Source organism: Pseudopipra pipra, chromosome 3 (assembly GCF_036250125.1).
Source record: "Pseudopipra pipra isolate bDixPip1 chromosome 3, bDixPip1.hap1, whole genome shotgun sequence".
NCBI lineage: Eukaryota > Metazoa > Chordata > Aves > Passeriformes > Pipridae > Pseudopipra > Pseudopipra pipra.
Window position 1 is genome coordinate 55,317,712 of NC_087551.1, and position 547,029 is coordinate 55,864,740.

At 40.0% G+C, this 547,029-nt stretch overlaps 3 protein-coding genes and 1 long non-coding RNA gene across 22 annotated transcripts; 2 read left to right on the plus strand and 2 right to left on the minus strand.

Moving 5' to 3' along the window:
• Nucleotides 1-27,734: 27,734 nt before the first annotated feature.
• Nucleotides 27,735-149,640, minus strand: AIG1 (androgen induced 1). 7 transcript variants are annotated; one of them, XM_064649288.1, is made up of 6 exons: nucleotides 149,272-149,597; nucleotides 112,617-112,772; nucleotides 105,895-105,996; nucleotides 41,113-41,228; nucleotides 31,428-31,591; nucleotides 27,735-28,379 (listed from the first exon to the last, which is right to left on the minus strand). In XM_064649288.1, exons 1-6 carry the CDS (start codon nucleotides 149,410-149,412, stop codon nucleotides 28,342-28,344), a joined length of 717 nt encoding a protein of 238 aa, XP_064505358.1. In that variant the 5' UTR covers nucleotides 149,413-149,597; the 3' UTR covers nucleotides 27,735-28,341. The 7 variants fall into 7 exon arrangements, 5 of the variants coding, with proteins under 5 accessions (XP_064505358.1, XP_064505362.1, XP_064505360.1 ...); XM_064649292.1 differs by lacking the exon at nucleotides 149,272-149,597 and adding an exon at nucleotides 113,044-113,067; XM_064649290.1 differs by lacking the exon at nucleotides 105,895-105,996 and having other exon boundaries at nucleotides 149,272-149,604.
• A 26,985-nt stretch (nucleotides 149,641-176,625) lies between these two features.
• Nucleotides 176,626-317,254, plus strand: HIVEP2 (HIVEP zinc finger 2). Of its 8 annotated transcripts, XM_064649301.1 has the most exons (11): nucleotides 176,626-177,207; nucleotides 211,665-211,770; nucleotides 240,340-240,401; nucleotides 263,615-263,712; nucleotides 290,576-290,620; nucleotides 291,884-297,509; nucleotides 298,261-298,415; nucleotides 303,468-303,643; nucleotides 306,215-306,316; nucleotides 306,843-307,753; nucleotides 314,695-317,254. In XM_064649301.1, the coding sequence occupies exons 6-11, from the start codon at nucleotides 292,095-292,097 to the stop codon at nucleotides 315,511-315,513; spliced, it is 7,578 nt and encodes a 2,525-aa protein (XP_064505371.1). In that variant the 5' UTR covers nucleotides 176,626-177,207; nucleotides 211,665-211,770; nucleotides 240,340-240,401; nucleotides 263,615-263,712; nucleotides 290,576-290,620; nucleotides 291,884-292,094; the 3' UTR covers nucleotides 315,514-317,254. The 8 variants fall into 8 exon arrangements, with proteins under 8 accessions (XP_064505371.1, XP_064505370.1, XP_064505374.1 ...); XM_064649300.1 differs by lacking the exon at nucleotides 240,340-240,401; XM_064649303.1 differs by lacking the exons at nucleotides 176,626-177,207; nucleotides 240,340-240,401 and adding an exon at nucleotides 177,566-177,692.
• A 63,181-nt stretch (nucleotides 317,255-380,435) lies between these two features.
• On the plus strand, nucleotides 380,436-389,480 carry LOC135411568 (uncharacterized). Its single transcript, XR_010429210.1, has 3 exons — nucleotides 380,436-380,892; nucleotides 382,293-382,377; nucleotides 386,429-389,480. It is a non-coding gene; the product is annotated as an uncharacterized LOC135411568 (long non-coding RNA).
• Nucleotides 389,481-405,896: 16,416 nt separating this feature from the next.
• On the minus strand, nucleotides 405,897-511,860 carry ADGRG6 (adhesion G protein-coupled receptor G6). 6 transcript variants are annotated; one of them, XM_064649298.1, is made up of 26 exons: nucleotides 511,409-511,541; nucleotides 505,610-505,710; nucleotides 470,701-471,042; nucleotides 464,890-465,510; nucleotides 459,816-459,884; nucleotides 456,704-456,787; nucleotides 450,886-450,971; nucleotides 449,482-449,534; nucleotides 449,348-449,401; nucleotides 440,147-440,289; nucleotides 439,347-439,461; nucleotides 436,057-436,118; nucleotides 434,385-434,592; nucleotides 433,867-434,032; nucleotides 430,604-430,744; nucleotides 427,080-427,196; nucleotides 425,933-425,978; nucleotides 424,341-424,447; nucleotides 421,558-421,685; nucleotides 419,975-420,243; nucleotides 418,314-418,428; nucleotides 416,970-417,253; nucleotides 412,948-413,049; nucleotides 410,619-410,771; nucleotides 408,458-408,504; nucleotides 405,897-406,341 (listed from the first exon to the last, which is right to left on the minus strand). In XM_064649298.1, coding segments are annotated over exons 1-25 (3,582 nt in total). In that variant the 5' UTR covers nucleotides 511,411-511,541; the 3' UTR covers nucleotides 405,897-406,341; nucleotides 408,458-408,490. The 6 variants fall into 6 exon arrangements, with proteins under 6 accessions (XP_064505368.1, XP_064505367.1, XP_064505365.1 ...); XM_064649297.1 differs by lacking the exon at nucleotides 408,458-408,504 and having other exon boundaries at nucleotides 406,019-406,341; nucleotides 511,409-511,860; XM_064649295.1 differs by lacking the exons at nucleotides 408,458-408,504; nucleotides 511,409-511,541 and adding an exon at nucleotides 511,228-511,314 and having other exon boundaries at nucleotides 406,019-406,341.
• Nucleotides 511,861-547,029: the final 35,169 nt, after the last annotated feature.

Below are 547,029 nucleotides of genomic sequence, written 5' to 3' on the forward strand. Positions count from 1 at the left end.
GGGGCAGAGACTTGGGCTCATCTCTGATTTCTGCATGAACAGTGATGCACTGTCCTCAGCTACAGTCGCACACATCGGCCTCAGTTGCTGTGGTGCTTGTCTTGCTGGAAAAGGCAGGGACAGCTTCTGAAATTAAGATATATCTCAGAATGTAGTGCTCTAGGAGGGGCAACTGTTTAGGCACTGATTTTTGTGGTGTCAGGTTTTCACGTTTACCTGTGGAGGAAGGTTTGCTGTGGCACTTCTCTAACCTTCAGAGCTTTCTCTACATGCAAGAGGCAGTGCAATAAAAATTAATGCTTCCTGTGACTTTGATTCCTACTTTCTCCTTTCAAGCCTTAGAGGTAGCCATCACACTCATATTAATTTGTGAGGATATAAACAATGGCCATTATCTGTATGACCACACTGCGCAAGAGAAACAAGGTTTGTAGGGAGAGGCAATATCTCATTAAGCCAAATGACAACTGGGAAAAAACAGGCAAGCTTTTCAGCAACCAGCTGTAGGGATGCCGAGTTCAAAAGCTTACCAGCTTTTTCCACACACTTAATGAAAGTAAAAGGAAGATTAGTAACTATGTACCATCTCCTTGCAAAACCTGCTTTTCTTGGAGGAAAAAAAAGGACAGATTTGTCTATCAGCTGGTTTGAGCAGGAAAAGAGGTTTGTTAGGAGACTGGACTCATGGTAAACTCTGCTTCTAACTCTCCAGCAGAACCCTCCACTGCCTCTGTACAGATGTGTCAGCACGTACGCCAGCACTTTGTGAGAACCCAATGCAATTTTCCCTTCTCGAAAGCTTCCCAGCAAGGTGCCGAATGCAGCAGCTCATTTACTGACCCCCTCGCCCTAGAGCAGGGATACTCTGCTGAGGAGAAGCAGGTTCCTATCGGGGGGTGCTGTGGGACAGCAAGAGTGGTTCACGGTACCTGTGGTTTAGGAATCCCAGGATGAACTGCCCTGAATGCTGTGGTACAAGCAAATGAAGTCACTTTATCCTGTGAACAAAGTTACCTGGCTGCCCTTCTGTGCTACGGCCTCACTCGTATATTACTAAATCTGTCCCTGGAGACAGCAAATACTTCTTCCTTAAAGAAATTAATTTTCTTGCCCTCTGCAACTTTTTTGCAGTCATGCTGTGCAGCACTTGTACCAGCAGCAGCCTGAATGAATAATTCAAAATGATACATCTTTAGTGCACTTTTAAATATCTAACTGTGTTAATTCCATCAGGGTGCTCCATCAGGATGCTCGAGCTGCCAGGGACAAGGCTGAAAGCTCTCAGCCATGATTACTCTCAGCCACAAAACCTTGATTACTTACAACACAGGATATTTCAGAAGCATTTCCACCACAGGGAAAATCTGACAACTTCAGTGTGGGCAACTGCTGCTCAGGGAGATCCAACCTATGGATTTACCTATAGATGTACAGGGTCCTTGCAGTGCTGCTGTGCCACAGAGGACAACTAGGGAATGGTATTACAGTGGGTTGGGGCTGGCAAAGTGGAATGGCTCAGACTCTTGTCCCTCTTTACCTTACACTCTGCCATGGATGCTTCCTCAGCACTCACTCACTTTAACATATTGTACTGAAAGTTTATTCTGTTCATTCCTGTGAGCCTTTGATCTTCCTTTATACTCTGTGGCAGAGTTACAGAGTGCTCTGATTTGGAACCACCTGCCTATTCATTTCAGATTTCAGACCACCCTGAGGCAGTGCTACTCAACAGCCAGCAGCACTTGCCTGTGTGCCGAGCATATTTTCATTTTGCACCCTCTTTTCTCTCCTGCTGCCCTCAAGAGCAGCAGCAGCTGCACAGTGTAGCTGAGAAGCAGCAGCGGTGAGAAGCCTCTGCCCTCCTGCTGCTGCTTCAGCTAGAATAATGCCAGCTACCAAGAAGGAATAACCAACAAGGAGCCTAATGAAACAGCAATCTGGCATCAAGATGTGTATATAGTTGCCATTTGTTAAATTGACAGATGACATTTGGAACATGCAGCCCCTATTCATTTTTTGAAGCTAAATACTGTCTTGAAATATAGTCTTTGCCATTAGTGTTAAAGCTGATTTGCAGCCCAGACAGGTCCAGCTGTGCTTTTACACATTTCTGGGCATGAGGTCAGATTCCTAGCAGCTATAAGACTTTTTTTGCGATGAACTGGACAATTAATGAACAATAAGGAATTACCTGCCCTCCCGATTACCTTGAACCCTACCTTTATTTTTCCCCTGCTACTTTTTAATGTAGAATCCCTTATACTCAGGAAAAAACATAGGTTTTGACAAACAGTTTTTAATCAACTGAAATTTCATCATCTGCTACTTAGTCCCACTCGTTTACATTTTTATGTATCTACAATAACAAGGTGCCAAAGGAAAGTTCCAAACACCTTCAGCAATAGTTCAAAATTTATTCATAAGCAACAAAACCTCATCTTTCTTGGAGACAAATACCTCAGACATTATATTTTAGGAACAGTTAAAAGTGTGAAGGGACCCAGCTCATCCAATTCAAAAGCATAGAAATCATGGTGAAGATGCAATATTCCTTTACACCTTCAAATTGCTGTCAACACTTTCATGATAACTTCCATTTCCAACTCCAGAAATACTCAGAAGAATAAGGTGCCCAAACTTTATCAAAGGATTTTAGACAAGTACTTGGCTGTTACCTCATATGCTGCTTCATCAGTTTTATTGATAAAGGCCCAGAGAAGTCATCTGACTTGTTTATTTAATGTTTTCAAAATCATTCCATTTTAACACTAGGAGGTCATTCCACTACTATGACATCTACTTATTTTTGCACATAAAAGAGCAAAAATTAAGCCTTCCAATATGCAGAAAAATTGGTAATGAAATGGCTACTAATGACTGAAGGGACTGAAGCATCTTCCATGGGTGTATGCCAGGCACAAAAGCGTAGAATATAGCATAGCTTCATCTCATGTTCCTTCAATGACTGAACCAAAGTTGGAAAATGGTAAAGTCTCTTGACAAATGCTTTCTCCAGCAGCTAAGGTAAGAGAAGGGAAGAGCATGGCCAGCAACCCTCTCACTGTGATTTGCCATGAGGCACAGGTTTGCCAGGAGTCACAGCCCCACAGGAGCCACAAGAGGAGCAAGAGCCTGCAGAATGTTTGAGTCACAGGAACATTTTCTTTCTTTAAGTTAAAAAAAAAAATCTTAAATGATTTACATATGAATTGCTTCTAATGAGGACACACAAGCTCAGTTTTCCAGCAGACTTTTAACAAGGCCAAAATTAAGGATACAATTACATGGCAGAATACTAGACTGAGATCTTCATGGTTTTTATGTCAACAGTGAAGTCAGCCACTGCTGGTGGGTGGGAAGCAGCTCTCTTTGGGGATGTTGAGCTGGTTGATTTTCTGATTACTTCAGAGAATTTTAAAAATAGAAAATTATAATAACAGGCCTACAAGACTCTGTAGCAGCTTTCTGATTAATGTGAACCTCAAGTTACATGCTAAGTTCTTGTCCATAAGGTATGCTGTTCAGACATTTTCTAGATGCTATTTAACGTGTGTCTTCTGAGTCACATTAGTCAAAAGAATGGGTCTGTAATTTAATTATTGAAAATGGTGCATCAGTGACTTATTTCCCAGGAAAGAGAGTTAAAAAACCCCAACACTGCAATTAATGCTGAAATGGAACCCTTTTGCTTTGGCCTTTCAAAAAATTTTCCATATGGCAGGAGCCAAGTGAGACTGAAAGAGCTTAGAAAATTCTATTAGAAAGTCATCTTCACCCAGAGCTTTCCCAGAGACCAGAGGTTTTATGACTCCTTTTTATTTCTTCCTCTGCTTTGGGACTACCTAACTGTTCCCTAATTTCCTGCAGAATTATAGGTATTTCAATTTTACTTCAGAGACCTTCAGTCTGCTCAGCATTGCAAATGACTCAGATTAGTTAAGGATTTTAGAACTCAAAAGAGATGTCCTTCAGATCCACAGTGGTTGTAGCTTGTATGACAGATGACCATCACAGGAATAACCTAACACACTGTGCTTGCTTTCCTTCATGAACGGTACAGCCAGCAGTTCACAGACCTTTCCTCATGGCTCTTATTTTCTTTTTTCCCACTATTTTCTAAGCAAAAGATTCTCCATTTTTGATTCCCATAGAAATGTAAGTAATTATCTGAGTCCCATTGAGCAAGAGACCCTCACTCTATGACTTCTTCAGAGCCATGCAGTTTGAAAATTTAGAACAGAAACTTTTAGAACCTGAGCAGATTAATCAACAAAATCAGCAGCATAGAGGATTCTCAGTGGGGTTCAGACACTCTCCCAAACTGAAGCAAGAAGCCTGGAAAGGTTTTTAAGTGCTGTTATGTCCAAAAGTACCATGAGGTGAAAGTTCCGTGATCCACCTCTCCAGCCTTCTATTTACAGCACCATCTTCCAACTTCACTGAGTATCTTCTGGGTACTTTGGGCCATCCACACTCTTCAAGGGAAGAGCAGGCCTTGCTGCACCTACTAGTGGGCTGAAATATATTCTGACTGTGCCTGACTCATCCAGGCAGTCTTGAACACACACTATGGTGACAAGCATGCCTGAACTTCCTTTCAGAGATCTCCAGAACACTGCCTGAAGCTGTGCAGTGTAGGTGCCATAAGCTGTGCGTATGGCACATAAAGTCTGAACATGAATGAAGTCAAGACCCCTCTGATAGACAGCTGAGTTGAACTGTGTGTGAGGAGTGTGCTGCTTAGCAGTTTGGCTGAACTGGGCTACCATTGCCTTAACTCTTTTCAATTAGTGCCCTCCGGGAATTTCATAAAACCCAAGTGATATTTCTTTTTGGCCTGTAGAGTGTGCTTATTTTCTGCCTGACAAAATAAAAGGATCAGAAATAGAAGGAATAAGAAAAAAATAAAAGACAGAATGGAAAAATTCAAATAAACACAAAAGCTATGACAAGTCCGAGTGCCACAAATGTAAAATGCTAATATGCAACATCACTGAAGCTTTGATCTGTGGAATGTGTAGGACACACATGGGAGCCTGTTTTACTTACAAGGAAAGAAAACAGTCCTGCTTCCAATACATTTATTTTCTAACTTCCTTTCGCTAAAAACATGTTTGTTTTTAAATTAATTACTTCGGGAAAAGGAAAGAGAAATGTGTGCAGTGGACTTGGAGGAAAAATAAATACTAATTAAAAAAAAAAATTAACCAGGCACCCACAGAGCATGTTGGAGACTGGGTTTCTGCTCTTCAGCTATTTCTGGAGGCTGAAGGAGAACAAATGGACTGAACTAGTTCTTCCCTTCATAGCTGTTGCACCAGAAGATCTGCACCCTTTGTCCTTCAAGTTACAGAGCAAGACACAAGGAGATGCAAATATAATGAGCCACACAATCTACACACACCAGGTTTTTTTACTTGATCTTTAAAACCTGCTCTATTTGGGAGACTCGAAGTTTGGCATGCCAAAGCTTGGGATTGGACTAGATGCAATCTTTCTGCTGTGGAGAGCTAGCTGTTAATACCTATTTCAAGTAGACTCTTCTCTCCACCACTTCTAGCCACTGCCTAGAAAATGGTGAACTGATGTTTGTGCTGGTAAGTCGCTTCACTAGTCCAGGAGGACTCATAATAGGAAAACCCACCAGCTATAAAAATCACTTCTCTCTGCCCACCCTCCCCTTCTCTCTCCCCCTAGAAGTCCTGCTGGCTCAATGTATTTATATCCCACTGGGGTCAGATGTATTTATTTGGTTGCACTCCCCAGCTCCCTCCAGTGAGTGCACAGCATTCAAGCTGGGCTTTGGTGGTCACACTGCACTTGTTCTGCCCTGCATACATAAGCTCAGAGCCTAAAAGGTTCTGACCACCACGCATGTGGTTAGTTTTAAGAGCAATTCAGACTTGTGCCTGACTGATAGAACAGTCGTACCTTTTGTTTCCAGGGTAGGTATTTTCAGTGTGTCCTACCTGGCCACAGTTTTCAGATCAGGCTGTTCCTGTCTTGCAGTGTAATAAGCAAAGGCAGATGATCCAGTTTGCAATGTCTTTGCCTGAAGAGATATAAATCACATTGTTGGTATTATTTCTTCACATGTTGTGTCATTTGCTGAACAATTAAGTGTGTGCTACTGAAGGATTAATAAGTGAGCCAAGGCTACAGAACATAATGCAACTTGGCAGCAAGAGATGACAATGCAATTCTTTAATACTGTAATATTATTTCATGTAAAACCAGGTGATGTAAAATCAATTCCATGCTAAATTGTGTTTTCCCCTTCAGTCCTCTTAAAACAAACAACAAAAAAAAGAAGTGGTAAGGATACCAACAGCCCATAAATAGTCTCTATATAATGTGTTACAGACTGATGTTAAGTGGCACTCTCACAAACCCATATTTATATTAAAAAACCTCATATGTGTACACGATATAGACTATGAATTATAATAGGTGAAAGTACAAAAAAAGTAATGAAGGTATATCTACTTTACTATTCATTACATTTCATCTTTGTGAGAAAATGCTAATCTTATTCCAAGCTATATACCTTACAAAGTTAACACAAACAAACTATATGCTTTAGCCATACCAAAATCTAAATACCTACATCCAAAACATGCACAATTACGCATAAGTGTATTGTAAACTATACATAAATGAGTAAAACCCACTAGCTTTAGGCCTTTTCTCAGTGGAATTCTATTTATCATACTTTGGCAGGTAAATTGATAGATTCATCCTCACAAAATTGCACTTCTTTCAATAAAGGTGAGCCTCTGGGGTGTGATTTTGGACGGTGTGTCTAGGATAGCTCAACATTAAGATCACTGGAACCCAGAGTGGGTACAAAACCAGTCAGACAGTTCAAAGGTTTTCACTTTTGGCTATCTTTTCAATAACTGCTTGAGGGGCAAAAGGTGCTGGCCCCTTCCAGCTCCTGGGGTGGAGTCACGAAGAGCCCGTCTCTGCAGCGACTGCTGGCTCTGGCAGCCATTGCTTGAGAGAACCAAATAAACATCTGGGTAAAATCTTTGTCAGTGACATGGAGAATGGCATCAAATGCACCCTCAGCAAGTTTGCCAATGACACCAAGCTGAGCAGTGCAGTCAACATGCTGGAGGGAAGGGATGCCATCCAGAGGGACCTGGACAGGCTTGAGAGGTAGGTCTGTGCCAACCTCATGAAGACCAAGTGCAAGGTACTGCCCTTGGGTCAGAGTAATCCCAAGCACAGGTACAGGCTGAACCTGTAATGGATTGAGAGCAGCCCTGAGGAGAAGGACTTGGGGGTGTTGCTGGATGAGAAGCTCAACATGATCCGGCAATGTGCACTCTCATCCCAGAAAGTCAATCGTGTCCTGGGCTGCATCAAAAGGAGCGTGGCCAGCAGGTTGAGGGACGTGATTCCCCACCTCTGCTCTACTCTTGTGAGACCCCACCTGGCGTCCCCAACATAAGAAGGACATAGACCTGTTGGAGTGACTCCAGAAGTGTGATGAAGAGGAGGGTCATCAGAGAGCTGGGCATCTCTGCCGTGAAAACAGAGTGAGAGATTTTGGGTTGTTCAGCCTGGAGAAGAGAGAGAAGGCTCTGGGGAGACCTTATAGCAGCCTTCCAGTACTAAAGAGAGCTTATAAGACTGCTGGAGAGGGATTTTTTATAAGGGCATGTAGTGATTGGACAATGAGGACTGGCTTAGGGTAGGTCTAGACCAAATACTAGGAAGAAATTCTTTACTTCGAGGGTGGTGAGGTACTGGAACAGGTTGTCCAGAGAAGTTGTGGGAACCCCATCCCTGGAAGTGTTCAAGGCCAGGCTGGATGGAGCTCTGAGCAATCTGGTGTAGTGGAAGGTGTCCCTGCCTATGGCAAGGGAGTTGGAACTAGATGATCTTTAAAGGTCCTTTGCAACCCAAACCATTCTATGGTTCTGTGAAATGACCCTCCCCTCCTGGCAAAGTATATTTCTCTCATTCTCTGTGGAAAGCGCTTGGCTGTTGCTAGCACAACAATTACGCTGCAGGAAAATCTTGTTCCAAATAATTTAGTCTTTATTTGCTCAGAAGAAAATATAAAAAAAGCTAAAAGGTGAAGGCTAATGAGATACTGACATGGGAATTATTTTACAGTAATAAAATACTTTCCATGTTTCTAAGGGCACAACATTATACACAGGTCCACAGAGAATCTTCCAGAGCAAGATTTCCTAAGGACCTTGCACCTGTTCACATAATTTCATAGTGGGAAAGATGCTGCTCCATCAGCCTGTCCCATCACACTAAGAGGGCAGGGTATAAGTTAATTGAAAAGACTAGGCACAGCATGGGCACAGGGGAAAGCAAGAAAGCGGAGAAAACAACTGCCCTTCCTTTCCACGTTAAGTGTATCTGCAAAATGGTTTTTGAAACTAAAGTTGAAACTACTCCATATTCCATCTCTATGGTCTCACTATTTATCTATTTATCTAGTTCACATATATGCATTTGGTTGCTTTTTTAATTAGTATCTTCTTATATAAAAAAGCTAAATTAGGCTATGCCTTACTGTATAACTGGAAAAACACAGTGGGGAATAAGAGTGTACCAGGAGCATGGATCAGGTTCCTGGTAATATGGAGGGTTTTGCTATTCATTGTGATAACAACTAGGAAAAGAATGATGCAATACAGAGCTCAAGGCTTCAAGTTTTGCCTCTGCCACAGACCCTCTTGGACAGGGTGAGAGCTACTCAGTGTCTTCATTTGCTCCTCTAAATTACAACATGCTCAGTAATAGTAAAATCAACTGAGGGGTTTGAGGCTAAACTCCCGTAAACCAATTCTGAATCTCGTTTGATTCCTTCCATCATGTCTCTCATTAAGTGTAAAGTGCCTCCAGCAAAAGACAGCTGATTAAACGGATTCCTCAGTGACATAATGAATTTACAAAAGCCCTCCAATGTTACTGGGAATGTTTGGGAAAAAATATCTTCAGCCACCAAGGGCAAAGTCTACTAAGAGGGAGAATCACTTCATTTCCTCTGCCTCAGAGCCTGACAAACATTCCCCATCCACCCCACAGCCTGAGAGGACATCCTTGTTGAGCACTGGAAGGGAAAGGAGAAGGGGCAGAGACACTGCTATCCATCCATCCATCCATCCATCCATCCATCCATCCATCCATCCATCCATCCATCCATCCATCCCACCAGCACAGCAGTCCACAGTCCCCACACTGAGGCGTGTGGTCACAGCCTCCTTGTTTTCCTTGGCACTCATTGCCCAGTCCAGCTCAGCTGATTTCCCCACAGCAAAGCTCTCCAAGGCAAGTTCTGCTCACAGGCAGGTATTGCCTCTCGGCACAGGAAAGAAGTATGAAGCTTTTTCCAGCATTCAGATCCTGTTTTTGATGTGACTCAGCTCTGCAGAGTCCATAAGGATGACACGGGTTGTGCTTTATTAGCAGTTAGGTTAATGTTTGGAAATAACAAGACTGATGGTTTTATCTGTTTAATCATTTGGTGCTGCCAAGAGCGACCATAAGCACAGCCCAGTGGTGCATGAAGAGAGTACAGCCTGACATTAGTTTCCCACCACTAAAATCCAAACATTAGCATACAAGTTGTGTAGCAGGCTGGCAGGGGCAGACAGCCAGATCACTGCTATTGGAGTGAGTCAATGATTTTAATTTTTCTTCATGGAGATTTTCAACCTCCCTGCAATGGAAGGAAATAGGGATGGATGAGGTGGGCTACTTTCAAAGTTAGGCTGTTCATTTGTGTTTGTCCAGCTTTCCTATGCCCTCAGCTGAACTAGGCTACAGAGCTAAGGACAGAAAGACTCCTCTAGTTTTTCCCCAATATTATTTCACTTGTGTGTGGGTCCTCCCTCTCTTTTTTGTTAAATCTCCTCTTTTCAGGTACACTCCCTAGCAAACAGTAACTGCAATGCAGATTCACCATATATAACCAGGCAATTCTGAACTACCATATGCAGCCAGCAGCAGCTGTAGCAATTTATCACTAAAAAGCAATCGGATGGCTGGATCATGCAGTCAGCTGGCACACAGACAACACTGGATGTGGCAGATGCCATCAGTGTAAAAAGCAGAATAAGAGCCAACAGGAGTCAACAGATACAGGGATGTTGTCTTAGCAGACAACAGCTACCTCAGTTAGTGTTTATCACCATTTATCACTAAGTGCAGCTGTTAGAGCCACTGATCCTTCAAAACTTATGTAGAGCAGAGTTTGGAGGATTTTGGCTTACTCAGAACACCTTTCCTTCTGTACACAAAATCAAGGAGGAGGAAAGCCACTGAATCAATCACAGGCATGTGGCTGTATCCATAATGGTTCAGCTGGCCCAACAATTCCAACGAGTGAGTGCTGCACTGCAAAGCTTATAACCGGACACACAAAATGTGTTTTGTAAAAGCTTCTTAGCATCCACACAGGTGGGCTGTCACGAAGGGGACTGGCTAGGCACACACAAAAGAGGCAGGGCTTCTGCAGGGCTGGCAGATCTCAAACAGAAGGACTTGAGACTCTTAAAGCTTCCACAATTGCCCTGCATCTAATTTCTTTCTTCTATTTGTATTCTCTTGCTATCTACTCTTTTCCAGTCAAAAGCTGCAGTAGCAGCCCATGTTCTTGATCACCTCATATGTCGGAAGATGCTGTCAGGAGCTGCCCATGGCTTTAGCATGTCAGATCAACACTTTAAATCCTTTTTTCTCTGCCAGAACTATGCTGTTTGCTAGAACAAAAATAAGCAGAGTGTGAGCTCTGCCTACTCTCACTGCCTTTCCTCAAATACTTACCAGAAAAATAGCTGAAGCACAACACCCACACACTGCACAAGATCCAGACTCAAGCAATCCTAAAACAGGCTTTTTCCCACCCCAAGTCTATGCTAGAACTAGTCAAAATTTAACACTTGCAAGATCATAACATCTTCAGAGCAGAGGAGGTAGGGGCGGGAAATCCAAATAAATCTGAACACACCCAAAACATGCTGCCAGTTCCATAACTAACAGAATTCCACAGTGCTAAGCTAAACTAAAAATAGAATAAAAAACTGTCTTATCACGTCTTTAACCCTAACCTCAAGGCCACCTCTACTCCACAACTACATATTTTCCCTCCAGGTTCACATTTTCAGTCTTGCCATCTTCTCTTGCCATGAGAAACTTTTGCCAGCTGGATCCAGCTCCCAAAGCAATATCTGTAATGAGGACAAGCACCTGGGGACCTACCTGTCTGTCTCAGGAGAAGACTTTGGTTTGTCTTTCCAATCCCCCGCACTGCAGAGTCCTTTGAGGCTGTGATAAGGGAATGCCAGACCACCTGGCAGCAAAAGCAGATGAAGAGTTGACATGTGGGTGGTAGCCAGGTTGGAGGAAAGAATTAGAATCACAGAATTCTTTATGTTAGAAAAGATCTCTGAGATCATCAAGTTAACACAGCACTGCCAAGTCCACCACTAAACCATGTTCCCAAGTGCCACATCCACAGGTCTTTTAAATACCCCCAGGGATGGAGACTCAACCACTTCCCTGGGCAGCCTGTCCCAATGTTTGACTACCATTTTAGTGAAGAATTTTTTCTTAATATCCAACCTAAACCTCTCCAGGTGCAACCTGAGGCTATGTCCTCTTGTCGTGTCCCTTGTTACCTGAAAGAAGAGAACAATCCTCACCTTGCTACAACCTCCTTTCAGGTAGTTGTAGAGAGTGACAAGGTCTCCCCTGAGCCGCCTTCTCTTCAGGTTAAACACCCCCAGCTCCCTCTGCCACTCCTCATAGGACTTGTGCTCCAGACCATTCATTGCCCTTCTGTGGACATGCTCCAGCACCTCAATGTCTTTCTTGTAGTGAGGGGCCCAAAATCGAACACAGGATTCAAGGTGCAGCCTCACCAGTGTTGAGTACAGAGGGACAGTCACTTTCCTGATCCTGCTGGCCACTATTGCTGATATAGGCCAGGATGCCTTTGGCCTTCTTGGCCACCTGGGCACACTGCTGGCTCATGTACAGTCACTGTCGACCAGCACCTCCAGGTCCTTTTCCACTGAGCAGCTTTCTAGCCATTCTTTCTCAACCCCTGTAGCACTGCATGGGGTTGTTGTGACCCAAGGGCAGGATCCAGCACTTGTTCTTGTTGAACCTCATACAATTGGCCTCAGCCCATCGATCCAGCCTGTCCAGATCCCTTTGTAGAGCCTTCTTGCCCTTCAGTAGATCAACACTCCTGCCCAGTTTGGTGTCTCAATCCTCTCATCCAGATTATTGATTAAACTGGCGACAGTACTGATCCCTGGGGAACACCACTCATGACCAGCTGCCAGCTGGATGTAACTCCATTCACCACCACGTTCTGGGCCCAGTCATCCAGCCAGTTTTTTTACCCAGTGAACAGGGTACCTGTCCAAGCCATGAGCAGCCAGTTTCTCCAGGAGAATGCTGTAGGAAATGGTGTCAAAATCTTTACCAAAGTCCAGGTGGACTACTTACACACATTTTCCCTCATCCACTAAGTAAGCCACTTTGTCATAGATGGAGATCAGGTTGGCCAAGCAGGACCTGCATTTCATTAACCTGCCCTTGGCTTGGCCTGATTTCCCAATTGTCCTGTATGTGCCATGTGATGGCACTCGAGATAATCTGCTCCATAACCTTCTCTAGTCCAAGGTCAGGCTTAACAGCCTCTAGTTCCCCGCCTCCTCCTTTCTTCCCTTCTAGTAGATGAGAGTCACTTTTGGTAACCTTCAGTCAACTGGGACATCCCCAGTGAGCCAGGACTGCTTGTAAAAGACGGACAGTGGCTAGGTGGGCACTTTTACCACCTCCCTCAGCACCCTTGGTGGGTCCCATTCAGCCCCATATACTTGTGTGTGTCTAAGTCGTGTTGCAGGTCGCTGAGCACTTTGGATTATGGGGGCTTCATTCTGCTCTCCATCCCTGTCTTCCAGCTCAGGGTACTGGGTATCTCTAGAACAACTGGTCTTACTATTAAAGCTTAGGCAAAAGAGATATTAAGTACTTCAGTCCTTTCTTCATCCTTTGTCACTATGTTTCCCCCACAACCAATAAAGAGTGGGGATTTTCCTTAGCCCTCCTGTTGCTGATGATGTATTTATAGAAACATTTTTTATTGTCTTTTATGGCAGTACCCAGAGTAAGTCCTATTTGGGTCTTAGTTCTTCTAATTTTCTCCCTGCATAATCTCACATCATCCTTGTAATCCTCTGTTCCTTCTTCCAAAGGTCATAAACTCTCTTTTTATCCCTGAATTCAAGCCAAAGCACTCTGTTCAGCCAAGCTGGTCTTCTTCCCCCCCGGTTCATTTTTCGGTACATTGGGACAGCCTACTCTTCTGCCTTTAGGATTTCCTTCTTGAAGAATGCCCAGCCTTCATGGACTCCTTTGCCCTTCAGGACTGACTCCCAAGGGATTCTGTCAACCAGTCTCCTAGAAGGGACAAAGTCTGCCTTCCAAAAGTCCAGTGCTTTCTTGACCTTTCCCCTGATTCTTACCCATAAACATTCAATGTTACCATCATTAAACTTCAGACAATCAAAACACTCCATAAGATATACTGGTACCCCACTGCCTCTCCTTCCTTGCCTATTCCTTCTGACCAGTGCCCTCAGACATGAGAACCAGCTTTGATCCCAAGCCTGAGAAGAGGGCATAGGGTGCTGGTGCCCATTTGGCAAGACTGCCTTTTTGTTCTATAGTTTTACTTATTTATTACACCTTTCCCCTCCCTTTTTTTCTCTCTTTTGCTTGTTGTATTTCAGTTACATATAGTTAAGAAAGGAAGGTTTCGCTTTCTCATGAAGTAACTGTTCAGTCAAAGCCCAACTTTAAAAATACATTTTCTAAATATGCACTATTCGCTGTTGTTCTCAGTAATTTGATTGGCAGAAATAAGAACTGCAAAAGCGGATCTTGTCAGTCATTCTTAAGCCTTCCTTAATATGGAAACAATCATCTGCCATTTCAACCACCTTTTGCAAGGGACACAGTGTGCTTAACAAGATGTACACACCTGCAGTCTCAACCTCTATTCATTTTCTAGTAAAAAATAATTTTTGGGGTAGCATATGTGGACGGGCAAGATAAGAGATCCTTCCAAGTGGCACCTGAAAGCCCATCCTGGCCTATATTGTATCACTTTCTGTAAATGCACTGCATATATGTGTACTGTCCATCCTGCAGACACCTACTGGCACAGCTCTGAGTGTCTGTCTCATGAAATCCAAAGGACAAGCGTGTGCTCATGTGCTGGGAAGGCACCATGTCGTACAGCACTTTGCAACTGTGAGAAGTGGGAGGCACCCGTGTTTGCTCTGTAACAGGTCAGTTTGGCTCTATGGCACATGGTGGGTCTAAAAGCAGATTATGCTGTTTGCTGTTTCCAGGCTCAGCTTTTTTCTTTAGGAAACACAGCAGCAGATTAGGGTTTATTCACTTGCCACTTGCTTATTGGGATACAGACCCTATGTCATGCAGTGCCCACTCATTTCAGAAGAAGTGAGTATCTGTGGCATTGTCTATAGTGAGAGACACAGAGAAACTCAGTAACTTTAAAAGAAGTACAAGGAGGCCTGATACTTAGGTCCCAAACTGTGTCTAGAGAATGGTTCTAGAACAAACAAAGCATTTATTTTTCATTAAAAGACCTCCTAAGGAAGAATTAAACTGCAAGTGTTCTACAGTAAATTTAGCTACAGCATTTCTGGGACAGAATGTCCACAGAACAAGCATCCCTCATTTATCATCAGAACATCTCCATTCTGACCTGAAACACAAATTTGGTGCCAGGTGTAGCACTGTGTTTGTGGTCTGTTGCAAAAGCCAGTCCACAAGGGAATGTTCATTTAAGGCACAAAAGTAAAAAGGCACAGAGCTAAGTTCAGCTGCATTTGCCTTTGCTGGGAAAGGAAATAATTATTCTATTTGTTTTGCTTCCAAGATGGCAATAGCAAATGTATTTCTCACCTCACTGAGAGGAAAAATTCACACCCAATATGGTCAAGGTGCACCCCCTTTTACTGAGCAACGTGACAACCTTGCAACTTGAACACAATTATTTTTTCTTTTTTTTTTTTTTTTTAGCTGCTGCCTTCTGTTTTTTTTCTCTGTAATGTGGTTTATCCTCGAGTGATGCCTCATGCATGAACATCTTGGGCTGTTTCCTACAAAATAGCATAGCTTCTAAATAAAAGAAATGGGTAGAGCAGAAGTGAAGCTCGTTTCAAACATGCCTTTAGAGGAGCTGATTTTACTGCAATCTGGAGGCAAGTATTTGGCCATGGAGGAAAAACATCTTAAAATGAGCCATGCTCCAGAGTGGGCAAATTGGTCACAGAATCACAGAATCATAGAATATGCCGAGCTGGAAGGGACCCACAAGGATCATCGAGTCCAACTCCTGGTTCTGCACAGGACCATTCCCAACAGTCACACCAATAGTCACACCCATGAGTGTTGTCCAAATGCTTCTTGAACTCCGTCAGGCTTGGTGCTGTGATCACTTCCCTGGGGAGCCTGTTCCAATGCCCAACCACCCTCTGGGTGAAGAACCTTTCCCTAGCAACTAAACTAAACCTTCCCTGACACAACTTCAGGCCATTCCCTTGGGTCCTGTCACTGATCACCACAGAGAAGAGATCAGTGCCTGCCCCTCCTCTTCCCCTCACGAGGAACTTGTAGACTGCAATGAAGTCCCCCATCAGTCTCCTCTTCTCCAGCTGAACAGACTGAGTCACCACAGTTGCTCCTCATATAGTTTCCCCTCAAGGCCCTTCATCATCTTTATTGCCCTCCTTTGGACACTCTCTAGTAACTTTTTATCTTTCTTATACTGAGGTGCCCAAAACTGCACACAATATTCAATGTGAGGCCACCCCAGTGCAGAGCAGAGCAGGACAATCCCCTCCCTCACCCGGCTGGCGATGCTTTGCCTGATGCCCCCCAGACACGGTTGGCCCTCCTGGCTGCCAGGGCACTGCTGACTCATATTCAACTTGTCATCAACCAGGACCCCCATGTCCCTTTCCATGGCACTGCTTTCCAGAATCTCATTCCCCAGTCTGTATGTGCATCCAGGATTGCCCCATCCCAGGTGCAGAATCCGTCACTTCCCTTTTGAACTTCATACGGTTGGTGATTGCCCAGTCCTCCAATTTGTTGAGGCCTCCCTGCCTTCGAGTCCTTCCTAGGGGTCTGTAGTAATTCTTTTCTTGGAGGATGTGAACTGTGATTCTGCTGAGGCTGCTGCTTTTGTTTGTTTGCTTTTGCAGTGAACATGCTGCAGCTGAGATCACCTTTTCCAAAGCTCAGATGCACCTTCCAGAAAGTCAGGGACCAGATGAGCATTTTGATATTTGTGTCCTGTGATCAAGGGCAGGGCTTTGGAAGAAAAACTGGAGCACAGCAGATGTTTGGACCAGGAATCCACCCAGCGCTGCTGCTTTTTGACCCACTGCATTTTTCATCCACTGGATGCTATGACACAAATTTCTGGATATGCAGTATGGCTTCCCCTGACCAAAAACTGTTAGGCACAACTTCTGCACAAGTTCTCCCCACTCCCCCTCAGCTCGTGACAGCAACCTGTGTCCTCACACTACTTCTTGGCCTCAGTTCCCTTGCAGTAAGGTGATCCACAAAGTGAACATTAGAAGGTGTTTTCTGGGCCAAGGATTTTCCCCCGGTAGATTTCAGAAAGGCCCATCTGTTTCTCTTCAAACTGGCATTGCCTTCATCCAGCCTCCACAGCTGAGTGCAGTTTTTGCTATGATCACAGTGATGTTGGTGACAGGGGAAAAAACCTGTGTCTCTAAGTAGAGACGCACAGAAAAAACGTAAGTTCTAAACCTTGTCTGACTGGACAAGGACTTCAAGGCACAAAGATGGATTGTGGCTCCCTGGAGGTGGTGGGACTGCAGTCGAGGTGCAGGGAGGGGAGTGTGGCTCAGCTGGAGGCAGCAGGGGCTAACATACTGCCCAAGCAGCCATATCGGGCATGTGGTGGGTGAGTTAAGGACATACTTTAGGCCTTAATTCTGAGTTTCCTAGGTTTTGTCAGATTCAGCCAGATTCCTAATGTTATTTTAATGCAGTTGTTTTGTGTGTGAATAATATGCTTTCTATGCCAAACCACAAGCCCTGGAACTAATATCTCATAAAAATGCCTAGAGTCCAAAGCTAATAGCTGTAATTCAGCTGTTCGAATGATGCCTAAAAAGTTACAGATTAATGCTATTCCCCATGGGGAAGTAAAATTAAACTCGACTTCCTATGGGGCTGGGTGCTATTGTGCACAGTGCCTGAGTCCAGGCTGAGGGATGCAACTTGTTGCAGATCCTGGGCACCCCATGGCAGGGCTAGGTGCCCTGTAGGCAGAGGTTGGTGTGTGTGTGAGGGATGTTCATAAATTTTCCCTTAAAAAAGCCCCCACCCAACCAGCAACACCCCACCCAGTGATGGGTCACTACAACTCATCTTCACACAGCCCTGCTGCTGTGGGCAGTGATTCAGAAGACACCAAAAAAGGCGGAGGGATGGTCACTCACTCCCCAGTCCAGTGGTGTCTGGACAAGTGGTGGCTGCAGTGACGTCAGGTCCTGTGTCTGCCAGCCTGACACAGTGGGCAGGAGACAGTGCTGGATCCAGCAATGGGGCAGGTGCCCCTTCACCTCCCAAAGGGTTTAGATGAGGCATGAGTGACCCACAGTGAGCAGAGAGGGGACATGGAGGAGACTGGCAACAGGGGCAAAGCTGTCCCTTCATGCTCTTTTCAGGCAGGGAAGTCATGCCACAGGATGTCAGTGCAGCCTGTGAGAACACCAAGCCTGCTGAAAGGAAATTACTGTCTCCTCTTAAGAGCACACAGAAGACCTCTTTCCCAGAACACCTTATTTAGGAAATTTGCCTCACAGCAGCAAAGCAGGATGCTTATTTGGGAATAAGAAAATGAGATATGGCCCCCAAGTCAGTGCCTGCCTGTAGGCACCGTGGCAGAAAGCTCGAGGATACACCAGAGGCAGCTGCTGGCTCACAGTAACAAACGCAGAGCTGGATGGGCTGCAGGCCCAGACAGCTGGTGTTTGCTGCCTGTGTCCTCCAATACTTGCTGTAGAGCTGTAAGGTATCAGTTATTTTCCTGTTACAACACAAAGGGATTAGTTAGATTAGCTTCTGCAGAGGTGAGAAAGAAATGTGTCATATAGACTATTTATTTTGCTCTAATTGGATTCACACCCTCTTTCTGAACAAATCTTGTTTTACTCCAGCTCTTGTGGTTTCTTATGGCTGTGAATGCTGAGGAGCTCTTCCAGGGATGGGCAAGTGACTCTCGGCTTCAGTAGGGAAAGCAAAGAGATCATGCTGTGGTCACTAGAGGCAGGCAGCCTGCAAACAGCATGGCTGAGGAAGCTCTCATGATCACACCCCAGACGATGTATCATGATCATGGACAACTTCTGGCAGCACAAGGTAAAAGCTGCTCTTTGACCAGGGAAATCTAAACTTTTCAGTCTTCCAGACACAACATCCACACTGGCTCTGGGTAAGCTGCAGCATGCACAACATTGTGACCTGGGGGCATGGCGATACTGCCTCGAAGAAAACAGCATATGCTGGCCCCCCTTCAGCAGGGTGAGCTGCATTGTCAGCAAATCTTCTCCTGCAGTTCATCATCCTTCTCTAGCTGGTGCAGAACACTGTAGGAAAATTATCTTTGCTGTTTTTCTTGGTCTGCTTACTCAGAAACATGGAAAGTACCTGCAGTAGGGGTGGCTTCTCAAGTTCGCCCTTTAAATCTCTGGAAACAAAATGAGCTCAGACGGAAAAGAAAGACCATAATTTAAGAATCCTAGATCTGGGTGGCTGCAAACTGCTAATTGACCTCTCTGTGTTAATCTCTTTAAACCAGTCAATGTTTTTCACTTCTGTGTCCTTCGCACTGTGGAAACTTTTGACGTCTCTGTACTGGCCACTGTGGTTTGAATCCCTGCCTCTGAGTCACATGGATATCAAAACCTCAGACCAGCTGGACTAAGCAATGCTCTCTTGATGAGCACAGCAGAAAACAGACATAAAATAAATCATTAAGTCAATGACATTTTGGGGGGATCTAAATTATGCCTGCATACACATTACACAGTCAAGGCTTGATTCTGAAATTCTTCTACTTATTTGTTGTTCCTACAGAGTACAAATGAATGCTACATCAGGAAGACACATTTTCTGGAGAGCACCTGCTCCTGCAGTTTCTAAAGATGTCCTGTATTTGCAGATGCCTCTTCATGTACACCAACCTGTGACTTGTCTGAAAGAGTTTTGTTGGTCTTATTGGAATTTGACATAAAATTTCTCTTTTATTGCTCTTTTAGTCATGTTTATCCCCATGAAAGATTGTTATATTTTCTGTTGGCTTTGATACTCTATAACTGGATATTGAAGGATCAAATAAATCCATATGCTGGGTACATTTTCTCTTTGAGGTGGAGTGCTTTCGATACATAGATTGCCATAGTTTTCAATGGTACTTTTTGCCTTGTTAATTTGCTCTTGCAGAACTCATTTGTTTTAGAACATTTAGAGCCCATGGGAGGTGCTAAATAAACATTACAAACTATAAAAAAAGTTACTGGCCAACTGTGAAGCAGTAAAATTAAATAACTTACCCAGCATCACATAGGTAAGCAGAGCAGCCACTTCTGCAGAATGACCTGCAGATTTCCCCTTTTTCTCTTCCTATGCTATCCTCCCTCATTTACAGCACATCAGATCAGGCTTTTACATCCTCCCTCTCTGAACAGTTCCCTAGAGCACTATCCATTCTGACCAAAAAAAAAAAAAATGCCCAAAATAAAAACAATGTGATAAATTCATTTAAAGGAACTTTTTTAATATGGTGGACAATACAGTCTGTTTTTCTTTATCTTCACTTTTGGAGTGCCTGAGCCACCTTAGAAAATTTAGCCTGAATAAGACATGTAGAATTTTCCTAGCAGAGAATATTCCAATCTACAAAATGAATATCAGGTAAAAGGAAAATAATCGAAAATATGATACAACCTGGACAATGTGAAACACTGTAATGCATGAATCTACTGAAGTTTGCCACTGTTTTGATTACACAAAGCAGTGCTATACAGATTTTTAGGGAAGTAAGCAAAACAGAGTACTATTTCTAAGGGAAATCAGTGGTGCAATTAGGAGAGCTGGCAGTAAAGGCATCGCTTTTCCATCACAGTTCCCACACAGCACAGTGGGAATGGCTCGGTACTACAGGCAAGGACAGGATGGGCTTTCAGGGTCACCCAGCAAGGAAGCTGGTGGGGGAATGAACAGGCTTCCAGTCCCTCTCTCGCTGTCCTGCCAGGGGGAAGTGTAAATCACAACAGACTACTTCTCTGCAGATTAAAAGTAAAGATTACTCAATCCAGAATTTTATAAACAAGATGACTTCTGGAAATGCAGAAAGATCCATCTGCTGTGTTCTCAGCAAGTTGAAAATAGAAGGACACTGTATAAGCTGAGGGAAAACCCCAACATTCTTCAGCACAAAATTCAGTCAAATCTTTGCCTTCAGCAGCTTCCAAATCACAGAAACCTTAGGAACACTGGAGGGCTGGGGCACAGGGTCTTAAAAGGCCAGAGCAGAAAACAATGTTGTTTCCTTGCAGGAGAAACTATAAATAGTATTTAGCATCTTCAAGCAGGCAAGTTCATAAGTGAGGCTGCTTGATTGTTGCTTCTTTGATAACTTAGTATTCAGTAGAGAGAAGAATTGCCATAGCAACATTCCCATCTTCTGACATGTATCATGCAGATCATGTACTCAAGGCAGCGCAGCACCCTCTCACACATGTGCTCTGTGAACTTTTGTGTTCCTGACAATATTAAAGAGAAAACTATGTCTCATGATTGACACACTTGCCTGTATGTCTTTATGATTCCTTAAAAAAATATATGGAAATACTCCCCTTCCCCCATCTTCCTCCTTTGAACTGTTTTCTCTTTTCCATCCCACTGAAATGATGAGAACAGCTCCTGTCCCAGATCTGTAGATATATGTTCCTGACAGTAGTCCTACGCTATGCAAATGTGTAAACTGCAAAATGTAGAGGGCTTTAAAAAATTAAGTATACCCAGCAGAATCTAAATTCTGAGTGCTGAAAGGAACTAGAAATCTTCCAGAATGTGCATAATTAATGCTCTATTAAACAAAGCCTTACATATTTTCTTTGTTATGTTTGTTTGTTTGTTTGTTTGAGGTTTTTGTTTGGTTTTGTTTGTTTGTTTTTATTTGAATTAGTCTCCAGACACACACACCAACGATACCTATGGCACATGCCAGTATATATGTCACCCTTTTTGGGAGCTGAGTTCACAAGTAAAGCAGAATACATGTTTGCAGCCAAGGTCTAGCTAACCTCTGGGATGGCTTGGATTATGTGGACTTGCTGCTGTAGGAAAAGCACTGCACCATTACACAGGGCTAAGCTGTGGGCCAGTACAAATGGGATGCTGCAACACTGTGCAACAAAATCACGTCTGTAACCCTGACAGCAGTGGCAGCCAGGTACTTCACTTTACAAGTGTTCTTGATTCAACTGTATGACAGGTCCACCCAGTGGATCTCTTTCTAAACTTACCACCTAGTCAGTATTGTGGCTCCTTTCAAAAACCCTGTAACACTAGAAACAGTTGGAATATACTACTACTACTACTATATACACACACACACACACACGCCTCTATGGCTATCCCACCAATGGCTCTGACATTAAAAGTACCACAATATACTGTCACTTTTTCCTCAGACCACATTCCTGTCCTCTCCATCACCCGTCTCCAATGTTTAGGGTCTCTGTACAAAGCTTTGGTTAATGGCCAGTTTTCGCAAGCGAAGATTTGGGAAAGGTCATAAACCCTTCGAGCCTGCGCAGTGGATTTTTTAGGTGAGACACAGCGTGCGCTGAACTGAGCCCACCCTTTAATCCTGAGGTTCATCTGCCGGGGCCGAGCAAAGCTTGGACAGTGGCAGTGAGGTCCCCAGGACGTAGCTGGATTGCCATACAAGGCTGACGAGCTCCAGCTGCCCGGGGGGCCGGGAATTGAACCCGGGTCGCAGCGGTGCGAGTCCTGCACTCTAACCACTAGACCACCAGAGGCGGTCTAGTGGTTAGAGTGCCTGACTCTCACCGCTGCGACCCGGGTTCGATTCCCGGCCCCCCGGGCAGGTGGAGCTCGTCAGCCTTGGTAGGCAATCCACCTAAGAGAAGGTCACTCTAAACAAACCTACATCCTGGGGACCTCACTGCCACTGTCCAAGCTTTGCTCGGCCCCGGCAGATGAACCTCAGGACTAAAGGGTGGGCTGAACTGAGCAACCTCAGGACTAAAGGGTGGGCTCAGTTCAGCGCACGCTGTGTCTCACCTAAAAAATCCACTGCGCAGGCTCGAAGGGTTAATGACCTTTCCCAAAATCTTCGCTCGCGAAGACTGGCCATTATTATACAAAGCTTTGGTACCTTATCTGGTACCAAAAGGATCAGGACCTTATCATACTCCTGGCAGGGTGAATGTAATGTTCTGGTCAGAATTGCTTAATAGTTCAGCTGGGATTACATCTCCAATGATCTCCTGAGCTTCACTTACATTTGAGTGCCCTCACTGCCTTAGTGTACTCCATAGCTGCCCATTCCAAGAAATGATTATTCAAGAAATTCCTTCTTTGTATCTTGTCCCATGGTAACTCTTGGCCAGACTACAAACAGGTAGTTGAGGTCCTCCATTATCATAAATTGTGGTGCCTCTCTAAGTATAGTGTGCTTAACTGCCTCTTTCTACTCTATGACTAATAGCACTTCTGTTAAGCCACCTCTAGAGAGAATGGTTTTGCAGCTTAATACCAGTCACAGAAGAGGGGTGACCTCCCCCTCTTTTATCCCATTACATCTGCCAGGTGCAAACTTAGGACCTAAACTGAGGATCACTATTAAATAAGAACAACTTATTTTATTTTACATAGCAAATAGCAAAGATGATCATAAGTAGGCAGCTATCCAGGCACTGCTCTGCCTGCAAAATTAACCGTTCAGAAATGCAGTATTGCAGAGCATTGCAGCTGCAAACTGTCCCTATTGCCACAGGTAGGATGGCCAGCAGCTCACCAGCCTTATTCCCAGGAGAAAATTAGGAACACAGGGGGCTGTCAGTTTGGATTTATGGTGGAATTACTGCCCATGTCAAGAATGATACCTTTCACAGCGCCTGATTTCTTTTCATGTTAAGTAAGTAACTGCCATTTAACATCTGACTGTCATCTGACAGAAGATCATACTTGTATATGTGTATGTGGGTATGTATATTTGTGTGCATGTGTGTGCTTAACTTTTATCTACACATAAAGAGGGGACTATCTGAACATTAAAAAGTAAAGAGATATTATTTCCTAGTACTGACTGTACCATAGCAATCTCTATATTTAGAATGCACACTGTGGAGATACTTCTCTAGCCTAATGGTAGATGTTTACTTTTTAATACACAAGCTATATATAAAATGCTTAACTTGAACACCGTAACTAGCTACAATAAGAATTGCATGAAAAAGATGCTATTTCATTTCTGTCTCATTTTACACAACTCTAAGGAACAGCAGATACCTTCTCCAGTGGGCCACAAAGTCTGTGGCCTATCTCTCAAATTTCCGTACAGGCATTTATTGTGTTGAGGTTCAAATTCCTTTACAGCTGTGGTCTGAACAACAAAGGGGCTCTTAAGGGAATAAGACTACAACTTGCTCTTCTGGGTTACATTAAAATCCATTGATTTCCATCAGTTACTTGAACAAAAGAGAGTGCATTTTTGATAAAAATAAAATTGCTCATTTTGGAGAATATACGCTGAATATATTTGATATTTGTGGTCTGCAAATTGGACAGTTCTGTTCTTCTTAGTTACTTAAATAATACAAGTAAGGGGAAGTCACTATGCTGAAAAGACCTATTTTCAGTCTAAGCCCAAACCCCCTTCATTACATCATTAGAAGCACTACAGAAAGCGCCCAACCTGCAAGTCCACTTGCTCCCTCATTCAACAAAGCCCCTGGAATCAGAAGTACCCTGTGCCATATGCTTTGAGCTCAGTACGTGACCAAGGACTTTTCTCAACAGATGTCTTTTTACTTTCCAGGTTAGTTTCATTTTCCCTTTGTTCTTGCTTCAGAAAGAGGAGAGATAATGACCACATAGAGAATTGATTAGTCAAACTTTCAGGTGCTTTTTTTTCCTATGACTTTGGCAATAGTTAGACCCCAGGTTTAATACTGCAGTCAGACATACTGAAGACAATGGCACTTTTACAGCACATATGAACATGTGGGGCTGAACAGAAGGGCCCATATATATAATAAAACTTCCAGTTTTCTTTCCTTCTGTGCAACACCTGTGACCCCAGTTGAAGCAGCTGGTTACAGTGGCACATGAAGCTTTGAACCATAGGAGCAGAGCAGCTGGGATACCCTAGTGGAGATGACCTCGTCTACTAATATGCACTATGCTTTGATTAGGAGATTTTTTTTTGCTGCTGCAGTTGCAAAATACCTGTCACCGACGTTTGACCCTATTTACATGAAAACAGGAGCATTAAAAGATAGGATTAATAGTATAACTTCTCCAAGGCTGCATTCAGAGGCGACCTCACCTACACATCTCCTACTGCTTGTTCCTTTACGCTCAGGGTAGGAACATCAAACACGCCTCTGTGATGTTAACCTTGGGATGATGGTCTCTTCAGGACTATACATCCACTCAAGTTTCAGATTATAAATCTTTTCAGTGTTCAGTCTAACAATACCCTAGTCTTCACAGGCTACTGAAGTGTATATCGGAGCAGAATGACCAATCTTTACAGAAAATAAAAGGTGAAGAATAAATTGTTGTTAGGATTTGAAATAAATCCAATAAGAAAAATGAACCAAGAGGTGCCTGCCTTATACACTGTCACCACAAACTGCCACCTGAGAGCCTGCAGTATGGTTTGCCATTTGTCAGTCTGCTCACAGTATACAAATGTCTTTGATGTGCCCTGGAGATAATTTAGCTAATATGACTCCTGTGGGCAGAGAAGCAAAGAATCAACTTAAAATTAGGGAAAATATTTGTCACTTTCCTTTAAAATAAGGCAATGGTTGCTACAGAAAGACAGCAAACCAGTTTTATCCCACACAAGCTAAATCACAGACTAAAATAATTTAATTTTGAAATTGTGGCACAAGTTTGTAAATTATGGCAACCTCTTTGTAATAGAATTACATGTGAACCATGCATACATGTTTTGGGGCAGCTACAGGCAGGCAGAAAGTATCGATGAGCTTTTTAAAGCCAAATAGGGGACACAGTCATTCTGAAATTTATGACAACTGGGTGGCTAGACTTTCTAACCAGCCTTAAAAAAAGTCTCCCCCGGCCCCCCCCCTCTTTGCATTCTATTACTAAGTCAATAGAATATTATTAAGACTGGAAAGTTGGGCACTGAAGAGTGAGGTAATGTCAGCATTTGGGCCGTCTATTCAACCTTAATTTGGCCCCTTTTGAGTATGAATAATGACATTGCCTTTAATTAGATGATCCCACAATATTTTTTCCTGTGCCTCATTCATGACGGAGGGTGCTTACTGAACGATGAAACTGTATTTTGTCTTTTCCTTGTGGTTCAAGGTGTGGCAGGCTGCCTTATTTACTGCATGCTATGCTCTCTTCTCTGACAACAAAACCAGTGATTCCTTTGCACAGTTTTCTACATGGTTTATCATTACAGCTATGACATAAGAAACATTACTAATTTAATTTTATTGTAGTCCTCAAGGGAAAAGCTAGAGTTTTTTCACTTAGTTTATCCATCTAAATCCTATTCTCATTGCTCAGGTTTTCATCAAAGCTTTGCTTCCCTCATATTTGGTCTAGGCAGCTTTATCTGCATCAGCTTTGCGGAGGTATTAACAGTACATGGGAAGCAAAATTGGGGTCCCCATTTTGGTGTGTGCGTTGGGTAGCCAGGCATGGAGAGAGTCAACAGATCAGGGATGGTAGGGAAAATCCTATTCAGTGACAAGACAGATCGTTCCTGAAGTTGATAAACACTCTAGAGAATTACCTGTGCAATACAGGGAAATGCAGGTTTGTGGTTTTGTTTTTTCCCTAAAATTTGGACAAAGATGAACATATATTCCCCGTAAGTTCAGAAACGCTATTAACATAAATGCTGTCCTTCTTCCAAAGACTCAGTTCCACAGCAAAAGTAGAGAAAAGTCTTCCAGACTTTTTTTTTTCATAGACTTGCACTTGGAAATAGATGACTTGTTCTGACAAAAGGTTTTCCACCAAAAAAATAGCTCCCCCAGGAGAAATACCTTTCAGGGACAATTTCAGCCAAGATGGTTGAAATTTGTTAAGTTTACAAGTGACTTTTACTTTGGTCATCATTCATCCATCATCTTTCTTAAGAATGATGGATTGTGTAATCCTAAAGGGAATGAACACAGTCTAGAAGAGTGCTCTCTGGGTACACAGGCCCTCAAGTTATTTATATCATGGTTCATACATCAGAGGCTGGATTTAATGTTTTAAAATGTTTTTAACTTTAAGCTTAAAGCTCACAGGAGGTGAGCTTTTACAGCATTACTGTGCATATGTAATGCACAGCTCAGGAATAGCAGAACATAATATCCCTGATGCAAGTCCACATGGCTACAGCAAATCTGCTCCCAAATTTTGCTGGTTTTATGTGTCCTGTCGTCTCCCTCTGTAGGACCATCAGAGAAGCTCCTTTTTTATCCGGCCCCTTATTTCCATGAACTTTCTAGTAACTTGCTTAGCTTTGAAATCTTTGCAACTTTGATCAACAAGTTAAAAATTATTGAGAGAACAGACAGACAGACAAAGACAATATCATCACAATAATATCAAAAAGTCTTACCTTTGAAGGAAACAAACCAAAAAGCATACTGTTCAACTTATGCTGTTTCCTATGGTAGTTTGTAAATAAATACAAGTACATTTAAAAAATACTGTGGAGGCAGGTAATGAGTTGCATGAGATCCGTCTTCCCCAGAGTACTGCAGAGCAGAAACATCACTGAATCAGATTAAAACTCTGCAGAAATCCTGTTACTAAATATAATACATTAACATTATCCATATTTGAAGTGCTCTACATGTGTTAAAATAAATATATCTAAATACACTAATGAACAAATATGCAATATGAATACTTATATTTGGATCTTAAAACTACTTTTTTAACAAATAACATCTTGCTGAAAATTATTCTTTCACTTTATTTTAGTTCTATTTCAATTTTTTTGTGCCTTCTAGAGTTCCTTCTTGATTGTCTAATAATTAAGCAGAATCATGTAAAATTTAAACAATCACTAGTATTTTGAAACTGAATTCCTAAATCAAACAGGCATATGTTTTTCTTTAAACATTTGCTTACCTGCCTTCCTGAAGTAAGGCTTAAATGCTCTCTCTGGTACAACACTAGCAGCTCAGCCCATCTATTGGGAACTTACAACTTGAAAATGCAGAATCACATGCTGTACTACGATAATAAGAAAAATCCTTATGTAGAATTGATATAATCTACAGCTGACACTGGAAAACCTGAAAATACATCATTCAAATGCCATCAATCCATCTAGAATTTCAAGAATCAGCATGAAGAAACAGAAATGCAAGGATAATTTGTTCTTTATTTAGGCCTATTTAAGAAGATATTCTAACACTGCAAATAAGATTTTACTAGACTGATAAAATTATTAACATCACAAATTTAAGGCAGCTGTTACATAGTGTTACATCGATATTTCAGTCAAACCGAACTGTTCTTTAGATACATTCATGCAATTAGCTTGTATGCTGTACTTTGAAATATATAGAATTGTTTTGTTTCCCTGCATTAGACCTATCTGGTTAAGCTTTTCTCAAACAATACAGAGAATGTACTCGTTCTTCTTGGCAGAAGTGATCTATGACTTAATGATTTAATGACTTATTTGATTCAAGAAATGCACATTGAGAATGCCATGGAGATAAATATACATCTTATATGTGTATGTCACATGCAAGCATGGAGAAATAGGAATGAACGTTGAAATGATATTATTATTTTTAGCTAAAATCATTTTCCCTCCATATAAAATCCAAAAATATCCTTGCACTGAACAGAGAGCCCATTAAACTTCCTCCTTTCCAAAGATTCCTCTCCATGGCGACCTCTGTTGGGGATGAGAAATCTTCCATGGAGCCATAAACAATCTTTTATGTTGCCTCTTGTTGTTCACTCCAATTTCGGCTTTTCTTTTCCTTCTTCGATACCTGAAAACATACGGAGAACAGCTTTTAAAAATCTCTCAATGAACGAAGGGTTTACTTTGAGAGGTTCTTTTAATGCATTAGTCTTTCTTTTCCCTTTCTTGACATTGTTTCTCCTGTACTTGCTCATATGCTCTTGCATGTGCTACTTCACCTGCTGTGAACAAAAAGAGCATCTGCACACCTGATGGCAGTGGTTGTCCAGTAATAAACTGCACAGTCCTCCCTCCCTTCCTCCCTCCCTGCCTCCCATTCTCAAATCAATCAGCCTAACCCCCTGCCGCAGGCTCAGCTTTTGACGGCTGCAGGGGTCTGGGAACAGTTAATTCCCTCACCTCCTCCGCTTACCTACAAGCAAATTAAAGTAGAAGCTACTATAGCTGAAGCTAAGCAGCAAACTTAGATTGAAGGAAAGTTTTAATAGCTGTGTTTCAGAATTCGGTAATTTTAAGCCCCCCTTCATTTCAACATTGTTTTTTTAAATATTTGCAAGTTTATCTCCTTTTTTTGAGAGTTCAAGAGAACAATTACTGCTGAGAGGGTGCCTCTCTTCTCGTAATGGCCGTGACTTTCAGTAATATCAGGAGAGCTGAGCTGAGTCTAGGGCTCCTTAAAGAACTTAGCCTAGCTGCAGGACTTGTCTCTTTGCTATGCTGAGCAAAGTCCGGGCTGGGCAGAAGATTGTGTTTTTTCTGGCAATGAAAGCATTCAGCTATTTCATATGCCTGTTCCTGGACAATGAATTACTATTGGTATCTGACAAAAGTATTGTTCTTCTGACTAAGCCCTCTCTGCCAGACATCTCAAATACAAATATTTCTTTTGGAGGTTTTCAGGCCTGCTGCATGCTGGAAAAGAAAGACTTCTAAGGACTGAAAGCAAAAGAGAAGCAACGTTTGAGAATGCTGAGAGTAAAATCCAGTCACAAGTAAGATCACCTGCTAGTGCGAAATATGCACAGGTGGTAAGTACAAAAAAAAAAATCACTTTAAAAACATAGATAATTAATTCCAATACGGGAAACAATAAGACCCATCTGCAGTTAGAAAGCACAACAGCAGAGCTGCCTTGCTGAAAGAAACAGCACAGAAACAAATGGGTCTGCATGTTTCCAGCAGCCCAAATATAATGGCCCTGGGTGTTGCTGGCAAACTAATGTAATGGGAGAGCCACAGTTGAAGGTTTAACAATCAAAACAAGAGGCAGGGCCAAAAGATTACAGTGGCTTTACAAGGCTGCTCCAGAGCCAATCTTGAGTCTTCTGCTTTCTGCTGGAAGGAACTTTCCCAACAGTTTTAATAGCTGTTTTATTTGCTTTTTTGAAAACGCCTCTTTCCTTTCTTCTGAAGCACTCTACTGCAGATGCATCAAATACTTTGGCAGGAACGCAGATACCCTCAAAACTGTGGACAGACACTGGCTTGTACAAAGGGCAAATTTTTCCTTCCCTACCATGTTTGTGGTTTAACTTGGAAAAACTAACTGCAAATCATTTTGTCAGTAGTGAGGTTTTATTTAATGCATCTCCAGAGGAAAATAAAAAAAAACTCCAAACCCAAACCAACCCCTTCTCACCCCAGAAATCTTCTCATAGCAGACTGTTTTGATTTGCAGGCTTACTGCTCAAAAGCCTCTTTTAAATGTACAGTTTTCAAATAATATTTTCCCAAGTGTCACACAGTGACAGACTGGTATCATTTTACATCTGCTGTTAGTGGTGTGCCTGCCACACACTTCAGGTTAGGTTCGTGCAAAGTGTTTCAAGCACAGCAAAACAGCAGGTGACTCATGACATTTTCCATTTTGCAAGTGTTTGAGCCTCAAAGGACTCTGGATCAATACTCTTTATCCCAAGGATGGAATGAGGGAGAGGACAATAAGGCCATGGTGAACCTTGAAAGAGTCTGGAGGAACGACCCAATTGATGTTAGCTCCTCTAGGGTGGTGGGCCACAAGAACGAGGGATTTTGCATACTTTGGAATAGTGCAGGAGATTTTCCAACATCTACTTATTCATGGACTTGCTAAAAACATGTGATTCTTTACCACATTATTATTCTTCATACAGGACTTAGGTCAAGTGAAATAACTCCTTGCAGCTGTCTTTTTTAGAAATATCTTTCCCAAATTAACTCACAGAAGTTAGATAAATGTGAATTTGACATCAAACTGTGGACTGAATACCAGTCTTGAAGACTGTAACCATTAGGATAGCTGGTTCTAAAGCACATAGAAAAAGACACTTTACACCTGGGCGCTAATACGAACAAATGGCAAGTAAAACTGCTTTGAGCTTCTGCCATTAGATTCTACCTCGTACTGAAGGAGTTGCTAAATGAGATTTGTATGTGCAATCAACTCCCATGTGAATTTATTTCACTCCAGTTGTGATTTGTCAGAGCAGTGATTATGAATGCTGTTTGCTTATTTCAGGCAATTTGATAAATGAGAAACATCTTTCCTAGATTAAAGGAACCTACTTTTAATCTTGTGTTTGTCTTATTTTCCCTTTTCCTTTCCTCTGCAATGGGTGGCCTAGGCAGGATGATGGAGAGTCTGTACAGTTAAGTTTACCCTGTACTAAGGTGATCTTTCATTCCTATTATTTTACTGACAAGAACATGTTCATTTTCTCTGAGTAAATTTATAAGCAGAAAACACCTTCTACCTGAAAATACCAAAAAAGTATATTTTTATTTCTAAGTCTAAGCTTGCCATTAACAGCATTCACACAGAATGATACTTTATTCTAGTTGCATTTAATGGGTTCATCGGCTAGTAAGTGGGTTGTAAGCCTCCCAGGTAATTGCCAAGAGCTCTTAAATTAGTTGTAAGTTATAAAAAAGAATACATATTCATAGCTCATCAGGCTTTTCAGCAGCCATTCTCTTAATCCAGCTGCTTTTAAGGGCAAACCACTAAGATGTTTCAGTGGAACTTCTGTCATTCTCCTTTGTTTTAGCCAGCTTAAAACCTTCTAGACTTTCAGAGAAACATCCTCAAGTCCTGACCATGTACTTTATGAGATAATATTCCTAAAACAATACTCACATTTTTGTGTATCCCAGATGTAGTTGTTCAGGACCTCTCCCACCAAGTAGAATATATTAATAATTATGGTTACAGCTGCAAAAAAGATTATTTTGACACCTGGGCTGAGATGCTCAAGAAGCGGGTACACCCACACTCCTGTAACATGGTGAATCCAGCACACCCTGAAACAAAACAAAAGTAACAAGCACAGACTCTTACAGCCCTGTTTTTCAAAAGTAGCTTGCCCTATAAGCTTAGCTACTGTAACCCAAATAGCAATTATTTGAAAGGCCTGCAAGTTGCAACTGAACTGGAGCATCTGGATGACATCCACCCAGAACAGACATCACAGATGATGAAACTATGACTGATTTCCCACATCCTTACTGCTTTGCTTTAAATTTATTATGAGCAGTTGGCCAGTTTTTATTTCTGATGCAGGCAGGTATTTCCTTGCTGCATTTATATTTGTGAGGAAACCCCTGTTTTGAGCCAAAGCCGGAAACTGCAGCAGCCTCTGTTCCAGGCAGGTTCTTTATCCTAAGAACATTCAGGGTTCTACAAGCTCTCCTACACAGATCAACACTCCCTACTTTCGGCAGCAGCCTATTTTCATTTCACACACATTTATATGTTTCTGATGCTTCTCCTCACTACACATGGCAAATGCATCAGTTTTTGCGTTTGCCAGAAATATGTGGTTCAGCTTCTCTTTGAGAGAATAATTTCTTTAGCAAATGTCTTTTGGATTGCTCCTCTTTCAGTTACCTGGTACCATTTGGAATCTAATAATTTTTCTCTAGGTAGGATAAACATTTTTTTAAAAAAAACCAAACCAAAACCCACCTACAAAAGTGCTGCCCAGCTCCAGAATCAATTACTCCACAGTAAAGAAAAAGTATTGATGGGGGTTTGCAGGTGACACAGATTTTTAGCATTCAGCTACAGAGAAGATTGTTGGTACACTAATCCAATAGACACTGTCAGCTTTACTGCAGTGCATCCTGAAGCAGCACTTCAGGTATGTGGTTTTGCTGTGTGTGACTGTAGTGAACACCTGTACCCTCTGATGTAGTAGCTTTTGTGTTGAGATCTGACATGGTGAGTGATGAAGTCAGAGGGAGCAGAGCGAGTCCATATGCTCCAGTAGGTGCAAGTTAAGAAAAGCAAATACTGGCAAACAACTGAGGAAACATCACAGAAGCTAACTGGGTAAAGTGCTCAGTGGAGACAGGCTGGGGCTCTGCTGGGCTCTCTTCAAGAATGTAAATCTCTTCCTTTCTGACCTGGAAATTTGAGAGAGAAGCTCGCAGTGAAGCACAGCTGGAGCATCTGCAATCCCCATTACAGAAGGGGATTTCCATGTCCATATGATTTGCTTCACTTGCTGGTATTTCTATTTGTTTAAGAAAGATTTTTGATCACTAGATCAGCAGTCGTAGGTTCCTAAAGGGCAGAGATACAGAAGTCCACTCAAAACTGAAATAAAATTCTGTCACAGAGAGAGTATGGAATCCCTATTAAAGGATTCTCCATCACCCTTGAAATGTACATGCTTGTCATAGCTTCCCTCCTCCTTGGAAAAGCTTTTATTACAGCCAAATCCTTAACAGTTAGACACTTCACATAGGAAATTACACGTGTCAGTAAATTAATCTGCACGATCTAAATGCAGATGAAAACCCCTTTCTCCAAATCAGTTCACATATGGAAAATTATCTCTGTACTTTACAGTTATTTTCCCCAATATTCTTCTGTGACAGAATTAATCCGACAAGATTAAGATTATCTATGAAAAAATAAAGTGTTCCTGCGTAACTCATGGTAACAAGGGACACCATGTTCCATGATCAAAGAAAAAGATGAGACAGTTGGGTAGAGGGCAATGAGCTGTCCCCTACTATGAGGCTGGCTTAGTGGGGGAATGTCTATTATCACCTAACAGTTTTCAGTTTCATTTGCTTTTGTTTTATGATCATTCTGTGAAAAACAAGCTCCAAAGACAAAGACTGAAAAAGAGCCGGTCTTGTTTTTCACTTATTTTCTCTGGTGTGATGAAACTGCCCAGTGCTATAAAGCACCTTTACAGAGAGACATTTCAAAGCACCTTCTAAATTGCAGCTATATAGCCAACTTCACAAAACAAGTAGAAGTGGCATTTACTAGAATGCATTTATGCTCGAAAGAGGAAATCTTCTCTAAATCCAACCAATGAGTCACTGATGAGCTCCTGAATGTCAGCAATCTTTGGTTAGTTCAGAGTTTTTGAGTATAGCTCACGCACTCTGCTCCCTGCTGCCCAGCACAGGAGCCCCTTCCCTGCGTGGTGACAATGCTCCTGAGTACAGTGTTGCTATTGTATGCCTGTCCCTGGTGCAGTCACACTGTAGGAACTCCTGCTTTGAGTACAAGAGGTACCGAGCATCACTTTGGAGACAATAGTCACAAAACCACCTGATCAGCCACCTGATCTTTCCTAAAATGAACTGCAACATGCCGCTCCCTACATTGGGATGGAGTAATATTATCTTCTCTCCAGTGAGCAGTGACACACTGACTACTCCTGCATTGTCTATACTACAAATAGGAGCAGTAAAGGGACGACTGCTGCCATGGAAACCTCACCTGATGGCCTTTCTTAGTTCCTGCTAGAATACAAGCCATCTCAAGGCTGCACAATAAAGGGCTGATCAACCATTTGCCTAAAGCTTCCACACAAGATTGCTGATTACTAATGCTGATGAATGCCTTCAATGTTGCAGTTCTAGTAGTCATTATTCCTGTCCAACCTCATTATTAGTTAAACACAGGGAAGCATGCATTAAGATTTACTTAGGAGTGCAAATCTAGATCCATTTGAAGACCTTGTTATTGAACACATATAAAAAATGGACCGTTTAGATAAAAATAAACTGAGGAGCAAAAGTTTAAGCAAAAACTGGACTAGCTACTTTTGAGAAGATAAAATTAACTTGAACCTCCCTGTGATTTGGTACTGTAGCAGCCCATGTAGACATAACCATGTGTTTCCAAATATGAACATGTTACAGGTCATCGAGCTCATTCAGACATTTGTTAGAAACAGTAAAAGGAGAAGGAATGGAAATATTCACACATTGTATTCAAATTAAAATGCCTGTTAAAAAAAGTGGTGATTTTCAGAAATTTCCAACCAGTTGGTGTAGAAATCAGAAAAAGCTATTTGAAAATGCACAATATTGCTTCTTTTTAACAAATCTGTCAAAAAATCTGACTTTGTAGCTGGTTTTCACTTACTATACAGTGAGATGTTGTATATCTCTCCTATCAAAGCAATCAGGAGAAAATTAAAACTATGCAGAGAAGATACATATACATTTCTTCTCTGGCTATAGCTCTTTTTTTAATGAAGAAAACTACTCTACCTGTCACTTTAAGTAATGCAGCTGTTACAACAGCATGTGTAAAACCTTAGTCCTGGTAGAATCAAGTTCACCATGTGGATATAAAGGCAGATAACCATGACACCCCATAGATTTTTCAATAGGACACATGTTGCAGAAAATGGTTGCCCCTTCATAATAGTTGCTCTCAAGCATCACAGCTCGTCAGCATTTTGTGGTCTGGACTATAAGAGAGTCTCCAACCATTTCCTGCCCAATTTGAGTCCTTCATCATAGTCTGCAGCCATCAACAATCAGTACTATGTGTTCTGGAAACAAGGACTGTCAGGTAAGGGGCTGTGTAACTTTTCAAGAGCAATTGATGAGAGGACACAGAATAATAATGCATGACATAAAACGTCTGAAGAGCTGCCAATTCTCTTCCTCGTAACAGAAGAATCCTCTCAACAGAACTCAGAGACAAGAAATTCAAATATGATAATGGAAATAACTCTCTGAATGATACCTGGAATGCTCTGGAATAATACCTCTGGAATGCTCTAGCCTGTCTTTCAGTGAGACATCACTGAAATAAAGACATTCAAAACAGTTTTGAAGTATACAAGTCTGGAAGTCTACTTAGTCCACTCCTTTTCTCTAGGCCACATCATGCAACTCTAGCAAGTCTCAGAAGTCTGGAAACTGTACAAGCAATAAGAACACGTACAGTTATGCCTAGAGTTCAAAGTGTATGAAGTATATAAACCACCAAGACTAAAGGATCCAAGCATCTACTTTTTGACATAAGTTTTGGAAGAAAACTTCCCTTGCAGGCTGGTTGTTTCATAATGGCCTGCTAAAATCTCCTGAAGCATCTGACATTAGCTATAGCTGGAGCCTGGATACATGACTACTGTGATTTACTATGGCAGTTCCTTTCTGGTTACTTCTTGCAGCAGCAAATCCTTTTCCAGATTTTCAGTGCTCTTCATATTTCCAGTGACTGGCACAAAGGAAGGCTGAATCTTTGGACCCAGACAAATCCTAGACCAGTTCTCATTGTGGCTACTCTTTAGCAAACAACAGAATATGGGCATTTTCTACACCTTTATTCCATGATCTTTTCTAGCAAAATTCTTTTCCTTCTCCACAAAAAGTGAGAACTTTACCCGGAGCTATTAAACTGTGGAATGCCTTCCAAAGGAGTTGATGGGCTTACAGCAGCTGAGTCACTCAAAACTTGAACAAACAAATAATTTGTGGTTACAGAGTAGGACCAATCCTGCGCTTTCAAGGACCGGAGCACAATGACCCACACCAAATTTGTTCTGCTTTTGGTTTCTAATACTGATTGATGTGAGGCACATTTTCATAAACCCCCACAAAAACACAGGGTAGCTTGTTCTGCATTTAATTAGAATTCTTAAGATCTCAGCCACATTAAGATTCTGGGCTTCTTACAACAATGGCCAGCCAGGCCTAAATCACCTACGCCAGGAATGTACATAGCTTAGAAATTTTAAAGACTAAAAAATAAGTTCAATATACAGTCATCATTTAGGAAATAACAACAATCATCCCCTCTTCTTCCATTTTCTTAACGCCGAATTCTTCACCATTGATCTGAGTGGTGCTGAACAATACATGGTCATACAACTGTGCTACTGCTTTGGAGTGGCTTATGCAGTCAGAAGAAGACAAGCCCTGGAAAACCGCAGTTCAAATAATGTCACATGAGAAACATACTTGGCATGACATAGTGCTGGCATCCTCTGGGAAGAACAAAGCTTAGCAGAAATTTGTGTTTATGTACAGGTAGCTAGAATGACAGAAACTTAGCAGATTCACTGCAAAGTGTTGTCATCTCTGGAAGTCATCTATTTTGATAAATAATTTTTCATTTTAAATATAGTAGTGGTTGCTATGCCTTCTTGAGGTATATTTTAAGGAGCTGCACAAATGAGAACATATTACCCATGCATGTCATCTGTGATTGTACTGTTGCTTTGACTGAAACATTTGAGAATGTGGAGGTGAAGCGGAGCCAGAAAGTAACAGTCCATAATGGCTATATCAGACCTAACAGGTCCATACAGCCTTTTCTCACAGAAGAAAGCATTTCTGTACTCCCACCCTCCTTCTGGGTCAGCTACAGAGGACACTTATCTTCTCCTGGCCTATTTCTGTTGCTTCTGTTCCTTCCTACTCTTTCCTGTTCTGGGCAGCTCTGGCTCCAACTCTTTTCTCCTCCTCTGCATTGTCTCATCTATCACCCACCTCTACATCAGCCTTCCACTCTCACTTCAAAGTCTCTCTCCCTCTCTCCCTCTCCCAGCATTCCCCACTTACTTGCATGATCTCAACTTTGAAGCCGCTGACCTGTGAGCTGCACATTTCCTTACTCATTTCTTGTTTAACCCATAATTCTAGTTCATCACTTTTACTTGGCCCCAGGACTTTTTATTGTTTTTTTCTCTAATCATTGATTCTCTAATCTCTATTGAGCTTCTGTTCTCAGTGCTCACTTCCAAAAGCATGCATGACCATCTCTCTACATGCAGACCTTAGCAAAGCGATGTTGTGTCTCTCCTACACCATCAGCACCAGCAACCTCAAAAACCCTCTGCTTTCTCAATCATGCTCTTCTTTTATCGATAGGACTGTCAATTCTCACCAGCTTCACTCTCTAACTCTCCACCCCTCTCTTCTGAATGTCAAGGTTTGTCCTAGCAGTCTGCGCCAACATCTGCTCTTTCTGATCTTCCTCTCCCTTCTATGGAGAATTGCTAGTGGAAATCCTACAGCAAGGCTAACAGAATCAATCTCAAATTCACTCCAAATCCTCAGCATACATTCTTTTCTTAAATTCATTCAAGAAGAACTCAGCAAATTACCTCATCTAAATCTTCACCCTCAGCAAATCTACAGAACCCTCTTGAAGCCACTTCAAGAGAAACTTTATATTCAGATGAAAGTTTAAAATATCTTTAAATAGATTTATCAAAGAATGAAAGAATTAATCAAGTCCAAGCTTGGCACATGTGGAGGCAGATCCTAGTGGATTTGAGTTAGCAACAAGAGAGCAGAACAAGTCTTTTGCTCCCAAACATATAGCTCAGCACAACTAGAGTGGCAGAGTCAGGATCTTAGGGTCTGTTCTTTTGACATCCTAAAGTGCTCAAAAGCAGAGGGAAAAACATCTTAAATAAACGTATTTGTCTCAGTTTATTTTAGGGACATATTAGGTCATTCTTGTTACAAGGAGCAATACATTTCTGGCTCTTTTCTGTTCCTTGACAACCACTCCATACATCCATTGGCAGTATTTTCTGGTAGTATTGGCAAGCGCTTCGGTTTTCTTAGCACTGTCTAGATTTAACAATTCAATACAAGCTGTGACTTTCAAGCCATGCTAAATAAAGCCAATAGGCCTTTCCTATCTTGTCCCATGGCCTTGATCCTGAAAGTCCATGTATGGTCTGCAACAGGCAACGCATGTCTGTGAATGCATGGCCTGAGTACAGCTCCTTAAGAGCATGGGAGAGCTCCCTCTCACAGAGAGTGCATGAGCTAAGTGTGCCTACTCAAATACTCTCTGACTGCAAAAAATTAGAAAGAAAAACAGGAAAAGGTTTTACTCTTCAAGAAAGGATGTTTCTCGGATAACAAGTCTCTGAATCATGCTCAGGAGATGCTAAGTTATTTAGCTATGTTCTTCCAGTTTCGGTGTTTCTATTCAGAATTGTTTGCCTGTTTTCTCGTTTACCAAATATATATAAAAAAGCTTGCTATTCCACCGCCTTTTTCATACGAGAAAGATTCAGTCACATATGAAATAACAAGCTCTGCTCTACTTGGAGTTGAAAAAAATGCATTCACAGAATCAGTCCAAAACAATATCCTGCTGTATGTTCCTTTACAGGACAAAATGCAACACGATACATAAAACGTAGCATGGTAAGAAGGTTTCAGCTGAGGTGGGAAGAGAGTTCAAAACTCAAGAGCAAAACATAGAGGATATCTGATTAGCAACTGTCTTTTGCTGAGAGCTGCAGTGAAAACACTTCTGCTGAGGGAAAAAATGACATAGGGAAAAAGACAAATTCTCAAGTGGCAGATCCCTAACTTCTAGTTAAAACAACATAAACTGAGAATTAAGCCCCAGCAGAGGACCCATGGACAACCATAGGTACAAAGGAAGGAAGTTCTACCAGGCTGTATGTAACTATGTCATTTGCAGGTGTAGTCTTATTGTAATACCCTTGTGCTAACCTTGAGGGTTCTGCCAACACGGGAGGCAAATCTGAATTAAGCAATTCCAAGCCCTCTGAGCGATTAAGGTCTCTACTTCAATCTGGTCACTTGGCAGCAGAAAGACAGTGAACCACAGCTGTGAAAGGTAGGCACACCCCGAGTGAGAAGGATAAAAACCCCCTTACTCTTCATACTTTCTGGTAGATTTTTCCGACCTGTGAATGTGATATAACATATCCATATAATCAAGCCAAGGTTTGGTTTGCAGATAGAAGATAGAGTCTTCTGCACCTGCAGGCTGAATTCATACAGAACTTGCAAATGATGGCACAGTGTAGCTTGTGTCTGCCTCCGCTCTCCCCCAAATACCTCCTTTCTTAACAGTCAAAGGAGAAATGGGATGTAAGTGAAGAATTTAGCAGGATAACCTTTAGGCTGTATAAGCAATTGTCTCAGGCCATTTATACAGAAATCACAACTTGGAAAAAGATGAATTACTTGAAAGTAGCCTTACCTATTTTTAAAATAATACTTGTGTAAGCAAAACCAATAAACAGCAAAAGCAAAGGATCATAGACTGTGATTGGGTATCTGCGTAGTAGTTTATTTCTGAATGCAGAATCATCTTCTCCTGCTTTACTAGTCCTACAATTTCCTTTTACCTTGTACTTGTAGCTGCAGGATGCAGATGCACTGTAGTAGGCAGAATCAAGCTATATGAGTACCACACTGATACTGTAACAGATTCTTAAAAGATTTTAAGACGCCTCTGGTTTTATTTCACTTGTAGAAATGGATTGTTTCAATTTTATATTCTTATTAAATACTATTTCATGTGTCTATTTAGATGATTTTGAGAAAACAGGAGTTGCCATAGGAGGTCAGATCACAGGTACAGTAACTCTGCCAACCTGTCTCCAGGCACCATCAGAGGAAGGTCGAGAAATATCACAGCTAAACATTACTATATATGGGTTAAAAACATAATAACTTTTTCCTGCAGGAATAATAATGTGCCTTTTTGCATGAGGCTGCCCTTATCTTCCAATTACAAATATTATTCTTTTTTAAGAAGGGTATGTACGTTTGTAAAAGCAAATGGCAGAATGTGACTGTTGTCCTGAGACACAACATCCCACCACTTCAGCTGGATTATTAGCATTTTATGATCACTCGGTGTGCATGGATGTCTATGAATAATGATCTCTCTCTCTCTCTCTGGACTGAAGGGACAAAGTGCATAGTTGAAGTAATATGATAGTACTGCCTTGAGCCCATGTTCCTCTCACATTAGTTTTATCTCACTTGATTGGTGGAAATTTTGGAAAATATCTTCTTAGCTGAGAGGGCTGTTATGAGGTGAGAAGAAAGAACATGAGAAGTAAACGAGGGTCATGAATATTTGCAGAAAGGATAAAGGATGGATCATATCAAAGGAGCAATGTAAATAAAACAAAGGTTTAGTGAAAAATAAAATGCTAGGATCACCAAAGTATATTAACTCTGTCATGCAAGACAGATGCTTGATTAAAAAGTGCCAAAAGACTTAATTTAATGTTGTATAAGAAAGATAATTTCTGTTTTAGTTTAATTTTTCACAAATATTTTCTTTTCTTAAAACAAATTTTAGAGTGTTTGGATTACTGACTTATTCTGTAATCAATTTTACAGAAAGAATTTATGAACTAGTAAAGAAAAAAGAGCGTTCTATCTTTTCTGTTGATGCTTAAATACTGATGCAGGAAATCATTTGCCTATTCTCAATTTTATGTGATAGAACAAAAACCCTAAGCAATAAAACTAAGGTCCAAGAAAAACATTTAGCCTGAAAAAAGGTTGAAAAATGTACCCTTGGAAAGACCACTGCTTACATGGGATTGTTCAACAAATTCCTGTTGTGTGAGGTTTGGCATATACTTTCTAAAAATATAAGCATCTGGGGAAACCAGACAAAGCCCAGGTCTTGGACCAAACGAGGCATGCAGCGTGAATCTGTTAGTGATTATATCCATAATGAAATATGTGCCCAAATTTAGCAGTACAAAACCCCCAATACAATGTGAAAACACAGCATGTACAGCCCTTACCATAAAATATAGCCAACAGCGAAGGTGCACACTGCAGCCAGTCCACAGCTCCTGCTGGGATACTGATGATGTGTTGTTCTCATCTCGATTAATACAAAGGGCAAAACTGTTGTGTGCTGGAAAAAAACCAAAACATTGGGGGAAAACAGGTGATACAAATGGTTCTCACTGTATTTCCATTTCAATTCTATAATAAGAAACTTAATCACAGAAGTCTGAAGACAATTCTTTATGGTTAGAAGGACAAGGTAAAATGACTCTATAAAGCTGATCAATAACCCAAACAATATCATCTCTAAAATTGTTCGAGAGAGCAGAGGAAAACTGAGTAAGCAGAATGTGCTTTTCCTTTTGTCCGGGAATCCAAGACAGACAGTGAGTGAAAAAAGGATGCGGCACAAGGGGACATGGGTCCCAATCCCACTCTGGTCTTACAGTTATCTGTGATCTTTGCCATGTCACTTCAGTTATTTTGACCACTGAAGTTAGGAGACAATGCATCTGATTTCCAGATACTAAATACAAACAATGCCAAATGAATGAATATAAATGGAGGTGTTTAATGCTTCTGAGAATTAGGTTTAAGTGCATCTCAATCTGGGGACTTGAAAACAGGTGATGTATTTTCAAGTGATAGCCTCAGGACCTCTCTTCCTCCATCTGCAAGACAGGACCAATTATCTTCAGAAAGGTGTTGTGAATTTTAATTTGGTACTTGTTGTGCAAAATAATTTAGATTCCCAAATGAAACATATGAAAGCCAAAACCATAAAAACCATTTTCAGCCGCTTGTCTTTATTTAGCTGTGAAACTCCTTATTTTGTCATTTTCCCATACACATTTCCTACACTGCCCCTTCTGAGAAGGCCTGTTCATCCAATTAATGTCAGCAGCATGAAAAACTGCATCCAGCCTGCCCCCAACACTCCATGTCTACATTTCAGAGTGCTGGCAGGCATGAAAATATACATAAGTGAATAACAAATGTGCCAAGAAATAAGCCCCACCATTCCTGAATATACAGCTCACGTAGGACCAGCATTGTTGGTGATTCCAGAAACATAGCCTGCCTTGCCACCATGGGGCCAAGTTATTGCTGGTGTCTTAAGGGAATTACTTCTGTTGAGAGCTTGGCTCTGGGGCTTGGTATGACTGTGACTGTGAACTGACCTGCTCAGACCACAGAAAGGTCTGCAGGTTTAAGGATTGCAAGGGTAGACTAGGTCCTAAACCAGGTTCAATCCTTCCCTCAGTACTTGATCACCAACTGAAAAAGAAAGTTATGGCATACACTGGCCACATTCTGCCATCAGATGCACACATGTAGTTCTGTGGGAAGCCGGAGGGGCAGATTGGTAAATCTGTAATAATTACAATGTAAACCCACACTAACTTTCACCAATGTGCAGACAGGACAGGCACGGAGTAGAAATACCCTTGCGTGGATAACAGGTTCAAATGAGAGGAAACAGAATGGAGTCTGAGCCTTTAACAACTGCAGAGAACAACTGTTTGAATGGGAAATTATAAGATAATGGAAATGTTCTTGCTGAGAGATACAAAATAATTTGAATTGGATAACTGCTCTGATTTTTGAGGCATTAGTAATTAATGAGTAGCATTTGGAGAATGTCAGGTGGATAATACAGCAGTTAGGGGAGCTTTCAATTTCATCTTTTAACAACTTGTTCCACCCCCATCCCTATAAACAGCATGAATCAGCATCAAGGGAATGCAAAGATGTTTTATATGTGGTCTGCTATAAAGGTGGCCACTATTAGATGAGAGGTCTATAAACTGGGGAGGACCTTCAGAGTCTGTTAACAGGGACTAACAGCAAAGCAAGCTCTGGAGATTCACCTGTCTTGCATCTGTATGGAAAAGGTCCCCAGGCAGAGATCGGTACCTCACTCTGCAGAGCCCCAAAGCAGGGTAGATGGAGGCTGTGCAGATGCCTCCTGCCCTGCATCCATAACTTCTTCAAGGAAAAAGCCAAAGGGCAACAAAGACTATTATCTCCAAATCTCAGCCTTGATAATCCTTGTGTGATCCAGTCACTTAGTTTTAATTCTTCACTATATCAATGATGGTTACAGACCTCGTGAACTCCATTTCTCAACAGAAATGTTTACCACTTTAGATACTGCTTGCTGATGAGTTCTTCATTGATGATAACAACTCAACAGCTTGCCAATTAAAAAGTAGTTAAAATAATTTTAGCAATCAACCCTCAATCTAGAATAGTCTTCTCCTTTCTCTCTTCCCAGTTTCTGTGGTTGTATAATAAAATAGGTTATTATTTTCCTAAATTCTGACTTCTGTTCTTTTCTAGAGGTAAGGGATGGAGGAAAAGAGGATAATGAACTGTATCAGTAGAGAGTTTGTACACAAAATCCTGTTAAAAGTACAGTGCAATTAAAAGAGTAAGGAGAAAATCACAGATGTGTCTTTAATCTCAGTTTGTTAGAGCGAATGTCGATGCTATGTGCAAACACTGCAGTTTTACAAATACAGAGTATGAACCTTGGTTTAAAATGTTCTAGGGAAAGTGTCACTCTAAAAAGCAGTTTCAGATCCTTTACCAAATTACAAACAAGATAAAATTTCCCTTTTCTACATTTCAGTCCCTCTGAAAACCCTGATTTAAAAACCATGAAAATTTGTAGGCGGGGATACCTTCTGTCCAACAGTGCCAATTAAAACTCTAGACTGATGCACAGTGAAGAGGAGCAGGGGTGAAATGTGCTTGCAGTGGAATCCATCAGAGGTGGGAAAGCTGCGAGAGGCCCAAAATTTCAAATCCTCTAATACTAATAGCATTACTAATCAATGCTCTATTGATAAGACACCTTTATTATGGGCTAAGTATTTACAAGCAAAGTTGCATTTTTACCTGGATATCTTACTCTGCTCCCACTGAGATCAGCTGCTCCCATGAGACACTTTTGCCTGTATGACTACGCTGACACTAACTCAGTTGGCTACAGCCTGGTGCTAATAACACCGAGGTTGTGGGCTTGACCTCTGTATGGTCCGTTCATTTAAGAGCTCGACTTGATGATCCTTGTGGGTCCCTTCCAACTCAAGAGTATTCTGTGAAATCTGCATGTTGAGCAATGCTGTGGCCACATCAGGGAGCACCATCTCCAATCCTGGCAAAGCAACACTTGCTGCACATGCTCCCTGTGGTGACCACAGGCTCGGGATAGGCCCCAGCCCTGCCCAGGCAGCAGCAAAATGAGCTAATGAACCCTGTGGCTGGCTACCTGCCAATGTGCCCTCCCAGCCACAAATCCTTTTTTTCCTCTAGAGTGCCAAGTGATCCTCAGACCCGTTTTTAACCCCTCTGTGAAGGATCCATCTGCCAAGACCACCTTGTGAGTTGAAGTGTGGCCATAATGTGACCCATTATGTGACCACAGCACTGCTCTGCTCAGACCCTGTCACTGCCTACCCCTGTTGACAGAAAGGCAGCTTCAACAGATCGTTTTTCTAGGAAGTGCTGGTCGTGGCAGAACAGAAAGCTGCAATTTCCTCTCCATTCTGTGACCACCATATATAGCACTGCTTCCCAAGGATCCATCACCTACAAATGGTGAAGAAATCCATTCTTGCCAAATCTTCAACTGCTGGTAACAATGCATGAAAACAGAGAGAAACCAGCACAATGCACAGAGCCTGGGTGAAATGTGCAGGAAGGGTACTGTATGGAGAATCTGACCCACAAGACACTCCGGAGACTGACTCCAAAGAAGCAACCTCTGAGTGAAGCTGAATTACCACACACTGTAAAAAAAAAAAAACACCACCCTGAGATCCGCAGGTGAATTAATTCCTAGAGCCATTGTCACTGCTTCCGGAGAGAAACTCTGCTCCTTAATAACTCTTTAAAAGATATTACTAAAATATGTTCCATCTTCTACACGGTATATATGTGTCTAATGACATTTGAGACCAGAAAATCACATTATAAATAATGCAAGACATCTGTAGTGGTGGCTTGGTAAGTTGAGCTTTGATGGAGGACTGTGCTTTCCCATTTTAGGTGTGTTCTGCAACAGTTAGTTGGAAAAAAAGATTTTATGCAGATTAGGTACATTAACAATGAGTTCTATAATAGTCTTAAGGCAATTAAGTGCTCATTCTTGAAAGCCTGATTATATATTTTATCTTCCAAACAGTAAGTGCTGCTTTTTTTAACACTGGTTTCAACAGTACCTTGCTTGGCCTTTTCTCCCTCTCTCAACTGTGTTTTAAATGGAAAGTTAAAGGTTTTCAAAATGTGCTAAACTGACAGCTTTATGTATTGGCATCTTCTGTCCTTAGCACAAACAGGTAGTGCTGTCTTCCCAAGTCACCCTCCTGATCTTCAATGACTGTCCAGAACTACACTTATGACAAGGAGTTCAGTCTATAAAGGCATCTTAGGTGCCCAGTCATGCAGAAGTTCTGCAGGGATGGTTAAACTGTTCGGGGATCACATAACTTGTGATTATAATTTATTTCAACCAACAGCAGACTGTGACTCATTACTCAATTTGATCAGGTTAAAAAACTACAGGGTATAGGACATTTTAGTTCAATGGAAATACTGCGGACCTCTGAGGCCTTCAGCATGACATTCAGTCCATGTTCTTAAGAGCCAGCAAAAGCCCAGTGACAAGAAAGGAGGCCTTGCAGTTTTGATGTCCACCAACATTTTAACTGACACACTGAGAGCCTCCTGGGAGAGCTGGTGCACCCTGCAACAAGGAGATTGCAGATTGGTCTTCATCCACAGAACTTGTGCAACCCAGGACCTGAATGGCTACATCTGCCACCCAACACTGCATCCACGTCAAAGCCTCTGCCCTGGCAAGGGCAGCTGCTTCAACATCTGCTGGGGAAAGTCCCCTGCAGCACACTGCCACTGTGCCTGAGACTTACACTGGTACGAATTTGATAGAGGCCTCTTTCTTTGCACTCTGCTGTGCAAACCGCTATGTCTGCTGGCTACCTCTGCTTTCTGCCTTTTTTAATTCCTCTATAAAACTGAGTTTTCATCAGTAGGATGTTACCCTTACCTTTTTCTTCTGAACTCATAACAAGATTATGTCTTGTTAAACAGCTACTCCATGTCAGAATGAATGAAAGTGCCTGCACCTCCTTTTTCCCTCTTAGGCGTTTAGGCTGCACCTTGAGTTTAAAGCTGTTACAGAAACGACCAGCAAACTGACCTATGCCCATTCCCCTAATTTTAAAACCATTACTGGTGTGTTCACCTCAGAAACCAATACTAATAGGCCTAAAAATCCCTGCCGTTGTAGTCAGTGCCTTTTGTAGAGTAATAGCATTAATAAAGCTCCATTTTCCGTGTGCTCCTAGCAGAGTAATGCGGAGAACCTGATCAGAAACTAGTAAAACAGAGGTACAATTATGATCTACTCCTTGAGAAACTTCTGAAAAGTGAACAGCTGGCAAGAAAGTATTTATGTGTCATCTGAAGGATGATACCTTCTACCAAGGCAGCCTAATACACAAAGAGAGCAGGAGGATATCAGAGCTGGGTGCATAATAAACTGGAATCCTTTAGTGAGTCTGAGCCCTTGTGAGACTGAAAGCGCTGGTAGCACTTTTCCTCTTACAAATGAGAAATTATGACTATTAAATGAGACATGCTGATGCACAGGATGTACTCCAAGGCAGCCACAGGCAGCTCACGAATTGTTATGGTAGGTTGGAGGGAGGAAGAAGTATTGTATGATATAAACAAAGACCAATACCCTGTAATGCCACAAAACACAGTCAGCCAAAGATAATCATTTTCAATCAATATAAGAGCATAGAGTTCTTTGAAAAGAAAATTAACATTTCCTCTTTAATGTTACCCCCTCTTTTCCTCTTTTCTGTAGATAAACATAGTAGATATGGCATTTCTAAATTTAGAGGATGTGTATGACTTTATCCATGCATATCTGAGGTTGACAGCTTTGTTCTCATTTTTTTCTGACACATGCAGTATGTACTACATATTGAAATAGCAGTGACAGTCTGATCTGACCCCTATGTGTGGATTAGTGTCAGGAGGTTATATATAGGTGTTTATCTACAGAATTTCCACAGTGCCAATCACTAAAGCACTTCAGCACCTCTAAAGTGTTACTAAACATACCTTCACAGCAGCCCTGATCTGTAGGAACAGGATATCCTATCCTCACTCAAGGTCACACAGGGTAGCTATGGAGGAATGGAGAACCACATCATATTCCTCAGATCCATTCCTGGGTGTCAGCCTAAGATGAGCAAGCATATAGAGAGAAATAACAGAAACTTGGTATGAAAGCCAATCTACGCCTTCAAGTTTATAGCTCTGAGACATCTTGGACCTTTCAGCATCTATCAGTTGCTACCTTGATTGACTTTCTGTCCTGGTTCCCCTCTGTTTTTGGAGGCTTCTTCAATTGCCTCCTTCTGAGCTCTCTTGTCTCTCATCTCAGCTCCTGCTGCTCCAAGCTGCTTCACTGCAGTTCCTATCCTTAATACCTTAACCTGACATACAAAATCTTGGCCACTCGGACTTGAAACAAGGTGATGGTAGGGACCAGACACAGAGCATACGCAAAACTGTGCAAAACCAGTGCCACATTGCCAAATGGAACGGCATTGCTACATGATTATTTTCTTTAATTCTGTATAATTAATTCAATGTAACTACTTTTAGTGCTTGTCATGTATGCAGATATCATTAAACACATGCCAAGTGCAGTGTCACACAAGTCACCTCTCTCCTTTTGCTGGGATCCCTTAGCTAGGCTTTCTATCTGTTCTGTGCTGTGCCCGAACTCCTCAGTCAGCTCCTGCCAGCAGGCACTGCTTGACCCTTTGGAGACTTTCAAAATACAAGACAATCATCAAAGCCCAGGTTCTGTGCACTCAGCCAGAGCTGAGAAAACCCTGCAAACCCTAATTTACTTTCAACCTCAAGTCTATTTTTGCCATGGAATCCTGAGAAAAAACACGATACTAACAGTGTGGAAATGCACACACATAAATCCTGTGCAAGGAGCACTCAATAATCACAGCATTATGCAAAGTAACCCAAATTCCCAAATCTTCGTTCACGAAGCTTAGCCATGAATGCAAAGTAATTTTTATACATATTTTGTTCATCTTATTTGCCAGGTAAACCACCTGCCCTAGGATTTCTCAAAGTACTATCTGCAAAAAGGTTTATCTAGGCAAAGAAATATATTCTTGTGTCTTAAAATTATCCTTAAAATCAATGTTTATACACACACACACTTTTACAAGTATTAAAAAGATTTAATTTGCATGAATGAATGTTTGACTGTTTATGCAGGTCATGCTGAAAAAGTGCTTGTAAAGTCATTGAGCCTTATGCATTCCTATCATAAAAATCCCTAAAGAGAGTTTGAAGATGTATTTTAGCAATGGTTTAAAACAAGATTACTCATACGGAAAATAGTATTCCTCTCCTTGAAAAGCCAAAGGCAACTCCTTCCACACCATCAGTCTAAGGTCTCAAAAGGAGAAAATAATTTGTATCAATACATTTCCTAAATCTCTTTAACTGACTCAAAAAGTTTATCTGTACATAAATTGTATTAAATTCTAATATCTGGAAATCTCCCAGGACTAAGGCTTTCACAGAAGGACATTTTTGGCTTCATGATAGCCAAAGTATGCTCTTTCTAACCTGAAAACATTGGACTCTGAATCTGTCCCTGGTCCAGGACTAAATATTGCTTGTCCTGGGCTTTGGGCCAGTATAATTTGGGGAAAGAAATTCCACATTTGGGAAAATAAAGAAACCATTATTTGGCATTTTCTTTTTCAAGTGGTGGCTCTCTGATGCTATTCAGAAATTCAAAATCTTGGAAGTGGTTACTGAGGAGCTGGATTTATTGGGTGTTGTGCAGGTGAGGTAGCCAAAGGTCAAACTTTGGTCTATCACATGGTGACTGCAACTATCTGCAACGTGGTTCAAGCAATTTATCACACAAACATTGTCATTATCTTTTTTATTTCTTTACCCTGTACATGCAAACTCCTTTAACAAATAACTCTAGAGGACGTAACCTCCTACGCTTTTTTGTTCCCGTATTACAGAAAGCAGTAACAGACTAACATCAGCATAGTCTCACTACTGCACCCGCTAACAGACAAAACTGTCTGTCCAGTTTTGCTGGACATGCATTGCCCTGAGTTTGTGCTGGAAGGTAGAGGAAGACAGATATGCAGCCCTGCTTGTGGGTCTCCTAGAGTTTCTTCCCCTCTGCAAAGAAGGCACGTAAGCAAATAAGTCCGGGGAACATCCTGAATGAAGGTTTTCTGTCATGAAAACACACTGACATTTCCTACTTCTTTTACCCACTGTATGACATACTTTATTTTGGAGCATTATTTTGCTTCAAATGCAATTAGTTCTAAATGCTATTGTTCATCTTAAAACAATTGTAATTTTGATTGATAGTAAAAGTCTACACACCACAGTGAAAGATAGCAATGTCGGACACAGAGACATTACAAAATCTATAACCTGACCCTTTAAAACACAACTTGAACCATCAGATTTGACTTATGAGACTAGTAACAATAGTGCTTCATGCAAAAAGCATTAGGTTAATGCTGGATCAGGCAAAGTTGCCAAACACACCCTGGCATAATTAATCAAGCATATTTCAAAAACAGATCGCCTGCAAGAGGTTATTGATTTCCTGTCATGACACGTTTTCCTCATGAGGTGCTACAATGCTATGTATCTGTGATGTGCTGGCATGTATTTTTCAGTGACTAAGCCTTGATCTATCTTCCTGGATTCCTGCCACTAGTGCACTGACATCTGCAACTACTCATGTTTGACAGTCTCATGCATGAGCTATGTGGCTTCCAACTTGGATGGGATTAGTATAGGAGACTTTCTGAATACTTTAAATGTAATTGAAAGCAGATAAATACAAGGGTCTCAAGAGGGTGGCATGCTTTTTACAAATGGACATTAAATCACGTGTATACATGCTTGGACTAAGAAAGATCTCAGTATAGTTAACCAGTATAGTATGCAAGAAAGTGTTTGTCCTTGGTCATAAATACGTATGAATTCTGATAACGTCACTTCTTTATAAAATGCAAATACACTGCATGGCTTAAGTGTGGTTTAGACAAGCATGAAAAGATACACATTTGAAGAGAAGGCAGGGGGAAGAGGAACAGAACGTATTCAGAGACTGACAGGTATTCTGCCTTTCACCCATGCCTGAACTAAGGCATTCATGTCTTCTGTGAACCATCCGTGTCAAGTGATGAGAGCTGAAGACAATATACATCATGTAACTAAAGGTTATACTGTTACTGCGTCAAATATCAGTAAGTAAGAAGTGATGTTTTCTTTCAGAGCAAAATTCAACGACATTCCTTACATAGAGCACATTTCTATTTATCTGTTTTTTCTTGGAAAATGTGGACAATGATATAACACTCTGCAAACTTATTTCTGTACATATTTACTGAATACTGTAAAAAAGAAGATGCAAATAAAACTGACATTAACAGTGCTGTAAAGAGTTTATCTTTCACATTTCGTTACTTTTTAGACTCTGAACTCTGCAAACATCTTGCTTTAACACAGATAATGCAGAGCTTGATAAAAAAAAAGCCAAAAAACTTTCAGTGGGAAACAGCCTATTCTCTCTTGCTGTCAAATACCTGTTGGAGGATTACAGTGATGGGCAGTACACAAGCATCAGAAGAGAACAGTGATACTGAACATATGTAATATCAAAGGGCTCCAAGATGATCAGGTTGCAGTGGAGCTGTGACACCCACAGTATTAAAGCTATGGGCTTCTCTGGGTTGTCTTGCAGACTCTGGCCTGATTTTTTCTGTTCGGTTTAATGTGGAGATGTCTGTCTCTGCTTCCCTCACTTACACCTCTGTGCCCAGCCAGGCTGATCTTACTGAGCTGTCAGTGACCTGCATGGCTTTTCTATTTCAAGTGTGAGAAGGAAAGGAGAACTGGAGACGAGATGTGATTCTTCCTACCACATGGTAGCATTTTTCCTAGCAAGCAGAGGAGCAGAACAGCAGCTGTTACCATGTGTAAGGTCAGTTGTTCCTGGGACAGCAGTACGTGTGTGGCAGGGTTGCAATGGGATGAGTGGTCTCATCTCTCATACTCTGGAGAAACCTGGAGAAAGCAGGGCTTCCTACTCTGCCTGGTATCACAGCTCCTATCATGGAATAAAGTCCTCAAGGACTTCTCCTCCAGCCTTCCAGATGAGGTCTAAAGAAGTTCAAGCAAAGTATCCCTTGGTTTCCTTCACAAGACCTTGTTAAATGTGGTCTGAGCAATTCACTAGTTTGGTGATAATTATAGTACTATAATGCATTTTTTCCAGTACTAGAAATTTTATCTGTATTCCCCTATTGCCACAGGGATTCCAGACAGAACTTCCTTTGCATCACCTGTTCATAAAGCTGTACAATCAGTCATCTGTAAAGTTTTGTCACGTATTCTTCAACTGATCTGAGCTCTTCTGTGCTGTGGGACTGATGCCAGTATAAGGACTGAGGTCACCCACACATGCAAGTGGTTCATGACACTTCTTCTTTAAATGTAAGAAACACCTTTTTTTAACTGTAAAGGTGATTAAATACTGAAAGTGGTTGCTCAGAGAGGTTGTGGAGTCTCCATGCTTGGTGGTATTAAAAAACTGACAGGACACTATCCTAGGTCACTGGCTACAGCTGACTCTGCTTGAGGGGCATGTTGGACAAGACAATCTCCATAGGTGCCTTCTCACCCCATCAATCCTGTGATTCTATGGCCCTATGTCCCTAATTGCCTGGCTGTTATGGTCACTGCCTTTATATCCAGTCTTGTCAGTCCTCAGTATCTCTTGTCCCTCTCCACTCCCTGGCCAATGCTGGGTCTGTAAAAAGTTGCTGCATTTTGTACATGGTCTTTGATACCACTCCCTTGGTTCTCTGGGGTAAGAGCAGAAAAGGAAAGCTGAATCAACCTGACCTGCAGTATTTCTACCCTGTGCTTTTCTGAAGTGTCTCTTATTCACACTCTCAAGAGTATTTTCTGAATAGACCCGTAAGTCATCAGTTTTTAATTGAGGAACAGAGAGATGACAGAAAAGACCCAGTTCTACATGTCTGTCTCCTTGTTAATGGTCACATTGTGTGTGAATGTGTGTTTAAAGCAGAAGATTATGGAAATGCCTTTGAGGTGGGAATGGACTGGTCAGTCACTAGATGTATTTCGTAATGTTACCTACAACATTGTTCTGTTGCAACTAAAATACTCAGAGTGACTACAAGTGCAAGAATTGCAGAGTAAACCTTTACAAACAAGGAAGATCACTACAAATGTGTCACTGAAGAGAGATATGAGTGATTCCAAGCTGCCTGAGACTATCTGATTGACTTTATACTGGAGAATGGCTTCTGTTGGGAATGGGAAAATGCACATTTAATTAAGAGCACTCAAACTCCATAGTAGTGGTATTTTCCACTGGGATAAAGGACAAAGGATAACCCTGTTTTTAAGAGAAAGACCAAAGAACCACCTCAAGTGCATTGGGCTGCAGTGCAGATGTGGGAGCCAGCATGGTGGGCTACGTTGGCACAGCAAGCTGAGTGAGAGGAGATGTCTTCAAAAGAGCAGATTAGCTGAGAAGGGCTGGTTAGGGCCTGTCTCCACAACTGGAGCTGCAGCCACCTCAGCTGTGCTTGCTGAAAGACTCACTGGCTCAGATTTGGGTCTGCACCAAGCTAAGACAACACGGTAAGAGGAGTCCATAGTGGAGACCACAAGGATGGCAGCTACTCTCCCAGGATTGAGGAGGAGGACTGACTTAAGAGCATTGCAAAGGCATGCCAAAAGGAATAGAGACTTACCTAACACTGTTGGTTTATTCATTATGGGCTTCCTCACAGAATTTTCCCCCCACAGCAATAAGGCTGTATTTGCTTGAATGCCTTCGAGCCACTGCTAGCAAGCAGATAAGCACTGCTGCTCAGGGGCACCCACGTGTGTAATTCACTTCTGCAAGTTTCTAGGGAGAGTCTTCTGCCAGTTTTATTTTCAGCAAGAATACCTAAGCGATTGAAGCTGGCCTGTTTGACTGGCAGCAGCGCTGGGTAGAGAGGGTACATAATGCACACCCACGTCAGATCACACTCAGCATTTGTTTCTGCTTTCCTGCTGCCGTAGTGCATTCTTAGCAGGCTACTAAACTTTGTATTGGCACTTCTGCAGAAAGTACCTGGCAGTAGAACAGTATTAGTATTTTAATTACTTGACCTAGTGGCCTATCTTGTTGATCAGGCTTCTTTAGCCCTATAACCAACTTCTTAATGCTCTTTACTATTGAACAAAACTAAAACATTAGAAAAAGCTTGCTGCTCTGATGAAATGTCCACAAGCACAGGAACTACTATAAAAAGACAATATTATCATGTGGTCCTTAGATAAATCCTAAACTTTAATCAGCTATCTCCAATACATTCTCCAGTGCATGACACTGCTTTCTCATCTCAGCAATACCAATTATCATTTTACTGCAAAACAAAGGAGCAAAAAAACCCCAAAAGCCCAGACTTCTTAGCCAACTGTGACAAGAAGTGCAATAAGAGACCCTCGATAACCCAGAGTCACTACGGGATCAGCTGAGATTACCATAGTATAATTCTTTGTGATGGTGGTATATTATTAGTCTTATTAATAATTAAATAACTTCTGACTGTCAGTATGCTTTATAAAAATTCCATTTAACCTCTATAAAATTTCTTTGAGATAGCGGGGAAGAAAAATAAAATCACTTTATCAGTGAAAAAATGTACATAAAGAAAGAAAAAGCACCTTGTCTAAACCAAGGCAAAAGGCAAACAGTGATGGATTTTATACTGGAATGTAGCTTGGTGATGCCTTCAACTGGGCTCGGCCCACTTCAACACCCCCTTGTCAGGAGGTCAAAGTCAGAACGATACTGGTGGCAAGTCCGCAGCTACTTAAGGGCTTCAGTGTACTAACCTCTAACATTCATGGCATCAGGAGAAGAAAATCATGTGGATAAAATCCAATAGTTTAGGCACCCAATCAAAGCAGATTATTTCAAAACTTCTTATTAAATGCCTCTCTAAATGTCAATGTAAACATGCTAGAGGGAACACAAAAAGGCCAGAGAAAGACCTGGGCTATTGTCTGTGAAATTTATTCTTGTTCTTACTCCTTTCTTCTGCTGAAAGCAGAGAGCAACTGGGGGCTTAATACCAATGGACTTCAGCTTCAGGACAACTTCAGACAGGTTCCATGAATTTGAGCCCAGGCTTAGCAACATGCATCCAAATGACTATATGGTCAAGATTCAAGGATTCATGGCATGCCTTCAGTTAGGCACATCGCGGGAAGCAGGAAGGATGCAGCAGTAGGTTAGGAAGCCAGGAACATCACAACAATATTTGTGAAGGAGTTTCTGCAATGTTTCCAATCTCCCCTCCCCAGGAAAAGTCAGCAACATCTCAGGAATAACCAGAAGTCTAAAGAAGCTAATAGAAACTGTACTTTGGTATCCTCCTCCAGTCTGTCTTCAGATGGGATCAAGGGGCTGAAATGACTCTACCAGCATTAGTGGATGAGCTCATGGTGGCTATGGACATACTACAAACCTCTGTGCCACAACCACTGCCAAAATAAATATTCCCTCTGTCTCTCCCATACAACCGCTGGGAACTTGGCAAACACCAACTAGCTTCTAGCAGTCCTGTAAAGCAGGAAAGCACTGTGTGTGTTTTAAGAAGAGAACCAAGTTATGAACACTATAAACTATTGACATACAGTATGTAAGTGGCAGCATTAAGACCTGTTCCTTGATCCTTCAGGAAACCTTCTCTACTGATCCTTCTCCCCTACTGGTAGCTGAGACACAAGCTCCTTCCCCAGGCAGAAGGCTCTCCCTCTGTGCTGGGCAACATCAGCTGGTGGTGTGGCATGAGGGATCTCAGCTGAGCCCTGCTGCCCACCCAGGTACTGGTGACCAGAGAGTATATCAGTAAAACTGCTTCCTTCCCCCTAAGCAGGACTGAAGGAGATCTCTACTGTACCTCTCCCAGGGTTCTTGACAGATGACGGTTTTGGCCAAAAAGTGGAAAGGCCTTCTCACTCTGCATCTGAGAGGTCAACAGCCCTTCTAGCCAGTAAATCTTTTTCTGAGAGTTGAGAATTGCAGATATGGTATTATATCAACTGTTTTCAGCTGCTTTTGTGGTGGGAGAGTTAATAAATAATCATTTATTTTTGAGAAACGAAAGCAATGCAGATTTATCCTTTTCCTTTTTTTATCTTTAAAGAAAAAAAATACTCCAGTTTTTCCCCTTAAAAATAAAGTATTGAAGCATTTATTTGAGTCAATCAGAAATGCCATTTTTCATTAAAAAGTACAGAATCATAGAATATCCTGAGTTGGAAGGGACACACAAGGATCACTGAAGTCTAACTCCTGTCCCTTCACAGGACAACCTCAGGAATCACACCATATGCCTGAGAGCATGAACTCTGTCAGGCTTGGTGCTTGTGACCACTTCCCTTGGAAGCTTGTTCCAGTACCCAACCACCTTCCAGGTGAAGAACCTTTTCCTAGTAACTAAACTAAACCTCCCCTGACACAACTTCAGGCCATTCCCTCAGGTTAAATCACTGGTCACCAGAGAGAAGAGATCAGTGCCTGCCCCTCCTCTTCCCCTCATGAGGAAGTTTTAACAGCAATGAGGTCTCCCCTCGGTCTCCTCCTCTCCAGCTGAACAGGCCAAGTGACCTCAGCTATTCTTCATATGGCTTTCTCATCCCATTACCACGGGGTTCCAGATTAGAAAGGTGGGAAGGCAGCAATGTTGGTGCCCTGCCATGATCCCTTTGGCATGACTTTACCAGTCCCAGTGTCCCCTGAGCTATACAGGGTCTCTGAACTCTAACCATAATCCTAACAATAATGGTACCTTGGTGCTAAGGCTGCCATGCATCACCATGCGTGGCCCAGACTAGAAAGCTTTGAAGACAGCAATGTTGGTGCTCTGCAGCCATCCCCTTGGCATGACTTTTGCAGTTCCTGTGTCCCTGGAGGTGTAGGCTTTCTGACTCTCTGAGCCCTAACACTAATGGTAATGGAATCTTGGTGCTGCTGCTGAGGTCCCCAACACAAGGCTCTCTTAGAAAAGTAGGGAGGCAGCAATGTTGGTGCCCTGCTGTGATCCCCCTGGCACGACTTTTCCAGCCCCAGTGTCCATGAAGCAACAGGCTTTCTGTCTCTGTGAACCATATCTTTGTCTGAATTTAATATGTGACCAACTCTGGCGGTAAAGTAATTGACCAGCGATGTTGAAAAACTGTCCTGATACCTACTAGAATTCCTTTGAGAAGAATAAATGCATCTAGCGGGACTGAAATATAGTTGAAATTGGAGAAAATATCTGGAAGATCTTGCTAAAAGTCATTTTTCATCAAGGCCATTAGCACTCTATTTGTCAAAGCATTCAGAAAGCTCCTTAATTTTGTTGGACTCATTGCTAATGCTGCTGCTTATGTTGGGACAGTAATAATATCGTATTAAACAGGAAGCCACATTCTTTCATTTTGGGTGAGGATTTGTAAATGGCAGTCTATTCATCCATTTATCAATTCCAGATGTATTTAATAGTCCTTCAAACTAAAAGTGGGAAAACAAAAATTAGATTAATTGTAATATGGCAACAGTCTTCAGTATATGATACCATGCTTTCTGCCCTCTAAGGACTCCTAAATCACTTCAACAAACATTTTCATGCCTTGGTTATATTGAGAGCAGGGAAACCTCCAGCTCTGACTTCATTTGGGATGAGCCACCACCAGCTGAAGTGTTCTTTCTCCTCCTACCTTTTATCTCCTTTCTCTATAAAATCCATTTTTTCCCTTTCTGCTTCAAGCCTCACGTTGCCTGGATGTTGCTCTGCTCCTCCATTCTCTCTCCACTTGTGTCAAGATGAGTGTTAACAAGGTTTTCATCAGCAAAAGATCTGACTGACTTTTGATAGGGAAGAAAATCCCTGTCCTATCTTTCTTCTTTATGGTCTATTTCAGTATTACACACAAGATAAACTACTGCTTCATTCATAGCCAGAGTAACAGGCAGGTATTCTAGAGACACAGTGCCGCTATGAAGTCCTCCAGGGAGGATTGCTCATGGAGGTTGGAGAAAAAGCTTTCTTGTTTAAGGATGTTGTAGTTTAAAATGTGCAGTGGGAGAAATGGAATGAACCACATCATTGATATTTTTAATACTGTGAAAGGCAGTATTTCACCAGTTTTGTAAGGACAGGAAAAAAGAAAAGCAAGCAGTGGCAAAAACCAAACCAACCAAGCACCCAGAGCTCAGGGAACATAAGGAGGATAGGCAAAATGCAGAAGTCACTAGAGACAATGCACTGCACCTCATGAGGGCAAATTCTTGCTATTAATATAGCATAAACTATTTATGCTCTCTGCTTACTCCTCTGTGAGAGATGGGCAACTTACCTTGCATCTTGAGCAGGTGTGTGCAAGGCAAAAGCATACAGACAGACATAACAGAGCAGATGGAGAACATATGAGTCAAAGCATACTCTGTAAACAGATATTACAAAAGTAGATAGGTGGAAAAAGGCTTCTTTATTAAGTGCTCTAAGCACTTCCCTAGGAATCTATTCCTTTAGCATAAGGAAATAGTCCTTCTCTCTCGTAAGGAACTGAAAAACATTTGCTTTATTGATTGCTTTGGTACAGATCTAAGCTTTGGGAATCTGACCTATAAGGTGGAAGCTCAGCACTGCTAATGATTTTTGTGTAGGATGTATGTATCTTAGCTGGCACAGGCTAAATATGTAACATACAAGGTCTATATTTCAAAGAGAAGATATTTCTGTTTCAGCTCTTCATTCTTTCTTAAACTCTTTTTACAGAATTGCAGGATCATTTCGGTTGGAAAAATCATCTGACGTCATGGAGTCCAACCTTTGACTGAACACCACCATGTCAACTAGGCCATGGCACTAAGTGCCACGTCCAGTTGGTTCTTGAACACTTCCAGGGACAGTAGCTCCAATACCTCCTTGGGCAATCCATTCCAATGTTTAACAAGCCTTTCTGTGAAGAAATTCTTCCTATGTCCAGCCTGAACTTTCCCTGACACAATTTGAGGCTATGCTCTCTTGTACTGTCACTTTTTGCCTGTGAGAAAAGACTGACCCCCAAAGACAAGGAAAGTCTCTGGATATCACTTTTTTTTTTTTTGTCAACTGCTGACATAAAAAAGGGAAAATCATGGGGAGGAGGATAAAATGGGAGAAGAAAACTCATAATGGTAAAATTTTAAACTACTGAAGTTTAAGTTTTGATAAAAAAACAGATTTAAACAACATTTATGAAAAAGAAGGTTCTAGCTAAAGACAAGTATTTATTTTTTGCTGGAAGTAGCCTCTGATTATTCTATTCAGCTTTTGTTACATTCCAGCTATAAAGTGCTAATCAGTACAAAATTTAAAAATTCATTACAAGTTAAATAATGCACTTTAATTATGTACCTTATTAATGTACTTTAATAACATCCATACACAGATACATAGTATGTCTTGTATATACAAAATTCCTACCATTTTCACCCTAAGATATCAGCAATTTTAAAGTGTCACGCACCTGCAAAATAACATACATTGTGGTATTCACCATAAGCATGTATGTATGAGACCACTACATAGATCTTCTTCAGATTCTGATGAAGTGTTTCGGTTTCTTGAGGCACACCAACCTCTTTGTAATATTTTCAGAAATAAATCTATTGTGAATTTTTCCTAAAGCCTACATGCAACCACCCAGTATATAAAAGTATATGTCTCCTTGCAGGTCAATTATTCTCAAGGTTTCCACTCAGAGATGAAGTTCTCTAAGATTCACTCTCCTTTCCCTCCTCTCTCTTCACCATGTTTGAATTCTGACATTTGCTTACTGAAAGGATGAGTTAACTCAGAGGCAATGCTGCTATATTTTACCTGCTTAAAGAATGGCCAGCAAGGAGGGCTTGTTTATTTCCCTCAAAGCCACACTGCCATAATATCATATTGCATTTGCCCAAATCAGATAACTCTTACAGCCCACATACAAATGGAAATTATTTTGCCACTTCTGTGTCTCAAATAATCTTTTTCACAATTACTGGATTACCTCAAACCACTTAGATAACACTAGTGCAGTTTAGATATACAAGAGAATCTACCAGTGGTTTTTTGCCAAATGTTATTTTTTAACACTTCCTCCTATGAATCCTGAACAACTTTTTGTTATTCATCTCACTAACCATTCATGGATGAATGGCAATTGCTGAATGTCTTAGAAACAACACCTTGAAAATGTCATTCAAATAAATTTTTCAACAGCATGAGAGGCTAGGAGGTAATTCACACTTCTTTTATAATAATATTCTACAAGAGGTACTGTAGTCATCTGCCTTCCTGCCACCTCCTACAAAAGTAAAGGATTATAAATTCACTTTGATTTAGTGCAGCCAAATGTACCGGGCAGAGAAAAACACTGCAGATAGAATATGCTATTAAGACTGGGACACTATAAGAAAAGTGATATCCATTATAGCCCCAAAACTAACCTGTTCCTCCCAGTTCAGCGAAAGCATGGGAGAATTCTGCAAGGCAGAGCTGGAATACGTCTTTCCTTCTGTAAAGAGCATTCATCCACGCACAGGAATGCCAGAAGCATCCAAGCCTGGTATCTTGAACACTGCCTTTTCTAATGAGAGAAACTCAGAACCCCACTTTCCCCCCCTAAATATCAGCTACTTATTAAAATCCATAGATTCCCTCTTCCTGAAGTTGTGTACGCACCTTAGAGGTTCACTGAACCCTGATCCTCAAGTGTCAAGACAGCATTATGCCAGCATTTGCTCATATCCAACTCTGCCATGATTCTAAAACCAGCAGCAACTCAAGACCCAAAGCTGGGATAAAGGAACTAGACACCCTGTGGCTAAAAGAGGGTTTCATCCTCTTTCAAGGGGCAATTGAGGAATGAGGAGGTACCAGCTAAGAAATTCATGTCACAAGATCCATCATGCATCTGACACTTCAGATCATTTTCTGCTGTTGTCACCATGTCCCCAGACCCCCAAAACCAAAGGAACAGCAGATTTGAACCGTGGCTGAGGAATGTATGAAGCAATCAAACCCAAATCATCCATTGTCTGTCTGTATTACTGAATGCAGATGTAAAAAAACCACCACCACCATTGCTACTGCTAAATTAATTTCCACAGTACATTCTGCGCACACAAAGATTAAGCCAAAGGAATTAAAAAAGAGAGGGAAAAATTGCCTATTTCCTCTAATCAGATATGCAGACCAAGCATCTTCCTGTAAGTCAGTTCCTTTCAGACAAAAACTCTGATAAATCTTACAGTTAAGAGTGAACCCACTTTTAAGCATAACATTTGAACCTAAGCTCATTCTTCTGATGACTTCATATGAAGGATGCTGGCACCACACAGTCAAGGACACTGTAGTTCCAACCCCTCTCAAGGTGGATGCTGCATAATCTCTTTCTCATTTGAAATACAGAATGGCATGTACTTGCCATGAACTTTGGCCTTACAGGGCTGCTGGAAAGGCTGAAAATATTCTGCTGTATTTAGGGCCTTCTCCAGTTCTCTTAGTCAGAACAGTTTAACACTCTGTCAGTCTGACTAGTGCCTCATGTAGGGAGAGATTTCTCTTCCCTTCCATCACACCTGAAAGCAACAAAGCTGACTTGTAGGACAAAAAAAAGCAGCCAATTGGTTTCAATCCTTCTGTTTTTCAGCATGTTCCAGGACAATTTCCACAGTCTCTACCATGGGGCTAAGGAGTTCATCACAGGCTTACCTGATGTAATACCCTCTTCCCCATAGCTCATATGCCATCACTGCGGAGCATGAGCACTGCTCTGTGTGGCACCTCCCATGTGGTGGAAGACATACCCTGAGACAGAAGGGGAACTTCTATGGTGCCTAGTTTCTGGTCCGGTGAAGGGCCAAACAGGTCCCTCAGGTAGATCAAGAGAGCTTCAGAGACTGCCTAGCCTGAGAGTAAAGCTATGATGTCTCAGAATAATTTTTAAAATTAATTCCTCATGCTGTTTACAGGATTGGACCTTCCCATTATCAAAGCAGCTGAAGATTTAACCTCCCTGTGCTGCTCCCAGCAGCACTGCAGCTATTGAGCTGCTTGCACGTTGTCTGTCTGTCCCATCGGAGAACACTTCCTGTAAAATGAATTTTTGGCATGGCTGCTTCATTCTGCGCCAAGAGCAGAAAGTTGATGCACAGATTAGAGATCGATTTTCTAAGTATCCCACAAATCAGGTCTCTTCTCTCTGTTTGCCTTCAAATTTCTGACTGAGACTCTATAATTAATTTAAACAGATACAAGCACTTCTCCTCCTCTCTTTTTTGATGCGAGCTGTTTCAACAGACTGTGCAGCGAAGCTGCAGCAATTTCAAAGGCTTCCGCTCCCTGCACAGAAGGGAGCAGCTGCAGGAATAGCTCTTTGAAGAGGAAATGGCACCCAATGGGACTGGCAGGCAGCTCCAAGCTGAGCTCAAACAGCCCCCAAAGTCCTTGGGAGCATCTGAGGACATCAAAAGAGGAAAGAATGAGGCTGGGAGAAGCCTGAAGAATGACATTCCCCCATCCCTGGAGTTTTCTTCTTTGCAAGCAGCAGGGTCTGAGAAGAAGAGTCTTCCTTATACTTGGTCAGATAATCCTACTACTATTGAAAGACTGGATATAAGGGTTGAACGCAGAAGGTGGTTTCAGTCCTGGTTTATTTATTAAACTGTAAATGTATAAATATATATACAGACCAAACATATGTATACAAATTTTGGATTTCTGTATATTATTAAAAATCCTACTCTATTCCGATTAATATAAATAAGTATACAACCATATTTCAAAATGACTATAAAGCACTCGTGGGCTTCATGCATGTTTAACTGGTTAACTGATGAACTCACTGATGTGATTTATCTCAATGAAATGGTACTTTATTTTGATGATTGCAAATATACCCTTCTGTTATTTACAGCACAGGACACACTTTCCTACTGTCCTATTTAAGTGATTTATAGCAAATTCAATAGACAAAATAAAGAAATCTTTATTTCAGATATACGAATTTGTGCACAGGTACCCTCTCTGTCCCCAAAGTGGGTAGCATCACTGACTTACTGCTGAACTTCATAACTGCTGGAATTTTCTAATGCTGATTTAATGGGCTTCACACATAATCGGATTGTATGCATTGAAGCCCTATGGCCTATGCTACTCTTGTAGGACTACCCCAGCAGAGGGGTAGTTCAAACAGCAGTCAATTTTTAGTGGCAGGCCCACAACAAATGCATGTTCTTTTACAAAAGCTGCATGCTTCCCTAATTACTTATATATAAAAAAATGCCATTTTACTACACTCTGCTACTGTGCATAACCAACATGTTGTCCAGAAAAAGAACTGATACAACATATCCTGCAAGTGCCTCTTTTTTGTCAGATGGCACTAATTATACACCCACTGCATCAAACTTCTCCATCCTTGTCCTCCTAACTGGTAAATTCTGACTTTTCCCATTGATTTCACACCACTCTTCTTTGGTCACTTTTCAATTCTGCTTTTGGAACAATTTAAGCACGTGAACATACAAACCTGAGGTAAGTGGTGCACAGACCTACTGCGTGTGCCTGTTTATGCCCATACTTCTGCACATCCACTGGCAGAGATGTGGACAGCCTTTTTTGTGAGATTATGCTGAGTTTGAAAGGACAATACTGCATCCTGGCAGGAACGGTCCTCAAACAATTTTGCTCTATAAAGTTTTGCTTTGCTATTAACATGACACCCTGGTGTTCTGATACCGCCCTACAAATTATGATAAAGAATGATATTCTATTTTATTACACATTGCAATGAACTGGCTAATGAACTTCATTAAAAACACTTCACTTTTCCTAAGTGTATAGGCTACTTAACTGGGTTATTAGATGATGTGGAAAAATATAAGGAACTAAGTTCAGATCAGTGGAATAATTATCATTTCCACTTCTCTCTGAAGTGCAAGGTTTGCTGATACGCCTTGACACCTCATATCTTAGTTGTATTTTCAACGTCTGGCAGGATCAGTTGTTCAGAGACAAAAACTCCACGGCCAGTTGCTTATACTTCTGACAGCAAAATTAGAATGCAGAGCAGGAAATAAACTGAAATGGTCTCATACTTGAATGGAATATCAACATTCTGCTTAATTAGGTCACTAAGCATATGTTTGTTTACTTGGATATCTTCTCTCTGGCAGTTCATCTTTGGGTAACACAACTATCTCACTGGAGAGAGTGGAACTCCCATGGCGGATAACATGAGGTCGGTAATTTGGGGGCTAGAAAAGAATGTTTATCAACACTATTTCAAATACCTCATAATGTAGAGAGTTAGAGTGTGAGAGCAATATGTGCCTCACTGGCTTCTGTGTCAGGTTGGTGTCCACACAAAGGGCAGCACAGCCATTAGGGAGCCGGTTACAGCTCTCCGAATTTCTGCCTGTCCCTGATTTACCTTCGTAGTTGATTGTAATGCAGAGAAGGGTGCAGAAGCTAGCAATGCCTATTCCATACATATGGAAAATTTTCCCATGTTGCACACCAAGAGGCACGGGCAATATTGCCGCCTACATTCATCCCAATCACTGTGTAATTTTTTTATATGTCATATTTTATTTTTATAATTCTCTTCTACATCCATCTATGCACTAATTTTCTTCTTTGCTTTAAGAACATTGGATGCTTAGAATGTGTATCCAGCCTTCTTGTCTTCAGAGGTCCAAGCACACTTCTGTTGGTGCAGATAAAGCCCAATAATTTCCATTTCTGTTTGCATTACAGGCCCAAGCCTCAGTTGAGACTAAAGGAAATCCTTCAGACATGGTCACAGTACAGACAGGTCCACATAGGCACTGTGGAAAGAGCAGACTGCTGACTCCTCCTTTTATGGGCCAGTGTTGAAAGGAGGACAGGGCTTACAGAAAACTGTGTGTGCTGTTCCCTCCAGATTCCAGTTACAGGACATGGAGCTTTAGGACAGGCGTGTTTTTCACATAGAGACAGTCTTTTCTGCATGGAGTATCTCAGCAGTTGTTCCTCTGCTATCAGTCTCACATCAGTTCCTGGGATGAGTTTTTCTTATTTCTCGATAGAGATTACTTGCACCTGGATGGGAATGATAGGGTGTTGGCAGAGACACTGAGCAGACGAGAGGAGAGGGGAGAAACCTTGCCAACCTTTGTGTGTGCAACTGCTGAGTCAGTTCAACAGCCCCAGAAATCCCCACCCCCACAAACACAGGTGCAGACGGCCATGTAAAAGTAATCTGAATTCGGCTGCTGCCCAAATTCCACATTCCTCTTGGCTCCACTGGAGCCTTTTCCCCACATGACCTCATCTCCCATACCCATGAGGGGGACTGCCAGCCAGGCAACGCACAGTTTTGCTCAAAACATCCAGGAGTTGTTGCGGAAGTGGGAGCCTGATACAGGTGAGAGGAAGAGCACATAGGAATGCCTGGGTCTGGGCCTTTGAACCCCAGACTTCCCCCACAGCCACTGAAGTCTGGAATCCAGATCCTTCGAGCTACCAGGCTGCTTTTGTGTCCTTCCACTCCAGCAATAGCGCCCAGGCTCCAGGAGATCCCTTCATGTGAAGGACTCTGCCAGTGTAAAGCTGCTCTGCAAAGAGCCTGGCAGTTTCCATTTTGTCCCCCTCTAGAAAAGGATTAGAGCATAACAGGATGATCTTGTGGGAGATTCAAGATGCCACAAGCCAGCCTCAGCTGCTGACGGAAGCAGTCAGGCCCCTGCCCCTCTCCGTACACAGCTCCAAGTAGCTGAGGACTGACATGATGTGAACAGCAACTTCAGTTCCAGCTTGAGGACTGAGGGCTAATTCCCACACCCATCTCAACACATGAATTAATACTGAGTACAGATACAGCATATGGAGCTCACAGACATATCAAAACACAACCACTGAAGATTAAGATTTAACCTACACAAGCCCTAATGATGCTCTTGACTACTGGGTCAATTTTTCTTACATGTGATGACATCCACCTGTCTACAAAAGAAGAGTAAACTCCTTTATTTTAACTTCGGTTAAACAACCAGCAAGTCCACACATTCATCATTTGCCAGGGAGACTAATGAAGCCAAAGCCAGTGGCAATCAAACACATGACATCTAACCAAAGGCTGCTTCCATGCTGTGTTTCAGTTTCCAAAATGAAGCCACTTCATGTGGCTTTGTACAACAAGCTTTGTAAGTTGCTTGATTTGATTTTGAGGAAGTCTTCAATCATTTTTCAAAGAAGAGTGAAAAAAAATTGGTTGATTTTGATTACAGTAAAACAGACACAAAGCCTGAAGTACTTCAGATAGCAAAAGTTTCAGGATTCACAAGAAGTTCGAAAAAGGAAAGTGGACTAGAAATCCTGATACAACTTCACTGTAGAGACCACTGCTTCAGCTGCTATGATTGGTAAAGGAAAATCAAAATCTGTAGCACTCAGATATGTATCATATTTTATGATGCATATCTATGAACCACCCATTCCCTCATCTCATGTTTAGCATATCCCATGTGTTAAGGCAAAAAATAAAAACCTGAGCAGTAGGCATGAGAATGACAACACCATCGGGAGCCTCCTGCTGTTGGAGGCTTTATCAAGGAGAACTTTGACTGTCAGCTTGGCTGAGCTTCAAATTTGCCCTAAATATGGTGTAACTGGCTAAGAAGAGCTGGGACGACAGGGTGAGAAAGCTTGCCACCAGAGAACTAGCAACACAAGAGGGTGGCTACCTTCCTCTTTGCTGGGCTCTCATACAGACTGATCAAAAAGGCAACACTAATACAAACTACCAGTAAGTGTTAGGTACTGTGTATGCCAAGCTCAAGCAAGGCTGCTCATGCAAGGCAGGGGCTGTGGCCCTGCAGATGGGGCACAGGCACAGAGCAGCACAGAGGTGTTTGCACAGGCACAGTGCAGCTCATGGTGGGAAGGAAAAAATGAATTGCAAGAGGAATTCCGCTTTTAAGAAGTTGCTAAGAGGCACTATGTGCCTATTTAAGTCTGAATTGTGTAAGCAGTGGAAACAGAAAGGGAATGGTGGGCAAGGTTAGGACTGCCCATTGAATTTCCTGGATTGGCTAGGAAAAAATCCTATCTGCCATCTGAGTGGAGCACTCTTGATGTTGTGTCTACATCTTTAGCCTCCTTTAGGGCTATTATCATATGTCACAGACCTCCTTCCTACAGCAGCCATGAAGCTGCTTCACAATTTTTGCTGGCTCCTAGGGAGAAGTACAGAGTGGGAAGCTTTATTTTTTCTGTCAATCTCAGTCATGGTCACTGCAACCTCCCATGGTTGTGAACTGCATCCAAAGATCCTACGGATGCCCTTTTGCACTCAAGCTCTGGGTTAGGCTTTAGGCTGAAATCATGTTGTGAACTTAGGAGAAGGGAGGTGTGTGGGAAGGAAGAAATGAGAACAGAAGGAAAGGACACTGCAAGAGCCAACACCGGGATGGAAAAATGGAGATTTACAGGAAACTTGTCCTTACAAGAAATGCAGAACAGAAAATTGTTGACATGACATCCTACATGAAACAGAGATACACACAACACTATCAGCAGCTTTGGAGGTGTGCATGATCAGAGTAATAAGGAAGAAGAAACATCCTGAATCTGAATCACTATCTGTCCTGAAACAGAGATTTAATTAATTTCTGGTTTTAAAAGTTGGAAGAGATCATCTATAATTTGAGTATTTTTCAGAATAATTGAAAACAAATAAGGAAAAAACTAGCTTACAAGTATCAGAAAGCCATGTTTGGGATGCTTTGTTTTTATTAGAATTTTTTTTAGACAGAGCATTTATAAAATCCAAATACAGATTTGTGGCTCCATATGTACAGTCAGTAGAACATTTGGTTGCACTGTGGTCATCTCAGTGGTATTAACCTGTAGCCTCGTCATTTATTATTTGTAACATCACTGTCTTTGTGAAGTACCAGGTCACAATTATCATAAATCCCACATATTTCACTTCAGCACAAAAATTTTGATCAATCTTAAGAGTGAAAAAGGAGGAGAAATTAAGTCACCCAAACAGGCAGAACAATCAGATTCTGTGGGAACATACAACAGGATGAGCAAATCATGCCAACAAGAATTTTGGCTCTAATATGTTGAAGTGTGAATAAAAGCTCTTGAGCCTTGCTTGTCAAAAGACCACATGCAACAGCTTGGCCATGTAGGCAATTACCATAATCTTCTGTGGACCTGCAAAGTATTCCAGAAGTGAACATGCACTACTGAAATCAGCTGGTAAAATTCAGCCCTGCTCCCACTTCTGAAGTTGTAGCAGTCCATGCTCTCATTCGACAGCAAGAATTTGGGGGAAGGATCATCCTCTAGTATGTACTTTGTACAGAGCCAAGACAAAGGGTGGAGAACTCTAACTGCCACACAACATACATAATAGTGATTCATCTTCCTAATGACTCCCTATTAGCTTGATTGCCTGCCTTGATTCACGTGAGGTCTGTAACAGCTTCTGTGGGCTGTCAGAAACCTTATTTCCTCGAGCTGTTTATATTGGTGAAAAAGACACCAACACGCCTGCCTCCTGAGAGGATGTGTTTGACACAGCCTCTCCTCTTCATGCCTGAATGCAAGTTTGCTTGAGCTGCTCTTGAAGTGATGAGGAAAAATGGGTATCCAGGCTCTGTATCTGCAGCCAAGAGCAGCTTATTTCTAGCTCAGGTGAGACTTATATTTTGGGGGAAACATATGCCCCAAATTGTGTTATTCCTTCTCGCCCCTGCAAGCGACTGCAAGTTCCTTTTGCTCCCTGAACACACAGGAGCACATGAAAAAGTAGGTCCAGTTGCCCTTACTCAGCATTAAACCATGTCCTTGGCTCACTTGTTGCTGCAGCAATTCTAGGGAAGCAGATATTTGTTCATTTTAATAAAGGCTTGTCTATATCAATCGATCCTGTTCACATTGTCATCAAGATCCAGACTCTCACTCTGTCTGGGACTCCAAATGTCCCAGACATTTGGAACAAAAAGTAATGCTTTTTTTGCTCCAGTCATACTCATCTATCGTGTGTTGTCACAAAGACCCATGCCACCTCTCTGGTTTCTTTATAAGCCCCTGTCACAGCTTTATCAACCCACTATCTACTTCTACCTCTCCTCTTTTTATTTGGATTTAGGTATTGTACTTTTACCTATCCTGGACTAGAATTCAGCATTTTTTTGCTTGCTCAGGGCCATGGTCTTTTCAGGTTTTATTTTTTTAGGTCAGTTTAGCCATGTGGTTATTTAGCATGTTCCCCTGCAGCTCTTAATCCCAAGACTTGATGACTGCATTGATAGCAGCATCCTTAATCTAAGAATACAGTTCTTTTCAGTGGAAAGAACAGGTTGGTGAGAAAAAAAGTAAAAATACCAGAAGAATGAGATTTTTAATACAGTCTTCACGTCTGTGTCTTCTGTCGAAATGCTCAGTCTATCTACCTCTACAGGTTTAAGTTTTGAAATTGGTGGGTTTTTTTAATAACCAGTCTGATTTCACTGAGTAACTCCTTCACACCAAAACAGGATTCCCTTCTTATTCCTGTATCCCTTCAGTGCATGCTTTTCTCTTCATCCCTTCCTGGCACTGTCCTTTAAACATCCTTATGAAAAAATATTTGTGGAAAAATCACACTTGTCCTTGGCCTCCGCTATTTTCCTTCTCTTCCATCCAAGACCCATGACCAAACTCCTCCTAATCACTGAGAGGACTTCTAAACTATACAAATACACAGAGAAAGTCGGACACCTTTTCAAGTACATCACAAAATTAAACTATAAACTACAGCAATTACATGCACAGTATCAACCTCAGCTAATTAAATAGTTACATGCTGTTTCAAATGCCTTCTTCTCACCCCCCATCTAAATCAGGTGAAAGCCTATCAAACTAAATTCTTGCGACTTCTAAAAGCAATGTCACATCTCCTCCGGATGAAGTTTGCGCACAGCTCAAACTGCACCTCCAAACACCTAACTAAACATTCACAACGTGGGGTAGACATGTTGCATTGGATACTCTTGAAGAGTAAAGACCATGTGCAGCCAGTGAGAAGTAATTCCCTGTCAGTAGACACAAAAGAGGAGATATGAAGATAATATTTCCCCATCCATGTTTCCAAGCCTCTGAAGGCTGCAAATCTCTCCAGAGCAATCATTACAATGATGGTTCTGCATGTTGTGCTTGAAGAATAGTGACATTTCATCAGCTACCTATAGGAGATGCAGAATCAATGGAGAAGTATTTTACAGTTTTCCAAGAGCACACGGGGCAAGCAACACATGCTGCTACTGCATCTGCTAAAGCTTTTGCACTGCCCACTCACACATTCTTAGTTTTCCCATGTGCTTATAATGGACTTATCCTGACACCTCTGGCAGATGTACCTCTGCAACCTACCTCACTATGCTGCAGAACCTCTGCTCAATAAACTTAGGTCGGCAAACACACATTTTGACTTCTTGCTTTCCTGTGCTTGCAATGATGACTGATACTCTGAATTTTTCTCCCTCTCATGTTGGAAAACAGCAAAAAGTCAAATGACAGCATTTTAAGTCATACACAGTCAAGCAAAGGCTACATTAATCAGGACTGCTCTTAGCTGCTGCTTTGTTCTTTGGTCTCCTGAAAGATCCATTTCCTAAGTTGCTAAGCACAGGCTTTACCAAAGCTGTCTCTGCATCCAGAGCCCACATTCCACTTCTGTGAGAGGGAGGTGCTTACAAGCCTAAGACCCACCCATGTTTGAAGAGGTCAATTTGAAATCAAATAATCAGAGGATCACTGAGGTGGGAAGGGACCTCTGGAGATCACTTAGTCCAAACTCGCTGTTCAGACAAGGTTTAACTAGAGCAAATTGCACAGGGCAGTGTCCAATTGAATTCTGATTTTCAGTAAGGACAGAGATTCCACAGCCTCTCCAGGCAACCTGATGTAGTGTTCAGTCACCTTTACTAAGACCATAAATCATGTTGTCCGGGAGCTGCTCTACGCTGACGCTGCCACCCTCGTTGCCCACAGAGAAAAGTAGCTCTGCAGCATTTAACATCCTGCTTTGCTGAGGCTGATGAGCTTTTTGGGCTGGAAGTCAGTTTAAAGAAGACAGAAGTTCTCTATCAACTGGCACCTCAGGAAGTCTTCCATCATCCCCATATCACCCTTGGCCAATCAGAGCTCAAATCTGTCCAGCACTTTAACTACCTAGGCAGTCTCATCTCCTCAGATAGTAAGATTGACGGGGAGATAGACAACAGGTTGGCAAAGGCATATAGAGTTTTTGGAAAACTCCATAAAAGAGTCTGGAGAAATAAACACTTGAAGAAAAGCACAAAGATCAGTGTTTACAGAGCCATTGTGCTGTCTACTCTCTTATATGGATCTGAATCATGGGTCATCTACTGCCACCACCTGCGACTCCTAGAACGCTTCCATCAACACTGTCTCTGTACAATCCTAAACATCCACTGGTCAGATTATGTGACTAATACCTCTGTTCTAGAAAGGACAGCAGTTACAAGAATTGAGGCCATGTTGCTGAGAACACAGCTGCGCTGGGCGGGACACGTCTCAAGGATGAAGGACCACCGCCTCCCTAAGATCTTGCTCTATGGTGAACTTGCCACCGGCTGCCGCAAGAGAGAAGCCCCGAAGAGGAGACACAAGGACTCCCTGAAACAACATCTCAGCCTTGGCCATATTGATCATCATAACTGGTCTACTCTGGCCTCCAATCGGGAGGCCTGTAGACACACCATCTATAACGCTGCTGATGCCTTTGAGAACACACGCAGGATCACTCTCGAGGAGAAAAGACAATGCAGAAAGAACCGTGTCTTGCCGATACCATCCAAGGAGTCTTTCTGCTGTGCCTTTTGCAACCGGATTTGTCTATCTCGCATTGGCCTCTTTAGCCACCAGTGCACTTGTAGCAAATGTGGGTAGAGTCCTTTCCAAATCTTTGTTCGCGAAGCCCAGCCATGATGATGTTGACGATGACAGTAAAAAAGGCTTTTCTTATGTCACCTTAGCTTATTATACCATCTGAATATTTTTTCCTCTACTCTCCAAGGAACTGCAAACTGGTCTACACTTTTGGGGAAACTTCCTGCAAGTGAAGTATTAGCAGGAAGGGTGGGTTCCCTGCCATCCATACTCCATTCTGAAGTTTTTAAGGTAAGAATTCACACCACAGATTGCTAACACTGAAAAGGGATGTTTATTATTGTACCTATATTCTAGCTCACAGACTGAAGAAATAACACAAACATCACAGAGTCAATCTACTTAGAAAGCCTAATCATAGCTGTCACCTTTTTCTCCCTCTTTGCCAGTTTCCTATTGCTGGTGCTGATGAGGTTTAAGAGTGGAAGAAGATTTATGTATGATACTGATGATGCCACCTGTCTCTGAGGTTCATGAGCAGGATGAAAACAGTACCTTTACTTTACTCATTCCTTAGTACCTTAGTTCAGTACCTCAGTTCAGAACATCATTCAGCATCAATTTCTACACATCTCAAGAGGAAACAGGGCCTTCAAAATGGAATTAACCATTAGCCTTACAGCCAGCCACCAAGGTCCCTGAGATCTTTTACCAGCTTGTCCATCACATTTCCATACTTATTTTTGCAGCATGCTTACTACTGTCAGGATTGGATGAGTAATCTTCCACACCTTATCTTGTGTTTTCTTTACTAACAGCATTAACTTCAGGAGCTTGTTGCTCCATTTTATGATACAACTATCCCATTATTGGTCTCAGTTATGTTTCAACTTCAAATGAAACCAAACCAAACAAAAAAGGTGGGAAAGAATTTCAAGTCTGGAAGCAAAACTCCCAGGCATGTACAGGATTATTGCCAAAGATCTAATTCATGTGATCTGTACACAGTAGGGTTGTTTGGTTCAAGTTGTAATACCTGTGCAAATTGTAGTCTCTAAGAAACACCTAATATGAAAAAAGTTTAGGGAATGATGGGCTGACATGAACATTACCAACTTCCAAGCAGAAATTAAGGTATTGCTACAGAATAAGTCAAGGCCAGGGTGAAAATTATGGGGTTTTTTTATGGCAAAACTGAGAAGGGGATGTGTCAGATCAGCCATACAACACAGCAAAAATAAGACAGCTTCCAAAGTAAGTACCAAGTATAATACTGTTCACAAAGGCTAAAAGCATCTGGGCCAAGACAGTATTCTTTTCCCTGAAATTTTATATCAAAATAAAAAAAAAAGTCAGCTGAAGACAGCCTTGTCTGTACCACAAAATTACTGTCTATTAATATGTATAAAATAACTCAATGTGAAAAGATTAGGGCAGACAAAGACTACTGCATTTAAAGGAGCTTCATGCTAACTGGAACAACAGATGATGATACAAAGTTAAGGATGACAGTGCTACATGCCATGTCAAATTTAGTTCATGTAAACTAACATGATAATTAAAGGATGTTTGCGTAGAGTTTCCAGATGGAAGAGGGAAAGAAGTCAGAAAAGACGTTGCTTAAAATGATTTCTGATGACTTTCTTACGGGAAGGAAAGAATCAGACAGTTAAGACCATGGTAAAAAGAGAATAGAGTGTCTTGCAGGAGTGTTATCCCACCAAACAAAGCAATCTATCTCTACATATATGCACAGAGCTGATGACAGATATGGTGACAGAATAAACACAAATAGAGAAAGTTGTCTCACATTTCTACCACTTTTAAAAATTCTGAAAAATGCAGCTGAGGGACGGACATAATTGAAGTAAAGCACAACGTGTCTGTTTCTCAGTCCAAAAAGTAGTAATTTCTGACTTCATGTACCTTTTTCACTGTTCACTGTTCATTTTTGGATAAGATTATGTTCCATACTGGTTTTCAAGTAGAGATTCCAAAAATTTCTAATTGCAATAGATACATTTATAGTGTGTCTCAGTAAAATCAAAATGAAAAAATACAAAACATCTAGCAGTAAGCTATTAATATCTGAGGTACAAACTATCTGAATTAAAGAGCTATACTTGTTAATCAAAAGATACATGGTTTCATTACTGACAATTATATTTATGTCTGAATTTTTAAGTGGAATTTATTAGACTGCTGCAGCAATTGACATACAATAATATGACTGTCAAATACATTGTCAATTAAAATATGTATACCAGAAACAGTCTGACTTCCACAATACAAAGTACAGCATTCATTCCGTAATCAGGGCAAAGTGGTCTTTAAGCACTTCAAGCATTAGGTAATAATTTCTGTCTTGGAGTATGGGTATTAGTTTTTTTCAGATAACAGATTTTCACTGATAAATGCAACTACTGTACCACCACCCTCATTACAAAGTAGGGAATGTAAGAGGAGGGAAAGACCTATGCAGGAGCAGAAAACAAAAACACTGGATTGAAACATTGGGATGCCCACCGTTCTCTCAGCAGGCTGAGAGGCATGTTTCAAGGCTGTCAATATCGTGGCCAAGAAGCTATACTGAAGGTGAAAGCAAGCTGCTGTACTGAATTTAAAGGTGACAGTAAGGGCTCAGTTCTTCATCATACCCATGCCCCAGTCAGCATAAATGCAGAGCAAGCACTAGCCTGCAAACATACAAACCTTTCAGCTTTTGCACTACCTGGTCCTCACCAGAGCCACTGGTGTCAGCCTCCTAAAACGTAATGTGGACTAAGAGATGTATCTCACAGATACTCCACGAAACCCTAACTCTGCACCAGTGGTTTATGTTGGCAGAAAGTTCCTTGACCAAAATAGGCTACAATGACAAAAATACTTCTACAAGTATAACCACATCCACTTTGGTATAGAAAGGAAGCAACATTGGGCAACCTAAACCAACATTGCCACAGCATCAAGAATTTCAAAGAGAGCCAGCTTTCACATATGTTAGCTACCACATTTCTTCTAAATCAGTCTCAGACATCAATGGATGCAAGGGGTTGGCAAGTGGTGGCTGTAGAGGGAGAAAAGGTCTTTGTTACACTCTGCCATGAGTTATTTCCTTGCTGCAGCAGGAATGTTCCAGCAGCCTTGTCCACGTTCAGCTTCTCCCATTATTTGGCCACTACAGCTGAAAATGTGAGATCAAACTGGAGAATGCAACTTACACTCTTATTTCTCAATAAGCATTAGCTTGGGGAAGCAGGGAAAGAACAAATGAAATACAGAAGCTATAAAACGCACAATACTAGCAGTAGCATTTTCTTAAAACCCTTCAAGAAAAAAGGAAAAGAAGACCACTGTTTTTACACTCTTCTTCACATTCCTTTTTCACACATCCATCTTCAAATACAAGACATAGCACAGCAATGGTATCAGTGAGCCACAGTTCCCTTCTCACTGCCACATGGCCCTGTACTGACTCATCTGGAAGTCCTGCAGCTTGTTGAGCTGCTCTAGGTCTAGGAAGGCAATGTAAAGTCCTTAACAAGCTCTACTGGTACAGGACATTATAAAGGTAATTGCTTAAAAGCACTGTGTAGGGATGTTAAGTCCTTTTTTTTCCCCAGATGATACAGAACTGGAGGCCCGGCCCGGCCCAGCCCTGGCCCTGGCAGTGTGCGCGCGGCCTGGCCCCGGGCGCCCCGGGCCGGGAAAGGAGAGAGGGAGCTCCCCTGGTGTGGACTGTGCCCCCATGGGAGATGAGAGGAGGAGCCTCGGAGCACACAGAGGAGAAGGACAACTCTAAACCGGGGCAGATGGAGCTCACATAGCCCTGTAAGGCCATCCATCTAAGAGAAGGTCACTCTAATTAAACCTACGTCCTGAGGACCTTTCTGCCACCGTCCAAGCTTGCTCGGCCCTGGCAGACAAACCTTAGGATTAAAGGGTGGGTTCAGTTCCGCGCATACTGTGTCTCACCTAAAAAATCCACTGCACAGGCTTGAAGGCCTTACCCACATTTGCAAAGCAATGATCATCTCACTCCATGAGGATCAACACGGCCAAGTCAGATATGGCAATGCACTTTCTGAGCCCTTCCTATTAAAGAATGGTGTGAAACAAGGCTGCGTTCTCGCTCTAACCCTATTCACAGTCTTTTTCAGCATGATGCTCCAAAGGACCAAGGCAGACCTCGATGATCAGGATGGTATCTACATTCGATACATTCGATATTTATGGTGAACTTGCCAAAGGGAAGATACAAGGACTCCCTGAAACAACATCTCAGCCTTGGCCATATTGATCTTCATCACTGGTCTACTCTGGCCTCCAATCGGGAGGTCTGGAGACACACCATCTATAACGCTGCTGATGCCTTTGAGAACACACGCAGGATCACTCTCGAGGAGAAAAGACATCACAGAAAGAATAGTGTCTTGCAGAATATACCACCTAAGGTGCCTTTTGCAGCCGGACGTGTCTATCTCGTATTGGCCTTTTTAGCCACCAGCATGCTTGTAACAAACGTGGGTAGAGCCCTCCCCAAACCTTTGTTCGCGAAGCCCAGCCATGATGATATGGAACTGGCATATTATGTTCTTTCCTTGTAGAGCACTATCTACTGACTTAGTTCTCTTTTTCAAAATCCTGTAATGCAGTTAGTTTGAGGAAGAATTTGAAATATGGCCATCAAATACCAGAATAAACTGAGAGTAACACAAGGCGTTTTGTTCTTGTTGTGTTTTGATTGTTTTGTTTTCACAAACGATGGTAAGGAAATAATGGGTTTCTATAACTGGCCAGCATTTCTCTATCACATAAAAAAATATTTTTGAAGCCTGGACAAAAAATGAGGGAGCAAATGGTTAAATGCAACCTCTCTCCATCAAAATCCCCTGTGCTTTTCTTAAAAAAACTATATTTTTTCTTACTTTTAAAGAGCTGGTAGAGGCTTGACCACACATCTTCCATTAATATTTAGAAAAAATATGTGGGTAAACCTCTTTATGCAATTTTCTGAAAATCTCAACCTTTCATAAAACAGAATACCAAAACAAAAGTAGTAATAATGTGGCTGATGTAACTTGAATGGTTCAGTTGTTTAAGCTTTATCTGGTTCCATGCTTCCTGAATATGGATAGCTTGGTTTCTGGGATAATAGCAATTTGGATAGTTATTTCATTATTTCATCTCATCTGGGTTTTTGAGGAAATGTTGGTTGATTTGTGGGTATGTTGTTCTTATTTACCAATGAAATATTATATTCAAATACAGCACAGAATTTTTCCCATTTGTTTTATATAAAAATAATAATAATTCAGCTGTATCCCTGGAAGATCAATTGACAAACTCCTTCTAAGGGTTACTTTATCTTCCTTTTTTGTTCATGCTTCCAGTTTGTCAGCAACTGAATCAGTAATTAACTTGGACTGTCATGTTTTCTGTACCATAAATAGAACATTTAAACAACCCTGAAAAGCTCTGTTTTCTTGAGGTTACAAGATCTCCAAAAAAGCAAGAGGCTGAAAATTACTACACAGTGGATTTTAATGTTTTGAGTTCTGAAAGAAAGTGAGTTGCAGGACATCCATATCTGCCTTTCAGAGGCTCAGGGTTAATGAAAAGTCAGCACTCTTCACAAGTTTTCTAAACAAGTGTATGACAGTCTCTTTGCTTTTTCACACTGCCTATGGAAGTGGTGGGTTATTTCTAGTCTTACAAATACCTTTGATCTGTATTGGTGAGGACTCATCAAAGAATCTGCTCAAAAAAGACGACAACAGACAAATATGCATATAAGTCATCCAAAATGCAAATTCACGTGATTGCTATTACCAAAGACAAATGGATCATCCATTAAGTAAAAAAAAAAAAGTCCTCACTCTTATCCCCTCCCTCCAAATCTCTGTAGCTATAGCAGCTGTGCCATGCTGTTTCTTGGAGAGTTGGGACAGTATATTTCTTGCTATTTTAATGAGATGGGCAAAACAGTAACATGACATCAATGGATATAAATGTGGTTGCAACTAAGATTGTCAAAAATCTCTTGATTTATGAAAACATTTCTCCTTAGTCTCAGAAGAGTTGAATTATTATGCCTCATCATGTCTGATATATTTTGGTGGTGGGGAAATAAACTGAAAATAAGGAGTCTGCCAGAAATATTGACCATAGTGTACTGCAATTAATTGTAAGGTGAGGTGTGATCTTATTTCTGGAGATATGCTGTACTATTTGGTCTAAAATCAACAACTGTCAAAAAGACAATGGAATACAATTACTGAGGAGGCTCTTTTGCAAAGGATCACATGAAGACAACATAAAAGCAGAAAACCCCCTATTATTAGGCTTACAGTTTTGTCACTATGGGCTTTTCTGTGCTGAAGATAATTTCCTGCAATTTTCCTCCCTCTATGAGTTCTCAAAAAAAGTGGGGTGAAACCCACAAAACAAACCCCACATCTTCTAGATTAAGAGATGAACAGCACACCATGCTTCACAAACTCCAATCTGGTTTTAATAGTTTAATAATCCTTTCCCCAGGAGGAGACTAATGCCGAAAAAGTACCAAAACAGAAACAGCTTGGGTTAAAGATTTTGCTGTTCATTTGGAACACAGAAGATGAGTTTAGGGAAACCACCTCTTTATGAAGTAGATTTTTAATAAACAATAAAGAACGTTCTCTGCTGGAACTGCCTGTGGAAATATACACTAAAGACTTTAGTATCTGCAATATGCTATTCTCACTACTGGGGACCTGGCTGTCTTCTGCACTCCCATATCACAAGAAGCAGCTATGTAGCACAGAGATTTGATGAAGCTCTTTCTCATGACACTCTGGAAAATGATTCAACTAATGGCTTGGTGGGCAGGTCCAATTTTTTGCCTCATTGTCTCTGTTCCGATTCCAACTCTGTATAATATTTTGGAGAAAGTTAACCTTCTTTGCACTGTGCCGAGTAAATATTTTGTCAGTTGTTAAGGATGAGCTACAGAGTAAGACCCAGCAATGTACCCAAATTCAGCAGCAAGACTTGGAACCATATTATAACTTTTTCCAGATTGTGATTTGTAATGTATTTCAGAAGCCAGAAGAAAACCAGCCACTTGAACTATTATGGAAAGGCTGAATGAACCCTTTTCAGAGCTGTGAAAATGTTTTTCCCCACAGCTGAGAAAAAAAAATTAAAAAATCATTAATGCCAGCAGAAAGGGCTGGGTGATGAAGGTGGAAGTTTACTTTCTGAATGCTCCACAGTGCAGCACGTTCCTCATGGAAGGAATCTGTATCTGGAAGGAAGGTATCTGTGCTGCACCAGAGAGGAAAAACCTCACTAGGATGAGGCAACAGGGCCAGTGCTAATGCAAGGCTGTGACACCAAACTGTCCATGTCAGAGACACATCAACACGACCTGCTGGTGAGGAGTGAGGAAGGAAAACACTAATAGAGGCTACCCTCCATCCCATCTCCACAGTGAAGCTACAGAGAAAGAGGAGGAACAAATGAAGACCAAAAAAAGACTTGTTTCAGGAACATAATTATTTGATCTCTGCTGCAGCCAGACAATTACTAGCAGTGATGATCACCAAAACTGAATTTCACTACTTAAGCAAGAAAAACATTCAGCTTGTAAATTACTAAATAAAGAGAAGGACAAGTGAACATAACTGTGCGGCTCAGCATACATCTGTAACAGTGTCATGGTAACCATTTGTTTGTACTTCTTATGTTATGTCTAACATAACATATCTACAGTATTAATCTGTGGGAAAAAGAAAATCAGACCTATACAGAAGTCCTTTGTTTGGACCAGTGAAGAAATTAAATAAAAATGCACCTTCCTCTCCAACAGAACAGTCCTTCTTTATATAATTTCCTGGAAGTTGTGTTAAAATAATCTATATCTTGATGTTAGTATGACAGAGATTCTGTCTTCCTTTTACTATTATGATTGGGGGCAGAAAAATGTTTTTTTCTGCCTGCATGGCAAGCTACAAACCCCCTAAATTGCTGAAAAGAGTGAAAAATACGAACAGGGTCACAAAGAATGCAGAGACAGTGTGAGAAGACAGAAACTGAAAAAATTACATTGGTATTCCTATCACTACCCCAACTACGCAACACTAATAAAATGGCAAGTAGTTTCATTTCCTTCCTTCCATACAGCCATTCTTCTGTTCTTCCCTCCATCCCCCTGTCACAGACTGAAACAGTTAATGATTTACACATTCTAAGATCACCAAAAGACTTTCTCACAAACAAAGAAGCAGCTGCTTATCCAGCAAAGCTCCCTCCCCCTGCCCCCAATACTGCTAAAGGATCAGATAAGTGAGTGCCATTGTCCAGCTATCCTGGGTGCAAATGTCTGCCTGAGGAAGGGAAGAGGTTAAGAAGAGGCAAGTCCTGCAAGGCGGGAAAATCCCTTTTATCATGCCAACGTCCTCTCTTTACGTGAACTCTGCACATCTGGCCTGGGCTATACATCTCAAATGTTGGACCATGATGGATCATGATTGATGCTGGCACAATAGGCAGCTGCAGCTGTCTTTAGAGATGTTGGAGGCTCCTGGCACGGCCAGTGACACTATCCATTGTAAAACTCCCCACTCTACCTGTTTACCTTTGAAACAAAATGGTCCTAAAATAAACCCTACATATATATGTTTACAAACACTGATTACTTAGTGTTGTTTCACTCTAATCCACCCCAAGGAATTTAGTAACAAGAATGTGGGTTACCCTCTCCCTTCTAGGGCAGGTTGCAACATCCTCCCACCCTTTTCTCTTTCCTTCCCCTCCTTCCTCTACTTTTCCATTTTTGAAGCTTTTTCTGATGTACAGACTCTTTACGGGAGATATTAATAGGCTTTTTCTAGAGGAAAGAGTACCACTAACTGAAGCAGGAAATTTTTTTGGACAGTATTTAAAATCAAGCCTGGCTAATGGTTCCAGTCCCTGACTGACCTCTGCTACTTCTGGCATGCTCAAAGCAAAGAACACCAGTCCTTCAGGGAAAGCCATACCAAAAAGCTAGTAGAAGGCCAGAAGGATTTAATATCTATTTCAACTATACTTTGCTATTGGCAGTAGCATCCAAAATGTCTCACTGAATCATGAGGCAATAAATTGAGGCATAAATTGATAAAGTCTACAAAGTTCAATTTGTAAGAAGAGTAATTCCTGACAAAATTTATAATTTGAACTGAGAAAAACTTTCCAGTTTTGTTTCTTTAACACATTCATAACTACCCTTCAGCTTCAGGGATATCATGTCAGACAAACATAAACACTGGCTTGCTCTTCTCCAGACCAACTGTTGTATATATTGGTTTAGGTCAGAAATTCTTTATGTGTCATCCTCCTATCTGATTTCAGGATCTTCCTGCCATGCTCTTAGGCCAATGGTTTCTCCATATCACCACTGTACTCCTCCCCACATGCTGGGTTGGGTTAGGCTTAGCACTGGAAAGAGTCTGGTCCCATTTTCTTGACATGTGCCTTTAAGATGTTGGTGTGCATTGATAAGATCCCCTCTCAGTTGTCTCTTCTCCAGGCTGAACAGGCCCAGCTCCCTCAGCCCATCTCATAAGAGAGATGCTTCAGATTCCTAATTTTTGTAGCCCTTTGCTGGACCCAATCCAAGAGCTTCACGTCTTTCTTGTAGGGAGGAGCCCAGAATTGGACACAGCACTCCAGATGCAGTCTCACCAGGGCAGAGTAGACTGTCAGGATCACTTTCCTCAACCTCCAGGCTATGCTCTTCCTAATGTGCCCGTGGATACCATTTGCCTTCTTGGCCACAAGGTCACACTGCTGGCTCATGGACAGCTTGTTGTCCACCAGGACTCCCAGGTCCTTCTCCACAGAGCAGGTATGCTTCCTTAGCCTACTTGAATTCTTAGCATAAGGAATACAAGTTTTCTCTGTCACAGCTCATCTTTTAATCTTTCTGATGGATCAGGGAATAAAGTTGTAAGAATGTACCCTAAAAATTATAGCCCATTGATATGTATTTATTTTCAGATAAGGCCAGCAATTATACTTAAAAACCAAGTACAATCCAAATAAAAGTCATTGTTTCAACAGCAACAAGAAAAGGTACAGCTTTCTTCAGTAGTTCTTTTCCATAATGTGTTTCATGTGTTTACCAACTGTAAAACTTCACTGAAGTTAAGTGAATGAAGGGATACAGTCAGTGACTAACAAAGAGACAGCAGGTAACAGAATCAGGAAATAAGGTATGCACCAGCACTCGATTAACTACACAGACCCAGTTCTCTGATCGACTCAGTTTGGCACCTGACCTAGAGGAATGCACAATGCATGTATGCTCACTACCTATGTCTGGTTTCAGCTCTGTACATGCACTGCCTATCCCTTCAGTTCTGCCACATTTCTGAAAACATGTATTTTTTTTTGGCACATGCCATGTTCAAGACACTTGCTTAGAAGAAATGCACAACTTTCGGAGTATCTGGGAATTCAGACTGCAGCACTTACTTTTTTAAGCCCAGTGACTGAAACCAAGTTTCTGCAATTTTGTTTACTGCTGTGAAGAAATTCACACTGCATCCTGACAGTAAGAGGACATATGATGAGGAAAGAGCTTAATAAAGCAGGTAAATATCAAATGGCAATTCAATTCAATTTGAGAAAAACATTTTAAAATTCTGCTTGAAAAAGTTTAATGATATTTATTTTTAAGTCTGTGAAAGCATTTCTTAAAAAGCAAACCACTGAATTATTCCTTAGTGCATTGAAAGGAAAGGCCTAACTTGTAGTGATGTCAAAGGGGTAAGATTTCATTGCATATATCAAAAAAAGAAGCTACATCAAATAATAAAATTATATAGCAATATATTTTGCAGGTTTGGCAGAGTATGTTCACAGCATGGGAATCCTAAAGATATCATATTGATTAAATTTGTTTCAGAGACAAGAACCAAATTTGTGCACATTTGTAAGTGTTTCCTTGTTATGTCCATTATCTAGCATTTTGAATGACATATATTTGGCCCTTTGGAAGAAAAGAAATAACTTGAACTTTATTTCGAGAACAGTCCAAGAGAAATAGTGAAGCTTTCTTAACTTCACCAAAAGAAAGACAACATAATTTCTTCTATTTTTGTGCTCTTACACTATGTGAAAAGAAATTAAAAAGGGGTGCTAGAAGCAACTGGTGAAAAGATCCCTCTAGCACAAGCTCCATGAGGACAGCTGTATGGCTATCCCTAAGTATTGTATACCAAAGCAGAGGTATTCCTCACAGCAGACTGGAACTTCACACCACACTCAGCACAGTATGCAGCCTGTGTAAATCACTAATTTAGGGAACACAAATGACTGTATAAGTCTCAGCATATAGCACAGAAAAGATGCAGGAGGGCCTTAAGAGAGCCTAACACCTCCACTGCTTCCCTGTTCCCTGGGACAAGCTGAACCTTTCAGAAGCTCAATGTAGAGAAACTTGCCCAGAGATCCAACACCTGTGAACTGTGTATTTCCTAATTCTTAATTTATAGTTATCCTTTTCATACTGCCACCTTCCACCCAAAGACCCAGTCAAGTCTACTTCTCCCAGTAATCTGGAAGGACTGAAGTGTTGTGATTCAAGCTTTGGCTACATCTTTCACTTTCATCTAGATATGCTCTTGATTTTGCTAGAAGATTGCATTTGAGAGGGATGAGAAACCAAAATTAAGTTAACAGTGGCGTGCACTTTTTAAAAGTGCCCTTAATCTTAAGAATTATACTGAACTACAAATCCATGGAGGCAAAATTCACAAATTTTTAATCAATTTATTCCTTTCAAAATATCATTTATTATTGTTTCCAAAATTATCTTTCACAGACTACTACTACAACAACAAATACAAGTCCATGTTGATCAGAATATCACCTCACTGGCTGATCTGATCTCACTGAGAGAAAGAGAGGCTTATAAAAAATGTTTAAAGACTAAACAGTACAACCAGCGCCAAGTTTCACTTGACTCACATTGTATGGAAGCTGAGGGCCTAACAGCCAGTGTTCTTGTCTGCCAGAGGCCCATGTTCTCAAATTTAAAGAGATTTTATATTTGCCAGTAATACTTACAGTAATCACCAACTTCTACTAAAGAAGACATTAAATATTCCTATGACATCATATATTACATTTAATTTTCTCTTTAGAATGCATTAAGAAACATTTTGGAAAAAACTTAATTCTTTATAAACAAAACATCATCAGTATGGGTGTGTATACCCAGATGTCTGTGTGTGAGAGAGATCTGGAAACTAAAGGCTCAAATTTCTCTTTTCTGAAAGACCCTAGATTTTATAAGGTCAGAACCGGAACTTTCAAATAAAGAAGAAAAACACAAATGCACAGAAGGAACACACATCTGTTATGCTGTAGTTCATACTGCAATCCAAAAACAACACAAGGAAAGGCATGCAAACAACATAACAATTTTGGTGTTCTGGTGTGATTTTAGATAATCAGGAAATTTTTGGTTAAGAGCAAACTAAAAAAAAAAGAGGTATGAAAACTCAACATATTCCAGCTCTAGCCCCTATGGCTACATTGCTCTGAGAAGGCTGCTGAAAAAAACCCAGAAATATCTGACATTTCTAATTCCCCTTCAAAAGGGAAGTAGAGTGTGTCTGAGTCTTCCTTGTTAGAGTACAAGTGTACAATGGTGTTTTAAGACAGAACAGGGACATATCAGTGGCCGGAAAACTCCTTTTCATAGATTGTCTTAAATAAAGCAGAGCTGTGGGACAACGGTGAGAGGAAATGGTTTCAGGTGGCAGTCCACAGTTTAGAAAGGAGTCCAAGTTGCTGATTGCTGGCGGTGCCCCAGAGCAAGGACCATAACATCCACAAGATACATCTTCACTCGATCTCATCTAAAAGGAATCCTGGATAATGCAATCCCAGTATCTGCTGGGATTAGCAGACCTCCATAGAAAGGTATATTTGGAAGGAGTTCAAGACAGATGCATCCTCCTTTCTAGTAACTTACGAAAGTCTGAAAGAAACCAGAGATGATGCTCATCTCCCCTCTAAACAGGGAAAAAACCTCCTTGTTTGACTTTCAGTGTCAAAGCTGAGGAGGCAGAGTGATTTAACCACAGCAACACCTGGTATTGTTTTAAACTCTGTGAGCGGGCGGTTTTTTTGTTTGTTTTTAAAGTTACTAAAAGTGTTTATAGTTGCTTGTTTGTTTAGACTTCGCCACTAGAACTCTGGGGAGAAATCTCTTCAGAGAGAAGCTGTTTGTTTGTAAAATAACTTGACAGGCAAAGCCTGCGGGGAAAATTGGCCTGTAAAATGTAGGAAAAGCAAACAAGAGTGATAATGGATTCAAAGGTTAGTGTAGAGACAATGAAGAAATTAATCAGGTTAATGAATGCAGTCAGCTACCCACGCTCCCCTTCATCAAACTACTGCATAGCTGCACCCCAGCTCTGGGTACATCCTCAAGACGGATGAGGATCAGATACTGCAAACAGGGTGAGATGCAACACATGGGAACATATGCAAGCTCAAAGTATGTCACCTAGGACAGGTATGCACATTCACCTGCTTGGTTGCAACACTAATACCTTGCAGACTGACTTGACTTCAGGCTGGGAGACAATTGCTGTTTTACCTCCTGCTGTGTGCAGACCACAAAACTTTACTCTGCAATTGAAGGAAAACATTATTTTCAAACGTGTGTGCATCAATGTTGCATGCCCGAACTACAGACCATCATGCAGGTGAAAGACTTACCCATTTCCCAACTCATCTTTATAGCTGGATCTTCTCACGCTAGCTCTTGAAAAGCTTAAAAGCAGCTAACTTAACTTCCCAGTGCAGCTTAAATTCAGTCAATATTTAGATTCCATCATTTCTGAAGTGACTTCTGAAGCTTCTTTTCTCCAATATGGGATTTAACAAACTCCACGCAAAATTCCACATAACATCTGGTAAGCAATTTATTGTGACTGGCTTATTTAACATTATCGCTTCTGTACTTCCCTGTTACCTTCATACTACCTTTAAACTGTAAAAAGCTGTTTATATAAAATTAAAACAGCAATAAAATTCTGTCAATAAATTCTACAGTATGATACCGAAATCAAATCTCAAGGTATTTCACATAACCCCAAAGCTGAGGCTTAAAAAGCATCACAGTTAAAATAGTCACAAAATTGCATGCTGGGGTCAGAAAATGTTTTTCAAAATAAATTTGTGATGCGAAACATCGTTTGGGCATAACTGAAATTCTGTCATTTTTTTGACAAAATCTTTCCATGGTTATAAACAACCTAAAAGATCCACCAGACTACTTCAGCACAGCTGTGTTGGGGGCATTCTGCCTTCTCTCAGCAGTTCTTCAGAACAAGGTAGCCTTGGGAGAATTTAGTTTTCAAGCGCCTGACGCACCAGTTCTGGGCTGTGGACGTAGCTTCTGGCTAAGACCACACCTTTCATAACACAGATTTTCCTCATCTCAGACCAACCAGTTTGGAGAAACACAAGTGCAACCGTGAAGTGCACCTAGGAAGATGCAGTTCAGGTTTGCACTAACTCAGAATAAATCATTTTGTGACTTACAGATTTAAAAGGTACAAAATAAAGGAGAAAAACCCACCCTACAACAACAAAAAACCCAAGAATTAAACATTACAATTTTTTGCCTCCATTGATGACATAAAGAGTAAATACAATCTATGGATGTATGAAAAACTGGAGAATAATGGCTATGCAGACTGCTGCATGTCTATAGCAGTGGTGTGTTCAGCTTTGTCAGATGTAAGACCTCAGTAAGCCTTACCTATGCGGCATTTATGAGTAAATACAATGTATTTTTTGTATGCTCTATCACTGTATCCAAGTAAGAGAGGAACAAAGACTGGCTTATTTGAGGCTGCACAAGAAAAAATGCAAACTTACAGTCAGGTAAACTGCTGCAGAATTTGCTGCCCTTCATGGGGGAGACTTTTATTGAATACAACAAGAATAATGGACTGGGACAGCTTTAAAATGAGTTCATGGCCAAGGAACTGCACACAGACATAAAGTGGCATTAACAAGTGCCAAGCTCACGTCTGTCTATAACAGAACTAGAAGCAATTGAAGAATTACAGCAGTAGCCAGGTCAACCACGTGTAAACAATTTATCATGTTTTTTCTGTCAGGCATTACTCCTAAAATAAACAGCACTGTGCTCTATGAAAGGTAAGTGGTGACCATCTCACCTTCTGTGTGTGCTGATTTGCTAGGGATGATCAAAATGTCCCCTGCCAAAAGGGGACACCAGACCCATGGATTCATGTGGATCACAACATGTTGACAGCTCCAGTGTGCCCCCATTAAAAGGAGGTATAGGAACAGGGGTAATACCACGACACAAAACAAGGAATAAAAGGCTTTTCAATGTAGCAGTGGAAAGCATAACAAGCTGAAGTTAGACAAGTTAGAAATTTGGAAAAGAATTAGCAGTGACAGTGAAAAATGACAGGAGCAAGCTGCTAAACAAAATAGAAGATTGTTATCTTTTCAGATCATGACCAAATGCCTTTCTGGAAGACAAACTTCAGCAAAACAAAAATTACTGGGCTCACTACAGGTGCAAGCGAAATATTATGGCTTGTGTTAAACAGGAGGTCAGACAAAACGATCCAATATTCTTTTCAGACCTTAAATGCCATGGATGTCTGGGTTTGTCTGCGTGATATTTTGTCAGTAGGAGAGGGATCACTCTCTGGGTCTGGATGAATCCTTGCCAACAACAGACCAGGAGCTGTGTAGCTGTGATTAGCACAGTGCACAACCAACCTAACAACTTGCTCCTGACTGGGCATCAGCCAGCTCACAATACAGAATCAAGTTGCATCTGTCTGCAAAATACTATGTAGACACACCTACCCCTACCCAGCAAGCCAGCCAACCTAGTGCACTGTTGGAAATAAGGAAACAAGAGGCATGTCTGTGTCATGTCCTGGAACACAGTGCAGGGATTTCCAAGATAGCACCCATGGTCTTCACACTGGAGCAAGCGGCAGTACAGCCATCTTGGCCTATCAAAAAAGCCTGGCCAAGGGGCAAGGCTAACCTGGCTGCAGTGCCTTCAAGACCAAGAGCTGTATCACAGAGGAAGAGCCAGGCCACCTCTGGACAGCTGGCCCTCGACATTGACTACCCCTGCTGCAGGGGAGGTGGGCATTACGTCCTCTTGTGGTATGTGGTACTCCAAGGCAAATTGTGTCATGGATTCTCTTCTTCTGGACCAGGAATGAGGGCTCAAGATGTGCTCCCTGGTCATGGCTGGAGCTTAAATGCTCTGAAAGGACAACCTGCATTCCTTTCCATCAAACTCTCAGCACCTGTTTGGTGACCTGTCTCTTTCTCAGCATGAACCGAACCAAAGCAATTCCAACTACAAAGGGAATGATGTAGTCACATCATTTTCTGTGCTCAGCATTTAAAGAGTACAATAATGAACAAGGTGCTAAGAACATGCATTGGACACGCAAAGATGGGTAAATAAAGTGCATGGTGCTAATATCATTGCCATCACGCAGTCTGTCTTTACAGAAAGTAGAGTGAGTAACACACTGAAAATACTTAGTTTCTCAGCACGGAGCTCTACACCGACAAGAAAAATGCAGCTTGAGCAAAGAAGAAAGAACATGGTCCCGAGGGAAAAATGTCTTCCAAAAGGGCTTATGCCATAGGACTGCATTAATGCTGTGAAGAAGTATTGAAGTAAAAGTGCAAAACAAAAGCGAAATTGAGATGTTTATTTGACTTGGGACAATCTGACTTAAAATGGTAGGTGCTGGGAAGGAATTAATATGGGAGAAAGGATTAACTATTTCTCCAAAAATATAAATACAGAAGAATATTTTTGAAAATGCCTAAAGATTTTTAAGAAGCAGCAGAGGTTTTTGTTATACAGAGAACTCAATAAAAGTAAGAAAGGCAAAGGTAAAAACAATAAATATAAGCTAATCTTCCAAGCAGAAACTCCTTTGTTGCAGGATGAACTTACTGAGATACAGTCTCCTCTAGGAATGAGTGGCACTGCACCCCCTCCACCCCTTACTCAATTTACATGATTAGTTGATAATCTCAGTTTTTATTCATTAAAAAAGGCTTTCCAGTCTTTCCTGATGTGAAGAAGAACTTAAAACTGAGACCCTAAGGATTAACCTATCACGGCAAAATTCTCAAACTTGCATATATCTGGGCCTCTGCTCTTTTTAGTCCTGACCATTCATATCTTACCCCTCTGGATCACTGACACCTGGTGAAGAGCCCAACAATAACGGCACCACTGTAGGATGCACAGGGTTTATCTATATAGTTCATGGAGATTATGTAAAGAAGTACTCAATAAGAAGGACTGGTGCGTGAGCAGTACTAGCATATATGATAATTCCACAGGATAGCTCTTGAAAGAATCCTAAATCACTAATTTTGTGGGTGGATAGTTCCTTGATAGAATCATGTCCAGCTGAAGGGGCAGAGTAATTGGAAAGAGGCACTGGGGGTGGGATTTAAATAGTACTGCAGCTACTGGATATGAACTATAAAACATAGTAAACATTTCAAAAAGACTTATTAATTGCAAAACAGAAAACTTTAGAATTATAACTATGACCTTAAAGTTAAGTTTTTCTCTAATCACAGAACCTTGAAAGTTGAAAACTCTCCTTCTTCTCTCTCTCTATTGTGCACCAGTATGATTCTCACAAACACATCACTTCAGCTGCTGTACTAGGAACAAAAACAGGATGGATATTAGACATTGGAAACACTCCATTTGCCTTTACCGCAAGGGTATTTTTTCCCATGGATCATAAGAAGGGCAGACGGGCATTCCCTTGAGGCAAACAGAGATGTTTTCAGAACATCGTGCAACAAGAATACTCCCTGACAACATGTCTAGAATAATATGTTCTAAGTACAACTTTCTGTACTGCACCTTAGGCTATTTGGTGGTGGACATATTTTTATACCCATTCATTTTCCCTGAACTTGTGTAGGGACCAGCTTAACTAAACATCAGCCTTTTAAAAGCAGGACATCTCATTTAGCCACCCAGATGTTCCTTACAAGTCAACAGGTCCATCAAATTTTCTGAAAAGCTATCTGTTTATCATCATTACTCAGTTTCTCAATCAGCAAGGTGGAAAAGGTTATGATGAAAGAAATGCACTTAGTCATTGAGTATCTTGTGAGCAGACATATTCCAACTCACTCTTTGTCCCAGCATCCAGCTTCTTTACACAGCCTCTATGTGGCCAGACCGATAAAGATGTGAAAACTGAGACAGTGCCAAGTGCTACCCAAGGCTTCCCTGTGGACAGGCTTGCAAAAGAAAGTAGACTCTGAGTTCATGTCAGTCCCATGTGATTTGACTAAACACACAGCTCCTCTAAATGCCACCCCAGGTGGCATTTCCCCAAGCAGTAACAACAAAACATCGATCCCTGCCTAGACGTGTGTGCTAGACAGCTCAGCTTGGTTCTCCCTGGGTAGCTCACCAGCTCCTTCTTCGCACCTCTATTAGCACAGCAGGTTTGGTAAATGCCCTGCCATGAACATAGCAAGTGGAAGAAGATTGTTGACTCTCTCATGCTGTCAGAACAGCTACCTTCCCTTTGCATCTCTGTGTTTTTCAGCTGCAGTAGCCCTCCTTGCTGAGAAAAACAGGTTTTCTGTGCTGCTGCTGGTCCTTTCTGTTTCACATCTGGATATTGTTAACTGTATCCCATGTGGTCTGAGTTTTAGCAGCAAAAACACTCCAACAAATTCTAGTAAAACTGATTTATTTATATTAACTGGAGACTGGATACCCAGATAATACTATGTGGAATCATAGAACCATAGCATATTCTGAGCTGGAAGGGACCCATAGGGAACTATATTTCCCTTCCTCTTCACATTGACATTTCACCTTGACCTGTCCTTTGAAATAAATACTAGGGAAACCTCATGTTTTAGTGGTTGGAAGTTTAGAACTGAAAAGGTCAGAAGCTGAAAATAATTTAAGCATGACATGTCCTCTGTTTAGGAGAGCTTAATTACATAGGAGTGGCGGAAGTCACAGCTAAAACTCAAACTTGATGCTGTGACACTTGCCTTTCCCTCGGATACCAACAGCTTACAGCAACCTCTATTTTTACAAAGTCATAATCTGCTGCCATGGAAAGAATTATATTAGCAGAAATTGAATGCATTGCTGCAAATCTTTGAGGGACAAAGCACTGCAGGAGGGAAAAAGAGGCATATATGTGTATGTATTTTTTGCAGCTGCATAAAACAAGAGATAAATAAAGCAGGGGAGTGCTGAATAGAGCTGTGAAAATGGTTTTAAGTTGCTAACATGAAGGAAAAATTACCCAAGTCTTGGACAGTAACATTTCCTACCTTTCCAGTAGGTGGACAGTTATGAATTTATCAAATACTTACTTGGTGCAAAAGTACTTCTGCAGAAATATCTTTTATTCAAGCTACTCTAGGTGAAAGCAAGAAGGGTAAGGTCTTCGAAAATCAACTACCACAAGTAACTAAAGGAACCAAGATATTATATTTTTTAAAAACATCACCACTAACAGAGAAAAGAACCACTTTAATAGTTGCAGAATGCTTTCCACTCTATTCAAGCAGGAAAAACCCTCTTGCATCAATGTGCCTAAGTCATGTGGCAGAGAAATAATCTTTAGAACTGAGAATGTGAGAATGAAGGAGACGATGGTTTACATCAGTCAAATACTTGTTCATTTGACTTAGTTTTGAGCCCATCGCTGCAAATTTACCAGCTCTCAGAGCTTTTTGCTGTCCTCAGTGCTATATCATTGTATTGCATGAGGTGGCAGAAAACATAATAAACTCCAAGACTGCCGCCTGAGGCTTGCTGCTGCTGCATGCTCTCACTCAGACTCTGCCAGGGAGTATGTATCCTTTTGGGATTTATGTCATGGATAAAGGTGGTGAGTGAAGGATGCAGAAAGGCTGTGCTTGGCTGGCTTGTATCTAATTTATGGATGGGTGTATGTAGGCATGAAGTGTTAAGAATGCTGCAGACCACACCTGGCTGCAGCCATGCTGTGGCACAGCAAACTTAATGCCTCTGCTCCTAGCAAGGACTGACTGGCTCTTGGGGAAAGCATTTATTGCCAGCATTCATCATCAGGAAAATGAAAGAGAACAGGTTTTATTTGTGTTATAAATCATCCACAGCACCCAAACACTCAGTTGCAGTCAGAAGAAAACCAAATTTTAGTGTGATCTCTCACAAACAGGCACCTCTTTTTTTTTTTTTTTTTTTTTTTAATTGAGACAAGTCTTATCTTTGAGATAGTGGAACCAAATACCATTTTTGAAGAGTCTTGTGCATGATTCTCACTTAAGGAGGAAAAGACATTGAAATCATAAGACGATGGAGAGGGCCCAGTACTGTAACAAACTAGTTTTGAAGAATTTGAAAGCACCACAACTGAGCCTTCCAGTTGCAGGCCAATGCAGGAAAGCCGATGCAAGAGCTCTGGCAGGAATCGACTGCCTGCCAAATTCCTATTAATTAATAATAAGGATAGCTGAAGAAACTGGTCTCTGAGAGGAAAAACAAAGCTTGAAATCTCAGACCAACTTCTTCAGGAGCAGAACTACTGTGGAAGAGAGTAGTAGATCCATGTGTGTGGACAGATATAGGCTAATGCCTATAAATAGCTGCAAGCTGGCAGTGCTACAGCAGTAACAGAAGCCAGACTGTGGTAACAGCCGGTTGCGCTATAGAAATATTCATCCTAATGCCATCTTCCTTCTTGCTGTGGGAGACGCATTAAAAAAAAAAGTCTGGATAGTATATTAAAACTCTATCAGGCTTTCAACAAGGTCTCATAAGGTTACATGAACAAATTTAAAATTTCCTTTTAGAAATTCAGTTCAATCGCCAAGGTTTCATGGTTTCCATGAAAATGCCAAGGAAAATGACCCTTAAATACAATTTTGACATTTAGTCCCCTAAGTTTTCTCTACAACAGTAGCAACAGTGGTAAGGAACCTTATACTGAAAGAGTTTAGATAAATTCGCCAGATTAAAGAAGCAAATATTTTTTACTCCTTTTGCTGCTGTTGTTAATTTAAACCAACAGGCAATTTTAATCCTCCAGAATTAATGTCATACCTCTCAATTAGAAAAATAAAATATAAGCCTAAGTAAACTGTCTTTAATACTCTTGTAAAGTTTAATTCATTTGTTTGCAAAGTGATCTGAGATATCTGGAAGATTAAGTACTATTTTCTTTTCTTAGCAAAGGTTAGAATATGGTTGGGAATTCTGCTGCAGTAATGCAAATGAGACTGGTTTCCACAGACGTAATAAAAGTACTAGATTCTCAAATACATTGCATCTACATTGAATGCACTGACAAAAATAAGGAGAGAGAAGAGAAGAATCATAGCACTTTTCTACCCTTCTGACACCGTGGGGTTCCTGGGTTCCTCACACTTCTTGCAAGAGTACACCAGGATAATCTGCTATTCTAACAGGTACTGACAGGAATTACCTGGTCTGTGTCACCTGTGAGGGGACCAAGCAGAGGCTAGTTCTTTTTACATGTTGTGCAGTTAAAATGTTGCCAGAGACTTTTTAATGCCAAGGAGTTTTACATATTCCTATTTATATTTTGAAACTGCAGTCACAGTGTGTTCAGACTCGCCCTCCTCTGCCTAGCAATGTATAGGTGGGATCTTCTATGTACAAGCCAACTTGATATAATATGCTTTCGGGTTCACCACAAAATGTTCTTCCTGACACTGTAAAACTTACCAAGAGGCTGTACAGTATTGTATTACATGGTAATGGTATTTCCAGAAAAAAAAAAAAGAATTACACATGAATAAAGCAACAAAAGTATGCAGGTAACCATGGCTACTGTTGTGAACTAAATAACATTTTTTATACAGCTGTGAATATTTGTATTATTGCCAGCTAAGCTGAGAGTTCAGATTTGAGACAGGACTGGTAAACACTGAATTCTTGCCTGAAGAAAGGTACTTCCCAAAGTGAATCCAGGCCTCTACATTGTGCCGCTGCTCATTCTGGTATAACTTTGTCTAGTAAAAATACATCTTATTACCTCAGCCAAAATAATCAAAATACAACTCTTTGCGGCCACTACTTATACTTTACTGTCAGTGATACACTTTTGCACAAGCTATTTTCTGTCTTAAGAGTATCTTTATTTCCTCTTGTCATATACCCACAATCACAGCTTTTGATTCCACAAAAGAGACTTTTGAAAGATCTTTAAAAAATTTGCAAACTCTCAGCTTTCCTTGATTTTCACTAGTAGGAACACCCCCACCCCTCTTTGGTCCAACAGCATTCCTGGACAACAAAAGAAACAACAGTTTCAAAATGACAAGGCAAATGAGAGGGACCTTTTCTCCTTGACATCTTTTCAATTTCCAAGTTTGTCCTTCTTAAATCATCCTTCTGTTTACATGTCAGAGTCTCTCTTCTCAAATCAACTGTCATCTGAGAAGGAATGGAAACCTAAGGGATTTTCCTCCTTACAGAGAAAAGGTACACCCAAAATCAAATTATTTGGAATAAGTTGACAGTAGTTGCTACACTAAAAGAAAACATAAACACAAAAGCAGTTGGTGAGATGAACCTGTACTTCCAGTGATATAAACAAAACAAAAATATAGTTACAAACGCCTATTGTAACTAAGTGAAGTAGGACTTAGAGCAACATCTCTCTATTCAAAACTTGAGTCACTTCCTCCTTCCAATAGTGCATGAGTTTGAAACCCAAGTGAGTGATCATTCATTCGCTACGTATTTGTCTTCTTTGCCTGATTTGGACAGAGAAGATTATTTCTTAATAAAAGAATTGGCTAATGAAGGAAACATAGATTCACTTTACAGATCAATCTAATAGACTGCCTGTAGCCTCAGGCAAACCACAATTTCTATGTTTTAGTTTCTCCTCTGTAACACGGGAAAAATACAAACTCTTTTTTTGCCAGTCTTTACCTGTCCTATTTACTTAGGGTGAAAGAAATTTAAGGACTAAACATTTCCTATCTGTATCAATGGAGCTTAGCTTAGATAAAATTATAGATGTTCTTTATAATGGTACTAGGTACCATTTTAAAGCAATATATATTATATATGATGTATTTCTCTCTATGCATAGTGTATATATATACAAACACTATATATACTATACTATATACACACTATATATATATATACACACGAGATATATATATATATATATATATATATATATATTACTATAGATTTACTATATACAGTAATCTCCCAAGCTGATATAATGGAGAATATAACTATAGGAGGCTCAGTAGCACAGTGCAAACAACTGTGAGATCTAAAGACCCACAAACTCTGGGGATATTTGAGGCACCATGTGTACAGAGGGCACTCTTCTGATTTCTGCCTTCACAAAAATGGCAGAAAAAGAAAATTCCTGTGTAAAACCAGTGGTCACAAGAAACCAAATGAAGCCAAAGTTCTGCATGTTGGCCTAAAATAAATGACAGGTGACATTTTCAATATAAACTGGGTACTTCTCTCTCAAGCTTTTTCTCAGTCAAGTACAGTACACACAATTATCACCTCCATGTTCTATGGCTCTCTCCAGCTGACTACTATTAGCACCTCTTTATTTCAGCATTTGGTTTCCTCTACTATCTTCTCTTCTTTAACAACCTCTAAGGCTATCACTTTTTCTCTTAGCTTCTGACACATGCATTTCTTTCTCCTTCCAATTCCCTCTCTTTTCCATCTTTCATTCCTCTGCTTCAGGAGAAAAGACCAAAATCCTATCCACCTTAGTCTCTATGAAATTCACCTTCTAAATGACTTGCAGCTGTATGAATTTTTAAATAACTTGCAGTTGACACAATTTTGTTTGTTAATGGAAACATCAGTAAATCTGTGTGTTACTAAAAAGACATTTTTAATGGATATTTCCTTTGCAGAAAATTATATCATTTCCCATATCTTCATTTTTAGAAGTGCCTTAAAATATGAAGTTCAGTAGACCATATTTCCCCTATATAGTTCATAAAAAAATTCTATGTTACATACTGCATTTGCAAAAGAAGCCACAAAAATGTGCATTGGAGTGACTCAGCAAGTTGGAACTCTGCATAGTGGGTTTATACAAAGTTGGTAAAGCTCAAAGTAACAGAATAAAAAGCTAAATGCCCTAGGAAGCAAATAAAATTGCTTCCCGTTGGAAATAAATTTAAGGATGTGATTTGACTATTACACTGATTTTTATAAAGAAGAGTTTCCTTTCTAGGTATATTTGAACTTTCTGCAGCATGCATCATAGCCTAGAATATCTTATGAGATATCAGGAGCACTAAATTTGTATACAACAGGAAGTAATGTAACTATTTGAAGCAGAGGCTGCTTCTGTTCTGCAGCAGAATGGACAATATCAACTTTAACTCTTAGTTGTATTTGCATCTAAGAACTTCAAAGTAATCTGCAGCAGGCAATTCACCTCTTCATTGCAACTGAATGAATGGGATGCTGAGGCACGTGAATGGGAAATATCTTGGAGGAACCAGCAAGCCCCCAGCACAGTGAAGAGCAGAGTGCAGGTGCACACAGTCTGGTCTGGCACAGGAGCTGCCCTGCCTGGGATACTTCATAACCAGAACTAGAGGCGCAGTTCTACAAAATCCTGCAAGAGACAGTGCTGTTTTTCTATCATTAAAAAGCACCACAAAACGCAGGCATCAGCTAATAAAGACTTATAAAAAATGCTTTTGATTAAACACTAAATAATTTCTCTCAGATTATTGGGTAAAACAGTGTCAGAACTAGGAATAAAATGGAAATTTAAAAACAGGATTTAAGCAGCACTTCAAATATGCACCGTTACTTGTTTTGAAGAGAAAGCAAGCTGTGAAGAGTTGAAGCATATCAGTTAATATTGCAATGGAAATATAAGACCAAATCATGTATTGGCTATTGGTCTACCTTTTGCCATTTTTAGACACTCCACGCCCTGTACTATTTCTCCATAGTCAGAGCTTTTTCTTGCTCAGACAACTCTGCTGTCAGAGGGAGGGAAAGAGTCACCTTAGTCAGACTCATGGTCTCTGACAGAAACAGACACCTCCAAAAGATTATGGTTTTTCCTGAGTAGGGCAGTGGGCTGGAACTTGGGTGCTTTTAAATATCCAGAGGTAAAAGGGACAATTGTAGAACTGAATGATTAATGGCAATGGCTTATACATCTGTCCAAAATACCCTTCATGCTACATCCTGAATTTGAGCCTGTTGCATTTGAAGAGTTACTAAAAATGTACATTGATTTTACTTATTTGTATCTATGTGGGAAAGTAAAAAATATGGGGATTGAACTGAACAGCAGGGCAGATGTCAGGTTATGTCAAAGCTTACAGCCCACCATGAGCAAAAGTAGGTCCCAAGGTTGTCCCCAAATCCTTGATTTCTGCTATCAGCATGTATAAAACATTACTGCTGTGGCACTACTTCAACATATTAATCATTTGAATATGAAATGACTTCTGTAGAAATGATGTCTGTTTCCAAATACAAAGACACATAAAAGACAGCAATTAACAAAGAAAAAAGTTAGTTCTAAAAAGCAGTAATTTTTACACAAACAATGTCAAAATATTTCCTTGTATTAGTTCTCCTGAAGCAATAATGATCTCAGGATACAGGCAAAAGCAGTAATTTTTATTTCACCAACTTCAAGGGCTGGAAAAAGCATATAAGCTTTTGGGCTCAGACTCCCTTCACCACGTCTGCTGATTCTTCCGGTATTGGGTCCATGTGAAATAACGCACTTTCCAACAATGATAAATAGGTAAAAATCTGGTCACTGAGCTAGTACATATGCCTTCAATTGAAGGAAAAGCTGTCTGCCAAGCTTCAACCAAGTAGATCATAGGTCTGTGAAAAAAAGAATCTAAAAGGACGGAATCCAGTTGCTATAGCGGCACATTAAACAAATAAATGAGATACCATGGAATGCTGCAAAATATTTGTGGTCTGATTAAGTCATATTTGCCACGTGTGAACACTAACAGCACAGTTTAGTAAGGTGGGTACAATATAGTATAGTCCCACTTCTATTGTATGTAAAGTCAAATTCTTATCTGAGTATTAATGGTAACCAGTGTGTCCAAGGATACGTAATACGGCATTTTACTGTAATCATAAAGCAAAGCAAAGTCCCTTAAATACATAAAATTAGACAATAAATACTTATTAAACTACTATACTTTCAAAGAGATATTTGCATTGTACCCTGTGTTTGCATGAGCTGCTAAAGGGACAAAGCTCTCTGTGGTGATCACCTCCAGGATGACTTGCATATGGAGTGTTCAGAGTACACAACTTGTAGCTGGCAGCTGACTCACTAAATTTTCTTCAACATAAGCAACCCTCCTCCAATACTTATTTTTTTCCAGTGAAATGTTCTGTTTTCTTTATAAAAGACACTGCTTGAATATACTCATTATTAATCATAATAATAAATCCTTTAACGTTAGACTCTACTATCTGCCTATGTTCTCTGGAAAAAAAACAGAGAAGAAAACAGAAATTTACTATGTCAAGACAAAACAAGTGTCTGATTTTAACTGAGAAGAGCACAGATTTTTATCAAAAATGCATACCACTTATGAATATATTTTGGACATATTTAAAAGTTGAACATTTATTTACATTTGTAACCTGTAAATCATATATCTGATAAATCAAGCAGTTGCACCAGAGAAATGCTTACAGCTTAAGCATTACAAAACAGTTGTGCACAGCTCCAGCAGTGATTACGGCAAGCAATATAAGCTGCACAAATGTTAAAACAAAACCAGCATTCCTAATATTGTCAAAATTACAGAACGAAACAAACGCATTTCCATCCCACACCACTGCTGGTTTAACAAACAGACCTAGCGGTCCACAGCCAAACTCTGCTTCTAGGAAACATGCTCAGTATGTACTCCACACCCAGAGTAAGGCAGAAAATCTAAGTATCCCTTCATGTGTTCTTTTGGAGCTTTTCTTTAGTTATTTGCTTTGTGCCCATAATAATCGCCTTAACAAACATTTGTATGAGTGACTTCAGCTGAAAATCTGGCTCTAAGCTTTTATTACCAGTATTATTACTATCGGCATAATTATGACTTCCAGGGTTACACCTAGTTTTGGCTGTTTAAGTGGGGCAGTTTGAAACACAGACAGTACATCTCCTTACCTCTGGTACTTCCTGCACACCTGCAACCTTTAGCAAACCACATCTGTTCTAATATGCAATGCAACTCACACTTCACAGCTGATATGAAAAAATGTGGGCTTTCACCAACAGCAGGACTGAAGCTGTGAGAGTCAAACAGATGGTCAAGATAACGTACAGCATTGTCAGATAAAAGTATAGACAGCAATGCAAAGATATCAACATCATTTTACTGGTATCACACAGATATGTTTTATATGAACACAGGCCTCATACTACTCCATGGTTGCAGGTGGTTTTCATCCTAAACTTCTTCCAAGGTTTTGAAGCTCCTGGAATGTCACTGTGCAAATACTACTTCATCTGACCCATAAACTACATCCAACAGCAACAGAAGCAATTCTCCTCCTCTCACAGAGGCATCCATAAGCCACCTCCTTGCTCTCAATTCCTCTAACTAATACATCTGAGGGAAGTCTTCCCAGTGAAACAATGGAAGAAAACACATTCATCTTTTTTACTGTTTATTTCCTTGCTACTCCTTTCCTCCTCCTCCTCCCTCAGGTCCTCTTTAGAATTTTGAGTGTCTTCCAGCTTGTCTACATTATTCTGTGGCTCTTTTTTTTATTCACTTGCCTCATCTGTTTTGGTTTTTTCTTTCTTTTTTTTTTTTTTTTTTTTTTAGGTAGGAGTTGGAATAGCATCAGCTGATTTTTTGATTCATCTCTTTCCTCCCGCCTGTCTTTTCTTCTCATTCAACTATCTTTCCCTAACCTCCCTTTTTATGCTCTCTCACTGATTCTCTCCCCTACTCTCCTCCTTTGGTAGTAACTCCCACAACTTGATGTTGACACTAGATGCTCTCATCCTCTGTGCTTACAGACATAGTTATGTGATATTGTCAACAGAAGGTGGGTAAACTTCTGAAAGAGACCTCATCTGGGGATTTCAGCTCTCAGGCTTTTAATTTGCAATGCTCACACCTAGAATACGGCTCACATGTTTAGCTGTTATTAAATATTCAAAAAAGTTTTAGAAAAGCTTCCTCATTACTAAGGGTTGGGGTCATTTACACCAGGAGGAGTCTCTGTGTGCGTTTTCTACAGATGACTGGAAAAAGCAAGTAATCAGAAACATTCAGCATCTGTGTTCAGTTATAAAACTGTCTTCACCTTACCTTGATGAGTGTCCTCTGGCAGATATGCAACACAGTTAAGGCCAGCCTCCTACTTCAGAAAAACTACTGTGCTGTTATTGTGTTAGGTAAAGGGGTTTTCCTAATGCTCCTAGAGGATGCCACTCAGATAATTTGGACTTCTTCATCCTATCAGCCTCTCTCAATTTTCAGGTGCTACGCTATCACAGGTTTTGACATACCACTAATTTCCAAGCCCTTCACATAAGTAACAGAAGATCAAAAAAATCTTTTAAGCTGCTGCTGTTTTTCTCCCCAGTACAGGGAGATAATTGATACCACTGTATTTACGCTCCAGTGGTGGAACTGGCAGATAATGAGGAAAGATAGCAGATGGAGCCATGTAACTGCAGCATGAACATGCAAGAAGTGTACAAATCCAACAACATTATTTTCACGGGTTTTGCAAATATCCTGAGTCCCCAGGCAACCAGCTTCAATTGCTACTCTTTCCATCAGATAGATGTTTAAATAATAGCCATCTAGGTGTGGGTATTCTGTTGGATATTAAATTAAAAATTTTTCCTGATTTTTATCAGAAAACTTTGCAAGTTATGTAACAAGCAGAAACTCCTTTCTGGAGCACTGAAAACTTTATTCACACCTAACATATGAAAATATTGTAGGTAAATTAAGAAGAGCAGTTGACTTGGAATATCCCTGAAAGCCTTAAATTGGATTTAGAAACAAATCTCAGAAAAATATAAGTATCTTCTAGTCATAAGCATAAGGCATTACGAAGGCATAAAGAGAGCGCATACATGGGATGTTGCTATGTTAGGAAGCATCCCCAAGAAGTATAATGCACTGTTTCAAATTACTCATTTCTGAAAAGGATTATTAGGTTAACATGCTAGATGGAAACACTGATGAAAGAAAGGACATCTCCTTGTTTGTACATCAGAGCAAGCACTGTGCAGCAGCTGACCTGCAAATGATGAAGAGATGGGTTTGTCAAAAAACTCACCAGTGTTGGACCTTTCAATCTCTGTATGTCAGGTTACTATGAGTTTTGATTTTTGCATGACTTTTCTATTTTTCCACTTGTCGAATCATCAAGGAAAAAAGATTTACACTAGAAAAAAAGCTTTCATAAAATCACAGAATGATTTGGTTTGGAAGGGACTTAAAGATCATCTAGTTCCAACCACCCTGCCCTGGGCAGGAACACCTTCCACTAGACCAGATTTCTCAGAGCCCCATCCAACCTGGTCTTAAATGCTTCAAGGGATGAGGCATCCACAGCTGCTCTGGGAAACCTGTTCCAGTGCCTTAACCACCTTCACAGGAAAGAATTTCTTCCTAATACCTAATCTAAACCTACTCTCTTCTCAGTTTGAAGCCATTCCCCCTTGTCCTATCACTACATCTCCTTGTAAAAAGTATCTCTCCATCTGTCTTGGGGGACCTCTTCAAGTACTGAAAGGTTGCAATAAAGTCACCCTGGAGCCTTCACTTCTCCAGGTTGAACAATGCCAATTTTCTCATCCTTTCTTCATAGGAGAGGTGTTCCATCCCTCCAATCATCTTCATGGCTCTACTCTGGATTCACTCCAACAGGGTTATGTCCTTTCCATCAGTAAAACAAACAGACACACACAAGCCAAGGCCACCAAACTGAAGATAAGGCTGCTAGGAAAAACAGCTGGAGAGGTGGTCAGCAGGACTCTGTACCACTCTCTGGTGCACTCAACTTTTCAGCAATAAGAAAAGAGAGATAACTTGTGAAATAAGTAGAGATATATCACTTGGACAGGCTCCTTCCTCTCCATAACTTGTCTTTTTCTGCTATTTGTCCCAGCTTTTGTGCATTCTCCTGAACACAAGGACAGAGGGTAAGTCTTTCTAGAAATGTCTTTTTTTCCCATTTCCCAAAAGCAGCATTAAAAAATAACAAGAGGACAAAACTGGAAGAGCTCATATAGACTGCAGTGGCACAGAAGTAATGAAATAATCATTTCTCCAACTCCACAGATGCAGAGCATATTCTTCTTCCCCTCTTCCTGACCTCTCCTCTAAAGTTCTCATATGAAGACAATACTTTGTGACCTCCAGAGCCACTTAAACCTCTCAGTAAGTAGTTTCTATCTCTGCATTTTGCTTTCTTCACCACAAACAAAAGATGATTCACATTTTTAAAACATATTTGAGACAGCGTCTGCAAAAAACAAAGAAGGACTCTTGCTGAAATGGTATGCTAACTTGGATAGATACCTCAGGGAGTCCTGCCATGTAATCTGGCTCAAAATCAGCAATGCTCAAGCTTAAATTAATTCAGACTACATATCTGTTTATGTGTGCATTGGTTAGAATAGGGGCAACCTCTACTTATATAGCCTGTGCTAATACTGAAGGGAATATAACTTACGGAAACAAATGTTATCAATGCATCAACCTGTCCAGTCCCAACACAAAAAGGTGCAAGGAAGGAGCTGATAAAAAGCCTATTACTATGACACATTAGTTTTAAACACTAAAGGTTAGCCTTTAATTAAAAATTCCTAATACTGATAAAGATCAGATAGACAGTCATCAGAAAATGGGAAAGACTATTTCCCATGGAAAATGCACCTGTTGAATTATGAGCTGATACGGATCCAAACTGCAGGACAGTCTCAAGAACACAAATGACATATTTGATGAAAGAGTTCAGTAATTTGGCAACTAAAATTGTAGCCCGCAAAGATGAATTCATCTGCATAACTAATAAATCCAGGAAGTGCATCTGACAGTTCAGAAACAGATCACAGCTGAGACACAGCCCTATTCTCCAACAGCTCTCTTTAGACAGGTAGTTATTTTGTCCGATAGAAGCTTAACTTGTGCGACTCAGATGTGCCGTTCACATAGTAAACAGAGATGAAATCCTTTCTTCACTGAAGAAATCAACAGCAACCCTGTCACTGATTTCCCTGGTCCTTTCTCAAGTCATAGTGATACCACTGGTTATGGATGAAGCAACTGACTGAGATGACGAAAATATCAGTTTTATGGCACAGTACAACTCTGTTAGTGATACCTTTCACAGGTGTATGAATCTACATGTATGAAGAACTATTTGGTACCACAAGGCACCACTTACTGTACAAATTTCCCCATACACAGGAATTATATTGGTAACTATTACAGTGTGTATATATAGATAGATATATAAAATGGAAACAGAGTTCTTGACACCATACGCAATTTTATGTTTGTGGCTTTTTATTTCGTGCACAATGATTAGCCTCTCCTCTGTTTCTATGAAACTTTATAAAAAATATTAAGATTTAATCGGCAATAGGACCACATAGTTCCAAGGCTCATTTCATTTGTGTTTTCCATCTCTATAGGGGATTTTTTTCTATAATTAGGATTTATTTTTTTTATGTTGAAAAAGTATTGCTATGAAGGAGTGATATCTCAGTATTAACAAGACAGCACTAAGTATTCAAGAAAACAGAATTTCAAGTATAGATGGTGTTGTAACTGTAGAGAAGGGATGGGAAAGGAGGAGAAGAAAAAGAGAACTAATTATTATAACCTAAAAAAGCAGCAGACACTGCTTGCCCAAACCACTTCTGCCTGGGCTAATGCAGCCTTTCAAACAGTTTCTGCATACAGCCTTCTTTATAGCCACCTTAAAATGCTTCTGAAGTATGAATACTCCCAAATATTCTAAAGTATGAACACTCTCAAATATTCTACTACTAATGGAAATATGATTGCTATTATTACAGCCAGATTTCATGACTTTTCACTCCTTTTCTATATATGGATTTTGAAGGCTGATGTTGACAATTGAGCAAGTTGTTACAGCTGGTCATAATACCTTTGCCAGAAACTTTCAAAAATATGACTTTTCAAGTAAAGTAGGAATCTTTTTACTGTGAAAAATGTATAGTTTTACATTTTCCGCTTTTCATGGCTTTTTTTGTGCTAAATACACTTTCTGGGGAAACTGTTGTGAAAAAACCTGGAAAGAGTATTCACAGGTTAAGTAACATTTGCAGTCAGATTCCTAAGAGCTGCACCAGGTACTGCAGGGGAAGCTCACACAAAAGTGGGATGTATCAGCAGTGCTACAGAGGCAAAACAACCCACCTCTCACTGACAGGTTTCACTCTGCCAAGGCTAATGAGTCTCTTGTGTGAATTTTGTTGTACAAGGTTGGGCTCCAGCACGGCCACCCTTGCATTCAGAAAAATTATCATTGAATGTGCACAGCTGATGTCAAAATGTGAAGAAACACATGAGGATAAATGTTTATTTCAGTATAAAAAACCAGCCAGGGATCCTGACTTTTCTAAACTGTATTCCCAGAGGTCCTACCCATTTCCCACGGGTGAAAATTTTATTCTCTAAAATTTGCCAATGTCAAAATTGTAACTACTAGTAAGTGAAGTGCTGGCATTCTCAAGGGAGTTTAATAACCTTTCATATTATTATGGGCAATGCATCAGAATTAATTAGTATGAAAGCTGATGAGGATAAAATGATAGGTAAAATATCAGAAAGAATGTGACTAAAATGTGGTGAAAAGCCCACAGCCATAAGCTTCCCCTGTGATTGAGCTAAAGGAACGCTTGGATAAATGGAGATTGATGCAGAAAACAATTCCATTACAAAAGTCTTTCAAAAATGCTTCCTACAATATTTCGAGTTGAAAAAAAGTCTAAGATGCTTGCATACAATACATTTCAGCAAACTCTATGATGTCCAAAAATCACAATTAAAAAAGCCTTCTTCATATATTCCAGTAAGTAAACATTTCTACAAAGCAATGTGAGCTTGAGTCGCCTCTCAGTTATGGCTGAGAGAGAAGACTTCCTGAATATATACAGCTGTTTGTTGCCAGCTGCTTCACACTATACAACAACATAAAACTGCTTCACAATTCATGAAAAATGTTACAGGTTAGGTACTTCCAGGATGTGGAATGTCACCTGGAAGAAATGTCATCAGACCTGCCACTGATCTGTTGTGGGGAAAAAAATCAAGATATGCATGGTTTGGCAGTGTTTGCAAGTGTTCAGCTTGTAACCTCAAAACTCAAGGGAGGACAGCCTGAACAAACACAGTGGGAGTCATCAGACTCTTTTCTCTGCTCTACACACATATAATATCATGCTGTTCCTTTTAAAACATCATAAAACAGTACAATATCTAGTAAAAGCTGATCCTCCTCCTGCAAGCAGCAACGCTTGTACTGTGCCTTTTACAAAAAAATTAGGGAACAGTAGTGCCATCTGCCCCACTCTGCAAAGGACCAATTTATCATGCCCAGCACTAGTGGACAAATCTTGATCTGCTGTGATGATACAAGACTCACACCCTTGATGAGCTCTGCTGTCATCTACTAATGAACAGCAGTGCCAAACGGTTTGCCATGCCTTGATATGGAGAACAAAGTAACAATGAAACATTTTGCACAGATGCAACTAGAGAAGGAAACACGACACTGCATAATGCTGCCTAAACAGCAGAAAGTACCTGATGGCAAAGTGTGGCCTTATCTTTCCCTCAGCATTTAAACATATAGTTGAGAGAAAGAATGTCTGACTTGACATATCAGAGAGGGATTAAAAGGTCAGATTTCTTGTGAAGAAACTACCTTTATGATTACCAATGCAGCAATTTTGAAACTCTGCACTGTTGCACAGAATTTCACATTATTAAAAATATTCAGATACAGGTTCTGCTACAGAAGTTTAGTGTGCTTGAGAAATCAGTAATTATTTCAATTTTTTTTTCTGAAAACATACAAGTCCAAAAGCAGATTTTTTGAACAAACATTATAATAAAAACATTTCCATCATAAATTATATTTTGGTAGAATGCCAAAAAAATCTTTCAATTAAGTGTTTCTGTCATTTTAGAGCAAGATTTGTCTAAGTCAGAACTTCTGTTTTGTGGAAGTCTCTTTTGATTAAATTTCCTCATGACCAGGGTGGCATTTCTCTGAGAAAACTACCTTATCACAGAAAACAGCTGACCCCCACAACTAGCCTGCGATGTAAGACATGTAAGTTCAAATCTCCACTGTTCCAAGCTAATAAAGATTCAAATATGACTCAAGGAGTCAAGGAAGGAAAGATGTTACTCTTGTTTGCAAACCACGTTCTTTAATCATTTCTGAGGGCATTAGCTCTAAGTGTATGCAGAGTCATGCACGGGGAAATCAGAGTCTTGACTTTTCTTTATGCAAGAAAGTGTTCGCATTACTTTACTCACCATTCCATGATTTAGCCATGCTGGTATAAAATTATCAAGTAGCTTTGGGTAAACCAGTTCCCTGTCATAGATATAGATGCTCCAAAACATCGTCACGACAAACTAAGAAGAAAAAAAAAGACAAGACATTTTTAAATATATGCTTCTGAACAATTAGCTACACATTTATAGGTAGCAAAATGGGGCATTCAGCAAATGATTATGGATAGACATGGACATCATTGTTCTTTGACCAAATACTGCTCTAATCAACAGTGTGAATCTGTTTTACTCTTTGAATTCACAGAGGTTTTAACTTTTTTCTTTTTTTTTTCCTCCCCTTGACTTTCAACCTGGAAAAAAATCTCATGTTTTTACTTACATGCCTGCGGCCAAATTACAACTGAATACTACAGTTTAGTAGCAGATGGGGCACATAAATAATATTTCATCAATAACAGGATAGAAAACAAATGGAAAATCAGGTAAAATATCACTTGGAATTCATAGAACATATAAATATGAAACATTCACCCCTCAACAGAACCATACAAATTCATATTTGCACTTTTTTGTGCTAGCCATAGAAACAGCATTAAAAAAAAAATAACCCTTTTACTACTCTCCACACAATTCATGGACTGGGATCCACAGAAAATAATATCCTGCTCATTTGTCAGTATGAAATGTGGTTTGGTTCTTGTCAGAGACTATTTACCAGGATCTCAGAGAAAAACCATTATTTCCTCTAGACTGAGGACAGGACAGATGTCTCAGGTAAAGTTTGCACTAGGCTAAATTTTCTCCAAAGTGTGCACAAATTCTTTAAACATATCCTATGTCTGAAAGTCAAAGACAGTATAAACCCACAAAAATTTACAGAAATAATGGTTTTAGCTTACCTTAGCTGGGACAGGTAAGTAATTTTCTAACTAAAACACCATTGCTTTCTTACCTTGAATTTGAGCCATAGTTTTCTAGTAATAAAAAAGACATTGTTTATAGCAGTAAAACCCAATAACTGGACAAAGAGCTTTTCAATGGCTGTGTACAGGGGATCTCTACACAGTAATGATAAATCCAAGTTTAAAGTTTGAGAACCAACAGATAGGACTTTCATTGAGATCAGAAGGGAAGTATTCAGTTAAGTCCAAACTGATACGGCTCATGACCTTACAGCTAATTTAGGGGCTCAGTAAAAGAAAGTGAAAGAAACATGGGGTGAGCACAGCAAGGTCGGCGAAGTACTGGTGTGTGCAATAGTGCAGGCATAAGTTGTTTCCTATGCTTCTGACCTAGGAAAGTTAAAACTGAGGTTTGCAGTTAATCAATGGCATCTTGTTCTAACCACAGACATGCAGACTTCAGCCAGTCAGTTATGTGAATGACCTGAACCAGTACACTGGTTCAGTGTACGCTCAGTGTGCATACAGTACATACTTTCTTGGTTTCCAACACAGTTGTCCATCTGTTATGATAGCTATTGGTGCCTGCTCAGAATAAACTTGGGCTATTTGACTAGTGCACAGAGGCCAGAAAAAAAAATAGGTTATGATGGACAGTCCGAAAAATATTGCAAGTGTAAAGTACCCCACGAGAAATCTCTCTTCTGGGCCAGTCTTGGACTGGCAGAGCCTAGCTCTTTACGCACCTGCTGACACATAAGTGCCAAGATATGAATAGCTGAACAGCAGGAAAAATGGAAGCAAAGTATCCTCTTCTCTATAGGCTTCCTAGAAGTCATGCATTATCACAGTGGGTCTCTGAGAACCTGCTAAGACCAACTGGGACATAAAAACATCTCAGGCATATGAAGACCAAGACTGATAATGTTTTCCAAAGAAGTCCTACAGGAAGAAAAATCACCCAGAATTAGGTTGAACTTTATTACACTGAATACGACAAAGCTGGCATGCTTTGACCCATGATTTTTGTGTGGAGCAGAATAAAACAATAGAGGTAAACATAAGAAAAGAAGGAACATGCCATCTGTCCCTTAACCAAAGTCAGCCAATGGATGGAAAAGGATCAGCCTAGCTGGTTGCAACCATCTGGAACTACAGACGGCAAATGCTGCTTAGCAAAGCACTATCACAGGGCAGACATAAGGTAAAGGAAGTGCGCAAAACCCAATGTGTTACAGAACTAACCTGTCCCAGAGGATGACCTGACATGAGACCAATGCAACACCCTGGGGAAGATTCCTTCCAGTGTTTAAATGGTTCACCTTACCTTTCCTTACAATTAGTTCATCTGGATAAAATGAACTATAAAAATGAACTTTTTGGATAAAAAAAAGTATAATGAGGACTTGCTACATAGTTACTTTGGCTGCTTCTGAATTTGTTTACTTCGATTAATGAGCAACTGTTGGTCTGGTCCTTTTAAATAACCTTATACCATCCTTACATTTTGCTACTGGCAGACTTTCATTTGGGCTGGGCTTTGCTAAGATCACACATGATCATGCAGTGCCAGACTACGATTCAAGTGAGCTGCTTTTTTACACCATCTATGTAAGGCTCAAACAAAACTGCACCTCTTACACTCATGCTGCCTTCCTTGTGGCACAATTCATCACTCTTGTGGAGACAGCCACAGTACTACCCTCACATGCCAGGCTGAACAGGCTGCTCACATGCAGACAAATTTCAGGGAGCCAAACATTTTATTTTCTTTTGTTCCCATGGCAAAATGGCACAAATGTTAGCCTTCCACTTCCTCTTCAGACAAACTCAAGGCATGGAATTCAAGGAAGAGAACAGGCACTAGCAATTGCTTTTACACTTCTTTGCACAGGAGCCTCTTACGATTGCCAGCTTTCCAAAGACAGCAATTACTTTGTTAAACATAAGGTTAAGCAACATATAAGTCCTTCATTGGCTACTTAACCTATCTAGGGTCTGTAATGATTCTATTTGTCTCTAATGATTACCTATCTAGGGTCCTGGTCATTACAGACCAAATGGAACCTCAACTTTGCAAGTAGACCTTGGAAACCAAAACTATGGAATTACTCACTTATTACAGGCATCTGAAAGACTGCTAAACAAATACATAGCAGTAAAAATAAGGCTGAAAACAAAACACTGTCCTTTCACTTAAGGATATATTCCTTGAGTGTCTGTCCTCTGTCTCTGAAGCTTCAGAGGGCATGAGAAGAGCATGTGGCCCTGCCAAGGGAAAAACTTTAAAGGACAAGTTAGGAAACGGATGGTGATTCAAATGAGAAATCATGTGGCTTGGCAAAACACTACAAATGGAAGCAAAGAGAAAGTAAGAAAGTAAAGCCAATAAAAAGAATTGTATAATTAGCATTTTTACGTGAGTCCAATCAAGAAATGTTATGGAAACGAAGAGTGAACCCAATGGAACTTTATTTTCCTACACTTTGTATTTTTCTTTTTGGCTGGGCTGCACAGTTTGGTTCAGTCATTTCCTGGATGGCCTCATGACAAAGATAAAAACCCCTTATGACCTTGACACAATTTGTTCTAAATACACTTAAAGGTAAGCTTTCTGGCTATCCCTCAACACACTCGTGGTTAACAGTGAGAGTAAATATATTGTTGGTGAGCTTTTTTGAGGGTTAAAGGCATTACATCTAGAAGAAAAGTATTGGTGAAGGCAGAAGCCACAGTAAGCACAAATTGGCATGGCACTGGCTTTAGGTGGGATCTAGTGCTAGTAAGCAATATGCCAAATGGATTTGAAAGGAGTCAATGAAGGAAATCACAAGGAGTGAGAAATGAAAATCTGGGAAGACCCCTCTCGCAGAATAGACTTCAGGAGACAATTGCACCACCACTCACTGATGTTACCATCACAAATCACCTTGTCACAACAGATAAGGGTAAAATCCAGAACAGAGAGATTTTGGCATGGTTGAGTCAGTTCTGGAAACAAAAGTATGCTGTAGTCTAGTCAATTAATGGGGCAACTAGGAAACTGCAGCAAATGCCTAGACATCTTTTCTTGGCATAAGATCACAAATTAGCATTATTGATGACCTACAGAAGGGTGATCAGCTTTCCTTTTACCTGTATCAGTACAGAGAAACAGAAAATAAGAAAGTATGCCTGGCTTTCTCTCCTTTGTATCACAGGTTTATAAAAACATAAAAGTATGACATAAAAAATGAGGTAATTCTAGCCAGTAACTCAGACCCAAACAAAGCTATTAATGCTATACAATATAAAATGTCTGTGGTAGGGTTTGTAATTTTCTAGGCAGCAATCTCTCTTTTAATGTGCAATAATTTCAATTTTTGTTCTTCCACCTATTTCTATTAAACTGTCTTTAAAAACTAGAAATGCCTGTTTTATCTCTTCTTCCTCTTGTTTTATACGAATTACAAGAAACATATTGATAAAACCATATACAGTTTACACAAAATAGTAATTAACCACAGAAAGTTGGCAACCTAGTGATCTCTGTCAAACAAACAGAAAAAAGGAAGGGTAGTCTAAACCAGTGGTGTAGTCTCTGACTTTTAAGCATGTCTCACGTTTCTCTAGCAGTGTAAATTACTCCCAATATATATCTCCTTTACACGGATAAAGGGATGGCAAGTGTAAGTAATTATAGATGAGAACTGGTGAGGAACTTCTAAAATGCCTATGCAAGCAATTTTCTTTTGTGGATGATTCCCAATCTCTTAGGCATTTGAATTATACGCTTATAATGAACTAAAAAAGGGCTAGGAAGTGTTGCCCACAGACTTTTCATGGTACAAGGCTTTGATTTCTGATTTCATTCTCTTATGAGTCCTATTAAAAAGAGCAACAATAAGTAAACAGTAATCATTATGTCCTTAAAAGAGGTTCATGTTTATTTCTTAATGCTTCTGATCAAAATAGTAGGTTGGCAATTCAGCTTTATCTGAGCCTCTGAAGATATACAATGCATATCACAACACTGGAGAGATGTGATTTGCTGCACAGATTTTGCAAGATTTAATTTGTTTGCAAGATTTTATTTGTTGCAAAGCCACCCAAAGAGATTAATTACCCTTGGGCTGGTTCTTTTCCCTCCTCTGGAAGGTGGGAGGAGGTTGGTTGTCAGACTTCCCAGATGGTTTATATGTAATACTTTTTTAGGAAGTACTAAGAATGAAAAACTTTACTTTGTTACATTTCTTTTCACACTCCCTTGTTTGACTTGGGAGTGGAATCCCTTTTCTCATCTGTTTTTCAGAACAAGTCATCTCAAGGGCTTCAGTAAGCAGAAAATACAAGAAAAAATGTGGTGAATTGCTCTTGAAAAACTACAGTTAGTAGGCTTTAAAATATTCCTCAGTATTTGCACTATTCCCTAAACATGCCCCATGTAAAACACTAAGCAATAAAAATAATTTAGATGTTAAGGTAACTGACAAGTACTTAAGCATGACCACTGCTGTTACATTAGAACCCAACAAAGATTTTATTCACATCTGCCCAATTTTTATGTCTGAAGGTTCCCTTGTGTCACTACTGGGAACCACTGAGAAGCTCCATGTAGGTGGGTGAGCCTCAAGGAAAGGAGGTCTGCACTTCCTCCTAACAAGAATCTCCATCATAGCAAAATTTCACTGGGTTTTTTCTTACACATAAATAGATCTTCAGACAACAAAGTCAGTGTTAGATATTTGCTACTTTAAGGCCTTGAACTCTTCCTACCCCTAATCCCACCGAAGCAAAGCCCCTGGTGACCAGCAGTGCCTCGGGCACTGGGCAGGCTTTGGCACGTGAGTGGTGAGATCTCCCCTGTTGCTGGACAGATCAGGTTTCAGGAAGGAGCTGAGACTAGTCTTAAGTTATGAAGTACTGCTGTGAGAACACATGCAGGATCGCTCTTCAGGATCACTCTTGAGGAGAAAAGACAACGCAGAAAGAATCGTGTCTTGTAGAATATACCACCTAAGGAGTCTTTCTGCTGTGCCTTTTGCAACCGGACTTGTCTATCTCGTACTGGTCTTTTTAGCCCTTCCCAAATCTTCGTTCGCAAAGCCTAGCCATGACCGCCGTTTGTCTCCCAGTAGTCAGGAATAGAAATAACAATGAAAACAACCTTTTTAGGCTTGCTTTGTAAGAAGTAAAGTGAAATAATATGTGGTAATTAATTGCTCCCCTTCACCACAGAAAGGTCACATTTGGAAATGGAGAGCATCTGTCCAATGAGCATGGCCATACTATCTTCTGCATTTGTACATCCGTCTTTTACATACCTTCTGTATGGTTTTTTACATTACTGACAGAACCCTTTTTTCCTACACCAATTCTGTCAGTTCTGAATCCCCCATGGGTTTAACAGGGAGCAACCTGGACTTTTGCTTCCCTTCTTGCCCATGTCAAAATGGCTTACAGCCCAAACTCCCATCAGGTCATTATGGTGTAAAACATGCCACAGTCAGCACTTTCACTACTCCTGATGATGACATGTGGTGCAGAAAAAGTCTAAATTGAGTCTCAGGATGCTGCTGGGACTATACAGATTTGAAATTACTTGTACAATCAAGTTCTTATTATAATAGAATTTTTTTAATGACCCAAAGATTATTCCAGCAACACTGTGTTACTTCCTCACACTTGTGCTTCCTTACACTTGTGAAAAACAAGACAGTAGTAAAATCAACTCTATCACTTTACCCTTTCTGCATAGTCTTTTGCACAGAGGTGGGAAAGCCGTTCAGGCAGAAAACAATCAAAAGTAACATCATTCACCAGTTTGCAAAGACATGCATAGACTAACACTGTACTTACCACTCCAACTGGGAAAGCTAGAACAGCCATCATCCAGTCACGGAGGGAAATGAGTTTTCTCAGCTGCCTCTCTTGTTCTTGACTGTCATTTCCTCTAGTGAGAAGACTGGACAAGTCGGTCAAGACACAAATCCCAAAGAAGACAGCCTGGATAACCTGCATGGAAGGGAAACACACTCTTGAACACAGAGAATATCAGATCTTTGGCAGAGAGCAGGTTGGGCACAGGCAAGTATGAGGAATATTGCCACGGAATTGACATGGGGAGTGGGAATACATCAGTTCCTTAAATACGGGTAAAGTTAATTCACATAAAAGCCACGTGCGCTTCTAGACTCAAAGTCCTGCATGCATCTTGCTCCTCATCTGTGGGGGTAATCAATGTGAGTGGAAGGACCATTCCAGAGGTGGGACTTCCCACCCTCACCTCAGACATGTGCCACCCGCCGGGGACTGAACTGCAGCCACCCCTTCCTGCGTCACTCCATACAACTCATCCCCACAGTCACTGCATTTGCCTCTGAGGCGGAAAAAGTGAGGAATGCTCCCTGTAAAAAGAAAGGAAAGAAAAGAGATGAGCATTTCTTTCCCTTGTGAAAGGAGGTCTCACTTGGAGATTCTGCCTGCCCCAGACACTCCACTCAGAGGTGAAGGAGGTGCCTGAGACTTCCCAAGAGACATAGCACATGGCCTGAGCTTCAGTGAATCTATCTCTAGTTCCTCTCAGATAGTGAATGACAGAATGAGAAAGCTTCAGGAGTTATTCACTTTCCTTTCCTGATGGCAGACTGTTATTTACCTGCCTTTTCCTTTTTTTACATTTACGTATTTGTGTGCAATATCATAAGATTATGTGTGATATTAAATTGTTAGTTTAATCACCCGAACCCACTGAACCCACTGATTTAGTTCAAACTTGACTCAATCTTAGCTAGATCACTGCATTTTTCTTCCTTAATTAACTTAGTAAAATTTTAATAAGTAGGCTCAGGAATGCTCTTGCCTGAGGACCCACATATCCTTTCTAGTACAGTTCAGAGGAAGTGCACACAGCTTGTTTACTCCCCAAGCTGGAAGCCTGGGTCACAAACCACATGCATCAGGTAATCTCAGGTAAAAAATTTAACAAAACATGGGTTGGTTCCCAAATTACACAGTGATTAATCAAAAAACATAAATATATGCTTAAAATACATACTGCATGTTTTTCAAAGCAAGTATGGAGTACTAGTTTAGAAGTTTTATTTGTAAATCTAAGTGTTCCCGACTAGGAGAATCTGGTCAAGTAGCAGACCATCCTTAAGAAATAAGAATAGTACATTCCCAGATTCTGCAAAATAGAATTTATTATATGCATATATCTTTGCAGAATTTACACTATAATAAGGCAAGCAGGGGGATAGAAGAAAGAAATACCAAACAGATGTTGGCTACTGGAAAGAAATACAGAGATGCGTAATGATTGGATGGATTAAAGTACATTTCCTTCCTCAGCAATCCTTATATGACCCAAATACTTGTACACTCTGGCTGTAAAGCCATGAACGACAGACATTCAAGTGGCTCCCGGATCTTCTTGCAATTCTACTACCATTGCTCTCCTCTCTCCACGCTGTAGCTACATATAATTTGCTTGATAAATAGATGAACCAACATTACAAAACGTTCCCTGAAGCCATGAAACGTGACAGACTACTAGCGCTAGAGCTGTATATTGTGCTAGAAAAAGGTATTACTATTTCAAATGACTTCCTGGAAAAGTTACCATCTTCCACATAATTTCTGAAAAGCCTTTTAAATATAAGTTCTTGGAGCTACGTAAGAACTCCTAATGCACTTTTTCATATTATTTGTTTGAAAAAAGCACTTAGAAGAAAAAAATCTTCCCATACTCGGCCCTGTTTTCCACCAAACAGATGGCCTATTTGGAGAGCAGAAATAGAAGAATTAATTATGCATTTGCTTGACTTATGAGGAGATATGATACCATCTACTATTCACTCAAGAGTGTGAACGTCAAAGACGACAGAACTGGGAAAAAGAGTATACCTAACAGTAATGAGATCAATTTGAGTGTTAAAAAGTTTAGGCTGAGTACCAGGAAATATTTCCTAACAGTGAGGTCTGTCAGACCATGAAATGGTTTCTCAGAGGAAGTGGTGGAAGCCTCATGGCTTGAGTCACTCAAACCAATATTGGACAAAACACTCAATAATGTACTACAGAGAACAGTATTATGCTGGCAGGGCTGGATGAGTGACTAATGGATTGTTTGCAGCTCTAACTACAATTCCCTGAAATGGTCCCTCTCGAAAGAAACACAGACTCAAACAATCACACGCCCACTTTCCAAGGGAATTGAGATTGTACATCCACTAATCAATCACAAACTGAACAGCTTCTCTCCCCAGTATCCCGTTATGAACACAGAGCTTCAAGGGAAAATATAATGATATCATGGGGAATAACTGAAAACTCCTAAAGGGAAAGAAAGTATCCGAAGACTTCAGAGAGTAGATATGAAGTAAAGTATTCTACAAAAAAATTAATAAATGAAAATCCATATAGGAGAAAACTGCATCTTTATTGGGAACATTTAGAGACAATGACAAAATTGTACAGTGTTCAGGGAGGAACAGTTCCAGTTTCTTCATAAAAATAATGTACATACATTCACTCTAGTACTTCCTTTCCTTTCTAGAATGTGCAAGAAAACTCTTCTGACACCTTCCAAACATCTAGGATTAAAATGGGGACCTTCAGAACTACATGAGTCTCAGCAGCATTAACTAAGCAGTCGGAGTCTGTAACAATTTACATCCTTTGTAGGTCTGGCACAGGAAAAGCATAGCTTGCAGCTACTGATGGTTTATGGTATGAAATGAATTTTTAAAGTCCATGGTGTGAATGCTGCCCAACAGATGTGAAAAGTTCACAGCAAGGGAGTGAAAACTACCTCCAAACAATGTTCTCCAAGGTGCCCTGGTGTTACCTCAGATTTAGGATTACATTTTCAAAACAGGGGCCTTATTTTGAAAATCTGCAGGTGATGAACCTATACATGAAACATCCTCAAGTTGTTAAACAGCTGACTTGCTTTTCCCCTTGGAAATGTAAGCAAGAACAGCATTTCAGAGGAAATACCTTTCAATTTTTCCTCTAACTACAGCTCGAAGGAAAACTGCGATTTAGAAAATGACAAATTTGACAGAAAACAGACACACCTTACTTATACCACGTAACAGTGATAGAAGCAGAAACTTCTAAGCAGAGTATGCAAACCCAAGAAAATAAGTGAATAGGTATAAAATACTAACTTATTGCTGACCCCATTTTCTCCACCGAAGCCTACAGGTGCCACTGCCACTATAATTGATACTACAGTCCCTTTAAACTGATAATGTAATGTGACAATGTAATGACAATGGCCACTTAAAGATATGTTAGCAATAACTCAGAGCAGAGAAAACACTTGTTAAGTTGCTGCAGGAGAAAAAAAAGTTATGAACAGAAGATGAAACCAAGCAGCTCAGAAACCTTCTCAAACAGTGAGATCTATTCAGATTATAAATCAGAAAAGATAGTTCTCTACAAACGATCAGAATAAATTAATTTTACATGTCTGTTTACTACAAGAAAATAAAGACTTGTTTCAGCAGGACAGTTTTTTCACAAGGTGTTCACTGCAGGACTGCAGCTAATGACCTCCTCATACTCCCCCTAATTTGACTTTAGTCCGAGTCCAACAGAAAACCTATTTCCTCATAAACCTTTTTTCAGGGCATGGAGATTCCCTTCTCCCCCATGTCACGGGGCGCCACGGTGCAGACAAAATCTCTGCAAACTGAGGTCACACAAATTCTGTTACTACTCTTACCAAGACAGAAAACTCCCCATTAAATTCACTGAATCTAGGATTTCAGTGTCAATGGACTCATCCTCTTCCAAGTTCACTCTTATAATCAGAAGGACTCCTTAAAGCTCAGGGTAGAAGAACTGGAAAAGTCTCTGCAAGCACTACTACTTTTATAGGTAATTTTTCCTCTACCTACCTGTGAAAGTGAAAAATTCATTCTCCTCAAGTTGTCATTTTCGAGATTACCAGCACTTACTTCATGTACCCCTCTATGAAATAAGACATCAGTGTAGGCTGGCAAACAGATAGCGCTGACAGAATAAAACATGGGAGTGACGCTCATGAAATCCGCAAGAAATAACAAAAAAGCACTTAGTAACTTTCATATACTCCAAAATGCACATGAAGTGCATGCACGTGTGTGTGTGTGTGTGTCCACGTGTGTGTGTGTGTGTCCTCACGCACCTGTATAGGATACCTGTACAAGATACCTGTACCTCACTTACCAGGTAAGCTTCCACTGCTAAATATAAGATTGCATTTTAAAAAGGGACTTAGGAGTATGAAAACATAACCCATATTATAAGATGACCAATTCACAGAAGGGTGTCAGGGAGGCCTGACTGATCCTTGGGAGATGAGAGTGGCAGGGGGTAGTCAGAGCCCATTCCACCCCCAGCCAGAGCAGACCAGCCAGTGGCTGCCCCAGCCCTGGGGCAATCAGGGATCTCCCTGGGGACAGGCCACCAGCTCACAGGTGGGGGGCAGACATAACTTGAACCATCAAAACAACATTCAGGCTTAAGACAACATGTGGCTTTCCACAAGATGATGAAAGCTTAGCTTTACTGGCATGCAAAATCAAATTGCAGAAAGTTGTCATTTCTTACATATTTCAGATTTTACAATCTGCACATACAGAACATGGTCTGATTTTCCTCTTCAAACAATGGAAAATTATTTACAACCTCAAAGTATTTATTACTATTCATTGTCACTTGTGTTACTTTAGCTTTATTTCTCCAGCCTCTAGATATCGTTATTTGACGTACAAATGAACTATGTTTCAGCAATTAAGATAACTGTATTTTAAGAGACTCTGAAGTAATTTAAGTCAGGTTTTTTTGCACACTGTAAACACAACTGACTGGACTCTCTTTCGGGACTATGCTTGGTTTGGGTTGTTGTGTATTGGGCTGTACACAGGTGCGTGTGGAAACCCTGCACCCTGTCAGCTCATTTACCTGTAGTTGCAATTTACAGAGGAAGTCCAGGTTAGGGAGAGAATAGTAAGGTATTTTTGACAGAAAAGGCACTGTGCTTACAGATCAAAGCCATTAGGTTGTAGCTGCTTAGTAAATATGTTACTGTTCTCGACTGCACAGAGCTACCGATTCTTCTTGTCCATCACCATTCCATCATTACTCACACTGCGTTTATTTTTCTCGCTTCTCCTCACCTTGCTGCATCTTTGTTAGTTATAATAACAAGCAGAAGCTGGACAATACGTAATCAAGTGCTAAACCTTTGTATCAGAGAAGCTACAGACTTCAGATAAGAAAAAGACAAATCTTTGTGTCTATAGACAAATGAAAGAGAGGCATAAAGAAATAAACGCAAGAAGCAACAGCCCTTTAAGTACTAAAATACAAGCTAGTGTAATACCAACCACTAAACCTACAATTAACTGAAGTTGAAGTGCAAACACCATGAAACAGTACTGTGTGCTACTCTGAATCATTATTTCAGTATATGGAATAAGGAAGAAGACTCATATTTCAAAGTCCAGAGGTAAAAGAGCAGCATCAGCCTGGAAGATTCACTGATGTTGAGGCACGCAGTCAGACCGCATATCACATCTTCTTCCACACCAGCTGCAGTGCCATGGCCATTTTAGATTGCTTAGTTTGCTGAAGTAGGTTTCATCAACATCCCAGGCCACTTCAACACAGAAAAGGAACACAGCCCTGCCCCATCAAAAGCCAGTAGCCTGAGAAAACACATACATGACACAGAGGAGAAAAGTAAGGGACAAGGGAATGAAAACAGAATAAGCCAAAGGAATAGTTAATTTAAACACCATCTATTTTACTTTGAGTTGTTTACTGGTTAGGAATCTTGAAATAAATATTTCTCCTATTCCTCCTTTCTCTTACAATAATTAGAACTTGAACTACACAAGAAAAACATGACACTTATTTCTATCAAAAGAGCCATTAGAATCTCAGTAACTGGATAAAGGGACCACCTTATAAATATCTAGCACTGCCCTCATCCAAAACAATGACTCATGTCTCCCTTTACAGCCTTCAGTGGGGGGATGGCTCCTCTAACCAGGATGTTGCACATTAAGACTAGTCCTTAGTAGGAGATTTAATTTCATTTTCATGGTTTAGTCATATGATATGAATCAGCTTATAAAACATGCCTAATGCCTTACCATATGATGTAAATTCAGGGACTCCTTTAAATGTAATCCTTTACTTTGTACATAACCTCCTGCAGTCTTTTTCTTTGAAGCCCACCAGCGTTGTCCAAATGTAACCAAGGATGGGGTTTTAAACCAATGAGATTTTATAGATACACAAAAGAATAAAGTCTACTATGAAATTATTATGCATGAAAGAGAAAACTGTTTGAATCTTGGGTCTAGCTTTTATAGGTACTACGTTGTTTAGTTCCCACTACTTAAGCATTTACTATGAAGTTGTGGAACGGGGACCAAGCTGTGTAAGATAATGAGATCTTGTGTTTCCATGAAGAGAGATGCCTTTTAAAATTCTGCCTGTTGGAAAACAAAATGTGTTTTAATCTGGACAGACAGAAAAGCAACTTGATAGGCTCTTCCTTTCTCTCTCCATGGTCCCTCCACTTAACCCAGGAAAATCCCTTACTAAGTTACACTTAAGGGAGAGGGTAAGTCTCAGATCGTTCTGTCTTAGCATGATTCTTGACTGTCTCTTAATGGTTTCCAAAAATATGCAGCACAGTTCCCGAAGAGGTAATGTGGTTGTGCTAACATAGTTTTAAAAGCAGTTTTCTTAATATTTTTAGTACTTCTGTAAGGACAAATACTCCTTACTGCAGCAAACTAAGCTGAAATTTAGTACGCTGTCAAAAATATTTGGAAATGCTTTAATTTTTGATGGCAACAAAAGCATCTTTATTCTTTCTACATGGATAAAATACCCACAACAAAAAAAATTCCATAGTGGACAACTGAGAAATTAATTTTAAAGTGCTACTATATCTCAGCTGAGTTGCATAGATGACATTTCCAACATGATCTCAGCATGACAGAGTGTATGCCATCTGGCTCAGTGGGGCTAACAGCCTGGAATGCACCACCACGTATCGAATGAAGAGATGTAATGGACAAATACACAATATACTAAAGAAATATGAAGAAAAATTTGAGCAGATGCTGAGAAAGTGCCACATTTTCTCAAATCTTTTGCAATTATTTCAGCTGTGTCATTCCTCTCTAATGCCATGTCAATCTTCCTCTCAGATGTCTGTATATCTTACTTTAATCTTGGCTAAAACACTCCAAGAAGCACAAAGATCATTGTTGCAGTATTTAAGAAATTACTATTGTGTTTTTATCTTTATCTTGTTAATTGTTTGGACTAAACTCATTTTCTAATAATCCCCATCTTCTTCCTTACTTTCTTACATTGTGTATAGAAAAGCTGCCATTATACTACTTATTGTATCCTGCTTATAAGACAGTGTAATTTCATTAAATTTATATAATCCATTCAGCGAACATGTATAATACAGTTTATTCAGAACAGATTACAATTTTATTAGGTTATATATTAGGTTATATATTTTATGTTTTTCTTTGGTAAAGCTTAATCTTATTAGGATTATACACTGCACAGAAGGTTATGTCATTATTTTGGCTTAAATGGTAATTTTACACATTTCAGCATGATTGGTATAGTCTCTGCAGCAGTGCCCTTGCAGTCAAGGCAGGAATGGCAGCACTCTAGACAATGTTTCGGATAGCTAGCTAAGAAGCTAAGACTTGTTCTGCAGCTGTCTGTGCTAAAATGAGTTTTAGGATAGGGTTTCCCATGGCCAGAAAGTCCTAGCACTTCATAAGTTAATTACCCCAAAAAGGAAATTACATTTTATTAAGTACAAAACTCTATCAAAGAAGTGGTTTTCTTAAAACCTCAGAAACTTCTGCATTGCACCAACTTTTCCATGTTTAGAAATACAGTTTGAAAACCACTACAGGGAAGCAATTTTGACACAAATTTGAAAACTGAAGTTTTTTAGAGGGACTGGTTTTGCTTTTCATTTCTTCCCTTTTTGATGAATAAGGTAATAGCTGCCTTCTAAAACTGCTGAATTTAGAAAAGGCCATTACTAATGTATCTCAGCAACTTGGTGAGAGAGCTGGAAACGCAAATGAGAAAGGCACTACAATCCTCTGAGACACAGCAGCCTCAGTGCTACCCTACTATGGCGGTAGGAAATAAAAGGTTTTAAAGGTCTGTTTCCTGAGCAATGTGAAAGCAGTAATGAATGACTCCTCACACCAGTTCAGCAAGGCAGTCTATTAAGTGATATCATCACAGTTGGGCAATTCTCCTTCTCTCCAGGGAGGGTAAGAGAAGGAAACATTGAGAGCTTTATCCACTTCTTCATTCATCCAGCCTACCAACAACACACAAACCAAGTCAGTTGCAAACTCTCATTGTGAAAAACAGCTGAAGTCTCCGATCTTCAGCTTTTGCTTAAACTTTTCTTCCTTGGCTCACTGCTACAGCAGCTGAATATAATGTATGTTGGGCAGGTAAAGTATATTCATAAATAAGGTTATTACTAAGATAAGGATGTTCTGTAATTAGGATGCTGCTATTCAAGCTCCACTTGAAAAAAAGAGTGGACATAATTTTGTACCTTAATTATACAGCACGTGGTTGAATGAAAGGTGATCTAACATGTTGTACTGTCTTCATAAACATGACTATTCTTTATGCAACACTTCAAGTAAGACACTCTTATAAAGAGTTGCATTTTGGGAGAACCCCCCCCCCCCATTATCTTACATCTCTAAAAAAACCACGGGAAAACCTCTGATATAAGCTAACTACATTTAAATTAAATAATACAAGCGGGGGTTAAGCATTCACTAGGTGTGTGGCATTTCAACCACAGACGATAACACTTCCCTGCTTTCATTGTCTTTCTCATGAATCAATCTCAAAGGAAATTAAGGATTTGTTTCCTGATTGTTGCTAGTGAAAGCAAGGCAGGGAGAAATGAGCTGGCCAAGGCAGGAGGGGACTTACGGGATGAACTCAGGTGCCCTGATCCCTAGGCAGTTCTCTAGGCATCAGGGTGCTTCCCAAGCATCTACAGTCACTCTTACAGCAATAGCCATTTACGCCGCTTACCAGGAAAACACAGCACAAACCTTTTCATTCCCTCCAAATGCAGCCACACCACTGTTAGAATAAATCCAAATACTTCTGCTCTTACGCAGCTTACAGTGATCATAGTTTTCAAATACCCTGTTTGGTTTACTGTGTCTATCAAAGTTTTCTAATAGTTAGATACTGTAATTCTGACCAGAGCTGATATGTTTGTGCCAACTAACTAGAATTACCAAGGTCTTTAATACCTTTGGAGATCTAGTCCATTATACCATTCCCACCTTCCCTGTTCTTACATCATAGTTCATACAGTGAATATTGATTTTGAACAACACTACTACTGAAAACATATTTTTAATTTTTCCACTTGTTTTGCTCTATATAAGTTCAATAAGTAGCAATTTTAGTGAGGTGTACACTTGCTTCTCAGCATCCCTGTAGGACAGGGCATCAAGTGGAAGAAGCACAACCATCCCATCTGCTACTTGGAGACTGTCTTTGGAGAGAGTGCCCAAAAAAGAAAAGGGATGAAGCCCTATCTCGCCTTACATGCTCATGAATGCTGACACAGCTCAAATCTCTCTCACTCTTTCTTACTCTAACCAACTTTAACCATTCCTTGAATTTCCAAACTGATCTTTCAGACATTGCTGTTACTGTACTTCTGGTTTGCTTACCACTTTTCATTTTATTTGCAAAGAAGAAGGATATTAACGATAAGAAAGTTTAAATTTACATCCCCTTACATACTATGGAAGCCACTTTATGACCACTACCTGACATTACACTGGGTTCCAAACCCATCTGATTTAGATGTTCTCCATCAGGCTGTTGCATGCTGACTGACAAACAATAAATGTATTTTTTTTAATCAGTAAACACTACAAATTCAATCTTCTCAAGAGACAGGAGGTTCAAACAACATCTGTCGTAGCAGGCAAGAAAGTAGCAAAAAACTCCAGTCAAGAGACCTTTGCTGAAGTGTGGTACTGGTGACAGTGAGCACGCTATTTTGGATTCTCCATGGCAGGAAAAGCACTTTGCAGTGGCTTCTAGATGTGACAGCCCAGCATGAAAAAAACCCCATCTGTGGCTATCAGTGAACACAGCCTACTGGTCAGCCAGGCACGGCACATCAGGCAATCCCCAAATATCAACCAGCTTCTGCGAAACCTCTTGGTATTCCCAACACTAATGCCTCCATGGATCAGATGGGTGCGTGCACGCGCGCCCCAGAGGAACACAGTAGCTGTAATCGTAATGCAGCTGGGGACAAGGGCTGTGCCCCTGCACATGCTGGGCGTGCTGAGTCACCCATAGGAACTCCCTGGGCAGTCCCGGGAACTCCCCAGCTAGTTTCTGTTCAGATGAGATATTTGACTGATAGCTATAGAACCCGCCCCGGGCAGTCCCAGCTCCACCAGAGGTCTCAGGGATCTACAGAAGAACTCCCCAGGCAGTCCCAGCCCATGTTGTTAACAAGATAATCAACTGCCTGTCAGGGACTGTGGAGGCAGGGAGTTCCCAGCAGTCCTGGGAACAACGCAGGCAGGTCCTCCTTTGCACACAGGAAGTAAATGGTGAACCATTTATCTATTTAGATAACTGAAGAGGGCAATTTTTTGCACATAGGTGAGATGATTTTAACTAGAAACCATGCAGGAAAGCTGGAGAGTAAAGAATTCACCAAACCACAGTTTGAGGGGGTATCATCCAAATCAGCTAAAAATGCTGTTACAAGGATACTTTCAATGGAGACTCCTATCACCACCTGGTCAGAAAATGGCCTTACTGTCAAAATAGAGACAACAGTAACTCGAGAGTGTTAGTTAACACTTGAACCAATGCGTGTGTAACATGAACCAGAGGGGTCTCCTAAGAAAATGAGAGCCTACCACTGCGTAACCTGTCCACAATGAAATTCCAAGCAGATTTAAAACATTACTTGAGAGTATAAGGACATTGCTCCAAGTAAATGTATCTGACACTACTGTCTGATTTTATGTAATTCTGATCTTCAGGACACATACTCGTTTCCCAAAACACTTAGTAAATAAATGCATTCTAGTATTCTGCCCTATTCCTCACAATACAAAAAACCTAGTTACATAAATAACATTCATGAATGGTGGCAGTTTCTGGGCGAATCCCATTTATTTCTGATTTGGCAGTAGCCCATTGCAGTACGAGGCACAGACACCACTGCAACAGAAAAAGGATCTCTCCAGCCCAAACCATCTGTAACTACGCAAAATGAAACTTCTCAGGGGAGTCCCAGAGCAAAGCTGCTGACCAGCCCTATCAGCATGCCTGTCTTGAGACATCCAGTTCTGACTAACAGTGAGATCAGGTCACGTTCAGCCTGTAGCTTTGCATCAGCCAAGAATCCTGGCTCAGAGACGCACTACAAATTTTACATGACATAGCCTGAGCAGGGCACTGGACCCCTCCACCCCTCTATCATGAAAGCAAGGCCAACTACTCAATGCAGAGCTGAAATGAGTTCAACCTGGACTCAGACTGAGCTCCACCACGGGAGGCTGTTTCTGTTTACATTCAGGAAAGTTCAGTTTGAATTATACCTGTATCCACCAGCAGGTTCAGGCACAACATCGCACAGGATTTTTAGACATCTGGTTCCTAACATGGAAATCACAGCTCTCACAAAACACTAATTTCCAAGGAGCAGCCTCTCCTGCAAGGCACATACATGCAGAACTTCAGTTACTTCAGTCAATTTCTTGTGTGAGATGAGTGCTCACAGCTTGAAGCCCTGAGAGGGGCTTTAAGGAGTCCAGCATTTACCTTTTGGGACTGCTTACTCTAACACACAGTGGAAGATAAATTCTTGGTATCAACTTTTATGCAATATCAAAGTATATAACTTGCTGAGGGATGCATCTTCTACACCCATTTCAACCCAAAATGAGCTTCAAGGACAATTCATGTCTTCAAGAAGACATACATTAGTGACAATGTCAAAGGGTACAATGCCCACCCTTCCTGTTAAGTTGTGCTAGTGTAGCAGAGAGCCCACAGATGTTTTTGGACACTTATAACGAGGTTCCAGTCTTCTGCCTATATTTCACCAGGAAATCTATTTGCTAAAATAATTTATCTGGAGCAAGAAACAGGAATGAGAAACCAGGACTACTTCCTTCTGTCCCATCCTTCTACACACAGCACACAAACTGGGGAGCCACTTTTCTAAGTACAAATCTTTGTGAATGCTCAGTCTACTATTTTGCTGTTAAAATAATTGTTTTTCTTGGTCAGAAAACCAATATATTTTACAGGTCTCACTGCAGAGATCATATGTATCACATTTCTTCATGCATTACTGAAACGTCAAGGAAAACACATGCCAGACATGTTTTTCAAGTTCCACCTGTCTTCAGGTTACCTTGTTCTTCCCACTCCACTGAAGGGAAGAAGCACAAGTGAACTCCGGGCATATCCAAAGCTTTGTATTATTCTGCTGTCAAGACCAGACCATTTGACTTCCTCATTTCTATTTATAAACACAGTTAGATATTACATTTAGCCATGAAGACTGTCAAAACAGATAATGTATTATGTCTCACTGAATTACAAACTGGCTGAGTGCCTAGCCTTTTGACTGTGAAGGTCCACTCCATTACAGCTTCAGCAATGTCTTCTATCCACTTCAAAAAAGTTTTGAAAAGCAGACAACTGTGAAATTACTTTATGGATCATATAAATTGTACTTGTTAATTCTTCTATTGGTTACCTGCAATTATTGTTTACTAGTTCTGATGCCAATTTAGGAAGAATAATACTTCACTGGAAAACCTAACTGAGATACCGCTCAGCAGTAATCTCTCACAGTATCCACGTGGATGTGTGTTAACTTATTCTGCTGGAACTTGTTCTCTGATAAATTGTTTTTGTTACGTGTCTAGGGAGTGCATGTGCATCCACAGTACGATCAAAATTAATATTACATTTCAAAGAACCGAGTCCTTAGTGAAGTAGCAGTTACAACACAGTGATTGTTTTTATGAGGAACATGAAATTTTATTTGACTCAGTGAAAGCATTGCTTGTATCTGCTTCCAAAATATCCAACGCAGAAAGCAAAAAACAAGGTAGTAGAACCTACAACAAGTATGGCAAATGGAATACAGGTAAGACAACACCTTCTTTTGAGAGGAAAATACTGAAACAAAACAATAACCCAGAAAATGCACACTGATTCCAAATTAAAATGCCACAGCTTGTCTTTATATGAAATTGTATTTGCTAATCTTTTGGAGGAAAATAAAAATTAAATACTGCTTTGGTTTAGAAAAAGCTTGACCTCCAGTCATCAACTTGCATACATGCAGTAACTAAAGTAAAAGCACACTGCTTCCCTAGGAGGGGATTTCTTTTAAAGAGGTAGGGGTTTTCCAGCTATGGATGTAGTCAAAAATTGTATTGCATTTAAAAGCAAAATATGACATAGTATTGCAATACAGTAGTATTATAATTAATATAAAACTACAACTTCCAGAATTTCATATCTATATTTAAAACACCAGTACCAATGCTAAGGTCAGCACATCAATACACAGTCAATTTGAAAAGCAAACATAAAAAACCTACAGCAGAAATGGTCATACTTTAACCAACGTTTATCGACCTTGTATGCTAAACTGTTTAAAGTGTTTAAGTGTTTAAAAATAAACACTTGAAGAAAAGCACAAAGATCAGTGTTTACAGAGTCATAGTGCTGTCTACTCTCTTATATGGATCTGAATCATGGGTCATCTACCACCACCACCTGTGACTCCTAGAATGCTTCCATCAATGCTGCCTCCATACAATCCTAAACATCCACTGGTCAGATTATGTGACTAACACGTCTGTTCTAGAACAAGCAGCAATCATAAGCATTGAGGCCATGTTGCTGAGAACACAGCTGCACTGGACAGGGCACATCTCAAGGATGAAGGACCACCGCCTCCCTAAGATCGTGCTCTATGGTGAACTTGCCACTGGCTGCCACAAGAGAGGAGCCCTGAAGAGGAGATACAAAGACTCCCTGAAACAACATCTCAGCCTTGGCCATATTGATCACCATAACTGGTCTACTCTGGCCTCCAATCGGGAGGTCTGGAGACACACCATCTATAACGCTGCTGATGCTTTTGAGAAAGCACACAGGATGACTCTTGAGGAGAAAAGACAACGCAGAAAGAATCGTGCCTTGCAGAATTTACCACCTAAGGAGTCTTTCTGCTGTGCCTTTTGCAATGGGACATGCCTGTCTCATATTGGCCTTTTTAGCCACCAGCGCGCTTGTGTCAAATGTGGGTAGAGACCTTTCCCAAATCTTCGTCTGCGAAGCCCAGTCATGATGATGATGCTAAACTGTTACCTGTCTTCTCATGACATCTATATTGTGTCTTTAGCTTAGAAAAATTAATCATTTTGCATATCACAGTATTACAACAGCATTATAATTGCCTCTCTACAAACATTTTCATACTCTTAATTTGTTTTTTGCCATTACTACTTCCCAGGTTTTCAGACTGAAGATGGAGAGAATATTAGAGGTACTCTTGCCTCTCTAAACAACTACTCAAGAAATCAGAGAAGGAATGTGAAAGGATCTCACATACTTCAGTCTAGGTTTGCTTTCCCTTAACAGCACTTGATCAAATAAATGCAAAATAAATTTGCATTTATTTTGCTGCTAGATGCAGAGACAACCAGCTTCAGATGGGACTTATTCTTTGGTATTATCAGACCTTTATGATCTTTACAGAAACTTGAAACAGATCAAAGACAAGATCTGTTTATTTCTTCTCTATCTCTTATTTAAATGATTCTAAATGTCATACAGAGAGGGTGTTTTGTGAGGAACTGTCATAAACCAGACTAAATGGTATCACTGCACATTACTTGGCAGTATAAACTGATTGTATATTGTAATATTTCTATCAAGCTATAAATTTTTTTAAACCCAACAGAAAATCATGAAGCAGATACCAATAAATTGCTGACTGTATTTAATAAAATCTGTCTCAGTCCTCAAAACCAGTACAGTCTGCTTCCCTCTTTTAAATTCTTTACTCTTGTTAACGGTAATCTTTCTTAAAGAACTAATAAAGAGGTTGTTCATATAGGTCAATGCATTTATTTAGATCAAAGAGAGGAGTAAGATTCACAACAGAGATGTTATCTATCAGTGGCCGTTTCATAAGAAGGCAAAATAGTGCATCTGTTAACTTCACTGTTGCATAATAGCACAGGAGGAGCAACCAAGAGCAAAGCAGGCAAATCCACAGCAATTTACTGCTTTGTAACCCAAACCAGTACTTTAAATTCAGCTTAAAAAAATATAGGAAACATAGTGTAGCTGAACAAAACAAAAACAAAAGAAATTTCTTTGTGGCAAGATGTACTTAGTAAGCAGACTGCTACGTTCTGCACGACTTGCCATTTTTGGATGAAGCCTCTGGTGAAGAAAACTGCAGAGAAATAAGGCCTAAGGCATTGTTGCCACTTGAGCACTGCAAAAACGTCACACTGAACGCAACCGCCTAGTCAACCACAGGCAGAAGAAAGGATTCTGGTATTCTGGAATGTAACCAGACTTGTAACCAAAACCAAGTAACAAAATGGCAAACACTTCCCCTAAAGAAATAAAAGCACATTTTTTGCTACAGTCCTTATTTTTTATTATACTAGAAAATGGTGAATATGATGGTGCATTTATTTTAGTTCTGCTAGATAATTATCATGATTGGTCAGGCTGGAATATGCTAAAATATCTCCAAGCAGAATTCTGGAGTTTTAACTATATAAAGGATCTTACTTTAAATGTGTTACGTATGTAAAGACAAGTTTAAACCAACACATTATGTATTTAAATAACATACTGAACAAATGAAACGTTTTCTGTAGTAAGTAAAACCAGATTTAGTGTTTCTTTTCACCATGCTCTACAAGATTTTAGAGGTCGTAGATATTATCCTCCCACACCTCATTGTTATTCGCAGGTGAGTAGGAGGAAAACCAGCTTTCCTACATTTTAACTCCCAGCTGGTTTGTCACTGAATTGATTTCTCTTCATTCTGTGTGAATGAAATAGTTATTGAACTAACCTAATGAATAACAGGAAGAAATGCTTTCTCTGCATCTGCAGAGAAGAACAGCATTGTCAAAAAAAGTTCATCATCATGGTAATACCGAAGCAAACTCTAATTCTGGTGCTTAACCGTTACCTTTAGTAGCTCCATGGTGTGGCTCCTCTTAAAACTTCAACAGCACATCCTTCATCTAGATTTAGTAACAAGAACTACTGAAAAATCTGGATGTGCAGTACACGCTGATAAAGCATCTGAAAACATGCTGTATTAGGATACATGATAGATTATGAGTGTGTTACATTTTCACACATCTAGCAAACAAGATTATCACCAGTGAGATCCCTAGCAGACAATGTAATTGAGCAGTTCTGTACAACATGAGATGGACGTGTAACTGTAGAAGAGTAGAGGTTTCCAACTTAGTCAGGACAAAGTCCTAGGAAACCTGGGTCAGTGTTGAGCATGATCTCACCACGGGGTTGGACTACATGACCTCATGGCTTACCTTCTAACTTGAGCGATCCTATGATTACATCAAACCTGAGGTTTCATGTTTGGGAAAGTGCTTAATCTCATCAAGGACTGTGAAATCTCTTCCTTGTTTGCAAAAGACTCATATCTTTTGAATGACTCCAGCTGATCACACAATTTTAGACACTTCTGAACTGTTTTCACAATTTACTGAAGAACTTTTCCTGTGATCATTGAAGGTTTAATCTTCCCATGAGGAAAATGGTGAACAGAAGCTGTAGCAATAGTACTTGGTTTTGTACAAGTGTCTCCCTGTTGGTAAGACTTCAAATGTGTTACTCAACTTGGAGGGAAAAAAAGGAGTCAGGGGAAACAGACCAACTGGAATTTGAGCTTAAAATTGTATATTAGACTATCACTGACTAATAGGTACTCAGTAGCATCTGGTTGCTATTTTACATGCTTATATAGAAACAACAACAAAAAAATCAAACCCTATCCAAATTGTGTCACCCATGTAAATCTGGAGATCATTCTGTGGTTGCGAGATCTGCAACCTGACAGGCTCAATTCATCCATTAGAAGAGAAGCTATTGTGCATGTTTAGGCATGCATCTGTTACTGATACTCAGAAAGAGCAAAGCCAAGTACCTGGTTCTTTCATTGCCATTTTCTGTCTAAACAGGTCAGGAAGCTCTTACATAGACACTTGCATACCAATACTGCCTCTTAAACCTCTCTGATGACTGTTTCTATCTCCAAGAAACCAAAAGACATTGAAATCAATAGTTTTGTCTTTTACATGTAATTTTACAGTCCACTGTTTCCCAGTCATACTAAGAATTCTTACTCTCACCCTGTGTCCAACTTTTGGTCCAAATTAAAGGGATGCTATCCATTCTTTGGTGAGGTCCTCATGGAACCTTTTTCCTGGATCCTTCTAAGTCTTGGTGTCAGCAAACTAACACCAACTCAGCTTTTAACCAAGATGCACAATATTGATAAAAAATTATCACTTCAGTATCAGCAAGGCAAGTTGCATGCGAAATGCAGCACTAATGTACTTTCTTGAAAAGACTTATTAAAGTTTTGCAGGTAGTCTTTCCAATGGCTAATGGTATATTATGAAAGGGCTTATCAAATGGGGGGAATATTTTAAGGACCTGCATTCCCATAGGTTGTTGTTCACATCTGTGTGCAATATAGACAAGACACTAACAAACTAGGATGAAATTTTAACTTTGTCAAGTCTTCTGTCAATTAAAATGGAGAAGGTAAGATATAAATGCAATCACAGTTATTTTCTCTGTTGCTGGTAAAGACTGAAATCAAAGACTGTCTTGGGATATTGGAGTCTTCCAGTTTAACACCTTAGACATGTACACTCCTCAAAAGGAGTCTACCATTTCTCACCATTGCTCCTTAAAACTAGAGACAGAACTCTGAATCTTAATGCCTGTTTATGGACCATAATTACATTTATTGTGGCCTGCAGAGATAAATTCAGATAGAAGAGAGAACAAGAACAAGGAGACTGTGGCAGGAGGATTGTTGCTACCCTTCCCCTGACAACAAATTCTCCTTTATGTAGCCTACATATACTCCACAAACAAAATTCAGCCATTCTCATTATATGTGCTATTTTGGTTTTTTCTCTCCTTTACTTAGCCCTGTAGAAAATTCTGGATAGATCTCACAAGTATGCAATGTTCTTTGAGCTTTCTACTTGTGCTGGTTTTGGGCGGGATAGAGTTAATCTCCTTCATAGTAGCTAGTATGGGACTATGTTTTGTATTTGTGCTGAAAAGTGTTGATAAGAGATGTTTTCATTATCACTGAGCAGTGCTGGCACCAAGTCTTTTTCTACCGCTTACACCACCCCACCAGCAAGGAGGCTGGGGGCACACAAGAACTTCAGAGGGGACACAGCTGGAACAGCTGATTCCAACAGACCAAAGGGATATTCCACACCCTATGGCATCGATTTCATCATATAAAGCTGAGGGAAGACGGGTTTGTTCAGAGTGATGGCGTTTGTCTTCCCATGTAACTGTGACTCATGATGGAGTCCTGCTTTCCTGAAGATTGATGAACACCTGCCTGCCCAGGCACAGTGGTGAACAAATTCCTTGTTTTGCTTTGCTTATGTGTATGGCTTTTGCTTTTCTTACTGAACTGTCTTTATCTCAACCCACGAGTTTTCTCACTTTTACTCTCCTGATTCTCTCCCCCATCCCACCATTCCCAGGGGGAATGAGCAAGCGGCAGCATGGTGCTCTGTTGCTGGCCAGGGTTAAATCATGACAGTACTCCACTACTGCTGGTGGTTACCTTACTTTAACTGCAGCAAAGTTTCTGAAAAAAAATCATTTTTCTAAGCATATGTGGCATGAAATGAATATGCAAAGTCTACATGAAGGACTTTCAGGTAAGTTGCAGTGAAGGGCCATAACTAATCTCTGTATGTACTGTTAGGTAAAATTACACTGCTGTTTTGTGGGGGCTTTTATTACTTTTTTACTTGATGTTCAGAACATCTAATAAAATATCCTACACATTAAGACAATAAGTATTCTGTAGTGAAGTTAAATAATATTGTATTACTGGTTTATTTGAAGAAACTGAAGAAAAATTACAGCTAGTATTTCAGCAGTCTCTACAACCATTTAACATTTACAGCTCTGACTTTAAATGAAACTGAAAAGGAAACTTACTAGAACTCATAGCACAAGGCACAAAGCAGTGGAAAATCGTATTTTATTTTATCTCATGACATCATCCAGTGAAGCAAGAATAGCTAAATTTTACTGCCACATTTTATAGATAAAGTGAAGCCCAGAGAATTTACTAACTCTCCTATGATGACATCTTAAAACTCAGGACATTCTGAAAGGAGAAGACAGTCAAAACTCTTGACTGAACAAGACTCATTAAATAATCCTTTTGACTTTGACAGAAGACAGTTGGCAGAAATTCTTCAGAATTTGATTATCTCCCTCCTTTACAGACTTCTGTGAATGGTCATAGTTAAATATAGACCCACACATTTCCAACTAAACACCATTTACATCTTTCTCTTGCTGATAAAGCAATGCCCATATGAGAAGTCTATCATGGAAAAAAAATTATTTTCAGTCAGAGACCTTGGCAACAAGCAGAAAAATTTAAATGAGTGCTTCAGTTTGTCTGTTTACCAGATTAAACAGGTATTTCTAAATCACATCTGCTTCATAGAAGAAAGCCTTCATCCAGCCTAGGTCTAATTTTGTATGCCTTGAATCTTCAATCTCATCTGTGTCTAAAAATACAAAGTGAAGACAAGATATGAGCACTATCAAATGATAATGAGGTGCACTCATATTACTAAGATGCAAATGGCAACATGGTGCAAGATAGAGGCCTTAAAACTGGATGAAGAGTGCACAGAAATTCAAGCAGTAATGAAGCTATATCCTCATTTGGAAAAGAGTAGAACAATAAAACCAGCATAATTTCCAAAGTAAAATTGTCAGAAGCAAATCTGGACTATGATAAATCAAGAACATAAACACCTAAAAGTCTTTCACTGCCATGATTGTTTACTACTAATTAAGCAGATAATTTTTTCACACTCCATTTGCAGCAACATCTTCTGTTTGAAGTGTTGTAAAGATGATGTGTTTGTCCAACACAAACACTTGTAAATTTCACTTTTTGATGGTTCTACACTTTGATCAATTCAGTTCCTTTTATGACTTCAAGAAAACTGGCTTTTAGAGACTTATGCAATTTCCCAAGAACTGGCCATATTAAACACTTGATGACCACTAACTTTGTCTCTTTACATTGCTGTCCCATGACACAGTCAAGGCGAGATAAAAATAAAGCTGTGGAAAAGTCATATGAAGGATAAATACCAATATTACTTCCTTTTGTTGCTGTGGTTCTTTATAAAATACTTGGACACACCTGGTGAATGGAAAAGGTCTGAAGCACAGTTTGTTCACAGACCAACAAGAAAATGAAGAGGGAAGGAAGGACATTTATAATGGAAGTAAGTCTGACAGCTGCTACCTTCAAGTTCAAATAAGATTAATCACTTGGGATGTAGATTTTCAAATGATAAAAATTTGGAAGTCACTGTTACATGATTACAGATTAAAATGGCAGCCACTCTCAAAATTCTGTGTCTCTGGAAGCCATCTACTATGTTTAACTGGCATTCTGCAGAAGCAGATACACATTATCTGAGTGTAAAGAGTAAAGGTAGCCTTCCAGTGCCGGGGCCAGCATAGGATGAACCAAGCAGTAGCACAGAGTAAAAAGCTGACACCAAAACTAACTCTCTGGTTCTATAAGTTATTAGAGTTTGTTCATGCCTTTTTAATATTTTTCTAACAGAAAACTTTACAGCTTTAGATTTTCTTTTTAGACTATTTGCTTTAATTAAGTCAAAGAGCTTTTTAGGCCACATAGCTGAAGGAGATACTTGGGAATTATTCAGAAAATACTAATTTCAAGGTCTGGGATGGGAATGTGAAAAGTGCATGCGTAACAAAACATGCTTGGAAAACATTTTTGTGAGAAAAAGAGTAAGCCATAAGCCCTTATTCCCCCCATAGAAAAGTGTTAATTAATGAGATAACTGAAAACCATAAACATATAAATATACATTAAAAAAAAAATAAACCCTAAAGGAGATTGTGAATTGACTTGACACATTCCACTTCACTACACGAATGCAATACTTTTTGTTGTGTATGCCACATTCTCCTTTCTTTTATAATCATAAGTACATACACACATAGTCTCTCTTACATATCACTAAACCTTTTGGCCAGGATTGGCATTGCCTTTTGTCCTGAAAAAAGGTGGTGCGCTCCACAGCTATGAAAGCTGAACCTCCTCATGGGCTGTCCCAGCTGGACACCAGGGGCTGCCTTTACAAGCAGGGAGAGGAAGACATGCAATCCAACTGCTGCCATGAAGGTAGGTGCCCATGAACCAGGCAGCAGGCTGCCTGTAGACCGGGCTACAGGATCAGGAATCTGCCCCCGAGGGAGCTGCACGCCTCTGCCTTCAGGCCAAGTCTCACCGGCAGGCCACCCCTCCAGCATTGTGCCAACCAGCAACTACAGCAGCAACAAAACAGGGCCGCAACACAAAAGCCAGTGGTACGTAGGCTTAAGCATTTACATAACCACAGGCTACAAAACACGCTAAAAATAAGGGCACACACAAAATTCAGGATCAGGAAGGTTGTCAGAACAATGCATTCCTCTCCAAAGCACACGCGCAGCCACCTCAGCCCAGCTTTTGAGATGGATCCTTCAGGCAGAAGGGCCCAGATCAGGAAATCAGGGACTTGATCCATGAGGATCTGGGACTGTCAAAATACTGATACTTCTTTGCAATCTCCTTCACTGCAACTCACTGATCCCTTATGAGTTTTCAAATAAATAATGAATACTGGGAGAAAAAACTGTCCAGCACAGTGAACCAATAATCCACGGACATGAAACGCATTCTGTGTTTCTCTCCCCATTCAACTCTGCAGCTACATGAAGACAGTAGCACAGTAAACAAGCCTCCTCCTCCTCAACACACTTCAACTCATTCTTCCCACACACAGCTGCCACTATCATGCATATTTCAAAGCCTCCATCTGGGCTTGACAACTGTACCTTCTTTTCTTCCAGCCAACAGAAATACACGTCCTACTCAAACAGCCATGGATGATATTGCACTGTTTTTTTCAGAAAAGAAGCTGTTCCACAAGTAGGTCATGTGGGTGGAAGCCTCCATGCTAACCTACATGTTTCACCGGGTAGGTTAGAGCTACCCTACATTCACTTTTCCCTCTTTCCAGCTAGAAACTATCTGCAGGCAGCATGTGAAGATCTGTGGTACTTGTCCAGGCTGCTGAATGCCTGGTTCTTCTGCATAAACACCTACTGCTCGCACAGGGATTGACTTCACAGTATACACACAGCAGGTTCAACATTTCCCAGAGATTCTTCATTTATGTCACATATGTTACACAATGCAGGTACACCTCCCTCTGTCCAGAAATATGTCCATAATTTCCACAGCTGTTGCAGACTGAGGATGCCCTGAACTCAGCATGCACAGGAACAGATCTCCAGTTTGAGGCCTCATCTTTTTCTCCTAAAGTCAACTCTCCCTGATGGAGCTATGCCTGTTGATGTTCTGCTGCAGCAATCACCCACTCTGCACCTACAGCAGCAACCTACGTTCTACCATTTAAATAGCTCTGTCTCTTCCCTTCTCTCTCATCAGCAGCCTGGACTCAGCTCACCCTTCCTGTATCATCAAATGCTCCCTTCTACATCCCCCATGTAAACACACACTCTCCTGTTCTGCTGCAGTTGGGTAGGCACAGGTTGAGGACAGCGCCTGTTGCAACACCAGTAAGGGCTGAAGCCAACCTAGGCTATGGTTTGTATCTTGGAGAGCAGAAGAAGGTGGGGCCAAACCGGGAACCAAAGTGGAGTCGGGCTGCTCCTTCTCCAGCAAGGGGTAGAACCTTCATTCATACCTCATGGCAATGTCCATAGTTTCCCATCTCTTTGTGCATAGCAGCAGCAGCAAATGAGTCACCAGGTGAGACAGGGCACACTAGAGGTGATGTTTGATAATCTGGGCAGAGCAGGTTGAATAGCCAGTCTGAACTCCAGCCCCACCCCATCCTGTAAAAAACCTCAAAGGCTGAATAGGAGTAATCTATCCGCAGCCTTTGCCCCACGAATCACCTTCTGAACCACCCGAGATTAACAATGTTTTAACATACAGGTTACACAACTAAGGTAATTCCTTAAGGATTTTAATTACTATATGTTCAGCCAATTTTAGTGTCTTGTCTGCTGAGCTTGCATTTGGTTTAAATCATACCTCTCCACAGACAGCGTGAAGCTTAGTTAGCTAATATTTCCCAAGTGCTTTGAGATCTTGTAATAAAAGATGCAATGGCTATACAAAGCAATTTTACTCTTAACAACATACTATCTATCAAGATTTGTTGATTTCATCAGAAGATCTCCATCTATGTGTGTACTGCTTTTTTCTTGGCATAAGGAGGACAAAGGAGATGGTACAAAAATAAGTATCCATAAAGAGAACAAACAAGATTGATCATTGAAAATAGGCACTCTTCAGCTGCTTATACTATTAATCTATGCTTTCTTTTGGGAAGACCACCAAAGAGAAAAACTGCAAGGCAAACTCCAGTGGAAAGATACTTTCTACCCAGAGTTCTCATCCATTTTAGGTCATATGAAAAAAGATGTGGCCTAGATCTTCTGCCACTCTGCAGGCACTACCTGTCTTCCTACTTAAACAGCATTTCCGACAAACTGAGATATGGCCTTAATTCTCCTTAAGCTGATCATACAGGTTTAAAATTTTTTCTTTGATATTTATCATAGTGCTTCAGAGGTCACCCAGGCATTTTATGCAGACTGTTGGTACACTTAATCATTTCAGTGTCTTCCTGCAGTAAATCAGAAGACATTATATTAATAAAAGATGGGTCTGTTCCAGGTCTGATTCTGAATGCTGAATTCCCATCTATGTGGCTTAAAAGGAGTCCTTTAAAAAGGTCAGTTTACCCTACGGAATTCTGAATATCAAGGATATGTCTTCTCTTACAGAAGATATATACCCTTGAGACGAGCACGAAGACGCTGGAGTTACTCAGAATGAGAGCTCGAGGCTGTCTGCATCACGACCCAGCCAAAGAGACCTTGTCTGAAAACACACCCCTGAGATACAGGCACACTATGCAAATAAGTACCCTGTAAAACATGTTTACCTCCATCACTACACTTCTTTGTCTGGCAACCACTGTTTAGTCACATTCACTGAGCAAAAAGGACCCAAGACAGGCAAAATACAAGGTCTAAAAGGGAAAAAGACTGGTCAGAAGAGGACTTTGCTTGTACCATGTTATTATGATTTGGTTATTTCTTCAAAATATTTATTAATCCCTGTAATCAGGTTGTACCTAATTTAAAAAAAAAGGGAGGGAAAAAAAGATTAAACAGTTGTTCAGTTGTTTTCTGAACTTGCTTTATCACATCCTCTTCTCTCAATTTTATATTTCAAACTCAAGTTTGCATTCACTATCTCACACACTGCATGTACAATTCCTACAAAATAAGGATAACCTTTACGACTAAGTTACAACTTCCAGTGTTATGTTGCTTTTGTAACATTGGTCTGGCCCTTGCTAAAGGAAAATTAAACAAGTTTTCAATTAATACAGCTGAGAAAGTATTTCTGAATAACAATTTCTCACTGCAGTGGCTGTTTCCTTTGCAATGGAACTTTGTCTGAGTATCGTAATGAAGACAATCAAATGTCTTGTTTTCACTAGATCAGTCCAACTGCAATGAAACCATGAATTTGAAATACTTTTTTAAAATTTTTCTTTTTCCTCACAAGAAATTGCAAGATTGACTTTTTCTTCCCATCTGGAACAAATTTGTAATTTCTAAATTTACAATCACACCAGAAGAGACATTAAAAAAAATCCACAATAAACCCCCTTCAATATTTTATGTCTTATCTTGCAACATGCTGAAAACTCACATATTTCTAACTTGCATGCATGATATGGATGCTGAGTATCACCCAGAACTGGAAGTCTGACCTCAACTCCTGTGCAGAAAACATGTGGGTAATACAGAGAAAATACTTACCACTGGCTGTCAAAAGTAATGTCAAAATATCTCTGTAGATCAAGAACTTTGCAAGATCCACAGACCTTTTGTGACATTTTATCAGGAGGCAGTTGGGAGCATTGATTCCAACTATGTGCCACACATTGCAGTAGGGCCGGACACCCTGCAAGAAGTGGCATCAAGACCAAAGTGCTCCCATCATAACACCACACCCTGACTGCTGCCCAGCCCTGTGCTGGGCACATGAAAGCTAACCAGGCAGGATACAGACTCTAGGTGGGTCGTATGTTGAGCATTCCTTGTTCCAGACATCACTTGACTATTTGGCTGACATATCTTAAAAGATATTCTTGACTCTAAACCACCTAGACCAGTCAGAATTTTATTTGCATTTTAGCAACCAGATTTTACACTTCTGGCTTTGTATGTGTTCACTGGACATGTGTTCAGCCGTGCTACTGGCTGGATGTCGGGGCATGGAGCCATGGCAGACTACTCTATACCTGGTAACCCCTAACAAAAATGAATATAATTCCATATAGGTTGAGGAGAAAGTTACCACTGTGAAATGCATATTTCTCTCTTTCCTTACTCCTAAATTCCACCAAGTGTGTTTGCATGCAGTCCACCCACACAATCAAGGTATAAGTACTTATATATGTTCACATGAAAAAAAGAAGTTTCTTCTATTAATCCCAGTAATAGCTGAAAAGCTAAGCAATGTTCAAAAATATTTTTGTTTATCTCACTGAACGTAGTAGATTTCAAACCTCATGATGACAGTTATGAAACAGGTTTTCTTATTAGCAAATATAAAATACAATTCAAAACATTTCAGCATCTCATTTAAAATAAGTACATTGCAAAAAAAGAAAAAGATAGAAAATGTCTGAATAAATACTGATTGCTGATTCTGTACATAATTTTGATTCCTCAAGTTAAACATCAGTTTTTATCAAGGACCTGCTTCTGAATTGGAAATTCTATCATAAAAAAATTCAATGGCAGGTTACCAAAAAATGGCAATATTTTAATACCATAATAAACATTAGGATCATGATCCATTATGCTTAACACTTACGGGGTTTTTTTCCCTGCAACCAGGATGCTTAAAAACTTGTTCAAAAACAGAAAGCAAAGCTAAGAGTCTTATGTAACAGCATCATTTCAAAACTGGTTTATTTCAGGCCACACCACACTAAGATTAAGTTTTTCTGATGGAAGATGGATTATTCTTTATTGGTTTGGGTCTACACAAGGTACTTCAAAAACACAAGAGAACTGAGTAGAACACTGAGTAGGTCTGGTATTTGGGAAGGTCAGGATGAGGATGCAGAAGAATATATGAGAGGGTGAATGCAATGGGAGAAAAGACAGTATGTGTGAATGGTGGGGAAAGAGTGTAAGGAGTACGTGGGATAAGAAATGCATCACTTGACAGGAAAACACAGGCTTCTGGAAGAGGACTGGGTGTGCAATTGGAAGTGGGATGCAGAGCTGAAAGATCTAGGAGACTGTGCCGGGTAATAAGATATTAGAAAAAATGCGGAAAGAGATATTGCACAGGTGGATTCCTATAAGGAAAAAAGGGCAGAAAATATACAGATAACTGACAGCAACCCTCAACTGAAGAACCTGACAGAGTGATGAGGGGCATGAATGGATCACGGCAAAGTGGCAGCACTTTCATTCACAAAGCCAGCAGTGGATGAACAGAATCATCCCTTACATACCCTTAAAGGCATTCATATTTTGCTTGTATGCTGCAGGTTGAATTTTAAGATCAAGAAGTTCAGATCCCACTGGCCCAAATACCCAAAGTAACAAGAGGTCCCTCCACCCTTTCCCAAAATACATCCTCATAAAATAAATTTCATCAACTCAACCTTGTAATTAATGGGGACCAAAACAGCTTTGAATTATTTTGGCAACATCATTTTAGTAGCTTCTGCCCCAAACCATCAGAAAAAGAAAATAAACCTTACCCTGAAATGACATATGATTTAATAGCATAGAATATAATCTCTGGAAAAACAGAGCTATTTAGCTTCTGAAATTATACTGGCATTGACTCAAGGTGATTTGAATACTAATCTTCTATAACAGTATGTTAGAATTAGAGACATCGTTAGCTTTCTAATAAATACAGGAATATCCCACTCTAGCCATGGTAGGTCATGAGACAGCCGACCCAAAAGCTTTCTACTCTCTCTAGTTCTCTACAGTTCTTTGACACCAAAAAACTTAAAGAGCATCTGGTATCTCAAACCACTGTAATCTTCTATCCATGATTTATTAACTGGTCACCAAAACTGACTTAAGTAGTAGCAGGCCAATTTACTCTTAGATGTGCATAGTATATGGAGAAGGCTATGGAACAGAGTAGTTCTTATGAACATTTTGGTATTTTCAAATTATGTGCAGAATAAGTAAATACCTGTTATTTCAAACATGTACACAAAGATGCGTATACACCTCCAAACACCCCAAAATGCTTTCAGCCTCCTGAATTTCCACTTTAAAACTACAGTAATGTGCAACATTTCCACACAGCACAGGTTCCCTTCATGACTCATGCATTCTTGGGACTCACTTCCTGGGACCTACAGGAATGCAGACAATTGTCTAATGCACACACAAATTCGCAGTCCTTGGAATACAGTTATAACAAGTAAACTCACATCAAGAAAGTTTTCACTGCATGGAGTTTCAATTTGGTTGTAAGCTTAAGTGAACAGCACATGGAGACCTCTGCATCTGTCAGTGCACATAACTTCTAACTAGGCACAAAGCTTTGTAAGCACCCTCTGCTGAGACGAAGCGCGCTAAGCCAAACATGTACGTGCAGAGAAGTGGTGCCATGACACCAGCGTGGGGGGTTGTGTGGGGAGACTGTGTGGGTGCCTGGGAGGAAGAAATGAGAGAGGACAAGAAAGGGGAGGAAGTCTAGGGGACTTCCATATGCTGGTTTAGCTGAGAAACACCAGCCACCTTGTATCTCCACCCATTGCTTTCCCTCAGTTTGTCCTCACACCTGGCAGTCAAATACCTAAATACCAGCTTGTCACAACACAAGACTGCATGGTGCACTCTCTCACCTACACACCCCAGGCACAAATTCCTGTCATATACAGGATCTTCTTTTTCTCTCTCACTTCCCTACTTGCTTTCTTTACGCAGCTGAGCCTGCTCAAGCACTGGCCATAAATAACTCGCATCTCCTCTAGGGTCAAGGCCCTATTGCAATGCCTCAGGATCACACAGACCCTAGCCTCAACATTAGCTGTATGAAATGCTTCCACCACTTCAGGCACATGCTTTTAAAGCATCTCACAGGGAAAACATCCCTTTTGTATTCTTGCATTTTATCAACTCATATAGCAGCATTTAAAGGCAGCAGTTTCTTTTTCTTCCTTTTGCGTCTGATCAAGTACATTTAGAAACATATGCCACCTGTGGTCTGCATGTGTAACTCCCACTCCTGCTGACTTCTAATATTAGCAATAATAATAAATAACAAATGGTTACTTATGTGCTGCCTGGACCAGAAGGCTTCAAGACACCTGATAAAATATATGCAAATACAGGGGGGAAAAAAGTAAATTTACCCTCAGGTACACAAAGCACTAGGCTTAAAAAAATATACAAATACAGACAAGCACTGACCGAAACCAAAAATGAGCCAATCAATCCCTAACAGATTAAAATGTAAACTCTCAGCTAAGTCCCTCCCTGCACAATCTGCTCAAACAGTCTGAAGAGCCTAGCAGTATTTGTAGAGGTAAGATGAAACCTCATAAATTGTTTCACTCAAACTAATTAATTGAAAAAACTCACACGCCTTGTGCCTTGATTTACAAGTAAGGAAGGAAGGAACGAAGGATTTTATATCCTGTTCTTCTACACATTCTACTCTAGTTTATCAGGACACCTAATATTCAGCTAGGAAAAATGCAGCAGTACTGGTTTTGTTTTAAGTTACACTGCAGAGTCCTTAAGCACTTTGAAACAACTAACCTGACAGACAACTGCGGCAAAAATACCTGAACCATGTCAGCTGCACACAGATCTAAGTGGAAATTATTACATAATTGCACCTTCTGGCATATCTGTTTGGAAAACCTACTGTAAGTTGGATGTTTGCAAGGGCAGTGGCAAGAAAAGATGTTCAGGCAATGAAACTAGAGGCATTCAAATGTTGCATTCAAACTCTCAAGGGAAAATGGCATGGACTTACCAAAGTTGCCAGAAGGAGCCTTCATACAAACAAAAATCAGGTTCTGATTTTCCTCTAGCATTTCATATGAGCTTAACCTGTTTCCGACCAAAATCTCTAAAATCTGTAGTATACTGAAAAAAAACACCACCACCACAACACCACAACCACCCCCAAAAACCCCCCAAAAAAATAAAAAAAATAAAAGGTTTATAAATTTTAACTTGCTTTAGTTTCCTCCTATCTGAAAAGCCTGGAAGTTTTACTTTAGCTTCCAACTGACTTTGTTTTTTCTTCAGACTTCAGTTAACTTTTCCATCCACTAAACACAGCTTTTTCAGTGGCAGCATATTTAACTATGCCGAGTTGAAAAAATCTTGCATCATACATAGTAAGAGTAATGGAACAAAGCCTGTAAGGCTTTGAAGACCAATAACATATTCATAGCTTTGGAAAATATGGTATGGGGAGAATGCAATTATTCAAATAAATGCAGGCAAATAAGGCAAAATTTGAAAAAGCTTTCATTGGAAGGAAGAAGCTTTTTATATTCACCGTTTCAAAGAGTTGGTCTACAAATAAGTCAACTGCTGATTTTGTTTCTACCTCATATGCCAGATATACACCTGCACATGCAAGGTGAGAAGACCAGGCCTCAGATTTGGACACTTTCCAAAAAGACCCCTACATTGAGGGTAATTTCATGTTTTTCATGTATGTATTGAAAACAATAACATCACTTTTGTTTCAAATATAAAAATATTCAATGTGAACTTCTTACCAATATTTGTTTCACTCTTGAATTCTGCAGAAATCATACAAACCTGCCAGTGGTGGTCATCTTTTTCACATTTACTGACTGGAATTGTATTAGCAATTACGACTCCAAAGACAAGGAATTTTCCACCCAGGTCAAGCTCTGTCCAATATCAGTCTATATTAAAGTGGCACAGTTAGAAAAATGTTTTCTAAATATTGCATTAGGATAGGCAGGCACTCACAATTCGAATTATCAGGTACAAAACATAAGGTCAAAAAGACATTGATTAAATAATTTTTATATACATATATTCACAACAAATGAGGACAGCTCAGAACCCTGACTTTGACTTCAGCAAAGAACACTAATGCAGAACACTAGAGATGTTGTCCTTGTTTAAACTAATTGTTTAAAATATTTACCAATTTTGCCATATGGAGGTATGTAAGACTATCTGAGTTATCCTTTCCACTACAATTAAATTGTAAAGAAAATAACAACATATATAAATAGTATTTTTTTCAAAGGGTAATGGAAGACTACTAAACCAACTTCTTGAAGTTCTCATCATTTGAAACTATTCTGACAAAACTCTAAAGACTTTACACTAGTTTAAAACACAGCACAGTTATCCAACACTTATATACTCCAAGTTATAAAACAGTATTACTGACATTAGTTAAATCTATCATCAGAGAAAGTGATCCCAATTTCTCCTCTCTTCCACCATTCTCCTTTACCCTGCCTACTCTATTGCCAACACAAATATTTCAAGACAGCCATAACTTTCCTGAGAATTCCCAAATGAAATGTACAACATATTTAAGTACAATTGTAAAATAAAGGCATGCTAATGCAATGTGAAAACGGAACTCTTCAATGTAGTGCTCAAATTCCACTCAATTTGTAATAGCGCTACCAACAGCAAATGGAAAACACAGGTCTATGAATAGGAAATGGTGACACTGTTACCTTTTTATTACTGCATCAACAGCACTATGTATTTCTGCTCCTCTGACATGTTTACAGCCTGAGAGTGAAAAAGAAAGCTCTAAAACACACACATAAAAGGCTCCCCTATGTATATTGTTGCCTGTTCTCTCAAATACATTAAGCATCATTAAGAAACCTCACCTTGTTATTTCCAAAAAAGCAATGCCTTTCTTTCTCTGTAAACTGATAAACACTCCATTGGTTGTATTCTCTGTTATAGTAAGACCACAGAGATGTTTAGATATGGTGATGAATTACCTCTGGGAATAATACATAATAATATTTTACATTCTGAAATTTTTTCACCCAAAAGCCATAAAACACTTGAGTATCAAGGTAACTTTACAGTTGATGAAAAAGGAAAGCAGAAGGTGAAATTTATTTTTCTAAAGGAAATCCTATAAAAGAGTCATAGTTATATTCCAGAGAGTATGGATTGTGTTTTTATCTTTGTTCTGTTTGTGGTAAGTTCGACCCACACAGTTAGCAATTAAACTTGCTCAATTACAGGATACTGCACCAATGGCACAGTTCGTTATTCCTTAATTATGAATCTCTTGGCCTGTCATATTTTCTGGTCATTTTATTTCCTATCAGCTTGACTAAATCCAAATTAGGCACAAATCATAAAAAATTTTAGCCCTGCTTTGTTAAGCTGCTATCTTTGTTTGTTGTATAGTAACTGTATCTCACAAAATTTAATAACTAAGACTATACTAATTTATTTAATAAATAAATAAATAAATAAATGATAGACCTACCAACTCTAGTTTCTAGTCCTATTGATAACATGCCCCTCTGAAATTTTTCAAAGACAAGGAACTGACTAAGTTATGATGACTTATTTGAAGTTAATTAAACTAAATCTAAAGACATTTTCTGCAAAACAAATACAACATGTACTGGCAAAAAAAATGTGCTGGGAACAGGCCACATACCCATTTTTTGTAGAAGTCAATCTGCCAGACAACGTATAATAGTTCATACACACACATCCTGCTATTTCTTTCAGAAGAATAATAACAACAGTGTAAGGTCAGGCAGATTTATATATGAGCAAAATCAATTCCTCTATAGCTTTGGCTGCCCTGAATCAAGTCATAGGAATATGACTTGATTAACATTCTGATATTCAAAATAGGACCATTAATCATAATCATTAAACATAACACTTGAGACTGTTTCCAAAAATCTGGCCTTGCTTTTTGCCTCTGTAACTACCCTGTTCAGCTGACCAGAGAGACCTTAAGATTATAAAAAAACAAAACCAAAACACCAGAAATTTGTTAATGCATGCTTATGTATGTGCACTACTATCTTGGTAGTCACATCCTTATTCTTTAAGGAATAAGGTTTCCAGAGAAACTTCCAGAATGCTATTTAGCCCAGCACTCCCCTTACTAAGGATGTACCTACTTATTTCAACTCTAAGCTGCTTTTTTGCTATTTATCACACATGCACATATGTAAAATGTAGAACAGGTCTTCTTTTGGCACCCACAAGCTCCACTTTATTCCAGAACCTAAATTCTGTTTATTTTTGCCTCCTCTCACAGCAACAGTAAGAGATCCAAGAGAAACTGAAGAACAAAATGCAATAGCAAGGATCTTGGCCTTTTAGACAAGTCGGTGCAATGGATTCCTCAACAAATGTGTCTGTATAAAGACAGGTGTGTGACTGCAGTGTACGCAGGGTGACCTAGTTATCTTGAATTCAAGATACCTTTAATTCAGCTACCTCAAGTACCTACAAAATTGAGTAGGGAAAAATATGGAGGTAGCTGACAAACTTGTTGCAAAGAATCATATCGTAGTGGCATAATTTTCAGCTTAACTTAATTTTCAGCTAAGAGGCTCAACAATGAATTTATGGGTTGTGGCACAGGACAGTGAAGTCTTGCAGCATTCCACTACTAAAGCATAAAATGGTGAATCTGAGGTTAACAAAGGTAGCTATGTAAGAAATACATTATCTCTTGAAATATTCCATCTGAATCCAGTTCTTTGCTGGAACTAATCGGGAACTAATTTCGGGGCTTGGTTTGAGTTGTGAGGTTAAATGAAAGCAACGTACTGTAGTTTTGAAGTAGCCTAAATGTTCAATTCAATAATTTCATCTGCTGGGCCCACCAAGTGATTCTGGCAGCAACTCTTTCTCTCTTCATACCTTAGTTTTCCACTCTATACATGACAAAAAAAAATACCGCTCTCTTTTCTGAAGTGTTTTGGTACTAGGCAGATATTTTTACCATCTTTTGAATAAGCAGGATAAGAACCTAGCACCTCTACATATCGAGGAGAAAGTCTGGAGAAATTACTATTAGTAGCAACAGTGAGGAGCATTCTCAGTGTACTGTCAAAACATACTGCCTGTACATTGCTTCGTAAACCAGAAAAATACTTCATTGACACAGGTGTTTTAGGCAGTCTTGCCACCACATTGGAAACTGCAAAAAGTTGAGTCAGTCATCAGAATGACAGAAGTCAAAAGAAGTCATCTGTTGCACTTGTTTTCTTTCCTCCTTCAGGGACAGGAGAAATTAAGCATTAACGCTGGCATCCAAGACAACATTACTTAGGTATAAACATCCAAAACACTTTGGATAGACAAGGACCTTACAGTCTTTAACTCTGTATGAAACAGCTTCCTTACAATGCTCAACTTCTGCGAACTGTGTGAGGGCTCCAAGTCTTCTGTTCAGATCAATGCATACACTTAGAATGATTTACTGTCTTGTGTTTTAGAGTCCAAACTACTAATTTTTCATAATTTGATTCAAAAGTATATTACCTGCAGATAACTGTAAATCATTTCACATAGCATCTCTGGAAAGTCAGATATGTAAAACTCCAAGAGATTAATGGATGTTGAGACTGGAAAGGAATGTCCCTTTAAAAACAGACAAATGGGAAAAAAATCCAAATTACTTTTCAGATTCAAGTCATAAACTGACTTTTCTCAAAAACTAGTAGCAGTTTTCGGAAACAGAAGAAACTTTTACGTGCTTCTGTGATGTCAAAGATGAAATCTCTGTTTGTGGAGGTACAATCTGTAGCAAGAACACGTCTGCCAAGACTCTGGCATTGATGATATTTCGTCTAGACAGCCTTTGAATGTGACTGACACCGGAACACTGCACATGGTTGAGGAAACTGAAACTTATGGAAGAGCTTTTTAAGACTTAATCAACATAAAGTATTTTGGAAATGTGCCTAACATCGTCCAACCATGCCTCCTGGTATCCTCCTCAGGAACGTAACAGTTTCTGTTTCTTGAAGTTTCCCAGTTGTCCCAGGGGACAGGAAGATAGATTTGCTTAGATAAGATGCTACAGGGCCATTTGGACCTAAGGAAATACTGTCAGCAAATGGAGAGGTCTATGTGCTGGTTAGTCACTGAGAAACGCATCCAAACGATTGAATTCTGTGTAATTTTGAAGAAGACTGTAAGAAATTGCTAACCTTTTTTCAACTACTGACTATGAGAAACACATGACAACTATTAGCTAAAGAACAGAAAGTACTAGCTGCAGCTGCTAACTCTTCTAGGTATTTCAGAAAGCACTACAAATTTACCTTGACCTTTTAGGCCTTGAAAGAAGTAGCCTGAACCATGTACATGCTTTGATGGGTAAATCCACATGAACTGCCTCAGACAGCAGGGTGTAATTTTTGGGAAATGATGACTATTATTTACTGTAAAATTTTCACTGTATGACAACCTTGGTTCACTCAAGCAACTGTAAGGGCTAGGAGAAAAGAGAAAAAGGTGAAAGAGACTCAAAGAGAAGATTATCAGCTTTTAATTTTAACTTCCAATTCAACTGTCACTAAAGTCAACAGCTCCCTCCTAACTTACTGGGATTTCATGCTAACTTCTATCAACCAATATTACAGACAGCACTGTCTAGCAGCCCAAAAGCAAAAAAAAAGAAGATATTCTAGTTTGCCTTCCAGAAAAACATAAAACCTTAAGACACGAGTTTTCTACAGTTGCAGTAAAAGCAGTAGATATTGCTGTGGATCCTCAGAGATCCATCACAATTTTGCATCCACAAAAAAATTTATTCTGACTAAATGAAAAATATGGTAGATGTTTCTTCTCTGCAAATAAAATATGGATCTCAGTTAACTTTAACTAATTCCTGATACAGAAATTTGCAGACTTGACTTGCCTGGTTACTGGTGTTTGAATTTGATCTCCAAGCCCACAAACTCAACCTATTGACTCAATATGAAGCACACAGGCAACAGCAGCAGTACTTGACAATCTGAGATGAAGGTCTGAGAGAGGTGTTATTTACTGGGAAGTACTGAAATACTTGCATTTGGGGACTTTTCTGCGACTCAGTAGGAACTGCATAAGTTTTCACCTAATTACACTGTGAATACAAAGAAAAAATATTTTGATCTAGGTACTAGGTTTAGGTTTGCTATCATATTCCTCCAGAAATCAAGTTTCTCCTCCCATCTCCTCTCTTCTTCCTCCTGTCCCCTCTTCTCCCACCTGCATTAAGGGAATACTTACTGTGGAGGCAGCAAGCAGAGGAACCTCAGGGAAAAAATAGCCCCTGCCTAGCACCTGGCATTTTCCAGTAGGCCAGCATGCCAGTTACTCTGCCATATATGGACCCTTATGAAGAAATATCATGAAATGAGGCCTCTTTTATTTCATAGGCTCGTTTATGGATGTGCAACCAAAACTAACTGGATCAGGCAAGTTGGAGTTGTCCGGCATTTTCTGTGTCACTGACGCACCTGTCAGGGATGGATTCCTCAAAAGGGCCAAAGGGAGCAAGGCATGTTTTTTTTATTTTGACAGCACGCAGGAGCTAGATGCTGGACTAGCAGGTTCTGGTGTTCACTGTCATCCATTAGAAAAGGCGAAGCACACCACCAGCACTGGGGTGACGGGCCGCCAGGTGCACCTTCCCCACGGCCGCTCACGCACTGCAGCCCCTCAGCTTTGTCCGTGCCTCTCTGCGTTCAAACCACTCGGCTCCGCGGTGCCCGGCTGGCTCCTCTCACGGCCAGCCCTGCAGCCCCAACATGTCGCCGCCCCGCTCTAAGGTCACCGCATGGCGCTGCCGTCGAGCGCCGGGGGCCGCGACGCGCCTGGGCCGCGGCCGCTCCGCGGGCAGCCCGACGAAGGGGGCAGGGCCACGGCCGCCGCCGGGGGCACTTACCAGGTCTATGAAGGTCAGAAATTTCCAGCTGCCTCCATAGGTCTGATGCGCGGGCATGTCAATGGCCTTGTAATTGCACAGGATGGAGCAATAGGATAGGAGGATGGCGGCACGCAGCACCTGGCACGGCACCAGCGCCATGTTTGCGGCGCGGGGTACACTTCCGCGTACCCGTGTCCTTGTCTGTGTCCCCCTGTGTGTGTCCGTGTGTCTGGGTGTACGTCCGTGTGTCCCTCTGTGTGTGTGTGTGTGCGCGCCGTGCGGGCGGGACTCGGAGCGCCCCCGCGGCCCGGCCGGGGCGGAGCGCAGGACCCGCGCTGTGCGGCGGCGGCGAGGGGCAGGGCAGGGGGGCCGCGGGGCCGGGCGGCGGGGCGGGCGGCGCTGCGGCAGCGGCCCGGCTGCCGGAGGAGCCGCAGCTCCGCGGCCGGGCCGGGCGGGAAGAGGCCGGGCCGTTTCCGAGAGAGCGGAGGGACGTGTGAGCACGAGCTATTTGCAGGACGCGGTTTCAAACACGAACTGCAGCGGGTCTGCAATTACGGGTTACAGTCGTAACTGCAAAGAGGAACGCTGCGGCTCTATGTGCCCCCGGGGCGAGCGGCCCCCCGCGGCCCCGGCTGACCGCGCCGCTGCCCGGGGGCCGGCGGAGCAGGTGCCTCCGCCCCAGAGGCGGGAGCGTGTGCAGGGCACGCCCGGGACAGGCCACCGGCGGAGGGGCGGATTTGTTTGTACACTGTGTCCGCCGCTCCGGGGCCGCTGTGCAGGTTCCGCTGGGGAGGGCGTTTGTTCTGCCCTGTGTTGCCCCACCGGAGAGAGCATTTGTTCTGCCATGTGTGTTCCTGAGGCACCGTGAAGTTTCTCAGTGTTTCCACTGCAGGCGCAGTCGCTAGAAGTGGGCTTTCCAATGCCTACAAGCCCTGTGTGTCACTTCTAAACCTCTTCATTCCTGGCTTGAAACGTAGGATAAAGTACCGGCATTATAAGGGGACCATCCAAGGACTGGAGTATCTCCTTTATGAGGAAAGGCTGAGGGAGCTGCACCTGTTCCGCTTGGAGAGCAGACGATTGAAAGGGGACCTCATCAATGTCTATAAATACCTGAAGGGAGGGTGTCAGGAGGATGGAGCCAGGCTCTTCTCGGTGGTGCCGAGCAGTAGCACAAGAGGCAACAGGCAGGAATTGATGCATAGTAAGTTCCACCTGCATATGAGGAAGAACTTCTTTATTGTGCAGGTGACCATGCACTAGAACAGATTGCCCAGAGAGGTTGTGGAGTCTCCGTCACTGTAGAGACACAAGAACTATCTGGATGAAATCCTGTGCTATGTGCTCTAGGATGACCCTGCCTGAGCAGGGAGGTTGGACCAGATGACCTGCTGTGGTCTCTTCCAACCTGACCCATTCTGTGATTCTGTCCAGATAGGAGGGGTTTGATAACCACAGGGGTCCTTGACGCTAGGAGAAATCGAGGGGGTCTAATGTTTGGACTCCTACACCCTGAAAAGGAAAGCTCTTAAAGTGCCTGATTGCAGGGTAAGTATTAAATTGCTCCACCATCTGGAAAAGTTATTTTAAAGGGAAAAAAGAAAACAAACCACCAGTAGTGATGTCTGGGCTTGGATAGACAAATCACTTCTATAAACACCATTTCCATACATCTGTCTTCTGAAATAAATATTTGAGCAATAAGGTGCTTCGTCACAGTTAAGCTACTGGAAGGCAAAAAGAATCAATGACTCTGCAATGTGTTCCCTGCTTCTATTTCATTACATAAAGCCTTCTCATCTGGTATCAGTTGTGCTCAAGTTCTGCAAAAATGAAGGCCATTTAGGAGAACACATGCTAGCAGCTCTCCTAGATGGATTTAGCACTGGTCAAGATCTTTGCTTATGCAGAGGAGTTGTATGTGAGGCATGGACAAAGAATCCTCTAGAAGCATGGAGCATGAATTTCACACCAGCTGCTTTAGGTAATCTTATCCTTCAGATCACAGACCCAGCAAGCACATTGGACAATCATACTCTTCTGTTGTTTGCAGCATGTATTTTAGTCTTACTGAAGTCTCAAGATTCAATGTAAGAGTCATCTGAATGAAATGTAACAGTCTGCAACACAATAGAGACCAAACTGGTAATATTATCAGTGTAACCCAATACAAGTGAATCTGTAAAGCAGCACAGTTGCTGCTCAGGACCTGATGTCTGTTCTGTATGTATGCAGAGGTTCCACTTCTCTGGACTGGTGGCTGAGGTGCATTAAGTGAAACCCTGGAGCAGATCTTCTGTTTTGGTTTTATTCAAAAGAATAAAAGGTTACTTTCTGAAACTGTGTCAAGTTACAAACCAGAACTCAATATCAATCCAGATGATCAGGAGGTTTACTTCTAAAATACACTCTCATCTGAATCCTAGTGCTACTGTAGAGGCATCTTTAGAGTGCAACTCTCACTTAACTTGAGCTTCAGAAGCTCTTAAAGGCAAGTTACTCTCTGTAGAGCCCTACAGCATGCGTGATTGCATATCCATGCACACCCTTGTATATTGTGATTGCCCTCTGATAGGAAGAGTTTGGGGCTGTCTAAGCCTTATGCAGTCTGTCCCCTACTTTTATACTGCACCTCCTCCTATGATGTACAGGAACTCACTCCTTGAGTCACCTATCTGTCTCCAGTAAGGCACTGCCAGTGTTGACATTCATGAATAAAACTTGATAGACTAGATAGCCACCATTCTCATTTTGGCTTTTAGTCACATGTAATTTAAACAGCCTCCAAGTATACAGCATCCACAAAACTTTTTAAAAAGTGAAAAATTATCCAGGCTTTTTGGAGCTCCATTTGAATGATCTTCAGTTCTATTCTCTAGTCTTCCATAGAGATCTCAGCAAAGCTCACAGAAAATCTTAACCTCATAAAAATAAAAACTTCCACTCAGATGTGTAAGTCAAGGTGAAAGTCTAAATGAAGCAGAATGTGCAAACACTCTTGTTCCTCTTTTTTTTTTTCTTTCAGTCAAGAAAATCTTGAGGCACACTATCATGCCAGGCTCAGCCAATCTTCTTCCTAGCCAAACCCTTCTTTATTATGCATTTCCAGACCTTTGAAAGGAAACAACTCCTTTGTGGGTGGGTTTTTTGTGCCCAAGTCCTTTCTAAAGAAGTATCTGTTGAATCTCTTCATGGTATTATAATAAGGAATAATTAGATTGTAGGCTGCCATTAGCCTTTATGTGTTCCTGTGGACTTCATACTCCCTGTCTATTAAGAGACAAGCACCAAAGTCTTTTGTGAGTGTGGTTGAAGTGGGTTTGCAGTGGATATTATTTTCCCTTGGATTTGGTCTTAATTTTTTTCAGCAAAGTAAAAGTTACAAGTTTTAATTTCCCCTTTATGTTGCTATATGACTGCAACTTTTTGGTACTTTGTAAAATGTTTACATTTTGAGTTTTTGATTAAATGCATAAATGATAGTAAGGTAAACTATAATCATGTGCAATAAGATATTCAGTGCTGTCTTGCGATTTTTCAGATCCTGATGTTTAAATATTTGTATGTAAATTATGGAAAGCCTCAATTTTTGTAAGTCACATACTGTAAGTTGACTTTACTTGAAAGTGGGAGTTTGACAGAGGTCATACTTGTCATTCACTAGAGATGATAAACGGCTTTAGAAAGGAGAGAGAGTTCCAAGCGCTGGTGTGTCTGGGATGGGAGATGTTAGTAAATGCTGTCTACTATGGGGGGGGGGAAGCAAGATGCTTAAAAATCTTTCAGAGAACTGAGTGGAAAAAAAGAACTAAAAAGGTAGGTTTCCCATCCAGTTGTATAAAATGAGTAGCATAATGGTTTTGCTACTTGGCACCTTAGCAGAGTAAAGTATAACGTCTTGGAGTCCAGGTTTTAATCTTTTCTATACAGGGTAGCAGATAAGAATGCTTATGAATTTTCTGGTGGTTTGTGGGAGGTTTTTGTTTATTTGATTTTCTTTTTTTTTTAAGGAATAACATTTGAATTTCTGAATAGTGTTTTATTTTGTGATTATCAAAGATATTGGGGAATGGCATTTGAGAGATATTTGAAGACCTGTGAGGTGCTTTTCCTTAAGCAATTGCTTCAAATGCAGATTAGCTCTTTACGAGGAATTATGCCACAAACAATTCCCTTCAAAGCAATAATAATAATAAGGATAATAATGCATGATTGAACTGATAGGAAATTGGTCATACTGCCTCAACACAATGTGTTCACGGTGATGGACCTGATACTGCAATTTCTAATATTAGAGGCACACAAACTGTGCCAAGGTAAGGGTACTTGGATATATGGGAGTGTGACCCCAACGTAATCAGACAAAATTAAGCTTTCTTGAAATGAACATGAGTGAAATTATTTAAAAATTGCAAGTTAAAAATCAGCAGAAAATTGTTGAAAAAAGGTTGTTTGTGCTCAAGAGAAGAGTTTTTAGAATATCAGAGGAGTATTCAACTCAAAATCTTTGGTAAAGACTGTTAGCTGCTGTAACTAGGCCTGTTGTTAATAGTACAAATAAAGTTTAGGCATTTTTTCATTTCTTCATTTACTTTGAATAGGTATAAATGATAAAGATTAAAGGATGGAAGAAAAAATAATAAAAATTAGAAAACCACATTCATATTCAGTATAAAGAATCTCTAATAAGACTTCTGGAGCTACTTGTTTGTATTATTTGTGTTATTACAGTTTATTGCCAATTTACTATTAAATTTAGGTTTAAAAATTACAGTGAAGTTACTAATTTGGTGTATTTTGTACTGCATATTTTACTATCTATATATATTTAACAATGGGAAAAAGAGCTGGAGCAGAGATGGCCAGGAGATAAGTGGAACAATGTTTGGGGCATCTGGAAATTAGGTCATCCTCTCTGCAAGTTAAACTTGGCTTTATCCTAAAAAAAACATGAACTTCCTTGCTATAAAAATGAAATGAGCGAGAAGACTCACTGCATTCATCTTCCCTGTTAAATTATAATTTCCCAAAGGGATGATTTTATAAAGAAAAAGCCTTATTGTACAAATCAGGAGTTTTGAATATGTAAGTGACACTGGGACTGTGTAAGCAGATTAACTTTTCTCCACATTTGAATCAGATGGATTGTGCGCAACAAAGCTGTTTCACAGTTAGGATTTAATGTCTTAGTTTCATATGCTTTCTGCTGATTACATTGGTCAGTATTAGGGCAGAAAGGGAAGGCAAGTAACAGGCCCTTGAGGCACAGAAGAGCAGTACTGACTGTGATTATTCCACCTGCCCACAGATCATATGGCCCTCTGTAAACCAGAGGAAACATTCTTCTGCTGTAGCATGCAATCTCACAGAAGGATGTAGCCTTTGGGAAATGGTTTAGGTACATGCAATGCACAGTTAGAAATTACCTGCTGTCCTGTCTTAAAAGCTTACACTACATATACCTATTGTCATGTTGTTCTGCAAAACAACAGGCTGGATATGCAGTATTATTTTGGAATATCAGTGAATAGTAAAAAAGCAGAACTGTTTGCCATGGGGAAATATGACTCAGCTTCTTATTCATTAAAAATGTGCAAAAGAAGTCGAATTTTTCACAAATAATTATAAAGCCAGAAAATTTAACCCTGTGTGTAACTGCATACTAAGTGTCTGCCTTCTCTTAGACCCTTTTGATAGAAGACAGTCCTGACGTAAGAATTTTTACCAGCTACCTTTGAAACACGTGAAATTCCATTTGAATGTAAGAAAATGCTGTTTACTCTCAGGTTGGTTGCATATGGGAACAGATTCCTCAGAGAGGCTGTGAATTCTACATCTGTGGAGATACTCAAAACTATCTAGCAGGTCTGGGAAACCTGCTGTAACTGGCCTTGCTTGAGGAGGGGGATTCAACAGTAAGATCTCAATATGTGTCTTTCAACCTCCACAGTTCTGTAATGTGTTAGTGTAGATAGAGGTACATGTGTGACTAAGGCATAGCTCACCAAGTCTGCCTCAACTTTCTAGATTAAAAATTGTTAAATTGTAAATTTAACAATTAATTTAATTTGTTATATTTAACAACAATAAATTAAATTGTTGATTGTTAAAATAATTTCTCTGATGGCTTAAATCCCCTAAATGCATCACCATGCTATGTCCTCTGAACACCTGGGCAAAGGAGTTAGAGGTGGGATGAGAAGGAATGGGAGTGATGCAGGTGCTCCACACCACTTCTGTAGCATTGCTTGCATAATAAAGTTATATAATTGTTAATTTGTGCTGGAGACTTAATATGTGTATTTTATGAATTGAATTGGAAGAAATCTCTACCCTAAATTGCCCATCAAAAGTTGTAGAATTATTTGTCTGCACCCTATCTCTACCCCAAATTCTCATCCATAAAACTGGAATAGTAAAACTTTCTGTCTTGTGTCCTGACTGAAAGTTCATCTCAGCAAGACCTATTTCTTAATTTATTTTGAAATTATAAGTAGGTAATTTTACTTCACCCAGTTCCATCCTGGACTTCTAGGAAACATGAAATACTAAAAGATACAGAATTTTGTTAAAGAAACAACAGATTATTTTCTGTGACAACCAATTAATAGGCAGCACTGGAAAATATAATAAACGTGAAATATCTTCTGTTGTGAATGAGTGAATTTTCTGGTTCAGCTGACGTAAGATTTAACTGATCAAGGGAGAGCAGTAATACATATCTCATACAACAACCAGGATACAGAGAGGGTGTTTTGTTCAGTAGCAGAGACAGCACTGGCTAACAAGGACAGTAGTAACTGAATACCTATCTCAAAAATTTGACATGGTCCTTTTTTTTTAACTAGTTTGGCTTTGATGATTTTGCAGAAGCTTGTATCGTGTTTGGGCTGCAAAGCAAACCTGGAGGTACCTCCCATCATCTGCCAGCCCACCTGCAAGGGATGGTGATCATTTCAAATTCTTTCTCTCTTGGTACGAGTGACTCTCAGTGGAATGCCACACTTCTGGCTTTTTGCTATCTGCCAGACAATACTACAGCAACCAAGCTCTCTCAGTCACCAGCTGGAAGCTCTTGTTCTATCTAATTTTTTATTCTAGTGCTCACCCTCAAAATATCTTTTACACAACTTGTGGAAACTGTCATTTTTCAGTATGTATCTTTCCTGTTGATACAATCTACTGCTGAAGGCTTACATTTACCTGGGCTAACAATGGCAGGGGGTGTCTACCGTACTGTGATGATATTGCACTACAGATAGATCCATAGGATGATTTTCCTGGATACTGATGCTTTTTTGAGTTGTTTGTTTTATTTCTCTGTGTATCAAAAATGTTTGGTCAAAGCTCCATATTCTGGAAAAGTAGAACACGAGCAAGAAATTTTTGGATAAAGCATCTTCATGTCTCTGGAGCATCCTCTTTTTCCCTGCCTTTTTAGTTCAGTCTATGGCTATGCTGATGGATTAAAACCCTTCCTTCTTCACTCGTTTACACTCTTCCAGCCTCATTTCAAATCTTGTTCTTAGACACACAAAGCCACTGTGAATATAGTAGACAGAAAACTATTCCTCTAATTTCCTCACTTATTAATCTGACATGTGTCTGTATTTCCATAACTAAAAGCCTCTTTTAAAATTAGCCTGAAGAAAAAAATCCACAGTAAAAAAAAATGTAAGTGAAAAGGGGTGGAAACTCTCATATTGATGTGATACAAAAACTGAATTGCAAACTGGGTTTAGGGAAACAACCATGAATAACTTTCTCTACTGTTTGTTCAGCTTTGTATGTTTTTATAGTCTGATGATCATTTGAGATTAATTGCAGAGGATAGAAAGATAATATGCATTAAAGAAGAAAACTAAGGGAGAAGCAGGAGGTCTGGACCAGCCTCCAGAAAGAAACCAGTTGTACACTACTGCATATATAAGCTCTTACATAAATCACCACAAATGCATGTGTGAATAAGTGAAGACATTGAAATTACTTCAGACTTTTTGACAAATACCTTTTTCTGTATCATGATTACTGCTACCCACTTGCTAGAACAAAAATAAAAATCAAAATATTTTGAAACAGTTACATCATGGGAATCTCTCTAGAAGTGAAAGAAATAACCATAATCATTGCTTTCCTGCATGACAGCAGTTTTGCACAATATATGTAACTACTGCAGGGGACACAATGGGTGCTTGCAAGGAAAAACTAGTACTTAATATCCTTGGGAAAAGTTCGGCTGCCACAGCTCCTGCCCCCAAATCTCAGATTCAGTACTGAATGGACTAACCACAAGTCACTTTGCCTTTTTTTTTTTCTGTTTATAGAAGGAACACAATTGTATACACTTCACGGATGCATCATGAAAAGACAGCAAGTAAAGCAGATGTGAAGCAGCATTATTATAGGGCTTACCAGTATGATTAGTAGCTAATAAAGTGCAGCCGAATAAAACAGAAGAGGCTGAATTAGGATGTCTTTGCTGGAAGTAACCTCGGAGACTGTAAATATGATAACTAGGATACCTTTGAAAGCCTTTAGGTGCCTTTTTGGAGTGTATTAACTGATAAATCTGACTACTTATGCTAGTAATAGGCAATTGCTAGGGATAATTGAAAATGCTCAAGACTTCCATTATTTTACTCAAATATTCATGTGCACGAGTTTGAAAGAAATTCTTTTTGTGAGCATTTTGCAAAAAATATAATCTATTCTCAAGCATCTTGAAATCTTCCATGAACTTACGCAGCCACTGACCTAGCAGCTTTATAATTTATGAACAGCCCAGATGGCACACTGTGATTCAGAACACAATCTAAATCTTTGGAAGACTCCATTTAATTTTGGCTGGTTTAGATTAATCACAAAACTGTCCTCTCTCTTTATGTTTTCTGAACCTAAGCAGTCCCAGGTTTGAGATGGTTTTTTATTTTGGTTTTGGTTGGTTGGTTGTTGTTGGCATCCTAATATAAGAGATGTCCTTCTTATCAGAGTAAATTATATCATGAATGTTTCCAGAAAGGATTGAAGAGAGGGATTTTTAAAATTTCAGACATTTCTAAGGAAAGCTGAGGAAATTCTGTATTTTTCACCTTGTCACTGAAAACATATCCAAGTGTGTATATTTTCCTGGTAAGAGATTCACTTCAGGACAACAGCTTGCTGCTTCTGAGAGCACCAAACAGATATGATGGATTCAGATGGAAGAAATACACAAGTTTCTTTCAGGGCCAACATGCCTGGTTAAAACCTTATCAACTGCAAGATATAATGATGTGTGTCTTAGGAACTGCTGGTCTGTGATGAGAATAGGGTGTTATGCAGGTGAATGCAAATAGCTAACATTTAGCATTAGCATAAATTTTAAATGGTTACCTAAGTCTTTATGAACAGAATCCTCTTAATATAGAAGTCATTGTTTTAAGATGTTTAATATGGTGGGAACACTTAAGTACTTCTTTTCCACTTATTTGATGTAGTTCTTCTATCCTTCATTAATAAATTAGCATGTCTAAAGAACCCTGTGCTACTTTTATTAAAATTAGTCTCTAAAGATTTCTGATTCAACTAACCATCTAAATTTTTGTCTGGTTTTAACAACTTCAGTGGGCCACAGGTGAAAATTTGACCCTCCTTCTTCTGAACGTAATGGTACAGCTTACAATGATGATACAGGATCAAGCCTGAGCTCATGTAACTTATTAATTCAAGGCCAGTGTTTTGGCATCATGAAAACATTAAAATCAATGCATAGCGTGTAGTTTCTATGCCACAAGTGGAACATAATACATTGTGAGAAACATCATTCTTCTCTCAATATGAGCAGATATTCTTAGTTTTCACTAATGTGCCATGAAGTTGAAAGGGAAAAGAAATAAATGAGCAGAATATTAAAGCAAAACAAAAAGCATCTCAGAATGAAAAGTGTGCATGCAAATGGAAGTATGTGATTGTGGCAGGAAGTCCTCTGCCTTTTTTCCAGATTTTGCATTATTCTCTAAACTCTAAAATTACAGCAATAGATCAATTAATTTTCATAAAACCAAAACAAAACCCAGTGTTATTAGGTTGAGCAGATATACCATGTAGAGTTTGTTACCATTTGCTAATTTTCAATTACTTTATTAAGATCAGCTCTCATTTTTTAATTTTCAGTAATCAGAGTCACTCTGTTATGAAAGCACCTCTGCAGTCTAGACAGTACATACTCATTTATGTGATAAAAAATGGATAAACACTGAGTGTGCCATTAGCCGTTAATGCAGTAGATTGATTCCCTGCAGCACATACTCTCCATCCTTGTTTTAGCACTTATGCCACCTGTCTCTTGCACTTACTGTATGATGCTTCAATAATGTGAATGGGGTTCCCTGATCATTCCTAATTTAGCTCATTTTATCATCTCATAAGTAGGTTGGCATTGCTCTGACAGATGTGCAAATCAAAAGGTGCCTCACTACTACCGTTATGATTTCTCTTATTAGTCTGTCCAATGCTTTTGCACAATACAGATTACATGTGGGTAACCAGATAGAATCAGTTGACCTGTTTTCTTTCCACAGATTTCTGTTTTAACATATGCTTTGGCTATGTCGCTGTGACAAAGACAATTTTATTTCAAGTCCCTGCTTCCATTTCCTTCAGCTATAAGAACAGGGATTCAAATGGAATTAAACCAAATAGACAGATATCCGTAAGTCACCAGGACAGGTTGGCATTCAACCAAGATTTTGAAGAGTTTGAAGGTGAAATTGCAGAACTGCTGGCCAAGTTGTCTCACAAATCTATAGAAAGGGCTGCTCTGCCAGACTGTCAGAAAAACTTCCACCTTCAAGTTGAAATTTGTGATTGTAATGCACTTCATTATGTACTGATCAACAGTATTTACATATGATTTGTTAGAAATACATGTATACGGTTCAGTAAAATAAAATTCTTCCATTTAGGTTCTAGCAGACTAATTAATGATTTATTTGTCCTTATGTAGTGCCTTTGTTTTTACTTTGATGTTCCTAAGATGCTTCTTAATTTTGATAGCTCATTGCATTCAGTCTTTCTAAGGGTAATACAATATTCAAGTCCTGCTATCCTGTTTTGCATGGTTCCCCCAGTTCCTGGTGTTCAAAGTGAGAGGTCTGTGGCTGCAAGTGGATAGCAAATTGCTATCTAACTGTTAGTCTGTAAGGGGATATGTGAATAACTTAAATGTGAAAAACCTTTTTTTTTTATCTGAAACATTATACTGTAGGAAATGTGTGTGAGAGAGAGCAGAGGAAAGAATGGACATGAGCAACTGAAAGATGAACGTTTGTCCCCAAATAATCCAGGGGTTAAACCAATCACCAAGTATATGAGAAAGTTTGGTTTAGTTCTGCCCAGTAGCAGAACGAAGTAGAATCTGCAACTTTGACTTGTTATTCTCTTCAACGTGCTAGAGGATATGCTTGAGTGGGGAAGGGTTCTAATTATTTTTGGTCACTGTATATTTTGCATAAATTATAAAATACTTTATTTTTGAGATTTGTGTTCAGGTATGATCTCTGAAGCAGGACTGAGGGTATATTGTGACCTTGGCTGTTGACAGCTTGTTTTGTGCAAAGGAAAAAGCGTCAGCTGTAGAAAATCTTAACTATCCTGTAGCTTAGGCATTAAGGTGGTCATGTGATGATAGTGAGAGAGCTAGTTAGAATCTACTCTCTGCCTCATTCATGTACATTCATGATTTTTTAGCCTTGTAGTTAGGTTACTCTCTCAGGCAAAAGCTGAACTTGTGATGCTCATATCTTGGGTAAGCATTTTAACCCTTAAAGTATTAACTGAAAGAGAGGAAAAAAAGGATACAGGGAAAACCCTCATTATTCCTGTTGCAGTTCTGTGGATACAATCCTCCCCACTTCCCAAAAGCCTCTTGCAGTCAAAAGTATTCAAGCATTTGAACAAATATTTGCAAATAATTTCAAGACTATTAAAAAAATGCAGTTTCCTGAATTCAGTATTCCTTTTAACTTGCTTGATTCTACACAGGAACAACTAACACATTTTCCTCCTGGATGGGCACCTATGGCTTTCCTGAGCACACAAAAGATTGTTATCAAAGAAAATCCTAAAAAATAGCTCTACTGAGAACATAAAAAAAAGTCATTTGCATCTTAGTATGCTAGAGCCAAGAACAGTGCACTATGGCCAGAGATTTCAGGAGGTCTCCAGCACTTCGAGCTGCAGTTTGAAGAAGGGAAACATAAACCAGTCAGGTTAGTGTAAAGATATATGAGAAATACAGGGCTCCAATTCAATACATGTCTCAAGTTCCACGTACTCTGAGACAGTTCTTTCATGTTCAATTCTTCATAGGGAAAATTGTTACTACAAGGTGTTTGTTCAGGAGAATTATGGCATTCTTCTTCCCAAGTTCATTTGTCTTTTCTATGGACAATTATTGAAATTAGCAACTTCTATTAGCTAATTTCTATTTCTATTAGCTAATTTCTATGGAAATTAGCAATTTCTTTGATTTGACCCAATCAAAAATTAGGTTTTTTGAAAGGCTTTATTTTAAAAAACTGACTCTTTTTGTTTCTTTGTTTGTTTGCTTTTTGTTTTTGGCCAGCATCTGAGTCTTGCAGAACTATTACTGTGATTAATATAAGAATACTAGACTTTGGAACCAAAGTTCATGAGGAAGATCTCAAAGTGATACCACTGGAACTAAACCAAACATTGGGATGAAGGTTGTTGTTGAAAATTATACAGTTGCTGCTTGCCAGAAGAACATAATTCATTAGGAGTACCAGAAAATTCCCAGTGTATATGCCTAAAACTTGACTGACAGGGCTTAAAAAAATGATGAAATAAAAAACATCGCTAATGTCACAGATATACAAGGAAGCTACCTTTTTCTACCTACATTTCACATTACTTTTTATGCAAACGAAGTCTGCCTTGGTTGAAGATACAGGTCATGTTATTCACGCTTGTCACTTGCATTAAGCTGTGGAAGCAAAGATTTGGGTTCCCATTAATAATAATTGTTAAGAGGAGTCCCCAGACACAGCCAGTGGAACTGATACTTGACACTATCTCCTCCCTTGGTAACAAAAACCTCCTTGTCCACAGAAAGTTTCCTTTCTTGTGAAAATATAGACTGGATTAATTAGAAAATATGCCCCGTTGAGGCTGTTGACAGCACCAAAAGAGCAAAATCTCTGCCAGTTCACATGAGCCAGAGGGTTCCTGGTCTAGTTGCAGCGAAGTTCTCCTGCAAGAGATGTTTCCTTATCAGCAGATCAGACCTGCATCCAGCTGACTAGGTCTGCCCCAGCCTAGATTCCTACTTCTCAACCATGATCCTGCATGCCTGGATGCAAGCCTGGCTTCCTCCAGAGCAACTCCTCTTCCCTGGGAGTCTGGGCTTGGGATGCGCCTCGGAGTAAGTCACACAAGTCAAGATCCTGCTTGCAGTAAATCAGGAGAAAGACCAGTGGTCCCACTGTCCCCTCAACTTTCTCCCTTTTATTCAAGATGGAAAGAGGTGCAAGACTACATTGTGAGCCACAGCTTACAAGGGTTCCTGCTCAATCCCAGGGTAACCTCACTGGGGGAAACAGGGAAATCTATTTCCCTTTGCTGCATAAATCATGAAGCATATTTAAATAATGTAATTCAGTTGATCACTGAATGGGCCTTTGCTTTAAAAGAAGACTAAAAGAGGAATGGTAAATGAAGTAAGTGTGTCTCTGTCTCTATAGATGCATAAACTACTTTGACTGTAGTAGAAACATAGCCAGAAAGATCAGAATGTAAGCCCGTTCAGTTTAACCAACAAAAACTGTTTCCTCAAAAGACTGTCAGAAAAGGATTCACTGCTATTTAATCTATTAATTTTGTGGGATAAAGCTACATCTGTTGTCCTCAAATTAAATTTATTTACCCATGCATAAGGGAAAAACAGAGAGCCTGAGAGATGCCTTGTGATTTAAAATTCAGTAGATTTTGCTTCTGGTTCCATTAGATTATTTTCTTCTTGAATTTCAAAGACTTTTAAGCAACTGAGTCATGCTACATAGGAAAAATACACAAAACAATCTGACTTTCAGAAGAATGATTGTTGTGGCTGAACCTTGGAAAAAAGCAGTAAGAGGCCAGCTTAAAATACCAGGCGTATCTTTTTGTCAGCTTTATAACACTGAGCTGCATTCAGATGTGACAGTCTACTTTTCTTGGCAGGCTTTTGCATTCAGGTGAGCAAAGTTATTTCAGACTGAAAAATAACAATTCATGTCCTTCAAATAACACATCCCATGTATCTTTACTGTCAAGTAATCTGATTTGTGTATATAAGTTATTACCCTGTCAGTTCGTCAGAAAGGACCCAGTCATATATCCTCTTACTTCAGGGGAAAATCACAACAGCCTTAAGAAAAAACTTGTGCTGAGTACCAAGATGTGGCTGATAACAGAAAAATGGAAGCAGCAGGCAAATGAAAGCAGCACAGTCCCTTCCCTCCCAGTCCAGCCCATCAGTGCTGCAACTTATTTTATCCCAGTGGACTCCTGACATCCTGGGAACTTGGCTATTTTTTCTGGTTCCTTGCCTGTTAATCCCACCTATGGAGTAAGGTATCAGACTGAAACTAGGGACCAGTTAAATTTGTTGCTGATCCTACCACATTTATTCCCAATGGCATGAAAAAAGTCCAGGGCAGTGATAGAAATCTCCCATCTCTGAAATTCAAGGAGCATATCCCACCCTTGTCCCTGTGAAAGCCTAGCTCTGCTGCATGAGAAATAGCACTGGGAAACAATTTTTATATCTGTATATCTCAAAATATATATGGGATGCAATTGATGATAATGACAGAAATTTTTTGACACCTGACTTCTGATAAATATAATCCAGTTCTTGATTCCACTTGCTGTCTTGTATACAAACCCATCAAAACGTGTGGTGGAAATGTACCAAAAAGAAAGACATTGCATCCACTCTATAGGAAAGGTCACAGAAAGTACCAGGGTGGTCTGCTCTTCCTGATTTTCTTGCCTGCCAGAGCAAAGTGAACCCATAATCTTTTAGCTTCAGCTTCCTGTCTGTAGAAGAGGTCTACTTTCTTGCTTTTACAGGAGGCTGGAGAGAATAATCTTTTTAGAAGCAGTCGCATACTATACCAAGAGTAACCACAATAAAGAGACAGACTCCACTGGCAAAATTTCTGGGGGAGCCTAGGGTTCACTTTTAGCTGAATCCTACATTTTACCATGCATTACATATACCTATACAAAATATCTGGCATATCATAGCACTTACAAGAAATAGCAGTCTTTTAAAATAGTCAGTTAATGGACAAACTCTCTGTCCTTAGCAAGGTAAAGTTACGTGGTTTTGTTAAATAGTTTAAAAAAATATTTTTCTTCTTAAAATTCTCCTTAGTAAATCTGTGACTTTATTCTGTCACTTCTAAATAGCTAAAGTCTTTTTTTGAGAAGCAGTCTGAATCCTAGTCTCTCCCAACAGACTAGCACACCCGTGTTCAGCCAGTACTAGCAGGGCTCCTACTCCGTGGGAACAATGACAACACGATAGTCTTGTCATCTGGAATATTCATTTAGCATTCTGTTTTTTTCAAATATTTTATGTTTTGTGTTCATTGTGTTTTTTAACTTAAGTCCTGTAAAATCTGAAGGAAAAAATATGTAGTTAACTTTCATAGATAGGGACTGATGGAGCTGTGATATGGTAGAAAATACCTTGTAGCCCAAAAAGAAAAAAAATTGATCACAGAGCCTATTAAAACATTCTAACTATTCTTTCACAAAATGTTAAGCTGTTTTACATGTTGTAAACATCAGTTTATCAGACTTATAAATAACAGTACAGCCCACTAAAAGTCAGATTATTGCATACCAATCCCAAATGCATTCCATCAAGCAGTACAGTCATTTGGGTAGATAGTTTATTACTAACCTGATTGGATACTCAGGATATTTGTAATGGATTTAAGTTGGTAATAATAAAATATTGCTTACACTAATGGTGCTATCCAGATTAATAGATTTTAAATGGTTAGTGCTATTTTATTGTCTCTTCCTGACTAATGAAGTAGTCTATATATGCACTGTACATTGAATGAGGCAGATGAATAACTTAAACAATATCATTACAGTGGTATCAATATGGAACATCTGAACATTTTTTTCTTTATACATTGAAAGGTAAAGTTAAAGTTTATGAAACAGAAGTGCTCTCAGTGTTTAATGTGTGCAACAGAAACTGTAAATAGCTGACAGAACACTAGGAAATTGGTACTGCTTGAGTGCCTCACCACTCCTCACTCAAACCATCTGTCAGGCACTTCTTCAGGAAAAAAAAAATCTACAATTTTTAGAAATGTTTGTTCTGAAAATGCAAATTAATACTTTTTAATTTATATCAAGTCACATAGATGGATCTGTTTCTTACACCATGTCTGCACAGAGATGTGGTGCCTCTGTAACTACTTCAGAATAAGGTTCTGAAGGCTCAGGCAGCCCATCCAAGATAAGTTTGAAATCTCTGGCTTTGCTGAAAGAGGAGTGGAGTGGCTGAGGACATACAGAATGCAATTTGGCAAGTGTCTTCAGCTTGTGTCTGGCTCACTTGCATATGCTGAAAAAGCGAGTTTTGCCCTCTCCTCTCCTGCTCATGTCCTCCACCCCCCATTGCAAGTGCATTGATGGTGCTGCTGATGGTGCAGCTCACACAAGTACTAATGCCAGGAGAGGAGTGGTGGTGGAGCAACAGGGCTAGGGACATTGGGAAGGGGAAGCTCACATCTCTCAGTGACACCATGGACTTATATCACTTTAAGCAGCTTGTGAAGCTTCACTACAGAGCCCCAGCTCAACAAGCTGCTTGAATATGTGCCTAACTTGAGGCACACAGGATATTGGGAGAAAATATTGAAGCATATGCTTTAATTTTAAACACATTTTTAAGAGCTCCCTGAATTGAGATGATTTTCTTCTCAGTATTTCTTCTCTTCCCTTCCTGTTCAGTGTAACTTTATTTTTTCACTTCCTGACAATATGTACTTCATTTCCCTCTGCACATTGCCAGCTAGCTCTCAACTTGCTGGTTGCACATCTTGTCATTGTCCTAGGCTGCCTCTGTCTTGATGTGTAACACAGGGCCAGGGCATGGTTTTAGCTCTCTGCTTGTTAGCCTGTTTGGTGAACATGTTTCCTGGCAGGGTTTTGGTTTATGCCAAACTGCAGTCTGCCAGATACACCTGGGGAATAGCATGGGCTCAGGGTGGTTCCTCTCAGGAACACTGTTTTGTGAAGGCATTAAAGATGCAAGACATTAAAGATGAGTCCTCAGGGACTTAGAATGGGCCCTGGTTCATTGACTATGATATCTATAGGTTTGTTGTCTTCTGTGTGTACAAGTCTGATGGAAAAGTAATAGGAACCTAATTAAAAAGCCTAAATATCTTTAAATGAGTCTGGATTGAGATTTCTATGCCAGCCTGTTCTGTTATCAGAACATATGGGATGGAGGGAAAATCTCGTTCTGCGCCATTTCTAATTGCTGACCTGTCTGCCTTGCTGAGGCAGAAAAAGGATAAAAAAAAAGCTCATAATAATTGCACTGTAAGTCAACTAGAAGTCCAAGACAGTGTAATTAAAGATCCCAAACTGTAGACAAGTTTAATCAGCTACCTGATTTGTTGGCCCCAACTGTTTCTTTAACTAGAAGATTTTACTCATGATTGCACTGACAACACTTCACTGAAGCCAAACTTGAAACTTTCTGTTTTCATAGGACTTACACATTTGTCAGCCATTCCACAAATGTTCTTCAGTTGTGGTATCTTGAATGGTATAGACTATGAAGGCAATATCTTGTTATATTTAACTAAATGGGTAATGCCTATCAGTCTCCTAAGTCCTGTTGGGATGATAATGGGTGATTAGCATGGAGGACTGGCCAATCTGTCAAGTTGATTTCAGTGATTTTGTTTAATTACAGTTTAAATGAAGATGCCACAGAACTTTTAATTTGCTTTTAGTCCTTTCACCAGTCTGGGGACCTTGAGCCAGGAACACAGATGGCCATGCTGTAAGCCCAGGAGTGAATCTCTTTTTATACATGTTGGTATTCACCAACAGACTGTCCCCAGGCTTCTTGCTCCTTCCTTGACAAAGCACTGTAATTGCACCGGCAATTTCCGTTTTTAGTCTTAGGGTAAATATGCTTCTTAAACATATATTCAAAAAGTAAGAAAACCATGTACATGTGTACTAATAGTCATTGGAAATTGGGAAGTGTTTTATCCTTTTTTTATGAGGTTTGAGACAAGTTCTGCTTATTCTCCTAGAGATGTGCAAGAAATGTCACTGTCTATGAGTAAGGATGGAGGACACAGCATTGTAAAGTCTAGAACACTTAAACATTTATTTAACTTTAAGCCCAAGAGAACGTCACTGAAATCACTAGGTTTATTCCTGCCTTTAACAGTAAGTATGGCTTTACATACCAGCTTGACTTCAGACTTGACTGTACTATACTGACTGTGCAATTTTACCCAGCTCCCATTGATCAGGATCAATGTGCAGCCCATAGTGGGTCTTAAGTGATATTAAATATTCCATTAGAGAAACATTGTTTCCATTACAGTTTACAATTGTAACATTAGAAGACATTAAAATATGTAGCTCTATAACATACTTTTTTTCATATATGTAGCAGATGGCTACTTACTGGCAACTGGTCATGTATTAATTTTTCAGAAACCTGTTTCCTGAATATGATTAATGACTCATATCCCCTTCATATCTCTTCATTACAGATGAATGGTATATCGATTCTCAAATGCAAAGCATATGCTAAACAACTAATTGGACTGCCAGTGGCTGAAAAATGTTATAAGTTCAAAAACTCAGATAATACAAACTTTGCTGTGTGGCTATTTCACATTTGTAAACTCATGGTATTCAGAAAATAGAGTTTATATTGATATTTTAGCTATTAGAACTGGTTACATCATGTACAATCAGTATTCTCTTGGAGATCTTTTAAAGCATTTCTGTTTTTAAAGCAGAAAATATAACATGCTTTGAAATGTCTCTTCTATTCTGAAGAAGAAAAACAGTTCAAGGATGAACTGAAATTTTCATTGAATGCTTCTCCATATAATCTTTGAAACTGAAAATAATTAAACAACTCCAAAAAAAGTCACACAAAATAGAGGCCAATTGTGACTAAAAAAAATCCCACCATAAACTGGTAGGAAGATAAGAGCTGCCACTGCTGCAGCCAGATGAAAACTCCATGTAATTCGTTGTCCTCAAAGTTTGGCCAGTTACATTGCTTAAGGAAAGAATTACTTTCCTTTGTCTCCTATACTTTTTCCATGATACACCCACTCCTGCCAGCTGTTGAGTGGTTTAGGGGCTGAGCTCATAGCGTCTGCATGCAAATGGGCTGTTGTTTTAATTGCTAGTAATGGACTATCTCACAGCTAATGAGAGGTGAATCTTGTTTTCAAGACATTCATACTTTGGCACCCCCCAATGTTCTTCTGCCCAAAGTCTACGCTTTAACTGTGCTCTGTCAGGAAGTGGTTCTTTTTGCCTGTTTTAAATCTACTAAACTTGGTCATTTGCTTGAAGGGAGTGGGGCATGGCACCCTATTACTTTTCAGATTTTGAGAATATCAAAGTGAGTGTTCACTTCTGTCTCACCCTCTCATCACGATTAATACTTTAATAGATACTACTAAAGCGATGTCTACCTTTTGTAATCCACAAAACCTGTCCTGTGCCTGAGAGCCGTGGCAGCCTTGAAGGGTGAAGGGCAGGGAGCTTGAGTTGGAGTTTGCAGACAGGAGAAACCCTCTGTCCAAGGGCTGCCACCATGGCAGCCACTGTTGGCTTACACCCTGCCCGCTCCAGGATTTAGGCAGCTGAGCAGTCCCATTGGGAGCACAGTGGACAGAAAATGACAGAAGAGTTTTTGTTATGTGCCACCCTAGATCTATACATCTCTAAAACCTTTTTATCCCTTTAGTTTCTGAATTACTTCCAGTAGTGGCTCTCTCATGGACACCACTGAACACTGGGTTGATAGTTTTGCACGACTGTCCACAATGACTTCCAAAACGTTTTTTTGCTTGGTGATAGCTAGTATAGACTCCATGGCTATGATGGTGAGTTTAGAGTTAGATTTCTGCCTGTTTTATGCTTGCTGACAATGAATTTTATTTCCCTTCTATGTCCTACACATGTGAAACCTTGAATGGTACAGTTTCAGGTATTACAGAGATTTTAATATACTTTATGACAGGTTGGTTAAGACTGTGACAAAACTGGTAGAAACACTTCAAACTTTTATTATACACATTTTCAAACTATAAATCCATTAAGATGTTTATTCTAAATCACATTATTTTATTTCTTTACATTCCAGCAGGAGTTTTCATGAAATTATTAAAGGAGAATTTTTGAGAACAATATTTCTTAGGAAAAACTAAGTCCGACACAAAAATGTGATAAGCTTTAAAGACATATATTGTCTGTTAATTTCAGTGAATCACAATTTTAGACGTTTTGATCATCTACTGTAATGTACATAACAGAATTTAAATCACTGACTCCAAAGTGAAAGGCTCTGATAAGCCTCAAAGATAAAAGTTTTTCAGTTAAGCAGTTCCATGGATATTAATAAAAGCAATTGGTCTTAAAATATTTATTTATGATCCACTATTACAACAGTCGAAACAACATTGACATCTGTTTCAACTTTTTTGGTAGCCAAAACGATGTATTACTGTGCATGAATAACTTAGTGGCATGAGAGACAGGTAACCAAAGAACTCTCTAGGTGTGTCAAACAAGTTATGACAACAACTGTGTAAAGTTTCCTTTGAGCTTGTTCAACTGAATGATTAACTGAACAAAGCGCACCATCAGAGGCAACTACTACCTGGCAGTAAAGTTGTTCACTCATTTGTTAAAAATGCCTAACTAATACCTAAACTGCAAATACCGTGTATGGCAGTATTGCAAACACATCCATGTGTTTTACTGATAATCCTCAAATCTAATTTTTCGTACAGTTATGGAGATAATTCTTGATATTTATTTCATGTCTGGCAAAAAGTAGCAATGTAGGGGTAACACATACTTGCTTTCAGACAGAATTATCAGATTATGCTTTTTACACATGAATTAGATGAAACCAGCCTGGATTACATTCGCTCATGTCCATATTCATGACCTTCCAGTTGCTGAGTTTACAAACTTTCCTAAACCAAAGACTAATTTCTAATTCAAATCAGTAGTGTGATGGCCTGAGAAGTTCAGAAATGGGGAAGAATTTAAGATTAAGTCCAAGACATATAGATAGTGGCCGTGGCCCTTCAGTAGGTGGCACACTTCCCTCTCAATCAATTGTGAAGGAAGGTATTTGCAGAACATTTGGGGCTCTTGCCTGTGGGAAGATTCCAGAGATGCAAAACCAGGAGGGCAACCAATGTGGTTAGGAAGGTTCCCATGACATGTACCAGAAGAATAAAGGAGATAGGATGATATGATCAAGTTCTAGGTAGCTGCAACTTAGTTACTGCCATTTTTCTTATCCAAAGAGCCCCCTGCCATTTTGAGATGTCAATCTTTTTTTACTCTGTTTTCAAGTTGTCACTACTCACTACTAAGAGTGGTCTGCCCCTCTGTTCTCTCTAGGCCATATATGAAATTCTCTATGCATGAAGCACTAGAGGTTTCTTTGAATTGGAAGATGACGCAAAATTTAAAGTTGCCTATTTGAGAAGAGTGCTAAATGAAAGGCTACCAGGTCAAATGGGAATATAAATAGGTAAGCTTTTAGGAAATTAAGTCGATTAATTGTTCAGGTTATATATAACTCTGAAGTTGCTAAATCATGCCATGCCTTTGGCAGGCTCTTACTTAAGTTGTTCCTAGAAAAAATGGGGCAAGGTGGGGGGGAGAACCAAGTACAGTATACAAAATACATAGGAGCTAATGCTTTTTATTTGAAGAGAAATAAGCCGAGCCTGGTAACATGTCCCACTTGTAACAAGGCAAATATTCTTTCCAAGTGCTTAAGAGTGTTTCAAAAACTTAATTGGGTTGTGATATCAAAAAAGATGATTAAAGAGAATCTGGCTATAGCACTTACAGGGTTTATTTATCTCACATAAGAAGTGCAGATAATCCCTTGACTGAGTTGCTGGTTGGCATTGTAGATTTTCCTATTCGGCTAGCTAATTATCTGTGGAAAAAATGGAAATGAGTAAAAATAATCAAATTTTATTTAAAAATATTTTCCCAGGATTCATGGGCTTTAAAAAATGTTCCCATGAAAAGGCATAATTTCAGAAAATTCTGCCTTTTTCATTTTCCTGCCCCTTTCAAGGCCAAGTGATGACATGTTATTATCAAGCTGTTGATGCACACAGCATGTTAGTTCTGCATCTGGAAATACTTTATGTGGAGAAAATAACTTTCTTCTTTCTTTTTTTTCTTTTTTCTTTTTTGAAGAAAAGCTCAATATAGTAGAAAAATATTTTTCCTTCAGGAAATACAGCCATTTGTTCATTACCAGGCAAATAGTACTCCCCTTTCTTTGGGCCCTCTGCCAGAGTTATTTACACACAGGATTTGCTCAAGTTAACCACCTTGGCTCCTTACTCCTTCACACCATTTGATATTGTATGAGCTTGAAGCTGTTGTGGATAAAGAAGTGCTTCACTGTGACTCCTTTGTGTTGTGCGGAGGAGTCACGGGCACACTCCCCTATGAGGAAAGATTACCCTTGTTTACGTAGGAGAGTAGACAAACAAGACAGAGCAGCCTGGATTCAAGGAACACATAGGAAGAGGTGTTGAGAGGGTGAACTGGCAATGTCTTTTTTCTCATATGATAAGATGGCACTTGAGCAAAATGAAAGCAATGTGTACAAATGGGAAAGCGGAATGCTGTGGCTGAAAATATGTTTTATGGTATCAAATGATTAAATGATATGTGAAACTCATAGCTGCTAGTTATCTCTGAGAAGAAGAGCTTGAGATGGTCAGTAGAAGGTAGGTATCTCTCAAAATAAAATCAGTTACCTGAATTAATACTGCTCTTCAAGTGGATTTCGTGATGCATTTGACATCCAAAATAAAGCAGGAGACAAATGCAGCCCTTTCAGGACTCTAGCCAACTATTTTGATCCATGTTGGTTTCCCTTCTCACGCTCCTTCCCAGCCCCAGAGCCACTGGGTCTGCCCCCTCAGGCTCTCCATGAGTCCCTGAGGAAGGGCTGGTGGCCCGGACCCTCACCTTCGCTGGCCGTTCATCACCCAGCTCAGGGCCATTCTCTCACTGATGAGAGGAGAAAGAGCAGGTCTTCCAAAGAGGAGGACAGTGCTCTTCCAGCATTGGAAAGCCAGCCCCGAGTATCTTGCAGTTTTACCAGTAAGCACAAAGAGCACTGGATGTAACGAGGGAGTTAGAAAAGGCAGTAGTGGGGGCAGAAAGGGCAAAGGCAGCGAGAGACATTACAGTCCAGGCAATCGGAAAAGTGACAGAAGGAACATGGGAAGGAGCTCCTACGTAAATAAGCACAATGCGTTTTAAGCAACACTGATAGCAAACTATTAGTATTTGTTTATTTATGAAGAAAGCCATTCCCAAACAGTTTCCCATAGATTTTCTCACTTACTCAAACCTTAAGAAAGAGGATCTAAACAGCGAAACAACACCACTGATTTTGTTATGTGCTCCTACCCTCTGAGACTTTAAGAAAATTGGATACATTTGGTCCATTTTGCTTTATGCTGCTCTCACTGAAATCAATAGATAGTATCAATGCCTTATATAAAGAAATTGTCTCTTGCTGCAGCTCTATCTGTAACAAGTTTGTGAAGAATAGTAAAGAGCTTATGGGTACAGGTTTGGGGACAAAGTAATTTTTTCCCACGAAAGAAAGGATGAATTGCTTTAAAATTCGTAGTTATTTTAGGAATGGTTATTTAACATTTCAATTCAACTGCTCTATTGTAGAAAAATTATATAATGCCTTCTATTATCTACTTTGGGAGCAGCACAGTTTACAAAACCGATGGATTCTGTATGTTCTGAGATCAAACCAAGTTTTCAGATTAATTTATAGTGCTTAATAATCTGTGAACATGATTGCTGAATATTATCATTCTGTACTGTGTTTGCTGTGAGCAGCAGCTGTGATGGCCGAGGTGCTTTCCAAGCAGCAAGAATGACTTTTTTTCTGATGAATCTGCAAAATCTGTATTTAAATAACAGCTGTAAATCTCACATCTGAGAACTCCCTTAGTTCTCTTCCTAATATGTTGGAGTGATAGTTTTATTAAATGCTGGATGTAAATGTTAAAAAAAAATAAATCTAGAGGGAAATGGTAGGATGGTATGATGCACGGATATCATTATTAAGTTATGTCGTTGCCACGAGTAGGCGAGAGAAAGTGATTCAGATGTCTACTGCTTCTCTGTGGAGTCACTGGCAGGAGTTTGGGAGGAAAACTACCCAGGCGTCCCAGCTGCAGTCCCTCTGAGGGACAGTGCTCCTGCCTCATGCTCCCTGTGGGAGGGGAAAGAGGCGCGGTCAGGGATGAAGGTCAGTTTACTCAGTTACACCCATTCCCCTACAACTGTGCACAAAGGGGGAGTGGGCTGACAGAACCACGCAAAGACTTTCCTGCCTCTTTGGCTGGTAGCATCTACTCCAAGCGAAGGACCCTTGCAGCTGCAAGTTGTGCAGCTTTTCAAAACTTGCTCTGGGGCTTGAGTTAAACCAATTTTGTAGAACAGTCAGGGTTTCTGAGCACACATGTAGCTTCATTCTTTTCCCTGGACACACCAAAGTGCCGAAGAATTGTAGCTCTGGCATATCCCTTGTAGAGCCACAATGAAGGAAATGGCTGTGTCTCAGATGCTGCGATACTAAGAATGTGGAAAAGGACACACAGTATAACTTCTTGAGATAACCAACATAATTGGAAAAAGAGTCTTGTTTTGAAAAGCCTTATGGAGAAACATTTTTTTACTTTGCTTTGAGAATGACTATCAATAAACTTATTTTGAACACTGAACCTTGTTGTGGTACCTTCTGTGGGCTGGTCTCTGTGACAATAAGAATGAACTTCTGAAGTCTTGCAAGAGGGAGGAGAGAAGCTGAGAATGCTGGGAATGCAGCAAGAAGTCAAAGGTGCTGGTCAGGAGTCTGCAGCCTCCCAGAGGGGAAGATACTGGCAGCCATCATTTTGGGGCAGAGGTAAATGCAGCTGTTGTGGAAAGCAACAGGATGGGAAAACCTCAATCTAAAACAAATCCTAAGCACTCCCATCTCCCATTGACTTATTCTGACATGACATCAAATAAAGAGCACAAGCCCAAAGTCAGTATGTTTGCTCAGACAGAATAATTTCAGCCAAACAATACTCAGTGTCAGGAATGACAGTATCACATATCATACTGAAATCAGGAACACAGACATGCTCACAGACTCAAAAAGGAGCAAGCAACTCTTTGTTCAGTCCTCTTAGTATTACACATTCTTGCAGGAGCAAGCCTTCTATGTAGCAGAAGTCATAATTTATCATAAAATTATGATCAGATGAGATACTTATGCCTCTATCACTTGAGGACTGCAGGACTCTCCTGGACTGAGCACAATGAAGCACTGTGAGCCTGACTCAGAGGCCACCAAAGTCAGCAAGGTACCAAGGATCACAGTAGGATGACAGGATTTTTATTAATAGATTCTATGTCTCTGTATTGCCAACTCTGAGCACTGAATTGTTATTAGTCCCTAAAAGCTGTAGCTTCATAATTATGAAATTATGATTTTATTTGCCCTGGCATCTGTCATAAGATCCAGTGCTTTCAGGATTTATGTGTAAACTTATTCCTTTTAATTCACGAGGCTGATTTTTTTCTTAACGTCAGTAAAAGGAATAATCTCAGGTGCCAGTATGACTTCCAGTGTCACAGTGACAGCGCTGCGAGTTGGCATCCCTTCGAATCAACTTACGGTAGCCTGCTAGTGCGGCTGTACGGCTTCCTGAAAAGAAAATTATTTTGCTCTGAAAATTAAGTGAAGATCTGCTATCAAAAACCCAATGGGCGCCGGTGCCATGGCAAAGCCAAACCAGTTGAGGCCAGGGAAGGGACCCCCGCGCTGCCGGAGCGGCCGGGAGAGGGAACCAGCCGGTTGGGCTTCACCCTCCGAGCAGCCGTGGCAAATCTCAGGAATACAAACTCTGTTCCCTGTAACCGCGCCCACGTTTAACTAACTCAAAGCTGGTGTCAGCGGCAGGACCTATTGCGTGTGTCGGTGCGGGACCTGAGTCGGGTCCTGCTTGAGCGACAGCTCCGACCACCGGTGGTGGGTTCCCGACCACCGGTGGTGGGTTCCCGACCACCGGTGGTGGGTTCCCGACCACCGGTGGTGGGTTCCCGACCACCGCGGGAGGGCGGTGGGATGCTCCCAGGAAGCGCGAGCACCGCCTCGCCTCGGCCCGCCAGGAGGGTATTTCCCCTGCAGCGCCTCTGTCCCGGGGTGCGGGGGGAGGCACCGGGGCTGGCGGCTGCTGTGGGAGAGCGCCACCGGCCCCGGCCCGGCCGAGCCCCGCCCGCCGCTGCCGGGCGGTACGGGCCCGGCCCCCATTGGCCGTGAGCGGCCCTGGGAGCGGCGGCGGGGGACGCGGGAGCCCCGTTACCCGGCGCGGGGCCGCGGCCGCCCTTCGCCCCCGCCCGCCTTCCCGGCGGCGCGGTCACTCCCGGGGAAGGCGCTGCGCTCCCTATGCTCGGCTCCGCTCGGCTCGGCCGCGGCGCCGGCGGCGAGCGCGTGTTGCAATACATGCGTGTGTCTGCGGCACAGCCCGGGGCGGCGGGAGGGCTCCCTGCCCTCCGGGGCGGCTGCGAGCCCCGCCGGGCCCGTCCGCTGCGCGCCCCCTGCTCCGGGGCCATGTGCTAAGGGGTGAGCGAGGGTCGGAGTGGTCCCCGCCCGCGGGAGACCCCGGTTCAGCTGTACAGCCGGGGCCGGCGGCGGGCACGGGGAGCCCCGGCGGTGTATTGTTCTCCCTGACAGATAACGTGATCCTGGCCAGGCGAGAGCGAGGGGGCGGAGGGGCCGGGGGAGGGAGCAAAAGGAAGCGGAGGGAGGGGAGGGGGCAGGAGGATCCCGCGTCCTCGGAGGAAATTCTCAGGCCGGGAGGACGCGCGGCTTGCGCACGGCAAGCCGGGACTGGCTCTCCTGGGAGTTCCCTCGGCTGGGAGGGGGAGGGGGAGGGAAGCGGCGATCTCCGCCGGCGGGGGGAGGCCGCGGCTTCGCCCTCCGAGGCCCTGCCTCCTGCCTCCGTGCCCTGCCCGGGCGCGCGGTGCTCCCGGCCCCTCTCTGCCCCGGGCACGGGCACAGGGGCGGGCAGCGCCCACCACCCGCTCCGGGATCGCTCCCCGCCGGCGCGCGGGGGGACCCGGTGACGTCACGGGAGGCGCGCTCCCCGCGCTCGCTCCGCGCTCGCCGCCCTGTAACTTCTGTTCTGGGAAGTGGTGCCAGGAATAGCCCAGCGGAGCCGCCTGCAGCGCGGAGCGCTCCCTCCCGCCGCGGCCAGGGCGGGCTGCGGCTCCCGGGCCTCCGCCTCTTCCCCGTGCAACACCAGCCCCTCCGCCACTGTCAAGAGAGATGGTGATGAGCCTTTCCAAAAAGAGGGAGAGGAATGACCTGCCTTAAGATAAACGCGTGAAGCGGGCGCCCCTTGGCCGTTGGAATATTTCTTGTCTGTCTTTATATATAAAGAAGCACCGCGAGCCGCCTCACTCCGGGCGAGCCCTCAGCAAAGGAGCAACACGAGTGCCCGGCGGGATCAGCAGCAGCAGCAACAACAACAACAAGGGCACCGGGAGGGCTTCCCTCCTTCCTCCTCGGTGACTTCCCAGGTGAGCAGCAGCGGCTGCTGCGGGCACCTCCTCCTCCCTGCCCGCCGGTTGTCCCCTGTCACCGGCACCAGCTGACAGCCGGTGTGGTTGCGGGGCGGCTGCCGGCGGCGGGGGGCACGCCGGCGGCTGTCTGTCTCGGGTGCGGGGCGCCGCGGGGCTGGGGGTCGGGCCGTGGCAGAGAGTGCGCTTAGCTTAGCTGACAGCCGCGGGGTCTGTGGCCGGCGCTCTGAGCGCCGCCCTGGACGCCCGGGGCCGCGGGGGTAAATGGAGGGCAAGGCGGCGGGGGAAGCCGGTGAGTCTGTAAAACCGCCGGACCGGTAAGTCACCTCTGTGGTGGCGGCTCTGGGCGCTGGCAGGCACCGGCACCGTCCCCGGGGCACCACGGCCGGCGGCCCTTCCCGCTGATCCGGCGCAGGAGGGGGACGCAGCGGGGACAGGCCTTTGTCGGTGACACGCCGTTAGGAAATGTGGGGAATACCCGGCTTGTAAGTGTATGCAGATGAGGAGCAGGCTGCCTTGCGTAATCCCCTCCTGCGGCGGGGAATGGGCATGGTCACCGCCGGGGAGAGGCGCCCGCGGGGGGGCCGCCCCGGCGGGGCTCTCTCCGCGGCCTCTGGCGCCCCGGGAGCGGGAGGCGGGGGGGCTCCATGCGGGGGGGGCCGCCCGGGGCCACCCGGCACGGCGGTGGCGGGCAGGGCGCCGGAGGGAGCGGAGGGAGGGGGTCTGGCTCTGGCTGCCAGCGCGTCCCCGCGGGGGGCGCCGGACACGGGGGGCGTGCGTGTGTGTGGGGAGCCCCGGCACCGCGCCGGGGGTGCGTGTGTGTGAGTGCGTGTGCGCGCTGCGCCGCGGTGACTGTTCCCTGAAGTGGGTGGGACGTTGGCCCGTTCCGGGAATGTTCCATGACGTGTAAACGCCACAGGAAGGGGGTTAACGAGGGGCTTGGCCGGGGCCACCGCCGGGTCCCTCCCTCCCTCTGTCCCCCCGCCCGGCGGCGGGGCTGCCGCGGGGGCCGGCGGGGGCACGATCCCTTATGTAATGCGGGGTACGTGTGCGGCCGGCCGGGATTATGTAAGCGGCACGTCCGCGCCTGTCGCATAGGATATCGCATAGGATACACCGCCGCACGCCGGCTCCGCGCCGGGAGGCGGGCAGGGGCGAAGGGCTACCCCGCCGCGGCCCCGCCGTGTCCCCGCCGTCGGGGTCAAGCGGCGCGGGGGAGGGCGGGGGGAAAGCCCCGGGTTATCCCGGGTGATGCCCCGTAGCCCGCTCCGACCTTCCTGTCGGGGGCTGGCTTGCGGCACGGCCTTCCCCCGCGTGAGGGAGCGGCGGGGAAGGAGCGTAATGATGTCTGTGCTCCAGGTGGTGGGTGCCCCGAGGAGCTCCGGCCCGCGGGTGGGGAAGCCGGCGGGAGGCCCCGCGGGTCCTGGCCGGCCGCTGGCCAGCACGCCTTGTCTCCGTGGGCAGGCGGCCGAGGCTCGCCCCGGCACAACGATAAAACTCATCAGAGTTTAATTTCCCGGAAAAGGGTTCTGTTTTTCTTATTAGTTGGCACTAATGGTCAAACTTTTTTTTTTCAGGTGTTTTTGGTTTGGTTTTTTTTGTTTTTGTTTTTTTTTACGTGGTAGATGCAGAAATGAAACTTCTACTCAAACATTAAAGAGTTGGAGGTTTTTTAGACAGTAATTCTTAAATACCTTTTTAAATTAAACCAATAGAAATACTAATGAGTTTCAGCAGAAATATTTAGCTAAATATTTTTCCTTCTCTCATTTTAAAATGAAGCCAACTTTAATATAAAACCTCTCTGGTTTTGTACATTATTAAATAATAGAGGGAGCATAAAGCATTTTATGCTTACTTATTCAAGGGTGTTACAGTTTTTTTTCCTTCTAATGAGTTTATAGTAAGAATTATTACAAAAGAAGTAAATGAAATGGTCAGGGTGGCAAAAGAGAAGCATTGCTGTGTAGGTCTGTGCTTCTCTGCTCCCCGGAGCTGCGAGTGCAGGCGTGTGTTCATGCAGCTCCCAGCTCAAGGGAGCTTCGGTCATCATCATCAGGAGTTCTGGGGACACCGGGTAATTATAGTAATTACTAAATTAAAAGAACTACTGGTCTAACGAGGTACAAATTCAGCGGGCCCAGTTTTAAATTCTGTTGCTGTGGATTACCACTGACTGCCAGAGGAATGTGATCCTCAGGTTATCAGGATGTGGTGCAGAATCCTCAATATTTTGATAGTGAAAATGATATGCAGACATGCTAAAAAAGTGCATCTGTTCTTTAAAGATAGGAGAGTCTCTGCCTCTTAGGTTTGCACCATGTGGACATATTTAGATAGATGCAGTGTATCCTGGGGGTAATATATATTTACAGTTAGATATTAAATCTTTCCGTATCCTTCCAGTCAGGAGATACTTCTGAAACTTCAGGTATGGATTATCTGAAACTTTCTTCATTTGTTTTTTTTTGCTTTGTCTCATGTTTTGAAAAAAATTAGTATTGTAGAATAGGCTGAGAGGGTTTTTCCATGTGAGTTTTATGAAGTTTCTACTGTCGTCTGTAAATGCATTTAAGATTACTGTGGTTTTCAGCTGTGCAAAGGCAGCAGTGGTATGATACGAAGTCAGTGTGTCATTAATTTTTTTGATTGAATAATCCACATTTTTAATGTTTTATAGTCTCTCATGTTGATATTATTTTCCAATGGCTATTGGGCATAGCGGTTACATACGTCCTGGCTGAGGTGACAGGTTAAAACCTCACTGCTATGGATTAGAATAAAATTGAGCAGCGCTTGCCCCAAAGCACAAATGTAGAGGACTCTTAATTGTGTATCTAAGTGCAATTGTGTGGCAACAGTGCAGAATGCTTCTTTATAAAGGCAGATTTTTAGATTCTCAAGTGACTAGATTGCCTCATATGTGAGGTCTGTTTACAAACCTTCTTGTTACTATGAAGACAAAACAGAGAGCCATATGCATTCATGTGGTCCTTGCTGAATAATGGTACATGTGTCTACTTGAGTGTTTGGCAGTATATCGTGTTTAGTTTATGTGGTGGCACCCTACAAGGCTATTCTTTTTTGACTTTTAACTATTTCTAATACTATTGGCTCTACTCAGTTGTGTGAGCAAACTTATGGCACTGGCCTGTGTGTTTGTAACTAAGCAGGACATGTAACATTTTTAAAGCGGGACGTTTATTGTTGAGCATTTTGCCGAACTTCTTTTTTTATTCGTTTATTTAGATGCTTGTTTTTAAAAGAATTAAGGTGAATTGGATTTAAGCAGAAGTGAAAGTAGTGAGTACAGTTTTGCATGTCCCTCTGCTCATCATTTTTGGGTCCAAAGCAGGAGCAGTTACTGTTACTGCTTTTGTAATTTAACCATATTAGGTAGTGGGAATACAGGAGCTGTGTGCCTGGCAGAAGTGGTTTACTTAGTGAAATACTGCCATATTTACACATCAAAGAGAAGAATGGTTGCTATTTGAGAGTATTACTGTAGAGTATACCAGTCATAGTAATGTATAAGTCACAGTAATGTGATCTGGATTATGAAATATGGCACGCCATCTTTCACATTTGAATATGGTGGGCTTTGTAAGAGGCAGTGTGAGTTATATTGATAGGTATCTATCCAGCTCTGTAAGCAGAGCTTATCAAGTACTACTTCCATGTAGTTCTTGCTTGATTCTGCCTAAGAATGGCAGGTAAACTGCAAGAGCTGAGTACTAACTTTCTCTGTCTTAGGTCCCAGGATAAATCATGCCCATCAAAAGTTGGTTCATCATGTCAATGGCCTTCATGCAGGATAAGGAGAAAGTATTTTATCCATTTTACCTCAGATATTGAGAAGACCTGAATCTGTCAGTGGGTGGCTTTAAATTATTGGTCCTTTGAGCAGGAGGAATACATAATTAGTATTAGTCTGATGGGTTAAAGACTTCAGGAAGAGTTAATTGCTAATACTTTTGAGAGTTGAACAGGAGTGTTGAGTGCAGAGGCTGCATACCTTTGTTGTTTGAAAAAGGTCTGATAAGTTATGAGGAAACCTTTTTTTTTTTTTTAGAGGCAGCTTATTTTTTCTTAAGATTTCTTAAACAGCATCTCTGAAGTAGTATGTTGCAGAGTAAATATTTTTTTAAGTTATTTGCATTTCTCCTGTAGCTTAACCATTTGTTTGTTGTTGTTTTTTGGGGGGTTTTTTTCCTCTTCTATAAAAGGAACCATCTAGCAGTTCCTAAAGAAGTGAAGAAACAGCAAAAGGAAGCATAAGCTGGATGGAAAATGGAGAATAGTATTTTTCATGTGTTTCAATCAATAATTTTGGATGCTTAATTTAAATAAAGTAACACAGAATTATCGCAGAAGAATGAAAGTTTCAAGCTGGCTGTGCCATTTTGATAGGAAATAGCAGCTTTGTACAGTTTTGTTTCTCTTTTGGATGCTTAAACAACTTTTATAAGACTTTGCAACAACTGCCCTATTTCAGCAGGAAATATTAAAAAGCAGTTCATCAGGGCCATATTCTTCATTCTCAAGTGAAATTTGGACTTGTGAAAGTGCTGGTCTGACAGCCTGAGAGAAGAAATACATTGCAAATAGAAGTGCTAGAAGTTTTTTCGTGACAGCCAATTAGCAAGCCCCTATTTGAACCTTAATAAATAATAGTGTAAACATATCCTTTTTTTTTTTTTTAGCTGAAATAGCAAGTGGCAGACACCATGTACTTCTTATTTTAGCATTCTGAACCTTTGCCCTAACTACTCATTTGTAGTAAGTTGTCCCCAGTAAGATTAGTCCCTGAGAAATCTCTCTGGCAAAGCTATGAGCATGGAAAAGGTGTGAGAGGATATGGGTAGGGGAAACAATCTGATACAGTGTTTCCAAATCACCAGTGTGGAATAATCAGAAGAGGTACAAGTACCATATGAAATTTTGTCTGTCAAGTTAACTCTCTTGCCTTGTTTTACTCTCTTGTGATTGATTTCTTGCCATCATTGAGACAGTCTAAACATGAGAGTTTCTTCTTGCTCTGAGGAAGTATTGTGGATTCTGTGTGCTTATTTTCATTTGTCTTTCAGGCACATTTTGTACATCTGCAAAATACTCATTCTGTTCTCTGTATGCCAGGCAATAGCAGCAGAGCATGCACCACACTGGTTTTGGTTGTAATTTTGCTTATGTTTCTGTATTTCCTTGTTCTTCCCTGTTCTTCCCTCGATGTGTCTCTTTTACTGTTTTTTTGAACCTGAATATTGCCTTTTACTTGAATAAACAAAAACCTGTGCATGCTTTTTTTCCCTCCACTTTCTGTCAGCGGGGGTCTCAGGGCATACCTACCCAAAAATGTACCACTTAGATAGTAGCTTTTTTAAAGTAATACAGTGCAAAAATGTGGATTTAATTATCTGATGTAAATTCCCCTGGTACATGGTTGTGCTGATGCGACTAGTTTGTACAGTGATAATATCCTTTTTTCTGTGTTTGTTTATGCACATTCTATCTCCGTCAGTGTAGACTTGGACTCAACAGAAAAGTTCTCTTTAAAAATGACATAGAAACCACAAGTAATATAATAATGTAACAATGTAGTAGGTAATGAGTTTATGGCCACTTCATGCACACAGGGGCCATATGTTGCACCTCAATTTCTGTTTAACAGAAAATTATTTTATTGGTTTTTTTCTTGTAATTGACAGTTCTGCCCTAATATGCAACTCATATACAAAAAATTTGATCCTGCAAAAAAATAATTGTAAAGAATACATCTGTTCTTAAAGATTTTAGTTCACTTCATTGCAATGTAAGTAGGTTGTAATAAAACTCCTGCAGATCTGGCTTAAATCTCTGATTTATGCAAGCTGCAAAAGGGGGGAGAAAAAGGATGTACAGTATTTTTCGAAAGGCATGCCTTAATTGCTGTTGTGTCATACAAGAGGAATTCAAGGTTTGATTGCTACAAAAAGTTTCTTTTTTAGATAGTAGTTTATCGGAAATTCCATAAAAAGAAAAGCAGTTATAAAATTTGCATGTATAGTTCAGTTTAATAGAAAAGTAAAAACTAGAGGAGCTGAAGGGAATTGAAATTACAGTGTCAGGTGACATTTGGTAATGCAATAAAATAGAGTTTGACCCTATTCATAAGAAAATAATCCTGAAAAAATTAAAGGAGAAAACCCCCAGATTATTTTCTGTAATTTATAATGAAGTTTAGACTTTTGAGGCTACAGAGGTTAGTATCGTTGCTGGGCTGACTGGCCTAACTTAGTCCTCCCAACCTCCCCACACCCAAATGTGCCTGGAATTTTCCTCTGCTGGGCTTGGTGGTTGAGTGTCGGAGCTTGGGTGCACTCCTTATCAAGTGATTTATGAATATGGAGTAATACTGGATGTTTTCTAGAAAGAAATGTAAGAAGCTGAAAGAAAAGTCCGATTGCACAGTGTAGGATGTGACATAATATCACAGAATTTTGTTGAAATAATATTATTTAGTGAGCAGTTTTTCCATAGAGTAATATCTGTGCTTTGGCAGAAAGGAACTTTATGTTTAAAAAACATCTAATGGCACAGAATCAGTATTTTCAAAATTAGTGTTATTAGACAGTGGGGTTGTCTTGCATATTGTTGTTTTGTTGTTGTTGTTGTTTGTTTAAATAAGATAAATGGCCTAATCTCTGAATGCATTTTGTGTTTGTGGTTTGTATTAAAAGAAAACATGTAGTGTGTCAAGAAAGAATAGTATGAAATAATGACCGAGGTTACCCTTCCTTGACAACAAAACGTGACACTATTTAGTTAGAGCAAAAACTATTTAGTTTATACCAAAGTCAGTATTCAACAGAGACTAAGTTGCTGGCATCTATTAACAGTCTTCACAGGTCAGTATAGTTCATTTTGAGTGTAGTCTGCTTACAAAAGTTCTAAAAGTATGTGGAGTTTTATGTTCCTTGTCTTTCAAAGACAGCTAAAATAAATAGTTCAGTTAGCTGAAAAGTAATATCTTTATTTGCTCTAACTTACCAATATTTGTGAGGTCTGAATGTGATTTTCTTTCTTTCTGCAAAAGCATTAGCAATGAAAATGAGATGCTCTAGAGAGTAATGCAGGCCCGCAGTTAAGTGACATCTGTGCATGCTGACAGTGTTCAACTGAGTCCTCTGTGACACCTGTGAAACACTGATTCATCTTGAGAGATGAATTGTTAATGTTTTAGAAAAGAAAATCAAGTAAAATTCATGATTTTTTGTAACAATAGAGATGGACTAATTTTGACTTTCTCCCCTTTAAAATCAGTTATGTTTATGAACACAATTTCTGTAGCTGCTTATGAAAAGTCTTTTAAACTGCGTTTGTCTGAGATAAAATAGTTCTTTAGTGTAAAAGGTATTTATCTTTGGCAGGACATTCATGGACTCCTGCAACCAAATTCCCTAACCTGTTTAAGACAATAAAAGTTTCTACAGTTTAGTAAAAATGGGATTAAACTATGAACTACGAGACCATAAAGTTGGACAACTTGACGCTGTGTGATATGATAGTCTGTTTTGATCACCAGGCAAGGTCGTGATACTAGGCTGTTCGAGTAAAGAGATTTTGTTGTAAAATCTCTGCAAAGCTATGTGAATATAATTTCTTCCAACATTCCAAGTAAAATTGTGTAAAATAAAACTTGAATCGTGTTCCATTATTTTGTGCTTGGTCCTACAATAGTAGCAAAATCCCTCTAAAAGTTAGTGGATATTTTCACAGTGGTGCTTGGCTAGAATATTTGATTTCTTAAGGCTTAAATAATGGGTATGCTACATGTATTTAATTTCGTGAGGTACAGTTGAATTTTGATACAGGCTTAGCAAGATGTTACTAATACATCTGAAGAAATTTGTGGTAAGTGTAGGGCTAGCACCTTTATAAAATACGCTTGAGGAGGAAATGATGTTAGTGAAATAAAAACTCACAGGAAGGTTTTTTTAGAGCTAGAGTGATGCCAAATACAGCACTGCTGCCTCTGCAGTTGGTTTGTATTGTGTTGGGATGGAGAGGGCAGTGAGGTTGGTCTAGTAAGTTATCTGTCACATTTGATACGTCATATATTTTTAATCTCTGATTTGCTTAATTACTAGTTAAAAAAATACATGAATTGTACTCATCTTTGACCTAATTTAATGTAGTGACTAATGTTAACTATCGGTGAAAAACTTGAGAGTCAGCCATGCATTAGTAAAACTACTATATGGTTTGGAGTAATGAGTAGGGCAATTCTGAGTCCGCTATTTTTTTTATAAACAAGTAATATTGTAAATTGGAACTGATATACAGTAGTATGAAGATTCCCATAGCACCTTTCTTTGGACTGACAGGAGTTTGGTCTGTGAAATGTTGAGCGGTAAAAGGATGACATATAGTACATTAATTTTCTCTGCTTTGTTTTTAGCTCAGCTCATTAATAGTTGAAAACTGTTACCATATAATTGTTCAGTGATTCCATTAAATTAGTTAGTGATCTCTTTGTGGACAAAATTTAATCACTCTGTATGTTAACTTTATCAACAGGCTTGGAAGAGAGGTGAGAAAATAATAGAGAAGGGAATGAAAGTGAATCAGGTCCTCCACATTTTTCTTTTGGAGCAAGGACAAGGTGCGTTTACAGGGCACCTTGGAAATACTTGTTTTGCTTCTGGGTTGTACAGATTTCATCATCTGCAGTTGATAAACCTGAACCTTCCATGATAGGAGGTTGGACTGGACACATGGACTTGTGAAAAGCGACCGTACAAGGAGAGGAACCTTTGCTTTAGTTTTGGTCTATGTCCTCTGGTCTGTGTCCTCTGTGTGATGCTTCATAGTGGTGTGTCTGGGGTCTTTGTTCATTCTTCTGTAGTAACAGCAAAGTAGCTTTCAGTAGATATACCCTGACTTTCCTTCCCTTGCTCCCCAGATCACCCTCTGCATGGCAGGAAAGAGAAAGACACATGGGATGATGGAGTTCCTTTACGCACATCTCTCCTAAACTTCAGTGCAGCATATTTTCCACAAATGGAGTGACTATGAGAGAAACCTTTTAATTTTCTTTCTCTTTCTCACTCACAATTTTGCTAAGTAAAGAAGAAAATGTGGATGTTAAATACACAATTTTGGATATATGCTGGTTGAGGATGAGGCTTAGAGGGAAGATGAATAAGATGGGGAGAGGAGGTTTGAATGTGACTGACAGTGGATTATAACTGCCTACAGGAAGTTATTTTTTTCAGATCAGGTTTCCCTTTAACATTGTCTTCAACCTAAAGAATTTTGGTATAAGAGCTTTTAAAATCCCTGCCCAGTCGCAAGTCGTACAAGCATGTGTTGATGAGAACTGAGGTCCTACAGAAGGCACCATTTAGGATATAGTGATAGCATCCTCTAGCTTTCATTGTTTGACATCTCCACAGATAGCTTACACACAGAATACAATGCACGCTTTTGATTTAATTTATTTGCAGTATCATTTGATCCCGGTTAATAGTTCGACCCACTTAAATAGCAAGCAGGGGAAAAAATGAAACCAGTTTTGACTAAGTCTTTCTCAGTCAAGTGGGTTGTCTGGCGAGCCAAGAGTGTAATAAATAGATTTGGTGGCTATTTACAGATTCACGCACTGGAAAACAGAGAGCTGTGTTTCACAGTTTCATTATATAATTCAGACAGTGTTGCATCCAGATAATAAAATTACACCTGTGTTTTTATCTCAGCCAGAAAGGCATTTTTTTTTGGCTTCTGCTTTGATACTTTCCCATAAAAATAAACATTACAACAGAAAATTGATGAAATTTGTCACACTGTGTGAAGAAATATTTAAGAAGACATGTCTAAGTATATACATATACATGTATCATAGCTTTTGCCTTTAGTCACATTCTGTCTCCTTCGTGGTACGTATACCTGGAATAATTTCATGAGAGCTTGTGATTGGGGGTCTGGCTTGTTTGTCACTGAGAGGAAAATTTAACCTAGATTTAATGTAGGTTCAACTTCTACTGTTGTTTAAATATCAAAGAAAATATTTTATATAAATAAACTTATTTGCATTATTTATGTGTGAGTATTAGCATTTATTTCACAAGTGTGTACATAGATGCATATACACAACCATATTTTGTTAAACAGCTAAAAAAGCATCATAGTTCTCTATGATGAACTGCTGTGGTTTCACTTTGGTGCAGTGGGTATCAAAATTGCCCAGGTGACCTTTCTGAGATGTTATTCACTGTTCTGGTGCTCTGCTGATATGAGGATGCCAGCAGGGTCAGTAACTGAGTGTGGCCCATTTAACTGCCTGTGACTGACTCAGCCAAGGTCATGTCTTGCTGGACCATGAAGATGTTTGCCTTCTGAGTTGGAGCACTTTGAATTCCTTTTACATCCTCTTGTTTCTGAAGGACATAGTCATATCATTCTCAGTCTAGTCAAAAGGTTAAAGGATCATTCCTGATGCCCTGTCAGTGGTGCCTGGCAGTCACCTTGTGCATGGTGCTCATTAACCCTCGCTCCTCTGTAGGGCACCCACCTTCACACCCTGGCTGAACTAATGGTGCCAGGTCTCATGGTTGTAGAAATGTGACTAGAAAGTCAATCCATGAGCAGACTAACTGTGTAAATAGATGGTGGAAATGAAAGCTATTATAAAAACCACGTGCATTGTGCTAACACTTATCGTGTTGCTTGACCTTCACTTTCTCTGGTGTCAAGCGCAAAACCATCTTGCACTCATCTCACAGTTTTCTAATCAGTGCCCCCACAGCTGAGAAGATGACACTAAGCTGTGCCTGACCCAGCTTGTGACACCACGTGAACTGCCTTGTCTCTTGTGAATAAAATGAAAATTCTGTCATTTTGGATCATATCCTTACCAATAAAAGTACAGAAATGGGAAACTGTTATTGATTTTTTTCATGAGGCCAGGATTTTGCCATCAGCTGTAGATAGGAGTTGTACTGCTGCAATAGTGCTCCCCGTGACTGTCTCAGCCTATAAATGGAAACCTTCAGCATGCAAAGTTTGCTTTTCATATTGGATATAGTAACGCTAGGTGAGAATGTTGGAAAAACTGTCTACATGGAAACAGCCTCTGGATACTTCAGGCAGAGAAGATCTACAACAAAAGACACTCTCAACAGAAATGATTTTTACATTGCCAGATGGTATAAGGTAATTTGGACAGAAAAAGATACATTGTGTACCCCAAGGTGCTTTCGTTGTGCTTTGAATATAAAATGCGTGAAGTCTTAGGTGCAAGAGTTGGAACTGACAGTAGCTTAGAGCTGTGGTTTTACCTATTTTTTATTATGATTTGTAGTTACAACTCAGCTGAAAAAGGAACTTGCTTGGAGCCAGAGCTGTATACTTGTCCTGTATGCTTGTCTCCCCATTGAAATCCCATTATCTGGGTTTGGAATTATTAAGATGTGAGAAGCTTGCATTTCATTTCAGTTTGAGTATGTCTAGGTTGTTGTTGGTGGTTTTTTGTGTTTGTTTGGTTTTTTTGTTTGTTTGTTTTGTTTGGGGTTTTGTTTTTGTTTGGTTGGTTTGGTTTTTTCTGAATGAGGGCTGATACCTTCTTATTTCAAGTGGCCTTATTTCAAAATTGTTTTTCTTTTTTTTTTTTTTTTTTTGCTTGTTTCTGGCATGGCTCAGCATTAAAAAGATAAAAAAATATATACAAAAGGTTTTCAAGGTTCTAGTGTGATGTTTCATTCTGGTGTAACCTGCCTGTCCTATGTATCTAGTTCTCCATCTGTAACCCAGTAGCACCAAACTGAATTAGCTTATCACTGATAATGAGGTTTTTCTTTGCACTTCCTTGGTTTTAGATGTAATTTTGAAAAAATCTTGTACCTCACCTAGTGGGTGGATGAGAGAGAAGATGAGCTATTCTCTTTTTTTCAAATAATAAAAACAAAATAAAAAAAGAAGAGGAAAAAGCCCAGTTCAATGAAAGCTTTTGACATGATTCTAGAATGCATAACCCTGGGCAAAAAGGGCCAGTTATTGGAGTAGTTCTTGAGTAATCTAATTGTTTGATAAGGATCCTTGCTGGTTTAAGTTGTTGGTTGTTGGAAACATTCCATTTCTAAATTTGTGCCTTACTGCATACCCTGAGGTATGTGTACAACACACTGTAATTGCTCAGTTTATTTTTTTATTAATGAGAGCTGTGATAATGTGTTGGCTCATGAATTCCCTCCAGTCCAGGTATGGTCTCCTAATTGCCCAGGGATCTGTGATGCTGTCGTTTGTTCTGGGGATGGTGAAAGAGAGCAAAAGCAAAGCCTTTCCAAGCATGGTTTACAAAACTCAGACCTTGCCCTAAAGCCTGCATTTGGTGTGATAATGCAACCAAAGGCTGGAAAGGCCAGATACCTCTATAACACATACCTAATGAATAATAACAGAAGCACCAGAAGTAAATTCTTACTATATAATCCTGAGTACCTGAGACTTTGCCAGCTGGAAGGAGAGGGCTGCACACCTTAATTGCCCTTCCTAACCATAACAGAGCACCCCTTAGTACTTCTTTGATCTGGGTCTCTCCTGCCTGCCTCTTTGCTTGAGTGGCTGGAAGACTCTGACTTCATTTGCTGTAAGGCACACAACAGTGAGCAAGCATCTGGCATGCAACAGCAGCTCCTAGTTTTCATGTGCCTCAGGGGTAGCAGGCATGCTAGGTTGCCTGTTCCCATGTTCTGGAAACTATTTCTGTATGCCAATACCAGATCTGCAGTACAAGAGGAGGGAGCAGCATCAGTGGAGGTGTGGTCTGTGGAGTAGTTGGGGAAATCCAATTTACTGTTTCTGTAACTCTGGAGACAAAACTTTCCCGTAAAAAGCCATGGCAAAACACCACATCCTCAAACTAGCACTTGCTCCACAGCGCTGCCTGGCTTTCCTGGTGTGCTGTAAACTTCTGACGCTGGATTTGCCAGATACGGAGAAGCTCTCTGAGGACGTTGTGGCAGCCCGGGTAACCCCAGCCCAGGACGGTGGGATGGTGAGTTCCCGTTGAGCATATTACAGGCTGCCTCCTTACTCTAGTGGTTGGTACAGTTTCCTCCAGCTCCTGAAACTGCTCATTATGGAACTTGGCTCTTCTACAAGGGCTTTTCATAGCTGTAGCCCCTGTGGCTTGATGCAGCATGCTTTTCTGGAGGAACAGATGGTATATTACGTAGAAAGTTACTGTATTTTTGTATCACTGGTTTGTATTTATTTATTTTGCTGTTCATCTCCCTATTTTTTTTTAAGGTGAGCATATAGGGTAAGTGCAGAACTTGGACTCAGTATTGTATTTGCCTTTGATATATTCAACTCTATATTTGTGTATGTGTGCAGTATTTTACACTGAGTAGTGTGTGCTTTCTGAAGTTTTAGTGAGCAGATTTTCCTAATTTGGATTGAAATTAGTCAAAATACTATAAGAGGAAAAAAGCATTTTCCCCTTAGAAGTAAGAAGATCTTTGAAAGGAAAAGTTAATATCTTCTTAAGCTTTGTGCTCACTGGTGTACAGTTTAGTTTTTAAGTCAGTAGATGTGTTCTCTGTGTCTAATCTTTGGGGGGTTTTTTTAATTGATATCATCTGGTCAATTTGACAGAATATGTTATTCCCATAAGAAAAATATTTATTCTAAATATTTTTGTTGCCTAGGATCTTGTTGAATTCATGAGATACAGAAGCAGTCAAGTTGATTTAATATTTTTTAACATTTTGAAAGTGTTTTCTTTTTGTTTCCATGAAAACAATTTAAATTAGTATTTTAACAATGGCTTTTGGTTTCTCAAAGTTAGGTTACCCATTGTTGAAAATTTCAGGTTCTTAAACACAAGTTTCAAATCTGCTTTATCTTTATTAGACATTTGAAATAAAACATAAATACTTCAGCAAGCCCCAAAATAAGAGTTTGCCTTTTCCCCCACTTACCTTCCAGGATTTAATGTGTTTTGTCTGAAGAATTTCTGTAAGTCATTACTTATAAAAGATAGTTACAATCACAGGGTTTTGATACCTGTTGGCCAAATCACTTTTATGTAATAACTTTTATTTTTTATGTGAATATATATTATATACACACACGTGTATGTATAACTTTGTATCTATACACTCACATATACATGAGTGTATGTATGTAGATGTGTATACACACACCACAGACACATATACACTCACACACTATATCTCTATGAACACTCACACACATCTGCACTGCAGGGGATCATCCCATTTGAATTTTAATGTTTTCATCCTAAACCTGATCCTTACCACATAATGGGGACTTTCCTCTTGTCAATGTAGCATTTTCCCAGTAGCTTCTGAATGGGAGGCTGCATGTCCCTGTGCCTGAAGACCCCTGAAGTACACGAGGGGAGAGAGACCAGAACTGGTGGCAGAGTCCTCCTGGGCCAGGAGAGCATGATATGAGGCAACTAAGTGCAGTAGATGAGAAAACAAAATGATGAGGAATACTTCAGGAATTTCTGATTGCTGCTGCTTCAGTGGTGGTTGGATCATGCCCTTCAGCGTGGGCAGTCTCTCATGCGGCATCCTGTGTACTGCTGTACTTAGGCTGGATACCCAGTTCACAGTGAAAAACAAGCCCCCCCCCCTTCTGTTTTTTGCCACATATATTTTGAAGATAAATAATTACCTGCTATCAGGTGTTTGGCAGCTTGGACTTTGTCATCTTTGTTTGCCTTGTTTTCCTCATAAAATTGCTGCAGGATATTTTAATTATCTGCTTATAGGGTTGTTTGAGAGAATTCCCTTAGTGATGAGAGAGTTCAACAAAAAAATCTCAAGATAATGGCTTTTCCACTTGCACTTCTCAAATATGCCTTCAAATAGAAATGAAATAATTATAAAAACCTTGTACGTTGTTTAAATGGCCAAGTGATACAATGTAGTGGCTTTGTTCTAAGTATTGCACAATGGGTTGTAAAGGGTAAGAGTGTAACTGAGTTTGTGGGAATCTGTAAGGGTGCTAGATATTTTGTAGGCAGCCAACTTTGTTTCAGAATTGTTTTCCATATGTATCTGTACTTACGGCAATCAACTTCTGTTTTGGTGTGGAAAGGCACGTGTTTTCATCAGTGTACCAAGGGCACTGGCAGTGAGACCAGGGCACAGTTTGCATGTCTGTTTGCTTTAAGTTTCAAACTTAAAATTAATAAAATCAACACAACAGATACAGCTCTTTTAAAAATACTAGGGTTGTATTTGGATGAAAAGTATATTTCAGAAAGCATATTGCACTTTCTCTCCTCAAACCGTAGTAGACATGGCTTAGTACCATTCATCAACTAATGGAACAGTAAGATGTAATTACATGAAAATTAACTCTCAGGACATGGACGGGTGTGTGAATACACTGCTGTTCCTTGTTACGTTCTGTGTTCTTTAGCAGACACTGTATTGCAATGGGCAGCCATATATGTGTGAAAGATGCCTATTTGCAATTTGGCATGCTGGTGCCTAGTGGTTAGACGGCCTGTCTGTGTGCTGCTGCTGTGCCATGCGGCAGTTGTCTCAGTATGGTCAAAAGAGCAAACTGTTGGTGCATTTCCTTCGTTCTTGGATATGGGGCTAAAAACAGTTGACCAAGTTTATTCTGAGTGAGTGTGGTACTAAATGGTGAGATTTCAGAAAATCAAATGGCTCTCTTATGTGTTGTTTAGAATGCTGCGCACAGGAGAAGCTTCCTTAAAGTACTTTTGAGGGTTTTGTCCCCTTTTTCCTTCTCTCACAAGAATGTCAGTACTTATACCCATTGTGTTGTATGATATGGGCTGCATTCTGTTCTAGCACCCACATTTTTAAGGGCCAGATTCTGATCACTTTACTCTGATTGAACTAAATCAAACTGTCTTTGCTACAGTTAATGCTTGTGTAGTGCAAATCATTACCAACACCAAAGGCCGATTTGTCTGCTTATTTTTTTTATATTGAAAAAAATCATGATGATTAGTGCCAGATCGACAACCTTCAGGATTAACTATTCAAGCTAATGTCAGAACAAGAACCACTAGAGGTTTCTTCATGCTAACTGGGTAGCTAATCCTAAAGATATGCTATCTTTGAAAAATTTATCTCTAAAGGGAGGGGTAGAAAACAACCAAACCAGTTCATAACCTTGTAGAAGAATGTTTTTTGAAAGTATATCCAAAATGTTTAGTTTATAAATAATTAAAATGCTATCTTTGACCTTCTAGTAAAATGAGCAGTTTTGGTTAGCCAGTGACACTGCGTATGTCCCATGAAAGATGCAATATATTATGACTCCAAGATACAGACTGGTGATTCTCTAGTTTCAGCTCTAATACGTTGAAAATTACTAGGGCTGAAAGACTGGTTTCAGTTCCCGATGTGACCACAGGGTGGTTATTGCAGAAATACAGCAAAAATACTCTCTTCAGGTAGTGATGGTACTATGAGAAGAGAATTCGGAAGAGCATTTTCCAAACTCCTTGTAAGCTTTTTCACTGAAGTTTGTTAAGTACCTCTATTTGAAAATTGACTTCTATCAAGTGGAGCACTGCTAACCAATCTGTCACATTCAGTGTATAGAGGAAAATTCTAGTGTCCCGCACACCAGAGGTTGTTGCTAGGACATGCTTATTGTGGAATGACTGTATTTATCACTGTATTTCGACATGTTGTTCAGATACTATTAAAAATGGTTCTACAATGTGTCTCATGAGTGAGAGCATACTGTAAGCCTGTTCATCCCTCTACCTCAGGAGGATCAGCTATAACGAAAGCATTTCCTACTTGTGGTTGTTCAGACTGCACTTTAAAGCTTCCAGTGGTGAGTGGAGACTCTGAAATGGAGTCTTAATGATGCTTTCCATTTAAAAAGTCTTTCTAATGTCTAACTTAAGAAGGTAGTAATGGTGGGTAGGACTGCAATTCTGATTCTCCCTAGGCTTGCCAGGTATACTAGTGAGTTACTTAAGTTTAGATGGACAGCCTGGGAGACAATCAGTTAGGAAATGTTAAACATCCACATGCCACTACCCAACTCCTGTGTTTTCACCTCTGTCCTTAAGCTGGGCCCTTACCTGCTTCAGAAAGATGGGTAAATTGAAAAGAAGCATCTGCACTTGCTCTGCCGGATTGTCAGCCATATCTGACAAGGGAATCCTGGAGTTTTACACACTAGTTGTGCCCCAGATGCATTCACAAAACATGTTTTACACCATGGGATCCAAAACTCTGTAAGGCTTCATTTCCAGATGTTTGCAGAAGTATGGGCTGCAGTGAGAGGTTAGTGCATTTTGATATCATAGTAATATTTTATTCTACTTCTGTATTGCAGTAATATTCTTACACAAGCTGTACAAGAAAAACAAGAGCAGCACGGCTCCTGAGCAAATATTGTTTCTAGTCACATACGATACTTTGCAGCTGAGCCTGGTAACACACTGCTTAGCTGTTTTGCTATGCAAGTGCAGAGAACACTGTTAGCAATAAAGCCACTGCTGGTTTCTCCTCTAAAACCTCCCTCCTTGCGGTGCATTGGAAATGACTGAACTTTGGCCCTCAATCTGCTGACACCCTGAGGGAGCGTAAGTGTAATGACGTCTTTGCTTGTTTCAGCTGCACAACAGGAAACGCTCGTGGCCTCCCCTTCTTCCTGCTCTGAGAAAGTGCTGCTACCTTTTTTTTTTTTTACCCCCTCCCTTCCCCTGCAGTCAAGTGGGCTGAGACCTAGTTTCAGGTCTGAGCTCAGCAGCCAGCTGGTGCCTGCACAGGGCCCCCACTGCTGCTGTCTCTTCCCTGGGGCAGCCAGTCGCCTCCCTATTGCTCTGCTGTGGTGGTGATGCCAGAAATACAGGCTCTGTAAGTGACTGAGAATACAGTTATATGGCACTGACTTGCTCCACATAGCATGTCACTGGACATATCTGAGCTGCAAGGACCAGGATGGTCAGGTGATGATTTGCCTTGGGGAGACCATATCACCTCTGTGATAGAAAGGACACACTGTCAGGTGGGCACTGAGATATCCTGGAACATGGTCCTGATAGTGCTGATAATGCTGAATATACAGGGCCCGAACAAATTTCTTTGTCTTGCTGGAATACAGGGGCTTGCTTCTTGCAGAGCCTTGACAGGAAGCCTGTTTAACCCTCCAGCTGCTGCTTTTAAACTTTGTAACCAAAACAGGGATATAAGTAAAAATGGTTATTTGCAAAACACAAGCATTTTGCAGCTAACTCTGGGAGGAGGATTTTGTCTCAGCACAGTCAGCCAGAACATTAAAGCAATACAGCATTCTTATGAGTGAAATTAACTGATTCAGTATTCAACTGTTATTTTCTAATGATGGGGGGGTGGGTCACTTTTAAAAATAAAACACATATGCACTGGGGAGTTTGCATATTGTGACATGAGAAGAGCCACTGAGTAGTCTAGAGTCTATTCTACCCTGAATTTGAAAGATTTATTTAACTGGGATTGTAAACAGTGCTGGTGCAGTTGCTTATTCATTTGTTTAATGTTGCATAGGCACATTATTTAAGGAGCAGCTATTGTCTGGTTCTGTAATAAGCAACTTCTGGATTTGCCTCATTAGTCTATCATACTACCTAGCTACGTAACTGTTGTTTTTAAAAAGCTGGAGTTATGTAACATGAATCATGCCTGGCGAGATGCTTGCAAGCAGGAGAAAGCAAGATAGGCAAAGAAATAATGGCACTCAACTTTTGTGAAATAGGTTTGAAATGACTAGGTTTTGAAATGAAATGTTGTATGTTGATAGTCTCAGCTGTACAGACACAGTCCAGCTATTTGTTATGAGGATGTGTCTTGAAACAAAGTCTTGGGATGGGAATGTTTAACAGACAGACAAGTGAATTTGCTCAGGCATGAGCAGTTCTTGAGGGTTTTGTATATATGCTTGCCAAATTACCCCCACCCCAACCCCCTGCTCTTGTTTTGCCTCTGGAAAAGCATTATAGAATAATAAATGGGAAAAGTCCTTTAAATGGGGTGATTTCACATGTAAAAGAAAATAACTTGATGAGCTGTGATTGCCCCTATAAATGGTTATATAAATCTTTTAAATATGGCCCTATGGTATCATTAGGCATGTGTGCAACACAACAGTCCTCTGTCTCAAGAGATTTTACAACCAGTTTATGGAAAAGGGAGGCAAGTGATTACATGAATACTTTAGAATAAAAGCAATTGATTTTAAGTTAATTTTTCCTTTAACAGTATTTCCTTGACAATTTACTCTACTGTTACTTAGGTTTGTTCTTCAAAGTCGTGCTGAGTTGTTAAGGCTTGGATGACTCTTTGCTTTAGTGGCATGGATACAAATATTAAGTATATTAAATCATACCAGGAAATAAGGGTGCAAGAATAACAGGTCTCTAGGTAAGGAGTGGGAATAATGTCTTTTTCGGAAAGGAGTGGTTTAATGCTCCTGAATTCCCCTTCAAACTGTCCTTCTCCCTCTCATCTTGACCAAATAATTTTTCCCCTTTGTTTTGTGTATAAAATGAAATAGCTGTAAACTGTGACATAGGGTTATTAACTTCTGTATTTTGAGATTTTATTGTCATTAACAACAAATGGTCAAAAATTAGTGCTGGTATTAATGGTCTTCTACACTATCGTATGTGCATGTGAACACAGAGGCTCATAGTGCATTGGTAGGGACAACAGCTGAGATGTTACAGTGACAAACAGTTGCATCTGTGAGCTGCTGCTGTAGCACCTCTGCTGATAACCTCAGCACAGAGAGGAGGAGATGAACAAGCACAGACGGAAACATGTATTTTCTCACACGGGAGGCCATTCAGGTCATGGCCAAGGGATGCCAAAAAGGCACTATAAGGAAGTGGACCATGCTGCTCTTGTTATATCCTTATTTTCCAAGCAAATGCAGGATTTCTCTTTGATTGTCATTGCAATAGTCTTCAGAAGAAACTTGCTTTTTTATGAAGATTTACAACAAGTTTCAGTCTTCAGGAGAATTTTCATTTATTGTACTGAATTGACTTAGTTTTGTATAGACACGTTACTGTTACAACAGCAGAAGCTTAGAGCTGGGAATCTAAATAGTGGCATGTAAGGACACCAAGACCTTGTAGGTGGAGGAAGACATTTTCCTGAGTCTGTGTGATGATAACCAAATTAGAGTTCATAAAATGCTTTCTCTTTGTATCAACTCCAATACGTTTTACCTTTGACTGTATAGCGGGTCTTGTCTGACTAATAGCTATGTTCCTTTCTGCAACTCCATTAGTTTCTTAATGCAGATGAACAATATGTATGGACATCATATAAAATTGTTGAAATTTCGCTAGTGGCATGAGTGCACTTTTCTGATGTGGTTTGAGTGTCCTTTACTTGAGTTTCCCTTACTCTTCTGGATGAGAAGTCCTCATGGATTTGTTAAGAGCCAAGACTTGTAAGGCCAAGGAGGGTCAGAAGGAGCATCATAGGACACGTGGGAGTTTTCCTCCCATGTTTTGGTGGAGTCGATGAGACTAGCTGCAGAGGGGGTGGTTGTGGCTGCCTGCTGCCTTGCCCTGTCAGGTGAGAGAGCCTGTGCCTGCTGGCCTTTGCTGGGGGGTGACCAAGGGTGGGCTGGGGCTGTGCAGGCATGAGACAGTGCCATGGCAGACGAGCATAGCTGGGATCAGAGCCCATGAGAAGCAAGGATTGTTCACCATCTGCCGTGGGAGGTGTGGGCTGGCCTTGATTCGGGCGCAATTTCTGTTGAAATCAGTGTGAGTGAGCAGAGTAGGGTAAGCATGGGGCTGCTGGATGAAAGAAAGTAACTTGCCATGAGTGGTGCCAATACACAGGCAAGGAGGGGCATGTATTTCTGTGTATGAGCAGACAGTGGCTTGCTCAGGAATAAACTCTCACATCCTGAGGTCTTTGAATAGGTCTTCAGAGGTTACTGGTCCATGTCATAAGGCTCTGCAGAGAGGGATTTCTTGCCCTGCAAGTTGCTGCACACAGTTCCATTTTCCTTGCTTTTGTTAAAAGCCTGTGTATCTTGTCCATTCAACATAAGTGTTGTCAGGTTATCAAGTTGTTCCCATATTGTGGCAAAACTTGAAACAATTACCAACTCAGTTTCACCATTTTTGCCTGTTAAAAAAGGTGAAATTTAATTTACGCTAATTATTTAACCAAATGAGATGCTCAGCATGAAAATGACTAGGTGCAAATTGAGATGAAATAAGTAAAGGAAAAAAATATGCTGTGCATTACATTTGTCATATTAAGCATTCTATTTGTATTTCATTTCCTGTCCATCTTCAAGAAGACCTTTTTTAGCAGATTGAAACATTTAAAAAAACCCCAACAACAAAAACCAAACAAATTTACAGTAAGACTGATAAAATAAAGAATAAATTAAGATGGGAGAGTTTTAATAAAATCTCCTCATTATTGTAAGCTTATTTGCTCTTAAGTCTGGTTTTACTATGTGCCTTGGTATGGTGTCTGGAGCCATGCAACAGCCTCCCTTTTTCCAGGTTGTGTTGCTGAAACACAACTTTTTGTGGCCTCCCCAGAGCTGTTTAGTGTGTGAAATTGGCCCCTAGGTAATACTGAAATTTGTATAATGCATAACTTGACCTGTGTGGTCTTAGCTGCTTGTCACAGGAATGGATTCGAGAGCATTTGCCTGGTTCCTCTGACTGTGCTTGTTGCAGTCCTGCTACCCTCAGGCAGTCCCATGTGAACATGCCACTGCCTGGGGAGAGACAGATCACAATTCATGATGGCTCTGCTGTTGGTGGGGGATGAGAAGCAAAAGCTTTTGTTCAGTTGTAGACAAAGCTAGCCATGGGATTGTGTTGATTGCATCATCAGTCTTACCAAGGTGAGTTTAACACCGTAGTGGTGTTGCCAATGGAATGGAAAGAGATATGTTGCATGTTTCTTTGGAAGCACCAATACAACATCCTTCTCTATTGTAGGGAACTGGTTTCACCATAGAAAAATATGTGTACTGTCTTTCTTTACCTCAGCTGGCCCTGGCTTTGAACCTTCCCAAACTTTGGAGCAGTACACAGCTGACTTGATGTATTTACTGTAATTCTCTACCTAAGGAAGTAGGGTCTAGTGACTAGCAGGCTAGGCAGGGACTCAGTACCCATAGGTTCAATTCCTGATTCTGCTACACGGTTCATGGGTTCGGGGCAATATTCACAACACCTTATACTGATTTTCATGTGAATTATATTAAAAAGTATGACAGAGGCATGACAATATCATTGTTATGTCAGTTCCAGTTCTTTATTTTACAGAGATGTCATGTAGACAGATGCTGTATTCTGCCATCGATCCATAGGGAGCCAACAGGGGGTTTGTGCTAAAACTGACTGCAGGATTTGAACCTTAATTTTTTTTTTTGGTTTTGTCTGTTTTTAAATGACCATTCTCAGAGCAACTGATATTTGCATGATTTACTATGAGCACCTCTGCTTGTAGTATTTATGCTATTAAACATAGAAGTCATCACAAAAGTCAGGCCACATATGGCTTTGAAGTCCAGTTCTGTCTCCTTTACTTAAGAGGGAAAATAGCCTGACTAAGATGCAGTTAGCAGGTAAAGGCATGAGAGAAGGGCAGCATGCATAGACCCAAATCCAGATGTTTAAATGCTGTGTTTAGAAAAATGTTAATTGTCATTGCTACATGCACAGAGCTGATAGTCTTTCACAATCATACTCCGGTAGCTTAGAGTGGGTGATGCCGTGAGACTGTAGTGCCTCACTGTTCCCAGCTACCTGGGTCACAGTGGTCAGTGGACCTCAGTGAACCTCACAGTGGACCTCACCAGTGAGAGAAGGCAGACTGTGAGCAGCCTTGTCTTCTCTCCCCTGTGGGTTTTTACCCGTCATGAGTTTGCTAGTTTAAGACTTAAGCAGGAAGAATTTCAGTAATTAAAGTGATTAAACTTAAGCTTTTGATACTGCTTGTCACGTTTTCCTCTGTGTTGACAATGATGCTTCTGGTGCACTTGGGAGGTGGTCCTGCATGTTCACAGTCCTGTCGCTTGTCTTGTCCTTTGCTGCTTGGATGCCTCCTGCATGCAGCTTAGGCCTGTCTTGGCCCATTGGGTGAGCACATCAGTTAGGAAATGAAGAAAATGCTGTGGCAGGGGGAAAGCATAACATACGGACCCAGTGAAAATGAAGCCCGTTAATAACTGCCAGATGAATCTGGTACTTGATTAGCAAACCCTGTAAGTGAAACTTTGATTTCAGGCAGATTCCTAAGTCATAGTGAAATCACTGGGTCCTGCACGTGCTCCTGAAGTTAAAATATATGCTTATATACTTTGTAAATAGAAATGGCTTACTGAGGTGGAGCCAGTGTGGGGAATTTTGGACTCCTGTTGTTCTGCTTACAGCATTTTGCAGGAGAATGTAAGGGTGTAGAATGACACCAACTGGATCCTCAGAACAATCTGCTCCTGTTCCCGTGAACTCCAAATTATTTTCTTTCTCACATGCAAAGTTGTATCAGGAGCTGCATTTAAAAACCCATCTGTTGTCCATATTATATCAATAGGAAGAAAAATTTTAGACTTCTGAAATGTTCTGGTTATGTGTTCCATCCTGCTGTCATCTGTCTTTCAACTATAAGCCATTTCATGTAGTTTCACTTACTTGTAGCTGCTCAAATCTTTTCCCTCCCATCAACAGATGAAACTCTGAGTTACCTGAACTGCTAGAAACTGGTAGTGGAAGGAAATGACTGCTTTCAAAATACGATACTTCTGATAATATAATATTTTTTCTTATCAAGTAATAAGTAATAAATTACTTAATAAATAATTATTTACATAAATGAATAATTACTTCAAAAGTTGTTTCCTCATATTTTTCATTACACAGTATATTTGAAGTATCATCAACATCTAGATGTGTTTTGATATAATTCGTGACACAAATAAGTGTAACAAAACATAGCTTTTTTTTTTTTTTTTTTTTTTCGTTTTTACAGCAAAATCAGATTATCATTCCAGTGCTGCTGGTTATAATTTACCTGCTGTTGATCTGACTTTGCTGTGTTGCAGTGGCAGTAGCACAAATGTATTTATTGGCTGGCACACTGCTTTTCCACAGGACAGTGAAGTTCATTGGTGATGTTTATTTTAGTTTTGTTGTTACATTTTGCTAAAACAGCCAATTGTGACAGAACTAGAGAGACAATATTGTATCATTTCATGTTTGGAAGTTTGTCTTTGCAATTGTAATGAGTACTCAGGGCGGTGTGTGTATGTGTATTTACATAAGTTACAGCTTCAAGGCTTTTCTCCCACCATTTTCAAAGCAGTATCTTCTCATTGAGGGCTTCAGGATTTTTCAAATGCTGCACTGCGTCCTCCTTCGAAAACTCCACGGAAGACATTCAGGCGATGGAAGCTTTGTAGCCTTTTCCCAGTCAGATACAGATCACAAATACAAACTGTCCTTCTCATGATAGCTGGATAGCTGGGCCATAGATCTTTGTTCATGAGAAATTCAGTGCTGACGCCTGTCTTTATTCCTCCTCAGTCCCCTGTAAGGCTTCATACACTGTATTAGAGCGGCATCTGTAAGCAGTGACCAGTCTTGTTCAGTATGAAGAACAGAAAAGATTTCACCACATGTGGTTATCTGCTAAACAGCTCGTTTTACTTCTCTTTTCTCTACCTAAACCCTAGGCTTTTATCCAGGTCTCTTTTCAGGAAAATAGCATTTCCAAAGACTGACTTGAATCTGTAGACCATCCCCCTTGGAAACTGAAGGTCCCTGGAGCGGGAGCATTTGTCAGGTGCCATTCCTTAAGAGATCATTGTGTGGCCCAAGAGGATCCCTCAATGGCTGTTCACAGATTCCCAGTCTTAAAGATATCTCTTTCTGAGGTTAGGTAATGGAGGTGAATCACTCAGAGGAAAGTCCTGGTATGGCAGGTTTCTCCCCATATAGACATATTTTGAGGATAAGATTTGGGCTAGGGATAATCCCACAGAGAACAAATGACAAATTTCAGAATTCAGCAAGGGAATAACTAGCTCCTGAAATTAAATGCTTGGATCAGAGGGCAACACTGGTTTTGTGTGTTTGTCAGGACATTAAATGAAAGTAGTGCAGTTTTAGACAAGCAGGTGGCAAGACCCCTGTTGCAATGCTGCTGTATTATGGGAAGAAAGTCTCAGGATAAAGAAGCACTGCTGGAAATAGTGGATGAAAAGGACTTAAGGCAGACCACTAAAAGGAAACTATAATTAATATAGTCATGGAGTTCTGGTACAGTTGGTAGTATATTGTCCAGTATTTACCTGATACTTTTAAAGACACCTAAAGATGTCACAGATCTTTCTGTTACCCAGTTTTAATCTTGAAAATTTGTGAGTAGAGGACGGTAAAGCAGCAAGCATTTTCATAACTCTTTCTGGGTGATACATATTTCTGTAACTGTATGTGCTGTTTATTGATTTGTTTCCTGAATATAAGGGCACTAAAGTTAGGAAGTATGTACAAGTTGCTATTTTTAAATGTATGAGTACTGATATAGGTACAGGGTGCATAGGGAAGTAATTGATGTCTGCAGTAGTAGATTTTTGTGGCAATAATACGAGACTTGGAAGACACTATTTGGGAATGCCCATCACGGAGGGACCTGGAAGCAGGCAGGGGCCTGTGGGGAGGACTGGGCACTCAGTCTGAAGCAGCCACACACACCAGGCAGCAAAGCTTAGCTCCAGAAAGAGCTCTAGCGGAGATGCCACCCACTTGGTGGGTATATCTTGACTTTTGGCACTTACATTCAAATTCAGGTCACAGATGGAAGAGTGGCAGGACAGAAGGTCGTCAAGGCATTGCTGTGAGGCAATGTTTGTGTATTTGACAACCTTCCCACACCCCTGGTTTCTGCTTCAATACTGCACCCGCCAGATGCACTAAGAAAACGCCTCCGATTTTTCAGTATGCGTCAGAAATCATGAACCTCAGCTTCCTGTTAGTGCTTGTCTTTTGAATGCAATCCCTAGCTGTGTTTGAGCTGCAGTGTAGAAGGAGGTGAAGGTCTGGCACTTGAATTGACAGCCAGGTCACAATGCCTAGGTCACATCCATGCTGCTCAGGCAGCCCTCCTGGCAGCAGGCTTATCTTGTGAGTAGGTAGTTTGAGTGGTCCAAAAACATGCAGAAGGCAAGTTATCAAGCAATGTGCTCCAGTGCTCAAACTTGCTTCCTATCCCACTTTTATTTAGCCATATGAGTGCACCTGTAGTTGTGAACTTCAGCTTTTTACATGGTTTTGTGTCCCGGTACATCTGTTTTATCTGCAGATTCTGCGCTCTCTTATGACTCAACATAGAAGGTTATGCGAATGCTGACTGTCTCTCTCTTGTCTGAGCACAAGCTGGAATCAGAAGGAACTTCTGACAACTGAGTAATTTGAGACTGCTGCCTCTTTGTTGAATGTCTTTAGAGAAATTATTAAGGGAAGACAGACAGACAGAAGTGTGACAATACACACTATGTGATTGCAGGGGTTTTTTTATGTAGGAAACAAGGTTACAAAAGAGATCTTGGGAGAAAGGCCGAATTAATTCCTTTGAGAATACTTTCTGGATAGGAAACTATATGAAAATGGTTAAGTGTTGGAATTGTGTGATGTGATTTTATTATTACTATGATTATTATTTTCCATGTGGTAACATCTATAGGCTTCTATGAAGATGTAGGCTTCCTTGTCTTTACATCTTCAGACCCACTGAATTTACAATTTAAGTATCTGAGAGATGAAGAGAGGAAAAAAATGTTATCACAGGGATCAAAGACGGAGACAGATTGTGAGATGACCCTCCGTGGTCAGATATGAAATCTGTGGCAGCTAAGAACTCAGTCTGTTTCTCCAGTCCTATGAGTTGGTAGCACTCCCAGCACCATACATCACTTAGCATCACATAGGTCAGTCTTGCAATGCTGTGTGTGCCTTTTGCTCCATGTTAAACCTCCAGCAAACCTTCTTCCACTGAAGCTTTTGATGTATTTAGTTTATTACATGTATCTTTGTGTTGCAATTCAGACCTAAATTTGTTTTAGTCTTAAGTTTAAAGGTTCCAGCTGACATAAAGCACATTGATTTTGGGGAAGATTTATGGAATAATGTCAGATGCCACTATTTTAAAAAATGTTACTGCCTTGAAAAAGTGAATTTCTTGTTTCTTTGTTTAGTAATGTATTCAGAGCACTTGAAAGGAAGTTTTGGAATAAGGATATTTCTACCCTGGAGGGGGGTAGTATCCTGTGCTTTCATTAGGTCATATCAGGCCATTGTTTTGCTTTTCTTATCGTAAAGATCTTGTGTCTTTAATCGTGCTCAGCTGTGGACTTGAGTTTCCTGGAAGAGAGTGAAATAATTAAGAAATAATACTACAAAATCATATGTTCTCTGTTTGTAGATATGTTTGTTTAGTTGAAGGTAGTTCTGATCTGTAGTTATGTATAGTAATAGGTGGTATAGATCCATACCAGTAATAAGTGGTATTTTACATCTGCGGTTCCCATTATGGCTGAAAAGAACTAGGATTATTCTGTGTCAAAAAACATTGACTGAGCGATTCAGGGTCACCTGTCAAATAGTCAGTAAAGCTGCGGTCTCTTGATCCCTGCTGGTTTTCACCCCTAAATGCCAGCTGAGGTTCTCAGCTGCTTTGTCTCTACTAGTGGATTACACGATGGCAGGGCATGGGAAAGGGCACATTTAATTTATCGCTGTAGATGCAGCCACTGGGGAGGACAGTTAGGTACACAGGGTGGTTTATCAGCAGAAGTCATTAAAGTAGGGTGATTAATGTGGTGCCAGAGAAGGCCATGCAGTGTGTTGTGCTTGCACTTAAAATCTGTGAACTACTACACAAGGTCACGCAGACTCAATACAGTCCTGGTGAGGGGAGTTGCAGGAGGAAGAAGGGCACTGCCAGCCAAAATTGAGAGCTTATATTGCTGTGCAGGTTTGTCACGTGATGGAGGAACACTTCCTTAATGATTTGCTAATGGGATAGAGAGAACCTTTCTGTTTTGCCTGGTAAGTCTGGCTTGGTTCTGATGTGACAGAGCTGAGATATTGGTATGAGTGATGTGAACAATAGCTTTCCTGGTCACAGCCTGGGATGCATATGGCTGCTTTGTAAATAAGCAGAATTTCTAGCACTAACAGTGAGATGCCTTTCCCAGGCACTAAATTTATAGCTATAAAGAAAGAGGCATGAGAAGGCAAGGCTTGTTAAGTTTCATATGCATGAGACTCTTGCTTTGAAATGTATTATTCCACTTCCTCCAAGTCTTCCTTGGGGAAACAATTTGGATTTACTATGCGTTTTACCATTGATTTTTCAGTTGTCATTATCTGCTTCTAGATTTTGGTCATAGTTTGTGTTTACTTTTATTCTCTGACACCACCTCTCTGCTTGCAGGCTGTACTGTGATGTGTAGGTTGTGTTCCACGTAGAGAAGGCAGCAGAAGTCTTGGTCGGTGTTGGTAGAAGAGCAGGGGTGCTGTGGGTGACCCCATAAAACACATGATAGATGCGCAGGAGTTGACAGATGTGGCAGCCTGCCTGATTAGCACAGAAACTGCCTCCTGCACAGACCTCGTTTTTCCAACCAAGGACCAACATGCTCTCTTATAAACAAAAGTAAATAAATTGCGCCTAAGGTATTGTAGTCTTTCCAGGGGACAGCTCTGACTGAGAGAAAATGGAGAAAAAGGTCCTGGCAGACGTTGTACTCTGAGGCTCTCTTCTTCAATTAAGTGGTAACAGCAGAAAGAGAGGAGGCTGCACAGCCATATGAATAAATGTGCAGCATCTGAAACTTGCACTTCTGGCTCGTCTATCACATACCATCCTTTTATAGTGTGAGATGAAATGTCCAGCTCCAAGTTTCAGCTGCCCTCAGCAGATGTGTCATTACCTTCTGTCTCAGTGCACGGACTCAATCTCACCCTGAAAAATAAGATTTTACCTTCCACTTACCCTTCTGGAGACAGCTTGTCAGAGCAACATGCTACTGCAAACTTATCCTGCCTAATGTCTGCTAATTAAATTCATTTTTGAATATAGTACTAAGCCAATTTAATTCTGTCTTTCAGAGCCTGCAGAGGCAGTTGTGACTCTCAGATGGGTTTCTGTCTCTGATTAGTGGTCAAATCTCTTTGTGCTTTTTGAGACTGACTCACTGTCTGTCTTTTTCTGTATGTCTCTCACCTGTACTTGGGATGTTAGGGAATGGGGTGTTTTTTCCTGTGCTTTTATATCCCCAACATCTACTGTCCCATTTGACAACATTGTCTGTTTAATGACTTTTGTTTCGTTACTATCGCTGGAATAGAAATGGAAATTACTGTGAAATTCTCCTGGTGTTAGATCTTGATTTCAGAGATTGTTTTTCAAAAGCATTCATCTTTGGAGGGAATGGGTATTGAAGTGACCTTCAAACTCTGAGCTCATATACCCGCCTCTGAATGATCATCCACATCACAGTCCAAGTCACAGTCTTAAGTGCAACAGCCTCCAGTAATGTTTACTGCCTGTCACTCTCAATATATTTTGTGATCACAAACATTCATGAAAATAAGGGGCAGAATTAAAAAAAAAAAAAGAGATTAGTCAAAAAAAGAGTAAGGTCAAAGCAAGTTATAGAGTGACAACAATATACTTGATTAATTAAGTAATGCTGGTAGAATCTATCATACCAGGGACAATCTAACAGCATTTTTTAATTTGAAATGCTCTCTGTTCAGGTCGTCAAAAAAAGTAAAAATAAAAACAGTTCATCTGGAGATTTTAATGGGGTTTTTTTCTGTGCAGCTCTGGTATGTCCCTCACTCCCTTTGTGCAGCTTTGTGCCAGGCAGTGCCTTCAACTTCCTGTTTCTAAATTCCCCAGTGCTGGTGGATGGCAGGTTATTGTGCATCACTGTGGAACCTCCTGCTGCAGTTTACCCCCTGTTTGCAGCTGCATTTTTCTTCTCTCATTCTCTTCCTGCTTGCCCTCCCACTTGTTGATATAACTTATTTGTGTTTGGACTTACAAATGCGGAACTGAATTGTTGTTATCAGCAGTGTAGTTCCCAGTTATTGAGAAACTGTTGCTTATATTCCTTCCAGAGTATATCTGGAGTGTATGGGGAGACATGGTTTGAGAAGAAACTTGCATCAGCACTGTGCACCATGCTTGTTCTGTACAGAGAGAAGGGCTTCAGTCTGCATGGGTGTCAGTCTGATATATTTTACAGGCAGTTAATTCCTCCATCCATTTTTTGTATTGCATAGTAAAATATGCAAGTGCTGTTGTGTCTGTAATGTAGCTTCTGATGCCAGAGAGAGAACTAAATACCAGCCTTCTCACCTTTACTGAAATAATGCTGAAGTTGTAAAACAGAAAAACAGGTGCCAGGAAAGTAATACTTGGGACTTCAATTTATTGATGGCTATTAACGGGTATATTTTTTTGAAATGAGAAGCTAGAGTTTTTCATAAAATTCATAATCAAATATATTCTATTGTATGTATCTGGGGAGTTTTTGAGGCATAATACCTCCTGACCTGATTTTAGTAAATGACTCAATGCTTGTATATAATCGATCCAAGCATTTGGTTTAGCTACTTGTCCATTTCATAAATCCTTGTTTATTTTTCAAATAAGCAAATAGTATATATTGAAAGTGGAGAAAGAATTGCTAAAACTCCAAGAAGTCCTAGAGCACAGAGCAGTGCTTTTATAGGTACTTTCTAAATACCTGTTTGTTAGGCCTCTGTAGCTCTGTTGGTGTGACTATGCTGTGTGCATTGATATAAATATTTATAATACAAAAGATTGCATATTTGCTTCTTCAGTGCTGTTCTTTTTTGTAAGAAAGGAGTTCTTTAGGGTGAGAGAGTAACTTATCTGTAGTTTAGTATGTATAAATGCAGTTTTAGGATTGTCTTAAGACCTATAGACTTAGTTTTAAGAAGTGATACACATGTGGAATTATTAGGACCAAAAATTTCATTTCAACTTCCATTATTTTTTCTTACTGTGTGTAATACTGCATTTCCTTAAAACATTGCTTTTGAAAATGAAGGTCTTAACTGATAGCGCTGGAGATTACCACTGTCTAGCTATAGAAAATGAATGGTTTGGACAGGAACTGTGTGTATTTTCTTACCATTCTCTCTTTCTGTAGAGACTATATTGATTTGTATGTTTAGTTACCAGTCTTTCTCCCACTAAGATTTTAAGTGCTGGGTCCCCAATGTACTCCTGTTAACACTAATTATTTCCATAATTTCCAGAATCACATCCTTAAATACCTCCCATATAATTTTCATTTTCAGATTTCACAACAGCTTCCATGCTTCTGTTTCACTTAGAATGACTTTGCCTTAAACAGGTGCTCCTAGGACTTGTGATTTTTAAGTGTATTTTTGGGACTTTAGTGTTTGTTTCTCACCAAAGATAAGGCACTAGGAAGTCTCTGCCAGAAAGATCTTGAAATTTGTCAGGGTCGTGAGCAATTATATCAGCTCTTATCAGTTGCTCCTTAATTCTTCCTGCTCCACCAGAAGTGGTTTGTTTTGACCAGTTTTGGTTTTCTCCTATATGATCTCTGAGATCTCTCCATCTCAACTGTGAGCAGAGGGGCAGTAAAGCTCTGAAATGGGGCATGACTTGTGACCTTGAAAATCTAGACCATGGCTTTGACCTGACCAAGGAAGAGGATAAACACTCAGTGAAGCAATCTGAGAAAAATGGAATCAGATAGAGAATTACAAACCGATTTCCTGCAGGACACTGAACAGCAAGAAGCCAATGGTAGCTGGTGACAGCTACCAACGTGAATTAGGTTTGAACTGATTCATTAGAGATGAAAGACTGTGTTTCACTTGGTTCCATGTGTTGCTGTATATTTCTGTTCATTATGTAGCTCCTTGGTGGTCATTCTTTTCAGTTCATGGGGTGATTTAGGACTTCAAAATGAAAGTATTCATGACAACATTTGTTTTCCAATAGTACTGTTAACAGGCAGCAAGAAAAAAAGAAGGAAAAATGTTTAAATAAATTATTCACTGAAAAGTTCTGGTAGTTTGCAAGGTAAATGATTAGGTGCAGTCATTAGCAGTAGATTAATTAAATCACTCCAAATAAATCTACAAGAGAAAAAGAATGTTGCACATCTTACTGGATTTTTCTGTTGAAGACAGTTGGCCATGTTTATCCTTCTGTGGAGAGGACACTATAAATGATTTCCCTGGGAAGGAAGTTTCTTTCTAAGCCTTCAATGGGTTGAAAACAAATTGTTTTTGTAGGTAAAACAGAGTTATTAGGAAACAGAATTTACGCAGTTCAATAGCACAGATCTATCTGACACGGTCCCCAGCCCATCCTGTGGTGCAGCCCTGCCATCCTTCCTTTGCTCCATCTTCCCTATGTCAACCAACACTGGATTCACACATGTCAGACCTCCATGAGTTTCCTGGTGACCATCTGTTCCTTGAGCAGTCAGAGGTGGCTGTCAGTGAAAGAGAAGGAACTCCTGCTGCAGTTACAGGATGAAGGCAAGTGAATGAATGAGACAGTGCCTCATCCTCAGCCAGCCTATTCCAACAGGGAGGGACCGGGCTCTTCCCGATGAAAGGGAGTGCAGATGAAATCCTGGCAATGGAGTATGGCAGAGCCCTGTGCCTTCTGCCAACCAGAGCTGCCTCTGGGCACTGCTGGCAGTCACTGCTCCACTGTTTTCCTCACTACTGCTAGGTCCCATGCTTTTGCTCAGCAACTCACCTCAGTGTCTGGCATTTAAGTATGGGTATCCTGAAACATATGTGTGCTATTCTATTCTGATTGTGTTTGTCTACTTGTATTTATACTGTTTCAGAGCAGGCAAACATTAGATATTACATTTTAGCATCATACCTATGGGCAGTGCACCCTTCACTGATAGTTTTTTGTTGTTGTTTTGTACCATGGAGTATGTGCTGTGTAACTTAGTCTTACATGGGTTTACACTTGTTACTGAAGATGAAATACAGAGTATAGGAGACACTGACTTGCTTAGGTGGCAGCAAACGAAGATGTACATGGTGCTAGTGAACAGCAGGGTGTTGTGGCTGGTCAGTGAAGCATAATAAAGGCAAGAGCCAAGCCTCTTTGGAGGTACAAAGAGTCACAGAAGCATTAGAGTAATTTAAAAAATTTAAACTGTGGCTACAATCTGAAACCATAATTTCTTGAAAATTCTTTGTTATTTACTAGACTTTCCTCTTGAAAACCCCATCATAGAATGAAGTGCAGCTTGTAGAGCAGCAGGAAGATCAGCTTCTGTTTGGGGAGGCTTGACTGAAAAAGATAAGGCCCCCAGCTTTATCTCTTACATGACTTCTTATCTCTGTGGGTGTGTCTGTACCTGCATGTGTCGGTATATTTCTGAGTATTCTGTAAGTCGTATTACTCACATTTTCAAAATCAAGAGAACCCAACTAATCTGACTTTTGTATCAATAGCTGTGTTTTACAACTTCATCTACATCCTCGTGCTTCGCAGCATGAGTCAATACAATTAACAAGTAAGAGTTTCTTAATTCTTATTTCAAACACTTATTTATGGGGATGCACAGTCCAAACGAGTTTTCTGTATGTAATGCTGTAGAGTTTTAGGTTGCCTGAACCTACATTTATTTCAATCAGTCGTGATTTTGCCTATAGTTTTACTAAGAAAAAGCTTTTTCAGCTCTTAAACTGGAAGGTTCGTTTGTTTACTGCAGTGTGTCTTGTCATTGGAGACAATGCTGCTAGTACAAACTCATTTTCCATATCTATATTGGTTACCTACTGAAATATTTAAAACCAAACTCACTCAGCAAGTGATTTGAAATTATCAAATGATTATAAATAAGGTTATTGTAGTCATTGCTTTCTTAAGACCCCTTGATTTCAAGGGAATAGTTCACAAGAGAGCTCCAGTGTTGCTTCTTCTTCCAAACCAGTGATTTTCAATGTTAAGGGAAAAAAAAAAAAGGAAAAAAAAAGGAAAGGTAAAGCCAAACTGGCAATGCACTGGTGAAAGGAATTACATGCTTTCCAAGGACTTGACAAATGGGAAATCTGAAATTCTGTATCTGTCAACCAGACAGTAACAGCTTCTGCTTTATCAATTGAAAACTAGTTTTCACTGCTTTGATAGCATGCCTGAAATCTGGTCTGGAGCAGTGGGCCAAAGTACTTTGGTTACATCAGGGCACTTTTGCTTGCCAGTGTGAATGGCAAAATGTCTTCTGTGAGCCTGGAAAGAGCACAGACCCTGTTAATGCACAGGAGGAATATCTGAAAATGCCCAAATGTATTAGCACAGCTTGATGTAAACCCCTGAATATGATAAACTTACTATCTGGATTTGTTATCTTTTCAGGTGGGACCTTCTTCTGACATGTGATCTACAGTGAGCTACTCTGAATCATACAATGACAATGTTATCACTGCCACATCTCTGGGAACCAGTTGTTCATAAGTATACGGTATGTGAACGTCTGCATCTTACATTAACCATCGCTTGTTGGAACAACACAGAAACAATAACATGAAGGTGCTAAAAGTCATTGAAGTAAATGTTAAGCCACATGTACAATCAGTTACACTGAGCTGTTCCAGCAGATGTTTATCTGTTAGACCTGGTCTGCACGCAAAAGAGTGAACTGTTTCAACATGTATTTGTTTACAGATATTGGTAGAAACATTCTACCGATGTTTCCTTTGGATGAAGTTTTACTGGTACAGTGATGATATGTAGATATAGAGAAGATTATTCTCTTCCTCAAGCAGAAGGGGGTGGTAACAATAGCGTGAATGGATCTATACTTTAACTGTTTTGCTGTGCTTACAGCAGTACTATTTTTGCGTTTAGGAAGGGTCTTTAATTGCTTTCCTCCTTCATTCCATTTTCAGTTTATGGTCAGTCTGACTTAGATTAATTTCACACACCAGTGAATCCCTAAAGAAATGTAAATTAACTCAGTTTTACCAAACTCAGCCAGATGATGGCAGTTATTCCCTTGATGTTTATCTTTACATCACCCACCATATTTGACCAAGATTTCAGTAGGAATTAAATCCATATATTGAGCCTTTTTTCTTCACCCTGTGTAGGAAAATAGAGACTGAGATCCACATCTGGTTAAGATAGGCTGTTCGGTTTATGGCCTACAAGGCCAAAAATCTAAAGTCACTGATCGCTGGCATGTTTTTCTTTTCTACTGTTCTGGCTTGAAATTGTTGACACACACTCAGGTCCTTTTAAACCATGGCAAAATGATATTATGAGAGTGGGTACATCATTGTTTTATGTTCTAAAGCAGTTCATAGCACACCACATAGCCATTAGTGTGGAGCATCTTCATCTGATTTATGGCCCCAGTGCAACTCCCACTGAAGCTGGTGGAAAAAAAGTTTTTTCATGCTGATGGGAGTTGGATTGCACTCCACGTAACACCTGAGACTACTGTTAAAGTAATGTTCTCTGCATGGATTTCTTTTTACCGATTAGCCATTTCTTAGAGATTAAGTATTAAAGATACAAGCGTAAAACAGAATTACAAGGAAATGGATAGACAAAATAACCAGAAGAGGGCTCAATTATTGAAATACTTGTCTAACTTCCAAAGTTAGAAAGTGATGAGGGGACACAACTGTTTGCTCCAAAAGTATGTATCTGCATTTAACACATTGTATTTTTAGATGCAATTTTGAAGACAATGTTTGTCAGAAATATGGATGATCTGCTCCTACAGCTGTGATCTGAGAGAGGGAAAACAAGATAAAAGTCTTACAGGGAGCAGGAGGAGAAAGATCATGCTTCACTGATTGATGTAGTGTGCTTTGGGAGAGCAGTTCACAACTTGGGTAACCTGTGTGCTGGATGGCAAAGGTTTCCAAATCTGGCTGGACAGTTTGAAGAGAAGCTCCCAGAGGCAACATTGAAGTGAGAGAGCTTTGCATGTGCTTATGCTAACAGGGGTTCTAGCATGCCTTTGTATCCACCCTCAGTGGTCTGTGCTGGCCAAATATCATTAATGTGACCCTTTGCAGACCTTTTATATTTGTTCAGATGTCTCCTCTGTCATCCATATCTAAGCACCTTTTCAGGAGGGATATAGGATTAAGAATCTCTCTTGCTCATGTTTCTTCTGAGTTGATTAATTTTTAAAGATTCAGAATTATTTTTTGGTATGTGTTTTTGTAAAGAAGTTGTTTTGGTGTGTGTGTGAGCATTGGTAAAGGAAAACTGGTTTGAAGAGGATGAGTTTCATGTCCCGCAGGGGCAGAGGTCTGGAAGGGACCCAGCGGACCAGCTGGTCTGCTTTTCTGCCATCACAGGTATGAAAAGCATGAATGCATCTTGGTTGACATTTTCATTTTTCTGGTGGAATGCAGCTTTTTGCCTGTGGAGAGGACCTCTCAGAGAGCTGAGGGCAGGTGGTGGGGAGAGGTGGCTGTCAGAATGGTGACTGCTTGCAGATCTCCATGTTCCCTAGGCACAAAGAACAAGCAGCCATCTCGCAGCTGTGCTCTTAATAAGCTGTAGGGCAAGGGATGCTGTCTCGCACCTTGTGAAGTTTCTGATACACGGTAATAACCTTCAAGGATTTGCCATCTACCCAAATCAAAATGAAATTTCCTTTGACCAGTGAACACAGCAGTCAGAGGGAAGTGAAGGTTTTCATGTTTGTGTTTCCTTTTGGGTGTTATTTTGGTTTTCCTCTTTTGCCATTTCTCATATAGCATTGCAAACATTTCAGGAAACTAATCTGCAGGAGCACAGCTCATAAAAGATCGACCTGCCAGAGGACAGGGCTCTGCTTATTACAGAAAAGCTTCTGAGACAGTGACAGCTGAAAAGATTACACACTTCCACAGGAAATTAAATTTGATGTAATATAGTGAAAGAATGACAAAATGGAAAGGGTATATATAACCTATTTGTGATTATTAAGCGGTAGAAAAATGAAAACTTGAGATCCAATAAAGTGCATGTAATTTAGATATGGATACAAAATTCCCAATAGGTTTTTGAAGATTTGGCCCTCCACCTTGCTTTGCCTTCTCTCAGTGTTATTATTTCAATGTGGAACATCGTTAATGTCTTAGAATCATAGAATGGCTTGGGTTAGAAGGGACCTTTAGAGATCATCTAGTTCCAACCTTCCTCCCATGGGAAGGGACACTTTCCACTCAACCAGGTTGCTCAGAGCACCATCCAGCCTGGCCTTGAACATTTCCAGTGATGGGACATCCGTAGCTGCTCTCGGCAACCTGTTCCAGTGTTTTGTAAAATTATGTTAACTTCTGGGCACGTTAGATTATAAGGCATTTAAATCAAGTTTCAGAGCAGTCCTATGGTATCCAATTAGATTTCATTCTTCAGCAGGTGCATATGTGACACCAGACTGGGAATGAGAGGCAAGAGCTTCCTTCTTTGCTCTGTCCTTTTCCCATGTTGACGTGCAGTGCTGACAGAGGGAGAAGCTTTTCTTCCCTCTCTGCCGATGTCCCTTGCTGAGGCACAGTCTGGTGCTCCATGGTGTGTGAATGTCCTATCCCTGTCCCAGTCGCCGACCAGAGGCTGGTGTTGCAGGTGTGGTAGGGACCCACTGGGGACTGTTCAGGTGACATTCTTGGTACCAAGGTCTTTGCTGTTCACCCAAGGCACAGGGCAGGTGATGTGTCTCCTCTTCCTCTCTCACCTGGCCAGGTGCTTCACAGCAAAACAAAGGTTTTGTTTCAAAGGAGACGGTAAAAACTTGCAACACTTCAATAATTTTTTCTGTAAGATCTGGTTACCTGCAGTTGGAAAGAATAAGCAGGACCCTGGCAGATTTAACTTTATTAACCATCATAAATCCTTTCCTTTTTGACTCTAATCAGTCCCTGGAGTCCTTTTAATGCCCTTGACATTGCACTGGCCTTTCATCACAGCACAATATACATTTTCCTGTAACTAGAAAACTGATGGTGAGAACCTTTCGTAAACCTGAGGTACTGGACACACAAATGGGGACTTGTGACTGTCAGACGCTTGCTGACAATGAAAGGAGGGGAGGGAACTTATGCTGCCAGCACAGCTCTTCCCTCAGTGGAGGGCAGGAGGGGGAATCTGAAAGCACAGGCACTCACACAGTCTCATGTGCACCCGTTAATACCTGGGAACAGGGGACCAGCCACTTTGCTCTGGCCCAGACAGACAGACAGAGAGACAGCAGTGCTTTTGTGTTTTATGCTGGCAAATAGGGGGGTGCCAGAGGCCAATCCTGTCTCAGAAAGCTCCTCTATGAGCAGCCCCCGGCCTGCATCCCCAGGGCAGTGAGTGGCTGGAGCTTGCCAGTGGCCAGCATGCTGGCCCAGCCACCAGGAACTGGGGGCCAGGAGTGGCACAGGATGGAGGCACTGGGTGAATGAGTCTTTTCTGTGCTGGGGACAACGCTAAAAGGAAGGAGTGTTACCAGGTGGTCGAGGGGCAGGCGCTAAAGCAACAAATGCTGCGTTCATAAAATCACTACCTGGGTTATTGCCTCTCTGTCCAGCCTGCACACAAAATCCTCCGGAAACCAAAAGGGAATTCCCTGGTCGGTAGTCTATCTGTCTCTCTGCTGTCCAGGAATTCATGGGAAGGAGAAGGCATCCCAAGAATCTGCCCCAGTGTGCAGGGACAGTAAATTCCCTCTTGTTTTTTCATATATACAAGTCAGCAAGTTTCTTCAGCAAATGCTTTAATTTTAAGCTTAATACTATGCAAATATTTAACTTGGGACAAAAGTTGGCTTCAGACCATGGACTAGCTTCCAGCTGTTTCTGCAGGTACAGATCCAGTGTTTATGTACATGGATGACTATTTGTTAATTTATTTATTTATTTACTATGGTAATCTTTTTATAATGAACTTGGATATTTGTGTACCCAGTTTTTGCCTTGAACATAAAAATCTATGTATTTGCAATTTGTGTACAGGCATTTTCAGAAGATTTGGCAAAAGGCTCAGATCTGCTGAAGATAATCACTGCAGGCTAAATCTTTAGGATGACACAGAATTGTACTGACTATTTTTTTCTCTAACTGAAGTGCCCAAAGCTGTGCTCAGCACTGATAGCCCACCAGCCTAAGCTATGAAAAAAAGGTGTTGAAGGATTTGGTAGCTGCTGCAGGGGCTTTATACTGTAATTTGTCCAGTCAAATGAGTAGAAAAGAATATTCAGGAGCGTCAAGAGCTTTAGCAATAAATATGTTAACGAGGTTTCAAAAAATCTGCTTAAGTGCTATCTTGAAATATAATACTTTTCTGTATCCACATATATTTCATATCCATATGCTTTCTGCAGCCCTTGTCTCAGCTGCTGCATGCCTGCAAACAGCCTCTTATTAAAAAGAGGAAGACCATAGTCTTGTGGACCTTCTGTAATGTGCTCAGCATGTGGGCTATTGACTTCATGAAAACGAGAACAGCTGTGTCAAATGTGTTTCCTTTGCGTGTGGTAAGATAGAAAACGCAAACTGTGTGAAGACGAGCAGGCAAGAAAGACACTGAATGCCTTAAATACTAAGGGAGTTAATGCTATGCAGTGATTTTGCTTCTGTTATAGGAAGTGTAAGAACAGTATGCTTCCTGGCGTACATCACCATCCAAACTGCAAAGGTTTCAGTTCCATGGCAACACGAAGAGCCCGACTGTGCTGAAGGTGTATGTATTAATGCGTTCAGAGTGAGGGGTTGGGAGTGAGCTGGGGGAAAATAAAACATGCCAAAATATTTCCCGTTTATTTATTTATGTATAAATAAAGCCTTTGTTCTTAGAAAATCAAACTGACATGAATGCACCTGCCGCTCTTCCCCCCCCCCAGTGCTCTCTGATTCTTTTTTACATAAGGTTTTCTCAGGCAAAAAGCAAATGAAGAGGCTGTTAAGGTTTTTTTATAAGACTGTAAGTGCAGCAGCACTTGAATGTTGCAAGAAAATGCTATTAATTCCTGAGACAGCTGTATGTCCCTGGAGAGAAAGACTTGGAATGGGGGGGGGCATGTTGTTTCCAAGATGTACTGCTTTACAGAGCAAAGTGAAGCAGTGGTTGGTTGGTTGGTTTTTGCTTCTTCGGTGTTTTTTTAATTATTATTATTATTATTATTATTATTTTCCTTGATCTTTTTGATCTTTCTGCCTTTCTCTACATCTACATCCAGTTTCCTCACCTCCTCTGGCTGAGGAGCAGGAAACAAGACTTTTAGCTCTGTTTCCTGACATCTAAAGAAATATAAAAGTACAAGGAAACAGTGTATTTTGTTTTGCCAGCCAACTTGGATTCACAGACCTGCACTAGAAAGGCACCTGCTCCCAGTCAGGGTCAGGAGTCACCCTCCAGAACAACCGGGAAATCAGCCAGGGAGTAACTGAGAGCTGGTCATTATATGAATTTTGTTTGATCTGCTTGGTTGACTGCAGAAATGTAGGATGGGGGATTGTGACAGATGTATTTTGCTCAGGGTAAAGAACTACCTCAGGCTGATCCTGCCAGCTGTGCTGATGGGGGGATGAATTGCAGATATGCAGGGTTAAAAGTCGGACTGGACAGCAGGGGAACCTCCAGATGTTGGTATTTCTGAGCCTAACAGCAGCACTAATGTGGCATGGTAAAGCTGACAGAAATGGCAAGTTGAACTGGATTTACAGCTGCTTTGCATTGCTAAAGTAGTCAAAGCAGCCAGAAAATATCAGTGGATCTACTCTATAGATTTCAGCAAGGTTTCTCTGTCTAACTAGGGGAAGAATATAGCTCTGCAGTTGGAAGTTGCTGTGCAAGAGGAGAGGAGGAATAAAATTCATCTCTCTTAATCTGTATTCTTTACTTCCTTTCTTTGTTTTTTTCGGGTGTGGTTTTTTTTGCTTGTTTGCTTTGGGGGGGGTTGTTTGTTTGTTTGTTTGTTTTAAATTGCAGCAGGAATATATTTTTTCTTAAAAAAAGGCTTGGTTCCATTGCAGAGGAAACCCTGTCTTTGAAATTCTACTTGGAGGAAATTTTTCCCTCTTAAGGAGACCAGTGCAATGTGGGTAAATCTTTTCTAAGGGAATACATAGCATTGAAATGATGACATGATGCTGTCTTGGCATCCCACAAAGGGGGGGATTTCACCCTCAAGGCAGCAGAGCTGCAAAGTAAGAAAGTGTCATTTTTAAAGCATCTTTTTCTTAGGGAGAGCAGCACTGGTAAGCTTAGGTCTCTTGTTAATGCTGCACTTGACACTCTCCCAATTTTTTTGTTGTTGTGGCTGCTGATTTCTGCACAGCTCCCCAAAACAAGAAAGCAGATGTAGCTCATTTAATACTAGCATATGCTACCCAAACTATGTGGTACCTTCATTTTCCTGACTTTTGACAAAGGAACTGTGCATGCAACCCTGAATGAAGAGAAGGAATCACTCCAGCCAACAACACAGTAAGGGAGGTGAAAGATTTCTGTGTAGGTGTCCCAACCTGATATACCCTTCCTAACAGGCCAGCTGCTATTTGTAAGCACCTTCCCAGGGGAGCACCTCATTCAGCTTGGCAGGAAGGATGAATAGGAACATCAAAGAAAGAAGAAAAGGAGGAGAGAAATGAAGGATGGGAAGAGTGAGGAAACACAGCAAAGGCAGAAGAGCGATCAGAGAAACAACAGGGGCTGGGAAGAGCATAACACAGGAAAGAGATGTTGCTTTGGTGCCTATGAGGGAAAAGTTGTTTTTCAGATGTAATGTAGACAAAACCAAGCCAAACCAAAAAAAAATAGAGCAAGAAAATTAAAATACATGAAATAGAAGAAGACATAAGGGGAGGAGAATTCCGATTGACATGAAGAAGAAAAAATACATAAAATACATGGATGAATTTCATACCCTGGTCCAGCCAATTTTAAATAGTAGCTGCTAAGTTTGTAGCATCAAGACCTTCTTGATGTGGAGGTTCTGGAGGCTTGTGAGGAGCACTAGGGCCACACTGGGAGGCTTCTGCAGGCACCAGAATGTGTGGAATGGGTGTTGGAGGCAGATCTCTTCTGTGCACCGTGGCTGGAAGTCTAAAGCCAGTATGAATATCCCCAAGGACAACTGCCCATTCTACATTTGAAGACTGACAGTTATAAAAATATGACCACTTCTCTCTGAAGGTATCTGAGGAAGGGCTCTTGCCACGCAGGCAGAGATAAGGACTCCCTCTAGATCCCTCTTCCAGTTATTCAAGCTATCTAGGCTGCCAGAAATAAAGAGCTGAATGGAAATTTTTGTTCTGGCTGTGAAAAGAAGCTTTTGAATGAATTCTACATCAAATAATGAATGTCTTCTTTCCTCCTCCTCTCCACCTACCTTGTTCCTAAACATTAACATTTCATGTCACTTGAGCTAAGTTCGGTGTCAGACTCACAGGATCCTGCTGAAAAATACACCCCTCTTTTGTGGCAAGCCAGAGAAGATGAGAGGCCTGTGGTGTTTTTCCTTCTCAATCTCTGCTCTGCTGGGAAAAGCAGCTAAGGCTGTGTGAAGCTGTCTTCTTCCCACTCTCCTAAACTTCACTCCTAAAAGTGCTGCTCCCTCAATGGCTTTGCTGCTTCTCTGAAGGAGGCATGGCTTGGCCCACTTAGTGCCATCACTTCCCAGGAGATGTTTTCTCAGATGGTGGGGACTTTCATCATGATAGGAGGCTGAAGAAGATTGCTGCGGAACAAGTCATGGGCATTGCTAGCTGTGCCATTTGAAAATGGTTACTTAAGCATGAAAGAGAAGAAAAAGATCAGAAATTAAGAGATTTTAAACCCTGTCTCCAAACCTCCAAATCATTTCTGCCATTTCTGCTTCCTCTTTTCTGAACACTTGGGCTGTATTTGCATTATATTTTTAATCTTTTTTCCAGAACCACCAATGTGAGAAACATCCTTTCTCTGAAACAGGTTGTTTTGTGGGCAGTGGTACCAGTATGTGTTTTCCATGGCCCTTTTTCCCCTAGGACTTCTCAGCCACGTCATGTATCTTCCTGCCAGCAGGCAGGAGGCTTGAGGCTACCCGTCGGGGCAGAGGCTCGCACCCTGGCTCACCACCACGGTGGCTGTGCAACACCCAAGGGCTGAGCTTGGAGCATCAGTCTGGATTTCCTCCTCAGACCCAGCTACCAATTTTCTCCCGACTTTTTAGAATGTCATTACTGAAATGCAGTGAGGAGATAACGAATATATGCAGAGATGGAGAAATGTGCATTCAAAACAGTGGGTTTGTTATACAAGAAGGGGAATGGTTCTCTGGGCACTTTTGTCTGAGATTCTCTGCAGTATGTGGTATAGTATTTCATGGTAAAAGCATGGGGACATGAGCTTACCTGGAGACTGTAACAATTTTTCCTACTATAGAGAAAGCAAGTGATGAAGAGGCACAAGAAGGAAATGTTGGTGAAAACAGACCTTTTGACAATGACCACAGTCTTGCCACTTTTGATGGAGTGAGTAGGAACATTCCTGTATCTCACTGTAGTTATGCAGAAATGTGTTGGTACTTGATTATTTTGATCAGTGCTGAAAAGCAGAAGCAAAAAATTGCATGTGGCTTTGGGGTACTGTAATACACCTGAAATCGAAGCCAGCTTGATGTAGAAATTATGAGAGCTGATGTTTGTGTAACCCCAAATCTCTCAACCTGTACCTGAATTTACTTCTCAGATGTTAGAGATAAATCACTCTTCCCACAATGCCGTGTGAACAGGACAGCCATTTCTGCAAGGCAGGAGGAGAGTGAGTTCCTTCTCTCACCCCAGTGTCCAGTCCAGCAATGAGGAATCAAATTTAACCCTCAGTTTCAGGCCCTGTGAGTCTTTAATTCTTTTCCAGCAGCAAAACAATTACTTTTGATAGGCACACTAGTTGTTTTTTTAGTTTGCCTATAATCAGTTTTCTGAGAGGTTGCTTTGATGTGGGAGGAACTGAATTCTTTGGGTTCAAATATTTGCTGTTGACTCTCTTAGTCATTAAGAGAGGTTTTCCACATTAAGGTGCCTTTACTTTTAAGGGAAAATGTCACGCATCTTCTGATACCAGATACACAAAATGTGGGGTTCCCTAAAGAGGAACCATTTGTTGAGCTGCAACACATAAGGGCAGGAAGGACCAAGACCAGCCCAAGCATTGCCAGCCTCGTGGGGACTCAACAGCCTCCCAGCCTCACCAGCCCCAGCACCTGAGAACCCACAGATGCTGGTTCCAGCTATAGACCTACATCCCTGCTGATATGCCTCCATGCTAAAAGATGTTCTTTTCCAAAAAGAACATGTCTTTTTTTTTGTTATAAATTCCCTTGCCACCTTTTTGTATTTTCCAACTGGAGCTCTTCTAAGGCTCTCTGCCTCTGCAGTTCTTGTCTTTGTATAGGTTATTTTTGGAAACTGGGGAACCAGGAGGAGGGATGAAATTTAGGTGAGTTAACTGCGGAAGAAGTAGAAAATTCTTTCCCTTGATGTGCTCTTTCTTTCCTGTCTTTTCTTCTCGTGACCTCTGTGGTCCGACCCCCATTGCATCTCCATTCCAGGGCAAGCTGCGGCTGACCCTCTGTGCCCAGTGAGTGACTCCTTCCCACGAGGTGGTGTGCTGGTTTGCAAGCTGTGCTTGCCTCTTCCTCCCTGCAGTGGCTGCCGTTTCTCTTCTGGTTTTCTGGGTCAGCCACTTGGCCAAAAAGTGGGTAGGTGGTCGAGCAGAGTTTTGGGAGCTGTGAAACACCGGTAGCACTTGGGAAGTTATGTACTTTAGGGTAAATTCTTCTCTGTATGCAGAGAAGAATGCGTTTCCTTTATTGTTTCCTCAGTGGAGCAGCTCTGTCAAGGTGGTTGGCTTTTTCTTGAAATATCGGTATGTTTTTTACGTTAGAAGTGTTATATGCTGACTGCCAAACTTTGCAAGATAAAACAAATTCTTTGAAAGACTGGAGAATAGCAACTGAAAACTGACCTGGCAGGGAGACCAGGAGCTCACTTTTTGGTTCCAGTGCATGGGGCAGGTAGTGATGAGCATAGACCCCCAAAATACCTGAGCTGTTCTGAACAGGGACAATCACTTCACATCCTTAATTTTCAATGCAAAAATGTACAGAGAAATTTTCTATGAAGCAGCACCCAAGAACTTTCTTTATCCTGTCTATATTTTCTAAAATCATTAGTGCATAGAAAGACATTGACCATACAGTAAGTCAGGCTGCCCTTTTGCTAACTGAGAGAGTATTCAAATAATTGAGATGCCTGTGATTGGCCATGAAAATTTGCTGATGTTTACCCTGCTGTCAGGTATTGAAGTCACACCATAATATTTATTGTGGAATCTTGCAATAGATTTTAAAATAGATTGACATCACAGTACAAAGTAGGAATTTTCCTCATTTTTTTCTTCAGTTATGAAAATGCTTAAATAGCAGTGTAGTGCAGCAAATGATAAACATTAAAAGCTGAGTTTACATGTACTGATAAAAGGAGGTTGGTAGAGAAGGAAGTAACTTGAGTTTGATAGGAATATGGTGAAAAGCAAAGTAGGGGATGATTGTAGATTCAGAGCAGTAACATGCGAACTTTAAAGGATGGATTTGGGTCAGCAACATAATGAGGTGGTATTGAGGAAGATTTTAAATAAATAAATTTTTAAAATTATGATTCTATACAAGAAGCTGTACAACTGATGCAAAAAGCCAGCCAAATATGGGAAGAATGAAATCAAAAGAACATGAAATACTGCCTTTAAATATGTAGAAATGGAGGGAGTTTTACTACCATGCTATGGCAGAGATCAATTAAACTGTGCAGAATGGTTATGCAAAATGTTCCTGTAGGGAAATAGCAGTTTTCTGTAGATTCTAGGAAGGAGTACTGGCTTGCTGCTGGCAGTGATTTATTTCCATCCAGCCCTGATGCTTGTGTCTGGCACTCAATGAAATCTTCCAGGGTAAATTATTTATTTAATTCAGAATGGCCACAGTTGCTCCGAGAGACTGGCAGCACAGCAGCAGGAAGTCTCTTAGAGATTGCCTCTAACTTCTTACAGATAGGCTGCTTATATATATACCTTAAATAATTAAAATCATAAATAAGTATATGTTGGCATTTTTGTTTATTAGCAACAGTTCATAATGAGTCCAATGAATGTATTACCATGCGTTGTAGATATCTAATTTCTTGATTAAATAACCCAGAGGCTTGTGCAGCGAGCTAAGACATCAGATTGTTGCTAACTGAACTTTTGAACTTTTCATAGGAAAAGGAGATGTCAGTAAGAGAAGAATCAAATTTATGAGTGTGTAAGCTTGAGCTACCCAAAACCTTTCATTTCAGTAAGCATTCCCTTAAGAACAAAGAGAGAAATCCCCCTCTTCTTATGCCAAGTCAGCTTTTTTCTTAGTTTAACATATTCCAGAGATAAGAGGTAGAGCTGGTGGTTTGAGGGAGTCCAAGAAGAGAGGAATTTGAGTATAACTAACAAGAGAAACTGTCATTTGAGCAGAAATCCCTGAAGAGTGTCTACAAGATTTCATATTTTTATCTGTGCTGTTTAAAACAATAAGATGAAGCAATGTGATTTGGTAATTGTACTTTTTTCAATAAATTCAAATTTTAAGAATACTTTTTGAGTTTAATCCTTGCTTTCTTTGATTGTTGAGCAATAGGAAAAAACCTAGCAAGAGGAAAAGAAGCCACCTCTTTTAGAGGAAACTGCTCATGGATTTAAACTATGTATTTTGACACGAAGAGAAAAAAATGAACAAGAGTTTCAAAAAATATCACAAATGGGCATTTCTGAAACATCAGACAAATTTTTTGTTTTTAACAGGCCTAATAAGCAAATCAACATAGAGCTAAATACACCTTCCGGGGTGATCTCCCTTTTTGACAAGCACTGGTGGTGGGGGCCAGCTGACATGCTGCCTGCAGCCAAGGTGGGGCTCTCTCCTTTGCATAGGGTGGTTCCTTCCCCTCTCCTCCCCCTGCAAGGCCCTGATGGTCCTTGCTGAAACTGTTGGCATCAATGTCTGAAGCATCTCTCGGTTTTGAAAGTTGGCTTTTTGGTCTGAATTCTCTAGCACTGCCAAAGCATTTGAGGAAGGGTTTCCCACTGTCCTGGCTGTGGTTTCATGTCCCAGAGGGGCTGCTCCTGCTACCTGTCCTCTGCAGCTATTTGTCTAAGCCCACACTGGGCTGGTTTGGGCCACTGGGCAACCAGTGAGCTGTTGGGCAGCCAGGGGTTTCTGATGGGTAAGAACCTTGGATTGGCTCCCCATGGGCAAAGGCAAACTCTAGAGCTGGCAGAAGCACACAGCTGGCATTAAAAGGAAGAAGCAAAGTGGCATCTTCCCCTCTTGGGTGGCAGCTCACTGCTGGACTGACCTTGCTGAAGCATGAAACTTCATCCTCAACATGCAGATCAGGTCTTGCACATGTGAGGTTATTAACCCTTAAATATGATGTTACATTATCACAGTAATCAGGAATGGAGAAGGTAAAAGTGAAGACAGTGGAGTTTCTCCTATGCTACCCTTTTTCGCTCCACAATTTTTGGTGACCCCCAGTCACTCTTTTTGTTTCCCTTTCCAGATGGAATTAGAAATGGGCATATGTTCTGAATTAATTTTTTATTCATAGTACCTGTGAGTGATCAAAGATTGCTTTTGCAGATTTGCAATTAAGCATCAAACTGAAATAAATGTAATTTCAGAATAGTCTGTTTGCAGTCACTGTTTTTATTTTTGCTTTACAGTATCTTCGAGGTACTCCTAATTCTGTGCACTGGAGTTATACAGTTATAAAATGGTTTGGGTTGCAAGGGACCTTTAAAGATCATCTAGATTCCAACCCTCCTGCTGTGGGCACGGATACCTTCTACTAAACCAGGTTGCTCAGAGCCCAATCCAACCTTGCCTTGAACACTTCCAGGGATAGGGCATCCATAGCTCCTCTGGGAAACCTGTTCTGCAGTGCCTCACCACCCTCACAGAAAAGAATTTCTTCCTTCTATCCAATCTAAGCCTACCCTCTTTCAGTTCCAAACTGTTGACCCTTATTATGTCATTACAAGGTAATGGTAAAAAGTCCCTCTCCAGTGCTCTTGTAGGTCCCTTTTAGGTGCTATAAGGCCTCCCCAGAGCCTTCTCTTTCTTCTCCATGCTGAACAATCCAAGTCTCTCAGCCTGTCTTCATAGGAGAGGGGCTCCATTCCTCTGATAATTTTTGTGGCCTTCCTCTGGACCTACTCCAACAGGTCCACATTTGACTTGTTGTCACCAGAACTGGATATGGTATCCAGGTGGGGTCTCACAGGAGCCTCGTAAAGGGGCAGAATCATATCCCTTGACCTGCTAGTGTCACTGTTTTTGATGCAGTACAGGATGCAGTTGGCCTTCTGGGCTGCAAGTGCACATTGCTGGGTTATACCCAATTTTTCATCTACCAATATATATTGGGTTTGTGTAGCAAGGTTTTGGTAGTGAGGGGGCTATAAGTATGGCTTCTTTGAAAAACTGCTAGAAGCCTTTCCCATGTCCAATAGAGCCCATGCCAGATGGCTCCACTTCTGGCTGAGGCTGAGCCCATCAGCAACAGTGATAGCATCTATGGGATAACAGATTTAAGAAGGAAAAGAAGTTGCTGCACAACAGCTATTGCAAGCAGAGAAGAGAGGAGTGAGAATATGTGAGAGCAATGACTCTGCAGACACCTAAGTTAGTGAAGAAGGAGGGGCAGGAGGCTGCTCCAGGCACCAGTGCAGATTCCCCTGCAGCCCATGGTGCAGACTATGGCAAGGCATGGTAAACCCATGGAGGTCCACAGTGGATCAGATATCCGCCTGCAGCCTGTGAAGGGCCCCATGCTGGAGCATTTGGATGCCTGAAAGAGGCTGTGACCCCCTGGGAAGCCTGTGCTGTCGCCCATGGGAGGGACTCTGTACTGGAACAGGGAAAGGACTGTGAGGAGTCCTCCACCTGAGGAGGAAGATGCGGCAGAGATACTGTGTCCGAACACCACTTCATTCCCCATCCTGCAGCTTGCTGAGGCTGCACTCAATTCCACTATGTCATTAATTAAGATATTGAACAGAATCAGTCCTAATAGGCATCCCTGAGGAATACCACTTGATACAGATACATTTGGACATTGAGACGTTGACTGCAACTCTCTGGGTGTGGCTATCCAGCCAATTCCTTATCCACTGAATGTCCCATCCATCAAATCCTTATCTCTCCAATGTAGAGAGACAGAGATGTTGTGTGAGGCTGTGTCAGAGACCTTATGGAAGTCAGGATAGATGACATCAGTTTCTCTTTCCCTATCTGCCAATGCAGGCACTGTAGGATAATATATAGAATAAACCTGTCAAGTTTTGATCGCCAACTTTATTTGTTCCCTTCAAGTCAAGTGGCATACATATGATATTAACAGACCACTGAGACTAATATTATTTTTCATTACTATATTCTAGAAATACTTTGAAGGAATTTTGATAAAGAATAGATCTTGCAATAGGATAGTACACAGGAGAGGCTATTGCTATCAAATAGTAGTTTCTTATTTCAAGAAAACCTTGTTCCAGGTGCTCAGGCAACAGCTTTCTTTACTTTTATGGTTTTATTTGCTTTAAAACTTTGACATAAACCCTGTAATTTACTGTTAACTATGCTATCAAATGTATCCAGTTTAGAATATATAACAGGTAGTAGCAATTTGAAATTTAACTTCAAGCGTACTTATTTCCAAAAATAAAAATGCTGACTTTCGTTAAATATCTAAAATAAACGCTAGTCCCACCACCACCATCCATTGTTACTCATCTTAGATTTCTTCAGAGGTGTTTGAATGCAAGGGGAGGTATGAGAGTCCTACTTCCAAATAGAGAAAAATCATTAGGTAGTCTCAGGAGCCTGTACTTCTATAATATTTTAATTTTGTTTTTCAGTTATAATCAATATTACCTGTTTTGCCAATGGGAGAAAAGCCCTAAGAGACTGATGTGCTGGCAGAGGGAGAACAGCGGACTATATATATGTTTCTGACATCAGTGTTCTGATTTATCTAATGTTGTATGATACAGTGACTAAATGCTCCATACTATTCCATCCTCAGTGAGCCAATATTTTCTAATAGTGAACCTTTTTCCAAAAATTGTAGAAATTTTAAATATTAATTTGCTAATTTGAGGTGTTCTTTTACTGTCTATGTGGAAAGCTCATAGTCTCTTTACTTTTCATAAACAATATTCCTACACGACATTAATGTATATTCCAAATTGATGCTCCTGGGCCAGTAAGAGATAATTCATCAGCTTGCTACTTCAAATACTGCATTTTTAAAGCTATCATGAAGCTTTGTTGTAACAGGACGTCTCTATATTCTTTAATATTTATTTAGATGGGAATATTTAGTTACTGCTGTGATTCCTGTTCTGTCCTTTACCTGTTTTCATTATTTTTCCTTGTATTGAAAAGCAACACATTTTTACTACTGGAAACAGCAAAAAGCTGCTCCTACCAGATCCTCATTTTTCCACCATATTTCCTTTTACCCCATAGATACCACCTTTACTGCCCATCTGTCACATTCCCACATCTGTACCTATTCTGTGCAAGAGTTTGCTGGGTTCCGTTATGTTTCAAGAAACCAGGCTTTTGAGAAGTCTGTTGGCTTCCAGAAAAAAAGTTGCACAAACCAGCCTTGTTCTAGGTCTCCTGTGTGAGAAGTGACAGAACCGACAGCTGGTTGTAGGAAAAAAAAAAAAAAAAAAAGGGCAAGCAGAAAACTGAACTATGCCAAACATTTCACTTTCCAAAAGGAGTAAAATGCCTGTTTTATGTGAACAAAAGAGTTTTGACTATTCCTTGTTCAAATAAGCCCTTCATCTTTAATTGATGTAGAGATTTGGATTGCAACCCCTTAATGAGTATTGACCGAGTTTGTGGCATGCTTTTCCTGGAGGTGTGTATAAAAGGAACATTAGCTGTAATGTTGTAGTAATGTGCCAGAGAAATGGAGCCCTAGGACCCTTATAAAGTGCCTGGCCACTGTGATTAACCCATTCGGTCTTTCAACAGGCAGATGGCACATGTGAAGTTAACTTTCCAAAGGCAGCAGGATGTTGCAGGATCAGCATGATGCTTGACAAATGTTTGAGGAGTTTCTGCTTTACAATTGCTGTTCAAACACAGAAATAAGAGGGTATATGCTTTTTCCCAATCAAGGTTTAAACAGACCTTCTGAGCATTATGAATGCAACCCTAAAAGTTAGTCTATCTCACAATATTTATGTTTAGCTTCAGATCTTGGTTTCCCCTTTATGTTTAATGTGATTAATGGTTGATAGGGTTATCTAGAGATGTCCATAGATGTTTATGGCTTTAACTAAATGCACGGAGACAGCCAGCTCCAGCCAACCTCTACCTCTTCTAGATGGACAAGAAGCGAGAGAACAGAGCTTGAAGCCTGCTTTAAGCCTGCTTTCCATGCAGCCTCCCCTTCTCTTGCATCCTTTGAGCAGCTGATGGCCACTGGTGTGCCTCAGAGCAGACGCACCTGCTGGTAAAGGTGCCAAAGAGCTGTTCTGGCAGCTGTCTGCCACCACAGGCACAGCATTTCCTGGGCCAGCTCTTCCTCAGCAGGGATTTTGCTCCAGCCCAGAGATCTCCTGTTTGGGGTCTGGACACTGTTTCATTGACCTCATCTGTCACACTAATGACGGTGTCCAAAGTATGTGTTAGCATCCCTGCCTTGAGGCTTTCATAGCTTTGAAGACGTAACAGGGATGTCCCTGCTATAGCCATGCAGCAGTGAGATGATGTGGCCCTGTATGCTGTGACCCTGAGGTCAGTGGTACCTGATACAGTCTCCAGGAGAAGGGCTGAGGGGGAGGGGATGGGAACATGGTGGGTGGAAAGGGGAGTCCATGCCTTTGACAGATGTCAGAGTGAAAGAAGAGTCAAGCTCTCCCCGCTTGCTCAGGCTTCTGTGATGGCAGAAGGGCAGTCCTGAGCTCTGAGTTGCAAAATTGATCCATCACTGACTAATGTTACATGAACTTCAGAATGTGTGGCAGAACATAATATATGGCTTATAAGCTTTTTTAAAGGCTCCTGATGAAAGGGGAATTATAATACTTGCTTCTAAACAGGTGAGGGACTCTGTGTTTCATGTGAAATTGCAGGTTGTATTTTCCCGTGGAATTTGCAGGCTACAAAGTATATTTAGATGCTTCACTGGTTCTTGGTAAGGTGGTATCGTACGCAGTTACACCTCTCCAATTTTTCATGACACTTATGCTATTGTAAGAGCTCCTAGAGTTGAGAGCACTAAGGGATTTCAATGTTTTGATTCCTGCATCTTCTGTAGAAAGTGGATTGTTTTATTCCAGAGCTTGCATTGTGTGAGCACCAGTGAAAGACATGGGAATGTCAGGTGAGAAAAGAGACTGGTGCTAGGTGTCTGCAGGAAATTGGTGAGTTTGATCAGCTAGAGGGCACCAATATTTCTTCTTAGGGCTGTTAAATTAGGCCATGTGGACTGCCAGCATATGGATGCATGAGAGAAACATGAGGGCTTTGCGAAACAGTTGTGCTAAAAATAATTTTTGGTGTTATTTTTAATAATGTTATCACAGATGAAGAAAGCGAGGTAGAAGTTTGTACCCTGGGACATTTCTTTCTCCTGCTTTACAGAGTAAACACTATAAATCCTTGAGTGTTTGTTTGGCTAGGTAATGCTTTCCAGAAATATGTCGATGAAATAGGCATCAGAGCCATAAAATACTTCCCTATATTTATATTTTAAATATGCAATAAAAAGTAAGTAAATTTTATACTCCTAAGCACCAAAATTGCTTCTGAAAAGAGAGCTTGGATGTTAAAATCAGATATTTTAAAAAATAAAGTTTTTAATATTGCCAGAACTGCACAGTCAGTGTTTTGTGATCAGCGGTGTTAGTAGGCTCAGCTGTATCCTAGTAAGTTTTGTTGCTGTGAGGGCATGAGAAGGATCCTGAAACTGTTGAAGGGGGCAGGAATATTGTAGGATTACCAGTTGATTGGTTAATTTAGAGGATTATGTTTTTAATGCCAAAAAATCCAGTTGCACAGAATTGCAGAGTAACTTAGGCTAGAAGGGATTTCTGGGGATTCTCTTCCCAGACCCTGCTCAAAGCAGGTGCATGGTGGTTTTGCATGGTGTCACTAACTTACCTTTACATGGTTTTGATTTGTGCAAGAAAGATTAACTATTTAGGTATTTTTCTTTTTGTGTAGTAGAGAGGCAAATAGCAAAGAAGGATAAAAGTTAAGGCAAAAAGCCATCCAGATAACATTTAAGCATCACCAAATATCCCACAGCATTTCACATATATTGGTTTGGGGGTTTCTTTAGAAAAAAGTCCATTTCTTTAGGGTAGCACAAGGAACTTAGTTTAAGCATTTGTGAATCAATTTTAAATTGTTCTTTTCATTGCTGACTAATATGCAGTAAGGGCAGAGGCTATACAGCATTATTTTAGCCAGTGGTTCTGTTTAGACTTAATCGCTATAATGCAGTGTTAAAATTTACAAAACAGCTTGTAATTGCAGTAGCTTATTTAAACCAGCTATTTGTGGTTATGTCTGCTGAGGAAACTTAAACTTCAATGTTCCCCAGCCAACTAATAGCAGCAAATTGACTGCGGGTCTCTTGAAGGAATATCTAAATGTAGGCTGTTGAATAATCCCTTTGGGGGCCCTGTAACTATTTTTGTGCCTGGATATGCGTCATCAGTGGGTATTTTCTCTGGTGACTAGCTTACATCAGTAGGTCTCCTACCATACGCTCTATCAGTGAGTGACTTATGATTGATGGGAGTCACGGCTGCTGTTTAGCTTTTATCTGTGACCTCAAATAATGGACAACAGGAATTTCCAGGCTGTTAAATTCCTTGAATGACTGAAGACACGGGATGGCTCTGCTGATAAACGCAGGTAGTACCCAGATACTGGGTGTTCACCGGGGGCTGAGGCGGGGAGGAAGGAGAGGGGGGTTCCTCGTCTGCAAGGCGGTGAATCCGGCGCCGACGTGTAGCCGTAAGGTGCGATTCCCGGACGCCAAGGAAGTGGCCGCGCCGGAGGAGCGTCGAGCGACCGTGATGCTCTCTCCCGAGCTCTCCAGCCATCCGTGTCCGCCGGTGGCAGTGGCATTTCAATGTGTTTAACTGGCTGATCTTTAGGGCAGTTTGTCGGTTCATTTTATCCCAGGGAGACACGCTGTTTGCAGCTCTGCGGAGGGAAATGCTGTGGAATTTTCAGCTGCAGTGTGGTTGGTTTTTTAACCCTTTTTGTTACTGACTGTCAGCGGCGAGTGGATTTATTGGAGTGCTTCACCCAGGTGCTGCCTGGGCTGAATCTGAAGGTGCAGTAGGCTACATGGTCTTAAGGTTAAGTTGCACCTGCCACAGTGACCCACTGAGCATGCAGTCGTAGTTAATTTCCTAGTGTTCAGTATTTCATATTAAGAAAAGAAGGACTGCAGACACTGTTATCCCCTCTTTCTCTGTCCACTCTGCCTTTCTGTCAGAAGCTGACAGGCGAAATGGGGCTGCAAGACAGCTACAAGATTTTTTGTGTTACCTGTGATGAATTTAGCAGCTCGACTCAGCTCTATGGCAAGGTACTTTGTCATTTCTTCTTCTTTCCCTCTTATTCTTCCTGTCTCAATCCCTTTGATACAGCTGTGATGGGAAACAGGAGATCAGCTCTCTGTGAACTTGTGCTCAGAAGTCTCTCAAGCCCTTCTCCTGGCAACCAGGGAGAAAAAATGTCAGACATGGATACTCCCAGTGTGATTGATGATTAAAAAAAAAAAAAAATCCTTAATGCTGTTTATCGCACGGCATTGTTTGGCTGAGGGAGGATAGCAGCTGGATCCAAATTCTTCATCACCACTTCTTCCTGTTGGCAGGTGGCCTTCTACACAAGCTGGGCTTGTGAACTCTCTTGCGGGTCTTACTTATTTGAGTACCTACTATTGTTTTTCATTGAGGTGACAGCAGATTGGGCTTTGTGCGAGATTTTGAGACTTGAAAAGCTTCAGGGGGAAAACAGGAGCTTCATTTTAACTCGCCCGTATGTCTCTATTAATGAATGAAACCAGGCTTCCTGCAGGAGCCAGTTAACCCATGTCTTTGCCTTTGTTGACACTGTGCTTACAGGTGTGTGTTGTCATAGTGTGGATGGGCTCGTTCTGAGCCGTACAGGTTGTGTATACCTTTCTGTTCCTTTCAGACTGATCCTGGTCCAACAAATGCACTGGGTATGAAGTGAGTTTCCTCATCTGATCTGCACAATTGAGTGCTGGTTAAGAATTCCATTTGGCAAAAGCAGTAGGAATAGAAGCTGCAATTTAAAAGAGGCTTGGAAGGTCAAGGAAAAGGAGGGAATGGAAAGGTTTTCATTGAACTGTGATTTACTTAATTTCTGTAATTCCTTATAGAATTCCTATATGTTTCCTTTATTTCTATTTTTTTTCAGTTACTTCAGGAAGACTTTTTGATCATGACAAACTAATTATATAAGTCAAAATCTGTAAAAGCTTAAGCACAAAAATATTTGATGAATCTTGAGTCATTTGCATTAAAAATCAGTGGATTTTCCTGGCATGTGCTTTGAAAATGTGAAGTTTGCTAACTGGTTGATGCTGCTATATCTATTATTTACCTCAGCTTTCTAGGAATCATTATGCCTGGCTACACAGCAGTATCCTTTGGCCAATATTGACCTAATTTCTCCCCATTTTTAGGGGTATTATATTTTAGGATAGTGATAGTATTTTAGAGTAGGTTTCATTTACAGTGTTTGTGCAAAAGCTCAGCATTACTACCTTTCCAGAAAGACTCTGCAGGCCTTCAAAACGTTTCCAGAAAGGGTCATCGTTTTCTAAGAAAAAGTGTTGGCAAGTTGCCTGCTGTTTCCTGATGCTTGGCACTGAGGCCGAGGCAGAGGGATGAAATCCAAACTGACATGTGGCAGCATGTGTAGGTACCTTCGTGTGCTGCGACAGAGGTGTCATGTTGGGGACAAACTTAATTTAGGTGCTGACCCTGCAGTGATGTCACGCCCTGTGGATGCCTGGGTCCATATGCCTACACACTGTTGCCTTCAGTGACTAAGTGCAGGCACCGAGTTCTGCTGGCACAGCTTGAATTGAGGAACAATTACTGCAGTGGCTAAAGCCTTGTTTTTTTCAGAATAGCCTTCACCTATTCAATGGCCACCTCTAAAATCTTGGAAGTCACCCTGCACATAGGCTAACCAGATATCTCATCTGTTTAGTTAAAATAATTAGGAGTTGTGGAGCAAGGGATACAGCACATTCACTGAAAGTCAAAGTATTCACTGCTGCATCTTGTAATAACTCCATTGGCAAACCTCTCCCTCCTCCAGCGAAGTGTGTTGGTGTTTCAGTGTGCAAGTAGTTCCCAGTGGGCACAGGACTGTAATTACCGTAATTGGGAGGCAAAAATGGAGACTGAATCTGACATGGGAATATCAGGGGCTTCATTTTGAATTTTTTCAAAAGATTAAATACAATTAATTTCTGTCCCGCCTGTTAAATCTTTGACTGCACACTCCGTACAGCTGCTGTAGTGTTGGGTATTTGTTGAGGGTCATAACAATGAATTGGTATTTAATAGTTTTGTATCATTTTGACAGAGTACTCTCAGCACTTAAATAGTCTTGAGACTAAAGAGGTGCCCTGGGATGGAAAGAACAGCAAAAAAAATTAGAAAGTTCACCTTGCCATGGCACTCCCTTTTGACAGCACTGTTTTGTTTGAAGAGTGACTGCTCAGTCATTAATGAAATTATAAACACAAGTAGATATATGTTGCTACTGTGAGCCAGCTATATGTTGTAAAAATATTCTGAAATATGAGTCAGAGTAGTGATTTCACATCTTCAGGGCACATGATATCTTTTGTTTGTTTTAGTTCAAAATTATCTTATTATAGTTAGCAATATGTGATCTCTCATGGTGATCTTTGTGTTTCCAAAAACTCCCATTGAAATTATTGAACCAGCTTCTAGATACTTGGAAACTGCAATTTTGGTCAGTTTGTGTGAGGAAGAGCTTGGATAGTTTCATTGGTTTGGGTTTTGTTCATTCAGGTATCGTGGAGGAAATAAGAATTAGCTGTCACTGCATTTAGGCATTACTTTTCTGTAGGGAAAAATAAGGAGTTACTCATAAACATTGCTAATATTTGTAGTGAGCAGAGTAACAAAGAGCGAAGAGGAAGAAAAGTAAGGCAGTGAAAGTACAGTCTAAAGAAAAGCTGGAACAGTGAGAAAAGGTATTGTTATTTCATTTTTGTGGTATATAATTTTTTAAATCCAATTGACTTGATGAATGAAGAGCCTTCCATCTTTTTGATGTTACTGTGTACAATGATATGAATGAATGGAGTCAGCACTTCAGCTCTTCCTGTACATTCTGTGCTTGATGACCTTGGTCCTGAAACCTTTAGTCATCAGCTCAGTCCTTCCTGCAAGTGCCCAGTGACTTTCATAAGACTGTTGAGATCCAGGACCAGGTTGTCAGTAAGCTCATAGATTTGTAAACATGACATCGAGTTAGTTTTGAAAGGAATCCACCCATTTGTTTGCACGTGGGGAAGAAGAGAGAAGGAATATACTGCAAGTGTAATCTGTGTACTGTGGCAGATGGGAAGGTACCTCCTATATGTCAGTAGTCCAGCACCAACTCCTGTAAACTGTGGCAAAGTCTTTTCTTCATGTCCTGTTTTGTTTCCTGTATCTACAGAGTGCAGTAATTCTTGCAGTGATTTTTGTTCTTGGCAGTATTTCTCAAAGTAAGTGCCACAAAGTGAGCATTTTCCCTGCAGGACCTCAAACAGCTCAACAAGTGATGTGCTGCCAGTGACTCAGCCCAGCGTCCCTGTCCATCTGCTTGCAGCCACCAGCACTCCCTACCAGACGCCTGTTTTCAGATGCAAAGCCCTACGTGAAGACTGGGACAGGAGTGGGTAAGGGACAGGGTTATCCTGGGTAAAGAGGTCCTGTACTCCAAGGAGACAGCGAGGGAAGAAGCTCCCTTCCAACCCAATTTAAATTTTTCCTGAGGCAGATCCTGGCCTTTCGCATGGTGTTCAGATTGGCTTGGAAACTTGCTGTAAAGGAGCAAAAAAGAAATGCCACACACTGACATCCCCAGGAACCTTGATAATGTCAGGACACCTGACAATACAAGGGTACTTCAAAATTGGTACTATCCTGAAGGATTTACATGATATGGCAATAACTAATAACATGAGTGCAGTACAAGGCACTAACTCAAGATTGCAGAGGAGTTTGCCAAGTGTCTGTACTTTCATGACATGACTTTGTTCCTCTGCAGACAGGCCTTTAACATTGAGAAGTTTTCCAGAAACTCATCCAGCTTTTCTTTTTCTCAAGTATGATTGTCACTTGCTACCCTGCTAGTTAGAAATAATAGCAGCTAAGTTAAAAAATGAAATTCCTTTTCAGGTAGTAATTTTGTTTTCACAAACTTATTCCAACATCCTAAAGGATGGACTCTCTTCAGCTTTCTTCTTGTACACTTATTTATTCTTTTAGGCTGTGGAGTGAATGTATGTTTGGGGATTGCTCTGTGTGCTGCTTATGACTGTTTTTGTTCGAGGACAGAGGAGATACAAAATCTATCCATGACATCTGCGGTCCCTTGCTTGGGAGGTAGATATCAATCTGCAGCGTGAAACTTCCTTCCCTCCAGGGAATTCTATTTCCATATACAAAGGCCAGCCAGAAATCCTAATCTGGAAGTGTGTAATTTGGGAATTAAAAAAAAAATGGGGTTATTACAAGTAGGAGACGAAAACTCATTAAACACCCTTCCACTAACATGCAGGGAAAAGTAATAGTAGCCAAATTTTCTCAGTCTAACCAAATCATGGACCATCACATTGAGTAAAGCTAATAGGAACCTTTGAGGCTGATTTGCTAGTAGATCTTCATCCTCCACTCAGGGCCATGCACTGGTGAAATACAGCCTGTCTTTGAATGTGAGGTGGTGATTTTTCATCCTCTTGACCAGGAGCTCAGGTCTCATTCCATCAGAAGCTTGCCCCTGCTTACAGAGGGAGCAAGGCTACAAATCAGAAGGTCAGTTGCTTTTTTTAGTTTAGTATTTTATACTTGGATTGCTATTAAATTAGATATCACAGTGGTAAGCACCAGAGCCAAGATCACCTAGAAGGGAATAGCTGTCTCAAAGAAGTATACAGTAGTAAAATGGTGCAAATGAGCAAAAGGAGTATTACTTTAACTACCAGGAAAAAATTATTATATTGAGGGTCTGTTCTCCTGATGGAAACCAGAGGAGCTGATGAGTTTGAGCAACTCAAAAGTGACCTGGACAAGATACTGTAAAATATACTACATAGATTTTTCTTCCTTGGATACGAGATGATCTAATAGACTTTGGTAATTTCCTTTTTGATCTAATTTCGGGGATTCTAAGATCACTTTTAAAAAAATGTCATTTTCTTGCCTATCTCACTGCAAACCTTCATGAAAATTTTTGGCCCATTTTCCACAAAGTGAGGCATTTGCAGTATTTCAACATGGTGATATTTTGAAGACTCCAGGAAGGTTCTCATGACCATATCTTTCTGTTGCTCCATTGTAAAATTCTCAGAATACTTGATGAGAGTTTTGCTTTAAAATTGTAAGGTATTTATATCTAGCTGCTCTTTAGAGGCCCAAGTCATATTCATGCTCTATTCCCAGGGTAGCCTTCTTTCTTTAAAGCTACAATTTGGCTTTACAGGAAATAATAATCATGCCTACCATACTGTAACTCAAATATTCAGACACATGAATCTCTTTCTTGACTTCCTATAAAAATGTCATTTGTAGCTTCATTTTGTTTGTTCTGGTTTGACTATAGTATAAACAAGATTTTATTAAAACATTAGCTCTAAGTTGCAGTTCTTTCTTGAGAGTGCAAGATCTTGCAAAAAAGATTACTGAAACTGAAGGGCAAAACCACATATTAACAGAAAAATGAATAATGAGTCTGTTTTCATATGGATTTTTTTAAAAGTACAGCTTGTAGTTGAACTAAATGTACTATTTCTTCCACTGCAGTCAGGAAGCCCTCACAGACTTTTGACAGTGCCGCCAAAAAATTAATGCTTCAGCTGTTTAAAAGATATCAAAAGCTAGTTTGACAATTGTAATCTCTTCCAGGAATTCCCTTTCCCATTTTCCCTCCCTATAAAAACCGATAACAAGATGCTTATATAGTAGAAATGGAAAGTCAGAGCTATTTTATGAAGCACTGTGCATTCCTTCCAGCCTTAGGAGATGAGGCATGACATCTCCACAACGGGCTAGGAAATGCAGGCACTCTGTTGTGTAAGTAGCATTTGCTTCAAGGATTAGCTGCTTGCCAAGATAGCGCAGATTTAAATGTTTCCTAAGCCATTTTTGAGTTTTTATGTAACATGGCAGCCACAGGAGAGCTGTGGAGATGCTGGGTAGAGACTCAAAGCAGTGACCAAGGAAAGACAAAACCAAAGGAAGCAGAGAAATATGCCTCATGTGCTAGTATCAGCTGACACAGCAGAACTAAAGGCAAGAGAACGCAGCACCAGCCTGGCTTCTCTTGAATTTCTGTCCTCAGTTTTACACGCCACGAGATGGGACAAACTGAAAGGAGACGCTGCTTGAACTTTTGTTCTGAAGCATCTCGAAAAGGCACTGAGACATGGACTCAAAGGTCAGAAGTGTTCCCTTTTCTGGAACAAATTCCCAGGACAGCTGTTAATACCACACTGTTTTTTAAGGCTAATCTTTAATAGTATTCACTGGTACGTAATAAAAAATATATAGTATTACTGTGGCTGTGGTGAGGAGCGGTTTGTTCTTCTCTAATAACTGAAAGGAGATTCTGTGTTAGGAAGAGTGAAATAATTAAAGAGGTTGCCAATAAAAAAGCCACTGTATTTGCAGATGGTGCCCTTGCGTTCAGCAAATGCCAATTAGAGAAATGTCACTTTATGTGTACAATGGATTATAACTGCACAAACACTTGTACAATTACGCGCTGGGTCAGAAGGGCAAGTTACCTTCGTCTCAGCCATTATTTTAAAGCAAACACAACTATCAGGCACACAAACATCAGGCGTTGTGGCAGGGGAACAATAAAGTTCCTCTGACAATGCAGGCTAAATAAAAAAGAGTCTATGTAACAAGCCTTGGTATTGTGGGAGGTAATTTTTACCATGTCTGCACTATATGGATTGGAATCATTATCTTTATGTAATGGAGAAACAAATGCTTCCTTCCACCACTTAAATACACTTTATATACTGTTATGTTGTTCTGATGCTTGGAAATGCAAAAAAAATATACATTTCTTTCAGTTACTTTCTTTGATGCTGAAATGTTTGTAGTCCACATGCCCTTGTAAACAACTTTGTGTACTACAAATGGTTTGGTGTCATCTGATGCACCCTGCTCTCAGTTCTTCTGTGGCTCTGACTGACTTTAGTAAATGGAATAAGGGACAGTTCTGCAAGTGAACTTGTGCAAGAGATGTCCTTGGGTGTTTATTACTTGCACCTGTTTTGTAGGTATTCTATTTGGTATTTTACTCTGCATGTTTTGCCTGAAGCTTCATTGGATTCAAATCTAAAGAGGCAGAAGGCTCTGGGGATGCTGTGGCCATCTTGGGTGCATACAGGATAGCTACGCTGTACTTGGATTCCTAAGTTTTGTGCTAATGCTGTCAGGTTTGTCTTCTTTTCAATGTGCTTGCCATCTGTACTTGTTCTGGATTCTCTCTGGGTTGTAAGAAAGAACACACTTCAGCAGGAATTGTGTTACCATCCGTGGCCTGAACCTTTGTGCTCGCTTGACCTCATACCTCTAGGAAGCTCAGCTGGCAAACATAGCACAGACCTTTGTGGCAACACCCTCTGGGAGCATGGGCAGCCTCTAAGGTTATCCTGCTTCCATATATGCCGAGGTATTTTCATTGACAATGTCTTTTCACAGGTTTGAATCACTGCGGCTTTAAAGTACCAGCTTTCCCTAAAGTGGAAGCACTGCACTCACCTGAGGACCTGCTCGAACCCAGCTTCTGCTGGGCAGGACGGGGTGGCAGAAGTTAAATGGAGAGCGTTAGTTTGAAAAATGTTATGAGGTCACCATCCTTTTAAATTGGTTTACACAGATGGCTGTCTGGTTTGTTGCTTTGTCCTTGCTTAATAGTAACTGTTTATGGAAAAATGAATTGCTTTGCAGAAGGAGGTCCAAAGGCTCATGCTGTTGTTTCCTTCACTGGAGATCTTCGTGTTATTACAGGCATACAAAGATTTGGCCTGAAGTGGAGACTAATTAGGAAGAATAGTGAATAATTAACTGTTTGACTTGTTCCTAAGCTCTGTGGTCACCATGTTAGAAATGATTTCCCAAACTACAGGAGATAACAGAAGGTTATTCCTGGTTTCACAATGTCCATATTGTTAGAGCTTTGTGCTGTGTGTATTCTGACATCAGCTGATACCTATGCAAGTCGGATCCAACTTCTCATCCAAACCACTTCCTGGGGTTTTCTCGGGTAATGGCAGTGGTTCAGAAGACACCACGGTGCCTTAGAAAGCCATTTCTTACGTGTTGTACCCAGACTGTGTGACCAGGAAGAAACGAGGTTCTTAGGAAAGAATTTTGTTCTTAAAAATACCCACTTTTTTTGTTTGTTCTGCATTCAGATTTGGATGTGCATTGCTTGTCCTACTGACCAGTGTGTAGACTCATGATATGTATTGTGGAAGATGTAGAAATACAACGTACACAAAGGAATTAGGCAGAAGGCTGAGACCAGTCTCCAGGCAGAGATGCTGATTTTGCATCTACAGTTGTTCCTACCTGGAAAATAAAATAAATAAAAAACCCAAGCAAGTAATAGACAGGAAGACAGGATTAATTTTTTTAAAAGAAAATCAAATCTAAATAATGGTACTCTGCACTTTTGCAGGACTGTCTACTTAAGAAGCTGAGAGTGAGTTAGAAACATTGATGAAGCCTCTATTCTGTGAGGTGGGTGTTTTTTATTACGATTTTGAAAAAGCGTAGAAAATTCAAATCATTTGCCCGAGTCCAGGCACAGAGCCATTTAAGAGCTGTGAATAGAGGCCAGAAATTTTCTGCCATGGCAGAATTGTTCTGATCAACAATTGCAAATAAGGTCTTTTGCCCTGCTCTGGAAGGAAGTGATGAGTTTTTGCATTCCGTTAGTGTTTCAAGTGGCTCTTTTGATTTTTGATTTCTGACTAATGGAATAAGTGACTCTTACAGATACTTTTGCTCTGTTGTCCTGTGATCCTAGCCTTAGATCACAGTTTGGGGAGATAACAGTCTGTAATAGGGGAGTCAGTGGAAATCAAACATGTCCACTGGATCTGGGCCAAACATAATCTGGGGTTCAGAAATGTTCAGTGCATTTCACTACTTTTTTATTTTTTAGCACTTTGTCATGGTCAGATGCACCAGCAGTTTTTTAATAAATCCCCTTTCACATTCAGACTTGCAGCTCAGGTTTGCAGGCCTATGTGGGCTGGATTATTTGAATAAGTCTGAGAAGTGAAACTGAACATTTGTAGGTGCAGCAATTACAGGCAGCCAATCTAGTAAATCTTGTAATTTTGATAACCTTTGTTATTACAAGATGCTGCATGCAAAACTGTCAGCTCTGCTTGCCCTCTACATGATCAACTTGGACGTGGACCCTCAATGCTTCTGTGTGCTAGGCTGGTCACCCACCCCGGCTTGAGCAGCCCTGCTTCTGAGGGGCTTGTTTTGGGCAGCAACCTGGAGAATCTCTCTTGGGTTCTTGGTTATTTGCACTGTTTTCCCTTTTGGCTTTGGGAGATAAACCTAGTGAGTGGGCTCCTCCCTCTTGCTTCATGCCATCGGGATCCTGGATTTGTTGTGGCAAGAAATAAGTCAGGATTGGAATTTTCTTTAAACTGGTGTTTGCCTTTAAAAGCCTTTTTTGGAATAAACTACTCTCTCAGTAAGTACCAAAATAGGTATTGATAAAATATGAATTTATGCATGCCAGCATTTATCTCTTTTGTATCTATTCACAAATACCTACTGAAAATTGACTCTAGCTCCATATGGTTCCCAATCTCTTCCCTCCCCCAGCTGTCAGCTTCTCCTCACCTGGATGAATAAAAGGGAGCAGAGTGCTGGGCCATCAACTGGGGGTGGGTGTAGCAGAAAAGTTATATTGAATATGTTTTTCTCTGGGACATCACTGTGGCTCCTCAAATGCCTATCAGTTTGGATGGAAAATGCATTAAAAAGGTGATGCAGTTTGGTGCCAGTTTTAGTTTAATGCTCTGAAAAAGGAATGAAAATATTCAGAGGGAGAGTTACATGCTGATTTGCTTTCTGTGTGGTAGTGGTTATGGAAAAGCTATTATTGCTTTAGAAGCTTTTCAGTACACATTATGGCTATCAATTAAAATCACTTAATTTTTAATCTGAAATTTACACTTGATTGAAGTAGAGATGACAGTCCTGCTTGTAATCTGCTCAACAGGGCTATAAGAAAGCTGAGATAACCTCTGCCCTGAGACCTTCCATTTTCTGAGCATATGCACCATTTATTTTGCTCAGTTCTGAAGTGTTTAAGTTCAAAATCTATGGTGAGATTTGTAATGCATCGTTTGATTGAAATAATGCAAATCCATTGCTGTAGTGTAAAATAATGTGAAATCTTTGAGACAGAAAGTACCCATTTCTCCTGCTCTAACGCATCTGGAGGCTAGAGATGCGGGTTTCCCATGTCACTGCAAGATGGGCGGTGGGATGGCACAGCTCGCTGCCTCACTGCCCACATGGCACTGCTAGAAAACCTGCACTGGTCACTTCAGCATTTTGATGTGAACCAAATCCTCAAAGTCTCCAAAATGGGAAAGTTATGTTCCAGTATTAAGTGCTGTTGCCATTAGACAATGATTCCAAAATTACAGGGTTACCTTGGCTTCTAGTGCTGAGTGAATGGGTGGGCACCTAAGTGGTCGTCTTCTGTTGCTGATGCTTTGGTGAGCTGAAATGGTCACAGCTGATTTGGAGGTTTTTTTGGAGATTGCTTTCTGCCACTTCCTTTAGAAACCAGGCATGAGCCCACAGTTTTCTGTCCTGTTGGAGCGTTAAGTTATGTTGTCAAATTCAGAGCAGTTTTAAAGATATCTAGAGAAATATACAGAGAAGCAGCTAAGGAGTAACAGAAGACAAAACTAGTTGGAAGAAAATTTAAATGGCAGAAGGTTCTGAAATACTTTACTTCTCTAAACTGGGACAAACACTTGACAACTCTTAGGCAGTAAGACATCTTACTTCAGAACATTTTAAATATTGCTTCAGTTTTATTTTGCATAAAGATATTTTGATGTCATGAAGGTATTCCAACTCATCTTGTATGTCTTGTTAAATTGGGTAGCACAATACCGTCAAACTGTTAGTAATGGAGTATTTTGTTATATCACAAGGCCTATTACTTTCATTACTCTTCATTTAAACCAGGGACAAAATTTATGTCTTTATGGAACTTTTCTATCAAGTCAGTAAAATTTTCTTTCAGGAAAAAAACCCAGTATGAAAAGTTTGGATGAGTTACACAGTTCCACAATTTCTTCGATTCTTACTATGCAGTTTCACAAATGAGTGAAATGTGCCTTCTTTTATTGTCTATGAACCCCATAAACCCCTAGAACTGCATATTTATGAAAGCATAGGATTTCAGCACAGACAGGGCTGACTTTTCATTTCTGTGAGAATGTTTACAGTTGAATGGTCTCAGGAATAAAAACGCAGCTTTTTTACATGTATGTTTTGCGAATACAGAACTTGCACATACTCTGAGCCGTGAACCAAAAGCTGCAGATTGAGCCAGCAGAGAGGAAGGAATTTGTCTGCTATACAGCAAAAGGAAGTATTTGCCGTATTATTGAAGCACATGGCCTTTTGCCATCTTTGATACAGTATTTAAGGTTTGTGCACCCAAAGTCTGCTGCCCTCTTGACCCATCATTCATCACTGACTGTAGATGAGGTAGATGAGATGCAGCTTCATAGGAGAACCATTGTTTCAGCCCTGCACAGCTCCTCGGAGAACGGAAGCTGCAGACAAAGTGGCTCCCTGTGATTCACCGCACTGCTCAGCCTCCTGGTGTTTTCTCTTTTACCTATAGCTTTTCTGGCCCTGCTCTGTGCTGGCCAAGGTAGGCAAACACATGAAGAAGCTGTGGATTTGATTTGCTTTCCACTCAGCTTCATTGGGAGTGAATGAGATTAGCGTCTGGGATTAATTTTTTTTCTATATTAAAAAGGAAAACCAGATACAATCACAGCATTTGCCTTGGTGAGATATTTAAATTTATTTCCCTTTCGACTATTCAACACTGTTGATAGATGATGCTTAAAATGCTGAATTGCCCATAATTTTTTAGCACACTGTGAATTGCCCAGTCTTTTTCTTTTCCCTCTCTGTAAGCAGTTGTGGTTAGAGAGATGCCAGTAAGTATGCTAAGAATGTAGAGTTATACTCTGTACTGCTAAATTAACAGGCAGGAATAGTCACACCAAACTAGATTCAGCTCCCAGATGGGAAAGTGTCTCCTCTAGCCCAAATTTTAATGACTTTTTTACATGAGAAATTTTAACCAGTATAGCATACAGTGTGATGTTATTGTATGCTATCATCTCTCTCTGTTGATGACAGGTAACTTGTAGAAAATAGAGATGATTTCTTTGTTTTCAATGACAGGAGTTGGAAGTGTCTGGTCATTTAGGTAGGTTAATTAGGTAGGTTAACTCTTCTTTTACTATCTTAAACTATTTAAATTTAGAAAGATAATTTTTAGTTTAGCAAATGTACTTTTTTGAGCAGTGGTTTGAAGTGAAAACCAGGATCTGATTCTTATTCAGTTTGTTATATATGCAATTCTCTTAGCTTTTGAATTCCTGTAAGTAACAGGGGAATGAGTCCTAGATGGCGTAACAACAATATCAGAAGAGTTAACTTGGATTGTTATAGTATGTGATGCTGATGGTGTGAAATATTCTCAGACATTTCTGTCTCCTGACTAGGAAGGGTCTGCTCATGAGATGATGAAATCCATAGTCTTGGCGGTTTGCCTGTGCCAACTGGAATATCGTAGGAGATTTTGGCCCCCTGCAAATTTTAACAGTGGCTGTGTTGTGATGAAATGATGCAGAAGTTTTATGACTTGTTTCAAAGATGAGAAAGGGTCTTTCACTTTTTGTGAACACTTTACCTAAGAGATGCTGAAGTCCATAGCCCGACTTGTCCTTGGAAACTTTTTATGTTCTTACCATGAAGCCAAGTGAGATACACAAATGCTAGAACAGAAAGTTAAAAGAGGCATACATGAGCATTCAGATAGAAATACAAAATTCTCTGGGGTTGTACCAGACACTTTAAATACCTTATCTCCCAGTCATTGCAGGTGCTCAGACACTGAGGAGATACTTTAGATGGCATTAGTTTGTGCTGTTCTCCAATTCATGGTATTTCTAATTTTCAGTGCACTGTGGTACTCTATTCCTGTTTATAAATCTTTTAAGTGTGCACATTAAAAAAGTAATTAAATTGTCATTATAATTTATAGTATGCCTGAAGTCAATCACCTAATTAAATGGAAAGAGCAGAGAAGTAGTAGGTTCATAAGCATTTATTAAGTACTACAGTATTAATTATGCAGGACTTCTGAACCAAGCAAAAGAGGAAGGAATGGAAACACCAATCTAAAAAGGCTTTCCATTGCTGCCCTTCTCAATTTAATAACGTGAGACACTCCCAACCCCCAGTTGGCAGGACAACACTAATGCTTTCTTTTTGTTAATTTTTAATGAAATTATGATGGAGGTTTTTTATGACAATCATTTGCAGCATTTTCCTGTAATATTTTTGAAAGTATAATTTGTTCCCATGCAGGGGCCTATAAATACATGAGTAGAATTGGAAGATACATTTAGAGTTATGGTTTGGGGTGGATTGTGCAGCAGCAGACTCTTGGTTGACACTCCTCAGCATCTCAGGTGAGGAGTGGAGCCTGTGCTGGTCCCAGAAAAAGGGACTGGGGCCTAGTGGAGGCAGGGGCTGAGCCCAAAAGGGGAGGCTGTGGGTGGCACTAGGGATATATAGGGACAGTGTGGGCATGAGAAGGTTTACTCTTTCTTTGCAACCATTCTCCTACCTCCAGCTGTAAATTTGTGTTACTTGTCTGACAGTGGAGGGTACAAAATGCTGGGACTGGGGTCAGGAGGAGGCTCTGCAAGGTGGCAGGCTGTGGGCTGCAGCCTAAGAAGTGGAAGTGCATTATATTAGTGAGCTTGTGAAACAGGGCTATCTCATCATATCTGGTTTGTATTTTGCTGCAGCAGATGAACTGCCTGGAGCAGGCAGATGAACTGGATGGAGCAGAAGTCCTAAAGCTGGAATTTCTTTTCTTTTCCTAGTTTGCTAAAAAATGAAAAGCTCTGATAATACACACACTGAAATAGACTTGCCTGCATTTCATGTTGTTTATGGGATTTTAATTTCAGCCTTAGTGACCTTTACACCTGAACATTAGTCATCAAAACCTCTCTTTTAGATAGCAGGGCAGTCTGATCCATCAGCCTGGGCCCTGAGCCCTGGCTGCACCGAAGTAGCCCACAGGCTTTAGGGGACAGAAAGACAAACTAGGTAAAGAGGCAGCTGCTGGGAGCATTGCAATGGTTCATGATCTCCTGCTGATCCATCAGTCTGTGGTGAACAAGGCCTGGCTGGTGTTTGGGAATAGAAATGCAGGCAAACATCAGTAACAAACCAGGACAAACACCAGTAAAGGTTTTGAACAGAATCTCCCGTATACTCTGAAACTCAACTGGATACTGACAGTAAGGGATAAAGTGGAATCCTGGGAAAGGATTACCTATGCTTTTTTCCTACAAGAATTTGTAGCAACAAAAGCCACTTTGCTGGTTCCCTAGAGGTGAGGCCTTTAAAAGACCTTTAGATCAAAAGTCTTTAAAAGAAAAGATGCACAAAAAGAAAGAACCTTCTGTATAAATGGACAGGAAGAAGTTAGCTACTTACCTACTTGCACTGTCATTATCAAATGTAACATATTTGGAACCTAACTGCACAGGTATCGGTTTATCTTGCAGTATATTAAATAGGAAGTCATTGGCAAAACATAAACACAACCTGAGGGCAACATCTGAAAGTTGGACCTGACTTACCTGAAAACTGGAGAAACAGTTCAATATCTCTTTTTCTGGAAGAAATTGAGATTGTGCGATTGGAATATAACTCCCTGCTGAAGGCCATTTCCTTTCACAGTCTGTAATAGGCTGCACTGAATTGACAGCAAAAATGACAAAAAAAATTAAGAAAAGCTAGGCTGAACAATCAAGACAATGTACTGTGTGGAGGTATTATATGTTTTATACAGAAAACATTGAATCTATTTGGCCCTGAGCAGTGCAGTACTGTGTACTATCTTCAGTACAAGGATGAAGACAACTGTACACTAAGGCCTGATCCAGCAACTGAGATTCCCGAGATTGCAGCATCCCTTTTCCCTGTCCTGCACATCCCCTGAGATACAGGCTTGCGTGCCTTGCTGGAGAGAGACCTGTGGTTACCTCTCTTAATCTGTTTATTACTGTAATTAAAGTTTCAAACAGATATAACTGGGATTCCCTTTGCAACAACGACAATGTTTTACCTTATATGGAGAAAATAAAATTATTGACAGCTCTTCATCCCAGAACTCATAATAACCCTGTAATGAGCACAGTCATTATGCTTCAGGTTAGCACTGCAGCAGCATTATATAAGGAATGTAACTTGACAGTTATCTGGGGAAAAAATTTATATATATATATAAAAGGTAGTGGCATAAGCAAGGTCTTACATGACTTCATACAAGTTGGATTACATAAATCATTTTATGGTCAATAAGCCTATCTTCTGAGCTGCAGGTTGGAAAACATAACACTTGTCTGTTTGTATCAGACTTTACAACTCTCTCTTTAATATAGAAATTGCTCATGCCATGCTATTGTAATCTGTATTTTCAGCTTCTCATGCTGACATTAGGCAAAGGCAATCCCAGCAACAGTGTCCTCTGTGTTGAAACAATGAAAAACTAGGAAATGCAAACCATCCTTGTACTGATTCTGAAAACACGTTGGATGAGTATTATATTGCAGCTCTTTGAAGTAATAGTGGAGTGAGCCCTTCAGACATGGTCCACCACTCTTTTTGTCAAAACAGAGGAAAATAAGTCTCGTCTTCACATGTGAGAGTCCCATCTTTACCACTCTTTTTAGGCATGTATTTTCATTGGGAAAATGGACTTGTTTTATGTTACAGGCAAATAATTGATTTTAAGTCTCAGATAACATTAAGATATAATGGTATACCAAATGAATACTGTATTTTAAATCCACAACTGTGGAAGTAGTTGCCCATACTCAGGTATTGAAACTGGCATGGATATTCTGTCACAGATGGAGAACTTGATCACCCCAGTCTGTCTTTATGGGTTGCTCAGACATCACTCAGAAGGGTCTGTTTTAGGCTTTGGTAGAGTTAGGAGAGGTGGGCATTTAATGGCACATGCCTTGCACACACAGTGTGTCACTCCAGGCATCTCAGCCTGTAAGCATAAGGAGGCCACCGGCTTCTCCTGTGCTCCTGGACGTCCTCTGTGTTGGGAGTACAGGGGTGTCACATATATCAGGTGAAAGTATAAAGTATATGGGCCATGATTGCAAACCAGGCATATCAGAAGTAGCTTTTAAGTTCCTACTACTTAAACTTAGTGGCCTCAACAGCCTTCAGATGCTCTGTGTAAATGCTCAAGTAATCTTGGTGCTGATATGGCTTCACTCTGAGCAATGCCTAATGGAGGTGCAGTATATTTATACAGGGAGGTAACACTTCTTGTTCATGTTTGGATGGAAGTTCTCTGGAATTGCAGAGCACATCCTGAAGAACAATAGTATTAAATTCCAGGTATGTAATTAGTGTGAATATCGATCTTTTATGTGAGATTTTCTTGAGGTGTTTCTTGGGAGACCAATACTACATTTGAAAGAACAAATGCCACTCTAAAGCAGGGAGACATGCAATGACATATTTGTAGTTTCAAGCCTCATAAATTAAATTCCTAACTAGACTTGGTGCAAACATTTCAAATCCTCTTCAGCCTACAAAATCAAAGGGCCAAAAGGTAACCTCAATTCACAGGACTCTTCAGGAAGATGGATAAGCCCAAACTCAAGATGAAAGAGTATTTAAGAGAAGAAATCTAGGTACATTGAGTCTGGAGAGAGCCTAAGTGAGAGCTTTAGGTGCACATATATACGCAGGAGTTGGAATGAACAGGGCATGGTATTTTCATATGTTACTAAAGAGAAAAGGGGGGATATACTGTGGTTATGCTGCAGCAGGGAAGACTTTGCTAGACCTTTTGATATTGGAAAGGGATTACTGCTATGCAACATTTAGGTCAGTGGAGCAAACTGCCATGGGAGGGTGTGGAGTCGGTCATGGCTAGACTAGATAAGTGACTATTATGGATGACCTAGGATGACCCATTTAGAGGTAACTTCCAACCCAAGTGTTTCTGTGATTTTTGTTCTCTTCAGGTACAGCTCTTGTCGGATTGAATTGTTTTTCCAGTTAGTATGTGAATTATTACAGCCATATTGACAAAAAAGCTCTCTGTGCTAAGAACAGCATGTAAGCTAGAAATATAACCAATATTGCTCTGCATGTTCTAGCAGGTGTAAAAACCAAGTAATTATCACATAAATTCAATGGTGTCTTTATTCATAAAGACAATCTCTTGAAATTATAATATCCTATAAATACTTAGACTATTCTTAAAACATCTTGTTTTCTTCCTTAGAATAAAACTTTTTTTTCCCCCACAGAATTGTCTCCATATTTTAAAGATAGAAAATGTATAAAATTTTAGAGTATAATATTATACAAAGGGTGAGATACAACCTGTGTCCACTTGACCACATGAACTACATCTCTCTTCCTACAAATGTCTGTAACAGTGCTGGTTCCCAGGGAAGGGTTTAGAGGACCTACAGATCAGTAAGCTGATGCATGTGTGTGTACATATGTGTGTGCATACCTTTAGGTAATAGTGTGATAGTCTTACTCAATAGTGACTGCAGTCAGTGGAATTTTTACTTGATCCCAGGGCACAGAAGACACGTTTTCTCTGTTCCAGGTTATGTTTTATTTCATTACACTATCTTGTTCAAAAGTAGGCTGTATTGTTAAGTAACTGAAATTAGTGCATGGGCAAAGATTCACTTTTATCAACAGAAGCAACAAAATGTATAGCTAATCACCCACAGCACGGAAAATCATTTCTCTTTGGGCTCAATCCAAGTTCCACTGACTTTTATGATATTTGGATCAAATTTTCTAATCGCGTTTCTGTGATGATCTGTAAACCCACTGGGGATGTCATTGCTCATTGCCAGGACTAGTTGTAATGAAATAGTATGAAAGACATTGGAACATAGGTGCCAAAACCTACATCTGCAGTTCAGGTTAAGGATTTCTTTGACTTATCATAATGAAAGAAATGGAGCAGCTCCAACAAAGTTAATTCTGACTCCATTTACTTATCCTCTTTAAATCATGTTTGCAGCTACTGTAGGATTGGTGTATTAGTAAGCAATCCTTAGAGAAGCAGTGAGAATTGTTTTACTTGTCCTAGGGGCATGTGAGGTTGATCACGTATAATGAGTCTGCCTGGAGCATCTTCCTGGGGTCTCCTAAATCTGCTTGTCTCCCATGAAGTAGTCCTAACAGAAAAAAATAGCTTCTTTTCTTTGAGTGCTTGCTCTTTTATGATGTAAGTGGTTTCTGGTGATCACAAAAGTTCTAAAATAATGAGATACCGGTTTGGGATATAATTGACTGAATTTGAATATATCTGTTGTAACTTCCTGAATGAGAATTGGTGGTATTAATCTCTGGAAACACTTAAATGGGAATCTGAATAACTCTTTAGAGATGTAGAATTCAGTAGGGATCTGTTTTGTCCTTTTTTTCTACCTTATTACCTTTCTAAATCATTCATTATATCTGAGTTCCTGAGCGACCACTATGGTTTGTTATGTCTTTTATTCTTCGTGAGAAGCCTTTAACTTGATTTCTTATATAACTTAGTAGCAACATTATGTTTTCCTTGTAGAAACATTTTTGGGGCCTAATGTGTTGAGTCTGTTATCTGAAAGCATTTTTAAATCCCATGCACCTTTCTTGGCTCCTTTCCTAGGGCAGATTTTCCTTGGTTGGAGCTTTTACAGTCAGTGTAGCCTTTTTCTGGTTTTATTAATTTTTGAGCAGAAGCCCTATCATAGAATCAAACCTTGAGGGTTTAAGGGGACAAGTCTCAGTGAAATTGCCACCTTGTAGTCCTTAATCTTTTTCTTACAGCTGCCCCGAAACTCGGCTGAACACAGCAGAGAAAGCAAAGGCGACTTAAAAACCAGTTTTTCTGTTTGTCTGGTTCCTGGGGCAACCAACCTTGAAGATACCCTACGTTATTATGAAACACCCTTAGAAACCAGGTTTAGCTAATGCCTGCCAGTCTCTTTAAGTCAGCCAGTCTCTTTCTGCCATTTAGTGGTATGGTATCTGTCCAAGCTGGCACCTGGCTTTTGGATATAGGCATCAACAAATTTAGCGGACGCTCTGTTCACCTGCATTGTCATTTGTGTTTCAAAGGTCAATAATTTTCTTCTTTAAGATATATTGCTTTTTAATGAGTTTTCTGGAGATAGTAAATAAAGGTAGTTGAGAGAGGGACTGATCTACTACACTGTTTGGAGTCTTTATTTTATACTGACTTACTTGTTTTGGCTATCACAAAAATTATATTCAAGGTGGTACTTTGTCTACAACAACATTCATGAGTTCTGAAAATTCAGGCTAAAACCTGTGTGTCTGTTCTGAAGTAAGGAGTCTTCTGTCCAACTACCACATCATGGATAATTGTTACTTAGGGCTTTAAAGTTCAGTAGCATTTTGCTGATAAGCTTATTTCTTCAGCTAGTACTGTACTGATACAGCAGATTAAACTTTCCATCTTGCCTTTTCTATAACTCTTTATTTGTGCTTCAGATCTCAGATAGTGGACAGGAGTTGCCTTTGCAAGGGGTGCAAAGGTTAAAAATTACCCTCTGCCCATAGATCGTCATTGCTTACTAGCTGGAAATTACTGCCCCATCACACTACTTGTTCGAAGAGCTGTGGAAGTGCTCTGTTTCTTAGTTCAGGCAAAGCCATCTGGGTTGGCTTTGGTTGAAGGTCAGTGGAGGGCTCACACTGAATGAGGCAGGAAATGTGAGCCTTCAGACAGTGTGGGGCAAGTGGGACAGAAGCACCTTCAGCTTCCATAGCTAGAGGAAGAAGAGCTGTCCTAGCTCTTAGCCAGCAACAGTTGTCCTTTAAATGAGACACTCTGGGATAGCTTGTGTAGCTACAGGCTTTTGTATTGTGGATTTCCATGCATGACGTTGAAGAGAAATGGTTGAAACTCATGCAAAAGTGTACCAAAACCTGTCTTGTAACTGTCCTTGCAGAAGCTTTCCACTGGCCTCCAAAACCTTATCTGAGATTATTCTGCAAGCTGTTGAATACATTTTTCACAGCTGCAGTGTTCCCACTGGTGATTACATCAGGACTATCAGTTGTTATTTCCAGGTCCTCAATTTTCTTCTCAACCTCCTGCTGTTTTAATCCCAAACCTTCAAGCTTCCTGTCTGTGGAAACCATAGTAGCCTGGATTAGGTCCAGCCTTCCAGAAATAGGTCTTGTAAAAAAATTAGATAATACTGGGTGACCAATGACCACAGCTGTAGACATTGCCAAACCAAAAGCAGGTAAGCAGGTAAGCCCTTTTAACAGGCTGAAAACCACGTATGAATATGCTGCCAGATCCTTTGCTGATCTTAATTTCCTCAAGGGCACGTTAAAGTCATTGCCCATTCTCTTAGGAAAATCATAGGCAACAGTCTTAAAATCTTAAATCACTTGGGTGATTGTGACCAGTAGGTAATACCCTATAGCACACCTGGAAAATATCTTTTCACATACCTCCTGGAAGCTTTTTAAAGCTTTAAAATTATTTTTAAAATACATCTTAAATCAGCTGTAGTTTTCATAATCTTGGTGAATTTGGTTGTTTTCTTAAACTACCCACATAGTCCCAGGCACTTGGTTTGGCATAATATTCCCCCACGTTGCTGGACATCATGGTCCTTCTCCATCCTGGGAGAAGGCTGTGCCTGCAGCAGGCAGCAGCACCACACCCACTGCTTTCTGCTTCCTCCTTCCCTCAGCTCTGGGCAAGGGGGCTCAGCCTAGGCTGAGCCTGGCTGACACGGGCAGGGCCAGGTGAATGAGCCTTCTACAAAAGAGGGATAGAGCAGGAGCTGGGGTCAGTCATAGGCGTGCTAGAGACTTCTTTTACTTTTGGAAATACCATAACCTTTCTGATCAGGGCATGTGTGGTGAGACATTTTATCTCTTCATTTCTCCAAAAGTGCATGAGAAGGTAGGATTCCCAACAGGGGCAGCAGCCAGTTTTGAAGTCTTTACAAAGGACTTCTCAGTCCAGTCGGAGGAAGAACGTGCCTATTTTACAGATTTTTGCTGTCATAACTGTCTTGGCCACAGGTGTAAAGAGGCGTGATTCTTGACTTGATCACTGACTGACACACACAAAAACTCTCACTGTGGACAAAGTAAAGGACAAACCTTTACTTTTACTGAAACACTTCTAGCTTGTTGGATGAGGGAAGAGGAACCTCAGGAAAAAGCTGTGCCAGCAAATAACATGATTTTGCTAGTATGAAGGAAGGCTGTGCTGGGAACGCTGTCAGTACAGTTTGCTAGGACAGCTGCACTAGCAGAGCTATCCTATTCTGGATACAGCCTTGTCTTCTGTTCCAGTTTGTCATGCATGATTTATCTTTCTGTCACCTCTGCAGGACCCTAGGCACCTCTCGGCATAAAAAGAAATTAAAACACAATACAGATGAGTCTGCTCTGTATTGGAGTCTTGACCTTTAATATATCAGGTTTTCATATTGCAAATTTCGCAGCAAATAGGCTGTCCTACAAGAACAGAGCTGCTTTTGTTATCTGCAGAGGTCCTACCGTAGCCATGCTTCAGTTTTATTTGCTTCCATCTACAAACTCTCAAGCTGCCTGAAATGCCTTTGAGAGGAGATAAGGTTTTCAGATTGCCTGCAAGATCATAACCATGAACTCCATCCAACAAGGAAAAAGAATTATCATCAAAAATCAGAGAAAAGAGTCTGGCAACCTGAGTATCAGAAGGATTGCTTAATGTTTGTCCTGTTATACAAGTTTAATTTTTATCAGGTTTTGGGGTTTATTTTTTTCCCCTTGGTGCTCTCATTAGATTTTCCTTCCTTTATTAAAGAAAGTGTTTGCATCTTGCTTGGTGTCTGCATTCCTCGCAAACAAACAGCGGTACATTGCCCTGATGGCAGGTTTGCAGTCAGACTCCTTAGATCAATAAACCATCTCAGTTAGTTGTTGAGTATACCAGATCTGAATTTTAAAAATTCACAGTCACAATTAAAATATCAGAGAAGGCAAAACCTGATGTAAATTTTAAGAGGCATCTGAAGAATTGCTCTATACTTCAGTCATAAAGCTTTGCCAGCATTACCTTTTTACTAGATCACTGTTTGATTGGGTTTCGGTCTCGTGTTTTTCTGTGCAATTATTCATGGTGTTGGTGTTGGTTTTTTTTCTCCAAGAGACAGACAACTGTGTCTTTAGAGAAACAAAACAACTGTGTCAACAGATGGGAGAGAAAATACTGTGTCTGAAATAGTACTTGGAATAAACCGTGTTAAAAATAGGTAGTCTTGCCACAACCGCTTCTTTGACCAATGTGGAAATCCTTCTTTCCCATACTTGCATGTTATCAAAACTATGCTAAAATTCTGTTAGAAAAGCTGCCAAATTAATCTATAAGAACATTGCTACAACAATAACTACCCTTTTCCTGCCTAATTGTAGCAGTCATGCGAGTAAGGGAGAGGCTAAGGAAGTTGTGCTGCCATGGGAGAGCTCTGAACAACGCCAGGGACTGACCCTGGCCAGCAGCAACTGAAACACAGCTCTTGCACTTGTGGATATAGATTTTAATGATGTGACACTCCTCTCTCCTTCCAACAGTACTAGGACAACTAGGGCACCAGAGGGTGTCAGAATTTTGCCCTTTCTTAGAAGTGTTTTTGCACTCCTGGTAGGGAGAGAAATAATTTTCCTGTCCCACAAACTATCTGGGTATAACCCACAGCAGTTCAGCTAACAAGATGTTTTTTTTAAAAAAGAAAACTCTTGTCCTCTCCAAAATTGGAAAGCAAACCAAACTACTCTTGAATGTGACTGTTACCAGCAGCATTAGAGCTGCAGTTTAGACATTGCATTTCTGCTTTCCATCTGTTGTCTCACTTATTTTTGCTGTCTGTCCTCTTGCTTTCAATTGTCTCTTCTGTGTCTCAGTTTATCCAATTTTCATGGCTGGCCAGCCAGTTCAGCATTATCGCTGTCCTAATGGCTGTAAGGAGAGCAGAGAAGCTCTTCACTAAATGAGTTTTTTCCCACAATGCCTCTGCGCTTTGTTTGGTCCATTTTTGTTTGTGCTTGGTGCCCCATGTTGTGTCATCTGGGAAGAGATGAGATGTTTGCATAATGTGTATTTTGCTGGAGTTGTTTAATTTCTGCAAACATTTATACTCTACAGCTGGCAGCGCATTTGGGGCAGGGACAGATTGCGGTTTCAAACAGAGAGCAAAACAGTGGGTTGACAGCAGCTGGAGTAGCTGAAGAACAGGTAGACTCTGGCTTTCAGGACTCCCTTCCCCACATTCCCCACAGCCTTGTCCGGAGGTACCTGCTTGGGAGAAAGCAGCCTTGGACAGCGGAGCATAATTTAGGGCAGCCCCAAGGTGTTTGTAATTGATTCCTGATCTCTGAGACAAAATGTAAAGGTAGATAAGGCTCCTTCATCTGGGGAGAAGGGCAGAGGCAAGTGAGCCATGCAGCCTGCTGCTGGGCGTGAATTTCCTGTGACTGGTTGCAGCCCTGCTCTATGCAACAGGCTTTTCCTTTCCCACTTGTCTGCAGCCAAGGAGTGCTCCTGGCAATCCATGCTTGCCTGGCAGTCATCTCTATTAATGTTGCTTGCTAAGACTAAAGGAAATTTAAAGAAAAAGAAAAGGTTTCAGATGATGTTAGAGGCTGCCCAGTTACTTCAGTCCATCAAGGGAAGAGCCACATTCCTTATCACAGCAGTGTGTTCATTATCCCCACTCTTTCCTCATTCTCATGTGAGGGAAATGTAAACAGAGGAGTTGAAATGCCCATTATTTTATACTCTTCTTCCAGTGGATAATAAAAGCTCCTGTGAAAAGGCTTAGCAAGTCTTATCAGCAATACTGAACGTACAGAATTTCCTATGGTAGCTTCTTACCTCACCTTTTCTGTGTTATCTCCATCTGCCTCTGTGGTCCCTGCAATCCATGAGCAGTATGTATATCTGTCTGTGTCCACTCCAAGGATATGTCCCATGGCTTTCTTAAAATTTGCTTTTACTTAACCTATCTGTAGATGAGTTAGTACTCATCCATATTAGTACTTTAAAAATATTAGTACTTTACATGTGTGAGTGACAGTTTAATTACTAACATATGAATTCTACCTTCCTCCAGCCTGATGAGCTCAAAAGGAAGTCAAAGGAAGTTTTGTGCAACATCCTCAGTCTCTGAAAAACCCATATTCAGAAAGATGCACACCACCTATTCACTTTTGACTTGAGCAAATGCTTTGCTTTGCTGAATTGACTGTAATAATTAGAAATGGAATTAAGCATATGCTCAAATGACTTGCTTAGCTGTGACTGAGATTGCATAATTTAGTTACTGGAGCTTTCCCCCCAAATTCAGTGAGAGTAGGCTCAGGCGGTAGTGACAGAGAGGTGATAGAATTGTAATGGGTAGGATAATTATAATGAAGACTTATACCCTTTGTATTGTAAAATGAGGTTTTGCTTTTTCATTATTGCCAGTTTCAAATTATGATTGTGAATTGTGGTCAAGTCAATATGATTTCATGGGGCAAATATAGCAAAATTTTTGCTTCAGCTATAGGAATATATAGTTAACAGCTGTCCTGTAGCTGTGTCCAAGCTAACTGCTGTTGCACTGCCTCATTTTTCAGACTGTTTCATTCTTGTGTTGGACACCAAAATCATTAGAAAACATTCATTGGCAGCATTTAATAGCATATATTTAGAACGTGAAATAAAGAAACCAAACATTGGTGATGCACCATAATCTACTAGTAATTTGTTTAACTCCACTCCTCCACGTGTGCAAGAGAATAAAATAGAAGTTATTGAAATAAAATAAAATTGTAAAGATTTAAAAAAAAATCTTCACATTTATGATCATGTGGGGGTTTTTTCTTTAACACACCAGCTCGTTTTATTTTTCTGAGAGTCAGTGGTGATTGCAGAAGGTGAAAAATTGCAAACAAAACTGAGGAGAAGTTCAAGTTAGCTGCAGAGCCAAAAGTGTGATTCAGGAGCTGAAAATATCTCTGCACTTCATGCATCAAACTCAAACACTGTGCTTTAGCAACGCCCCCTGGATTAGAAGCAGAGTTTGAGGTCATTCCTCCTCCAGCCTGCCATGTATGGATAGGGCCCATGCTCATGACAAATTACTTACTTACTGAGCACACACCAAGAGCAGAGTGACATCAGTGTAGAGGGATCTTGCCTCACTGAGGAGGACCTAAGACTCCAGTGCTGCCTTTCTTTTGTCAGTCTTAAGACCTTCAGGACCAGTGTGAAGGTACTGGGAGGACACTTTAAACAATCCCTCTATAGATGTGGCAATAACAAGGGATAGTGGGGTACAGCACTCGTCTCCTTGTAAAGAAGTCACATGGCATCCAATGGAAGTGCTAAAAAAATGTGTGCTCAGGGGTGTTCTGGTGGCCCATTCAGATTTTCAAGATGAGTGATCAGCTGCCAGTAATGGGGTTTCGTTGGGGCTGCCGACCTGAAACAACAGTTGTGTAATCCGGTGCTGTACAAGCTGTCTTTGCAACCAGGAGCATACTGTCTGAGGCTGATCTCAACTTACTTGGTGTAAATCCAGAGTGCCTTCAGTGAAGTCTATTCTTTGACTTAACACCAGACTCGCTGAGCTCTTAGTTTTATTTTATAGGGAACCTTGATTTTGCAGGTAACAACAACCAAAATTCTGTGAAGAGACCCCAAGTCCTTAGATTATTTTCCCTGCTGACAAATGTCTGTTGCTCACAGGCATCACACTTGCCTCCTGCATGGCTGACTAGTTGCCAGCTTCTCAGAGGCAACTGAGAAGTCTCATCTGAAGTCTCAACTGTCAATCTCATCTACTGATGAGATTGTCCAGCGCTTATTGCCATCACTCTGCCATGGGCTTGAACTTGCGATGCTCTTTCTGTGGAGATGGACAGTTTTGACAGCTCAATTGATTGCCATGGGCTGGTGAGACACTGGCCACATTGCAGCCTGCCTGCTTAGCAGCCACAAGTGGCCCTGCCTCAGTTTCTTCACTGCACCTGGCTGCACTGGTTTTCCCCAGTGTATGAATGTCATAGCAAGGTAGTCATTCAAAGAGGGAAGGAAAGCCAAGGCACTCTGTGTGGGAGGTTCCTCATGACAATTTTGCTGAAGTCTGTTTGGATCTCATAGAGCATGAGCTTTACCTAGAATCCTATCTCAGGCTTGGCTGAGATCTCATGTTTTCGCTTCCTCTGCCCACTCTCAGAGAATCCCCAGATGTACTCCCATCTTGCTGCCAGCTGCCTGCACAAACAGCCCTCTTAGCAACAGCAGGCCAGGCAAATGGGTTGAGCAATGTGTGCATGAGGACACTGTGTCAATTGTCAGCTTGACCATTGTCTAAAAGCATCAAGCCTGGTTAGTGAGGGCACTGGTCTCAGCTGGCAGTGTCTAAACTGTTATTTGCAGTGAGATTATGGACCTATACTTAGGGGGATGTGCTCTTGCTAATTTAGCTCCTGGCTAAAGTAAAAAAAAGTAACCCGAAATCATAGTTCCAGTGGTGGCAGCAAAATAAACTCCTGTGCAGAGTGGTCTCAGAGGATAGAGGAGATAAAGTAGAGAGACTCTCAAGAAGAAATTATGTGCATGATTTTAATGAAGTGAATCACCTATGTGTAAAGTAAACAAAGTTCATAAGGGATGTTCCTTTCAGTTAAATTTTGTTCAGATTGCAGAGCCTGAAACACAATAAAACCAGCTCCACTAACACAAGTTAGTAAATATGTCTGGTTTTATTTATATAATATGCATACATATGCACATATGGATATATACATATATTTATGTATATACACACGTATGTATGTATACACATAAATGTATGCATGTATAAGTTTGAACAAATTGAAATTTTACAAGGATTTCTTTGTGCTCTTTGCATCCAGATCTGCAACATGGTGCTAGCATGCAGGATACCAAAATGAAGAAAAGCTGTCAATAAACCAAATTTAAATGGGCTATCTCACTCCTATTGAGAAAAATGTGGAAAACAAAGAAGCATAAATACTGAAAAATAAAGCAGGCTTCAAATGTCTTGCTGTTTTGGTAATGAAGACAAAAATGTTTACAGCATGGATACATATGATTCAAAAAATAAATTATATCCCTTTAACTTTTGAGGTAGTTCAAGATTTGATCCATTAATTTCATCAAACTGGTTGTAGGAAAACTTATTTCTGCAGTATTGAGAGCTGTCAGAATGACCTGGAATTAAGAGGGTAAAGGTAGAATTGCTGTAAGTATTTTAATTCATCTATTCAAAGGTGATTTGTGTGAACACATTAAGAACACCAGTAAAGTAATGGGAATAATTTTCTTCCACTTTTTCCAAATTCAAGTGCATATGGTATGATTGCATTTCATCAGGATATGAACATCATTTCACAGATGATTGTCTTCTGCCATTGATCATATGAAGTCAGTATGACATTACTTTTACCTTCCTCATGTAGGAAGACTTTTTTGCTTCTAGTCTTAGCTGCTGTAGCTAGCAAATTGTGTGTATAATAAATTTTGTTTTGTTTAGAGAGCGATAACTGTAAAATAGTGCCCATTTGGAGAAAAAGCACTGAGACTGAGATTGATGCCTGGAGCTTAATGCATCATAGTTGCAATCAAGCAAATATTAGACTTCTTATTTCTCCTGTTACAGACCGTAATTCGCAGAGTTTTCTGGACTTTCTGTGTTTGAAAAGCAGAAAGGGAACAAAAAGAGCATTAGAAAATCCACACAAACTGGCTTCACAGTCTCTATATATTACCATACAGAAGCTTTCCTGATCAATTCATTGCATTAAGTAAGAAAACATCTATAAAAGGAAATTTGAACTGATGCAAGATGGTTTGGAGTGAGAGATTTGCATATAGCCTCACTGCTTTGAGTTACCAGCCATAAATTCAAATTGTTTGGTGATGCAATACAGAAGTGTGCATATTTTTCTACCTACATTGCCTGGCTCTTCTTTAGTACAAATTATTCTATACAATTCTGGAATCTGGCTGCAATTTAAATGGTACCTGGCTTGGTACCTGGTTTTCTTACACATCTGGTCAAACTGAGGCTTTGAGTAAATTCCCAAACCATGGTAAGTTACAGTCTGTGCTGGAATGCTATCTGCTGCAAGCCAGTTAAGGAGTAACACAGGCATGGCTTTATTTGCCCTTTGTACTCTCGAGACAATTTCACCTATTTACTGTACTATTTCAGAATCTTCAAATAATTAGCAGTAAAATAAATATTATCCATTTGCTTTCCTAAAATTTTAGTTTCTGATTAAAATACACATGAGATATATGACTTTTTTTTTTACCTTGGAAAGTGCACAGGGTTCTCGCTGTCACCCCCCTATCCTCAACTGACCTTACAGTGTCAGTGGAGCATATATATAAGAAGTAATATAAAACAAAGTCCTTCTTGTTGATCCATGAAATAAATTAATCTTTATGGTTAGATGATGCCAATGTCTGCTGTTACATTTTTGTTTCACCACTGAAGGTGTAGTTTTATGACTAGAAAATTATTACAGAGGTTCCCAAGGCTGCTAGCAGTCTTTCGAAAGCAGATGGTGTAAGATTCATTATAGGAGCACTTCTGCCTGTGTTTCCAGGTCCTGTGTAAAAGCCTATTCCCTAAGTGTCTGAGATACAAAGTTCAAATTGAAAAAAAACTCTTCCAAGCAGTAAGACATGCTGTGATTTTCATACTCTCATTTCCTTTCTGATGAGCTTGTTTATTCATAGTCCCAACGGCTGGCAAACAACTGCAGCAGATTAGGAAAGTCATAACCAGATATGACCAGATAGAAGCACGGACTCATTTGATTTGGGAGTCCAACTGTTAACCCAGCACTGCCAAATCTGCAACTAAGCCATGTCCCCAAGTGCCACATTTACACGACTTTTAAATACCTCCAGGGATGGTGACTCAACCACTTCCCTGGGCAGCCTGTTCCAATGCTTGACAACCCTTTCCATAAAGAAATTTTTCCTAACATCCAATCTAAATCTTCTCTGATGCAACTTGAAGTCATTTCCTCTTGTCCTGTCATTTGTTAGTTGGGAGAAGAGACCTAGCAATACTAGAAATACTGGAAAATGCTCAGCAGAGGTCTGTCTTTCTTTCGTGGGCAGGCGTTGAAGGCACGCTCATTTATTTCTGCTGCAAATAATGATGTATCGCTCAAATTTTTACTAATGCGGTGATAAAACCAAATTAAAAGTTCCTGGTTTTACTATCAAAGCAATGCCTCTGGGAGCTTTAATTTGGCAGCAAAATCCTGTTTGACAACACATGCATTTTCTGGGGTTGTTAGAGATTCCACATGTTGGCTGTTCCCTCAGACCACTGTTTGCTAGAACCAGTGCTACTGTGAGATGGTAGGTTAGTAAGGAGAAGCACTAGTACTGCTTTAAGGCTGGAAGGTATCCATGCCACACCAGAGAGAGGATGCTACAATTCAGAGTACCCCTAGCTCCTACTGAAAGATGGGGGAATAAGGACTTGTGACTTCTTTATTCCTTTGCTTTGGTTTTTTGGCTGCACTTTTTTCAGGTCAATTGTAAAAGTAGTAATTGAAATACTGGCCCTGGTAAATACAGAGTTTTGCCCTTGAGTAGAGTGGTGCCAAGGTTTCACCACAGATTAAAACTGTATTCGGCCCTGTTTGTTCAAGGTTCAAAAGTGGTTCCTGGCTTCACACACAGATAGTTTCCTAGAAAGCTGTAGATTAGTCTGATAAAGTGTCAGGGACTGTAGCCAGAGCATATTATTTTATATACTCAGATGCCTGTATAGACTGCTGTTGACATTGCCAGTCATTGCTCATTATCATTGATATTTGTTTTTGTTGCTAATAGCAAACATTGCAGGGAAAAAAAGCATCAGCATATCCCTTTTATTGCTAACCAGTTCCAGGCCTGCTTTATCCTTCAGCTTTTGGCACCCTATTTCCACCAGCTCACATCTGTGCTCTGCTAGCGGTATGTCACCCATCTGGCAGAGGACAGGCTTTGCCCTGTGTATGGGGCAGTGTGGGCACCAGTGGCACTTGCTGGAAGCAGAGGGAAGTTTATTGTTGGCTTCAGTGCCAGTATGGTCAGGCCACAGACACAAATCTGCAAGTTCAGCATGCTACGTTTGAGATTTTCCTGTCCAAGTGTTCTGGCATGCTCCTCTGTGATGACTTTTGTAAGCCCTTGAGGAGCACACACCTTCTCCTGCTGCAGTGACCTGATCAATCCAGACAGTGGCCAGCCAGGGCTCAGTGATGTGGCCAGGGCAAAAGAGCAGGAGAGGGGATGACATGAGCTGTACTTCTCAGTGGGACCCTGTGCTTCCCTGGGGTGCTGCCCTGTCCAGGAGCACATGCAATCTGGGATGCCCACACTCTGCCTATCCTTGTCACATCACCTGGCATCTCACATGTGGGCATTCAAGGACGAAGGGAAGCCTGAAAGAAAGTGCCCTGGGCAAAACACATGTTGTGGTTGTGTGTTCATACTGGTCTTCACAAAATGAGAACAGCCAGGCTGGTTGGAGTATATTGTCACTTGAAGATCACTGAAGGTTTGTTGCCTCAGCATTACCAAGGTAGGGATTTTAGTCAGCTCTATTGCGTACAAATTAGATATGAGTCTCCAGTTCCTGAGATCTGTACACCCTGATCAAAGGTAGCCTCTGTGCATTTCATAACCCATTCCCTGCAGGTGTAAACAGGGCAACCTGTAGGCTGTCTAATGCATCTAACACATTAATGAACATATCTCCTGGTGCTCTGTGCCTTGGACACACAGGCATACACTCCTGCATACATGGCTACAGCAAGTCCTCTGTATACAGTAAGTACTTTTTTTGTGGTCTTTCCCAGAGTACCATCACATGTAAATAGAGATATAAGGTTTATGACTGATTTCACAGTGTACACTAATAACTTATTTTCTGAAACAGACTAGCATCATATGGAAAAGGGAATTTCTATGGGTGATCTCACTTTTAAAGCACAGTGCTAAATGGGAAAGAAGCAGAATGAAAACCGCTCCAGTTTAATAACAGGAAAGTATTTGCATTTAATTAAAAAATATGTGCTCTAAAATTCTGATTTGGGCATGATCTTTTCAAAATTAGACCAAAATTAGGCAGAACACTTGGAACTGCAAGGTCTAAAGGTAAAGAAACTACAAAGGCACTTCATGCTTTGTGTGTTTACCCTGCTTGTTTTATACATTATTTTTGAAAAGACATAGTTGTATGCACCTGTTGGTCTTGTATGTCTATTGTTTTCACTTTGGCATATATTAGTTGATGCATATTCTAGCTGACAGCAAGTTGAAAACCATAGGAGAGCTACTGGTTGCTCCTGCCACATTGCCCTGAAGGTAGCAAGAAGGACTGTGACTGAATCTCTGAAGTTCTTGCATGTTTTCATGTAGCCAGCACCATAGTCTTAACTAGGTTATAAAATCAAACAGCAAGGCTAAATTGTCCACAGTCCTTAAAAATATTTAATATTTATTTTCCAAATAGGTGGAAGAGAGAGTCAACAGCCATATTCGCTGGCGTAGTGAACCAAATTGCCTTGACTGGAACCATTACTCACTTGCACCTTTGATGGCAGCAGCCAGGTAGGAGAGCAAAGGAAGAGTGATTTTGCATGAACTGAGGGAGCGGGTCTGAGTGCATAGTTTTTCATTCTCAGAAATGATTATGCGTCCTTTTGTTACAACTGAAGTCAGCTCTTGCTGAAATCAGAAGCCTTTGTCTTTTGAGGCAGATTACGTGTTCTGTCTTTGCTTTGTCCACATACTTAGTTTGCCACTTTCCCTGCTCTTACACAGTTTTTGCATTAAGTACCCAGGAAGCACACTTTTTGAACCAAATAAAGAGAAAAATGTGCTCGTAAAAATAGAAGAAGAAATGGTGGGTGAGGTTTTTATATTTGAAATGTTTGGGGTTTTTTATTTACATTGTCCTAAAATTTAAGTTGGTGATTTCTGCTTGACCATCTTGTCATTTCAAGTGCACCATTGACAACACTGTTCAAGGTTTAATTTTTCCTCTGGGTCTTGAACACTTGGGTACATAGAAATTGCTGACATTGTTATATACAATAACACCTAAGCTAGCTTAAAGTTAGTGGGTGCCCAACAGCAGTCTTACTGTGGCATTGGTTAGTTCAGAAGACAGTTTATCTTGTCAAGAAAAGGTCTATTTTCAGGTACTGATTGCAGCTCCACGTTTATTTGGGTTGCTAGTCACAGGTTGGACAGGATTCACATTGACTTGGTCTCGAAAACTGCCTGTGTACACACAGTTACTTTTGTTGCTGTAAGTGACCTGAAGCACGGAGAACCTCCTTTTCTCTCATCTTCTCTGTACAGACACATCCTTGATGGTCAGAGAATTGTCGGCCTTCAGAATTTAATAAGATTAGCTTGAAATAGTGAGAAGTTAAGAAAAACATTGACACTTTTTTTTATTATTATCCAATATTTATCTGCAGCCATAGGAGCTAGGTATATAAGGAAGACACTGGAGATTCTCATGTGATATCATGACCACAGGAGAAGGTGTTCAAAGAAAACACAGAACATATATTGAGGTAACCCGTCCCAGGCTTTTCAGAATTATATAAATAATGTTGGACTTCTGTTTCATTCCATATATAAACTGAAGGAAGGAAGGGGTTAAATGGGCAATCCCTTGAACTTTTGCTCAACCCTGGAACTGATCCCAAATATTCTGCAGACCAGGGTGGTGCTATATGGAATGTCTCTTCTTATGGGTCTCTCTCAAGGTCCTTGCAATGGAAGTCATGTGTATCTGTGTTGTTCTCTTTCCCCTCTGCAGTCTCTTAGAGCCAAAAGAGGTATTTCCCCACAGCCTGGGATCAGAGGTGGGTGAGAGGGTGCAAATGGATGGCTGTCAGCAGGGCTGTTACCAACAAACATGTTGGCAAAAAAGGAGGCATCACCCCCGCCAGAGGTCCTGTGGAATTTCTGTTTAAAGTTCAGCAGGAAAACAAACTGTCCTCATGCACCCCTGAGCTCTGTTGCCAGTTTGGAAAGCATTAATAGCGTGTGAAATTTATAAGCAGGAGTAATGGAATACTGCTGCAATATGGAAACCTAGCCCTGACTCATCAGGCAGGATTTAAGTGGAAAACTGAGAAGTTTGGTACACAAGAGCATGGTGGCCATCCTCTGAAGTGGGGTTTTAGCATAAATTTTTCAGGTTTCATTAGCATGTAACTTAATGGTACTTGGGTGCATTGGCCATTATTGCTGTGGCTCTCCTGAACGCTGAGAACCCTCTCCAATAATGTGTCAGCCAAGTAATGACATGCTTCACTTTTTGCTTGGAACTATTGAATTTTAGAATAGATGCTCTCAATTAACATAGTTCAAACCGATGTTATTGTAACTATGAGAATATGTATCACTACCTCATGTGCTTAAGGATATTAAGGCAAGTACTTAATACTGGTAGTAAATACACCGTGTGAGCTAATAAAATGCTCCCATTAAGAAAGTGAATCCTGTTATGCCTACTTCACAGGTGAAAGCTTGCAGTCTGATTCCACCACTGGATACAGAGTGGTAGGAAGGCAAATTTTCTCTGAAGACCAGAGCATGTAATGCTGCCAAACCAACAGTCCCAGGCACCCTTCAGGGAATGATTCCTGCAGCTGAGCAAGATTGCACAAACTGTGGTGTGGAGCACTAGCTGCTTTATTTTGGCTGAGAATCCTTTGAAGATACTGGTCCTGATTTTCTACCGCCTGAAACCTTTTGCTATTTATACCTGGGTAAAGTGAATGCCGAGCGAGCATAAAATGCCACTACCCTAGTGCTAAAGGAGCTGTTATCCACTTTGCCCAAATATAAATTACTATGCAAAGGGTGAAGCAAGTTCAAGGTCTCTCTTTTTGTTGTGACATTGCCCCTAGATCCTGCTGGTCCTTGCTCACAGTGTGAACAGAAGGAGGCTGTGTCTTCCTGCAGTTTTGAGCTCAAGATGTGCAACCTCGGGGGGAAGGGAGAGCACTCATTTCTGGTCCCACTATTAACGAGAGAGGAAAAACATGTTCTCTCACGTCCCGGAGGAGGCCGAGCACGGTGGCAGGGACAAAAAATTCATTTGCCAGTTCCCTGACAACCTGGGGTAGGGGGAATGAGACTGGAAAACGTTCAGACGAGGCAGAAGCGGGCACTGCACCCTCCAGGCTCCCGGTTTCCGGGCACGAAGGGGCTGCACTGGCGGAACCGCGGAGGCTCTGGCGCTCCCCGGGGGCGCGGGGCCGGGGTGGCGCTGGCCGCGGGCCGGGACCGAACTGGGCGTGGAAGGGAAAAGCCCGAGCCTGGCGCAGCTTCCGCCTGGCAGTCCCTGTGTCCCCTCGGGCAGCTGCGGCACCCTCCTGCTGGAGAGGGGGTGCGCCTGCGGGGCGGCGTCCATCTTCCGAGTCTGTTTATTTCAGTGTCCCCACCTCCCTCCCCCCCCACCAAACCCCAACAAAACCAACACCGAGAAGCCATAAAAATCAGCGCCGCTTTAATGAAATTTAACAACTTAATTGCTGCCCGTACGCAATATATGGCTCGCACAGCCGCGGACGGCGCTGTGACAGCCGGTAGCGCATTGACATGAGGAAGGACGCGGTCCTTGAGATCCTCTGGCTCCGCGACCTACTGCCTTCAAACTAGAGCAGAGACAGATAAGGATATCGTGAAGGATAAATTTGGCGTTGTGTATTATAAAGCTGAATCCTTAAAAAAAAAATCTGCATACTTTTGGCAGTATTTCATATCTTGTAATAGAACCCATATATATTCAGGCGTATTTTAAGCAGAATATGGTGTACTGCAATTTCTGCTATCTAAGCAAATATCTTGGTAGAGTAATTTAAAAACAGAGCTGTTTTTTTGTAGCCAGCATTGTATCAATTAAGTAACGATGCTGGCCTGTGGTAGGCATCCTGGGATAGGGTCTGCCAGCTGTCCTAAAGCCACTGAAGGCGTTCAGAGCTGACCCAGCACAGGGTGAGGGCATCACTGTCTGGCTCTCCCCGGGCAGAGCTGCATGGAGATTGTGTGTTGCAATGTTCGCTGCTGTGAAAGGGACATTTTTAAAAAGCAAAAAATGCAAATAATTTTGAATTATAGGCAGCAGGAAGGATACGTAGATAAACCTCTATATATGTTTCATTTCTGTATAATTTCTGCAAGTAACCTACCTTTTGTTAGGTATAGGGGATCATAACAGCATGAACAGTGAACCACTGAAACCCTCACTTGATGGGATTAATTTTATCTTACTTCCAATACATGTGTATACCTATTTGCATCTATGTTTTTCTCTGTCTAAAAATATCTTAAGGTTACAGATTCAAGGCTTACAGCTTCAATGAAGACATAGAATGAACAACGGCAGTTTTAAATCTGCCAGTGACATATATGCAGAATTATTGTGACATGCTATACTGTAATAACCCTAAATTAAGTATTTCAAAATGTGGACAATACACTATACTTTATGTTGTTCTTTAAAAGTAGTCCTATGAACCTTGCTATGTACTTATCAGAAATTTGAAGTATTTACATTTTTGAAAAAATTACGTAATATCTAGTGCCCTATGCAAATCTGTGTGAGTGGAGTCTTTTGCTCACTGACGCTTTGTTAAAAAAGTTCTCAGACTGCAAAGTTTCAGCCAGTTGGGAATCTCAGATCCACACTAGGAGTTACCTCCAGATGGCTGCACTTTCATTTGGTACCAAGCCTTCTAGCATCTTAGAGTTAGCATGTGATGTGTACTGGTGATGTGTACTGTTCCACTTGTTTTTGCCAGAATATATACAGGGCCAGAATATATACAGGGCATTGTATGGTAAGTTTTGACACATGGTGTAGCTCAAAGAAAAGATGAGAAGGAGAGTGTGGGGAGAGAAAAAGGTCAGGGAAAAGAGGAGGACAGGAAAGGAAGGGAATAAGAAAACGCAGCAAGAGGAGTTTATGTCAGTGTAATGAATTCAGTCTAACTGGCAAATACAATCTGACTGCAAGTTGTGGATTTCATTGAATTTGATCCAAGAAAGACACAGCTGAGAAATCTACAGGAAGCAATCTTTTCCTGGAAGTATGCAGCTCCAAACTGTACAAATTCTTCCACTGGTTGTAAAATGTCTGTCTGCCACTGAACCTGTGCCATTGGATACTTTGGAAGAGAAAATAGTGTATTGAGATAGTCAACTAAAGAATAACAAAAAACATAATCTACTAAACGTAGATTTTTGAAAGAAGAAAACCTATATAATTTGAAGTTGCCAGTGAAGCCCTAGTGATAAAGACAGTTAATCATTTCTGGTGCAGCTGTTTCCTGACATTTCTGCAAAATGTTGTGGAAAAATTAATGAAGGTTCGTTCAGTAATGGTTTCAAGCTTGGCTAGTGGAAAATATGACAGTATTTCCATCGTCAATTAAGAACAAGCAAGGCTTTTTTTTCCGTAGGGGAAGTGGTATGCAGTTTGTACTGCACAGGAAACTGTAGACTTGAGAGCAGCTGTGTGATAGTAACAGGTATGCAGAGAATATGGAGAAGGGCCCGGGCCCTCTTCTCTTGTCACATGTGCTTCAGTATAGTAGAACTAGCTCTGTTATATACTGGAAAAGACAGCTTACACTCTTTAGGATGTGCAATATTCTTCAAATGCCTGACTATGAAAATCAATGCCCTTCTTGTCACTTCAGTAACAAAGCTCGCATCAATAAGGTTTTCATTGCAATTTTATTTTATTATTGTGATGTCTCAAAAGACTAATTCCTTCAGGTGGAGAGACACAGGGTTTTTTTAGCCCATCTCTGAAAATCAAGTTACTTGCAATTTGACTTTGCGTGTACGATTGTCAAAACCATGGAGCATGCCTTGGGAGCACATGTGCTTGCTGTCCTGCCTGGGTGCAGAGCAGGAGTAGCCCTGCTGTAGCTGACTAGTTGCTTTGTGGTTAGAGCTAGAGGGGAACCCGCTGGCCTCGTGTACAGTATGGACATGGGCTCTGCATGTGTGCGAACTCAGTATCACGTGTGTGTATGTAGTGCTGCAGATAGCCAAGGAAGCATGTGGTTTAGAAACACGATCATGTCCAGGGGGTGCATTCCCATCACAGATCAGCATAGCTGAAGGTCAGTGTAGCAGCTGAGCGGTGGCCTTTGTCCACTCCTTCACCTTGTAGCCCTCAGGCCCTGGCAGGCAGCCAACTGCCAGCAGCCTTCTCAATGGCACCTTGGGGGTCCTGCTCCTTCTGTAGCTCTGCTGTGCTTGAGCTCCTCCAGCTCGACTCAGTTTGGGGGATGCTGGATCCACTCTACTGTTAGGACAGAAGGTAGCTGGGAAAGAGGCAGTGTCACTCATCAAAGTTGTAAATACCAGTCCCATACAGTCAGTAGAATGAACTTTTTTGCTCAAAGGGACCTAAATTTTATTTTGTGTTAAAAATGCATTGTTGTAAAAATACAGGCCTGGTACAGAAATATTGCAAATCTCTGCAAATGTTTCGGTGAATGATTTAAGTGTTCAGTGCCTTTCTGGACTGTGAGGGGTTGTACAAGCCTGCTTACTGTAATAGCTTTTTTCTTCCTCTTGACATTCTGAGATACTTACAGCCCTACCATAAATATAATTTCCAGCCTGTTTACACAGTATGATGATTCATGTTAAAGTGGTTAATAGAACATGTATTATAATGAATGGTTTATGTTTTCCTAATATCACTGTAAAGGGGTGTTCCTTCTGCAAGTTTAGAAGACCCTTAGCAAGCTCACTAAAAATGTTTGTCTTACTCTCTGTGATTGTAGCTGTAGAGCGTGTAGTTCTTACTGACAGCTTTCACCCATTGTAAAACAATAACAATGGAGTTATACCAATGATTTGTGACCATTCACATAATCACATAAAAGTCAGCCCCGAGTTCTCTTTCCCTGATGCAAGCTACTGTGAGGAGCTTCATTTAAGGTTCTCCCAAGCCTGCAATCCCTAGTGCAGGCAAACCTGTTGGTGAAGTCAATGACAGCTTTACCAGTGTCAGAGCTATCAGAGCATTAGAGACAGCTCATATAAGAGCCTGTAATTAGTGTTGATTTGGGACATTAAAAAATTAATCCTTCAAGCATCACATCTATAACTATATGACACTGCAGTCAATGTACTGTCATGCCTGTAGTGGGACCGTGTGTGTGCTGCAAGGGTATGCCTGGGAGTAAGAGAAAGATGAAGACTCTGCTCTTGCAGTTTATCTGATGTGGGAAATCTGAGGGCGCTGGGTCAGACATGAGCTGCTTTTAAACTTCTCAGCATGAGGGCTGTGCCTACAGCTTCTTAGGAATTTCCCATAAAAACAATTTGTCAATTGAAAGCGGAATTTCCACAAGAACAAGTTTTCCACTGGAAAATCTCCATATTGCTATTTTTATTTTTTTTTTCCCATGGAAATCTCTGAATGAAATACTTCCCTTTAAGTCACCTTACTCCATGAAGATCTTTGATTAGCTGAGCTGAGCTAAAATGGTTTCAGTTGCCATTAAGTTGCATCTGCCTATTATCACTCTTGTCTCAGGGTGAATGGCCATACAAAAACTTTATGCTCAAGAAGTTTCTGTGGGCAGGTCACCTTGACAGTCTTCATGTCCCACACTGTATTGCAGTCACTTGTGTGAAAAAGTCTACTAACTACTAAAAAACCAATGTCAAAGTGAAACAAGTTCTAAAAGAGAGGCCCCCAAACCCTGGGAAACCAGGGAACCCTTGCCCATTTGTGAACTTATATCTTTGCTGTTCAAACTCAGTTTCCCACATTTGTGTATCTTTTGCTGGTCATTTAAAATGTCTAGGAGAGTTGTAAAACTCTTGGATTCCATTTAACATTAATGGGGAATAAAAAATAAGTACATTTAAGTGACTATAAAATTGGCTAAGGTCATACAACAAGGTGAAGGACTCCCACACACATCTTGCTTCATTGTCTGCCCTGACAGTCTCTACGAAGGGCAGCTGGATAATGGATGGGACATTACTGTAGATGACTGGACACCTGGTGCTGAGCATATGGGAAGGGAGAGGAATGCTGATGACACCAAGGTGTTCATCGTGTCACACAGTGATCTCTTATGCATGAATGTTAAAATAGAATGAATATACATACCACTTTTACTATTTAAACTAACAGTTTGAATAGTTCACCAAGATTTGTAGTAGGTGCTGGGTTCTCTTTATCGTACTGTGTCTCCATACTCTTATGAATCTTTTTCTTTGTATTGCTATTTCTCAGCAGTTCTTCATCCTGTTCTCATTTAGACATGCAGCCAGTTCTACTCACAGCACTAAACCTTTGGCTATATTGGGTGGTGACCAGCTGGCAGCTTTGATGATCATGACCGGTTGCATGTACAGAGTTCTAGTCCCTGCTGTCCCTGAGAGAAATGTCCTCTATGAGGAAATGGGCTGTACCAGAAAGTGCACTGCATGACAGCCAGTGCACCGGAGGAAGCTCACTATCTACATGAGTGTGAAGGCAGGTGCAGATTTCTTCACCCGGTGGACACAGGAAGCAGCATGGTCAATGTCTGACTTTCCTTCAGGCAGCCTCCTCTGTGCTTCTCAGGAAAGCATGGGAGTTGTGGTTAAATATTACAGTCTAATCTTTTACTTGCTAACAGACCAAAGAGGAGCTAAGTAACTTTAAGCCATTGGCTCCATTTTAAGTATCTCTTCCACGTGACAAAGGGCAGTTAACTCTCAGTCATATGTTCCAAATGAATGACTCAGAGTGAAAATCCTGGGCTACCCTTACCTGCAGCAGAGCACAATGCCAGCACATCTGATGCACCCTGCTCTGTCCCTTGTTCTGCCCTTCTCGTAGGATTCTCTGTATTTCCCATTCCCTCTTATTCTGTCACTGGTTTGTTTTGACCATCATAATTTTCACTGAGTAGCTTGAATCAGATTTGTGAACACTGAGTCTGAACCTTCTTCCTTCTGGGAGGATAGAAGTGATGGCTTATGGAGAACTTGCTTGACTGTGAAATCAGGAGGGGGTTTTGAGAGCTGCCTTAGCCATTAGCCCAGCCAGCATCACCATTCTTACCAGATGGTGGTGGGATCCCTCCTCACCCCAATCCCTTCTGCTTCCCCACTGCTCAGCTGCTTCAGTGGTGCTGAAGACAAAGGTGACAGATCTGAGTAGAAAGAAGAGGGGGCACATAAGGACTGGTCATTAATTCTTTATTTAAATATGTCAACAGTTGCCTTTAGGACATACCAACATAAGCCACTGGCATTCAAGGGAACACCAAATAGGCTTTCAATGTTAACAGCAAAGACTTAATTGTGCCAAAAAGCTTAATATGGTTTCAAAGATAACACAGTGTGACTCCACCATTTTCACCTGTGTGCTGTGCTTTGGGGAAAAAAATAAAGCCTACTGCACGTTTAATCCTCTATACTAAAAGGGAAGGTATTCCTCAGTTGTAATTGAAACTGGAGTTTTCATTCACCTGTTAGAATTTGAAGACTAACTGAAGGAAGGATCATAGCAATTATTCACACCATTTGGCAAGAAAGAAACAATTGGCAAAACCTACATTCGTGACAATCAGCTGTATTTCATGGTTGCATTGCAAAGGCTACAAATGGCCTCAGTTCTAAATTTAAGATAGGCAGAAATTGTTCTGTTTAGTGTGTCCTAAAATTATCCAGCACAGAAATACTTTGGGGAAGTGTAAAAATGAATTCTCAATTTTTCAAAAGGCAGCTTAAAGGGGAAGGCATGCTGATGTGGAAGTATTGAATAAATACCATCTCAGTAACAATTTTACCAAATGTAGGGAAGAGTCATACACGTCATGTCCTTGTTATAAGATTCGTGGAGAAAATACTCCCACTCAGATAGAAATTCACTGTAAACAGCTCTCTTGCTGTTAGAGCTGATGTACTTTTGAGGATGCAGTGGCTCTTAGAAGGAGTGGAGCATGTTGTGCAATAATGTGACCTTATGTTGCATAGACACTTCCAGTTTTGGAATGTGAAATGTCTGAAACTGGGAGTGGGTGGACAAGAGGTGGAGCCAGTCAGGAGCCTGGGTGACTGCGTTTCTGAGAAACTCTCTTCTGCTGGTGAGTATTGCTATTTTGCCTAGCATACGACTAAAGCCCTGAATAGTGCTAAGTTGAACCACTAAACAATATCAAGTTTCAAATGGACATGGAGCTATAGGGTGATATTTTGGAAGTTAATTTTATAAAACCTAATTGAAAACAAGGCTGAATTCTTTCAGACCCGAAACCACAGCCTCCCAAAATGCGTCAGAGACTCTTGATGCTGCAGCGAGGTCAGCTTCCCTCCCCCCACTTTACCTGTGAGTCAGGACAACTCTATTAAAGGAAGCTTTTATTGGAGGCTCTTGGTGGAAAGGTAGACAACATGCAGTTGGTGAGGACACAGTGGGAAAGAGTTTGGATCCTGTGTCTACATAAATGGTCAGCAACAGGGAGAAGACCATTTTTTTCTGGAGAACAGAGGATACTGAGGAAAGAGTAGTGTTTGAGCAAGAGGTAGGTTTGACTGATTTCACCTTCTCTCTAATTAAAACTTGGATTCAGAGTCCACTCAAGCTGTCATCGTATCCATTTCTCAAGTGGGACAAAGGCTAAGTCTCCTGTGGGTTTGATGCTTTCAGTGCTTGTCCACGGTTCCATCTGTATCTACTTTTGTGGAAAATCACAGAAAAATAATCTTACAGCAGCACAGTTCACTTGAAAAAATACCAAGGAGGAAACAGAAAGTGTTCGACAGGTGGGAATTTCAGAGGTGTGATCTTGATTTTCAGGCAAGGCAGACACCTTTTTAAATAGAGACATCCTGTGGGGTAGTCATCCACTTACTCTTTCCTTTGCTATAAATCTAGACCTGCTCATGGGTGGATCAACACTACTGGGACTTAAAAATATCCGGGAGCAACGCTGTCCCATTTATATTAGTGTGATTTAACTTTTTCCTTGTTGTTTTTTATTGCTGTTATTACCTGGACTGGTCTAGCAGAGTGTTAGCATGGATTAAATTCCTGTAACAAGCAGTATTTTGACAACTTGAATCTATGGTTTTAGATGTGTTCTTCTTTTAATGCTGGCAGGTGATCTGTGCTTCCTGGACTCACTCTTACTGCTACTGGAAGAAAGGTATCTTGCAGCAGCTCTGTGATTAAAAAGATGTTTCTAGAAATAATTTACAGTATCAGTACTTTTATTATTTCTATGTGAGATTGCTAGCCACAGGAAAGAGATCCTGGAAACCAGCTGTAGTCATTTAATTCATGACCTGATGAGCACCTTGGGTGAAAAGCAGAGCATGGTCCTGGTCATGCAAAGAGCTGACCTACCCGAGCCTTCAGCACAGTGGGTAGCTCTACATTTGAGTGATTTTCCTGAAAGCACTCTGTGTGGAGTTTTCTGCTATATTGAAAGCTTATGTTTTACTGGTTTGATCCACTTTCCATTTCACTGGTGGATTATTTCTGTTAACTTTCCCACAAGCTGATTCAGACTGCATAAAAAGGGGGGGGGGGGGGAGGAGATTTGAATTTGTATACATGGATGGTACATTTTATAAGCGACTTCATCAATGCTTTCTTCCTAGAAGTGTAAATAACCTTTTCTTTAAAAAATGAAAAACTACTGGATGCACTTGCGGAGTTCATCTCACTGCCAGGCATTCATTAACAAACACCCAGGCAAATGGACCTCTTTATGCAGATATGTCTGAGTCCATATGTGTATGTATTCATATATGGAGTTTGAATTGTAGAAAATAGACTTGCTGAGGCAGGTATCTGCCCGAAGTTACATTTGTGTTTTCCATTCAGAAAATATTTGGTCTAAAGATGGTTGTGGTGGAAAAAGAAATACATATTCTTAAAGCATAAAGCAGGGCCATGGTTTATCTGAGCTTTATGATGAGGGAAGGAGCAGGTGGACAGACAAACCTGAGCACAGCAGTGTGGGCTCCCAGAAGGGGTGCAGAACTGCCCCTAGCAAAGGATGTCCCTGGACATCTTGGCAGGACTAGCTGCCACATTCCCCTGTAGTGTGATTCATCAAATTGTTTCCCTGTTGCACAAGATGGAAGTTTGTTTCTTCTGCCATCTGCCTGGTTGCCTGCTGTCCAAACCTCCTCTGAGCAGTCGGTAGGAAATGTGGCTGCCTTTGACCTCCACTGGCCTTTTTCTGGCCTTCCTCTGCCCTTTGCTCTTTCTGGCAAGGTCCTGATGCAGGCAGACTCCAGGATAGCAGCGTAACTGCCAGCATCTTCCAGCTGCCGTGTGAAACTGCAATTTGGTTCACATCAGTTCCGTTCTTCCTACTTTTTTTTTCTAAGCAAGTTTATATAGAATATAGAAGTTCAAATCCTATATTAAGATTAAATTTGACATCCTTGAACAGATCAAGGAGAAAAGTGAATTGTTACCCTGAAGAAAGCTATGAAGAAAAATACCAGACTGGTAGCTTTTTTGCTTTTAAGTTTTGCTGATCAGAAATCAGAGGCTGAATTTTGGATCAAACATCCATAACAATTTTGCAATCAAACACTCCCAGCTTATGAAGATGCATACAACAGCTCCTCCAGCTTGCTCTAATGAACCGGCAGCTCTTTGTTGATGCTAGCAGAGCAATTAGGCTCCCTGTTATGCAGTTGCATCTGAGCAATGTGGTTTATTTTACTCAAGCAGACCTCACTGATCCACAATTAAAATGGCATTTTCATCTCACACTTAGGGGTTGAGAAAAAGCTTTTGAAGGTCTTCATTCCTCTGATGATGAGCTTGGTAGAGGAACAAAATCATACAAGGGTTTTTTTGTTGCAGCAGTTGGGTCGTGACTGAGACAGTTGGCTACTTCATTATAGCAAACATGTAGGTGGCCTTTCTCATGTTTTGAGATCCAAGAGAGGAGCTGTCACTTGACTGACACCTTTGAGGGGAGTGAAGTCTTTACAGAAGAAGGGTCAGGTCAGCTGTGCCATATGCAACATGCACTGACAGTGAGCCCTTTCCTCTCAGCTGCTTTAAAGTTAGAGATTCCATCTTTCTGGCAGAATCAGATCCAGGTGGTGAGATTACCCTGAGTTTGAACAACTTAAAATGTCTGTAATTTTTTGCTCTTGCTTGATTATGGTATTTTTAGTTCATTTTTACCTGTGCTTTCTCTTTAGTGTAACAGTTAGTAGCAGACTTCCTTGCTGTAATGGTTCTTCTGCTCTGAGGAAAAGGTTGAATGTAATTTGGAGGATGATTAGGGTGAGATCAGCACTTGAAACCCGAGTCAAGTTAATGATGAAACCTGAGTTTTGTTAATAATACATTGTAATTATTACTGCCCACAGGTCAGATATCTCATATTTCTCATCTTTTTAGCTTGAGGATCCTAGTTACAGTGATCTGTTCAACTTCTCTGCTGTTCCACCTCTTGCTCAAGTCTGCAAAAGGACGGTGCCTGTTCTCCACCAGACTTCCGCATGAGCTGTCCCAGGTAGAGCAGTGTCTCTGTGGATGTCAATGCATTACACAGGCTGGGGTGCAAAGGGGCCGAGAGGAGGATACATGATCAACAGATGAAGCAGCAGAACGTTAATAATAAAAGATACCTAATTGGACCTGCCCTTTTACCCAGCAGTGAGGACATATGTCAACGAGCAGCAGGCACCAGGCCCCTGGCGACCTGCTCCCGCCTCCTACGGGTCTTCGTGAGGGAAAAATTGCATTATGATCTGAGCTGCTTACCTGCTGCAATTGCCAATAAAGTACTAATCCTAACCTTTCACAAACTGCATCTATTGCTTGCACCTCAGAGATGCGGGGCCAGATTGGAGAGGTGACATAAATCATGGTGTGCATTACGTGTTGGTGAGTGGGAGGGGAGTGCACACTGGGGAAACTGACACCACGCAGGGGCGGGAGGGAGAAGGCTGTGGCAGGAAAAGCGACCTGTGGCAGGATGTAGGAAGATGTGAGATAGTGCAGCCCCTCTTTACTTAGCACCATATCTTCTTACTGCCTCCCATGGCTTCTGTTGCAGCCTCCCATGCTGTCCTGCCTGCTGCTTCCATTTACCCGTGGTGGGGTGCTCCTACCCAGGGTGTGAAATTGGTGATGCTGCAACCAACTGTAGACTTATTTTGTGGAAAATGCCATTGTGGAACTGCTGTCCCACCTGAGGTGCAGGAAGCCAGTGCATCTGGTCTCCCACCCCACCTGTGCCATGTGTTTGTGAAGGCACAAGTTAGGGACTTGCTTTAGGACAAGAGGATATGGTCTTAAGTTTCACAAGGGGAAGTTTAGTTTGGATATTAGGAAAACTTTCTTCATGGAGAGGGTGGTCAAGCATTGGAACAGGCTGTCCAGGGAAGTGGCTGAGTCACCATCCTGGGAGGTATTTAAAAGGCTTGTAGATGTGGCACTTAGGGGCATGGTTTAGTGGTGGACTTGGCAGTGTTAAATTAATGGTTGGGCTTAATGATCTTAGAGGTCTTTTTCAAACTAAAAGATTCTGTGATTCTGCATTTGGACAATAAGCTTCCAACACCCACAGTTTAAACACTGGCCAAAGGAGAAAGCCTATAGTGGGAACTTACCAAAAAGCAGAGTTAACCACCCTGTTTTGTTTTACTTCTTCTCATTATCTTGCCTGTATTGTGACCAGGTGTTGTTTGGACACTGAAATTTTGCGTATCCTTGAAACCCCCTGGGATGGGCTTAATACCATTCCAGCAGATACTCGTCGTGGTTCGGGCAGCAGAGAGGGCAAGAAGTGAAATGGCAGCACTGGAGCACCCAGGGAAGGAGGGAGATGGCACTGAACAGGGCTGGGCTGGATGTGGTCAAGCAGCCTCTTGCCCTGCTCCGTCATATGTGACTGTCCTTTCCTGCCCTGTCTGCTAGCTGTGCCACTGCACAGTGAAGCCACCAGGGGATGGATCTGATTGAAAAGTTCCCATTTTCTTTCCCTGAAATTATTTCGAGTCAGACCTTTTCTTGGTTTTAAATTTAATTTGTGCACAGCTAAAACTCTTCTGTGGAGGCACTGAAAGGCGGAAGGCCCATATGTGTGTAGAGGAGCTGAAGTTGCCCCTCTCAGTTGAAGCCCCTAAGGGATGGTGGGGCAGTGCTGCCATTGCCCCCAGCCTGTTGGGAGCCAGGAGAGGCTGCCAGGCTTTGCCTGTCACATATAACCAGCCCTACAGTGCAGAGCTTTGGGGAAAAGGTACACAATTTTGTGTACAAAAAATTGTGTATTCTGCACAACTTTGGAAAATACCATGTAATAAATACCAGTGTTTTCTTCACTGTATGGTGAAGGTAATTTTTCATTTTTCTAATACACTTTCCTGCTGTTTTTTAAATCTAATCTTCTCCTTTGTACATGTTTCTTTAAATAGGTGAAATCTTAAAAAGACAGGTAATATATTACTGTTGCTTAAACCAAATTTCTGCTCCAAGTCTGAGTGGGGGGATAGACTGAGGTTCTGATCACTACACTTTTAACTTTATAACTTAAGAACTCCACAGTGGTTGAGGGTATGTGGTCCTGTCTCCTATTAACTTTATGAAAATGTACTGCCAGAGTATGGTCTAAAGTATTTAAGCCTACTAGTAATTATTTTTACATTCATATTTCCTCTAATATAATAACATTTACTCTTCATTTCAGATGAAAATTAAATTGTCTGAGGAATAGTATCATCAACTGATTTGTCTTGCATCACCGTGTTTATCTATTCTAGTAAAAAAAATCAGTGATTATTAAATTTACTGCTAAGGCATAGGATGAAAAGACAAAACTATGATGCTGAACAAGGGTGCTTGCAGCAATGGGAATTAATCACAGCATATCAAGAAAAGAGCATGCTCTTAATTTCCCACTTGAGTTAATGTTAAAAATTTAATCTTATTAACTTCAATTACTTTTTGTTTAATTTTCAAATCAGACAAAAATAAAAATTGTAATGTCAGAATAGTCATTTGGATTGAATCTTGCATGTGAAGTTGGCAATGTCGTAAACAAGAGAAAAAGTCTGATATAAACCCATGCATTTTTGTTTAACCCTGGCCCCAGCGTAACTGGTGGGAGGTATTTGGAGCCGTGCAGGAAGGCTGCATTTTGATGAAACAAACCCCTCATGGGAGTGTTGGCCAAAGGAGTCATAATATCAAATAGAGAAACCATAATTGTGGAAAAGACCATTTTCTTGAACAGCTCACACAGAGCACTAGAAAGCATGAGAAGGTTGGCATGTGTGTTGCTTCCAGTGATGGTGTTGCAGTCACAGGCTTTAAGAGGTTGCAGATGTTCTGAAGGGGGTCATGGGGACCATCCTTGCCTTCCCTTTGGGGATTAGGGAGCGTAATGCACAGCCTGCAGAAGCACAGAGTCACCCTGGAAAGAGTGTTTGCTGAACATCTCTGAACGTCCCTGCTGAGCGTAGCTGTGGCTGGTCCTGTTGCAGTCAAACCCATGGGAGCTTCAGGGCTCCTGACAGTGTGGGGCAGGGTGGGCAGTGGGCTCACAGGATGGTCAGTGTGTTGCCCTGAGCAAGGCTGGCCAGTGCTGGCAGTAGGCTGGGACTCAGTGCAAGGACTTCCAGTCCCTATGTAAGGGGCAACCCCTTGGCTTCAGCCTTACATGGAAGTAAGTCATGTTTACACCCTTCATGAAAGCTCCTTTGTGCCTGTGAAGGGCTGTAAACCAGCCTCAGGACAGGTGGGATGTGAAGGACCAGGCTCTGAGTGCCACTGTGTTTCACTGCCCCACAGGCCCCCGTGCCTGCCTCTGGGCAGTGGGGTGGGAGTGTAGGACCTGCCCTCCTGCCTTTGCCTCATTCCTGGACCCTGGAGAAGTTTGCCTGTACAGCTCTGGTTTTGCCTCTGAATCAATTTCCTAGTCTGATGGGCTGTATTAGGATGTCTTAACAGAAAACTTCCAACTATTTGTTACGGTATGTCAGGATGCAAAACCCACATGGAAGATCTACCGGGTCTTTGCACGTGTAATCTTGTCATAATCTCAGTGAAAAGGGGATGATTTCAAAATCTGACTTTTTCCCCTTTGTCTTCTCAAGTTTCTCAAGTTATGTTTAGAAGCAGGAAGCTGTTTTGCATAAAGGTAAGATTGTCTTTTTAACAAGAAAAGTTGGTGTTAGACAGGCTAAATATACCCACACAGTCATAGGCAGTGGGTAGTCCTGGCTATTTTTAGGCTTTATTTTTGCCTGTCTTTATTTATTTATTTTTTTTAGTGACACCTCCACTGTATCTTCAGCTCTCAGTGAGGCACCGCTTCCTGCACTGGTATGAAACTGGCAATTACAGGAGGAGTCAGCCTTGTCAGGTGTCATTTATCAGGCATTGCAGAGGGCTGGTTTCAGCAAAGAAAGAACAAAGCTTAATAAAAAGAGAGAGAGGGAGAAGCATTCTCTTAATAATTTGCCCTTTGCAATAACAGACCCTTATCAGATCACCCACGCTCATCTGGCTGCTGACGCTGTACTTGCTTCATTAGTATGAGCTATTTTTACACCTTTTGTGTCTTTTGAGGAACTGAGTGGGCCTGCTGTCTTGGAGTGATTCACCATCTCCAGGCGAACACGGTGTCCTCAAACCCTGTCAGGGAGGGAGGAAGGGAAAAGTGGGGGGAAGAGTTCAGTTGAATAAGCAAGTCTTAGGTGATCTGAGTGCTAAAACATTGCACTCTAGTCCTAAGGAAAATAGTCTACATGCTTTTGGTTTGCAGTGCAGCTTTTCAGATTGTTAGGAGCTATCCCAAGAAACATTTAGTAATCAATTAGTTTAACTGTAGCTTAGCAAACATGAAGCCCTGTGTGCTTGTGCTATACTGTATGTGTTCGTTTCCCTGTCTGTAAAGGGGATACTGGGCACTGGACTAGGGAATGTTGGGGAGTTGAAGTTGATCTTTAAAGTTCCCTTCCAACCCAAACTATTCTATGGTAGTATGTTGGTGATGCTTTCTTGTAGTGTACAAGTGTCATTGGTGTATCACAAGCATCCAAGAGACTTTTGGGTCAGATTGTTAGATGATTTCACTTCCACTTCTGATAATGGAAAGAAAACTAAACTTGGTGCAAAGAGCCAGGCAGGATGCAGGAGGAGAACCCTGTATGAAGTTGTCTGTTTTTCAAAGCTGACCAGCAGTTGCTTTTCCTTTTGATGGACCATCAGTCCTGAAAATGTCCTCTTAGAGCCTTCTGAGCTCTCTTCTGGTGGTTGAAAGTATGATTTTTGCTGTTCTTACTTCAACTTTTCCTGGGCAGGAGTGATTTGGTGTCCGGTCTTGCCACTTACTAAGTACTGGATAATGGTTTCTTATTGCAGGTTTCTTTGGAGTAGTTTCAGAAGTTAGTGTGATGTGGGATACCTATAAAAACTTTAAGGTACTGTAATGATGCACCCTGGTCTAATGTTGTCTGATATAAAGTATAATGAAACCTGAACAGTGTCTTTCCCAAAAAAATAAAACTTACTTAGTGGCAGCCTGGCTCGTTCCTCAAATATCAACAATCTTGTGGAATGACATTTTATATGTGGTTTCAGGCATTTTTGTAGACCTTCATCTCTTCAGAAGTGTTTGCTCAGGAGAGTGATGCTCTTCTTAATAAACACAGTTGATTTATGTATTATAGAAAGAAACCTAAGTGAAAGGAATGAAATTTCATATATACCTACAAAATGCAGCAGAAAGCATATGCACATTTTGCTGAATTTTTTAAGAGGTATTCGGATTCAACTGAATATTATACATACTGACTTTCAGTGCTTCATACAATAAAAAAGAACCAAGTACTGTAAAATATGGCCAGAATAATTTTAAAGAGCTTTTCTTTTTTTTTCTTTTTTTTTCTCCTGGTAGGCATCCTGAGGGTTGTAAAGAAAGCAGCATCCTTAAATATGCAGTCTAATTAATGTATCTTATATTGCCACTGTAGTGATCAGAATCTTTAGGCAATGCTAATGACTGGATTTGCTACAGCAAAATGCCTGCGTTGAGTCATTAGTCAAAATTAAACATTTTGGCTGTGAATAGTGACTGCTGTGACATCTGGGAAATATATAAGATTTAGGGCTTACTAGTTGATCTCAGCTGAACTCTTAAAAAGTATTCAGGATGGATTGAAGTGAAACTGCTGTGAAGACTTACTGTACTTTGGGTGCGAAAAGTGGGGAAAAAAATGGTAAGAGCATGCTACTGGTGTTTAACATGTGTCTGTTTTTGTTTTGAGCTGTGATGACTGCAGGGCTTAGTAAAGAATGACAGATTTTAAAATAAGCTCGTATAATAATTGGTGCGAGTGAAAAACAAAAGGAAGCTCAGATACTATAAACGTCTTCCTATGTAATTCTTCCCGGGGTAAGGGCGTCTGTCAGAGGCAGTGCATTTGCTCATTCAAAAAAGTGTTTGAAAGACACAGATATTTTCATGTGAGATGCAAGTGGTTTCTTCTGACATGGTGTGAAAGGAGGCATGGCTGTTCACAAAATCTGCTGCAGTTGCATAATTAGGATTGTGTAACTTTTAAGCTATAAAAACACTCACTTCCCAGAAAATTCAGTGATATTTTCCCTCTGAGGTAAAAATGCTAGGCAAAGGCCTGATATTTGCCTACTATTTCCTTTTGGCACAAGAATAATAGTTACTTTGTACCTAAAAATGTTGCAATATTTACACAAATTTTGATTTTATTTTTTTCTGGGAAAACATGGGAGAAAGCTGTATGATATCTAAATAGGGATTTGCCAGTACAGCTGTCTTCTTCCCAGTGGCTGCACAAGGTTACAGTTCTAGTGTGAAAATGAAGAGGCATTTCAGCCTCTTCTCATCATTTCAGTTAGGAAAATTGTTATATCTGACAAATTCAGCAGTTTGAACTCTCCAGTGAAAACATTCTTACCCTTCTTGCTGTATATGATGTTTTATAAGTCTAGAAATGACTAGAAACAACATCCACAGAGGAATCTTGCTCTTTACATACACTTTATCCTTTGCAAGTGCTTCTAAATTCTTAGTTTACTTAATCTGTCCTTTATTAAGTGTGAAATTTCCCTTTTCAATTAACACGTTTCTTTGTGTTGAATTGAGAAAAAATTCTTTGATCTCAGTAATTTTCACCATTTCTTGCAAATGCACAACTTTCATTGCAATCCCATAGCATCATTGGTTAGTGTCTGAGCCTTTGCTTTTCAGAGATTTTATGTATTTAGCCCTTTTGGGGGCTACATGACGTCTGTTCGTTTACATGATAAGACTTTGGGGCCAACAGTAGGGCCAAAGCTCCTTTTCTGTGGCAGGTGTGCAAAAAAAAGTAATCCAACAAACAGTGATTGGAAACTGTTTGACACTTCTACGATTTGGCACAGTATCCTTATGTTCAATTGCTGTGGCTCGGAAGAAAGTGAGATAGAGTTGAGCATCTGCTGATGAAGAGAGTAGCCCAAGAATTAAGAGCTCATTTGTATCGCAGCACTGTTTTGGATACTCTTGTACATTGTTAATGTGTATTTAGTAAATACTGTTATTTCTGAATTCACCCTTGAGAAACACTCATTCTAGCTTCAGCCATCAAAATGGTGTTTAAAAAGGACCTTAGTGGTGGGCATCTGTTTCTGACTCAGCAGAAACTGTTCTCTGCATGGGAGCTGTTCTCACTCTCATAAGTCACTGTGTACTACAATTCAAAAGAAAATGGTGGGGAGGGGGGGAGGGAGCCAAACAACTGTGGCATTTTTGTTGCCTTCTGAAATTTTAATAACACTGCCTGTCAGATCTGCCATTGCTCTGCTATCATGTCTTAAGGTCCACATGGGAAATTATTGGTATTTTATTAAACTATTTTCAATTTTTTAACTTGTTCCCCAAGGAAATAAGTAGCAGTGTGAGAAGATTAACAGTTTATATAGTTCTCTTGTTTAGCTTCATATCTGAATAATCCCAGTCCTTTGCTTTTGTACAGAAACAGATTCAGGATGTCCATGTCAGAAGACAGTTAGACAGAACAAGTAGATTTTGTGTTATCTGACATGCTTGAGCACCTCCATCAGACTCTTAAGGTGCACAGCAAGATTAGGCAATGAGAAACAAAATATTTACCTGATCCGTTAAAAGCAGTGGGATCAGGGGGATCAATTAACTGCTAATTGACTGTCAAGATTGTTTAACTTGTGGGCTGTTTTGGCATCTCTTTAATAGCAGGTTTTGTTCAATCCAAGGAGAAGAACTGTGATTTGTTTTCAAATATCTACCCATAAAGGAAGTGTTTAAGATGAATTTGGCTCCTTTGTAGTTTTTTCTCTCTTTTTTTGTTCTTTTAGTAGTCATCCTATGGAAATAAGTGTTCAGTTGGACTTTGGCAATGTGAAAGCTTTTTTTATACATTTTTTTTCCATCTGGTAGTACAATATGTACATTGTGTGTGATGCTGAAACAGGAATTAGTGATGTACTTTAAGTGAGCAATCCTTGTCATTATGGTGAAAAGGTCAATGCTAGAGCAGTTTTGCTCTAGACTTCTTCTATGTCTTCTTCAAATACACTCGAATTGAAGGTTTTCTGGGGGTGCTATTTTTCTGTAGAAAGTGGCAATTTAATATTATATTTGAGATACTTAACATAGCAAAAAACAGTGTTGTGCTGCAGCTGTGCTCTGAGCATTTATGATACAAAGTAGCATCATTGCCCATGTTTTCTTACTACTGTGTAAGTGAACATTTATTGCAATATATGTTATGATTTTCTCTGTAGACATCTTAGAGGTGTTGGATTAGTTGGAGTATTTTCACATTGTAGCAGATAACTTAGATATTTAGCACCTAGGATGTAAAAGCCTAAACCTAAGTGGTCTGATTCTCTTTGTTTTTATTAGGAATGAATCTGGAATTATGTCCTTGGAGTTGCAACTCATTGCTTCAGATTCACATATACCAGGATAGTGTAGAGCAGAATTTGGCCCTCCTTCTTGCTGTCGGAATAATCTGTCTCCGTTTAGTCTCTCTGAGTCAAATCTCCTATCTATTCAAAGCTCCTTGAAGTCAAATGAGAGGCTCTTGTTTCATACCTGATTTTTCTGTAAGGGTCAGTGTGTGCCTGACCCCTGACTCAGTAGAATCACATTCAGAGTTTTGCTCTTCTTCACAGCAAGTACACATAGACATTTATATAAATGTCTGAAGCAGGTATAAGATCCTACAGGTCAGGTTATCAGGTGTTTAGAGTACAACAGATTTGATTATTTATTTGTTTTCTTCATTGGTTTCAGTGTGCTTTTAAGCAGATTCCAGTTTTTTCTTCAACATACTCTGATAATAGTTTGAATTATCTGAATTTATAAGATTAAGGTGAATTTGGTAAAGGCTTAAAATTAGTGAAATGCCCTACTACAATTATCTAAAATTTGTTAGGTGCCATTTCTCAATGGCTGAGATTTTAAAACAGTTCTTAAAGTATAATCCAGATTTAGTATAAGCACTGAAATAGGAATTGCACAAATCAAAATGCCAGGTTTTATACCAGTTCTAGTTGCACATGCACAGAACCTGTCCCTTGAAACTGGCAACTACCAAGGACACAAACGTGTGTGCATAGAAACCTTAGAGTAAAAGCCTGAAGTTGGTGTTTGGTCACAGTGAGGTTGCAGTTTACCCTTAATGCATCTATAACTGGATCCTCTCAGTCAGTCCCCATAGTTCCTGGCTTCTTAGGGAATCCTTGTGTGCACAAAATAGCAATGAAGAACAGATCCTGCCCTGTAGCCTCTCCTTAAGCACGCCTAGTACAGTTTGTCTGATCATTGTGTACTGTGTTTACTCACTGGGCAGTGTTTAGTTTTGTATTGGATAGTACTTTTAAATGACATTTTAAAAAGTACATTGTAATAATTAGTTCAGCTGCCCAAATAAAATAATAAAAAAAACCCAACAACCCAACCAAAAACATATGCGTTATTCTAAATATTTCAAGGTTTTTCCAAAACTGTGATTCTGGCTGGTTTTGGAGAGTGGCAATACATTCAATAAAGGACTGAAAATCAGAGGGCAGGCAGAACATCTGGGGTGGAATTAAATAAACAAATTAGAGTAGTATCTTCAAATGTGAAGAGGTAACAACAGCAACGAAAAGGTAGAAAGCGGCAGATGAAAATAAATACATCAAACCTGTTTTAAAAGGGCTGCCTTCTTTGAATTGCATTTGCAAAATGATGTCTTAGAACTCCTCCAAACTGCAGGAGCATTGGCATCCTGGATTCCCCAGTAATGCAAGACTTTGCCAAGTACCAGTGGTTAACATAGGAATATACAGCCATTCTGAGAGGTGTTTAAATAGACAGGTGGAAGGCCAGCTGTGAAACCACAGTCAGATGGTCAGATTAGCCCCCTAATCAGGGGCTGTTGGAAATGCAAAGGGAATCCCTCTGGTCAAGAATGGTAAGCCTTTTTACAAAACTAGGAAATTAAAGTGTTTCTTCTTCCTTATCTTTGTAGTAAGTACTGTTCAAAGACAACAAGTATGATGTCAAGTACTATAAAAAAGCTTGCAGTTGGTCATCTTTATTTTCATTTGTGTAAAATGCCAAAACTATACACCCCAGAGACTGCATTCCTGTTGTTGTGTTGCTACAAAGCATCCTCAGCCCTGAATGAATATATAACTGTACAAAGAAGGATGAACAGATGCTTATCTATCTTCATGCCAGTTAAATCCTTCAGTTCAGAGTGGCACACTGGATGTTGGTTGAAAGCTCTTCTTCAGACTTAGCCCACCTATGATTTTGACTATGTAGAAGAAGCTATAAACACATGTTTTAATAGAATTTTTTTCCAATCTTTTTTCTTTTTCACTGTGATGTCAACACCAAACTGTTCTTTGGAGAATCTCATTAGTAGGGCAGAGGGAACCGGAGGGTAGGACAGCAAGCCAAAAGTGTGCTGTCTTTCTTCTTGAAAGACCAAGGCAATTTTCTGCTCAGTTACAGGTTGGGGAAAGCTCAGAGGTGGCCTCTTTCTTGTAAGGCTGCTGGACTTATCCCAGACATAAACTAGACTTGCCTAATAAGGGTCTTGGCAGAGGTCTGTGCATGAATGTAAGGATTTCATAGGAGCCACTGCAGCTTGTCTGTGCTAACACTTGCCCTGTAGAATACAAATTCTTCAGGGGCCAGTTACTGTGGTTTTAGGCTGGCTTTGTGCTGGCAGAGCTGGACAGAAAAGATTTAGAACAGGATGGGATCTGACCCTTAGTCCTTACGCTAGAATCAATATTTACTCTGTATGGTGCACTCAGGATTTAGCCTGGAAGACATAAGCTTCCAATTTGTTCACTTGCAAGAACTGTAACATGATCTACAAATTGAGAAGCAATAAAACTTATATTTTGCTGGATTTTATTTTAAAGCTGTTGAATATAACCATTTTAATGTCTGAAGAAAAAAATAAGAGGGAAAAAAAAAAAAGCAGGAATAATCTTGAAGCTCTGCAGTCAACCATATATAAATCCCTGGTATACATCTCACAAAAGCAGCATAGTAAAAGAGGGAGCAACAGGATAATGCTCTTTTCTAGAAAATTTTAAAAGTCTTGATGTAGTAGGTGCATCTGACATAAATACAGCTCCTAGTTTCCCAATAATCTTCTCAGGTTCAAAGTTTTCACAGAAGTGAAATGTCCTGGTTTGAAGCAGGCAGATAGCACACTTAGTGTGACTAGGAGAGCTGGCTCCAAGGCCACATTCCTACCGGGAAACCTGGCTTGTCCCCCAGCCAGGCAGGACTTTGCAGCTCTTGTCAAATGATGTGCTCAGTGCAACTCCCGTACGGCTTCTGATCTGTGTAGGTGGGCTGCTCTTAGTCACTCCAGCAGAGCTGAACCGTGCCAAAGGTATTAAAGAGAGCGTGCACTTTTATCATCTTTATTTCCTCAGTTTTAGATGTGTAGTACTTGAAATATAGGAAGTTTCTGTCTATTGAACAATATATGTTTGATGAAGAGCAATATTTAAAAGTATATTTCCAGTGTTTTCTAAAGGAGAAACATTAATCACTTGGAAAAATGGAAGTCTGCTGTTGGTTTAAGCTAGACTGTGAATGCAGCCAGATGAGACATTTTGACTGGGTAAAACAGACAGAGTGCAAACTAGCTTACATTTCTCCTGTTAGTCCAGTCTCCCAATAAGGGAGGGGAAAAAGGATGAGAGAGATAATATTAAAGCCATCTTTTACACAGGATGGATGGCAGCTCAAACCAAACCAGAAATTATTATGTTCGTTCTGGAAAGGGATTTATTTTCCCCAGGGGAGCAACTCTGAGCAAACTTAAGCCATCAATAATCTCTGTAATTAGTCTATACCTGTTTCATACTGTAGGCTGAAAAATTATTTAGAATGTTCTGAAAATAACAGGACTGCAGAATGGCCTGAACTCTGTAACAGAGGTCTTAGTCCAGGACAGAAAATGTTTGGATGTGTATTAGAATAATCTTTTGCTCAAATAAAACCACTGCTGTCACATTTCTGGGACTGTCAGATTTCTTCTCTAAAGGTGCTCTCAGTAAAAGGAGTATGGAAAAGAAAGGATACTCCCATCTTCTAGAAATTTCTTCTTCACCATTTGCAAAATTGCCTAACAAGGAGAAAAGTACTTTTCTTTGAAGATGGCTAATAACTTTATGCTCTCTCAGTGAGGACCATTTGCTTTTGTCCTTGTTTCTGCTTCTCAGGCCACACATTTTCCTTTACGTCTGTGCTCATATATTGGCATCATTACTGACCTGCGTTTCAGTGTAGCTCAGCTGCTGAAAGTGATTTGCCGCTTACCTGTCATTTCCTCGTAAGGTGCTGCAGAGCTGCTCTGTAGTAACCGCTTCTGATATATTGTAAATCACGCACAAGGATTTGTTTTTCCTTTCGTAGTGACACTTTTTTTGAAGAAGAAGAAGATTAGGAAAATTTTTTAAAATATATCTATCCTTAGATTGCTTTTTTTCTTTTTTATTTTAGAGAATCAGACAAGAGAGTTATTTAAAAAGCCATTAGCAAATCAAAGCTGAATGACATTGTGACTAAAATACTCTGGTTTGTACTTGGTGGCTTGCTGTTCTTTTGGACTACAGGGCATTTCTATATGGTTAAAATTAAAAAATATGTTATCCATATTTGACTAAACCAACAGTCCTTCAGCTGTTGCTGGCCTAACTACTGATATGTTTCTTATACTACTGAATAAAAAGTTCATAACAGGTGGCACGGTTGTGATTATATTTGTGTCAAGTCATGAGACTGCTAATGTCCATTTGTTCTTGGAAAGTGTTGTTAATTGCAAAGAATTAAAAATTGCTTTTCAATTTTTAATGTTTTTTTCTTTATAGACTTTTAAATCATTTGTTGGTGCCATTCAATGGAGCATGAGTGCTCTAGCTTTTTTCTGACAGTTTCTAATTGAGAATCATTATACTAGTCTACATCCCATACTCTGAAGCTAATGTTCCAGCTGTTTCTAAAGATCTGTTCTTTAGAGATGCTCTGGCTTTGGTTTAAATAAAAACCATAAAGAAATGTTGTCATTGTTGCTTTTTGTTATCACAATTGAACAAACATCCTTTTTGATGAAACAAAAGCCAAAATCTGTTTTCAAGGAAAGATTTGTTGAAAACTGGAAGGAAGAGTCCTCATTTGATGGGAGAAATGTTTTTAAGGCAGTGCGATGATGTTCTTGAGGCAATGAGATGATGAACAGGCTCCCTGTTCTCCGTGACAGTTTTTTCAACAATACTGAGAGTAGCCTGCAGTGTGGTGACAATCAAACAGGTGGCAAATCATGGCAGTCACAGAAATCTTTAACCATGTATTTGGTCTGTAGGTTTCTTCTTTAAGAGGGCAGCCATATATTGTTTAGCAGTATCACACTGGTGTTAACTAATTTGGACACCTACTCCTGTTTCACTACATTTTCTTGTCCCTGGGTGGTGATACCCTGACCAGGAGTTTGTTCTGGTCCCTGAAGCATTTAATGAGAGTCCTGGAGTCTAAAAGTATTAGCTGGAGAAAGACATTAAAAGGGGATTTGTCTAAGGGATTCGGGGATAATCTGGGTTTAACAAAGGCATAGGAATGAAGAGGTACATTGGCGGCTCTCTTTTTACTGATTTGGGAAGGTGAGACTTCATTAGTTTAGACTTACAGTTATTCATATACGCACTAGAAACCTAAGTTCTTTAAAAATACTCATGCTCGTATTTTTCAAATGTAGTTACTCAGACCGCTAAGACACAACATGAAATTTTCTAGTGGATGGATAAATGAAATTTTCAGACCTCTACTGTAAAGAATAAAAAATTTTCTTCATAATCTATACCTAATATCAAGAATTTCTTATAGCTGTATCTTTTTTTTTACAGGAAATTTGAAGATAGTCATGCCTATTAGATGTCTAGAAGATGCAGGTAAATGCTTTATGCTGAAAAAAAAATCATACATGCCTATTAACTGTGTGTTTTCCTGCACCTTGCTATTGTTTCTTCAAGCCAAATTCAGTTTCTCCACTGTAGGAATGAAAAATATTCCAGTATCTCTAATACTGATCTTTTACCCTTTTCCTTACTATTATTAAATCATTACTGTCTTTATAATTCTCACTATTTCATTGAGAAAATATCCTGTGTTTGGATAATACAGAAGCAGAAAGCCTAGATTGTAGTTCAAATTCAAATGCTGTACTTTTCTATGAAAATCGTACCTCTGAACTTTTTTATAATAGAACTATGGAAATCTACTGCCTTTAAGCATTAAAAATGCATGTATAGCTGGATGGAATTGTTTCAACAGTGAAATTTAGAATGCTAAAGTCACATAAACACAGTCATAGTTCATTTCTGAAATACGTCCTTTACATCTAGCAAGACTTTCTTACTAAAATTTAATATAGTGATTGGAAGATGGAGATGGGGAAAGGTACCAGTAGTGCTCTGGTTTGAATGCTTCTTTGATGTCTCTTTTTTGACTGTTTAAAAGTAGTTTAAAAAGGGGAACAACCCCTTCTTGTAAAATCAATTAGATGATCTAAGGTCAGAAGTACCTCACTTGAGCCATCTTAAAATTTGGTATATAGTCCAAGAAGTTTCCGCCTAGCTGACAGAAACAAGCATCTCCGTAGTGGAGGGCCATGTGCACAGACAGGTTCTTTGTCAGAAGCACCTATCACAATATGGAAAGATTTCTCCTCTGATTACTCTCCTTTGACTTTAAGGAAAGGCCAGGTGACTAAAGTTCATGTCTGAACTGTAGGTGAGTAATACTGGATAAGGTAATTCCCACCCACAGTGTTAGGATTCTATTTTCAGCAGTGATTTGCTGAAAGAGCTTTGAAAGTGTGTGGTGGACTTTCTGAGATCAAGCCTTTAAACTGTCCCCAGAAAGCCTTCCAAAGCTACTGTTTAATTTGAAAAGTGTAGATCTCTATTTTCTGTTCCTAGGGCTGTTATTGAGTAGTGATTACGCTTGTGTGTAGTCTCCAGAGCCAGTCTTTACTGTGTCTGCTCACAGTTTTGTGAGGAGTTTTGTGAAATGTAGTTACCTTTGCTTAAGTCCCTCAGTACCTTCCATGTAAGGCTCAATAAAAGTGCAACTGACTGCAGTGATGTTGTTTAGTATGACTGTATTAATTGGTGTGTGGGGTTTCTTTTTTTTTTCTTTATTTTTCTGTGCAGATAGCTGTGTCACCATAGAAGAGATGAAGAGAACTTTGCTCTAGGAGATCACAAATATCTTTGGGTCATTCTGCATCTCAGTATTTAATAACAATGGAAAATGTCCAAATGCTATAACAAGTCTTTGCAAATGTATAATAAACTGTTTAGAAACGTTCATGCCATGAACTGAACTGTATAATACTCACATTAGTGTACAGACACAAATCTAATGCCTATAGACTACTGCGTGGAAAGTTCCAAAGAGAAAGAAAAGTCTGTGAACTTGCAGCAGCCCTGGAAAAATGGGAGCAACAAAACTTTAAAAAGCACAGCTTTGGGCACACTCCATGTGTCTGCACAGCTTTCAAGTGAACTAGCACTTAAGACCTTGTGTAATAAGATGGACTCTGGGGACACAGCTATAGGACAAAAAGCTACCTCAAGGTCTGGAGAAACTGCTAAAGTACCAAGCAGATGGAGGCAAGAACATACAGCTGTTATTAAGATGAGCACTTTTGGCAATCAAGAAGTACAGAGGCAACCACAAGTAGATCACGAGCAAATAGGAAACACGGCATCAGCACAACTTTTTAGTTCTGGGAAACTGGTATCATCAAATGAAGCTGCACAGCAAGTCACAGAGAAGCAATATCCACAGCATCGTCCAAGTCCTTATTCATGTCAACATTCACTTTCTTTCCCACAGCATTCATTGCCACAAGGCTTCTTGCACAACATAAAGCCACATCAGAGCTTGGAAGGCCCTCCGTGGCAGTTTCCTAGCCACTTGCAATCAGTTGCCTCAGAGGACTTGTTTCCTTTTCATATGCATAGCCATAGCGGAGGTTTCTCCAGGAAGAAGATTTCAAGTTTGAACCCTGCATACAGCCAATATTCACAAAAATCTTTAGAACAATCAGAAGATGCTCACAAAAAGGAGCACAAACCCAAAAAGCCTGGCAAATACATTTGTCCTTACTGTAATCGGGCCTGTGCCAAACCTAGTGTACTTAAAAAGCATATTAGGTCTCATACTGGTGAGCGACCATACCCTTGTGTTCCTTGTGGTTTCTCCTTCAAGACGAAAAGCAACCTTTACAAACACAGGAAGTCACATGCCCATGCAATTAAGGCGGGATTGGTTCCTTTCACAGAGTCAGCAGTCTCTAAATTGGATCTCGATGCCAGTTACATTGATGTGGAAGCTGAAATACATTCAGATGGTGAGCAGAGCACAGACACTGATGAGGAGACCTCGCTCCTAGTGGAAGGGTCTGACAAACTGAGCCCTGTTCCGCAGCTCCCCTTGGACATTGCTAGCAGGAGTGGTTTTCACTCCTCCATGGAAGAGTCTTTGGTGGGGCCGATGAAAGTGCCCATTTTGATTATCCCTAAAAGTGGGATTCAGTTACCCAGTGAGAGTTCTTCATATATTGGCTCTGATATGTTGCAAACCCCATCCTTAAGTACCAAGTCTGATGACTCTCATACAGTTAAACAGCGACTTGCACTAAGATTGTCAGAGAAAAAAGGACAAGATTCTGAGCAGTCACTAAACCTTCTGAGCCCACACAGTAAAGGAAGCACTGACTCTGGTTATTTTTCCCGCTCAGAAAGTGCTGAGCAGCAAATTAGCCCACCAAATACTAATGCAAAGTCTTATGAAGAGATAATTTTTGGGAAGTTCTATAGGATTAATCAAAGGACAGCACTAACTGTAGCCACAACAAATCAGGAACACGCTTTAATGGGTAGAAAGGGCAAAACGGACCCATCACCTCTTCTAAATAACAGATTAGATATCAAGATGCTTGAGGAACATATTTCTCAGCTGACTCCAAATAAAGATGAACTTGTTGATTCTAGTAATTTGAGCACTATTAAATCTGCACAGTTTTATCCAGGCAGCAATACAGAATGTAGACAATCCCAGATTACCACATCATCTATCAAAAGTGAAACCAACTTGTACCAAGTCAGTCAGCAGGGTGATGTGCCTGTCCTTCTAGAGCCCCCAGTAGATTCCTCTCCTCTTATTAGAAGTAACTCCATGCCAACCTCTTCTGCAAACAGCCTAAGTATTCCTCCATCTCTGAGAGGAAGCCATTCATTTGATGAGAAGATGACTGGCTCTGATGATGTATTTTACCCTGGGACAGTGGGAATATCCCACCAAAGAATGTTGAGAAGACAGGCTGCCTTTGAATTGCCGTCTGTACAGGAGGGGCACTCAGATTCAGACTATCATGGAAGACCAGGGAAAAATATCATTACTGCTTCCAGCAGACAGACAGCAGGTGACAAAGGACCATCCCTAAAAGAGAAGAAAGGAGACAAGACCTTTTATGATTATGATGCCAGTGGAAAGCACTACAGAAAGTGGGAAGAATTTGAAGCTCAGAAGCAGAACTACAGGGACTCACCATCCTTAGGTGGGATGAACAAGGGGGGAGAGTTTTTTATTGATCCACTTGGGCAATCTCAGTCAGTGCCATCCATGCTTGGAACAACTTTTGAAAACAGAAAGCGTAGGAAAGAGGAGAGTGTTGGAGATGAGGAAGATAGTCCCATGCTTTGCAGCAGTACAACTGGCACCACCGGGGGGATTCAACCTTTAGACTTTGATCCCAAATCCCAAATTCAGGAAGTGCCAAGAAGCGGATTTGCCCTTCAAGGCCTGGACAATGCACCCCATTGCCATGCGGAGCGTTTTGAAATCTGCAGGCCTTACTTGCAGTCTGGAAGCCCAGCAGCTTCTTTGGAAGATTCATCCTTAATTGCAGAGCAAGAAAAGACTGCAGAATCACTGTTTAGAAAGCCCCCTGGAAATGTCATCTCTGTCATTCAGCATACAAATTCATTGAGTAGGCCAAACTCATTTGAAAGGTCTGAATCTACAGAACATATTGCATGCCAGCAGGAAAAGATCTATTCACCATCTGAAACATGTGAGAGCGAGATTTGTGAGTCCCCAATGAGCCCAGACCGAGCTCCACAAATGGAAAGTGCTGACACCAGTAAGCCGTCTCCATCCCAGCAGCCTCAGCCATGTCATATGCAGCCCAGGTTGGTTCGCCAGCACAACATACAGGTACCTGAAATTCGTGTCACAGAGGAGCCAGATAAGCCTGAAAAAGATAAAGAAGTGCAGAGTAAAGACCAGGAGAGACCCACTGAAGAATTTCAATGGCCCCAGAGAAGTGAAACCCTTTCTCAACTTCCAGCTGAAAAGCTACCACCCAAAAAGAAGCGTTTACGACTTGCTGACATGGAGCACTCCTCTGGAGAATCCAGCTTTGAGTCCACAGGTACAAGCCTCTCTCGCAGCCCTAGCCAAGAAAGTAATTTGTCCCACAGTTCGAGTTTTTCAATGTCCTTTGAAAGAGAAGAGAATATGAAGTTCATCACACCTCCTAAACAAGATGAATTTGGAAAACAGTCCGAGTTTTTAACAGTTCCAGCTGGTGCTTACTCACTTTCTGTCCCTGGGCATCACCATCAGAGGGAAATGAGACGCTGCTCATCTGAACAGATGCCCTGCCCTCATGCTGCTGAAATCCCAGAGATCCGAAGTAAATCCTTTGATTATGGGAACCTGTCTCATGCCTCTTCAGCTGGGACACCTACTTTGGCACTGTCTCCATCCCGAGAAAGGAAGAAATGCTTCTTGGTTCGCCAGGCTTCCTTCAGTGGTTTTCCAGAGATTTCTCAGACTGATCAGAGCACAGAACAAAGTATAAAGCAGGAACAGATGGAACACTCACAGGCTGGTCTTCGCTCCTCCCAGCTTGCCTGGCATCACTCCCCTTCCTCTGTACTTCAGCCTATTCAGGTAGATGACTCTGGAAAACAGGCTATTGGCTCTTGTGCTCAGCTTAGTAATAGCTCATCCCACCTTGCTCAGCAACAGGCTCTTGTTGCAGACAGCCCGGAAATGTTAAGGACTCCCTTAATCCAACAAGCACCTTATATTCCTAACAAACATCCATCAGAGCAGCAGCAGCTATTTGCACATCAGGAAAAAGTCCCATTCTCCCCTATTCATAGCACCTTATTTCAGTTCCCCTATCCAGCTGTCTGCATGGTTCACCTACCACCATCTCAGCAGCCTCTCTTGTGGCAGTCATGCACAGAACCTCTGAACTTCCAGCATCAATTTGTACAACAGCTGCAGAAATCTTATGTCAAACAGCCTTTCCAAACAGACGTTCATCCAAGTTATCACCTGGAACATGCACCAGAGCTTATAGGAAAGAAAGCAGCTGATTATATGCACGCTAAAGAGCAAGCATACCAGCATTACTCAGGAACATCTGGGCAGTATTCAAAAAATACTCTTGCTAAGTACCAGTCAGACCATAGCATTAAACCAACAGATACCTCCTCTGAGCAGCATCTTCAGACAGATTTTGATTCCCCAAGTGATGGATCTGTACAGTCTTTGCCAGGAACGGTTGTTCCTGTCAGGATTCAAACCCATGTGCCATCTTATGGTAGTGTCATGTACACAAGCATTTCCCAGATCCTTGGACAGAGCAACAGTCCTGCAATTGTAATTTGTAAAGTTGATGAGACAGTTTCTCAAAGAACATTGGTAACTAATGCAACCATGCAAGGAATTGGATTTAACATAGCTCAGATGTTGGGTCAGCATGGAGGACTAGAAAAATATCCTTTGTGGAAAATGCCACAGACGCTACCGCTTGGACTGGAGCCACCGATTCCCTTGTGTTTGCCTTCGAGTTCTGACATGGCTTCTACCTTGGGAGGAAGCAAACGAATGCTTTCACCTGCCAGCAGCTTGGAGCTCTTCATGGAGACCAAGCAGCAGAAACGAGTCAAAGAAGAAAAAATGTATGGGCAGATAGTTGAGGAACTAAGTGCAGTTGAGTTAACTAACTCAGATATAAAGAAAGATTTTCCAAGAATGCAGAAGCCTCAATTAGTAAGGCAGAGCTGTGCTACCGAGCCAAAAGAAAGTCTGCCATCCATGTCATCCTCTTCTTCACTGTCATCCTCATCATCTCAAGATTTCCCACCTGTCAGCATGCCAGAAGCTGATGCTTTCCCACTGAGCAGAGAGAAACTTTCCAGTTTTGATTCCACATCACCGGCACAGAAGTCCAGTGTCCCATCTGAAGGGAGAGACTCACCAGAAGAACTGGACGTGGATGAAACAGCCTCAGATATGAGCATGAGTCCACAGAGGTCTTCATTGCCACCAGGAGAAATTCAGACAGAAGACCAGCTGAAACATCAAAAATTGCCTCTTGGGATGTTAGTCCAGATGTCATCTAATGCTGTTGGGAAAGTCACAGCCTCAACCATCCTCCTGACAGACGTAGCAGATTTCCAGCAGATCCTTCAGTTCCCAAGTCTGCGTACTACTACTACTGTGAGCTGGTGTTTCTTAAACTATACAAAACCAAATTACACTCAGCAACCAACCCTCAAAGCTTCTGTTTATGCTTCGTGGTGTATAAGTTCATGTAACCCAAACCCATCTGGGTTAAGTACAAAGACCACTTTAGCACTTTTAAGGTCCAAGCAAAAAAACACCACGGAAATCTACACTCTGGCTGCTATGCATAGACCCGGAGCTGGTAAACTGACATCATCAAGTGCATGGAAGCAGTTTGCTCAGGTAAATAAGAAATTTTAATAAAATTAAATTAATATATCTTTATAGGAGAAATTTCTAGTAAACCATAAAATGTAAGTTAATGTGTTTTTTTTTTTAAAAAAAAAAAGATTCCCCATTGGGAAATCATCCATTACAAGTTTTGAGCCTCAGTTTATCCTTCCGCAAGCTCTGCTACTTCTGCTATCTCTGTCTCTGTCTCCATTTTCAAAATAAGGTGTAAGAAGTGAGGCTTTTAAAGGCCTCCCTTCATTTGTACCAGAGCCTGATACATTATCTCCTTTTATTTTGTCCTTTCTTTTTGCCATGTCCTGATTCAAACAGTATCAGACGCAAACATCCATGTGCATTTGTAAGTAAATATTAAGTTAAAATTGAGTAAGGCTTTTTAGATCCTTTTAATGTCTTTTACATGTCAGCTCTTACTCATAGATTAAGCATTAGATGATGGTGCCAGGGAAAATTCTGTAATGGCAATACCTTCTGAGGCTTTTCCATCTCTCTTTTCCATGATTTTTTTTTTTCTGAGGAAAGATGTAGTATTGTCTTTTCTGTCAAGACTCTCATAAAAATTTGTCCATGTTACCTCCTCACTTATTCTCTGTCAAATTAAATGGGACAGATTAGTTCATCATATAGAATTGCACCAAAATGAGAGTTTGGCTTTGACATGGAATGTTAAAAGTATTTGAAATGAAGTGTGCATTTATTGTGTGCTCCAGCAGTAACACCCTTCCTTGACTTTGTTCTACAGATGAAACACGAGCCATTCTTCTTGTTTGGCAGCAAGCTTGAAAAGAAAGTAGTGGGGAATATTATAAAAGAAAGAGTAAAAGGAGACATTCATGGAGATAAAGACATTACATCCAAACAAACTGAGCCGATACGAATTAAAATCTTTGAAGGAGGGTAAGAAAATATAACTGGAAATTTCAAGCTCAGACTGTCATTTTAAAGACATTTGAAAGTGAATATGAATGAATTAGGATGTGAACAGTCTCCTGTGTTCTTGCCATGTCTTGTAGCTACTAAGCCTCTCATTTTTTTGTGTATTTGTCAGTCTTAAAACAAACTGCAGGATATCTGTATACTTACTTTGGGCTCAACTTTACTACTAGGACAATTATGTTTTCCATCTGTGTGAGAGCACTCACTCAAAATTGTTACTTTAATTCCTTAGGTCATAGGGCAATTGATAAACTGTTAACATTTTGATATTTTCTATATCCTGTCTTTGTATTTAAAGGCCTTCAGGAGGATGTCTTTCCATTTTTAGATGCTGTATACTTCCAGTCGCTTGAATGGATTGACTCTGCATGCTTAGTCTTATTCTTGTAATACTTCATTATTTACTGAGGTTGGATTTTGGAGATAAAATGTAAGATGCCAATGAAATCTATGGTATCTAAGCCAAATCCATATATGTTTGATAAAATAATGTTTAATTCTGCTGTGGCAATCTATCACTCAAGTGATAATAGAAACAAAGAGGGCAAAAGGAGACTTGAGAGCCCATTAACATTGTTTTGAGGCTTATGAAACTTGTTATGAAAAGAAAATGAGATAGATACTTGTCTCTGCAGTATGCTCTAAAATATTGTTTAGTTTCTTTTACAGAATTCTGACACAATGCAGTTAATTTGCCAGTTTTTAGTAGAGAATAGTCAGGTGGCTGAACAAGGTGTGTTTTTCAGTCTTACCAAACTCAGATGGTCTCACAGCACTGTTTTATTGGGGTAAATAAATAGCTCAAGAGGGAGGTGTGAGAAATTCTTATTTCCATTTCCTTCTCCTGTCAGTTTGTACCCTTTAAAATTTCAATTGTCCTTCATTGACATGTTTTTCACTAAGGTTGAATAGTCTCCATGAAATTAACATTGGCACTTCTCTATAGTCGGCAACACTGAAGGAGTATAGCCTACATCTTGCTCGAAAGACTGAAAAGGCTATTTTGGAGATTTTTATAGGTATGCTGGCCCAAACACCCTGATCCTGACTGTTCTCTGTAGCTGTACCTTGTCATACCCAAGCCAGTAGACTGGCTTTAAAAGAGTGACCCAAATTCAGCGGTGAGCCTAAGTTTATGAAAAATTTAAAGAGCTGTTGCTTCAACTCACACCCACTTTGAAGTATAAAATTTGCCTGCTTCCCACTATGTATCATTTCTGAATTTGGATGACCTTGCTGAAGACAGTCTGCACTGATGTAAGCTGCGTGATGAGAGGTCAGAAGAGTAAAAATGTGTTAAGAAAAGCAACTTAAAGGAGGATTCAGATCAGTGTGAACTGCAGATCACTCCATAAAAAGCCTCTACTGTTTAATACCTTCTTTAAGAAATTTTGCATTTTACTTACACCACCTTGAGTTTTCCTGTGCGCCAGTAAGATTTATGAAACTATTTTTGTAAACTCATATAATTCACACTTCACCTAGAAATATCTCCTAGTAATACTTGACTATGTTTAGATATTGTTTGAGTAAAACAAAACTTAAGAAACCTTGGCGTGCACATAAATTTTTGGAGAGTGGGGAGAACAAAAGTCTGTGCAATAGATTGGAGCTTCCTCATAGAAGCATATAACCTGCAAAACTACAGCAAATGAGGTGATGAAGTGTCAATAGGTCCACTCTTTTTTATGCATCATCATTTTATGATACCTTTTACATGAATTATTTGTGGAATAGATTCATTCTTTTCATTAGTTTGGCTATTTTTTAAGTGGATATAATATAACTTAGATATTATTACCATGTCTTGGATTGTTTTCTGTCCTGGTTGTTGAATTTGTCCTTCTCTTCAGGTTGTTGTTTATGACTTCTGAAAGCTAGTTTTTTACATGAGTGGGTTTCCATTCTTGCTTTTTTTTTTCTGTTGGTAGAGCTATTCTGTTCTACTCTTGTCAAGCTCATCTTCATCTCCTCTCAGCGAATAGTGCAAGGAACTATGTAACAAATGTCAGTCATCTTCATTTCACATTTTCTCTCCTGTACAGATAAATGTGCACAGTGATATCTTGTTTCAGCAGTGTATTTTCATTTTGATTTTCAGTTGTCATGGGGAGTGGGTTTCCTTAGGCTTTGTGACTGCTTTTGCTTCATGGGTGCAAAGAACGTAATTCAGAATCCATAGCTGAGAAAGATCTGTTATTGTCAGGTTTTGGGTTGTGGGAAAGCCTGTCCACCTGGCAGTGAAGTGCAGCTGTGCAGCTGCTTTGTGCCGGGTGGTGGAGCGCTCGTATGGCAACTGGGGAAAAAGCAAATAGATGGGACTGGGGATGAGTGAGAAGCTGAAGGAGCAGAATTAATGCAGGTGAGATAAAAAGTAGATCACAGAATTATAGAATTGTTATGGTTGAAAAACACCTCTAAGATCATCCAGCCATTAGCCTAGTACCACCAGATGTCAGAGCACATCACCACCTCTCTGAACTAAAGCCCATCGGGAGCATTTTGTAAGCATTGCATCAGAGGGGGTTTTGAAGGGAGAAACTAACCATCATATTATTACCTCTGGCAGGTGCCTTGATTCTGGTGAAACTATCTGAATCACAAAATCTGCTTTCCATCGTCTGTGACTGCAAAATCCTGATAGGATATGAAGCAATGTTCCTCAAGCAGTAATTTGAAGTTCAGTACTTGCTGTAGTACAGATAGTTACTAATGGCACGAAAAGAAAGGAGGGACAGGGCAAGCGTGCCTGCTCACCTGACATCTAGCTTAATAACATTATCAGCTGACTGCAAGAGTTCACAGTTTGCTTATGTTTGCTCTTTTATATCTATCAGTAATAGACTTGTACTGAAAAATCCCAATACATAACATTTTGGATAGAAACTGTGGGACTCTGAGACTCGTTAATACTTTTTAACTCAAGAGTCCCAGTTGAATCAAACACAGAGCAGCAGTGACCAAAGTCTTTACGTGAATATCATGTAGTAGAAGGTGGGACATGACTCAAACCTTTGAGAGAGGCACAAGTTAAATAGTTAGATCTAATATGCCTGAGGGCTAAAAGATAATCACCATAGACTCAGTCTTCTGGTCTTTTGCTTTTTGGATCAGGCTTTCTTTAAATGTCAAGTTTGTGTGTATCATTTCTCATACGGTTGTTGTTATGATGAAGTATACTTAAAGAGTCAAGGTCAGTTATGGCCAAAAACCATCTATGTGAATGATGAAGGGACAGATCTTGTATTATTGTCTTTGTGCCCAATGGGATCTGACAGGTGACAGAAGCCAGTGGAATGAGGTCAAGCAGAAGAACAGCAGAGATAGAGCAACCAAAAAGCACATTATAACACAGCATTTATCTTACCAGTATCAATCAGAAGTGATATGGTAGATTTCATCCCAGCAAAATCAGACTGTAAGGAGAGATAAAGAAGATAAAATGGCAGTATTTCAAACAATAATGGACATTTTTTCTGTCTGTGGGAGAGAGCCTGGAGGTAGTTGATGAAGCAGTGGATAGAGAGATGACTTGCAGTCACTGACATGTATATGAAGGAGAACCTGGGAAATGGGGCAGAGAAAAGCAGAATCTCAGAAATGTTATACAGAAAAACAGAGAGATGACTAAATATTAAATTACATTAGACTATGCTAGTTTTGCCCATGGTGCTAGGAATAATAAAGGAAAAGAGAGAGGGCCAACTTTATTGGAAATGAGATAAAACGCCCTGAATTTAGGCATCCACATCTAAAAGAGGAGCTGATGTGTTTAATAGATAACAAGAGGGACATAAGAACAGGAGACTGTTTTATGTTTTTCTAAGATATTAACCTCAGTATAGATATTGCCAGTGATATAGCTGAACATATGGAAGAAGTGTTCATCTAAGAAAAGCACACTTGAAAAATGTTTCAGCTCTGTAACGCAAAAATTGCAACTTGCTTCTTGCAAAATTATCATCTCATTAACAGAATCTTTCTCACAGTCCCTTTCTTATTTAAGGTACTGACTGTCAGTACCAAAGACAGTTTGTGGGCTGTGCATCCATGGGGTGACTGAAAGTGCTGCTTAGGGAGAGGGCAATGGAGGACAGAGGGCAGAAAAAATATTATTTCTCAGTTCTTACACTTTCTGTATTTGGATGGAATTCTCCCCTGAAGGAATGCCCAGCACTCTTCAAACCTCAGAACAGCCTGAACAGGTTCTCTGGACACTTTTAGATTTCAGTATTAATGATTTAGCATCATAATAAAGGCAATGTACAGCTTTACATAGATTGGCATATCTTATTTATTTTCTAACTACACAGTATGTAGTCAGCAAAAATAGCATGATAAGCTTATGCCTGTGCTAAGAAAAATTCCTTTAATAGCCTTCTGCTAAGTATCCATGTTGGAAGATTCCCATTTTATTTCTAAAGCATCAGGTACCTGAGTGAACTCAACTCCGTGTTCCTTTAAGGAGAGATTTATCTTCGGGAACGTCAGGCATCTGTAGTGTAAATGTGTACATCCTTGCTCGTCATCTGCATTCCCTTTATGCTTGAGGGAAAGAAATGGGCATTTCCAGGATGTGATATATCTGATCCCAAGGGATAAATACGCTAAAATAGTTAAATGAATTGTGCTGCAAAACAGTGCTGTTTTCAGTGGTGGTAAATGTCTGTGTTGTACGAGACTACACTTACCTGAAATAAATCAAACCTGCAGGCTTATATTTGGAGTTGTGCGGTGTCTGTAGGTTCATCAGTTTCCTGACAGGATGTTTATACTATTCTCATACTGCAACCTGTTAGTCTCAGATTGTTTAAAGACACTGGGACCAGTGCGTTCACTGAAAGGCCAATACTTTGTGAGTTCCAGAGTGAAAATTCAGTAGTTCTTTTATATTTCTGTGAATTTGCTTTGATGAGATATATACAGGATCAGGGTCAGATGCACAGAGGTGATGTTTGTACATGTATGAGACCTAGAGTCTGTATGATTTGAATACTTGCTCTCTTCCAACAGGTATAAATCAAATGAGGATTATGTCTATGTCAGAGGTCGTGGCCGAGGAAAGTACATTTGTGAAGAATGTGGCATTCGCTGCAAAAAGCCAAGCATGCTCAAAAAACATATCCGCACTCACACTGATGTCCGGCCTTATGTATGCAAGTTGTGCAACTTTGCCTTCAAAACTAAAGGTACTTGACCCTTTTTGCTGAACTCTTGCCACTTCTGGGTATTTTGCCATCTGGGATCCAAGCATCTATTGCAATCAAGAAGAAAATTTTCTTCACAATAGAAATACTGTGTTTGTGTGTACAGGACTGTATGAGAGAGTTTGTTTGCTTCTGTTCAATTGATCCAGGGATGTTGTGAGACTCCGAGACTCCTTGAATAGCTTCATTAAGAGCTATAGGCTCTTGACTGGTCCTTCTGTCTGCAGAGAAAATGTAGTAGCATAAGAACTCCCCTGAAAAATAATACTCTGCCAACATTGTTACATAGTGCAAATTTTAATTGCAGCAACACTTAAATGCTACCAGGAGAGTACACTTGTTATGACATAATGTAGAAGCAGAGCATCAGCTGCTGAGGGAAACATGCCTTCATGGGCTTTACAGTGGGTCAGTTTCAAGTTTATAAATAATGTATGTCTCCCAGATGGGCTACTCCATCCACTGTGGCATTAATTATGAATAGAGATCTGATAGCTTCTGTTCACATGTATTTATCAGCACAGAAAAAAGCTTCCATTTGTCACCCTGAGGCCACAGATAATGATATTCTTTGGAATTTAGATTTGTGGTGCAACCATCTCCGTAAAAGAAAAAATCCTTCCCTCTGGTAGCATTTCTTTGTAGCACAGCCAAATGAGCCTTACATTCTCAGTTTCTTAGCTTCCCTTTGGCAGACAAGGGAAATAGATTCTGGTCCCAGTGCAGTGAACTTAGTTGAAGGGGGAGAAAGGAAGTTGAAGGAAATTTCTCCCAAGATCCCAGTACAGCTTCATGGCTGTTTTGAGGATTGAGAATTGTAATAGTTTCCATGACTCCAGCACTTCTTCCTGTGCCAAAGATGGGAATAACTGATGGATGGTAGTAGACCCATCAACCTAATTTAAGATGAGAACTTTTCATGGGCAGTAGAGACAAAGACAAGGAGCTGCTTGTTTGTCGTCCCAATAGACCATCTGGTGAGCTGTTCTCATATCAGTGCTTACATTTGACATTGATGGAGGAATGGGTCTTAAGGAGGACCTTGAAGGAGTATTGTGGTTTTACAGCTGTGTTCATAGAGGACATTCCAGGAAGAGGAGATGGCGTGGAAAAAAAAATGGGAAATTGCTTGATGAGGCTGGCATTTCTGTCAGAGAAGAAGAAACACAGAGGAGGTGCTACGCTATTGCACAAGAAGGGCATGAATAGGAAGAGACTAAGTTAGCCTTTGAGGTACAAGAAGTGTTCAACTGGTGTATTACTGCTTATGAGCAGTTGTCAGCCTCATAACTATTATTCCTATTCTGCTGAGAGCAGTAGGGGACAGACTTTCAGAGGCACTTAGGTTTTCACTGTACACTCTGAGCATTTAGCTATCCAGAAGCATCAATGGCCAAGTTAGCCTTTTCATGCAGTGCACAGGCACAGTAAGAAACTCCTACTGACAAGGAAATTATTTGAACTAGCTGTGACTGAATGTCAAAGAAGAAGAGCCTGGCTTGTGAGCTTCTAAGCACACCTCCACTATCCAGCAGAGTGGTGCAGTGTTCCTGCACCCAGGTTGCATGTGCCACACACACCATCTGGAGATGCTGTTTGGGGTCCCCACAAGCAGCATAAATGCATTGACAGAGGGCTTTGCTTGAGCTAAGAAGCACCGTTTCTTGGTAGTGGGTTGGGTTTTCTTGTGCCATGCTTTCCCTGTTGTGCATTGCAAATGAGACTGAAGTGGATAATGGATTAGAGTGATATTCTCCAGCTTGTGCTTTATGCTCAAGATTCTTTGTCATGAAATGTATCTTGGGGCCAGTCTCAACCCAGTTTTCTTATCTGTGAAAAAACAGACCAAGACAGGTCAATAGTCTAGTGTTAGATTGCTCCCTCAGGGTAATGGGAGATCTGATTTCAAATCTCTGTCTGATTCAAATCCGTACTTTAAATCTGGGAGCTGAACCTGAATTTTCCACATCCCAGGTGAATGCTGCAAGTACAGCTCCTCTCAGTTGAGAGATTGCAGCTAGATGGTAAAATTGCATAGAGAAGTTGGTAGGATATTTTTGCCTCAAAATGCTTCAAATACTCTGAACATTTGGAACCTACATGTGAGGTAAATGGAAGAACCCTTATCTTGAAAGTACCACAGCGTAACTAGGAGTGTGAGCCCTGAATGGCTGCTGTGCAGTGGACTTACTTTGATGTCTGGACAGTCTGTACATATTATGAACACTGAGACCAGGAATAGATAACATCCAGAAGTTAGTTTTGTAGCTTGCTGGGGTGCCTAAATGTCACGTGGAAAATTGGAGAGCTGCCTTTATACCTTTCAGGCCCTGAGTTTATTGGAATTTTTTATTTTCTTAAGATATAAGAATCTGTTCTCATTAGAACAGGATCTGAGGGTAATGGGTTGGATGAGTCAGACCTGTCTGTTGTGGTGTTTTTTAAAGCTAAAACCTGTCATCTGCAGGATAACAGAGTTAAGATACAGTGAAACCTGACTTGAAGAGTGATCTTTGCTGTTGTCCATTAATTAAATTAATCTCTGATCCATAGGAAATCTGACAAAACATATGAAGTCTAAAGCACACATGAAAAAATGCCTGGAGCTTGGAGTATCAATGACATCTGTAGATGATGCTGAAACTGAAGAAGCAGGTATGTCAGAATGATTTAATTTAGTTGGAATGGCTTCTGGAGTATGCAAATGACTCATTGCACTTTAGCACAGTGCCTGGCTAATACTGGGATATTAAGAGTATTTGGGGCATTTTTTAATTAAGAGGTATCTTTTTAATAAACAGGAAGTATAAAAAATAAATCCTATTCAGTTCTCTGAGTTACATTTTTATTAAGATACATGCAGAGGAGCTAAAAATAAAAGTGTGGCCTGTTGTCATCTGTCTCATACAAAGTTCCCAATCTTTCCACTTAAAATGTGAGAGATGGCAACGTTTAGTGAAGTTGTGTAGGGTGAATTTGCTTTTATACTTCCTTTCAAGGATAAGGTTTTAAGGTATTATTTTGAAAAAATATGGTTTCAGACTATGAAGAACGGCTTTGTACAGCCATCCCAGATGAAGAGCATGCAGCAATAACAATGGGTGGGTGGGGGATGAATGTGGCATAAGTTGTAAGAGGTGGGGTATGTGCTCACCATTTTGACTTGCTGGGGCTATTTCAGAAAACATGGAGGACATGCAGCAGGAGGCAGAGAAGAGCAGCAACCTGGCAGGCCTGTCAGCAGAGCACCAGTTTTCTGATGCGGAGGAATCAGATGGCGAGGATGGCGATGACAATGATGATGATGATGAAGATGAGGATGATTTTGATGATACTCAGGGAGACTCGACACCAAAAACCAGATCAAGAAGCACCAGCCCGCAGCCCCCTCGATTCTCCTCCTTGTCCGTGAACTCAGCTGGGGCATCACAGAGGGCTTCCCCCGAGGGCTCCCTTTCAGTGGGACACTCTTCCCTCATCAGTTACTTGGTCACCTTACCTAGCATTCAGGTTACTCAGCTTATAACACCAAGCGACTCCTGTGAAGATACACAAATGACAGAATATCAGAGGTTTTTCCAGAGTAAGAGTACAGATTCAGAGCCTGATAAAGACAGATTGGACATACCTAGCTCCATGGATGAGGATTACACACTTTGCTTAGACCCCAGTTCATCTCCAAGGGACCTCTCACCTTCCAGTCGACAATCGTCACCTGGCTATGATTCTTCACCCTACAGAGATAACTCACCAAAGAGGTATTTAATGCCAAAAGGGGATTTGTCACCCAGAAGGCATCTGTCACCCCGAAGAGATATTTCGCCTATGAGGCATCTTTCCCCACGAAAGGAGGCTGTGCTGAGGAGAGAGTTATCACCAAGACGGGATGTGTCACCAAGACGTCACCTGTCACCAAGGAGACCAATGTCACCAGGGAAAGATACATCTGTTCGAAGAGATTTGTCTCCTAGGCGAGAGAGGAGATATATGGCCTCAGTTAGAGCGGCATCTCCCCGGAGGGGCTTATACCATAATCCAGCACTGTCCATGGGTCAATATTTACAGTCTGAATCTATTCCAGTGGGACATTCAGTAAGTATGAAAGAATATTTTCATTCCTCTTATCAAAAACAGTGCTCTTACCGAATTTGTGCATAGCATTTTAAAAATCTTTGCAGCTTTGTAGAAGAAGGCGGCTTAAACTTTGAGCCTTGGTGGAAAGCTCAACATGAGCCAACAGTGTGCCCAGGTGGCCAAGAAGGCCAATGGGATCTTGTCCTGTATCAAAAATAGCGTGGCCAGCAGGACCAGGGAAGTGATCCTTCCCCTGTACTCTGCGTTGGTGAGGCCACACCTTGAGTATTGTGTTCAGTTCTGGGCCCCTCAGTTCAGGAAGGATATTGAGGTGCTGGAGCGGGTCCAGAGAAGAGCAACAAGGCTGGTGAAGGAACTGGAGCATAAGTCCTATGGGGAGAGGCTGAGGCAGCTGGGGTTGTTTAGCCTGGAGAAGAGGAGGCTCAGAGGTGACCTCATCACCATCTATAACTACCTGAAGGGAAGTTCTAGCCAGGTGGGGGTTGGTCTCTTCTCTCAGGCACTCAGCAATAGGACAAGGGGGCACGGGCTTAAGCTCCACCAGGGGAAATTTCAGTTAGATATCAGGAGAAAATTCTTTACAGAGAGAGTGATCAGGCACTGGAATGGGCTGCCCAGAGAGGTGGTGGATTCACCATCCCTGGAGATTTTTAAACGCAGATTGGACGTGGCACTGAGTGCCATGATCTAGTAAATGGACTGGATTTGGACCAAGGGTTGGACTCGATGATCTCGGAGGTCTTTTCCAACCCAATCGATTCTATGATTCTATGATTCTATGATTCTAAAGTCCTGAAACAAATGCAAGAAACTTGGAATAGACAGTGACCAAGTCAGGATGCTGATTCAATTGGATGCAGTAGAGTCAGACTATAGGGGGTTGAGTCTTCACTTGGTACAACCCTGAGTAGCTCCATTAGCTTCAATAAAATTAGGCTGGTTTGCATTTTCTCTCTCCATATTTATGAAATGTCATTTTTTAGATGGAAGCTTACATGGTGCATGAGGCTTGTTTCTGCACTGTAAAAAATCTTCTGTTTCCAATACTAGATGGGATCAAGCCAAGATCAAGGCTTAAGGCCCTGTTTCTGAGGTTTAGTCCCCATTGTTGAGTATTGTTTAATGGAATAAAAATGCTAAGATAAATGAAACCTCTCAGAAAAGCAGAGTGCCCATTGAAATCAGGATCTGTAGCTGGAATTTTAAGAATATTATTGTATGAGAGGAGCAGGCAGCTGTCTGCCCTACAGAAAGTGCCACCACAACTGGCTGTTCCAACAGGGACACAACCGTCTGGGTGGAAATATGCAAAACTTGCACAGGTGCTGTCTGTGCTGTTCCCTTTCAGTAAAACAATTCTCAGTAACTACCAGATTGGCACTTTTGACCAGCTCTACCATTCACAAAGCACTCCCTTCACAAATAGATTTGGTCTTTAAAGGTAAGGAATGGCCTTACTATAAATGCATTTGCTTATTTATTTACTATGCTTCCCTCACCATGTTTGATGTTGTGGCTGCCCTCTCACTGCCTGCCTCCTCAGCCTGTATGTGTGGGTTCAGCTTGGGCAAGCTGGAGAGGGGTGGCTGATTAAAAGTGGTCCATGAGGAAGGGCACACTGAAACCCTGCTGCACTCTCATAGGAGTGACCAGTGCATAGCTGAAAGTGGATACAAATCCCATCAGCAGTTCTGTTGGCAAAGTGAGGAAGCTCAAGAGGATGAAGAGCCACCAGTTTAACTGTCCTGATGTCTTAGTATCAAATGGATGGGATTATATGGGATACTACAGCTGACATTGTGCAGGGTGCCCCAGTCCCTCATGTCCCACATAAGACACACTGGCATCCTGTAGTAGAGATTTTGGATGTGTAATGATACTAGCAAAAGGGTACATTAACAGTCGTCCTTGGTCATCTGACAGTTCTTGCTGTTAACATTTTCCTTGTGTGTTATGCACACCTTCCAGCATGGTGTTTAGCACATTGTAAGGACTTTTTTAGCACTCTTAGCTCCTTCTTTTAAAAAGTCCACCACGCCAGATGGACTTCTAACACTTACCTTATTTTTGAGGTAGGATCAGTCATGTGGCAGTGAAAACCCAAGTCAATTGTCTTACAGAAATCATCAGTAGCTCAGTGGCTTGATGAGTGTTTCGAGAGGGAAGCCCAGATCTCAGTAGAGTCACTGTGACCTTAATACAGGCATCACTGGAAGTGGAGCCCAGGCAAATTTAAATGAAAAAATGTCAAGTGAGGATGATTGCCCATCACAACAAACAATTGCAAGGAAGGAAGGATGGATTCCTCACCTCTTGATGCCTTTCTGGAAGATGTACTTTAGCCAAACAGTAGTTGAGTTTAAGTGACACAAGTTGTTACACTAAGTGTGTGGGAAGACAAATAACACCTGAGCTGCTATAAATGAAAGCTGTCAGAGAAGAAAAAGGAATAAAGACTGGTTTTCATTTTCGGAGTAGTGAAATCTAGCAAATCAGAATATCATTAGCAGCTGCATCAGTGATGCACATGCCAGCTTACAATCCTCACAATATTTTTAAGGGCTGCATTGGGTTCCCAGTCCTTGCAGGAATAAGAGTTGTTTTGTGCTTCTGGTGCCTGCAGTTCCCAGAAGAGGCCAGTTTTATTTCTTCTCCACTGAAGTTGATTTATTTGCTCTAGTCTCTTTGGCCAATGCTGGTCTAGTTCCCCTTCACGTTGCTTCGTGTTGAATGTACATGCACTTTGGTGGTCTTGTGCAAGGAGCTTGTGAAGTGTTCTGGCATTGAAAGCATCACATAGAAAGCAATTGAAATTATTTCTTTAGGAAGTGGAAAAGAGCACAGGGAAAGTACCTGAAAAATACACTTTTTTTTCCTTTGACAGTTAATAACACAATACTCTCTCCAAAGTAGCCTAAGGCTCTGGTTTATGCTGGGGCACACTTGGCCTTGACAAGTTAAATTGATGTCTTTAAAATTAAAGGCAGATACTCTCTGCTCTCTAAATAAATTTGGGGTCTCCTCTTCTGTGAATGCCAGAGGTTTCTTTCCTTTCTGAGGAGGTTGATGCTATTATTGGAGGGCTTCGGTTCTTCTCCCCAGTCATTTTCTGCCAGTCCTGAGAGAAAGAGAAGGAATAGGAAGGCTGCATTTGTTCACCCTGAGTGAATCTCTGTTACCATTTTATTTTGGATCAGGCATATGTCTCTCTTGTCACATTTATTGTGCTTTGACTCAAATTGCAGTCTTGGAGTAAGTGATCTGGATTGTTGTCAGATGAAATTAAACTGAAAAAATGTTCTCCAGGAGTGCAGCAGGTGCACTAGAACTGTGAGTGGCCATTCAAGTGAGTGAAAAGAGACCGCATAGCACTAATCCAAAGAAACCTTCCCCTCCAAGCCCATTACATTTGTATTGTGAGTATGGCATCCAACACCAACAGTTTCACTCCATTCCTGCTTGTGCCAAGTCTTAATGCATCCCTCTGCTACCTAGTGCAGACCAGAGCTTTTGCCTCTTCTTTCAGCCCCAGGACTAGATACCATGAGATTGTGAATATATCTTGTTGTGAGTGGTACAGACTTGACTCTAGCAACTGTTTTAGCTTCTAGGAGGTAGTGCATTTTGCTTGTGTTGCCATTTTGTTCCTCATCTCATTTATTTTGAAGTCCAAAGCCTGTCTTGATATATTCAGAAGGGATGAAGGGAGTTAGGCACTTCTATAACCACTTTAAAGTTGATAGGACTTAAGGTCCTTTGTTCATCCCAGATATGGGTATTAAATCCCTTCCCAAATACTCACTACTTTATCATCTTGAGTGAAATAAGTTCTTGTACAGAGAGCCAGCCACTTCTGAAGTCCAGGGAAACTGTAAATAGGTCCACTGATGTATCTGGGCTACTATGGTGCATTCTCAGTAGGGCTGCAAATTGAACTGATCCTGAAACTGAAGTCCACATAGAGTTTTAGTCACTTTATTAAGCATCATGTCTTTCAGAAAACACTTCGGTAATATGGTCTGTTGTTGAATTTCACTACAGAGTTCAACGTTTTTTGATTTTTAACTTTAAAAACCCTCAAGTACATTATGATACAGTAATCAAAGACACTGTTTTCCACCCAACATCTTTTTGCAAGCTGTAGTCTAAGGCTGTCCGGAGAACATCTGTGAAGGATGCATGGCTTTGAAATGTGATCTTCTTCTGGATCTCCCACAGCCTGTTTTGGGTGATGTACCAGATACAGGGTAAACCCTATCTCATCCCTGAGGCATTCTGGGGGACCTGTGAAGCTGGATATGCCTTTGCTCAGGGGTGTGATGTGAAAATCTAACTTTATGACCAGGTCAGAGCATTTCATGAAAAGCTGCTACAGAGTATTGTTTCTTTGGAAATTATATGTCATCTGAAGTTGAAGGGAAATATCCTAATCTGTAACAAATGAGAATTAATAGGAAATAAACTGGATTCCCATCACCTGACAAAGAGAGGAAGCGTGGCAGCAACCTCACAGCACTGGCAGCAACCCATTCTGACTGCACTGCAAAAAGATATTGTGACTTACTGCACTGTGCTCTGTGATCTAATACTTGCCCTGTCAACCGAATAAAGTCTTTGGATTTTCAGAATGCTTGTTAAAAAAAGACAGTCTTTTTCCATGAATATGTATATGTGTGTCTGCTTGTAGGTATGAAAATGCTAGATACTGGTAAAGGAAATAAAAGCAGGGTAAGAGGCCAGAACAGTTATTAGTGCCTGTAACAATTTATGTTGTCTGTTTCCAAACTTACCTGCCAGAGCTAGAGAAAGATAATCCCCTATGTACTCAGCCAGGCTTAGAAGGTGTCCAGTGGACATGCACAGACTGCCACTGTCTATGTAAAAACTGGGCATATGAGACATGCATTGGATGATACTGCTGATCTTAAAGTGTGTAGCAGTTTCTATCATGTTAGCCACCTCTGTCTGGCAAGGACAGACTCTTGCTCTATTCCCTTTTGAAACTGGGCAGGGTAAAACATGAAGCCAATGTCTTTCTCAATTAGAGATTTGTGTGTGACTAGGTTTGTTCTTTGATGAGTTTTACTCTTTTTTTTTTGGTTGCTTTTGCTCAATTTCCCTTAGCCCAAGTTCATATCAGATGCAATAGTGATAAATGTCGTGGCTTAGGAAACATCCAAGAGGACAGTATGACTGAGAAACGAGTTGACAGACCAAAGATGGAGAAAAAAATGGGGGGCAAGTAGCTATGCAGAGGTGAGGTTAGTGATAGGAAGGACTGACAGGGTAGGTTAACTGAGTCTTATGCAGTTTATTGGCAACTGCAGTTTATTTTGTAAATTTTTCCCCATTCAGCAGCATAATGTGCTGTCACTGTGCTTTCTTATGACAGTTTCTCTTTTATGAGACTCAAGCATCTCACTTTCTGAATAGGAAAATTCCCAACATAGATTAGTCTCTGAAAAATAACATCTCTGAAGTTCGAGTCTGATGATTATGGGTCACCCTTCCTGTCTCAGTGTTGATTTATATTAAACAGGACAAAGCATCTGAGCACAGTGAGATTGAGCCCTTGGGTAGCACAGAAACTGAATCTTTAATTGCCCCCTAAACCAGCTCCCTGGGATGGGATCAAGAGGTTGCTTAATGCCTTGAGAGCTGGGATTTTCCAGCAGTGAAGTGCTGCCACTTTAATGCGTTGGCATTTAGCACCGTAGTCCTTGGGCTGCTGCACCAAGGCTATGGTAGTGTTAGGGCTTTGGGGCAATTGATTGGTGTTTGGTCAACTTACAGAGCAGAGATGAGCATTTTTGTTCATTTAATTTCATGTGAGAGGCCCCGAGAGTTGTGTGGCCAAATCCCACACGTAATTATGAAAATGTCATCCTGCACTTCTGTAATCATTGTTCCTCTGTTCAACAATAAATGGTAATTAATCATCAGATAGCCAACAATTTTTAAAACTTAAGAATGAAAAAAAAAACTAAAAGCCCAGGGCATATTTAATACTGAGTGGAGATGGAACTATTCATTCTTCCAAGGCAGGAACTAATGGGAAGGCACTGAAAATGTCAATATTGCAAGATTGGCTTTTATTAGCCATCACAAAATCCTCCATTCTTCTCAGTCCCATTATGAGTGGGTGAGTCTCCCTGGGACAGAATCATCACTTTTGCTCACAGCAAAGCCTGTGCTTTTGTTACTATTTATTGTTTACACTGCAGATAGGCCAGAATGGTTCTTCATTGTCTCAATAACTGGAAAAATTTGTATCTTCATTGCACAGAGGCACTTGAACTTCCGTGAAAATACCCACCCCCTTTCATCAGGGATTGGGTAAAGCTCACAGGGAGCAAGTGCCTTCTCTGGGGCTCAAGAGCAGAATCTTTCAGAAGGCAGAAAATACTTACATGCCATCAGATTTTCTCCATTATGCCAAGCAGAGGCAGTAAGCAGGGGTCATTTGGATGTGTATTTCTCTGTAACAAAGTCTTGATACCCAGTGTTGACTGCAAATGCCAGCACAGTTTTCCAAAAACGAGGATAAGATGGATCTCCAGGCTAAATTTCTCTGGGGGAATGAAAATCTGTTTACCCCAAGTTTTCTTCAAAGTTTCAGTTGAATATAATACTCTTCACTTCCTGACCTAAATTGCTGCATTTTGTTGCTGAGCTCTCTTAACTAGCTGCTACCTTTCACCTCAGAGGCATGAGCCCTGTAGATCTGAGCTGAGCAAAACCTCCTCTGTTATTTGGATATGCAATTAGTGCATTTCCAAATGCTTTGGGATCCATCTGCATGAAAGGTGCTTCATGAAAGGGAGGTTGTATTAGGCAGGAAAGCAGATAGGTGGTTTGGCAGCCAGACAAGAATTCTGCTAGTAGCAGTGCTGACATTTCTTTTTTTTTCTTTTCTTTTTTTTTTTTTCTGGTTACAGAGAAGGGGGTTGTCTCAGGCACCTTACTTCAACATATATGGAGAAAAAGGAGGCATGGAGCACCGCAGGTCTAGCCTGTTCCCCGAAGGTCCGAGTGACTATGTCTTCAGTCATCTTCCACTACACTCCCAGCAACAGATCCGAGCACCTATCCCCATGATGCCTATTGGGGGTATCCAGATGGTCCACTCGGTACCCATGGCCCTTTCAGGTTTACATTCTCCGTCCACTTTGGCCCTGCAGAGGGAGGTCTCTGAGGAGAAGCAAAGAGGAACTGTGGAAACCCTTACAAAAGAATCATATAGTATTTCTAAGCACCATGAGAAACGTACCTCTCCGCACAGCTTGCACCCCAGCACTCCCTCCAGCACGCCCTCCTCGCCGTTGCTGTTGCTGGCACAGAGCACATCGGAGGACAGCGTCGTGGCTACCGAGAGGGAGCAGGAGGAGAACATACAGACTTGTACAAAAGCCATAGCCTCTCTGCGAATCGCCACAGAAGAAGCCGTTCTGCACGGGGCAGAGCAGCTGCAGAGGCCTTCTGAGCCTCACCAGAAACCCTTAGAAAGTGCACATTTTAGCATTAAACACTTTAGTGGATCTGAGCCAGGCCAGACCTGTGCCTCAGCCACCCATCCTGACTTGCACAGTGGTGAGCAGGACAGTTTTGGTACATCACAGACTGTGTTAGCCCATCCCACCTTTTACAGCAAGAGCTTTGTGGACATCCGGCAGTTGGGCTTTCACAGCAGGAGCGACCCCCCATCAAGCACACAGGAGAGAAAAGATCTGTCATCTGAGAAGAGCAAGCCACATTGATCTGAGATGCATGGAGACTTTCACCCATACCTTTACACCACCATTTTTTTTCCTAGAGATAGAAGTATTCAACTTTACAGCATGCCTGTTCTAAGTTACAGTAGTTTGCTATTATATATACTTTTGTTATATCAAAAGAATTAGATAAAGTAACAAGTCATCATGAGCCTGACCAAAACTAAATTTGAAATTCTTATTGGGTCTGGTACTTTTAAATTGTACAGATGTTTGTGCCTTTTCTTTACTTTGCTTATATTCTTATAAGCATTTTTTTAGCAGTAATTTGTACATATTTTAGAATTTGTGTATCTGCTTTGTAATAAATGTAATTTCTTTCCTTTTTTGGACACTTGGATCTAAATGATGTAAAACAGAACAGCATCAATATATGTGAGGTTGCACTAAAACATATTTTTATATGATTAAAACTGAACAGCTTTTATGTACAGCTCTGATTCTGTAATACTAATATTTATTTACTTTGTTTCATAAATTGTAAATTTTTTTCTTAATGTTGTGGATTGCTTTTCTATGTGAAGCATGGGATTTACTGTTGCGTAATTAGAACAAAATGTATATTGTAAAACAAGATATTTAAACTAGAGTATCTTATCTTATTCTGCACTTATGCATTAGTTAAAAAAAAAAAAGATAAAGGATGTATCAGTCAGTTCTTAACTCTTGTAATTTTTTTTTGTCTCTTGTTTGCCGGATTGACTATAACTTAAGTGCTGATTGTGATTTTAAACTGATAGTACCGTAAAGCATTAAAGTAAAACAATGTGCTATTGTGAGTTTTTTCAAAGCTTTATAAAACAGTTATAAATATATTAAAAGTATTTGGTCTTATGTGAACGTTGATCTATATACTCCTTAAAAAAGCTATGGGAAAACATTCCACCCCATGTAAATATGTGCATCACTGGTGCCATCTGTGTAGCTCACCGGGACCGGCAAGGTTTGCTTATGCTGGTGCTTTCAGGATTGGAGCTGGGGCACCGCTGACTGCCGGGAGGCAGAGTCCAGCAGTGTCATGAGCCGTTCTCTGACCTCCAGCAGCAGGGTAGCAACGCCCCTACAGCCGCACAGGGCTGGGCGAGGAGCCGGCCTGCTGGCTGGACACACGGTGCCCTGCCAAGCCGTGGCAGTCCCCTGCTAGTGAGGGCTGACCAAGGGGCATATTCACTCCTGAATAAGTGCACAGGAGTGTCATTGAGGTGTTTGGAGTGGAGAAAAAGGTGTTTCCTTGCACATGAACTCCACGGCTGGTCACTTCCAACTACAGTACCTGGGTCAGCTTCAGGGGAGGCTCCCATTCTGTTCTTTTCCATCTTGTCTGGTGGATGAAGGTGTGTGGCCCTGCTGGTAAGGCAGAGAGCACCGCCACCATGGCCTCTTCTGAAATGGGATTCATGGGCAAGAGAGTCACAGTCTTCCAGAGCAGGGTCTTCATCTGGGCAAGGTTTGCTCCAAAGGAAAGTCAGGAGGAGCCCGGGCTTGTGTTTGAATACGTGTGGTGGGTTACCACTACCACCAGCAGCATGCGTGCACGCACGCACGCACACACACACACACTCAAACACACGCATGCATACGCACAGATGAAAGAAATCAACAACCTGGATTATATTTTGTGCTATTTAGTGAATTATAAATCTGTGAAAACAAGTTTGTATATGGACTTAAAATACATTTAAGGAGTGTTCTTTAAAAAGAAATAAATATACAGTTACATCCATAAGGTGTCTAGTTTTCATGTGTTCTTTGAATTTTTCGAGTTTATTGGTGTTCCAGTATCCTGCACAAGAAGCACCCTTAAAAATGTGAGTGGCACTGAAAAATGTGGACCATATTTTGACTTTCTCATATATTATCAAACCAAACTAGTTTATTTCTCCAATAATACCATGCGGGGGCAGAACCACAGCTGGTATGTTGTCGTAAGTCTATCATGATGGCATATGACTAGCATAATACCATAATGGATGGTGACTGCTTCTAAACATTAGAGGTTAGTTTCTCAAACCCATTGAAATGTTCTACCTTTATTCCAGATCATTATAGTAACCTTGCTAAAATAAGCATGTGACAGAAAATTGTCTCATTTCAGACTGGAGAGAGGAGAAGCAGTATGTATTGTTGGAGGTGAGCAGCTTGTTGGATCATGCTTCTGTAAAAAAAAAGGAGGAGTCAATTATACATTTTAAATAAACAAGCTCTGATAAAAACCTCCCTCTTCTTTGTCTTCACAGCTGTATTGAGAACAAAATTCTCTGCACAATGATCAGCTAATCAGGTAATCATAGATACTTTATTAAAAGGGAACCAGGCAATCCCTGATGGTAAATTCTCTATTAACATTGCCTTTATAAGCAGCCCTCTTTCTGTGGGAGTTACCTCTGGCTTGTTTGATTATTTTAATTAATTTGCAGCTGCAATTTACCATCCAGCTTTTCAGCCTTGGGGAATTTCTTTTTAATAATCAGTGAGCAAGTATCACTAAAATTACATGTGATATTTTTGTGTTACAATGGAGCAACCCTAAAGAGGTTTCAGGTATTTACAATTGTAATTGTATTTTCTTAATGAGTTAATGTCCATACAGTGCTTTGAAAAAAACGTATTCCCATAAAAGGCCTGGGCATCAATGATGACATGCTTTGGAAGGGGTGTGGAGGAGGAATGGCAAACACGTCTGACAAAATTTTCCAAGGCATGAGCAATTTTCAGAACCAACATAGTGGGCACAGCAACTGGGACTGGGGGCAGAAAATCCCATGAGTGCTCTGCCTGCAGTGCCTGGTGCAGCCCTTTCCAAGCTGCCTGTGGAGACGACAGTGGGGGGCTATGTTTGTGCCCTGCTGTGCTGAGCCTATGAATTCAGCCTCAGTGTGGGGGGAAAATGTAGCTGCACGGCTCCCAGCCAGAGGTGTTGGTCTCCAGGCAAGACTGGAGTTGCCTGTGTGAGACAGCCCCTATGAGGGTGATGGGGAGGGTATGCCTCCAAAATACTTGGTGGGGTGGATGCACATAGGTCTGTTAGGACCAAAGGAGGGTAACTCTGAGGTCTCTGATGTAAAAGTTCTGTGGTTTTAAAAGGGATGAGAAGAAGAGATTTAACAGAGCACTCTAGAAAACTGCAGAACTGAACAAGTATACTTATATGCAATGTGCTAAAAAAATTCTATGTCAGGAATATAATTACCTATTATATTGTTTGAGGAGGTTATAATTTTCTATGAAGATCCATATGTCTTTTCTGTAAAGCACAAGAGAAATACAGATGCTTTGGCAAGCTCTCTTTACTTCGTTCTCTCAGAATACTGTCACCAGAGTCACTTAAGGATTTATTTGTGTCAGCAAAATAGAGGGCGTATCAGTCTCATATAACTGCCTGCACAATCCTCTTATGAAGCTTTAGATTCTGACTCAGGGCAGTAACTCCATTGCATGTTAAATACAGGACTTCCCCCCTGCATGACACACTGCCAGCAGTGGATAATAATTAGCACCAATAAAGGACATTATTAGCTCTAACAGACCCAAATGGAGTAAAGGGACTTAAGTACAAAAATTCCAATCCAGGAATGCTGCAGTCAGCTCCCACTTAACCCTAGTAGCACCTCCACTTACAAGGTGCTCCACCTTGTTTGAGGCTGTTTCCTGCTTTTGGGCACAAGTTGCACTTCTCTCCTTGGAACTGCTTCATGTCTCTTCTCCTCCCACATTGACCTGGATATCAGAAAGTACATATTTCTTGCCCTAGATCTTCTGTGAGACCTGCCTTACTGAGTGGGTCTTTGAAAATACCTGATACATAATGAAATGTGCCTCCCTCTTGAATTATACTTCTGGCAAGTGCTGTTGCCATCTCTTACAGATTAATCAATTAGTTTCATGATTTGGTTCCCCTTTCTGGATATCTTAAAAAGAAACCAAACACCCAAATCTATGTTGAAACTGGCTAGACCAACTTGACATTTCCAGTCTCCTAGCAGAGAGTGCCCAAAGTACCCCATGAGGAGTAGAAGTCTTCTTTCCTGCCAAAGTTCTGCAACTGTGAAACAAAATATTCAAGATTCATTGGATCGTCAAGACTGTAGCCTATTGTCCCCAAGAAGAAAAGATGTTTGGATGTGCCCTTCTCAGTAGGGAGAGAGCTACCAGGAAGAGCGGTGAGTAGAGTGGTGTGGCAGAGACTTAGAGGAATGAGAGCTAAAGCAGGTCCCTGCCTTCAGTCTTCTAGGTAGCTTGGAGATCACAGTTTCCAAGCATGCTTCCTACTTAACATCCAGCTCCTTTCTGAGGTGGCTAACACTCCTGTGTCCAATGGATGTGGGCCAGAACTTAATGGCCTGGGCTTCAGAGTGAGGAACAAATCCCTAAACTTAGGTGTTAGAGTACCTGAATCCTTTACTGGGTTTTGCCCTAAATAGCTCAGGGAGAACAAGCCTTATTGATTTATTTCATTGTACAGTGGAACTAGTCGATGGGAGTTATTCTTTTAAGTCATTTAGCCACCCCTGAAAATCCCAATCAATATTCTCTAAAGAATGTCCTTAAAGTAAATCCAGGATATTGAATGCAAAACCTGCACAGCACATCATCCATTTTAGTCTAGCCACTATTTTGGTGGTTTGGGGTTTTTTTCAGTTTAATTGCCTGCATGAAAAAATCAGCAGTCTGTGTACTAATTGAGTTTATTACTGTGACAATGCCCCTGTGCCCTTTTCTCAAGCACAGATTACACACACCAAACACAGACCCTGAACATATGCTTACTGTAGGCTCGATTTAAGATGAAAGTGCTGGAGAGCTTGACTTGTTCTGCAGTTATTTTTGGGGTCTTTATATATGCTACATCTGTCTCATGTGTTTGCACTACCTTTAGTATGTCTGCTTTTGACTGGATTCAGTACCACCAATGGCACCAGGAATGTGGAAGACAGCTTTCATTGTGAAACACTTGGCTTTTGCCCGTATGCGATGCCTACGTGAGGTATAATGAGCTGATTTGTTGTGTGTACGTACATCTTTTCCAAATGATTGTGCTTGATGAGGAAAATTCTAAGAATTTCTTTAATTTTTTAGTATAGAGGTGGCCCGTACATATGGTTTGCTTGTGTAGGGCTTTAGTAGGCATATGACTGAATGTAAGAAAATGAGAAAAGTCTCTATCTTTTCATACAAGATATTCTTAAATGGAGGCAGAGCTGGGTGAAATTTATCCTTGAAAGGACTATGAACTGTGGGAATCCCCATAAAGGATGAACTGGCATTCAGGGACTGTTGTCTCTCCACACTGGCAACTGTCTGCACAAGGTTCCTTGGTGTCATTTTCCTTGCAGCTTTAAGAAAAATGGATGGTCTCCTGTGCATTCCACTGTGCATTGCTGCATATATGTTGCAAACTCATCTCCTACAGGCAAGCTTCTCACCCAAGGCACACCAGGCTAGCTCCAGTGTTGCCAGTGCTCTGCTGCAGGGCAGCCAAGGGACTCTGGGAGCCTAACACCTCTGAGGTCTTTTGAAGCATACAAATAGCCTGTGAGATTTTGCCTGTTTGCAGGGTGGACTACAGGTTGTGTGAGCAGTGATAGAAGAAAACAACAGCTTTTTGAAAACCAGAAAAATTTTCTACTCTAGTGAGTTTCCCTGCTTTTCTGCATTGTATGAATATTCATTCTGAAGCTGACATATTGAGGAGAGCTTGATCAGCAGTAGGCTTTATCAAAAACAAAACCAATATTACTACATAAACTGCCTTTTCACATACCTTCCTGATGAGTGACATCTCTGAACTGACAAGAGTGCTGCAAAGCGAAGCAGCCAGGATGAATATGCATGGCGGCACACAGCCCCGTGAGCACCCTGTGAGGTGGAGAAAGCCAGTGGGGGCAGATCCAGCTCCGTACTGAAGAACAGCATTTCTTTTCTCCCTCTCCTGCCAGAATATAAGAAGAGGCTGACACACTGCCATAGAAACTAATGGAGTTTCCACATTCATTTTAACAGCAGGAGGTGCAGTCTCTGAAGGCTTGTTTCCATGAGGTGATGAGAAATCTTGCTGCTAAAGTTGCAGAGGAATGTCAGAGTACTTGGCATTTTGCCATTTCAACCTCCTTCGTTTCCATCTGTTCCTAGAGAAGCAAAGGTGTTTGCCTGCTTCAGCTGTGCTTTGCCGGGGCAAGGGGGGGATCTCGCGGGGGGAGGGGGGGTGCAGCTCTTGGCCATGGAAGGAGGTGATCCCTGAATGTCCTTGTTGCTGATGCAAATGCCCTGAATCCTCAGAGCAAATTAGCCTTGACCCTCTAAGCAGTAGTTTGCAAGACAAAGGAACGCTGGGGAAGAGCCTGTGTGCTTATTCTTCTTAAGTAGATATACATTCCTAATTTCTAAAGGGTGACTTGAAAAGAGTGAGTACTAGAAAAGCCAGGTTTTCAGAAGAGCTGGACTTTGACTGAGGCACTTGGATGAAGTGGTCAGAGTTTTCAAAAGTGCTGAGCACTTATCTACAGGAACTGCTGGATTCTGGGCACATGTGAAAATCTGGTGCTTAAAAATTTCTTAATGACTAACTTAATGATGTCTGGCACTTCACTTCTATTTGCTGTTTCTCATAATTTTTCTTCCCTCCACAACATCCATATTGAGCCAGAAAGAAAGGAGAAAAAAACAAAATGAATGAAACAATGAGCAAACATTCATGGCTGAAATACCCTATTCCATTTTACTGTCAGGAAAAATGTAAATGATAAAGTGGAGGCTTTGACCAGTTTTGTGACAGAGTTTTTCCTCTCTGTTTCATATTTCTTGATGACATTTTAACTCATGAGACTGGCACAGCAAGACATCTTGGACTCGTCGTTAATCTTTCAGAAGTTTTCCTCGGACATTTAAAAGAGAGGGTCTTTTAACTTAAAAAAAAATGGAAAAATCAAAAAGGCAAAGGGATGGAGTACTGCAGGAAGCAGTCCTTCTCTGGCAGAAGATGAGGTAAATAGTCTAATAGTTTTTTCCATTTGTATTTCCTCTGGCCCTACTGTGAGCAAAAGGGATTCAGATCCAGCTGATCTCTCAGGTTGGGGGGTGAAGGAGACTGGGTGATATTATAAGCTGAGTACTGTGGCCTGCTCCATCAATTAACACAGGCGTGGGGAAGAAGCTGAGGGGAATAATGCCCCTGTGGTTTTACCCCTTCTCTGCGGGATCCTGTGAAATGCTTTTGCTGGCTCTCTGCAGAGTTGGATTCCTGCCAGGCTGTGGGAGCAGAGGATCAGCCACTGTCTAGAGCATTGCCCTGCACTAACCCGCTGGATTTCCATGCAGAAATCCAAGTGAGAATTAATGCTACTTTAGGCAGCCTAAACTTTGGCTGTGTTTGCTCTCTAGCTGCTACTGCGTAGCTGTGGACTGCCATGGCCGCTGCCACGGCCGCTGCCATGAAAACCGCTGGTGGGGAAGTGCTGGAGTTGGTGGAGGCTCCAAGGCAGCTGGCTCTGGAGTATTCACTGCTTGAGGCTGCTCTGGCTGGTCCATGTCCCATGAGCTCCCAAACAGCACTTGGAAATTTGGTATCCTGGAGCTTGCAAAGTTTCCTGGCTTCTGCAGTCTTAATTTTCCAGGAAAGGGGACAAGCTAAACCCTCCAATGGTTTGGTTTGCTGTTTTTATTGAAATTAAAGTATTAAAAATAATGCCAATAGTGTCAAACATTACTCCTTCCTGGGGGAATATGAGACAGGAACCAAAAATGTATTGTCACGATGCACATTACCTGAGAATTTCATTAAATTAAAAAAAGCAGTGAATAAGAAAGCCAATGACTGTTTTAAATAGGTAGGATAGAGTCTCTTTCCCTCTCTAGCCTGTTAGTTCCAGAAACATCAGCAGTGACGATGATCTAGTCATCTGTATTCTGCGGGCTTTAATGGGATGCCAGCTCCTGGTTTTATACACAAGTTTTCTGATAGACTGCCTATTTCAGAAAAAATTACAGTTGTCAGCTCAGTATTCAAGTTGTTAAAACTATCGATGTCATGAGGTGGATTGACCCTGGCTGGACAGCAGGCACCCACCAGCTCTGTCACATCTCTCCTCAGCTACAGGACAAGGGAGAGAAAATATCATGAAAGGCTTGTGGGTCCAGATAAGGACAGGGGGACATCACTCAGCAGTTATGGGCAAAACAGACTCGACTTGGGGAAATTGGTTTTAATTTATTACCAATCAAATCAGAGTAAGATACTGAGAAATAAAATCTAATCTTAACACCGTCCTCCACCCCTCCCTTCTTCCCAAGCTTAAATTACTCCCCATTTTCTCTCCCTCCTCCCCCCAGTGGTGCAGGCGGATGGGAAATGGGGGCTGTAGCTGGTTCATCACACGTTGTTTCTGCTGCTCCTTACTCCTCAGGGATAGGACTCCTCACACTCTTCCCCTGCTCCAGCATGTGTCCCTTCCATAGGGTGCAGTCCCTCAGGAACAGACTGCACCAGTGCTGATCCCCTGTGGGGTCACAAGTCCTGCCAGCAAACATGCTCCAGTATGGGCTCCTCTTTCCATGAGATCACAGGTCCTGCCAGGAGCCTGCTCCAGCATGGGCTTCTCATGCGGTCACAGCTGCCTTCAGGCATCCACCTGCTCCAGCATGGGGACCTCCACAGGCTGCAGGTGGATGTCTGCTCCACCATGACCTCCATGGGCTGCAGAAGGACAGCCTGCCTCACCATGGTCTTCACTATGGGTGACAGAGAAATCTCTGCCCTGGCACCTGGAGTACCTCCTGTGCCTCCTTCTTCTCTGAGCTTGGTGTCTGCAGAGTTGTTTCTCTCACATATAGCCCCTCCTGTTACCAAAACCTTACCATGAAGACCCAATACATGTCCCAGTGTTCTAAATATAAGAGGCACAATGTGACATATGAAGAGAAGAGCTCAGAGGGTGAAACATTTTCAAAAAAAATGACCATCATTCAAATGCTATAGGATCTGCAGTTGAAATTTTTTGTATTATGATGAACAAAATGCTACAATGGAGTTTGAAGGTGCAAATCAGGCTATAAGAAAGCATGAGTGTGCATGCTTTCAACACCAAAATGACTTACTGGCTGCTAATTAAATCTCTGGGCAAATGGGATTTCATTTTTATTTTTTGATGGAAAAAGTGGTTTTATTACATTTGCTTGGCTGACAGCCAGGAATACTGCTCAATACAAATCAAGCAAAGTTAAAGGCCTTCTGTAGCAACATATGGCTTGTTTGGGAAGTATGAGTCATAAATGGAACCAGATGCAAAAAAAAAAAAAAAAAAGAAAAAAGTTTATAAGAAGGTAGCAACTGTCCTCAGACAGATGCTGCTATTGTTATTTCTGATGTTTCCACCTCCTTGTGAAAAATTTTTACATGCACATTAGTGAACAATATTTTTACCATCATGGGCTGTCTGTTTCAAAGCCCTTCAATGGCATAGGTCCACTCAGTCTGCTCATGTAGGGACTTCATACCTTACACAAGCTGTTTTCTTCTTGCGACTTATTAAAACACGATTCTCAGTACTGTTTGTTTCCCTCCTGGTTTCAGGGTGTTTCTTAACATATGCAGGATTGGCCTTTAGTTTGTTCTCCAAGTCCTATGTAAATATAGAATAATTGAAGTATGTCCTTGCCTCGGAAGAAACCCTACGGGTGCTTTGTAACCACACCCTGTGCATATCTGCAGGGAGGGCGTGTGTGCATATGCCTGTACACACACAGTGAACCCAAGTGCCAAGAAAATGACAACCAACATGGGGAGGGGAGCCATCAAGGCCCATCTTCTGCCAAGAACTTCGACTGCCTGTAGCAAGGCAACAGGTAAACAGAGCACTGATGGGGGGGGTGAGCAGACTCATTTTGGCACCATTAGTGTAGGGCTCACAGCTCTTTGCCTGCTGACTACTGTCATTGCTGCGTGTCAAGGACTCCCTGCAACCACATAAAGAACTACCTGCCTGTGCACCCATTGCTGTGTTGTGTACCCAGGGCATAGCTGTGCCTTTAGCACAGGGGCCCATAAATTTATGAGTTTGACTCTTGAGCCCTAGATGCCATGTTCTTTTTGCCTTGTGTCCATATTTCACCCTTTTCCTATTTTTGTCCTAACTTCTCCAGGCCTTCACTCTGTGTTTCACATGAAGGTTCCCAAGAACTTTGTCAAAATCTAGGCTATCAAGATCCCCTTCCTTCCCACATGAAATCCCCTCATACTACAGGTAAAACAGATTTGCTGGGTCTCCCTGCTGGGCAAAGCCGATCTAGCCCTGGTCCAACAGGAAATAATGTCTTACATGTTCAAGTCCTGTAGAAGAAAATGGTCACATGCCCTTCAGCCGTGACATAATCCATACAGTGCAAGCAGTGGAGGTGCAAACACTATTTGATAGGGTAGGCTGTCAATCAATCTCCTTCACTCAGTGGTGGACACCAGATGATGAGTAAACAATGAACACCCCATTGGAACATGTTGTCCTGCTTCATGTGTCCTCCCAGCTCCAGCTCTTCCTGCATCCTTCTGTTGAGTCTCCTCTAGTGTGAGTCTGCTTGCACAGTATAGGGCTGTCATGTGGCTCAGTCCCGACACACCTCCTTAGAGGTGTAGTCCTGCTCAGTGGTGGGCAAGGTCCTTGAAGGACTTGCGAGGAGTCTGCTTTGTGCTGTGCCCTCTTCCAATGGGATTTACAAGACCTGCCCAGAGCCTTGTTCATGTCCCCTATGAGGAAAACTCAGTGCTTAAACCACAGCTTGAACCACTGCCCTTTTCTTGACAGGCATTCTTTGTACTTAGGAAAAAGGCCATTGTATTGACTAAGTGGTTATCTGATCCCACAGCATCTCACCTTATTTGATCCGCAAGGTTGGTAAGTCACCTGCTTCTCTGAGTGGAAATGCATTTAGAGTCACTGTGTGTGGCTATAGCCTGTCCAAAATGTCCAGCCACAGTCATATCAGCTCCTGCCTCTCTCACTGCAGTTCAAGCTACTGCCTAGCTACAAGCTAATCTGACATATAAGGAGGCTGGATGAACTGAAGAGGGGCAAACAGCTCAACTCATAACTCAGGTGTATGCTTACTCCTTCTTATCTTAGTGAAAAGTCAAACTACTGGCAAACGTTACCTCCCAGGATTTGCATTACAGCATACATACAACTCTTTGCACTTTAGGAATTCAGATTGCATATCTGAGTTGGAATTGTTATTTCCCTCTTTTGTACCTGGTTTCTGCTGGTGTCTGGAACAATGATAGAGGAGAGTTGGCTGTCAGTAATTTTTAAAGCGATATCAGAGACTGAAGCTAAGGAGTGAGTTGCTATTAAGGCTGTTGCTTTGTATTCACAGAAATCCTCTGGGAAGGTAGAGGGAAGTTCAGGAGACTGCACTGGCCTCTGGGATGAACAAGAATCTATCCCCTTGGTTGAGAACCCAAAGTTCAGCTGGATGATGCAACAGGATCAACTGAATGTATAAAAATTTACGCCCGCATTAAAACCAACCCTGTAACACACAATGCTACTTAAAAGCAGCTAGATTTTGCAATTCTTGCTCATGTTGATGACATCAACGGGATTACTGAAGTGAACGGGTGTTTATTAACATGAATAAGAGCTGTGCTATGTAGCATTAAATGCACCCAAGTTGGGCTGGGGGTTTGGGAGTTCATGTTCATGACTAATGCTTGGTGCTTGCTAAGAAGAGCTGGGAGTGCCAGCAAAGGAGCTTCCAGCTCCTGAGGGGAAAGGCTTTACTTTCTGTGCATTAATTGTGTTTGTCTTGCTCATTGTGAAGGAAAAACTGAGCTCTCCGCATACCCTCCAAAGGCTTTCTTCCTCAGGAAGAACTGTGGGAGGTTTTGTGTGCAAATGCTTCGTAAGAAGAAAAGACCAAGAGAATAGAAAAACTGTGTCTCTATAGCAAACTCCCACAGAGAGAAATTTCCAGGGGGTTGGTCCTACCGAGAGAGATGTATGTGCTTAACACACCCAGAGAGGCCCCATTCATTAAATATACTTAAAATCATTGTATGGTCTGTGCCTTAACTTGTAAGCTCTTTTAGTCGCAGATTTTGTCTGCCTCTTTGGCCAAGATTTTGTTTCAGACAGTGCATCCTTCCAAGCACAACACTTGTGGCAGTGTAATGGGTAACCCTATTTCTTTAGCACAGAAAACCCAGTAGTTGTTTCCAAGCTCCAGGGTTAGATAACCCTCTATCATGTGCTGGAGGCCAAATTTCCTCATGGAGCATGCTTCCTAGACCCTGGGGAGACGTAGCCTGTCCCTAGTACAAGGCAGCCCTCTAGAGTGCCTCATCTCTGCTGGTGTAGATCCTACAACAGAGATGCTGTGATTTAATTCAACAGAGGATTTGGCTTTTAATTCTGCATTATTTTGATGAGCAGTTGGATGGGAAAAAAAATGCCTGGAGTTGAGTTTTTCTTTGACTTTCTGGGGTTTCCAGGTGAGTACAAAATAAATCAACAACCACCAAAAACTGATCCGTACTTTTGTGGACCGTATATATCTCTCCTTATACTACATGTGATTTCAATGAACCATAGACAGCCGTCTTTAAAAATCCATTCGTTCCACCTCGCTGAATTCAACATTGTGATGGTGATTGCTATCATAACCCTCAGTGCTGCAAACTCACGGTGCCACAGCAAGCTTCAGGTTTTTTTACACAATTTCCTATTGTCTTAGTGCTACAGTTTTTCATGGTTGCCCTTCATCACCAGCCTAGTGACCATTTACTTACAGCTGACAATAGCGTATAAGGAAATAATGCCTGCTTTGAGATGTTTGTTTCCATCAGCACAGAAATGTGGAGGCCATTTAGGAAGGCCTGGAGGGACAAAGCCCCAGGCTACAAATGTCCAGACCAGAGGAAGGCTCTGAAAAAAGAACAAAGTTCACAGTTTCCCAGGAGTCAGGGATAGGACACTGGTCTATTTAAAGTGCAAGTTGATAACTGAAAGAGCGGGAGATAACAATAAAGGAAATAGCAAAAACCCACAGAAAGACTGGAAGGATCTTTTCTTATAGTAGGATATATATACATATGTGTGGAGACCAAGTTCAAATATCCAAACCTGTGAAGAGATATTTTAACAAAGAGCTGTACGTGAGGGGCTGGCTGCTGCTGAGAATGAGGCCAGGTAAAACATTTGAAACTGACTTCTAACTTGTAGTGAATTGCTTTTTGGAAGTTTTGGTATATTGAATGTTCCTCAAATAGAACTCAACTGCTTACAAGCAAGAAATCATTCAAGCCTTTGTTTCGAATATTTCATTTAAGACTCTAACTCACTAGGGGAAGAATTGAAATTTCAAGGATAAAATGAAATATGTGAAACAGGAGCAAACTACAAAATTCAGCCTTCAGTTTTATGTATTCTGAGGAAGAAGAAGATTTAATTTAAAGAATAAAGTGTCAGTGTCATGCGTAACAAGTATAAGTCTTTGCTCTCCCATGGAATTATTCTTGATATCATGGGAGGATAGGTTGCTCCCATGGTACTGAACACATATTTTGCAAGATTCTTCTTTGTGTTGTACTTGTGGCACCTTATTATCCAGGGCACTCTAGTGAGCCAAGTAAAGTATATTAGTCAGGACATACAAGAGATTAAGTACTGTAATATCTCAGCCCTGGCAGATGAATTTTAGGATTAAAGGGTAGGTTCAGTTCCGTGCATACTGCATCTCACCTAAAAAATCCATTGCGCAGGCTTGAAGGCTTTACCCACATTCACAAAGCCCTGTAGCAACGGGCGAGGGTCGAAACAGCAGGTGAAAGGTGCACTGGAAGCCACAGATCCAACCCTCCATGCAGGTGGTTCAGGATATCGGTCCTTTGAGACTGATCGGAGATGACAGTCTCTTGGGGCAGCACCCTGAACGACCAAGCAGCCTTTTCAAGGACAGCACTGCTTGCTCCACTTGGAGAGGGGCCTAGAAAAGGTGGCCTAAACAAAGCTCATCTCCACCTTCACCAGGTTGGTCAACCACAGGCCAACAGGCATCTTCTTCCAATGCGGTCACACAAAGATCAAAAGACAAAGGCACGCACCTGCCTCCAAAGGTGTACCTAAATTAACTCTAGCATGTTGGAACATCAGAACCATGCTCGATTCTGCGGATAGCGGATGTCCTGAGCGTTGTTCTGCCCTAATTGCCCACGAACTGTCACGTCTCAACATCGACATTGCTGCTCTCAGTGAAGTTCACCTTCATGAGGAAGGCAGCCTCAGAGAACATGGTGCCGGTTACACACTCTTTTGGTCAAGTAAGCCCAGAACCGAAAAACATATCTCAGGAGTCGGCTTCATGATCAAAAGCTCTAGTCCATACAGCAGGTGAAAATCGGCAAGGCAGCTGGGGTTGATGGAATTCCACCCGAAGTCTGGAAACATGGGGGCCTTGCACTCCATGCCAAATTTCACGAGTTTGTGGTGTGTTGTTGGGAACTAGGTGAACTGCCATCAGACCTTCGTGATGCAGTCATCATCACTTTGTATAAGAAGAAAGGAATTAAATCAGACTGTTCAAATTACCGTGGTATCACTCTGCTCTCCATTGCTGGCAAAATCCTGGCAAGAATACTCTTGAACAGACTAATACCCACTATAGCAGAAGGAATTCTACCTGAAAGTCAGTGTGGTTTCAGAGCCAACAGGAGTACCACAGACATGATATTTGTTCTCAGACAACGGCAAGAGAAGTGTAGGGAACAGAACAAAGGTCTCTATGTAACCTTTGTTGACCTCACCAAGGCTTTCAATACTGTGAACAGAAAAGGCAGATTTTGGAATGTTTAGGTTGTCCCTCCAATTTCCTTAAAACGATCATCTCACTCCATGAGGATCAACACGGCCAAGTCAGATATGGCAATGCACTTTCTGAGCCCTTCCTAATAAAGAATGGTGTGAAACAAGGCTGCGTTCTCGCTCCACTGGTCAGATTATGTGACCAATACATCTGTTCTAGAACAAGCAGCAGTCACAAGTATTGAGGCCATGTTGCTGAGAACACAGCTGCGTTGAGCAGGGCACGTCTCAAGGATGAAGGACCACCGCCTCCCTAAGATCTTGCTTTATGGTGAACTTGCCAGTGGCTGCTGCAAGAGAGGAGCCCCAAAGAAAAGATACAAGGACTCCCTGAAACAACATCTCAGCCTTGGCCATATTGATTGATCAACATAACTGGTCTACTCTGACCTCCAATCAGGAGGCCTGGAGACACACCATCTATAACGCTGCTGTTTCTTTTGAGATCGCACACAGGATCACTCTCGAGGAGAAAAGACAACACAGAAAGAATCATGTCTTGCAGAATATACCACCTAAGGAGTCTTTCTGTTGTGCCTTCTGCAATTGGACATGTCTATCTCGTATTGGCCTCATTACCCACCAACGCACTTGTAACAAATGTGGATAGAGCCTTCCTAAATCTTCGTTCACGAAGCCTAGCCATGATGATTTTGTTACACTGGAGGCAGCTAGTGCCTGTGGCAGATGTAATGATTTGTGGGGGGTTGTCTAAGAACAGTTTATGCGTTATGGATTTTGTAAATTTATGTGATATGGAAAACTCCATTCTATCAGAAGGATGATCTTTGTGTTGCTGCTACGTTTCACCCTCTGACTCGGACTAACGTTCCTAGGAGGACCTGGCACAGGGCTTGCAATGATAATTAGTGGTGCCATTGCAATGCACTCATGCACTAATGCTGAGTAATGTCAATTCAAACTGGTTCATCGCTGCATAACTGAGTTTGGCAATGTTGTCACCTGGCAAGGGACTGTTGTCACCTGGCAAGGGACTGTTGTCATCAGATGAGGTGAATCAGAAACTGATCTGACAAAGGATGAAGAATGTACTCTCGAATCATTTTAAGCCTCAGTCATCTCATATAGCTGAGGAACAGCCTGGAGGTGGAAATCCTTAAGACAGGGAAATCCCAGCACTGTTGAATGCACATGAATTAACAAGGACACTCAAGACAGTGGATGAAACAAAGGGCAAGGGACAAAAGCGGTTCAGTGAAGATATTTGTCCTTGGAATTCAATTAAAGCTTAAAAGAAAAAGATAAACAAAATCCCATAAAATTATGTGTATGTATCTAGTAACTTTTACATGTTGGGTTACATACCACATTTGTGTTCCCAAAGAACTAATACATAAACCAGAATGTTTGCTTCTCCCCCCCTAAAACTCTGGAAAAATAAAACTCTGGGAGCTCTGTCTGGACCCCCAGAACAGGTAGTTTTCCTGTGGGTCTCACTTCCCATGAAACACTACTAGGTGAAGTATTTCCCATTTTAGCATGGATTTGCAGGATAAACAGACTCTGGACAACTGTTAGGTCTTGAGCTAGATTTTGCCTTTCAGACCAAAGGCAAGGAGAACAAAATGAGAGGCGGTGCCATGAGTATGTGCAATGAATGCACCAATGAATCCCTACAGTAGCCCAGTGGAAGTGGAAGGACTCCTGATCAGACAGCAGCCCATCTTTGCAAACTTGTCAAGGACAACTTTCTATCAAATAAACATGAAGGAAAGAAGGATGCAAAATTGGGCTTTTGTACTTTGAAGACTTTATTTTTGAAGCTATGTTTGCTCAGCAAAACCATCCAATTTGACAATGCTACAGAAACTTGAGTCAAGAAGATCAGTTGGGTATAATGAGGAAAAAATAGGCCATGAAAGGACTTTTCTAAGGTTGAAGCTGTTTTCAACAGAACATCTCAAAAGCTTGGTGAAGGCCACTTGCAGAAATTGTACCCCGATTCAATGGGCAAAGAAGGAAAACATGAGACACTCTGAGAAAGAGAATTTGAGGACTGAGATGCAGCAGAATCACCTGTGAATTGCACGAGAATATGAGAGTTGTCTCACCTAAGATATAACTGTAGTGAGAAGGGTCATGCAGAGCAGTGACAGAAAATAAGGGACCCAAAATAAGCCTCATAATTATCTTGGGTGCAGAATGTCACATGGAGTTGAGCAACTGTTCCGATCTGGGGAAATTACAGGAATTTAGAAAGTGGAATTCTGAAGATTGAACAATAATCTCTGAATAACTGGGACAGTGTATTTCTTTGCAGTTGATTCATGTCATAAATGACAGAAAAGAATACTTTTATGTGAACACATCAAACAAATAGTTTGTAGGCAAATAGTCTGTTGTGGTAAAGTGGCCTTGCCTCAGAAAGCAGAAGATATAACAAATTGTAAATTGTACTAGTGTTCTAGAAAAGAGATAAAAACAGTCATCTGAGTCTGATTTTGAGATCCGGGTTAACAGATGTATTTTAAATTTTAACTATCAGAGAGTCTCACTGGTTATGGATTCCTACTTGTTTCTGCCATACCTTTGATCCAAACAAGTATTACATGTATTTTATAAAAGACAACTATGACAACCCCAAAAGAAAAAGTGAGTCAGTAGATTTCATAAAGCATCATTTATAAGACAGCAACAAAGTTCAAAGAGATGAAAATGTCTCCCTTTAAAATAGGAAGTGGCCTGACTTTGCCCTGTCCTTCTACTTCCCTCAGTATCCTGGTTAAGAAGTCTCCAACAACTGCAAGCTTGATGCAGTCACTTAATGATTTCCCATCAGACAAAGAATTGCATAAGATGCAGACAGGGTAAAGAGCATTGGCACAGGAGGGATGATGTTCGTTTTACAGAAAAGGATCTGTGTAAGACAAGAGTGGCCTTTGTGCAGCCTTATTGTGGGATCATCAATGGATCGTGGTTTTGCTTTTGTTTTGGTTTTGATGTGTGTAAGCCTTTGCTTGAGGTAGAAATAGGCAATCAATATTTGCTGTCAGCAGCCAACTACTTACAAAATGGCTGGAAGTTTTTCCAGGAAGGAGACAAGAGACCCTGAGAGTAAAAAAATTTTTTACCTGATCTGATAAAGGCATTTGCCGAGATGTTTTTGAACCTATAGTTATTTAGTAAGTTTATGAGGGACTGGAAGTCTACCCACCCCAGCATCGCACAGGATAGAGGAAGAGTTCATTGGAGCTTGTCTGTCTTAACAATGAAGTACTGCTTTTGGGATTTGGCATATCCCACTTCTTCTCATTAGTTACAAGGATTTCCAGATTGTTTCCTCCTCATTCAGGTCTTTGTAAATGAAACAGTCAGTGCTCAAGAAACACTAAGCTTTTGCCAAGCCAGTCATCCTAAGGGAAACTCCCTGCATGGCCCCAAGCACTAAATGCGCAGGACAAAGCAGGGCCCCTATTTGGTGGTAGAGGGTAGGTTGACTTGCTGGAGCCTGCTCAACAAGTGTGCTGCTTCAAGTACTGCATTTCCTTTGGTGCATTCTTCTGATATCTCTTCCCTGGGAGGAAAAGATTTTCCCCAGCCACATAAATACCCCCTGAAATAAAAGTACGTAGCGTTCCCAGATCAACAGTGCAACCTACTGGCCATTTCACTCTAATTAGCGCATTGTGTCCTCAGCAAAATGCAGTCTCCAGCAAAATACAGTCTCCAGCAGAATGCAGTCAGTCTTCAGCAGGAACCTCATCGAGTCCTCGCAGACATGCTTGATTTATTTACAGCACATCTTTACCAGCAGAGTCATGATACCCACCGAGGGTGGCTCAAATACCTTTGACTTGTGGCAGATCACATATATCTTCATGAGGAATTTGCAGTTACTATAGCAAAATAAGTCATTTAAGCTGCCTTAAGTTATTTCTTGGAATTTCCTTTGATTTATTCATGGTTGGAGGATTTGCAATTCAGAGTTTTGGCAGCTTGTCAACAGTTTCTTTAAGGGAGAGATGCATTCCACAACCTTTAAATAGTTCAGACCGTCTTGGTCTTGTCGGATGTGTTTTTTACATCTGACTACATTTGTTATGCCTATAGTTAAGAAAAATTTCTTGCAATTATTTCCACTTTCTAAGCAATTTAATTTTTTCCTTAGAGCTTGGATTAAAAAAAAAAAAAGGTTACTTACCTTGTAGTTGATAAGAATACAGGAGTATACATGACAGGTCGTAGAAAAAATAATAATTCTTATTATACAACCAATAAAATTAATTACTCTCTGACATAATAATTTATTATCTCTTTCTGTGTCTTAGGCTTAGCACACCTTTTCTAGGTAAAAAATTGTCTTTCTTGTAGTCCTTCGACAGTGACTTTATCAAATAATTGCATAACCATAAAAAGTAGTGTGAAGTACAATGTTATTTTCAATGGCAATTATTGCATTTCTGAAATTTGGCCTGGGTTAAACATAACTGTTCGTACTGATCAGAAAACAGACATCAAAAATGTTTCATCACTGCTTTTATTCATAACCATCCCCTCCTCTATCAACCTTGGATTTCATTATGTTGCTTATCATGAATTGTGTAAATAAGAATATAAATAGGCTACAGTTCCTTTACTTGCTTCTTGAAATATAATTTCACCTCCATTTATTTTTGGAAATAAAAAAAGAACCTAATAATAATATTTTGAGAGGTTCTAGCTCTGTCCTGGGGAATAATGAAGGATGTTGGTCAAGACAGCATCCTAAATCTCTTAAAACACCCCTTGCAAAAGCAGGTTTATCCAAACTAAGAGGGCCCTGACCCAGCTAAGGACTTAGCTGCTTATTTAGCTTTAAGCCTCTGCCGAAGTGGCTCACTAAGCTAGCTTCACCCTCCTCTGAAGGGTGCAGGATGGAGCTGGGGGAGTAGCAGGCATAATTTTTTGAGTCAAGAAGGTTTAACTCACTATGGTGGCGGAGGAGGAGAAGTGTGGGAGGAATATGAACTGATTTCAACTTACCAGCCTCAAAGAAATGAGAAAAGAAGCCTGAAATTGTGCTGCTTCTTTCCCTTCCTAACAAGAGAGCATCCAGTTGCTCAAGAGATCTCCTTGCCTGCCGAGAGCACTCTCTGCTCCCAGCTCAACCAGCCCCCATTTCTTCTCCTGTGCTGAGTACAGACACAGGCCATAAAGTTTATTCATTATTCATAATTTATTATTTTCTTACCATTAATTTATCTGTTTATGAGAAGATTTTTTTTCCATGTGTAGATATACAGGAATTGAAATACTGAGGTAACCTTTGGACTTGAAAATGTATGGAGGCGAAATAGGCAGTTGGTATCATTGGAAATCACCCTGTAATTACAAACTGAAACATCTGTTATGATTGGGCTTTGGCTTGCAGGAGCTAGCATAACCCCCCAGGCTGAAAGATAAAGGTCTGCTGACGTTAAATGAGGCTTGCAAATTAATGTAATGAATGAGTTTTAATAATAACCTTTTGGAGGTAGTTCAGTGTTGTTAGCAGTAAGTAATAGAATCATAGAATCATTAAGGTTGGAAAAGATCTTCAAGATCATCAAGTCCAACCCTTGACCAAATACCACCATGTCAACTAAGTGCCACGTCCAGTTCCTTCTTGAACATTTCCAGAAATGGTGATTCCACCACCTTCCCAGGCAGCCCATTCCAATGCCTGACCACTCTTTCAGTGAAGAATCTTCCTGATGTCCAACCTGAACCTCCCCTAGTGCAGCTTGAGGCCTTTTCCTCTTGTCCTGTTGCTGGTTGCCTGGGAGAAAAGACTGACCCCCACCTTGCTATGCCCTCCTTTCAGGTAGCTGTAGAGAGTGATGAGGTCTCTCCTGAGTCTCCTTTTCTCTGGGCTAAACAACCCCAGCCCACTCAGCTGCTTCTCATAGGACTTACTCTCTAGACCTTTCCCTGGTCCTGCCAAGGATTTGCTGTACTGGCCTGAAGGATTGGGACAGGCACCATCAGGGAAAGTAAGTGGGAGTGTCCTCAGTTTTTTTGAAAATCACCATATTCTGTGTGTGGCTGCTGTCAGTTCTTTCATGACTCATAACTTCAAGAAGGTCAGAACTTTGCAACTTTATCTCCAGAGGTGTGAACAGAGTGACTTTAACCAGTGTGGTATTGTTAGATCAGGCCTTATTAAGACATACTTCTGAATCCTGAGGTTGAACCTATCTCATCCTTTCAACAGCCAGGGATAAAGCTGTGATGGTCAGCAGCTGTGACTATGTTTCAGGGCCAAATGTGCGAGTTGAGAACAGTGTTTGTGGCTACAGTAATGGGGGAAGGAAAAGTATAACCCAGACATAAGTAGTAGATGGAAAAACCCTCAGACATCCTTGTTGCACTGATTATTATCTTGAGTCATCGCCTTTAAGGGAGATGAGACTTTCCTCAGTATGGCAGAATAAGACGAGCTCCTTTAATGAGGTTAGATACCAGAGACATTGCGCAGTACCATGAAGTTCCCTGGGGGAAAAACAAAACATCCAAAAGGATGCCTTTTCACTGATGAGAGTCGAGGTCTAACTGTGGATCATCAGTGTTAAAAGAGCAGGCTTGGAGAGCTAATAAAGCCACCCTACCTATGGCAACTGGAAGAGGCAGCTAGCGATGGGAAGATCTGCGATGCTGTGAGGCTGCTCTGCTCCCTGGCTAATCTTCCTCTAGACCCTTTCCTGCCCCTCAGGCTCAGGGTCTGTCACTGAGAGGTCCTTGTCCTGCCTGTCGGAGACTGTCCCTGCACTAGCTGCCAGGTGGCCAGCGGCAGTAGCTTGGCAGCAAAGCCTCTGTGATGGCCAGCCGAGGCACGGACGGTAATGCTAATGCAATGTGAAACCTCCCCCAGATAGCGAGGCAGGCAAGCAGAGGGGAATGAGGACACAGGCAAACAAAAAAGAAAGGGAAAGAAATCAGGCTGTCTCTTTATCTCCTTTCAACAGACATCTGTTACACAATGTGTGTCTTTCTGCTGCTTTATATAGCATGCGTTAAGTTTTCCTGCTTCCTGCAAGCACTGTTTGGGACAAGGAGTTGAGATGAAGCATGCATCTGCTCTTCTTGAGGAGTTAAACTCACGAAGACGAAGGTGTAAGCTACATGAACCCCATGACCCCTGATCTCTGTCCTGTGACTAATGTAAAGAACCCCCAATCTGGCTGTTCCAGCTTGAAAGCCACTTGTGCCCAGGCTGTGTCCCAGCGGCCTTAGTGAGTTTCAACACCAAAGGCATGGCTGGTTGCTCTGAATAACACTGTGAGAATTAAGAAAGCAGAGCTGTCCCCTTTGCGGTTAAACCTGCTGAGCATCCTCAGCCACCAGCTGGGCAAACAGGTTGTCACCAACTTCAGGTAGCCAATGTGGAGGGTTGACCCCTAAACTAAAGTTGCCACTTGTCAAGATGCTTCAATGAAAATCTATTATTTTTTAAAAATTATTCAATAAAAACAATGGAGGAGGGAAAGATCAGAGATTTCACTTTGCATAGAGTGACCTGACAGCACTGAGGTTGAGTTTTGTTTTTTAATTTTTTTATTTAATTCTGTCCCAAGAATTTATAGCTCTCTATATTTTTTGTAACAATTTGGAGTGAGTTTAGAAGCTTGATAGTCTCTTCATTACCACCTTTTCCTTTTTGAAAGTGCCAGACTCTTTTTTGCACAAAAGACGTATTAATAGACTAAGAGTTGTTGTAGTGATAATAAAATAAAAATGCAATGTGGTTAGCACCCTGCTGCAGAGGAGCAGTGAATACAGTCACCAAGTTTGTCTAACTCAAACCAAAGGGGCTCTCAGGAGCCCCCTCTTGCTCCTGCCCGCAACAGAGCTTGAACAGGCAGAGATGTCCCAGTGGTAACCAGTCCCAGTGAAACTGCCAAGAAACTTTAGCCAAGGGACCCCAGCCAAGAGCTGAGATCCAAATTTAGTTTTGGACCTTTTGGAAGCAGAGTGAAGTGTTTGATTGTGGAGTTCTTGGTAACTGCAAAGCTCGGGTGAAGTTCAAAGCTAAATAAAGTTTTTGGCAATGTGAGGGAAAATTGGTCCTGGGATAGCAAGCATGGAGGCACCACAACATCCAGTAAAAACACCCCTGAGCTATTCTTTGGTGAAGTGAACATTTCTCTGGTCCCTGAAATGCATTCATCGCCCCTACTACCTTTCAAGATAATAGCTATGAATGCCTCCTTTGTTATAAGACACATGCTGCCCTGTGTGTGTGGGAGGTGGGTGTTACGATAGGCATCATACGGCAGTATTCTGGTATTTTAATAAATGAGCTTCTGCTGCAGGTGACATTACTTGAGTGTAAAACCAGGCATATCTGTCTCCTTAGTAAGATACAGGGTATTTTGTGGGGGTGTGAAGTAATTTTCTTTGAATAATTGAATTAATTAATTACAAGTTACATAAACGTATAAGGCTTCAATTGCCCATAGTACCTGTGTACCATTCACAGAACTCAATGTAATATTTTCTTCTGATTACATGAACACTCTATTCTGAATATGCCAAACAACCTTCGTTTCTCCTTTTCTGTAGTTCCCTGAGAACTACTTCTGTAACACCCATGAGATGTGAAGAACAACCAGAGACCTCCTACAGGGAACAATCTGCCACCAGAAGAGCTGTGCATTTCACAGATTTTTTTGGCTCAGATGCCAACTCACGCCCTCATTCTAAGACAAAAAAGAATCTTTAAAAAATTGTAAAAACTTTTTTTCTTAGTGAATCAAAGTCTCAGAACATCTAAAGTGTTCAAATGATTTTGATTGAGGTCCTTGCAGACCAAAGAAAGAAATGCTAGATTCACAAAAGCTGCTGTGGGAGGATATATTATCCAGTAGCCTCAAGCATGCATTAAGCTTTAGGAGAACTAGTTCAGTTTCCATCTCTGAAGAAATCTAAGAGCATGAGCCACTTAGGACAATGTTTTCACTAGCAGCCTGCTAGCCAGTTGTCCCTGTGCAAGGCTGGAAGCATCTCTCCTGATGAGACATACACTCTGTGTGCAGCATTTTACATTCGTGCCACATTCTCTAGAAGCCAGACAGCCACTTCCCAGAAGCATGAGTCATTTTCACATTTGTCTTCTGCTTCAGCTCCTGTTAAAAGGATTTTATTCCAAGTAGAATGGCTTCAAATGGGGTATCTAAGGAGACTCACCTAAGTTTAGAGTAACTGGACAGAGATCTGTAGGACTTTCATCTGCGAGGTCAAAGTGCTGGATTCAGATCTGCCTCTAAAGGATGTACCAGAGCTTTGAGTGGGTACCAAGTGCTCCCCAGCACAGTGTCTGAGCCCCTAGGCACTCATGTGCCACAGGTAGCATCTTGTAAGCACCTCCAGGTGCTGAGAACAAGGGGCGCTGGAGCACTCACCTGGGAAGTGCAGGAACACCGTGGTATGTGAAAAGTTGAAGTGTGACACTTTGTACTGTCCAAGGTTTCAGTCACCATAATAACTGGAAAACACAGTGTATCTGAACGAAACAGCCTGTGGTTGTGGACATATGTATCTGAGGTAGTAGCTGGGATGCCTTTTCCATTGCTGCTGTTTCTTCCAAAGGCTTGCCTCAGGATCATAGCTGAATTAAGCAAAGCTGGCTACTTTTGTTTGCGGCCTCTTCAGATGAACTCTGGGAAACCAAACAAGAACAATTCAGTGACAAATTACCAATCATTAGCACATTGATGATGGGAAGCCCCATATTCTTTCTTTCTTCTGCTCTTCAGTTGTGTAGAATAAGTGCAGTAAGCATGAAATACAAGTTTACAGTACCAAGCTGTGTATCAATCAATTTTTGCTGTTCTTTGGTCTGTAAAAATAGTAACAATTTAGCTTTAACTATTCCATTTTTATTTCATCTTCAAGTTCTCTTTTTGACATTCTTTTCATTTTGCTGCTGTTTGTTGAAAAGGACTGAATTTTTCCAAGATCCTCCGGAAATTTCCAAGTTGTAGAGTTTTGCTTTGGGCTTCAGTGATGCCACTTGTGACAATGTTTAGATTTTTACTTCAATTGCACCTCTGAGTCATAGAGCCACATTTCTTCCTTCTTTTCTTTCCCTTAGAAAAATGTTTCAAATCCCTCCCTCTAAAACTGCTTTGGCAATATTAAGAACTGGAACCTTAAAAATTAATGGAGCTGTTTCAGTGTGTCTACTAGAAAGGCTTTATTCACTAGTTTTGATTATGTTTTGGAAATAAGCAGGTTCAGATTTGCAATGGTGTTCACTTGTGACTTTGTCTTTTGGCATGATATTTTAAAATCATAATGTTCCTGGTGCTGGATGTCCAAGAATAGTGCAATTTCGTCCCTTCAGGTTGTTCTGCTGATACCAAATGTCACTCAGCTGCCTTATAAAGTCAGTGAAATGTGGAATAAACCCGTCAGTAGCCTGGGGAAGTACCCTTTTCTGGGTGGCTTCGTGTTCCTTGGCAATTTTATATGCCTGCATACATTATCCTTGTAAGTGTGATCTGATGTGTAGGTGGTCCCTATTTCTGACATATTACATTTATCTGCATCTCTGGAGCAGCTTAAAAAGTCAAGCCTTTTTTACAGTCAGAATATTACCATGAATATGATGTATTCTGGGGACTGCTTTCTGCATCCCAAGCATTCAGTTAATCAGAGCTGAAGCTCCAGCTGGCCGTATTTTGCCAGTGAAATAAAATGGAGCTATATAGGGAGAACACATGAAGGCGTGCAGTAAATTTTTATGAGCCTGAGGATGGAATGACCACATTGCTCAAGATTCACCAGCAGAGAGCTATGAAAGGCTTAACCAAATAAGTGGCAACTAAAACTTTACAGTGTTTCACATTGTCATGTACTTGTGCCCTGTGTGTAATTTTAATCTCTTGTTTACATCTGCACCGGTGAAACTGAGGACAGTACATGTTGCCGTACAGTCACCCAAGAAGCATGATTTCATTTAGTTTGTTCCTGGGTCTTCCTTGAAGTTACTTGGAGTATTTTCATGATATTTGGAAACACAGGGTGGTACACAGCCAGGAGGGAACTGTGTGGTAGTATTGCCTTCTTCCTTTTGTGCTGCACAGTGGTCTACCCTGTGCCAAACACTGACAGTGCTGTAGTCTATAGCTCTTCATAGGAACTCTTATCCTCTAGAAAGTATACTTTGTAGATACTGTGGAAACTGAAATGTATCAGTGGTGCTTATCATTGTATAACAAGTGATGAAATACCGATATTTATAATGGCCAGAGTATATTTGTTGGACATCTCCTTGAACTAAAACTAGAGTTAAACATAATCTTGAGCTTTGTGCCTGACTTTAACCTTCCTTGGCTTCAATCTGCTTCAGGGTTTTTTTTGGCATTTACTTTTTCTATTCCTCATACAGGTGGTCCCTCTGGTTCTCCTTGTATCCCAGCAAGGGTCATGGAGGGCCAGGACAGGCAGAGAGGAAGGGAGAGGGTGTCAAGTCAATGCATCAGGGAGGAAGAGGGAAGAAAAATCACCTCAGTAAGGACAAGAGAGCAGAAAGCAGAGCAAGACAGAGTAAAATAGTTGGCAGTGAACAATCAGACTAAAAAATGCAGTAAATAGTCTTGAGACCTAAGTTCTTCTGAATCCCAAGCTGAAAAAAACCCTGAGTTACTCAGCCTCATTCACACAATGGGAAAATCTTTAATTTTGAAAAGCCATGTCTCCGCCATTAATGCCAAGCACCTCCCTTCCTGTTTCTGGCCTTAACTTGTTCACCAGTGTAACCTTGGAGTCCTGAAAGATGTTACTTTAGAGATAAGCCTGTCCCCAGGGAATCACTAAAAACAGGGATGGAAACCACCTCAAGCGATAATGTAACCCCTGTTTTTGCCACAGACAGTGGAAGGCAAATTGCATATATATGGGCTGGGGGGTGGGGGGATGGGGGCGTGGGCAGGGTTTATTTGCTGGAAAGCTGTTAAGCAGCACTTTGGTAGAATGGTTAGGTAATGGGAATGGCGTTGCATGCAGGAGGTATTGGAAACTGCCAGGTAGAAATGAGGTACTTTGTGATGACGGTGAAGAGGCAATAATACAAGTTAATGACTGTGCTCTAAGTTTTCTCATCCAAATGATTTAGGGCCAGGTGGACATCCTGAATTGACTGGGATGTTCTTCATTGCACAAATTCTAATCTGCGGCAGGGTGGAGGTAAGGACTAGGAGGGCTGCAGCAGGACTGTAACTGCGCATGCTATGCTGTTAGTGCAATCGCAGTGTTGAGCAATGCTGCCCTTCACAATGACAGCAACGATGGATCTAGCTTGATTGCTTTATAGGGTCAATAATTTGCAGTGATCAACTCAGCAGTTGAGCAACATAAGAAGCAAAGTGACCTCTTCAAGAATCCTGACTATTTCAGACATCAAAAGTGGTGTGATTCTGAGGAGCTGAAAGTGTTTTCAGACACAGGGTGCCAAGTTCTTGCCCTGTGAATTGCAAAAAGTTCAAAGATGCAAGTGCTGTTTTTTCACATATATGAATGTAGAGTAATGGGGAAATGAGGAGAACTAATGGGAAACCCGATACTTAACTAAGGTACAGAGTTAGTGTGTTAGCATCTGGCTGCTGAAAGCCAATATTGGAAAGTCAAGAGGGAAAGTCACCAAGGACATTGAAGAGCTCTCACTTGGAGTGAAAAAGTCACAAAAGAACCCTTCCAAGAAGAGCTTCAGCATTTATCCTGACAAAATTCTGCTAGGTGATTAAATTAATAAATACTTCTGCAGAACACAAGCAAAAGAGATTGTAAGACACAGAACAGCATCATTCCCTATCGGACAGTGGTGTGGGTGGCGAAACTTGGTCCTTCCATGCCACCTAGCGTAGGAAGCTGAGTAGCTTCCTGCTCCTGGTAGCAACTCCAGGACCTGCGCATCCTGAAAAGCGGGGCTCTGCAAGTGGGGTTGATTAAGCAGGAAATTAAGTGGAGGTCAGAAGCCTGATACTGTATGAACCATCTCGCCAGTGTGGATAAAAACCTGCCTCCAGTACCATGGCAGTAAGTGATGGTTGTTGCTTGTCTGTGTTTGCATTATGGCACACTGAAGGGTTTTAGAGAGAACTATGTGTTTTTATATGTTTTAACTGAAAAAGAATGAAGTTACCTAACTTGCAGCTCTCAATACACTGGGGGAAAAAAGGTAGCATGGGTTGTTTGCATCTGACATTTAGTAACATGGTTTGAGTCTTCATTTCTGCGGCTAAAACTCTACTATGGCCAAATGGATATAGTGTTACGTTCAATGGTTGGTTTTGGCTTTTGCTTTGCTTTGTTTTGTTTTGATTTGTTTGTTTGTTTGTTTTGACTGAATAGGAGAAATTTGTATTTGATGGCTGATTTGTGTAAGGTGAAAAAATGTTTTCTTTCCATTAGTAGCAAAACAGTGGATAAAAAGGGCCCAAAGTTGTGGTGAGCTATGTAATTGTTAAGCATGCACATGCTTCAGCGGAGTGCTTAGGAATACTTTTCTCTAGTGCCAGTCACTGCTAAACCAAGGACTCTTGATCTTGATGTTACTTTGCAACATTCAGAGCTAGTTTCTCTTTGACACAAAAGAGCAAATTAGGTGGGAGAGAATTCCGATAGCCTTTCATACTCCTGGAAAATCTATACCATCTCATTAGACTTGTTCAAAACTGCTTCTTAACAGATTGCAATGTCAGTCCAGGATGTTATCAATCCCAGAATAACCAGATAGCTATATATATCTCACCCAACACCCGTGGACAAGGGCACCTGCACGCTGTGAGATTGTCCTATGCTTAAGATGTGAAGTGTGTTTATAAGCAACTTTTGAGAGTCATGGTTGCTAAACTTGATATATAAAGAATGAAATGATCTCAGCAAAATTAAAAAAAAACAACAAAAAAAAGACAGTTACCCTGAATACTGTGCTGAAGCCTGCATCAAACATAAGAAAAGGTAATTCATATCTAGTTTTGGACTTAATAAATACCTCATATCTCCCATAGCTTTCTAAATTTTCTTCTACCACTTTGTTTATTCCCTCTAGAAAAACAGCTGTTTGAGTCATCCAGCCACTGTCTTGCTGAGGCTATTGCCTACGAAAAGAAATGATCCAGGCTTAAAAGTAGATCTGTGCCTGTCCTCCACCCTGACTCCTGATAGATGGCCTCACCTGTGTACAGGCTTCTGTGCTCCCACATGCCTTTATTGTGGTACAGGTAAGGTGTGTATGTGTTGTGTAAACAAGGAAATCCCTAAAAGCAAAAGAGCACTTCAGAAGTTTGGCTTGCATGATGGTAAAATGATGACATATAACTACACCACTAATAAGGGCCATATGTCTACATTTTGTGTCGAGAAATGGGTGAAACACAGCACAGGGGAGGAAGAGATGGAATGTCATCATATGCTTTCCATTTGCACCCACATGAAAAAAAAGGATAGTGTTTCTCCTCCTTCTAAGGCATTGTGATGTATGTGTCTGGTTCCATTATTAAAAAAAGATTAAAATTATTTAAAATATATTTCAATATTAAAAAAAAAATAGCTGGACGTTGGACATTTTGAATTATCAGCCAGACTCTTGGCCTACCTCTTTTTTCCTTTGCTTGGAACTCCCACATATTTCTAGTTAATAGAACCCCCAAAATGATTGATGTTTAAATATTTAAAATCCTTATTTTTCAACATTTTTCTGGTCTAATTATTGATCCCACAATGTTTAGTATCCAGGAAGCAATCCTAAGTTCCTGAAATCAAAACCACCTTCCAAAAGCTAGGCTTTTAAAAGATGAGTCATTGGCTGGCACTTGAGCATTTTTTGGCACTTTGCTTAAATGTAAGAGGTTTTGAGGACAGTTTCTGTGTGTGAGAAAATAAAAAAAAAAAAAATCAAATAAAAAAATGCTTGGTATGCAGCCTGCCAACTTTCAGAAAAGAGTGTAATAAAATCAAACTCCCCTGGCAGAAAGTAGGGGCACTCTTATATTTGGAGTTTAACTCTTTCTTTCTTCAACAGTCGGTAATTTCCATCCTGTATTTTTTTTAAGTCCAGAACTGCATTTCTCTCTCTTTTAGAATGTGTCTTTTCACTGCTGAAACTCTGGGTTCTAACAGGGCTTTGGTTTGCTCGGGAGGTGGGGAAGGGGGAGGGAGTTATGGGAGCCAGGTTTTCAGCTTCCTCACTAGCTCCCTACAGGAGTTATTAGTCCATACTAGGACTGCTGTCCCTGAGGCAAATCCCGGATTGGTGCAAGATATTTCATAACTGATGCACCTGGGGCTTGCCCTGCCTCTTGGTTCTCTTAGGCAAGACCTGGAGAAAGGAAAGAGTAGGCATCTAACTGTCAGCTAAAGTGCTCTTAACATCTGTCTGTAAATAAAAATCTTCTCATTTTTTTTCAACATTTTCCTCCTGAAAACTCTAGTCCACTTTCAGGAAGCTTTGCAGGTTCAGGTCAGCAAATATTAACATTAAATAGAGGGGGAGCAGAAAAGGCAGGAGTTAGGATGTATACCTCCCTGTACTGAACAATCCCAACGAAAATGAGTGTATTCTTGGAAAGGTGAATGGTATCTATTAACCCTTGGAGGTGGAAGACCTATTGATCATATGCATAGAGTACCCATAGCAGAGAGGGCAGTGTACAAATTGCTGGGGCACTTTCCAGGTCAATAGTACACTTGCATGATCCATAGTGCCTGACAGGAGTAAATGAGGAATAATTCAAGTGAATCAAGAGAATCTAGGTTGATGATTAAGGTGTTTTTAAATGTTCTTACACTTTTCCTCATGCTATTCTAGATTTGCAACTTCCCATCAGCAGCTTGTCCCTCCACAGTATTCTGCAATGGCTAAGCATTGTTTGGGTTGGTTCAGGCTTTATAATTAAATCTACAAAGCCTCTGTTGCAGTATTTGTGGAAAATATGATGATAGTCTGTCCTAGTTCATCACTGGATGGGTGTAACCCAAAACTGTGTATTCTATAGCCTTCCATTCCATTTCCCAGAAACTGTTGTCAATAGAATATTCGAACCCTCTGCCCAGAGCAGCCTGACTCCTCAGGCTACAAACTAGGTGCTAAGAGGCCTGTGAGATAGGAGGGTGTTTTTGTCCTCACATCCATTGAGGAACCCCCCGCCCTGAGGGAAGTACTGAGCATTCCTGCCTGAACTGGAGTCTTGGGACTTTTTTAACCACTCGTGGGATCCAGAGGAAGACTGCAGATCACCGCTCTCAACCAGACTGCAGACCACCACTCTCGACTGGACTGCAACCACCACCCTCGACCAGACTGCAATCACCACTCTTGACCAGACTGCAACAGCACTCTCACCAACAGATTTTTCCCCTCTCCCTTTATTTTGGACTCAGGGGGCCCAAAGAACACCACTCTGTTCATGCCCCAGGGTGCTGGGTTATACATTTGGGTTTTGTGGGTTAAAACCAATTGTTTGTCTGTATAATCGTACTTATTGTATTATTTTATTAAATTGTTATTCTGACTTATGATCTCTCTTTTGGGTTGAGTTCATTTTCCCCTGCTGGTTTACTTTTAAACCAGCACATAGTCTTAGAATTTCCATTCTAGGTATCTCCTTGATAAACTGCAAGATGATGAGGACTGGGGCTGCGTACCTATGTTAACACTTGGTACATGAAACTGTGTTGTAGGAGATAGGTTGGAAGAGCTCCCCTAGACTCAGGAGACATTTTTCAAGCAGTATTAGCAGCCAAACTAGAATGGCTATGGGTTATCAGCAGCATCACCTACTGTTACATGACTCTCACGTCAGTCGTGCCTAATCTGTCACAATGTGCTCATTCCCAATGCGAAGTAACCCCCCCCCCCCAATAATCAATGAAGTTACAGGATTTGGGGGAAGAAATATTCTGTATACCTGATCAATACAGACCTCTAACATTCAAGCAAGTGCTTTGAAAACTGAAGCTGCAGAAAGCAGATATGAGCCTCTCAGGGCCTGTGGCTGTTCACATTGTGGCTGCAGAGAGCAGCTGGGGAAGCTCTTGCCTGCAGTTGAGCAAAGAAACTGGGCTTTCCTTGCAAAGGTGGCCTCCCATGGCACCCTGCCAAGGAGGGTACACTGAATAATCCTGAGCATTGGGCCTTTGCCCCTGTATTCCCCTGCTGTGGTCAGTCTGGTCAGTAGGACGGGAAAGAACCATGTGATTTAAGTAGAGAGGACAGGTGCAGATAAGGACACAGACAGTAATGAAATGAGTAGTTGGATTCACGGGGTTGGGAAGCTGACCTAAGGACTGAGGAATGTCATTGGGGACGTTGGGGTAGGGACATGTGAACTTGGCAAAGAAACTGGGAGGGGAAGCCAAAAAGGGAGGGTGTGCAAAGGCTGAGATTAGATGGGGACCACAGAGAAAGTCTTATTCTGGGGCTGGGTTTGTCTCGGATTTGGGAAGAGGACAGGGTCCAGAAACCTGGCAAGTGGAGCATAGCACTGGTCAGGGAAGGGATCAGGAAACAGCAAAAGAAAGAGTTGAAGGGCATTGTGCTGGGACAGAAAAGAGACATCCACTCGAGCATGCTCCAGCCTCCAGAGCTGGAATAGGACCCAGTAAAACTGTGTGTTGACTTCATCATTGTCTGCAAATGCCTTTCAGACCTGTTCTTCAAGACAAGATGCAAGACCATGTTTTCAGCTTCTTTTGTGTTTGAGAATTTGGCTGAAATGGAGTAGAATAACTTTGCTAGATAGGGTGAAAAGTGAAATCAGGAAAGTGAGACATGATATATACCAAAAAATTTGTGTATTCTTTTTCTGCATTGTCATGATGCATTTTTAAGTAAAAATCACATTTTATGGCCAGTTTGCCATCAATTCCTTAATTTTCTGTGTAATTAAGCCATTAGGTCATAAATTTCAGCAAATACTTGAGTAGACTAATTTTAGAAGGTTATCATATAAAAATAACACATTATTAAATAAACACAAGCATGTTCTCTTAGTTTATCTTATCAATTTTTGCCATTCTTAAATAATTTAAAAATTGTAGCAGACATTTTTCTCTTACTGTAGTTTCTATCAGCTAGCACAGAGGAAAACAGCTGATCAAGACATGCGTCAATATATCCGTGCATTTCAGGATGAAAAAATGTGGTAGTTCCTGTGATTCTTAAATCATTTTGTCAGGGAAAGTAAGGAAAGATTATCAAAGGTTGTCTTATCACAGGAGTATTTAGCTGTGTTATGTAGTGTATTAACTTAGTCGTCAGGCAGAAAGAAATATATCTCCTCAGCTTCTAGTTAATTTGTAGAAAGAAGAGATTCAGGTAGAGGAATGGTCTGACACAATTAACACTGCTAGGAAAAAGTTTACAACGAATTGCAAAATTGAAACCATTTTACTACAGAATACTTTTTACACTTTTCACACTTTTCAAATACTCTTGATGCAGCTTCAGTCAAAAAATAATCATGAGCCAATTAATTATTTTTCTTCAGTTTTATTTCAGGAGTGTAATTAAGTGCAGTCTTTGGGTAACAAGAAGGACAGCACTTTTCCATTTGATTTATTGTTAGATTTTTTTTTCCAGCTTAACATCAGTGTAAACTCTGCAGTGGAAGCAAGTATGACCAACATTGCTCAGCGTTCCACTGCTGAGGCTGGATCAGTGCATTCAGCCTTCCTTACAGTTATGTGATAAACACACGGGAAAAGATATCTGTAAAATGAGACAGATGAGCACTCTGCTTCTGTCACTTATGGCAAGGCCCTGCACAGTCACCCTCTAAGCACTTCATTGCCTGAACTGTGACAAGAGGAAGGTTATCAGTCCCATGCAATGCAATGCTAATCTAGGATATTTCACCTGGCTTCAAAACCAGAAGCAATGGAGATGTGCTTGCACTGTGCCAACACAACCCCATGGGTTGATCGGACTCCACTGAGATCTTTGTACTGCACTTTGCTGTGTACTTCTACTGACATACCTGGAAGTTGCTTCAGTGTTTCTAACATTGCCCGGTGCAGAGAAATGGAAAATCTGATGGTATCTCTTTGCTAAATCCACACTGAAATACAAGCACATGAGGGGACAGTATGCTCAGCCTCTGGTAAGAGAGCACAAAATACTGGTACATTTGCTTCTTTCTTATTGTCCTTTACAGATGGCCTTTAGAATATAATCTTGAGTCTTTTTCTTTTTTTTTCCTTTTTAAAAATAAAATGTAATGTTGCTAAAAGCTATTTAATGAAAATAAAATCTTTTCCAGAACAGGTACCACATGAACAGCCCAACTTTCCTTTCTGCTCTTCATATTTTTACCACATGTATTAGCAGTGCAGCTTTTAAGGTTCTCATCCAGAAAAGTACTTGAGCAGGTGCTTAATTTTAAGCATATGCTTAAATGTTTTTCTCTCTTAAACCCCTATTCTTGGCTTCCACTAGGACTGCTGAAAAGGGTGATAAATGTATGGAAGTTTCTGTGATGTAGAAAGCTGTCTATTAGCAATTCCAGAGAAACCACCAAGTGATTCCACATGGACCACCAAACCGTCTTCAGAGTCTAATGATTTTCATTTGCTCTGTCAGTCCAGGGTAGACTCAAGATGAAAAGTTATGTAATATTTTTCCAACTCCCCAGGCTATTCAGTCCTCCCTCCCATCATTTGTTTAATACATTCCACATATGTTGCTCTGGTCTCCTGACACCAAGGCTGTTCCTGGGAACAGCTGAATTCCCACATGAGGGAAAACACATTTTCATATGTTTTTCAGTATTTCAAAAGTGTTATTTTATTTAATAGATTTAAAATATTTAAGCCTCCACCCTTCCACCACCCCTTTGGCGTGCTTTTAGTGGGTGTCCAAAGAGACTGTAGAGTAGAAACGAGAAAAACTACAATAGTACAGAAAAACATGTTTTTCATAGGAGTTCAGGGTACCTTATAGTCAAGAAATATGTTACAAATAAACTGAGCTTAGTTTCCTCTCAGGAGGAGACCAAATCTTCACCATTCTGTCTCTTTTCAAAACTACTTTTACTGTTTTAGTTTTAAGAGCTAATAAAAAATACAGAACCTGACTCTCCTCTTGCGTCAATTTTAGATTGGCAATGTCATGGTTATATGACTCCATTAGCTACAGAACTTCATCAAAATGTCAGCACTACATCAAGAAGGGAAACTACATCCATGTTACCTGAAAAATTCTGTCCTACTACTATTTTGGGGACCCTTTGTATGTGCAGATCAGAGGTATCTCTTTAACATGGAAGTGTTAGTCCTACATGAAACTGAACTGGGAACAGAAGACAGTGGGCTAAATTCTTTAATTACATGGAGAAAATAGGAGAAGAAAAGAAGGTAAACTCTTGAAGGTAGTTTGTGTTCTTAGTCATACCCTTTTATCTTGCTGAAGTCTCTGAAATTACAGAGGACAGACTCCAGTTACCCTATGAAGCTCTAAAAAAATAACATTTATAGAGTGATATACTGGCACAAATAAAGGCAGCAGGAGTTATCTCTTGCCTCTCGTGTGAGAGGATTTATGCAAAGTGTAGATGTTATGGGATGCTGAGCCATTTGGGCTGGAAGTTGGTTTAAAGAAGACAGAAGTTCTCTATCAACCTGCACCTCAGGAAGTCTTCCATCATCCCCATATCACCATTGGCCAATCAGAGCTTAAATCAGTCCAGCAGTTTAATTACCTAGTCAGCCTCATCTCCTCCAAAGGTAAGATTGACGGAGAGATAGACAACAGGTTAGCAAAGGCATATAGTGCTTTTGGAAAACTCCATAAAAGAGTATGGTGTAATAAACACTTGAAAACTACCAAGATCAGTGTTTACAGAGCCATAGTGCTGTCTACTCTCTCATATGGTTCCAAATCATGGGTCATCTACCACCACCACCTGCATCTCCTAGAACACTTCCATCAATGCTGCCTCCGTACAATCCTAAACATCCACTGGTCAGATTATGTGACTAACACGTCTGTTCTAGAACAAGCAGCAGTCACAAGAATTGAGGCCATGTTGCTGAGAACACAGCTGCGCTGGGCGGGACACATCTCAAGGATGAAGGACCACTGCCTCCCTAAGATCTTGCTCTATGCTGAACTTGCCACCGGCTGCCACAAGAGAGGAGCCCCAAAGAGAAGATACAAGGACTCCTTGAAACAACATCTCAGCCTTGGCCATATTGATCAACATAACTGGTCTACTCTGGCCTCCAATCAGGAGGCCTGGAGACACACCATCTATAACGCTGCTGTTTCCTTTGAGATTGCACGCAGGATCACTCTCAAGGTGAAAAGACAATGCAGAAAGAATTGTGTCTTGCAGAATATACCACCTAAGGAGTCTTCCTGTTGTGCCTTTTGCAATCAGACGTGTCTATCTCATATTGGCCTTATTAGCCACCAGCATGCTTGTAACAAATGTGGATAGAGACTTTCCCAAATCTTCATTTGCGAAGCCTAGCCATGATGATGATGATGATGATATGTTATGGGGTGCAATGGTCGTATCTCATCTGAAGAATAATGTTCTTGCCCATCGCAATCAGGTGAAATTACCACAGCCTAGCAAACAATAGATCCTTGGAAGAACAGAGTATCACTTAGCAGCCTTGGTGTTCCATAATTGTGAAGCTTCATGCTAGAGGAGACAGTGAAGTTATCTGACATGAATCACAGAAAACAAAAGTAACATAGACCATTGAAATTAATGATCTTTTGAGTAGAAAGAGTATAGAGTCATGTAGTGTTCACTAACATGTGGTCTTTGGGATTTCAGTATTTTTCATATGTGGGGAATCCAGCACGATGATCCCCAGCATTTTTAGTTTCCAAAAAGAGTAGAAAACTCAGCAAATTAGACAAAACATGACAGAGCCAGAACTCTGCTTTGCATCTATCCTCCCTTTCTCTTATCAAACGTTTTCTATTAACACTTCTCCTTTATTCTAAACAGTGCCAGAACTTGAATGAGTCACTGCTTGAGAAGGGCTTTCTTGATAGCAAAGGCAAAGCAGCAGCATTACTAACAGTTTCAAAACAAAAGGGAATACTTGAACATACAAAAAAGGAAGCACTAAACTTTTTCTGTGCTAGACCATCACTGGCTTACTGTCAACTAATTAGGCAGCATCCCGAGCAATGATGAAGGGATATATTTGAAAATACATTTGGGACTGTTTTACAAGCATCAGAATATTTACACTCATTGTGAGTTTTCCCCGTCTTTCCTACTGGGTTATTGTGCTAAGAGTATTTGTAGTTAAGACTGTTGATTCCCCCTGCCCAGAAAACAGCAGTTTCTTTTGGTGAGTACTTCAGAGGTTTTGAAATTTGGTTTTGGTCCACATGTGGTGGAATGAAAATTGGAATTTCAGAGTTTTTTAGCAATAACAAATTTCTAAGAGAAGAATCAGGAGAAAGAAAATACTCAAAAGAGGAGCCTGGCATTAACCTAGCATATGGGAGAACAACAGCTGGTACAACTCCTGGTAAGGTGAGGACCTTATAAATAATACTTTCAGCTATTCTACATTCTTCTGTGATAGCTGGAGGAAACTTCTTTGATTAACAAAATATTCCAGGTTTGGCAGAATGTCAATTCTGGAAATAAAATATCACTGAAAATACTTGGATTAGCTGTACTGAGAACCCAAGAGCCAACTTTAAGAGATTAGACCTGGAGGAATGGAAAGTCAAGAGATTTTCAGATCCTAATCTTACATTGCTTTTAGAGGAAGCTGCCTCTAAATTACATTGATTCAACAATATACAGTTTCGTGAGAAAGTGTTAGTGGCACTTACGTTTTACTCTAGGAAGCACAAACAATACCCCAAGACTGTGTCTGCAATGCTAAATGTGATCCTGGTGTCTACATAATCCCTCTCATTAGCAAATTGATATTTTTTCCTCTGAACAGTCATATGGCATTAGAAAAAGCCTAAAATTTATAAATTGCCTCAAAAAGCTGAGAAACTTCAAAAACTTCAGTTGACCTTTGTAATAAATTACCAAGAAAGGAAATAGAAGCAAGGAACATAAATAATCTTAAGAATCATCTTGGTGTATTTATGAACAAAATATGAGCTGAGGGATGTGGTAAAAAGCAAGAAAGTTTAACAAAAATTCAGGTGAAAGAAGGGTAGACATACTAAGGCAGCTGACTTTTTTTCTGTTCTTAAACAGTTTTGTGCTTTAATCACAATCTAGAAACAATATAGGTCTCACTCGAGATCATAAACACCTTTCCTATATGGCCTAATTCTATAAAACTTGTAGTTTTGCGCAATATCTTCTAATTGCAAACAGATACAGTATCAATTCTAGGTGTAACAATATATCATATCTGGAGAAAAGACAATCTACTCAGGAATTTTAAGGAAAATTTCAGGTATACTGATCCAAAAGTGTCCCGAACAGTGAGCTTGATCCTGCACCCTCTGCATCCTGATCCTGGACCAAAGTGGTGGGCTGTTGCTAAGTTGGGTCTAGAAGCTACTGTGCTAGTGCAGCTCTGCACTGTCAGAAGTTGTCTGGGGTTGGCCGCCACACATGCCCTGCTCCACTTCTGGTTTGGACTCAGTTGGCATCAATTTAGGGCTCTATATACTGTGCATTATTGTGCTGTGTACACTTTAACAGTCCTATAGGACTGCTGGTTTAACTTAAAGCAAAACTTGAATTGTAAATGCATCCCAGAGGTACAACTCTTAGTGTCTTCTGGCATCCACTTCTGGTCCTGGAAGACAGAAGTATTTCTGTATTTTAATACAGAGAACAGTATTTGAAATTGGCTTTCCTGCATACAAGGGGACTCAGATGTTGAACCAGACTTTTGAAAAAGCCTCTTTGTGCTTGTGTTAAGTGTGTGGTTTCTAGGACAGAAAAAGGCCAGAAGGGTAATCCTGTGGCTCTCATCTTCAGGTGTCTTGTATGTGAGGCATGTAAGAAGAAGGTGGTGGCTGTCCCCATGGCTCTGCAGTGCTTGGGCCACGGAGGCTGGTGCAGATGGGGGTGTGCTTCGCTGACAGAGGTTGCAAAGTCCCCTTTCTTACCCAAGAGGACTGCACATCTGGAGAGGTCTAACAAGACTGTAAAGACACTTTCTCCTTCATTCTCCTTGATTCTCAGTGACACTCGTAGAAGAGCACCACATAATCTCTTTTTGTTTATATAATTTTATAAGCTTATATAATTTATTAATAGATTTTTTTTCTCAGAACTGCAAAGGTCATAATAACTGTCATGGAGTTTTTTGTTTCAGATTTTTTTATTTTTTTTTTTTTGCTACAGTGTTTTGCTACCTGTGTTTTGATAGCATCGCAAATCCCTTCTACACACAAAGCCCTTAATGAGAGCAGAGTGGCATTTTTAACTCAAATTAGTGAGCTCACGGGGGAACATTAGCTATAGTTTATTAGCTCAGCTCCCCAGTTGCTAATCCAATCTCTCTGCATGGCAAGCCAGTCACTGTGTAGTGCAGATGTTATTTCACAGTGTGCTCTCACTCCAACCAGGCTAGCGCATTAACTGCAAGGCAAGGCAAGGCAAGTGATTTGGTTCTGCAATGAAGGTATGGTCTTGGCAACAGAAACAACAGAGTCATCATTTGCAAGTGGTAGGCATAAGATGTTACTTCTGCGTGAAGGATTTAACCAAAATTATCCTACAGGAGATGCTCAGGGGATGGCCTTCTCCGAAGCTTTGAGATACTGTGTTTGAATCACTTATGAGACATACATTTTTGATTTATACATTTGTTTTTAAAAATCTCTTTAACACCTCATCAACCCATCAGTGTTTTTGTTGTGTCTGAAAAGCATGTGCAGTACACTATCCGTAGTCCCACTGGGGACAGACCCACCAGCCTACCAGCTCTTCTGCACAGTTACAGAGCATATGTGACAGAGAGGTCTTGAGAGTGACTATGTGTGTTACAGAGCTAATCCCGGATCTCAAAGACTGAGGGGGCCTTTTTGTGTCACAAAATTCAGATAAGCAAGCTGATCTGTGAATCAGAGTCTAGGTCTCCCTTGTTTACTCCCTTTGAAAGTCAAGTTGGCAAATTCTAGCTTAACACTACTAAAGATCACAATCAGATATCCAAAATTCCACCAGCAGGCTTTCCTGGTCCTTCCTACTGACAACCTAGGTAACTCCCTTTATGGTGTTTGTGCAGTTTCTTTGACACATACCTTTGTGGTTCTTGGTCTTTTCCACAGACTGGAGATATGTAATTAGGTGGTATTTAATTCTTCCTGGAATGAGTTTGAGAGCAGTGACATTGGAAGTACAGAGTCTTTATTATAGTGTAAATTCCCCTTAGTTCACTCTCTTACATTTATGTATAATTTTCTGCCCTGAATTTTAAAGGGACAGTACTGATAATCAGGGTAAAAATCTCCAATATATAGCAAAAAGAAAGACTTGTTGACTGGTGGCTGTAGGGTAGCTGAAATAATAGATAACAAACATTCTGGCCCCCCTGACAGAGTGTATGGTTAGGTTGCAGGACCAAAATTTCACTTGTCCTCTGCAAGTTGCTTGTTTAAAGGCTTTCAACTCAAGTTATGTTCTGGAGAAATGAACAATATAGTGGTTTATACATGGAAAATCACATGGGTTGATAGTCATAACCTAATGGGTTCACCATATTTTTCATTCAGAATATTTTTTACCAGTTACATGCTTTAACTAAATACCCTAAAAATACTTGGAATTGAGTATAGTTTCAGTATAGGTAGGTATGCAAAAATTTAGTAAAACTAGTTTTTCATCAGAGTATGGAAGGTAGTGCAGAGAAAGGCATTGCTGGGTCAGAGGGCTATCAGCTGAGTAGCAAGATGTGAGCTGTTAAACTGAACAGGTCTTGTGACTACCTACTGGGGAACTTCTATTTTCTGCCTTGAGGAAAATAAATCATACATTTTTGCTTAAATATAAAGGTTTGATGAACAATGCATTGGACAGAGTCCCACTACTGTAAGTGGATCTACAAGGAGTTTGCAAAGATGAGTTACCAGCCAATACATTATATTTACTGGCACCAGCACCAATCCTATCAGCATCAGGCCCCTCAGACAGGCTGTGTTGGGTCTATTGCCTGGCCTGGCTCAGCTGCCCAAAGGTGATCCCTTGGCACTTGCATTCCAAGACTGCTGCAAAACAACAGGCAGCTGTTTCTTATCTCACCACTGAGGGAAAACTCACTCCCTTACACAAAGCCATTCTGTCTCTGACATTCCTGCTTCCAGCCAGTTCAACCCATTCTGCAGTTAGACCTTGTTGCCCTCCATACCAGATCATACCTTCGTCACAGTTACAATTTGAGTTTTCCCTTCACCTATTTTTGATAAGACCATCAAATACCAGCCCAAAAAAACCTGTCAGAGAATATTTACAAATAACTATTAGAGGAACTTTCTTTTCAAGTCTATCAGCAGGTGGTTCATGTCCTGAAGCACTAGAGAATGTCAGTTCACATTTTTACATGCAAGTTGTATGTGGAAAAGAAAAAGGGAAGAAGTACATGAACACTATGGAGTTCCAAAGTATTTAATTTTCTCCCTTAGTAATTACTGAAAAATGCAGATTAAATTCTTTTCCTTTGGCCCACACCTTGCCCTCAGATTCCTGAATATCTGAGTGTATCTTACTGAAGAGGAACTATATTCAGAGTGCTGTCCAGATTGGGCTGAAAGATCCTCAAGGTGAGTACCTACAAGCTAATTCAAGGAATGCAATCTCAGGCAGTTTTTCAGAAATGCCAAGATGTTTAACAGATGTATAGTCTTTCAGGGTTAAGCTCTTCTGAGCTACAGTCTAATGCTGATGTATTGGAGGCTGATAGCTGGTTTCTGTGACTGCAGATCTCTGGCTTAGATGGCTTTCATTGGAAAAATTCAGTTATGTGCACTAGAAAATCAAGCCCTTGGACACTGCTTACTCCATTTGCTTTGTAAAAGCAGCACCTCCGTGCTCACTGAAAAGTAGATGCCGGAGTTCAGTTTTAGAGTTATTTGGATGCCAAATGGTGTTTTCTAAAAGATCTTTCAATCTGTAAATACTTTAAAGTAGATTAAAAGTCTCATCCCCTGTGAATATGTAATTATAGTAGAGAATGCAAATTTGGTGCTTGAATAACCCATGTTAGATATTTTAAGCACATACTTCCCCTCTAGATGAGTTTTCCATGTTGAACTTTATTTCAGTTAATTGTAGGTGTAGACAGAAATATTGGAGTTGTTCCTATGAAGAAGGAAAATATCCTGAGTATGGGAATGCATTTCAGATTGAAAGGACCTGACTGAAGGATTTCAAGCAAGTCCTAGACCAGGGGTTTTATTTATCTGAGTTTATTTTAAATGACATGTGAATCTTCCTCCAAGAGCATTCTGTCACATACCATCTTAAATAGAGAAGATTTTTGTTGAATTGATAGATACTTTTGACTTCATTTTCCAGATACTGTAGCCATGCTACGTAACTGGGAACAGTTACTAGAAAGGTACAGAAGATAAATTGGCAAGTTTTCTCTACATATGTCACAACTGTTCTTATATTAATTGTCTGAACAGGGAGTGAGAGTTCTTTGTCTTTTGGAAGCATTGATTTTTTCCCCCCCCCCAACTGGAAAACAAGGACAGAAAACAGTAACTACCTCTTATTCTTGCCTTGCACTCTTTTCCTGGGCTGATTTGGGAATTTGAATGCTGTTTCCTGGCTTCGTTTGTAAATCTGTCCTAAACTGAGTCATTTACATTTGAGTTTTTGCCCAATGAATCATTTCACTAGCTCTCCTTAAAATCTTGAATTAGCTCTGTGTGAGAAAAAACTTGGGAGCATTTGCATTGGTGGAGGCAGGGAGGAGGAGAAGAAGGAGTAAAAATGTGCTTTATGTGCCTGCTCAAAAACATTAAAGCTGCTCATTGGGTCAGTAAGTTCAGCTAAGTTCCTTCCTAAATTCTGCTGGATATCAGATAACAGGATTTAGTTCTTATTCAAGTAAAGTTTCACAGTGGTGGTCTTCCACTGTTTAAACACAACATAAATACAATTTTCTGCTTCAAGCTTTATCTCTGTGTCCTTGTGAAGCTGATTTAGGGGAATAAGAACCAAAGAATTATGGAAACTGCTGATCTGGGTTTATCAAGGTATGCAGGATTTCTTGTATCTAAAATGAGCTATCCTGAGCGAGTTACTTATTTTCCATTGAGTAGTCTGTGATGTCAAATCATAAATCAAATGCTCGTAACAAAGAGCAACTTGCCAGATGACAAATAACATTGAAAATGAAAGGTTTCCTTTCTCCATGAAACATTTTGAAATCTTAAATGATCTTGTTACTAGCAAGTGTAACAAAATACCTGGGAAAGAAAAATGACTAATAAAATTTGCAAGGGTCGATCTGACTGAGATTTTTCTGCAGACGGGCTTTGACCTTGGAAAGAGGCAGAATACCTTCCTCTTTGCTGGTTGCTCACAACCACAGAGGCTGTGAAGCTACTTTTTCTTCTGAGCTCATCTGCAGCTCTGCAGGAAGTTGCTTAAAGCCACTGTCTGAGCTCTGATGCTTGCGTGGGCTTTGGGGGCAGCACACTCCGACAGCAAGCCGCAGGGTGAGACTGGTCTCCACCTTGGCAAATCCTGCAGTTTCAAGGTCTCCAGCACACTTTCTGATCCTTTCTGCTTGTACTGAAGTGATGGAGAGGATGTTTCCATGGAAAAACTTGGACTCCTGACAGGCCAGAGGTAGGACATCCCTGCTTCACTACACCACCCCAAGCAGAATTGCTCTGGTTTCACTGTTAGTGATGCCCCCTTGGTCTTCAAATTTGCCTGTAAAACTCATTCCTCAGCATTGGTACAGTTCTGATTTCATGCGTAAAAAGTACTTTTTTTAAGCATTTCACCATTCGATGAAGACAGATTCCTCCATAGTGTCTTTGTTTCCACTCCCTACACATATCTCCTGTAGATATAACATATGTTCATAAAACCAGCTGGAAGTGGGACATATAAACAGCAGTCACTCAGCAGTGGCTGCTCATGCCAGCTTCAGCGGAACACAATGTGAGGATTAATTTTATATTGTCCTGCTTCCCTACATAAAACAACTCTGCTCTTGGCACCAGTTTCTTAGCTGGTCAGAGAAGTCAGAAGTCAAAAAAACCACATGAGTTTGCACTAGCTGAAGGTCTTTATCTATCTCTGAATCTTCAAAAATCTCTCCTTCCTAGGGGGAAGGAGATGAGGGGAAAGAAAGAGCACTTGGCTATACCAATTGAAAGCCTGTTCTGGTCTGGTGAGAATGCCAACACACGGTGTTAGTGGTTATGTTACTTTTCCTACCACAGGTGTTAAACTTGGCATTGGAGAGAGCTAGCAGAATAGAATGAGTCCTGGGCTCCTGCAATGCAATGATGTTTCTTTAAATGGTCTGTTTACTTAGGTTGAAAAATTACAAACTGGCAAAACTGGAAATAGGTTTTCCATTAATCCACAAAACAGCTATAGCAAGGAAGAACAGATGTCTCTGCTAATCCCCTTTCCCCAGTTCCCTCCAGCCAGCAACTCACCTCTAAAAGGGTTTCTCTTGTGGATCATTAAACTGGCTTTTGATCTAACAATGCCTCTTGTGCTACAGTTCCATAGGTTGTGTTCACAATAGTGAATTGAACTGATTTTAAAGCCACCAAGAATGTGTCAGATGGTCCATCGCTTACTCATCTGGCATGGATTTGACACTTTTTTTTTTTTAATGAAAAATCGTCCATCTTCCTTCTTCTTTAGTGAAAGAAATACCACAGAAATGTCTTATCCTAGCACAGACACATCAGCTTGTATCTTTGCCTTCTGTCATAACGAGTTCACTGACACCAGGACTGAGGTGAATGCTTTTTAGTTAAAAGCATCATTGGTAACATGAATATAATTGTAAGTCCTGTAGCAATCATCACATGTCCATAAACTGCACCACAGCATTTGTGGATTCAGTGTAGCTGGGATTTTCTTGATTTACTTCTTCTTTCCTGTTTTTGGCCTCTTCATTCACTCTGCAAGCTATTTGTGCTTGCAGAAGCACAAATTATTGTACCTCACCAGCACTGAAGGTTCCTCATTTTTTTGTTTAATGCATCTTTTCAGAGATGTTTCTATAGACCCTTACTATGACCCTGGATGTTATCTAGCATATCTGTCAATATTTCAGTGAATCAGCAAATTAAAAGGTTTTAATCAGTGCAAGGAAGTTTTCTTCCCTAATCAATGCAAAGATTTCTTCACCTCTTTGACCCGCTTCCTATGAACAAAATGGATTTTTTTTTTAATGAGAAAATACAAAGTCCAGCTTCAGAAAAAAAAAAAATACTTGGGTTATTCTATCTATTAGAATTAGTGGAATAATCTCAGAGCAGAACTCAACACTTGCTTGACTGTTCTGTATTGGATGATAGGGATGGATTACAGCAGAGTGGGTGTCAGGATCATTTGATTTTCATGTGCTTTTATAGTTCAGTGGCATCTGTGTCTCCTTCTCTGGTAAAAAAACCTGGAACCAAAGCCTTTTAAACAAATAACTGCCCCAACTTGTCATAAAAGAGATGCAATATGGATTGCTCACAAATAAATAATCCTGCAGATTTAAAACTCTGACAGCAAAGTCCAGGAACCTCACTCTGTTGTAGAGCTGAACACAGAAAACAGTGAAAATACTTTTTATATGGAGGGATGATAATTTAGACAAAAGCAAAATTATACTGTCAAGTTTTTAGCATACACTTCTGTGGAAATTAAAGGAGTATGCTACCCCAAAAGTGGATGGCAAACTGTATTTCATGGGTAAATGTTCCAGGCACTGGTCTGACATAAAAACAGGCATCTCCTCAGGCTTCATGTTGAAATTTGTATGGCACTTTCTGCTCCTTGCCTCCGCTTCCACCCACCCTGCACCTGTAGTCTTTGCCAAAGGATATAACTTGCTCTTCTTTATCTGTTCACTTGCCTTTCTGGTCTGAGAACACTCTCTCAGCCTGGAGCAGGTGTGAAAACTTAGAACAGCAGCTGCGGCATTTTGTGCTTCAAAAGGAATTGGCATTGGTGCAGTGATCATGTTCAGTACTTGCTTATTCTTTTTAAATCATCTAGCCTTTTTACCTAAATGAAACCATGTGATCCTTGGGAACTGTGAAGTGAACAACTCAAAGATGATTTTCTGTTCAGCATCCTCACCTAAGTCCACTTACTCCTTTGTTTATCATCTTACATGGGCATCAATTATCATCTTCCATTCTCTCTTCAAACACGTCTTTTGAATGAAGGTTGTGAACTTTCCCTTGGTGTCCAGTGTATTTATGAAGTATGCTAGAAGTCCAGCAGAGAAAAGGAAAGATACACTCCAAATTAAATGACAAAAGGATGATGCCGAACTTGTTTTGGATACAGCCCAAGGGAAAAAACGCAAAATTATTAGTTCAGGTACCAGCAGCCCAGACTGTGGTATTTTGTCTGGGTTGGCTTTTGGACTGTGCACTACTATTAGACAAGTATTGTAACAAAGTAGGAAACCATTTTCTGCCAGAACAATTGAAATCTAAAGACATGCATTCACTTCTTTAGACATAAGGTTTCTTTTTGTTATGTCTTTCCATGCTTTTGTGCGCAAGTGAGAGAGAGAGTACATATGCAGGTGCTCTATGATTTTAATGTTAGGCTTTGGGGAGAATATATATGCCACATAGAGTGGGGATGGAGAGCCTAAATAAACCAGATGGGAAAAGAAGGTAGGAAGTGTTGTGGATTGAAAGCACAAGGCTGGGAACTCGATAAAAATGGTAGAAGAGGTGATGAATAAAATGGAATCAGTAAGTAATAGAACAATATGTATTATTGTGTATGTTGTTCCCATTCATAATATATATCTATAAAACGTATCTGGCACAAAAACATGCAGGAAGGGAATTTGAAGCTCCTTGCACCATTCAATGAGTGAGATGTCACACCGAAGGACGGACGCAGGCAGCATCCCAGCTGTGACTGATGTATTGCTGTCAGGATGCACACACTCCCCTTGCAGGGGAAGCAGCTCAGGGTCAAGGAATGGTGTCCAGGACCTTACACCTAATGTTCTTGTACTGTCTAAAAATGCCTAATGAGACAAGGAGTAAAATGCAAAATGCTTTTGATGCTTGGAGCATAAACTGCTCTTTATGCCTCTTCCCAGGCTTTCTCCCTGCTGACAGCCAGAGGAACCAGAGCGTGTGGCTGTGAAGACGCATTGTGGGACAGTGCTCAAGACACCTCCTGGGAAGAGGAACAGAGCCTGATGGCCATCAGATGATCTTCGGGACAGCTGGCACTTTAAATGAGTTTATTCATAGTTAAACATTTCACATGAGTTACTCAAGAGAACTTGTTTGTTAGAAGCAGGTGGTGACTAATCATCTTAGCCCACCTTTACCACATTCAAGAGTTGTCAGAAAGCTGACAAGTAGAAAAACCTCTTAGTAACTCGTCATTATAACAAGCTGACATAGGAGGCACCGACCCCCGCTGCTGTTGGATTAAAATGGGAAAAATAGGGCTTCCAAGTTCCTTTTCCTTGTCCTTGGAGCTTCATTACTTAGGTAATGGCAAAAATATGTTCCTCACATGGTGAAACTAATACATATATAATTCTTCTTCCCCACACAGAAATTAATCATAACTTCCAAATTCAGAACTTAAACTTTTTTAACACTTATTTTGCTGTTGCAGCTGAGATTAGAGATTTAGAGAGTCTTCCTTCATGGTCCCATGAAGTGCCTTATGTATTGCCTGTTAGCAAAACAAGTAAGCCAGACTCCAACATTACAGGTCAAATTGAAAGGAGAAAGAAATGGCTAAGCATCAGAGTATTCTCCAGCGTGGAGCAGATGTTAGGGTGCCCTATACTCCATAGCTCTAGGCAGTGAGAAGAGCAGCTCTGAGCTGGCTGGGATCTAACCTGAGGGGTGACACAGCCATTTTCTTTTCCTCAAGCTGAGGACAGGCCAAAAGGCAGAATAAAGCTGCTTTTATATCGATTTTGCTGAGATAGGGATGACAGTAGTTGGGTGAGCCAAGAGAACCAGCTTAAAATGTAGCAGATGCTGCTTTTAAGCCTGAAAAAAAAAAAAAAAAGAAAATTAGCAGTGCAATGAGGAAAATATCCTGCAGCTGGGACAGAGAACACTGTAGGGATGAAAGGGAGCTAGGTATCCTTTGAGATGGCAGATGTACTACCAAATATTTATTTCTTTTAGTATTTTCTTATGTCTTTAAAATAAGGTAGTAGCTTCTATTGTTTCCTTTGGCAGCTTATTCTAGCCATGAGTTCCTCTGTGTAATGAAATTCCACCTACAGTAAATCTTCTGAGTCCCTGACTGTTCCTGAGGTTTAACTCTTCCAAATCTGTCTCTCTGCTGATCTGCCTGCCCTGCATTGAGTTAATTCCAATTTACTGGGAGATTGACATCAGCAGTTCTGTCCTAGATGTCCTGGACTGTCAGTTGGATGAACTAATTCATAGAATCATAGAATCAGCTGGGTTGGAAGGGACCTCTGAGATCATCAAGTCCAACCCTTGATCCACTACCACTGCGGTTGCTAGACCATGGCACTAAGTGTCACATCCAGTCTCTTCTTAAAAACCTCCAGGGACGGAGAATCCACTACTTCCCTGGGCAGCCCATTCCAATGTCTGATTACCCTCTCTGTAAAGAAATTCTTTCTAATATCTAACCTAAACCTCCCCTGACACAACTTGAGACCATGCCCTCTTGTCTTGCTGATAGTTGCCTGGGAAAAGAGACCAACCCCCACCTGGCTACAACCTCCTTTCAGGTAGTTGTAGAGAGTGATGAGGTCTCCCCCGAGCCTCCTCTTCTCCAGGCTGAACAGCCCCAGCTCCCTCAGCCTCTCCTCATAGGATTTGTACTTGAGTCCCTTCACCAGCCTTGTTGCTCTCCTATGGACCTGCTCCAGGACCTCAATATCCTTCCTGAACTGAGGGGCCCAGAATTCACCCAGCCAGCTCCATTTTCTCTTATTTATCCACTTGATTTGATTACTGAAAATCTTAGTCTTTGTTCCTGCCTAAGAACTCATCATTTTGAGCTGGAGAATCACTCCTTGTAAATTCAGTGTATTTATTTGTCACAGCTGGAATTTGTGCCGTTTGAGCCCTGGATGACCCCAATCATACCAGTCGTCCTACTGTGATGGCCAGTGATCTTCAGGTTGGGCTGGGCTGGCCACGTGCCTGTGTGAGGGGTCCAGAAAACATGTCTAGAATGGAATAGCTGAGGGAGCTGAGTTTGTTTAGTCTAGCGAAGAGGAGGCTCTGGGGGACCTCACTGCTGTCTACAACTACCTGAAAGGAGTTTGTAGTGAGGTGGGGGCTGGTCTCTTCTACCGTGCCTGCAGTGAGAGGACGAGAGGAAATGGCCTTAAGCTGAGACAGGGGATATTCAGATTAGATATTATAAAAACTTTTTACACTGTTAGAGTGGTCAGGAATTGGATTAGGTTGCCCAGGGAGGTGGTGGAGTAACCATCCCTGAAGGTGTTTAAAAGGTGTCTGGATCTGGTACTCCATGATGTGGTTCAGTGGTTTAGGAGTTACAGTTGTAGAGCTGGGTGGATAGTTGGATTTGATGATCTTAAAGGTCTCTTCCAACTTTGCTGATTCTATGATTCAGTGATTCATTTAGTGAGATGCTAGCACTGTGGTGCTCATATGTATGGAAAACATCTATCATGACTGGGAGAAACAAAAGGCACACGGTCCCAAAGCAGGCTGTTGGCCTTTCCAGGGTGGCTTCTCTGATTTCCTATCTTTCAGAGGCCAGTTGATCCTTAGTGACTTACTCTGCAGGTCAGCCACAATTTGTGAGCAATTATGCCCCATTTCATGTTGACTATATGTCTGATGCCATAGCTGCAACAACACCAAGCAGAACTCTAGCTATTTCTCCTGACTGCACCAAACTGGGCACTGACAAGTCACTCTTTGACCTGATGCATCTGCCCAAGAACCACAGAGCAGTCAGACCCAAACACCAGCACAGAGGTGGTAAGTTCAGTAAAAACAGGACCAACTGATGGATGCAGGAAGCCAACAGACCTTCCCTGACAGCTCTGGTCAAACAGCAACTGGGCAGCCACATCGTAACCCCAGAGACCTTCCTTCTGGGTTTCCTGGCTGCTGGCCTCATGGGAAATAGGGGAGTTTCCTGTGCATAGTAAAGTCTTTTCCACATTGCAGAGTTTTCTGCCTTAGGAATATTTATCAACTGCTTGGGAAATTTATATTATTTCTGGAAATAAGTGCTGATTTATTAAGAAAAGAAGGGCACAGTCTCCTGAATAAACTCTACAGCTTCAAGATATCCTTGAAGTGCCAGCATTTTTCTGTGGAATGCTGTATCCATGACTGCTCTAGGCAAAAATGGTCCAAAAGGTTGCAAATAATGACCGTGAAGCCACCAGCTGCAAATACCTGAATCCCATATACCTGTAGGTCTTGAAGGCATTTTACCTTTGTGAAATCAAACATAATTCCAAGCAGACAAATTCAGTTTGAATAGCTGTCTTGCCTGACTAAAACCTACGGAAACTTAACAAAGAGCTTCTAATTTTGCACCTAATACGCTAGAGTACTTCTGATTACATTAAAATGCTGTGTTTTAGTGATCACTTCTACACCATATTGCGAATGTGACTTCAGTAGCCCAAACAACAGGCTGAGCTCCTTCTGTTTTTCTCTGACTTCAGGAAAAAGAAACAAACAACATTTTCAGGAGTCATTGGCACTTTGCAGATTTCAGAGTATTTCCTCTCTTTACATACAGAATGTCTTTCTCAATTATTTCCTCACTATTTTCTGGTAAATATTGACTTGATATTTATTTTAATATACACTTCAGCCAAGAGAGAGAATAAGTCCAAATTATATAAACTGAAAGGTGGAAGAAGAAATTAGTGTAGAAGTGATCCAGTGTCCATGCTGAAGTCAGAAATGGGAAACAAACTGGAGCTTAAGGAGAACATTTGAACATATCAAGAAAGCATTTTTTTGAGACATAGTGTTTCAATCTATTCATTCTTAATTTGCTTTCCTCCAGCAGGAACTGCTGAGCTTGTATTAACCAACATCCCTCTGTGTCATCCAAACTGCTCCTCAGAATTCCTCTACTTTTTTGCCATTGACTAAAACATTAAAAATGAAGCTACTCTGAGGGAACAAACGGTATGTGTGGATTCTGGCACCTGTACCAAAGATTTGGTCTGTATCTCTAGGTAGTGGAAGGCACTTACTCACTGGAAGTTAGATGCTTGAATACCTCTGAGAATCAGAGCTTTATTGGGAAATTATGTAAGCTTATTTCTCTTTTTTTTTTATTGTTTCCTTTTACGATCCATTTAATTCAGATGGCAAACATTGTGAAAAGAAGTAACCTTACTGTTTAAACATTCTGACAGCTTAATACATGAACAACTGCTATGAATAAATATTTAGTCCAGGTCATTGCATATGGTACTGCCTTGCTGACTGGCTGAAAAGAGGGAGGCTAGAAATGACAGAGAAGAGGCTGTGTGCATAATGTTTCTTTCCTACAGCGGAATAGGAAACAGACACCAACTCATTTATATTGACAGAATCTGAGTATTGGCTTAGTTTATGTGTACAAGAACTTTTCCTTCTGTGTGATATCATCGGCTTTCCCTCAGGAGCTGTGAAATTACATAACTATTGAACAACACTGTGTTAAATCTCCCAAACTTGCAAGGAGGAATGTATCACCTGTCAGAGAGATGTCACTTTGGCTGACTGCTGAGTCCTTTGAAATAGGCTCTACCCTCCTTTGCGCATATTCACTGTGAAATGGTTTAACAGGACAACGTGATTTATTTCAGTTGACATAGCTTCTCAAGTAAATGAAAAAAGATTTGTTCCCTCCAATACATTAATTAAGCCACAAGTAAATTATGACTATTCAAATAAGTCCCTTGCTATATTTACCTGGGAGCATCTAGCTCTGTGTACCCAGGTACCAAATGTGTCATAGCTGCATTAGCTATGGGAGGAAATAAGCCCCAGAGGGCTTCTGCCTAACAAGTTTGTTTTCTGTCCAGTATTTCAGTTTGTATGATTACACAAATCTTTGTGCCAGAACAATGCACCCTCAGTAAATATAATTGTTCTACTGCTTTTTTCCTTTCACTATCTGAATTTAAATGACTGTTTATATTGTGGTTCTGAACAACTAATGCTCCGTTGTGGATCTTACCTTCAGAGATCAGGATCAGTTGTAAAATTCTTTCTCTGTTTTGCAGGCAGAAAAATGCAACATTGAAGAGAGTGACTGAGTTCCAGACTCTGGATCTGTGTTTGTATGTTTGCATACTGTTCTTGACTTACTTTCATCGGTGAGTTGAAACCATGGGTGACAATATACTTCTCTTCATGGAAACTGAAAAAGAAGTTTTGGAATCCTATTTACACAGAAAACTGATCTGAGTTTGAGAGATGGATGAGTTTCTTTCAAGTATCACTGTGACCATAAACTGCTAGTTACATACAAAGATCATTTTCCAAACAAAAACATTCAGTTAAAAGCATGTAGAGGAAAAGATTATACTAAGTAAAACTCTATCACTTTCCGCTTATCTAAGCTCAATCTTTTCTTACAAATGCCACTCTGTTTTGCTCCTCTTGGGTGCTCTGTCACTTCAAGATGACCTCAATAACACATTATATTTACTTACATGAAGACCATACATGTCTAAATGTTAAACACACACAGTAGAGCATAAATGTGGCTTAGATCTGCAAGAGGACTCTGAAGAAAGATACATTTGGTCTTGAAATAAGATATGTGTCCCATCAGTGGAGATGATTAGACCTTTGGATGCTCTATTATAATAGTCTTTAAAATATTTTTTTGAATGTCATGAAAATAGCTCTGTCCAGCAGTGGGGAAATCTTTTACAATTTGGTTATGCTGTGGTAAGATGACCACTGTAACATTGGCTGTCATTTCTACTATGAAGAAAACCCCAGAAAAATAACTTTGTGCAGCTCAGTTGCATTACTGATTGTCCCTGGAGTCCCTAACCCATTAAGAATACATTGGCAAGACTTCCTCTGGACTTACTTGTTGTTAGAAACTGAAACTGAGCAAGCTTAGCATATATGTGTATATGTATATATATATGTGTGTGTGTGTGTGTATTTATATGTTTATATCCACACTCATTTATAGCACATGATAAAATGGAGCTCATCTCATCTGTCTATCTTATATGAAGAAGTACTGAAGTATCAGACCCACTGTTGCAGTTTAAGCCCAGCTGTAAATTAAGCACCACACAGCAGCTCCTGCAATGCCCCCCCTCTCCCCTCACCCCAGTGGAATGGTGAGGAAAATCAAAAGTAAAACTTGTAGGCTGAGATAACAACAGTTTGATTATTGAAAACAAAGTAAAATATAATAATAATAGTAAATAATAATGATAATGATAATGATAATAAAAAGGGAAAAGAAAAAAACAAACAAGTGATGCACAATACAATTGCTCACCACCTGCTGACCAGTGCAAAAACCCGTTCCAAAACCAAAGTCAGCCCCACTTCCAGGTAACTCTCCCAGTTTATATAGTGGGCATGATATTCCATGATGTGGAATATCCCTTTGGCCAGTTTGGGCCATCTGTTGTGGCTATGTTCCCTCCCAATTTTTTTTCTTTTGTGTACCTACTCACTGTGAGAGCATGAGACAAAAAAAAATAAAATTCCCTGACTCAGCAAAGCCCAAAAAATCAGTGTGAAACAAGGACACACACAGATCTTCATATCTGGTGTTTTTCTGGTAAATTTTAAAAGGAGATATGTAAAATAAGCCCAGAAGTCACACAAAGGTTACATTAAGCCAGTTAACATAAGTGCTTCATTCATAAATTAAATGGGAGCTTTATTCATAAATTAATGAGACACAGAAAAAGTCTTTGATCAAATAGACATGCTAGCTAGAAGAAATACATACATGCTGCTTAGTGCAATAGAAATTGAAGAAGAAAAAATTTAGCTAACTATATTTTTCTGACCTAAACCAGTGAATCAATAAACCCTATAAAACTTGGGAAAAGTAAACCACTTTTTAACCTATATGGAACAGGTTATGGTTCAAAAAACAGTTTCCTTAGTGCTCCCTCCTGCACCCCTGTTGGTTTTATTTTCTGGCCACACTCCCTTACCAATTCTTTTAGTCTCTATTTACAGCATTTTGCTCAGTGAGAAACTCCCTGACTGTATTCATACCAAAAAATGTGGTTGGTTCTACTACATCACAGAGGTTTTGAATTTGCAGTGTGTATATATTGATTTTTTTTCCTGAACAGGAAAGATGCAGTAATCACTGAATCAATCAATACTGACAATTGCCATATGGAATTTGCTGTTGTTACACATTATGTGAACTATCTTTTACTGAATTGACTTCTCTGAATCTTACCATTGTACCAGAATCATCAGAAAATTTCAAGATGAACAGAACTGTAAGCACCTTGAGTTGCCTGCCTTGGAAGTTGACATTTGTTTGTACTTAATATTTCTTATTTCCTGTAGAATTGAAGGACTTGTACCTTCAAAAATTCTTTCAAAAATGAGCAAGACATTTCTGCATTTTTCTCTGCCCAGAATTTGCAATTAAGCTATTGCTTGCTTAGCCCAAGATTGCTCCCTTTGAAAGAAGAGGAAAATGCCAGAAGTATAATAGCTGATGTTTTAAACCTCTCTCTGGACTACAGCATCCATTTCCCTGAATCACACAGAGATGGGTCAACGAAAAAGACCCTGTGTTTATTCTGGTAGGAATCCTAATCACTGTCAAGGGAAACACTGTCTTCAAAAAAAAAAAGACGTTTTAGATGAAAATTCCCAAAAGACTGACTCTCAACTCTGATACCACTATAGATTCAGAAATGAAGCAATTAAAAAAAATAGTTCAGGTGTTGTACAGACTCCCACTGTAATGCCAGATATTTTTAGTACTCCATAAGGATTCTCACCTCGTGCTGAGTTGTACTGTATCTCTGTTCAGAGACAGGAACGGTGCATCCTGCACAAGGAAAGGGCATGTGATTTCATAAGAAGATGCAGAATACAGAGCAACAGAGGATGAGGCACAGACTCTTTCCTTACTCCATTCCTTTTTTTCCCAGGATTTTGCAGGAACTTGCTGAAGGGAGACGTTGGTAGTGCCCTGTGGGGCATTACAGGGCAGCTCAGGAGAAATGTTTCTTATAGATAGACAGTCGAGGATTTTTTCCCTCCCAGTCACAGACATAAAAAAAAGGATATTACACAAAGAATAGAAAAAAAAAAAGGACTGGAGATGTTATGTTATAGAGGGGCTGGACAGAAAGAAATAAAGTCAGCAGGACACCTGGATGTCAGCATGATGACGTCCAAATGTCCATCTGGTATCTATGCAGAGGATAATCAGAGTCTGGTAATCAGGGTTTTGAGGTATACTTGGAGAGTAGAAAGGAGGTTCTGAGTAGAGACAGGGAACACAGAAGAATCAGTTATGGGGGGAGGAGTTGGGGAAGTAGTGGTCAGAGACTTGTCTATCAGGAAATGTTTTAGCAGAGCAGTGTTCATGAGGCAGAGTTTCTTTGCTGTCAGTGGAGGAAGAACAGCAAAAAGCCCAACTTCGTTGCTGATACTGGTTTTTTATTTCATCTGCTCATGTCCTCAACACTGCAAATGAGTTCATTCACTCGAATTAATTCCAGAACAAGTAAAGAAACAAACTTTTATATGTTTCTGATGTATTTGACACTGATGTTTAACTCTTCCAGTTTTTCATTTGAGAGTAGAATCAGAAGTAGCAGAAGTCTCAGAGAAGGATTGTCTTCGTGCAATTTCCAATGGCTTTTTGTTTTTTTCAAGAAATGAAAGATGCAGAAAGATTGGATAATCTTTCAGATGTTTGGATGGTTGCTTGAATCAAATCTAATCCCCAACCCTTTCAAAACTTTTTTGCTGCAAAAGCATATTGACAAACAGACAGCCAAATGCAACAGAAATAGGTTCTGGTAACGTTTGTAATTGAATTATACTACCAGTAGAGTGCTGAAAAAGAGGGCCAAAATAATAAATATAATCAGTCTGAAATTTGTAATCAAAAAATTAGTCAAAATTACTCTACAATCAAAGTCACTCCTTTGTCAACCCTTATGTCAACCCCTGCTAGTATGGGACTTCTACTCTTCCATACTTAAGAAAAGTGATACTTTTTATAGCAGTTCAAAGGTTTAAATTCTGGCTTATTTATGACTTCAAAACATTTTATCTTCCTCTATAGGACTCTCATTGCTTTTCCACTGACCTATATATATTCCTTTCTCCTCTTCAGGACAAGAAAAATCTCAAGATGTTAGGGATGAGTGGTGTAATTCTTGGACACCTCCCTCTTGGCATGCTCTCTGTTCTCCAGCTCCAGAGCAGGAATTGGTCATGGTACTCCTTCATTTATTCTTGGACACAAACTTTGTAAGTCAGAGCCAGATTTGTGGACTCAGATTCTGCTTTAATCTGCTTAGACTTGTCTGGCTAGTTGAGTAATGTTTTGGAGGTGGAGAAATCTCAAGTAGAAAAAAAGGAGGAAAGTTTAATATAGGAGATAACATTAACCTTCTATTAACAAACCCCACACCATTCACAACACATTCACAGGACATGACCAAATGACATTTTGTTCTCTCTTTTCACCCTGTCCAGTCAAAACATATTCTAAGTGAGACCAGCAAAGGAAATGTAGAACTTCAAATTCCAGCATGTGAAAACACATTAATCTCAGCAATGGAAGAGTTCCTTAATGCCTGATTCTTATCAAACCATCCTCTGCCATGTCAAGTGGTTAAGAAGTATTGCTTTCTGAATTCCAAAATAAATTATTCTTCACTTTGAGAGAAAAATGTGGGATTTTATCTGAGAATGATTATTGTCAAAAAAGAGGGTTATTCTGTCCTTTCCTACCCAGACCTGTGCATTAGATGACTCTGCAAGTGAACATCCCACTTACCATGTTTAATAAAACTGTTTTCAGGACACTGTTTTCACTTTGTGTGATTAGAATCTGCCTGATATAATATGGCACAAAGCGGAAGAGACTGAGATATCATATCATCTTTACATCCTCTGAAAAAGCAGGTCTTTTTGGGTTTCTGGAGATACTGTTTTGTGAGTGTATCCTTCTTATGAGATTTACTGGGGAAGTGTAAAATCAGTGAGGTAAGATGAACTACTCAAAATCATACTAAAGTCCACAAGACCAAATTACTAACACTTTGTACTGAATATCAGCTCTTTAAAGGATTCATCATTTCTAGATATATTCCTACAACATATATGCCCAGTTTTTTTCTGCTCCAATCTCTTTCAGGAAGGGGATGGATGAGGATGTTTTCATAACTGGTAATTACCAGTGCAACAAAATAAACTTCCAAAATATCATGAGGTTTCTGTGCTTGGGATAAGGCACAATTCTGAAAAATCAATATATTTTTGTTGGTTTGCTTGAAAAATCATCTTGAAAAAGGGTCTTCATTTTTCAAATCACATAACCACAGCTCAAACACATAAACTGAAAAAAGTGCTGTAAGGACATAAATCTTCACAGAAATCATAATTTTGTCATGCCATTATTCCTGCTTCTTGGCACACCATGCAGTCATTTTCCATTCATTTAGAATTCAGTCAAGTAGGATCAATTCAGGCTTTGCTTGTCTGTATCCTGTGCCATGTAATGAAGCTGCAAAATACAAAATCTGACTTCAGCCAGCAAGACCATTATAATGCTGTTCCTTCTGTTTTGACCTTTAAGTAAGAGTGTAAGGCAATGAGTGCTGCCTATAACTAGCACTTGTGGCAAAATATTGAGTGCAAATATGGATGATGGGTCTGTTGCAATGAATCATCTAGATAACATTATCTAAGCAAATAATTTATTTCAAATGAGAAAGCTTCATTAGAAACACTAACACTACAATGTCAAGCAGGCAAAATTTAGGAAATGGCAGAACTGAGATGGACTGTTCGGCTTCAATGCAACTCTCTTAATATCTGCCATGTTACAGTTACATTAGAAGGTAGTCAGATGTTTGGATAGGATTTTTCCCTGGATGTGTTCAGTACATCAGTACAGTTCATGGTGTTCTAGTAAGTATAGAAGATTGTTCTCCCTCTGATATAGAGTGTGCATAGCTCATGAAAACACGATCTGAATGTAGGACTACACATTTCCTGGTAGATCTTCTGCTGGTCTTGCTTAAGAAAATTAGTGCTTCAGAAAGACTGATCGATCCTCCCTCTTACCATATATGCACATAGTCACACATGCGCTCAAGTAAGTGTATTTGTAAGATTTGTAAGATGTCTGTCATGCTCATCACATCTTTATAAGGCCTGTGCAAGGCAGAGGCACCAATCTCCTTGCGCAGTTCTCACAGCATTCTCTTAGCCACAGAAATTGGGACACCCTGGCAGAGGTTGCCCATTCACTTTGCACAGATTTGGAGTGCAGCACTGCCAATCCCCTTCAGGCTGCCTCCCACGTAGTGCAGTTGGTTCTTCAGAGCTGATGTTATGACCAAATTTGGGCAGCTTTCCTGGGGACATCCCTGTCTGATGTCTTCTTGTCGTGGGTTGACCTTGGCCGGATTCTAGGCACCCACTGAAGTCGCTCTGAGCTGGGAGAGGTCACACAGGCCAAACAGACTCAACATGGGTTTAATATTAAAATTTATTACTAACAGGATAAGATCTAAAGAGCGAGAAATAAAATAGTCTTAAACACACTTTCTACCCATTCCTTCCATGTTCTCTCTCCTCCTCCCACAGCAGTGCAGGAGACAAGTTCACCCCTGGGGCAACAGGTCTTCCAAATCTGCTGTCTCGTAGGTCACTCTTCCATGGGCTGCAGGGTGACAGCCTGCTTCACCATGGTCCTCACCATAGATTATGGGGGGGGGCACAGCTCTGAGTCCTTCCCCTGGTCCGTGGGGTCCCTCCCACGGGTAACAGTCCTTGATGGACCTCTCCAACGTGAGTCCACCCCTCAGGCAGTAGTTCTTCCATATCTACTGAACCGAGGGTCACTTCTCCATGGGGTGCAGGGGGAATCTCTCCACCCTGATGGTCCTTCATAGGATGCAGTCCTTCCTAGGGTGAGCTGTACCAATCTGGATTCCCCACAGAGCCATGAGTCTTACCTGGGAATAACCTGCTCTGGCATGGATTTTCCTCTCCACGGGCCACAAGTCTCTTGAAGGACTGCTCCATCCTGGGCCTTCCACAGGGGATAATGACCTTCTTCCATGCATCCATCTGCTCCAGCATGGGCTCGGCTGCACCATGGCTGCCCCGGCCCAGCCCGGCTCGACTCGGCTGGCGAGAAAGGGAGGGCAATGCCCGACGGCAGGGGCCACTCTGCCGCCCTGGTCTAGCCTGCAGGGCACCCCCCCACACCCCTCGCATTTCACCTTGGGGGCTTTGGTGCTGTTGGTGCTGTTTGGCTACTTGGGCAGGACGGGCTCCAGCACGGGCTGCTCGTGGGGTGGGCCTGGGGGGCTGCAGGGCAGCTCTCTGCAGGGCTGCATGCCCTGGCCCTGGCCCTGGCCCCGGCCGCCCCTTCACAGGGGCCACCGCTCAGCTCGGCTGGCACTGCCGAGAGCAGCACGGGTGGCTCGGCCGGGGTGCTACTACCTGCTCCAGGTTCAGCTCTTCCCTGGCTGGAATTCTTCTGCACAACAACCTTGTTCTTAAATATGTTATCACAGAAGCATAATTATGGGCTCTCCATTGGCCAGCAGCAGGAAGTCCCCCCTGTAGCCAGCTATCATTGGCTTCACTGGGGGGGAAACTTCTAGCAACTTCTAACTGAAGCCACCCTATGTAGCCCCCACGCTACCAAAAAATCCAGTCACCTCAACCTATGACACTTCTTTATGTATTTGGTGTTATAGAAAGAAGGTGCTCAAAAATTTAAAACTGTACAGTGTGGCTGAGCTTTATTAGAAAAAGTAAAGCATAAATAAAACAAGTGACTGTGCTTCCCAAGCATGATACAAGTATTAAACATTCCTTGGAAAAACCTGGTGAATAGAGTAGGTAGAAATTGCCTCTGCATTGCAAATGGAGAAGTCAAGGCCTGAACTGAAGAAATCTGCCAAAAACTATTCAAAGACAGAAGGCTAAATGGAATTAGGAGTTTTCATCTCCAATTTCTGTGTTTATTCTTCTTAACCATAGTGTTCATAATTTTTCACATACTGCCTTTTATTTTTCAGCACCAGTACTTGGCCTTGACAGAGAGCTTGACAGAGGCACTTTGCAGTCAGCTGGAGTCAGCCAGACACAAATAATCGCCTTGTGAATGTGTGGCATTTTCTTGTCCCATTCAGTTCAACTCTGTAAGTCAGAGTGTCTGCACAGCAACCTGCTGTGTATATCATGTACTGGGTTAAAATGCTTCCCTGCCATTGCAGCTTTCTGCAGCTCTGTTTGCTAGTGCACTTCATCAACTGGCTATGCAAAGAAATTAAAACCTATTTTAGCAAGCAACAACACAGGATGTGCTATCAATAAAAATGAAAGAATGTTTTTATACAAATATTTTCCCTAGACATAAAAAAGGAGGAGCAACTATCTCAGATCAACCCAAAAACGCAAGCTTCAGCATTTAACCAAACATCACTTCCAGGAGAAAATATCAATTACTTTGAAGTGAAGGGCATAACTTTCATGGCATTTGATAGACAGAATTCTAGCACTAGTATCTACATTTATGCAAGGAATCTGTTGGAAAGCTTGCCTGGAGTAGAGTAAAAGGAATAGGAAATTGTGGCTGGTGAACACAAGACATTACCTGAGAACAGTTTGTTTTGTTCTAGCTCAAAACATGTTACTCACTGCATTGACTGTTCCAGACCCACTTTAAATGCCTTTTGCAAAAATTCTCATCATATTGAGTTATTTGATGATCTAGGCTGCCAGTCTAACTTATTACAGATGAGGCAGTAGAAAATACATTTCTATTTTCCTTTCTCTGGTTCAACACTGCACATTTACATCTCCTGGAAGACTGAAGAATCACCTGTTACTAATATTTCACTTACTTTTGACAGATGTTAGAACCAAGTGGTATTTTCTAAGCATCCTTGGGTCTGCATTCTGTTTTCTCATGGCAATTTCCACTTCCTTTTCTGCTTTTTTTTGTTTTGGTTTGGTTTTTTTTACAATGCTCAGTGAGGTACATCCGATTTTTATACGTATTATCCTCCTAGAGCAAACATCTTAAAGCACAAAATTGTATCTCTGAAGCACCACACCAGTAGGCTCAGATGGCTTATTCTAGCATTTATATTTTTTAAAGTGTGCAGTAACTCCAGTGAAGTCAGAAGAGGTACTTTGTAGTGAGTGGGATTTTACACTCTAAAGTTATGTAGTGAGTTCTGGTATCCAGAGCTGCTCTTTGATAGAGTATACCCAGAGAGGTTCATCAAGGGGAAGCTCCCAGCAGCCAGGTTTCCACTGGCAATTGCAGAATTGTTTTGGAAACCTGTGCCCAGTTCTTTTTGCATTCTCTTCCAGTGAACCAGCTCAATCAGAAAGTTGTTTGGAGGGAAATTGCAGTGGCACTCGATTGTTAAATATTATTTTATCACCTTCATGTGTCCAATATAGCTTCTACAACTGGGTCATTTGATTCTGCTACTGCTGGCTAAATAATAATTGTGATATCACTCCTTACCATTATCTTAATTTCTGTGAAGAAAAGAGAGAGATTGGGATTCATTATCTTGTTAGAGTAAGAATTTTCCTAACAAGTATTCCAATCAGTTCCTCCAAAGAAACGTTTATATCTTGCCAGCAGCAATCACTTCAAAAAAACCCAAAAAAGCCCAAACCACCCCAAACTCACTGAATCACATGCCACTATTTATCAAATCCATTTTTCCTCAAACCACAGATTACATATCATATTGCAAATCATGATGCAGCAGACCAAACACATGGACAGGTAAAGATGTAATGTCATATTTTCTAAATTTGAAGGGATTTATCAAGTATGCTTTTCTGGGTCTTTAGGCCTGGTCCTTTCCGCTCTTTCTGCTAAAACTTCATTTCTCGGGAGAAATATTTCCTCTAGAAAGCTTCCTCTCATGGCCAATCATTTGAAATTGTTGGCCAAAAGGAGAGGTCATCTTTGTTTTTTTCCAAATGTGCATTTTCCAGCTAGCAGGAAAGTCTATGGGTTTGCAGGTACCTGTCTCTATGGCAGAGTGCCTGGGAGCTCTGGCACTGCTGGTTGTCCTAGTGCCACTGACCCCTGAAATTCTCTTTTGTATCCTACCAGGTCCAGCTGTAGAACATCTGCATAATATGATGACTTTCATTAGTGTCTTTCTGGAAGGCAATCTTTAAAATGAGGTCAAGTTAATGTCCTATGCACACACAGTACATGAGTGGCTTTTGGCACTGGTAAATTGATCTGTGTAGTAAAGTGACTGTTTAAAGTGATAATAACTAAAATTGTTCCAAAAAGTTAAAAATCAATTTACTTTATTGTAGTGGGTTTGTAACCCTCCCTGGGAGGGAAACAGAACTAGGACACGTCACCTGATGTATATTTTACCAATAAGCTATTCTGTACCATGTTACGTCAGCTCAGATATAAAGAGATGAGAAGGAAACAACTCTGGCTGCTCTTCTGGGACGACTGCGCAGGATAGACGACTGTTTTCGGAGGAGGAAAACAGCTTTCGTGGGGAAGTAGTCTTTATTGTTAGTTTTCCCTCTGCGTATAGTGCTTATAGTTCTTTTTTTTCTTCTCTGTGTAAATATAAAACCGCCTTTCTCAGCAGCCTCTGTTTTTGCAAGTTTTTTTTCCTTTCCCCCTTCCCTCCTCCTTCTCGCTTTGAGGGGGGGGGGTTGGGTGGACACTGAGCATTCAGCCAAAGTAACCGATAACATTTATGTGTGAGCTTGCCAATCAGAAAAGGTCCAAGACTTTATTATTTAGCAACTTTCATTCCAATTTTTCAATCTGTATATAGACTTTTTAGCAGAGTGGGCATTGTCATTTTTTTTAAACATACTTATGTAACCATAAAACCAAGCCTGTTGAAAACTGTAAAGTCAATGTCCAAAACATGTTAGGCATCAGTTCAAGAACTTGGAACAAAATTACTTACAACTCTTTCTACCCATTTTTGCAATCAATTTGTAAAACAGGTATTTGGCTCCAATTCAGACAGTGACATTCTGTATTGTTTGTTTTATTATCTTTGATTAATGTTTTTCAGGCAGTTTGAAATTTTCAAGTGAAAAGAATTACAGGAAAGTAATATGATGTGAACATATGATACAAAAGAATCAACTTTTCAACAGGGTTTGAAATCCATCATGGCATCTACTATAAAGGAGCATTTGTGGTAGTATTGAATTAAGCAGAAGCTCAAATGATTAATCAGAAAGTTACTCTATCTTCCTTGACTTTAGTTCAAAGATTATTTAATTTTAAGGATTTCGTCATTAAGTTGTTCTTCTTTAAGAATTACTTCACTTGTAGATTTTTGACTGAGTACTAGACATATTGAATCAGGCATATTCCATGACGAATATAATTTCTAGAAACAACCCCCTCCCCCTTGTTTAAGATTATCTAATTAATGTGAATTAATCAGTAGAATATGAAGGATGTGGACAATGCAAACCAAACAAAATTGATTGCCAGACAGAATTTCATCCATAAGTCACTGGAAGATTTCCCTGTATGGTGGTGGTAGATATGACCACTAATAATTTAAACAGCTAATATTCTTAAAATAGAAGATTTTCTTATAAAAAATGTCATGCAGTCCTATGTCTATTGATTCTTTAGACATTTACATTAAAAAGAATATATTGAGATAAACCAAGTCTAATTACGATATGACATTTTGTGACACTGTGATACCTAATAATCAGTTAAGACTGTGACTCAGAAACTAATGTTTCTGTGTAACTTGAAATCTGGCATTCAGGAATCCTAGAGTTGTACAATCATACATGGAAATTTAGTATGTGCATGGGGGGACAAATATCTTTGGTTTAGAATTACTTTTTAACGTGCGATGCCTGGAACAGAAGAGCCCATTCTAGAATAGAGATATTTTCAACCCATTCGCATTTTAGAACAGAAGTTTTAGGATTGTATATAAAGTAAAAAGGTCCTGTAATTTCATTACTTCAAATACTTATAATTATTTAAAACACAAAATCATACCATTTTATAAAAGCATCGTCAAATAAAACAAACTTCAAGTGTGCTTCCGATACGTAATTCCGGTTTCTTATTAAGGACTGCTTAGCGTGTAATTTATGGCTCACTAAAGTGGCCCAGATTCCCTAGACCTAAATAGCATTCAGACAGTTTAAACCTCAATCCCCGGGGAAAGGACACAGAATGAAAACTCTGTTCCTGCAGGGACTGTGACACTGCAATCTGAGCTGGGCTTCCCAAGCTGGCAGAGGAGCAGAAGGCAAGGCGTAGAAGAAGGATGCTGACATTTCTGTGTCTAAGGCCTGTGCAGCGTAGTCCAAGGAGCTGGGCCCTGCCAGATCCAGCACCACAAAGGGGCCTGCCACGGTCCAAGGGGGGATGGGGCCGTTACACAGCACGGACGGATCCTCACTTGGGGTAGAGGTGCAAATGGAATACCTTATTGAGGCGTGACTGAGGTTTTATGAGTTTAGGCGGGGAAAGGGCTAGAACATGGGGAGGAGCATGAGACAGACAAATGGGGGAGCAAATCGGGGTAGGGACACAGGCAAAGGGGGAGGAACGTGGGAGGAACCAGGGAAGGAAAGGGCAAATGGTAACTGTCTCCTCTCTGCAGCTTTTTCAGCCTATCAGAGAGGGGAGCAGGGAAGCAGGGAGCAGGCAAAACTCGTGGCAAGCCCGGGCATACCCAGGGTGTGCACTGTGTAGTGTGAGTACAATGCCATACACATATCTGAAACCACGTAATAACAGTAAAGTCCATATAATAAAGTCCTGTCAATTGCTGTGTGTCTTTCTCCACACCTGGAACCGCTTCCATCCTGAATCTTGCTCCTTCACAGGGGCCAGCACTGGGAAGCCCCTCACCCCAAAACTCACCATCTCTGGTGAGTGGCAGCATGAAGAAAGAGAGGTTACTGGCTTAGATGGTGACTATGTTTACACCTTGACACATCAGAACTATCTGATCTTAAAGCTTATCCTATCTAAGGTATTGCATGGGCTGTTTGTGTAAATGTCTGCATGGTATTGTTAGAAAACTATCTGAAGTTCTGTTTCTGCTTCACTGGAGCAGGAAAGCTGCAGGCTATGAGCACTCCAGGAATGATATAAACATGTCCTTCATACTTCCATATTTTCAACTTTTAACAGCACTGTGACATGTCACCTTTTGATCTCTGGTAAGACAATTTCTCTCTATAGCTAAAATAATAGCATTTATATATATATATATATATATATGTATATATATATATATATATATATAACTTCTGTTTTTGCAATAATTTCCTTTAGGAAGGAAAAAAATTACTCTTGATTACATGTGTGCTAAACCAAACAATAAAAATTATACACCAACATTTCAACAAGTACCTATCATCGTAATGTTTATTAGAGTGGTAGAGTTAAACATCACCAGCAATAAGTATTTTTGTGGGTTTTCAGGAACTTGCTCCTCATGCAAATTTTTCACCATATGTTTGTGCACTATGCTTAATGATGTCTGGAACAATGAAGCATAGTGCAGTACAATAATAATGCTAAGTTCTCTTACAGAGCAATTTCACAATAATTTTAAAAGAAATTTTAGTCATTTAGGGACTATAGGTTTAGGCTAACCATATTTAATGAAATTTTTTCTAAAGTCTATCCTGATATCATCAGCAATTCTGGTTCACAGATGAGGATGCAAGTAAATAGAAGGGAAATATTTTCCAGAACCATTAAAAACAGTAGGCAAGGAGAAAAAATACAGCTGTGGGAAAATAAGGTGATTATTTTTCTAAATATATTTTATCATATTTTCTCTATTTTTATGCTACCGCAATGAGTACAAAGTTATATGAGTTACTTACAAATGTCTCTTTGAAAGTTGACTTGACTTCAGTAGTATATTGCTTACCAAATATTTTCCTCATGTAAGGCAATACATGGGGTTAATTTGTTGCTGTCCATTTGCAATGGTAATCATCATTGCTTAAAATTAAAAATGTGTTGTAAGTAATTTCAGTTCATCGAAACACAGATATTCTGGAAGACAATATTGTATAAAGTGTATGGAATTACTATCCAATATGTTGCTGGACAATTTGAGAGGTGAGATGGGGAATCGCATTTAATTTATAGAAGTACAAACAATATGCAAGAAATTGTCATTGTGCTGTGATAATGCAAGTGACACTGACATTTTTGTGGGGCATGCAGAAGGAATTAATCAAATTTTACAACCCAGTCAGGATATGTGAGTGCTGGATAAATATACACTGTGAAAGTGGTGGTATAACATCATTGCCAGTGACAGCTTGCGTCACAAAAACCAAAGTCTGAATAGGAACAGCAATTTCTCTTCTTTCATTCAGATGACATCAAAGGTCCATGGGAAATTTGTTTTCATTAACACATTCTTCACTGATGGCAGCAGGAAAAACATTTTTGGTCTGGAAAAAACAAATCAACCTTTTTTGAAGTAGTGAATATTCATAACTTTTTTTGATTTAAAACTTCTTAAACATATGGTTTGCATTCTGATGGATTAGAGACTTCAAAATCATTATATCACATTTTCATGTTTTCATTACAGTGCTGCCACACAGGCTTCCCTCCCTGCCCCTTGAAAAGCTTTTTCTAACTGCAGCTGAGACCTTGGCTCCAACAACAAGCATGAGGTAAAGCCTTCACTGGGACTCCTTCTGACCGTCATAGAGTGCAAAAGGCTATCACAAGGTTTTCTTTTGTGCTATGTACATGAAATGGCTCATGCAAAATGGAATCCCAGAACAGCTGAGGGTGGGAGAGGCCCTCTGGAGACCATCTAGTTCAACCTCCCTGCTCAAAGCAGGGTCAGGTGGAGCAGAGAGCTCAGGACCATGATCAGTCAGATTTTGAGTAGCCACAAGGGTGGAGATGTCACAACCTCTCTGGGCATCTTCCCATGTTCAGACAACCACGTAGTGAAAAAAAGGCTTTTCTTATGTTTCAGTGGATTTTCCTGTATTTCACCTTGTGCCCAAAAATTATCGTATGATGAAACTATAGTTGCAAGAGGTCTTTCAAATTGCATGACTGAACCAAACAAAGTCATTCTGGGAGGTTACAAGAGATACTACCTAAAGAAATGAATGCACAGGCAGGTATGCTCAGTTTTAAATTTTGAAGCAAGTGAGCTGTCCAAATAGAAGAGCAAACCTGGCTTAAAACACAGCCAGAAAGGCAGCCACTTTTCACCCACTCTGGATTGTAAGGATGGAAGTCTCAGCTGACACTGGCAAGGTCATATGCTGCACAGACAGCTCAGCAAACCTTTTCTCATGCAGAATTAATGATCAGGGTATGAAACCACACGGTGGAACAGTTATTTAGGCACTAACCTACTCATACTTTTGCCTTGATGGTTTGTCTGACCAGAGAACTGTCTGGATGTGCTCCCTAACAACGATAACGGGTTTGGTGAGTTCCCTAGAGAGACAGACATGAGTATTCAAATGCCAGAGCAGCTCTGAAATGCAGGGCACAATTGAGTGCCTGCAGGTTTCCTTCAGCTATCTACGATCACTTTGTTAATCTCCTCTTGGTCAAACCACATGAGAAGTGATAGTGCTCTCTGTATAGCAAAATGCATATGGTCTTGAAAAGACAAAAACTAAAGATGCCTTGTTGGGTTGTAGGTATGATAGTTCATTTGTGGTTGAAAAGATTTTTGTCCACTACTGTGGATCTCTCTTCAGCAAGAGTAACAATATCATCCTTTAGTCTGAGCAGTGCCATATATTCACAGGTCTCAGAGCAGCAGAGTGGCCACTTTCTTTGCTAGCAAATGAAAAAGGGAGCATAATGTTGTTCAAAGACTTGGCCCTAGAAACTATGAGATTTTTATCAAGACATGCTGAAATGTGGAAGGGAACTTCTCAGTAAGCTTATTAGTGGCCAGAGATTTATTTGTTTTCAAAATTCTGGCACCTGACCAGTGCTGTTTGCTCTCACTGTACACAGTAAGCAAATGTCACCGAATCCTCTATACATCAGCATTTAGGAGGTCCACAGGCAAAACTTTTAAATACAAGATGTTCATGGGTCAGTCAGTTTGTAAGTGAAAGCCTGAATGTTATCTCAGCTCCCTGAAAGTCATTCCATTGGTGTGGATTTCCAGGGACAGGCCTAGAGGAATGGAGGTAGCAATGGTCAGGCAGAGTGAGAAGAAAGCAAGGACCAGACTGCTGACAGCTGTAGCAGAGAACAACTCTGTCCCACTCATACCCCCTTCAATCCTCAGCTCCATATGCTGAAACTAAACCAGTGGTTATGAGTGGAGCTGTAACCAATGACAATATCCAGGAGACTGGAGACATGGCAAATGAACCGTAGGAATAGACTGGAGGAAATAGGAGGAAAAAAAGGACAGAGGCAGTGGCATGTGAACCACTTTGATGGGTTGAATGGGGAGGGCACAGGATCAGATACAGAAACCTCAAACTTCCCAACCTGGGCAACAGGAGGATAGCTCACATGGGGCCTGAATTCAGATGAAGAGAAATAATCTTCTCTTTGTCCAAGCCAAGAAGACCTTGAAGCACAGCCTCACGTTTCCCATGTACTTTAACTGCCAAAATGAGTAAAACCTGGAGAGAATGCCTCTGTGTTTCCTGCAGGCATACCCGTGGTCAGGATTACCCATTTGTGGACCCTAGAAGGCCTGGGGATGAGGCAGGTGCTGGGAAGTTCAGTATGACCAAGGCTCAAGGAGCCTTGCACTGCCCAGAGGTAGATATTTATAGACTCTGGTGGTAACTGGAAAAAGCTAAGGAAACGCAAAATGACAAGCAGAGCCTTTGTTCCTCTATGTCTCTCACCTGTGCTCAGTGCTACCTGCAGATATGTCCTCTCTTTTCTCAAAGGAGGCAATTGAAAAAGGTTTTTAGTTGACTCTAGAGTTTTCCTGCACAGAGATGGAGGTATTATATTTCTGATTTGTCCTTGTCTAAATTTTTTACATTATATTTTTTATTAACTCTAGAAACACATTATAGAAGAATACAGTAAGGTTTAGCATGCTAAGTCACAAAGCAGAGCTTGGTCCTTCAAATCAGATGTTGTTATACATTCAATCCTAAACCTTCCCCTCTCCAATTGAGCTTACTTCTCTTCTGTATGCAATGGATAATGGAAATGACACAAATGTCTCCTGACTGTGTATGTTTCTCCTTTTCTGCAAGTTGGGTCCCTTGGTGCTTGAAAATTCTTTTCAGGAGTTTTTTTATTACATATGTTGAACACGTAGCAAGTATATCTATAGCCCTAGAGTGAATTGTGAGGTGGCAAAGAGAAAGACTTACTGTCAAGAGGCCTAAAGTTATAATTATTGCCATTTTGGAGAAAGAGGAGCTTTGCTTATGCAAGTGTTTAAAATTGACCAAGCAAATACTTTTAATGCCTTTATTCCTGTTCCCCTCTCACAAATATTTGTTGGAGTCTGGTAATTTCATTTCACTCGAATAAGCACCAGATTCCTTTGGGGAAAAGATTGGCTCTAGGCAGACAATCTGTTTAGCCAGCTTCTTTTCTTTAGAGGGAAAAGAAAAAGATGTCAACACAAACACAAATCTGTGATTGATGAGATGTTTCAGGACAGCAGGAAATATTTCCAATTTTAATTTGTTTTGCCCTTTAATGATGAAGAAAATAAGGAGATCCTTAAAGCTTATTTAACTTACTTAAACTTATTTGCTGGCCTGCTAATGGCTAGACTTCGGCCAAGGATAAAATAAATAAATAAATAATATTTCTTCTGTTGAGCCAGGGAATTTTTTTACTTTTAGCTTAGTTTTCAAAAGGCGTTACTTGTATTAGTACACAGCTGTGCCAGCCTAGCATTATGAATATGATTAAGTGTGTGGTAATGAGTCCTTGAACATAGTGCATTTGGGTTTTTTTTGACCAGTTAGTCTAGCACAAAACTGACAATTCCTGTGGGCAATGTCAGCTCAGAGACCAAGAACACAATGGTGCCAGTGACCAACATCTGGTCTAGTTTCTTAGAAAATCAGGATTGATTTTCTAAGAATAACTGAGCACTTTAACCAATAGGGATAGATTGGTTTAGGAAGTGGGTTTCTCTTCTTAGACTTGTTTCCTTGTGATTAACAAGAAGACACTCATTAGGAAAATGGATTTGAAACTTGATAGCTGTCACTCATGTCAGTTTAAATTTGTATAGACAAATTTATAACATTCAGTCCTCTAAGAAACAAATTTTCCCTTAGAACTTACATGGGTAAAGAAAGAGAAAAGAAAGGCTTTTACGTCATCACAGTATTGCTGTTTCTCATCTAGACAAACCAGTGAAGTCTTCCCAAGAAGACCTTCCTGATTTCCTGCCTCTTTTTCCAAGCATTTGACTGATTTACTTGATCATTCCTTAGGAATGTATTATTTTCAGGAATTTTGCCCATTTGATTTGCTAAAAAAATGTAAGTGTAAAATTATTGTTTATTTGCCTGCCCTTATGTGTTTAAAATCTGATTCAAAATGATATGTTTTGGAAAGATCAAAAAACACTCTTCTACTGTATTTCCTGTGTGGGTCTTGATTTTATCTAAGTTCTTTTTTTAAGGTTGCAATAACTCTTATAGTACAACAGATTTCATTTGAAAGAAGGAAAGAAGTGTTTTCTTTGCTTTGCATGTCTAGTGGATGAACTTGATTTTGCCTTTCTTGTTACAGACCTGTAAGGTTTCTCCTACTTTGTGAGAGGAGACAATGCTATAAGAGAGCATGTAAGGGATACTGCCTTGGTTCATAGCAGTTACATAAAGGAGGAGGAATGAGGAGGAACCATGTTACCAGGCAGCACCTGCAACAGGTAGAGCTCCTATTTGTACTATAACTCTTTCCACACTGGCCAAGTGGTCTTTCAGCTGCTGAGCCTGTGCTCCAAACAGAGTTTCTTTGAAAATGAGCAAAGTTCAGCTCAAGCCTAAAAATCCCAAACAGCATGGATTGTCTAAGTCTGAAAGTGCTCAATGTGTGAGACATGACAGGTCACACTGTACTTCAGTCAAGTCTTGGATCATTGCACTTGACTTCCAGCTTATTACCAAGGGTGTCTCTGACTAAGAGGAGCATAATTTCCTTATCACCACATGTGGTATCATTGGAAATTGGATTTCCCGTTCCATCAGCAACACTTCGCAGTCTCAAAGGAGAGGATTGTCTTTATATTTTAGTGTCTCTTGCAATACAGAGTTCCCTCTTTCTTTTACAGAGGGTGTACAGCAAAGGTGTCAGCAAATTGCAAAAGGGCTGTCTGTGGGTGTGGTTTCAGTAAGCCCCCTTGATAAACATGGAACCCTTCCTAGACACTTCTCTGCAGCCAAAGATTTAAATATTCAAATAAATATATTTAATGACTCAACGATGTTCTCCTTCATTGGTGTGAATTTTCCTTTACTCACCAGAGAGAGCTGAGAGAAGAGCCAAGTGGCTCGAATCATGATAACCATGTTGCCAGTAAAAGGCGATCTGTATGTTTTGATTGGCAAAGGCACTAAGGAACGTACCAGCTGTGAATTATTTCTTCTCCCTGAATAAAGGGGTTTGCAGGACAACTAAAAATAAAGTCAAATTATCTTGGGCTGATAATGATAAGGAAGTTGAGGAAAGTCCAGAATTATCTCCACCACGATGTTTAAAATTATGCACAATTACCATCTATAGTCAAGCTACAGACTGCTCTACACATCTCTGAGGAAGAGGGAGTGGATGAACTTGAATGAGGACAACGACTCAGGAAAACCTACATCCATTCTCCTGACGTAGCCAATATTAGATTTTCTAAAGAAGACTGTGTATGTGGGGGAAAGCTGTGAATTAGCACTCTTCGTAAACTATGGAAAATCTTAGTCAAGGCAGGGAAGTTGGAGATGCAAAGATCTTGTTAATCCATCTTATTCAGATTTATCACTCCAGAAGGGCTCTCTTGTGATATTTTCTAGTGGTTCATCTAGCCTCACTTCAGTTCATATCTACAAGGTTATTACTTTCTCTTGCTTTTTAGGAATAGTGATTATGCAAAATGGGAATCCAGGCTTAACTACTAAGAATTGGCATCAGAATGCATAGATAAACAGAGAAGGTCATTAAACCGTTCTTCTTCTGATGCCATGGGGTGATAACCACTGAGAGAAGGTTGGCCAGAAACTGTGAGGGGCCCAGAAGTGAACTGCTGCTATGCAGTGGCCAACCTGTGGCCAGCTGTTGTCTAGGTGATGCTGTCTGTATTGAGGCACAGCTGAAAGGAAGAGAGGATCCCAGAAAAAAATATGATACTTTTTACTTTCACTGGCAGGAGAATGCCTTACACATAAACCATGAGAAAGGCTTTGTTAAAACAGAAAACCCTATGTATTTTTCAGGTCAAGCTACCATGTAAACCATAACAGAATTTCTTGCAGGTATTTCCATTTCAGGCTTTTGGGTGAAGCAGGAGAAACTTTACAGATCTCCAGGTCTAAATGATGCTGGTGCCATGAGTTCAGAAGAATCTCAAACATAAAATTGCTGAACTATCACATGTGGCAATAATACATAGTTTGAACCTTCAGCAATACCAAAGAAAGGAAAGTTGATAAAGATAACTTAAGTCCCTGAAGAGTGGTCTAATTTTTCACTCTGGAAAATCAATAGAAAAACTTTATAAAGAGTAGAATAAACAGATACTGGATAATACATTGCAGAAAGGAACAGGCAATATGGATGTTATCAAGGCAGTTACATCTCACAGAGCTGTTGGAGTCCTTTGTATGTAATATATGTGGATCCATGTAGTATATGTGAACTTTCTAAAAGCTTTCAGCAAGATCATTAGCCAGAGGTCTTAAAAAACCTAAAAACTCCTAAAACCCTCTCCAAAGAGGAAAGAAGCCCCTTTGGGGCAAATAACTGCTAAAAGATAGAGAATGAAAACTTTTAGCGTTAGAATGAGGTTACTAATGGAGCCCCATGAGAGATGAATTACTGCAGGCTGTACTGTTAAACACACCCATACACAAATAGAGAGGTGATGAAGTCTGAAGGTGATTTGAAATTACTCAGGGGAAAAATGACAGTAAGAAGCTGGAGTGTGATATCACACTATTGGGCAACAGGGGAATAAAATTACAGATGAAAAGTAATGTAAATACTGCACAGGGGAAAGGGGTGGGGGCGGCTACCAGCAATCGCTTCAGACATGGCTTGTTTTTTATACTTTTTCCCAAAGTACCTGTAGATAGCTTCTGTTGGCCAGACAACAGATGGATGAATTTTCAGTCTGAACAAATGTGGCATTTTGTTGTGGTTAGAAATTTTAATGGAAAAATCGGGAAGAGATGCAGATTTCATCAGTCCACTTTAAATGTTTTCTGCTTTCTTACCCTTTCTGTGGTGATGAATTTTATCTTAAAATGTTTGAATCATTACTACTGTAATACTGACAGAAGACAGACTTATAGGACAATACATATAAATTGTGTCATTCTCACCATGCAATCCAGAAAACAGAGGAAACTCAGATGAGGTTGCAATGGCAATAGGATTTGGGAATATAAGCATGTATAAATACTTGAATGCTTCTGTTTTATATAATGTTTTATGTAAGACTAAAAAATCATGGTTTAAATCTCTTAAGAGTTCACTTCTGATCCTGTGAAATGTTCACTTCTGATCCTGTAAAACACAGATAAAATATTATATTTTGGACCAGAAATGAATTTTAATACTAGCATGGCTAAATCTAGCATGGATGATTATATTATATTTATGCAAATATAAAGTTTTAACCTTTTTTTCTTTGCGTGTGTTTTTTTTTTCCTCCCAGTACTGATGTGTTTCTCTACAGATGCTGTATTGCACTTGCATTTATTATATTACCCTGGAGATTTAAGAGGTTTCTTTGTGTGCCATTTTGAGAAGGATCAAGGTTCTCTGGTGGGCAAGAGTGAAAAACATCATCATCAGTGCCTTGTTCAGGGCCTTTCAGTCTGATGCTGTCATAGACCAAAACTTGTCTGGCAGTGGCCTTTATGCATCAACACTGGTGAAAGGAGCAAGGGGCTGGGAGGGATTTGCCACTTGAAAAGCATGTCCTCATTCAGAGATGTCATCTAGAAAAGTCTTAGCTCTCCCTCTCCTCTGTTGTAGTCCATGTATTGGGTGGAAAGATGACATCAAAGAGATGTATCTACGCTCAGAGACAGAATTTCTATGTTCTCCCTAGACCATCCTCTGCATGTGAAGAGTCACAGTGGATTAGATACTGTTTACTGCGCCCTCTTGTCTGGCAGAACCATGAAGTGAGGGTCATCTTTTCTCCTATTGATTTTTATTTCTCCTCTATGCTTTCCCCTAAATATCATCCGTTCTATACTGGAATGTGCTGCACATGTTTGCAAAGCGTTATCTTGTGTAAATCATAAGCTCAAGGGTTGTGACCCTTGTGTAGCAGTGAGTGGAACATGGTCTATTGCTGAAACAGAACCTCTGGAAAGGGAGGAAGAATAAATCAGAAATTTGTTTCTGTATGGTGAAGTAGAAAAAAAAATATGGGAAGAATTCCCCTTCATAAGCTGTATATCATACTTGTAGTTTATTGAGCCCAGAACAAAGATTTCATCTGTATTTTCTTTCTATTACAGCTCATGAACTCACAACTGGAATTTGCTTTTTATAAAAGAATAAAGGAAGAAATAAAAAAAAAAGGTGCAATGAGCCAGCCCATAAAACAGTATTGGATTCTAAAATTATATTATAATTGGAATTTTTAAACCTATGTAGAATTATTACTATGCCGAAATATCTGAAATAGGATATTTTCAACATAGAAGTTAAACAAAAATAAACACCAGTAGTATAGGACAGGAAATTACAAATTGAAGCACTCAGTTTAAAAGGGATTATGGCTAATGTAAAATAGGCCTTTCACTTAGCACTGCTCTGCTACTTTGGCAACTGTGCACCAGAAGGCAGTTACATTATTTGTGGCTATAAAATGCTATGAGCAAAGTCATGTTACAGAATAATTAAGTTGAGAAAATAAACTTTGTGAGGAGTCCTCTTACACCACCACTTAGGCTTGTTCCTGCCTCAGCAATGGTGATAAAGAAAGGAAAAACAGAACAAGCTCCTTAAAAAGGGGGCAAAAGCAGAGTGCCATCTGTGACTCTTCAGTTTATCTTCAGTTCTTCCAATCCTGGGTCTGGGTTGTTTTTTTTTTCTGAGACAAGGAATAGCTTTGGTTTCCAGTGAGAAAAGAGCACATAGAACCCTCAATGCCTGTTGAGGACCAGCGGGTCCAAACAGGTAAACAACAAAGGGACTGCAGCTTTCCCAGGCTAGGATCCAGCACTGTCTCCCCACCCCTGACCTCATGAGTGACCCAGAAAAGAAAAGGAGTAAGAGGAGCAGAACAACCAAAACCAAGGCAGACATAGCAGAGGCAGAAATGGACATGTTTGCACTCCTACGACTGTGGTGGTTGCCCCATGAAGATGCCCAGCCACTGGAGCCTGTAGGGCTAATTCTAATCTAACTTGATGTCTTATGGCACTGCTGTTACACTGCCATCAGTTCTGGTGCGTTGCAAGACCGCAGTGAGACCCTAAATTAACTGCTTAAGCGTTGAGAATGTTTACTAAGTATTTATAGAGAGACCTCTTGCATGGACAAACATTTCAGCCTGTAGCTGCATCAGTTATGGTTCAAAGCAAAGGGTTTAGCCTGTCCCAGTGAAAATGTTGCTTGGTAATCATTCATATCTTAATTCTTTAGAATTTACTACAGGGCTGGGAAAGAAGCATCATGTGAGATAAATAGAGTGACAAAAAGATGTATGGGAAGAACCTGTGATTATTAACTGAAAAAATTCAGCATAGACTGTAATTCCACCAGTGTGACTATGCTGATTTATGCCAGCTGAAGCTGATTGTTTGTTTGCTTGTGTTAATTGCATTTAAAAAGTAAAGTATTCATTTCTAATCCTCATGTTTGCAGAGAAGTGCTTGAAAACGTAAGTGCATCTAATTGTTAGAAGAAGAAGAATGCAATTATAAGACAACCTAATGGTATTAGGTTAATCTCATGGTACTTAAAGAAAATGATTCCTAATTGTTTTCAGACTATTTTGAGAATTTGATAGGAGTTTTGTAAAATGGTAGTTTTCCCTCTTTTTTGTTTTTTATTTTTTTCTTTTTTGGTGCATCTTTCAAACAGTGTCAAAAGGCAGTAAACATTACTTAAGGTAAGCAATCTTTTGCATAAAAATTAGGCAAGTTTGACAGAAGCAGATCTAGTGAATGTAGTAAGCAAATTATGTTCTGCTTATCTGGAGAAACTGATTGGTTCCTAGGAATTTTGGACTCATGAATTTGAAAATATATTTTCTCAAAATTTCACACCAAAATATTTGAAACCTCTTTTGATTGAACAACCAGTAAGAAAAGAATTTAAATCCATGACCACACTGAAATTAGTTGCAAACTTCTAATTATTTTCATTTTTCCAAATAATTTAACGTTGTAAAGTATACTGGTTTGGCCATAATAGAGAGTGAATTCTCCATTCACCAGCCAGATACAGAACAAGAAGCAGCATGTACAGTCTACCAAACCTTTTCTTGCTTTTATGGCTTGCCTTCAGTGGTATTCTGCCAACGTTCAATGACTTACTGGTGTTGCTGCTGAGCCAGACTATAACAAATGTCTGTTTCCTAGGGATATTTTTCCTGGGCTCCAGAAAGAGAAGAAGCAATTATTTTCTCACACTCTTCAGAGTGTAAACCTGGAAGAGGGTGAACTCAATGAAAGAGCTCAGATGGTAGGTGGGGAGCACAGCAGCTTTGTTCGGAATTTCTGTGTGACCATGCTGTGTGTTTGCGTGGTGGTCCTGTGGGCACTGGTCAGGGGAGAGAAACCTATATGCCTGTCTTCTTCACAGACCAGTCTACTTGGCAAGCTAAAAAGCCCCAGATACCATGGAAATGTAGAAAATCATTCAGTAAAGTGACCAAAATTGTTGCAGATGAGCAATAACATCGCAAAGATGTCTAAAACTTCTTATTTGTCTAATATTCTGAAAGAATTAAAAGAAAATAAATGTCAAAGCTGACTCTGAGGTACCTGTAGGCCCCTTCAATTCACAGCCAGGTGCTCCAGAGCTGGGGGACCTTACAGCTGCAATTCATCAGGCATTTCTACTGCAGCTATTTATTATTCAGACCTAGCACATCAATTTCTTTCCCCCCCCTTGCTTTTTCTTAAGGATGTCCCAGTTTTGCTGAGCCCAACAGTTATCCAACAGCAGGTAGCATGTAGAATGTTGACTCGCCCCCTCAACACCAAAGAACAGTGCCCCAAAGAATGATCTACAAGTCAAATGGTATTTTGGGGTGACAAGGCTGAAAAGTGACTTGCAGGTCACATTGCTACAGGATCCAGGTGGCTTCCCTGCAACCCCAGACCTATATGGAAGTTGGATGCAGGCAGTGATTTTGCAGACATGTTGGGAATTAATTTTGCGTGTACAACATATAACTCAGTTATTCTGCAGATACTAGGCGAGGCAAAATTCATATATGCAAAGAGCCATATGAAACTCTATAAAATAGATAAGACCATTCAGGAAGCTGCCAAAGGGGATGGTAGGAGGTAGAGACAGCTCTTAGACTGACTACTGTAGCCTGACTTGCCCACTCAAAGGACAGTAAAACTATTTTTAATTCAGCCATACACTGTAGCCTGTAATGTCCTCAGTTGTTGGATCTCTGCACTGGAAGAGTTCAGAAAGAACTTATGCTAGTGCCCTAAGTTATAAGGTCCTCTCCTGGGAATTCTTATTTCAACGGATTTTCTTTATATCAAGCAGGAAAAATTCTACATGCTTTTACAGAATGGGAAAAGTGTGTTATCCTCAGTGCTGCTTGCAGTCAGATGGCACTGCTCAGGAACAGAGGAGCTTCTCTGAACACAGGAAAGCACAGGTTTGAAACTAATGTGGAATGAAAAGTGATATCTGACAAAAATAAAACTTTGTTTTGACCACTATTTCCCGTAGCGGTTTTCTTTTTAGACACATAAATACATAAAAAGAAAACATCTGTCAGTGTCTGCAGGTTTTTTGTATACACAGTTTTTGTTTTAAATTGAAAAAAGATGCTGAAGAATTAAAAATGTGTAGTTTGTTAACATATTCCAGTAAAAGTTTTTGAGACTTTTCCAACATTTTCTCTTATTACTCTTGAATGTCTTTGTTGCTTTATAGCTTACACATCAATTTATCTGTGTCTTTACCTGTATTTGAAGGCAGTTATACCACACAGAAGTTTAACATTTGGCATGTGACAGATTTCATAAGAACACCTTTGGTCATGGGTCTAGGGCTCTTTAATGTTGCAGATGAATCTCAGTGACATTCGTTTTTCCCTGCTTCCCCTCTCATGTGCTTTTTTATGAACGGCTCCATACAGAAGTTGGACTGGGTTTATTGGCCAAGTATGAGCGGCAGCACTTTTCAGAGAGAGAAAAAAGTTCAAAGAAAGATAAAACTTCCACTTTTGCATGTCAGTCACTGCTGTGGCTACAGGAGCACAGTGAGCACAGACACAGCTGCAGCTGCCACCAGCAGCATGACTTCTAATGGCAAAGGCTTCTGCTTGGCTTATCACTACTTACTCCATGGCTGCTTATCACTCATTATTCCTCTAAATTTCTAGATAGGATTTTTTTCTAACTGTTCAGTACCCTGGGCCTTAATTAGTTTATTTTTAGTCATCCACTCATGCCTGAGCACTCCCAGTTTGCCTGAAGCCCTGGGGCTGCTTGCAGGGATGGTATCACTGATGCTCTGCCACCTTCCCACGTGCGGCTTTGTGCCCACGGCTGCACCTGCCGCTGGGCCACTGGCTAAGAATAGTGCCCTGTTAGATAGAGTTATCTCTAAACTGCTGCCAGAGGAAAACAGTGAAAAACGTGGCACTGCTGAGGGTCACAGAGGAAGCCTAGGGCTGAGATAAAGAGCATGAGGCTCTGAGGGTGCCAGTGAGGTGCTTGGGAAGTGCTATCTCTTTTCTACCCTTGTGTCTACCTCTAAGCACTGTTGTGCTCTGAGTGCCAGAGTGCTCACCAGGAGATCCACGGGAATCTTGAGGACAAGATGACAGCTGGAATAATGATCTTGCAGAAACTGAGCTTTGCCTAGCACTGCTGTCAGGAGGAAGGTCTTAGTGGCATAGCAACCGCAAGATGAAAATGGTCAGGAATGTGAGGGAAAGGGGAGATGGTGTCTTACTCTATAATGCAGTTTCCTGCTGGGAGGAAATCCTGTGGTGCTCTAGCAAGACTCTTACTGAGCAAAGCTCACAAAACTTAGGATTTACTAGTGCTCTCTTGCCTTTCTAATGCCTTGATGCATGTCTCATGTCCAGCTCTATTTGGTCTCAGTGCAGAGTGCAGCAACTCTCCCAGATCCCTAGTAAGGATGAACATCCACGTTAGGCTACACACTGAGTACCCAACTCCCTTCTCCTTCTTCACTCCCTGTTTTACAGAGGAGTGGCTCAGAGGAGTGCCCTGGCAGGTCCCTTCCTCAGAGGCCAGGCCATGTGTTAAGCCCCTCACTGAGCACTAAATACAAATTGTTCCAACAGAACCACATTCAAGCCTGGACATCTCATTGTAGGTCTGATGTTCTTTGAGCAGAGCGACCCAGAGGGCCATCCACCTGGTGCACAGTGTCACAGGAGTCACATGCCATCCATCCTGGGGACAGTCTTCGGGGCCAGACTTGGGATGGCTTTTACCTCAGAGTTTCATGTTTTCAGGAGATAAATGACACAATTTAAGGCTGCCCTTTGCCTTGATTTTTAGTTTTGGCCCATCCCTGAGTCTTAACTATAAATTTGTTTTTGGTTTAAGCTATCTGACAGTTTCTTGCAATTGATAGATTGATCAGGACAAGTGGAGACAGTTGATTTATATTTCAGTAAGTGTGCTTGCAAATGGTTTTTTATCCTCTCAGACAGAGAAGTGCAAGATGTGCTGTTCATTCACTCTCATGCAGTGACTGACCAGCTGCAATTCCCCCTTCTTTACTCAAGACTTTGATGTCTGTTTTCACCTATAACTTGAAAGCAGCATTCCTTCTGCTGACAAATGTATGATAAATCCAGTATGATAGAGGATTTCTTTTTGTTTTCCCAAAAAAACTTCAGATATTTTTAAACACTATGTTATCCAATGATTTGTAAGTTGATGTTCCTGCCTTTTAAAAATGATAATTTCATTTACATTTAGAAATCATTTGGCTATAAAGGCTACAAATAGTATTGCCTCATGCATCCACTCTAAAATAATTTATTCTTATGACCAAAATCGTTGCAAAGACAAGCAACCATTTATCATTTTTTATACAGCTGGTTACACCCTGACTCATAGGCACAAGAAGAAGCCATCAGTAGCATGTCATACTTAATAAATCAGTGCATTCAGGTCTGGAGCACATAGCTCTGTTATAGCAATTCAGTGTGCATCAGCTGAGTGAGGACTGGCAGCTGCTAAGCGCAATTCTTAACTTGTCACAACTGACAGGTAAAACATGTTAGAGAGAAAAAGAGGTGGATGAAAAACTTTCACCTTGGCAGTCCTGATGACTCAGGAGGACAGGGCAAACTTTTTAAATGGCAATAGCTTCATCATAAGTCTGAGCCCCAAGATTTATGGAAAGGGAGGGCTGAGTGCTTGAAAAAAGAGGTCAAACTTTGTGGATGTGAGAGGCCAGCCAAGGAGATAACACGTGGTGAAGCATCCACCCATGGCTTTAAGCTTCTGCTACCTCCACAGTGAAAATATATGCCATAAAACTACCTGAATTTAAAAGCTATTGCTGTGCAGCTAAATGGATCCTGCTAAAATGTTAAAGCGGATAACCCATAGATGTTGTTTGTGCATTTGTGTTGCAATATATGAGCAAGTTCTGGGGAACCATAGCTCCAATGCCCCATTGAAAGGACCTGCATGCTAGAAAACCAAAAATTGTATAGGGAGGCTATGCACAATACTAGGCTCAGGCCGAGCTCTTCATCTGAGGAAAGTAAGAGGGTTCTGATCAACCTAAGTGAAGCTGATGCTCCTCATCATCCTACACAGCATGGCTTGATAAATAAATCATAAGTGTATGGTAAAAGAGTTAAAGCATACTGATCCTGTTTTAGCTGATATAAAGAAAACTATTTCTGTGAGTAAGATAGGAATCTTATATGTGGGTGTTGGTTAAGTGGACCCTATCCATCCCAAACTGGACAAATGGAATTGTGCAAGACAAACAACCTTTGTTTTCTGAACTCAGGCACTAAGTCACTGGTAATTATTTAGAACAGGTAAATGGGCCAAAACACTTCATAAAACAATATTTGTTTTGTTCCTCAGCTATTGCATCTGCTACTTTTCCACATCCACCTTAGTATTAAAATGCTTCTCTTGGCATTGTGCCAGCCAAGGGAGAAACAGGCTGGTTGAAAGTAACCACATGCCAATCACAATCACTGGGCTGCTCGACACACATTGAAATGTCTGGTTAATGGGAATAAGCCATTGCAGCTCCTATCATCAGGCAGCCAAAACTGTTGTGATTTGTATGCACCAAGACAATTCAAGGTTCGTGTGCAAAAAAGCCCTGTTAGGCAGAGATTACAACCTAAGGAGGAAGGACTGTTTGCCAAAGGGAGAATTTTTTTTTCCCTATGGTATGAAAAATAACAACAATCAAGCCATTTAATTTAATGTCTAAAAGTGGAATTAGGTCAATACATTTATTTGCAAATATCCTAGAAAACTATTTGTTTCTGTAGCTTGACTCTCGGACAACTGCAGCTAGTGTTTTACTTTTGTAATGGATTGTTTATATAGCAGTTCAGAAAAAAAAGCAGAGAACAAACACATGGCCCCATGACCTCTCTGGGATGTGTGTATGTGCATCGGGGTATTCCTGTCTACACATGTGGTACCAATATGTGTTGTTCCTTAGATCCTTCCCACCCCACTGCCTGCTGAGTACCTGCTGAAATGGCTTCTTAAACAGGGGCCACTGCAGCAGACTGTGCCTGCTTGCCAAGTGTTCGAGAAGTTAATTCTTGCCATCCCTGGCAAATGTCAACTTTTGAGTAAACTCAACAGTTTGAGGCAAACTTCTTCATCTGAACATTACCCCCGAAGCTTCTTTCTCACCTTCTTTTTTCAGCCTAACCAAAAGAAAACACTGAAATGTCATTTGCAGCATTTTCAGCAATGGATGTATTTCTTTCAACTGGGAAATAAAGGCCCTGTCAATTTTACTGGTGGAGTCAATGGAGGTGCCAGCTGCCATGCTCCCACAGGCAACTGCATGAATTTAGCACAAAGGTTAAGAAGTGAAACAAACATCTGAAGCTCTGGCACAGATTTAACCCGGTTCATAAAGGTGCCAGAGACAAGCCCCAGTTTCTAGTATAAAAAGCTCACACAAGACTATACTGGAAGTTATACTGAGCAAAATAATAAAGAAAAAGGAAAATTGAACCAGAAAGGTTCTCAGGAGAGTGTCTGCTTCCCACCCCCACCATCCCCCATTTAAGGCAAATGTACCTCTGTCAAAATCAACCCTGAGATACATATGCCTAAACCTAACTCACCTCTAAAACCCACCTCTAAAACGGACCAGGGCTCATAGGCAGTGTAGCAATGGTGCTTGCACTTGCTCCTCCAGCACATGTGCTGGTTACTGCTGACCTCTGCACCACAGCACCAGGCTGCTCAAGAGTTGGGAGATGTGGCTGTTGTGGTCATCTCTGCTTTAAACCTACAGCAACACGTTTTGGTAAGTGAAGGGATGGGCTGTTGCTGCAGTGGAGAGAGGCTGGTGACTGAAGTGATTAATGGTAGTGTGGAGTGTGATGGCTGTGGGCTCCTTGTTAGGGAGGGTGAAGCTATTTGGTGGATGAGGCAGTTGTTATGGGCAAAGGGTTTGCAGCTGAGAAATTGAAGTGAGAAGAAGATAAGCCAAGGTGAGAGGGTACTTATGAATTTTTTGTGGGAGCACCTTCCTCCTCAGGCAGTGTGCTGTGTTAGTAAAAATAGCTACATGAAATTAAAGAGGATCATCATAGGGCAGGAGGTTGTCTCTGTGTGTCATCTGATACTGCTGTCAGTGTTCGTGATGGCACCCATGAAGAGTGGGTTTAGGAAGCCCAGGTTCAGCCTGTTCTTAGTCACCTCCAGACAGAGGGTCTTCTCTTTCCTGAAAGTCTTCCGGTGCTTCAGTAGGACATCTTCACCTTTGCCTTCAAGAGGCAATTTGTAGACTATCCTTACAATAGTTTCCAAGTGATGTCCAGTCTGATTGCAGTGAGAGGCTTTCTTTGCTTGAATATAGGAAACTTCATATACAGCATCTGATAGGATAAAATACGATCAGAGGATTGCCTGTTCACTTCAGTTTGGGTGAAAGCAAAAGGGAAAGTGAAGAAGACCCATCTTTGGAAGGCACTAAAAAATCAATGAGAATAAAAGAGCAGAATGCGTTAAAATCAACTGGCTGTTACCCAGCAACAGTATCCAACAGCCACACTCTCAGGGACAGGCTGCTTCTGCCTGTGCTGATCTTTTGCTGACTGATCTTTTCTGCATTGAAATGTGCATTTGGCTTTTCCCTCAGTTCTGCCCTGCCAGCTCAGGGCAGACTCACATCACCATGTCTCTGACTAAAACTGGTGCAAAGATCTGAGGATCTAATCCAGCTAAAATAAAGGTAAATTCTTCATTTCTGGTAAGAGCTGCCACCTAACTACAGCAAGGGGTGGGGGCTGCTTTGGACTACCATTTTAAATAAGTCCCAGTCTGCCTGAACGCATCTTGCTAACATACAAGAGACATTAACCAGACTGCTTCAAATCTTGCTCCACAGTTACCACCGACTCTAGGCTACACCAAAGAAAGGGTGAAGAAGACACCCATGGGTTGAGGTCCAGCAAGGCTGCTGGAGCTACATCTCCTTGAGCTGCCCTCCCTGCGGAGTTCAGCCCAGGCCTCTGCAAACACACACAAAACTCCTCTGAGAGCTCTTTGAGTTGCACTCTGCATGGAAAACCACAGTATTTCAGCCCCTGTCATCCAGTGTCCCTGAAAAGCTTTGCCAATGCTAGTTTCCCATGCATGCCCTCCTTTCTTGAGTACTCTGTCATACACTGTCAATTATGGCTGAGTAGTGCTGCATAATCCCCAGACCACCCTGCACCTCAGATAATTCTAAAAAATGACCATATCTGAGCAAGGACATGTTTGCAGCCAGACTGAGAGGCATACTAGCATGTCTGCTTTCCTGGGAAGTGAGCACTGGTTGTAGGGAGGACATAAACTTTGGGGAGCTCATGCTGGCTCCTACCTTGCACAGAACCATACTTGTGTAAGGTCACCAAAAGTTGATATGCCAGTAACACAGCTGTGCTGTGACTGTGAACTTGTGCAATACCAACAACATAAATATTTTGAAGAAATGATGGTGTCATGACATCTGTCATATTAGTCTTGTGCCCTGCTCTGTACACCAAGTCTTGACTGTTCCTGGGCCTCCCTTCCTACTGCTCCTTCTTCCCACAGGCATGCCCGTGGGCTGTCTCCAGAAAGAGTAAGTGAGCCCAGAGCAGGTCGTGAGGCTAAATCAGGTCATGTCCTTCCCTGCCCCCTGCCCCTCCTCCCATCTACTTCAGACCACCCCTCTTCCCTTAGCTTAGTGCTAGTGAAAGTGTGGAATCAGAGGGACATGCCAGCGAGAGTCCAAAATTGCAGACCAAACATATTAATTTCAACACGGTGCCATTCTCCAATGGAGCAGCTTTCTGGTCAGTCCTGCCCTACAACAGAATGGCCATGGGGCAGCTGTACAGCTGAGTCTGTAGCCCAGCAGTTCTGCACTATGCTTGAGCTGACCGGGTAATGCATACCAAGGGGAAGGAATATGCTGCCGGGGTTTGTCCTCCCTGGACAATTATGCATACAGTGAATTTCTGAGTCACAGGTTGGCATCCTTGCAGATCAAATCATTTGCCCGGTACTGGAATAAGCAGTGTATAAGCCTGAAATTGTGAGCAGGTTCTGTTTGCTCAGCTGACAACAGTGTAGCAGTTGCTAATTCCATGCATCCCCTCAGAGCAAAAAAGGAGAAAATGTAGCAACCGGCAGAGAAAATACAGAGAGACTCTATTGCACTTTCCACTAAATACGCCCAAATGCAGGCAGACAGCTCTCTCCCCTCACTTCCCTGAATGCAGAGTGTTTGCTTTTTCCGGTGATGTAACCAATTGCTAAATAATAGACAAACCTGGTATGAACTCTCCTACTTATCTCTGCGCCGGTGTGCATATGGAAGAACATTTCTGCATTTTTCTCTGGATTTTAACATCTTTGCAACTAGAAATACGCCACTGCCCTCTGCTGGAAAAGCACAAGCCAGGCGAGCAGAAAAGAAAACCAGAGTGGAATTCTGTAAATGTGTAACATTATTGCATTTACTGCACTTGGCACGGGAGAACTGTGAAGTGCAGCAAGACAGGGAAAGTGGGAGTCATCTGCACGCAGGGCAGAGCAGCATGCACTCTCTTACCACGGCTGACTTTCTCCCTCATTTTGGAGGGCTTCCAGGATGGGAAAAACCTTGCAGTGGAAGAAAACATCAGACCAGAGTTATCAATCTTTCTTCTATGCTTCATGTATGGAATACAGCTGGGGTTTTTGAGAACCCTTTTCTATCTAAGGCTATGTTTTTTGAGAGGCCTTACTAGAATAGCCTGGATAAAATGTGCCCAATTTAGGCTGTTACATGCTAAAGACTGAAACTGGCATTTATTTTGTAAGGTAAAGATCACTCAATGCACCTTGAGAAAACCATGTCACTCAAATTGCTGTCAGATAGCTGTGGTTATACTATCCATACGGAGATCCCCTCAATGTGCACTCCTCATGAGTACTAAATCTGGACTTAATCTGAGACCAACAGCAGCATGGGCTTTGAGTGAGCAGATGTATCTGAATGGGCTACCTTTCCAGAATAGGCTTCCATAAGTTTTATTTAGCTATTCCTGGTGTGGTGTTTATCAGACTGATTTCTCATCATGAGGGGCACTAGTTTCTTCCTGAACTACAGAGGTATTATTGCTAGGTTAGTCTCCAAGCATGGAAATTCTGGAGTTGCTGCCTTGAAGAACCATGACAAATTTTCAGCTTAAAGCTGGAGGGTCAAAAATACTAGTTTACATTGACAGATGCCACAAATAGCCATGGTGCTGTGTTCCACCCACTCCACTGGCCTGCCTCCGTTGCTGGTCAGGGTGACATATTCTGAGGAAGGGGCAAGAAATCCCATTGAAAGTATATGAACATGCAGAGCAGCCCTTGACAACTGTCCTTCCCCTTCTTTCCATCTCAGTTTCCCTTTCTCTCCTTTCTTTTTCCCTTTCCCTTTTCCTAGTGCTACAGTAAATGATTGTCCTGAGGATGGAAGTGTCACAATAGTGACAGGAGATCTGAAAATTAAATGGACCGAGTAACCAAAGACTAGCTAAGTGGAGAGTGAAGAGGAAAGCCTCCTTGGCATAGCAGCCGCTGGAGCACTGGGCATGAAATGTCTGCTCCACAGACTGGTTTGCATGATTGACTTTCCTGACATTAACTTCAAAGCCCTTTGCCTAATTTGCTGACCCATATATGGGTTTACATCTTTATATACAGTAAATGCATAAAAACTTTTTATAATGACTCCATGAATGACACACTGCTGCCCTGCAACTCTGTAGCTGTCCCTGTGGTTACACAGATGTGTCTGATTATAGATCAGCCTTTCAAAAGCAATAAAATGAAGTGACATTTTATGTAACTCAATGGGTTACAGTAGGAAGCTGTTAACGGTAGAGGATTAAAATAAAATTGTTCTTGGTATTTAAAAAGTGATGAAGTGAGGAGAAAAATAAATCCACCCCCAAATGCTGCAAATCACTCCTTACAAGTTTGGCATCTGCCAAGATCCTACTTGGAAAAAAAACTGGGCTCCTTCCCACACTGTTCAAGGCATAAATCTCAAGGGTAGTGTTCACCATCCACAGACACACATGGACAGACCATACACAGGCATACCCAGCATGCTTATTAATAAATGTCACCTATTCCATGGGGATTTTTAATGCTTTCTAAAAAATATTACTGCTAAATCTTCATATTTTGTGCATTTTCTGTGATGAGACTTAATCACAGATCTAACACATTTCAACAGATTTCTGTATTCTTTAAAGGTAAGCATGTAAAGGTAGACCACTCGTGAGACATTTATTGTTTATAGATTAGTAATCACTAATCAAGTGATTGGCTCAAGAAAATATTTCAGCAGTGATCAAAGTATGACTACAAGTTGAAAGAAGTTATTGATAATGAGGGACTAAATTCAGCTGGAGAGAAACATATGAAAAGAAATAACTTCTGAGTTTTAGATTATTCATTTGTATTACTTTAAAAGATCATCCCAGCATATTGTCTGTTGCCTTGATTTTCCTTTCATTTATATGACGTGACTGCTACCATAAATAAATGAGCTTGCATAACTTCTAGATCATTCACTGAATGTGGCATTGAGTAAATTACAGAAGGGAAAGGCATATTCTGCAAAATGTGTTCCTCTGATGAGATGGAGTTAGTCTTGCACATTTATTTCCAACATTTTGGCTAGGCATGTACCAGAATTCCACTGTGCAATTTTTGGCATTAAACACTAAAAAAGAAAAATAAAAGTAAACCATTCATTATTAAAAGACTTTAATTATTTGGAACGCTAACATCAAAACTGTTTACTTAAAAAGATTTCTTTCTACTTTAGTCCATCTTCAAACCTGTTACACTATATTTCACTGACTAGTATTACAAATTAGATCAACATGTTTTCTTATACTTGTAAAAGATAGAACTACAGTAAATCGTTTCACACGGTGTTTAGAAAAAACATATATAAGAAATTATTCTTTCCCTCTTCTTCTATGATAAAGCAGAAATCTAGTTTTAAAGTAACAAGAACAGTCATTACAGAACTGAATATATTTGACATATCTAACCTCACAAATAAATAAATATATACAAGGGAGGTTACAGCATGTCAACTACAAAACAGAAGCTTTACATTGTAGAATTGAGAGCATTCAAGAGCTGACATAGACAGTTTAAGATTACTACATGGTAGTAAAAAAAAAGAAAAATTCAGGAAAAATATAGTAGCTGTACATTAAACTGATAGGTTACAGCTCAGCTTCATTCAGGATACTGTGTTTTCTTTTTATTTATATTTTACTGATGTTTATATTTTACTGATATTTTTATTTTATTTATGTTTTATTGATTCCTTATTTTTTCAGGAATGTTTTGTGTTCCTTTGCTTTTAAACACCTTAATCAGGTATAAATCTCACAGTAAGCTGCTATGTGAACCCTATTATCTACAGTAGTTAAGCAAGTGGGATGATAAAATATAAGTTCAGTAAATGCTTGTACATAATCTCTCCCTAGACTATTTCACTTATTAAAGATATCTGACGACACTCATCCCTGTTATTAATAACATTTTAAGTGAATCAGGTTGACTTTTGTTCATACCACCATGTAAGTATCTGCAGTTATAAGACTGAGGTGTCGTTAAGGCCCATGTAGCAACAACAGTGTTTCTGGATGGAATACCATCAGGACATCCTCCTCCCACCAGGTGTTTGCAGCCAGGGAAAATATGCCATTTGTGCGGTCACAGCATTAAATGATCTCTACACACAAAAGCATGTGCAAAGAGCAGAGAAAGCACAAATCCACATCCCTAATCACTGAGCATCCACCTGCTTGGCAACTGAAAAATCTCAGCACAACTTTCTGGTCACCTTCTGAATGCAAATAATTAAATATTTGGCTAAAAATAATTTGGTTAAAAAAAAGTAATTTTAAAAATGAAAACTTCCATTAGGAGACACTCTCCTCTGAAAATAGTACTTGAAAATACCTGTGATGTTTCAGTGCATGCTTTCAGGAATGTGTGCAGCTACAATTTTTATAAAGCCTGTCATTGGATCAAACATGCTTAATGAGGAGAGACGCCCTTTTGCCACTCATGGCCACATGCTAATATGTCATATATTTATAAAGTTTAAACAAGTAAGCATTTTATGCTCTTGTCTATTCTCTGCACATATAACACCACCCCACCCCCCCCCCCCCCCCCCAGTCACTGTGGACACAGTGTAGCAATGTAAATTCCCTAATATTGCCTGAAGACTGTTTAAACTCTGTGCCTCCAACAACCTCCATCAAGTCATCCAACAGGGATGCCTGGAAACATTAGGTGCCTGGAAAGATGTTATTTGTTTATTATTGGTAAATGTATCCAGGTTATTCTAAAGTTGCAATGCCATCTGATGGAGGTGCCTACACATACAGTATATCTGAAATACAGAGACTGACGAACTCAGGGGTTTACAAAGAATTCACCTTGTATTTAAATACTTAAGATTAAGTTTTAGCACCATCCATTGTTTTTAGAATGTCTGTGGTACACTCTGTGGTTTTCTCTGTCATATTTACAGTGTGCATTATAACAAAAATATGTGTGGAGAGAGTTCTAGGTATTTATTTATAGATCTATATATAGTTGAATGTCTTCAATTTTGTTTTGTGAAAAAGAACATTAAACACAGACTTGTGATGGGAAATGCTGGATTTCACACATACCAATCAATAAATGCTGAAACATGACTTTGTGTAAATTGTGTTTCTTTGTACATGGACAAAAAATGGCCTGAATTTACAGCATATACTGTTTTGCATGATTAAGTCTATTTAGTTAAAAATGGTTTAAAAACCCTAACTGGTGTAAGGGTTTTACTAATTTCTGAATAAAGAAGAGTCAGCACTAGACAGTCAAGAAGCAAGAATCTAACAAGTGTCATAGGGAAAATCCATATTTTCCAGTTGAAAAAGACCATCAGTAAACTGTTCAATGAAAGCTTGCCTGTACTGCGTGAGATGTCTGCTATTTTCTCCAGGAGTCATGACTTGTTTCTCTTTGGACTATATAATTTGAAGTTAGGCTTGTGGCTCTTTAGCCTTAAAAAATATTTGCACAGGATTACAATTAGCTGTCCAGGTATCACGTTGGCTGGCACACACTTAAAAAACAGCTCAATACCACGGTGGAAAATTGTCTTTTTCCACAACAGTAAGAAGGTAGAGAAATGGGTCCTTAAGTGGAAGCTGTTAACAGAAGAGCATTATAAACTGGGGAAAAAATAACTAAACAGGTCACATTCTATGACATCCACTACTCTCAATTCCAGGCAGACTTTTTAACTTCCTTTGATTAAAAAGAAAATAAATCATAAGCTCAGTTAGAACTTTGTGCTACGACTAAATGTGTCAGACATGATGATATTTTTATAGAAGTTGTCGGAGTGAGGATTGCAATATCCTTTGACCTTGTCAATAACCTGGTGGACGGGGATGATTGATGTCTGTTCTCCATCCTCTTGGGCAAATTTTGAAGATGGCTTGTCAAGAAAAACATTCTCTAGGAGGAGGAAAAAGCAACAAGAAGTTAGGGCCTCTTACGCAAACTCACTGTTTAAGAGATGTGTCACTTCCATATAGATATGCCTTCAATTGCCACTACTGCTGAATGAAATTACTGCCCTAAAAGCCAGCAAAGAACTTTTTGGCTTGACATTGCTTCTTCTAAATTCTTTTAAGATGCCTGGTTTTGTGGGCAGACCTTTCGGGTATTTCTTGAAATTATCCCCCTATTCTTTTGCCTAAAGTGTAATTGACTCCTATGACTTTTTAATATATTAATTTACTGTTGATGCTTTGCATCTTGCTACCTTTTGATAGCACAGGAATAGGGGTGGCCTCCATAAATAGCATCTCCACTTAATACAGTAGTGGAAAATGACAGTAAACAGATTTAATTATTTCAACAGTGGAGGTTTTGAGCTATGTACAGAAATAACATAATCTGTGCAGAATGTAGCAGAAAATGTCTTGCATCTTAAAGCAGACAACAAGAGCTGAAACTGGCCTAAACCTTGTGCTTGTCTAGCATCACCTTTTTTTTTTCCATAATGTGGAGGGTACAGACTGAACAACTGTGGGGAGAAAAAGATGCAAAAACCAGGCATTCCTTCAGAGTCCATGAGCTATAAGCCAAGGGTGAAGCTGATGAGAAAAAGGAGCAAGGAAATTCCCAGACAGACTGAGAAAGTCTGCTCCAGTGGCTAACATAAGTGCTGTTCGGAGAATGGTCAGTAGGTAGAGCTCATGTAGTGAGAAATGAGAAGGAGAGACCTTGTCTCTCATTTTCTCAAGTATGTTGCATTAATGAGCTTTCTTTCTTATCTCTTCCACTGCAGTGAGTAAAGCTGGAACTAATTCTCTTAACCCAGGCAAGGTTTGGACCATTGCAAGCTGACAGTAAGGTGGAGTACCCTGGGAAGCAATGTTTTCTACAGGTGACATTTTTGATGGCTGTTTACAAGACCTTGGTGAAATCACCTTCAAAAATTCATTGTTAAAGGATCATTTAAGAATTAAGCGTATTACTTCAAGTATGATTCAATAAAAACTTTTTTCTTAGGAATAAATGAACTGAAAAATAAACAGTAACTGAAAAATAAACAGTAACTTGCCCCTGCAGAAGTCACGATATCAAGCCATAAAAGAGTATAAAGTGCTGCAAAGGAGAAATGGCTTGCAGACTGAGAAATGAAAACAGTTTCACTCATGAAAACAGAAACAGGCATGTTCAGGAATATTGAGATGATTTTTTCAAAGCACCCAAGAATGTCCATGAATTGCAGTGAGTAACTCCATGTCCCATAGCAAATTTCTGGGTACTCTGTGCCTTTCAAATGTATGCATTTACCAACCTATGGCTTCACACCTAGATACAGGGTTAAAATCATGTATCACTGAAGTAAATGGGAGTTGTATCAGCAAATTCTCTGCAGACATAATCTTAACTTCTCATTCATAAAAGTGTTGCATAAGTACTATCTACAAGTAGTTTGTTTCAGGCTTGTAGACAGCTGGGGCACAAGATGCCGAAGTGACCTCTTTCGTCCACCCATAAGGGTCCACCCAATATTTGTGTTGGTGCATTCTGCATTCAAGCAGCAGTTCACAGGATGGCTTGCAGGCATATACATTTTGTCACTCAGAGTTATTCTGAGTGTGACTGGATATAAAAAGAAAAAAGACTAATACGATAATGGCCACAGACCAAATAGAAATACATTATCTTAAAATTCCTGTGATAACTTTTATAAATACTAACAAATCTTCTGGAACTCAATCAGATTGGTTTTGCTTTTTAATGTATGCTTTGTGTATGGGTGTTTCAGGACAATTTCCTTTACCCAGACTACTCTACACAAGCACTAATGTCAGGACATGGTCTGTTTTCTAATATGGTATCTTCCAAATGCTTCATGCCCCATGCAGAGTGCAGACACCCGAAGTTTGAAGCATGCTTATCCTTTGATTCAGCATCAATGGAGCAAGATGTAACAGTGAGAAATAAGCAGTGTTTCTGATTAGCAAAATCCTTTGTGTCAATGAGGACATCATGCAAGAAGCATCCCTCCACCCTGTTTCAACCATGCATTCAACAAAAGCAATTCTCACTTTACCTGTAATGCTCCACCACTGATGAGGAAAGGGCCTTAGAAGACATTATCTATACCACAAACACATGAATGCTTGTGTCAATTCCAGGGAGCACATTATAACCATATTAACAAGACTTGCCAAGACACATAGCTATTACATTATTTGCCTGCAATTTAGCTAAGTCATCAAACTGAGAAATTCAGCTGTATTAAAAATCAGAATATGAATATTATTTTTTATTACTTTAACACGAGAAGATATGTTAGTATATGTTAGCAAAAATTCCTGTGAAGTATCACAATAAGATGTGTATTTTTAGAGATCAAAGCAAAATGCATTAAAATTTTAAAAATAAAACAGTCATATTCCCTTAATACCCATTAAATGTTTACATTACAAACTTCGATTACCTTGCCAACTAAAATCCCTTTTAGGAACAATTTATGCATGGGATTAAGCTCCTAATTTTTGAAAAAGGTATATGAGCAAGTTTCTTTTAACTTACTACTTCGTATCTGGAACAGTTTCTTTGTTTTGCTTTAAGAACACATTGCAAAAACTCCAGCCCTAAGTTTAATTGTTAGCCTGATAAATAGTCCCGAGTCCAACAAAACATTTAAGCATATTTTTATCATTAATCCCAAGACCAAGAGTCTAAAAACTGATCTGCCAAGAGTACAAATGGGGATTCTCTGGCTTCAGAACACAAGGCTGTCCTCTACTATTAAATCAACAGCAGCACTGTGATCGGTGGGTATTAAGGATGCTATTTGTGGAAGACTGCTGGTAGAAGTGTCCTTCCATAGGGAAGAGATGAAGACAGCTTGATCAGGGCAGCTGGGTGCACTGAAGACCAAACCTGACATGGCAGCAAAGACAGGCAGCCTAGGGAGGCAGGCACCAGCTGTGTGCTCCCAGCACAGTTGTGAAGAGCAGTCCTGAGAGCAAGCTCAGGTGTTATCAGGGAATTTCTAAGATACACAGACATTCTCTATAACCAAAAAAATTTAAACTCTTATAATACCTGATGTGCAATCCCTCTTGCTAATGGATGCAATGAATATTGGTCACTGGGAAAATAACAATTTAATTCTTAAAAAAATGAGATTTCTAGACAAAAACAGTGTGCCTAATCAAATCAGGCAATGATCATCAATAAAAAAAAGGAAGGTATTTCTTGGAAACTATGCCATGTATCAACAAAAGAGAGTGTGCCATCATAAGAGAGACACTGGAGACTTATGAAAACAATTTATACTTAAGAAACAACATAACTTTCATTCTAGTAAAATCATCTACTTCATACATAAACATTGTTTCTAATAAAAATTTTGAAACAAGTAAACACATCTTTGGGTTAAATATGTGCACAGATTTTATTACCATATGTTTATAATAGAGTATTCTGTAATAATGTATGTGACTTTACACAGGACAAAAACAGGAATTCACCAAAACAGAGTAACAAAAAAAAAAAGTGAGCTCTATGTGTAATTTTCTGAAATATGATCTCAGACATAACCAAACTTGCAAATCATTCCAGCTCCTCTCTTTCTTTGCTCCCTTAAAGTCTTCTTAAAATGAGCACATTTTCATGGTATGAGTGGAATACAGATGATGCCTTTTATTACATATACCATCGACATCTAAATAAATAAGCAGTAGATATGGCATGCTATTTGTAGAAGGCCAAGACTTGTAGAAGGCCATGCATAATCTAGGAACACTGTATCCATTTCCCAGTAGGCTCCATTTGTCGTTTTACTCATAAATGTTTTACAGTTAGATGGAAGGAGTTTAACCATGTGCATCAGCTGTGGACTTGGACTCTGAAGACTTGATTCCTATTTCCAGCTGTGCTGCCAGCTTTCATGTTACCTTGGGTGATGAACGTCATCTCTCTGTGCTTTGGCTACCCTGTGTTTACAATAGGATAATAAGCAAGATTTGCTTTCATCACACCTGCTTTATTTAGTATGGGAACATACCAAGGTCAGAACTACATATTGGATGTATTGCATGTTAGATAATGATTCTTATTAAAGTAACATATAATTAAAAAATACACTACACAAATTGATGAAATTTTCTCACATTGACCTTTGGGTAGAAACAACTACTGTACCTTTAACACGAAACTATGTATTCAAAGACACACTTGCACACAGTGTAAGAACTCACCTGTATGGCTGTTTCGTTTGCAATATGTATTTGTTGTAGATTTTGATTTGGATGTTAAGTAGGTTGAATTGGAGCCGATGGAACTAGAGGATAAGGATTTCCCAAGATTATCAGAACTCTTCTTTATAATATTGGTTGCCGTTTTGCTCCAGTCTAAAAATGATTGAAAAGTTTTACATAAATAACTACCATAGATACTAAATGCCTAATTTATTCAATTATGATTATTTCAGGTAACAGATGCATTTCTTAATATTGCTTACAACAAACAGCCTATCCTTTTCCTGTTAGGCAGCCTCTTTTGTTCTTAAGAATCAAAATTATTCCAACTTAATTTACTCCACCACAATAGTTAAAATTGGTGGCTCTAACACTCTAACAATCATTTGTTAGATTAGAACTGTGAATAAGGCCTAGCTTTCCAGGCTACAAGAGAGCAGAGAAGCTCTGTAGCAGTATAAGGATACCATACTTTCATGACCCGAAGAGCAAAATCTAAAGGGATGGATAGGATCATTTACAGTGATCTTACCATCTGAGGGCTTGATCTGCTGAGGAAGACACTACATACTAGCAGATTCTCAGCTGATTGTTTAGAATATTGGTGCAGTATTATTTTACACTGTTTATTCAGTCATTCCCATTTTAAGAGTTTTGTCCAAAGCATTAACACAATAGGCTCTTATGCTGGAACAACTTAAAAAACTAATACTGATAAACTGAGTGAGGAAAACTACCAGTGAAAAACTCAACAGTCTGTCCCAATATCAGTAGAATAAAAGCATCTAACTACTTCTGTATCAGATACTTGCAGGTAAGTGCAGGAAGTTTCACATTTGAATCACCTTGCTGTTATTCACTGTACTTCAATGAAATTCACAAAATGGAAAAGAAGTCCAAACCAAAGACACCTAGGTCACTTTATCCGAAATCATTGCTATAGGGTTTATGTATGCAAGTTCATATTTGACTTATATTTCACTGTTCTGCCTGAAAACGGTGTCAGGTTCATGCAGATTAAAACCAGCTCGTAGAGATTGACTGGTTAATGCTAGACATAATGACATCACATTAACTATACCACTGAAGTATTCAAATCCTTCATGTTTTTATTTCTATCATATGCACAAGCTGCTCAACAGCAGTATAAAAAAAAAATAGTTTGATCCATCTGCGTTTTTCAGTTCAGGAGTTACAGCATAAACCACACAGAAGCTGAATGTATGAAACAATTTGGATGTCTGATCAGAATGAATATGGTTTTCCCAATTTGTATTAGCTCTTTGAAATAATGAATCAAGTTTTCTTACTACAAAATGAAAGTATGTTTTAGAGTGTACAATGAGAGTACATTCCCTAAACAAAACAGAGCAGGACAAGCAAAAGTCTTGATACCAAAGCAGTTACTTTAAACCTTGAAACAAGCCCTGTATGCCAAGAGAAAAAGAAAGGACACAAGGGTATTTGGAGAACTGTTATTACCCAGGACAGACTGGCTTACCGTAATGGGCTATGAGCTTATGCCACCTTACATCAACTCTAGATTTGAACACTGGTCATTGAGCAGGAACCATATGAGAAAGAATTATATGGTCCAAATCACCATATCAGGCAGCAAAGCAAAATCCAGTTGCCTGAACACAGCAATCTAATGCCACCCGAGATGGCCAAAGGTGCAGGAAACTACAAATGCAGTGGCCCAAGTGTTACTTTTATGTGTCCAAACCAACTGCTCTCCTTGCTCCCTGACTGTTGCAGATAAAGTTGAGCTTCAGCCATGGAACCTAATCAGGCTTCTGCTTAAGGAATTTTCTATATTTCTGAGTGTCTAATGGTCTTTCTGAATTAAATGGTGAAGGACAGACAGTTTAAAAGGACAAAGATAAAAGCAAAAGAAGACAGAATGTTTCTACACGGCTTTTAAGAGTTGCAGCTACATCAGCCTAGCAGTTCACACAATTCAGTCAACATACTTTAATGAAGGAGAAAATGAGTAAAATGGATTTTGAATGACAGAGTTTGAATCTCTGGATCCTTATTTAATTTTTTTTTTTGCATGGCCCAAAGGGCCTTCCAAAACTATGCTTATAGCAGTACAAAATTTACCAGCTGCTTTCAGTGGAAAACTGAGAGACTTGAGAGTTTTTATGAAGTGATATCTGAAAAGTGCTTTGGCACTGTTAGTACTGAAGTGACAGCCTGTGATTAATATATTTTTCCACATCTCTGGCTTACCTTTTATTATATTAAAAGTAACTAACAAGCTGTTTACCTGGACTTTTAAAGACAACTGCAGCACCTAAGGATGGGAGCTGTGAACTGTTTTTACCTGAATTGTCTGCCAGTCGGAATCTGCCACAACAGAGATGTCTCCTCCATTGTTTCTGCACATTTTCTTTCATAGCACAATGGAATACAAATATAAACAAACCTTGAAAAAAGCAAACAAACACCAAATGAAGCATGTATTTATAAACAGATAAACAGATTAACTAAAGTCTATGATCAAAAGTCTATGAAGTACAAGCAAAGAAAAAATAATCTTAAGATTTTGTTATTGTCATCTATGCTTCATTTAAGAGGTATGGAAATTAACTAAAAATTTTCCCATCCTCTAGTTGCTATATGGGTATTTGGGATATTAGAATACAGAGAATAGGACCCATTTTATTGGCACTGTTGATATAGATTCAGCTCAGTGCTGACCTTTTAGTTTTATTTTTTTTTTGGCTTAGAGGAAAATGATTAAAAGGTTTTTTCTTTGAACCAAATGACTATTTTGCAACCAACAAGACTGCAAGAGACAGACTGCAAAGTAAATACAGACACTATGATATTAGCAAGGAGATAATTTATCTCCTTCTGTTCCATACCTACTGATCTGTGGGCTGCATTCTTTTAAAACCAGAAGTCTTGCAAATGGCATTAATGGGTGTCCTAAAAAAGCACACTTGGATTTACTTGCATCACATGTATGTACTTGAAAAGATTATGAAAATGTTAAGAATATGTTCAAAAGTATTAATCAGGTGTCCAACTACAAACTTCCAAAGAAAATGAACTGATTTGTGCATGCAATTGCAGTAAAAGTGTTTAAGAATGTTTTTGCAGAGTTGATCTTTCTCAAGCAATTGTTAAATTTTGATTTTCAAGACAGGAGATAAGCATCCTACCATGTGATAAAGTAGGTCTTAACAAGACATATGGTACAATTTCATCATTCTACAGATACACTTTGGAGCTAAATATAGCAGCTGGAAATCTTATGTGCTCCTGGTTTTTCCCAGGCAGGCTCTGTCTGTGGAATCTTTCGTTGTTCTCCAGCTTAGCCTATTCTTGTTTTACTCGTATTCTCTGGGAGAGAGCCAACCTGAGGCTGAACACCTGATTGCAAAATGCTACTGCCAAATCCCTCATGATTACATATTAAACATGAATAAATGCTACATAAGGTGGGCAAACGTGGTCAAGTGGCTTCCTCTAATACCATTCCTTTATGATTAACATGAATGGTTCCATATACTAATGAGTACTGTGTTTCAGTTGGTAGAACAAAATGGCAGGGTATAGCTTGGATAATAATGCTCTAGACACTCAAATTATCTTCTCTCCTCCAAATTGCTGAGGTCTAATTTTCCACTAATGCATGTCATTGAACTGGATTTGTATTTGCTTATAGCCATTAGGCCAGGATGAGACCTCTGAGATCACTTAACTTTAGGTAAGGGTTGTGTCATGAAACACGTTTTTCCCAAATTTTTTCAAGAGCTGATGGGGAAAAAAAAGGAAAAACACAATTTAAAAAAGGCAAACATACCTTGATGCATCTCATATGTAACCTCTCTCAAAGTATGGTTACTGTGTTTGCATTTAGTGAAATATTTTTGTGTGATTTGTTTAAAACACACGAGCAATTCCAATGCAATCATTAGCAGCTCTTACAGTCTTACAGTCTTAGAGACATGCAGTTCCTCTTAGGACTTCTGCACAGCTACAAACTTTGTAAATTGATGCTTTATTAAATCGCAGTAAATGTTTGGAACATTCTGAATTGTTAAAAAAGAAAATGCATATTCTGTAGTAATGCAAAACAAATGTACTGCATTAAGTACTTTGCCTTTGCCCTGTCTGGGCTTGGTCTCCAGAATTTTTTTCTCTGTATTTCATTATTCATTAAGTTTACAATGTGCTTTTAGTAGTACAGCTTTGGTTTTGTTTCCCAGAGACAAATCAGACCCTAGGCTTGGCTGTAGCTTGGCTCTGACTTGAAAGTATTTGGCTTGCCCAGGCATATATATAAAATGAGCAGCCAAAAAAGAAATGTTCCCAGATTTTTTACTCTGTGCCTCAAGGAGAGAAAAATAATTTCCTATGTAGATGAAATAGCAAAGTACAGTAACACCAGCAGTTGCTGCAATTTGCTTTTTCACTGCCAGTGCACAGAAAACTGCTGATGGAGGCTGCTGATATGGCTTAAAATACTCGTGCAGCTTTTAAAAAACTTGAGAGAGAATAATAATAAACGTATTTATTAAATAAATGTATTTACCAAGGTCTCAATAATTAAGCTCATGCTAATACTGCTGAAAAATTTGCCACACTGAACTGCTTTTTGGCTGCTAGGAAATGCCTCTTGACACAAATCCTAATTTTTAGTTTGTTCCATTCCACCCCCTTACTGGTACATGAACACTGCACCACTTATATGTGATTTTAAACATACCTCTTTTTTCTTTAGCTTTGCCTAACTCTTTCACAGCAATAAGTACTTTCATATAGGAGATTGTTATCTTCCTGGGCTTGATGTGACATGCCCGACCGTATACTGTGTCGCTATTGCTACCACAATCCAAGAAAAGCTCATCACTCTTCTTTTTGCGTTTACTCCTCAGCTTTTTCACTTTCATCTTCTGACTTAGGTGCCTTCCAAATACTCATTTTCCATTAAATAGTGCTGTTACCCCACAGAGACTTAAACAGTGGTGGTCAACCTTGTGTGCACTCTGCACATACAAGCTTAATTGATTGCACTGGAAATTCTGGTTACAGAAAACTTGTTTAATTTGATCCTTGGCATGCTTTTCAGAATTTAAATCTTTTTTCATGTTCTTCCCATACTTCTAATCTCTCTAGGCCCTTCTGAATTTCTCACACAGACACAATGCAGCAAATACTTCATTATGCTGCTAGGGGAATATCAGAATCTGTCCTTTGGAAAAAAAGGCTTCAGTAAGAACAATAAACCATTTTTGCCATTTTGCCCAGAATTTTAGGTTAAAACTGACCCAAACAAAAGCCCAAAACATTACTCTCTTTCCATGAAAGTACAATAAATCTTTTAGCACAATAAATACATCTCAACTGTATCAGATAAAATCCACACAGGATAACATTAAGTACTTTTTCCATAAAGGGAAGATATTTTGCTAACCCTAAGAAAATTTAATTTTTATCTTAATATTTGTGTTGCAACACGTATTCCTTCAATGACATTCTTGAGTTTGTTTTTTGTTTTGGCTTTTTTTCAGGCAAATGAATTTTTTATATCAATATGTGTATGGTATAACACATGCCCTTCCAATAATCTCCTTGGGTTTTTCTCTTCCTTATGCTTTCAATAGTTCTTTATTAGTGGGTAGGGTAAGAGTTGGTTGAGAATCTTATAACATTTGATACATACACAAATTTTAGCTCTGAGCTGAAATTTTTTCTAAATGTCAGCTATATAATTCTGTAATTTATAGCCATTTGAGTACAGTTCACAACATTTTTCAGAAAGACAAACTATGCTGGAAAATTAAAATATTCAAAACTTGATTAAAGGAAAGGAAAATAATCTGACTAAAACAGTCACTGGATTTTTCTTAACCAAAGAATATCCCATAAGTCTGTGCTATCTCTACACACTGAAACAGGAAAAGAGGACTGAATTTTGTTTTATGAGCTTTTCATGTCTTAATAAAATAGTTGTGAGCTTTACAGATTCCCTACAGGAATAAAGTAGGGAAGAAGGCTTCCTATATTTGAAAAGAAATGTTGAAGGCAACACAGCATCTATCTCAACAGTGAACACTTCAGACTGTTAGTCAGGAATAGCTCTATTTATAATATAGTGCATTTTATGGAAAAGACCTTGAAATGTCAACTAATTTATGAAATATATTCAATCCACATGTAGCTGGGATCATTATTCCACATAAGGGAAATAAATCAATGATGGTTTTGTATCAATGGAAAACCTAGAGATTGAATATGAGTTCCCAGTCAAATTACTGGGCATAGTATGCCCCAGAACAGAGCAATAGCAATAGCTCAAATATTATTCATTTACAGAACAAAAATTCAGCTTACCTTGCAAAGAATTGAAAATTGAGAAGAGGTACAGGAAAGGGAGAGTCAAGGGACCCCAGGCAAAAAAGGCAAAGCCCCATGTCATGCCCAGCAGGAAGGTCAGGCTGACCACGCTACGGAGGTTCCTCAGGATCTCTTCCTTCAGGCTCCGATTAGTTCTTTTCCCATTCCTCCCACAGATTTGCACCATCACCACAATAAACATGGCAATATTCATTAGAAACATGATTCCAAAGTAGCCAGCACAAGTCACATAGAAGACAATTTCATTCTTGATCCAGCAGCTGTTAAAAAAATACAAAAAATGATCACTTTTGGTTAATGCAAACTATCCTCCAATTATTCACATGACTACAAGGAAAACCAGTCTATTTCTGATTCCACTGATGCAGAATTACACTTGAAAATGAAACCTTTGTCCATTTTCTGTTTGAAAATAGAATGAAGTCCAGAGGTGTCGTAAGTGACTATGGCTCAGAGTACTATCACCTTGGAAATCTAAGGATTGTACCACAATTTTGTCAAAACCAATTATAAAGGAAATCCAACCTCAGATACAAGCTGTGGGAACTGCAATCCTATCGTGAAAAGTTTAAACAGTACAAGCAGCTTCACGGCTGTCATCTGTGTGAAGCATAGTATGTTTTAGTAACAGAATGGGCAAACTTGGATCTTCAGTGTTGAAATTTCAACTTTTTGCCACTGGAGCTAAAGGAGAACTTGTACATGACTGGAGAAACAGTAGGACTTTTGAGGTAGCCATTTGACAGCCAGCCATATGAGATATCTAGCTTATATCTCTAGCAGCAAATGGCCTGAATGTTTAGGATGATACTATAATAGACATATAAAATGACATTTTTATTTATCATGATGAAGCTTTGCCAGGCAAGGAACAGAGCACTCATACAAAAATTTTGGCATCTGGAGATTATTAGCTGGACATCAAGAGAAGAAAGAAGACTATCGAACTACATTGGCAAAAGACTAGCTTACTTAAAAAGGAAACTATTTTTATACTACTTCTTTCTTTGCTCTTACCTAGAAAATACAGCTTTCATATAAGATAAACTAAATTTTATTTATTTATTTTATTTTCCTGACAAAACCTATAAATTTTTCTTCTGCCAGAGGAGTGTTTGTACCTGGCATTGGGTAATACAGATTTTCCTCCACTTTTTCTTATGGCCTTCTTCACATTTCAGAGTCAAATAACTTAGAAGACAATTTTGCCCATTTTGCTTGTTTAATGCGTCTTTGACTTTTCCAAAGCAATCTGACTGATGCTAATTTTTTTTCCAAACTATAAATGCTCAATTTTAAGAGATCAAAAGAAATACTCACAAGTCATCTCCTCCTTGCCCGTTAGCATCTTTGCCATATAATTCCTTGCCATAAACATGACTTGCACTTGTATTAGCACTCGCTAAAACAATTGCTATCACCAGAGCTGGTAAACCTGTAACACAAGAGAATTTGGGAGCTTTCAAATTTCCTAAACCTTTACATTCACCATGCTAAGCTGAATTATTGATGTCTCCATCCCTATTGCTTTAGTACAGAGTATCCTGAAAAAACTGCACTGAGAAGGTAGAAGAAAACAATTTTTCAAACAGTACAAATATACAGAACTTCCAAAGCACTTAATGGGCATTAATGAATACACCTTGTAACCTTCTGTGAGGCAAAACCCATTATTTTAGTATGTGATATGGAAATGAAAATAACGCAATCTCCCTTAATTAACCAAAGTTAAATTTGCAACTTCACATAGGCTCTCTAGTGAGAAGATTAAAAAAAATATTTTAAAAAAAGAGTTTTAATGGAAGGATATTATTGGGATTTTTTTGAGGGATTTTTTTCAGAGATGCTAATGGGAATTCATTAGGTTGGGTAACTGGGGAACATGAACTTAAATCTGTAATTTCTCCACTGCTTCTCTCAACCGTAAGCCCCTCCACCCTATAAAACAAAATACATATTTCTTAATAATAACATAAAGGGAGTATTTTGGGAAAACAGACAACTACGCAGAAGAGAACTCTGTGCAGAAAGGTACAGCTCAAACAAAAGAAATGTACGTTTCCTGATATGCCTTATTTACATGTCTTACCCTTGCTATAACAGAACAGATTCAAAGGGGAAGAGGTTAATTTGCTTTTCCGACCACTCAGTCCTTGCTCTCTGCTGAGGTTGCCAAAGAGGATGCTAGTTGCCAATGGAAAGACATCAATTATCAGCTGTACTGAGGTCAGTGCTCTAGCCATAAGGTTAATGGTTTTGTATTGTGTTATATTATTTCAAACACAATATGTGCATTCAGAGGGAAGGCACAGATTCCTGATATAGACAAAACTGAAGAATAAAAGCCTTGCTGCCTGGGCCTTGTAGTTATTTTTCAGTATTACATTTTCCATTTCAGACCTGCTTTGTACATTGCTTAGGGCAGCCAGGATCTCTCTGTGTTTTAAACACCGTACTGAAGCTCAGAAAATTTGGGTTGTCTCTGATTCCACCAACTTCTACATGCATTTGTTGGCAAGAAAATTTAACCTGAACTTAAAGTTTTTGAAAATCAATGCAAAGATGCCCATAGGCCTTGCAGTAACTGCAAGAGTTTCTGCATTCATTGTGTGCTATGGTTCTTCATCTCTGATAGGACACTCTTGTTTCCCCTCTCCCATTCTGGCCTCTCCGGAGAGCAAGACCAGTTTATCCGGTCTCTCCACTCATCCAAGGGCTGTGAGCTGCCCTGGGTGGAGGGTGCCAGTTACAGTGTATTTACACAGAATTATACAGGGGAACTTCGTGCCAGAGAGGGCTGGCTGCATGCCAGCACTACTGCAGGCGGGAGGGGGGGGAGGGGGGGGAGGGGGAGGAAACACCATGTTGATATTAATTTTGCTCTGCACTTCTGACAGAGAGCTTTTATATAGCAGCATTTATAGAGAGCATTTTATATAGCAGCATACATGCCATGTAAATATTGCATCTTCAGAACTCACCCCAGCCAATGATGCAAAACTTCAGTATGTATCGCCGTATATACGTGTTGAACACCTTCACCAGAGCAATGTACATATGAACAGCTTCTAGTCCCATCCATGTAAAGGTGGCCAGAAGAAAAAAGTGCAAGAGTGCAGCTACAGCTATGCAGAGGCCATCGATATCAAATGATGCAATCCAGCCGTCAAGCAAAAAAATCAGGTTAAGAAAGAGCAGGGCTGTGCTCAAATTCATCAGGATTTTGGATGGGTAATCTCTTCGCAGCTTCCTAATGAGAGAAATACAGGTGCATGTGATTAACTTGCTGTACTCACACAAGCCACTTTCAGCAGCTGGGTTTACTGGTTCACAAAGTAAATAAAAGTACAGGGATCTCCTCCGAGCTGTAAGTGTTTGTCCTGTAAGACGTAGTGATGTGTACTTCTGTGTCAGATTGCTGAAGGCTTCTGCTGTGTGTAGTGGGGGTAAGCTACCAGTTCTTTAGGTCCTTAATGAGCTAATTAACTGCCATAATATTTTAGCAACTGATTTTTTCTTTAAAAAAACCCTTTCAAATTAAATATAAAACAGTACTTCGTATTTTAGATAGAAATTGAAAACAAAAAGATACAGCTGACTAGAAGGTCATCTGTGATCATTTTATATGTAAGTCTTCACTTAATTTTTGGAGTATATTGTCCAGTGCATGTTGTTTTCTGCTTGTTTGTTTGGCTTTTTTGAATAGGATCTTAGGAAGACTGAAGATCAAGTAATTTTTTTTCGAACTGATACACATTGAAATGTAGGAAATTTGGGGCAGCCAAGAACTTCTGCCCTCTTGGACCAGAACGTTGTGCCATAGGTAATTTAATAGGAATGCCATCATTGAAGACATTTAAAACTTGAAAACCCCCACCTCTTCCCTCACCCCCAGCCAACTATCGTTCTTTAGCAGCTACTGTGTCTTATCCTGTTACAGGCAGAATGGTTTCTTTGTGCTGACATGACTTCATTTTCTCTTTTCACTGTTCACAGAACTGTATCACTTCAAAACTTTTGCCTTCTCTTGAGTCACTTTCACATTTAAGTAGAACTGCTGTTGAAATTGTTGTACCACTTCACAGTTTATCTTCATTTTATCTCTCTTCCCACCTCTTTCTGAAGGGCTCTTGAATGTAATTGTGCTAGCTGGAAATTTATTTTTTTATACCTGGATCATGATATGTTCACATAAGCAAGTTCTTGTTTATTTTTTTATAAAAATCCTGTTTGAGAATTTTAAAATAATACATATCTGTTCAGAATCTAGAGCATTCTGTATTCCCAAAATAGCAAAATTTTGACACACATTCACCTTATTCCCAGGCCTGAGCAATACAACACATTAGAAACTGGAGGAAAGACTCTGAATTTATGTCTCCTTGAAAAAACATTTCACTTTTACAATAGTGTGACCGTGATTTTACAGGTTTGTTTTTTTTTTAAAACATAGATTTCCCGTCCTGGACAAATAAACCACACTTTACATTAGTTACATATCCATGCAACTAATTTATTTTATTCAGCACGTACAGGTACTACCTTTGTGATGTCTTTCACTTACTCAAATGCAATGTATGTTAGAAGAGTTGCAGCTGAAAATATAGCAGATATTCCACAGCCTATGTAAGTGATAAAGGTCAGGACGTTGTTATTCTGTGAGTCTATTTGTGTCACACTTCTCTGAAGGTCCTATGTGAGAGAAAAGGAAGAGATATCAGTTATAGCCAACACCTCTTCTATGAGCACCACACTCTTTGTTGGTAATTAGTCAAGTAAAACTCAAAAGCACTTTGGCAATACCACTATAACCTTGACACGGGGGTTCATTTTTACTGAGTGTACTTTGTCTATAGCTGTTACACCTCTCACTTCCTTCCCACAGCTCTCCAAAACATTGTGCTTTAAGTATTATAACTGCTCGGAACAGCAGATAGTCAGAGCCTAGTTCTGATCCTTATAATTCAGTACCAGGAGTTCAAACGTCCTTCTCTGGAAAAGTCTCCATAGTTTTTAAACTTTTTAGTTTTGTTGCTTATATACAACTGTCTTTCAGAAGATGTAAGATTTAGGAAAATGTAATTTAAAAGTTTTCATACTGAAATGTTCAACATTATTGGGAACTTCTGACATTACTTTTTGTTATTAAAAGTTCATAAGAGTTACTGTAGCTAATCATCTACAGATGAAATCAAGGGCAAGATACTGCTTTTTGGTTTTGTGGTCTGCTTTGACATAAAAGCTAAAATTATAATAGAACTGGTGTGAAAAATAGTGATGAAGACAAAAGAAAAGATTTAGAAATGAAACAGAAAATTCTGAGGATTTTTTTTCCAGTTTTCTGTCTAACTGTAACTGCTACATAGTACCATCTGAGAATAAATGTCAGTGTTATTTCCTTTATTTAAGGACAAGAAACTATAAGAATGTTTGGATCTATATCACATGCAAGCAAATGCTAGCAGATAACGATGTTCATTCTACAGTCAGTGTCACTGCTGTCCCTAGCAAAACTATCTAGCAAAAAAGAAACAAAATGCTACAAAACTTCACATGCTTTGTAGGAAAAGGCAGGAGCAGCTTTTTTACAGCCTGTCCCAACCTTATATGACAGTTTATATATACATAAGGAGAGTGTTATTTGAAAATAATTTAATAGCTGAATTAAAGTCAGAAGCGATTATTAAAATGGAAAAGCCATTAGAAGGGTCAAAACTGTGTAAAAATCTACTGGAATGCAGCCCGAATTCAAAGAACTTCTGCCTTATTTCCTACTGCCACTAAAGCATTCAGGGAAGAGAAGGGACTCATTGAATATATCCTAAAGAAAGCCTTTTCTTTCTCCCTTTCAGGATGGAAAGTGGAACAAGACCACAATTTAGCTTGCAAGAAGTCACAAAGTTAGTGGCTTTTTCATATCTACAACTCAGCATGATGTGAAGAGAGCAGTCCTATTAAGAAGGGTCTTGAAGGCCAAAGCTGAAAAAGTCAGCATGTGTGTCTCTCTTGCGGGGTTAAACTCTTACGTGATACTGCCGCAAGTTACTTCAAAACCCAAATACTTCCACTTAGGAGCACTGCTGTGACCAAGAGCCAATATCTTTTCTGCAGTTATGTTTTAGAGGCCAAAGAATGATAATTTCAGCTGGAAAGAAGTGTTTCAGGCCATTACTGAGCATAAACAATCACCAAATGCTAAGAAAAGATAGCAGTATTCAGTTTTTTCATGTTGGGATCTTTTTCCCTGAAAAACACTTCACAAGTGCAAATTGTGGGAGACAGCTGAAGACTAGAGGCTATGCTACTGAGGCTAAAGTGCACTCTATGGTTCCCTCTTTCATCTCGCTGTTAGGCATTGCTCTACCTTTCTCAGACACCCATTCTGGAGACTTTGCTTAAGGCTCTGACAGAGAATGAGCTACAAGTTCTGTACCACCCCACTGTTGACAGACTTTTTCCCAGAGCAGGTCTGTAATGTAAGGCATCCCCAAAGCTGATTAAAGCCAAGTAAGAAAAGAGCCAATATATGCTTACACATTTTGCAAAAGAAGGTACTGCTTTATACTTTTTGACATTAGATAAGTCTTGTCAGATTTGCAGCCTATATTTGCGAGGGACAAATTAGCCTCTCGATCTAAGGATGAAAGGGAATTATTGTGCTCCCTTGACTTTTCATCCTCATTAGGAGTTTTACTGACTGTAGGACATTTTTCTTTCCCTGTTTTTCCTGACAATATGTGTCTCTCTCCCTTTTGTTCTGAAAACAGCAATTCCAAATTTTTTTCATGATTTTTTTTTCTGTGAACAACTTCCCACTTTCCCAATCTGAAAATTTTAAATATACTTAGACTTGTTTCTCATTCACTTCCCTCTTGTCACACCCTCAGCTGCAGGTCAGTTTTGACAGATTATACTACTGAGGGATATGTCGGGGATCCCCTGCACTTCAGGATCATTAAGATCAATTTTTTCTGTTTCTCTGTGCAAGTGTTAGTACTGGTATTTTGGTATTGCTCAGAAGCCTCAACCCCAGGTCTTTTGTGCCACAGTATTTGCAAAAGAATGTAATAATTTGTAAAGAATTTAATAATTATAATAATAACAACAATAATATTCTTTCATTACTAACTTTATTATTTCATTCCTGAATCCTTATCACTAGTTACTTTATTATGAAAAGATAACTTTATGACAATAAGGGGGAAAATTATTTATTATTATTATTATTAAAAATCATATGCAAAAGAAATAACCCAAGTAACAAAACCGAGACTTGTCTTGACACAAGAGAAAAACTGCGCTGCTGTTCCTAGGAAAGGTAACTTGGTGAACAGCGAGTTTGCCTACCATTAGGACCCCAAAGTGTGTGAGGTGGTTGCATAAGCACACCGTTTCGTTTTCATTGGACTCTGCATCCACTTGGCAGCCCGCAGAGTTCCAGCCACCGTTGCCACCTGTGGAAATGAAACATGAGAAACTGCTGTCCAACAAACACGACAACCTCTCTTTCAACAGATTTCTCACTTCACCTTGTGCAAATGCAGAAGTGCTCTCTCAAATTGAATGAGCAAGCATTAAAAACAACCAGGAGAGAAGCAAGTAACAGATTTCCTAGTTTCTGCAGAGAATCACAGCAGGTGAGTGTCTCAGTAATAGACTACTGAGCAGAAGCAATAGATGGAGATCTATAATAAAAGTAGGGAGCTTTTTGGTTAGTGAATAAGACCTACTATGTGGATCATGCATTAAGACACACCTTAGTTTTACCCAATAATAAGATAGTTTTAGAACTCCCTTTTACCCCACTGATGTGACGTGTGCACCTGCCTGCCTCCCACTCATATATCCTCATTTATGGCCCAGGACCAGAGAGGGTCCTTCCCTTCCTCCCTGCAGCATGTAAAGGTGGAGGTCAGAGTGGATAATCCCAAAGATCCCTTGTGGCCTTATGAAAAAACTCGGAATAAACTATTCCCTACTCACCCCACCTAAAAAGGTCATTCTGAAAAATAAGTAGAAAGATTTTATTTTTAAAAATTAAATGTTAAAAAGTAAAATCTGTTTTCTTCGTTTTCCCCCTGCTAAAATATGAACTGATTTTGTGAAATAGTTCATATTCTCTGACTTCTAAAGACATTTTTTCATAATTCCTGACAAAATCCAGCATAATTTGCTCTGTAATTTCAAGATAATCAAATGCTCAAATTCAAGACAATTTCTCAAAAGACTGTGAAGATGTTCCAAAACCACTCAAAGCTCTTCCCCACTTAAGCAGCCACTGGGAATAGTTTCTTCCCTGTGTGTTTCTCCTTTATTGTGCTTCCTAAAGTTCAGCTTCATAGGTAGGTTCTATGATTTTGTGCTCTTTTTTTATCCTCCTTCATTCTCCTCAGTTGTTCTGTATTTCCTGCTTTGAAGTACAAACTTGAATAGCAAATTTTATTTCTTGCAAGACTCTCTGTATTAAACCTCTCCATCCAAAATCCTACTGCTCTGTTTGATTGTAAAGAAGAGCAACATGTCCGTAGTGATCTCTAAAATAGAAGGATATGGAAAGCCATCCCAGAGAACAAACGAGCAGTTAAAAGTATGGCTAAGAACCACTGTTGTGTTTGAGTAGCATTATAATTTAATTTGCGCATACAGACAAATCAGTGAAAAACTGCAATCAGCTATGGAAAAGTAGAGAAACTTGATTGAAAAATTTACAATGTTACAAACATTTGCATTAAAAACAAACTTTGAAAAGGAGTATATAACATCTACTGTTACAAGTAACTATATTAACCAATTAAAAAATTATACGCTTCATTGAATGGACTTAATTGAATTCTGTAAGGATTAATTAGGAGGAAAAATGGCAAATACTGTATCTGATTTTAAAACTCAAAACAACTTTATTCCCCACATGAAAGAAATTACAGTATTTTTAAACTTACTGTTTTTGTCCATATCCCAGAAGACACAGGTAGGTTTAGGATCTTCCTAAGAACAGATGCAAAAGTAGACTTTGTGTACCTCTTCAGGCATAAATCTCATCAACATTTACAACAGTTATTGTAATGCATATTTCATTTACTGAGCAGAATAATCCATATCATTTAGACTGTTGAAAATTTGTCTAGTGTCAAATTAGAATTTCTTCTGCTAGAAAGACAGATTTGCCCAGATTTTAAAATCTAGAGCACTGCTCCTCTGCACTGTTCCACTGCTCCACTGCTCCTTTTTCACATCCTCAGAACAATGAAGTTTTATTGTCTCAGTGAAGTTATCTTTGAGTATGTCTTTATATAATCTAAACACTTTGTACTGTTCACTTTCTTAGGGCTTCTCTGTGAATCCTTTATGTACATCCTTGACAATATGCAAGTGCCTGCTGAACCCAAGTGGAGGTTCTTTTGCCTCCCCTTAAAATATTCATGGTAATGAAACGCAAGATAAAGTTAACGGAACCGTGAAAATTACAAACTAGGTTCTTACAATTTACTTTGGTATTACATTTTAACATTTTCTTTTTTAACATCTCTAGTGCTATTGCCTCTTTTGGATTAGATACTGAGTGTGTCTGAGAACAGAGTCAAGCTCACCCGTTTTTTAACTGAAACAGTATGTGCCAAAAGATTGCATTTGGTCTCTATTTCCCTAAATTTGCTGTGGTCATCTTTTAACGTGTTCTGTCCATTCCTCCTCTGCTGAAAACCACATAACAACAAAATAATTCAGGGAAGTATTAAATTTGATCAAAGAAGTTAAGTAATTCTAAAGTTCCAGTGTTATAAATCATGTCCCTGCTCAAAACCATGGTCATGAACAGAGGTTTTACTTAGTTATTGGCACAGAAATTGCTTCTGAGGGACAGAATGAACAGTTTTTCAGGTAATTCTTAGACCATGAATGGAGTGCGAATGCATGAGGATGGGAGAGGTTACTTGTTTTAACTTTTTGCTTACGTGCTTTTGTTCTAGAGTTTTTGATTTCCATTTATGTTCTTACTCAAAATCCATCCCAATAAATCAGGCTTTATGCTTAGCCTTTACCACATGCACTCTGCATTCCTGTTCCTCTGAATAATCAATCTTGTTTTACCTGAATTTTGGTATGCTTGATTGTAACCTTCACATAATCCTGAAGATCCTGAATGGTTAAGTTTCCAATACTGCATGCCACCACAAAACTGGTCAAATTGGCAGGATTTTCTGCATCCTTTGAAAGATTAAGAAAAACATAATAAATGCTTACACAGCACATAACATAAAAGCCAGAGTACATAGTTTCATTTTTGCAGCATGCCAGAATAAGTAAGTTGTCAGCATTTCTGTACTTTTGATTACGCAACATAAGAACATTATGTTTATAAAATCAAATTATGGGTTAGCTTCACTGAAGTTTCCCTATTTTCCTTATAGTCATAAAACATACATGGGCACAATCATAGAGAGAGGTTAGAAGGCAAACAAAATTATAACTCAAACAATGCAGCAGATAACAACTCATGATATGATTAGCTCATTTCCCTAAACAAGAATGAACTAGCTCCCTTATTGTTGACACTATCCTTTTGAGTAGATGAAAAGTTTTCAGAGAATAACCTGTTTTCTGTGTATGGTTGCTAAATCATCCTCCATCTTAAAATGAATGACTAAGAAGAAGTAAACAAATTCAAAGCAATGTTATGTACTGAAGGAGGTAGTATTTTCTGCAAGGTCTTATTTGATGGGAATTTAAACAGAATTCTGATATTATCACTGAGCAATACTATTTTTAACCTGCAGCTAAGAATCTTCCAACTGAGAAGTTTTCCTTGGAAACCAATTATTTATTAAAATGGAAATACTAATTTCTTTTGATGAGCTTCCATTGAGACCTGCATAGTTACATGCCTGGTTGGGAAGCTTGGTCACTGCCTATGGCAGATCTTAGGTCAAATGAAGTCTATTGTCACTCACTTTCCCTCCCAAAATCTGGTCTGTCAAATTCCTGAACCCTTGATTCCTTCTGTCTAGGGGTTTTATTAACCTAACAAGATGTCAGGTATCAGCTCAGCACTGGGCTCATGAGATCCCACCACTTCTGTCTTCTAAAAGACAGAACAGCTTCAGTTTTTAAGTACACATTATCCTGAGAAGACTATTCCATTCCTTAAAAACCATATCCAAGAATTTTCAGATGCAGTATTTCAGATTATACTGGACCTCTGTAACAAAATTTCCTAAAACCTTAAAAGTCGAAGAGGAAAGAAAATTCAAATATCTAGATAGTTTTTTAGCACTCAAACAAGACAAAATCTCTTGGCTACCACCTAAATTTTAACATCTGACCAAGTCTGTGGAAGTCCTTGGACATATTTCTACAGGTTTCAGTCGATTGTGTCTCTAGCAGACACGAAAAACTAGAAATAAATATCGGTTGGTCTCTCTAGGGAAGGCAATTTAATATATTCTTACTCATCCTTAGAAACAAATAGAAATAATGTGTGTATTAAAGTAAAATACAGGTAACTACTTATTTAGCTGTAAGGCCATGTTCAGCTAAATTAAGGGAAAACACCATTCCAGTGTTTCTTAACATAGTGAATGAAAGGAAACTGGCACATCCAGGGCATAATTCATTGTATCTATTCTATACATCTAGGTCAAAATACGACTTGCCTAAAAATAAGTGTCCATTTTAGAGGTTTTAGGGTATTCTGCCCACTCTCCAGTTGCTACTGCAGAAGATGTCACATCTCTTACTCTTACAGGTTCACTGTCACATCTGTCAGTACTTTTGTACCTTGGAGTATCTCAAATTGCAATTGCTCCTTTGTCTGGAGAACTGATGCTGAGTTCTGCACTGGGATGAGTTATGTTACACCTCAACGGTGTCTATTCCATCGACTAGCTTTGAAGGCAACTTATGAACAACAGTTCAGGCATTGATGTGTACATAGAACACACCTGCCTTTGGTGAAATGAATCCCACTCTGAATAGCTTTAATATAGTCTTCTAATTAATATAACCATCAGATTTTAATGAATGACAAGATAAAAGTTTCTGAATTCTCCCAGTTGCAATAAAAAAACCCCCTCCAGTACTGTAAAGTAAAATGTTTCACTGTTACATTGACTACTTACAAGGAATACAGCTAAGAGCATTCGGGTTTTTTTAACTGCAATTGAAATAAATGTATCTATGACATACTTTTATTCTAATGAATAAAGTTACTGGGTTTGAGATGGCATGTGGATTAATTTATTTGTAGGCCTTATTTTAACGTCCTTTTTTTAACTTCCTTTATTTTTAGACCTACTAAAACACAATTTTAATTGTGTTGATCATACCACCCATGAATAGTTTGAAAAACACACAAAAAATAAAAGGCATTTTAGTTGCAAACTCAGATGCAATTTTTCCTGGTTTTTTGCTTTTTAATGGCTTATTAAGTATCACTTAGAAACACATTCTAAAACTACTAAAGGACACATTCTAATTTTATATGATTTTATGCCATAGTGACAAGAGTCCATCTGTATTCTTCTGGGTTTTTTTATTAAAGATATCCATCCTGTTTTTCTCAAAAGCAGGCCTAAAATTAATCCATTTTAAAATAGTTAAAATACTTTGGGGTGTATTTCAGAAGGCAACTGTGGGTCATGGGTATTTTCTTACCCTAGATTATCTGATGAATCTGGATACAGTGCCAATAAAAACGATAATATAGAGACAATACAATACTACAGAGTTCTGCGGATGCACAAGAGTCAAAGGTCACTTAAAATACTGATGGGAAAACAAACTCAAGTCTTCTGAGACACATTCTACAGTTCACCATGAAACAATATTTCCTTCTTAATTATCTTTTTTTGTTTTTTCAAAATAGATATGGTTTTGGTTTTCTGTTTTTCAGGTTGCAAACTCTTTATACTTTTTTTGGCATCTACCATGCAGGTACTATTTACAATTACCATTTGATGGGACCCCAAAAAGACAAAACCCAAATCTACCTGAGTACCTTTATTTTTCAGGTGTAAGTATTGTTATCCTTATTCGCTATTAAAATACAGAGAGCTTATGAGAACACAGATATGAAAAGAATAGTATATATCGAAACAAAAGTTCTCTGGCTACTGACCATCAGCCCAGAGTTTCCAACTGAATATAAAGTAGCCAGCTGGATATGATTACTAACCAACTCTTATAACGAAAAGAGAGTACTTGCAGTGTTACAGGCCAAATTCCCTTCTGATAGAAAAGAACCTGGCTCCCCTGAACATCAAGGACTTATATTAATGCATTTAAACATAACTTACGCCCTTTAAAAGGACATGCTACTTTCCTCTGATCATAAGCAGCTGGGATACGGTTTTCCACAGATTACTGAGAAAAGGTTTATCTTACATTTCACAGGAAATGTAAGTCGCAGTCAAATCACAGACTTTAACCCATCTTGGGCACTTCAACTATATTGTCACTCTGAACATAAGACTGTCTTTAGCGCCTACATTTGGTATCATCTTTTAATTCCTGTAACTCACAAAACACTGTGAAATGATTCCTACACTATAGGAAACTTTTAGCAGCTGGCTTTGACCTACCCTATCTGAAATTACTTCAAACACATTAATGTTTACCTGAAAAAGACCATTTTTATTGAAGAAAGTAAACTGAGCCCTGGATATAACTTCAAATTCATCTTGACTTAAATTCTTCAGTAAACTTGGTGGCAGAACAACAGAAGCAAAGGCACTTGTCTGATCCTTGTCAAAATCTATCTGTTAAATAAAACAAGAGAAGAACATGTTCAAACAAAAATCAAACCATCTGTTGTCCACAACTGGGTTCACACCTTTACACAAAGATATCTAAACATGGGTATAGAATCAATCAAAACTTATATGACCTGTGTCTATGTAAGAGTTGATGCAATAAACAGGGGTTTTTTTAAGGCTTAGTAGGTTTGCCACCTTTCCAGCATGAGATCAGCCTTCTGCTATAAAAACGTATTAGATAAAACCAACAAAGAAACAAACTCCTCCACAGCTATAATGATGATTTGGAAATAATGGATGGCAATAATGGCAGTCATAATCATTTTCAGTAACCTTCAAGATACTTTTTCTCATAGAAAATAATGCTGAGATTTAAAAAATATGCTCTGAATCCTGTATTAGTTGGATTGATCCACATATCTGAAATAATTTTCTTATGAGCTTTTATAGTTTCTCTACTACAAAAAGGAGATCTTAAAACAATTATTAGTGTCACCCATCTATATTTATTGTGCTATATAGCACAAAAAAAAGACACTTTCTGCCATCAATATAAATGTAATATATACTGGCAACGTGTCAGACATCTAAAAGCCCACTGTGGCCCAGGGATGTTACAAGTGAGTACGAAATAAGTGAGGATGCGACCTTGCATTTTATTAGCAATTCTATGACTGCACACTTTCCTACCATGACATACTCAAGGTGTGCCACCGTAGCCATCAAAGGAAAGGGAATAAGCCATCTCACTATGGCTCTATAGTAAAAGCATTTAAGAATTTTACTGTGAGATATGGAAACTCACACTTCTGACTTCCCCAGAGGCATCCTGATCATGTATTTATGCCTCTCACTATGAGACATTTGATTCTAAAAGCACCATTAGCTAATAGAAAGTTAAAAGTCATAGGTTACCGACAGATCATTCACTGGTTTACTGTGAATAACAGACACCGTGGTAAATCAGTCAGAAGTGGTTCATAGATATCTCCTGACAAGGATAGATGTAGTTGAAAAACAGGTTTTCAGAGGGTAATTCTGCTACAGTAAACAGAAAGTGTGTGTGATAAAGATGTCCCAGGCACTGTCTGCAAACAGAGTGGAAGAGACTTCTATAAAGAAGCATGGATATATTACAGGAACAATTTAATAATATGAATCACCAAAACCTAACTTAGTCAAAGGTTTGGTAAGAAACATAAAGACATAGGGGACTGAAATAGAATCTTTCCAAATTGCCATGGATAAATTTGCTTGATATCTACTTTAAAAAAAAAAAAAAGAAATAAAATCTGGAAACATTCTGACATACAGCTTGTTACTGTTCCCTGATGAGCCTAGGATAGGACATCACATTGCTGATGAAAAACATGCGCTTTCACAAGGGAATCTCCCTCCAGGAGGGATAGCAAGTATCTTTCCTGACAGGTATGGAAAATATAAACAGTGACCACAGCTCCTGAAGATTTTTCTAGCAGGAAGGATGCTAAGAATTCTCAGTCAGCTGTTTGAAATGTGAAAGCCTCAGAAGAAACTCATGTTTCAATAGGAACATTATAAATACTTTGACAGAGACTGGATTTTATGACTATTTCGGCAGTGCTGTAATAAATGATTCCAGGACGAGAAGATTCCTGGATGTCCTCAAGCCACAGATGGTAATTCTTGTTATACAAGCGAACATCCAAAACCTGGTTTTAGAATTTTTCCTTTCCTCTTTCCATAAATAAAGGATGAAATCTGGAGGAGAAACATTCCTTTGAAAACAAAGCTGAAAACAGCTATTGAGGAGCTTCATTAATATGAGAGCTAAACAAAAGTAGATTTACAATTATCAAAAATTTCTGATAAAATTGATTTAAAGAAATTTTAGCCAAATGTCTATGAATAGAAATATGTGAAAACTCAATTACATGAAATGTATTAATATCTATTTAAACAGCACCTGAATTTTGATCCTAAGTCTAGATACATGTAAAAGGCCTGAAGCCTACTATGTTACTACTACTTTTTAAAATTATTCTTAGTCTCTTAGACCTTTAAAGATTAGCCTTTAACTGTTCGCATAATGACAAGTATTGTTGAATTCAGTTTTGGTTCCTCTGGCCCAAATGACAGTAGATTTTTTTCTTTTTCTGTATAATATTTTCTGTGTGTTTCTCCAAGTAATGCTCACTGTACTTGAATGGTTAAACACCCAGGAAACTGAGATTACATTGTCACAGACTTACTATTTAACTGCAAAAAAACCCTGAAAACATTGTATTGCACTTTTGAAAGCATTCAGGTGCCATAAGATGCAGTTAGGCATATAGTGAAATTTAAAGTTTCAGCATCTCATCACTACAGATTTCCAAAGAACCTTTGGAAAATCCTATAGGTGCTCATGAGCATCTCAAATTCTATTTCAAGCTTTCAGATGTCTGATTTTTTCTATTTGGAGGGGAAAAAAAAGAGAAAAAATATTTTTGAGGTGACAATAAATACCTTTAATATACTAGCCTGTCTAGGTACTGTAGCACCGGAGACCTTCCTGCATTTTGAGTGATCTCTGTTTCTTTTTTTTTTATGTCTAGGCTGGCCAAGCTCCACATGAATGACTTGAACTACGTCAGACATTCCTAAATGGTACAAGCTTAACAACCTATGTGTGGACAACAGGATCAGTCGTAGGTCTCTTTCAGCAGTAAGTGTTAAAATTATACTGGAAGATTGAAGACCTATTGTATCTGAAGAAATCTGCATGTGGATACCTACATCTAGGAGTCTTATTCTAAAGCTGAAAGGCATCAATGGAATTGTTAGCTAGTGTACAATGGATAATACAACAGACTGCTGAAGATTATTTTCCTTTTTCACTAGTAAAAAAACTCACAAAACTAAAAAAGGGTCAAGTTGTTCTGGATTTATAAGCAAATCACTTTTTATCTGCATGGAATGTGAGTTTATCTGTGTTTCCTGTCATTCAAGGAAATACTACATTAATCTGTTTGGATGATTGCAGGAAAAAGGAAATAAAAAGTAAGGGGAGAATTGGGAGTTGTAACTGTTTTTACAGGAACCACAGTAAACACACTTGGAACAACACGCACATTTCATGTTCAAATACAACTGTTGTTCTGTACCTGGAAATCAGATGCATTATTCTGTGGACTGACACTGAAAGAACCACCTTTGAATGAAGTTGAGTTTATAGAAGACACTCCAAGTGCGAGATTTCGTGTTGAAATACTCATGGATGGTCCAGTGAAATGGATCTTTAAAGCCAAGGCATCAATAGTTTTTAGAGCCCTAAAAACAGAAGTTAAATTATTCTAAAACAAAAGCTTTTGACTGACAGAAACTATCTGACTGACAGAAACTATCACTGCTCCTGAAATAATTTTTCAACAATACTTATATCTATGCTGTGTCATGTGTCAGAAGACTTCTTTTTTTCCATTGAAATACTTCGTCTTAGTCATACACATTAATTTTAGTACAAGAAGAAATATTTGTGTATCTAATTTGGAAAATTCTTTTTGATGAAAATCAGAAAAGTTTGATTTTTGTGCTGCAATCATTTGCCTATTTATGGAAGGATGAATCCTTACAGCCTTGCAAGTTGCTCTCAAAAGCTTGTCTCAAATGAAGAAATACTTACTCTGAAGATGAGGCTGCCAATACACTATCTGAACTGGTTAGAATATTGGAAAAAATGGTCACCACAGTAGAACCCAGAGATTCATCAATTTCTTCATCATTAACAATTTTTTTGAGCTTCTGCACAACGTCATTTACTTTGTCTGAGGTTAGCTGCTGCCCTTCACCAGTGAGATTCAGAAGCTGATTGGCTATATCAGCTGCATTTTCTGTAAGCATACAGTCAAGTAAAAAAGAGAAAATAATGCATTACAGTCCTGAAGTAATACAGAAATACAAGTTTTTATTCACATTGTTGAAATCTAGAGAATGTTCCAGGGTGCTGGGAATGATCATAGGATTTTATAATTTTGTCAAATTTATAATTTTATGAAAAAAGTATATAGAACCTGCTGATTACATACAGTCCTCATTGGCTGCGTTTTTCTTTTCTTTATTTTGATTTGAGTTTGTAAATCAGAACTATTATTGAAAGAGCTGATTGAAACAAAAAGTAAGGAATAAAAAGTCTATTTTTTCTCTTTTTTTTCTCCTTATGTTATCCTTTTTTTTTTTCCCCACTGGGAAAAAGAGGTTCACTCTTTCACTATTACTGAAAGAGTATTCACTCTTTTAAGCTTTGTGAAGAAAGACTGACCCCATTGCAAATGTTTCAGTTCTTTCAGAGGATGGTTCTCTTACTCATCAGAGGGCTGGCAAGTATGACACACAAGCAAATTTCATGAGAAGAATCTTCCTGGTAAGGAAAGTTTTATAGTGTGTCCAATGGCAAAACACTAGTGTAAATCACATGTTAAACTGTAACTTCAATGCCACCTGGACAAAAACTAATGTGAATGCTAACCTTTTACAATATCAAAATATTTGAGATTTATTGGAATTCACAAATAAGATTTTGAAATATCAGCCTTCTTCAGTCTGCAACTGGCTGTGGGTTTTTAATGCTGTTTTTTTATAATACAGCTTTTGGTACATTTACTTTAGAATGTTTACTTTACATGACATGATGTTTTCCTATAGTCTGACTGCAAGTACTCAATCAACTACGTTATGAAGCCAGGCTCCCTAGGACACCTCTATCAATGAAGAAAGAAAAAGAGGCTTCTTCAAGAAAGCAATCAGAACAGGAGCTTACTTGTAGGTGCTCTGAAATACACACAAGAGTATAATTCTCTTGACTAGCTCTGACAATAAAAAAAAAAGGGCCATAAAATTGTTGTCTTGTTATTTTATTACTCCTTTATGGCCAGAGTGACATCAAGGGGTATTTTACAAACTGAGAATAAATCTGAATATGTCTGATTGTAAGTCCAGTGAAGAGAGTGGGTGTCTTTCCCCTGGCAGCTATAGGCATTGGAAACATTTAAAAATTTGTCCTAACTTGAATATCAAATAGAGGCAAGATACCACCTTCATCTACTCCTGTTTGAATTGCCTGAAGAGTTTGATTTATTTCAGTAATTCGTATTCAGAGCTTTTAATGGGTGAGCTGAATTGAACCCGGCACCCTTCCTCAGAGTTTAATTATTTACTCTGATTATTTAGAAAGATTTTCAAACAACTTAGCATAAAGAAGAAAGATATTCTTCCTTAATGTAACTTCCTTATAGGAAGCAGTAATCAAAGTCTACCACACTATTCCTTTAGCCAAAGACCAACATCAATATACCCACCTGTGCAATTTCTAAGATCAGGTTGACCCCAGTATGATGTATAATTCTGCAGACCCAAATAGCTAAAGAGGAAAATGACAAAATTCACATGAAATATAGTAACAAAATTACATACATATTTCATAATTCTTATGCAGGTGTCACAGTGGTCCACTCTTCTCAATTCACAACATTGCTAGCAACATGGCCCCTAGTGAAATGCAATATGAATACTTGAGAGTGGTATAGAATCAAATGTGATCGATTAAGTGACAGCGCAAACAGAAACCCTAGTTCTTTTGAACAAATTACCAGCTGATTCCTATACTGACTTGACAAACTGCTTCAATGGAAATTCTTGCCTTTTATTTCAGGAAATACCCAAATGCTAACACAAACTATTATGCCCCTATTATGGCCACTCAGGTGCTGTTCCTATAATTTATCCTTGATGTAAATGGCTTTGATTAAGTCAGTTGCAAGTCATAATACCTCTCAGAAGAACATGCAGAGGAGCTATGTGAAGATATAAATTATGCCATCCAGGAAAACTAGGGCAAGTCACTTTCAGATCTAGATCCAAAGTAAGGGGCAGATAAAAAGATTCCCTTTTTTTTTTTTTTTTTTTTTTTTAAAGCCTTACCATAGCAAAATACAGAATCACAGAATGGGTCAGGTTGGAAGGGACCACAGCAGATCATATGGTCCAACCTCCCTGCTCAAGCAGGGTCATCCTGGAGCACATGGCACAAAATTGCATCCAGATGGTTCTTGAATATCTCCAGTGAGGAAGACTCCACAACCTCTCTGGGCAATCTGTTCCAGCGCTTGGTCACCCTCACAGTAAGGATGTTCTCCCTCATACTCTGGTGGAATTTTCCGTGCATCAGTTTCTGTTTGTTCCCTCTTGTCCTATTGCTTGGGACCACCAAGAAGAGCCTGGTTCCATCCTCTTGACATCCTCCCTTCAGATACTTAAGAGACACTGATGAGATCCCCTTTTAGTCACCTCTTCTCGAGGCTGAAAAGGCCCAGCTCCCTCAGCCTTTCCTAGTAACAGAGATGTATGAGTCCCTTAATCATCTTTGTCACCCTGTAACAATGGCTCCAAAATTAAACACACTTTTTCCTCAATTTTCTTTAACGACAATCATGTTGTCATAGCATGGCAAAGGCAGGATGGTGAAAGGGAAAAACTTACCCTTTCACTAAGCACATGATAAAATAACATTATTCCTCAGCTGATCACATTTAATATAACAGCACACTAGCAGGTAACCTTCTACTGTGGGATGCACAGGACTAAAAGAAACCGTTAGAAGAGCTTTCTCTTCTTTTGAAACACATCCCACCAATGCTCCATACTGGTAAAAGCTAGTGGAGTCAGAGGGAAGGAAAGCACAGCACAGGGCAGAACACAGTAATTTTTTTTAGGAGAAGTGCTGTACACAGACAATCAATGGTATTGTGTAGACCACAAATAAACAATAAAGATAAGCAATACTGGGACAGCAAAGGCCAGAAACCTTAATTTTTAATGATTCGGAAGTTCTGACATAAAAACAGTTTGACTTCTGTACTACTCGCTCTACAACAAAAGTTGGTCAATCAGGATCAGTTCTTGTACAAGATTAAGAGGCTGAGGAAGTGAGTTATTTAAATATAATGCAGGTTGCTTTCCTGTTTGGCACAGAACCTCAAAGCTGATTCATATCCATGTTGCCATACTGTTTTCAAGAAGTAAGAGATGTGGTCTTCTCAAAACATGTTCCAGATGCAATGTGGGCAGATAAGACTAATATATTGCCTTTAATGGTAATCATCCTAAATACTGAGCAAATTAATTAATATTGCATCATCATAACCATATTTAAGGCACTCGAAAAAGATCAAAGCCATAGTGTTTTGGTCATACATCAATGGAGGTAATAATATTCCCATTTTACAAATGGGAAATAGAGATACAAAGTCTTTTGTAGATGTTTGCAAAGAAAGCCTACATTAGGGAAAATATGTCCTAAACCTTAAAAACACAAGTTCAAATCTTTAAGCATAAGATTATTTCCACCTTCAGTTATGATTAACTACTGGCAAAATGTTTGTTTCACAATTTCTTTTACTTTCCCCTGATGAGATGAGATGTTCTGGACTAACCAAATACACATCTCAAATTCATAGAATTTTATTCTGTTTCTTACACATGGGAGATGGTAGTAGTGGAGTGGTAGCATATGTGAAACATTGGTTTCAGTAACATAAACATCATGGCCAAGTACAAGGTCCTGAATGTGGGCAGGGCAATCTCAAGCACAAATACAGGCTGGGAGGAGAATGGATTGAGAGTAACCTCGAGGAGAAGGATTTGGGGATGTTGGTTGAAGAAAAGCTTAATGTGAACAGTCAACACAAGCTTGCAGCCTAGAAATCCAACTGTATACTGGGCTGCATCAAAAGCAGTGTGGCCAGCAGGTCAAGGGAGGTGATTCTGCCCCTTTGCTCTCATGAGACCTCGACTGGAGTGCTGCATCCAGCTCTGGGGCCCCCAACATAAGAAGAATGTAGATCTCTTGGAGCAAGTCCAGAGTAGGGCCACAGAGATGATCAAAGGGCTGGAACACCTCTCCTATAAAGACAGGCTGAGAGATTTGGGGTTGTTCTGCCTGGAGAAGTGAAGGCTCTGAGGACACCTTATAGAAGCCTCCAGCACCTACAGGGGGCTACAAGAGATCTGCACAGGAACTTTTTACAAGGGCATGTAGTGATAGAACAGTGGTGAATGGTTTCAAACTGAGAGAGATTAGGTTTCAGATATTAGGAAGAAGTGTTTTACTTTGAGGGTGGCGAGATGCTAGAACAGGTTACCTGGAGAGGCTGTGGATGCCCCATCCCTGGCAGTATTCAAGATCAGGCTGGAAAAGGCTCTGAATAACTTGGACTATTGAAAGGTGTCCCTGCCCATGGCAGGGGGGTTGGAATCAAATGACCTTGGAAGGTCCCTTCCAACCCAAAACATTCTATGATTCTATGACTTGAATAAAGCAGTTTCATTCTGTAAGAAGATGCTATTTTTATAATCACTTTGAACATGTATTAATTTTGGGCCTCAATATGCCCTACAGAAGTGGTAGATGAGCCTTTTTTTCTTATCAATCAAGTACATACTGCATGCACAAAATCTCTCACAGTATAGAAATCGTCTTCCTGAAACACAATACCAGCCAATGGCAACCATTATAGAGAATTTAGATTAACAACATAACCAGAAAGTTGCATCTGAAGCAACTCAGCTTCTCAGACATTTGAACACCTACCAGGTTCTTGATGCAGTCTGAACTGAGCTCCCATGGCAAAACGTGAAGTTGGTCACAGTAGGTCTGGTATCTGGCCAAAAATAGTTTGGAGGGTTTTCTTCAGCTAAACATTTTTCTGTAAAAAAGAGTGTTAATATCATTGTTAACAGTAAATTTCACCACCTAACCATCTTGCATTTCTTGTCCTCAGCACATCAAACAGTCTACAGTACAAAAACTGTCTTCAAATTAAACTCTTGGTTGTTTGCTATAGAGTGTCAATAGATACTGCTGTTGCTCAAGGGAAAGGGCTGAACATGCATGCTGCATCCATTTGCATTCCAACAGCCTCCATCTCCTCCCTCCCAAAAGAAAAGTAATCTTTGACTGGCAGTAGTTGAATGGGAAAAAGATGACAGCTAAAAAGAGACAGATTAAGGGCAGCAGCTGGCAGGAGCACAAACAGCATTGACAAGTGGGGACGAGAGGCCTTGGAGGTCCAAAATAGAGGTCATTTTAGCTCTGGCTGTAAAACATACTTCTTTATCCTCAAACTACCAGAGGAGCTGTCAGGAACTGTCCCAGCCTCTGAACCAGACAGCAAAACACTGACTAAAGCAACCTGGACAACTGTGTTTGTGTTAAAATGATATCTTGACCATGGCTTTCTGAGATTAGTGGAACAATGAAGCTTATAGGGACAATTTAAAATCTCCAACAGTCATATCATTTGGAAATGTGTGATTATTTTAACACAGAAGATGCTTATTTATAGACAAGCAAACAAAATTTGTTGTATAGCAAAGCCAAACACTACTTACCCACTGGATCAACATCCACAGTATGAAGTTGATATCCTTCTTCTATGGTTCGATTATTACTTATGAGCTTCTGTCGGATGTCTTCCTCTTCTAAATTGATGTTGTTGGTAGAATTATAAACCAGAAGAGCCAAAACACCAAAACTGCAAGGAAAATTATCCAAGTGTTTCAGCAGAGGCCAAATGTGTGGAAATAAAAATATCTGATTTTCTGAGTACAGAACAGTGTCACCAACACAATGCTGCACATTATCTGTAAATTATTTTTATATATAAGGCCACAACAAGAAAATATGGTTGGGAAATTTCATCTTCTAGTTACCATTAAAGAAGCATCTCATTAAAAGAGCTAAGAAATGTTTTCAGAAGAATTAGAATATTTTAAAAGATATTAAAAGATGAAACCATAGACTTGTGAGTTCTAAATGGGTCCTAATTAATTTTAAAAATCTGGTTGCTGATGGCTTAGAAATTTAAGAGCTGATTCATGCCACCCCCAGAGGATCTACCTCTACATTGACTACAAAGGAAGACTAGAAGATTAACAAAGAACAGATGCCTAACACTTAAATCTCTGGATTCTAATGGAATGAAAAACACCATGACACACTTCTGAAGCTTTTAGATGTAATTACGAAAGTCAAGTTGCTCAGATGAGTAATTCAAGTCTGAGCACTAATAGCTGTTTTGTACTGTGGCCCACTGCTACTTTCTTGGGCATAAGAAGTAGTTCAAAGTGCCCAAGTCTCTTTCCTGTGAGAGAAATAAAACAGTCCCCACCCTTGTCCAAAAACATAGCTTTTCTGAAAGGGAAACCATGAACAGCCAAGCAGTTCTAGCAGGACAAAGGAAATAAGCTCACAGTGGAAAGCCCAGAAATTTCCTCCTGGGACACAAAGAAACACATGTTGGAGACAAGAATATGTTGGTACCCAAGAGCATTGGTTGGCTCTGGCTAGTAGGACATGACGCCACTAAAGTATGGAACACTGGATCTCCATGCAAGCCAAAATGTGGAAAAAAGGAAAAAGCAAACCTGCTTTAGGCTGTCTTCATCTTAGCCTTGCCCTTGGATACCCATCAGCCTGAATAAAGACAGACCTTTGCAGTGTGAGCCATTCCTGGCAGGCTGGGAAGCAGCAGCACTGCCAGCACACATACTGTGAGCACGGCACAAACTAATCAGAGCTGCCTTCACCTGCAGCCCCCTGTGCAAGAAAGCAACAGTCAGCTAAAGGGTCTTGTGGTCTACAGAAAGAAGCACAAAAAAACTACAGGGGTGCTGAAGAGGGCTAGTAGGGTTTTCAGGTACTGCTTTCTATGACAGACAAGGACTTCAACTCAAAAAAAATCCTCCAGAAAGACATCCCCATGATGACAGCTCAGAATTGTACTTTCCAGAGATGCCTAATCTGGTACAGTATAAAACTACATCTTAGTGTACAGGTATTGCTCTAAGATGGCAGATTTAACCCTCTTTCTGTCAGGCATCATTCTGAAAACTGAGTAACTCCATCCAATAATTCTGAAGTACTCTCTCATAAGTGAAATGGCATTAAAACAATTGGCATTAGAAAACAACCTCAGTCTAGGAAAAAAAGAAAAACCAACAAAAAGGAAAAGCGAAGTCCAAACCTCATACAGAAATCACAAATGTGAACTAAATACTCCACACATTTAACTTCTGCAGATGTAAATAAATAAGTAAATAAATATACACAGTCCCTGGTTGTTTATTTTCTTTTATTGTTGTTGAACACCAGCACACTTTTCTTTTTTCTTGCCATATTTACTGTTTTACTGGTAACATGTTACTGGAGACGAAAGATAAAAATGTCACCACCTGCTGGCTTGGCTTGCCTTTTTCCCAGTGGATGTATTTTAGCAGAGAAATGACAACTATCCCTGGCCAGGTTGCTCCTGCCCTGCTCCCAGATATACCAAGCTCCTCCTAACATTCCATTCGTCTCTGTGGAGTGTTTAACATAAACAGCAAATAGCCTCAGTAGGGTAGATAAGCATTAGTAGGCTTTTGCTGTATACCTCGGATATATTACAAAGCCAAGTTTATTATGGCATTTATTTTTAGAAGAAGCATGGAAATTGCCTAAGCGACTGCCAATTCCTTCAGCCCTTCAGTACTTCAGCCTGAGTCTCCTGGCACTTAACCATTTTTCCTAAAAGATCCTGGCTTCACTCGTCTATTCCCTTTACTTCAGAAGAGGAAAACTTAATATATTTGATGCCACTCCCTACCTCAGCACTCTGGCTGCAAAAGAGTTCTGAACAGTCACTGCTACTGTTAAGCTGCCTGTTTCAGGACTCCCAACTAACCAAAATTATATTTACTACCCATAACTGTGCAGAGGGATAATAGTAACAAAATAGAATGTATAATGATAGATGAGGTAGAACTTGTTGCAGTTATCTTGAAAAATTATAGAGGAAGGTATTGATAATGAAGCACTGATAAAAATAATCTCTTAAGCCAATCTGTTACTTGTTTTCTGAGAAAATCCTAGATCACAAGTCATGTATACTATATAATAAGAGCCTCCTCCATAATATGACAAAAAAAAGTCTATTAACTTTTCAGAATGACTCATGCTAGCTTCCCAAAGTAAATAAATATCTTTTAACTTGACAGCTGACGCAATATGAAGCTGAGTGCTTCCTTCCACTTTTGTCACACTCAGATCGCAGAAAGAAAACATTTTAATGGTGAAGAACAAATTCTCAATTTGGGAAACAGTAGCCCTACAACTCTGCCATGCTCTGCTGGGGTCACTGGATTTGCTATTTATTGTGTGCCATATAAAAGCAGATAGATTCTCACAGCAGTAATCAATTACAAATTACACATAATCTACAGTAACCTGTACTTCCAGCATTACAGCTATTGATATTAAAAAAAATGGACTGTGGTGTATGTAAACACAATGAAGATAAGTATGTTTCTCTTTTCTTTGATTGAAATGGTGACAGCTGGAGCAAGCAGGAAAGCAGGGGAAGACCAGTGTTTCTCCCACTTTGTCCTGGTCTGTTGAGCTAAGCTGGCTCAGAGAGAGGAATTTGCTAAGCTGCACCCTCATCAGAGGCACAGGAGGCGGTGGTGGAGCCTGCACTGCCATGGCTTGTACCACAAAGCCAGCTTTATTCTCTGGCAGCGTGACTCAGAGCTATTCCAGGACAGTGTGCCTACACACGGGCTGTGGTCTCACTGCTTCACGATGCAAGGAGCCTGAAGGAAGGATTAAGAAACCATGTGAACCATGCAGCACAGACTGTCTTGTACCTGAAGAGACGTGGTTGATAATTAGCAATGCACATTTCTCCTTTCTGTTGTACTAGACAGGCTGAACCAATACTGAATTACCGTTGTTGTCAAACTGTTTCACAAATCGCTATTAATTTCTTTCATAGTTAATGTTACTTGATTTAAACAATATAAAGAATCATTTTTAAAGAAGCTAAATACTCAGGGAATCTAAATTTCCACTCAACGTCACTGGGAATGTCATTGCTAACTACTGTGGTGTATTTTAAAAAGCTTTAAGATGTCAACATTAAATTCTTTATCAATCTTGCTGTTATGTTGGCTCTGAAGACAAGCAGCGATGGGTAGCTATAACTCAAGACTGGCAGCACAAGTAGGCCCACAGAGTCACCTGTGAACAGTACTAAGTTCTTCACATTAACAAGACAGACAAAAAAAGAGCTGACTACTGCATAAGTCACTCAGTGAAGATGCAACACAAAGAGCAGACAAAATGTTAGAAAACACACAGAATGAGACCGAAATAACTAAAAAAAGTAGAGGGAAACTAAAAGCATTCCACAAAAGCATCTGAGTTGTGGATAAATTTTTACTTGAGGTGATTTTGATTGCAATACTACTAACATGTTCAGAACAGAGAGCAAAAAACTATGATTCAGCATAACACAGACATTCAAAGTAATGCCAAGGATAAAGAGTTTCCTTCCTCAGGAGAAGGTGATGTTATAATAAAATATAAAATCTGAGACTTCAAGACACAAAACTAAAAATTGCAGCTACTTTTTGGACTATTAAAAATAAAAGTATCCTAAGCCTTCCTTTTTAAGTTAATGACGGTTGTAGCAGAACAGTGTTGCAAGCACCATAGTCATGCATCTGTGCTTGTCCTTGTGTCTCTGGGCCTTGCTGCTCCTTGCAGATCTGGTGTAGGAATACAATCAACTATGGTTTTTCAACAGAAGGCACTTATAATAAGTGATAACTTGGTATGAAGGCTATTCATTATTACAGAATGTTGCAAAGAGCCAAAACAGAAAGGGCTGGAATCCCTCGCATTTAACATCTGGTCTTTGCTGAAATGAGTTTTTGGTTACCCTTGAACTGTGTTCTGAAACAACGAAGAAAACCCCCGTTCCCCATTCCTCATTCCCCAATGCACTACTTTTCTAAAAACAGCATCTAACAATGTCAGACCTACATTAAAACTAGTTAAAGCCAGTGGAAAGATAAAGGAAGTAACTGGAAGCTGGACCAAGAGCAAGAAGCTTCAGTAAGAGATTAAGAAGAGATCATCCTTCAGTCACTTGAAAGGAATTCCCAACCTCCTCTGTCTGTGATGAAGGCTTTCTTTACAGGTCATGGACACAAGATCCCAGCAAGCCACTGTGGAGAAACCTGAGGACTTCTGCTTGGCGTTTTGTTGGTTGGTTTTTCAAACAGAATATTATACGTAATATACACATTGTGTGGCATTTTAAAACGTTTCTCAGCCCTAGTAAAGGCTGTCCATTACTGCCTTCAGCAATGGAGGCACTGCAGTTGAAGTTGCACAGAGTAGAGGTGGGCCAGGTCTAAGTTGTTCCTAAAACCTCACCAGTAGAAACCAGGAAAACTTTTGAAACAGGAGCAGGCATCACAGATACATTCACTTATAACAAGAATAGCATAATTATTTTATAACAAATAATTTGAAGTAATCTACAAAGAATGTAAAAAGCCTAACACTTCACTTAGGTCTAGAAAAACAAAATTATGCTGCTCTGATGTTCGTAACTTCTGCCTAAATCTAATTAATGTAAATTCTATCCAAATGCATTAAACTTTACATTAAGCAAAACAACACCCAAAACCATGGCATGCAGGATCCTGAATGTGCCTCACTGACACTGGTGGCAAAACTCCCACAAACTTTAAAAAGCAGGACTAGGCCTGGGCAGTTCTGATTTTTTCCTTTCCTTTCTATTTTCATTCCTAAGAGAAAAGATTTCTGTTTAGGTTTAATAGTCTTTGCACCACAGCTACCACTGTGGTTTTTAATTTGGATGAGACATTTAACAGTACTAACATCAATGTTGTTTCCCATAGTAGAAGCAATTGAACATTGGAAATAGGCCAAAATTATGAAATCAAGCAGTGGAAGCTGGAAAAAGCATAAACTTACTTGTATGTTAAGTAGAGAAAAGTTTATAAATTAATTGGGGCCTGAATCCTCAAAATTCCTTGGAAAATAAAAGAAGAAATGAGAAGCAGGGGAGCTGAGCTGTTTGTTAAAGACCAATTCCCCTACTGTGAGGCAACACTATATAGTCATCTGACAAAACCCAGGATCAGTAGGGCCCTTCTGAGAAAAGGCAGCGGCAGCAGTCACAGGAAGCTTTGACAAGGCTGCAGAGTCATAAAAGGCAAAGAATTAATGAAAGAAACAAACACATTTATAGTTTATCTACACAAAATCCATAAATTGGTTTCACTTTCAAAGGTTTGTGCAAGAGCAATGGGGAACAAAGAAAGAGCTATGTCCACAGGCCATGCTGATTTCCTGTCTATTTTGAACAGCTGGCCTCTCATTAAGAGACGGTAACAGTATGACCAGAGGTAAAAATTAAACACAGACACAAAGTCAAATATAGCTATGATAAAATTCTGTCTAATAAAGTAGTTAATAATCTACCGAAGTATTAACTTGATATATACTTCTGTCATCCAGGGATGTCACAGTATTAAAGGTGCTGATGATAATATGCACATTTAGACTTGGAACTATCTCTCATCACCAGGTACACGAACACCTAATAAGCACAGTGTACTTTGGATTTCTGCAGCTCATTGAACACAACAGTGAAAGAGAAACAATCCAATTAAATAATTTTCTTTTGTTTTGCTGTTGTCCAGAATGCGGTACAGTTTAAAATATTTTTTTGGAAAACACCTATTTTTAACATGACAAAAAAAGCCAGCTTCCTACCTCCCACTTCCAGCTTCTGTTTCTTCTCTGAATCATTCTCTCTAACCATTCTCTCTCTTTCCCATGCAAGAAGACTAGGTGAGGAGACTGACAACTGAAGTTCCTCGATAAGGTAGCAGTGTGGTGAATTAAGGTGAAGCAAAGCAAAACGCATAGAAAAGGCTGAGGAAGGTTGCTTTTTAAGGTTTTATTTTACTGCTGTATAAAATACTAATCCAAAAGAAAAGGAAAACAAACATACGTGATCTGAATTATAAGAACATGAATTCATGTAAAGAGAGGAAAAACCTTCTCAGAGAGCAATTTTTAAGAATTATGATAGCATCTCAGAAATAAGGCTATGATCTTGTGGAAAATTAAGAAAAGGGAAATAAGTTTTAGTGAGTTAGAGTTAAGATTAATAGGTTAACTGCTGTAAAAGATAAAGATAAGGCCATGATAGTTACTGCTTAGGTCTTAAATTTTAACTGTGGAGTGAATTTCTGTTCAGATGAACACGAAGGTAAATAGAATAGGAAGTACTTAAAAACAAAGTAGAATGTCTTGAGACTGCAACAGTCTTGTTCTTGGCTATACAAAATGGAGAAATAAGAAAATAGTTGGACAACTATTCACAGAAATAAATTATAGGGATATTTAATAGTAACTGCATGAAATCACATTATGAGCAAGTTCCATATGACAGCCATAACATTTCAGTGGATCATCTGGGCAGTGAGAAATTACCATTACTTCCATCAGGTATTAGGAACTTCTAACCTTTAACTTAATTTTTTATACTCTGAAATTTTACCCTAGTGTCTTGTAGGATTTCCTAAGAATCCTATCCAGGAAAAATCCAAGAAAGTGGAAAACCTAACAAAGAATCTTGAAAGCAATGAATGGGAAGCAGTAGGAAAAAAGAGTTTGCTTTCCGGATCTTCAGAAGTTCAACTTCCTCGCAAAATCTAGAAACCTCAAAGAACTGCCAGTCTGGTTACTAAGCTGATCATTCTTTTTTTTCATAAGGGAAGGATGTACAAGCATAGATGTATGCTCAGAAGAACTAAGACCTAAAGCTGTTTCAACCAACTTTTCTCAGATGTTTCTTCTGTAAGAGGTAAATGATGCATAAAAATGTATGCAAGACATGAAAGATATACAAAAAAGGACAAAAAATTACTGTGTATATATATTCCTACATACGTATATGTGTAATAGGTGTAAATTTTGTTAGTCATCTATCATGTAGCTCACCTAAATTTTTAATTATCCCTGTGTTACCACAACAGGGTAGGCTGGGCTGGATTTTGACTTCTTTTTTTCATTTAGTTTTTTAAGTTTTTATAGTAACACTCCTGATTATTTGGAGAACATTAACATTTCGTGTGACAAGATTAACACTTATACTAAATTATTCAGAATGATGACAAAATGCTATTTGACCTTGACAGAAAGTGCACTAGAGCCTTTTCACTAGACCAGGCCACCCCTGACAAACTTTATGACATATTATGAACATGTAATTCTATTGCCTCTGAGATTACATATGATGATCAAAATAAATAGAAATGGGGTTACTTCCCCATAAGAGTAATACATTATGAGAAGTAATTTAGTGGCACTGTATGTCAAAAAGGGAGGAAAAGGAAATGGAAAGGGAAATTACTAGAATAATTTCTCCCTCTTCACCTTTTTTTAGTAGACCAAGAAGAAGAAAGTGGGAAGTGGGAAGACAAGACAAGAAGAAATCAGGTGTGCAGCCAGGCTGCCAGCCTCGTAAAAGATGCAGGAATAAGGATGGGGAAAGCTTAACATTCCTCAGCCATCCCAGATTGTTGGTATGACCTGAGGCATGGCCTCCACTTGAAAGGCACTGCTGGCATAACCATATCATTTAGAAGTGGGAAAAAAAATCCTACCCACATCACTACACCCTACTGCAAATGTAGGTCAAGCAGCAAAATAGCCCATTCAGAGACTGGGCTTACAGTATACCAGTTAAATGGTTTTGCCAACAAAAGCTGTCTTTCTGCTGTGTCTGTGTGGGAAGCAGCTACTACCTTTTACAGATCTTTTTGCACCTAGGTAAACTCTGTAGAAAACTGGAAGCATCACTGGCTACTTCCTGATGGTAAATTGGGAATCCTGGCCTATCTCTGAAATTAAAAAGCCCAGCTTTTACTACCATTATCATGACAGTTCTCAAGAGTCAGCAGCTAAAGTCCTTTTCTATGGGACTTTTGCCTACACTGCAAATAGATACATTCCACACCCATTTATTGCCCCATCCTCACAAGACTAATGATGTTTTGGTTTCCTCTCCTCAGTTTGGTCCTAAGATTCCCTCCCTCCCCATACTAACCTCAGAATCAGCCTGCTGCTTTCAAAGAAACCCCCAGAGGTCAAATTTTCAGGGGGTGTGACCCATCTAACTTTCTGCCTTTGAGGTTGTTCCAACTCTAGCGCCTCAAAGCCCAGCAGAAGTCAGGAAATGAGAGCATATGGTAAATAGTTTAACTCACACCAGTTTGGCTTTCAATTCTAACATGATTTTTCAGTGTTTTGCATCTAGTAAGATGACTATTAACTCAAAAGGCTCTAGTTAAAAAGAACAAATACAATGACAGTGGACAGACACCAGTGTACTGGAGATTGTTGCTAAAGAAAACTGGGTGTGCCATGCAACTTACATATCATATCTCTATTCAGTTCTCTGAGAGATGAAACCTGAGCTCTGAAAAAAATTATCTGTTAAGGTTTAAAGCTCCGGAGATTTAAACTAAAACAAACATGATAACCAGTATTAGGTTTCTAAGCACATCCAAGCACTCAGCTTGTCAGCAGTCATATATTTGCAGACTTGCAGCATATGCCAAAAATGAGACAATGAATCCAATAATAGAAAATAAAGCCTGTTGTAAAGCCACTTGTAATAGCAGCTGTTGCCTCTATTGAGAAAATGTCTTTAAACACGTTACCTTTTAATACTTCTTTTTTCTCTTGCTCCCTCTTTTATGGAGCCTGGGTGGATGCTATAAAAGAAATAGACACTATTTAGGATGGGATAATTCTCCAAAGGAATACAGCATAAACATCTTCCTCCTTAATTTACCTGATGTTGACCACATATACAGTGTAATTCCAGTTCTGGAAAGTACGGTTCAACTGAAAAACAGGAAGACATTGATCACATGAATAGTGAGATGTTAATGGGGCTCTTCATTGCTTAAGGTACAGTTAGAATTTCACCCTTCTGCCCCTTGAGAAACTCCCTTCAGTTTTGCCAAGCAAAGAGAACACTCTCACATTTCAAGGAGGTGAATGTTGAATGTTGTATTTCTCACTGCTAGTGAGAAATGTGGCCTTTTTTATAGATAGAAGGAAATCTCTATAACGTCATGACACAGTGAATAGGCGAGTGCACAGGATGCTGACCTTTTCCTTTTTTCCCCTCTTAAATTCTCAGGAACACTTTGATAAAAATAGATTTCCTGACAAAGCTACCAGGTAAATATTCACCTGAAAGTCTTCAAACTTTTGATGATCTTCTTTTCAGACCTTTGTACTATTTATTCTGAGTGCACAGTGGCTGCTCGGTTCTCCTCTCAAGAGACACTTTTGCATACTCTGCTAGGGCCAAGTGACACCTTTCTATATTCTTTGGCTCAGGCACCTAAAGTACTTTGCCTGGCTACTGATGCTAAGAGAACAACCTTGACAGGTGTGGATGATTGCATTTCTGGTTTGTAGATTACTACTACAGGTGGTTTCCCTAGCTTCTGAAAGCTGAAAGCTCCAGGTTTATTAAAAGAAAAATAAAGAATAGTTGCCATATATTCATGATATATTTTCATGTAAGTAGTTGTATAAAGACTACTTACGAACTGTGTTAGTGTGACTATGTGAACATAGTCAAAAGAACAGAGAATATCTGTATTCAGGCAGGAAGAACTTTCAGAGACAAGAACTTCAAGAATCCTCCACCCAGAGGGCCCGGAAAGGAGCTTATGTCTACTAAAATGGGCTGAAAACGCAGAGACTACTAGAATCCTCAGCAACTGACCCATGGGAGAAGCCTTCTGAAGCAGAGAACATAAGGATAAACTGGAAAAGTTTATTGCTTCACACAAATCAACACTGTCTGGCTTTTTTAATAATTTCTTTCACCATATAACTTCAAAACCATATTAGCATTTGGGCAGAAAAATTTTGTCCTGTATAGTGATGTTGGAACTCAGACATCTACCGCTTTCAGTGGACAATTACAATTTCTCCATACTTTTCAAAATCTTACCTAGTATATACATTTCTTAAGAAGTGGAGACATTTCAAAATTTTATCTATAGAGCTGAAGAGCCCCAGTTGAATTCACTACTGCACAAATCAATAATAGAAAGATATTTAGAGAACACATATTTAGAGTTTATTTGGTAGCCTATTTTTTTCCTTTTCCAACTGATAATATTGATGCACCAGATTCATATATGTAATCACACAGGAAAGAAACTTAACTTACCCATTCTGCAATGACATCATGTACTTTTGACACTGAGTTGGAGTTGGAACTAAAGACAGTTATAGATATCCTGTAGAATAGCCCACCTGTCCATTAAAAACAGCATAATAATGTTAGAAACTGAGAAAATTTACCTTTTTAATAATGAGACTTTAGTTTCATGATTAATATAAAGATTAGGCTGAACCTCATATACAAGGACATCTCAGGCTCTTCTCGGCATTATAAAGTTTGAAGTGAACAAGGCCTGCAGGTTTGGGACCATTCTCGCTAGTGCTGTTGATTTTGACAAGAGTTCCCTTCCCCTTCATATTTTCAGAGACATTTGAAATGTGACATGGAAATTCACAGACAACGTATATAAAAATATTATTTTGCATATGCCTCTAATGTGGTGTGTTAAAGCAATATCATGAAAGTGCCATTAATTAAAAAACTATTATAATTAATGAAGTTTGTAAAAGCAGATAAATACTGCTCTAAGTCATATTGTTATAATTCAGAATTGAACCACTGCAGGTTACATTTAAAACTTTGTGAGAGCAGATAGAGCTCATCAACTAAAAGTAACAAGGTAACTGAGGACATAGGAATAGGTGTGAGAAGGGATATACAGCTCTTGTTTCAAAAGCACAGTCTTTCTCTCAGGCCTGGTGATGGCCAGAGAGTAGATGAACTCACATTAGCTTTACAAAACTGGCAGCTGAACAAACCATCTTTCAGTCACAAAATGTGTAACACTTGGCTTGGTGCAATTTTATATTCAGAAAGCTGTTTTGAAATGTCACTGGGCAAATATAAATTCTCTTTAAGCTCATGAGTGGGTAGGCAGCATTACAAGATTTTACATCTAACAAATAACATCAAATTATTTCATGGTTATGCTCTGTGTCAAAAGTCTGTACTTCTCACAAGTCACTTTTTTTTTCATTAAGCTACTAAAAAGCCTCTAAGCTCCACAGTTGGACAAAATTTCCCAGGATGTGGGGGAGGGTTTAAGAACTTCTGGATGAATTCACTTGCATATATGTGCACATGTGGCATTGCTTGGTTCAGGGCTGTTACCAAACAAAGTTGTGGGTCTTGATCACAGATACATGTATTCATATAATCCTCTGCAAATCTTACAGAGACAGTATACAGGACAGAACAGGGCATGACAATAATTATACAGAAATCCCTTTCTGTCTCTGATTGTAAAGGAACTGCTCTATTTTTCCGAATCTAAATAAAAGATCTTTTATTCTAAGTGGAGCAAATGTCATAATTTTACAACATCATAGATAATTATTGTACAAGAGCTTGAAACAGAAGTATCTGAAAAGAAAATCTGAAGCCAGCGTTTTCCAGTTTAATTGTGCATACATTGGTTACTATCTTATTCATGAGTATTGTTCGTTCTTATCAATATGGAATTAATCACATGAACACTGAGATTAGTCTGAAAATTGCTCTATGATAAAATACTAAACATGGTTTCCTAGTTACCTTCTTTGGTAAGCTATGATTAAATTTTATATATGAATAGAAAGAACTTGCTTTTTGATTTAATGTCTTTTTTTCCTCCCTTAACTCAGGAGATACACAAATTCGATGTACAGTTTAATCTGAAAATGTGTTTTAGTTTTATATTATTACTGTGATAGTTTTGAATTTAAATAAAAGAGGAAAAAATTAAGTCTTTGAAAGTAAAAAATTGGACTTTGCGCAAGTTGAAAACACTTGCAAGACCTGGATCTCATTTATATGTATATATCTTTGTATATACACATATACAATTTTATATCTATAATGTACGTGTGCTATACAGATACACACATACAGAAAGTGTTCATTTAATATATTCTCACACATATAATTACACATATGTATAATTACAACCTTATTCAGATAATTATACATATGGACAAAACCACTTTAATATAGGAATATGCAAAGTATTTTTAAAATCAAACATAGTAAGTACAAAACAGTCAATACCTTCGAGATCTCCACCAGATAGTGACCCAAAGCATGGTTTTAATAAAAAAGAGAATAAGAACAAAGAGCAAATCTATATTTTAAAACACTCTCAGGAGACTGCAGTGGCTGATAGTAAAAACTAAAAATTTTTTCTCACTCTCCACATTAAACTGTGGAAATCCCATCTCAAAATGCTGACTGAAAAAAAAAATATGGGTACAAAATTGATAAAAAGTAGCCAAAGATAATTTGAAAATAAAAGAGAAAAAAACAGCATGGATATCAATTCTCACCACACCCACCATCAACTACAAAAATATAAAGGTCAATGAAATACCAGTATTTTTTTTAAAATTCTGTTAGGCAAATTATCTAAATATTCCTTTTTTAAAAAATCTTTGATTTTTGAAATTAAAATCTTAAAAAACATGTAAGTAAAAAACATTCATACAATCCCAAACAATTAAATGGCATAAAATTATATAAAATACATGGCAACCAATATATTATCCTCACAGTGTCATGAGAGCTGTTTTAGAGAAGTACACAAATACTAGAAATCACATTAATGACATGTACTATCACTAACATGTTACAAATTCCCTTCTACTGCAATTAAATTATTATTCCAAAACATCTTCATATGCTAAATCGACATACATCTAAAGGATGAAAGACAGCTACTTCTGTGTTCATTCTACAAACTGAATATCTAATAGATAAGATGATGTGGGTTTTTTTCTACATCTAACTTAATAGCTTGACATACTGTAGGTGACCTCAGGTCAACACAGGCAGCAAGAATCAGTGAAGAAGACATAAACAAGACAAAAGGACTGCAGCAGAGCTAGTAAGTTGATTCAGTGATGGGTAAGCGGTGCTGTTTTGGCTTGTCCCAGATGGTAAATTGGCCGAGGAATGAACATGTGCCGAAACTGATGACTGATGGTATATTATAGAAGAAATTTGTGTTTGGAACCGCATGAGAGAGTGATGGATGGCTGCTGCAGCAGCTGTTGTCAGAGTGCCTGTCAAAACGGTCTCTTTGTGCTGAATAACAACTCCACTATGAAAATGGTAGAGGTATCGCATCATTCATTACTGCAGTTCTGGATGACTCCAAAATAGAAGAGCGATTTGCAAAATGCTCATAATCAGCATTTTTAAAATCCAAGACATGAGTAGTAACAATATTCAGAGAAGACATTCCTTCTCTGTCCTTGCTGAAGGATCCATACCCCTCCCCTTCTGAATCCCATTCAGAAAACCTCAATATGTTTGTTGGTGTCAAAACAGCAAAATTCCCTATGTCTTCATTATTGTCAATGTTCTAGTGACCATAGAGAGTATCTCAGACTGTCCACTTGATTTTCAATGGAGTTTTGTCCTAAAACAGTTTGATAACAACATTCTACTGGGTCCTAGGACTGAATTTGTCAGTTGGATGTCAGGCATAAACTTTGTGTATGTTGGGTTTGCACATGGAGTCTCTACAGAGATTAAATTTGTAATGCCTTCTGAGTGATGTTCCTTAATGTACGTAGATTTTCTAAACTGAAATGCACTGTTTGCTGGTAACATAGAAAAGTTTTCCTATCAGCATTGCCTTCTATCATTTCCATGTAAAAATTTTCAGGTGCCAAGTCTAGCAAATCCAGCCTATTTTTCTGGAATGGTGGTATCTCCTGTGTAGATGATATAGAAAAGCCAGAAGGAGAATGATGTCTGTCTTCTTGAATGTCAGAGGTGATGTGATGACGAAATACGGTCTCATTCCACCAGTTCACAGGCTCCAAGACACACATGAAATTGGTTGTGTTGATGTTGGAGGATGAAATCTAAATAATTTCTTTTTTGTGTTTGTAAGCAGTGCTGCTACTGCTGCTGCTAACAGGAGAGCAGAACGCTGGCTCAGAGTCAGAGTGACCTAGTCCATTTGCCAAAGTCCATGCTAGCTCTGCATTAGGACTTCTGCTGTGAAGAAGAGGAACTGCTGCATTCACAGAAGGCTCTATAACTGCATCTACTGCATAAGAAGTGCCATGAAGTGCACTTCTAGAATAATTAAAAATATTTTCATTTGGCAACTGTTCCATCACAGTATTGTCTAGGTTGATTTTTTCTGTAAAAGCAGCCAAAATTTCACTGTGTATCTCAGAAGCAGCTGACGTAGACACAGTTGGAAGAAACAAGCTGTATGGATTTTTTCTCACTGGGTTCTCATCTGCTGAGTTTTCACTGAAATGAGGTGAAAACTTTGTTTCACTGGCCAAGTAATTGGGGTTGAGATAATTCCTATAATTTTGACCCCTTCTATCTTAGACTCCTGCTGCCACCGTGGTTGTGAATGGGAGAATTCAGGTGAATTTCTCTTCATTCTGAAGATAAGTGTAGCAGGAAGGCTGAATTCCAGCAAGTCTGTGTGCAGTAAGCCACAAAGTTAATGGATTAAAGAAAATATATGTAATGTGTATGTTCTTGGCTGTCTGCTCTTGGTTTAAAAATCAACTTACTTGACTGGAGAACGATGCCAGTTAGCTGAGTGAAAGTTCAATTTGCTTCTGCCATAAGTGAATTTGGCTTATTTTCTTAGTCTTTCTACTTTGCCCTGGGTGTTTCAAAGCCACAGAAAGGACTTAATTGTCCAATTTTTATTCATATTAACATTAATAAGATTTGATTCCTTCTGTCATTAAAAAAATTAGAGTAACTGCTCATGGTGAACACAGAGTGAGTGGATCCACAAAAAGGAAACAAACACAACTTGCAAGAAATTTTCAATATTTTCTTCTCACTTTTACAGCTTACTAAATCCAAAGAGTCTGGATTCAGATAAATTCTTTCACATTGTGTACTGCATTGCCTGATTGCCAACGTACAATAAATGATCTGCCAAAAGGAAAAATACTCCAAGAGTTTTAAATCCTACAGTAACAACTGATGCATTGGGAAAAAAAAAACCCAAACCAAACAAGCTAAAAACCAAATGACAAAAAACACCCAGATCCTAATTTATTTCTGTGGAGCACACTGAAAAAATAAATCTTTAAAAAAATAAATCTTTAAGCCTCAGATGAAAATTGCAGAAATCTATCTCTGTGTTGTTAATAACATTTAACAACCATCTTTAACAAATGAATAAATATTTTAGCAGCACCTCACAAAATGATGCTCAGTCTTTAGGAGACAGTGATATCATAGAATTTGAGAAAACCTCAAAAGAAATCCTGGCTTTAATCCTGTGCTAATAATAGGCTCATTTACTACCTTATTTTTTCCCTTAATCTTTCTAAATGAAAAGTAAACGATATGTGATACTGTCAACATTTTCCCTAGTAAAGTCTGATCCAGTTCTTCTTGAAGTCAGTGGAAAGATTCCTGTTGACTCAGTGGAAGTGGCTTTGCTCCATAGGAATGGTTCCACTTGGCTCCTGCGCCTGACTAGTGAGGAACAGACAATCCAAGCATACTACCACCCTGGCTGCACAAGCGGGAGCCACACAATCTGCAGCCTTGAAACATTTCAACAGCACAGCTCTTTTCGGACCCTTTTCAAAAATCCCTCTCCCTTCCGTAGTTCTTTGCATGGGTAAATACAATGGGTGACACAAAGTTAACCTCTTTCATAGAAGAGCCAGGTAAACATGATACAAACAAACACTGAGTTTGATTCTGTTCTCATTTGCACCATTCTGACATGGTCCAGTGAAGTTAGTCCTGATTTATTTCAGCATAAATGAGATCAGAATTGAGACATGACCCTTGACATTATGATAGTCGGAAAAAAACACACCTTAAAATACAACAAATTTGCTTTACACACAGTACAAGAAAAATGTAACACAGGATTTCTTACCATTGTTTGGCTTATCGTTTCTATTAGTATCAGGCATGTTAGTGGTGACAGTGGGTGGTGTAGGAGTAGTAGCATTTACAGTAGCTGGTAATAAAGATGAGAAAGAGGTGAACTTGAATGAAATATGAATGTTAATAAGGTAAGACAAAATGGGAACAATGCATGACCATGTAAAATGAAACCATCTACACACAATGCCATAAATGTTAAATAAACATATTATTTTTTCTGCACAAAGTGATGAATAGATATGAACTGAGGCCCCAGTCCTGCAATCTTCACTTGCATTGACTTCACTGGGAGTTTTGCCAGTGTAAAGTTTGCAAGATCAGTCCTATACTGCTTTCATAAACTCAAAATCCTCTTATGAGAGCTTTAGATCGAAACAGCTGTGCAAAGACCAGAAAATAAGTTTGAAGATGCACTTATTGCCTGTGAAAAGAATCATTGTCCCGACTCAAAGACTGAATATGACAAACAAATGAGAAACTAAAACATCCATCTAATTAACTCCATCCATCTAATTAACTCCACCGAGCTCCAAATAATAAAGAGAACTGAAATCAGACTTGGAATAGGTGAAGAGGAATATATATTTTGAAAGCTTGACGTAGGAGCTCAGCTGTACTTTTCTCACTGATACCAATAGGAATCACTCCAAACAATTCTGGAAACCATCTGGACACTTTCCAAAATTAGAGGGAGGAGCCAAAACCTGCAATTTTTCCCCACAGTAGACTGGGTGGGTATACGTGCTAGAGGAATTCAAAGATTATGCCAATCAATTTTCAAATAATGATTTGGGAAATAATTTAATTTTGTCCAGTAACTCCCAAGGAATGCAGATCCACTCACTGACACATTTACTTTTCTCCTGAAAACTCTTAGTTAAAATCTGAAGGTTGGTCTGGTAAAATCCCAAATGTTACATGGCTTTGGACGACCTTGACCAAGAAACAACGTGGAAAGGTTAAACAATCGTATTTTGGACAAAAAATTTTTTATGTTTTGTTATGTGGATTTAACTAACCTTCTGAGTCTGAAAGTCATAAATTCAAGTCAGAACTTAGGGAGTAAGTTCATGTTAAGGTTTCAGTGAGACAAGACAATTACGGAAAGAGAAGAAGTTGCACGCTGGAGCAAACAGGTTATAACTGGGAAAGTGAGCATATAAAGCGACACCTAAAAAAAGCTCTTCTCTCATGAAACCTCAGAGCTATATTGTCTGAGAAACAAGTTATAAAGCTTCTAATAGATTGTATCTTCCAGTCAATGCTGTCAAAGCAGGCATCTTTTAATGAATGAAAATATTTACTAAGCATGACGGAGAAAACAGCTTTCATCAGACTGCAGCTGATCTGGCACCCACAAACTTTTTGCCTGGTGTTATTGCACAGCATACAACAAACAAACAAAAAAGGAATCCAAACTTGCCTCTCAGTTTAGAGAAAGTCTGCAGTGTCGACAGAAATAGACGGACATCTTTTTATGATTTCCATGATTATTACAATAATGATGATGGCGCTGAACGGGGTAAATCTGATATGGCATCTTATTCCAAAGTGATGAACTGAACACAAGGGACACTTTACCAAACACTTTTTAGAGAAGCAAAGTGAAAATACTCAGTCTTTATTGAATATATGATGGTCTAGGAAGTCAAGAGAGGCAAGTTTGAAAGGCAATATCTTCTACTAGACAAGTTAATAAAGCTGGAAAAAAGGATAAGGCTTTTAGAAAAGCAGGTTTGTTTTGATGAAAGTGTGCCCATTTCTGCAGCCATATTAGCTGACGTAATGATAGTATCTTCTTTTCATCCCGTGCCACTTTGATATAGGAAAACACTCAGAGTTCTTCCAAGAGAATATACAAAGTTATTTATATGATGGCTGCATTACCCTTTACATATAAAAAGACTAATACTGAATAATTGTGGATGCCTCATTTACCAAGGTATTTGAGTGGTAGTATTTACATCACACTGTGCTTTGTGAATATGATGCCTGAAAATTACTGTTTGAATCTGATTATGAACATTAACAGCATATCACTTTCCCTGTGGAGACCAGTACACTATGCTCCAAGAACCTGAACCAAATTTACCTCAGGAAAATCTGGGAAAAGTAAAATAAAGACTGACACAGATCCCTTACTGGCTTTCCAAGAAGAGTACATCTTCCCTTTTATATTTGACCTAATCTGATTTACTTGTAATATTGGTTTTGAAAGAGTTCTCAGACTTCCTCTTCCCCTCTTATATTTTATTCTCTCCTGTCTCCTTCTTCCACCATTTGTCCAGAAAAGGTTTACAGAGCTAGACATTTTTGGTGCAGTTGCTGCTGTGATTAAAGTCTAACATAAAAGGCCAACACGTTATCAGGTTTGTGTTCATGAAGGTGTTGTGGAAATGCATTGATGTTGTTCATGTAAAGCACTTTTTATGGAACTTCAGCATCTAAGGAGAACAGAACAAATTAACCATCCTTGCATGTCCACTGATTCACATGACATGGAAATCTTCAGGGTTCACCAATTCCTTGCATTCAACTGAGCTGACCTTTAAAGACATCTAATGCATTCTTATATGTGGTGATTTTTACGCTATTAAATCCTCACTAAGTGCTGTAGCATGTGTTGCATTAACTAATAGCTACTGGATTTTGCAGTTTAATGTTGATTTTTTTGCCTGCTAATCTCAATGTATCTAGTCTCAAAATAGCTTATTGAAAAAAACTATGAACAAGAGCCACTTCCTTTATTTCCATCTGCTCATTTTTTATTTACAGATGTACGCACTTCTTATACTGGTTAATATTTTACTGTCAAAATGCGCAGGAAGAAAAGATGGGCAGAAAGAAATGAAAGCAGTCAATTGATGCAGTTTTGATATAATGGAGACTATTTGGAAAATGTATTATCATGGGAGCGATCACATTTTTTCCACATATTGTACATACAGGACACCCACACACTTGATGAGACCAAAGAATTCCTTTCCTTGCTATTTTTTATTGCCACTCACCCTTTTAGAAACAATAATAAAAAAGAAGTGGAATAAAAAATCTCAGGATTTCCCAAAGATGAAACTGTGAAAAGGACCTGGGCTTCTTACCTTGGCAAAGGCTTCCTAGGTTTGCACAACTGGTTGGTTCAATTGAAGAAGAGGGAATTAGATATGAGCCTTTAAAAGAAGAAAGCGAATAATTTAGAAAGGGTTGACTACTGGGCATAAAGCTATCATGTCTGAAAACATATTATATCATTCAGTGCAGTCCCCTTCCTAATTTCTCTCAGTGACAAAACTGACACTGCCATTTGCCTATAAGACTTAATGTGTTTTCATTTTCTGTTTCCTCTGCGGGATCCTTGAAAACCCCGCTGACTTGCAAGTTATAGTCACTTGTGTATCCTCCCATGGTTTTCTTAGCTTTCACTAAATAACATCGCATTAAAGGAATGCAGCTTGCATGTACTGTGCGAAATGAGTTTAAGTAAAGGTTCAGTATGGCCATAGGATTTATGCAATCTTTGTGAGTAATAACCCCTGCCTTGGAGGAGCAACTACACTCTGCTACTATAGCACAGGTTACCCACCACACAATTCTGAGTAATCTCCCTGTGACAGACACCAACCAGATAAAAGGTAATTAAACTTGTTTCTTTGCCCAGGGTGTGGGTGTGATTAACATTCTGGTATGCATGATTTATAAACAAATAATGTTATAAGTCTGTATCTCTACAGAATTGTTCATTACAACAAGCATACACTTCGATGATCTGGAGGCAAAAACAGGGTACGTAAGAATGGCTACAGAAAAACAAACGGTGCAACTGAATTAGTTGCACTTTGTGTATCCCAGAAGTTCAGCTGCAGACAAAGCTGCCTTTGCACATTGTGTTAAAAATAATGAGACCATAGAGCACTGGCAAAATGTGAACCTACTAAGAGTGCCGCCCTTTTGGCTTTTGCTTTACTACCTCAGAATTATATCAACTCAATGAGGGTGTCTCCTTCCATAAAATTCAACAGCCACCATCCAGCAGCTTGTAAAGATAGCTAAGGAAGTATTTCCTGTGATGCAAGATAGAGGTAAATTCACTCCCTTGGTATATGAACTCCAGAAAGGATGTTCTAAGTGAATGCACTACATCCTGCATGAGCTTTCTTTTTCCCCCCAAAATAAATATGCTAATATTAAACAGTCAATATCAAAACATACTCTAAGTTTAATCTCTGTTCTGTAACATGGACCGATGACCTGAGAGTTGGTTGGAAAATCTGCAGGCATTCATATTTTCTTTAGTATTTAAAACAAGACTGCGATTTTATTTGGTGAAACTAAAACAAATCCAACCCAACTTTACAAAACATTTAAGTCAGAAGACTGTTGTATTGAGTTTGCATGGCAAGGGTTTGGCAGCAGCAGGGCTACAAGAGTGGTTCTGTGAGAAGCTGCAAGAAGTCTCTCCTATGTCCAATGGAGACAATGGCACTCAGCTCCAAAAACGGATCTGCCACTGGCCAAGACCGAGTCCATCAGCAACAGTGGTAGTGCCTCTGGGATAACAGATTTTTAAGGAGGGGGAAAGTTACAGGACAACAGCAATGCAGCCAAGAGAGGAGTGAGAATATGTGAGAGCAAAACCCCGCAGACACCAAGGTCAGTTAAAAAGGAGTGGGAGGAGGTGCTCCAGGTGCTGGACCAGAGCCCATGGTGCAGCCCATGGTGAGGCAGGCTGTCTCCCTGTAGCCCATGGAGGTCCACAGTGGAACAGATATCGACCTGCAGACCATGGAGGACCCCACGCTGGAGGAGGTGGATTCCTGAAGGAGGCTGTGACCCCACGGGAAGCCCATGCTAGAGAAGTCTCCTGGAGGGATCTGTGGACCCACGGAGACAGAAGCCCACGCTGAAGCAGGTTTGCCAACAGGACTTATGACCCCATGGACTTGTATTACAGGCAATTGTGTGACACATCTCACTCCAAATGTCTGACTCAGACATCCATATCTGCTTGTCATAATAGACTTTCTTCATAGTCAGTGGAGAGGAACAAGCACTCCTACAGCAAAAAAACTTCTGACTTCACTAAGACATCTTCTCCAGTATGAGATGCACTGACCTGTGGAATAGCCTTTTTGATTCCACTGTTCATAAACAGTACTGAGGGCAATTATCTCTGCCTGAAAAATTGTCCAGCTGCCTAAGGCAGAAACATCCCACACTGAGTTAAATCTGACAGTGAAATTAAGAATTCCTTTGGCCTTTGGGAATGAAGGACTCATATAAAATGCACATAAAACAAATGCAATTGCAGGCATGGAGACACATGCTGCCACATTATCCTTAAACCGAGTAGATCATATCCTGCTATAGGTGTAGCCAATTCAGACTTCAAAATCAGAACCAGAAGTTGTTTAAACACTCCTCAATTTGCCTGCACTGAACTCTGAACCAGTGTTCAGTAGCAATAAAGTGCTATCATTACCTAGGCTACTTGTTTTAAAATTAGTTCAGATACCCAGGCTGTGTATGTATACCTTTAAATGCAATCTGTGCAAAGGTATGGCAATAAAAACAGAATTCTGTCAAGTCCTACACAAGCACCCCACCATGACTGCACAGCTGTGAAAACATTAGTCTAGGGAATAAACTAGTAAAAGGTAAAACTAGGAAAAGACTATCTGAAACAATCTGCCAGTGTTTTCAAGCTCCACAAACCTACTTGTAAAAGCTTTGTCTGAAAAACCCTGAATATAATACCCCTTGATAAACATAAGCACTGTTCAGGCACAGATACGTTGAGATCACGGCTAAATGCTTGGCTTGCTTTTTTTTAAAGTGACATGCTGCTTCCTGGTGAAGCATTATTGGAGCTGTGTGAAAACCCCTTTTCTGCATAAATCCTTCCATTGCTGTTAAATGAAGCCTAATCAGAGTCAGCTGTCCAATGTTAGTGGTTTATTCATGGTTGATAGTCTGACTCATCAACTCTCCTGTTGAAGGATGATTTTACAAAGAAGGCTTTTACTCAAGGAGAGGAAGGGAAGAAAATTCTAACAATTTAATCACTGGGATTAGTAACCATCTTTGAAATGGTATTGCATCCAGTATTTTCTTTTAGGAAATACTCTGGCTCAGGAAAGCCTTTATCACAGAGGGTGATTTAACACCTAAGAAAGAAAAACACTTACTAATGAGTTAGTTTTCTCATAGGCTGATTTAGAGGAAATAACAATGCTTATACGTAGATACATTTTAAGTGACCTGTATAGACTCCTGGGCCTAAAGTAGGAACACTAATATACTTTTTCTAAAACAGTGCTCTGCTGGACACTGATATCCCAAGGAATAAAGCTGTGCAATGAAAGTAAGTCTACTGTTTCTATTACCACAGCTGTGATACTACATTTGTGTTACAGGACTGTACAGTCTTTAACAGAAAGAAGAACAAGACCCCTACTTCAGTCAAAATTAAATGAGACTGCAGCTTTTAAAGAGGTTTTGGTAGGTTGTTTGGTAAAAGTGTTATGGTAGTCATCATGGTATAACAGTGTAAGAAGAGTAAGATTTTTTGGAAGGTTATTTGCTATGAGATCAGTTCATACTGATGAAATAGAAACAACTTTCTTGTCCAGAACACCTTTATCAGCCATAGTCAGATCAGTCTTTTCTTTGTTCTGGTAGAAAGGTGAAAGTATCCAGTTGCTTCTGGTTTTATAGAAGTGTTGCTTAACCTTTTTTAGCAGAGGCACGCTGAGATCTGTCTCAGTGGGTCTAGCTGTGATTGTGTCTCACACTTTGAGTAAAATAAAGCAAGCAAGATAGCTTTTTTAGCCACCTTAATCCCTTATGAACTATTAGATACAGAAACTAGCATGTCTTAGTGGTGCCAGCTTCTGTTCTAAACTAATGACTCTCTTAGTGCTGACAGATGCTCTGTCAGGAGATGTTTATATTGACACTACTTAAACTGTGTTTAAACCAGTAAGTAATAAGGTGTCAGAGGAGCAAGAAGGCAAAATTGGAGAGGACATTAGACGTGAAGAGACCCCACGTGGTTTAGAAAGAAGCAATATCTGTAACCATTTTCTTTGATTTTTTTGCTTTTGTTTTTGTCAACATGTATTCATTATTATTGGAGAGCTTAAACTCTGTGGACATGCAGTTTGACAGCAGCTCATTTTACAAGCATCATATGTATGTGTATAGGCTGTCCCTGGCCATAGTTCAGATTTTCCATTGTGCGTTTTATAATTATCTAAATATCCCCAAAGCTATTAAGCAAAACATTCTTTAAAAATTATTATTATTATTAAATTATTTATTACTTATTGGTTTTTATTATTATTCTTCTAAAGTGACAAAGAGTTTTCAGCTTTGATTTTTTTTTTTTCATTTCAGCAGAAAACTGCCAACCAGCTGTAAAAATATAGACATATACAAAAAATACATCTGGACACTCATGAGAATCAAGTGTCTGAGCCATGAAATGAGAACAGGTTGGACAATGTATTGAAATTTATCTTCTAGAGTAATCTACAGGAAAAAAGACCTTCAGTAATTACCAATTAAAAGAAGGACTGATAATACATCATCAGGGAGACAAAATCTGATGATTTTGATCTAAAACTCTTCCTTCCTGTCTGCCTCCTCTAATTTAATATTTTCTCCTACTTTCCTGTCTCATATGAATTGTCATTTTGTCACTGATTTTGCTGGCTTTGTACACTCAGCAGAAGGCTACCAAGCGCTCCCCTGGCTAATCAAAGGGTGAAAGGGCAGGTACAAAAATATTTAGTAATTAGTTAGTTAACATACTTTATTTTTTTTTCTCCAGAGACCACTGTAATCTTACTTGGGGCTAGCAGGTAGTTGCAGTTATCCCCCTTTTGCATGAGCCAATAAGGAGTGTTTGGGAAAAACTTTGATCTGCAGACCATTTCAAGCAGCAACTCAATATACTTAGGGGACTTGTTCTTTTCCTTTAAGGAATCAACTCTATACCTTTCAAAGCCTCTGTGTTGGTAAGAGTTGAGCTAAAGTCTAAGAAAGGTAAGACCTAGCTATTTTACTTTCACAGGAACACTCTCATCTTTTTCCATCTTGGTATACGATATGTTCAGCACAATGCAGAAGTGTGGGGGGAAAATAAGCAAAAAAGTCTTGGCAAGGCATACTCACCACAACTCAAATTGTTTTCTGCTTTCAGTGCTGAAGTTGGAATACTCCAGAATTCATTTTCCCAGTCTACAATGTTTCCTTTCACATCGCAGCTGAGGTTGGCCAGCATTTGTGCATTCATGGTGAAATTCCAGAGGCGGAAGTTGTAAATGTCTCCATTTAGAGAGCTCATTTCATTGCTGTTAGAGCCCAGCACCAGCCTCCCATTTCCAGGGATAACTTTGTCAAAGATACCTGGACAATGCACTGTATGATAGGTGCTTTTGGCATATATACCTATAGTCTCTGAGAATCTGTCCCATACAACACAGAGCTGTTGAAAGGTTCCTGTGAAAAACTCTGCATGTCGGGGCAATGCATTCTCAAGGATGCACTGTGTGCCTGAGATGGACATAAAATGGCCTTTTGTGGTCTTTCCGAAGCTGAAGAATTCTGTCGACAAGGCATTAGTGTAGGAGAAAACCTTCCAGTCGTCATTGTCATCACTGTTGCCTTTGGTTGCTTCGAAGCACAGTGTAAACTGGCTAAGATCTGGCACTGAGACAGTCTCTGCCACAGACACAGCATCTATGTCGGGAACCTGGGGAATGATGACTTTCTGATTCCTCAGAGACACAGCGACTAGAAACAAGAGCAGATGAGTAAATTAACAAAAAAAAATTTCATCATATAGAAATATAGGCAGACTGGCAGCGGGGTTCAAAGTAAGATTCATTAAATCAAACATTCATTAGGTGGTATTTATCACTGTAATTGTCATAGTTTGAAATTGGCCCCCCTGCGAGGCTGGGGGGGGCTCAGAGGTGATTGGGTGCCAGGGCAGTGTTCCCTGGAGAGCCAATCACCACTCATGTTGTTCGCTTCTGCTCAAAATCATATATCACAGCACCGGAAATGGTTGGCAGTGCAGTCTTGTTGTTTTGGCTGTTGGTGTCTGCTGCATGTAGGTGGAAAAGGCCAGGGGGCGGCTGGGCTCCCTCTCTCCCCCTCTGGGGGTGTGGCTCAAACTGCCACAGTAATATATCAATAGCACACAACAAGGGGAATTAGACTTAGGAGTACACTCTGCTGAAAATATGCAGAGATCCTTTCAATGGCACAGAAAATGCTGTGTAACAGCTAACAAGCCCCTACGTTGCATTAAGAGCAATATTAGGACATATTACTTGCTAATTTCCAATTCTGCCTCAGCTCACTTTATAAAAATTACTACTCATTCATTGACTAAGGATGCACTAGGCAATGGAGTAAACCAGTTATCTGAAAAACACAGTATGACTTGCTTTTAAGATATATTATTTTGATTACTTGTCTGCATGACTATATTACACCAGTGAAGTTCAGGCCTTGCTTCTTTTAATTATCACAATAGAAGAAAGCTGCCATTACATTCCTTGGCAAACTGAAGCTTTTTGTTTCTGAATTCAGCTACTGGCTTTCTGCAAAGCATTAGGCATCTTCTCATTTTGTCCCTAGCAGCTTTCTGGTTGAATACTGCAATAGCGTGTTCATGAATATTTATATCTAAGCTGCTCACTATTTGCTAACAGTTGGGTCAGCAGTTTTGGATTTTGCACAAGTGTCTAGAAATGTCTAGTCCTCCTGTAAATTATGTACTGCTGTAAAGGTATTTAGGCTTTGGCAAAATTGCTCTCTCTGTTATTAAGTATTCTCACTTTCATGGACAAAATGACAGTCACCAAATGTGAGAAGACATATCCCATGACATGTGCTTTTTCTCCATGAGCACATTAATGACAATTCTGTTCACTCTATTTTGGAGAACATTAGTTTTCAAAACAAAATGTCGATATGCTCAGTTTTATTGGCACATTTATGGCAGCAAAATTCTTCCAGCAAATTTCCCCACAGAATTAAGTTTCTGGCTATCAGACATGCACAGGCAGTCAAGATCAGATTGCAGCAGCTCCTGGTTTTACTTCTGGCTCCACAGTTCTTTGTCAGACCATATCTCCAGCAAATGTTTGCTACCTCTTACACATTTTCACAGCAAATATGCTGGAAGTGAAACTGTTTCTTGCTGCACCTGAAGGATAACTGCCACAGTAGCTAATTCCTAGACTCCTCTGGGATTTTTCAGTGATGTCACAACTCTTACACTTATTACTACAACTTTTGTCTTCTCAGAATGAAATAAAAACCTTTTTAATATGAGAGGGTGAGACAGTAGGGAAGGGTGACTGTCACATCATACTTGGGAAAAGATGCAGATATATGGGGTATAAGGATTCTGTGTCGTCTGTGGTACTGCAAGTTCCTTTTGCCAACCAAGACACAGCTGCTTGCAAAGACTGAGCTCTAAACTACCATATTTGGATATACACAAGGACATAATTTGACCAATATATTACATACTAAAAGAACATAAAGCATTGCTCACTATCCGCCAACCCACCAACTGCAGAACGGGAGGGAAGAGAGAAAAATACTGGGCTTTTATAGTTACTGGATTTACTTCATAGATTTATTTTTCTTCCCAAGGGAAAAAGTATGTTGTAACAATTTTATAGATAGAAAATGTGTTCAACTCTCCATTGAAAACAGGGGCATTTTTTTAGTGGGGTAATTATACTGTAAGCTCCTTTACGTAACATGGAAAGTGTTCCAGAAGAAGTATAAGGATTCACGACTTGGAAAAGAAGAAAGCTTATTCATATGAGCACTATTCAGCCTGTGTTAGGGTGGTCAGGAAAGTTGTGGACCACTTGGTCAAATTTAAACAGTATAGAAAGAGAAATAAACAGAGAGGACATTGCTCCCATACTGAAGAATTCTCCTCAACTTTGCTGTATGAAAGTGCAAAACAGAGAAGCATTTTGTCCCCATGAAGAAAACAGAATCCCGTGCAGGTGTCTTTCCCGATTGCTGTTGCACACTCAGTCATCACACTGACGAATTTCAGATGCTAGTACTGGAGAAACTGCTTATTCTTTGAGGAAGAATATACATATATTCTTGGAATATTCATCCAAGTGTTTATACTACATTCAGAATGATGTTAAATTGTTTCTCTTAGGAAGACAACTGGATTACAATGGACATGGGCTTTTCTGACATACTGCGATTTTCTCATGAAGAAGGTACAAAAAAATTTACTTGCATCTCACTATCTCACATCTCATACACCCCTTTATGCATAAGCAAGCCAGGAGTCCCTAGACTGCATTTTACCATCCCTTGCAGGGAAAACTGCTTTCCTGTCAGCTGATGGGCTTTTCACCACGGTTCAGTGCTTGACTGATGCCTTTGTCTGCCCTGTCACTGATGCTGAAGAAATGTGTCAAACTTCAATGAGATCTACAAAAGTCTACATACCAAGTGCCGGTTTGAGAGTGTCTTATTACTACCTCAGTGAATTGTGCTATTAATCTGAGCTACTGCAGTACTACTCAATAATATGCTAATTTGACATTGTCTCAAGCATTTTTGTACTAACAGCCATCTCTTGGCTCTCTGTCCTCCCCTTTTGGCAATTGAGTGACTTTTACTGACTAGTGGAGCTATTACTTATGCAGTTAACTATTACTAGAAAATTATTTACCATGCCAGCTCTTCAGCTGGTGTAAATAGACATTAATTTCCCTAAGACTGGCAAAGCTGCATTTGTTTACCAACTTGCTATGGATAACAGAACACACTTTGCAAAACTCATTTTGAAACTTGTTTGTTCTTACATAACACTGAGCTGTCACAGAAAAGCTGTTCTATTCCCAATCTACTTCCCTCCCAAAACTCATTGACATCTGCAATGAGGATGAGTTGTAATTTCAATGTGTGTGCGTGCTGATGTCCTATTGTCCACTTGCTTTTATAACTTGAAAAGCAAGTGGTACATTATAATACCTTTACCAAGCCCATTTTCTGTATCCATTTCCAGGTTAAATGTCACTATGATCTTTGTCTGTAACAACCTTCTGAAACTAACATAATTGCACAACTGTGGGCAATAAGCAGAATACAGTTTTAATTTGCCCTAGAAGCATGTGGCCAGCTCTCCCAGCATCCACGGCCAAAATCAAGATGTCAGGTGAAAGTTACACATTTGGAGTAATGAAGCCAAATTCATTGGCCTCAGTCTAGATGCTTAACAAAAAGCCTTAACACAGACCTTCTGAACCAATATATATGAAACATTGAAATACAAGTCACTGGTGAAGGTCTCCGACACTTTTATTCACACTGGGGAATAGTCTTCTTTTTCAAAATAAAAGGATTTCCAAGACTATTTAATGGTGCTATCCATGAACAGAAGGCACTATCCAACATGGCATAGAGGTAATATTTTTGCTTTCATAAAAATACATTACCTCTAGGTATATATACACAAAGGGCTCTCTGACTATGTCTGTGGACCTTTTCTCTCTTCCTCATTAAACACAGCTGAGGGCAACATTGCATCTTTAAATTCCAATTGTAAGTCATCTTACCCTTACAGTGATAATTAAACATTAAAATATTAAAGAGGAATAAAGAAATAAATCATTTGAATAATCTGACTGCAAATAATTTTTATGATCACTTGATTTTACAACTTCTTACAACACAGCAAGAGCTGCTATTTTCAAATAGAGAAACCTTTCAGAAAATTTGCTTCCACTTTCAGAAGAAAACCAATGCTTCTAGAATTATTACTACATTCATTTTGTCAGCATGAAAGGACCTCGATAGAAAGAGATATTGTCAGCTCCTCTGTGATGTTACCTTTTTAATTTTAAGAACTGCACACAAATTTTGCTGTCAAAATCAGGCCTACTTTTGTCTTATCGTTCCTGGGAGTTACTATCTTAATTATTTTAAAATATATGACGTGTAATAAATATTTTTAAAATTCAAATAAAGGAAGATGTGCTTGTGACTGAAGACAGAGCTGCCAAGCCTCCCTGCTCTGTGATTTTAAGGCAGCCAGCCAATCCGCAGAACATAAGTGTGCTACAATAATGTAAATGCTCAATGCAGTACTAGTGTTCAGTTTAAGGTGTGCAACTTCTACAAAAAGAAAGCCTACTGAGAGAATGCAATTGGAAACTAAAGAAGTGGAATGAACAGTGAGCCGCATATGGGGCCTGGCAGTGATCATCCTAATGACCTCCATTTAACATCATGCAACTTCTAATTAACGCTTTAAATAAAAAAACAAACACCAATAAGAAGCTATTTGCACCCTTCTAGGAGAAAAAGCAGGAGTGTCTTGTTTTTTGCAGTTTTAGGCTTTTTAAAACCTTTAAAACCACTGTTATGTGTCTAAGGAAGGGAAAGAAATATCAAGGAACTGGAACAAAAGGTAGCCATTTGCAACGTCGGTTCATTCCTGGAAGTTCGTTCCACAGACTGGACAAACTCTGAGAAGTTCTACTTTCTGTACAAACTCCTCCCTACCACTGGTCATTTCACTGGGCCAGAGGTCTGGGCTGGTGTTGTTTCTATCTCAGCTAAGTTCCCTGTCATGCTGTCTTTAGGTTCCTATGTCCTCTGCAGGTACGCTGACCTGAAGGACATGCATCCTGCTTTCAAATCTGCCCGCATAAATTGGTAGAGGCAGGAACTGTTAGGCCTAAAATCTTTGCATGTGAAAAGTTTTTCTAACACATTTCCTGTCATGTGTCAGAATAAAATAATTTTGATTCAAAGAAAAATAAATTAGTTAAAAAAACATACAAGAGAACCCTGCAGTCCCCCCATCCTTTCCCTTCTCATGGAGGACTTGATTCCTTTGGGAATTGTCATTCTAATCCTTATAGGACATTTCCTTCTAACATCTATAAAGGGATGAAATGCTTTGGTTTTACTTACTTCGTACATAACTGGCATTAAAACCTTTCTTTTGGATACTGAAGTCACTTTTAAATGACACAATCATTTCATTCCCAGTAGAGTTATAGGATAATCCTTTGGCAGTGATGCCACAAAGGTTCATTGGACTTTCTCCATTGTCTAATGTCAGTGAATCATAAATGCAGCCTGGAGCTTCTTCAATGTCAAAATCAATAAATGTTAGCTGTATGATAAATCCATGAGGTGCTCGGATGATCCACTTGCATGCTTGGCTGTTGGGATAGTCACTGGGGAAGCACGGGGAAGTGAAAACTCCAGAGGGGTCAGTTAGCACGATCCTACAGTCGTAGCATCCATGAGCTGACAATAAAAACAGAGAAGGCTGGAGGTCAGGCAGAAAGGTAACTTAAAAGGCAAGTAATCACCAACACAATAAGTAAATGTATTTCTATACAGAAAAATATAAACAGAGATGGGAGAAAGAAAGGCAGGAAAAGGCCTCGTTTCTAGTGGGCAAAATGCTGGAGGAATAGTACAGGAAAAGAGTATTTTATATAAGAAATCTTACAGCAAAGAAATATAAATTATACTGCTAAATATTATTTTGTGCACATTATATATATTTGCCATTAATATTGGCCTGATAAAGGCAAAGCGAATGCAGTCTTTTTGAATTCAGAAAGGCAAATTCTGAAACTGCTACTTCAAGAAAGATGACTGGTACAATTTCATTTTTTGACTGCTGGTCTGACGCTGACTGGTGGCTGTCCCAGCAGCTCTATGCCATGCCACTGTTTCCAGAGAAGTGTCCCCAGCAGCATGAGACGGGTTGAAGAGCAGCAGAAGTGGCAGCTCCTGAAGGTTAGTCATCTGCATTTCCAGCTAATGCATTCCACATCACCCAGAAGAGTAGCAGTAAGCTACTGGCTTTTGAATCAACAGTAAATTACTGTGTTCTCCCCATGCTGAATCAGCTCCATTGACATTTTTGTGGCAGTCAGGCTTTAAGAAATTCTTATTGTATTCCTCATACTCCTTTGCTCACCTGCTGTGCTCATCCACGAGAATTGCAAGCCCAGTTAGCCCCCAGGGTTGCGTTTCTTGTTTCGTTTACATTTTCTCATTTATCATATATTTACTTAGCATAATATATGATATAATTACCATAAACTTCCTGCTGCTAAAATCTGTAACAATTTGTCAAAGCATTACTGAATAAACTAGGTGGGAACTGAATATCACCAACAGATAACCTAAGAAAGTATTTGTCACATTTATGCTGAATTACTTTGCTAATATTCCATCAAGCCACAATTCTGAGTCAAGTACTACAAGTACGGAAAAAATAGGACAGTGTGAATACGCATTATTAGCTGCCCAAACTAAAAAAAACTAAAAAAGTTTGTGAAGTGCAAACTACATATGAAGCACCTATAAAATAGCAATAAATGCAACTTACTTCTGCAAAGAGCCCTTGATGTTTCTTACCACTACCTGGGATCTGATATTTTTCAGTCACATTTAAATGCTGTTTGGCCTAAGCAAATGGACCCTGACCCTGTAAAGCGACATGTCAAAAAAAGCAGTTTACATCCGCAGGTAGAATTGTTACACTTTTTATAATTTTTTATTTGCAAAACACAAATCATATGACTGCAAAGAGGTAAAGAGACTGTTTGTTATTTGGGCTCTCAGAGCCAAATGCAGGCTGGTTACATTAGAAAAGCTCAATGGGATCCTTCTTTGTTTAAATGAGAAAAATGGATTGTCTGAAATATTTGCAGGTAGCTTTGGGAAGAAGTAGTGCTCCTGGCATTGGAAAACTTGATCTGTGTAGTATAAAGAGAAGCCTATCCATGCTGATTTTCTCTGCAAATCTTTACAGTTAGAGGACTATTCTAACCTGCACTGCAACCCTGGTGTTCCATTTATTAACCAGAGAGGGAATATTTACTTATTGGTATGGTGACTCTAAATCCTGCAGTTGTACAAACAGACGATGGCTTAATTGTCATCATAGATTTTGCACAGATAGGTATAGCTTTTAGAGAACCACCCTAGATTGAAAGGAGGACAGGAAAAGCATGCTCTATGCCACAAGCCACTGCAGGCAGTCTGCTAGTCCAGGGCTAGTGAGCCTTTACAGGGCAGAGCAGCTGTAAGACAGTTCTGGCTGGATCTGCCTCCCACTGGAAGGCTCACTGATTCAAGCTCCTGCCTTCCTTATTGCTAGGATGAGAGCTCACAGGGGCTGAGAATTTGGCAGCATGCCTCACTCCCTCTCCTACTCATTCCTGCCAGAGAAACAAATGACACAGTCATGGGCAGTTGAGAGCTTTCCCTGAGCACTCAGATGGACTTGGAGTCAGGGACTAATCTGTTAAGTGATGTAAATACAAATAGGAACATGGGTGTTAATGTACACTCATTCGTTCTAATGTAATTTTAAGGCATTATAAAACATTGCTGAACCACATAAAATATGCTACTTGTCAGTAAAACTGTTGTTCCTTAATTAGTAGAATATTGCATTCAACCTGAGACTGGAAAAGTCAAATTTGTCCATCAGAAAAAATACTGATGTTCCTTGTCTTTATTAATTCTATTGATTGTCAACAGTCAAAACAGGACTCATCTTTTCTATTCATCTCTCCCTTGAGTATGTATCATTGTTTTGAGGCTGCGTAAAAAAAAAGTCAGCACACATAAGAAAAAATACTTTTATCCCTGCTGTCACTGCAAATATTAAAACATAAATGTTGTTTCTGGTATTTTTTTTTAATAATTTAATTTTCGCAGTAACGTATTCTCATTTTATTACATCCATACAGTTTTGTTGGTTTTACATCAGAAAAACCAGCCCCTAAATTTAGGTAGGAAAATAAGTGCTCAAAACTTTGCATACACAGAAGAAACAGATTTGGTAAGCAAAATAGTTTACTTTTTTTGAAGTGGGTTGGCTCCATTTTGGCATAGTAGCTATTCTGTCCATGACTGCAATTTGAAGGAGAAATATCCTGTTTTCATGCAAATGTCCACAGTAGTAAGTAAAAAGAAAAGAAAACAAACAACAAAACTATATATAAACAGAATGGTTTTGAATGGAACTTTTTGCACAGCTTCTCATGAGACAGTTATTTTTCTATAAACATCACCTATTTTACTCATTAAAGAGAAAAACTGGTGTGGCAACCTTAGGCTGTCAGCCAAAGCTGACAGATATTTTGCAATCCCATTGGCCCAGAGCAGTTCTGAACTACGGAGACTGAATACTTGTTGCAATACACACCACAAATATTTCCACAAGCAATCCAAGATATTTATTGATTTTTATGCAAACAAATTTAGGTATGATATTCCTGGTCAGGAACTCCACATAAGCAGAATCTGCTGACCTGTAATTTTTACCACTTTAGACCACAGGAAATTCACTCTCTAAATATATTTTATACAAATATATTTATACAATGCCTTTCTCTTCCCCCCCCCCCCCATATTCTTTCCCAAACCAAAATGAGCACTTCTTTAGATAGTGAAATCAAGCACTTAATTTCAACATTTTATAAACTCAAAGTTACACTTTCTTTTCCCTGCATCATACTCATACTTCCTATAATAAAAGAATAATTAAGCTTTTAGTGTGACACTTCAACACTATGCTAAAAAGGGAAATGAATAAATTCTTCTGGAGTACCCTAGAGCTTTCACCAAAGTTATCAAAGCAATTCACAAATGTTAATTGACTTCAGAAGGGGAATTAACTATAGTGGAAATGGCATGGAGATAATGGGACAAAAATGGCAAAACTTTCCACAGATTTTGGGTTCCTCAAAGAAGAAATGAGACTTGATTTTTCTTAACTACTTGGTATTTGTACAGGGTTTTATATGTCCAAAGCACACTATCAATGACTTGAAACTGCAGCTGGGAGAGCACTCTGCCAATCTGGCCCGCTGCAGAAAATAAAAAAATGAGTATTTAATGGCCAATGGAAAATTTTGGTTACAGCAATTTGGCTATCTTTGATAGGAACTTGTCAGTGAAGGCAGGAATACAATCCCATTCTCGTTGTTGCCGACGTTCCTAACCATGAAAACATTCCCCTCTCTTCTATGAGTCTCCTGCCAATTTTACATATATACCTTTTAGTTTCTATAAAGGGGGAAGTATCTTATACTATTCTGAATCATCTGAAGACTGCCCTAAAACTAAGGGGCTAAGTGAAACAGTATGTGATGCATTAAAGATTGCACCATACCAACAGATGCGTACACGCAAACTTCATACCCTGTAGAAAAAAATTAATTGACCATCTTGTTCTGTCTACTGATTTTGTCTCTTTATAGGACTCTTTATAGAGTCCTAGCACACAATTCCACCACTGGAACTCATGAAGACACATGTAAGCATTGAAATGCACAATTTGAAAGCAACTTTCATAAGCCAGTTGTGGGCAGCTGAAGCAACAATCAGACACAGAGTTACAATACTTAACTGCAGATTTGGGAAGGAAACATTCTTTATATAACCTTATCACATTTGTTCATACTTCTCTTTTTTTAAAATTTCTTCTTAAATGACGAACACATTCCAGTACTTGCCTCCAAAATCTGTGTCATATTTTCCTGTAGCTTCCCACATTTCTCTACTTCTTTCCATTATCATCCTTTTCCCCCAAACCTATCTTTTACCCTATTATGCTCTGCACTTCTTTATCAGGCATGAGTTTTGACTTCTACCTCTCCACCTGCTTTCATTTCTGCACTTATCCAAGCTTGGAGAAGTGATGGACAACAAGTTTCGTTTGGCTGAGAATTTTCAGAAGAGCACAAAAGCGATCCAGCTTGGGACACTGTCTATTTCAGCCCTAAAGACCTAAATTTTGTGAAGGTTAGGATCAAAAGAAAACAGCGTCTCTGGGGAAAAAAGTCTGCATTTGCAAATTGTGCATTATCCAGTTTGTTTTCAAACTAATTGACACCTTGCATTGGGTCTTTCTTTTTCCAGCTGTGGGATGCAGCATTTTCCACCTGACAGAAGCGTAAATGACTACATATGTGTAGGCAGTGGCACAGGACACCAATGATAGCCTGCGTGGGTTGAATTAACACTACTGGTATTTTTTTTTAATACTTTAAAAGGTTCCTTCATAAAACAGAATGCTGCTGGATTTCATTTTGGCATGAAAATTAAATTTACTTCTCTCTGTAGATGATAAAATTTTCATATGAAAATATCCTAAAATAAATCTATGTTGCTCTGGAACTGAATTTTCAGAAAAAAAACCCAAAACATTTCATGCTAACTCTAGTCATATTAAAGTGGACAACAAAATCTCCCCTGCCTGACAGAATTAGGCCAATCCTAAACCACAGAAAATATTACCTAGAGTACCCAGCACTTTAGGCATAAAAAGCAGTAAAGAATTAACTATAATTTGCTTTCATGTTGATGTGGGAGACCTTTTAAGCACTTTACATGCATTTGAAAAGGCAGCACTTTTTTTGTGATGGTGATTTGAATTAAGTAGGAGAGAAACACAGCCAGGTGACATGACAGAGACACTTTTAAGTGTGCGGTGATGGCCAAAATAGAAAAGCTTTACAATCATTTGCTGCAACAGCATGAAAAAAAAAAATCTATTTTGATGAACATTAGGTGGAAAAAAAATTTGCTTTGAATAAGCAATTAATTGTCAGGGGTTTTTTTCTATTTCAAGGATATCATAACACAAATATGGCCAAACATTAGGTTAGATGTATTTATGACTGCAAATAGATGGGTGAATGAGGTCAGAACGGGCACACCTGCAGACAAGCAAGAGGAAGGGCCAAACCACCAAGATGTGGGTGGCCTGGAATGGCTACAGAACAAACAAACCCGTGTTATTCCAAAAAGACACAAACACCAAACTCAGAACAGCTATCACATGGCAAGGCTTCCACAGTAGCTTATCTTCACTTTAAAAATCATTTTGATGTAAAGGGGATCTGTAGATCTACAAAAATATCTATATTCAAAGTGTGAGCATATTATTTGCAAAGAAATGTCCCATCATTCACTCTGAACATAAAGTAATGCTCTGTTCTGCTTACTCACTCGTAAGTTAGTTATGAGATATGACTTAGACAATTTTCATGCACAATATGAAGCCTAGCACTCTTCTGGAGCCTCTGCAGACCAAACCATGTACTCTGCTCTCTGTGCACTTTTTGAGTTCAGTCTGAGAAAGTGTAAATGAGGAGATGTGACAGGTTTACTTTTGCTTCTATATTTGCTATCCCAATTGTAGAAGCTGTTTAAGCTCCCAAAAATATTATGCTACAGTACGCTGATAAAAATTACCATATACATACATAATTTAATGTTAGCATGTATTGTAATCCTCAAAGCAAACAGACAATTCTAATTCTATTTAAACATCCAGATTTAAAAAATAAAATAAAGGATTATCTCTGCAATAAATAGAAGTAAAGTAAAACTCTCATCCTGATGTGTACAAAAGTTTGTCCCTACACAAACAATGTTACAGGGCTGAGGTCTACTGTTTGGAAGCCTAGCTGTGTCCCCTGATTTGTAATCATCACATGGCACAACTTCTACTTCAGCCTTTCTACTAGGTGTGCACAGCTCTAAATTCACAAAAGTTTTGAGCAAACCCTAAAATCTCACAGATACGATTTGAATTTAAGCATAGACTTAAAATTCAGCAACTGTTTTAAGTCCTCTCCTGCACAATGGTGCCTTTGAGTCCTGTACTTGAAGCTTTACAGCCCTGTCTTCAGCCTTGCAGCCCCCTCAAGGCCAAACGGAGGACATGACTCCGTAACTGTTGCCCTCTGAAAACCACAGGGGAGGCACTGCATGGATCCGAGCAGGGAAAAAGACTGTGCCATCCTATCTACTTCTGATCATTTTATTTTCTTTTTAATGAAAAAAGTAAAAACTGGACCAACATAGGCAAACATCCATTCAGGGAGTGAGATCCACTCTCAAACACACATACGATGAGTATGGAAAGCTGGTAACCATGTGAATAAATAATGCTGATTGAATTTGGGGGGAGACAGAGGTTGATCTTTTATACCAAACTGTAATGAAATAGTTCCTTCCGGACTTTAAATTTCCTTTCCAAATTACTTTCCACCTCAAGACCAGGAAATGCAAAGTTTAATATGTAGAATTCCTAACCGGATAAACATTACAAGTTTCTCTGTGAAATCACCTGCGTAGACTCATCAGTAATACAACCAGCATAATTTATAAAATAAAATTTTATAAGCTTTATATGAGTAAAACTTTACATTATTCTCCTGCAACACATAATCAAACATATTTTGCACAGCATAAGTACAATAAAGTTGTAATTAGGAAGAATCTTTTGCATCTGTGTTATTCCTTATTTGCAAATGTGACTTTTTTTGTTGATTGGTAAGAAAACACTATTTTAAGCGCTATTAAAAACTCAGTCCAGACTCTCATTCTGCATCATTCCCATTGCATCATCTTCATAGTACTTCTTGTACCCAGCAAGAATTTAAAGCCTCCATATTCCTGACTGGAAATAGCACATAACCCTGGCAGAGTCTTTTATAATTCAATGAAAGACAAGACTGTGCTCTCACAAAATAATTCAACAATTGGGATTTGGCCACTGAATCCAGGAGACAAAGGGAGTACTATGCCTTGGCCAGTCCTATCAGCTTGCCTCACATCATCTCTTGCTGACGCATTATGTCCTGCAACATATGCTTTAAATGGCTGAACCAGTTGGTGCACCTAAGAATAATGAAATGGTAGGAAAAAAAAAATCTCCTCACAGGCTAATAGAGAGACTTATATGAAAGTGTAACTGTTGTCTATGAAATAACTTATTATTCCTGCTTCCTGTTGCTCTAGCCCTTATTACTTATCAGTTAATTAACAAATTAAATTTGTCATCACATGTAATTAGAACTGATTATTTTCTCTCTTTTGTAGGACAAGAACAAAGCAATTAATGAAATTGTATGTGGCAAATTGAAAACTGATAAAAGACAATATTTTCTCTTATGTAACACTGTAACCCCATGGAACTCAGACCTGAAAAGTACCAAAGCAGGGAATGTAAAATGCAGAAAGTGAACAGACATTTTTCCAAGTGTCTAATAGGACCTCTGAATCCCTCCAGATATAAAATAATTGATAAGGAATTGTAAAATAACTGTAAGGAATTGTAAACTTTCTGACTTATGTCTGAAATTAATCTTAACCAACTGATCAGGAACAGTATTAATAGTTCCACCTTGCTTGTGGACACACTCCCAGTCTCTGGAACTCAAATGCCCATATGGCTGTAGAACAAGGCTCTGGCACTACTTAGGCCAGTCCAGACAGCTCTTCTACAAACCCTTCCTGGGTACAGCTGAGCAGCCAGCACAGGTTTGAGGCCATTCCCAACATGCAGCCTGGATACAGCTACCCTAGTTTTATAATGTGTGCACCTGAGGCACAGCATGAGCTGGCCTCTGAGGCAGAGAATAGCCCTGGGCATATCTCATTTACTGGAGTAGAATTGGCCATTGCAGGTGTGGAGAACGGGAAGAAGTCATGTGAGGCAGAGACAAGGCTCTGTCTTGTGTATCTTATGTAGCAGCAAACAGAGCAGTTGTCGCTAGTTTTGATGTTCCAACATTATAATGAAATCTGGGAGAAACAGGTGGTATTACATCCTGTTTCTAACATGATAATCAAAATTATCTTTCAGGATACATGTGAGGTCAGTAACAGCAATAATGTACCAAAAAAAAATCAGGAAGAGCAAAGCTTAATTTTGAAATCAGGTTAAGATTAGAAGAGCAGAAGTGAGAATAGTAAATTACTGACTCGGGAAGCATTTACCGAGAACACAGGCAGTCGCCACCTACCACTAAACCCAGCAGCAAGCTTTTCACTAAAACCAAGATAGCAGAAGCTGGTCTGCACTTCCTCTTGACACAACTGTATGATACGGTCCTACACCAAAAGAGATTTTGTTATTTATTTTCTCATAAATAAATATAGAAACCATGGCTTGATTATTAGTCCTTTTTGTAAGGGAAACAGATGGACTGGAATTTTACACTGATTGAGCGTGTACCATTTGTATTCAGGCTGTTGAGACTTTGGACAGGACATTTCAGGAACTGACCTCTTGACTTCTCAAGCATCCTATCCAGCCCTCAAACTCAAAGGAGTTACCTAAGTATTGACATTTTCAGCACTTGTTACACACTGGATCTCCAAACCTTTATGATAGTCCTGGAAAGGTAAGAGCTGATGCTCTTCTCAGAGTGGGATGCTAGCACAATATAGAGACCATTAGACATTCATTGTGCTTCCAGATATTCTATACTGCACCCAGGCCCCATTTTGTGCTAGAATTTGGTAGGTATTTATTTCTTTTATTAAAGCCCTAAAAAAGCTCTCATCCCTCTTCATCACTCTAGCACAGATATCCTATCCCCTGACCGCAACCAGCTTTATCACAGCAGTGACTCCAGCAGGTTTTGATTGATCTGGGAAATTAAGGGAACCAGCTACAATAGAAGAAAATACACTCAGAGCCAGGGTGGGGGCCCTGCACTGCCTGTTTCCCCTTAGTTGTTTGGTTTTGTGCCAATGAAAATGGAAGTGGAAACAAACACACTGACTAGGTAAATCTGCCCTGACCCATATGAGTAGAGTTCACACTGTAGACAAAGTTATGGATTTCCCCCAGAGGGAGGGGGTAATGTGAAAATCCTGTGTTACACCCATTGTAACTTAAGAATATTTTCATTGGCATTCCTGTGATAATCTTATAAAAATAACAGAATTGACTTGCTGATTTTGGCCTGAGTCGGATTTTTTTTCCACAAAGTAACAGAAGTTTGGGACAAAGAGAGGTATTGGCAGTTCAGTTTAGATATGCTGGTTGAAAAAGTATTAACTAGTAACTATATATAGGTGAATACAATAAGCACATAAGCTAACGTGCATATCAGTAAAGAGAAAATTAAGTTATTGAAGGGATAGGGTGGGAACAGGTGAAGTGTTTTTTGAAAGGTTGATGCATGTAACAGTGTTTTCAATCTTGAGATCTACATATCATACTCTATCACAAATCATGGTAAGCTTTACAAAAGAAATGGTCATCAAGAATGTCGTGGTTTTGTCTACTCCGGCAAGAAGTTCTGGCTGCTGGCTCCCAGCTGGTCTGCCACTGCAGTGTTATAAAGAGGATCCCATCCTCAGCTGGAGTAAATCGATAAGCACAGTTAGCTTCAACACAACTACACCAAGCTGCACAGGCTGAAGAGCTTATTATGGCTAAATAAATTCTTGGGTATCAGTCGTGCAAATGAGCGTCATGCTTGTCTGGGAAGCTGTTCAAAAAATTAGTGGGAAAACAGCTGACAATCTTCTAGTGAGGTGTGGGTTGTAGAACTTGAGATCCCACCGAAGTACGTGGATATTGGTTAAAATAAGATTACATCTAGGCACAGGTCAGCTTCTTAGTAAATCTCAATCAGACAGATGCAGACAAGAAATACATTTCTTCTACATACACACTGGACACAGACTAAAGAAATTGCTAGAATAAAATTTCTAGGTAACAGAATATTCTGTGTAGTAAAAGTAGAAAATACTGCCTTTTCACTAGGTGCTTTACCCAACAAATCCAACACACCCAATACCCAAAGCAGTTTCCTTTTGACCCATGATGCCTTCAACATCTTTTATTGCTTGTAAGAGGACAGTTCAATTGCAGAGTTTACTTTCCCAGGCTTCAGTGTTGAAATGTCTTTTCCTGCTGCTACTATCAGTATTCTGAATAAGCATAATTTTAAACTCCCACAAAGGCCTCTAAAAAACACAAGGTGGAGGGGGTTATACTACTTCTTATCAGTGATATTCTTCAAGCTTTGTGTGTTAATTGGTTATATTTTGTGTTTAGAAATTTTTTTAGAATTGCTTAGCTATCCCAGAAAATTTGCTATTAATTACATGGACCACTTGCAGCAGAGGATGAAACTACATTTTGCTGGCGTTTAACAATATACAGAAGCTATGCCAAATTACTTTACACTAGAATTTACTATTATAATACAAGACTAAAGCATTCTAGACATACTGGGAAACACCAACTCAAAATCGATTTCATATAGGGCATTCAAAACATTTTAAGACTTTATTATCTGTCCTTTATACCAGTTTTCAAACTGTCTAGTGCAGTATTATTTGGGTTACTTATATTTCAGTACTTTAGTATTTTCTGGATCGTTTTATTAAGCCATTAAAAATAGATGCTGTTAGCAATATATCTGTCTCAGCTGATCTGCAAGAAGGAGCAATGTAAGTCAAAATATTTGAGTTTTTTTAACATCTCAAAATAATAAAGAGTTTTTCTTTTATAAAGAGAAATATTTTGTTCTATCCTATCATAGAAAATTAGCCATTCTTTCACCTTCCACAGAAAATAACATATTCAATGTCAACACTTATTATTCAATCAGTTCTGCCCAGACCAAAGTGAAAAGATGTCCTGAATAATTATATCAGGTATTTTCTTGTACACTGTTAATATTGAGAGGTGAGGAGACTGGAAGGTGTTAGAGCCTCTTTGCTAGCCCAAGTTTTCACCCTTCCTGCTTCATTTAGAGACTTGCTAGAAATAGTGCAGCTACACAAGTGAGATCAGAAATTACTTCTTAATATTTTTCATTGCTGACAACAGAATAATGCCATAACAGAATAATGCCATGATATGGCAGACTAATGCAGAATGATACCTCTTGTTGGGGGGAAGTGTGTGCATTTTGGACCCTTAGTGCTACTTTGATCTCTCTAATGCTGTTTTTTGGTCCATATTCTTAAACAAGGCATTCATTATAATTTTAAATAATTTCAGTGATACAGCATCTAGCTTTCGTATCATATTGTTTCTATCAGATGTAAATGTGGTAAGGAATGGCATACCTAACTCAAAACACTAATTCTTTCAACTGCTCTATTACTAATTTCCACCCCTAGTTTGTTGGTGTATTTGCTGGAGAAAAGAAAACATTATGAACACAGACAGCAAAGTCTTGTATTAAACGGTGAAGTGTCTCCTTATCTTTCACTAAACTTAAAATGACTGATCTTTGTGTGACTATACCCGAACCTTTTATTTTTTCTCACTCTGGGCTATGTGATTTATTTTTCTAACCTCCATCCAGTTCTCCAACTGCTCTAGACACTGAACTCCCACTGCAATCAATCAAAAAGTCTACCTACACATTCGATTGCTTTTTCCAACTCTATAAGCTTTTTCTACCAGTTCTCTAAAGACAGATATTCTGTGGATGAATGGACTTTAAAGTTAGGAATTTGATTCTGATCGAACTCCTTGAGTACCGACAGTATGTGCCCCACTTCTCTTTTTGCATCTTGCTTCTTTACTGAAAGCAAAAAAACAAATTTACAATTATCAAATCAGAAACAAGTGATTAACTGTGCCTTTTTTGTTAACTATGGCCACTTACCACATAAAAACTGAAAATATTCTCTCTTTAAGCAAGAAAACTATGATAAGCTTGACTAAGTTTGGCTTTAAAACCTCTCTGGTAGATTCCAAAATGCTTAGTGTCTTGATTTTATTATTTGTTTACATCTTAAAGAACAGCTTTACAAATATGGTGTGATGTTTTTAAACATGTCTGCTACAATGTTAAACTAATCTCTGTATTAAAGACGTGTATTGTATTTAATTATGCAATACTGGACCACTTCAATCTCAAATACTAAGAGAAATCAATTCTTCACTGAAAGAGGAATTCTGAAAATACACTTCTTGTTTGTCTGGGGAAAGTTCTTGTTTCCACAAATCCAAATCAGCAAGTTATTCAGCTTATTATAAGAACAAGAACGCTTTCTTAGTCTTAACAGAACTTTCTTCATGTGAAGGAATTTATTTTATTTTCTGTGATGGTTCTGCAATCATCAGCATTATTTGGACACAACATCTGAAGCACTTGCCACTTAATGGAAACTGCAGAGTTTTACAACTGATTCGCTCTGCAATTTCTGAAACCAAACCAAGCCAATCAACCAAAGGAAATCTCTTTCATGAATCTGTTATTGACATATAAAGCAGACAGGAAAAGGTATTTTGTTAGCTCTGGAGACACAGTTTAAGGAGGTTTTAAAAGATTAGGAAGTCTAATGACAGGTGCACAGTGTTCCTTAAAATGAGACGGGAAGTGAGTACGAGACAGAATTTTATGGCATCATCCTTCTGTAAAACTAAATGAACAAACTGTTCTCTCTTAATAATGACTATACACTAACATTTACAACCAAGTATTGTGCCTTTACTTGACCTTTAACACACTGTACTGCATTAATTGCCTTAACTATTCAATTAATGACAGCTAAGTCCTGGGTTGCTTCCATATTCCTTCTGTCTGAGATTATTTTTTAAAATATTTTCCTGAAATATTAAACTCTGCAGTGGTTTTGTATTCATCAAAACTTTGAAGTTCAAGCAAGCCAACATGTGAATTGATTTCAAAGCTTAACATTCTCACCTCGCAATTTTTCAGCTAATCTTTCTAGCAAAACCTACCTCAGAGAATACCAGTGACCATGGCACTCTCCTTTTCCACATCATTTCCAACACCATTTGTTATTACATTTCAACTGTTTTTCAAGGAGAGCCTATTTCAAAGCCACAGTGAAAAAGATATCTTCTTATTTAGAGCTGGAGTCCATTTATCAGTATTTTCTGTCTTTGCACCTGAAATATGAACTAGTAACTATATGAAAGTAACTGAGTACCTAAAGAGATTATCTGGACACCTCTGAGAATCAAAGCCCAGTTTGACTGAAAGTTTTCTATTTCTGAAATTCTCAAACCCACAGAGATTGAATCCTTCAGGATCCTATGTCCTGGCTCTTCCAATGATGAAGTCTGACTGAGATATAAAATAAAATGGGCCTAATAAAAAGAGTAAATATGGAAGAGACACTAATCAAACTCTAGTATTGAGCATTTGATGCTGAATTTCCAAGAGTACTTACAATTCCCACTGCTTTCCCATTACTTACCTTTTAATATAGTTTTTAATCACAATTTCTTTGATTCTGCAGATACGCAAAATCTTAAAGATCACAATACTATAACTTTTGAGCTAGCATTTGAACAAGCAATGGTACAAGCACAAAGACATAAACATACCAGTGTGGAGAGTATAAGCATACTTCTCTTAAAGAGGGAGAGGATTTTGCTTCCTGAATGTAGATTTACTTTACAGTAACAGTCAATAACAAAAGTTAGAAGCAAATAGTTAAAAGTCAGTATATTTTTACCCATGACTCCAGGTTTATGATTATGCAGAGTTAATCACAAAGTTTGGAGGGAGAACTAGAGAGAAATATCTCAAGTGTTATGGAATAAAATGATTAATAGAAAAGCAATTTGCCAGGTGTGACAATTAATAAAAAAGCAGCAAAACATAAAGCATATGCCCATTGCTATGACACCCTTCATTATGCTACCAGTATGACCCATCACAATACACTAAGTACAGCAGCAAGGTATTTAATTCGCCTCCTACAACAAAGAGAATAAAGCAGTGTTCTTGGGAGTTCTCTTGTCATTTTTTAGTTTGGGGTTTTTTTCCCAATTTCTTCACATATGCTGTGTAATCTATTAAACTATAAACTTGAGTTTATAAATGAACCCATCAATTACTTTTAACTCCACTCTTTTAGGATTTATCTCAGTGATTGTTTCCCTGCATTGAAAATTCGCTTCAGAGGCTACTGAAGCACATCAGTGCAGTGTTTAAAAGCAGTCTAAGGAGACTGGTGGGAACAGTGGCAGTCTCCCACATACTCAGCCTATTATAGGATCAAGAACAAAGTTAGTGTGAACTCTGTTCACTGTTGTCCACCTAGATATTCTAGATATTTCATCGAAAGTCTGGATGAACACTTCAAAATAGGGTAATAAATTATTAGGGTAATAAATTTAAGGCTTTGAAGAAGAAGATATGTTTAAACATATTAAACAAAAAATATACATAAAATGTATCTAATTCTCTTTATTTCAGTTCAAAATTCTACGCTTAACTAAAAGCTTTTATCCTTTCATCATCCTTTGCTAGATCATCTAATTTTAGGCTTCATCCAGAACTGTTTAAACTCAAAAGAAATTCTCTCATGGTTTGCAGTTGGATTTGGATCACACCCTATAGACTCAAACATGAAAAACTGTAACTGACAAAAACAGAACCTGATAGGGTGATCTGGCTGCTGGTCATGTACAGTTTCTGTCATAGAAACAAATAACCTACCTTACTATCTTCACACACTAAGTTCAACAGAAATATAGAAGTTGCTTAAAATACCTGAAGCGTGGCAAGATTTCATACAGAAAGCATACTACCTGTCAGTGACTATAATATCTGATCAGAAAACAGCAGGCAACAGAGTAGAAAAAGTTCTTCTTACTAAGAAACCTCACAGTTTGAGTTTTGAATTATTATTCAATGTGGTCCCTACCAGGCATACACAAGAAAGAGAAAATCTGCACAAACAAGAAGTAATTTGAAAAATTGTTCCAACAACATTGCCCTATGTCCCTCTAATATCTGAATGCAGCAAGTAATAAAAACTGTAAGATAATGAACCAAACCACAGCACTTTTCCAGAGTGAAAGAAAAACATAAATACAAGGCCTCACCTGGGAGGTAGAAGTAGAAAAAGAAAAGGCGAGAAGTGGTCTAAAAACATAGAATTAACTTGTTTGGTGAGTCTTGTCTGTAATGCAGAGTCACAATCGAACAACTACAGCTACTGAAAATAAGGTAAGGCATAGCATAATGACACTTTCCATGCTAAATGATGATATAATTGTACTCCACGTGAGCGTGGATGAGAAAAAAGCGGACAAAGACTAGTGAAAAAACAGTGAGGGCTGTATCTGACTCTTCCTTTCTCCTAATAGTGTCTCCTTCTAATATGATATACTATATCCTGAGAGCAAGGATACTGTGAAACATCCATCAGGCCATGGTACAGACAGGAATTAGGAAAAGGCATATTAATACTATGCTGTATAGGTTGGAACCCGCTTTACAGACCTGCTTAAACACAGCTCAGCCTACTTAACAAGTTGGTAAGTATTCCTTGCCATACCACAGTGAGACTTTTTTAGTGGTCATATTTCACTCATGCAAGTAAGAAAAGAATGAGTCGTGAGTCATTTCATAACAACTCTGCAGAAATTAGTTCAACACTATGGCTGTGGGACAACTTAGCTGGACTGTCAGAGCACAGAGGAACAAGGAGAGAGAGTCCAAAAATCATCAGTAAGAAGCAGAGTAAAAAGGATAGCGCTTGTGTAAACAGGAAGTAAAGGAAGTCTTGCATTTCACCCTGACCATAGTGTCTAATTGCTATGGATAAGAAAAATTAAACAATTCCTTTCACGCTACCTATGTGCATAATCAAGTAGCTGTTGTACTCCGCATGCCCTCTTATTGACCTAAATCCACCTTGCTACAGTCCTGTGACTGCATTATTTCTTCCACACTAGCCACTGACTAAGCCCAGAACTATGGTAGACTCCTGTAGCAGAATTTTAGGCAGCTCATCTGAGTTTGGTCAGGAGTTCATCAATAAAACTTAGTGACTTTGTGCTTGCTTTCTTCTAGAGGTTTTTATCAAAGACTTTCAGCTAGTAGCTCAATTCAGAAACAGTCAATATAGGGAGCTCCTTAGGGAAAGTATTCCTTTTTTTTTTCTAATTACTTGAGTAGACCCTAGTGCGAAGTCTAGTCTGCAAAACAGATGTTGGCCAAGAGTTAAAGAATTATTGTATCTACTTCCTTAAGAGACAGGCTATTCCAGATCTCCTAGTACTTATGAAATCTATTAAATCTATTTTAGTAGCTGTGTGGCTGGCACTAGCATCAATCATTGCAAGTTTTTCAGCAAAAGTTGCTGAGCAGTCAGTGTGTGCAAACCAACAGGGAAGTCTTCAGTATGGTTCAGGATAGCTTCAGTATAGCTCTCCCTTAGCACGCATGGAAAAGTTGAGACCTTTTAATACCTGCAGGTATTAAAATATTCATATTCATACCTAATATGAACCTAATACCTGGTCAGCTGATCCAGACATTAATTTGATGTAGCAAAGAAGTAACCTCCTGAAAATAAGTAGCATATGAAAAACTAGATGGAAAATCTTATTTCAAAAAAAAGGGAAAATTAAGAAATCTCCTTCAAAAATATTCTGCAAAGTAACAGTAAATAAGTGTAAAACCTTTTCATTGTCATCACTTTCAAAACCTTTAGAAAACCTTTTTTAAATATTAAAGGAAATTCAAAACAATTACTTAAAAATTTGTTTTGAATTTGCAAAGCAAAATTTTTTTCTCCATCATTAAAACACTTAATCTAGCATTTTTATCCTGTCACTTTTCTTTAAAATTGATATACTTTTCAGTTTAAACAAAAACAATATGTTTGGGGAAGAAAAATCAATCTTATTTAATAACAACTGAATTCCTCATCCAAGCTTTCCAGGAACTCCAATATTTTCTTTCCTCTTTTTATTGTGCAGCAAACTCTGAAATGAGACAGAGTGCTGGAGATCCATCTGTAGTCTAAAAAGCTTTTGGGTGTGCAAGACAGCTCTTCTGTGGCTGTCATGACTGCAGGTTTTTCTCAGTGAAGGCAGTTCCCATCCCCTCTTGTAGTCAGACTCAAGACTATTCACCCAGAACAGCCAAAACAGGCTCTGACAGCTTACTGGACTAACAGCAATTACAGCATTTTGTAGTGTGTGGTAATTGAGTCATTATGATCAGGCTGCAACAATCACAAGAAGGAAAAAATTCTTATAATAGCTCAGATGGTAACTGCTTGCATATTTTCTTCAGTTTGTATCAGTTATGAAAACAGAAGAGCACTTGATGATTAGGTGGAATGCCTTCTTTCCAACAGAACCATTCAGGTACCACTTGTATCTATGCAATGCCATAGAAACAAAAAGTTGATGTCATCCTGATCTAAATGGCTACGAAAGTGTGACCACATCTTCCAGTACTGAATCACACGCTGCACTACAGAGAACTAATGGTGTCAGTCTCAACACTTTTTTTGGCTCATCTGGTAAGTTTGCTTCATCCTGAACTCTAAACTTAAATATAATTAAGTGTCAGCAGCAACTTTAAGCAGTTTTTGGTTATGGAAATGGCAAAGGGTTGTTTGTAAGTAATCAGGCAACTCCTAGATTCATCTGTCAGCTGTGACTCCCAGACATTTGCCAGAAGAGTCTTCATTCATTTATGACGAGGCAAACAATTGCACCTTTTCTTTCAAAGCCAATTTTGTTATTGTCTGCAAATGCAAATCTTGCTATTTTATTTACAGGTAACCAAACCTTCCTGTTCTGAGAAAGCAGTTACTTTACAGGAAGTAACAGTATCAGAAGTTTCTTGGCATTTAGACTTACTAAAAAACCAAAACCAGCACAACAGTTTCGAATGGAAAGGTCTGAAAACATCTGTGTCTGAGCCAGATGATCTCTGAACTGCCCATCAATAAGAAAAAATCTATTTATGTGAGCATATCTGAGTTGATATGAGGATATGCAGAAGTGCTCTGTCCTTCTAGGGAGAGGTAGGACCATTAGTCCCATGGTTACCAGATCTGCACTGTGCAGAATAGCAGGTTTGTTCCCTCATTTGTGAGAAAGAATTTATAGAATATATGGTGTATTGCTGACTATCTTGGTTCCTTCTTCATCTTAGTTTATTTCTGTCTCTTCTCCATTTCAGAAGAAAGCAGAAATTAATGCTTTCTTTTTCCAGTGATGGTTCTTTTTATTCTTCTTCACAGTCTCAGGGAGCATTATATGAAAACCAGACATTTGACACCTTTCTCAAGGTGGTAAAACTGTGGTCTGGCTATTTGTTGCAACTGAAAAGGTTCTTCTGCTTATGTTTACAGTTGTGAGGAGCTACCACTCAAGTGAGTTGCTTCAAGCTTTCATTACATTTTAGTAAAGTAATAGCTCAGTCTTTTCCACTGCTTGTCAACATGATCAAACATATCCTAATATTTTCAAGCCCATTTCTGCCAGATGCAGTCTTAGTCTAGAGCACTGGGAGAGGAGTGTAATTACAAGTCACACATCCTGAAGGTATGCTAATAATGTTAACACTTGTAAAGGTTGCCAGTAACTGGCAGTCAGGTAAAACTAGTTTACTCCAATTTTTCCCTCTGACCAGACCAGTGTCTTCGCTACCACAAAGGATCTGCGGTATAAGAAATGCTAGAATTAGTGGACACCTGGACAAATAAAAAGTGACATTTTGTCTTTTAAACTTCTTGGAGTTCTCTGCAGGGTTTAGTTGTGCCATGTGGGTTAATGTAATCCAGCTGACATGGTTCACTTGGATATCCAGAAACTTTCTGGCAAAGACTCTCACCATAAGCTTTAAAGGAAACTAAGCACCATTGTATAAAATGGAAGGTTCTGGCACAGATAAGTAACTGATTAAGAGTTAGGGTATAGGAGCAAATATGAAGCTGCGAAAAACACAAGAAAGTCACCAGCAGAGTTCCATTGGGGTCTTTGCTGGGATCCACATTAATTAACATACCCAGAAAGTATCTGGAAAAGCAGTAGAAGAGTACAAAGTTTGCTGATGATGGAAAGCTCCTCCAGACAGTAGATACCTTGAAGGCAAAGTGCAAAGAACAGAAAAATGAATCTCATAAGACAGAGTGACTGGGCAATAAAATAACAAATAAAATTCAACATAGATAAGTGTGACAGTGCCCTGAGTGCACTAAAAGCCCTTAATTGGCTTTCAGTTCTTGCTAGACATATGCTGTAGGTGTATCTGTATCTGGCCTTTGTCTCTGGCTGCTCCTGACACGACTTCCTGGACAGACCCTGGCCCTACTTCTTCACCTCACCCTGTCTACTAAACCAGCTGAGACATGGTGAGACTGTGCCAGTCAGTGAGAACTCTGTGCTGGAGTCAGCCTGGCTTCCAGATCCTCCTCCATCACGGACAACCCAGCTCCTACTGCTCCCAGTCAGGTGACAGCTGGGTATCCCAGCCTGGGTTCAATGAAGATGTTGAGCCACAGGCTGAAAATGCATAGGTGTGGGTCTGGGGTGGGGATGGTCAGGGCAAGAGAGGGAGTAGTCAGGTACTTTTCAAGCTGGGAAAGAGATGATATAATGACATCTGACAAAGGTCTCCAAAAGGTCTTTGGGGGACAGGGAAAAGAGAGATAGGGAGTACCTGCTCACTGTTTTCACTTGGTGACCCCATGTTATAGAAGCCGGGTTCAAAGTAAGGAGAACAAGGTGATTCTTCATGCAGTGGGAAGGGGACACATGGCACTCCCTGCCTGAGGACAACTGTGGATGTGCAAGTTCAAAGGGAGAGTGGGCAACTAGTTGGCAGAAATCCATTACAGACTACTTAAAAGGCAAGCCACACCAGCCTCAGTGAGATTTGCATTCCCCAAATGGAAATAGTTGAAGACTGGGAGAATTTTGAGGTGAAGCATCATGTACACAGGCCTTGTTTTAACTCTTCTGTTCCAGGTGCCCATCTATAAACACTGGGCTGCTTTGACCCCTGGCTTCAACCAGTAACAGACTTACTTCTGTTCCAAGGGCAGATGGGCATCAGGACCTTGTCCACAGTTACAGGAAAATTAAATTATTTGATGACCTGTAATCTGAAAACTGCCACAGTTATTAAACATGTCGTAATTTCTGGAAGACTCATTTGTCTTACCACTGGCTACATGTCTGGAGGGTAAGAAAAATACCCTTAGCTCTAAAGGAAATCCTTTTTCAAATCTGATGTCTTAAGGATTACAATCCTTGTTCTTTTTGAGGATGTTGGCACCAAAGGCGCTAAGGAAACCGGGGGATGGTTGGCACTGCATGCCAGTTCCAGTCTTTCATCTAGCAGAATATCTTCACATCAAAGATATCCTACCCTTTACTGAATATATTTATTTATTTACTTATTTGTTGCTGAAGAATTAGGAATCTTTCCACAGAGCTCTGGGCACCCTGCCATTACTTCAGATACACAAAGATTTTATGTGTTTCAGAGAACCCCACTTCCTACCAAAATGCCACCTTCATTCAAACCTCAGTCCACGCAGGACCTACTCATCCAAATTCCAACACTCCCCAAGTGCTCCTCCAGAAACTAACACTGCAGAAGTGAAAGACCGAACATATTTTCTCTAGATAGATATTTTCTTGTCACTGTTTTGCTAAGTGTAACATTGAATCCTCTATTCCAAACACCAACATTTTGTTTTCTTTTTCCAACAGCATGATACAAATCAATCATCAATAAACTAATAATTACAGTGCCTTAAAACAAACAAACACACAAAAAAGCAAACAAGCAAGCAAAAAAAATCCCCAAAACCCAAAAAACACACCAAACCAAACCACACCCATGCACAGTATCACCCTAGAGAGAATACTGGAGAAGATGGAGAAACAATATTTTTCAAATGCACAACCAGAAATACCCATGGAATAAAAAATCAAAGGGAATTTTTTTTTTCAAGTGGTAGGAGCATGTGGGAAGTACATGGAATACCTCTCTGTTCATTTTTTTTCTTTTTCATTATAAAAGACTATGTACTGGTGTTACTTAGGTCATGCAGGACCAGGTTGCTGTTGATCTAACTGCTGGATCACTCAAAGGATGCAATAGATAATAAAAATAAAAAGAAAGGTCTTTGAAGCAAATTGCTTCACAGGGAAGTAGTTTGATTACTCCAATCACTGTCAATTTCAGCCTTCTTAAACTGTCTCAAAAATATAGTGGAGAACATCTCAATTAAGTGAATATGAGCGATACAAGAAAAATCAGTAAATTATATTTTGTTAACAAGACTTTCTGCTCTGCATATGGGATACATTAAAATTCTAACTCAGCACCTCGAAGAGTAATTATATTTTTATCTACATATACACAGCCATCTCAACAATATAAACTCCTCCCAGAAACATTCAGACACCACTAGGATTGTACAATCAAGGACTACTGAAGTTAGGAAATGCCACAGTTAACCTTCCTCTGGCCTTTGTGCATAGATAATTGAAAAAAAAACCTCAATTACATAATCACATACTCATTTTGGATCTCATTTAGTTCACAGGAAGGACAAAACACATGAAATAAGCAACTTTGCAGTATCCTGCTTTACCTCAATTCTTCAAAGTGTTACCCTCAGCCTTGAAGCAATTCCAGACCTCTCCTAAGACATAAACACTGATTTCCTCACGAGCTTTTCTCTGGTGTTCATTAGTATAACATTTGAACATTTCTTCAACAGTTATTTTAATTAAAAACTTACAATATTACTGTGAGGGAAGAAGTATTCTTAAATTCATTTTACAGAAGTGTAGCTGGGGAATATCAAGATCAGAAGAATCTTCTGATGTTAGGTATCTCATTTCAGACACACAGGACCTAACTTACTTATGATTTCCAGCATTATACAGAGGTTAATATAGTCAAATACACTTCCTCTTCACTTCAGTTGCAATTACAGATGCAAATCATTCTATAGGTTTAAATTAGACACAGAAAATGAGACTCATTGAAGACAGCCACGAAATTCATTTGCTTAGCCACCCCTAGCAGAAAAGAGCCAGAGTTTTCTAACATAGCCTTCAGCCACCTTAGCAATGAGCTTTTCTTGCAATCCAGTACCTCATTTAGTGTACAATTTTACCTCTGGCCACAGTTTAAGCAAAGACCTTAAAACTTGTTTTCAGCCTCATACCACGTCTGCTCTGTCCAAAGCTGGAGGCCAATGACAAAAAGTAGGTGGCTTTGTAATAAAACCTGCATCATCACCGTGGATGTGAAAATGGAAAAATCCATAGGCAACCTGAATTCTTCCATTCTGTTATTTCCAAATTACTGAATTGACAGCTTTCTAGCCTTAATGCTTTCTTTAAATTATTTTCTTAGTAAAGTTTTCTTCTGTTATTTAAAATAAGTAAAATTTGAAAACCACCCTTGTGCGACAGTCAAAGGAAACCTACCCCGCTCATCTACCACACAGGTATCTGACATTTCAACTGAATTAGCAAGTGCCGATTCTAGATTATCGTTCTCTATTGCACTAGCTGAATCCCAAGCTTTTCCTCACCTCCACATAAGACAGGAAATGATGAGAAAGTAAAAATATATAAATGTCTTACTCTCTGTCAGAATTGGTGTGATTGAAGGGTTGTGTTACTTTAAAGCAGTAACAGACAAGTAAGAGACATTTAAAAGCATGTGACATTTCAGAAATAAACATACTGTGTCATAATTAGAAAAGACAGATTACAGGGATATGGTGATATTTGTATATAATTGGGAGCCTAGATATTTACTCAAACCTCTCTTATTGCTGCTGATAAAAAGATGCTAACAATTAAAACCATTATTCATTCAAGTCTCATAGAGATATATTTTTCCATGATCGAAGCAGCCTTTACTCAAGAACAATTTACTTAAAGGGTGGACAAAGGCTCTGTGCTATTGAGCTGGATTTATAAATCTGTCAGCGCACACAGGCAGTACAGGAGATCCACCTGCACAATTCAAATAAACACAATAACATATCAAAGTTTAAGTTGCTTTTTAAACATATTACTATTTAACACTTATATTATTATGATATTATTACTTCAAGGGGACAACCCTCTTGGAGTAGCTTTAAAAATATAACAGGCAAATGGTTAACCTTAATGAAAACTTTGTATGTGTAATACATACCATAACCCCAAGAAACGTCCCTAAGGGAACATATTCACTAGATCATTGTTTAGACTGGGCATATTGGTCTTCAGTGTTTTTCATAATTGTTGACAAATTGGTAAGCATAGACCAACACTGATATCTAATGGTGCAGAATGTCTCCTTGCATTTGAAGTAACTTGCTCTTGAATGTATAGACTACCTCAGCCATACAAAGTCTACCTGCATAGCATTTGACTATCATGATATTCGTTACCACTGGTACTTGTATACATACCTCTAAGTCTACAGTCTGAGGCTGTAATTATTATGAGGAATGATATAAAAGGAGTAATGGGGACTGTTGATGAGAACTGTTGTGAGGGCCAGTATAAAATACTGAACCACAAATATGAAGACAATTAAATTATGACAAACTGCAAAGAACAAACTGCAAGCACCAGAGAAGAGCTTCTCTGCACGAAACAAAAAGTTTCACCAACTGCTATTAAGTAATTTATTTTTGTGACTCACAGCATTCATGTTTTCATGACCAGATTCTAGTTTAAGACCTTCCTTTGTTTTTATAATATGTAACATTACTTTCCATTCTGCTGTCATTGTATCATTTCTGATATTGAATTCTGTAAAGGAAAACTAATAGAAACCTAATGTGAAATACTACAAATTGCTAAGAGACTAGATTTTTTTTAAGTTTGGCTTGATCCCTGCTAATAGAAGATGTTTCTACAGATTTCCACATATTTCAAGTGAATAAACACAGTAGCTGATTAAGATAAGAAGCATTGGAGACCTCACCCTAAAGATTAAAACTCTGGCCAGGCTGAGCTGTCTTCTCATTAGAAACAGAAACTACAGTAAAATATGAGGAAAGCTCAAAAACTCATGCCACTATAATCAAAAGCAATCCACTTCAAGGGGAAAAAGAAAGCTTTCCTCTGCATGTTAGGATTAAAAAGCAGTCAGATTATGGATGGATGGGTAGGTAGAAACAAGAATGGATGTCTGGATTCTTACGATACTTTAAATGACTCTGCCAGTTACTGAACAATCCCCAACCAGATGCAGTAAACATAACTGAAAAAGAGGATGATACGTCAAAAATGCTGGCTTCTCCTTGGCTTAGTTTTTGAGTGCTGAGAATGTTATTTCCCACCAAATCTCAGAATCAGAGGTTCTCTGACTCCTGCAAATGTTACTGTGTCCTGCACAAAGCATGAAAAGTGCTGGAAGAAAAATTCAGTAATATTCCTTTCGGAAGAGATTGTGCATCTGAGTTTTTTGCTGGAGCTCAAGTCAGTTCTTAAGTACCAAGAAGGGATTCACGACATGGGGATTACACAGACAAAAAGCAGAATACAAAAACCTCTTCCATGTCACTGGGTGAGATCACAGTAATCTACAGACAAAACCCACAAGTTACAGCATATAATCACTGGCAAGTGTACATAGCAACTCTTTTTAGAGTTCTTTAAGCCTTTTTCCTTTCTGAACAGTGAACAGCAATGATGCAGCACCACACAAGTTAAATCTTTAAAGGCATGGGGCACAACTTTGGCTTCCTCTGACATAGGAACATTGTTTGGCTAAGACACGAACTACCAAGTAGTTTCTATTTGGACATCTGGGGAGGGATTTTCCAAAGAGCTCCACGGTGATGTACCTCTGCACTTATTCAAAGATAGTAAAACCTGCATTGACTTTGGTGAGACCCAGTAAAATTAATGATACGTAATCCAGTTAAAATGGAAAAACGACCAGACCATACACAGCTGAACATTCACTGAAGAGTTTTTTTATATCTTATTCCAGAAGTTGTGCAAAAGTATTTCAAGGTTAAAGCATATTTGTGTCAATTTCACCACTCTTAAGCACAAAAAAGCAAATTGCATGATTGTTGTGAGATTATTTCATTATTTTTTCAATCATACTATTACTAAGTTTTTTTCCTTTTTTGGAAAAAAAATCTCTATTTAAGAAAATTCGTTCTTTTAAGAAAACACTTAAAAGAAAATTTTAAAATGAACATAATTTTCTCCTTCAAATTCAGAGTATTTATTACATCAGAAAACCGATTAAGATGATAAAGCAAGATAAATGTTTTGAAAACAACAGCTTTAAAAACTGGACTCTTCTCAGCTACATATCTGATACATTCCATTGCTATGATGTGCTATTCAGAAAAGTTTTATGCAGCCAAGCATTTTTTTTCCAAATAGAACAACTTCAGATACTTTCGTTGAAGGTAACAGTCAAAACAGTCAGTAACTACAGGAGTTGCCTGAAAAAGGATACTTCTATCACACACATCAACATTGCTGAAAATGAGAGGAAGAAAACCATCTAAACCAAAAGACAACCGACTATGCCAGATATTATTTGCAGGTAACTTCTAAGTTACCAGTGTTTGGCAAGAGATTTAAAAATTGCTCATTTGATACTACCCACACGTGAAAAATGTGAACATTTTATTAGAAGAAAGGACTGTATACATAGAGAGATGTTTGCCTTTTTAATCCTCAGTACTATCTTATGATTGCCATGGGCCACCAGAAGAAGAAATTTATTATTCTACCAATGCGACGTCTTTCTTTTTGACTTCCATCAAGACCCTTCCAAGAATGCAGAAGGGTTAAAAGCAATTCACTTGTAAAACAGTGAAATAATCACTTAACAGAAAAGCAATTCCTCATATGCAGAGACAGACAGAGGAAAGCCCTGACAGGTAGCATTTCTGATATACATGCCTTTGCCAGTTCCAATGGCAATATCTTAACAGAAGCACACCCAATCCAAAACAAGATCAAAATACTAGACATCATGGAAACAGTATACTCCCAAAATCTGACAGGTCAAAGAAAAAATCCTGTGCTTTATGAACTACTTACATAATAAACTGTAACCAGAGCAGCTGGCACACACAGCATATTTGAGGTACCGGGCTTACCCATGTGAGCGAGGGGGTTCATTATTTTTATTGTTACATTTCCTTTAAATATCTTTATCAGTCAAACAATTTTTGTTTTCTAAAAGCCCCACAACCTGTAACTCACTGTACGAATGATGTCTTTGTTCAACACCAACATTTGCCCTCTTGTGTGTATATTAAATACATACTCGAAAAATAATGGTTCTCTAAACCAAAGTTAAAATCCAACATGAGTTGAACACCATTTGGGTGATTTGTTGTTCGAAACATTGGATAGGTGGGCACCCACACTCAGCACAAAATCTCTCAGTTATTTTAGATTTCATTACAAAAGACATATTACTGGTGTTCCTTTGTGTATTTCTAACAACTCATCAGTCAAGATGATTTCAAGATTCTCTGTATGCTCTCAGTTTCTGTAAAGTGAAGTATAATATATGACTAACATACTTTGGAAGTGGAAGATATTTAGATGAATCAGAAGAAAAAAACCACTAAAATATTGAAAATTTAAACCTGCTTAGAGACCTTTCCTGTAAATTGAAGACGATGAGAAAAAACAGTTGTCCTCACAACACAAGAACAAATGTCACAGAGGACTGGGTCACTTGTACAAATGCCTCTGTGATAACTTCAACCATGAGGTCTTTTTCTCCACCTAAATAGCAAGTTCTGATTAAAAAATGCCTTCAGCTTCATAGTATGGATTTCTCACTGAACAGCTCTTAATTAAAAGAGCTGTGAGAAGCCAGAGCATGCATCTGAACAAAACAAACTCTGTTCAAGATAGGGAGTCGCAGCTTTCTGGCTGACACCCATTAAGAAGCATATTCATGAGGGAAAAAGCTGGAATTGGGGAAAACTCTGATTGCTTTGTATCCTTTCAAAAATTAGGTTAGCTGTGTGACAATCTTTTCATGGATTTACCCTATGTTCTGCAAGAGCTAACTCTTGCAGATATTTAGCCCCGGAAAAAAAAGCAGCTGTTTTACAATGTACTGGGAGACAGTTGGACTACTTTGGGGATATCCAGAAGAAAAACGGTTTCAAGAATAGGAACTAACTTTTTGTCACTCTTTAATTGAGTAAAATATTTTCCAACACATGTTTTTTCAGTCTACAAGAACTTTCAAAAAATAAGTTCTCTGAAAATATGCCATGCTGACATTTCTACACAATATTAAATATCTTGCATCTTAATAGATATTGCTGCAGTTTTAGAGCATTACTCAATCTGAGTTACCACCGTGGTGGCCTCGATTGTCAAATTTGACTATTTGCAACACTGGAATTTGAACAAACCAGTAAATAACTGAAAGATGTTCAGAAATTGCTGAAAAGGAAATTCACAAAATGGGAATTGGTAAACATGTTTGGGGACTGAAATCTTGAGGACAATTAGCAAAATAGTTTCCAACCAACAAATTGAAAACAGTTAGCATACTGTTCATGTGGCTGTAGTCCCAGACAGTAGGGTAAAAAACTCAAAAAAACCCCTACAACATGGAAGATTAAAACTACAACATGAAAGATGATAATAATGGAGCACAAGTTCATAGTGGTACCAAAAAATTGTGACTGGAATTGTGTTTAGGGCGGAAATTGGCTTGATCTTTCAAGAGAAGGCAAACAAAATTAACTACTGGAGGCCAGACTACATAAGCAGTCCTCTAACTATGAATTATACACTTAATTTTCCTGTACTGCAGCAAGAGTTAGAGCTTAGTCTGTCATTTACAGGAACTGAGCAGACCAAGAAGCACTGAACCCAGACAAAAGAAGAGGTGTTTCTGGAAGTCCTCCCTTCCCTTGATATGGGAATTTATATTTTGGTTCAATGTATCACTGTAAGGGATGTACTTCTTTGATGCAACTTACCATTATTACACTATTATTTTCATTAGCTCTGTAGAAAATGTTTACAGTATATAGCTAAAATACTTTATTTTTCTCTCATAGGAGAGATACTTTTCCCTTCCATGAGGAGAAGAAAAAATCTGGAAACAGTACAGGTAAGTTATTTAATCAGAGGTAATTCATACACAATCTGAACAAGGAATGTACTTTTCTAGGTGAGTTTTCTTATATCATAGTATCTTACTAAATTGTAGCTACAAGTCCATGATTTTTTTCCATATTCTTGAAAAATAAAAGTCATACATACTTTTCTTCGTTTTAGTATTGTATATCTATCTCAGACATTTCTGTGCTGTGGTTTTATAAAAATGCAAATTTTAACATTTTATTATCAGGAAGTGATAACTGAGGCCTTGATTTAGTTAGTTGCATGTTACACCTTGTGTAAATCACTTAAGCAATCTCATTAAGTAACCAAATCCTATATTCTAGCAAAACAATCATTGACATAGCAATAGGCATCTCAAATCTGCAAGATCAGCTCTTCTGATTGAGAAATGCTGACTTTACAGTGGTAATCACTCACTTCTAAAAGGTCCACTGGGATATTAAATCAACCATTTTAATTACTCAGTATTAATTGTGATGCATACTGAAATGTACATCACACGATTGCTAGACCTGTATGTAGGGAACTTTTATCTGGAAAGCTTCTATTCCTAATCAACACCTTCACTTCATGATGCAACACTTGTCCCATAACTAATAACATGCTAGAAAAAAGTGACATTCTCAAAGACTTCAGTCTTTTAGTAAGAGAGAAACACATTTTGCTCTAAAATGTTCATTCACATTATTGAGAGGAACTGACAAATAGCATAAAGAATTATTTTTTTTTAAAAATAATAACCTTTATCAAGGGCAGCCTTTTGTAAAGCACAGTCACAAGTTATCTTGGGGCTATTGTTGGATATACCACTCGGGTAGGTACTTTTATTATCTTTTGTCATAGACAAACATCCAAATTGTTGCTGGCTATGTTTTTAATTTCTAACAGTGAACAGAAAAAAATGAGTCAAAAATAATTTATAAATGGATTCTGAAATCCTATAGGTCATAAAGACTGGACCTTCAGTGCCAGATTGTTCTTTCTTTAAAGGTATACTCTTTATGGAAAGGTAAATTATTTAGCCTGTGTTCTAATAAAGGAATGCAGAGACCTTGTAAGATGAGGTCCCAGTCAGCCTTGAAATTCTGTGATGTTTGAGCGTATTCCACGTGGGTTTAGCTATCAGTGCATATCAGAGGAGGGGGAAAAATCACCGTGTTTTTAAGGCAATATTGTTATGGTTACTGCAAGGAGGTCCAAACTCTTTAGGGAAAAGAATTATCAACACCATAAAAAATAATAGCTGAAAAAAGTAAACAGAGGTAATGAGAGGCAGGTTCCTGTGACATTCATTCCAACAGTAATTTACTTTTACATTAACAAATTGTCAACTAGGGGAAATACAAGAAAGCCAACTAGCAATTTTTTCTCTGTAAGGTTTGTATGAACAGAAATTCTAAACACATGCCTCAAGCCAGGAAAAAGGGAGATATTAAACAGAACATGAAGAGGATTGCTTTTCATATGTTTTGCTTAAGCTAAATTAAAATATAAAAGAAGACTGACAGAGAAAAGAAAAAGAATAAAAATACTTGAGAACTATCATTAAATACACAGATTCCTTCTGACTAATCTCCCAATTACTTATGATGTATGTATGCCTGTGTAAGGAAAGAGACTACCAGACTGAACATTTTTTCAAACTTTTTATGTTTCCTGAGTTTTTCCATAGCTTTCAGAAACATGAATTTCCATACTTGAGTCAGGGATGGCACTCTCAGTCACATTTACCCTACTCAGCTGTTGCTTTACTTATGCACACCTGTTCCCACCCATGGAATGCCATGAAAGAAGCTTCACAAAGCACCAGTAATAATGTTATAAAATCACTCCTTGCTGTACGCGAGGATTGCGCCGACTGACAGGGTTAATGCCTTGGCACTTCGGTTCTTGCTGTGCACATGGTAAGAAAGAGGAAGATAAGGGAATGTGCTGACAACCATTTCATCATTTGCTCAGTGATAGGATCTTTGGCCCCTGTCTGGGGTACACAGCTTGAGATCTGTGGTGAAAAAACACACTTCCTGACTTGGCTGTTCCAGATAAAACCCAATCCATTTTCACGGATGGCAATGTCACTAACTCTTGCTGCTAGGGCTGGTGGCATGAGCAATACTTCCCACCATACTGACTTCCCATCTCTTATTAGGCTGTTGAACCCACAGGTTCAATCTGAAATACTCCCATAAACGAGGGAGGAATTTAATCCCTCCTTTATCTACATAGGCCCAATTAAGGAGCACAACAGACAGAGATGATCTGATATTGGGATCATCATCAGCCACGTGGCTGAAGGACCTGCTTTCAGATTTATTCTTTTTTCTAACCTCTCCTTCTTGATGAATTAAATATAGCACAAAATTTTGCTTTGAATCACCACTAAAATTAAAATTTCAAGGCTTGTAGTAGAACTGAAACTACTCTTTGGTGAACTTCTAGGAACTGATTAAACCCTTTTGGGAACATGGAAACGTGATTACAGACATCAGTGCATTTTACCCATAGATGACCAAAACAACAAATCCTCACCCTGGCATTAGCTACAGTCATAGTAATTCTATGATAACATCAGTATGGGGCATAAGAAATAGTATAGTAAGAATTATAAATGTCCTCATGGCTTTACTAAGATAAAAATGAGGCCACTGCAACAGGACAAACACCAACACAAATTTTAGGCAGAGCAAAACCACTGTCATATTCTGAGAAGTGCAGTTTCCAAAGGATCTCCTCATTTCCCAGATTTTTAACCAAAATAGATTCTACAGGGCAACGATTACGGAAGCACTATAGAAATAGGGAAGTTTGGAAATTATTTAATGTATTTCTCGGCCCCAAGGAAAGAGGAATGTAGATTTAAACCATTTCTGGCAGATATTACTACACATTCCCAAGGACTGAGATTCCCCAGTCTTTCTTGGCAGTCTATTCCTCTAAACCTTTTGATGAGATGTCCTCCCTTCATTTACCTTGCTGTAATTTAGGCCTATTCTTTTTTTCCCTTCCAACTGCCCAGAAAGATCAGTCTATCCCTTCCCACTGCAGCTATCTCTTTAAATAATCTCAATTTTTATGCATTCCCCCCTCTGACTACCCTAGACCAAAAAATCTTAGCTCTTTCAGTCTGCCTTCATTAGTTATGTTTTCCACAACTCTGTTCACTCTTGTTCTCTTTTGGGCCCTCTGAAACCAATGAAATGTACGTAGAAACAAAACGTTAGGAATGTCTGAACGTGATATAAAAGCAGATTTAACTAATTCTGTTTAAAACACCTCATTCTAACATCTCAGCTTCTATACAGTCCTTTCACAGGAAGATATGTAAGCTGTTTACAACGGAGGCGAGATATACACTCATCACAGGGAAACTGAGGCACAGCTAAATGACTCACATAAGGCCATCAGAGACATCTGCCCCACAGAGGAACGGAAACTCGTCAAGTTACTAACTGAGCTGTGCTGTAACTTCACCCTGTGTCACAACACATGATGGTAAGCCAGTCTGCCAAAACAGTTATGGCTGCTGAGATTTTAACTAACATGTTATATTTTTATAAATTATTTTCATTTTAATAATTTCTTTGTGTTCTTCTATTTCAACTGTCACAGTCCATCCATTGATTCCTTTGAGGTATCAGACCTATATTTTGGGACTGCGCTTTTGCTGCACCTGCTTGTCAGGACCTTACTTATCAATTTGTGGCTAAACATTGTTTCCACAGACCATCCCACTCCTGTTCTAAATTTTCTGCGGTGTAATCCTTCTCCTAACCTTTGCTTCTGAAAGCAGGCCAAGTGCTGTAGTTTTTCTCAAAGTAAACTATAAAATTATTACTTTTGCATTTTTCCATGTCACAGTGTGACTGATATCTTTATCTTAATGCATAGCCCCTTAAATAATCCATAAAACCTAGACCTGATGATCTTAATCCCTCGCTTGTATGTAACCTCCTCTAGGCAAAGCTTAATAAGCCCCAAAAGCTTTCTAAGCTTACAGCTCACTTGAGAGGCTGGATGAATGTCAGGCTTCATGGTATTTCTACTGTAACTTTAGCAAAGCTTAAACTGCCAGAGAGATTATGAATAACATATGAATCCACAGCCAAAGTGACCAATACCTTTTAAGAATATGAAATAAAAAATGCAGGAGCAGCAGTGTTTCCCACTTTGTGTGTCTTGCTCTATTAAAAAAAGCAGATGAAAATATTCCATTTTCCAACATAACCTATGCTTTTACATCAACGTGAAAAGAAATATGAATCCTGGGGGTCTACAGGCAAGCACTGCCAAGTGACAGGTTCCTGTAAAGGTAAACAGCAGGCTACCTATCATCTATTTCACTGTTGAACAGCAAACATTTGTCTATTGAATGTGGGCATTTCCAGGGTACCTTATTTATCTACTTATCATTCAGACAGATAGGGAAATATCTTTTGCATTTATTGAAAGGTTTGAAGATTTCAAATCTGTTCCTGTGGAGTCAAGAAAGGAAAAGCCCCCACAGGGATGCACTTGAGATGTAAGAGACTCAGGTTCAGGTCTTTGCTCTGATTTCCATCAGAGACCTGGTTCTGAGTTTCCTACATGCCAAGCCAGTGCCTGAGAAAAAAGCATGAACAGTTAGAGGCTGGAACACTTTGCTTTTACCAATCCAATGACACCAACCATTTTATTGCTGAAGTGGTTAGCCAGGGGCTTATATGATTTCATAAAAACACATCTTGGAGTTTGGCACAGGTCTTTTCACCCAGTTACTTGTTCAGTACCAGCACAGCTAGCGATGGCATGCTGTGGTTAGCTGAATGCACAGGTGAGCCTGTGGTTGGCTTCCTCTGTCCTCACAGCACACTGGCTTGGACCTTCTGCCTCATGGGACTTAGGCTTGCTGTGTCACCTGCACTTTCAATAACTGAACTGTTATCGAGAGGAATTAGCAAAGGCTAATAATCTTTGGGTCTTATTGTTCTAGTCATCAGATAACAGCCCACAGGACATGTAAATTAGATCAGGTTTTGCTGATTTACTTCATGCTAAGGATGGCAGCTGCACGGCCCAGGATCACCAGGACACAAAATCTGCCAGCCAATGGAGTCATAGGCGAGAGCAGATCCCAGGTATTCTTCTGGCTACACAATTTAATGAAAATGAAAAACACCTAATAAAGTGACATGAATCTGGAAACTGTTACTGCACAGCAACTGCATTGTTTTTTCTCTAGAAAAAAAAAGTGCGGGTATTAAAAATGTAAAAAAATGCACCTTTTACCTAAAGAAAAAAAAACATTATCAAAGAAGCTAAAAGCTCTTGCTATATATAAACAATCCTTTTTTCCAATGGCAAGTCTGTAAAAGCAAAAGTACTCATCCGATATGGAATCAGCTGAGCACAAGCTGCTCCAAAATTTTCATATGCTCCAGAATAAACTCCAGAGATTTTTTTCCAGTAAAGCAGCTGGAGCTCCTAAAATACTTTGCACTCTAGTGGTTAGGACAAGACATTTAGTAAATGAAACCTCTCATTCATATATTTAAAGAAAACAGTCAGAATGTATTACATTATGCTGTGCTGAAGTGTCACCACAGATCAAGATGATGTCAAGTTAAAACTGATTCTTCTTTACAGTGTATTATTATCTCAGATACATATAAATTGCTGAGGAATGTTTCTATTATATGAATCATAAAAGCATTTAAAAATAATAAGCACACTACAGTTTTTTACAACTTTGAACTAGAGTGAAGAGTTACTGAATACATAATTTACAGGCACAAACAGTACTGTGGAAAATAGAAGAGCTACATGATTACTCACAGTATTCCAAAAATTAGAAGAAATTCAAAAGAGATAGGCAAGGTAAACACAAAGGACAGCATGAAAGAATTAAAAAGAAAAAAAACCAAAGGAACAAATAGTAACAATTAATAACAAAAGTAATGAGTAACAAAACAAAGTAAGGCAAAATTATAAAAAAAACCAACAAAAAGAAAATTCAGTGGTAGCAGAACAAGGTATCAAATCACAACTAATTACTATAATGCATAACTTTCATCAAATTCTTATATTGTACATAATTCAGTCATACATAAGCATAATCCTCAGTCATCAAAACATTGGCTCCTAGACCACTTATTTATGCAAGAAGATAAATTGCTGACTTACCTGCTTGCTGCATGCATATAATATATGTGGTAAACAAAATGAGACAGTACTGCAGCTTCCATTTCCAGTGATAGCACCACATTTCACTTACATGAGACATCCTGTGGGGGGGAAAAAAAGCAAGAAAGAATTCAGGGAGTTTTCCAAGAAGACAAGAAAAAGAGGAAAACACTGTTGTTAGTCAAACAAGTAACTAGCAGTAAATAAAGTAGCACTTGAAAATTATGGATGGCCCTAGTATTGCTTAAATGGGGACACAAGTCTGCCAAAAAGGGTCAGAAATTATATTGTCTGGTTCTTAGCAGACAACAAAGTGTAAGACTGGTCAGCATTGGGCTTCTAAGCAGATATAGGTGGGTGGTATTTCAGTAAAAGAAACAAGAAGCACAGTCTGAATGAGTTAAGGTGTAGGGTTCTTTTTAAATACTTTTGCTTAATTTACCTAATTTACACATATAAACACATTTATGCTATTTAAACATATATAATTCATACATATATAAAGATGGTAGGTGATCATTTGCCTCTGCCCTTAACAAGGCTTTCCATCTCGCAGTGCTAATATTTTGACAGCTATAACATTTTCTGCTGAAAACTTTTATGAAAATCCTGAAACTTTCCTTGCCAAAATCTAGGAGCTCATCTGTGCTGCCAATGAAGTCAGGGACAGTTTTATTATTTAATAAAACAAATGCAATTATATAAAAGTCTCTATCAGTTATAGCTTGAAATTGAAGCTTCCTTTCCCTTGAAGCATACAGGATATTTAATGGCTAAACCAAAATGCTTCCTCCATAGTGAGCAGAAAAGGAAGCAAAAAAGACTTAATAAATTTGGACAGGTCTTTAACCAGGTATCCAAAATGAACGGTGTTCCACTACATTACCATCTCATCTTATTCAACAAGTTAGTGGCAAGCAAAAGGAAGCAACATATAATGAAACACAGCACACATTATTTTGACCAACTCCTTCCCCTCCTATTTGGTGATGATAACTGACTTTTGTTCAGTAAGATATTATCTACCTATACTGGGAGAAAACTTGTTTGCTCCACAGACACGGCTGTGAACCCGCCAGTGAAAGCTGGGGGCAAATATAAAACCTTTCCCAGTATCAGCTTCTGTTTCTTCCCAAAGCAGAAGCCAAACTTAATGCAGCAAAATAAACCACTATAAAGGAACAACTAATGTTTCAGATTAAAAAGTGGTAGTTCATCAAAGCACCCCCCTGGGCCAGACGCCAGTGGGCCCAAGTAAATGGCACTTCAGCAGACTACTGAAGACTGCAGTCAGTCAGACTTTCATTTAGTTCAGTGTTACACAGCACAGGTATCTGATTACAAAAGAATTTCAGTTCTTTATGGGTAGTTGTATCAAATTAAGAATCTGAAGCAGACTTATTTTTTCTGAAATACTGTAAAGTCAAACTTAACAAGTGTTGAAGACAAGCACAGAAAACACTGGGCTCTGAAATACAAGAATCTCTTTGATGAAGCCAGACACACAAAGTAACCAGATTATCAAACAATAGAATTATTGTCCTTCAACTTAATATCCAAAATCCCTATTAAAATTTCAGACAAGAGAATGCAGAGGTTTTGAAACCATTACTGTTCAATGTATACAATTCATAAATCCACAGTACTTTCAATATCAATTTAGAAAACACAATTTGAACAGAAGTCCTTGTAAGATACAAAACCAGTTGCACACACATGCAAGCACGTACAACATACGTATGTTTTCAAAGAGTGGGGAAATGGAAATGTTGAGGCTAGCAGCATGACATACCAGAGATACAAGAGAACACTGCTCTTCCTACAGAAGAATTCGCAGGTACTGATGAGCTACATGCCATCCTGCTGCATAATCTACGAATGCAAACGTGTAGAAGCAGTTGCATTACTAGTTTTTGACCGTTGCTTTGTTTTGAGCAAGCACAGATACAGTTATCAGACTAGGAAATAGCTGCAAACAATTATTTATTAACTCAGAAAAAATCTGTGTTGGTTTTTATCAAACTGAAACATTGTCTGTATCATCACTTTTGATGTCTCTGTGAACTCAGCCAAAGCTTTTGCTCATTTAACAGCTGGGGAATCCAAGACACCAAGTTTGAAATACTTGAGGAAAAATAACATGACAAGCTTCTGCTGCCTAGGTCTGGTGTGAATCTACCCAGTCACATTGCCTTTAGTGCCTTTCTTAAAGAATATGAAATTCTGCATTAATCTGAAAGAGGTATTTAATTTGGCCAATTTGCTATTGTCAATGTTCACTTGCATTGCAGTAATGCTTATGAGGCCAGTACTTCATGGTACTCCCTGGTGACCGTTTACATTCTGTTTCCTCATCCTTACTTATGAAAGTAGTACAAGTTAAGAAAGATTTCAAGAACATGGATAATCAACAACAGAGCAGAGTATAAATAAGTGCAAACAGTAAGGCAGAAAGTAGGTATAAAGATTTTTCCCCAGAGAAAAAAAAGCTAGATAGTTATACAATTGCTATTAAAAGAATATACAATTCTCCACCCAAATAAATAAACAAATATGTAAAAAATACCAAAACTGTCTTCTCCACTTACATTTTTTACAGTTGAAGGACAAAACAATTCTCTTTACACTACATCATCTCAGTTGACAAGAAAGGTTTATCAAACTCACACAAGAATGACCACAGGAGAAGCATGCAACCAAAACACTCCACTAATGTGGGCACCATGAGTCAGAACTGTTTCTTTTGGAGAGGATTTTTGAAGAACTATTTTACAAAGCATAACCTCTACCTGAGTGCTACAAATAAGTGAGAAAATCACTTTATTTATATATATGATATATATATGATATATATTTGATCTTGTGGAGATAAAAAGTCAAAATTCAGAAAACTGACTGCCTACAGCTTTCCACTGTGATGTGTCACACCCTTGTCCACACAAGAAATTGTCAGGGATGGAAGTCAGCTAACACATTGCCAACAAAAAGGCTTCTTGCACAACAAAATCCATCCGTGATATTTTTTAGTGTGACATCCCAGACAATTATGATAAGGTAATTGTAGTAACTGACAAATAAATACTTCCAAGACATTAAAAAGACAGCCTAGCTGCAGATAATATTCACCTCTTAATACCCACTATGTTTATATTTATTTTAAAGTTCTTTTTCTTGATTATTTGTGTTAATTAACATTTAGAAGTGAATCCAAACAGCATACGAATAATTCAGTACAAAAACTAGCAAACAGTTCTGGGCTAGTTTATAGCTTATCAAGGGATGATATGGTCCCCTGACAGCACTGACCTGATGGCTCTTTGGTCTTGTGTTATTATTTTTAACAGTATTAAAAAGATGTGTTCTGTCATTTAATATTCAGCAGCAGCACAGAGAATGGCTATCTGCACAGCAATGTACTAAAACACACCATGAGTAAGCAAAGGGACGGATCTTTGTCCACAGCAACATATATGGATTATTTCACTCTTTAGCTTTGGTTACATTAAAATTGCGGAGAGCATACTAAGTGTTCTTCTCTATTATTTTCTTCTCTATTTTGTATCAATTTAAATGAAAAATCCCTGTTCTGTCCCCAGCTGGTAACAGACTAGCAGTTCTGAAGAAATCATTGTAAAGTGTCAAACAGAGAACCAAAACATTTTACCTAATATATTTGGAAACTATTAGGACACCTGTGGTAGAAGTATATCCATTACAGCTGGATGTAGTCTCAAAACAGCAATCCCTCATAACGTTTTGGGTTTTTTTGGCCTTCTGTGGAGTCTGATAGAAGAAGTACTATTTTTTTCTATGGACTTGCATTTCCTATAGTAGACACTGTGTGATATGACCACTCTAGCTACCAATTCAGTAAAGTCCAGTCCACAGCTACTTCTATTTCCTATAACATAAGGAGACAATGAGCTTATTCACAATTCATTCCAGAAGAGCAAAATAGACATGTAATTTATCTAAACCATAAATGGATGTAACTTGACATAGTCCAAGATGGGATTACTGCAAGTTTTACTACGTCCAACTACTAAATCTTTTACTCTACGTGCCAGCAGCCAGCTAGCAAGAACAACATCATCACCTTTTAGGGAGTATACAGCTCCGCAAGACAACATACACAAAATGTGAATAATCCTGGAGCATATCATTTGTATACTGTACAGTCTCAGAACATGCAATACAAATTTGAATACACCATCTTCCTTGTTCAGAGCTTTGTCAAAGTTCCCTGAAGTAACATGTGAATTCTACAGTGTGCCTCAGGCACACTGACATGACTTTCTTTGGTCTTTGACATGTCTAAAGCTATTAAGGAAAAATGTTGCTGACACTTTAAAATTAAAAGAAAGATAAGATCAATTTCACAATTTTTTTTTTCTCACAGAGGTTGTAAACAAAAATACTTTAAGCTTAATCACTCTCAAGTGGAACTACAAGTAAAAGGTGATGGCAACTCACAGTTTAGTTCACAAAGGTAGAGGAGTTGATTTTAACTTTGAAATCCTTGCTTTAAACTGTAGCACATGAATGTCTTGAAAGATTAATTACACAATACCCCTTAAAAATTTCATTTTGTTAAGCACTACTTGTTCCTAATTATTCTTACAGTCAACCTTGAAAACACTATCATGCTCATCAAAAGAGATGAAAAAAAATTAAGACTGTTCCTTTTAATTTGAACAGTATCAGCTCTATCAGAGCCATCTAAGTCCCTTGGCTTTCCTTTCAAAAGAAGCTTTTCCAAGTTGCAGGCAACAAATCTGCTGGCTGTTTCCAGCTCAGTAGCACTGCAACATCAGGTCTTTAGGAACTCCTTTTCATTTTCTGCCTCAACTTCACGGTGTACTGTGTGGACCCCCTACCCTCTTCCCCTTGTACGGATTCCCTCGGGTCTAGCCACAGGTCTTCGCTCTTGACTGCGAACGCACCGGCGAAACGCCAAACACCAAACCTCAGCACTTCGCCTTACCGTCGGCGAGAGACAGTCAGTAAAGGAGAAATATCTCGGGGAAGGCGCCCAGAGGCCACGGCACCAGCCCGCCCGGGGCCAGGCAGCGTACGCCAGGAGGGAGAACCCCCGACCCTGCTACGACGCCCCCGCCCGCCCCTCGTCCCCCGACGGCGGCAGAGCCCCGCGCTGCCCCCGCTCCGCCGTGCGCTGCGGAGAGTCGCGGAGGGGCTGGGAATGTTTTATGAAGGCCGCCCGGCACTGCCTCTCCCCTTTTTATTTTTTCCCTACTTGTTCTGGCACCGCACCTGGAAGGCCCCTCGTGGTGCCTGTGGTGCCAGAGCTTCTCGACGTGAACGACCGCGGCCCCGAGCCGAGAGGCCGGGACCGGGCGGGTGCCGGGGCACCGGCGTTCAGGGAAAGCGGCGAGCGGGGCCGAGGGTTTCGCTACTGTGTCTGCAAACACGGGAAAACTCACTAGGACGGTCCTAAGGACGGGATTAGAGTGCCCTGTGAAAGGCAGCGGCCGTCCGGGAGCCTGCAGGGCAGCCGCCGACGGACGCGGAGCCCGGACGGGGCAGAGCCCCGCCAGTCCTGCCCTCTGAGTTCCCGGCGTGAAATTCCCCCGTTTCCCCATTCCTTCAGCCCTACCTACCTGCGCGGCTCAAGCCTGGTATTACTCACCACCTACTGTGGGTGGTGGCGGTGGGGAAGCCCTGCCGCTCTGCCCGGGGTTCCCTGCCCCACGATGGAGCCCGCGGGGATTATCCGCGCTCCCCCAGCGCCGCGGGTGGCCGGCAGCAGCCCTCGCCCCAGAGACCGGAGAAGAGACTTACATGGTGACATTACGGGACGGCTCTACTCCGGCTCTCAGCAACCATCCTCCCTCGCTGCCACTCGCTCTGCCTCTGGCCCGCTCCCTCGCCGGCTTCTCGCAAAGGTCATCACTCCTTGCCCACCTCTCTTCCCCGCCCGCGCTGATCCGCTCCTCCTCCGCCGCGATGCTTCCCCCCCCCCCCCGCGCCGCGCCGGGACCTGCCTCTCTCTGCACAAGTGGAGGAAACTTCGGTGCGAAGGGAAGTCGCCCCCGCAGAGGGCAGGGGCCGCCCCGCCCGCTGGCCGATCCCCGCGCCCTGCGCCCCGCAGTCAGGTGGCGGCTCCGGAGGCTCCGGCGCGGCCCCGCGGGCTGGCCCGACCCCCCCGCCGCACCGGGGGCAGGACGGGACCCGCCGAGCCGCCAGCGGGGGCCCCCGCGCACTGCTCCGAGGACCTGCTCCACGGGGCTGGCGCGCCCCTCTGGGCAGAGAGGTGGCTACCGGGACCCCGCTGCCTGCGACCCCTGGGACGGCGCTCCCCGGGCGGCACCACGCGGCACGGCCATGTAGCGCCCCGGCTCGATGGTTAAGGGCCAGCCCAGGGGTGTGCAGCCCCCAAACACCCCTCAGGGGGTGGTAGCCACAGGCCCAAAGCCACCCGCAAAGGACACAGGCCTCCTCTGAAAAGATTCCATACCAGGGACACTGACCTTGGTGGTCACAGCGCCCTGGGCATGTTGCACCTCGCAGCATCCCAGTGGCAGCAAGGCCCCTGGGGGCAAGCACACCCTGCACACCCACCACAATGTGCACTGCAGAGGTAAGCGCCCACAGATGTGCCTGCTCGCCCCAACACTCTGTCTCACTGTGTCCCAGAGCTGTTGACACAGACCCCAAGGCACTTTATGTTGGTTTCCTTTGAAGCATACAACACACTATACTTGGGATACAAGATGGGTAGGTGAAGGTGACGCAGCTCTGACCTACTTTCTGAAGCGTGCAAGGCAGTAATGCTGCTCCCACATAGAGTGCTGGCCCACACCTCACTCCTGGGTAGCGTTTTTGGAGGATGGTAGCTTGTGCCATTTCCTAAAGATCCTGAGTTGCTTTGTTCAGTTGAAATCTCTCCAATGTGCTACTGCACTACAGGTAGGTAGGAAAACAAGGATAGAAAGGAAAAACCAAAAGGTCAGCAGAGAAATCCAAAATTTTCACAGTACTCTATGGATCTGAGCTGGCCGGATGAACAAGGATGGGGGAAGAAAGTGAATCATCCAATGAAGTTATCAGCCTGCAATGGCAGTTACAAGCAAACAGAGTTCCTATTTTAAAAAATAAAGAAAACATCACTAAATTTTTCATGAACTTTATACTGAACATTAATATTCACTTATTCTGGTCAATTTTTATTCTCTGTCTTTAAAACCTGAAAGCTATAGGCCTGCTTTCATTGTAAATTCCTGGCACTGAATGTGGGTGCAGGAACCTCTGGGCCTGTGTCAGCCAAATCTACACGGCCAACAGTGCAGGCTTGGGCAAAATCAAACTAAAAGTTCTCACAGCCTGGGTTTATTGTACACCAGCTGATTGCATTTACCTTATGTGCACAGCAAAGTCTGTGCTTCTAGAATGCACTGCATCACTGTGAGCTTTGAAACTCCTGGGCATATTGGACCCACTGTGTATGAGATGTGTGCAGTAAATCGAGAGCATCTGAAAGAAGTCAATCTGCCACTCATAAGGAGATTAGTGATATGTGTGTAGTGTATATTTGCTGGCTGTGTTGGAAACTTCCATCTTCCTTCCCTACTTGGAAGGCATTAAAGGTGATTGCAATTCCAGAACCTTGCAGTCAAGCTAAAAAAAAAGGAAAAAAAGAAATCATGGGTTTTTTTCCCCATCATGTTTTTGTTGAGCTGTTTCTTGGTTAATTCTCCTGTTCTGAATTTGCTGTCATATAGTTTTGCAATCGTCAGTCTGCTTTCTGCTCCACAATAGGAGCACTGCTACTCCTGGATCTCAAACTGGACACTGCCCAGTGAGAAATGCCTGTACTGTCTTGTGGGGATAATGTGCAGTGTAGATTTTCTGGACACTGAAGTAGCATGTTGCTGGAGACAGTCTCAGAGCTGCAGAGCAGCAAAGAGAAGCCTAATCGGTCATGAGAAAATGCCCATCATTATCTGGCAGCAGCTCACTGTGCCACATCTGCCTTTAATCAATAGTGAAACAACTTGGCATGGAGTGGCTAGGCAGAGAAGGCTACGTTTCTGGCTGCTGCTTAGCAAGAGTGAGAGTTTCTGTGTAGATTACAGTGACAAACTGCAGGCTACCTTACAACACTCGTCTCAGGTTAACATTGCAGGCTGTGTTTTGCACAATATGGTTAAGAGGGAAAAAAATTACAAAAGTCTGGAAAACAGCGCTATAATCAACAACTGAAAGGTACTTTATATTGACATCTAGTGAGTGATGCCACCTGAAAGACAAGCACATCTTTTTATTCTCTTCTTACTGCATCTGTAGTGACAATGTGGCTTCACACTTATTTTTACTATGCTATAAGCAATGGTGTCTGAATATTTTTAGGTACAGGGGTAGCATATTCTACAAATAATCCAGAATGTTTAATGAATATTCTGAGATGATTAGTGAAATATTTTGTATTCATTTTATAGGCCCCTATTTTTATGGCTTTGTTCATGTATTTCTTTAAGCTTACAGTTAGGGTGGTTTCCTTATATTTTGTGCAACTTTGCATGGACTTCTAAAAATATTTATAAGAATGTCAAAGAATGGTTCATAAACAATATGAAATACCATATTTTATGTCTGTATACTTCATTTTAACCTATGAGACACATGATTTTTCACTGAACTTTTGTTTCGAAAATTTCCTCTTTATTATATCAATTTCATTTAGGAAAATCTGTGTTTATTTTCCAAAGAAGTGCAAATACTGAAATTTTATTGCCCATAACAGTGCAAAAGAGAAAACACTTAACCTGGAACAATAAAGAGGAAGCTGAATATAAATAGTGCACCGCTATAACTTCATGAAGAAAATTCAAGATCATATGCATTCTCAAAAAGTCCAAGGGAAAAAAAAAAGTTATCTTTGCATTTTATAATCGTTCCAGGTTTTCTGCCTGGTCATTCTCCTGTTTTGGAGAAAACATGATAGATACCCACAGCTGAATCTGAAAGTTCAAAGGTGAGCTCTCAAAAGCTGGTTTTCAGGATCAAAGTCTGGGTGTTGGTCTAAAAGGTGAAGTAGCAGAATTTATGTGAACGGTTGGGAACAGCAGTTCACACCAATTCAAGAATTCAAGAAGTACTTCAGACTGTTGACATATAGCAGACAAGGACTCTGTTTCACTGTGCTTTTACATTAAGTAATCTCTACAGTCCCACAGCTTTTCCTTTTTGAGAGTCTTCTATCCCTCTAAAGAATACTTAATCAGCTCCCAGATTTCCCAGCACCGATCGGCCTTGTTTGCCCCTACCTGTGTCACTGCAGAATTCATTTTTCATAGTCCACAGGACAATCTGACCAAACTTCCTGGCTTTTCTACTGCCAGGAGGTCTCTAAACAGCTCCTTTTCCCTTATTTTCCCTTGTCTGAGAGATTAAGAGCCTTATGTTTCTGTTTCAGGTGTAAAGGCAGTGTGAACTGGATCAGGAGTGTGTTTTACTTCGTTTAGTTCTTTTTTTTTTTCCAGGGATATATTTTCCCTTCAGATTTGAGATGCCTTCCAGACAAAGCTGGTTCCCATTAGTAAGAGACTGAAGAGGTGGCAAGTCAGTTTTCACTGTGGCCCTTAGTGCAATGGTTTCAATTAAGTACTGGGCAGGGGCACAATGGTTTTGCCTAAGTACAGTGCTGAGTGAGTGAGCGTGTTTTAGAGGCTGCTGACCCAGTAGATAGGGAGGAATGGCATGCAGCCTGTGTGCTTGACCAAGTTCCATTCAAACATGGGCTTCCAGGAACTTGGGAGGCAAGGAAATTGTAAGGACTGTATTGACTCAAGTTAGTAATTGGTGAAACTGCCTATAAATGATTGCACTGACATGTATGTTCTTGAATTTAATTTTTTATCTCCTGAAAGCAAGCATAAAGTGAACTGTAACTCTAATGTATTTTTACAATGCACGTGCAGAAGTTCAGGGGCTAACATACACTCAGATGTTTGCTTCATTGGTACTTTGTCTGTGTGCTTTCATATGCATAAAACTTAGGTTATGAAATATTTCCTGTCAGGGAGGTTACCACTAGCTAAAACATTGTGCATTGTGCCAGGTGAGATGTCTTTAATGAAGTGCTGAGAGCATGGCGTATCCAGTGCCTGCACACATTGCACTCCATAAAATCCTGTAAAGTCTGTGACCTCAAGCAAAGCACGAGATAGATCAGGCAGCAAATTAATTTGGATGGTTTTCACAAAATATTTGATATCTTTGATCACTCTTGGTTTTGAGCCCATTTCAACTCCTTACTCTTGATCAGGCACTCCAGGGGTCCTAAACCTTAGCCTGCTGGATCATGCTGCCACTGGTGGTTTTGCACACATTTCTGATCTGTGGGGTTGGGAGGATGCTGGAGGTCCTTGCTTCCTGAACTTTCATTTCTCTGAAGGGGAAGAGGAGCTTCGTAACTTTTTTCTAGCTTCAAATGATTGAACTTAGAAGTGCTGCTCATTTTACACGATGATGCAATCTTACTATAAAAAACCTGTAGGATGATTGTTATCAGCAATGAAAAATTACTGGCAGCCTGATCTGAGATGGTGTCTGGTGTTTGATCAGGAAGATAAACCTGGTAAGAAAGAATCAGAGGATATGCAGGGAGAGCTAGTCATTTCGGTGTGATACAAAGCACAGGGGAAAAAGCTCAGTAGTGAAAATAGAGGCTTCATCAAAGATATAATTCTGCCAAGTATACTTTTGAATTTCTTAGATATGAACCAACATGGTAAACTATCAGATTAAGCTATCCAATGTGGCTCTGTGGCTGCAAGTCATTTGAATGGTTAAGTTCAACATCAGCTTAACTCCCCCACCTCCTCAATAGATTAACTCTGAAATTGGAACTATTTAGAGAAGGTTACACTGATAGCTGGGGTCTCTCCCACAGTGTTGATGCTGGGAGCAAACGCACCAATATTTTTGTACAAGACCAAGATAACCTTTTCCTGCCAGCATCTGTGTACAACCTTCTCATGAATGAATACATACTTGACTGGAATGAGAATAAATATTCATCCCTGAAAGATTCTAAAATGTCAACAAATTTGAATTTTGCTCCACATATGTTACTTCACAAATAAAAAAATTCTAAGGAGCAATAGGTTTCAGCTGAGTAGGGCTATATTTTTATGGTACCAGTTAAATTTATTAATCTCTAATTCTGGATTCTTGATTTTTTTTTTTTTCTGTCACAGATTAGCCAGTTTGGAGGAGTTAAAAAACCCAGTCATTCACCTATTTTTAGAACCCAACTTTTCCTACAATACAACTTCTGGGCAGGATTTCTCACTTCCAGTTTCTGTCCAGATGTTAAATATTTGGAGCAACTGGAAGAAAAGCTGACTTCATGGTATTTCCATCAGGTTCCACTAGTGGAACAACTGGAAACCTCACGAGGAAAGCCCTTCTCTAAGTGTTCAGATTAGTTTTGAAGACTCAAGAGCTTAGGAAAGTTTGGATAAGTTTTGAGTAAGCATCAAAATATTTGGATGCTTATCAGAACTGAAACCAGAGTAAACAGTATGAAGTTCATTCATCATTCTTTGTAAAAACTGCACAAGTGGTAACAAAATTGTAGAATCACATAGAAATAGTAATAATTGCATGTTAATCACAATCAATTAACTTTTTCCCATTTCACAAAAAATAATATACTTATGCAGAATGGAAATCAGATACTAAACAAAAGTGCAACATTAAAAAAAGGATTCAAAGAGCAGAGTTGTAGTTCTATGGTGAAAACAGTAAACATACAGATGTATAAAACCTTTCTAACTTTTAAGAGAATGAAAGAAAAAATGAGCTAGAACCATGTTTGTGATTAACTAGCTGCCCACTACTCTTCTGAAACTTCTCACTGTGTTCAGGCTGAAACCACAGGAGTTCCAGACCAATGTTTTAGGATAATACTGTAAAGTATTGTTTTGAAGATATGAGAAAAAGTACTTGCAATTCCAGGTTTAAATAAACTATACAAAAACCCCCCCAAAAATATTGGTTCAAAACTATGTAAAAATTTGACCTGCCTTTAATTTAAATTCCATTTCCTGTACGTATGCATCATTATAAATTACAGAAGTGCATATACTGTCTGTTCCAGAAGACGAGAATGAAATGAGACAGTTTCTTGAGCCTGAAGCACAGGTTGGAGTGATAGAGGTAATGCTTTGTCTGGCAGCCTTCAGCACCCCAAACTGAACAATTAGGAATGCTTTAAAAGCTGAACTAAATAGGACAGACTCTGGTGTGAATTCAGAGTAACAATTAAACCCATGTTTTGGGCTCCCAGGGCTCATTAAGTATGAGAGCAATTAATTAAAATAAAAAGGTACTGATCAGAGAAAAAAAATCCAAGCCCTGAACTTTTGGAAGTACATTTTTAATTACCCTCATCATAATATCTGAAAGGTTGATTACACAGTATACTTAAGTGAATACATGGATTTACCATAATTTTCCAAATAGAAAACTGACAGAGAGACGGATTAAGAGCAAAATTACAGAAAAGTACCCACATACTAAGTGTCCAGACTAAAAATGTTAGGATATTATTTTTCCTTAAGATTTCTGTGATATATTTATAACACTTCTGAATTTTTTAGTTGTATTCCTGTTGAGCTCAGGTTTTCTCATAGTAAAAATTAATAGGGAAGTGTAAATACAGCAGTTAGTAATTATTTTTTTCCAATCTAAAATACTTTATGGCAGCGGTAGGAGCCAGTTTTTCATAGCTTCCTTAAAATAGTGTTTGTCTGCCTTCAACTCCTTTCCCAGGCATTGGTCTCCTTTTCTCGCTGGTTGCAGGTATTGCGCACAGTGAAGAGGCATATCAAATTCTAAAAATAACTGTGATTCTTGCAGGTGGATGTATAGACTTCCATCAGTGAACAGAGCTGGAACCTTGAGGAGGGTGTGATGAGAACCGAAAGGTTTTATAACAATATATAATGTTATCTGGCTACTTCCTAACCACGTCCAGCTCACGGAGCTCCACTTGAAACTGGATCACCTACCTCCAGAACCTCCAGTTAAGCCACCATATTTTATTCCAAGTTGACCTGACACAGTAACAACATCCTGCAACTAAAGAAGAGAAAGCTGTGAGGGAAAACTAATCTGAAACAGATTATAATTTATTTACCCAAAGGAATACTGCTAGATGAGCCAAAATGAGTTCAGAATCACTAGGTTAATATGTATTTGCCTCACCAAACATGAACTTTTCCATAAAATGATTTGGAATCCACATCTCTGCAGGCCTCCTTGTGACTTCTTCTTTGTATCTCTCTTTTCCTTTCACAGGCAGAATAATTGAAAAGAAAGGTAAAAAGCAGTGAAAAGAACCTGAAAAGCAAAAGCACAGTCTCATTAAGAGAATGATACTGGAACAGGAGTATGTTTATGTGATTGTGGCAGATAAGGAGAGTTATCAGTGGTCACTTTCCGCAGACCAGCTGCAAGAACAGGGGAAGGAAGTCAGCAGTGGAGCAACAGACATCAAAGCTTTATAGATTTAATTCAGAATTGTCATAGAAGACCTAGTCTAGCACTGAACATGCTCAATTAATTGTGAAAGATGAGTTAGACACATATGTTTTTGACTTTATTTCTCTTTAAAGACTAGTGTGACTCATCATAGAAGCAAGACTGTATCTACTTGTACTGCAATGTGAATGTGCAGTCCCATGAATATCCCATTTAGTGAAGTGCAATTAAGACTGTGTTTGTTGGATGTGCTTTTAACTTGTCATACCTCAAGTCACTTAATTTTTCTAAAATATTTAAAATATTTTAAATCTTTTGTGAAAGTTTATGCATTTTCTTCAGTTTCTAGTATATAGTAAGACATAGTAAAACATCCTAAAATACACTCTCAGGAATTGAATTAATGTAATCTTTTAATATTACTTTTATGGGGCATGTGTTGGATGGTTAAATCTATACTTTTTTGCATAATTTAAGAGAGAGTGCATGAGAAAAACAGTTGAGGTTTTATTTCTCCATGATGAATAAATAAGATCTGGAAAATTTTGTGGGGAAGGGGAAAGAAACAAAGAATCTCTACTTCTCTAACTCAAAATTAGGGCTTGACAAGGCACAGGAAAATATGCAAGGAGAAAAGAACATATTTTCCATTTTACTCTGTGCTTTACTTTGGTGCTTCATTCTTACCATTATAAAGTTTTCCTAGCCCCCCTTCCCCCCTTCTTTTCTTCCTGCCCCTTCTGCCCACACCTTTCCCCCACAAATAGTTGATGGTAAAATTGTTTCAATTTGAGATTTTAAAATAAATGTTATTCAACTTAACTCTATATTTTTGAAAATTTTAAGTGCTGTTTTTTCATTTCTGTTTGGAAAATATGGACCAGTTCTACCCTCACTAAAGGTATCTCCTGTACTCTTTTGCTAGGACCTGGAGACTGTTTATTTTACTTCCCTAAGCATTAGGGATATATGGATATATTAGGGACTGTATGGATATAAAACATAATCCTGCCGACTGTACCCCTGACTGCCAGGAGGAGTTTAAATGTAGATATAACTGGCAGTGTAATCCTCCCCCATACCACAACCCTTTCCTCAGGGCTAGGGTTAAAAAGGCACAGGACAGTGTTTACCAGTGAAGCAACTGCAGCAAGAGACAGTAGCTTACCCACAGCAAATCCCAGCCCAAGGGAAGAAATCACTCATTACTGGAGCAAGGAGCAAGCTTTGCCCACAGAGCAGGACACAGGAGTAGAGGACAGATCCCACAGCACAGGAATTGGGGCTGCTTCTGTGTTCCTGTGGCTTGCTTTGTATTTCAGACATAAGGTCTAGGTAATTGTGAGAGTCGCTATTACTTAAATGCTCTAAGTCTTACATTATAACACTTATTAGGGTTACTGTGTTTCTAAGACAAAAGAAATAAGCAAAATCTCTGTTAATAATATTAATTACTGACTACTTATATACACTTAATCTCAGAAATCTATTGCAATAAACAGAGAGAAACCGTTGCAAATAATGTAAATACAGGTATAAGTATAAATATTCAAGATTCACAAAGTTTAAATGTGTTTGAATATCGTTCCCATTTAACTTTCTTATTTTGCTATTTTAAATCATTTTCTTTAGAGGTAGGCAATCATGACAATGCAAAGGGTTAAAGAGCAAATTCCAAAGAAATCCCTTGTATGAAATCTTCTGAACTTAGTTTAATGATATTTTTTGGTAAGCCACAAAGATTAATTGAAAAAATATAGTAATTCTTTTGAAGTTCACCATTTTCATTAGGATGTTGAAACGTCTTCCTGCAGCTAATCTTTGTCTAATCTATTCTGAACATACTTATTTATTTTTTCAAATAGAATAGGAAATTCAGACAGTTGAAGGTTAGTGCTGCTTATTAATTTCACGACACTGATATTGTCAGTAATTTATTAAGCTAGAGGTATTTGGCAAACCAGTTAGAGTTAATGACTCAGCAGCTTAACTATGTCCCTAAAGCAATGATCTCATATACAGGTTATTTTAAGTCCTAAGTTATAGGAGTCTAGTTCTGAATGACTTGATTTTACCATCATCACATCATAGCTCACATCTGCCTTGGGATCTTCATTTAAAGTCTCAGCAGAGAAGTGAATGGGACCATGGTGAGGGCCAATGTCTCTCTTATGGCAGGTCTATACCATTCCACATATGGACAAGACACGTTAGCTCTATACCGTGGGAAGGCAGCAATGTCTACCCCAAACTCCTTCTATGAAAAGGTCAGCAGCACTGGAATCTCACTTTCAAATACCCACCTTAGTACATTTAAAGTAGTATGCTGGAAATATTAATGTGTTAGTAGAGTTATTCTGTGTATCATTAAATGAACCCACATTTAGATACTCAGAATGGGTGTTCCTCTGGGTGCTGTCCTTTCTGTCTTCTTGCAAAACATGCTTCCTCCCTGTCTCCTCTCTGCCCTTATTCTCTCATGCCTTTTTGGATGATGATGGAAAAGGAAACAGCACAAAGGCTTCCTAATTATCTTTCTGTCCCCTAAGCATGCCGCGCTCCACCTCCACCTTCTTCTTGCTCAATAATAGGCAACTGGATCCACCCTCTACTGGAATTTCACACAGCATCTTAGCAAATAAGGCATATGTAAACAAAGGAGTGCAAAACCCTAATCACTACTGAGGAAGAAGGGTGAGTATATGAGGTGACAGAAGACAAACATCTATAGGGTGATTAAGAAGATCCAGAAAATTTTGGGAAGTGTTTGTTCCTTTGTGCTTCTTGATGCACAGCATGCATAGGCCCATAGATATGTGTTGCTGTGTTTTTCCCATGGCTTTCCTGAGGAAGTGGAGATGTGCTAGAGGAGTGTGTCTTTGGGTTCCAGTTCAGTTCTCTCATAATGTGCTATGTAGAAAAGGGAAGGGAAAGATATAAAAGCCTGAAAACATCCTTTAACTAAGTCTAGCTGGTGAGTAAGAGAGGGGAGAAGTTAAGAAGGAAGATGCAGGAAAAATGGTAGAAGCACTGAAAATTAATTAGTAGAAGAAGACTGGATGGATAAACCAAATAGATACTGAAGAGGCATAGGCAGGGCCACATAATGGAGAGAAGATAAATGGAAATACTGCTAAAGAGCAAAAAAATGGCAAGACACACTGTAGTGAGAAGAGGAAAGAGTGGAAGATGACAGAAGGAAGTACAGAAGGAAAACAATACATTAAATTGGAAAACTTAAAAAACTTTAAAAATATGAAATAAACATTAAGTTTATGAAAATTAAAATTATTAGATCAAAAGGAAGTGGGTGTGGAAAAGATGATGCAAAAACTTGGTCCTGGAGTTCATACACTGGAAGCAAGCATTTTTGTAAATATTTTCACAATGGAACTGTAAATGCACTTTTCAGAGCACTGCTTTTAGGTATCACACATATTATGTGAGAAAGTGTGTGTAGAGATAATGCCCACTATACTAAATATTATAAGGATGAACAATCCAAATCATTAAAAGCCATGAATTTACAATCATTACATTCTTCCTCCATTTCTCATTCCTTTTTTTTTTGTGAACTTGAATGCAGACATCCATTAAGCTAGTGAGGAAAATGGAGCTGAATTTGATCTAGCCTGCCTGGAATGGCTCCCAACACTACTTGGTTCAATAGTCAGCAAGACTTAAATGGGACTTTTTGTAGAGTTTCCATAAATAACCAGCTCAGATTCAGAAAAGTCCGAATGCCCCAAATTCATATGAAGTCAGTAAGAAGAGTATCTGTTAAGCTGCTATCCAAATTTTCTCCCTTTATCTTATATCAGAAGAACTTCCTCTATCATTAAAAGCAACCTCTAGACAAAATCTAATGTTTTTTTTTCTGAGTTGTCATAACTAAATAACTTTGTATTATTGACATAGACATTTCAAAAGACAAGAAGAATCATTATGATGTCTCTAGTGATGGTTATTGAGGACTGTCTCTTGAAACTGTACTATTGTTCTCAATTTCTTTACTCTCAGTCATTTATCTGGTGTATTTGGTTGGTGTGGGTTTTGGTTTTTTGGTTTTTTTTTTTTTTTTTTTCCTGGTCGCTGTTACTACTTAAGCTTCTGAAAACACAACTAAAAGACTATAATAGTAACTTAAGACATCATCAACTTAGCTGTAATGTTGGATCTCAGGACAGGTTACTGATTTCAACAAGTACTTATACTGCAATCAGCAGTGGAAATAATTTGAAACTGCTCTGCCTTCACAAGCAGAGCAGATTGCCCCTGAGGTTAAGGGAAAGGTTCCCACTGACTTCAACAGGCTTTGGATTAAGCTGTGAATAAGGATCTGTGCAGGGTAAATACTGGTGACAGAATCTGGGGCTTTGCCAGATAAACACAGAAAGGGAGACAGGGAATTTCAGAATGCTTCATTCCTGGAAGAGATGAGACTTTCTATCCTTTGTTTTTTAGCTCCAATTGTTCCTCATCCAAAAAAAAGGTCAGGAGGAAAGAAACAGGAGAAAAGACTGAATTTTTCTTTTGCTCTCAAATATTCAGCAGAATGTGAGTACATTCATAAGAAAACATTCTGTTTTTAAACACTCTTTGCTAACAATCAAAATATAGGAAGGCATAATCTAGTCTGTGTGTTAGAACCCATGGACAATTCTTATAAACAAGGTTTGGGGTTAAATGTCAGAGTGTACACTGCAGAATTGCATTCCCCATCAGCATCTATTTTGTAGTTGTTTGAAAATAGTCTGATGATTAATACTGGGACATCCTCTTCAATACAGTATACAACATTACCACTCCCTCTTATCCAATTTGGGAATATTAAGAGCTAAGGAATACTCCTTTATTGAATGCTCTTTTTAATGAGATTACAGCAAGATATCCCTTTAAAAGCTGTTTTTGTGTGGGGACACAGCAAATATTCCAATTTTTATTGAGCAATGTTTCTCTTAATTTTCCATCGGTTTTCATATTTTTAAAGAAGTGAAGTGTTAATGCTTTCTGGATTATACTAGATTTAAAATTTGTTACAAAGCAGGGGGGGGAACACCTTGAAAATAAATAACTTACGTACTAGACCAGAATTAAACACACCAATTTATTTTCAAAGATGTGTAGATGTGGCACTTAGGGACATGGTTTATTTGTGGACTTGGCAGTGTTGCGTTAATGGTTGGACTTGATCTTAGAGGTCTTTTCCAACCAAGATGATTCTATGATTCTATAGGCTGGACATGTATTAAAATCATCATATGAGGCACTGCAAGGACTTAAATATTGTATTCTTTAGATCATCAATGGTTTAATCACTGTTTTTGTCTTCAAGCACTTTCTGCTCAAGCTGTCATGTAGAAAAAAAAGCAGCAAATGTGAGCACTGTATTAAATTTGTTGTGACGCACTGGTGTTTTTAAGAAATAAAAAATAGATCATTTTTGACAGAAAAGTAAGTTTGAACAAAGACTGATGCAGGGAAGCAAGTTCATAAAGACTGTGAATTTCCAGCGCAAGGGGAAAGCATTTGTTCTTTTCTTAGCCAGAAAGCACATTCATCTGTCCCAGCGTCAGCAGTGCAAATACGTGCAATTTACACATTATTGTCTAAGCTTCTGAAAAAAATGTGGCCCTTGAGGCTTTCTTCTTCAGAAAATACAAAGTTAAGCTTCCCACTAACATTTTTTTTTTTGTTGGGAATCATGTAAAAGCAGTTAGGAAGCACAATTAAAAAATCCCTTGACTGTAATGCATTCACCACACCCCCAAGCCCAGTCTTAGCAGGAAAACAATTCGGTGATACAGCAGGGTTGCCTTATCATGGCATGCCTAAAAAAGTCATCTTGACAATTAGATTGCTAAAGCATGGGGCGAAATTCATTGCAAGTTTAGTTTATAATGCAAAAGTTGTTGCAGGTAAGTGGGATGTAAAATTTCATATTCTACTTTGTTAGTAGATGAAACCAAATATATCAATGAGCCTTGATGAGATTGCAGGCCCTCTGATTTAGGTCTCTTTTAGCATGGAATAGGTTTTTACTTTAAAAGCACAATAGATTCAAATGCCTGAGCTTTTGGGTTTATTTTCCCTTGAGGTAATAGTTCCTTGGCAACTGACCATACCTCTTCTACTTGATTTGCATAAGAAACAGCAGGACAGTGTGAATAGTTAGTACAGAAGACTTCCTCTTCAGAGAAAATGTCGTGTGTTATGACCAAAATATATTCATATATATCCTATACACACTCATATGTGTGTGTGTGGGTGTTGAGTGATAACTAATTCATTGTCTGCATGGGGACTGAAAGAAACTGAGAACTCCTAGATGCACACTGAAAAAGAAGTGCTGTATTCTGAAAATAACATGGAAAAACAATCATCTTGCAAATATATCTGTTGCTCAAGTAAAGTATTACCTTAATAAAGGAGCTAAGAACCCACTTGTGTCTATATAGATGTAATTGCATTCTAGTTTATTATTTTAGCTCTAGCTTATGATAGAATTACTCATTTAAATTACAGATATAATAAAAACTAGTCCTGCACAGCCCAGTGAGTAAAATCACCAAGACAACACTTAAGATCTGGAATCCAAATGAGAGTAACACTGTCTAACCAAAAATCTATGTTCCCTTGGTTAATGTTTTATTTATGTATCTTTGCTTGTATTTTAAGCTGCTTAAACCATGGAAAATGCAGCCTTTTAGTCACTCCTCTCACAGCCATGACGCACTAAAATTTCAAAATTGTCTTCTGTTTGATGGATGCAGGACTGGCCCCCCATGGTGTTGATACCAACAATAGAAAGAAACAGCCTGGAAAATTTTGGTACCTACAGTATGGTCTTCCCTCCAACATGTACTGTCCTCCTCTTCACAAGAACATACTGCCCTTCCTCTCCTGATCCTCGCTGTGCTTTGGAGACTCCAATCCTGCAGATTCTATCATATCCGAACTAACAACACTGTTCCCTGTAGTGCTCAGGGCAATGCAAGAGGATATGAACCTTAAATCTTCTCTTTTCCCAGTCTGGTTTCCTCCTTTTTTTGTTCATAAAGCAAATGATTTCCCATACTGTCATTTTTTTCAGACTACAGACTTTTACATACATCTCTTTTCCTTCACACACCCTCCATCCCACCTCACTGCATCCTCAAACTCTGCAAGTGGATTTGTTAAATGAGGGAGGCAAGCTGGCACAAACCAGCTGAAAGAAAGGTAGCTGGCAGAATTTCACTAATTTGGGAGCTTTTCTTAGAGAAGGTTGTATTAACGTGGCTTGGAAACCCACATAGGCAACCCATCATTCTGGCTCTGAAACCTGTGTGAGTAGCTGCTTAACACCGATACAGGGGAGCACCCAGCACCTGTGCTCAAACCTTTAAGAAAGAGCAATAGCTGCCAGGGGAAGGAAGAACAGAGGAGGAGAGTCGAAGGGGACATTGCCTGGGACACGGTTGGAGACACTCTTCAAAGGAGGTGCCCCAACATTGAGGGAGTTATGGCTTTGAGGGACTTCAGCTTTGGACAACCCATGTCAGAACAGGGACACCCCAGAGGGCCTATGGCATGTGAGTCACTCACGCTGGATGTGTGTGGAGTAGAGGAGAAAGAGTAAGTAAGGAGTGTCAGAAAGTAACCATTGTTCAACAATGCCAATTTCATGCAGTGCCCTGTTGTAAAGGTACTGAGACAGTATCAGGAACAGTGTGGCCAGTGGGACCAGGGAAGTGATTCTTCCCTTGTACTCAGTGCTGGTGAGACCACATCTGGAGTATTGTGCCCAGTTCTGGGCCCCTCAGTTCAGGAAGGACTTGAGGTGCTGGAGCAGGTCCAGAGAAGAGCAACGAGGCTGGTGAAGGGACTGGAGCACAAGTCCTATGATGAGAGGCTGAGGGAGCTGGGGCTGTTCAGCCTGGAGAAGAGGAGGCTCAGGGGAGACCTCATCACTCTCTACAACTACCTGAAAGGAGGTTGTAGCCAGGCAGGTGTTGACCTCTTCTCCAGGCAACCAGCAGTAGGACAAGAGGGCATGGTCTTAAGCTCTGCCAGAGGAAGTTTAGGTTGGATAATAGGAAGAAATTTTTTATGGAGAGAATAATCAGGCATTGGAATGGGCTGCCCAGGGCAGTGGAGGATTCACTGTCCTGGAGGTTTTTAAGATGAGACTGGATGTGGCACTTAGTGCCATGGTCTAGTAACCACAGCAGTGTTGGATCAAGGGTTGGACTTGATGATCTCGGAGGTCTTTTCCAACCTGGTTGATTCTATGATTCAATGCAACAGGTGATGAAAATGAAGGGAGTTGAAACCAGGAAGAGTAGAGAAGTGATATTTGACTGAAGCTGAACATAGGAAAGGTGTGTCACTTGGTGTTTGTTTAATTGTTAAAGCTTTTCTGAATCAATCATTAGAAGGTTATGTTAACAGGCAATAAAAAAAAATTCATAAGATAATTGAATTATTTGGTTTAGAAGGGACCTTAAAGACTGTCTCTGCCCATGGCAGGGACACCTTCCACTAGACCAAGTTTCTCAGAGCCCCATCCAACCTGATCTTGAACACTTCCAGGGATGAGGCACCCACAACTTCTCTGGGCAACCTGTTTCAGGGCCTCACCACCCTCACAGTAAAGAATTTCTTCCAAGTATCAGATCTAAACCTGCTTTTTTTCAATTTAAAGCCATCAACCTTTGTCCTATCACTACATGCTCTTGTAAAAAGTCACTCTCCAACTCTCTTGTAAGCTTCCTTTAGATCTAGGAAGACTGCTGTAAGGTCTCCCTGAAGCCTTCTCTTCTTCAGGTGGAACAACCCCAAATCTCTCAATGTGTCTTCATAGGAGAAGGGCTCCAGCTCCCTGATTATATTCATCATCCTCCTCTGGACTCACACCAACAGGTCCATGTCCTTTTATATTGGGGGTTCCAGAGTTTGATGCAGTACTCCAGGTGGAGTTTCACAAGAGCAGAATAGAGGGGCACAATCATTTCCCTTCACCTGCTGGCCACGCTGCTGTGAATGCAGCCCAGGACATGGCTGGCTTTCTGGGCTGCAAGTGCATATTGCTGGGTCATGCTGAGGTTCTCATCCACCAATACTGAAAAACTCTTCTCCTCAGAGCTGCTCTCCATTTGACACTGTTTTATCTGCAACAGCTTTGGAGTCACCATCTTGTATTTATAAGCCACTGCAAATAATGTCTTCCATCTTACCCTTCTACTTCTCATATGCAAGAATGCTCCTCCCGATTTCAAAATAAGCCCAAGCATTTTTCAAAAAGTTCCAGGTACAATTGTGACCTTAACTAATTCCTCTAAATAGAAATGCTGACAGTGGCTAACTCACTGCTGATTTTGTTAACTGTGTGCATACCGCTGATAAACATGTTGAGTTTCACATGCTGAGAAAATACAGGCAAAATTTTCCTCCATCCAAACTGAGGCTTTGTCTCAGTCTGAGGAGACTGGAATGTTTGCTAAAGAGGATGAGTTATGAGATAGACCAAACTCCTCTCTCTCAGCAATTGTAAATTCAAAAATTAAGGGGCTTTAATCGAGGAAGTGTGGAAGAAAAGAAGAAATAACAACCCTTTATTAAAAGATATATGTATATTGGCAAGAACAGTAACAGAACATAAAAACAGCTAAACAATGGTCCTGTACCCAGAAGTTCCCTTCAAACAAAAAAAAAAAGTCTGAACACTTCTCTGTCTTTAGCGCAGTTCTGATCACGGCCGGCAGGGGCGCTGTTGGATCGCTGGAGGTGCAGGGCCTGCAGTGCTCTGTGTTGGCCTGCAGGGGGCGCTGTCGGGCTCTGGCGGTCACCGCACGGGAAGGGGGTCTGAGGCATGGTCTTGGATCATGGGAGAAGCCGAAAAGAAAACGGGGGACCCTTCCCCCCGTGGGAGAAAAAGGGGAAGGGAAGCAGTTCACTCCCACGGGACTCACTGTTGTCTCAGATGACAGTGTCTCAAAGCTCCGCCCTTCTCTCCCCGTGGGCACGCAACTCTCTGATGAAAACACAGCAGATCCGGGCTGGAGACAAGAGACAGCTCGCAGGCAAGTTGAGGCCAGTAGTCAGAGCTGACCAGGATGAGAAGCCAGAAAGGCAGGCCTCCAGGTCCCCTCTCCAAATGCACGCATGCAGACCCCCGTCTCCGTCCCAGAGTGAGAACTCCGCGGTCTGCCCTGTCCTCTGTCCCGTCTGCCAGGTCCCCACCTCTCCAAAACCTTTCCCCCCTCACTCCAGCATTTGATGGACCATTAGCTAGGAATGCAGCCCGGCCAGCCATTTCTTTTGTAAGGCTAGTTGATTCCCTTCCCCCTTCCCTATTCGAACTCTGTTTCTCTTACAGGGAAGCAGGGAAAGAAAAATTCCTCTCTCAGATTTATATCCTATAACAGGCTTATTTTCCTGAAAAGCCAGTTACATTTATATATACATACATATAAGCATCTAAACCGAAATTCCTATTATGCAACTGGCATTATCATGTTTATTGGACATTTTTGAAAATAATGAGAAGCCTTTTCAACTGGTATGGCACTTTAATGGTGAGATGTGAAGTGAATAATTAAATTAAGTACCAAAGAACTTGATATATAACTCCTGACATATCCTGTTATAAGCTTTAAGATAGGAAACTGCAATTTCCCAGTGCAAACATATTTTAGGCTTAATCTAATCAGAATGACTGTGAATCAATGATTCACAAGTTTTATGTGTACACCCTTATTATGATATTGTTCTTAGAGTCACATAGTTCCCTTTATACCAGAAGAAACTATTCTAAAATAATTGATAGTCTATGGTTTGCCAGTATTTCTTCAGAATATCCTTTCAGTGCTGTCTGCAGAGAAATAAAGGGACTAGACTTCCCTCAATGGCCACCAAATGAAGGAAAACCTTTTTGTAATGGTTGTCATGACCATTTATAATATTTGTTAGTTTGTCATCCACTCCTACAGTGGATTTTACAGAATTACTGGAAAAGAGAATAGACTGCAATTTAATTCAATCACAGCAACCAAAGGATGGAAACAGACCCCACACAATTGCTGTATTTTTTTTCTCTCTTAAGAATGATACTGGCACCTAAACAAAGAAAATTTGAGGAGGAGAAGGAATCTGGCTTTCATTTTTGGAAAGTATAACGGTAAGCCAACAATATGTCTATGGAGACAATAACATATCCATCTCTGCAATGGCTTTGGCAGTCATTCTTTGGTCTCGATTTCCTATTACACAGTGTTAGAACTCAAGGTACAAATGCTCTCTCCACCTTGTCCTATTTCCCTTTTCCTCTCCTCTCCTAAAAAGTGAATGAAGTCTCAGCCTTCTGGAACATTATTCCCTAAAAGAAGTTATGCATCGTCCAGACTGTGCTCATCTGGCTCCTTTCCCCTCACTGCTTCTAGGAACTGGAATGGTTTTCTGAGTTGTCCTATTATGATCAAAGCCACTTGTTTTCACCTTAGCACACCACCAGCTCATTTAGATGCCAAGTGGGATTCCATCCCATCCTTCATGGAATTATATCCACCTTCCTGACTAGAGTTCACTGCTGCAATGCCATGAGGCAGGGATTGTAACAGGGCTTAAATTTTCACTTTACTTCTTTTGATACTGAATCTCAGTTCCTCCTTCACTTGGAATGCATATTGCTTAATCTTTCTCTCTACCAATTGTCTTTGTAACATGTTGGTTGTAGGTTTTTAACTGCATGTGGCAATCCTGCCACATTTACTGAAAGCTGCATAGTACATAGGTGTTGGACTCCATCATGGGGTCTCAAGACAGCCCACACTTTCGTGGTGGATCTGGAAGTGGGTGTACTGAACATCCCAACAAGACCTTCTACCTGTACTGGCATACTCAAACATAAACTAAAACCTGATGACTCAGAAGAAAGGTCATTAGATCTAGATAAATTAGAAAAAAATTAAAGCATTTGAAAATGCTTCTTCCTTGCTAAGGTTGCTTGCTTTAAGTAATGGTGCAATCTTCACTTTCTTCCTCCAAGTTTTCTGGCCTGAGACATCCTGGACAAGACAAGAAGGTAAGATGCCCCCTTTTCTTGTCACAGTCGCCTCAAGAAAACACACAGCACCAAGCACTCTTGGGAAATCAGAGCACCTTTCTTATACATATGCATCTGTATGATCCATAATTCAGAATTTATATTTTTTTTCCAGGTCTGAAAGCATTAATGGGACATTGTCTTTACTCTCTACAGGTTTTTCCAGAGGTAATGGGATGGCAGGCTTGTGCATATAATCTTCCACCATGTGGTTTAAGAGACTAGAGCTATGTTTTTTGAAGAAAAGTCTGTATTACCCTTCCTTGTAAGCTAAACTGTTGGTATTGTCTTTCTCTTGAGATTCATTTTCTTGACTGTTGCTTCAGTCTAGCTGACTTGCAGGAGAGCTTCTAAAACTTTTGTGCTTCCTCCAAAGTCTTATTTTTATTTTGTCAGATGACAAATCAGCACATGGTAACAGAACATTTACTAGACTTCATCCTGTCACTGTAGGAAATTATGTTTCTGTTTTCTCCGTTATGTGCCAAGATTGTGCCTTCTGCCTGGATGCCCTCTCCATGTATTTGTCAATGGGACTTGAAGTTTACAATGCAACCCTCCCCTTTGTATGAGCTACAGAATACATCTGAGCTTGCATTGATGAGTATTTCTATCTTGTCTTTTACCAGCCACATCAGCAAGAACCCTCCCTCCAACTTTAATTGGAAATACATTAAGGATATAGCTGAGAAATATCTCTGGTTTCCATTATGAGAAGTGGAAGCCTGTTAATAGTAAGGTTTCCAGGTATAGGATAGTGAAACCAACTCTTTAGAGACCACATTTGCCCACTGAGCAGACATACATCTAATGAAACGTGTGAAATATTGCAAGGATGAGATATGGAGACTTGTCTTTCTGGCCTTTTTGAGGACTATGACCTTGACACACAAACAGTTTTCTCTGCAGTAAATAGAACTACAACTGAAGCTGAAAGATGCTGGGAGAATATACCAAAATAAACATTTTGTGGTTTGGTTTTTTTTATAGATACTGAATTGTTGGAAAAGTCAGGGTGAGAATCACCACCAGCAGTACTTGACATTTACATCTGACACAGAACACTCATCAAGTAAGATAAGATTTCAATTCATGAATGGGTTAGCAAATGGCTGTCTGGCTGCATTATAATCCACAGCTAGAAAAAGCCATTTTTTTCCAAAAATCTAATCCATAAAAACATAGAATCATTTAGGTTGGAAAAGACCCCTTAGATCATTGATTTCAACCATTAACCCAGCACTGCCATGTCCACTACTAAACCAAGTCCCTAAATGCCACCTGTGCATGTCTTTTAAATACCTCCAGGGATGAGGACTCCACCACTTCTCTGGGCAGCCTGTTCTAGTGCTTTACAAGCCTTTCTGTGGAGAAATTTTTGCTAATATCCAATCTAAACATTCCCTGATAAAATTTGAGGCCATTTCCTCTTGTCCTGTCACTAGTCGCCTGGGAGAAGGCAATTCACATGAAAATTTTATTTTAAAAGTACCTAAATATAAAAAAGAAAACACTTGTTCCATTTCTGCTAAAGGGATCTACTACAGAAATATAGCTGATACCAAATACTTCTTTACATACAATTTATTAGTAATATTTTTGCATGCACCCTTTGAAAAACAGGAAACATTTGGGCGGACTAAATTGGATTTGGTATGGCTCCAAAGGTGCTTCAGTGCACACTGGTTTCAAAATTGAACAATTATGGTATAGCAGTAAAAATGCTATTTTGGTCTGAGAGAAAGAACCAGAACATGATCAGTGACTAAAGTACCTGTGCTAATGGAAAATGCAGATTTAATGCATTAGAAATAATATTCCTAAAGTAAGCTCTTCTCCAGTAAAGGGCATCACCAAAATGCTTAATTTAATGGGCAAAGGAGTAATTGAGGACACTGTTACTTCACTGTTCAGAGAAACCTGTCTAATTTAATGATTTAAGTATAATCTGACTACTTAAACAGTAACATACAAATACCAATATTTTAATAAACCCAGGTCCAGAAAGCACTGTAAACCACTTGTTGCAACCATTCACAGTACTGCTGGCAGCAAGGCAGCCCAACACAGGCTTCCATTGCTGTACCAGCACTCCTAACCCTACGCCAGAAGGGATAACCAGCAATTCTGAAACCCAAGCTGCCACAATTTTGTGTTAGCAGTATTAAGGTAACTCTGGTTACTTCTGCTAAAATAATGCTCCTCAGTTAAAGCTAAACAGCCTTCAAAAGTATGCTCTTGCTTTGCACATGGAAACAAAGAGCTCTCTTTTGGCTTTATCAGTTGGCCTAAATATTTGGGATTTCAACAGCATGGGGAGTGGGAAAATGATATTTACACTACCCACCTTTAAGCACTTAACGTACTTCCTTCCCCCTCCTTGTCTCCAGTGTCTGCCTGGTTTACGTTTGCCGCAGCTATAGCACCTCTCACTCCTCTGGGAACAAAACACCAGAAACAGCACATCACCTCTAGCTTTCTGATAAGTGGCAAGGAAACAGGATATAAATTCACATGACAAGTACTTGGCTAATCATTTTTCATAAGTGATAGTGCTATTATATTAGATACTAAACAGGGAAAATGCGTGTACAAACAGAGCCATTAATCTACTTCAAGTCATTCACAGATAAATACTTTAAGGATCAGGTTCTCATTTACTTAATTGATTTTTATTCTCCACATGTTTGTGCAAGATTATGACGTAAGAAGTCAAAATCAACAGTTCTGGTGAAACAACTAAAGAGAGATGTCAGAGAATACCATTATGCAAAGAATTTATGTACAGAAAGCTCTCAGTGTCATCAAAACTATCATCGAGATGAGAAATGTTAATATCAAACCAGGAGGCTGCCTTTGGAATGGACAATGTTGCATTAGTAACAATGAAGACACCAGAGTTTACAAATGTATTGCTTTCTCTAAATTTTATACACCTATAATTCCAATTCTCATAGACTACACATACCTGAAGCTTACTCAACTTGTTCCAAGAACTCTAGGTCTATATGGAAGTTGCTCTCCAGAACAATTCTTCACCTGGGCAGACAGGTAATTTAAACTGAACAAGCATCTGCCTGGTATTTTGTAAACAGAGAGGTTTTAACAGTACGTATGAAGGAAATGCAAAGAGTTTGCTTTTCTATGGGCATTTTAGAATGGGATATGATGATTCTAAAGTTTTATTCTATACTGTATCATACTATCATACATGGAATAATTAACTCCACCTATTTGGGAATGAGAAAAGGTGGAAATATGAATCTTTAATTCTTGACTGGTGAAAACATGCAGATCTTATGACATGTCACTGTATATTTCTCTATAGCTACTTCTCCCCAGTGAAGTCTCTAGTCATGAAAGAGAGAAACTGAAGGGCAATTAAAACTCCCACTTAGTTGGTGCATTTGAAAATAACTGTTACACCTGTTGTCATTCTCTTTATGTTTCTGTGTATCTGTCCAGAATTGGTGTGTTAAAGATGTAACTTTAATACTGATATTCTAGAGAGTTAAAGAGGTTTAATCCAAAATTCCTTATTTCACTTGGACAATACAATTGGTCCTATTACACTCATTTACTTGTTTACATACAATTTGTTTTCATTGTGATAATTTCCACAGTGCATGGTAGTACAAAGCCTTAATTTGTAACACTTTGTGCCATTATTATCAGTTTAGGAGTTGTGACTGCTGAGCCTAAAGCACAGCTAAAACTCAAAACACCAGCATAACTGCTGTGTGAAATAAGAAGTGTGAACACTAATGAAAAGAAAGGATTGGTTTAGACTTTCTAGAATCACCACACTCATTTAATTCCAGGTATGGTTTATTTGGTCTCCAATGCCGTCATTATTAAAAATGAGATTTATAAAGCAACCTTTTAATTGGACACAAATCTCATGCTATAGATGTTGCTTGAATGACAGGGACATGGTTTACTGATGGACTTGGCAGTGCTGGGTTAATGATTTTATGATCTATGATCCTCTTTCTAGCATTTGGATAACTCAAATGCCATGTGGAACAAGTTGTGTATCTCTCGTGTAGTTCCATAGCGATGCTGAGTGCTTAGATGGTCTTCTGTAAGATTTAACCTGTGACAGGCTCTGGGAAGCAGAATTTACCTAGATATCCTGTCCTAAAATTACTTGGAGGGTATTGTTTCCCATTTGTTTACCTTCTTCACCACTGACATAATTTGTGTCTAAATTATTGGGTCCTGCATTGATATAAAACATGCATTAGAACATGTATGTTTTTTCACGCTTGGCAGACCTACAGGAAAACAGCAGAAAACCAGTGGAAGAGGGGATTAAAACAGAGAAGGCAGATTAGATTGTTCACAGGAGTAATCTGTCGCAGCACTAGATACCAGATTCAACCAGACAAGTAAAATGGATGTAGTCACTGTTCCATTAAAGCCAAAAGTCTGGTTAGAGGGAATGGCATGAATAGTGTGAGTCAGTGTGTGCCCCAATTACTGACCGTCTCATGCTTGCACCAGTGCAGCAAAGCATGCCAATAGGGATCCTAAGGAAACATAGTTTAGAAGAACAGAATTTGTGCTGAAAATACTCTCTGTAATTGCACATTCTCATTGCACATTTCAGAATGGTTGATTAAAGAAATTATGAATAGCTTTTACTGCCAGCTGTCTTTGCAGAGAAGCAGAGATATCAGTTGGGGAAGTCAGAGCCCCTCCAACATGTATGTTTCTTATGGATGATTGAGGAATAGCCACAGTGGTGATCTCTCTTGTCTGGAGATGAATTAATGTAATCTTTTGTACACCAATGACATGTTTCTTTGGGAAGACAATAAAATATATTAGAACTTCATCATTAGTAAATTTTATGATTAATAAATTGTATCAGGTGAAGCAAGAAGCACTTTGTTGGACCTTTTATTATTTTGGTTACTCTAAATAGCAACTTTTCTTAAAATTTATCAGTTTTATTAAGCTTGTGCTATAGAAAGTAGAAAACATGCTTAATAGATGAAGGGTCACTAGTTGAATGAGACTCACAAGAATGTACCAGTAAAATAAAATTAAAACTTTAGATGTTATAATATAAATCCAGCATAGAATCAAAGTAAAGGCTAGTTTCTTTTTTTTTTTTTTTGTTTTGATCCTAATTCCATATTAGGGATCATTCATAAAGCAAAGTTAAACAGAAATGCACAGCTCTTCCTTTAGAAGTTTAAATCCATTATGAAGGCAGGAAAGTAAAAGCTCTGCCTGATCCTCTTCTCTGCATGCCTCCTAGTTTTGCCAAGCAAGTGCACAGTAACTGTTGACTCCAAACAGGCAAAAGTAGGAAGTCCAATTAGTCTGCAAAGAGATGGTCATTCCTTTGTATCTAACTGACACTGGATATACTTCATTCAACACATTAATACACTCCCATTTTTAAAAAAAGGGTGCTTTGTAAAACTCTGGCATGCTTACATCCTGTTTCTGTCATAATGCATCATACTGTGGTCAGAAGTACTGCTATTGGATACCAACAAGAGCAGCTTCCAAGATAAAATACATACTTAAATCTTATTTTGTTTTCAAAATAGCACTCCTGTTTGAAAGCAATTAGTCTAAACTAAAGACAAACAAACAAACAAAACAAAAATCCCCAAACAAGAAAAGCAGCACACCTGTTGAATAGATAAATCCTCTCTATAGAAAATAGGCAGCAGTTACATAGGATAAGGACAGCTGGAATTATGCAAAGCTCAGGGATGCTATTTGACACGATGGCCTGCTTTGAACTCTCCTTTGGTTCACATACCCTCAGGGTTTGTCATCCAAGAGTCTTCCAAAAGACAAAGCAAAACCCAATCAAAATGGAGTCTGCATTACAAAATACCGATCCATGGCCTTTCCCCCTAAACTAGTGTTGGTTCACTGGATTGTCATTTTGACAAATCTAGGCAAGTTTCACATCCAAAACTGTAATTAGAGAAAATAAACAAAGATCCTGTTGAGAAATAATACATTTATAATTATAGTGGAAGGAACAACTGAAAAAACAGTACTGGCCGATGTGGAATAAGGCTACTTAAAAAAACCCAAACAACAAACAAACAAAAAAACCCCACATATGAAGTGATGCAATTTTCTCCTTGCAGTTTACAAATTGCCTGTTTTGTATAAGATGCTCAAGAAAAATACTGTAAAGAGGAAAAAAAAAATCACCTTTGGTTAGTTTGCTGACTTTTAGGAGTTGGCAAGATACAGAAGTAAGTGAATCCCTCCATCAAGAGCTAGGCTGCTTTGAGTAAGAATGCAGATCTGGAACAAAAAGTGAGAAGTTGGGAAAACCTGTATCCCAGGAAAAAGAAAAAAGGAAATTCTATAGCATGCCAACAATATCATGGCACAGGTAGAACACTCCGCTCTCCAGAAGTGCCCAGATGGGGGTATGCCAGCTGGTAGTTACAACTTCCACTCCCAAGCAAATCTCAGAAGTAGCAAATACAGGTACAGGTACACGTGACAGAAAAAAACCCCTTCATTATATATATATAGTTCTTTTTGCACCATGTGCTCCACAGATACTAGACCCTCGTATTGTAAAGGAAATGGACAAAATCATGACAATAATTGATGACATTTAGTCTGTATAAACTTTGAAATTGTGTTAAAAATTTTTAGGAGCAGTTTAGTAGCTAAAATCTTCACAACAAATTAAGTCTTCAAGCTCTGAACTGATTTTTAAGAGTATTTTTTGTTTTGATTATCTTTGCTTCCACTTAAGGCAATCGGGATATAAGTTTATACCCACTGCCCATCCTTTTCCCCACTTCTCCTTTACATGCTCTGCAATCACGTCAGCAAAGAATATCTGTCCCTTCTCCATGAACCTACAGTTCCTGTAGCAATTACACAAGTTCATGAAAATCATGCTTGCAGCAATGCATAAAACAGCATACATATGTGCTCCATCTCAAGAGAACAAAGCAAGCCATTCCCCAGCAAGTCACACAATTTTTACAACATAATGGTTTTAAAAAAACCCCTACTGACAAGCCTAAAGTACCTGCCATTACTGTTGCTACATTGGAGGGGTGGGATTTGGTTTCTTTTAAATTGTTCACATGACTTGTTCATGAGGCATGGCAACCAACAGGCTGGCTGCATGCATGGAACAGTAATTGAAAGCAATCAGACAGTGGTAAACAGAATAAAAAGAATAATTTTTATTCCACATAAATAATCATACTGCATAATCTTGTCTGTAGAGAATTCTACATACTTACTGAAAGGTCCAATTATGTCCCCATGGAAGTGCTAATTTCATCATTTAAGTTAAAGATCTCCATGGCTCTAGATTCCTCCTCCCATAAGCAGAAAATCTGACATCTTGATACTAAATTAGATATGACAGAATCAGACGTTACTAAGTCAGAGATAGATGTTCATATGCTGAATTTTATTATCTTTCTCTTCATGCAGAACTGCACCAGGTAATTTTCTTCTCTCCCTGCCTATTTTGATGACACTAATTTGAATTTGTGGTGCCAGGGAAAGGAATCACTGATGAAATGTTTATTTGCATTCAATAGCTGAATGCTTGCAAAAAATTCCGGTGTGATCGTGTAGCATGCTGGCTTGTTTGTGAATGCTGTAACACAGGTTATGAACTTGCATTCAGTGGAAAGTGTGGCATTTAAAAAAATATCAGATAGAAATGCATGTGCTGTGTTTAAATGTTTATGAGGCAAAATACAAATTTGCAAACACTTCCCCAACTTTTTAATTTGCCTCTACCTAGCCTAAAATACAATACAAAGTACAAGAGTAGTTAGTTGAGCACTTTAACTTAGTAAAAACTCTGAATAAAAAAGGTCTGTGCAAATCTCTCATTCTGGACAATCAAATGAATCAATGTGTAATCCATTAAGAAAAATACTTGAAGGATGAGTGAATTTTGTTGGGATAGTTTGCTCTCCCACTTCTAGCCTCTCTTACATTTTACTACTGAGAGACTTCAAATATATAAAATCTTGGTTTCAATTATATCTTGCCAGCAACAAATATTAGTTACATTAGAAACTGTAGTTTCTTTTATACTAACAAGAATGATGCCCACACAGAATAAAGACAGAACCTCACAGTATTGAAATAAGCGCACTTCTCCCCAAACACTCATAGCAATAAAGATGTAGGCAGTTAAATTTTGAACATTTGTTTTATTTTAGAATCTGGGTTCATTTTTCCTTTCTTCCATCCACCTCTCTGTGGAAATTTTTGTGCAAAATGTGCTTTCCAAATAAAGTCCTTTTACTGGGCACTGCACAGAGCATAGCTGGAAAAAAGGGTAATATGAATAGCCACCCTAAATTTTCTATTATTTTCTATTTTTCATGTACATAACTTCATAATTTACATTGCATTTTTCATGAACAATATATGCTATGATCATTTTAGTGATGTAAAGGTGTCTTAAAAAATTTATGAGATATTAGTTACCTATAACTAATTCCCTCTACGATGTATTACTTATAGATACCACAGTGTTAACTAATGAATTTCTCCTTTCAACCATCTCCTCCACTCCTTTTCAGTGGTACATTTTCAGCAGCATCTGCCCCATTGTCATCCATGGTTCTCTCTCTTCCCATATCACCTCATCACAGTCTACTGAGAGGACCTCTGCAATAAAACTGCCAATTGCTTATAGACAAAGCCAAGAAGACAAACGAGATGAACTTCTATGAACAGAAATTCTGACTCTATCAGAAAGTCTAACGAGGGAATGGGAGTCTCATAGGACGAGTTCTAGAAGAGAAAAAAAAGAGCAAGAGTTCAAATGTAGCAAAGAAAAACTATTTCATAATTTTAAGCATGTCTGAGGTTACCAGTTGTCAAACACTGGAGATAAATGGCATCTAAAATGGCATTAGGTCTAAGTCGTAACACACAGAGAATTAATAATTTTAATTGCATTCCACAAAAAGTTCAGATTTACTATTTTTTAGAGTGAAGGGCGGTCCCCTAGTGACACAAAGTATGAAGTAGTTATCCTTATCAAAATGACCAGCTCACTATACAGATGCTAAACATTTCTCACTGCAGGATAAATTTTCTTCAGGAATCAAGACACACACAACAGATATTAATCCATGTGCTCTGGTATCCTCCTGGGAGGCCCAAGGACTCGCACGACAACACTTTTGTGCCAAATCCCAGAAGAAATTATTTAGTGAGTCTTCAAATGTTATGAAGTGCTTGACAGTCCTACTATAAACAAAGCCACTCAGTTCTGGTTTCTTTACTGCTTTTAAAGGCTGCAGTACACATGGTGGCTACTGTGTTCGGTCACATGAACAAAACAACCCTCTTCTGCAGTCTTTCGTACTTTTTGCCAAAGTTCCTAGACAGTTGAGTATAATGGCAGGTATGCTGAACTTAGCCACTCAGTGAGTGCCAGTCAGCAAGACCTTTGTTTTGGAGTGATGATGGAGGAACCCACCAAGGTATAGACTGATTCAACGTACTATCTTTGCAAAGTATTTCTGTCAGTTGCTTGCCAAAATCTCAAGAAACTACTTTAAATCTAAGTCTTAATAGACAAAGAGTTTCAGAAAAATGGCTGAAAAAATATGCCAGTATAAAGATTCTGAGATTAGAACCTCCAGTCTGGAGAACTATTAGCATACCAACACCTGGATCCATTAATGCCATTACCATTGTTCCAGCTGTATTTTACTCAACAAGCAAAGCTTTCTACCTGAACACAGCAAACACTTATGTATATGAGTACTCTTACTGTTGCAATAGGACCATTCACATGAGTGAAGTTACTCAGAAAAATAAGTGTAAGATAAAGGCCAGATGTGTGTGGTTTCTATTATCAAATGGCTGCTGAGTTTAAGTGCAGCAGTTATGAGTACCTGCATGCCTGCTTTACAAATACAGATTTAGTATCTACACTGAATAAAGTATTTTTCCCAAGACTGTGCTGATACACTTGATTAACTTCAGCACAGAAGAAATATTTGCTGATTTTTTACAACAGCTTACAGAGATTTCAGTATGGGTTTGTTCCTGCAAAGCTGTATTCGTACCAAGAGATACAGCCTCTATTTTGAACAGTGCCATATCTTGATGCTCTACATCTCAACCTCTGAAAAACTCTTCCTATTGCAAATTTAAAAGGTGTCTGCATTGAGAAACATGCAGACTGTGGATATTCTTTCACAATCACAAACAAACATATATTAGGTATTGAATTAATACAATCTAGAAATATCTCTTCATTCTGCCCCACACTATTATCCACAAAATGCTTACAATGCTCCATAACAAACATTAGGTTTAATAAAGATGAAATTATGTATCACTGGAAAACACTGGGAGAAATGGGGTTATAACAATGTCTCAAGTGTTGCAATACCTTTTCTAATAGTTACACTTCCAGGTATTTTGGGTGATGAACAATTACTCAAGGTTGAGCAGAAGCCAGAAAAACCTTCCCAAAGCTCATCAACTTGACAAACAGAAATTTTAACTCTAGAATCACTACAGTCTTGCAATCAAATCCATAAATTCATCAAGTTATCTTAAAATAAATTAATGCTTCGTCCCTAATGCCTTAAGAAAGCCATTCTGTAACTAATTTTTTTCAATAAATAAGATTTTCATCATCTCAGTAGCCCTTCTTTGCATCTTGTACTGGTAAATAACTTTCATCAACAATGATGAGAATCAAACCCAGGACTGTCAAGTGACAGTGTACTTATTCACTGTACTGACAGAACCTCATCCAATGCACCCTAAATTCTCATTATTTCACTGTACTAGGCAAAGCTTATCAGAATTGCTTCAGCTTCCAGTATCCTAATTTTTATTAAAAAAATACTCTCTTGTTAAAACCCAAGTGAATGACTGTGTTTTCTGTTTTCAGTTTCACTCCAGTCTAGTCCTTCAGTTCAAGTCATAGAATTTTCCCCAGTTCTCTGCAGGTCTTGCAATAATTCCCAACTTCATCTCATCCACAAATCACATGTGACTTAGACGGTGACCTCAATCTGCATCACTGATACATGAAACAAGATGTGTCCTTAGGCTGATCTCTCTTCGTTTCCATCCTGAAAATAATTTATAATTTACTTTTTCCACCAGCTTAAATCCATCTTTCAATTCTCATGTTAATCTATTTCAACCTAAGTATTTTTAGAGCCTTATGTCAAGCATTACTTCAATTTGAGTAAACTAAATTAATTACATTAATTTTCTAAAAAGTGACTATTCCAAACCACCCAGGATGAGGCGCAGAACTAAAGGGCAAGAAAAAACATACTATATGCTATCATACCCATGTTTGAACTTCCAAGGCTTCTGTTCACAATCTGAAGTAAGCTTTTTCTTGTGGTTAAACTAACAGGTCTGAAGTTGATCACAACTTTCTTTTTTTTAAAAATACATTGCTTTATTCCATTTAAAGTTCTTATTATTGTACTAATACTTATTTCAGTATTGTAGAATGGGGGTTATGTTGGATTTCTGATGAATCCAACATTTTAAGATTTGCACTAGATACTACTACTCTATATAAATTGCTGCCTGTCACTTACAACTACATTGTTTCCATATCTCAGATCTCCTCATGCCTTCCCATTGCCTCCCAAATTATATTATCAAATTTTTTTTCCGTTTTTTCCATTCTCATTATACATCTTCTCACTACATATTAATACCTACTCTGCCTCTCCTAAAAACTCTATTTATTTTGGGAACTTGTTATAATAATCAGCCCTTCTCTGGTTGTTACTTGTCAGAATTACAAAAATCCTGACTATATTAAGAAGTGTTAAATCTAAAGAAGCCCATTTTAAAGATGGGTTAACTGAGACAAAGAAAAGTTGACAATTCCACCAACTGCTTAGCTGGAGGTCTCGAAACTCCCAGAGATTAGTTTGTGGGCTCTGACTTGGAATATAGCCCTGAGTAGTTAATTTCCATACACCCTTCTTAGGATATTGTAGTCATACTGCTGTCAAAGAGCCTCTGAAGCTCAGAAGGAAAGTACAATCACTTCCTTCTTCTTTATAGCACCTACCAGCTAAAACCCAGATCGGATAATCTTTGCAAATTACCTGAGAATGTCTAAACATGTGCACTATCACTCATACTTAGCATTGTATTCAAATAAAGCAACCTCCCCTCTAGCTATGGGAGCACCAGAGATTAAATACAGACACTGAAAATGGGGAGGCAAATCACAACAGGAAGGAAAGCACAAAATCAGTAGACAGCATTTCAAGGCAAACATGGATGTCTGTAGTTCTCTGCAGATATGATGCAGTTACTTACGCAAGCTCCCAAGTTTTCTAAAAGGGCCACATCAAGTCAATTTTAATTATTTGATAAATATGTGCTTATAATAATAAGCACAGATTCCAAGGATGAGAGGATCTGCTCCTCTCCAATTTCAGAATGCTGTCAACTTGTATTTTTTTTTGCTTCCCTTTTAGAGCTAGACTTAGTCTCTGCTATAATTTCATCAACTCAGAAAACTTTCTTTGGTGCTACAACTCACATTTTTCCCAGTCTGCATAAAAAAAAAAAAAGTATATTTCTTTTCTTGTCATTCCTGTGCTCCTCTCCATCTCTCCTATCTTCCTGTAATCTTCAGGCATTTTTTTGCATCTCTTTCAAGGTTCTAAAGAAATCAGACAACAACTCTAACCTCATTCCAATCACTGTCCTGCTCCATTCCCATGTGGGATTTTAAGTATTTCTTTTATTTTCTTCTGCAATCATTTCTGCACCCCTTCTCATTCTATGGAGAATATGATTTCTTTTTCTCTCCTCTCTTTCAAGTTGGTTTTCAATACTCTTATTTACAGGTTTTCTATTCTGAGATCATTTATGATCAGAGTGCTCCAATACTCTTGTAAGCCAAAGAAAGCTCTGCTGGCAGCATCGATACTCTTTTCTCACTGACAGTGAAATATCTAATGCAAATTCATATTTTCTATTCTCTTGTTACTGCAGCTGTGCACTCAAAGGTGGTGATGCAGTAGGAAAAAAGCATTGCTACTTTTCCCAACAAACTTGGTTAAAATTGCAACATTTAAAAAGAGGTACTCTGAGGTGATTGTGAACAGTTGCTGTCAGTATCAGGTTGCACTGGTGGTTTAGAAACTTGGCATCAAAAACCAGGTTTTCCTAATCCAGATATCCCAGCTCAGGCTCCAATTCCATAAACTGCACAACAAAGGACATTTTAAAAGAAAGCAAGAATTACACTTTTTAAGCATGGGCACTTTCCAATCTCAATCCAAACATTACCACAAAGCCTTTACAATAACAGAAACCATATTTGTTCTTTAGTAAATCTAACTTCCTCTAAATTTGTGTTCTCATTCTTTTTGTACCTAGCTCCTGTTTTACTGTTGACATGAAAAAGGAGAAAATCAAACACGATTCATTTGGAATACCACACAATTAAATGCTAGCTTTTGGCCCAATGCTAGTACATTTTGCATTAAGAGCAACACTTGTCAGCAGTATCTATATATTTGTACCTGATATTTTCTGAATACTTGTAAACAAGGTAGTAATTATGATTTTTGGAAGGCATTCCTATAGCTCACCATTGAATTTACATGCATTATATTATAAATGCACAGACGTGTCTGCACACTCACCACCTCCCAAATTCTACCTCAGTAAGTTTCTCTGTTGTTAATTTTTCATAGGTCAATATTATATAGTCTCAAAAACTACAATTACAATCACATGCTGGAATGTGATCATACTTAAGTCTGTGCTTCTGAAACTTCACTTACAAAGGACATCATTAAAAATTCCACCTAAAATTACTTCAACAATTTGAGAACACTGCCTCCAGTAAATCCAATTCATGCATATTTGAAAAAATCTCCACTATTTCATAAAGGATCACCTGCTCCACAAGACACTTAACAGGCTTTTTTCAGGAATCCTGAAGTGTAATATGGAACTTTTCCTGGAGAGAAGTACAAAGAACTGCAAAAACACAAAGTAATACAAAAGGCCTTTTAAGTAACAAACATTGAACAGATTTACTAAAATTCTAGCTTACATGATCAGCAAAACTGAACATGGAATATCTGACAGAAAATGCCTCTTTCTCCTTTTCTAAGTAAGACTGAGAAGATTAAGAACTCATAATTCAAAAGAGAATGGCCAACAAGCATGTAGGTGGCAATCACATTGAATAAGGGAGCTGCTGACTGCAGTATGGAACAAAATCAGCACTCTCCTTTATTTAACACTGTACTTGTATGTTATGGAAATCAGTTGAGAGAAGCTATGGGTTGATACTTTATCACTCAGAGCAACTGTAAAATGAATCAGTCAACACTTAAAAGCTCACACTATATTTTACAGTTTTAAATTCCAGTGCTTAGGACAAATTCCAATTTGGAATAACTACAGCCTAACATTTTCAAATGTGTACACTTTTCGAACAGTTCTACAACACTGGTTTGTACTTTTGGGCTATCTGCTGTATTTAACACTGTCCCAGAGGCTATACTTAATGGAATGGAAATATTTTGCTATAATTTACTTTTGGCATCAGTTTGGATGATAAATATTCAGGCTGTTACATCAAACATTACCAGCTTAAAGATGGAATTTCAAACATGGTTTCATGAACTTTTATAAAACTTAACTGAAAAATAAATGATCAGAGCAAAAGTATTTTATGCAAAATAAAACTCAGTATGCTAAGTCAAGTATTGTTGTCTGAAGGTTGGTATTCGGATATGTTAAAATTTTACATGATATTTTATACCGTATATCTTCTAAACATTAAATTTTTTTCAGAAAGAATGACCTGATAGCTTCTTTAAGAAATTCTAAAATTTTTGTACTAGCATTTTCATCTCCATTCCCCTCAGGAACACTTACTTTACTTCTTTCGAAGCCGAAGAATGTTGATAGATTTGTAAATGATCATTCAAGAAAATTGCTTATGACTTTTACATGGCTTATTGCTTTTTTACTGATGATTTCCTGATTTCCTAGAGGAATCAAGAGGTTCAGTATAATCATGGCCATCAGACACTACTTTACACGCTTTAAGAAATACTTAAATTTTCATTTTCAATCTTCTTAGTTACGTACTTCCATTTCACATCATTGAATCACAAAAAAAAAATCAATTTTAATTTAAAAGCCTCAAATTAAATCATAGGTTGCTTATTTTTGCATGTAATAAAAAAATCTTTGGGACTTTTGTATTATTTTATAAATAGAAACAGGAAAACTGAATTTCCTCCTAAAAATGCTGAGGACTGATGCTGGTATTAGAAAATAGTAGTATGATCCTCAAGTGGAAGCAACTTCTGATTTTTTTTATAGCAATGCCGAATGGATTTCATAGTAATGCTACAGTGTAAAAGATTAATTATATACATAGAATAATTTTCAGTAATTCAGTTTACTACTGACATGAGGGATCTATCTTGCATGAAGCACTGTACAAAACACAGAGTTATTGCTCAGATCTGTAGAATTACTGTAAAAAAAGTTTCAGATGGTTTTATTCTAAGTTTCCCAAAACAATTAACATCTAACCCAACGCGCTGTTCAGATTAGCATGCTATACCAGATCAGAAAGCAGTACAAAAAATACCATGTTTTATCTGTTAAATCTCAGTCAACTGAAGTGCTTAAGCATACATTTACAAGTTTCATATTACCCCTTTCAAATCTGATGACAAAGATTCTACACTCTTAAAAGGATACAAGCAACTAAACTTTAATGTGTACTTATGTTTGATTTTCTTTTCCTCATCTTTTTGCTTTGAATAAGACTTATTTTAGTCAC

Bases quoted from the DNA above. Each gene is read 5' to 3' on its own strand.
- HIVEP2 (XM_064649301.1), top strand. From the start codon at position 292,095: ATGCCTATAGACTACTGCGTGGAAAGTTCCAAAGAGAAAGAAAAGTCT. The intron at 298,416-303,467 runs GTAAGAAAATAT...CTCTTCCAACAG, and splicing joins ATTAAAATCTTTGAAGGAGG to GTATAAATCAAATGAGGATT. The intron at 303,644-306,214 runs GTACTTGACCCT...TCTGATCCATAG, and splicing joins CTTTGCCTTCAAAACTAAAG to GAAATCTGACAAAACATATG.
- ADGRG6 (XM_064649297.1), bottom strand. The intron at 449,535-450,885 runs GTAAGTTAAGTT...CCTGTTTTTCAG, and splicing joins ATGATGTCATTGCAGAATGG to TTGAACCGTACTTTCCAGAA. The intron at 421,686-424,340 runs GTAGGCAAACTC...TCTCTCACATAG, and splicing joins CACACTTTGGGGTCCTAATG to GACCTTCAGAGAAGTGTGAC.
- AIG1 (XM_064649288.1), bottom strand. From the start codon at position 149,412: ATGGCGCTGGTGCCGTGCCAGGTGCTGCGTGCCGCCATCCTCCTATCC. The intron at 112,773-149,271 runs GTAAGTGCCCCC...CCTTCCATGCAG, and splicing joins TTCTGACCTTCATAGACCTG to GTTATCCAGGCTGTCTTCTT. The intron at 31,592-41,112 runs GTAAGGGCTGTA...GTTTTGTTTCAG, and splicing joins GCTGTTGGCTATATTTTATG to GGTGTGCTGGATTCACCATG.